At 42.7% G+C, this 576,716-nt stretch overlaps 5 protein-coding genes, 1 long non-coding RNA gene and 2 pseudogenes across 14 annotated transcripts; 3 read left to right on the top strand and 5 right to left on the bottom strand.

The window, feature by feature from the left end:
* Positions 1-7,977: 7,977 nt before the first annotated feature.
* Positions 7,978-38,274, bottom strand: LOC135269686 (uncharacterized). The gene is made up of 2 exons (XR_010337933.1): positions 37,537-38,274; positions 7,978-8,462 (listed from the first exon to the last, which is right to left on the bottom strand). It is a non-coding gene; the product is annotated as an uncharacterized LOC135269686 (long non-coding RNA).
* An 86,381-nt stretch (positions 38,275-124,655) lies between these two features.
* On the top strand, positions 124,656-125,090 carry LOC135269685 (myosin regulatory light polypeptide 9-like). Its single transcript, XM_064364102.1, has one exon. The coding sequence runs from the start codon at positions 124,656-124,658 to the stop codon at positions 125,085-125,087; it is 432 nt and encodes a 143-aa protein (XP_064220172.1). The 3' UTR covers positions 125,088-125,090.
* A 17,841-nt stretch (positions 125,091-142,931) lies between these two features.
* TBC1D1 (TBC1 domain family member 1) lies at positions 142,932-387,482 on the bottom strand. 4 transcript variants are annotated; one of them, XM_064366284.1, is made up of 22 exons: positions 387,464-387,482; positions 373,728-374,237; positions 268,265-268,732; positions 264,442-264,531; positions 262,322-262,426; positions 261,297-261,429; positions 253,863-253,954; positions 244,895-245,005; positions 240,435-240,563; positions 238,721-238,807; positions 234,063-234,343; positions 231,918-232,079; positions 230,871-230,990; positions 229,745-229,884; positions 190,097-190,282; positions 183,614-183,775; positions 176,512-176,670; positions 165,131-165,375; positions 163,082-163,241; positions 155,576-155,745; positions 147,493-147,666; positions 142,932-143,423 (listed from the first exon to the last, which is right to left on the bottom strand). In XM_064366284.1, exons 2-22 carry the CDS (start codon positions 374,142-374,144, stop codon positions 143,223-143,225), a joined length of 3,792 nt encoding a protein of 1,263 aa, XP_064222354.1. In that variant the 5' UTR covers positions 374,145-374,237; positions 387,464-387,482; the 3' UTR covers positions 142,932-143,222. The 4 variants fall into 4 exon arrangements, with proteins under 4 accessions (XP_064222354.1, XP_064222364.1, XP_064222362.1 ...); XM_064366294.1 differs by lacking the exons at positions 373,728-374,237; positions 387,464-387,482 and adding an exon at positions 303,151-303,205; XM_064366292.1 differs by lacking the exons at positions 230,871-230,990; positions 231,918-232,079 and having other exon boundaries at positions 387,464-387,481.
* Positions 276,162-282,693, top strand: LOC110569285 (small ribosomal subunit protein mS33-like; annotated as a pseudogene).
* On the top strand, positions 284,897-288,029 carry LOC105732675 (proteasome activator complex subunit 2-like; annotated as a pseudogene).
* Positions 317,552-323,404, bottom strand: PTTG2 (pituitary tumor-transforming 2). Its single transcript, XM_012474940.2, is given in 4 exon segments — positions 317,552-318,774; positions 318,777-318,827; positions 318,830-319,276; positions 319,279-323,404. Coding segments are annotated over 4 exon segments (567 nt in total). The 5' UTR covers positions 319,307-323,404; the 3' UTR covers positions 317,552-318,733.
* Positions 387,483-413,869: 26,387 nt separating the features above from the next.
* Positions 413,870-452,882, bottom strand: PGM2 (phosphoglucomutase 2). Of its 6 annotated transcripts, XM_012474989.3 has the most exons (15): positions 452,760-452,875; positions 449,460-449,627; positions 443,409-443,515; positions 440,515-440,599; positions 437,690-437,773; positions 437,362-437,555; positions 432,668-432,857; positions 431,247-431,344; positions 429,891-430,071; positions 429,707-429,800; positions 428,342-428,471; positions 426,636-426,825; positions 420,401-420,534; positions 415,112-415,229; positions 413,870-414,972 (listed from the first exon to the last, which is right to left on the bottom strand). In XM_012474989.3, the coding sequence occupies exons 1-14, from the start codon at positions 452,838-452,840 to the stop codon at positions 415,127-415,129; spliced, it is 1,839 nt and encodes a 612-aa protein (XP_012330412.2). In that variant the 5' UTR covers positions 452,841-452,875; the 3' UTR covers positions 413,870-414,972; positions 415,112-415,126. The 6 variants fall into 6 exon arrangements, with proteins under 6 accessions (XP_012330412.2, XP_012330411.2, XP_064222344.1 ...); XM_012474988.3 differs by having other exon boundaries at positions 414,195-415,229; positions 452,760-452,882; XM_064366274.1 differs by lacking the exon at positions 452,760-452,875 and adding an exon at positions 450,721-452,533 and having other exon boundaries at positions 414,195-415,229.
* A 14,920-nt stretch (positions 452,883-467,802) lies between these two features.
* Positions 467,803-468,075, bottom strand: LOC105732673 (neuronal regeneration-related protein-like). Its single transcript, XM_064363558.1, has one exon. The coding sequence runs from the start codon at positions 468,073-468,075 to the stop codon at positions 467,803-467,805; it is 273 nt and encodes a 90-aa protein (XP_064219628.1).
* Between the last annotated feature and the right edge of the window lie 108,641 nt (positions 468,076-576,716).

Below are 576,716 nucleotides of genomic sequence, written 5' to 3'. Positions count from 1 at the left end.
AGGAAACGAGCGAATCAGCAAAGACTTGGGAGTGGCAAGAGAGGCCACAGTGAGCCAGGACAAGCGATCAGGACTACGGGCCCCAGCAGTGGGGTCAGCACATGTGGCTTCTTAGGAAGCCAGACAGAACCAGGCCCATTCAGCAGTCACCAGTTCAAGGAGCTGGTCTGGCCAGACAAAGCATGAGGGAAGAGAGAGTTCCCCTCTTCCCCCATGGTGTAAAGACACCACCCTGGGAAGGGAAGGAAAAAGACATGCTCTGAAAGGTTATTTATCTCAAGAGACTTCTTATATCCCACCAGCTGATGCCCAGTTGAATAGACTGAATGGTTCAATGGAAAGGAGACTTTAAATCAGAAGAGACTGGAATATTGTTTCTTGGTAATTCTAAGTTTTCCTGGACTCCCCAGGGAATGAGGCTTATGCGAAGCTCAGAGAAGTTTTGAAGAAAACAAAACCTACTTTTTCTTTTTTTGGCATATCTTGGTTGTGGTGAGAGAATGTTGTTGACTCACTGTATTTATATGTTTTTAAAATCTGCTTTTACACTAAGTCACAGCCACTCTTTGAAGGATAGTCCAATAGGTAGCCTTACTTTTTCTTTTATTTTTTGGAGACCCTATCCCATCTTTTTAAAGGAAGCCAACCTGCTTGTAACTCTTCTCTTTTCAATTCATCTGTGTTTCCCTCTACCGCCCCCCTCCCTGTGGCGCACACACCCCCATCCCCTTTCCATTTCCATTGTTCTTGGAAGAGATCATTTATCTCTACGGGAAAACTGTGTCTCTTCTGAGAAGTAGCATGAGTCCCAAATAGCATAGAAATTAAATTTCAACACAACCCCTCTCCCCCTCAAAATTGAACAAGTTCATTTGGGATTTTAAATGGAATGCATTTATTTTTCTTTTGAGTTGAATGTATTTTGGGGCTATTGGATAGAGCTTTTGAAAGAAAAAGATATATATGCATGTGGATACACACATACATGTATATGTATGTATACATGCTTGGAGATTTCTGGTTATTTGTTACCATAGAATTTGATCTATAGTAAAATAAATAAATATAATAGCATTGGTGTTAAAAAGACTTCTTGAAAGAAGTAGATATTCTGTAAGGAAGTGAAAACATGAGAGTGAAATTACATATACGTTAAATATTCAGAAATAAGACAGAATCATTATTTTATGCCTGACAACATGAAGTGGTAGAAAGACTCTCTGGACCTAGAGTCATGGGATGCATTCAACTCTTTTCCATCCCCTGATTAGCAGTGTGAATGTGGGCTAGTCATCTGACCTCTTCGAGTTTCGATTTCCTCACCAGACAACAGGTAATCTACCATCCCACAGAGTTGCTATGGCTGAGAATGAAATGAGACAACGCATATGTAGGAACATGGTAAATGATGATAGGATGGTGACCATCATCATCATCTGAGACGTTGACTTAAAATGCCGCAGGGAGCTGGAGGGTGGGGCCAGGTCTGGCTGCCTTTGCAGCAAGTTTCCCATTTTTTCCTTCAAAACTCTGTGACTATTCTGTAACAATTAAGCTGTCTGTAACCAATTTTGGAACACATGTAAGATGATGACAATATGGTCAGTGAATAAAAGACTTGGCTAAGTGAAGCCAGATCACCAGCTTCTACCCATATTTTTCACCAGATTGGCTCATGACATTGTTTTCACAAATCGACTAGCCAGGGTCAGCAGAAATAAGTTAGCTTTTCCTTTTTTGAGACAGAATCTTGCTCTGTTGCCCAGGCTAGAGTGCAGTGGTGTGATCTTGGCTCACTGCAGCCTCCCCCTCCTCGTGAGTTCAAGCAATCCTCCTGTCTCAGCCTCCTGAGTAGCTGGGATTACAGACACATGCTACTATGCCTGGCTTTTTTTTTTTTTTTTTTCCAGTAGAGACAGTTTTTCGACATCTTGGCCAGGCTGGTCTTGAACTCCTGACCTCAGGTAATCCACCCTCCTTGGGTTCTCAAAGTGCTGGCATTACAGGCATGAGCCACCACACCCAGCCATAAGTTAGTTTTTCTTGAGTGCTTTATGTGTGCCAAGCATTTTACATACACAATTTCATTTATTGAATAATAGTCACAATAAGATGGGTATTCTTTCCATTTTACAGATGGGGAAACTGAGGCTTAGAGAAACTGGGTCAAGATCACAGAGGTAGCGAGCAGAGGTGTCATTATTCACACCTAGAACTGCTGTAACAGCTGTATCTTTCTTCTACAATATTGCCTGCCCAAATACCCAGCAGCTGACATAAAGGCAAATCTTAGTTTTCCACAGAAACAGAAGACTGCGAACATGGCTGATTGAAATCACAGATGCATATTGGTCAGTACTTTCACTCCTCTTTCAACCTTAATTAATAACAAATAATACATTCGATGCATTGATTCTCTTTTTCCATCTTCTGGTGTTCAAAATCCCCCTTGAATTTTGGTGGAAAATTTCCACTGCCTATTAATGTCCTGGCAGAGACGCTGAGGAAGCGCCCTGCCCTCTGGCTGAATAGGGATAGGCTGTAGAGCTGGAAAGCCCTAAGGAATCACACAGACCAATCAACTCCTTTTATAAGGAAGATGGTTAGAGGCCTAGTGAGGCAGGAGCATCTACTTAAGATTACTTAATTAAGTAGAGCCATAGCCCAAAGCGGAAAACAATTGTCCTTCTCTGGGTCAAACACCTGCTGGCAATAATGACTTGCAATGAAACAGGCTTAGTCAAAAACTCAAAAGGAGAGTGTTAAGAATATTGGTAAGGGCTGCATTAGGTCATAAATCTCAAAAATAAAACTTTTCTGCCTGGCCAGGTGCAGTGGCTCAAGCTTGTAATACCAGCATTTCGGGAGGCTGGTGAAACCCTGTCTCTACTAAAAATACAAAAATGAGCCAGGTGTGGTAGTGCATGCCTGTAATCCCAGCTACTCAGGGGGCTAAGGCAAGAGAATCTCTTGAGCCTGACAGGCGGAGGTTGCAGTGAGCCGAGATTGCACCACTATACTCCAGCCTAGGTGAAAAGGCGAGACTCCATCTCAAAAAACAAAACCAAAAAACAAAACGAAACAAAACAAAAAAAGGCTTCCACCCTAAAATAAAAATATCAAATGCACAAGCATTGCAGTTCTAAGGATAATCTCAAGATTCACTTCCCACATTCATCCCCTAATTTTACAGAACGCCAGCATGTGTAGGCACATGCTGCGTAATAGAAATAATCAGTGAACAAGAGAGAGAGGAGGAGAGAGGAAGAGAGAGGAAGAAAGGAAGTAGAAGGAGAAAGGAAGAGAAGGAAGAAGGGGTAGGAAAAGGAGGAGAATGAAGAGGAGGAGGAGAAGAAGGAAGAGGAGGAGGAAGAGGAGGGGGAAGAGGAGGAGGAGAAGGAGGAAGAGGAGGGGGAAGAGGAGGGGGAGAGGAAAGAAGGAGCCTAGGAGAGGAGAGAGAGGAAGGGGGAGGGAAGATATTAAGCTAATAGTCATATAAACGATGAAGTGCTTTGAAGAGAAGATACAGGCTGCTAGGAGACCATGTACAGGCAGATTAGAGGACAGAGCAGTTTGCTTTTGGCTTTCTTCCCATCCCCAGATGAAATCTCAAGGGTAGAACATTCTCTTACAATAATGTTTGTCACCACTGTGAATACCACACCCTAGAAGCCAGAGACCTACTGAGTCCTTGGGGTATTACCTCAAGGATAGACTGCTAGAATCCTTAGGGAAAACTCTGACAAGTTTTCAGAGACACAGGCCACATCTCCGGAGCAACCCACAGCTCACTTTTATAGGAAATGCAGTTGCCAATGCTAGGAAAATGTTACTTACTGGGAACACATTCTTCTGTTCTTTTAACACAAACACAGGGACATACGGTAGAATGTAAGCCCCAGGAGGCTGGAGTTTTGACTGTTGCTGGTTCTGTTCTTAGCACCTGGGGTCTGCCTGGCACACAGTAGCTGCTAAAGCACCAGTTTGTACAGTGAATCACCTGTCATGAAGAATTCCCCTGTTCTGACCAGATCGTGTCAGGAAACCTGAAGCCAGGAATGAAAGCACTCACTATGTGCCCAGGAACCAAAAGAAAGCAGGGGACATCCAGTGGGACTTCGGCAATGGAGACCGATGTATAAAACAGCCACGTGGAAACTCCCCTGAAGCTCTTTCATCATTCACCCACACAGGCCAGGTCTTACGCTCTGGCAAGTCAAGTCAGTAAGCCCAGCAAACAGGGTGACCTGGCAGGGGGCTGCCGCTGTCCACAAGGGAAATAGCGCTAGGTATACCCACCCTGTTGAACAGGTTTCCATCCATGTGTAAGTCAGAGCATTTCCCTGATCCTTGCCACAAGCTGAGAGAGGGGCAGACTGCGGCCACGGCTGGGTGTCTCCCACTCTCTCTCTCTGGGATTCTGCGCAGTATCGTGTTTGAATAAGCTGCAGCTGCGCACCATTTTTTTTTCCCTCTCCGAATAAGGCTCAGGTCTTTTTTTCTCTGAGTGGCTTAGCTGAGGCCCTTGGAATCGGTTTCCGAATTGACTCGGGCTCTTGGCTCTGCCAGCTTGGGAGAAATCAGGTCAGTTTAATCACCGCTGATGTCATAAAACCAGCTTACTTAATGGGAGCCTTAATGGAGGGTGGGGCAGGGAAGGGAGCTGAGATCACCCTGGAGGAGAACTCCACCGCTGGGTTGGCAGCTAACTGGAGTTTGGAGAAAGGTGGGCCCATGGGTGGTGGCTGCCTTGTGGCCTTTGAAGTTTCATTTGCAGTGTTTTATGACCCCATGCTGGAGTAAATTGTACCTGCAGGCTGCTGCACTTCGCCCTCCCAAGCCAAAAGAGGTGAAATTCACACTAATAAGGTCTGGTAGGAGGCGAGAGCTTGGGATCCAGAAAGCAGGGGAGCCGTAGAATCTGGCTGGCCCTGACCCTGCCATGGGAGCTCGGCGTCCCTCTGCTCAGCCCTGCAGGGCTCTCTCTGCGACCAAGCCACCCTCCCTGGGTGGTTCGCTCAGGCTTTGGAGTGCCTGAGGAGGAGAGAGGAGCGGTCAGGGGATAAGCATTTCAGGTTTCAGATAATGGCGCTGATTCTGTGCAAAATCAGAATGGAGGTGCAGGTGATCTGTTGAGGAGTTGTTTGCTTTTGTGGTTTCAAGCAGTTGTGTCCAAACACCTGTGCATAAACCACTGGCCTCAGAATGGAGGCGCCCCAGATGTACAGATTCCTGGTTCTGCAGGCCTGGGGTGGAGTCCACCCTTTGTTGACAAGCACCCAGGTGAGGCTGATGACCCATCAGATTTTGAAAGCCCTCGCCTAGAGCCCTAAATGCAGAGGGACCCTAAGGAGGTGGTGGTCTCTGATGAGTGGCATCCACGGCTTGCTATGTGCGTGCTCCCTGCCAGCCAATAACATCACCTGGTGGGAGCTTGTTAGAAATGAAGAATGCCAGGCCTTCTGAAGCGGAACCTACATTCTAATCAGCTTGCCAGGTGATTTGTATGCACATCACAGCTCGAGACCCACTGGTCTAGACTCTGTGTCATTGAAACGGCTATTACCTGTTAGCTTCCTTGTTGGAAAAGGCTAAGTTGGCTTCCGCGGGTGGTGGGTCTTTGAACTATTAATAGCTTTCTGATTCAGCAGTGGAGAGGTCTGGTTGCCAGGAACAAGGCTGCTGCCCGCATTAGCTTTTGCAGCTTGCAGTTGGATATTTGCTAAGACTGAAACACATTAACCAATCAGATACATTGTGTCTATTTCCTGTTGCTGCTGCAACAAATGAATACATTACCACACGTATAGTAGATTAAAATAACACATTTATTATCTTACAGTTCCAGAGGTCAGAGGTCCAAAACGGGTTTCACTGGGATAAAACCAAGGTGTTGGCAGCTCTCCCTCTGGAGGCTCTAGAATGCATTTTCTTGCCTTTCCCAACTTCCAGAGGCTGTCTGCATTCCTGGGCTCCTGGCTCCTACTTCCATCTTCAAGGCCACTAGTGTAGCATCCTCACATTCTCTAACTGACCCTCCTGCTGACCTCTTTCCTTTCTAAAGACCTTGAGATTTTGCTAGCCCCCACTTAGAGAACCCAAGATAATCTCCCCATCTCAAGATCTTTAATCACATCTGCAAAGATGCTTTTACCATGTAAGGAAACACCTTCGTGGTTCTGGGGATTCGGATTTGGACCTTTTGGGGATGCCATTTTCTGCCTACCACAATCATGTAAAACAGCCACAGTGAAGGCAATCAGCCATGTGCCTGGCGCTCATGTACCTAATAAATATCAATCTGCCTGCTCTCAGGCTTGGCCCAATTCATGGGTTCCAGAACTCTGGCCACAGTCCCCTTCTGCTACTGTAGCAGTTTTTGGTTCAGTATGTGTGAGGTGGGGCCTGAGGGTTTGCATTACTAACAAGTTACCAGGTGATCCTGGTATCACTGGTTCCAGGATAACACTTTGAGAACTACTGTGCTATGGAACAGGGAGTGGGCTTTAAAACCAGGCAGACCAGGGCTTGAAATCTGCTCCACCATTTGAGAAATTAAACATCCTGGGACTCATTTTCTCATTTGCAAAGAGTTCTCGTAAAGTTTAAATGATTCAGAATGGTGCATAGTGGCTTGTACAGAGTGGAAGTTTAATCACTTATTGAGCTATATGTTATAGATTTTTTTTCTGTTTATTGCAGTCATAAGATTTTCATGTTATTGTGTGACATAGGCCTTGCAGTGAGGCAGAGCTCCTGCTCTGGGTTAAATCGTACCCCCCACCTCTGAAATTCATATGTTGAACTTCTAACCTCTAGTACCTCAGAATGTGACCTTATTTGGAAACAGAATAATTACAAGTGTAATTAGTTAAGATAAAGTATTTAGGGTAGGCTCTAATCCAACATGACTGTCCTTACAGAAAGGGGAAAATTTGGACACAGAGACAAACACAGAGGGAAGACAATGGAAAGAAAAGAAGAAAACATCATCTGTAAACCAAGGAACTACCAGAAGCCAGGAGAAAGGCCTGGAGCAGATTTTTCCCTAGCACTATCAGAGGGAGCATGGCCTGGCCCACATCTTGATTTTTGGGCTTTTGGCCTCCAGAACTGTGAGATAATAACTAACCTACCTTCCTTCCTTCCTTCCTCTCTTTCTTTTTTTGAGATGGAGTCTCGGTCTGTTGCCCAGGCTGGAGTGCAGTAGCACGATCTCGTCTCACTGCAATCTCCACCTCCTGGGTTCAAGCCATTCTCCTGCCTCAACCTCCCAAGTAGCTGGGACTACAGGCATGCACCACCACACCTGGCTAATTTTGTATTTTTATAGAGGCAGGGTTACACCATGTTGGCAAGGCTGATCTCGAACTCCTGACCTCAGATGATCCACCTGCCTTGGCCTCCCAAAGTGCTGGGATTACAGGTGTGAGCCACCACGCCCAGCTGAGATGATAAATTCCTTTTGTTTAGGTCACTCTGTGGTCCTTTGTTATAGCAGCCCTAGAAAATTTATATAGCACTGATCGAAAGAATTTCTTTGTTTCTTCATTACTTACTAGAACACCCTAGATAATTAATCCAGTGAGGGTCAAGAGCAGAGAGGAGCTGCCCAGCGAAACCACCACACCCACCTTCCCATCTTCCTGAGCCTTCTGTGAAAGCACTGGTTTTCCAGCCTCTGAAAGGCCATGGGCACAGCACCAGGTACTCTCAGCTCTGAGGCCGGGCCATCACCTGCATTCAGGATGGATGCTGGCTCGAGAAAGTGTGTCCACAGTGCTGGTCAGCAGGAAAAAGGTTGTGTTTCTGGAAGGGTGAATCTAACCCAGGGATTGGCGAGCATTTTCCTAACCCAGGGCCAGGTAGAAAATATTTTTGGCTTTGCCGATCATACAGTCTCTGTCACAGCCACTGCACTCTACTGTTTTAGCACAAAAGCAGCCATAGGCAATACATTTAAAAAATGAGCATGCCTGTGTTCCAATAAAATTTTATTTATAAAAAACAGGCAGCAGGCTGGATTTGGCCCATAGGCTGTAGTTTGCTAACCTTGCTGAGTAACATCCCCTGACCCTCACTGGTGGGGCCTGCATTTTTGCTTTCACATTTATTTCACATGGCATTCAGTGTAGCCACCATCCACCCCATGCAAATGACAGTCCATATTGGTTCAGACTTAGTTCCAGATGAAACTCATTACCAGATATTTTCCATGCTCAGGGATGTCAAATGGGATCTAGCAGACAGCTACTTCCCACTGATCAGCAAGGATTCCTGGTCCAAACGGCAAATGGTGAAAGAGAGCCTTCAGTCTGCAGAGAAAAGTCAGAATCCTCGGTTTCCAGTAGGCAGGTCTTGCAACATCTCAGCCCTTACACAGATCCCCGCGTCTCCATGGTTGGGTGAGTCACCAATGGGTTAACAGCTGAGCTCCATCCTGAAGTTTGGCTCCAGTGCACCTTTAGAATAACAACGTGGGTCTGGATTAACATTCAAGAAAATAACCCCTCAGGAAAATGTTCTGTAATAAAAGGATCTTATTTCCTCTCTGCCAGCCCACCTTTTTTTTTCTTAAAGTCGAGTCTGAAGCAAGCTGAGAAACCTGTCAAGCTATGAATGATGAGTCAGACATTTAACCAAACAAATTTGTTCTCCTGGTGCTACCTGACACCTGCATGAGCCTGCAGTGGTGAAGGTGGGGTTTGTGAAGACGCAGCGGCCTCCATGGATGAGGTCTTGCATGGACGCTACTCTACACTAAGGAAGTAGTGTGGCCAGCCACAGCTTCAGCACTGGCATGGGCACCGTGTTCTTTAAATCTTTGATCTGAAATATGTAATTGTTGAAATTCCTTAAAGCAACTACTTACATCTGTAAAACGTTCATTGCCACCCGCGGATGCTTAGACAAAGGGAGGCCCTGGCCCCTGTGTCTTGAGAGGTCTGAGGAGTTGTCCTCAAATATTAAATCTGGGAGTAAAGGGAAGGGATTCTTTTACTGTATTACATTACACCATATTACATCAAATCCTCACCTTGACTCCATGAGGTAGGGATCATTCTTTCAATTTTACAGATGAGGAAACTGAGGCTCAGAAAGATGATGATTCTCTATGACACAAAGCTAGTGTATTAATCCATTCTCACACTGTTATAAAGACACACCTGAGATTGGGTAATTTATGGAGAAAAGAGGTTTAGTTGACTCACAGTTCTGCGGGCTACACAGGAGGCATGGCTGGGGCAGCCTCAGGAAACTTACAATCATAGTGGAAGGCAAAGGGGAAGTAGGCACAATCTTCACGTGGTGGGGAAGGAGAGAGAAAGAGAGAGAGAGCAAAGTGGGAAGGTGCTACATGCTTTCAAACAACCAGATCACCTAAGAACTCTGTCACAAAAACAGCAAGGGGGACGTCCACGCCCATGATTCAATCGCCTTCCACCAGGTCCTTCTCCCAACATTGGGGATTACAGTTCAATATGAGATTTGGGTGGGGACACAGCCAAACCATATCAGCTAGTAAGTAGCAGAGACAGGGCAAGTAGAACCCACTCCCCTGCCTCCCAGGACACTGCTGCCTCTGCTCTACCAGCTGGGGAGTCCTTCCACTCTCATCTGGGTCACTCCATGAGGATCTAGAAGATTCTAGAGAAGATGGAGGGGGTATGAATATTGGGGTATAACCTGGAGTTGTTCCAGAGTAATTCCAATTTGATTCAAATCAAATCCAAATACTGATACCACCTTCCCAGAAATAGGGTCTACCAGATTGGACCATGAGCAAAATGGAATCCTCATGCCCACTGTAGGCAACCAGGTTGAATTTGTTGAGCTATGCATTGCATGGATTCACCTCATAGGCACTACAGGCAAGTGAGGCTTCAAGAGCATGTTTCCTATAATTTTGTTAATACTCATGATTGCCCCTGGGGATTTATGCCCAGATGGAAATAGAGGACAGCCTATTTACACTGAGTGAAATTCTGTCATATGGGGAGAAAGGAAGAAAGAATGAAGGCTTGGCGCAGTGCCTCACACCTCTAATCCCAACACTTTGGAAGGCTGAGGTTGGAGAATTTCTTGAGCCTAAGGAGTTCAAGATCAACCTGGGCAATGTAGTGAGGCCTTGTCTTTTTGAAAAATAAAAAAACCAGCCAGGGATGATGGCATGTGCACCCATAGTCCCAGCTACTCAGGAAGTTGAGGTGGGAGGATAACCTGAGCCCAGGAGGTCAAGGCTGCAGTAAGCTGGACTCCAGTCTGAGTGACAGACTGAGACCCTGACTTTTAAAAAAATGAATATATAAAAAGAAAAAACAAAAAAGAATGGAAGCCCTCCAGTACATACTAGTAGCTTATAAAGGTTCGTATTCTTCGACTTGAAGTTGTAGATTGCTTTCAAAACTGGCCCCACTTCTCTGCCTCTCCCTGTGTCCATGTCCTTTACGATGTCACTTTATAGCTCTTCTTATCAAAGGATGGAGTCTATTTCCTCACTCCTTGAATCTGGGCTGGCCTTGTGACTTGCTTAGACAATAGAATGCACCAGAAATGAGGATGTGCCCATTTGAAGCCTTATACACTTCTGCTTGCTCTCTTGGAACCCTGCCCAACTCTAATGTGGCAAGCCAGTGCTAGCCTGCTGAAAGATGAGACCACGTGAAGCAGGAACAAGCTGTCCTAGCTGCCTCCAGCTTAAACAAGTGAGCCCTTGCCCATCTAGCCCCTAACTACAAATGCATAGCTCAACCCTGTCTAGATTGTAAGACCCACCTAGATGAAGCCAACCTAAATTGCTGACCCCAGAACTAGGAGGTAAACAATGATGGCTATTTTAAGTCAGTACATTTTGGCCTAGTTTGTTTTGCAATAGCTGTGTGATGTACTCAGTAACTTTTTAGATAGGAACCCATTCTAGTAATATAGTCAGAAATTCACGTAGAATGTGTATATATTTAAAAGCTCAGCCGGGCACGGTGGCTCACATCTGTAATCCCAGCACTCTGGGAGGCTGAGGCAGGTGGATCACAAGGTCAGGAGATCGATACCAACATGGTGAAACCCTGTCTCTGCTAAAAATAAAAAAAATTAGCCGGGCATGGTGGGCACCTATAGTCCTAGCTACTCAAGAGGCTGAGGCAGGGGACTCACTTGAACCTGGGAGCGGAGGTTGCATTGAACCAAGATTGCGTCACTGCACTGTAGCCTGGGCAACAGAATGAGACTCCATCTCAAAAAAGAAAAAAAACCTCATTTCACTGTTGACTATAATGACAAAAGCAATTTTTGTAAAAACCTAAATAACCTATAATAAGGGACTGGCAAAATAAATCTTGTATCCCTATAATGCAATTGTATAGTGTACCAGTTACGTGCACAGGGATGGAGTCCTATACTGCCACATTGCATACGCTGCAGAGGACTTTAAGTATAAAAAGAAATGAGGAAGTCATCGATACCCTGCAGTGATCTCCAGGTTGTTGGGTTTTTAAAAAAAGGTTTAGAAAGTATGCATAGCTGAGTTAGAGAGAGAGAAGAATGAATATTTGGAACACACAGGATTTTTAGGGCAGTGAAACTATTCTGTATGATACTATAGTGGTAGATACATGTTATTATACCTTTGTTCAGATCCATAGAATGTACGACATCAAGAGTGAACCCTAACGTAAACTATGGACTTTGGATGATCATGATGTGTCAGTGTTGGTTCATCCATTGTAGTGAATGGACCATGCTGGTGGTGGATGTTCGTAGTAAGAGCTGTGCATGTGGGGTGGGGTAGAGGGCATATAGGAACTCTCTTGTAAACCTAAAACCTGCTCTAAAAAATAAAGTCTATTATTTAAGGAATGTTTGCATAACTTATCTAGAAATGAGAAAGAGAGCAAATATATATTTGTTTATATTTTTAAATGGAAGGGAAGAACAAAAGCATTTTTAAATGGAAGGGGAAAGATTAGGATAAAGAATATAGAAATAGAAGCTGGACTTTTCTAAACACATCGTGGTTTATAGATTTGAGTTAGGGACCATGTAAATATGTAATTTTGAAATTAAAATGTTTTAAATTCCTAAAGGTAAAAACCAAAATGAAATAGAAGAATTTGACAGTGTATGGAATTGGTGGCATAACCAGAGAAACGACTATCACTCTGTCACTCAGACTGAAGTGCAGTGGTGCGATCTTGGCTCACTGCAACCTCTGACTCCTGGGTTCAAGTAATTCTTGTGCCTCAGCCTCCAGAGTACCTGGGACCACAGGTGTGTGCTGCCACACCTGGCTAATTTTTTAATTTTTCATAAAGACGGGGTTTCATCTTGTTGGCCAGGCTGGTCTCGAACTCCTGACCTCAAGTGATGCGTCCGCCTTGGCCTCCCAAAGTGCTGGGATTATGGGCGTGAGCCACTATGCCTGGCCAAGAGCTATTTCAAATGACTTTAAAATACAGTATGTGTGCTAGGCTGTTCTTGCGTTGCTATAAAGAAATACCTGAGACTGGATAATTTATAAAGAAAAGAGGTTTAATTGGCTCTTGATTCTGCAAGCTGTACCAGCATGGCACTGGCATCTCCTCAGCTTCTGGGGAGGCGTCAAGGTACTTATACTCTTGGCAGAAGGCAAAGCAGGGGCAGGCACAGCACGTGGGAAAGCAGAAGCAAGAGAGAGTGGGAGGGCCACACACTTTTCAACGACAGATCTTACAAGAGCTCACTCACTATTGTGAGGACAGCACCAAGAGGATGGTGCAGCACCATTCATGAGAAGTCCACTCCACAGTCCAGCCACCTCCCACCAGACCCCACCTCCAGTAATGGGGACTGCAATCCAATATGATATTTGGGCAGGGAAAAATATAAAAACTATATCAGCAAGTTACTAGACACCCAAGCAAGGTATAAACTAAGACAAAAAAGAGAGAGAGAGAGAGAGCTGTAAAACATCTCAAATTGTCTGTTACTCATCATATTGTTGACGGTAATGCTGCTGTAGGTATTTTGAGACTGGGGTGTGTGTGTGTGTGTGTGTGTTTGTGTGTGTGTATGTGTGTGTTATGGAATATAGCCTCGGAGTAAGTTTGTTGGTGTTACTAAGATTTAGAACTTTAGGCTTAGAAGGAATGAGATACAGATGTAAAATTAATGAGGTTAGTTAGGTTAAACACTGTCTTGGATTGCATTGCAAGTATCAGTATGAACTTCTGATGTATTTTTGTCTTCAATTTTTAAAAAGTTTTTCTTAGTTCTATTGAAAAGACCTAAAAAGTGGTGACTAATCCAACAGCATTGAACACCCTTAGTGCCCACATTGTTGCCTCTAAATACTATTTTGTACTAAAAGCACTCCTTGAAGAAATGTCTGATTGTAGGTCTAAGGCAAAAAATGTCAAATAAGTCTGACTATCTTATTAGAAAAACAAGGAAACTACCAGATTACAAGGGTCATGTCAATGGACCCAGAAGCCAGTCTGAACAGGATCCCACTTGTTTTCCCAGCTTTTCCCAAAGATGGGAAAACCTGAGCATAATAAGGATTTTTACTGCAAGGAAATAGACTCATGAGTTCACAAAAATAATGATTTTTGAAAATTCATTGTTCCTGTTTAAATACTAGGAAACCAGCTCATTTAAAAATAATTGGTAAATAAAGATACAGAACCAAGCATTTATCTTGCCTTTTCCTTTTCTTCATTTTACCATTTTTCCATGTAACATAACACACTCACAGGTTCTGAGAAGTAGGGCATTTTTCAGCCTCTGCAGTAGATCATTGCCTAATCCACTCTGCGCTCATGTGTCGCAGGGCACTGTGCGTTCCTGTGTGATGTTTTCTAGCTACAGTGGCTAAAACCTCTGAAACAAGGTCTTAACCAGATGAGAAAAATGAATCATGGGAAAAGTACACTTTGTAGAAGGGCAGAGGACAGATGATTAGCCAACGAGCATCCCAGAGAAGTGTGGAGTCCTGGGAGGTCCCATCCAGTGTGCAGAGTCGGGGCTTCCTGGGAAGCAGTGAGAATGAGGCCGTGAATAGGCACAGAATTCACAAGAGAAGGCCGACTTCCGACAGGCACTTGGAAGCCCTGCCCAGGTCAGCTGAGGCTGAGCGCTTTGCCAAACAAACAAAAGCAGCCCTCCTGTAACTGCAAGTATCACAACATAAAGCACTTTTGGAGTCAGGAGCGTCAGCAGAAGCAAGGGTTTTCTCACTGATGGGAACATGACGGGAGACTCTTGGTGCTTGAGGCTTGGAAAGTGGGTGTCTTGGAGCCAGGAATTCCTCTGGAATAATCGTACCACTGTGATGGCCCAACCGAAAGACATGTAGCAGTTACCCAAATGTTAAAGTATTTGGCTGTTTGGAGAGCCCACGCAACTGTTTGGCTCCATCCCATGTGATTGGTAGCACTTGTGCCTCTACATCTTCCTGGGGTCAGGAAGGGGATCTCTGGGTCTTCTCTTCTTCCCCATCCCTTCCATCTTGAAGCACATGCTCCCTGAATTAGTCCAGTGAATGGGTTGCCTTGCTGTACTATTCGGGCTGCATCCACCAGAAGCATGCAGCCGCTCTCCATTGATTTCCTCCAAAACACCCTTTGCCCAGGCTCAAATGAGGTTCTGAAAACAATTACGGAGCCCAAACTCTAAACATTTCCGATGGAACCGTGGACCTTCCTTCCATCATGTTCCCAGTGACGCCCCCTGCCATGCCTTTGACACCTCCATCTTGACTGAAACCTTCTTATTCTCTGTTTTCTACCCGCTTACCCTGGTTTCCTTTCACCCCAAATTCAATTCATTTTTTAATGCAGATGAATCTGTCTCCACCTCCCCTAGATGGTTCTCAAGAAACCACTGCACAGCTGAAGATTTATTACTGTGCCATGCTAAGCCCTGGACAGGACAGGCCAGCTGCTATCCTTTTATCAGCAACAGAGAACTAGAACTGGACTTGAAAATGTGACCTCTCTTTTCTCTCTCCCTCTGGTATCTGCAAGAGAAAGGGAGCACTAGAAAGGTAGATTCCTTGTTTGAGTTTATGCCATATCCCTTAAGGCAGTGTAAGTCTTAGAGAACAGTTCTTTTCCTCATATTACATAGCCAACAAGATAGAGAAAGCATCAGTTTATGAACCAAAATACTCAGTGTCCAGTCCCAGTATTCCCAAGTGACATTGGGTAAGTCACTTTACTTCCCAGAGACTCAGTTTCCCTATTGGTAAAGGGCCACAATTAACATCTCGCAGAGCTGTTGTGAGGCAAAAATGAGAAAACAACACAGAAAACTTTCAGAATGGTAAAAGATTGTATATAAATAGGGGATTATTAGTCATCATTAGATAGGAAACTACTGTTTATGCAATCGATGATCAATCAGTGGGTAAGCTGTTGGTTGGTTAACTGGTTTTCCCACACTGTGTCTCAGAGAGCTGAGTGACAAGGAAAACCCAAATGGGTTGACTCAATGGCCAGTTCCACTCTCCTGAGAGTCAGGCTGTCCTGCTGCCAGGGGCAGGCAAGCCGCACAATGCAGAGGGTAATGGGGCAACTGGGGGTGGTCTTGAGAGGAAACTGGCATTTTCCACAGTCTTAGGAAAAAAGAAGAGAGGGATGTCAGCCGTGTGGCGGCTGACATCATGGGAACTGGCAAAGCCTTCTATATGTGAGCCTCTCACTCCTGCATGTCAAACCAAACACAGACAGGTGAAATAAAAGGTGACTTTCCCTTTTGGTTTGGGGGTCACTTTCCATTGACTGCTAAAAATTATATCATTATCTATAACTTAGCAACACCCATTTCCAAGATCTCCTGATTTGTCATTATTATTTCAGTCTGTTTCTTTGGATATTTTTGCTTTAATCAATGAGTTTTAAACTAAAGCAAGTTCTTAGTGACACAAGTCTTCAAGATGCTTCTTGAATAAAGGATTGCATGACACACTAAGTTTGAGACATAGACCATTTCCATTAAAGACCCACAACACACATTTGCATTTTAGAGCTTCCAAGAAATACCGAAGAGACCTGTTTATTTATTTAAAGACTCAGTCTCACTCTTGCCTGCCAGGCTGGAGTGCAATGGCATGATCTTGGCTCACTGCAATCTCCGCCTCCCAAGTTCAAGCAATTCTCCTGCCTCAGCCTCCCGAGTAGCTGGGGTTACAGGCGCTTGCCACCACGATCAGCTAATTTTTGTGTTTTTAGTAGAGATGGGGTGTTACCATGTTGGCCAGGCTGGTCTTGAACTCCTAGGATCTGTTTAACTTTATTTAACTGTGATTCTTCCAAACTGAATCTCCTCCTACATCTCTATTTTTCTTAAAGAACATTTGTTAACAGTCAACAGAAATAGTTTCCAAACAAGAATATTTGAGAAAAGCCGCTTTGCTGGACATTTCCATCTATTTGCAGGTTCTCTTCACCTTAATTCACACTGCCCTGTGCCCAGAGCGGCTGACTTGTACGGACCGGATCATGAGTCACTTGCCTTCTGGCTTCTACGTGTCCAGCCAACAGAGAGTGGAGTCAAGGAGTTTATTTCCCTAGCTCCTTCCTTTCAAGGTGAATTTCTGTTTCTACCCCAAGACCACAGTGGCTCTCTGTGTGCAGTTATTTTCTCCAGGTTCCAGTAACCAATCCTTCTTCTTGTCTCTTCAGGCCAGAGTGGTAACTGCGCCCTGGTGCTGCTAACCCCAGGTTCCTGCTCTGTCCATGGTCAGTTTCCCTTGATTCTGCTCATTCCCTGGTAAATCATACTTTTAAAATCACTCTTCTGGCCAAGCATGGCCGCACATGCCTTCAGTCCCAGCTACATGGGAGGCAGAGGCAAAAGGATTGCTTAAACTCAGGAATTCTGGGCTGTAATGTGCTATGTCGATCAGGTGTCCACACTAATGTTCCAGTGGTTGGGATCAATATAGCAACCTCCCGGGAGCAGGGGACCACCGGACTGCTTAAAGATGAATGAACCCATTCACTGGCCCAATTCAGGGAGCATGTGCTTCAAGATGGAAGTGATGGGGAAGAAGAGAAGACCCAGATTGGAAATGGAACAGGTCAAAACTCCTGTGGTGATCAATAGTGGGATTGTGCCTGGGAAAAGACTACACTCCTCGGTAGCATCCCAGTCTCTAAAAAGAAAAAAATATATATATTTTAAAACACTCTTCTTATTTACCCCATTAGCATACACTCCAGTTTTCCCACCAGGACCCTGACTAACACACTGCTTTAAATCCATGAGAGGATTGCAAAAAATCTAACATGGCAACATAAGGGAAATAGTTTTAAAATCTGGTTAATTACCAACTGCAGTTAGAATCCTGTAAGATATGCAAAACAGGGCACAGACTGCCAGTGTCATATTTAGATCCCTGCAGTGTCTCAGCCTGATGTCACTGGGCCATTAGGCCCCATCCTGACTCATCATGCATTATGATCTCACAGCCGTGAAAAGGGCTTGACAAGGCCAGAGCCGTAAGAGCCCAGCCATATCCTTAGCTGTCGACAAAGACTTCCAGTTCCTTTTAGGAGATTCAGAATTCTAAGCGGGAACATGGGTTGTGAAACTTAATTTTTTAAAAAGCTCTTTTGATGCCAAATGGCAATCTAATGAAAGGCATCAGCAGTGGGTACTCCTTTACAAATGGGAAACCCTCTTATGGGCTTCCTTGCCAGGATTTTTGAAGATTGTGGAAAAGCAATTTCAATAGATAGGTCTCATGTCCCTGGTCAGTTTTGAAACGTGTACTGAATGGCTACTGATGCAAGAACTGGATGTGCCAGGGCCTGGGGACTGGTGAGAGGAGAAACAGAAATGAATGAAAATGCAGTACCTTCCCTTGACGAATTGACAATATCATTAAACGAAAATATCTAATCCCAATATTGGAGCCCAACCATATAGAGCACAAAAATAGTCATTATAAATTGTTTGGATAACTAATACAGATTTAAATAAAAATCTTTATACATAGTTCAGTGTTGAGAACAGCTTTTGTGTGTCTGTCTGCCTGTGCTTGTGTCTGTGTGTCTATCTATGTGCATGCCAAAAAAATGGAGGTTTGTTTTGTTTTGAGATGTAGTCTCACTCTTCACTCAGGCTGGACTACAGTGTTGCAATCTCAGCTTACTGCAACTTGCGCCTCCGAGTTCAAGCAATTCTCCTGCCTTATCTCCTGAGTATCTGGGATTACAGGTGCCCACCACTGCGCACAGCTAATTTTTGTATTTTTAGTAGAGACGGAGTTTCACCATGTTGGCCAGGCTGGTCTCGAACTCCTGACCTCAAGAGATCCACCCACCTCCGCCTCCCAAAGTGCTGAGGCAGGTGTGAGCCACTACAGGTGTGAGCCACTGTGCCCAGCCTCAAAGAAATGGAGTTTAGAAATAGCATGGATAAAGGAAAAAAGTATTGTATAAGTTTGGAGTTAATAGCAGCATGAGCAGAGGGTAAATTACTTAATCTTTGTAAAATTTCCTCACCTGAAAAGATAGGCATAAATGAAGGATACCAATAAGTCGCAAACAAGCACCATTCTCATAAAATTCAGTAGAATAAGATAAACAAAGGAAAACTAGACCAAGCTGGCACTTAGGAAGAACTCATAAATGTCAATTCTCCTCCCTTCCTTCTGACAAAAAGGGGTTCTGAAATCTATTTCTAGTTTGCTTGTAAAGACTTTCGAAAGAAGGTAACTTTAAGGGATATGATGACTAAAAGCAAAGGGCCAACAGAAATCATGCCCCTTTCAGGTCCTGTGCCAGAGAATGGGGATCAGAGAATTGAAAAAAAGTAAAATCAGTGTCCATATAAAGGTCCTGCAATCCATTCTGTTGCCTCTAGAGAGAATTAAATTTAAGCCAGTATAGAAAATACTTTCTTTTATAATGGAATTTCTAGAAAAGTAGTTCAGCAGCGTACATAGGGAATGTCTCCCAGGGCCACTCCAATTTTTTATATCTAAACTTTTACATTCATACACTTCTCTCCACTTTTTTTTTTTTTTTTTTTTGAGACAGAGTCTCGTTCTGTCACCCAGGCTGGAGTGCAGTCGTGCAGTCTTGGCTCACTGCAATCTCTGCCTTCCAGGTTCAAGAGATTCTCCTATCTCAGCCTCCTGAGTAGCTGGGTAGCTGGGATTACAGGCACACGCCACCATGCCTAGCTTTTTTTTTTTTTTGTATTTTTAGTAGAGACAGGGTTTCACACGTTGGGTAGGCTGGTCTCAAACTCCTGACCTCGTGATCTGCCGGCCTCAGCCTCCCAAAGTGCCAGGATTACAGGCGTGAGCCCCTGCGCCCAGCCGTCTCCACTTTTGAATAGCTTCTTATCTGCAGTTTCAGGACCGCTGCCCAACCCTGATCCTGTGCTCCCTGAGATATCTTAAATTTACCCAAACTTTATCCCCTAGCATTCCCCATTTTCTTTTAGGCTATCATTTTACCCCCCTTTTCCAATCTTCAGAAAAGTGTTAAATAGGTACCAGCCTGACATAGGAAGGAGACTGGAAATAAATTTAACCTAGGTCCTGAGGTGCCTTAATCCCAGGTAAAATTTAAAAATCACCTGGAGAAGAACTGGCCACTTTGTTTTGAAAAGTTGAAAAGCTTCTGAAGCCAATTCTCACATCTTCCGTGAACATTTATGTGTGTGTTTGTGTACGCGCATGCGTATAGTTTCTTTGCAAACTCCTTGCTTTCTCAAGGATTGCACCCCTCTACCTCTACAACAGCCCATGAATCTCACCAACTGGCTAGGTGACCTCTGATAATTGCAAATGCTGTTAAATGCAGAGCCTCAAAATATCATTTAGAAAGAGGTGACAATTCATTTCCAAACCCCAAAACAGTTTATTTTGGAATAAAAGACAGTGCCACTCTGTAAATTGGCAGAAAGCTGAGGAAGAGCTGGTGGAGAAGGACTTCCTTGTTTGTTTCCTGGGGTTGTGCCCTGTGGACTGTGGTAATTAGGGGACAGGGTGGGGCCCTCTGGGCTGAAAATATTAGGCAAGGTACTGCCCTAATTACTGGACTTTATTGGGATGATACTAGAGGTGTGGTCATTCCCATCTGTTAAGCTTCATCAACTAGACCTCATAAATGGCAGGCTAGGGCTCTAAAGGGAAATGGGTAGTTAGCCAATTGTCAGAAGCCTTTTAGTGGATGCCATTCCAAAACCAGGTACAAAATAGTAATCCTCAGGACAGAAATGTGCTTGGTGTTTTTCTCAATGAAACTGTTTGGAAAGATGACATCATTGAAGGCATGGCCCTTTTTTGGTCTATCCAATGAGTACTGAGCACCTGGTACAACACGTGTGATCCTGAGTAATTAACTGCCTATTGAATGGTCTGCTCTGCTTGGCTGTAAAATGTGACACTTGGTATGACTGGGAAGTGTGGGGTGCTCTGAAATCACAGGGCAAGAACAATTACAGGATTAGGAAGTCATGGAAAGCTTCCTTGAGAAGGTGACATCTCAGCCGAGACCCAAGGTGGTGGCAATCTCGCTGCACCATAAGATGAAGATTACAATCCCACTACCAGCATGTTTCACCACATTAGTGCTTCTCAAACTTTCATGAGTATTCAAATCAGCTGGGGATCTTGTTTAAATGTCGATGTTTGATTCAGCAGGTCTTAGGGTCCCAGTGATTCTACATTTCTAAAAAGCTTCTGGTCTAAGGATTACTCTTTTGAGTAGCAAAGTACTAAATGACCTTCTGAAGTACTCAGCTGCTTCTGTGCCTCAGTTTGCCAGTCTGTAAAATTGGCTCCCAAGGATTGGAGAAACATAAATATGAATTCCCTGTAGCATATTTTGACCTAATCACACTACTGACCAAATAATTGCTGATTGATTAATATATTTTGTGAGGAGGGCGGGGACGAGGGAGGATCCCTGGAAGACTTCCCAAACTTCTTTTCCCTGTATCTTATGTTTTTATTTACCAATTAAAGATTTTTTTAAAACTCCTTTTCCTACTTTAGTTTTTGTACTATTATTAGTCAGATAACAGCTCCTAAATCAGAGTACATTATACAAAAGAACTGCATTATTTAAAATATTCAAATTCTTCAGCTAAAATTCAAAAGTTGTTGGTATCTTGTAGTTTTGGCATTTAACTGATTCCCTAATACATGCAATAATCTATGAACGAAAACAGGGCCTGCGTATGCTGATTTTATAACTAAATGACAAACATTGTCTCTATCATACAGCCTTCCTGCTATAATTAGCTTTCTGGTTAAACAGCATAACATAATCTCAAAATCGCAATATTTATATTTGCAGTCAAACAGAGGTTAAAATCAGAGATGTCGTGAATAACCATGAAATTCACCAGTTGTATCACACCTTGACATCTTGGTTTTCCACAGCACCTCATCAAGAGAGTAAGAGTGAGGGTATGGGGGAATTTTTGAGAAAGCACTCAGGATTCAGTCAAACAAAAATATGAGCTGGGTTCATCTCACATATGTTAATGAAATATAAGCTAAATTCAGGCCAAATAGACTTAGTTATTTTTAAAGGGAAATTATATATTCTGTTGATTGGCTCATCAGAACTATTCTCTTTGAGAAGACCTTGTTAATATCATTCTTTTCTTACCTTTAGGACATTTTGGATCTTTTAAAAAATTCCCTGTTCCTAACTTCTGGCTGATTCCTTCTTTATCTAATTCATATGCAGAATCATTTCTTAAGAAATTAGTGGTATGAGAGTAAGGACATGTTTATGCACTTCAGTGAGAAGAAATCATCCCTCCTTATTTTCTGAGCTTCTACTATGTGCTAGGAGCCCCGAACACCCTAAGCAAACAGTGATGAATAAAACAGACATATTCTCTCCCTTCTTGGGACTTTTTGTTCTAGTTGGGGAAGCAGAAACTATATAAGCAAACAAACAAGTAAGTACATCAATAGGGTACTCGAGAACAACATGAGAGGGAGGGGGTTGGGTTCATTAGGATGGGCAGGATGGATCTGGCTCAGGAGGTAGCACTTAAACCCAAACCTGAAGAATGAAAGGAAGCAACTGTGCAACAGCAGAGAACAGTGTTTTCAATAAGGCAACAGCATGTGCAAAGGCCCGGAGTGTTCAAGAAACTGAAATGGGTTAATATGTGCTTCTTAATATCCAAAAACTAGCTCCTGGAGAGCTTAATGTAGGAAAACAGTAAAAGTGTAGAATGTTTTGCAGTATGGAGGTTAAGAGCATAGCCGCTGAAGACCCACTCGTTTCTGGCTCTGCCACGCACTACCTGTGTGCCCCTGTGCAAATCCTTAAGCCTCTCCTTGCCTCAGTTTCCTCGTCTGTAAAACAGAGAATAATAAACATCTCCATCTCATAGGGCTGTTGTGAAAATAAAGTGATGAACATGTTAATACTTGTCTGGCATATAATGAGCACTTTGTAAGTGTTAGCTCTTATTACGGACAAGTTATCAGGATACGAGAGAAATGTGACAAGTGCTACAACAGTGGTGAGAAAAAGTTCTACAAAAGCACAGAGACAGGAGAATAGAATTTCCTTTGGGGAATATGGGCTTTAAAAGCCATGGTTGAGGTAGTTTTTGAACTGGATTTTGAAGGATGGAGAGAAGTTCAGTATCTAGAAGTGGTGAAAGCAAAACCAACCATCTCAGGGGCTTTTTTTCACTGTTTTCCCTCATGTTCCACAGCCAACTGATGATCAAGTCCTTTCTCTAATCACTTGCCTCTGCCATTTTATTTATTTATTTGTTGAGATGGACTCTTACTCTGTCACCCAGGTTCCAGCGATTCTCTGGCCTCAGCCTCCTGAGTAGCTGGGATTACAGGTGAGTGCCACCATGCCCAGCTAATTTTTTGTATTTTTAGTAGAGACAGGGTTTCACCATGTTGGCCAGGCTGGTCTAGAACTCCCAACCTCAGGTCATCTGCCTGCCTCCACCTCCCAAAGTACTAGGATTACAGGTGTGAGCCACTGCCCCCAGTCCCACCGCTGCCTTTGTTCAAGCTGTTAATATAATTTGTCTGGACCTTTGCAGTCACAACGTCCCTGTCACTGGTCTCCTTTCATACACTTCTGTGATGCACTTAGTATAACAGCATGTGGACATTGTCTATTTATGTGCTGATTTTCCTCAGGAGGCTATGCCTGTTCCCTAGCTTTTAATAAATTCTTTTGAACTGAACTGTCTGCTATGGTTCCCCACTGTATCCATCTGAGTCCAATCAGGAAAACAGAAGCCACTCTAGTTATTTCCAAAAAGAGGGAATTTAACTCAGGGACATGGTTTGCAGCGGGTAGAAGAGCTAAGAGGCCAATAGGGGGCCTTAGGCAATCCAAAGATTAGCATCTGCAGGAAGTGCTACCATTCCTAGGGCTGGGAGGAGCAGGGTTGCCAGAGACCAGAGGCTGGAGCCGCCTGGCAGGAAATGGGGTGGTAGAGGGAGGGTTCTTGGGCAAAAGAAATGAAGAAATGCAGCAGGAGATGCTGCCAAGGGCAGGGGGATGAGAATACCCTGGCTTCTCCCCAGCTCCCTCCCCTCTAGTCTTCTGCCAGTGCATTCCAATGGCCCATCCATCTGGAAGCCAGTTGGCAAGGGAGCCTGGGAAATGTGGTTCCTGTGACACAGGACAGAGCCAGGAGAGGTGGGGGACGGGGCCAGGAGCAAACAGGTAAACTATGGTGTCAGAGGCATGTGAACCAGAGCAACTCCATCTTGATTAGGGACTGGGTAAAATGAGGCTGAGACCTACTGGGCTGCATTCTCAGACAGCTCGGCATTCTAAGTCACAGAATGAGATGGGAGATTGGCACAAGATACAGGTCATAAAGACCTTACTGATAAAACAGGTTGCAGTACAGAAGCCAGCCCAAACTCACCAAAACCGAGATGGTCATAAGAGTGACCTCTGGTCGTCCTCACTGCTACACTCCCACCAGCGCCATGACAGTTTACAAATGCCATGGCAATATCAGGAAGTTACCTTATATGGTCTGAAAAGGGGAGGCATGAATAATCCACCCCTTGTTTAGCATATTATCAAGAAATAACCATAAAAATAGGCAACAAGTAGCCCCTGGGGCTGCTCTGTCTACAGAGTAGCCATTCTTTTATTCCTTTACTTTCTTAATAAACTCGCTTTCACTTTATGCTATGGACTCACCCTGAATTCCTTTCTTGCATGAGGTCCAAGAAGCCTCTCTTAAGGTCTGAATCAGGACCCCTTTCTGGTAACATGGGCACCCCTCTGATTCTTCCCCACACTGTCACCAGCGTTCTTTCTAAGATGCAGATCTGACCTTGTTGCTCTCCCAATTTCCCTAAATGTAATCAGAACAGCTTTTTGTTATCTCAAGGTAAAGACCAAACTCTGCAGAAATTTTAAAAATGGCAATCAAAGTACTGTATCTCAGAGGCTGGTCAGAAAGGATCTCTCTGAGAACACCACCCCACAGCACCCAGGTATGACCTGACGCCCAGCGAGGGAAGGAATGACCTCACTCACCTCTATGTGGGAGTGGAATTGAGGATGCTCGAGCACCTGAAGCTAGTCCTATTGGGAATGGTCTCCAGGGTTATCACAACAAGAATAAAACACAGTAAAGATACATGTGCATGTTCAGATCACCACTGATACTCTTGAGATGCAATTGGTAGCATCATCTAATTTTAGCCTCATAAAAACAGGTGGGAGAGACAAGTCTGTACTTCACTAATTGTAATTAGTGAGCACATGAGGCCTCGAGAAGGCTAAATGATACGATCGAGGGCTCAGAACCAGCCAGCGAGGAGGTCATCTCTAGAACCTGGGGCCTTTCCTCCTGGTCAAAAGCAATTTGCATTAGATCCTTGAGCCCAAACCTGGGTTCCTAAACCTCTAAAAAGTTCTAGAAATCAGGAATGGGCCTTGACAAAGGGTTTTCAATGCACAAAATGTTGATCAGAAATTGCATATTAAGTTGGTATGCTAAATTAAATGTCAGGTTGATTTTATTTTTCATTGAACTTCAGTCCTTAGCTTGGTAACTAAACTGAAATTATCTGTGAGAATAATAATAAATTAAGTTTATTTCATGAGGGAAAAAAGTAAGCTCCAACACATGGTAAATGAGGAAGGCAGGGGACAGAAGGAGAAGGCTGGGGTCTATCATATGATTCTTGATCCCTGCCTCTCCATATACCCCTCCATAAAGTTCTCTATGTTTTGTTTCTTGGCTAGAATTTTTCTCTTAATAGGGGACCAGATGAATTTAGAAGGAAGGTTGTAAACTGTGGATAAAGAGAGCTTAAAAATGAACTTAGATAAATTGATGCAAACTCTCAGTAGGGCAATTTGACAATATCTATATCAATATCCCTAAAAATGTACCTTTCCTTTGAGCCAGTAATGTCATTCTTAGAAATTTATCCAAAAAAAATCATGGATATGTATATACTAATGCTTATTGAAACACTAATTATGAAAGTGACAAATTATATATAACCTAAACGAACAACAATAGAGAATTCTTTATATAATCTGTGGTACATTTGCACAACGGAATTTCATGAGGCCATGGAAAATGATGGTGTAGGAGAACATTCATGTAAGATGTTAAGAAGTCAAAGCAGCCGGGCGCGGTGGCTCACACCTGTAATCCCAGCACTTTGGGAGGCCGAGGAGGGTGGATCATGAGGTCAGGATATCGAGACCATCCTGGCCATGGTGAAACCCGGTCTCTACTAAAATACAAAAAATTACCCGGGTGTGGTGGCACGCACCTGTATTCCCAGCTACTCAGGAGACAGGGGAATCACTTGAATCAGGGAGACGGAGGTTGCAGTGAGCCGAGATTGTGCCACTGCACTCCAGCCTGCCGAAAGAGCAAGACTCCATCTCAAAAGAAAAAGAAGTCAAAGCAAGCTTTATAGTTTAAAAATGCATTGCATCAAGCCAGGTGTGGTGATGCATACCTGCAGTCCCAGCAACTCAGGAGGCTGAGGCAGGAGTGTTGCTTGAGTCTAGGAGTTCTGGGCTGTAGCATGCTATTATGGATCGGGTGTCTGCACCAAGTTCAGCATCAATGTGGTGACCTTCCAGGAGCCAGGGACCACCAGGTTGCCTAAGAAAGGTGAACTGGCCCACATCAGAAACAGAGCGGATCAAAACTCCTGTGCTGATTAGTCATGGGATTGCACCTGTGAATAGCCACTGCAATTCAGCCTGGGCAACATAACGAGATCCTGTTTCAAATATATGTGTGTATATATATATATATTTGAATTTGAATTTACACATATATATATTACATTAGGTAATATATTTGAATATATATTCATATATAATATATATTTGTATATAATATAAACTATATAATATATATATCTAAATATACATACATATATAACATCAAGTCGTTAGCATCTGTGGGTATTATAATTCTGGCTGATCAAGGTTTTCTCTTTTTATTTATTTCTCTTTTATTTTTAGAGATGAGGGTGTCACTATGTTGCTCAGGCTGTCCACAAACTCCTGGGCTCAAGTGATCCTCCCATCTAAGCCTCCCAAGTAGCTGGCATAATAGGCTACCACACCTGGCTTTGTTATATGTTTTCGAAACTCTCTACACTGAACATGATTTGGTTATCTTGCTGTTTCAAATTTTAAATGCATCTATTAATGTTCTGGTAATGCTAAATGATTATTTTAAAATCAGGTTTATTTTTTTTTATTGCATTTTAGGTTTTGGGGTACATGTGAAAAACATGCAAGGTTGTTGCATAGGTGCATACGTGGCAGTATGATTTACTGCCTCCCTCCCCTTCACCTATATCTGGCATTTCTCCCCATGCTATCCCTCCCCAATTCCCCACCCCCCTTGCTGTCCCCCACTCCCCCCCAACAGACCCCCGTGTATAGTGCTCCCCTCCCTGTGTCCATGTGTTCTCCTTGTTCAACACCCACCTATGAGTGAGAACATGTGGTGTTTGATTTTGTGTTCTTGTGTCAGTTTGCTGAGAATGATGTTTTCCAGGTTCATCCATGTCCCTACAAAGGACGTGAACTCCTCATTTTTAATGGCTGCATAATATTCCATGGTGTATATGTGCCACATTTTTCCTGTCCAGTCTATCATCGATGGGCATTTGGGTTGGTTCCAGGTCTTTGCTATTTAAGGTATATTCTGAATATACAGAAAAAATACTTTTTAATATGTAACCCTATACATTTGACAAACCTATAAAACACAATTAATGTATAGATATTCCATCACCCCCAGAAAGTTCCCTTGAGCCCCTCAGTAATCAACATCCTCTCCACTTTCAATCAAACCCCTGGCAATCACTGATCTCTTTGCTTTCCCTGTAACTGTATCTTTTCCAGAATGTCATATAAATTACATCATATAGGGTGCAAAGTTTTGAATCTGGTTTCTTAAACTTATCATAAATATTTTTAAAGTAACTCACACTCTTGTAGGAATCAATAGTTCATGGTATGAATAGACTATAATTTGTATATCAATTTAGGAGCTGATAGACATTTGAGTTGTTTTCAGTTTTTTTATTATAATTACAAATAAAGCTGCTATAAATATTCTCAGAGTTTATTGTAGATATATGTTTTCATTTCACATATGTTTCCTAAATACTTAGAAGTGAGACTGCTGGGTCATATTCTAAGTGCATGTCTGACTGTAAGAAATAGCCAAACTGTTTCCAAAGTGGCTGCGCCATTTTGCAGATGGTTGCTCTGAAGTCTCATCAGCAGTTGGTGTTGCCAGATTTTTCACTTATTTGCTGTTTTTAAAAATATTTTTAAAGCCATCCTGATAGGAATATAGTGGTATCTTGTGGTTTTAATGAAACTGGCCCAGTTGTGTTATATAACTGATATTATCAAGTTTTTTTGTTTTTGTTTTTTATAGAGACAGGGTCTTGCTATGTTGGCCAGGTTACTCTTGAACTCCTGGCCTTAATCAATCTTCCCACCTTGACCTCCCAAAGTACTAGGATTACAGGCATGAGGCATCATACGTGGCCCAAGTTTTTTGAATAAACACAGAAGTTGACCCTCTCAGTCTTAAAACTTGTATTTGTCTCATCTGAGTCTCTTTCTCAGAAAACTGACCCTCAAACAAGGGACTGAAACTCACCAGACTGCCATATCCAGCCACATCCTTCATTCACTGAGATTGCTTCCTTATCCCCCCTAATTTCTTCACACACATAGCTACATCTCTTCCCCATGATTTAAACCCCTCAATTTTAGTCCAGTTGGGGAGACAGATTTGAAACTGATCTCCCATTCTCCATGGCTGCTGCACCCGATTAAACCCTTCTTCCCTGGCAATACTCATCTGAGTGATTGGCTTTCTGTACAGCAAGTGTTTGCGTTTTCTTTAAAGATGCATTTCATTTGCATCTTTTCACGTGGTTATTTGTATCTACATCTCTTCCTTGATGAAAAGCCTGTTCAAACCTTTCACCTATTTTTAGAGGGATTGTTTGCTTTTGTATTAGTGAGTTAGTGAATTTTCTTTTATTAGATAAAAAGCATTTTTCTTTTTCCCTATTTCCTTCCCTTCTTCCCTTCCTTTTTTCTTTCTTTCCCTCCCTCCTTCCTTTCCTTCTTCCCTTCTCTCTTCCTTTCTTCTTCCCTCTCTCCTTTCTTCCATTTATTCTTTCCTCCTTCCCTCTCTCCCTCCTCCTTTCCTCCTTCCTTTCTTCCTGCCTCCACCGTTCTCTGCCTCCTCTCTTCTTTAACAAAGAAAGGCCTGAGAGGTATACAGAGGGCAGTGTAAGATAAAATCAGTGAAGGCCCAGCTTCTCTTGGGGGCTTCTGTTCATGGTGGTTTTCAGGACGTGAATCAGAGACATAAGGGAGGTAGATGAGCAAACCTGGTAACTAAAAATCACGAAAAGATGCAAATGGCAAGATTGTGGGTACAGGGATTATTAAACTCACACACTTCATATCCACTGTTCCAAAGTGAGATGAGCATACATGTCTCTTTTCAAGTCTCAAAATTTAAATAAAATGAGGATTTCTCTGTAGACATAAGTGAATATAAATAAACTCATGATTACTTTGTTTCTAAGGGCATATTTTACCACTTACAATCCAAAAATTTGACTATAGAAATTAGTTGAAACATCAGTCAGTGTCGTCCATTTTCCAGGGTAAGGGAGTGTCTAGGCAGGTATGTTATTTTATGGATGGAAAAAACCCAGAGCCACTTTAGAAGTGTCTTATGACTTGCAAGGATCCTGAGGTCTTAGGCTAACCTCCATGTTACATAGTGTTTCATATGGGTTACGGACCAATAAAAAAAAGCTAGAAAAGTATAATGTGTTTGAACAAAAACACTGGAAATCAATAATGAACTGGCTGAGAGAAAATTCAAAATGTAAAAAAAAAAAAGCCTTTATCCTTCTCATGTTATTCAAGGAGAAAATCCTGAGGCCAAACATAATTTTTCATAGTGCTCATGTTTCAGGAATCATAATATCCCTCTCTCTACCCAGCCTTGGTTTAGACATAGAATTGGCAAAAACTCCAGGGCTTTGAAAAGAAGTTAACTTCCAGATTCTTTTGCCGTTCCCCACGTGTGAACAGAAACCACCTTGGGACCCTTGGGAAACAAAGATAACAAGACACCAAACTCAAGAAGGGGCAGATGGTATCGTAGACATGGGTTTCACAGCTTTGACCAAGCGTCTTCTACTTTTACTGGGCTGTACTCTTTTTTGGCACCATGAAATAAAGAATGGAAGATAGAGAAAGGGAAAGATCAGTTACATCAAATGAGTTCACCTAATCAATAACATGTAAGATGGTTTGTTCCCTATTTCTCTAGAAAACTTTTTGGAGCTTTTTGGTAGTGATGTAATGTATGACAATTCACATTTCTTCTGAACGTCCAGAACAAAGAAAGCTTTGGACAGGAAATAAGCAACATGATTAGGTCCAGAGAGAAGCCCAGTGTTGAATGGACCCTTTGATCACAGGACTTTAAATATTTTCATAGGGCGAAGGCATGGGCCAGGTCTTCTTCCCCTGAACTCCCATGGTTCTCACTACTGCCATTTGGCACTTGTGGTTATTTACTGCCTTACATTACTATAACTCGTCCTCATGGAAATACCTTTTCCTCTTGGCCAATTCTTAAGTTCCCTGGGGGCAGGAAGCCCCACAGTACAGTACAGAACTTCAATACATATTTACTGATTGATATTCCTTGACATAAATACCAAAGGCACATAAAACTTTTAGAAAATGAAAAATGCGACTGAAATATTCTCAGACAATTCCTAAAATAACAACAAAATATTTGTACTCTCTCTGAAATGAGGGGTTCTGTAACACAGAATTTAAAATTTCAGTACATTTTGCATATGATTACTTACATAACTGTCAATTTCCTTTGTAACCCTAGAAATCTAAGCAAAAATCAATTTGAAATTTTATGTTTTCATCCATCCCTGAAGCCAGCAAAGAAGGCATTATTAATCCTGAGCCATTCGCACATATAAAGTGATTAGAACAGTGCCTGGCACACAGATGTGCATGGATTTTCACAATTATTATTGAAGGCATCTGTAATAGATTGAATTATTGTTCACAGCTATTTACTATCCTCTTGTGATGGGAATATAATGGGAATTATATAGTCGCACTCTTTGCCTTGTGACTTTGCCATGTCTCCTAGTGGAGCAGACAGAGTATGCTGCCTAATTTTGGGCTGTTTTCTTCTAGAGTTTATAGCTTTAGGTTTTACATTTAGGTTTTTACTTGCTTTGGCCAGTGGAATGTTAGCAAATACGATGCAGGCAGAGGCTTTTCCTGTACCTTCATGGCTTTGTTCAGCCTCTTAAGTTTCTAAATGCATCATGAGCAGTATATGTCCCTGCTGATTCCACAGTGAGAGACTCATACAGCAGACCTGAACCTCCCAGACTGAAATAGAGCTATGAAGCCAATCCACAGGCCCATGACCCACTGACTTTTGAGAAAAAAAATGCTTGATGTTAGAAGCCACTAAGACTTTTAGAGTTGTTTGTTATACACTATTATCATAGCAATAGCTAACACATATCCTTCAAAGAAAAGAATATGGTCATAGTAACTGATCTACATAAGCCAAAAAGGGAGAATCCTAGGTTGGGCATGGTGGTTCATGCCTGTAATCCCAGCACTTTCGGAGGCCAAGGCGGGTGAATCACTTGAGGTCAGGAGTTTAAGACCAGCCTGGCCAACATGGTGAAACCCCATCTCTACTAAAAATACAAAAAATTAGCCAGGCATGGTGGTGGGCGCCTGTAATCCCAGCTACACAGGAGGCCGAGGCAGGAGAATCGCTTGGACCCAGGAGGCAGAGGTTGCAGTAAGCCAAGATCCTGCCACTGCATTCCAGCCTGGGTGACAGAGTAAGACTCTATCTCAAGAAAAGGGGGTGGAGGGGATTGGGAGAGTCCTTTTGGCCTGTGACCGTTGTTTCTCAAAGTTAGGCATTTATTCATTCAGCAAATTCTTCATGAGCACTTATTATGTTTCAGACGTGATAATGCAAATTCAAAGTTAAAAATACTGAGAGAAAAGGGCTAATTGAGAGCAAAAGATTGCTTTGGCTTGATGTTCCTCCCATAGTGACTGGGTGTCTAGATTTTTTGTATTTTTAGTAGAGATGGGGTTTTACCATGTTGGCCAGGCTGGTCTTGAACTCCTGACCTCAAATGATCCACCCACCTCGGCCTCTGAAAGTGCTGGAATTACAGGAGTGAGCCACCATGCCCAGCCTAGGACTCTCCCTTTATGGCTTATATAGATCAACCAAACACCTAAATCCCTATATACAGCCTTCCAAAATCCATAAGGGCTACCTGTCACTTGTTACAGACTGGAAGATTTTTAGCTGAGGGTGTAAACTCCATCTTCCTGAGTGTCTGCAGCTGACTGGGATATAAGCCTGCTTTGGGGAACTGCAGGACACTTGTGTGCTATAAGCCTAAGTATGACTTACTGCCCTGCCTGCCTAGTAGATCTCAGCATCCCTGTCACCAGCTCTTACTCCAGGTAGCCACAGCTGTAGCCCCACCATTACTGAAATATATCACCAGTTTAGCTCTAAGAGTCAAAAGACATGTCTCAACATTAAGCCTGCTTTATTTAACTCATCTTCCTCAGAGGACTGAGGGTGCCAGGAAATGCTTGAAGAGGCCACATCATAAAAATAGAGACAGAGAGAAAGACTCTGGATGGTTTCTATTGGTTCCCTTCACACTTGAATCTTACTGCCTTGGGGTTGCCAAAACTCTGTGAAGCACAGACTTCAGAGGAAGGATTATTAGCAGGGATGAACAGGACATTCACAGAATCATATAGAGGGTGAATTTACCAGAGAGACATAAAAATCCTAAGTGTGCATGCATCTTAAAATAGAACTTCAAAATATAGAAAGCAAAAGTTAATAAAACAGAAAAGGGAATCAGAAAAATCCTCAAAGATAGTTAGAAATTTTGGCACTCTTCACTTGGTAATCAATAGAACAAGCAGACAGATCATAGTAAAGCTATATATAGATCAGAGCAACGCTGTCAACCCACTGGACCTACTGACATTTATAGATGATTTCAAAATGGCAGAATACACATTCTTTTTTTTTTTTTTTTTGAGATAGAATTTCAATGGCGTGATCTCGGCTCACTTGCAACGTCCACCTCCCAGGTTCAAGTGATTCTTCTGTGAACCCAGGAGGTGGATGTGATACCACACCCAGTTAATTTTTGTATTTTTAGTAGAGACAGGGTTTCACCACATTGGCCAGGCTGGTCTCAAACTCCTGACCTCAGGTGATCCACCCACCTCGGCCTCACAAAATGTTGGGATTATAGGCATGAGCCACTGTGCCTGGCCTACACATTTTTTTTAAGTATATGTGAAACATTCACCGAGGTAAACAATGTTCTGGCATAAAGCACACTTCCATAAATATTTAAAACTCAAAATCATGTAAAGAATGTTTTCAAAACACAATGGAACTAAATTAGAAATCAATATTAAAAAAACAGGAAAATCCTCAAATACTTAGAAATTAAACAACATAATTATAAATAACTCATGGGTCAGAGGATTTCACAAGGGGAATTAGAAAATATTTTAAATTGAATAAAAATGAAAACAAAACATAAAAAATTTTTAGGATGCAACCAAAGCAGAAATCACAGGGAAATTATAGGATTCAATACTCGTATTACAAATAACAAAAAAGTCTTCAAATCAGTCATCTAAGCTTTCACCTTAAGAAGATAGAAAAAGAAGAGCAAATTAAACCCAAAGCAAGCAGAAACAAAGAAACAGTAAATATCAGAAATAAACAAAAATTGAAAACAGAAACAACAGAAAATTAATAAAACAAAACCTAGTTCTTTGTAAAAAATCAATGAAATTGATAGGCATCTAGTCAGGCTGATCAAGAAAAATAGAAAACACACAAATTATCAATACTAGGCGTAAGAGAGGAGACATCACTACAGATCCTACAGACATTATAACAAAAGTAAGAGAACATTACGAACAACTTTATATCAGTGAATCTGATCACTTAGATAAAATGGACCAATTCCTTAAAAGACCCCAAATTCACCAAACAAAAATAGTTAACCTCAATGGTCCTATATCCATTTATGAAACTGAATTCATGGTCAAAAACCTTCCCACAAAGAAAATTCCAGTTCACATGGCTTCACTGGAATTCTACAAAACATTTAATGAATAAATAATGCCAATTTTACACAGTCTTCTCCAGAAAACTGAAGTGGAGAAATACTTCCAAGCTCATTCTGTGAGATCAGCATTACTCTGACACCAAAAACAGACAAACATATTTTAAGAAAAGAAAATTATAAGCCAAATTCTTCATGAAGATGGATACAGAAATTTTACAAAACTTATAGCAAATCAAGGTCAATAAACATCATAATCTCGTGGAGTTTATTCTGGGAAGGCAAGGTTAGTTTTGCATTAGAATAAAAGGAAAAAGAAAAACTACATGAGCATTTCAATAGATGAAGAAAAAGCATTTGATTATCGCCAATACCCACTCCTGACAAAAACCCTCAGAAACAGGAAATCTTGATTTGACAAAAAGCAACCACAAAAATACTACAGCTAACATCATATGTGATGTCAAAAGATAGAATGTTCTCTCCTTAAATTAGGAACAAAACAAACATGTCTATTCACACTTCTATTCAACATTTTACTGAGGTTCAAGCCAGTGAAACAGGGCAAGGAAAATAAAAAGCATCCAAATAAGAAAGGAAGAAAGGTAACCGTCTTTATTCATGAACAACATGATCATGTATGTAGAAAATCTGAGGGAAACCTAAAAACTATTAAAATTAATAAATGAGTTTAGCAAGGTTTTAAGATAAAGACCCAGTATTCAGAAATCAATTACATTTTTATATTTTAGCAATAAACAATGCAAGATTGAAAATGTTTTAAATTATCATTTACAATCGTATCAAATATAAGAAATACTTAGAAATAAACCTGGCAAAAGCTGTGCAGGACACATGCTGAAAATTACAAAATATTGTTGAACTCAATTTAAAAAGGCATAAATAAGTAAAAAGCAACACTATGTTATGGGTCAAAAGACTCAATATTGTTAAGATGCCAGTTCTGCCCAAATTGATCTTTAAGTTCACCATAATCCCAATCAAAATGCCAGCAGGATTTTCATAGAAATTGATAAGCCGATTCTAAAATTCATGTTGTATTGCAAAGAACCTGGAATAACCAAAATGACTTTTATTTTTATTTTTTTGAGACAGGGTCTCACTCTGTCACCCAGGCTGGAGTACAGTGGCACAATCACGGCTCACTGCAGCCTTGACCTCCTGGGCCCAGGTGATCCTCCCACCTCAGCCTCCCGAGTAGATGGGACTACAGGTGCATACCACCATGCCCAGCTAACTTTTCATAGAGACAGGGTTTTGTCATGTTGCTCAGGCTGGTCTTGAACTCCTGGGCTCAAGAGATACAATCTCAGCCTCCCAAAGTATTGGAATTACAGGCATGAACCACTGTGCCCAGCCCAAAATAACTTTTAAAAAGACAAAGCTGTAGGGCTAACATCACTTGATTTCATGGTGCATTATAAAGCTATGGTAATCAAGACAGTGTGGTATTGGCATCAAAGTAGATAAAAAGATCATTATAACAGCAATAGAAAATCCAGAACTAGACACATCTGTAGCATGACTGATTTTGACAGATGTGCAAAAGTATTTCATTTGAGGAAGGATAGGGTTTTCATCAAATGCAAATTTTCTTTGGGTAAAAAAAAAATTCAATTCATATTTTGCACGATATACAAAAATGAACTCAAAATTGATCAGAAACCCAAATATAAAGCTTAAAACTATGAGATTATAAAAGAAAAATCTTTGTGACTTTAGCCGAGGCAAAGATGTCTTAGATAAAACACAAAGCAGAATCCACAAATGAAAAAAAAATTATAAATTAGGCTTCACCTAAATTTGAAAACTTCAAGTCTTCCCAGGACATTGCTAAAAGAATGGAAAGACACATTACAGATTAGGACAAAAATATTCGCAGTGTATATATAATTAAGGATTTATATCCATTATATCTAAGTAATTTTCAAAACTCAGTAATAAGAAAGCAAAACACAATTTTATTTTATTTATTTTATTTTATTTTATTTTATATATTTATTTTGAGATGGAGTCTCGCTTTGTCACCCAGGCTGGAATGTAGTGGCATGATCTTGGCTCACTCGCTACAACCTCCACCCCCTGGGTTCAAGTGATTCTTTTGCCTCAGCCTCCGGAGTAGCTGGGACTACAGGAGTGTACCACTACACCTGGCTAATTTTTGTATTTTTAATAGACACAGGGTTTCACCATCTTGGCCAGGCTGGTCTCGAACTTCTGACCTCGTGATCCACCCACCTCGGCCTCCCAAAGCGCTGGGATTACAGGTGTGAGCCACCACGCCGGGCCAACAAAATCCAATTTTAATAAGTGAACAGATAATTTGAACTGAATCTATGTCACTTTGCCCAGAAAGACATACAAATGGCAAATAAGCACACGAAAAGATGTTCCACATCATCAGTGATGAAGAAATGCAAAATAAAACCACGATGAGATACTACTTCATACCCGATAAAACAGAAAGAGTAAAGTAACTGGCAATACCAAGTGCTGGTGATGCTGCTGAGCAATGGAACTTTCACACATTACTGTCAGAAATGCAAAACGGGACTGTTTTGGAAAACAGTTTGGCAGTTCCTTATAAAGTTGTTTTCCATATACTTGGCATATGACCCAGGAATTTTACTATGAGGTGTTCGTCCCAGAGAAAACAAAGTACATGTATGTACGTGAATATTCATAGCAGCTTTATTTATAAAGTCAAAAACCTGAACGAGTCCGAAGGTTCATTAACTAATGTATAGTTGAACAAATTGTGATACATTCATGCAATGGAATAGCAAATATCAGTGAAAAGAAACCAACTACCGGTACATTCAACAGCATGGTTAAATTTCAAATGCATTATGATAAGTGACTAAACCCAGACTCGAAAGGTATACACTGTGTACCATTTGTATGTCCATCTATGTATCAGTGTGTACCATTTATATGTCCATCTGAAAAGGCAAATAATAGAGGGACAAAAACAGATCAGTGGTTGCCAGGGGAGTTGGGGGAAGGGTTGATGGCAAATAGAACATGAGAGAATTTGAAGTAATGGAACTGTCCTTTGTATCAATTGTGGTGGTTACCTGACTGCATGCACTTGTCAAAACTAACAGAACTGTTTCTTTGTTCGCTTGTTTCTTTGAGACAGGGTCTCACTCTGTTGCCCAGGCTGGAGTACAATGGTGCAAATTGGCTCACTCCAGCCTCAATCTCCTGGGCTTAAGTGATCCTCCCACCTCAGCCTCCAGAGTATCTGGGATAGCATGCACTACCATGTCCATCTAATTTTTTTATTTTTTGTAGAAATGGGGTTTCACCATGTTGGCCAGGCTGGTCTCGAACTGCTGGGCTCAAGCAATCTGCCCGCCTTGGCCCCCCAAAGTGCTGGGATTACAGGTGTGAGCCACCATGCCTGGCCCTGTTTATTTATTTTTAAAGCATGTAGGCAGGGCTAGAATTCAAACCCTGCTTCCCACATTTGAAATATCTAAATGGGATCCTTGAGAGCTGTCCACAGGAAATCTATCAGTGGGATTGTACAGATCCTCCTAAATTTCCAGTGAGGTTACAGCCCAGTAAACCTATCAGAAGATAAAAATATCATAAGATAAAAATGCATTTAGCACACCTAACCCACTGAACATCATAGCTTAGCCTAGTCTACCTTAAAGGTGCTCAGAGCACTTGCATTAGCCTACAGTTGGGCAAAATCATCTAACACAAAGCCTATTTTACAATAAAGTATTGAATAGCTCATGGAATTCATTGAATACTGTAATGAAAGTGAAAAGCAGAATGGTTGTATGGGTACTCACAGTTTCTACTGAATGCATATCATTTTCACACCGTTGTAAAGGAGAAAAATTGTGAGTGGAACCATTGTGAGTCGGGGGCTTCCTGCACTGGGATCTCTTCTCCCTTTGTGCCCTTCGCTCTGTCATAGTTAAGAAGCACACACTGGAACCCAGGTCCTGAGAGTCACTGAACAGCTGTGTGGCTGCAGGCAGGTCACCTCCTCTTTCCATCCTGTTTTCTCATTTGTAAAGTGCCGGTCTTGGTCCATTCAGGCTGCTATAGCAGAAATACCATAGACTGGATAGCTTATAAATAACAGAAATTTATTTCTCACAGCTTTGGGGGCTGGGAAGCGCAAGATCAAGGTGCTGGAAGATCTGGTGTCTGGTGAGTGCTTTCTGTTTTCCCACCTGGTGGAAGGGGTGAGGTGGCTCTCCAAGGCCTCGTTTGTAAGGGCTCTAACCCCATTTGTGAAGGCTCTGCCCTTTGGACCTCAATACCATCACCTTGGGGATTGGGATTTCAACACATGAATTTTGGCTGGGGGCCAGGAGTCCCCTCATACTGGAAAACACACACACATACAAACACGTACACACACCACACACACAGACACACATACATCACACACACAGACACACACAGCACACACAGCACATACATCACACACACACAAACACACCACATACATAATACACACCACACACACAAACACACCACACACAAACACACACCACACACAAACACACACACACCACACACACATACCACACACAAAAATATACACACGCAAACACACATACACAAACACCATACACACAAACACACACACCAGACACACACACACACACACACACACACACTTGTCCAATCCACTGACCTCAGTGACTATATCCTTCACAGCCACAGCCCTAGCTTGTTTGACTTGTGTGTTTATTTAGCTTAAAAATAAAGGGCTGCTTTAAAGGGCTCTCTAAGAGAGAGGGGGCAGAGGGGGCAGAGGAGTGGTGGGAAGCACTCTCTAGAAGAGGATGTGCTGATTAGGAAGGAGCTGGGAAGGATACAGCCCCTGAAAGCTGACAAGTCCTGGAGACGGTCTCCGTCATTTCTCTTTTGCAGCTGTTGGTGAGCCCTCCCTCCCTCCTTCCCGTTCTCTCTCTCTGTCTCTCTCTGTCTTTCTCTCCTCTCTGCAGTAGGTGGTGGCTGCCCCAGGCTTTTCCTGCCACAGTTGATTTTGTGTTGAGTGACAGAATCTCTTTAAGATGGTATCTACAGCGACCTCAAAGCACAAGTCATGCTTTGAAAAAAAGAGCTTCTGATGGCAGAGAGCATGAGGCACTGGGACTCCACCTGGTGCAGAGATGATCAGGAAACTGGGTTCCAGCCCCGGCTCTGCCTTGGCAAGCCGTGTGATCTCATGCCACTCAGCCTCTCAGGTTCCTGCCTGAAAGAGAGTGACATCTGTCCTACCCACCTGAGGATAATAAAAAAGATAAGGCATGTGAAAGCGATTTCCCCAACGCCAGAGAATGATAGGTACCCCAGAAAGTTTTTGCTGATTGACTGCCAGAGTGATTGATGGTGCCTGAGGAGGACAATGCCTTCCTGTTTATTTAAAACGTTTTTCACCAAAAGCTACTGGATGATAGATACAGTCTTCAGCAGCAAAGACATCATTGAAACATAAAATTCGTTGAACATTGTGTTCTGGCCAAGGAGTTTCCTACTCACTCCCTCCTTTAATGGAATTCCTGTCCCATTTCATATGATGCATCTGTTATGGAGTCTCTAATTAAGGACCTGCAAGAAAGATAAAAAGTCATTATGTCTCACCTTAGGAGACACTCACATTACTTAGGGTTTTCAGAGCAAGCCCTAGGGAATGTCTGTCTTCCTAAACTTGGCAAATCTACCAGCCTTCCTAGACTTCTCTACACATGGTCACCAAGATGCAGACATCTGGAGGTTCTAAGGGCTCCTTTCGGCAACTCCGCTGTGCACCTTGACTTTAATTGCAGGCCTCAGAAGGAGCTAAGAGAGGGAGATCAACATCCGTCAATCTAGTATTTGTGAGCAGGCATCTCACGCTATGGGAAGGTGACTCAAGACACGGCATTAAAATTGGGGTGTGGAGGGATTCAGGCAAGACAAAGCAAGGCTGATAGGAGAAAAAGAGGAGGGGTCCTTGTGGCTATGTTCAACGTGTGTCTTAAAAGGATAACGTGGCTGCTGAATGGAGAATAGACTTTCAAGTGGGGCTAGGGTGGGGAGGTGGAGTGAAGTAGGAAGAAGAGGTAGGAAGCTACTGAGAAGGTTTAGTGGAGAAACGATAATAGCCTGGTCCAAAGTCAGCCATGAAGAAGGGAGACATGGTTGACATTCTTGGAGCCCACGTAACTCTCTGGCAGCTTCAGCGTGTTAGGCACTTTTTTTATTTTGAAACGGAGTTTTGCTCTTGTTGCCCAGGCTGGAGTGCAGTGGTGCCATCTCGGTTCACTGCAACCTTCGTCTCCTGGATTCAAGCGATTCTCCCTGCTCAGCCTACCAAGTAGCTGAGATTACAGGTGTCCGCCACTATGCCTGGCTAATTTTTGTATTTTTAGTAGAGACAATGTTTCACCATGTTGGTCAGGCTGGTCTCGAACTCCTGACCTCAGGTGATCCACCCACCTCAGCCTCCCAAAGTGCTGGGATTACAAGTGTGAGCCACCACGCCCAGCCAGTTTCATTTTTATTCAAAGCTAAAGTATTAGGTTGGCGCAAAAGTATTAGGTTGGCATTTCCTGCGGACTGTTTCACTCTAACTTAGCCAAGGTTGCTCACGTCTGGCCCTTCCTGTGTTCTGCCTCCTAGTGGATGTGTGTGCTTTGAATCATGCTGCCCTTGATTGCCAACTCTCATTGGGCCAGATCCTGCCTTTAAATCTAGGAGCATTTGTCACTAGCAAGTCTTTCATTCGTTCTTCTTTGCCAGTTTGTAACACCTTGTCATTAGGTGACCTTGGTCAATTTCAACAAAGTGTTTATATCTTATAGGTCATTAAAGATTAAAAGGGCAACACCCAAGCTGACTTCCCTGGCCCCACCCATGCCCCACCTTGTGTCAGTTTCATCCCTGTGTTTCATGATGCTTCCATGCTTTCTCATTTTCAGCTCACGTGACCATACACTGCCCCAAGAAGCTGGACTCCACCAAAAACCCCCTGCAGTGCCTTAAGCAGTGAGCACACCTAGGAACTTGAAGACTCCACCTCCCATTTGATTTTCCCAGGCTCATTTAAGAGCCCCCAACCCATATACCTTTCTATATCCATTCTCCACCATCCCCAGCTCACTCTATACCCCAGGAGCCTGCCCCGGAAGGATTGCCTAAATAGACTCCCCAGCCCCTGCCTTCCAGTTAGGTTCAGCCCATAGGGAGCACTGCGGGAGATGGAGGGATGTCAGTGTTAGGTCAGGGTGTCCCTCACTCAGCTTCCTCCCCAGGTTTGCTACAGGATGGCTGAGTCCTTCCACTGAAGGCCCAGCCTCTTTACACAGCTCTCCCTTCAAAGGCTCCCACCTGCATGCTCTTCTTGTCCTTTCAGTCTTAAGGGTGTGTGATAGTTAATATTAGGTGTCAGCTGGGCTGTACTGAAGGATGGCTAGACAGCTGGTAAAGTCTTGTTTCTGGGTGTGTCTGTGAGGGTGTCGCCAGAAGAGATTGACACGTGAGTCAGTGGACTGGGAGGGGAAGAACCCACAATCGAGGTGGGTGGGCACCATCCGACTGGCAGCCAGTGTGGCTGGCACAAAGCATGCAGAAGCAGCTGGGAGAGCTTTGCTTGCTGAGGCCTCTGGCTCTCTTTCTCCTTCCCACACTAGAAGCTTGTTTCTGCTCCTCCCGCTCTTGGACATCAGGCTTCAGGTTCTTCGGCCTTTGGAGTCTGGGAGCTGCACTAGCAGCTTCAAGGTGGGGTCTCTTGGGCCTTCTGCTGCAGACTGAGGCCTGCACTGTTGGCTTCCCTGGTTTGGAGGCTTTTGGACTTGGACTGTGCCACTACCAGCTTCTGTTTCCCCAGCTTGCTGGTGGCCTTCCGTGGGACTTTGCCTTGTAATAGTGTGAGCCAATGCTCCCTAATACACTACCTTTCATATATTCATATATCCCACTGGTTCTGTCTGGAGAACCTGAATAGTGTGACTAAGGAGACTTCGCACACCTGCCCCACCCCAGCCTGTTAGGTGAGGTATGTATGTCCCAAGATGCTCACAGCCACCATCCAGGACCCCTTTTCCTCCCTGACATGTCTCACTCCCAGCCAACTTTTCTGGAGTTTAAACCTTGGACATGGCTACCTTTACCGCCTTGTAGTGCCGCCCTCAGCCTTCCACCTTGCCCCAGAGGCTCCCCTGCAACTCGCCCATCTCATGTGAATAGTCTCTTTATGAAACCCTCCTCCATCTACTCAGAATGAGAGTGCCATCTGTTCTTTACTGGGATCCTGATACACCATATAATACGACCAGCTCTAGGATTGTTGGGAGAAGGTCTTGACATGTGTGTGATGGAGGATACGTTGTTTGCTAAGAAGCAATGGCAAGGAACACCAAGCCATCCCCAGGCATAAATCTGCTAGAATAGTAAGCAATATGTGCCAGTCAGGCACTAGTTAAACCAGTTCCCAAAACACAGAATACATAACATTTTCCCCATTGCTATTGCAAAGAGTGCTTTCTAGCTTCTTTTTATTTTAGTAGTGAACAGGCACTATCTGCCCATTTAGTCTATCTTTATTCTATGAAAAAAAACACTGAATACCTGCTTATTAAAAATAATCACTTGTTAACAAAGAATAAATATGTGGGTCAGAGTCTGCTCTGGGCTGTCAGCTGGGAAATGCTGTCAGCCCCTGATGTCTCACTCTGTTTCCCACTTTTTCACTCTATCTTTGTGTCTGTTTCTTAATTATTTCAGCGCTGCCTTGGTTGGGGTCTCTATGACTGAACTGATCTCGGCATAGGATAAGGATAATGCCACCACAGGGCACAGCTGTGCACGGTCCGGGCCCATCACCTCTGCCTCCAGACAAACTGCAGTTACCTCCAGTCCCTTCTAGAACCCAGCCTCCCATCCTTCGCTCGGAGCCACAAATGTTTAGTTCTTTTGGGGCTCTCACATTTGTTAATATAAAAGAACTTTGAAATTCTCTTAACAAGTTATTTAAGACGTTCCAGCATTTTCTATTTATTCATTTAACAAATATTTATCAAGCACCTCCTATGCACCAGACACTGAGCTAGACATGGAGCACACATCTATGAACAAAGCAGACATGCTCCGCGCTGTGAGAATGTGCAGGAGCTGTGTAGCGAGTGACCCAAAATGTTCTGAAGAGGCACAGCTTTTTTGCAAAAAGAGTGCCTTTTATTTTATATGCATTTCAAATGGGTGAAAGTGTCTATTTTTTCTGGGGGTTTATAATCCATATTCCATGCTATCCTATTTTTGCAGAAATACAAGAAAATAGGAAGGCAGTTGTTCCTAACAAAAGGGACATTTTGAAAGGGAGGAGAATCTTCATGTCCTTGTAATCAAAGGCTTGCCCCAGCGCCCAAGAGTCCCTTCAGTCTTGGCATGGCTGAAGCGGTGTTGTCACCTTCACGCCATCTGCCCTGCCTCTGCTCCTCCCAAGGCTGGATCGCCTTCGCACACCTGTCCCACCCCAGCCTGTTAGGTGAGGTGTGCCTGTCCCAAGATGCTCACGGCCACCACCCAGGACCCCTTTTCCTCCCTGACATGGCCTCACTCCCAGCCAATTTATTCTAGAGTTTAAACCTTGGATATGGCTACCTTTACCACCACCACATCTGGACCATGAAATTGGTATTTCTAAACTTTCCAGGTCTTCAATTCTTGTTTATTCCCAGTGAGTATGTTTGAGCATATCCTCTGATTTTCTGTATCCCACAAAGGAGTCCCTCTCTTGGTTCTGGTCCCTTAAATCCCAGTTCCCAACATGAGCTCTGGACTTTCTCTGTCCTCTCCACCCACTCTCAAAACTCAAGAGTTCTTTTCCAGTCAATTCTCACTAACTTTTCTTAAGATGCCTCAAAATCAGTCCCCTCCTCTCCTTTCTTCTGTACTCTCCCGTTGTGCCTCCCTTTGTAACATTTCTGCCTCTCACTCTTCCTAAGAAGAGCTAAAGGAATTCCTTGCCTTAAAAAGCAGAGGTTTTCCTGGGGATTTGTGTCATGAAGGTTTTATAACATTTGAAATTCAGTCAATATGTTTAAGATAATGATGTTGAAGAGTAATAATAGCTTCCGATGACTATGTTCTCCACATACTGGGCACTGTATTGAGAACTTTGTATGCATCAGTTCACTGAATTCCTATAGGAGCCCTTGAAGTAAATGCTCTCACGCTGCCCAGTTTATAGTCACGGAAACTGAGGCTGAGAGGACTGCAGGTGCAGTGGCCTGGCTAAGGTCACACAGCAAGTGGTAGAGCCGGGACTCAAGGCAGTCCTGCTCAGTTCCAAAGTCCAACTTTCTTGACTTCACCACTGCACTAGTTGAAGGAATCCTGTTTTAATTCCTCTTAAAAGGAGCAGGTTCCTGGCATAGAACTATCCCCTCTGCAGCTACCCAGTTTGTTAAGGTTAAACTTATGTAACAAGCTTCCCTCTGCAGGGCACACCCATCCTCCATTATTACCAGTGGTGGAAGTCTTGCCAGATGAAACCTCCTATTTACTCTCCATCCACTGCCGGGCCTGTGCTGGGTGTGGCAGTGGGTAGGGAACCATCCAAACCCCCTCTTTACATCTGTGCACCCACAGGTTTTCCTGAGGATGACTCTGGCTGCAGAGGCTGCTCTCCTGACAGCCCCACCACAGGGGATAGCAGCAAGCATTGATTTCACTTGACTAGGATTAGAACTTCCAGTGATCTACAATCTCCATATGATCTCTGTTTCTATAAGAAAGGACTTTTTCCATGAAAATTATGCACTTAGTTAAACTGGGCCATGGGAGGCCAATTATTTATTCAACAAATACGTACGGGGTGTCAATAATGTACCAGGGAAGAAACAAGGAGCTGTGCTCTTTCTTCAAAGAATCCATAGATCTATCAATAGAAGGAATAAAATATTCTAAGTGTCTTTGTAGTAGATTGAATTATCATTTTACAAATATTCCCTCTCCCTTCTTCCCTGCCCCATTAATTTAGGACCTGACTATGTAAAATACTTTGGCCCATAAATTGTGGGCAGAGATGACAATATGCCAATTTCGAGTGAAGCCTTGAAGAGGTGTTGCAAATATCTGCCAGCTCTCTTGAACTCCTTCTCTCTAACATGAGAACATTGTTTGCTGATTGGAGTATCCCTGCAGCCTGGATCTCAGAATAGGAAGACAGACGGAGGCAGCCCTGAGCCACTGCACATAACCCACAGCCACTGATGAACACATGAACAAACAATGCATATTTGTTACTGAAGGCTACTGGGACTTTGAGGTTGTTTGTTACACAGCATCATCATGGTAATAGCTGACTAGTCTAGTCTCATACAGAGTTAAATTTCAAACCTACCCTGTGATGTTTTTCTTGGTCTTTGAATTGAATGGTGATGAGTTTCACTAATTCATCCAAGATATTTGTAGGACCACCAGTTGGGTGGGAGGAGCTGTCTGAACAAAACTTACATCTATGTGTCATATAACGTACCTGCAAAAACCCCAGATACCCAGCACCTGTCCTTCAACAGAGAATGTTACTAATCACAGCTACCCACAGACCTAATTTTCTATTGCTCATTATCCATTTCTAATGTTAATTTAGCCACACCAAGGGCAAGTTCTTGTTTAAATACTCTGAAGGCTCAAAATGAGTTTAATATTTGTAACGTAAGACCCAGGTAAGTCTGGAAGACTCATGAAACCTGGGACTAAGGCTTTAGACTCCCTTCCCTTCCAGTCACCATCTGGTGCACTGTGCGTGTTTAACCATGTTCTGTTAATATCTTCCATTCAACAAGTAATTATTGAGCACATTCCATGTGTAAGGCACAGGAAATACAACGGGAAACAAGGCATAGTCCTCACCGCCAGCTCACTAGCTGGCCATCTCGCAGAAGGGAGGGGATGAGTGCTCACAAACTATAAGCAAAGACAACACATGTATTTTGAGAGAGGTGCCCAAAATTTGCCAAAAGACTGCATACATCCAATCAGAGGGGATGGAGAGCATTTCAGACAGAAAGAACAAAGGCACAGCGGCTGAAGAGAATAGGACATGCATAGATATCTGGAGAGATATAATGGGAAGCTTGTAAGGGCCACGTGTGGACCGCTTCCAGGGCCAGGATGGTGAGTTTATTGTTGAACCCAAGAATGGCTGAAAATCTGATGAAATCCATCACATCCATGTTGGCCACCCATTTCAATGGGCCCAGAGTTTGAGGTTTTCTGAGAGGTTGGGGTCACGAACAGCTTGAATCTCCACAAAAACAACTAGACGTAAAAGATGCCCATGAAAAGCGGCTGTGAGTGTGAGATGGTTTCTATGACTACCACCACGAAGAGGCACTACAATCAGCCTGAGTGCAAGGAGAAAGAGGAGCAAGAGCTGCTCAGCTCCTGGTGCAATTGCAGGTATCTCGCATTGCAGACTCCCTCATCAGCCCTGGCTAGATAAAGAGAGATTAAGTAGTGTCATGGCCCATCTTGGCCCATGTTGATGATGAGGTCTTGCCTCTCCAGGAAGTAGCATCCCTGTAGGCTGCTTATGGTAGGGCAGGTCCCTGTACACCACACCCTACCTCACCCCCACACCTCTTCCCCAGGCTGCACCTGGCCTTTGGCCTCACCTGCCCCACCTAGTTACACCCAGGACTCCAACTGTGGCCAGAAAACACATTACTATCAGGCAATTACAAAACAAATGAAGAAATTCAAGTAGTACCAGATTTCAGCTGGACTCGAGTGAGCTCCTCTAGCACCATCTGCAGTACCTCTGGGGTTCTGCTCCCCAAACCCTAATGACATGTGAAACGATGTCATGGGTCTGACTTCCCCACTGGGCCATAAGCTGTGCTGTGCCTTTTCCTGGGTGTACCCCAGTGCCTGGTTAGTCCACTGATAGCACACATTAAATAGAAGCTACAGCTTTTCCAAGTATTGAAATGCTTCTCTTCACCCGCACTTGACCTACTATCTCATTTAATTCTCCCAACAACCCAACCCTACAGGATAGGTGCTATTAGCCCCATGAAATAAGTAAGGAAATTGGAACTCAGAAAGTTTAAGCAATTCCTCCAAGATTACACAGTTGGGAAGTAGAAGAGAGAAGCTAGTATCTGTCTGATGCAGGCCCTTTTCGTAGGAGCAGGTTTACATGCATTGAATGGAACTGACAGCCAGGTTTCCAGAATAGATAAGGCTTAGCATGCCTCGAGAAAGGTTCCTTCCAGGGTAAATGCTTGGGAAATCCACCCAGGCTGGTGTGTGGTAGAGACATACGAGACCTTTGTTTATTATCTTAGAACTGTGTTTGCAACTGAATTTGAATGTCTAGGCCTGGGTTCCTGGGAATTTGTGGGAGCTACTCTGTAATTCTTTCACCAGGGTCACACATGCCCAGCCAGGTGAGAACTTCCCTGAAAGCCAAGGCCAGGGACCTGGACAAGTGGGAGGGACTTGCAGACCAGCAGACGGGCCTCCCACACCTGTCGGCCCCCAGCAGTTGCCTCAGCCACACGCATAATTGCAGAGCACAGCAGCATTGGAAGAAGGATAGGAGCTATCTTGGAGGTTAATGAGAGTAAAAATATCAGCCTGTGAAAATTCACGAGTACTCAGAAGGTCATCTGTCACAGGGAAGTCTTTTTTTTAGAAAGAAAGAAAGAAAAAGAATAAGGAAGAGGAAGAAAAAGGAAGAGAAAGAGAGAGAGAATGGGAGTATTGCTTTCTTGCCCAGGCTAGAATGCAGTTTAGTAATGGGTATTGAAAACCTCTTTTATACCAATAATTATACTTGATGTAAACAGGAAGGAATAAGGGAAGAAAATAACAAACGAGCAGCCAACCAATATTTCATGTAAACCTATGAAATACTATGCGATTACTGAGGAGTGATTTACTTCCAATTATATAGTCACTATGGAATAGGTGTGAGCTGGTAATGTATGTTTTATGTATTTGAAGTGGAGAGTTCTATAAATGTTTATTAAGTTTACTTGTTCTGGGTCTGAGTTCAAGTCCTGGATGTCCTTGTTAATTTTCTGTCTCGTTGGTCTATAAAATCATTAGCTCTTCTTGTTACATTGATCCTTTTGCCATTATGTAATGTCCTTCTTTGCCTCTTTTGCTCTTTGTTGCTTTAAAGTCTACTTTATCAGAGGCGAGAACTGCATCTCCTGCTGTTTATTTATTTGTTTATTTTTACTCTGATTGGTTGATAAATCTTCCTCCTTCTCTTTGTTTTGAGTCTTTGTGTATCGTTGCGTGAGATGGGTCTGGATGCAGCATACCAATGGGTTTTGGCTTTTTATCCGATTAGAATATATATAACTTTAATACTGGCATTTGATGCTAGCTGGCTGTTTTGCCCATTAGTTAGTGTAAATTTTTCATTGTGTTAATGTTCTTTTCTTTTTGATATATTTTTGGAAAGGCTGATATTGGTTGTTCCTTTATATATATAGTGCTTATTTCAGAAGCTCTTGTAAAGCAGGCCTGGTGGTGGTGAACTCTCTAAGTACTTGTTTGTTCGCAAAAGATTTAATTTTTCCTTCGATTATAAAGCTTAGTTTGACTGGATAGGAAATTCTGGGTTGAAAGTTCTTTTCTTTAAGGATGTTAAATATTGGTCCCCACTCTTTTCTGGCTTGTAGGGTTTCTGTTGAGAGATCTGCTGTAAGTCTGATAGGTTTCCCTTTATGGGTAACCTGACCGTTCTCTCTGGCTGCCCTTAGTATTTTCTCCTTCATTTCAACCCTAAAAAATCTGGCAATTATGTGCCTTGGGGTTGGTCTTCTTGAAGAATATCTTTGTGGTGTTCTCTGTATTACCTGGAGTTGAATATTACCCTGCCTTGCCAGGTTGGGAAAGTTTTCCTGAATGATATCCTGAAGAGTATTTTCCAACTTGGATTCATTCTCTTCATCACATTCAGGTACACCTATCAAACGTAAATTAGGTCTTTTCACATAGTCCCATATTTCCTGGAGACTTTGCTCATTCCTTTTCATCCTTTTTTCTCCAATCTTGTCTTCTCGTTTCATTTCACTGAGCTGGTTCTCGACTTCTGATATCCTTTCTTCTACTTGATCAATTCGACTGTTTAAACTTGTGCATGCTTCGCGAAATTCTCGTGTTGTGTTTTTCAGCTCCATCAATTCACTTATATTCCTCTCTAAATTGTCCATTCTCGTTAACAATTCGTCAAACCTTTTTTCAAGGTTCTTAGTTTCTTTGCATTGGGTTAGAACAAGTTCTTTTAATTCACAGAAGTTTCTTATCACCCACGTTTTGAAACCTGCTTCTGTTATTGGAACACACTCGTAATCTATTAAGCCTTGTTCCGTTACTGATGAGGAATTGCGATCCCCTGTAGAGGGAGAGGCATTCTGATTTTGAGTATTCTCTGCCTTTTTACGCTGATTTCTTCCCTTCATTATATATTTATCCGTCTGTTGTCTTTGTAATTACCGACTTTCTAACTAGGTCTCTGAGCGGACGTCCAACTTTTGATTCCCAGCACCGAAATCTGAGCAATCCACTGCGCCGGCCAAAACAGTGGCGTTAAGATTGATGGTGCTTTTCTGCCCAGGAATCTCCGGACTCTGCACCAAAAACTGGCGCGCTAAGGCACCAGCAAAACCACCGCGCCGGCCACAAGAGTCACCCTGGCAACCCGTGGGGCTCCTCTGCTGGGAATATCCTGGTCCGTGAGCAACAAATATTCATCTGAAAGTGTGGCGTCCTCTCATTCTCTGCGCTTTCACTGGGAACTACGAGCCCGAGTTGCTAATGATCAGCCATCTTGGATCTCTCTCCCAGGAAGTCTTTTTTAACTCATTAGGGATTGAATCCCACAACCCCTTCAGATTTTTCCAAGAAAAAAAAATTGAGCCTCAGTCACTGCCAGGTGATGACCAACATCTGCTTTTTCCAGGACCACATCCCACAGTCCAGTGTCCAGACACATTAAGAGGCATGTCTGAAACAGCCAGATTTATTGGTACGCTGACCCTAGGTCAGGAGCCAGAGATAAAAGAGTGTGACTCCAGGCTCTTACCTTGGGCTTGGGTAAGAGCAAGCAGGGACCCGCCCTGCTGACACCAGTCCCAACCATCTGGTTCATCAGGATGAAATTGTTTTTGTTTGCGACCACACCCACTGCTCCACCTAAAGAAACAGCAGGTAGCAGCATCAAACCTGGTTTGAACCTGGCCCAAAAGCACGCACTCAGAGCACAAGAGACCCAAGAGAGCAAAACCTCTGTGGAAATCCAGGTGGTCACAAATAACAGAAAGGAGAGGCCACCAACCAAAAAGCATTTCCTTCGGTGCCTCCATGAAGACCAGAGAGGGAACTCGTGAATGATTTAAAACCACACTGTTTATAGAAATGAGCACATTAACTTTCTGGATCGCTCAGTGGCAATAAATGAAGAAGACACAATTGCAATCCAAGATTCCAGAAGACTGAAAAGTTCTATCAGGCAGTAGGTTACTGTGACTTCTTTTAACCTTTGCCTAGTCAGACTTCAACTAAATCAATCAGCCCTGTTAATTAAAGTCTGGCATTTTCTCAAACAAGCCTGATGCTCATTAACATCAGGTGAGCAGTTCAGCATACTCACTCAGGTAATCAGGAAGAGAAGCGCTAGATGCCTTTTTATATGAGAATTCAAGGTCTGCCCCTCTCTCTTCTTCCTCCCTGAATCCCGTCAAACAATAGAAAGTTGCAAGTTAGATCACTCATGTGCAAATGACCTTGCTTTTAAGAACCTAGGATAAATGTTGGAATAATTAATTTAGCAAACACTTCGAAAAAAAATTGTGTTTGTGAGTTTTGCTGAGTTAAACTGTTTTCAATTAACATTGATTTTCTACTACACTGATTTGGAGACGGGCTTGGAATATTTATCTGTCTTTCCTCACCAGGAACTGCTTCTTGTGCTTATTTCATTAACAATTATGAGTCCAAAATCAATTGACTAAAATGAAATGTCGGGGGCGTGGGGGGAAATCGGACTAGCAGGGTGACCATGCTCTGGGACATGTGTTCCCAATCTTGGAATAACCAATCACGAAAGACGTAATCCTAAGAATATCCTAGGCCCTACCTGTAAGAAATTCAAGTCAAATCAGAAGTAAGGACAAATCACCTAAGCCTAGAATGAACATTCAGCTTATATGCTCTGATTTGGCCGGGACTGCTGCCTACAGGACTGTGCAGTAAGCAGCCTGCACAACCACACAGTGCAGGTCTGAGTATGGCCTTGACACTTGTTTATATCTTGCATCTTCCTGATTTGCTAGTGCCCTTGCTGATGGAAGACATTGTGAATATCACCTTGTCAAGACCCAAGCCCCTACTGGTTACAGAGGCTCACTCACTTGGGGTCTGATTTTGCTTATTTTTCCTTTATCATTTGGCCCTTGCTTAAAGCTTCTCCTGCCAATTTTGGGGGGAATCTGTACCATCAGTGCTCAAATTGCATGCAGTCATTCCCCCTATGTTGGACAGGGCGCCCATCTTCCTGGTGTCTCCCAAAGAGAGATCCCCTGTTTTTTCCACAGAAGAACCCTCCATGGTTAATCAATCTGTGGTTTTCCCCAAGTACACGTTGATAAGTTTGCATGGCTTTTTCTTAAAATACCACTAATAATAAATCTCAAAACGTCTTCCAGCTATATGAGAAATAAACCCTCAGAGGCGTGGACTGGGGGAAGATGATCTAGAGATCTACTGATTTCTGAAACACTTTTCATTTCAGTTGCTTCTTATATTAGCGCCTCCCCGACCCCGGCCCGCTCCACCCACAGTTCCAGAAGTACCCATGACTTCTGGGCAGGTGAGTTCACCTCTGTCCTCACTGGCAGTTTGAGCTATGACTTCTTCCAATCCACCGAGTCAGTTACTATGCATCCACGTCTTATCCAGCTTTCAAAAGTATGTTGCTGTTATCTCTTCTCTTGTTCTCCCTGTCCTCATGACTTTATGCTTTTTTAAAAAAGTTTTTGCTATAATTTTATTTGAGTTTGGGGAGAAAGCTAACTTAGATTAGTATATTAAATTCACCACCTTCAGTTTTTAGGTGTAAATACATATAAGATTTCCATACATTCAAGATCTCCTAATAAGAGATTTAATCATTGGTTTTCTGAAATAATCTTCACGGGTTTTAAAAATTGTTATTGCTGTGATTGCCTTAAAGAGCATGAGAATCCCCAACAAATGTGAAATGCAAATTAGAGATCTAAACCAAAGTTCCCTTGGAACTTCATGAGAATATTGGCTCTTCTTTGTGGTGTCTAGAACAGATTGTCAGCCTCTTGATTGAAGAGCAAAGGACATATTAGGATTGTAGCCAGAAGTAAGGTGGATTGTAGCCAGAAGTAATGTTGATTGTATGTCTCTAACCAAGCTAAAATATGAAACGGTTGTTCACTGAGACACAGTTGGGAATTGGGAAAGCTTGTTAGGATTTTACACACACAGAGATAATGTAAGTGGCATGAGTTATTGACTTACTATAAGAAAGCACTGACTTGATGAGCCACTGAAGTTAACTCATTCTCTCTCTCTCTCTTTTTTTTTTTTTGAGATAGAGTCTCGCTCTGTCATCCAAGATGGAATGCAGTGACACCATCTTGGCTCACTACAACCTCCACCTCCCAGGTTCGAATGATTCTCCTGCCTCAGCCTCCCCAGTAGCTGGGATTACAGGTGTGTGCCACCGCTCTCAGCTGATTTTTGTATTTTTAGTAGAGATGGGGGTTCACCATATTGGCCTGGCTGGTCTCTAACTCCTGACCTTGGATGATCCGTCCACCTCAGCCTCCTAATGTGCTGGGATTACAAGCATGAGCCACCATGCCTGGTCAACTCATTCTCTTGAGAAAATAAAACAAAACTGCTGAACTATTCACTGAAGGAAATAGAGAAGTACTTAATTTATATGAGTTCACTCTATGCTTATGTTCCTTGATCTCACTCATTTCTTAGACTCTGACAGCTGCCTCAGGAGGTATCAGCCTGTAATGCCATTCCAGGTGTTTCTCTGTGGACCTTATGGAGTCCATTCAACTAATGTTTGATGAGTACTTACTATGTGCTAGGCACGGTTCTAGGGAAAGCAAATTTTAAAAACTGACTGCTTTCATAGAACTTTTATTCAAACGGGTGGTGAAATAATGTAGCAGGTCAACATATATGTAGGAAATGTGAAGTACCAAGAAGGAATTTAAGAAGAGTAGGGCACAGAGCGTGACAGAGAGCCACCATTTTGGATAGGGTGTTCCAGGAAGTCCTCTAGGTGACTTTGAATCACTGGAGAAAGTGCATTCCAGGAAGATGAGCACGAAGTATAAAGTGAGACTTGAGGCAGAGGCACAGCCAGCATGTTTAAGAAACAGCAAAGAGGCCGGGCGCAGTGGCTCACACCTATAATCCCAGCGCTTTGGGAGGCCAAGATGGGCAGATCACTTGAGGTCAGGTGCTTGAGACCAGCCTGACCAACATAGTAAAACCCCCGTCTCTACTAAAAATACAAAAATTAGCCAGGAGTCATGGTGCAGGCCTATAATCCCAGCTACTTGGAAGGCTGAGGCATTAGAATGGCTTGAACCCAGGAGGAGGAGGTTGCAGTGAGCCGAGATCATGCCACTGCACTCCAGCCTGGGCAATAGAGTGGGACTCCATCTCAAAAAACAAACAAACAAACAGAAAAACAGAAAAGAGTCCAGAGTGGAGGGGAGAACAGGAGATGAAATCAAGAAGGCAAGTGGGTATTCAGGTATGGCTGCAAGGCAGTAGAAAGAGCTTCTGGTTTTATTCAGAGAGATTTTGGAAGCCATTGGAAGGTTTTGAGCAGGGAATGGCATGATTTGGCTGACCTTTTAAAACCTCTGGCTGTTTAGAAGAGACCACAGGGAGCAGGCCAAGGACACAGCAGGGAGACCGGGTAGATGCTATTGCCGTAGTCCAGGCAAAGATGGCAGGGCCTGGGAGCAGGAGAGCAGTGGCAGAGATGGGAAGAGATGGAGTTGGATTCAGAATGTATTCTAAAGGTAGAGCTGATGGTTAGTATGTGGAGTTTGAAAGAAAAAGAGGCTTCAAGATGATGCTAAAGCAATTGGCCTGAACAACTGGAAGCTGGATCTGCCATTTATTGAAATAGGACAACTAGGAGAGAATCCAGTTTGCCCTGGGCAAGACCATGAGTTTGGTTTTGGATAGATTTAGTGTAAGATACCTGCCAGACATCCATGGGAAGATGGCAAATAAGCAATTGGATATAAGAATCTGGCATTTCAGGGCTGGGCATGATGGCTCACACCTGTAATCCCAGCTTGGGAGGCCAAGGTGAGCAGATCACTTGAGGTCAGGAGTTCGAGACCAGCCTGGCCAATGTGATGAAACCCTGTCTCTTCTAAAAATACAAAACTTAGCCAGGAATGGTGGCACATGTCTGTAATCCCAGCTACTCGGGAGGCTGTGGCATGAGAATTGCTTGAACTTGGGAGGCAGAGGTTGCAGTGAGCCAAGATCACACCACTATACTCCAGCCTTCCAGTCTGGGTGACAGAGCAAGACTCTGTCTCAAAAAAAAAAAAAAAAAAAAAAAATTGGCAGTCCAGGAATACATACAAGATGGACATATAAAAACCTCCCTCTTTGGTAGAGCCACAGACTTGAGTCTCCAACCTGTGACAAGTGCAGAGGCAGGACCCCAGCCCCAGGGGAGCTGGAAGGCAAAAGGTCGTTCTCGAGCCTTACAGTTTAATGTCGTTTATTCCATCAGGTTTTCGACTTATCTGGGATCTTTCACTCCCTTCTTCTTTCCTGTTTCTCCCTTTTGCAGGGGGAATGTCTATCCCATGCCTGGCCCACCATCGTATTTTGAAAGCACATTACTTGTTTGGGTTCACCGGGTCACAGCTGGAGAGGAATTCACCTCAGGATGAGTCTTACCCATATCTGATTTAAGTGATATTTAGATGAGACTTTGAACTTTATATTTTTTTAGGTAATTCTGGAGCAAGTCAAGATTTTGGGGACTGTAGGGATGAGATGAATGTGTTTTCCATGAGAGAAGAACATGAATTTTGAGGGGGGCAGAGGCAGAATGCTATACACTGAATATTTGTGTTCCCCCAAAAATCATATGTTGGAACCTGTTCCTTTCATGATTATAGCTGAAGGTGGGGCCTTGGAAAGGTGATGAGATCGTGAGGGTGAGGCCTTCATGAATGAGATTAGTGCCACAATAAAAGATAGACCCCAGAGAGCTCCATTACCCTTCCCCCATGTGAGGACAACCATCTGTGAACTAGGAAGCTAAATATCTACTTTTCTTACAGCAAACATGATGTATGTTTTCTCTTTCAACTCTTTCCATACTTAATGGAGGTGGAGGTGCGGCAGTTTGTAGAAGTGAACCAGGAAGCAGGACCTCAGCAGGCGTGGAACCTGCCCGAAGCATGACCTTTGACTTCTCAGCCTCGAGAGCTGTCTGAAATAAGTTTCTACTGTTCATAAGCTACCTAGTTTATGGCACTCCATGCTAGTAGCCTGAATGGATTAAGACAGGCTCCTTTTCAATAAACATTTTAAAAAGCCACATAAATCTCAAAAGAAACTAAATAACAACCCAAAGCAAATTGAAGCAATGAAATAAAACAAAGTCCTTTAACTCCTCTCCCACACAAATACACACACACACACACACACACACATACACACCCCATCATAATTTCCCACCCAATTCTCATTACAAGATTCTTTCCCAAACCAGAAAATTATGAACTAAGCATGCCACCCAACCACCCCCCTTCCCCTCCTCTAATGCCTTTTTTAACTGGCAGTAGAAACAGTTAAAAAATACCATTTCAGGCAATGCAATGAAAGCAGCTGGGAGAGAGGGGGCCAGACTCAACATTGTTTCTGGCAGGAAGAGGAGTTCCAGAGAATCTGATAATCAGAGGCTTTCATTTTCTTGCTCAAACCTGAGATGACTTTATCTAAACCTAATAACTTGGCAAGAGCACTTCTACAAACTGCCCTGCCTCCACCTCCATTAAGCATGGAAAGAGTTCAAAGAGTGAAAATATACATAATATTTGCTATAAGAAAAGTAGATATTTCACACACAAAAAAAAGATGCCTGAAACCATGAGAAGTGTGAAGCCGCCTCTGCTGGATCTAGATTTGGTTAGCGATGCGCCTGCAAGCCACCCAGACCCACAGCTAGACCCTGTGGCCACTGCACAATCAAAGGGACTTTTATATCAGACACTGAAAGGCTCTGCTGTGAGCAGCCTGAGTAAGGGAGCAAAGAGAGGAGAACAGAGCTGCTTCCTCAAACCAGAGGACAGAAGGCGGGACCCCTGTTTCTCTTCCTGGAAAAGTCCTACTGATTGCACAGTTCCCTCACTATAAAGTAAACAACAGGCATTCGAACTCCGCCACCCAAATAAATACAGGGCTCATTTGTGTGTCTAATGGTTAACACGAGGTGCAAATGCCACAGGTCACATGGGTTAATTTAGAAAGAAAACAAATGTAATCATGCTATTAATAATTGACTTGGGCTTTTAACTCCCACAATAGGGTGACTACTTCGGCTTTCTTGAGAAGAACAGTAATAAAGAAAAGTGCCCCCAAATTGAGCTCCCAGCAGCTTTTTAATCAGAGAAGATTGCCAGGGCCATAGATTTAACATTGGCAATTAAGCTTCATGGGCCAAATAAATGCACTGGCCTGGTGTATTTCCTTAAAACCCTAATTTCAATAATGCCATAAATTGGAAAAACACTGCACAAAGGAAGCTGATTCTAAGTGCTGCAAAGAAAGTTCACAAAAGTTCACATTTAACTTGGCAGGCCAAGGCAGGGCACTTTGGCAACTGCACAGATTCTGATTTCAATTCCCTAAATCTGCCCTCAGGATTTCATTCTCCAGAGGATGGGGCTGGCAGCAGGATGGTCCCTCTATGATTGATTTATTAGTTCCAATGCTTTATTTACAATTTTACAGGATATTGTAGCAGGGCAGAAAAACCAGTTCCATGGAAGTGAATCAAGTCTCATGTGGTTTGATGTTTTCTTCTGACCTTGTAAACCTCTCCCCTAACTCCATTACTTTTTTGGAGTTTGTGTGAGCAAACCCAGGAAAGCTGGTTTGGAGTATGCAACTGGGTGAGAAATTTCTTTTGGGTTTTTTTTTAAAGCTCACATCACCTTTGTTCACCAGGCCTCAAAACATGTGGAAAAGACTGCCTTTAACAAAGGGAGATGAGCATGGGATGGGGAACAACTCCAGGGAGTGGCGCTGCGTAGAGGTACAACAGACACATGTGTCCACAAGCACAAGGTCTGCTCGTGTTTTCCAGGACCTGAGGGGACTTTCTAATTATCAAATCCACAAACATTATTGGCTCCCATTTCCAACAGAGTAAAATCTAAGAGTTTCCACTATTGGATTCTTAGGTAGCTTTCCAGTCGTATCTCTCATTACATCTTCTTCCCCTCATTTTGTCAACACCACCCACCCATACACACAGTCAATCACAGCCCTCCCCACCTCTGCTCCCTGAATTCCTACCCACCAACAGATACTCTCCTAACACACACGAGCATTCACACACAGGCACACACATGCACAAACATGCACATACATATATGCATACACATATGCATGCATACACATGCACACACACTTTATTTGGACTATTTACTGAGAACCTTTAATGTGCCAGATACTGACCTAAAATCCTCCCAACAAACCTATCAGTTAAGATTAACTTCTTAATCACCTAACATTCATACACATGCACACACACTTTATTTGGACTATTTACTGAGAACCTTTAATGTGCCAGATACTGACCTAAAATCCTCCCAACAAACCTATCAGTTAAGATTAACTTCTTAATCACCTAACATTTTACAGGTAAAGAAAGAGTCTCAGATTCGGTCACTTGCCTAAAGTCATACAACTGGTAAGAATTATAGAGATAAGGCTAGAACCTAGTTTTCCTGGCTCCTGAATAGAACTATTATTCTAATGACAAAAACCACAATTACTTTTAAATCAGCATCATACATACAACCAACTAGCCTCTATACCCTCACCCACCAACTCCCTCAAACCTGCCTGTTCAAACATGATGTTTTATATTTTTTATTAACACATCACTAAGATGGTTTTCTGGGTGCCTACCATTGAAATTCACTTTCCTGTCTCCTATATTCCCTTTATATTTTGACTTAACCTCTTAACAAAATCAAGTTTGTGTCAAAGTTAATATATGTTTGTCTCCCTAAGGACACTGAGTACAGGCTATGACTAACGCAGTTATGAGTGCCCAGCAATACCTAGCATCATGCACTGCACATAACAAATGCTTTAAAATATTTGTTGACTCAGAAAAGCATTCCTGAACCTTTTCAATAATGTGAGCATGCCAACAGAGAATGGGAAAACCTCACTTGGCATTGGCTTTTGTTGTTGTTGGGTTTAAGACTTTATTTTTTTAGAGCAGTTTTAGGTTCACAGCAGAATTGAGCTGAAGGTCCAGATTTCCCGTATAGCCCCGGTTCCCACACATGCACAGCCTCCCCAATATGAATATACCCTATCAGAGAGGTACATTTGTTACAATTGACAGATATACTCACACATCATAATCACCCAGTCCATAGTTTACATGAGGGTTCACTCTTGGTGTTGTGCACTCTATGAGTTGATCAAATCCACAAACATTATTGGCTCCCATCTCTAACAGAGTAAAATCTAAGAGTTTTCACTATTGGATTCTTATGTAGCTTTCCAGTCCTATCTCCCATTACATCTTCTTCCCCCAATTTTGTCAACACCACCCACCCAGACACACAGTATATCACACAGAATCTTACAGAATCACGCTGCATTTCGTTTTAGGTCTTTCTGCTCACTCTTGAGTGAAGGTGAGCACAATGAGTGCTCAGTACCCTGACTAATTCTGTTTAATCTGGGTTAAACCAGAAGGGTCTGGGAGAAATCCCTGGAGCCCTGTGACTCCACATGAAGATTGAGGGCCAACTCCATGAAGTCTCAGTTTCTACAGCTTGTCCTTCCTCTCCAAGTCTCCCTTTGTATCTGGTTGGTTTTGTGGCCTGGAATATCCACAGATACGTTTCATGAGGTCAGTTTTTCCGTCAATAACTAAGGCCTGGCCTAGGGACAATTCCCCACACAACTAACTTTATTCAACCAAACTCACTGTAGTGACAGAGAAACAACCCTGAAAATGACACACTGGAGAAAAAACAGCAAACATAATAAATATATATACAAATATGTCTCGCAAGGAGTACAAAGCAAAATAGAGGAAGACAGGCAGAGATCTTATGTCAAAAGTCTGCATAGTGTAAGGTTAAGTAGTATAGGTTTTTGGACCTAAACTAAGTTTGAATCCAAGCTCTATCACTTTTAACATGTGACCTTGAATGAGGTATTAAATTTATCTATGCCTCAATTCGCTCCTGGAGAAAATAGAAAAAATAATAGGTCTAATAGACTTTTTGTGAGGTGAGATGTGCTGTTACATGCTAAGTGTTTAGAAGCATACCTGGCACGTAGGAAGCTTTCAAGGACACTATTATGGTTATTACCAAAATTCTATAAGAGTCGTGTTTATGGAATCATGGGAAAAGCACAGACCTTTGAGTTAGAAAACCTGATATAAAATCCAACTCTGCCATTAAATAAGCTGTGTGATTTTGAGCCAGTCCTATTCCTATCACCTCTGAGATTTAGTTTCCTCATCTGAACTTGGACTCAGACTGTCATGGACCTCTCAAGTCCTTCCTTGTTTCTGGAGATGGGAAAGTCCCTTTGATATGCTTTGGCTCCGTGTCGCCACCAAATATCACCTCGAATTGTAATCCTTATGTGTCGAGGGAGGAACCTGGTGGGAGGTGATTGGAACACAGGATCGGTTTCCCCCATGCTGTTCTTGTGATATTGAGGGAGTTCTCACGAGATCTGATGGTTTTAAAAGTGGCAGTTTTTCCTGTGCTCGCACTCCACTCCCTCCTGCCACCTTGTGAGAAAGGTTCCTGCTTCCCTTTCACCTTCCGCCATGATTGTAAGTTTCCTGAGGCCTCTCCAGCCACGCAGAATTGCAAATCAATTAAACCTCTTTCCTTTATAGATTACCCAGTCTCAGATAGTATCTTTACAACAATGTGAAAATAGATGAATATACCCTTTTTTGTCAGTTTCACTTCTCTCCCTCAAACTCTCCCCTGGCTCTAGGTTATTCTGAAGTAATATCAGTTATCCACCCCAGATATGGTGCAGGTTCCAGGTATAATATCATCACACCTTAGTCAATTCTTAATGGATGGGTCCATCCACCTGAAGCAGATTCACCAGCCATTGTCAGAACTGAGTCTACTCAGTCATAAAGCCTCATTCTATCACTTTCTTATCCAGTATTCAAATTGGGAATCCTAGTGTAAGTACCCCTCAGCAGTGGCTCCGGAGCCTCTTTGCTGACTTTAGCCTAGACACATGGCTATCAAACGGCAGTCTCCCACTGCCAGAAGAGCATTCCTAGCCATTATGCTCTCAAACCCTGAAATAGCTCCTTGAGTGCCTAGCATACTCCCACATCTGGTTTGAGGAGCTCCTTCCAGAACTTGGCAGACCATGAACCTTTTCAAGTTCAAATTGTCAGCTCTAAATATCTTCCTCAATTGTCCTGAATGATTCCTCTCTCAGTGTATTAGTCTGTTTTCATGTTACTGATAAAGACATACCCCAGACTGGGTGAGGAGGCCTCACAATCATGGCAGAAGGTGAAAGGCATGTCTTACATGGTGGCTGGCAAAGAGGGAATAAGAGCCAAGTGAAAGGGGTTTCCCCTTATAAAACCATCAGATCTCGTGAGACTTATTCACTACCATGAGAACTTATTCACTACTCAGTTCCCCCTATGAGGGAAACTGGCCCCATGGTTTAATTACCTCCAACTGGGTCCCTCTCACAATGTGGGAGAATTATGGGAGCTACAATTCAAGATAAGCTCTTGGTGGGGCACAGCCAAACCGTATCACTCAGGGAGCCCCATATATTATTTTAGAATCCCATCATTACACTATTATGCACAAATAAATTTAATGTCTCAACACATTAAAACTAATCATAAAGAAATCATGGCTAAGAAAAGAGATATCCTCTGGCATGAAAACTTCCCAGATAAAAAGGTAAAGGACCACACTTGTACCTAATTTGGATCTTAATTTGGAGTTTAGGCATGTCAGTGCTTGAAAGGTCATACCACTACTGATGGCATAGCCAAGATTCAACCCTGGGGGCTGAGCTCCAGTGCCCATGCTCTTATTCAGGCTCTATATTTTATAGTAAAAAATTTATATCACAAAATTATTAATTCTTCAATAACTAGTATACATATAAATTTAATGCAGTTTTGAATCAAATTTCAAAATAACTTTTCTTAAAATCATATATGACAATCTTAACATACATATGGAAGAAGAGATATGGCAGAAAAAAACAAAAAATATGAGAAAAAGGAAAAATAAAGGGAACTTGCCTTATCAGATAATAGCACATACTATATATAGATCCACTATTATTCTTAGCAGGATATTCATACTATTATCCCCATCAGATAATAGCACATACTATGGATTTTATTATAGATTATATTAAAATACCATTATACCTCCATCTGAAACAAAATGCATAACTAAATTCCAAATTGGTTAGACTTACGTATAAAAAAATAATAATAAAAAATATTACTAGATAGTTCAGGAGACTACACATAATCCTAAAATTGACAAATACTTTCAAAATTGAGATCAAGAGCCAGACGCTTGAAAATAAAAGATTAAACATATTTAACTATGTAACAATTTTTAGACATTTGTGAGGAAAAAACATTGTCATACACAAAATTAGTAAAAAATTTTGATTATTTAGTTAAAAAAATCACAAGAATTGTAGATTAGTTTAAAAAAGTGAAAAATAACAGATTTGAAATGAATTTACACCTATAATATAAAAAGAGCATATACTAATTGGGAAGGAAAAGCTCAGAAAAATATGCAAAAGATAAATAGCAAAATTATTTAAATTAATTATGATCAGGGAAATGCAAACCTATGCAACAGTGAGGTATCACTTTACTCTCATCATATGCCAAAAGGTTTTTATGTTGAAAATATCATGTGACTACTGGATTCACTGAAGAGGGTACTTTCATACCCTGCTGATAGAAATGTAAATTGTCATAGCCTTTTTGGAAAGCAATCTAACAACATCTATTACAATGTAATAATTATCATATACCCTACTACCCTTCAGTTCCACTCCTGGGAATCTATCCCATAAACATAAAACCACCAATAGGAAGAACATGTTTACAAGGATATTTACTGTAGTTTTGTTTGTAGTGGCAAACTTGAAACAATATTCATCCAGTAGAAGAATGGTCCAATACATTATGCATATTCACACAAATTGAGACTTTTATAACCCTTAAAAGAATGAATTAGAGCTGTATCAGTTGGCTTAGATGGAGTTCCATGAGGCATAATTGAATGTAAAACACAAGTATATATACCATGAAGAACTCTTGTAGAATAATGGCAAGTCTGCATTTCTATGAATCAGGTGAATGCAGGAAAATTGGGAAGAAAACATCCTGGGTTGCAACATGGTTACTTGGTGGAGGCTGAGACGTATGGATGATGAAGGGGGAAAGAAGAAGAGGAACTCAGGAGAGGAGAATCAAGCACAAAATGACAAGGAAGAGAAAAGACAGGAGGATATGCTCACAGTTTTGAAATATTATATGTGTGTGTGTATATCACAAACTAATTTTTTAATTGTTTACAATCTAATCAGAAAAAAAAGAGAGGATCTTTGACATTTCAGTCTTGTTATCAGGGAGAAGTCTGCCCTCAAAACAAATTGGAAGGGTCCCTCCTGTGTGTGTGGAGTAGCCCTAGAACTTCTCAGCTCTGGGCACTTGTGGTGAGGCAAGGTTTTGTTTTACAACTGCCTCTCTTATTCCTTCTCTATCCTGAAAACCCACTCCACCTGCCTTTCCAGAGTGAAAAAAAAAACAGGGACAATGTGAGCATAATAATATCTGTAAGTCAGATAATGAGAGACTATCGTCAATTTTAGCAAAAAAAAAGGATAATTCATTGTGTAGAGATACATTCTGAAGTATGTGAAGCCACCTTAGAAGATACCCAGGACCTAGGGATCACATGCAGACTCTGGAATTTGAAGCCAGAAATCTGAGAACGAAACACATCTGTGACATGGGGAAGAAAAGAGAGAAAGAGAAAACTGGAATGATTTCTACTTTCTGCAGTATAGCTAATTCGATACCCACAGCAACCCTCCTACTGAAAACAGCTAACATGCTTAATAAAACATTTGAAAACTCACCTTTCTAAATGTATCACTGAGCTGCTAATAAAGGAAAGACTTCTCAGAGACCAGAAATAAAATAAAAGTAAGAATTTAAGTAATCCACTTTGCTCTTGGGAGCTTAAGCCAGATCGGTGTCATTGAACTTTTGTTTTGACAGGGAGAATTTATAAGCTGCATCTCATCTAAGATAAGAAATATAAGGAGATTTGGTCCTTTGAAGATCTGGTTCCTCAAAGATCAAAACTGTGAGTATTCAAGTTAAGTAGAAATCAACCCACCCCACAGAAGAGAAAATAATGTTAAAAGCATAAATGAATAGATTTAAATATAAATATACAATAGAGAGGATCAACAAATCCAAAGTTGGTTTTTTGAAAAGCCTTATAAAAATCTGGGCATGGTAGTATGTGCCTGTTTGTCCCAGCTACTCGGGAGGCTGAGTCAGGAGAATCAGTTGAACCCAGGAGTTGAAGGCTATATTGAATCGTGATCATACCACTACACTCCAGCCTGGACAACAAGCATAGTAAAAACCTGACTCTAAAATTTTTAAAATAAACACATTAAAAAAATAGAAAGCCTCATAAAGTTAACCAACTTCTGGAAATACCGATCAAAAAAAATAAATAGCAATCATTTTTTAAAACTATATCATGAATAAAAAAAGTAAACATAATTGTAGTTGCTGCGGACATTACAAAGATAAAATATAATAAACATTTATGCACCCCTAAATGAAAACAGATGAAAAGGGAAAATTCTTAGAAGATATGAAATATTAAAATGTTTTCATATATAAAATACTAAAATATAAGAGAAAAATAATTATTTTAGGAAAATTAGAAAAATTGAACCCATAGTTTAAAATCTTCTCTCAAAGTAAACATATCATTGCAATCTTAGATAAATTATTCCATGAAATAGAAAAATAGACAACTCTTTCCATTTTATAGGGCTAGAAAACAGCTAATATCAAAAACCAAGGACAGTTTGAAAAGGAAAATTACAAAGTGATTTCACTCATGAACATGGATACAAAATGCTAGACAAAACATTAGCAAACTGAATCTATCAATAAATAATAAAAGAAGACAGGCCAGTCGTGGTGGCTCACACCTGTAAGTCCAGCACTTTGGGAGGCTGAGGCGGGCGGATCATCTAAGGTCAGGAGCCTGGCCAACATGGTTAAACCCTATCTCTACTAAAAACACAAAAATTAGCCAGGCATGGTGGTGGACACCTGTAATCCCAGCTATTTGGGAGGCTGAGGCAGGAGAATCACTTGAACCCTGGGAGGTGGAGGTTGCAGTGAGCTGAGATTGCACCACTGCACTCCAGCCTGGGTGACAGAGTGAGACTCCATCCCAAAAATAAATAAATAATAAGAAGATAATACAACAAAATGAACTGACTGAATTAACAGATCAAAAGAAAAAACATCACATGATTATCTTAAAAGATGCAGAAAAGCAGTCAATAAAAATCAACATCTATTTGAAACGGGCCCAGTAGTCCCATAGACAATTGTTTTTAGACAAACATAGAAATTAACGCTTCTGCTGTTAAAGTTTGAAACATATATTTGTTTTATCTGAGTTCCTTCCTCAGAAAAGGACTTTCAGGCCTCTCAAAAAAAGTATCGAAGAACTGGAACTCACCAAATCACTGTACCAGATGCTTCCTTGCCCCTCCTTAGTTTCTGTTTTCTTACACATTGTTACATTTTTTCCCTGCTATAGAAATCCCTAGTTTTAGTCAGTCAGGCAGATGGATTCACTAAGCTCCCATCTCCTGGACTGCAGCACCCGATTAAAGCCTTCTTCCTTGGCAGTGCTTGTTGTCTCAGTGATTGGCTCTCTGTACAGTAAGTAGCAGGATCTAGTCCAAATCCCTAGTGTTTCAGTAACATATTCATGATTTAAAAATATTTCACAGTCTAGGAAAATGTAAAAGTGCTATTTTTAAAACCTACCACAAACATAATAGTAAATGGCTAATGCACAAAACTCATTGGTCAAGAGCATTTCCTTCAAAATTGGGAACATAACAACAATCTTCACTACTACTATTTCTTTTCAGTGTCACCCTGGAGATCCAGGCCAGCACAATAAGATGAGGAAGGAGGCACAAAAAAGAAAGATCCAACCAAGGCTCCTGAGGTATCATCCAAAGCTGACTTTGTGTAAAAACAGCTTACTGGACGGAAAATGCTTTTAAAACTTCACGTGTGTGCTATGTACATTCAAGTCCTGCTGACTGTTAGGCATTTGCACATAGTATGACATTTTTGGAGAGACATATATAGAAGGCCCACATGTCCTGTACTAAAGAGTGACAATGGAAGAAGACAAAAGGCTCCCATGTGGTTCCTTACTTGGCCCTACGTAGGTTGTGATTCACTATGGCTGAGTGTTGCATACAATGCCCAGCCGTAGTGAATCACAACCTACTTAGGGCCAAGTAAGGAACTACATGGCTTACTCTTCACTATACTCTCAGCATCCAGCAGACTGGCTTGCATATACTTTAGAGCTCAGTAAAGACCAATTTAACTGGCCAGGAGCAGTGGCTCATGCCTGTAATCCTAGCACTTCAGGAGGTCAAAGCAGGCAGATCACCTGAGGCCAGGAGTTCAAGACCTGCCTGGCCAACATGGTGAAACTCGTCTCTATTAAAAACACAAGAACTAGCTGGGCGAGGTGGTGGGTACCTGTAATCCACAGCTACTCAGGAGGCTGAGGCAGAAGCATCGTTTGAACCTGGGAGGCGGAGGTTGCAGTGAGCCAAGATTACACCATTGCACTCTAGCCTGGGTGACAGAGTGAGACTCTGTCTCAAAAAAAAAAGAAAAGAAAAAAAGAAAGACCTGTTTAACTTACTAGTCAAGGTGGAAGACTCTTCTCCTGGCCACGCATACGTGAACTCTGCTGCTAATTTCTGTAAATACTTGCTAGAAACAAAAGAAACATGCTGTGCAAAATAAAACCCCTTTTCAGGCAACATATCTGGTCTCATGGGCCTGAGATATTTTCAGCATCCCACTGGAATTTAAGCATCTCTGTCTAAGATGAGAAATTCCAGCAGAGGAGCAAAAGTTTGGAGGATAGACTCTTTTGGCCATAAAACAATGATGAGCGTTACGTGATATGTGAGATAATGCAAATAGAATTGCCTTTTAAGCTTTAAAGCAGTATGCTATCTTATTTCTATAACTGTATTTGTTCCATCTTGGTATCTACTTCAAAAATGGAAAATCCTCTTTCCCCTACCAAGTTACAGTTTTTATCCTCAAAAAAAAAAAACCCTGCAATTTCTAATATGTAAATGCAAGTTCATAGTTTCTCAATTTTGACAGTCCCCAGGCTCTGGAAAATGCAAGGTTTTCTGTAATAATTGGGTTCCCAGTTCAGGGGAATTATGGCGCTTCTAACTGCTTAAATTCTGGTGCAACTTGGATTTCCTTCCCCTTTCCCTTCCACATTTTGCTTTCTCGATCTTTTTGTTGGGGAAAATTTGTTTTCCTCTCTCCGAGTCGTAAGTCACAGTCTCTCGCTGTCAAAAAAAAAAAAAAAAAAAAAGTCTTACCCTTCCTACCTCTGCCATGACTTTTACTTTCCCTTTCTAATTTGTATTTCCCACCATCCTTGCTGCATTCTAGCATTCCAGGGATAATAATGAAAACACTTGACTAGAAGCAGGAAATAGTGGTCTCACAACAGTCTCTCTTCTGGGTGTGGAGTGAAGAAACTGAGTTAAAGTCTCAGCTCTGCACAAGGACACAGGGAGGGGAACATCACACACCAAGGCCTGGGGGGTTGGGGGCTAGGGGAGGAATAGCAGGGGGTGGGGGGGATTGGGGAGGGATAGCACTAGGAAAATTACCTAATGTAGATGACGGGGCGATGGATGCAGCAAACCACCACCATGGCATGTGTATACCTAATAACAAACCCGCATGATCTGCATATGTACCCCAGAACTTAAAGTATAATAAATAAATTTAAATAAATAAAATAAATGACTTCAGCAATTTAAAAAAATTTAAAAAAAAATAAAGTCTCAGCTCTGATAATTACCAGTGTATTTCAGGTTGGGCAAGTTATATCTTCTCACCAGGAGGCAGTAGCGGGCAGTGGGGACTGCGGAGACAGGACAAATAGAAGCACCTCTGGAAGTGAGTAGCTTCTATTCACCTGCAGCCACCCCAGTCAATTCATATACCATGGGAATGTGAGCTCTGTGTTGCCAGGTCTTCTGAATTTTCAAGAAAGCACTCAAATATGGATTTTCATTTGAGCTCTCTTGATTTTTTATTGTTAGCTCAAAATTTTGTAAAGCAATATGGGTTTTTTGTTTTTGTTTTGTTTTTTTGAGATGGAGTCTCTCTCTGCCACCCAAGCTAGAGGGCAGTGGTGTGATCTCAGCTCACTACAACCTGTACCTCCCAGGTTCAAGAGATTCTCGTGCCTCAGCCTCCCGAGTAGCTGGGATTATAGGTGCATGTCACCATGCCTGGCTGATTTTTGTATTTTTAGTAGACACAAGGTTTCGCCACGTTGGCTAGGCTGGTCTCGACCTCATGACCTCAAGCGATTCACCCACCTGGTCTCCCAAACTGCTGGGATTACAGATGTGAGCCACCACGCCCAGCCAGGTCTTTTTTGAGTAGACTCCTACGGCCTCTTTTGCATCTAATGTTATATGATCCTAAAAGCATGCCTGGTTGTGCTGCTGCCCTGGAACATTCTGAGACCCTTCCACAATCCTCCCTTCAGGTCTCCCGAATGTTCTTGGAGCTCTGTTTTCAGGTGCCTTAGCTGCAGATCTGGGAAGTGACCACCTCATCTTGAGGGGATAAACTTTTTTGGAGCTGGGATTTCCCCCACAGAGATGGCTTTCCCCTAATTCTGATTTCTTGGGCTTGGAGTAAGTAAAAGGGTGAACTGGATATTGAAAGCCCAGCTGCCAGATCAGCCTCACCTCTTGGAATGTCCTGTTGGCCAGGTCTCTAGGCAAGTCTCCTCCCACCCACAACACAGCTTTTGGGTCTAGAGTGTACCTCTTATTCCTTCTCTGAAATGGGAGGATTTCTGGAGTGTGAGCCTCCTCGCCATCCCATCCATCCCCTTTCTTAGATGTCAGGGTTCTTGATCTTTCCCTACTTCATTTCTCACAAGTCACTACTCCTGCCCAGAATATTGTCCTCTGGTTCTCAAAACCATCCAGCTCACCACTGGAAACCAGCCAGCCAATGTCTGGCATGTCTGAGCAGCCTCAGTTCCTCAGATTCCTCTCCTACTTGGTTCCTGAGGCACTCGAAGGCCCTCCTCTGGTCAACATTCTTGGCTATTTACCCGTGTTTATCTTATGGTTAAATTGGCAAGAATCGTAAGGCCCTCCCCTGCTCACTCGTGCAGTCTCGTTAGGCTTAGGGGATGTAGGAAAGCCCCAGATCAGCCCATCAAGGGCCTTCAGGAGTTAGATCAACTGCAGAGAAGGAACACTAAACAAGAGGACCAAATCTTACACCCTGTCCACACAGTCAGACTCCCTGACCAGTCTACCATCGGGCCAGAAGTAAAAGCTATCACAGTATGTGCTAAATCAACAGAACGTAAGGGGAAGCAAAGGAAATAGAAACGTATTTTCTAAGGTGGGCCCTTGCACATTCTAACTGCCCCTCTCAGCATCCACTCTGATTTACTCAGAGTCAGGAAACATGACTCTGTGAGGGATTCAGCCAGCCGAACACAGCCTCTGCCTTCTCGACAGCTCTCCTCTCTCTGGCATAGACCTTGCTTGAATGGAAGAGTCTTTCAAAACGTTCTGCACCTCTCCTGGTGAGCTGCTGACCGAGAGTGGCTGCTATGGGTTTCTGCCCAGTTGTTTTTTGCTTGAACAACCTATGCTTTTACAAACACACCCTGACCGCTCTGAAGTCGTTTCTGTCCTAGATCTCTATCCCAAGCCACTGTATTGTTTTCATTTCCTGTGCTTCTTAACTTCCTTGTCATAATATTATCTTACATTCACGGCGCCATGAGTCCGCAGGCAGGGTGATATGCCATCGTTTGGCATCAGTAGAAATGGTTTCATCCAACTTCAATCACCATCACTCTGAGGCGCCCTGCAGTGGCTATTTAGCAAGTCAGGAGGGACTTTCACAGGAATGCAAGGCATGACTTTAGGAATGGTGTATTTTTTTCAGATGGCCTGCTTCTTATTGAAACTGGTTTGTGAAGAATCCTGTGTGCCCAGCAAGGATTTAGAAAGAGAGATGTATACCACGCTATGATGTAGACAGTGTATTTGGAGTCCTCTTTCACCTGGCTTTCAGAAGTCAGGTAAGGTTGGCGGGACACAGTGGCTCACATCTGTAATTCCAGTGCTATGGGAGCCTAAAGTGGGAGGATGGCTTAAGGCCAAGTGTTCTGGACCAGCCTGGGCAACATGAGGAGATTTCATCTCTACAAGAAATTTTAAAATTAGCCATGCAAAGTGGTGTGTGCCTGTAGTCCCAGATACTCAGGAGGCTGAGGTGGGAGGATCACTTGAACCCATGAGTTCGAGGCTACAGTGAGCTATAATCATGCCACTGCACTCCAGCCTGGGAACCAGAGTGAGACCCTGTCTGCTAAAAAAAAAAATCAGGTAAGCTATCAAAATCCCAAGAGTACATGGCCACAGGACTGAGCCCACCAAAGACTCCTCCCAACCCACACAGATAAGCTGCCCACTCAGCTTCTTCACTCAGTGACCAGGAAACCATAATCCTAATTGTTGTAACAGACTCACAGCCTCCCTGTGGCACTCAGTCCACAGAGTCTAGCAGTAGTGAAATCAGCAGTTCATGTTTTATCTAAGACCTCCCTGATTATAAGATTTTGGAGCTGTTAAAATGGGGGGAAATGGCTAATAGTGATTTTAAAATGTCATTCATTGAAAGATACATTCTCATATTAGAAATGTTAAAGTATACGATCAGGCGCAGTGGCTCAAGCCTGTAATCCCGGCACGTTGGGAGGCTGAGGTGGATGAATCACTTGAGGTCAGGAGTTTGAGACCAGCCTGGGCAACATGGTGAAACCCCGTCTCTACTAAAAATACAAAAATTAGCCAGGCATGGTGGCAGGCACCTGTAATCCCAGCTACTTGGGAGGCTGAGGCAGGAAAATCATTGAAACCAGGGAAGCGGAGGTTGCAGTGAGCCGAGATCACGGCACCACACTCCAGCCTGGGCAACAGAGTGAGACTTTGTCTCAAAAAAGAATAGAAAAGAAAAGAAATGTTAAAATATGGAGAAGAATGTGTCTAAATGGATAAAATGCAATGTTACAGACTTGTTGATATCTTGGTAGCTACATTGTTTGGGGGTGCAAGGCATGCCTGTTCTTTCACCTTATATTATTAATAATGTTGACAGCTATGATGATAACACTAATAACTTTTATTTCCATTGTGTCTTATACTTTATGATGTATGTGAAAAGATTTAATATTCAGATTTCATCCTTCAGTTGAAATCCAAGAGAAATCCTGAAGCTGCCAACTTGGTTTCTCTCCTCTATCAGGAAAAAATTCTTTCTTCCTGGGCAGGAATAATGAAGGACTGAGAAAGAAAGGAGAGTGTGAAGAGGAGGAGAAAAATCAGCAGCACAGGCAGGGAGATGAGAAGGACTTGGGGGGATGTGAGTTGAGGAGGTGAGGGTGTGAAGCACACATGTGAGGAAAGGGGACTTTCTATTAGTGTGGACCACGTGCTCAGATCCTCTTCACTATCCTTCAGGAGACGTAAGAAAAAAATTGAATTGCATTTTCATTACTTTTGCCTATTGAACTGTACTTGTTAAGTCTGATACCATTTTGAGACTGAACCCTTGGTTCCAGGTTTTTAAGGATTACAAGAATATTGATGTTGTAATGTAGCAGGATAAATGTCATTATCATTCTTTTTTTTTGAGACAGAGTGTCACTTTGTCACCCAGACTGGTGGAGTTCAGTGGCACAATCTCGGCTCACTACAACCTCCACCTCCTGGATTCAAGCAATTCTCCTGCCTCAGCCTCCTGAGTAGCTGGGATTTACAGGCACATACCACCAAGCCCAGCTAATTTTTTGTCATTTTTAGTAAAGACAGAGTTTTACCATTTTGGATAAGCTTGTCTTGAACTCCTGACCTCATGATCCACCCACCTTGGCCTCCCAAAGTACTGGGATTACAGGTGTGAGCCACTGCGCCCGGCTTTATCATTGATTATTTTTTAAAGAAAGAGTCTTGCTCTGTTGCCCAGACTGGAGTGCAGTGGCATGATCACAGCTCACTGCAGCCTCTACCTCCCAGGCTCAAGTGATTCTCTCACCTGAGTCTCCCATGTAGCTGGGACTTGTAGGCACATCCCAACTATAAATCCCAGCTACTTGGGAGGCTCATTTTTTTTTTTTTTTTTTTTTTTTGCATTTTTTGTAGAGATGAGTTTTTGCCATGTTGCCCAGGCTGGTCTTGAACTCCTGGGCTCAAGCAACCTGTATGCCTCGGCTTCCCAAAGTGCTGGGATTTTAAGCATGACCCACCGCACCTGGTCAACCCCTCAGTATTGAGGAGAAAATCTCAGAAACATTAAATGATTTTGTTCAAAGGCTTACATGGGTAGTAAGCAACAGAGATGGGAATCAAAGCCAATTTTTTTGTTACTCCAAACTCAGTGGTCTTTCCCTGTGCTCCTGAAATAAAGTACTTCAACTTTTTAAATGCTAACAGTAATTAAATTTTTCTGAGTAAATACATAATTCTTGATATGTTCAAAGTGGAAGAAGGAATAGTGTCAGTTCGGAGATGTAATGAAACATCTTACTACAATGAAGATCTTACAACTAAACGGTACGAGTGTTCGTACATTTGTACCAAATGGCCAACTGACTGTAAATTGTTCAGAAACCACCATATATCTGCATATTTTCAACTATGAGACTATTAAAAGTGCGATTTTAAAAAGTTGCGCCCATCAATACCCCTAAGGATTTACCCAAGAAAAATGAAAACATCCACACGAAGACACGTAGGCAGATGCTTTTTCACAATAGTCAAAAGTGGAAACAATCCAAATGTCCATCAACTGGTGGTAAATAGCAAAATGTGGTATATATCCAAATAGGGGGATGCTATTCAGCAGTGAGAAGGAGCAAAGTACAGTTTTGTTCTACACCAGATGAAACAGACACATCGAGCTAAGTGAAAGAAGCCAGATAGATACAAAAGACACATGTTCTATCATTCCAGTTATATGAAATAGCCAGCAAAGGTGAATCTATACAAACAGAAAGTGGATTAGTAGTTGCCTGGGGTTGGGGCTGGGAAAAGAGTTTATTGCAAAAGGGGATGTGATAGAAGTGTTCTTAAACCGGATTATAGTGGTGGTTGCTCAACTCCACTCACGTACTAAAAATAATTGAATTATAAATTTTAAATGGGTGAATTTTATGTTATGTAAATTATACCTCAATAAAACTGTTAAAAGAAGAAAAAGGAAAAAGATGAAGAATAAGAAATGTGCCACTATGGTGAAACCCAAACAGATTTATTAGAAGTAAGAAATGGATGAAACTGGCTTGCATGTATGAAAGCGTTTGTTGACTGTAGAAATAGTTTTGAAGGACAAACAGTGAATGCTGAACTACGTGAAGAATGCTACCATTATGCAATTGATGATAATCAGTAAAAGAGGAGGAGAAGTGATTGACAGAAAGTTTTTTCAATGCTAGGCCAGATGACCAACATCAAGTTTTAATGGCCACTAATGTGAATTTAAGAAGGTGGGAGTTTATAAATCCACTCTCAGGACCTGACCTGCAGATAAGATGAAGACGCATTGGTTCAGACCATCATGCTCTGCTGAACTCACCACACTATTGTGGATAAAATCCCTAACATAGCAAGCCTTGGGTAAATTATTATCTACTCTTGCACAAAATAAATCAATCACCTCTACAATCTATTGCTCTAGAAGAGTTCGTTTCTTGCCCTAGGTGAGTGCTTGTTATTTGGATATAGTTTAAAATATATTGCTTTCAAAAATACTTAATTTGTTTTTACTTTTATGACATATAAAATTGTGTATCTTGTTTAAAGTAGGGTTTTATGGTGCCAAATAAGTAAACTCCTATTGATGAAAACTTTAAAAACCAAAATAACACCTGGTCCTGGTGGGGAGTGAAACAAACAGAAAAGAGTATTAAATTCTAGGCAAATAGTAGCATCCTTGTATCACCCAGAAGACAGAGGAACTCAGAAAGAAAACAAAACGCAACAGTGAGAAAGAGATTCACAAGGTACTTGGTCCCCACAAATTCTGCACCTTCCTCCCTGCTTCCTGTTCCCTCTACCAAACCTCCCAAGAAGTAAAGAAAAAGAGATGAGTTACTCAATCCATTTGCCTACCTGATTGGAAAATCTAAATGGTAAGTTCTCATGATGTTCCAACCTTCTGAAATATTAGAAGGTTCTATTATCATTACTATTTTCTGCACAATTAAAAAGCACAACAGAATAAGCATGACTCGCCACGTGTTGGGCATTCTCTTGCCTCTTGAATAGGGAGGGCCTCCAACCAGTAGAATAGAAATCCACCCACATTTGGATCACTGAAGCCAGGACTTAGATCTGGAAAGGGTAAGAGCACCATGATGGTGCAAGAGTATGACAATGCTGGTCTAATCCACGCTGCGATTCATGACTTCCCACCTCTGAAGGTGAACTGCAATTTATTAAGATTTTCTATCTGCCAGGCCCTGTGCCAAGATTTTTTTTTTTTTTGGAAACAATGTCTTAACTCTGTCGCCCAGGCTGGAGTGCAGTGGCATAATCTTGGCTCACTGCAACCTCTGCCTCCCGGGTTCAAGCGATTCTCCTACCTCAGCCTCCTGAGTAGCTGGGATTACAGGCATCCACCACCTCACCCAGCTACGTTTTGTATTTTTAGTAGAGATGGGCTTTCACCATGTTGGCCAGGCTAGGCTTGAACTCCTGACCTCAAGTGGTCTACCCGCCTTGGCCTCCCAAACTGCTGGGATTATGGGCGTGAGCCACCATGCCTGGCCTGCGTCAAGATTTTTACATGCATCATCTCCTGCAGTCCTGCTGCCCACTAAGATTTATATCATTAGCCTCCCCTTTTCCCAAAAAAAAAAAACCCCAAAAACTGAGGCTTGGCCAGGTTTTAGTTTATTTGCCCAAGGCAAGTAAATTTAATTTACTTTTAAAAGTAAATAAATTAGCAGGACCTGTAAACTCATGTCTTTTCCACCATGCTACAGGGGACCCTGAATCAGACCAGGAGTTGGTAGCTTTATGAGACTGGGGGGCCAAGTCCACATTTCTGTTCTTCTGCTCCAGCAGGATGGGCTTACCAATTGCCTGGAGGAGGCCAGGCTGGGGAGGAGAATGCCAGGTCTGTGGCAGTGAGGAGTGGGCTGCTGTCACAGATCTGGGAAACAGGGGAGAGACACTCAGGGTCATTCCCATAGCAGCTGGTACGTTAGGTTCTCCCAACCTGTGCTTGTATATTTTACAAAATGTTACCATTAATTTTCTTTTGTTTATTTTGGCCCATTTGAAAGGGTATAAAATTTGGAATCAGAAAAATAAGTATTTAAACCTGGGCTCCGCAGTACAACATTGTGTGATCCTGGAAATGTACTTAAGCCCCGGATCCAATCTGAAATGAGGATCATGGGTCACCCCTACAGCACAGAGTTGTTTACAGACTTAGATAACATCATTCTCTAGAGAAAGGCTTTGTAAGGTGTTATAGATATTACTACTTTTTTAATCTTGACCTTCTCATTTTGTACTAGCTATTCCTCCTTTGTTTATGCCATCTGTCAGTTTTATAAACCAGCCTCTCGTGTCTTCACCCAAGTTGTTCAACGAGAGATGGGGTCGCTGTAGAGAGAGAGAGAGCGCGAGATCCCCAGACAGGACCTGGCTGAGGACAGAGTTCTATTGTTCAACACCAGCTGCCTCCCTCTGGCTGTCATTATTCAGCACATCTGATTAATGACAGCATAATTTTTTAACCAGCCAGCACTAATCTATTTGTCCTAAATCAGCCTATGTTGCTCAATCTTCTTCAAAAAGAGATCGTGAAAGAATCTGTCAAATCCCTTGATGAAATCTGGAGTTGTAACCTCATGACTGTTCCCTGATCTGGCAGTTCAGTTTTCTAAAGGGAAAAATCAGGTTTGCGGGGCTGTGCTCACCCTCACTGAGCTCATGCTGCCCCCAGGATCACCTTTAGCATTGCTCATGAGTTACTTGTTCTAAATGTGTTCTAGAATATTCCTGGGGAGGTATCCCTCCTCAGGGTGATAGGACTCAGGGGAGTCCTGATGGCATGCCAGCTTGGTGAGGAGAGCAAGGAGGCGGGTGCCAGGCTTTGTCTGAGAATCATATACAGGACAGTATGGGTGAGCAGCAGAAATCTACAGACATTCATTCAAGGTAACCCCAAGCTATCTGTGAGGAGACCCGAATCAAAGGCCCAGCATATAGGCAAGTTGAGAATTAAGGCATTAAAGAGTAGCACCACCACAAGGATATGGAACCAAGACTGGGAGCAGACTGGGGTGGCTGAATATATCCATCCAAGCTGAGGGATTAACATGAAGTTCAGATGAATTTCACTAGTCTACTACAGTCCTAGTATCCAGCCTGATTCATTAGCACAGTCACAGAGATGGTGGCTTTTTCTCTAGAGGTTTTTTGTTTAGTTTTTTTTTTTAAATAAAGCATCATCCTTCACACACACACACACACACACACACACACACACACACACAAACTCAAGCTTATCTCATTTCAGAAGCCCACTTTCTCCCACTCCTTGAAAAATGTATCCATTTGTGTGTGTCTGATCTTCTGATGCCTTCCCTATCACCCACAGCTTTTGAAAAATTACTGGCAGCTCTTCTTCCATCATAGCCATTTCTTTCAGCAGAGTTGAGTCAGGGTTAAGAACATGCTGTTCCTGCCAGGCAGACCTGGGTGTATGTCCCTGATAGTCCATTTACTTCTGTGGGAACTTGAGTCATAAACTGCTTTGAGTCTAAATTCTCTCATTGAATAATAGGAATAATAATAATCTACTTCATAGGATTGCAGTGAGGATTCGATGAGATGGTATATATAAAGCATATGGTCCAGTCCCTAGACACCATGCATGATCCACATATATTCCTAGGGTGAAGTGCATCATTATTCCCAATTGTTCACTCATCCCAGGATCAACACCCTTTGCCATGGGACTTTGCAATTCTCCTTGCTAGAGATGGACTGTACTGCCTACCTCACTGGTTTTGGGCTTGAGTGGTTCATGACTTGATTTGGCCAATGGAACATGGGCAGAAGAAACAATGTGCCCATAATACACATAGGCCTTACATATTATGTATTTCCACTCATCTCATAGGTGCCTCTGCCACTGCCAAGAAAAGAACGTGCCCCAGAAAGCCCAGTGCTATCAGAATAATGAAAGACTCCTGGAACCCAGTTCCACAGCCTAGAGACATACCCAGCAGAGCTCAGTCAAGATCAGCCAAACCCCAGCCAGCCCACAAACATATGAACAAGGAATAAGTGTTTATTGTTGCACACCACAGATTTTAGGAAGAGTTTTAAGTGGCATGATAGTGATAAGAATTTATACTTACCTTGTCCAGTGCTTGGAGAGTTAAGTTTATTTAAAGCAGTTAAATAAACTTAAATTTTCCAGTTTCCACCAAGCCTCAATGTAAGGGAAAGAGCATGGGTTTTGGAACCAGAGAGATTTAGTTCACACAAGGGTCCCATGTCTTACTAACAGAGTAGCTCCAGGCAAGTCACTTCACTTCTCTGAGCCTCAGTTCCTCATCTGTAAAATGAGAGTGAGCTACCAGGCCCTGTTAGTATAAGAACTAAAAGGCATAATGTAGTGTTCACATGTGTAGACACAGCACAGTCTCCCAAGAAAGATGGGTTGATCTTTCCTTTTCTTGATAAGCTTATTACCCTTTGTGCAATTTGGAAAGCCTCATCTCCAGATCTTTACAGAACAGACAGCGTGAATAGAGTTCATAGGGGTTGAGGCATTTGGCTTTGTTCATTCGTTCACATTTATGTGGCACCTGGCATGCACCAGGCACTGTTCTAAGCCCCAAGAATCTGGTGGTCAATAAGGCAAGTGAAGTCACTCCTCTCATGGAGCTTACATTCTAGAAGAGCTCAAAGTAGGTAATGAATAAGACAATAATAAACTAGATAATTCCACATAGCAATGAACACTGTGAAATACATTCAAAAGGGTGATGTGGATAGAGAATGACAGAGTATGGAGTGTGGGACAGGCTGATGATCAAGGAAGGACTCATGGAGGCAATGAAACCTCCCATTTTCCAAACAGGAGAAATGTTCCTCTTTAATCCTCCTTGCTCCACACTTACTCAGAGTAGCTCTTCTTGTTTTTAACACTATAACAAGTTAGGATTTCTTTACAGCCCTTGACCACCTGCCACTCTTGGTAGAGATCCAAGCAAATCTTTTGATCTTGTGTTCCTCCTTCCTCCTTCTGTACACTGGACTCTGTAAGTTACCCTGGACAGCCACACCTACCTTTTTAGACACCTCCTTTTCTTCCTCACTGGAACCATTTTTAGTGTTATACATGGTAGTAGTGGGATTTTTAAGGGCTCCCAGTTTGTCAATATCATCTTCTGATAAACACCCTTGCGTCTTTCCATCCCTACACATTTTGAAATCTGCCTTTCTGAAGCCTACAATATTTGACTATGCCCTATCTCTCCATCTCAGCTCTTAAGAACTTAGAGTTAAATGAGAAGATTATCTTATTTGTCCCAGCCCATGTCAATGTCAGCCTTCTTTGTGGGCCAGAGTAGAGCTCACACAAGAAGTTTCCTTCATTCCTAATTGATGAAATCATGGGGAACACACGCCCATAATTTATCAAAGACTTCCTCTGCTGTTAGCAACGTGAATCGTCAGGCAGTTTCTAGACTACACCAGTGATTCTCAAATTTTACCGGCCTTATAAATGACCCGAATGGTTTGTCAAAAATACTGATTTGATTGAGTTAGGTCCAGGGCCAGCCCCAAAATTCTGCATTTTAAACATAAACCCACATCCAGCAGGTGCTGCTGATCTTCAGAGCACCTTTTGCATAGGTAGCTTCAACCTTCCATCATAACTATGACATAACTTGTGGCTGGATTTGTAATTGGTGTGAAGATAATTGTATGTAATTGGTGTGAAGATCTTTATACCTCTAGGTACCTCTATCTTGAAGGTAGCCTGTGGCACATGCCCATGGCAGTATTTCTTCTCTTTTATATTCAGCCTCTGTTTCAGGCCCTCCAACCCCCAGTTTCTTCTTTTCTATGTGTTTCTCTCTGTAATGTAGATTTTCCCAGTTTCATCTGAACATTTTTTTCCAGTATGGTAATCCAGGACACAGAACACCAAATCTTGTTTTTGAGCTCCAAGATGACAGCTGACAAGGGGTGGGGTATGTCTTTCCAGGGCAGGGAAGAATAAAACAGAAGATCTTCCTTGTGGTTCAGAGAGCATAGAATGACTCCTGACTCTTAAAGAAGAAAAATGCACAAATAAAACTCTAAAACCACATTCAAAAGGAAATGATGTCTACAACAGGCACAGAAGAATAGCAGTGACAAAGCAAGCAGTAATTTTCAAGAATAGAAAAAGGAGGGAAAACGTGGCTCACACCTGTAATCCCAACACTTTGGGAGGCCAAGGCGGGTGGATCACTTGAGATCAGGAGTTTGAGACCAGCCTGGCCAACATGGTAAAAGCCCATCTCTATTAAAATACAAAAATTAGCTGGGCATGGTGGCACGTGCCTGTAATTCCAGCTACTCAGGAGGCTGAGGCAAAAGAATCTCTAGAACCTGGGGGGCAGAAGTTGCAGTGAGCAGAGATCACACCACTGCACTCCAGCCTGGGTGACAGAACAAGACTCCATCTCAGTAAAAAAAGAAAAGTACCAATTCAATTGTTCATTCATTTAGTGATCCGCTCAATTCAGCTAAGACTTGTTGAGCATCCGCTCTGTGCCAGGTGCTGGGTATGTGGGATGAAAACAATAGAATCACGTTTCCTTGTGGAGCTGACATCTTGGGGAGAAAGACACCAAACAAGACAGCAGACAAATGGATACATAATGGCAAACAGTGATGAGCTATGAAAGAAACAAGGTGTAGTCACAAAGAATGAAGGGGACAAAGGACCCTGTGGACAACATGGTGAGAACAGGCTCCCTGAAGAGGTGGTGTTCAAGTGAGAGTTGAAAGATGAGAAGGAACTAGACCTGTGAAGAGCCCGGCTGGAGATGGAGGGAAGAAAGATCACTTCAAGGAGAAGGAATTCGTATCTGCAAGGGCCCCGAGCTGGGAAAGAATCTAGAGGGTTTGAGGAACTGAAATGAATCTGCTTAATGGCAGCACAGTGTGATAGGTGGGGAGAGTGGCAAGAGAGGGACTTGGAAGGGAAGGCTTAGAATCTCAGATAGGGAAGGCTTAGAGTCTCAGCAAGTAAACAAAATGAACTTGAAATCTTCATGGAAGAGCTAAATCCACAATTTGGTGGAATGGGATTTGTTCTTTCAACAGATATTCCCGAAGTGCCTACTTGTTCCAGGATTGGCATACGGAAAGAAGGGATAGTAAACAGAGGAAAATGATCTGACAGAATGGAATGGGGAAGGCCCATCAGTCACTGTCCAGAAAGCTGTTGGCTTGCTTGGGTAGCTATGAATCCAGGAAAGGAATATGGCGGAGAGTGTCTCGTGGAGAAGTTCCAACGTCAATGTCGTCCTGCAATGGGCTGGTTTTGGATCTTGGAAGTAGGAAGCAGGGAAACATACTGCACACACACACATGTCTCTGTGTGTGGTGGGGCCAGGGGTGGCCAGGGGTGGGAGAGAGAGCAAGAGCAGAGCAAAATCCAACACAAGCCCCCAAGAAAAGGCAGGCAGACTGGAGAAAGGAAAATAAAGACACTCTCACACCCACTCCACAAGCAACCCTATGACTCTTGGCAATATAGATAGATGAGGGCGCAGGTGCAAGGATGGGTGTCACAGGAATAGAGCAAAATGTATGTGTGGGGCTCAGTCTGCATAGCTCACTGGGCAGAAGACATCCCTATGAGCTCACACAACAAACACAAGAGCTGCTAAGTCACTCATCAGATTTAAGGGAATCAAGTCCACTGTGGCCTGGACAAGACTCCATGTTTCAAAAGTCTCTTCAAAGCCTAAAGTCACAACACAAAGCTCTCTGAACTCCCCAGGGTCAGATAGTTCCACTAAGGAGCCCAAATATCCCAGTTCCTGGAGCTGCCCACCCTGGCATCAGTTCCCTTCTCTTGGGAGCCACCGCAAGACAGCAGAGAGAAAATACACTCAATCCTCCCATTGCAGAGCTTCTTAGAGACTCTTGGTGAGACCAAAGAAAGAGAGAGATTTGATGAATATGGCCATAACTCATCCACACAAGTTTCCTGCCTCTACACAGAGCGCAGTGAGTTGACAAACCATTTACTGACTCAATTTGGATAAACCTTAAGCTGAAATAAGACATTTTCTGTGCCCTTTAGGAAGCAGTTCCAGTGTCTCGGACAAGTTCTAATTTAAAATATCTATCAACAATATTAAAGAAAATTTCGGAATTCAAGCCCCTCCTCCATAATCTTACCAACTTCACCCCGCTCCCAAACTTTTTCATTTTCCCACATCTTTCTAGAACCTGTTCGTGTGGGTAAGTGGCTTCCCCTGCAGCAGCCATCTCTGGGTACCATTCCACCCCCACTTCCCTGTCATCGTAGCACACACTGCTATACAGTACAACTCCTACGCCTCTGTGTTTTACAATTTTCATTGTCACTATCTTGAAGAGGACCCCACATTTGCTTTTTTTCTCTAAATAATTATCTGCTCCTTTAGTGGATATGAGGCCAAGTTGAGTCAGACAGGCAGGCCTGGAGTCAAACCCTCACTTTGGCATTTACCATCCAGGCAACTTTGGGAGAACTGGCTTCTCAGTGTCAGTTTTCTCATCAGTGAAAAGAGAACAGTGACCACCGCCTCCCGGAACGGTTGTGAGCTCTACAATGAGGTACTAAATATAAACCAAGCATGGAGACCAGCACATCAGAAGAGTTTGACAAATAGAAGCTATTTTGTTAATAGCATCATTTTTCTTATTTATTCTCTTTTGGAAATTCAAAACGGTATAGCATAGCACAGGGTAATCTGGGAGTGTAAGTTTCTTCTAAGTTTCTCGGCAATAGATGAGGCTGATCATCCCACTCACTGGGAAGAAGGGCCAGAAGGTTGTGGGGAAAGTGCCCTATTCCAGTCAGGCCCAGACAGTCTCCAGGCACTCAAACCACACTCTTCTGCTCCCCATCCCATCTTCCAAACAGGGAATGACCTGCTCAAAGCCCGTCATTTTACTTGGCTTGATAAATTACTCCCTTTTGTAAAACCAAGTTAAAACATTCTAGGGACACCAAAGCACTAATCAGTCCCCTGAAGCAAAAGCATTTACCAAAGCATCTCTGGCCAGGCTGAAAGAATTAATGCAGCTTAGAAAAAGCAGGTTTTTAGGCCAGGAGTGGTGGCTCACGCCTGTAATCCCAGCAATTTGGGAGACTCAGGCAGGCAGATCACTTGAGGCTAGGAGTTTGAGACCAGCCTGGCCAACATGACGAAACCCTATCTTTACTAAAAATACAGAAAAATTAGCTGAGCATGTTGGGAGACTCCTGGATTCCAAGCGACTCCAGAGGCTGAGGCAGGAGAATTGCTTGAACCTGGGAGGGAGAGGTTGCAGTGAGCCGAGATCGCACCACCACACTCCAGCCTTGTCAACAGAGCGAGACTCCATCTCAAAAAAAAGCAAAAGAAAAAGCAGATTTTTTACAGACAGGAAGCACTCCCCTGGTAGGTGTGTTTTGCATTTAAGGATACTCTGTTCCTAAAGTCCACTGATGCATGTGAACCCTTAAGCCTAATTTAAGAGTAAGTGTTCTTCATAATGTACTCAAAGGTATTCGCTATCCAAAGAGAGCAAGTTATATGTGTGAGAAAAGGCCAGTATGGCAGTTAATATTTCTCACCCATTTACCGCCCCCAGCAAATCAATTATTAGTTATTCTTTGACCCCTATTATTGAACATCTATCATGTGTTAGATGCTGAGAGGATATAAATACTGATCACGCATAGAAGCGCTTCTGCATGCTAACAGCTTAGTAGGAGAGCCAACAGTGAAATAGATAAATGTGATTTATATGTGTGCATGTGTGTATATAAGTACAGTGATAAGACAGGCTGAGCATTACAGGCTCACTCTGTCACCAAGGTTGGAGTGCAGTGGTGCGATCTCAGCTCACTGCAACTTCCACCTCCCAGGTTCAAGCAATTCTCCTGTCTCGGCCTCCGGAGTAGCTGGGATTACGGGCATGTCACACCACACTCAGCTAATTTTTCTGTATTTTTAGTAAAGACAGGGTTTCGTCATGTTGGCCAGGCTGGTCTCAAACCCTTGATCTCAAGTGATCTGCCTGCCTCAGCCTCCCCAAGTGCTGGGATTACAGGCGTGAGCCACCACGCCTAGCCTAAAAAGCTGCTTTTTCTAAGCTGCATTAATTCTTTCAGCCTGGCCAGAGATACTTTGGTAAATGTAATCCCAACACTTTGGGGGGCCAAAATGAGAGGATCACTTTGGCCCAGGAGTTCAAGATCAGCCTGGGCAACATAGTAGGATTCTATCTCTACAAAAAACCATTTTTTTTTAGTTAGCCAAGCATAGTGGTACGTACCCTGCTAGTCCTTGCTATTTGGGAAGTTGAGGTGGGAGGATCACTTAAGCACAGGAGGTCGAGGCTACAGTAAGCTATGATTGCACCACTGCACTCCAGTCTGGGCAACAGAACAAGACCCTGTCTCAAAAAAAACATTTTTTTTTTTAAAGAATAAAACAATAGGCCAGGGGTAGTGGCTCCTGCCTGTAATCCCAGCACTTTGAAAGGCTGAGCCAGGCGGATCACCTGAGCCAGGCGGATCACTTGAGCCAGGTGGATCACCTGAGGTCAGGTCAAGACCAACCTGGCCAACGTGGTGAAACCCCGTCTCCACTAAAAATAAAAATAATAAAATAATAGCTGGGCATGGTGGCACATGTCTGTAATCTCAGATACTTGGGAGACTGAAGCAGGAGAATTGCTTCAGGAAGAGGTTGCAGTGAGTCAGGATCATGCCACTGCACTCCAGCCTAGGTGACAGAGCAAGATTGCATCTCAAAAAATAAAATAAAACAAAATAATGCCAGAGGAAAGGTTCAGATAAAGCATTTCAGGTGATCGGAGAAGGGATCCATTCCCTCCAGCAGAGGCAAGCCCTGACCACCTGTTTGATACCACAACCTGCCCCAGCCCCCACCCTCTAACTCCCTTTCTCCTGCTGTATTTTTTCCCATGGCACTTATATGTAGTATACTACATAATTCATTTATTTATTATTAGGCTGTCACTCTTGCTAGAATGTAATCTCTGTCCATAAAGAAAGAGATTTTTCCAGCTTTGATGTATCTCAAGCACCTAGAATAGAGCCTGCCTATAGTAGGCATCAGTAAATTTCCCTATATGCAGGCAGGACACATGTGGCAAGAGGCACATCCATGCCTCTCTTTATTCACTTAATATGCCTTTATCAGGCATCTTCTCTATGCCAAGCATTATCCTAAAGATGTAAAGAATATAAACTTCCCATCCCCTCCAGGGTCTGGAACCTGGACAGAGGGCAAACACTTCCTGCTTAAGGCAACAGTGTGAGCAGAGCCAGGAGCAGAGGGCCGCACTCCAGAGCAAGCACAGAGCTGGGCGTGACCCCCTCCCCCCAGGGAATGAGACTGGAGAGACACAGTGGGCACCAAGTCTAGAGACCCCAGACCCTGGCTGAGCAGATCATAGCTTACAGCTGAACGCTTACAATACCAAGACGCAAGCTGCATTTGTAAATAACTCTCATTAGATACAGATGTAAGACTCCATCAAAGCCAAACAAATCAGACTTAACTCAAGAGGTAGAAATCCAGGCAGGAGGAATGCTCAGAGCTCTCTCTTCCTTATGGCCCAGATATTCTTCATGCTTCATGCTTTGCCCATTTTCAGGTCACAGAGGAACGGGCTCACACGTGCAGATGTACACCAAACACACGCAGGCTGATTCCAATTTTGCACAGATTATTTCAGTCCAAAGAGAAGAAGGCCAGGTGGGGTGGACACATCTGCCTTGCTCTTTGATTCCCTGCCACCTTGAGAGGAAGAAGACTTGTTTGTTTAAGCAGCATATTCCTGAGAAGACCCGGTGTGAGCTGCAGCTCCAAGACACCCACACGCCTCGCCCTAGGGAGTACAACTAGCAGTCAGTTGTACCCTTGTTGGGCTTTGCTGAGTGCCAAGTTCAGTGCCAGGCACTGGAGAAAATCACAGAAGAGAGAGTCTGGAAGAGCTCATGTCTGACCCCAGGAAGGAGAGAGGAGATGCTATAAAAATCAGTGCATATAGGCATAATTAGATTGGATGGTTCTCTGTGCTCTGGGAGAGAAACAGCACATAAAAATAATTCTGTTATAAACTGACTCTTTCCTATATATAGCAAAGACAAATAATCACCCACTTCCCCAGTTGATCTGTTTTGTGAGTTCCTGTTTTTAAATATTGAGTTTTCTGAAAAGTTCACCTCACAAGCAGAAGTTCTAATGGCAGCCACCACGGACTATCCAGCCACCTGGGGTGACCTGGAGGTCCCTGCAGGGAGAGGTGAGGTGGGGAAAGGGCTATTGCAGGAACTGGGTGATTCCTCCACAGGGGAATTGTGGACACTTGGGCAAAATCGGAAGCACAAATTCCATGTTTCTGCTGCTGCTGCTCTTCCAATCCTGTGCCTTGGATGGCAGGAGAGTGGATCTCAAAGCTCTCTCCAAATCTTCCTGCTCTACACTTTTACACCTGCTTTTGGAATCCTTTAACAGCCTCACTGTAAAATGCCTGGGATCAACAATGGGGCAGAAACCACCTAAATTATATGGGTATAAAGCTAAAGGAAGAATAGAGATCTCCAGGTAATTAGATGGTCCCAGGTCTAATATGTTGATGTCAAGAGTGCTTTCTATGAGTACATGTATAAATGAAAAAAACCAATCTCTCTTCCTCTAAGCAGCTCAACCAAAGAAATAAGCCCCTACCAGATATCAGCTCTGATAAAGCTGGACCCCAGCAATGAGCTCTGACATTCTCTCTCAGGAGCTTACTGCTAGCAATGCATGGAGGGAGGGCAGACGGATTTCTTTCAGGCACCACTCTTCCAATTTGCTAAGAGACTGTTCCAAGCTGAGTCATGTCAGGAAGTACTACCTGGTGGCGAGCTTTGTCCTTCTACCCAAGAAACCTCGTTTCCCGTTTCTTTTTCATTGTTTCCTCCTTCTGTTCATGAGAGCAATTTAAGTCACTCTGATTCCCCACTAACAGCCTATTGGATGACAACAGACCAGAATGGAGAAGACGTTCCAGAAACAGGAAACCACTGTGAAAAATACCTGCAGAGTTCCATTAAGCCTTGGGAATCAGGACCACTCCCTGGTAATTTAATTGTTCAGAATGTAAGGGGATCCAGTATAGCAGCAGAATATATTTTTGATGGTCTTCTAGCAGCTTCAGACAGGAACTGTGGATCCATGATTCACCCAGCAAGCATGTATGAAATTGAATGTCTGTACTACATTAGGCACAGACAGTGGCTAATAGCTGACATTTAGTGAACACTTATAGGCCAGGTGCTGGGTTAGTGCTTACTTGGGATGCATTATCTAATGTAATCCTCTCAAATGCCTGTGAGTGTCTTGCTACTGTAATTCCCAATTTATGATCAAGAACATGGAGGCCCTGCTGTAGGGCATCATGGCTTGTGTCTATAATGCCAACTACTTGGGAGGCTGAGCCAGGATGTGCAGGTGGAAGGATCACTTGAGGCCAGGAGTTCAAGACCAGCCTGGGGAACATAGCCAGACTCTTATCTGTAAAAAAAATAAAAATAGAAATAAAAATAAAAACAAAGACCACTGAGAGGTTAAGTAATTTTCTCAATATCACAGAGCTAAATCACAGAAAAGCCAGGATTGAGCTCAATTCAGGCTCCAGCATGAAGCACAATACCCTGCAGCCCCAGGGAGAGATGTCCAGAAAAGATTGTGCAACCTGTTCTGAAAATCTGTTCCAGGCGTTGCCCTCAGAAAGTCCCTTATAGTAAATTTGAATTTCTCCTACTTCTGTTACAGACCATTTCCTCTTGCGCGGTTCCAAGCTGGAGAAGAATTCCGCATAGCAGCTTCTGAGAAGTTGAGGGAGGGGCCAGGCGGGGACTGTCCTAGAGCCAGCATTGAAAGCAGCAATGCACTTGGTATGCTCAGAGCTGAAACACTTCCAGTGGAGGTCGCCTACAGCCACTGGAAGCCTTATTTGCATTTTTTGAAGCCCCACTTTCTCCCATACTTGGAGTCAGGTACATTTACCTGCTGAGAAGTCAGAAGTCTTCCTCCTATGCAGCACATCTGGCTTTTTTTTTTTTTTTTTTTTTTTGAGAGAGAGTCTCTCTCTGTCTCCAGGCTGGAGTGCAATGTCACGATCTCAGCTCACTGCAGCCTCTGCCTCCTGGGTTCAAGCTATTCTCCTGCTTCAGCCTCCTGAGTAGCTGGGACTACAGGCACACACCACCACACCTAGCTAATTTTTGTATTTATAGTAGATACAGGATTTCACCATGTTGACAGGCTGGTCTCAATCTCCTGACCTCGGCCTCCCAAAGTGCTGGGATTACAGGCGTCAGCCACCATGCCTCACATTTGGCATTTTTTCAAGCTGACAGTGTTCATGGAAAAGGGTGAAGAATGCTTTTATGTCCCTTCAGAGAAGAAGCCCCCTAAATAAATAGTGTTTCCTGTGCCTTGGAATCTGTGAACCCAGGGTCTCAGTACTACTCATCACAGGCTAATTCCATGGCATTACACAGCCTTCTAGATCAATTGAGCATGTCTAACATTTGAGCATGTCAGAGGCTTGTTAAAACACAGATTGCTGGGTCCCACCCCACGGGTTCCATAGGTCTGAGATAGGGCCCCAAAGCACGCATTTCTAACAAGCTCCCAGGTAATTCTGATGTTGCTGGTACAGGAACCACACTATGTCTCCAGAGAGAGCTTTGTAGAATTCCTGCTGCTCTATTGGCACGTGCATCACCATTCCCATATACCGGAACGTGAAACATTCTAGGACACCATATTATTTAAAATCTCAGATGCACAAGTAAGAGTGTGAAGTAAGAGGTAGTGGGAGAGAAGAAATAAGGACAGGTTGAGCCCAGACTGAACAGTAACTTAAGAATAAACCTCTTGAGGACTGGTGGATCCAATAAAGAGGAAGCTGAGAGAGCTTGTTTATAGTAAGGCTTTCTACCTCCTTTTTAAGATTACCAAAGTTGATCTGGGCAAAGCCAGCCCTACCCTTCCCTACCCTGCCCTGCCCTACCCTGCCCTACCCTGCCCTACCCTGCCCTACCCTACCCTACCCTGCCCTACCCTGTCCTGCCCTACCCTGCCCTACCCTGCCCTACCCTGTCCTGCCCTACCCTGCCCTACCCTGTCCTACCCTGCCCTACCCTGTCCTACCCTGCCCTGCCCTACCCTGCCCTACCCTACCCTGCCCTACCCTGCCCTACCCTACCCTACCCTGCCCTATCCTGTCCTGCCCTGCCTACCCTGCCCTACCCTGTCCTGCCCTATCCTACCCTACCCTGCCCTGCCCTACCCTGCCCTACCCTGCCCTACCCTGCCCTACCCTGTCCTGCCCTGTCCTGCCCTACCCTACCCTACCCTGCCCTGCCCTACCCTGCCCTACCCTGCCCTGCCCTACCCTACCCTGTCCTACTCTACCCTACCCTGCCCTATCCTGTCCTGCCCTGCCTACCCTGCCCTACCCTGTCCTGCCCTACCCTGTCCTGCCCTACCCTGCCCTGCCCTGTCCTACCCTGCCCTACCCTGTCCTACCCTGCCCTGCCCTACCCTGCCCTACCCTGCCCTACCCTACCCTGCCCTACCCTGTCCTACCCTACCCTACCCTGCCCTACCCTACCCTACCCTGCCCTATCCTGTCCTGCCCTGCCTACCCTGCCCTACCCTGCCCTGCCCTGCCCTGCCCTACCCTACCCTACCCTGCCCTGCCCTACCCTGCCCTATCCTGCCCTACCCTACCCTACCCTGCCCTACCCTACCCTACCCTGCCCTATCCTGTCCTGCCCTGCCTACCCTGCCCTACCCTGTCCTGCCCTACCCTACCCTACCCTGCCCTGCCCTACCCTGCCCTACCCTGCCTTACCCTACCCTACCCTGCCCTACCCTGTCCTGCCCTACCCTACCCTACCCTGCCCTGCCCTACCCTGCCCTACCCTGCCCTGCCCTGCCCTGCCCTACCCTGCCCTACCCTGCCCTACCCTACCCTACCCTGTCCTGCCCTGCCCAGACCTGCCCAAGGTGTTTTTCCTTCCTCGAGAGGAAATAGATTTACATCCCAGGCACAGGACAGTGGCTGGATTTGCATTCTCTTCCAGGGGAAAGACAGGAACATCTCTCCTGCTTGCCCTAAAGGCCCATTAACATCCCTCCATCAAATTCCTGGTTAGACTCCAGGAGTTCAATATCAGCAGCTGAAAGGAAGGGATCCTGAACCTCCAACGTAGCCACAGCTCTGGAAAGCCTGGAGTCAGGAGCTGCAAAGTGGATGGGGGACCTAACTCTTGACTTGTCCAAATGACTTCACCCATGTCATTCCCTCTAAATGGAAATCCCTTTCTCCTGGGTCTCTCAGTCAACCCCTGGCCTTCCTTCAAATCTCCACTCAGGCATTTTGTCTCTGGGGAGAGATCCTCAGCATCCTGGGTAGACTCCGCAGACCTCTGTGCTTCTGCTCGAGTACATCCACACTTCGGTACTGTGTGAGTATAAGAGACAGGACCAAAATTCTTAACTTGTGAGTATCCCCAGCCCATCCCCTCTCTCATCACCATGTAAAGAGGCCTCTTCCCATGGTCTCTGCCAGTCTCTCACTCCCTGGGGGTAGAGATTACTCCTCTCTGTAATAAAGCATCAAAGGCTAGTGAGAGAAAACCGAAGAGACAGAAGGAAAGGAGGATATTTAGTAGAGATGAAAAGCCTGTGGACTCAGGCTTGAAAGATTTTTTTCTCTCTTTCTACAAAGGTAAAGGGAAAAGTGCACAGGCCAGGCCAGTTTTCTGGGGGTTTTTGAGTGCCAGGGCAGACTCAGGGTGTGAGGAAGTGGATAGAAAAGGGAAGGGTCGCCCTGGGTTAAGGGTCACCCTGGACTGCCTGTGTGGACTCTATTTACAGAGTTTGAGAATACAAGGAACTTAAATTTTTCTGAAATATCTTCCGTTCCCTCTTTCTTTGACTGCTCTGGGACTGCATGTTTTTGTTGGGTTACATTTTAGTCCTTCTCTAACCTTTGAACTTTGCCCTTCCCAGCACTGGGTGCAGAGGCTGGCCCATGGTACTATATTAAGTTGATGCAAAAGTAAATGCAAAATTGAGTAATGACCAAAACCGCAATTACTTTTGCACCAACCTAATAGATGTGCAGAATGGGTTAGCTTCTTTCCTCCCTTCTTTCTTCTATCAGTCCCAAGAAGCCCATCACGCTGAAAGGGTAGAGGCATGGAACAGGGGCTGACAGGACCACTGGAGGGAGAGAGGCCAATAAAACATCCCCCTAAGCCTCCCTGGACTGAATACCAGCCACATAGTGCTGATCTTGGCTGGGAGCCCACCATTTACCAACCCCCTACGGGCCTCTGGGGTATGGCTAATTAAAGACACGGTTACTCATTTCATTCCCAAGTCACTATTTAAGGAAGCAGAATCATGCCATTCCTACAAGGCCTCTGACCCTACACTGGAGGCGAACAATGCTAGGGCTTGTCCAAGTGGCCGTAAGTACAGGGCTGTCCAAAGAGCACGGGAGGGACAGAGGAGGGGAGACCACAGGCCCCACAGCTGGGCCAGCTGCTGGACTGTCCCTGCTTCAATGTCCTCCTCTCTCCCTTTCCCCAAGGCGCCAGAATCTAGTGACAACCCCTCCGTAACCAACGCCCCTGCCAGGGCAACTCCTGTGTTTTCTGGGCATACTCAGAGTCACACAGCTGACTCAGAAAAAAGCTCCAACAATCTCCTTTTGGATTTCAACTAGCAGCAGTTTGGAGTATTTGGGATTTTTCAGTTTTCATTTATTCTTTAAGAAGTAAAGAAAAGCATGGGTTTTAATCAACAAACTCTTGTTGAGATCTGCTCTATGCCAGGCCTGGTGTTAAGATGGGGAAGAACAATGTATGAAATATAATTCCTGCCCTCAAAGAGTATCCAGTCTTGTAGATGAAATAGACACATAAATAAATTACACCAATGCAGAATAAGCATGAACGCAGATATGTACTATGCACAGTACAGAGTAGGTGGTGATAACCCCTAACTGAGAGGGGAAGAAACCTGTGCTAGAAATCTAAGGTGGGCTTTGAGGGGCCAGTGGGAGTTCCTCAGGTAACTCAGTGACAGAAGAACATCCCTAGCAGAGAAAAAACATATTCAAATTCATTTAGATCACAGAGAAATTGGTTGAACCTACTTGTTCCAGTGGGTCTCAAGCTTTTTTAACAAACAACTCTTAATACAAGATAAATGTGAATGGAGATGCCTGTTCCGAAACATCCAGTTCAAGCATAAAATGTCTTAGACTGGCCAGGTGTGCTGGGTCATGATTATAATCCCAGCACTTTGGGAGGCCAAGGCAAGAGGATTGCTTGAGGCCAGGAGTTTGCAGCTGCAGTGAACTATGGATTGCACCACTGCACTTCAGCCTTGGTGATGGAACAAGACCTTGTATCTGAAAATAAAAAATATAGGCTGGGCACAGTGGCTCACGTCCATAATCCCAGCTCTTTGGGAGGCCAAGGCAGGTGGATCAACTGAGGTCAGGAGTTTGAGACCAGCCTGGCCAACATAATGAAACCCCATCTCTACTAAAACTACAAAAATTAGCTGGGCGTGGTGGCAGGCACCTATAATCCCAGCTACTGGGGAGGCTGAGACAGGAGAATTGCTTGAAACCAGGAGGCGGAGGTTGCAGTGAGCCGAGATCACACCATTGCACTCCAGCCTGGGGGACAAGAGCGAGACTTCTTCTCAAAAAAAAAAAAAAGACATTGATTTTATTTTTAATTATGCAAATTATGCATCATGGTTTACAATATTCTCATATATTATGATATTAAAATGAGGTTTTGCATTTCTAGTCAGTAAGTTTACTTGACTTTCCAAATGTACATTGTCAAATAAAATTGATCCTCCATGGAAGCAGCAGCTCCATGTTAACCCCTTGGCTTCACATTTGTCTGACACACCCTGGAGTCAGAGAAAGTCAGCCTGTACTCCAGCCTGAGAATTAGAAAGCTTCTAAAAGGGGTTGGAAAGCCAGGCTCAGGGACTCACGCCTGTAGTTCCAGTGACTCAGGAGGCTGAGGTAGGAGGATTGCTTGAGCCCAGGAGGTCGACGGTGCAGTGGGCAGTGATTTTGCCACTGCACTCCAGCCTGAGTGTCAGAGCAAGACTGGCTCAAAAAAAAGGTGTGAAGACCAGAGACCAGAGCTTTGTCTCTGAGGGCTCAAATGATTTTTCACACTCGCACTCAGGACTGTTGACCAGGTGTGACCACAGGCCCAGTATTTCCACTCTTCTGGAAGTTTCAAGTTTGGCCCCATTCCTGCTAGTCCTTCCTGACTGGCACACTGGTTGACTTGAGGAATATGCCACCTGTGGGGCCAGGGAAGCCGATCAGGCAATGAAAGGGTGGGCAAGGGGAATCTCTCTCACAAAACCAGCATCCAGGGGCCTTCCAAGCTAAGTGTGCAACTGAGAGCCAATCAGATGTAGGGAACCAGGGGAGGTTTTTAAAAACCACCTCAAATGAGAGCTCATTGATTCCCCAATCCCCATGCTAGGCTACACCCCAGACCAATTAAGTCAGAACTCAGGGAGTGGCTTAGAAGTTATTCCAGGCTTTGAATTTATTATTTATTAATTTATTCCAGACTTAGAATGTATTAAACCTCCCAGGTGATTCCACACCTCCCAGGGGAGTCAGTGAGCGAGATCACTGTGGTTCTCAACCTGCCTGCACAGGAGAGTCACGTGAGGACGTTTTCATACCTATGCTGGGGGAGCCATGCCCCAGCCTCATAGATCAGAATCTCCTGGGTTTAGGGCTGGACATCAGAATGGCCTCTCGACCTGGGAAGGGAGCTGACCTATCCTGGTCTGTGTCCTGGGGCACATTCCTTGAAATTTTCCAGGTTGCACATCCATGCCTACACCTGCAAGAACTGTCAGGGTCATCACTGGGGTGCCCTGAGGATCAGGATGCAGGTACCCACAGAGCTTGGTGACTCGTGCCTTTGCAATAGTCATGATGCCCGTGGCCACCACGGTACTAGGAGGGCAGCCTGGGCCACTCCCACTTCCCAGAGCAATGTTTCTTGCTTGAGAGGTGAGGCCACCAGTGGTGCTGATTAGGGACGACTTACATGGAGCACAGGGCATGTTCAGGACCCTGGCTACAGACCATCCACCGCAGACCCCCTCTTGAGTCACACGAGTGAATTGTATGTGGTTCTCATGCTCTGAGCTGGGACCCTCCTAAGATCCTCCAGTCTGAGCAGTAGGGGCTGCGACATCAACTGTGTCCACCCAATCGTGGCTACCTATGCCCGCCACAGATTCCACAGACTTCCCAGGTGGCCGTCCAGTCCTTTGCCTCTAAAGGTAAATGGATTCCATGCATCAGTGTCCTCTCATCTCCCCCAGATGTGGTGAGGAACTGCAGTCACTGTCAGTCGCAGGCCGTGCCTGATGAGGGTAGACATTTGTGGGAAGAGGCCTGTTCTTCTCACTCTTTCCACAAGCCACTACCCTGTGGGCTCATGGCACTGCCTGGCAGGCGGGAATGCAGTTCCTGTGGAAAGATACCACATCTTGGGAAGGCACTAATTACTGCCTGATAGGTTCAGAACATGGTTGGAAGGTGTCGGTATTAGCCTGTTCTCATGAGGCTAATAAAGACATACCCAAGACTAGGGCATTTATAAAGGAAAGAAGTCTAACGGACTCACAGTTCCACGTGGCTGGGGAGGCCTCACAATCATGGCGGAAGGCAAGGAGGAGCCAGTCAAGTCCTATATGGACAGCAGCAGGCAAAGAGAACTTGTGCAGGGAAACTCTCCTTTATAAAACCATCAGATCTCACGAAACTTATCCACTATCACGACAATAGCATGGGAAAGACCCACCCCCAAGATTCAGTTATCTCCCACCGGGTCCCTCCCACAACATGTAGGAATTATGGGAGTTACCATTCAAGATGAGATTTGGGTGTGGACACAGCCAAACCAGGACAGAATCCTACATTTGTGCTAGAAAACCAAAAAACGAATTATCCTTCACACTTTCTTCCATACTGAGAAAGACTTGCATTTTTTTGTTCACCAAGGGGAAAGCACCTTTAAAAGATTATTGAGAGCTGATACAGACTAATGTAAATGTAAATGTTCTGAGAGTGTTTGAGGCAGACTAAACTATGACATTCAGCACACCAGATGAGACAGTTCACCCTTAACAATGAAGCCACCCTCAAACTAACAGTATTGAGGAAAAACAGAAACAAAATCTATTCTTTCAATTCAAACTGTTCTGAAGAGCCCTGGCATGGTAACAACAGTTTTGCTACCTTTCTCTTACAGTAGGAGATACATAAATAATCAGGAATGGTGCATTTGCTGGTGAAGAACAGGTAGAGATTCTGTCTGGACCCCTCAAAGAGTCTCTGTGTGCACTAACTGGACAATACATAAATACGTAAGTAACTCTCCTCTACCCATTCTAATTTTTCTTCAGTGTATCACTATATCTCATATGGGCCCATGAATTTTGTGATGCATTTTCTAATCATCTTTATAGATAAGGGCCCCAGCAAACAACGTTTGTCCAGGGCCCTGCACATGCTGGGGGAATCCTCTTGGGCATCTTGGGGATTTCCAAAATCTTCCAGGTGATTTCCATTTTGTACCCAGGGTTGTGAGTCCCTCTGTGAGAAGCGAGAAGGTGGATGTCCACATGTCATCCAGCTGGTTTCAGCCAGTGATAGAGAAGGGCTCCAGGGAGTGTTACAGGTGGGACTGTATCCTAACATTCATATGTAGCTCAGACAGTGACCTTATTTGGAAATAGGTTCACTGCAGATGTACAGATGCTCCTCAACTTACAATGAGGTTATGGCCTGATAATCCTATCGTAGGTTGAAAATACTGTTAAGTCGAAAACGCCTTTAATATACCTAATCTACTGAATGCCATAGTTTAGTCTAGTCTACCTTAAACATTCTCAGACCACATACATTAATCTACACTGGAGCAAAATCATCTAACACAGCCTCTTTTATAATAATGTGTCGAATATCTCACGTGATTTATTGCATACTGTACTGAATGCATGCCACTTCCACATAATCATGAAGTAGAAATACTGTGAGTGGAACCATCGTTAGGTTGGGGACTGTCTGTAATTCGTTTCAAGATGGGATCATACTGGAGTAGGGTGGCTTCTAATCCAATATGACTGGCGGTGTTCTCATAAAAAGGAGGAGATATGGACACGCAGACATGCACACAGGTGGAATGCCAGGTGAACATGAAGGCAGAGATCAGGGTGATGTGTCTACAAACCAAGGACCACCAAAGATGCCAGCAAATCATCAGAAGCCAGGAAGGAGGCCTGGAATAGGTCCTTCCTTCACCTCTCTCAGAAGGAACCAACCCCACTGTCACCTTGCCCTCTGGACTCCCAGCCTCCAGAATGGAGACAATACATTTCTGTTGTTAAGCCACCCCGTTTGCTGTACTTCGTTTCATCAGCCCTAGCAAACGAATGCAGGGAGGCTCCTCCAAAGCACCCAATGAAAGGTCAATACACAACAGTGAAAAATGAGTTTTAAAAATAAATGAACAGAAACTTTCCAGGTGACAAAAGAATTGGAAAGCACTGGGAATTATTTCCTGGAGTTGCTCTTTCTTAATGAACTTAACACTGCTGCAGGAAGCCTCATCCGTCTCCCCAGTAAGCATCCCCAATCTACTGACTGCTAGTGAGAAAATAACTCGCTCGATTTATGTAAGTTCCTAGAATCCTTTGCACTCCTTTGCTCATTTCAACCTGCCAGACCAAGGAGAGATAATTGCATTAAATCACCTGGCAATTTAAATGTTCCTCTTTTTAGTGTCAAAGGAGTCTTTCTCTTTAATCAATGAAAAACCTGAGGTCTCCCAGGCAAATAGTAAAGCCTTACAATTAAGAGCCCACAAGGAGCTGGATTTAACAGGAGAGGTTCTGGGTGCAAAGAGAAGATTCTAATGGATCCTAATCAGGCTCCCTGCTGGAGGAACCCAGAGATGATCCACAGGTCCCAGACAACAGAGGCCTGTGTGTCTCCCACTGGACACTAAGTTCCTCCCATCTTACCACAGGGCCCTGTCTTCATGAATGTCTAACTGAATCCCCCTCCCTAACCCTACCTTGGGCCCAGAGATTGTTCTTCCTTGTCTGATTACTGTACAAGAAGCTAAGACAAGCACCTTCATCAAGACATTCGTGGCACACAAACCAGCTAAAAAGATGACAAATAGAAATGTAGTTAAGGTCAGTAAAGGGAAATGGAGGTTGGATTGAGAAATAAATGTTTCTTTTTTCTTTCTTTCTTTCTCTTTAATTTTTATGTTTTTGAGATAGCTTATTGCTGTCGCTCAGGCTGGAGTGCAGTGGTGTCATCATAGCTCATTGTAACTTTGACCACCTGGACTTAAGTATTTCTCCTGCCTCAGCCGCCCAAATAGCTGGGACTACAGGTGCACACCACCACACCTGCCTAATGCTGTTATTTTTATTTTTTGTAGAGAGGCGGTCTCATTTTGCTGCCTAGGCAGGCCTCAAATTCCTGACCTCAAGTGATATTCCCACCTCAGCCTCCAAAGCTGCTGGGATTACAAACATGAGCCACCATGCTCAGCCTAAGTTTTTCTTTTTGCAAATGTAAATAGAGCTGGCCGGGCGCGGTGGCTCACGCCTGTAATCCCAGCACTTTAGGAGGCCGAGGCGGGTGGATCACAAGGTCATGAGATCGAGACCATCCTGGTCAACATGGTGAAACCCCGTCTCTACTAAAAATACAAAAAATTAGCTGGGCACGGTGGCGCATGCCTGTAATCCCAGCTACTCAGGAGGCTGAGGCAGGAGAATTGCCTGAACCCAGGAGGCGGAGGTTGCGGTGAGCCGAGATCGCGCCATTGCACTCCAGCCTGGGTAACAAGAGCAAAACTCCGTCTCAAAAAAAAAAAAGAAAAAAAAAGTAAAGAGAGCTGAGAAATTCTTTGGCTCTTATGGAATGATTTTCTGATTGAAGAGCTTGAGACTCACCCATCTTCCTACATACGGCTTTAGATAAGGCCCCTTTAAAATAAATGCAAAAGAATAAATTAGTGTCTTCCATCCTGATAGTTCTTTTCGAGTCCCCTCCTATTCTAAGGACTTTTGGGTAGTTGGATTTGGTGGGGAAAAAACATACTGAAACCAGAAATGGATTGATCAATCCCAAGCCAGTTGCATTTTCTAGCTCTCTGGCAGGCTGCCTGCCAGATCAACCGCTTGTCCACTAATTCCCTAAAAATGCCCTTGTTCAAAAGTTGCAAACACCTAGTGCCATTTTAAGGTGAGCCCTAGCTCCCCTGCTGGCTGCATGAATCTCTGCTGTTGAGAGGAAGTTTGACATCATTCTTCCAAAGTCTTGCATTTAAATCCCAGCTTCTTCCCCTGTGCAAGTTATTTGACTAAGACTTGGTCTCCTCATCCCTAGATGGGGATGATGGAAGTGATGGCAGTGTTTTCATAACTCTTGTGAGGATCAAATGGGAGAGTGAATGCAAAGATCCTGATCTACTACAGCAGGTGCTCAGTAAAAGAGTGTCCACCCCACTTGTCTGACCTGCAGCCCAGCTGAGGCTACGAACCTCCTCCTCTGTCCATATGAAAAGAAGGAAGGGATAGAATCTGTGACTTCAATTCCTTCTGCACTGACCCCTTTGTAGTGGCTCTGAGCCAAGGCTCCTGGGTTATAATTTCTGATGAGGGAGCTAGTGATGATAGTGAATGAAAAGGTCAGAAGACTGGCCCTTTTCATCTCAAGGAGTCAAATAAAGGAGAATCCACGTGCTGGATTTTAATTCCAATCAGTAAACATAGGTTGATCAAAGACCCATGTCAGTCCTCTGTTGGAAACTGAGAAGAAAGAAAAGAGATTTGGCCCCTTCATCCGAGCCTCTCTACATTTGAATGTGCAGTCATTCTAGTGAAGTTAGTTCTAGATGCAAGAACTAACTCACCAATGCCCCGGTACTAAATTAACTGAAATTCACAAGTGTTGTTCAAATACTGGTTTGGGACTTTGAGGGGACACATTTCTTGGCTCCAAAGAAAGCCCATGGTAAATGTCTTTCCATACATCCGTTTCCCAAGAAAATTGCAGTGATTCCATATGTTAGTATATTATTTTGGCTCATTTAATTTATGTATGAAGGAAAAACACATTGTTGTTTCTTGTCTCTTAATCCATAAACCTCACTGACCTTAATTTGTAACAATATAAACTAGGAGTGACTTTTTTTAGTTACTAAATAAAGGCAACTATATTTTCATTGAAATAATTTGACAAAATAGTTTTTAAGTCCTAGAGAAGAACCTGTTCTCTAATTGACCAATTAAAACCCACTTAATCTAATAAAGTAGATCCTCTATGGACCTTCTGTACTAGAGAAAATTTTATTAGTCTGAGTCGAGCTACAGGATAAACTTAGAGGTAATAAACTGCATGGGGGGAAAAGAAATCAAACATGCTGTAAGTGGGAACCTCTCCTTATCTACACCAATTCCTCAAGTGACGCCAGGCACTATGTTCATGAAGAAGCCTCCAAACTTTTGACCTGTACCTATCTTCTCCAGTTGCAAAAACCAGATTCCCTCCCTGAATGACTAGTGATGTTTTTCCTTTGAAGATAGCATGCCCTCTGCTCTTCCTTGCGGCCAAGGTCAAACTGATCTTGTCTGACACATCCTTTCTTGTCCAACTGCATCCCATTGAAAACTGAGACCATTTTGGCCAGCTAGCTTTTCCTAGGCCAGCAAAGGGAGCTCAGTGCAGAACAGAGAATGACACTGTCTAACCATCCTCTTCCCAAGTGAGCTCTCTCTGGGGAATCTCGGAAGTGCAGTGGACGCAAGATGGACTATAATCTTGGTCCTGGTGCCCACAAGTAAGAACATTCTACTTAGATAGTCACATACATGAGCTATGTGTGTTTGAATCTACAAAGGGGCAGCCATGAATATCTCTCTATATTTTCAAGAAAGAAACCTCAAATTAGGCCAGAAAAAGATTTCCTTAGACCCTAGAGATCTCTATGAAACTTTGCTTTAATTAGATCAGAATAGTTGTTTTCAACTTGTCAAATTGATAGATAGGCCAATGATAGATGAGATTGATTGACTGACTGATTGATTGATTTAGAAGTCAGACAGATCAAAGTTTATACCAATTCCTGGCTGAAGGAGCCCTGATAAGATTCTGAGTTTCCTTAAGTCCTAGTTTAATTGTCTGTAAAATGGGTTTGCTTACCTCTCCAGGTAGTTCTGAGACATGAATGAACCTGTGTCTGTAAAGCACTTATTAAAGTGACTGACATAAAGTAAGCCTCAATAAACAGGAACTATTAACAGCTCATTGTTATTGAAGGATAGTTAGGGCATCTTTGTGAGTTCAGGAGTTCAGAACAGTAAGGAGACTGACTGGACTAATGGAAAGGTTCCGATACACATCCTTGTAAATGGATACGTTCCACAACAATGCACAGCGCAAGTGGGATCAGTCACATGGTAGTCAGACGTGTACAAGTCACGGAGGGTGAGACAGTTCTGCTCAGGACCTCAGGAACCCAGCCTGATTTCCTGGTTCAAAATCACACCTGTGAAACTCTATCCAGGTGGGAAATTCTTCTGGTTGAGTCTCCTGGAGCCATGGTTCATTATCAAGTTATTTTTCTGGGTCACCCTGAGGTCGCCTCCTTAATTAATGCAACAGCCAAAGGAGGCCAGGCCCAGGAATTTAGCTGCACAGGCTTTTGACTAAAAGTCCATAATAACACCTCTTCTTTGTTGAACACTTACTATGTGCCAGGCACCGTGCAAACAGTCTTATGTGCATTCGTTTATTTGATCCTCTAATGGCGATCTGAAGGAGCAGCTAAAATAATCCCCATGTAAAGACGCAGAATCTCGGGCTTGTCAAAGCCCAGTCATTCATCCAAGATCACAACTAGGAAGTGGTGGAGCCAACATTCCGGGTCTTGCTGACTCGAGTGCCTGAGCTGTTACCACCAGGATATGCTTCGCAGCAAACCATTAATCTCACATTTCTCTCCCATGTCACATGTGTTTATATTGCACCTGAGAATAAAAGGCAGTTCAAAATTCTCCCCTTTCTCATCTGCTGAAGAGCAGCACAGCTTGTGGCCGGCCACTAATCAGGCCCTACCTTGCTCCAGATTTTCCAGAATACTCCTCAAATCCTCCTTGTATCCCATCATTGTTTACCTCAATTCCTGCTCAGGATTTTTTCTGTCCTTTCAAAAAACAACTGCAATGTAGCAATTAGTTTAAATCACTCTTAGCTAAGAAGCCGCTTTTCAGGAGCACCTCGTTGGAGCAAGAGTGCCACCTGGTGGAACATTTGGGTCACTGCCAACAAACGTTTCTTGGGGAACAGTGGGCAGGCTGGACCTGAGCAGCGCTCCCACTGCCTGGAACTATTCCTGGACAGCTACAAGAACCAATTCAGCAATGCCCGGGTACTGGTTCTACTGCAATTCACAAGTGTTGGTCAAATACAAGTTCGGGACTTTGAGGGGATGCATTTCTTGGCTCCAAAGAAAGCCCAGGATGGGGATTAGGATAAAGTAAGTGACACAGAGTCTTGCAAGTACAGGAGGGGATCCTGGCTTTACTTAAAATGTTAATGTTTTATTCATTATGAACTTTTTGCATTTTGATTTTTTAAACTGCATTAAAATCTGATTTGTCTTGATTCCTGAGTTTTGGGTACCCTCTTGCATTTCGTACCCACAACAAACGTCTCACTTGCCTCCCTCTAGTATTGGCCCTGCCAAAGCCCTCTGAGAAAGGATTCTGCTTCCTTTCAAAGCTGTGGCTATAAGGAAGTGACCCCCGGCTCCCGTCACTTCCCCACACATCTGTCTCCACTCTTCCCCATCTGAGAATGGTCTTGGTCCACCTCTATCATCTCTGCGGCCCCTCCTGCTCTACTTGATACACCAACCCAAGTCAAAAGAAAGTACACAAACCAGTATACACACTCGAGTGTAACAAGAGAATAAATGGCAAAAAAACACAGTGTGCCAAACACTGATCTCATCGCAGATTACTGCTCCTTTGGCAGGCAACGAACAAGCAAAGCTACAAAGCTGCTTCTGCTTTTCCCATGTCCAGGACCATCAAGCCATAGGAAGTCAGGGCAAAGGATACTTGCCAACACTCTGCCCTCACCCAACCTTGGCCACGGCACACGGAAGGTCACCTCGTAACAGTTCTTCCTCAACAGTGTCCAAACTTAATGACCACATCAGGCCAGATCACCATAAAGCTCTATGTCTGGGCTGGCTTATTCCAGTCCCCTGGCTCACAGTCTAAGGCTGGTGGGAGGTCTTTACCTGCAATGCAAGCATTGGCATGAGGGGTCACGAGTGTGGTTCTGGAAACCCCTGAAATTTTAAACAAATTATGTGCATCTTCCGGGGAGACACTTATTATTTTCCTCCCATTTTCCAAGGAGCCTTTGACTCTGTAAAGGGTAAGAATCACAACAGTCGTAATAGAGTCTTCAGCCTTTATCAAGGGTCTATGTGAGAACCAGTAACCAGAAATACCTTCCTCGGCACGGCCTGGTGAAAACAAGCATCAGTGGTATACTCTGAGGCATGTTAACCGTATTGGGCCATCTCAATGCAAAGACCCAAGCGTTTCTTAGCTTATAGAAGAAGGAAGACTTTTTCTCTCTTGATAAACTGGAATCTCAGCTGGGTGTAGAATAGGATAATCCATGTTTCCTTCTTTGCCTTTTGCTGCTGGCTTGAACTCTTTTTCAGCCTCACCATGGCTGTCAGGCAGTTCTTTTTTTGCAAGCTCTAGACTTTCCTCTGAAATGCCTTTTCACCACTTGGCATCCTTACTCCTCCTGCAAGACCTGGCCCTTGTGTCAGCCTACTCAACACTTGCAGGCAGAGCGCATACACACACTTCTGATATTAAGCAGATCGGTTTCTTAGAATGATGTGCATATGTGTCTATCTTCCTCACAAGAGCCCAGGAGCGCATGAAATCCAGTCTTAATTGGTTTTGGTACCCTCAGCACCTAGCACAGATCGGTATGTAAAAACACAGTTTCAATGAGAGGATAAATCAATCTGTGAATGAATGAGTGCATACTTACAGTATGTGTTTTCCTAAAATATTCTTTGACTTTTTCAACAATGTGTGAGCCTCAGTGATAACGATTGACAGGCAGAGCAGACAGACGCCCCCACAGCCCCTAGTGCCTTCGATTCCCAGATGAGGAAAGTGAGATTGCGACAGACATCAGCGGAGGAGCCCAGCAGCTCCCCCAGGAGCCACACCCAGGCCAGCCGCCGGCCACTCCGCGGCTGTGTTCTGAGAACACGCAGCACCTCCACGCCACTTGGCGGGTTTTGCCACAGGCACGCCACTTCGCCTTGCTTTTTGCTCTTTTCCCTCCTTTTGCTGCTCGCTGGTTTAGGGTCCTCCCTACCTGTGCTCAGAGCACACAGTAGGGAGACAACTGAGCAGGAGAAGTCACAGGAGAGAAAGTATGGAGGCTGGCAGATGCCCACTGTATCCCCAGCAGGGTCTGGAAACCTCAGTCTTCACGATCCTTTGTCATTAACCATAGTAAGAGTTCCCATTACTATGGGAACTTGGTTAATTCCCATTAACCAAGTAATGGGAAACCTGTTGATTCTTTCAACTTATTTCAACATCAGGATGCAGAGAGCTGATTCATGCCCAGAAGTGCATGACCCATGAACCTAAACAGCTGGGTTTACTCTGCCTCTTCTCACTGGAATTAGTCTGATAAAAATCTCAGGGTGGCCAGGCGCAGTGGCTCACGCCCGTAATCCCAGCACTTTGAAAGGCCAACGAGGGCTGATCACGAGGTCAAGAGATAGAGACCATCCTGGGCAACATGGTGAAACCCCGTCTCTACTAAGAATACAAAAAGTAACTGGGTGTGGTGGCACGCCTATAATATCATCTACTCGGAAGGCTGAGGCAGGATAATCACTTGAACCTGGGAGGCGGAGGTTGCAATGAGCCAAGATCGCGCCACTGCACTCCAGCCTGGCGACAGAGCAAGACTCCGTCTCAAAAAAAAATCTCAGGGCGGCTGCTCCAAGCTCTGTTTGTCCCAAATACATTTCAGAAACGGGAAACTGCACTGGGCAGAGGGAAGGATTGACCCATTGGTCTAGTTCTGGCTTTGGAGAAAAGACTTACATGGACATCCTCGGCCGAATGCAGCTGTGGTGGTTACTGAATCCTTAGACTTGCCACAAGCAAGACAAAAATTTAGACAACATAGGACTTTTCCGTGTTCTGCTGCGCAGCGTTTCTTGTTCTGTTTTGGCTTCTCCTGGTGGTGTGGCCTGGCCTGCAGGGTTTCCTGAACACTCTGCCTGCCGCAGTCAGGAAGCTGCAGAAGCAACCGACCCCTCACCCTGCTTCTCAGCGGCTCTCCTCAACAGGCAACGTCAACAGTCTTTTTTTAATACAGGTAAATCCAGAAAGGACCTAAGGTTTTGATTCACTGGGGTTTTGTTTTGTTTTTGTTTTTATTTATTTTAGAGACAGGGTCTTCCTCTGGCATCCGGGCTGGAGTGCAGGGGCCCCACTGTAGCTCACTGTAGCCTCCAACTCCTGGCCTCTAAAAATCCTCCTGCCTCAGCCTCCCAAAGAGCTGAGATTACTGGTGTGAGCCACCGCACTCAGCCTGAAGCATTGTTTGTGAGCAGCAATTTGACCTTCTCTTGTCCACTCCTCAGAATTTAGGTCTCTCCTTTGAGGAGCACAAAAGCCCACATAGGAAAGAAAAGAGAGGAATATTCCAAATTTAGAGCTGGGAAAAGGGAAGTCCCTTTACTCTTCCTCCTCAAACGTTCACCCAGTTTATGGGTCTCACCTCTCCCAGATGTCTAGTAGAAACGGGCCACCTGGCCCTGATCACATGGTTTTCTATTCTGTGCACCTCTTTTCTGTCACCCTAGATTTTAGATATTTCTGTCACCTTTTTTACCTATTAAGTACAAAATAGATATTGCTTAATCGAGAATAGCAGCCAAAGTCTAAAGGCAAATTAAAGCCAAGGGTACTTTATAAAAATACAAATCATTTGTAGGCCAAGTGTGGTGACTCACACCTGTAATCCCAGCACTTCAGGAGGCCAAATTGGATCATTTGAGCCCAGCCTGGGCAACGAGGCAAAGCCCCATGTCTACAAAAAAAAAAAAAAAAAATTATCTAGGCGTGATAGTGCACACTTGCAGTTCCAGCAACCCAGGAGGCTGAGGTGGGAGGATCAGCTGAGCCCAGGAGGTCAGGGCAGCAGTGAGTGAGCCATGATCATGTCACTGCACTCTAGCCTGAACCACAGAGTGAGACATTGTCTCATAAAAAGAAAAAAAAATTATAAAACATTACTACAAGCCAGACCCTTTATTTTACACTTAATCCTCTCCCCAATCCTATAAGGTAGGTGTTTTTATTCTGTTTAACACATGAAGAAAACTGAGGCTTGGAGGGTTTAGTGTTTTCTTCTGGTAGAGCTGCAGATCCTACCCAGGCCAAAGTCTCATTCTAAAACCCCACCACTGCCTCCCAAATCAGCTCAGCTCTTCTCACGCTTATCTACCTTGAATGGGCATCAGGCTAAAACTTCCTTCGTCTCCTCCATTTAACCAGCCCCGGGCTGGGAACACAGCACAGTGCGATATTTCTGAACATGAGAGTGACTGCTGGGACTCCCTCCAATCTTGCCTGTAGCTGAACCCCTGATCAATTCTATTCCTTGCTATAAAAAAACAGACCAGACCTCAGAACCCTTCTCAACACAGTACTCCAGGCAGCTACTACCAAACAATCAGCGTTGCCTTCGATGACAGAGCCAGTGACTCATAGAATCCAATTTCCATTTCTTTTCCATCCTTCCTGCCTGATTTCCCCAGTATTTCTGGGAAGGGTGGATGGACAGATGGATGGAAAAGGAAAATGAATGCTCCTCACACAGGAAAAGGCTGCTTGGCACCACTCCTGATTTTGCTGACTTGACCCAATGCCAGAGCTTCCTCATAAAACTTGCTCTTCGCATGAGGCATCTGTAGCGTTTGTTACAGGAACTGGTGAGACGCACGGGTCATTCTGAGGCCAGGAGGACCCTCTGCATCAGCACTTTGCTTCTCCCGCAGTCTGATTTCCTCCCCTCCAACATATGCCTGAGCTTAAAAACAGCCATTCACCCCATACTTCCTTCTTCTTTTTAAAGCTCGAGCTGACAAGAGAAATTTCTTTCTCCCACTCACCTTTTTTTTTTTTCCCCTATAAAGGGTAAAAGATTTACAGCTCCGCTGTGGGATACGTAGGGATGAACACTGATTAAAAACTCTTGTGTGTCTTTGGGGCCATGAGCCCCTTAACCCAGAGCTTCTGAATCAGCCTGTGATTTAGCTTTGGTCAAGGAAGCACGTTTACCAAACCCCATTAAAGTCCCAACGTCAGTTTTAAAACAATCTAGTGTTGATGCTATCTGGATATTCTTTCCCTCAGCAAAACACTGCTCAGTGTTTGAGAGGAAGAAACTATTAAAAATTCATATGCAAGAGAGTTTGAAGAGGAATAAAATAGCTCCTATGAAGCGACATTTTGGTGACTTGAGTGCGAGGAAATCAAAAGCATATGGATTGTATGCTGTTAAAACACAATTTTGTTTCCTCCGAAAGGAAAAAAATACTAGAGAAAAATATATTTTATAAAATGCATACATTGGAAGATAGCTGGAGATTTTTAAAAAACCCCAAATGTGACAAGGATGGCCTAGCCCTAGTTATTAATATCTTGGAACCAGCTGGAGAGTAAAATTAGGTTGTAAAATGGTTGTACCATTTGTTACTCCAAGCTGGAAATGACACATTTCTAAAGGAGAAAAAAATGCCATATTGAGGCACATGAAATGAGGTTTTGTTTCATTGTCTCTGTTTTGACATTAGTCACCATAATAATTCCTTTCACTGAACTCACGCCTAGCCAAGGTCAAAGTGGACAGATAAGACCAGGTCCTGGAGCCAGACTCTTGTTGGCTTTGCCTCTAATGGTGATGGGATCTTGGGCAAGCTCATTCACCTCCCTGTGCCATAGTTTCCTCATCTGGAAAGTAAGAATCATCATCATCATCATCATTTGCTCTACTGAACCATCCAGGTGAAGCCCCTGTAATAAATGCCTGGTACACAGGAAGTTCTCCATAAATGTTAGCTGGGATGATGTGTCGTCCTGCCAGGAATGCCCGGCCACTTAGGTATCTCCATGCTCAGCCACTCTCTTCAAAAACTGACCGACAGGCCAAGCGCAGTGGCTCATACCTGTAATCCCAGGACTTTGGGAGGCCGAGGCGCGTGGATCACTAGGTCAAGAGATTGAGACCATCCTGGCCAACAAGGTGAAACCCCATCTCTACTAAAAATACAAAAATTAGCTGGGCTTGGTGGCGTGTACCTTCCCAGCTACTCAGGAGGCTGAGGCAGGAGATCCGCTTGAACCCAGGAGGCAGAGGTTGCAGTGAGCCAAGATGGCGCCACTGCACTCCAGCCTGGGCAACAGAGTGAGACTCTGTCTCAAAAAAAAAAAACAAAAAAAAACTTAATAACAGCTACACTGACAAAAAAAGAAGACACAAATAACTAAACTCGGAAAATGAAAGTGAGGACATTACTACCAACCTTACAGAAATTAAAAAGATTACAAGGGACTACTATTATGAACAATTTTTCACCAACATATTAGATAACCTAGATGTAATAGTAGTTTCTAGAACCACATGAATTACCTCAATTAACCCAAGAAGGAATGGAAAATTACAACAGACCTATAAAAAATTAAAATATTGAATTAGTAATCAAAAGCTTCCCAATGAAGAAAAGTCCAGGACCATATGGTTTCACTGGTGAAATCTACTAAACATTTAAAAAATCCTTGTCAGCCAGGTATGGTGGCTCATGCCTGTAATCTCAGCACTTTGTGAAGCTGAGGCAGGCAGATCACCTAAGGTCAGGAGTTCAAGACCAACCTGACCAACATGGAGAAACCCCATCTCTACAAAAACTACAAAATTAGCCAGACGTAGTGGTGCATATCTGTAATCCCAGCTACTCGGGAGGCTGAGGCAGGAGAATTGCCTGAACCCGGGAAGTGGAGGTTGCAGTGAGCCGAGATGGCACCATTGCACTCCAGCCTGGGCAACAGGAACAAAACTCTCAAAACAAAACAAAACTCTCAAAAAAAAAAAAAAAAAAAAAGAATCCTTATCAAGAATCTTGCTTCCAAAAAATAGCAGTGGTAAAAATACTTCGTAAATCACTCTATGAGGCCAACATTACCTTGATACCAAAATCAGTCACTTCTTTTAGGACCTTGACCTTAAATATAATGTCACCTCTCCTCTGATTCTCTCACCCTGATTTATTTTGCTTCACAGTACTTAGCACCGCCTGATATATTATATACTTGTTTGCTTATTTATTTATTCCCTGTCTTCTCCCACCACCAGAGCAGGGAATTCATTTTTTTTTTTAAACCGTTAAATCATTAGTGCCCAAAAGAGTGCCTACCACATAATAGGTGCTTAATAAAAATTTATTGAATGAATAAACAAATAGTCTAATCATTCTTTCACTAAGAGCCAATAGAGTGAAAACAGAAGAGGACCTAGGTATTGAAGAACTCCAGGAAATAGGTGGCTAGAAGACCAACACAATTTCAAAGGCAGATAACCAAGAAAGTGTGTCGGGAAAACAAATGAGAAGTAAGATTTCTGAAAAGCAGGGAATGATCAACAGGGCCAATTAGTGCTGAGAAATTAAGTACAGCGAGAATAGATGCCTCCAACGGATTGAGCTACATGAAGATCATTGGCCACCTTTGTGGGAGTTACCTGGGAAGAAGCCCGGTTATACTGCTTGATGGGGTGAATGAACACAGACAAAACATGCAGACATCACTTTAAAGGAGTCTCTCTATAAAAAAAAAGAAGGTACAGAGATAGGAAATTGCTGGCAAGGATGAGGGACAAGTGAGGATATTGTTTTTAAGTGGGAAAGCCTTGTGTAAGCCTAAAAGCCTATAGAAAAAAACCCAACTAAGAAGAAAAGGCATTGAATATTCATGAGAAGGCACGGTTCCCAGAGTGGGCGGAAGGGACCCAACCACAAGACTGGCTTTAGCAAGAGGGAGCAACCTCTCCTACACCCCCAGAGGACGTAAGAGCAACACACGACTTACGATGCTGATCTGACTGGCCCACCAGCCTCAACTGGGTCCCAGTCTCCCAAAACCCAGTCAGATACTCCTTTTTATTACGTAGTCTTTTCTCTGGATCAGTTGAGAATGTCAAGGGACAGTGAGGAGGCAAGAGGGATAGAAACCAAAGCCCATGAGTGGAAAATGCCTACAATGGACTTGGCCATTTAAGCCAAAGGTACGTCACAGCCACTCACCACTCCAGGTGTTCCCTTCCCTGTGGTGTGTGAGTCCACTGGCATAATGGGCTCCCTACAGCCCTCACTCCCGGCACTCAGGAGAGGGAAGGGACTTAGATGATTGGTGATGGGCACACATAGCCTAGCTTCTTCCTGTCCACTGTTCATTTGCCTGCAGATATCTTCTACTTCCTCTAGTGTCAGCTTTTATAGGAAAGGTGATATTCTGGTCCACATCTGCCTTTCTCCCTTGTTGTTGTTTTTTTTTGAGACAGAGTCTTGCTCTGTCACCCAGACTGGAGTGCAGTGGTGCAATCTCAGCTCACTGCCATCTCCGCCTCTCCAGTTCAAGTAATTCTCCTGCCTCAGCCTCCCGAGTAGCTAGGATTACAGGCACACCCCACCACATCCAGCTAATTTTTGTATTTTTAGTAGAGACAGGGTTTCACCATGTTGGCCAGGATGATCTTGATCTCTTGACCTTGTGATCTGCCTACCTCGGCCTCCCAAAGTGCTGGGATTACAGGTGTGAGCCATCTGTAATCCCTCCCAGCAATCTTTTTTTTTTTTTTTTTTTTTAAAGTAGATTCAGAAAGAGGGAAGAAGGGAGCCAGTTACTCCAATGAGAATTATACTATCAAAGGTGGCATATGAAACATGATTCTCAAATTGTTCTTTTTGAAGTACAAAGATAAAAAAAATTAAAGCGCAATGTGAATATTTTCAGATATAATTTGTAACAAAAGTATATTCTTCCTAGAGGAGAACAATTACAGTGTAGAATGAGCCCCTGGTTCCTTTTATAGATGTGTAACATGCAAAGGATCTGCTTTCAGAATTCACTTGAACCAAAGTGCAAAATTGGAGTTGATAGTTTCTTCAGCTCTTTCCAGGATTCCACTGTTTTCTCTCTGGAAATAGCCATTGCCACATCCACAGTTTCAGACTTGAGAAAATGACCCAGAATCATCACAATATGTGAGGAGACAGCACAGCAATAATCACTCTCCAAAAAAGGGAGTGAGAAACCTGCCAGCATACATTCTTTGTTGATGAGAAAAATGCATCAGCAATTGTAAAAGCAGGTGTTGGCACCATATTTAGCCCTGGATCCAGCCTTCAACTCACTTCCCTCCAACTTTTTCCGTGCCAGAGTTTTGATTCTATTAATCATTTTAGGATCAGAACCAGTCACTATCACCTTCTCCAATTGCTTCAGTCTCCATATTTCAAATGGAAACATAATGGCCTTGACAATGTAACTTCTCTCTACTGCTCCTAAGTTACTATTTGAAAATTTACCAAATAATCTTTAAGCCTGTTGGTGAAGACAAAGATGATCTGTGAAATCTCTCCAACAATTTAGCTTGCATGTTTTCTTATGAAACAGAGGGATAGGAGGACTATTCCAGATACTTGCAGGACATCAGAATCTGTGGAGGGTTAGAAGTCCAGGGCTGGAAAGTGGACAGGGCCTGCGAGTGCTGGTGAAGATGAGGCTGCAGTTGGCCTGGCCAAGCTCAGAGCAGATGCATGTGATCCATATGCTCCTCCAGCCCTGCAGTGATTGGCCTCCAACCAATCCACATTCTTGCAGCAGTTGTTCAAAGTTCCCAAAAGAGCATCTGGCTCCTTTGGTTTCTAAAGGCAAGCACTCCCCACTTTCACCCCCAGAAAACAACCCACAGTGTGAAACTCCCTAAAGGGAAGATGGAATGCTTCAGAATATTGGGTGCTGGGGGCAAAGCTGGACAAATGTCCACTATACCTGGGCTTGGTGGGGAAGTGATTAACATCAACTTGATGGTTTATTTAATCCATGACTGTTTATTGCATGGTGATCCTGAGAGCTCCTGTTCATTCAAAGTTCATTCAGTACATACTGATGGAGCCCTTCTGGGGTAAGGGACAGGGATATATCCGTGAACAAAACAGACACAGTCCCTGCCTTCATGGAGCTCACAGCCTTTTTCAATCATCTTCCTTGACCTGAGGGCCACTGGTATCACCCTCTTTGCTATAAAACCACAGTTGGTGTAAAACAATTCACCTCAGCCCTGATCCGTGGAAAGCCTGGGTAGGAAGGACACCACTGACAGAGACTTGGGACATTAGAGAGTAATATCTCTGAGCTCGACTCATCTGAAAAAGAAAATGAACTCAATAGAAATGAAGAAAATGGAGAATGTGATTGTGTGACAGCGGATTGCGTCATCATCCAGAGATCCCAAGAGGTCAAAGAACTACAACAACACCTACTGGAAGCTTTGTACCAGGGAATATCGCTGCATGTTAGTTCAAATAAATAAACCTTCCTATTTCAGCAGATTTGTTTGTAAGAGATAATAATTTTGCAGTCAAAGAATGAGTCACATACAAAGTGTGTGTCGGGAGGGTGTGGGTGTGTTAACTAGCAAGCTTAAGAAAGAGCTAACTTTTATGTTCTTGTTTTTCGTGACGACATCTGGGCATCCATGGTGGTCAGTGTCATAGAAAATCACAAGCTTTGGAGACTTCCAGGTCTGACTTCAATCATTTATCTGCGTGGCCTTGGAAGAAATTCCTTAACTCCTCTGAGGCTTGTTTCCTCACCTATAATATTCTAATGACATCATTAGAATATTGTAGACATTATTAGAATATTGTATCATGCATTTGCCATGTGCCAAGTTCTATGCTGAAAATTTTAGAAATATCATATATACTAAACTTACCGCACAATGCAATGAGGTTTTACTTCCACTAATTATACAAATAAAGAATCAGATACAAGTTGGTTAAGTTACTTGCCTAAGGTCACAAAACTGGTGAGTGCAGAAGAAGAATTTTAACCCTGGTGCATCTGACCCCAAAGCCCATGCTCTCCGATACCTCATTCTATTACCTTCCTGCAGAGTGTTTCTGGTAAGATAAGTTCAGCTGCAGCTGCAAAAAGCTCAGAATTCTCCCTCACAGTCATCAGGGCCTGAAGCTCCTTCTTGTTGCTTTACCATCTTCAACAAATGGCTTCCATCTCATGATCTGAGATGGCTGCTCATGTCCAGCTATTATGTCCACATTCCAGCCAGTGAACAAAAGGGCATGTTTTGTGGATTTTGGTATATGCAAGGGTCCTTGACCCAACCTCCTGAGTATACTGAGGACAACTGTACTTGTACATTTCTAAAGATATGTTTCAGTCCTCTCTGTTTCTAGCATTGTCACATTAGAATAGATGGTTTCTTTGTCTAACATCACGTACCGTTATCATATAGAATATCTCCATACCAAATCTTAATTTTTAGAATAAAATGAAGGATGTGTGCATTTTAAAGGCAGAGGAGGGTGGTGTGTTCCCTCCTGTCAAGGATGTGTCCTGAGAATGGCACATAAAACTCTTACATCCCAGTGACCATACGGCCACACATAGCTGCAAGGGAGGCTGGTGTGATACATGGTTTGAATGCAGGAATTCATGTGCTTGGCTGAAAAATGTGGAATTATTAGTAAAGGAAGAAGGAAAGGATGGATACTGGAGAAATCTCTGGCACACCAGGCTGGCTATTCTAACTATGTGGAATAATATATACAAAGCACTTAACTCACTGCCAGGCACATAGCTACTTGGAAAATAAGTTTGCTATTTATTCTTATTGATGATATCTGGCATCCTCTGAAACACATGCAGAAAATCATAAATTCAAATCAAGCAAGGAAAGGTCATGGAAAAATAGGACATGAATCATTTTTTAAATCACCATGATACTATGAATTGCTCCTCCTTTTTCATGCACACAAAAGCACTGCCTTTGCTCACAGGCAGCATCCCTGGGGCTTCAAGGAGGGGGATAATGAAGAGAGGCTTTAGTACTCACCCCTTGCAAAGTCAGTCCACGCCACATAACCCATGGGACGATGATATCACAGGTGGTCATTGGTAAATAATTTCTACTGCAGTAGTTAATGGAAATGCAGTTTTCATTACAGTAAGGAAATGGAAATCTCAGCCAGCCTCTGTGGGTTCCATCCAACCCATTCTTCATTGCTCATAAGATCGTGTGTTGTTTTCATTCCCCTCATGATTAACCTTTGTCAGGAAGGGTAGGGGGAACTGGGTGATTGAAATCCCCAGGAAATCTCCACGTCGTGCTTCCGTTTTAACAATCATCCACAACCATCCCAACACCAGGGCTCTGAACAAGTAGGAAGGAGACTTTTTAATTTAAGATGGAGATATTATCCAGTGGAGAAGGTTCCGGATGGCCAGCCTGAATTGAAGGGGTGATAGACATGCAGCCAATATGGAAGGGAAAAGAGAAAAATGAGAGAAGGTGGTGGCATTGAGAGACCCATGTCATTGAAATTTTCTCAGATGTATTGGACAACTGTCCTTGGGTGAGAGATTGGGGGCATCGACACTGTGAGTGGCTCTTGCTATGGTTTAAGTGCCTGTGTTCCCCCCAGATACGTATGTTGGAATCCTAACCCCCAAGGTGATGGTCTTAGGAGGTGGGGCCTGTGGAAATGATTAGATCATGAGGGTAGAGTCCTCATGAATGGGATTAGCATCCTTTTGAAAGAGACCCCACCCTTTCTATCACACGAGGACACAGAAAGAAGCGGATATCTATGAACCAAGAAGCCAGACCTCAAATCTGCCAGCCTTGATCTTGGACTCCCCAGCCTCCGAGTATGAGAAATAAATTTCTGTCGTTCGTGAGCCACCTAGTCCATGAGATTTTGTTGCAGCAGCCTCAGCGTAAGACACCTCCCAACATAAAATACATTTTCAACTCAGTATGTTTGGCTCTCTGAATTGCAATAATTTGTGGCTGTGCAAATTTTCTCTCTTGTTAGAGAAAAGTTAATTGAACAGGAACTGTGCAGACTTGTTCCTTTAGATTCTCCTTTTCTTTTATTTCTGGGTCATGCCTCAGCTCCTAATTTCTCAGAGGCCCCTCACTTCCTTTCCTGTCACTGCCAGCTTCTTCCTTGCAGATTTTATTTTTGCACCACCCACTCAACGGAGGAGGCAAGGAGCTAATAGATTTGTGGCAGTGAGAACATCTGCTGAGCCACATAAATCAAGGCATTCAGTCTTATAATTTTGTTGAGAAAGCAGAAGAGCAATAAACATCTTTATTTGGCAGAGGCCCTCCCTGCTTACAGCTTAAGGTTTTATCTCTTCCCTGTTTTTCTCTGTCACTGCTCATCTTATGACTGAATGGTTTCTGGCTGCCATTTTGTTAGCCCAGAATTGAAACTGTATTAACCATGTGCAAGTAATTTACAGAAGGAAGACTATGGTAAAATCAGGAAGGAGGGAAAGTTTGAGTTTAGCAGACAGCCAGGATCAAAGGCTTCCCAAAGCCCCCCGTATCCTGGTGTGTTTCAGCCACGATCAATTCAACATGGAGTGATGCTGGGAAGATCCATCTGAGCCATCCTGGAGAGCTAAGTATCTTTTCTGTGTGATTGCCCAAGGAATTCCCAGGAAAAGAATTGTCATATCCTTCATTTATTCATTCATGCATTCTCAAATTCTTCTTATTCAATTGCTCTTTTGGGGGCTACTTCTTTTTACCATGAATGATAGAATTTCATGAGCTAAATTCATCTAAGTCTCTCAAAGGACAAGCTACCAACTTGAAGTCAACTGGGAATCGAGGTCAATGACCACTTCCCTGGTGAGTCAGTTGGGTTCAAGTTCCTCTTCAAGCCTAGAAGCTGCTCTGCTCCCATGCTTATCCTTTCATCTTGCCTCATTTTCATCTGCATTTCAGGGAGACATTTGAGCCTGTGGATGGCAGCACCCATTAGGAGACCAGAAAGTCTGACTTTCTTCACCTTCTCCTTTTGCATCTTGAAAACGGCAAAACTGCATAATGCTCCTCTCAGACCTCAAAGAGGGAGCTGATCCCTGTCCCTGGGCCTCCTGGGGAAAGGCAGGCCAGCAGCGCCAAAGGACAGATGCTGGGTTGAGGAAGGAAAAAATTATATCATAGACTTTAGGGTTATGAGGAATCCTAGAGGTCATCCATCCCTGCGGATGGGAGTACCATGGTCAAGGACACATGCACACCTGTGGCAGAGCCAGGCCTGGAAACTGGACTCCTGGATCCCAGTCCAGGACTCTCTCCAGTGTTCCCAGTGTACCCAAAGAGACGCTGGCCTGATTGGTACCAAAGGACGTGCCTCAAATGCCAGAGTCCTTAATATCCCATGAAGACACCAAATTGACATAAATGTAGAACAATTGACAGAGAGAGGCAGGAACTTCTTTTTGTTTATAGCCATTGGGCGCTCCTATTGGCCTATTCATGATGGAGGGGAGTTGAAGGGATCTGCAGAAGAAGAAGGAAGAGGAAGAAGCTAGACAAGACAAACAGAGTGTGGTGGCCGGGAAAGTCAGCTACGGGACCAGGCTGCCCGTGTCCACATCCTAGCCCTCACACTTACTTAGGTGGGTTGCTTACACTGTCTGTGCCTCAGTTTATTCATCGTAAAGTGGAGATAATACAACTATCTACTCAAAAGGTAAGGATTGAATAAATTATTTCATGGAAAGCACTTAGCACAGTACCAGACTCATAGGCACTGTTCATATTACCAGGGCAAAGAAGCACTGGGAACGACCAGGAGAAAGTCACACAGCGTCTCTCAGGCCTGATGGTAAATAACTCACCCACCCTATTTTTAGCAGCATTGCTAGAAGGCAGTAGAATGCACTGTAAAAAAAGCCTGAGTAGAAAAACTTTTCATTATCATTTGTCAATTTTAAAAAATAAATAAGTAAAAATAAGCAGACTAATGTGAAATAAATACAACTTTTAATTTGGGAAAAAGCAACTGTAGACTGGGCATGGTGGCTCAGGCCTATAATCCCAGCATTTTGGGAGGCCAAGGAGGGCCACGTACTGGAGACCAGGAGTTTGAAACCAGCCTGGCCAACATGGCAAAACCCCATCTGTACCAAAAATACAAAAATTAACCCAGGCATGATAGCACATGTCTGTAGTCCCAGCTACTCGGGAGGCTGAATTAGGAGAATCACTTGAACCCATAAGGCAGAGGTTGCAGTGAGCCAAGATCACACCACTGCACTCCAGCCTGGTTGATAGAGTGACACCCTGTCTCAAAACAAAAACAAACAAATAAAAAAACTATTAGTGCAAGGCTGAGTAAGCTACTGTAACAAAGAGTCCAAAATATCATGACTTAGAGAACAATGAAGATTATTTCTCTGTCATGTAACAATCCTGATGTGAACTGTGCAGGTCAGGGAGGAAGCGCTGTCCTTTACATTCAGGAGGGCTGGCTCTTTCCAACGTATTGCTTCACCATCCCCCTCAGTATCTTGTCCAGTGAAATAATCACCACATCCAGATTTTATCCAGCATGGAGAGGAAGCATATCCATGGTCTTAAGAGTGAGGCCAAGAAGTGGCATCAGCATTTATGCTCACTTTTAACATGCAAGAATGTCATCACATGGGCACACCTAGCTGCAAGGGAGGCTGGGAATGGAGTCTAGCTGGGTAGCCACGAACCCGGAAAGAAGGAAAGAGCAGATCTGTGTTCAAATCCTGTTCTTTCAGCAGCTCGTTGTGTTTGAGGTCAAATTATGCAGGCTCTCTCCTCCTCTTTTGCTCATTTATTTAACCAGTTCTCTCTTGTTGGGCACTCTCTCATTCCACAAGTATTTCTTGAGCACCTACTATGTGCCAGGGACTGTTTCAGGTAAAACGACAGAACAAGCCCTTGCCCCTCTGTGGCAGAATCCCCACAGGCTAATGACGGGTCTTCCACAGACCTTTTCTTCCCATTCTAAATCAGTGTTCATTCTCATGTCTAGTTTTATATTCTTTTTTTAAAATTGTTTTTCTTAAAACAGGGCCTCAGATTTATATGTGCTTTGGGTCACACAAAACTTGGATCTTCCCCTACCACTCTCATGGGGCTGACATCCTAGGTGTGAGAAAGAAAGCAAACATGTTAACAAGTAAATATATACTTCATCACGTGGTGATCATGTTATGACATAAAAAATAAAGGCACAGTGAGAAGAGAGGGGCCAGTTTATCTGCCCAGGTCAAGACCCTCTCTAAGGAGGTGTCACATGAGCAGAGATGGAACAAAGGGAGTTGTTTCTACTTTTTACTACTCTAAAGATCGCGGTGACTCACTGTCTTATACACAAACCTTTGTGTAAGCTTCTGATTATTTCTTAAAATCTATTTCTGGTAGTGGAGTTAATGAGTCAGGCGGACAAATGTTTTTAAGGTTCTTAAAACCATGGACTGAAACCTCTTTTTTTAATGAGATTTCTCATTAGAGTTGTGAAAGAAGCAGTTGACAAAGCCCTAGACTCCAAGGCGTTTTAGAACCATATTTCAGTTTGTTCAAAGTTGAAAGATGCTGGAGACCTTTAAGAGTTACTTGTGTCTGGACTGCCAAGCTTCTCCAGGCCCCACATCCTAACCAGCCTTTCCCCTCCTGTCCCCAAATGCCAACGTGCATTCCTTTATCCTAGAATTATTTCTTAAGTCATGGAGTTTTACTGTGAAAAGGAACCTTGGTGAGGATGAGTCCATTCCACTTCCCTATTTTATTGATGTGGAAACTGAGGCCCAGAGATATGGCTGACTTGCCCTAAGCCTCACAGTAAGTTCATGGTCAAGCCAAGATAAAGCCTCAATCTCCTGATTCCTGTTTCTGCACCCAAAATCAATGACAAATGAAATGTGCATGCAGGGTTTTGTGATAGCAAAACCAGGAGCAGAAATTTTACAGGAAATACCCATGGATATGGTCTACCAAGTACACCTACCTGATTGTGACCATGAATTTGGTAATAAATGCCAAGGACATAGGACAGTGCCAGAATATTTTAACCAATGGATATTATGGTGGCAGAGCAAGGGGGCATGTCCTAAGACCAGTTTAGGGCCCTGTGAGAAATGAAACAGGTGTGAGGTAGCGTGGGGTGGTCTTGGGGCCTGAAGGCATGGACAGAAGACCTCAGCAGAGGGACTGGACGTGCCACCTCCAGAACCCCAGGAGCTTGGGAAGGAATCATATGAGACCACCTGGAGGACAGAGACGCTTCGGCTTGGGTTAAGGGAACCACAGGAGAGAGTAGCCCAGCTGGAGGCCTTTGTGGAGCTCATGGAAAGGACAGCTTTAATCATCAGCCAGGCTGCTCCAGGGAGACCAGCTGTCCGGCCCAAAGGGCTTAGGCCACCCAGCCACGTGAGAACTGTTTTATCCTCATATTTCTCCCCTTTCTGGGCTTCATTCCAGGTATGGAGGAAAACAGCAGCAAACAAAGGGAAGGAGGTGAGCAGAGGGAGGGAGAGGAAAAAGACCATGACCCCTTCCCAGGGCAAGCTTCCTGGGTGAGACAGGTCCCAGCCAGGGAAGGAAGGAAGATTGAAAGCTAAATTGTTTTTGAAGTTTTAACTATTACCTGGGACTTGGAATGCTAAAATCTGCATGAAGGCCATTTTGTGCAACTCAAATGATATTTGATTGTCTGAATGTGACCTTGAGATCACTAGTCTACCCAAGTCATCAGTAGGGGTAGAGCAATTCTGCCCCTACCAAATAGAATTTAAAGAGACAATGAGAGGCCCCCACAAAACTTAGATCTGCCCCTACTGCTCTCATGGAATTTATAGGTGATGACAGAAGAAAGAAGGAAGGAAGGAAAGAAAGAAAAGAAAGAAAGAAAGAAGAAAGAAGAAAGAAAGAAAGGAAGGAAGTAAATGATTGATAAATAGATGATAGATGATAGAGAGAGAGAGAGATAATCGGGTTGCATTTTGTTCACAGTGTCCTTTCCACCTTTTTATAGTGTGCCAGTTACACGTGGTCTTGATTTGATCGTCATTTCGGCTGTTATACACATGCAGTAGGGGTAGAGGAATTAACACTTTCCACTAACAAGACACGTTGATTCTACTCTCGTGCACTCACTCATGAGTCATAATTAATTTTTAGACACCCTTTGAAGCATCATCTTTCTGATTGTGTGTATGAAAGTTTTATTTTCTGTAGTAATATACATTATACAGACCAATATTAGTCTGAACTCAACATACACTCAAAGTGGCAATTATTGACTTCTAATGTCTGCAAATTATAGAGCCTCATACAGTGTTTTCACTGTGTTCTGGTGACCCAGACCTCCTCAACACCCTCAGCCAAAAGACTGTTCTGTACAGATTACACTGAGTCAGTTTTTTATTCACTCATCATTCATTGGATTGGGTACCCTCCGTATGCAAATCCTCCTGTGAGGTGCTGGAGATACAAATTTGATAGCTGGATGACACACAGTCCCTGCCCTCAATGCACCCACCATCTACTACCATCTGAATTGATGGATGTTAAATTGCTGTGATAACCAGTGATTCGGATGATGTCAGCATTGTATACAAGGTGCGGTGAGAGCACAGGAGGAAGCAGCCAGCTCTTTTTTGTAATGACTCAGATCAGTTTCACAGAAGAGAAGACCAATGGGGCTGGAAGGATCAGTAAGGCTTTCCCAGATAGCTGAAGGGGGTCATATTAGGCAGCGGGAACAGCTTGTACAAAAGCGCTGTACAAAAGCATGAGTCAGGAAAGTCTGGGTTAGGCTTTGGTAATAAAATGACTCTGAAGCCTTCGTAGCTGAAGATAGCTGAAGCTTATTTCTCACTCAGGTCACATGTCTGATCAGGTCAGCTGGGCAGGAGGAGTAAGGAGCAGGGCTCTGTTCCACACAGTCACTTGGGGACCTAGGCTAGTGGGTCAGGCTGTCCTACCTGGAGCATGTGGTTTGTAAGCTGGCATTGCAGGAAAACAAAAAAAGCTGGAAGGTAATACACTGGGTCTTCAGTGCTTCAGCTCAGAGGTGATACTATAATTTTAACCCGCAGCCCATTGGTCAGAACTAATCACATGCCTCACGGGGTTGCGAAATGTACAGAAACACATGGCTATTCCATGAGTAATAAATGTCTCTGCTACAAGCACAAGGCATAAACAGTTTCCTGGGTTTAGGGAACTGTGAATGGTTCACAATGACTGGAGAAGTCATTTTCTTCCAAAAGCCCAAGTGCAAGAGGAAGTGTCAAAAGAGGAGTTAAGGAAAGCGGGTGGTTCATGCATGTAATCCCAGCACTTTGGGAGGCCGAGGCGGGCAGATCACCTGAGGTCAGGAGTTCGAGACCAGCCTGACCAACATGGAGAAACCCGGTCTCTACTAAAAATACAAAATTAGCCGGGTGTGGTGGCATAGCCTGTAATCCTAGCTACCTGGGAGGCTGAGGCAGGAGCATTGCTTGAACCCGGGAGGTGGAGGTTGCAGTGAGCCAAGATTGCACCATTGCACTCCAGCCCGGGCAATAAGAGCAAAACTTTGGCTCAAAAAAAAAAAAAAAAAGTCTCAGCCGGGCATGGTGGCTCACACCTGTAATCCCAGCACTTTGGGAGTAGGTGGATCACCTGAGGTCAGGAGTTCAAGACCAGCCTGGCCAATATGGCGAAACCCTGTCTCTACTAAAAATTTAAAAATGAGCTGAGCATGTTGGTGGGCACCGGTAGTCCCAGCTACTCGGGAGGCTGAGGCGAGAGAATCTCTTGAACCTGGGAAGTGGAGTTGCAGTGAGCTGAGATGGCACCACTGCACTCCAGACTGGGTGACAGAGCAAGACTCTGTCTAAAAATAAAAAATAAAATAAAAGTGTTATGCAGCAACATGGAGAATGAGTTGGAGAGGGCTGAAACAAAAGATAAAAAACTAGTTTGATTCTCACAGTTGTCCAGGCTAAAAATGAAGAAGAAACTAAAATAGGGTTTTGGGGGATGAATATGAGAACTGTTAAAGAGATGACTGTTAGAATAATATCTAATACAATGATTGTTAGACTGTGATGTTAGAACGCATCATAGTCATAGTCATGGCTATGTAGATCTAAAAGAAGGAGAATAGAATGATTTCCAGGTTTCTGCTTTAGGGCCTAGTGACCCCAGTCAAGATAAGGAATACAGGAAAATGAGTGAGTCTGGGGAAAAGCCATGGAGGCCAATTTGGGATCTAGTGAGTTTGAGTTACCCACTCCATATTGTTATGGGTTGAACTGTGGCTTCCAGAAGATGTAATCAAGTCACAGCCCTCAATGTTTTAAGACGTGACCTTCTTTGGCAATAAGGGAGTTGCAGATATAGTTTGTTAAAATGAGGTCCTCCTGGAGTCGTGTGGGCCTCAATATGACTGGTGTCCTTATAAGAAGACAGTCATGTGATCATGGAGGCAGAGATTGGAGTGATGCATTCTACAGGTCAAGAAGTATCAAAGATTGACAGCACACTCCAGAAGCTAGAGGAGGCGAGGAAGGAAGGATTCTCCCCTACAGGTTTCAGAGAGGGCATGGCCCTGCTGACATTCCGATTTCACACTTCTAGCCTCCTGAGCTGTGAGACAGTGAATTGTTGTTTAAAGCCACTCAGTTTCTGATACTTTACAATGGCAGCCCTAAGAAACTGGCAAAGGCATCCAGGTGGAGCTGTCCAGTTGAAAGGTTTGGGTGAAGTCAGACCAGTCTTCTCCCAAAAGCCCAAGAAAGGAATACTAAAGAACACAGAGCATGCTGAGGCCCGTGCTGGAAGAGAGTTATTCTGCCCAGGGGTGGAAAGGAGGAAAGGGGATTGCAGAGGGAAACCTCACGATGAGGATGACATTTGAAAAGGGCTTTGGGGAATAAATAGCAATCTTTTTCTCTCCTGGCTGATGATAAACTCCTGAGATCCAGGTTTGCATATCAATTCAAGTACAAGAATTTGACAACTATTTATTAATAAAGCACGTTTGTGTTGGGCTCTGTACTAGGCACTAAGAATATAATGGTGAGCAAAATGGGCATGGTCCTTATTCTCATGTCACTTATAATCTAGTGAAGAGACAGATGTTAATCAAGCAGTCACCCAGAAAAATATATAAGCACTCATTCTGATCAATGATATGGAAGGAAACTACCAAGTGTTAAAAGAACATATTGCAAGGAAATTGTTCTAGCCTGGAGGCTGTGAAAGGCTTTTACAGGAAGTGATGCTTGAGCTGAGATCTGAAGTTAAAGGAGTCAATTTCAGAGGAAGGAGTAAAGGGAGGAGAAACAGTCCAGGCAAAGGCTCTGACAGAGGAAGGAACGGGTTTGTGCAGATTTGGGAATCTGAAAGACAGCCAGCAGGACTGAAAGCAGATGGAGTAGGGGCTAGGAGCAGGCAGGAGTCAGATCTTATAGGCCTCAAAGGGTTTAGTCTTTATCCCATAAGCCAGTAAATGAATTTTAGCAGTGGTAGGGAGGGACAAGGTCAGGGATGTGTGTGAGTGTGTGTGTGTGTGTGTGTTGTGTGTGTTTAGATCACCTGTCACCTGGAAGAGAATGGTTGGGGAAAGGCTGGAAGCAAATCAAACCATTGAAAAAGATTGCACTGGTCCAGCCCAAAGAGAATGGTGGCCTCAACCAATATGGTAGCAGTGGAGATCATGCATTCAAGAAGTATTTCTTTGACATCTAATGAAGAAAAAAATAAGAATAAAATCAACTCTTGTAGATACAGCTTTTCCAAGCTTTTCCCTGCCTTGGGGTTTTAAAAGACCATCTGTCTGAAAAAGTGACGTTGACGCTTCAGTACAAAACACTTTGACATCTGGTAATAAAGACTCAGCCTACAAAGAAGAGGAAATTGAATGGTGTTCTGGGGATACGGTGAGACTTTCTCAAGTTGGGGAGAGGGAGGCACATCAAAGACAGAACAAGAGGTTAGACCCTTGAAGACTTTCACAGGCCATGGAGGACCCAAGGCAGGTCCTGTCTGAAGAAAGGGATTCCTACAGCACCTGCCAGCAGTGAGCTTCTCTCCTCAGATACTCTCTGAGGAGCGTGACACACAGGAACTGTGTTCAGAAGGAATGTAATGTACAGTTGACTCTCCCCAGGCACTCTGCAAGACAGTATTATCAGCTGGAAAGCATTTAAGCTTATGGAGTCAGGTTTGCTGCGCTTAGACTCTGGATATGAGATGGGAATGAAGACCTGAGACTGTGGCAGTTGCATTACAGAAGAGGGTGTGCCTCTTCCCAGAGGTGTGGCTTGCCCTTGACCTTCTCCTGAGTATCACATGCCCAGCTTCTGAAGGGGGTGCTATAGTTTGGATGTTTGTCCCCTCCAAATCTCATGTTGAAACTTGATCCCCACTGTTGGAGGTGGGCCAAATGGGATGTGTTTGGGTCGTGGGGACACAGAGGTCTCTTGTGATAAGTTGATGCTCTCCTTCCTTGGGGAAGGGTGATGAGTTCTCATTCTTTTTTTTTTTTTTTTTTTTTTCCGAGACAGAGTTTCACTCTTGTTGCCCAGTCTGGAGTGCAATGGCGCAATCTCAGTTCACCATAACCTCCACCTCCTTGGTTCAAGTGATTCTCCCACCTCAGCTTCCTGAGTAGCTGGGATTATAGGCAAGTGCCACCATGCCCGGCTAATTTTTGTGTTTTTTTTAGTAGAGACAGGGTTTCTCCTTGTTGGTCAGGCCGGTCTTGAACTCCTGACCTCAGCTGATCTGCCCACCTCAGCCTCTCAAACTGCTGGGATTACAGGCATGAGCCACCACACCCCTAAAAGAATGTGTTCCCATTCTTTTAGTTCCCTCGAGGGCTGGTTGTTAAAGAGAGCCTGCACCTCCCTCCCCTAGCTTCCTCCCTTGCTATGTGGCCTCTGCACACTCTGGCTCCCCTTTGCTTTCTGCCATGAAGGGAAGCAGCCTGAGGACCTCATCAGAGGCAGGTGTGGGCACCAAGTTTCTTACACAACTTGCTGAACCATGCGCCCTGTAACTTCTTTTCTTTATGAATTATGCAGCCTCAGGTGTTCCTTTATAGCAACACCAAATGGCCCAAGACAGATGACAAAGCTGTAGTTCATCCTGGGTGCTGGGAGGCTTGGCATGTGGTTGCCAACTAGGGATTTGTTAAGTTCAGATTGTTCGCTCAATTGGGTGCAGAATCAGATCTAAAATGCTGCACTAGGTGGGTCTCGTGTTCATGTTCCTTCTCCATCATGCCAAGGAAGGATGGAATTTGGAGAGAGAAAGGGCCGCCAGCCGTCTTTGTACACCCGAAGTGTCCTACTTCTGATAGAATCTGAAGAATACTATAGAATTCCTTTGAATCTTATCTTCTTACTGTTGTTGAATAAGTGATGGAATGGACTCTATGAACATAATTTAAGTCAATGTTTTATCTTCATAACTAAACAATAAGTTATTATAAAATAAACGACTCAAAATTTGTTAAACAAGAGCATCATATTTATATTTAAACCCAAATTCTAATGACTCTGAGCTCCCCGAATAGCAGAACCCGAGTCTCCCTTTACAGTCTTCCTGTTTTCCCAGCAGTCCCAAAGGGAGCTTAGTGTCTCAGCCACAAGAACCCCCCACTGTTCTCCATTTTCTTTGTCTGCAATAAGTTGCCCATCAAACACACTTTCAAGGAAACCCATTGTCATTACAGGTGATGATGCCAACAGCAACCCCCTCCCTGACTCATCCTGTCATTTGGTCCTGAAGCAGGATCCTCTGTGCCCAGACGCTCACAAAGTCTTTCATAAAACCAGTTTCTTTAGCCTGTGGCCCTTACTTCTCTCCTCTGTGAACTCAAACTGGGTTCCCAGGCAGGTTAAGGAAAAAGGCCATGACATTGCTTTACTTTCCTTGTCATCCCTCGTCTCTCCATAGGACCAGTGCACCCCCAGTTCCATCTCTCCCCTCTGTCACGCAAGCCCCAGGCCACATCAGTGACACCCAAAGAACCACAGGTGCAAAAACACCATCACTTCTTTACAACCCTCACTAACAGCATCAGAGCTCCATGTATATGCAAGTACAAATTAATATATCCATAGAAAAAGAGCCCAAAGGTCACACATCATGGTGTTTTAATAATGGCCATCACTCCTTTACAACCCTCACTAACAGCATCAGAGCTCCATGTATATGCAAGTACAAATTAATATATCCATAGAAAAAGAGCCCGAAGGTCACACATCATGGTGTTTTAATAATGGCCATGACCCCTGGAGGGTGAGTGGATGGATGTTTCTTATTTTTGCCTGCTGAAATATCTACTTCTGTGGCTTTTTAAATTGTCGCAGTTAGTTTCGCGGAGCCCTGGAATGTGCGGCGGGGCAAAGCCACAGGACGGACGCAACCATCTAAGGAAAGGATGGGGGGAGGAAGACTTAACGCTGCAAGAAAAGGATTTAACCACCACATGTCAAGCAAAAGAGCAAAGACCAAGACCACCAAGAAGCGCCCTCAGCGCGTAACATCCAATATGTTTGCTATGTTTGACCAATCACAGATTCAGGAGTTTAAAGAGGGCTTCAACACGATTGATCAGAACAGAGGTGGTTTCATCGACAAGGAAGATTTGCATGATATGCTTGCTTCATTGGGGAAGAATCCAACTGATGAGTATCTGGATGCCATGATGAATGAAGCTCCAGGCCCCATCAATTTCACCATGTTCCTCACCATGTTTGGTGAGAAGTTAAATGGCACAGATCCTGAAGATGTCATCAGAAGTGCTTTTGCTTGCTTTGATGAAGAAGCAACTGGCACCATTCCGGAAGATTACCTGAGAGAGCTGCTGATAACCATGGGGGATCGGTTTACGGATGAGGAAGTGGATGAGCTGTACTGAGAAGCGCCTGTTGACAAAAAGGGGAATTTCAGTTACATCGAGTTCACACGCATCTGAAACATGGAGCAAAAAACAAAAATGAGTGAAAGAATTTCGAATTCCAGCCAAACGTTCCTTGTTGCCACTTTAGGTATTTCCGAGATTTTCTCTTGCATGCCCTTAGCTTTACGGCTTTTGCATTTCCTGTTGTATTTATTCTCAGCCATTTTGGGCACATGTATCTTTATACTCAGACTGGAAATGGGACTTTCTATTAATAATAATTTTCAGAATAGAAAATAGGGTAATTTAACCTACCAACCCCTTCCCCAAATAACTGCAGTCTATAAAGAGTCAATATATTTTTTCAGAGAAAGTTCTCTCAATTTTTTCTGAACCATAATTAAACTTTATGATAAAATAAAAAATAAATTGTTGCAGTTATTTGCTTTGTGATGCTTTAAAAATTATGTGATAACATACATTTTACATTTTATTATTTAATGCTTTCACTTTTAAAAAATATCATCTTAGGCTGGGCATGGTGGTTCATGCCTATAATCCCAGCACTTTGGGAGGCCAAGGATGGCGGATCACGAGATCAACAGATTGAGACCATCCTGGCCAACATGATGAAACCCCGTCTCTACTAAAAATACAAAAATTAGCTGGACATGGTGGCGCACTCCTGTGATCCCAGCTACTGGGGAGGCTGAGGCAGAAGAATCACTTGAACCCAGGAGGCGGAGATTGCAGCGAGCCGAGATCACACCACTGCACTCCAGCCTGGTGACAGAGCAAGACTCAGTTTCAAAAAAAAAAAAAAAAACTTAGATATTAAAATTTGCCTAATAACTAAAGTCCCTCCAATTTAGGTTGGTCTTCCTATAAATTGCAGTCAACCATTCAGGAATTATTCTTTGAGCGTCATCTGGCTGTGTGTATTTCAACATAATAGCAAAGCCAATGAGAGCTAACATCTGTAAGTCCTATGGTATGCCAGGCCGAGGTACCGCAAAACCCTCCCTGAGCTCTGGGCAGGGACGGAAACCACCACACTGACAAGGAAATAGTGGCTTAGAGCGCATACAAACTACAACTGATGCCAGATGAGCTCTGGGGAGGCCCAAGTTCTGCTGGAGCCAAGAGCCCTAGCACCCTTCCTTCGGGGTATCTGTTAAGGGCACTGATTTGGGGACCTCCTCAGTCACCTCCTCAGCTGGGCTCCCCTCTCTCAGGGACACAACTTTCCTCTTACCACAAACTCCTGCATCTCGGAAGTTACAGGGAAAAGCTGGGCCCTTCTGTGGCCCCTCACCCACCCCACTCCCCACACTCTTACTGAAAGTCAGCAAAGCTCAGCCAGGCCACGTTCAGAGCAGCTGTGGGCTCGCCACGCCCGCCCCACCCAACCTCCTGTAAGAGCTTAAGTCAACAGGCACAGAAAATCAGACAGGCTGTCTTGGGATAGGGAAAGAAAAAAAAAAAAAAAAAACCAGCAGCTGCTGCCTAATTGGCATTCTAAATAGCTAGAGGCTTCCAAGTACAGAAATGAATTAAGCTTTTTTTTTTTCCTTTTCAGGGTGGAGTACAGCCTCCAGGTCTCCACCCAAGTCACACCCTCACTTGCAGCTATTTATAATATCTAAATGCCAGATGGAACCTGCTGGGTGAAACAGAGGACTGGACAAAAGGCAAAGGCCCAACAAGCCCAGATCTCTTAGGAGCAGACACGGACCCCGAGGGGAACCCTGGGCACTGCAGGGGTGGGGGGATGCAGAGCCGCAGGGAAACAGGGCAGCTGGCCCCTTCGCCCAGGTCAGTTTCCCCAACCAGCAGAGAGATCCGGGAACAGCTGCTGAATGCTTCCCTTCCATTCCACAGCCCGTGGCACAGGGCTGGGTGCTGGACCTGAACTCCGGCTGTACCTGTTGGCTTAGAGTAGCCAGCAGAGGCCGGGAGCACTCACCAGGCAGTGCACGTCAGAGCAGAAGGACCAGCAGCCAGAGGTGGGGTTGGCAGGGGGCAGGCAGCTGGAGTGGGGCCCTGAGGCAAAGTATGAGTTGGACAAGGTGGCCCATGGTGATCTTGAGTGCAGAAGCAGGGGTGTGGGGGGCAAATCCCGATTTCCTCTTTTACCCGGTGTGGCTTTATGGCTGTTAGTAACCCCTCACAGGCTTTATTTCCTTATTTGTGACATGCAGGGTGTAATCAAAGTAGCCAGATGGCATTTTCGAGAACATTGAAAAGACAGTGAGTGCTTAAGATGTTTCTGCAGCATTTCAGTGGCAGCTGTTACTACAGGACCTTGTGCTGAAATACAAACCTGTCTCTCTGTAGGCTACTGTCTGTACCAATGACTTGCAGTGCAAACAGTTCCCTCCCTCCTGAAGGGCTGAAAGGGCCTGGAGACCTATTGCCTCTTGACTTTCCATTTCCTGCCCCTGATGTGCCATGGCAGAAGGAAAAGCTGGCTTGAGCTAGCAAGTCATTTGAAATACGAACCTGATAAAACCCGACTCACATCCTGCCGCCCAGCTGAGCTGGGCTGCTAGCGAGTTGAGGTAGTTTCTCCCCAGAAAAAAGCCCTAAAACCCTCCTCTCATCCCGAAATGAAACCCTCCCTCCTGCCTCAGCACAGCCCCAGTGTCCCCTTTCCAGGAATTCCCCTGACCTTAGACTACATTGGAGTTTCCTCCAGCTCTTCTAAAGCAATGCCATCCAATAGAAAGAAAGTGTGAAGCATATTTGTCATTTTAAGTTTTGTGGTAGCCACAGGAATAAAAGTAAAAATGAAGAAGGTGAAATTAAGTTTAATGCTATGCTGTGGTTTAAAGGTGTCCCCCAAATTTCATGTGTGAGAAACTAAGTGCCAAATTCATATGTTGTTTCCATGCCACTGGACTTCCCAGCCTCCAGACCCATGAGCCAAACACATTTCTTTTCTTTATAAATTACCCAGTCTGTGGTATTCTGTTACAGCAACAAATAATGGACTAAGACATACTATATTCTATTCAAGAAAATGTATCAAAAGTAAATGTAATCAATATAAGCATTAATAAAATATTGTACGTTCTCTTTTTATACTAAGTATTCAAAATCTGGTGTATATTTTATACTTAGAGGGCATTTCAATTTGGATTAGCTACACTGCCAGAGCTCAGTCACTCCCGGGGCCAGAGGCTCCCATGTGAGACGGCACAATCCCAGAGCATTTACTCGAGCTCATGTCTTTAATGCTTACTGCTGCTCTGTGGTTCAGACATGGGTAGTGCTAAGCGGGCAGTGGAAGAAATATTCCATATGCAGGCCAGTCTGAGAAGCCTGGCAGGAGAAACTGTAATCTGAGGTTGAAGCTAGGAAAAGCGGTGCTATGGTTTAGATGTTTGTCCTCTCTAAATCTTATGTTGAAATGTGACCTCCAATGTTGGAGGTGGGGCCTCATGGGAGGTATTGGATCATGGGGGCAGATCCCTCATGAATGGCTTAGTGCCATCCCTTGGTGATGAGTGAGTTCTTCCTCAGTTAGTTCACACTAGATCTGGTTGTTTAAAAGAACCTATGATCTCTCCCTTCTCTCTCTTGCCTTGTGATGCACCTGCTTCTGCTTTGCCTTCCTCCACAAGTAAAAGCTCTCTGAGGCCTTACCAGAAGCTGTACTGATGTCAGCTCCATGCTTGTACAGCCTGCAGAACAGTGAGCCAATTAAACCTCTTTAGTTTATAAATTATCTAGTTTCAGATATTTCTTTATAGCAATGCAAGAATGGACTAACACAAGTGGGATCCAGGCTCAAACCATTGCACTTCTCTCTGGTCTTCTAGGTAGTCCCTTTGTGTTTGATGTTATCTTGGGGTGGGGATGCATTATGGCTACTGTGAATAAAACACAAGATGCATTTTCCCCGAAAGAACTGCAGGACACTGGAACACTGACAGCTCTGTTTTGAAACCCCTCTGTCAGACGAGATTGATTTCTTCACTTCCCTCCAAGTTCTCACAGATGTAGTGAAGATTTTGAAAGGAGCCTCCTAGGGAAAGAGATCTGATGAGGTAAGAGATAGAAAAAAAATAATTAAAAAAGGGGAGACTCTTGGGGCCACCAGCTGTAGGAACACTGGCAGCTTTGTCATGCAGGCTTGGGAACTGGGAAAGCTTCCTAGGCTTCCAAAATGTCTGCAGTATTTTTGGGTTTGTGGCCTTTGAATGCTTGCTGGACCTCTGCATATGAGAAATAGTTTCCAAACATATCACATGAAAAATATTTTCTTTTGGTGCTCTTAGGATTTGAGCTCATTTCTGATCCTACCAGTGAACACAGAGGCACTTCCTGACTAATGAGGTGTTTGTGGTAGCAGCCGCACTCAGCCCCACTAAACCACAGGATGATTTCTGCCTTGTGCATAGAATGCTAGAACTTTCTGGAAAACCCTAGAAAGGGCCAAGATGTGACTTTGTGGCTGATGCCTACCAGTCCTGAAGCCAGGGAGGTGTCCTATGGTTTCTTGCATGTCCCCACCCTGCTGGGTGGCTGGTTCCATTTCTGGAACAGCTTTGGAGCCTTCCTAAGCCTGAAATTGGCTACCTTTCCCAGGCGTTCATTCCTCCCTGTTGACTGCCCATAATGCACAGACCACTGATATGCTTTGGCTGTGTCCCCACCCAAATCTCATCTTGAACTGTAATCCCCACAACCCCCTCATGTCTAGGAAGAGACCTGATGGGAAGTGACTGAATCATGAGGGCTTTTTCTGCCATTCTGTTCTTGTGATAGTCAGCAAGTTCTCTGGAGATCCGATGGTTTTATAAAGCAGTTTTCCCTGCTGTTGCTCACACTTGCTCTCTTACCTGCCACCATGTAAGGCATGCCTTTGCTTCTCCTTCACCTTCTGCCATGATTGTGAGTTTCCTGAGGCCTCCCAAGTCATGCAGAACTATGAGTCAATTAAACCTCTTTCCTTTATGAGTTACCCAGTCTCAGGTATATCTTTATAGCAGTGTGAAAAAGGAATAATACAACCACCAAGCTAGTTACCAAGAGGATTTGGAGTCTGGGCAGCAGGAGAAATCAAGACATTTGCTCCAGGGGAATGTATGGAGACAGCCTGAACCAAGTGACATCTGGCCAACCAGTCTTGAGTGAAGCCCTGTTCTCAGGAAGGTACTAATTGTCTCAGAATTGAGCCAGCAGGCAAAGCTGGGCCTCCTTGGTTTTGTCTTGGCTACTGTTATGTCCACCAAAAGACCACATGGACACCTGGCCCCAGAAGATAAAATTTTCCAGAGAAATTGTTAGAATGCACTGCCTTGAAAAATAATTTGTTTCTTCTTATCGCCATAAAATCTCAAAAATTAAAATGCTAAGGAAATCAGGTTCATCTGATAGCTAGCCTTTTCTGGTTAACAGGAAACTATTTTTATTTTCACCAGTGATGCTGAAAATCTCTTTCTCATGGACCAATGCCTGCACTTGCTTTTAATCATAAAGGACCCTGCTGGGCTGCAGGCCACTGTGGGTCCAGATGATGTAGTCTGTAGAATGCAACACGTGAGCCACTGAGTCAAACCCGATTTCAGGCCTGCTGCTGGTTGCTGGTATCTTCTTTCTGTTTGGTTTTAATCAGACCTTTTCTATGTGCAATATTTGTTATAGCGTGTTCCCTTTCCTTAAAAATCAAAGCATAAAAATTCAACTTCTGAGCCCAGGTTAGCTGGGTTCCACTTGAGGAATGGTTCTAGTCGGAGCAAAACATTTTGGCTCACGCTTAGTGCCTGACCACATTTTGACTATGCATTCACTTGACTTTAGCATTCACTTGGCAAGGGCACTTCCATTTGGCTCCCCGTGAAGTCATAGAAATTCTAGTTATTTCTGCAGTGTGTGATTGCCTGGTTTATTTATAAGAACCATCCATCAGGATTGAGCTGTTCTTGCGTCTGGAGCCACTTGTATTATCACAATTATGAAATGTTTATTTTCTTAGATCAGCTTGAGCTGATAAAGCACTTTTGAGCCACTAAGAATCTTGTAAGTCAAGATAGTTTAGATAAGGATACGATGTTTCCTGGTGGGGGCTATATCAGATGAATCTATGGCCTCTCCCTTGATTGGACTATCACGTTAAATGGGTGTGACCATCGCACACTCCTCTGAGAGGTGGGGTCCCCTCCTTAGGTGGATTTGCAGCCAGCCCCCTTTGTTTCCTCTGGCTCACATCCCAGCTGGGAAGTGCAGCTCCAAGGAACCTGGGGAGATGAGGCCACCCCAGTGAGGCAGAGGTGAGTGATGAATGTTCCAGGGCCGCAAGGCCTATTTGCAACCACACTGAGCACAAGAAGCTCAAAGAAAATATTCCATATTAATGAGCGTTGAGCAGGCTCATGGATTTACATTCTAAGCACCAGTCTGTCAGAAGGGCAATCTGGCAGCGTCTGTCAAAAATGAAAGATGCACTTTCATTTGTTTAGTGAATATCTGATTGCCTCTTAGGCCCAGGTGATGCCCAAGATATAACAACAGTCAGAAAGGACGACCTTTTCCTCACAAATCTTACTTTCCTGTGGCAGGGACAGACAGATAAGCAGCTAGACATGGACTATACAGTCAGAGAGCGGTAAGACGCATGGGCAGGGCCGGATAGAGAGTATGGGGTAGAGGGAGCAGGGGCTGCCCATTAGACAAGATGAGACAGCAGTGAAGTAGGGAAACAAACCAGGTGGCTGATGGGACAGGAGCTTCCAAAGCAGACGGAGCAGTGAGTGCAGGTGCCCTGAGAGCATGCGGGTTGTCAGCAGAGCAGAGGCCTGAGGTTACAGTAGGTGAAGAGGAGGGGTAGGAAGCAAGGTCTGAGAGCAAGGAAGGGTGGGGGCAGATCGTGCAGAGCCTTTCAGCAGAGACTGTGAACTGTCTCTACTATCCACTTTCCTTCTTCCCTTTGTAATAAAATACCCCCATCTTTGTGGGGCTCACATGGAGACCCTATCTCCCAGCCTCTTGTGCAGCTGGGTGTGGCTACATCAGTAAGTTCATGCTAACATGGACCACGAATGGAAATGGCTTCTGCTACTTCTTCGTTCTGTATTTATAAAATGGGCAACGGGCGATAGATGGGCAATGTTCCCCTCTCTTTTATCCTTTCTCACAGGCAGAGCAAAGACCTGGTGCTGGTGAGCCTGTTTCTTCCCTGTGGACAAGGCCATGTCTCCAGGGCAGAGGTTCTTGAAGTGTGGCCTCGGGATGTGCATCATCAGCATCATCTGGAAACTTACTGAAATGCATATTTTCACACACCTCCCCACCACCCAGAACTACTGAATCAGAAACTTTGGGGGTGGGGCCTATCTGTATGTTAAGAAACCCTCCAGGGGACTCAAGTTTCAAAATCACTGCCTGAGAACAGGGTTGTTCAACATCAGCAATACTCGCATTTTGGACTCATGATTCTGTATTGTAGGGGCTGTTCAAAGTATTGTAGGATGGTTAGCAGCATCTCTGGCCTCTACCCACTAGATGATATGAACACGCACCCTTCTTTATTCCCCAGTTGTTAAAACCGAAAAATGTCTCCAGACATTGTCAAATGTCCCTGAGGGGACAAAGTCACCCCTAGTTGAGAACTACTGCCCTAGAGGTTGGAGGAGCAACAAGACAGAAAGAACCTGGGTCTTCAGTTGGCCTCATAGAACAGAACCACTGTCTATCCCAAGTGGCCTACCTGCCCTCTGGACTGCTGGTAGAGGATAGAGAAACTGCTGTTTTTGTTTGAGCAACTCTATTTTGAGTGCCTGTGCAGAAGCTTAAATTGCATCCCAACTACTGCCAGCCTCTCAGGCCCTCCTAAGGACTTAGGACTTTCTTTTAATGTGATGGAAAACCACTGGAGTTTGGTTAAAGCAGGGTAGTGACATGATTTGTTTTTAAAGGTCCCCTCTGGATGCTGTGTGAAGAACAGACTGAGGGGATACAGAGAGGATGTGTTTGATGGACTGGATAGTAGGACATGAGAAAGAAAAGGAGGTCAACTAAGCAACTGAGTGAACGACAGTGCAATTGACCAACATGGAGATCTGTGAGGAGCAGGGCTGATTTGAGGGATGGGGCTCAGGACTCGTTTGTGCTCTTTGCTGCTGTGGTTCACTGCTGTGATTCATTGAATTTATCTTTCAGATACACTTACAGATTCACAAAGGTATTCTGTGCAGATATACTCAAGGCAGATAAACTCAAATGTCCATCAATGTGAACCTGGTTCAATACATTGTGGTGCATCCAAGCACAGAAATATTATGTGCAGGCATTAAAAAGAGAGGAGTGGATTTGTATACTGCAGTGGTTAAGAGCCGCTTGAGTCTGAACTGCTGGGCTTGGTGACTTTGGGCAGTAGGCATGACCTGTTTAGATGGCTTCTCCAACTATAAATTAGGATGATAATGATAGGTCTTCTATTGTTTTGTTCTGAGGATGAAATGAAACAGACATACACAGAACTCATCAGTACTTGGCTCATTCATTAGTTATCTCTTTGTGAGTGTGTACCATTATTTTTATCATTATCTACATGTACTGATATGAAAATATTCCCAAGATATTTTTTCAAGAGCAAGGTAACTGATTAGTGTGTATAGTGTTATCATTTACGTGAATAAAAGAATATCTGTACAAACATACATACAGATATCCTGTAGTACACATAACAATTTTTGGAGGAAGAGATAAGAAACTGCTAAGTGATTACTTTTGAGAAGTAGGATATGGGTTGAGGGGACTTTGAAAAACTTCTTGTTTTGTATGTTTCTGTTGTGTGTATGAGTTTTTAGAACATGCAACATATCAAGGAAATAAATATTTTAGAAAGACCACATATTGAAAAGGTGGAAACTAGGTGGTGGTGGTTGTTTTTTACTGTAGGATTTCTTGGCATTTTTAACACATTCTAACATATTTTTAATCTCAGAGGAGCAAAATCCTTGAAACGGTGTGCCTCAGAGCCTCCCCAGTCTAGGAAACAGAGAGGGCCAAGGTTGGCCACAGCCACCGAAAAATCTAGTCTAGGCCTTTTGCAGGAGTCAGACTGCTCCTCGCACATCCAGTTGGGAAAGGTGCCTTAAGTCATGACAGCTCTTTCAGACAACTCTTGACTGGTCCCGAAGCAATTCATTCTTAAGAAAAGCCCCATAAGTTGTCTTCATCTCTCTGGTTTATGCCTCCCTTTGTATATGAATGACCTGAAAGTTCCCCAGGAGAAGGAGAGAGGGAAGTATCTGAGCTCCACCAGCCCCACACCTCATTTCCCACGTGTGTCCTTAGATGGGTGCATGCCTGTCTCATGCCCTGGTCCTGGGTGAGCTCTCCTGGCACAGTCTCACCCAACTTCTTTACCTTCTTTTGTTCCCTCCATGTGTGGAGGCAGATTTTTCTTCCTCCCGTCACCTGCCTCTTTTGGGGTGGGGGGATATTGGGAGGGCAGAGCAAGTAAAGGATCATTCATTTTTAGTACTTTTTACTAGTTAATATTTTACTACTAATCAAAAAGATTCTCAGACAGACAGAACTCCTTGTGACCTATCAAAAACACTGGAAGTTAAATAAGCCCACCTGTCAACCCTTGTTACCCAACCAATAATCATGATCATGCCTTTTCTCATTCGATGAGTTAATATTTGTCTAAGGGGCTCATAACGGTACCTGGCATATGGCAACTGCTGTTCTTCTTAGTGATTACTGTGTCATTAACTCTAAACTCGACATTTCTCACTATTTAATAGTCTCTGGAATTACTCAGATTTTCAATAAACAGTTTTATACGATGGCTGTAGAACACAGAGATAAGCAAGTGACATGATCTGCAAAGTATGAGGTCTTCGTCGCAATGGGAAAGCGAGAATAAAACAGAACTATAGATTAAGAATAAACAGACTCTCTTTACAGTCACTGCTGTGGCTAATGAGGTGTCTGATTTTGTACTTGTCCTGTGAGATTCTCCCTTCTATGTGAGTGGTTCTTAAACTTTAGCACACATCAGAATCCCATGGAGGGCTTGTGAAAAGATCGCTGATCCTACCCTCCAGAGTTTTTGAATTAGTAGGTTGGGGTAGAGCCCATTAATACATTTCTAACAAGTTTCAGAAGATGCTGAGGCTACGTCTGGGGCCTGCACCCTGAGACCCACTGCCCTAACAGACAAACTTAGAACCTGACATTTAAAAGTGCATCTTGCTTGAATCAGGTCATCTGGCCAGCTTGTCAACATCAATCAAGGTCCTGTCATTCATTGCATTCAGTCGGTGGCATCCATGCATCCAAGATCGTGGTCTCTAGCGCCTCATACAGATCACATGATACACATGTGCACCTGGCTGGCTAAGGACAAAACCTCACTCAGTGAGACCCCTCCTTTTTAGTCTCACCACAATCCATTATCAATCACAGCATTTTTCAATCCTAAACTTCAAATTCACTGAGGAGTTTAAAAACAAAGAACAGCCCAGGCCCTACCCCAGAGTGCATGAGTGTGTTAGCCTGGAGTACCCTTGGGCCCTGGTATTTTGAAAAATCTCTCTGGATGATTCTGTTGTGCAACCAGGACTGAGAACCACCACCTAGAGACCTTCCTGGTTTTATTAAATCAACACAATTGAACTCTCCTTCTGTTCATGCCACTTTAACTCATTTAAGTTTTAATAAGCTTTTATTTAAGGTATTGTGAGAGATATCAAAAGCTCTGCTGACATCAAGGTATATTTTTCTACAGCTTCCCATCTTCTGTTTGGTCATTGTGCTTTCAGAAGCATAAAATTATATTGGGCTAGCATGACATGATCTTAAGGAATCACCTATTTTAAATGCACTGTTGAGGAATTTTGCCCGGGGCCAATCTAAAGCTGACATAACTGGATTTATTTAGTTAATGTCATCATAAGTAATGATAACATTTATTGCTTGTTAACTTGGTGTCAGCCACAGTACTCAATGCTTGTCATAAACATTTGCACAATAATCCTATGAAATAGCTGTTATTTCCATTTTACAGACAAGAAATCAGGGTTGGATTCCAGCTGACTCCAGGGCCTGTGCTTTTAGCCATGAGATGTTGCTTCTATTTATATTTACCTGGCTCCATCTTGTTCCTCAAATGTTTTATAGTGATTTACAAGGATATTAAAGATTTAAGAAAGCATGAAATAACCGGAATAAAGTAGAACTGGAGAGGGTCAAAATGAGTCAGAACCAAATCCTTGCACATTTGCTAATCAGAGGACCACCAATTTGGTTTTGAGTGTTCTGGAAATGTCAAGTTAAAATAGGGTCACATGTTCAATTACGCAGTTGACATTGGATTAAAAACAAACATTATTTGGGAGAAATATCTGGAAAGTTCTGGGGCTTTCTTAAAGAAGGCTCTGAGGATTAAAGGAAGGACTGCAAGAATATCCTCATGATCCATGCAGACAAGCATTTCATGGGCTCAATGAACCATACTTTACATCATCCGCTTCCTACCTCATTAAATAAACTGGGAAGTTTGGCTAGCTCTGTTAATTCTTCAAAGATCTCTGTCTTCCCATCTCCAGTGCCTCTTCTCACCATTGTCAACTCATTCCAAAAAAATACTAACAGCCGTTGAGCAATTTTTTTTGCTCAAATTTTCTCAGTACCCTGGAATGCAATTTGAACAGTCAGGATTTACTTTTGTAGAATTTTGCAAAGTCTCTTTTAGGCTCTCACGCCATGAAATCACACGTAGTTTTTCCCTGAACTTTAAGGAATGTCTTCCCAATGCCCAGTTTCCCTTTGCAGATGATCATGGCAGGAAGTTGATAGGGCTGTGTCCACTAGCTGTCAGATCTGCAGGGGAGATCATCATAAACTGAGGTAACAAGGTCACCCCTGCCAGGTGCACACTGCAATGTCCATTTCACCAACTTGTTCCTCCTTGCAGTTTAATGCTAAGAATAGCAGATTCCCTTGTGCCCATTAAGAGTCAGTGGATCAACCTGAAAATTTATCATTTATCTTTACTGGACTATACAATAATGGAAAATTTATCTTGAAAAATATTGGTATTTTCTTGCCATCTGAAAGAGACATGGGGTTAAGTGGATGCTAAGTGGGTTAGTTTGTCTTGGCTGCTCAGACTGCATAATTTATAAACAACAGTTCTAGAGGCTGGGAAGTCCAACGTCAAGGCACCAGCAGATGTGGTGTCTGGTGAGGGACTGTCCCTCATAGATGGATGTTGCCTTGTTGCTGTTGTCTTCACGTGGTGGAAGGGCAAGGTAGCTCCCTCCAGCTTCTAAGTGCACTGATTCCATTCATGAGGGTAGAGCCCTTGTGACTTAATAACTTTCCAAATGCCTCTTAATTCTATCACATTGGATATTATATTTGAACACACGAATGAAGGGGGAATGGGATGACATCAACATTCAGACCATAGCAGTGGGTTTGGGGTTTAAGGACTCAAGACTCAAAGCGAGGATAGACTCATTTGTCATTTGGAAGGGACTCTTCCACCTTCTAATATTAGGTCACCCAGAACACTCTCACCCAACTCTTCTGTTAGCTGGTTCCTTCCCAGTCTCACTTGAATACCAGCTTCTCAGCTGAGTCTTCTCTGAACATTCTAAGCAGGCAGCCTCCATCTTATGATTGATTTTTGCTTATTTATTCAAATTACCTCCTGCTCTCACTAGAATAAAAGTGCAGTGATGGCGGATACTTACCTTGTCATCTCAGGACCTAAAACAAGGCTTGGTACATAGTTGGGGGCACTGTAATACGGGGCTGGAGGGTGACAGCCCAGGAGATGTCATGCCCGCCAAGCTGGATATGGAGAAGCAGGCAGGTGAAACCATACTGTGCAAAGACAGTGAGGCTATAGTGAAGAGACAGATCCAGAGTGAAAAAGCTAATATCCTTCCTAATAACAAACCCATTTAGATGATTTGAACATATGAAATTCAGGAGTAAATCTGATAGTCACGTATTTCAAAGAAAGGAAAATAAACAGATCATGCCCTCCTTGGTAAGAAGTACAGAACAGAGATAGGCATTCGGTAGCATCAATAGACCCACATGCAAACTTGCCTCTATCTCCCTAATATGCTACTTCACCATCTGCACAGGGTCCCCAAGATGGCACCTCAGGAGGTCACCCTGCAAGGTGCTGAGAGCCAAAGCCCAAGTTTAACAGTAATCAGAGTCACCTTTCCCAACAGTTGAAAGAGATTAAAAACATAGTTATGGGGTTTAGAAAGAAGAGCTTTCTGGAAGAGCAGGAAGAAGACACCCCAAATTGGTCAACATCCATCCAAATATGGAATAAGAAAAACAAGGGCAGGAAGATGTAGTCAGAAGAATGAGGAAAGCAGGCAAATGACTGGGAAAAAGGATGTAACAAAGCTGTCCCCCCACCCCTTGGCCATGCCAGGTTGTCCAGACTGTCTTCCGTGGGCTTAAGGAAAGGGCACTGCAGTAATAAAGTGCCATGATTCACAGGAGTGATTCACAGGCTCCATTGTTAACACACACTGTTCAGTTCCTCTCTGCTCTGCTCAGCCAAGCTCTTTGCAGGCCCAGAACCACGAGTCTTTGGTGGCACTGCAGGAAAGGGCTGGAAGCGAGACAGTTGTCTACAGCAGGACCATGAACATGCTACCTGTCCCTACCACGATTATCCAGAGCAGAGGCTCCAAGAGGGCTGGGCCCAGGAAAGGATGATGGCGAAAGTGCTAGAGAGAGGCTTTTCAGAAAAGGGTTTGGAAGTGTTTCTGAGTTAGGTCATGTTTTGGCCAAAAACCATGTGAGGGTGTTACTCAAACATGGAAACGTTTTTATAATTTGTTCAAAACTTTCCAAATGAAGAGTTCTGGTGTTACAGTGTCTTTGGTTAAAAATTATAAAACCCTTAACACGTTTTGATTAGTTTGTGTTGTCTGTCATGAGAGAAGATGGAAATTCATTACTCAGATTTCCACAAAAATCTTTGCATAATTGATGATGAATAAAAATGAAGAATGAGCAATTATGACTTAATGTGACTTGTTGTGTTCTTCCATTTAGAGTTACTAGATTTTGGAAGTCAGTGCATTAAAACCAACCATAAAACTAGGCTGAACTTGGAAACTGATGTCTGAATGACTAATCACAGTTTTAAAGCATTTGCAGTAATGAAGTGCTCATTATTCTTAAAAATACTGAATAGGAGTTTTATCATTAATATTTTTAAACATTGTATTTTAACCTCATTCAAAACTTGTATCAATTTAGTCATGCACAAAATTTATTAATAAACATACATCTCGTGGTAGAAATCCAAATACTTTACTATGAGGGTTTACAACCAAGACAGCTCTATGGTTATTTTGACAGATACAAAGGAAGGTATCTACGAAGCCTAAATACTAAGAACATTCTTTTTAATATTTTATCAAATTATCCAAATAACTGTTGCGTCTGCTCCATACCACATAGCTCTTGCATTTCCCTAATCATTCTAATCATTTCTAGAGAGGGCAGCAAAATAGTTTACATAATAAAGTTTCTCTTTTATAAAACCAAAGGCAATTCTGTTTTTTTTTTCTAAAAACATTACAAAGCAAAGGTTTTCAAAAGTCCAAAGGTAAAAAAGAAATAGTTGTCGAGAGCAAACATTGCATCTAATCATGTCAAATCCTGTGGCAATAGAATTCCTCTGCCCCTGGGTCCACACATAGGGGTCACTCCCTGGAGAGCCCCCCAGTTTTAACTCTGTATCAGTTAAAGCTACCGGAGGCATTTCAGGGGATAAATCGATTTGGGCTCTTCAGAATAGAAGTCAGTTTTGTGAAAATGAAGCAGACATCTCTTTGCTTTGTAAATTGATGTCATCAGAAATGATTCCCCAAACTCACTGGAAGTAAAGCTGGGTGATGCTCACTACTAGGCAGCCAGAAGGCCAGGGATCTACTCTGATCCTGCAGCCAACCATCAGGTGATTCTGAAACTCTCTACACCTCACTCAGCATTTTCCTCTACAAAATGAGGTGGGAGGTGACTTTCTAGTATAAATGAAGGAAAGTTGCCTCCAGCTCTCCCAGTCCAGGATTATTTTGAGCCATGCCAAACCCTTAAAGCAGAGTTTAGATTAAGACAATGTGGCTTGTAAATTATTTTCCTACATAGTTTCTGGATTTTAATTAGAATTAGTGATCAGAGTCAGCTCTTCCTATAGCTGGCAAGGCAGGGCAGCTGAAGGCTGGGAGGCAGTCCCAGAAGCCAGCAGTGGTCTCTATCAGCAGCTCTCAATGCCAATGTCAATCTGAGTCTGAACTCTGTGTATCACTAATTGCACACGCTTAGACGAAAGGCCTCTATAGAAGGACTCATACATGCATGATGTCAAAGTAGGCAGGTTCCAAAATTCACCATGGTGGCTTATACTATGTTAACGTGGTTAATCCAGAACTGTGTTTCCCAGAGTCCCCTTCCCTGGTGGTTCTAATTCAGAATTGGCTCTAAGACGTGCTGGCATGAGATCTGGAAGGCCAAAGTGAAGCAGGTGCCATTTTTCTCTGAGATCATCATTGTTCAATGTGGTGGTGTGATGCGACAGACACAAAGGTCCTCACTCCCTTCTGCTTCACCTCCAGCTCTTCTTCCTCAGTGCTGACTAGGGTAGCCCCAGGCCCACCACTAGCCACCTGGCTATAGACCCACGGGGATGGTCACAGAGCCCACGCCATGTCACCTGCCTAGGCCGACTTCAGCAGCGGCCTTGTGCTTTGCTTCTCAAAGATGACCTGGTGACTTAGCCTGATTCACACGCCTTCCGCATCTTCACTTCTCCAGCATTTCACACAGTTGAGTTTAGTCTAATTCTGTAACAAAATCTGGTATTCCGTGGGACTTGGAGCAACTCTTCTCCCCTGTTTACCAAAATCAGACACACAAACCTCCAAATGGACATTGTTGGTCTATCCACAGGCCGCCCTGAGAGGGAGCTGAACCGAGTGTGCACACTGAAGAGTCTCATCCTGTTCCAGGAAGTAGGGCCCTTCTTGAGGCCTCATAATGTCCTAAGAGGCATAACTGGTACCAAAAGAATGACGCCACCAAGCACACACGAGTGTTGGGGAAATATAACACAAAACATGGTTTAAAAATTTGGCTCTGAGAATCTTCATACTCTGAGAATCTTCCTAAGATGCCTCTCTGCATTTTGCTGAGTCAGTCACAGTCTGAGGCTGTCCAACCTACATCCACGGGCTCATGTCAACAGTCCTTTCTGCCCAGTGCAATCTCTTAACAGCCCTCACTGCCACATACAACTGATGGAGCTGGTCTCATCAGTGCTAAACTCACACCCTGTTTAGAGGTGTTAAAACTTACCTAATAAACACTCAGATAACAATACTGGAAACAGACACCAGTATCTCAAATAATCTCACTGCTGGTTGGGTAATGACCACACGTAGACCATAGATGTTCATAAGGCATTCCTTTACTCCTGGGATGAAAAGCAAAAATCCAAAGTTAAAAAAAAAAACCACCATAAAAATGTGGGCATGAATTATTTCTTGTTTTATTGCTTTCTTGTTTCTTACTTGATGCAGAGTCAATGTTTTTGAGTAACAGTAATAAGGTGTCCAAAATCCAACAGTAAACATTCAAATAGTAAAATCTGTTGTAGAACAAAGTCCTCAAATGTTAACTCCTTTAAGTTACATCTAGTGGAACCACTAGGGATAAAGACTGAACTCATCATCTTGGTTTCTGACGGAAACCGCTATCCTCTGATAGTGGAGGAAGTCTCGAGTGCCAGCCACCGTTCAGGCACTGGGGGCAGCACTGTGGTCTCCCCGTGAAATGGCCAGGGAGACTCATAATGAGTCTAAGTATGGCAACCTCTGCTGTCACCCCAGGATTAAGAAACCCCCACAACAACTGAGAGAATCGAAAGAAACTCCTATAGAACAGAAGAAGTGGTTACAATGATAAAGATCAGAAATGACTGTGTTGTCAAGGAAGTGACCTATGACTGCACAGAACCCCATCTTTGTAGGGAAGCAACCCACTCTAAGTGCACATCGGAGAGGCTTTACACAGCGACTGGCTGCAAGCAGGACAACCATGAGCAGCATTTTGCTTGTTGAAGGCACAGGTCCTCGTCATCCTGAGGGAGGAGTCACTGTGTGCAACCTCTGAAAAATCAGCAGCTGTCATAAATCTGATTGCAGCTTCAGCCTGATCTTTTGAAAGTCCCAGACTCTTGAGGCACCCCTGAATATCTTGATGTGCCTACTCCTTCTGCAAGAAGTCAGATTTCCAAGGGATGGAGACTCAAAGGAACATGATTGCATTACATCACACAACAGGCAAAAATAAATACATGACTCTACAGTATGGGTATGAAACTACCAGGAAAGAAATATCTCAGACCCTACAACTGCGGTTCATGTGCTAGCAATACCTGGTAGGGTCTAAAAGTGTCAACTGTCCCATAAAGCAACTACCTACTGTGACTTTGATTACCTGTACTTACGGGACAAGCAAAAATGTATGAAAACACTCTCTATTTTTTTTTGAAGACAAATTTCCTTAAATACCAAGGAGAGAGATCGGTTTCACTTGACAGTGATCAAGATATCCAAATTAAATAAATCACTTTTCAATTTTTCCCAATGATCATCTTAGGTTTCCATAACAAGAATGGGCAAGAGCCAACTGCACCTTGCCAGTGACACGGAGGGTGTAGTCACACAAACCCTCTTGGAAGAATGAAGGACCCACACCTTTGCCTGAGGAATGATCTTGAGCTCTTCCAGCATTTGAAATTCCACGGTATTATGAATGCTCTTTACAAACACAGTGATACTCAAAAAGGAACCAAGAAAACATAAGTTGCATTTATTCGTGTCCATACCATCTAAAGCTACTGTTTACAGTCATCAGGACTGGAGAAGGGACGATTTAGAATCTAAAACAACAACAAAAACACTGGGACACGCCCCCTGAATGGCAAGTCTGAGTTTGTAAGAATCTACTTGCTGGCAAGCCAGTTTCCTCCCTGAGAAGCACACTTCACGCTTCCTTCTCTCCCTCGAGCATCTTCTGTCCCTTTCAGTTAAGGCCTGGACAGTGGAGGATGGTGTTGCAATCTCTCTCGCAGAGCTGTCAGTCACCCGTGGGTTCGGGCTGCGCGTGCTCAGCCCCCAGACAGCTTGGCTCTGCGCTCTGCTGCCGCAGCTCCTCCACGGTCTGCAGCAGTGCCGACCGCTCCAGCTCTAAGGTAAGCATGGCCTGCTTCAGCTTGCTCTCGCTGCTCAGGAGCTTCTCAATGGTGGCCTCAAGGCTTTGGATCCTACCATTTGCCACCTGGGGAATAAAAGAAGAAATGAGAATGCAATTGCCCGTGATAACACAGGAGGGATCCAGCGCCCACTCGCGTCCAGCCTTGGGAGCACTCTGGAGCCGTGTTTCAGCCACGATGAGTCTACAGTTTTATCATCAGTTCTGGCCACACGGGAAGGCCATTCTCAGCTCCCCTTGCAGGTAGGTGGGCCAGGCCCTTAAAAGCACCCCAAGAGTCCCCAGCATTTTTTCCCCTGCTGTGGCTGCTGATGCTGCGATGGTGGATCACAACACAGAGGGAACCCAAGTCCCCAGGCACCACCACTGGAAGGGCAGCTTGGATGGGGCCAAAGAATACTTCGGGGAAGGCGGCGGGGGCGGGGAGGGGGGGTGCGGGCCTTCAGCGACACAAAGACTTCCGGTGTGCCAAGCCTCGGGGATTTGGAACTTCGCTACTGCAGCAGAGCCTGGCCTGTTTTGATGAGTACATATATACACATACAAATTGATTTCGGACTGACAAAAACTCGAAACGGTTTCCACTTGAAGGCCCAAGGTAGTAACAATCCTCTAATCTAAAATTCTTTGCAAACACAGTGATACTCAAAAAGGAACCAACAAGAAATCAAGTTGCATTTATTCATGTCCGTGCCATCTAAAGCTACTGTGTGAAGCAAGTGATGTCCAGAGTAACAAGACATCTATGTCAAGAAACACAGGCATTTCCCTGGAACACATACGGAGTCCTTAGAAAAGCCAGGTGTTCTGCTAAGAGGTTGATGTGCCTGGTCTCGGTGACTGCTCACTACCAGCCACAGAGATAAGCAGTATCCTCTCTCCCACCCTACAGAGGAACGAGGCTCTCACTCAGTTTACATATTCAGCATCTAGCACATAATTAATGCTAGCTAAATAGAACGACCAGATGTATCTTTCTAGTGACTGTCGCTCCTCTCTCTAATTTGCTCGGGCAGGCTTCCCAGGTGACAAGTATGTCAGCTCTAGTGACATGAAGGGGTTCCCTGAGAAAACTGCAGAAACTCCAACACTTATGCTGATGTCCCTGAGACCTTTCTGGCCCGTTCCCCAGCTCAGAGCTGCATCCTGGAGTGCTCTGTGACTGGGTCTATCTCACTAATCCGGTCTAGATTTGACACGGCCCATTTATTGTAGGTGGGAAAAAAAATGCTGCATCTTTTTTTTTTCATTGTTCAAACAAACAGTTTTTTTGAACGTGCCAACACTTGTGCCAGACAGACAATTCATGACTCAAAGTCTAGCTCTGGCTGGGCACCTAGAACACCTGGAAAAAAGGACCAAGAACCTTAGTTTGTCAGTTTACTGGGCAGGGGTGGGCACATTTGGCATCTCTCTCCAAGCAGTACTCTCTGATCCTCAAAATCCACTCATCATCAGGGCCCGGGTCAGGGTCTACCCTCATCACTCTGAAGCCTCCCTGCATTTCCAGGTGCAACCTGCAGCTTAGTTAGTAGTGAATTAATCTGCCTGGTCATCTGCAATTCTGCATTAATGTCAGGTCTCCTCAACAACCCTGATGCTTTTGTAGAAGCAAGCATGTCTTCTCTTTCACACATGGTCCTGCCTCCCGCAGCACCTGGCTCGGTGTGGGCGTCAATGACTTGCAGAGATTATTACAAATCCATGTGCATTATTATTTGGCTCCATCTGGCATGTCTATGCAATCATCTGATACACTGCTGCATAAAACAGGTGGTAGAGTTTGCTCTCCAGCTTCTAGACAGCGTTCATATGTGTTTAACAAGCAAAGAAAGGGGATTTCGGTATTTCTAACAATTTTATGAACAGAATAAAAATAGGAAATGGGTCGATTTTGATATTTTGGCCCCCCTAGAAAAGCTATACAAAAATTCAGGACTGTATGAAACACCTTTCCTTGTCTGTGTCTGAAAAGGGTATGAGGAGGAGGCATGATTCTCACATATGAGAGGCATATTTTCATAGAGGGTCATGGAAAAACTATATCGAAACACCCACAAGTCAATACAATACAATCCCAGACCCAACTCTTTGAGAGCTGCAGTGGCTCACTCAACTTGGTGGCCACCAGCCCTCAGCACTGCAGGGAGTCAGGAATTACTGGTGGGTTGGCATAGACCACAGTTCTGAACGATCCTTCCAGAAGTGCAGGGCTAGTTAGTCAAGAGAATGACTGACCATTCCAGGGAGAACATCTGTAATCACCAATTACTGTCTGATGCCTTTATTGAGGAATGTAGCCAGCTAAGAAGTTTTTCATAACTCCCTGTCTTCACAAAAACAGAAGCACAGGAGCAGCATGAAATTACTTTGTATGCTCTGTCACCAAAAAACTACATGGTCATTTACCCAATATAACAAACCTTTTATTTGAGAACTACCTATTTAACAAGCTGAATGCTTCAATGCAAATGTGACCTTTATTAGAAGTGTTTCCACCATATTATATTTCAGGGACCTATCATTGACTTGGAAGCCATTTAAAATGACCACCTCTACTGTGTACCCCTACAGGCCAGATGAGGCTCTTCATCCCATTGAGATTTCCCTTCAGGGACAGCTGAAACTTCCAGGGTAAATTGTATACAGGCATATTTTCAGTTAGGATATCTCTATCTTAGGGGATAAAAAGAAGTTAAATTTCAGAATGTGAGTGGTAGTTAGGGCTGGGCAGGAAAAGCATTCGGTCTTGGTTCCTCTCTTGCACATATCTGCTAGGGTCTGCTGGGATGGAATGCCCGCTGGAAGGAACACAGGTCAGACAGCTTAATTCACTAGGCTGGCCTTTCTCACGTTGCTGCCAAGCTTGTGTCTGCAAAGTGCATCTTTCTATGGAGAAAAATCAGAGGCTTAGATCAGAACAGAAGGCTTATTTTCAGGACAGACCAGGAACATCATAAAAAATTTGGGCAAAAGTATGTATTTTTATCCAAAGCCACTCAAAAACAACTTTTAAAAATACCCTCAAAACAATTCCTTAACAGGGACAGCACTGCTACACACTTGTGACATTAAAGAAAGTAGAACATGGCTGGGCGTGGTGGCTCACGCCTGTAATCCTAGCACTTTGGGAAGCCAAGGCATGAGGATCACCTGAGGTCGGGAGTTTGAGACTAACCTGACCAACATGGAGAAAACCCGTCTCTACTAAAAATGCAAAAAATTAGCCAGGCATGGTGGTGCATGCCTGTAATCCCAGCTACTCGGGAGGCTGAGGCAGGGGAATCGCTTGAACGTGGGAGGTGGAGGTTTCGGTGTGCTGAGATCACGCCATTGTACTGCAGCCTGAGCAACAAGAGCAAAACTCCATCTCAGAAAAAAAAAAAAAAAGAACATATGGTTGCTGTATGCCATGTGATTGACAAGAGAGCTGCACTCCAGTTAGGTGTTCTTTGCGGCAGTGTGCCTGGGCGATGGGTGGGTCGGGGGGTGACACTGGACCTAGCCAGCTCTGGTCTCCATGCTGCTCCTCAGCACTTGCTCTGCTTGCTCTCCCGTGTGCATAGTCTCAACTAGTCTTTCTTCTGTATGTCTGCACCTGAGTGTATCCGTGTTGAAATGGAAGCTTCTAGAGGGGAGAACTGAGACCTTCATGCATCAAGTCTTTGTATATGCACCAAGGACTCACAAAGAATTACGATCTACTCCGGTTTGTTATGTATATTTCTGTGTTACATTTCTCCTTTACTGTCCCTCTGGACCTAGCTGGTTTTGCTCACTGAAGTTAAAGCTCTTAGATTCTCTTTGAGTAATGACAACTGCTGGCATTCAGCTAATGGGCCATAGCACCCTGAATCCAAGTTCATCTCTGGGCCTGTCTCCTAAAAGAGTTCAGTGCAGAAATAGCCTCTCAGAAAGCTCTGGGACTGTCTGACCTCAGCAAAGGACAATCTGTCTGCTCCATAATGAAAAGGACCCATTCTCCTGGGATACCTTTGATCGCAACTATAAACAGATCAGGGTGGGAAAGGTCCTCTGGTCATGGGAAAGCCCAGCCTGCTGTTGCCTTTGGTGAGTTAATGAACTACCATATTATATCTGTGATTCAGGAAGCTGCTTTATAAACATGCTCTACCTGCAACTGTTCAAGGAGGTCAAGGTTCTGTTTGCGTAAGCTGCTGTTGGTTTTCTCTAATTTATCCATTCTTTGGTTGTCACTGAGAGGGGAGGAATCGATCAGTTCTTCTTGAAGCACATGGTACTCAACTTCGTAAGCTTGTAACTGTTTAGCAATGTCCATCTCAAATACCTGTTATAGAAAGAAAAGTCATCAGGTACTAAAATGGAGAAAAACCCCACACGTATAGGCAGGTGCCTGCAATCACGTCAGTGCACACCTGTGAAGCGTCTCCTTTATGCTTTGCTCTACACTTGGAACTAAAAGTGGTAAGAAAAACTATGTGCTGAGAAGGTAATAATTTTACTTGGGACAAAACGATATAAGAAACATCTAGAAATAATTTGAAGGTAACATTAAGTCCAGGTTTTTGATACTCATCTTCAAAAAGCCAAAAAAAAAAATCTCTCATTTAAAAAAACTTATAAAAATGTATTTTTAGTTCTTATTTCACAACTTCTTTTTGCTGAGAATTCTGTGATGTTAGATACATCAACTAACTGTTGGTTAAAAAGAGAAAAGAAACAAAAGAATCGTGGCCCTATTTGCACAGTCACCGAGTCAAAGTTTAATTATAGTTCAGTTGGGTTTTCAGAGTTACAACAACAGCTAAGTAATCGGACTGTTTACTAAAAAACTCTCCTTTGCACACAAATATGCAGAAATGAGCCAAAACCCAAATGTCACCCACACTGATGAGTGAATACGGAACAAGGCCTGAGCTGTCTTTTTTCCCACAATAGTAATGGTGATGAAAACACCACACGTGTGAAAAACCACCCCAAAGTGCACAAGTGACTCAAGCTGTTCATGTCTGTACTTTCTCTTGGTAAGGAAAGCAGGGCGGAAAGGGGAGTCAGAAGACAGCTGCTGCTGCCCAAGGCATTTCCTTTCCTTCCAGTTGTTTCTATAACAGAACCCCAGGGGCTGGGGGCTCTCAGCACAGCAGTGAAGCCCCAGCGTTTATCTGATGGATCTGAGAATGCAGTCAAGCTGGGACCATCTTAAAAAAACAAAAACAAAACAAAACAAAAAAAACAACTCTGCAAGATCAGAACACACATTCAGAGCGGGAAGTCAGACTTTAAAATGGCAGAAACTGTCTCTCTACTGCATTTCCTTAAGCAACTCCAGTGTTGTTAAAAATCAGTGTAAAACTCCCTCTTCTGATGGCACCCTATTAGCATTCAAACTAGCCTAGCTTCCCTGGAATCAATTTTCAAAAACCAGGTTTACTTTCTCACCATTCCCAACAATCCTATTTTGTCTTCCTTGAGATGAACTTTTCAGCTTGCTGTTTTTGATTTAATTCAGTGGATAATACTAATAAGGCACAAAAGTCATTTGATGTCTAAAAACTAAAATCCATTCTATCTGTGGTGTGTGTGTGCATGTGTGTGAGGAGTGTAGGCGGGAGAGAGAGAATTGTTTACTGGATTGAACTGATTCTCTTTTGTCCCTCAGAGCCACAGTGAGGTCAGCAGGGATTATTATCTCCATTTGACAACTGAGGTAACTGGCTCAGAGGCTTTGAGTCAACCTTAAAATCAGGGCTTTACTGGCAACTCTATGAACTTGAGCTAGGTACTTAACCTCTCAGCCACAGTTCCTGGCCTCCCACCTGGGGCAGACAGCGTCCACCTCCCAGGACAGCTGTGATAATTAAACAAGGCAACTCATGGATGTTCCCAGCACATGCCTGGCAGGTTGAGCAGGTACTCTCTTAGCTAAGGGATCTGCTTCCACACACCTGTCACAAACCCCTCACATTTCAACCTCAGCCAAGCCGTCATCAATGGATGCCACATCATGGAACTTCTGAATAGTCTGAACAGTAAAAACCACAAACGTTAAAACTGAGATTGTTTGGCACTCGTGTATAATTATAAATATGGTGCTGAATGAATATCATGTACACAATTACTCTTTTTCTTCCACAAAGATTTATTTTTAAATGATCTCCTAACCTGGAAAGCCTAGGAACAAAACCTCGGTCTTTCCTACAGATGGATGTTCTGTGTTAAGTTAATGGCTCTCAGCTGTGCCCAAAGTCATAAACTCTTCCAGGCCTCCATTAATCACCAGGAGCCACCCCGGAGCGCAATCATCTTTGCTTAATTGCCTGATGATCTCCTGACTGCCAAGACTCTTACGGCCCTTCATTCTGCAGTTATGCCCCCGAATTTATCCCAAACCATGGCAGTACGAGGCTGGCGGTCAAAGGAGAACCTTGGTCACTGAACGTCACTTTCAGCCCTTGGGCTAATTACTTGGGGAAAGAAAAGAAGATGGGAGGGGTGCCTGTCCCTGCACCTTAGAGGGCACAAGTGATCCCCTGCCAGAAGCAGTTCTCAGCCAGAGGAAGAGCAGGAAGGCCTCACATCAAAAACCTTATCCTTCGGTATGTTGTCTCAGATGAATAAAAAAGGCGAAAACTAGGTGTTGATGGGAAAACAGGACACATACACTTTAAGGTGTTTTCCTATCTTGTCTGAGTCGCTCCTGAGGCTGGACAGGTACAGCACCTGCCTCCCCTAGGGTCCTGCCTAAACCATTCCCTGAGCACCGGTCACTACACAAAGCTGACAGGTACCCGGCCCCTCTACAAGGGGGACTGGCTCTCGTCTTCTTTCTTCCTGGTCCATCTCAGAGCAATTCCACTGGAGTCGTAATTACTGGGGAGCCTGAGCCTTCCCATCATACTGGCTCTCAGGTTCTTCAAGGTTTTCAGGCAACTTCCAGAATTTTGGTACCGACAAAAATTTCTTTTCTGCTTGCCAAAGTAGGAATAACCTATTACCACATTTTTGATGCTTTGCTGAAAAGATAAAACTATTTTGAGTTACTGAAGCACTAGAGCTACATTATAGGAAGCTTAAAAAATAAAAAATTACCAAATACAACTTTTACATCTAGTTATATTTCCTTTAATCTTTCCTAAAAGCATGTCTTTCTAGTTATAAACATAACCAACATAAAATTTCCTATCCCACTTTTCCCTTAAACATTGTATCAAATAAGAGCTTTTTCATGTTGCCATATAAAACTGGCTTCATGGGTATTCTACCAACTTAGCATACCATATTAATCCAGTCATCAAGTGTTAGACATCTAGTTACTTCCAAGTTTGTTGTTGTAAATGACAAGTCTAGGAGAATATCCTTATACATATGGCTTCCCTCATATTTTGGATAATTTCCTGAGGATACATTCCAAGAAACGGGATGACTGAGTCAAAGGGTATGAATATTTTACTGGCTTGGGATATGTATCGCCAAATTGCCTCCCAAGAGCGAATAATCAATGTGCACTGCCACATGCTAATGTTCTGGATACAGTTTACCCTCGGGGCTGGGTACTGGCACTAAGAAATATCTTTCTGTTGATCTAGTAGGGTCAAGCGTTATATGTTACGTGAGTTTAAATTATGCCCAAAGCCAAATATTTTCCCAGATACTTCTTTACTGGATGTCTCCTCTTCGGTGAATTGTCTGTGTATGTTCTTGGCTCATTTGCTATTGTAGACTCAGCATTTCTCTTCACAGTCCACGGACACTGATTAATAAAGTCATGAACCCCGATGGTTTGCAGAACTTGCCACAGAGCTTCTGCCTTCCTAACCCCTGGCCTCCAACCTGCTGGTCCCATTGTCATACCAAGGGCTGGAGAGTGGGAGCAATCAGCCCAGTATCGAGGGGGCGCACTGTCTGTAGTGAATTACAAAAATAATAATAAAACCCACTAAAAGTCCGTCTGCTTGTTATTACCACCACATGTAAGTGATTTTCAAGAATGCCAGTGGTAAACCACTTCTCCCCGCCATGCCACGCCGCACCCTCCTCAGATGGCACCAGCTTGTCCCTTTACAAAAGGACTCCTTTTCCATGGTGCAAACTGCCCAAGAAGTGACGGTTCCCCCACAGGCAGAAGAGGCACCTCTGGCCCTGATTTTGAGGTGTGTCTTCTGAACACAGGAACCCTGGTTTCTAACCTGCAGGCTCAACGGGAACAGGGATTCCTCTGTTCGTCGCGTTGCTCTCAGAGTTGCCCACAGCAGGGTTTCTTAGCTGTTTGTGTGCATGTGAATCCCCTGGGGATCTCGCTGAAATGCAGATTCTGATTCAGCAGGTCTGGGGTGGGGCCCCAGATGCTGCGTTTCTAACAAGCTCTGACATGATATGACAATGCTGGGCTGAGGCTGTGCTCTGAGTGGAGCCTAAAGGATGCTGAAAATAGGCTATTTTACCCTGCCTCCCAAAACCACCCTTCCTCTTCTTCCTTAAACTGAGCTGAGGCTTCACAGTCACACGGCACCCACTGTGACAAGAATACAACACCAGCCTCCCTTTCCTTTGTTTCTAATTATTTCAAGTTTCCCTTCTTCTTGGGTCAGAAGACGTTTATGGTTTATTCAATGGACAGTTCCTTCGGTAAGTACACTGCCACAAAGGCTTCAGACGCCCTTGGTCTTCTGCCCTGGGCTCTGTCACCTTTAGAATTGCCCTCCCTGGCTGTTTCCAGCCTGCCCACATTGAGCCAGAGCTCCAGAGTCCTGTCCTTAGCTACCTTCTCTCCCATCCAGGATCCAGGCTGTGTCCCAGTTGCTCAGGCTGAGACTATCTTATAGGGAGGGCATTTAATGAAATGGAGCCACGGCTATCACAGAGGACCACCCAGATGCCCTCACCTCCCGCCCCAGCCCATCTGTACACAGGGTAGGATGCTCCACCATTTGCAATGGAAGCATCCCTTACTTCTACTCTGAAGACCCCCAAGATTCGGGCTTGGGGATCCCTGAGGCTGCAGAGGAATCATGCTGCACCCCGAGTCTGCTTTCTGTGTAGAATTTAAGACTACGGCACCCTCTGGAGGGGAGGGGGCAGTGGGAAAGCAGAAAGCCTGACAGAGAACACTCATATGTCAAGTTCAAATAGAAATACTGGAGGGAAAGAGGGCAGAGAGTTGCCTGGGGATAGATCTACTTTCTGTAAGGACCATAGACAGAATAAAAGCCTGGGCCCCAAATGCAAATTTTTGTGCTCCCGATACCCCCCAAATGCTGAATACATCAGGTTCTGAGAATTGCTCTCTGTGCTCTCATTCCTGTCCCTTCTCACAGGCTGTGATCTTGTAGTTCAGGGATCAGCAAACCACTACCTGTGGACCAAACCCATCATGCTGCATATATTTTAAAATAAAGTTTTATTGCAACATAACCCACCATCCCCTTACATGCTGTCGTGGATTTTCTGTGCTGCAAAGGCCGAGGTTAGTAGCTGTGACCTTATGGCCTGTGAAGCCTAAAATATATCCTCTCTGGCCTCTTCAGAAAATGTCTGCCAGCCTATCTTAGGTCATCTTTTAGATCCAGCTGGACTCAAAGACCTCAGCTCTAACCTCATAGCCCTGGCTTCCACAGGCCATGCCTTTTCTACAAGTGGCTAGGCATGTTACTCTCTGCTCAGCTTCATCTATAAAAATAGGGATTATAATACCCTTATCTCAGAGTTATTAAGAAGTCAGTGGAGGCCAGGCACGGTGGTTCATGCCTGTAATCCCAGCACTATGGGAGGCCAAGGTGGGCAGATCACTTGAGGCCAGGAGTTCAAGACCAGCCTGGCCAACATGATGAAATCCTGTCTCTACTAAAAATACAAAAATTAGCTGACCATGGTGGTGCACACCTGTAATCCCAGCTACTTGGGAAGCTGAGGCACGAGAATGATTGAGCCCAGGAGACGGAGGTTGCAGTGAGCTGAGATCGTACCCTGCACTCCAGCCTGGGCAGTAGAGCAAGACTCAGTCTCAAAAATAATAAAAAAAAAAGTCAGTGGAACAATGAATGGCAACTTCTAAATAGCCAAATAGTGGCCTGAAACAATCCAGGTACACACACAGCTGTTCTCTTTCCATGCTGTGTCCATTTCCACTCTTCCAGCACTGAAAAAACACCTGATGTATCCTAAGTATACTCAATAAGTTTTATTTTTTGTTTTTTTTTTTACAGAAAATAGGAGAAAATGGGATTTTTTTCTGGTGCTCAATACTTAGGAGGTAAACAATGTCAGCTGGGATGGCCTGGGGCTGGAAGCAAGGTGACACGCTGGGCACTGGAAACAGCTCTCAGTCTAGCAACCAAGGCTCTTGGGGTCTGCACTAGTAGCTGTAAAACTAAGTACATGCAACGAAAGCTTTAAGAAGGGAATGTATGAAAGAATGAATGAAAATGCCAGAAATCCAAGAATCAAAAGGGTGGAGAAATCAGTATTATACTGACTTCCCTACTAATGCTAGTAGGGAAAAACCCCAAATTAAATGACTCCCCAGAGGGAGACCTGCGAAAGCACTCTGAGGTGAGAGGGACTTGAGTTTGAATCCCCACCTTTCTACTTTGCAGCAGAGTGAGTGTGGGTCAGTTAGTGAATCACTTTATAGCCTCTCAGGAGTGCGGCCATGACTGAATGGGATCATGTGTGTATCTAGATGCCCACCCAACCTGGCAAAGAGCAAGGCCCCAACAAGCCAAAGCTATCCATATCAAGAAGAATGTGCCAGGGAAGGAAAGGAGATGGAGAGGCTATCACTTAAAGATGCATGCACAGTGGAAAAAAACTGCTCTTTCATAAGGGAACATGCAATGTGCAAAAGGAAATCCAAAGTTAACAACTGGTATGAAACCTTCTCTTTTTTTGCAGGCCAGACTTGCATCTTTTTCCGTGCCTAACACTGAAGGTGCGGCAGCAAATGAAAATCGTGAACACTGCATTTGGATGCAATCCACTGGAATCATGGATTCTGTTAGGACTATCAGAAATCTCCAGAGTAGGGATTTTTCAAAAATAGCTTTATTTTGCCATTTGTTTTTACCCAATTGCTCTATGTTTTCATTATACAGTTGTGTGTTGCATTACAACATTTTGGTCAATGGTGGACTGCATATATAATGGTAGTCCCATAAGATTATACTACCATGTTTTTATTGTACCTTTTTTATGTTTAGTTATGTTTAGATACACAAATAGTTCCTCTTGTGTTACAATCACCGACAGTGCTCAGCACAGTCACATGTTGTAAAGATTTGTAGGGTCTAGGAACAACTTGCCTAGGTGTGTAGTAGGCTATACCACTTGGGTTTAAGTATACTTTATGATGTTTGCACAATGATGAAATCACCTAATGATGCATTTTTCAGAACTTATCGCTATTGTTAAGCGGCACATGACTATCTGGAGCAGGTTCTAGGTGTACAAGAGGCCTGACTGCTGACTCTGCAGTGACTCAATTATGATGAAATCCCTTCCAGTGCTTTCGTAGCTACCCGGCCTCTGGACACTTCCAATGGTGCCCCTTTCTCTGCTAAGCGGTGTAGTTCTCCATCGTCAGCAACCATTACTGGAATGTTCTTCCTTATACTGTACAGGATGAAAATCTGCTCCCATGACCAGCCAAGGGCATTTTCACCATCTAGTCTAGCTGGATTCCTAGTAAAACTCATCTCCCAGCCTTTAACATGTCAGAGGGTAATGGTTCTACTGTATACTGAAACCAGAGGTACTGAAGCCACAGATACTGAACTGAATTCAGAAAAAAAAAAAATCACGAAACAAATTAATCGAATATATGTTCCCTATCATAACTTTGTTATCAAAGAATTATTCTGAGAAAATTCCAAATAATACCATTCAACACACAACAAAAAAAATCAAAGCACTCAATGTATAAAACCCAACGTTGCATAAGTATATTTACTTCAGAAGAACAAGCTACTAGAGCTGAAGTCTCTTAAATGTAAGAAACCACACGTAACTTGTGCTGGTTTTTAGACCTAAGCATTGCCACCATGTTTCCTAGGTGGCATTTCGCCGTCACACTCACAACACACACTCTCACGATCATTCCATGCATATGCCTCCTCCCTGCCAGGCATCGTGCAGGATGCTGTTCAGAACACAAAGTGGAAACAGTTCCTGCTCAAGAGAGATTTAAGTTTCTACATGTCGAGGATGGCTTAAGCGTTTGCAAAGTTTGGACTGACTCATACCTGATTGATGGTCTTTTCCATCTGTACCAAGCCCAGGTTGGGTAGCGTGTTTTTTATAAAGTCAACTATGGTTTCTAGGTTTTCATGCTGCAGAATCAAGGGTTTATGGCTTCCCAACAGACTTAAAGCCACTTTAAATATGACCTCTGTTCCCTGAAGAAAAATCATATCTGAGAAAACACAAAAATGCAGAAAGTTAAACCAGACCAGTTTCTCGCGCAGTACCATTCCACTGCCTCTTCCACACATCACAGAGGAAGAGGGTGGGAGACATAACCCCACACTGCAAACTTTATTTCATTTTTGGAGCCTGATAGCTCAGATAGTGTTGTCAAGACAGTATTGCAAATAAAAGTACATAAACATTAAAAATAATGTTTTACTCTGAAAATAAAATTCAAACATGCTTCAAAAGTTAAACTGGGAAAAGGAGAAAGTTTTTATTAGTCTATTTTTCCGGGAATCCTCCTGGGTTTTAAAGGAGATACTAAAACATGTTTTTATGGGTCAAGCTAAAAGATTTTTATAGATAAGGCATCAGAAATTAAGATAGAGTAAGTGAAAAAGTGTCTCTTTTCCTGTATTTGGAAATACGGAATAGAATTCAAAGACCTTTAAAAACTGTAAAACAGCTGTACAAATGCAAAAGTACATTATTAAATATAAGTTTACTGATTTTTAACATGATAATGGAATAAAGAACATTTTTCCCTCTGAAGAGTTTAAAGAACTTTGTCAAGGTTACTCTCCAGTTCTGGCCATATTTTGTTGTTAGAGTGGCTGGTGAATGGATGCAATTCTTATACAGACTGCAGAGTAAGAGGGAGGGCACTGGCCAGGACAGCCAGCTGAGCAGCAAGCCCAGCCCTGTCTCCTCTTCCTCGTAGAGTTGAAGCTGCTGGGGAAAAAAGAATCAAATGTCTTGGGGTTAAAGCAGAGCCACAATAACTATTGGGTGACTAAATTGAGGTAGGTTACCTAATAACTAGAATAATAATATTAGAAAAAACAATTTTAAAAATCAGAGTAGAAATATCATTAGAGGCAAGTATCAGTATTTCTTTTCACTCTTTTGGCTGAAAGATAATGGAAGAGAGAAAGAAGTTGTAAATTTCATCAAATCAAGGAAAGCAAAAGCAGGTGAGAGGAAGAATCTTCTGCAGGAAGCCTCTCTCTAGATGGTTAATATGATAACATTTAAAAGCCGGAAGACACAGAAAAGCAAAGGCTGGATGCTGCTGTGCAAATGGGAAACTGAATTCCTGTAGTTTCTGAACAAAGCACAGTGAGAAATGACAGACCGAGGGGACTGCTGGCTGGGACAGCCCTCAACAACCTCTTTGACCACCACAAAACCCTTAATTAACCACGTGAGCTGAGCTGGGTGCAACCTAAGCCATCCCAGCAATGAGATCAGCCTGCTTCTCCCACCCAGCTCAGGGCCCACACTCTTTCCACAAACATCACAACTGCTGATGGCTCAGTGTGGCCCCAGGAAAGTAGGAAAGATTAATCCTTCACTTCCTTCTTAGGTCTGGTTGTTGAGGCTGGGAGGATATACTAGAGAACTAACTGTGTCTTTGAAATCTGAGCTTTTTAGGGGAAGTGTTACATATACTAAGGCAGGCCAATTGAATAATATTCCTCTGAAATATCTGGTTTATAAAATAGACCGTCTGCCCCTATAAATTCCCCACTACAGAAAAGAAAAAAGATCTAAAATAATACTATAACAAGATGTATTTTTAAACCGAAATGACATATCCAAAAACAAAACTCTAAAGTAAATTTGAAGTTTCAGTGGCTTAGATGGTAAGACTTCCTAGACACATTTCAATATATGAACATTTCTAGCTGAACAAAAACTGAGGACATCTTACAGAATAAAATATAAGACCTTTTTTGCAGGGATCCTGGGGAAAGGCTTTCCCTACCATACCCATGATTTTCTCTAGCTTGGTCTCTTTACTCTCTGAGGGACAAGTGCCTTAAGTTAGGTACAGTACCACATCTAAGCCAATGAAAATAAACAATTATTGGGAAACTTTTGTGAGCACAACCAAATAGACAAGTCACATCAATAGTCTCTTTAGGTTAACAGCAGATCTTCTGAGTTTTATTAGGATCTTGGTTTTTACAATAAATCAACTTAGTAAGTGCTTCCTCTGATTCCAAACTGAGATTTTCCTGGAAAGAAAAGGAAATTTGGAGGGGAGAGGGTGTGTATGTGTTTTAAAGTCTCTTTATTGATATGTTAAAAAATTAAGACATAGCCCTGGGCATGTTTATTTTATTGGATCTGTTTGTATTTGATGCAGTTAAAAAACAAACTTTCTTTCCTAATGCTATTCACAACATCTTAAGAGAACTCTGCTGAGAAGTGTCTTCTACTCTAACTTAATGAGCATCCATTGAGCATCTAATACACGCCAGGCACCATATTAGGCACTGGAGATTAAGCCATGAGCAAAAGACAACAAACACGCTGCAGAGACACCAAGGAGTTCTGGCTTGGTAGAGTTATGCCCAGGGTTACGAGAACAAAGAGGAAAGAAAAAGCCCACAAGAAGGTGACTGCATGAAGAACCAATGCAAACTTCCTAGGTCAGAACTCAGGGATTAATACTCTGAATAAAAGGAAAAGACTGATGCTTGTAATCCCAGCACTTTGGGAGGCCGAAGTGGGTGGATCACAAGGTCAAGAGATCAAGACCATCCTGGCCGACATGGTGAAACCCCATGTCTACTAAAAATACAAAAATTAGCTGAGTGCAGGGGCACATGCCTGTAGTCCCAGCTACTTGGGAAGCTGAGGCAGAAGAACTGCTTGAACCCAGGAGGCAGAGGTTGCAGTGAGCTGAGATTGCGCCACTGCACTCCAGCCTGGCGACAGAGTACCATCTCAAAAAGAAAAAAAAAAGGAAAAGAGGGTGTCAATAGAGAGAAGTGTGCAGGAGCCTGAAAAACAGTCTGGCTGGCAAGGCAGGGGCTCTGGTTGTGCAGGGCAGAAGGGGGGCAAACGGGCAGGCAAGTCCAGATCAGCGGGGCCTCTGCCCAAGCCAAGCAATTCTAACATCCCCCAGAGCACCGCAGGAATCGCTGAAGGCTTTTTGTTCCTTTTCTCAGTATGTCAGTGGGTTGGTAAGGAGGTGACATTAATGAGATGCAGGTTATGGGTATGATCCCTGCAAGGGCTAGTTAGCGTCAGACAGAGAAAAGCCACCTTTGGAGACCACGCTGATTGATTCATGCCAGGGACTCCCAAACACCTGCTGCCAGAGATGCTCCATTCACCACCACTCCTCCCATTCAAAGCACCCATCCCTCCAAGGCCTGAGAAACCTCAGCCCCAGAAGCTTCTGTGAGACAGGGGAGGTCTTAAATCGGGAGATGATTTGGATGCACGATGGAGGAATGTGCTTAAACAGTTGAAGGAAGGGCCGCAGGAAGCTCTGTTTGGGAGGAAGGGCCTCCTAAATTTTCTGATGACACTTGGGGGCAACACTGACAACCTTTAGAGAATGTGTACTTTTTTCTGGCTTTGGAAATTTTAAAAATTACATCTAATTTTAAAATAAAGTGAGGAAAAATGTTTCCTATAAACCCACTGCCCCAAACCAATTATTTGGAAGAATGTCTTCCAATATCCCTATACATTTACATTCTGGAATTTTTTTTTTTTTTTAAAGCAGTAACTCCCCTTGGAAAAGCGACCCAATGTCCTGCATTTGAAAACTGCCCTAGGAGAAAGTGAACAGCCAGAGGCACCCTGTGCAGTGTGGCAGAGTAGCCTAGCTCACAACACTGTAGCCCGAGTCCTTTCGGTGGGACTTTCCTTCTGCCTCTTCCTTCTCTCCTCTCCTTTTAGCCACCTAGAAACAGGCAATAGGTTTCATCGGGCAGGAAATAGAGAGGAATCTTGAATTTAGCTGACTCTACTACTCAGCACTGTATTCACAGAGAACAACACAAAGGAACTTCTTTTCTTTGAGGCCATTTCAGCAGTCCTCTTATTGTATTACTGTGTATTGGAACTCGATGTGAAAATAAACTCCTCATGATCTCAAAGTGCAATCTTCCTACGTGAGCTTACACTGCATCTCTTTCCCAGCCACCTTTGTCTTTGTCAAGGCTGAGCCTTCTCAACTTTCTCCTGGAAGGCTGCAGCCCTCCGATTGTGGCTCCCCCACATTCTAGGAGTAACATAAGTGGGAGGATGAAGGCTGATGACAGTGCTGTGCAGAACAACAGCACAAACAGACCGAACACACACTCATCATCACCGTTCATCATGTTACCTCAGTAGCTGGACATTTTCCTGGCCGCAGAAACAACTGTGTTTTCAGTCTGTTTTCATCCTAAAGCCTCTCTAAGCCTTTGCTATACTGCAGGCGGCTTCTGTGTTTTTTTGCCAAATCCTTAGTTTTTGTTTGTTTGTTCGGTTTTGGGATTTTTTGAGACGAAGTCTCGCACTGTTGCCCAGGCTGGAGTGCAGTGGTGTGATCTTGGCTCACTGCAACCTCCACCTCCCGGGTTCAAGTGGTTCTCCTGCCTCAGCCTCCCGAGTAGCTGGGACTACAGGTGCGTGCCACCACGCCTGGCCAATTTTTGTATTTTTAGTAGAGACAGGGTTTCGCCATGTTGGTCAGGCTGGTCTTTAATTCCTGACCTTGTGATCCACCCGCCTCGGCCTCCCAAAGTGCTGGGATTACAGGTGTGAGCCACCACACGTGGCTGGAACTCTTCATTTTTATACTCCACCTCCTCCCTCATATATTTGGCAGCACATCCTATAGAAAAACATCAGGGGCCGAACACTGCAGCCTCCTCCTCCATCAGGAGCAAGCCAGGTCCTGTTTTTTAAGATTTTTTCCCACTAAAGGCAGATGTGATGAGAAAGTAAACAGAGCAAGCATCTCTCCCAGGGCACTGCTGCACTCCAACTATAAAAATACAGGAAGGGGCTCCTGACATTATGGGACACCAGGCAGAAGGACTGCCATTCAGCAAGGAGTGATGACAGTGTGAAGGTTCAGGCGCACACATCACTGGCAGCTGCCCCTCCAAGTGGCAGATACATACTTGATGCCAGGTAATCTATTAACTCATATATGAGCTATGCTGGTACAAACTGAAATATTTTACATATATATATATATATATATATATATATATATATATATATATATATATTAGTGAACAGTCAACAAAGTTCTATGTGTTTTTAGAGTTTATTCAGACTTAAAGGCTTATAATGAAATGGGTCTTGGGCCAAAAAAAGACTGTAGTACCTGAATGGCAGGCTTTGAAATAAAAAGCTAAGCTATCTGCATCATGGAGCAAAACATACACAATTCTCTAAGTCACCACTGCTAAAAATAGACATGGTTTGTAAAAACCTATCTTTTCTGTTTGTAAGTACTGAAAGATGAGATGGACTGTGCAAAAAAAAAAAAAAAAAAAAATGTAAAAGCAGTTTTTGCAAAGTGACATCACAACCCAGTGCAGCCTTGAGATCCCACTTCCTGCCTCTAATCCCAGGAGCCCTTGGCCAGCCGGACAACCACCCACTAAGGACAGCAGGAGTCTGTGGGATCCAGGAATTATGTAGACACTGGCATCTTTATCCATAATGTTTATGAGACTCCTAGTCTCACCACTGCCTACAAAATCTACAGAAAAATATCCGACCTCTACAGGCTGCGGCTTTATTTATGAAGTCATTAGAGTGAGCTTCAGAGAGCTTCGAATTACTCTGCAACAGAAGGGCTATCATTTCCAAAGTGGAGTTTGCTTGTTTTTTAATGTCTTTTCGCCCATTTATGAATCGAAGGAAAAATTTCTCTTCCAGAGCCCCAGAACTTTCTGCAAGCCACAGCTCCAGTGCCTGTGGCCCCAGGGCAGGGATGACTCAGTGATGACCCCTCAGCCCCCTCCAGTCTGTGGTCAGCCCGGTTGCCTTGGGAGAATTTTCTTCACAAACCAAGTAATTTAATGCTTGAGCTGTTTACAAACCATTAACAAACAGTGCTCCCTCCTCCCCATTTCCATCCTAGCTTCTCTTCATGACCCTGTATGAAAATCATAGCTAAAATCTGGAGAAAATGTAAGGAAGGTGGACTAACCATTTTCTTTTCATTTCCAGGGTTAGAAAAGTCAAAAACATAGAAGTTATTGGCAGGAAAGCTTAAAGCCTGGAGCTTGAGATTTTAGTTTCTGTAACTCCTTCATTTGTAAACTAAGCACACCATTTTGAGACTTATAGTTATCTTTTTTTTTTTAAACTATGGTGTAAACCTTCATGAAATCTCACTAAAGATATGTTTAACCAGGAGATAGCTTTTTGTATCTATTTTAATTTAGTGGTTTTATATTTTTAGGGACAGAAAATAAGGAACATGAATTATTCCAGTAAAGCAAAATGGGAAATAATAAAAATCCAGTATTTGGGGGAAAGGAAAAGAGAGAAGAAGAGTAAATGCTCACTTATATTAAAAAGTAAATTTTAGGGTTTCTAGAATTTGGATATTTAAGATGTTTACCCAGAGCATTCCTGAAGTAGCACATTCAGTGTCTTTAAATATTTCCCTTAAGATGCTCTCTAACCCTAAAAACAAATTTTTTAAAGATCACGTTTTTAAGCTGTCAAGTGATGCTTAAAAACATGCTTGATCTGTAATAACTATCATTTTTTTAGTAACCTCCTCCTTTACAATAAAAAAAGAACCTGAATTGTCAAAAATATCACTTTTATTCTAAAGTAGGGAAAACAAACTGTGCGTGAACTGACCGTGCTGACCACTTTCCACTTGGTTCCTGATGTGCACGTGGACGGCCCTATCCCTGCATCCCAAGGCAGGTTGAAGGCTTCGTGTACGAACACCCACCTAACTTTCACAACGTTCTCAAAAAGTGAATCGGGAATATAAAGGCAGATCTTACACGTGAACCACCCAAGGTAAACAGCGGTGGCACAAGAGTAGCAGCGGCTGAGACATGGCACGAAGGCAGGAGGCCTTCATGGGTTTCAAGGCTGAGGGGGGAGAGCGCACCATCCACACGGAGTTGTCACTCGAGGTCCTAACACTGGTCTCCAAGAGAGTGACTTGGGAGAAAATGTAGAGCCAAGGGCAGGAGGAGGTGCCAAGGAAATCTAGAAAGGGCAGTAGCCCAGAGGCCCATGGTTAGCATTGGTCAGCACTCACAACCCAGAGCGGCTGAGGAAGGCAATTCATCAGAAACACACACCTGCAGCTCCGAACGTCTGTTCTAGGGAGGGCATCCTGGTGAGGGACTCAGTTCCACATCCCACAAGATGAAGGATCGAGGGAAGCCCCGCGATTATCAGAACTCCAAAGTCACAAAACCCACCCCTGACTAATCTTAGACTAGCAAACAATACCCTGTTCTGCTAAGAGCTGTCGGTATAAAAATAAGAATCACAATGGCGAGACAGGAAATGCTTCTCCTCTAACAAGAGAAGGCTGGTTCTTTACTAATGCTCACCGAAGACTCTGGCTACGAATCCCAGTGGGAACTGTGAGGCAAACACGGTGAGGAACCAGGGTGCAGCATAGAGGCTGGGGCCGATCTCGTGCTCCTCCAGGTGATTGTAGAGGTCTCTGTGGTAATCGTGAAGCAGCCTCGAGAGCTGGTACATCTGGATCTGCGGGAAGACGGCCACAGGGGCTGGGAATTAGGGATCTGCCACAGCGACAAAGTTATGCCTACTGCTTACAGGGTGGGCATAAGAGAAGACTCACTAGAACTTTACACGTTCTATCTGGCTTGTGATCCACTGACCTCAGCTACTAATTCCCCCAACAAGTACTTCTCGAATGCCCGCTGCTGCCAGGCACTGGCTGAGTGTAGGCCCAGGACACTAACGCTGGGACTTCTTCTACCACTTCCTTTTCATTGTTCCCTTGTATACCTTGGCTAAGAAGATCTAAACATCTGTCTTGTGCAAACGTTTCATAAATTCTCTTACAAATACAAAAACTCAAGCCCGGAGGAATTAGAAATATGAAGCCAGTCTCTCTATTAAGACTGAATTAGGGACATCTTATGATTCCATAGAAGTGCACTGTACTTGTTTACTTAGGAAATTCGCTCTGGACCTCTGAAATTACTTGTCAATAGGCAGGACAAGCATAATTTCTTTTGGTGTATAACATATGGAATATCCAGATCCCTGGCAAGTTAAAACAAGAAGACAAGTGTACATCTTAAGATGAGGAAAAAACACAACTTTTTCCAACTAAAGTGGAACTCAAACTTCAGAGAATGGCATGGTTCTGGCAGGAAGCTCATGCCAGTTCCTAGCAGTGCCACCAAGCATTCCAGGCCTCACAGAGGCCTGAGACTCAAGAAGAAACAGTGACCTACAGAGGGTCAGAATCCTGCTGAGATGCACCAAGTTGGATGTGTCCTATCCAAATTAAGAGAAAGAAAACAAAACCATTTTCAGAGGCTCAGACAATATAATCCCATAAGCACCAGCTGTGGCTCTCCTGTATGGAAGACAGTCTAATCAACCAAAGCCACCCGCCCCAAAAGAGTTGTGTGTTACATAAATTATAGAAAACTCGAAAATTCCACCGCCTGGTGGCAGCTGTCCTTAAAGTTAATAGCAGGAATGTAGGAAGACCCTCAGAACACATGGGGAAAGCGTTAGGTGGTCAAAATCTTTCAGTGCGTGAGCTGACTTCCTTCTGTGATATTTGTGTTCATGTGGTCCGTATGCACAGGTCAAGGTGAAAAGATTTTGAATCACATAATGTGGTGCTCTCAAAGTCAGTCCTTGGCTCTAATGTACCCCCTCCCAGGATACTTTCTAAGGCTCTGAAGGCCTAGTATCTTACTGGTAAATGACATATCAACACGTGCTGCAACATTTGAAGCAACAATTAGGAATATTCCTGAAGCAGCATCCAGAGTTTTCCCTCTGAAAGGCAGCAAGAGCAGCACATGGTATTTGGAATACGCTGCTGTGTTTGGTTTTCTCTGACAGAACTGTTCATTCAACAAATACTTATGGGGTACCCCGGCTAGAAGTGTGCCCCGGCTGGAAGTGGGGAACACAGCATCAGGGTGGGCAGGATGAGCTTCTCCCAGGATGTGATATTTGAGCTGAACCGGAGATGACAAGGGTGGGGTGAGGCAGAGGAAGAGCAGATGCAGAGGCTGGGAGGTAGGAGTGACATCATCTGATGGTTGATAGGGGCAAGAGGGAGGGCCCTAGAGTCAGAGGGGCCTGGATTTCCATTCCAGCTCTGACACTCGCTAGCTGTGGGACTGGGCCCAATTTAGTAATCTTTGGAGCTTCAGTTTTCCCACCTACAAATTGAGCTGATGAACATTTGTCTTCCTATTACGTTATTAGAGGGAAGTGCAGATGATGCGCTTGGAATAATACCTAGCACAAAGTCCTTTATCAGCATTACAACATTACACTATTACCTGATGGTGAAAGAGCTCTGCGGCATACCTGGAGAGGGATAAGAAACATCCTTAGCATTTTGTTCTATTAAAGACATAAGGAACGCTCTCTACCTGTAAAATAATCATGTCTGGCCGATACTGTTTCCGCAGCCCCATGTCAAACATCAGAAACTTGAGCATTTTAAATGCCTCTTCCTCACTCATATGAAGAAGCAAAATGCCTGCGACAAAGCTGAGACCTTGGCAATATCCTACTTCCTGGTCTAGAAGTGAGTAGGCCTTCAAAATGTTGTAAAGCGACAGCTGTCCTGCTCCAAGCTGGGCAGAGAAGTACGGGTGTGTAGGAAAGGTTCGCCCTGTGAAAAGAATATGTATTAGTCATAATAATAAAAACCAAAAAAGAAAGCCTATTGAAGCAGAAATCCAATGTGCTTCAGAATAAGCAGCAAAATCTTTAGAAGCTGGATCATAATATCAATCAGTCTTTGCCACCTCCTCTGCAGACAACGTCAACCAGTTGTTCCTGGAATAACATTTTCAATTAAAAATCAGCAATGACTCATGGTTTATTTATGTATTTATTTTTTGGTGGAGGTACAGGTGAAAGAAATTAGAACTACCTTCAGTCTTGGAAATAACCGAACTTCAAACTAAAAAAAAAAAAAACTGTTGGCTAGGCACTACTCACTGTGGCTCATCTCTGTAATCCTAGCACTTTGGGAGGCTGGGGCAAGCGGATCACCTGAGGTCAGGAGTTCAAGACCATCCTGCCCAACATGGCGAAACCCCGTCACTACTAAAAATACAAAAAATTAGCTGGGCATGGTGGCAGGCGCCTGTAATCCCAGCTACTCGGGAGGCTGAGGCAGGAGAATCTCTTGAACCCGGGAGGTGGAGGTTGCAGTGAGCTGAGATCGCACCATTGCACTCCAGCCTGGGCAACAAGAGCGAAACTCTATCTCAAGAAAACTGTTAAACCTCTGGATAAAACCTCTATGCTAAAGAGGAACACACACAGCTCTTCCTCTCTACCCTGCATCCCGCGCCCATCCCAATCCCAGCAGCATCTAATGCAGCTAAAAGGCCTCGCCTTGCTACAAACACTCCCTGGATCTGTTTTTCCCAGACTCACATATTATGCCTGCAAATGCTGCACACCACACGCAGATCTCTGCACTTTCAAACCATAGGCAGTGTTTTGAAACAGCCTGAGGAGCAGCAGGTGTTTTCTTTTACACAAAAACTCTTCCAAAAAGAGTTAAAAAAAAAAAAAAAAAAGCTCTCAACATCCTGATTATTTTCACAAAAAGCTGGTATTCAAATAAGGCTTAAAAGACTTCTTTTGTCCAGGAGGTTTTTGTGGCTGATACTTGTCAAGTTCCTCTTCCCCCTCCTCTGGAACGTGACTGATGGGAGCGCCTGTTTCCAGGGAGTAGAGAAGTACTTGAACTGATTAAGAGAAGACACGTCTGGAGCCAGGCAGCTGGCAGCCAGGGCCAAGCTTGGACCCAGGTGAGAACTGTGAACCTGCTTGGATCAGCCACAGTCAAAGGTGCATCTAGGCCACATGTTAATTGTTCACTGCAATTAATGGTTTCAGCACAGAGAGGAACATACATTCATGGGCTCTTCCTCAGCTTCCTGAGAAAGAGTTTATAAATCAGTCCAGATGTGTTTATCTGAACTTGATTCAAGAGGAAGGCAACAGTCTCCTAATTATTGTCCTGATTTCTCATTCTATATTCACTTCTTGCATGCTCTACCTCTTTCCCAACAAATCTTCCCAGATATACCCTGCACAAGTCACCTTGCTGCTAGTAAGCAATCAATAGCTCTCCAGTGCTCAAAGAACAAATTCACTCTGTTAGCCTGGAGCTCCGTGCACTCACCTCCCCACCCAGCTTCCCAGGTTTATCTTCTACTCTGGGGCTTAGCCCAGGCACTAGAAGCGGGGGCTCCTGGGTGTCTGACTCCTCTGCTGGGTGGGTGGGTGGGCGTGTGTGTGTGTGTGTGTGTGTGTGTCTTTGTGTATGCAAGTAGAGCAATTGGTAGCAGCATGTGGAACTGAACTGGAATGTGATCCCCATGCAGGATTTAACAGATTCTAGCAGCTACATTAGAAAGTAACAGGTGAAGTTAATTTTAATTAGATATTTTGTTTAACCCAACACGTACAAAATATTATCACTTCAGCATTAATCAACGTAAAAATACTAAGACATTATGCATTCTTTTTTCATGCCAGGTCTTTGAAATCCAGTGTATTTTTTATACTGACAGCACATCTCAGTTTGGAGTAGCTGCATCTCAAGGGTTCAACGGCCACATGTGGCTTCTGTACTTGGCAACACCAGTGTATTGATTTCCTCATAGTCTCAAATATACCCACAATCTCTTTCATTCCATTCCCCTTGCAGGCTCAGCTTCCAAGAAGACGGAGGGCTTCCCCACCTCTGCATTTTTGCTGATGCTCCTATCCCATCCTGAATGCACCCCCTCCCCTCTGGTATCAAATAGGTGCCAGTAGCAGAATGTGCAGGAGTCATGTGGCATAAAGAAACACAGGGAAGGTTTAGTTATTTTGAATTTAATCTGTCAGTGTTACCGCTTTAGCTAATGACATACCCTCTCATGTTAGCTAACTACCTCCCACAGAAACCAGAGCCCATGCTAATTGACCCTGCTTGTAGAGTGGCTATTTCATATTTAAGCCTCAAAGCATCCCTAAGAGGGTGGGCCTGGCAGGCTGGGGAGTGACCTGTGCTAACTGGCCACTTAAGAGTGGTCAGAGGCCAGGCGCGGTAGCACATGCCTGTAATTCTAGCACTTTGGGAGGCCGAGGTGGGTGGATCACCTGAGGTTGGGAGTTCAAGACCAGTCTTGCCAATATGGAGAAACCCCGTCACTACTAAAAAATACAAAATTAGCCAGGTGTGGTGGCACATGCTTGTAATCCCAGCTACTTGGGAGGCTGAGGCAGAAGAATCACTCGAACCCAGGAGATGGAGGTTGCAGTGAGCCAAGATCACACCACTGCACTCCAGCCTGGGCAACAAGAGTGAAACTCCATCTCAACAACAACAACAAAAGAGCAGTCAGACCGTGGGGGCAGGGCTGGCTTCACGGGTGTGTGTTCTGCACAGTCACTGGCTCTGTGCTTACAAGGACCTCACACAAGGCTTCATGCTTTGCTATTTCTGCCTTGAAATTCCTAATAATCTTTCAACAAGGAGTTCTCCATTTTCATCTTGCAATAGGCCCTGCAAATTATGTACCAATTTAAGGGAGGCAGCCCCCTAAGCAGCTCCAAAAATAGCTAGAGCCACCTTCCTCCCAGCCTTGCTATCGAGTGGTACGTTATGAGAAAGCAAACCTTGGGCCAAATTCTGCCAAACATATGACCTTTATGAGCAAGCTGACACGTGACAGAAACCACACAGGGCCTCTCGCATGCTCTGCACTCAGGCCTCCAACAAGCACTTCTCGAGAAAGGTTCAACCAGAGGAGGGCACTGTGGCAATCGGACAGCAGAGCCAGGCCACCCACAGTCAGGCAACACAGATCAAGTGTGGGGACCCAGGACCGACAGGCACTGGCCTCAAGTGCTGCTTCAGAGTCGCTGGTCCCAGGGTCTGGACGCCTTTCTCATCAACCACGGTGCTTGAACATATTCATTTTGCTAGTAAAACATTACATGTAGCGCCCCTTCTGCTAAGAACAACTATCTGATGTGCATTTATTTCAATGGTATTTGAGGTAAGTACAAAATGGCCTCTGGCACGTGCAGCTCAGAATGGACTACTTAGCTTCCCTGAACCTTAGCTTCCTCTTTTAAAAAATGAGCAGAACCTGGCTGGACATGGTGGCTCACGCCTGTAATCCCAGCACTCTGGGAGGCTGAGGCAGGTGGATCACAAGGTCAAAAAATCAAGACCGTCCTGGCCAACGTCATGAAACCCCGTCTTTACTAAAAATATAAAAATTAGCTGAGTGTGGTGGCAGGTGCCTGTAGTCCCAACTACTCAGGAGGCTGAGGCAGGAGAATCACTTGAACCTGGGAGGCAGAGGTTGCAGTGAGCTGAGATTGCGCCAGGGCACTCCAGCCTGACAGTGAGTGCGAGGCAGAGAGTGAGACTCCATCTCAGAAAAAAAAGGGGGAGCGGGGCAGAACCCATAGCTTGCAGAGTGGGAGTACATGTACCAGGCCTAATGCAAATGTTTGCTATGAATGGTGTTCAATAATGGGCAATAATCTTCAGATACACCACACACATTATAAAATCCCAGTTTCCAAACAGGAAGACAAAAGGGCACACTTATGACAGTTCTGTAGCACAAATGCAAAATAAGTTACATTTAAGATACAGGAGCCACCTTGCAAAACCATTCCTTTATCAACTATAACACTGCATATGAGCCAGTAAATCTTGCATTCTGACAGCCTTCCAGAGGCAAAGGAAAGTTATGTCCCAGCAACTAATTTTCACAAAATTTGGAACTCACAAACAGGTAGAACTGAATTGAATTCCAAATAATAACAATTACCACCACTACCTAGATTCAGCAAAACACCTGTACACCCCACACTTTCAAATCTCTTGTTATTACCCAAACTGGTCAAGGCTTCCAGGGTACAATTTCAGAAACTGTCATTGATTTTCTTTATGCAGAAAACCTGTCCTGCACGAAACTGGCCAAGCTAAAACATGTCTTCCAGTGTGTTCTATGAGACTCCCAAATGCAATTTCCTTTCCCACTGCACAGTGAGACAGGCCTCCGGGTTCACTACCAGGCTGGAGAACAGCCGCAAGTCTCTGGCCTTCAGCTCCTGACTAGCGGGAGAAGCAGGACAGCTGCACCCATTTGACTTTGTAACACAGCCCATGTTTTACATGAAATTCTATTGGGGGAGACACTATTTTCCTGTTTTACATTCTTCCAAGTCAATAGTTCTCACTGTTTGGTCTGTCTGAAGACCTCTAGAGATCTCTGAGAGCCTTTTATGGGTCCATGAGGTCCTCGTTGGCTTTTCCAGGTATAGAGCTGGGCAAGGTCAGCTTTTAATTTTTATGCTTCAAATAACAAGCAAAATGGATTAAATGAAGCAAATAAAATTCAGCAGATTCTATTAAATCAGATATTAAAGAGATTTTCTTTTAAATGTAAAAACAGTGTCACTCTTCTAATTTTATTTTGGAAAACAGTCATTTTTTAATAATTTTTATATGTATGAGTTTATTATAGCTATGCAAAAATAAATACAAATCAAATACATACTAATCTCAGTTTTAATTAATTGCTAATATGGTAAATATTGATAGGAATTATCCATGGAAACAAAAGCTCTTTGGGCTACCCAATAATTTTAAAAGTGAAAGGCATCCTAACATCGAAATTTGGGAACACCTGTTCTAGGCTAACAGGACCACGAGGGTAGAGAGTGAATGAGTGGGATTAAAAGCATTTCCTGGAAAATACATATTTGGATAATCCCGTGTGGAGCACTGCAGCCCTCCAGCTCTCATTTGGAAAGTACTAGGCTAGTGCTGGTGGCATCCCACAAAGACCACCCACCCATAGGATGTGCACCTGCTGCAGGGGACCAGAGCTGTGGGCAGAGGACCCCTGAGAACATGAGCAGCCCCTTGCACCTCACTGCCAACTCAAGGCACATGAACTCTGAGCAAAAGACTGCTTACTGTTTTTGTTGGATTTGTTCACAGTCTGTGAACAGATTCTAGATTGAAGCTCTGCCTCAACAAGACAGGACAGAAGGTCGCACACCCCACAGGAGAAACCTGGGAAGACGCCAGCTCAGGGAAGGCTAATTTCTGCCGACTCAAGGGTGCCCTGGTCAAACTGCACCATCCTTCCTACAAATGCATCAGGATACGAAGTCTGCCTCTTTCAACTGTATGTTACCATTTACCACAAAGCAGAGAAGTGCAGGCCCTTTACATTTTTCTGTAAAGCATTCTACCTTCATACACAAAATGAGAATGGGATTATTAAGTGGAGAGGGTCAAACATGGGCATAAATAAACTCCTTTATTCATATTAAAAAGACATTCGATGTGTCTTGTGTGTCTAAGTGGAGAAATACGTCAGAAAGGCCTACAAGGTGATCTGCAATTCAGACACATTTCTAAATGACCTAGAACTTCATTTTCATAATGTGCTCCACAAACTAAGTGTTCCCCTGAAACTTCGCTCTTCTAAGGGATGTTCTTCCAGGATGAATCTTTCCCTTCTTTATCACTTGGAGGGTGAAGAGCCTTCACCCAGCAATTTTCAGGCAGGAATCCTATCAGGATCACCTGGGGGCTTGTTAAACCTGCACATCCCAGGCATCAGAAATTCTCAATCAGCAGCCGGTCAAGGACGGTGACCTCAGGAATGTGCTTTTCACAAGCCCCTCAAGAGATCTTGCAGGTCGTCCCTGTATGGTGCTGTGAGAAACCCCATCCCATCTTAGAGTGTCCTGCCTTACTCTATTCAGAGCCCATCTGACTGCATTTTCAGCAAGACCCCTGATATCTCGGCTCTGTTTACTATGTGGCAGCTGCTACTGGAGGCCAGAGGTCTCTTGCAGCAAACACGGGGCCACCCACGAAGACAGGCAGTCTCATGGTGCCTCTGAACAGTTGACTAACAAGCTTCTTTCTTTTGCTCTTTTCTCCAGGCAGTGGTACTGGCAAATCAGCAATCTGACACTGACCCTCTAACTCCTCTGCAGAAGAAAAACCCTACAACCTAATGATGTGGAAGATTCCTTCCTGGATGAAGATCTGGGAAAGTAGGGTATGATCCCCTGCAGGGATTTTAAACTGTGCCGCCCCCTTACGGACCTATAATATGCAGATTAACAAATCTATAGTAGTAATTGATGTGGGGGAGATTAGGTGCATTCTTGTTTCAGCTTTCTGACTTAATGGTGCTCCTGGGTTTCTGGGCCTGTTAAAGAGTTCTTTTGGCTGAAGCCCTTCGATCCTGGGATGGGCTGCACGCCTCACTGGGGAGTGCGGCTGATGGCTGGAAAGTGTTCTAGGCCAGGATGCTGGGGAGGGAGCAGATGACGTGAAGCCTGAAGGAGTCCCCTGGGAGTTTCCCAGTGTCACTGGCAGCCCCCAGTGTGGCCAGGACCACAGAGGGAGCCCCAGACAGAAGGCAGGCTGCTGTGCAGTCCATGTTGTGTACTCCAGGAGAGTCAGAGAAGAGAGAAGAAAACGGTGTCAACTGTCTGAGGGCTGGACAAATGGATGCAGATGGGTGGGGCAGGCTCCTGACCCCAGGCTTCGAGAAGACTATGTGAGTATCATCTGCTAGGCACAGAGCAGTTGCCTCTGACTGGTGTGATATACTCCAAGGGAACATGATTCTACCAAAGCAGAGTGGAGACAGTTGTGTGAGGATGGAGTGGGCAGAGCCAAGAAACACAGAATTATGGCACCCTAGAAGGGATGTGGCATGGAGACTGAGGAGACCTGGCTTCCAGAACTCCTTCTGCCACCAAGTAACTCGCAATGTGGGCAGAGAACTGAAGCTCCCCAGGGCTCATTCATGTCCTCTAAGTTGGAAATAATGGCACGTGCCCAATTTCACACAGAGTGTGTAAAGATGAGATCTGACAAAGGCTGAGAAAATATTTCACAAATTACAAAATACTACCCAGCTATGAGGCCTATTATTCTTACTCTTTGGAGGAAAACACCTTGCAAAAAAAAAAAAAAAAACCTGTTTAGACTAAAAGCCAATTTGAGAAAGCATAGCAAGAGGCAGGAAAAAATACCCCACGGAAACTCAAAATATATCCAGCCAAGTATTCTGTTCTTCTGGCCAGAATATGAAAGTCACTTTTTAAGGAAAACTGAAATCCGGATCTGATTCTGCTCTATACTACACACCTTCGCTGGGCCTTGAGGTAACCGTAGTGTAGACTAAACAGAAAGTGTAGACTAAACAACTGACTCGGCCCTAGCGCGGCCTTGGGTGAGAGGAGACGGGGAAGGAACGGGTGAAGCCTGGAGGAGCTTTTGAGGGAGGCCTCCCTGGGCGGAGTCGGCCAGGGTACCTGGGACTCCACTGCCAGGTCTGGGCCAACCCCAGTTTCCTGGTTCCAGTGGGGAGAGGAGACTGACCCCAGGGATCCCAGGAAAAAGCCTGGAGAGAGACACAGGGTGACCTGGGAAATGTATTGCCTCAAGTGAAGGCCCTCTCAGGCCCTCGGGAAGTATGTGGAGGGCATCCAAAGTGGAGGCCAGGATGGGAAAGAGTGGGGAAGAGAGAGGGGGTCAGCGCTGTCAGGGATGGGGGTGGCAGAGGGAGAGGGCGGGGAGATGCAGGAAGAGGACTTGAATGCAGCCAGCCCTGCCAGTGGATGAGAAAGGCTAACCCCCGGGCTCCCACACACCTCCTGCTAGCTCAGGGAAGGCGCCCAGCCCTGCAGGAGAGGCCGTGGTGGGGTGCAGGCACACACAGTGCCCCAGGAGAGAGCCCAGCCACGCCGAGGCCCTTATGCTGATCTGGCCTCTTCTTTTCCCTCTGCAGAAAAGTGATGACATCTGAGCAGCACGAAGCAGGAGCTGGTCCTGCCCATGGAAGAATGAGGGGAGACTGCAGCGGAATGAAGAGAAGAGGGCAACCGAATTCAGGAGGGGAGACACCCTTCCCGCTCCTCCTCCCAGCCTGTGAGCGAGGGTGGGGAGTAGGGCTGGCTACACTCCCTCCCATTCAGCCTCCTACCCTGAACCTATTTCTAACTTTGTTTCACATGATAGGAACACGATGGCATTTCCTGTTACTCATCACGACTGCAAACACAGCTACTGCCAACTCACAAAACTGCCTTCCACAGGGTCAGTGGGCCACATGGGCCCCAGCTCCATCAAGACGTCGTATTGGCCTGCCACTGCACAGCAGCATGGGGCTCCTGGGCTCAGAGGGTCCCAGGGAAGCACAGAGTGACAGTGGGTTCAGGTCCGGCCACCTCCCCTCAGCTGACTTTGTGACCATGGTCAACATATGACCTCAGTTTCTTCATTTCTTAGAGAGGGTGCTGGCCACCTTCCCAGGACTGCTGTGAGGGCCCATGAGGCCGCCGTGCTAGTGCAGTGCCTCATACTCTGAATCTTAAAGAGATTCTTTGAGCATCTGCTGGGTGATAGCCACTGTCCTAGGAGCCAAGGGTACAACAGCAAAACAGCCCCAGCCCAGTCTGCAGAGGGCTGCATCCTACAAGGGAGAAAGGCAATAAAAAGCCACTGCCATATACTAAGCACAGCTGGGGGAGGTGGAGTAAAAAGCATAATTCCACTAAAAGCTGAATTACCATTGACCCTGCAATCCCATGACTGAGTATATACTCAAAGCAAAATGAATCCTCCTACCAAAAAGACATATGTACTCGCATATTCATCTCAGCACTATTCACAACAGCAAGGACATGGAATCAACTCACATGCCCATCCACAGTGAACTACATAAAGAAAATGTGATACATATACACCACGGAGTACTATGCAGCTACAAAAAGGGCAAACTCATGTCCTTTGCAGCAACATGAATGCAGCTGGAGGTTATTCTCCTAAGCAAACTAACGCAGAAACAGAAACTAAGCATCACGTGTTCTCACTTCTAAGTGAGAGCTCAACATTGGGTACACACAGACATAAATATGAGAACAAAAGACACCGGGACTCCTAGAGGGGGAGGGAGGGGAGGCAGGGGGCGAAAAACTACCTATTAGGTCCTATTCTCACTTCCTGGGTGATGAGTTCAATCATACTCCAATCCTTGCATTGCACAATACACCTTTTTAAGAAACCTGCACACATACTTCTGGAATCTAAAATAAAAGTTGAAAAAAAGTGTCGCTTCTGAAGTCACACTGCCTAGCAGCAAATTAGCTGTCACTTTCAACAAGTTACTTAACCTCTCTGTTTTTATTTTCTCAACCTGAAGAGAAATAGAACAACATCTACCTGATCGTGGTATAAGGATTAAAGAAAGTTTAAGTCCTTTATACAACATTCGGCCCAAGGTGAAGTTAGGCATCAGCAGTGATGATAATAAGCAGGTAACAATGATGGTGATCAATGTGATACACACCATGGGGAGAGTGTGGGGTGTTATGGGGGGCTTAGCAGGACACCTCATCCAGTCTTCAGGTGGGAGAGGAGACCAGTCAGGGACAGCTTCTCAGAGATGATATTTAAGCTAAAGAATAACCTTAAGGGTTATGAAATTAACCTTTAAGGCTGGCTACGTGGCTTGAGAGAAAAGGACTTAATATCGCCCGATGTGGTCACGCTGCACCCTCTGTCGTGGCTGCAGGAACACTCAGAGAGCTGGGCCCCCGCAGGGCCCCAAAGCACTGAGTGCTCCATGCAGCCTTCAGCAGCAGCAGCTGCAAGCAGAACAGGTATTCTGGAAGCAGGGCCTCAGGCTCTAAAAGCAGCAGGGCCAAACTCCTGCCACATCGAGCCAGCTCACCACCAGTACAGACAGCAGCCTGGGTGACAGGCAGCAGGCAAACGGGAATGCATTGCCACCTGACCCCGTGCATGGCCACTGACAAGTCAGGAGGGCCCTCTGTGCATCATAATCACACCCAGTTCAACAAGTTCTTCACAGTGGCAACGGCAAATCTATCCAATACAGTCATCCCGTGGCATCCTCAGGGGACAGGTTGTAGGAGTCCCCACAGATATTAAAATCCGTGGTGCTCAAGGCCCTTCTATAAGATGGTGCCATGTTTGCATATAACCTATGCACATCCTCCTATACGCTTTAAATCATCTACAGATTACCTATTACATCTAATACAATGTAAATCCTCTGGAGATATGACTGTATTTTAAAATCTATATTATTATTTTTTCATTGATTTTTGTTCCCAAATATTTTCCATCTGAGGTTGGTGGTTGAGTCCCCAAATTCAGAACCCATAGATGTGGCGGTGGGAGGGGGGGGTTGTACCCTGTTCCCATCTTTATATTTTTAAAACTACTCAAGAGACAAGGTGCCACCCAGTTTCCAAAATAAAATCATTCAAGGCACACACACAAACTGCTTTCTACAATTTTTCTGATGAAATCTGTTTGTAAGCAGATGAGGGAGTGGCTCCTGTAATTAAACCAAGCCTCGGTTCTGAACATCTATACGTTTTCCAGGATGCTCCCTCAGTTGACTATAAAAACCTCCTATCAGTATTTGAGTTACTGGACTGAACCACAGTTATGGCTGCAGCCTTAATGAACACCCACCCTCCATGCAAAGCCAAGTTAACAGGCTACCCAGTGAAAATACGGAGATTTTTATATGCTTGAAGACGACATGTATGATTACCCTAGGGCTTTTTAAATTAAAAGTCTCAGTAGTAAATTTTGATTGCTAAACCTAAAGGCAGGTCACTAAATAACTTGGACAGTCTCTTCAGATTTTTCATGTGAGTGAAACTTCCATTTCATCTCTAATCGATGGCACAGACTTACCAAGGTCAATAAGAATCGCATGCTGCTGAGAAGTCAGCTGCTTTAAGAGTTCTTTGTATGGCACATCCTTTGGCTGCTGTTTGCTGGGAAACTGGTGTTTAAGGTGGAATTGTTCAGCTAGAAATTTCCAGATTTCACCTCGGTGATGACGTGGCACACCTTTAAAAGGGGGAATAGAAGATACAGAGATAATTTATCCATAGAATACAACTTAATAATAAAAATCAGTTGTGTTTCATGTTCCATGTATCCAAATTCTTGTTCCTTTTTTTTTTTTTCTTGAGACAGAGTCTGGCTCTGTCACCCAAGCTGGAGTGCAGTGGCACAATCACAGCTCACTGCAGCTTCAACCTCCTGGGCTCAAATGATCCTCCCACCTCAACCTTCTGATTAGCTGGAATTACAGGTGCCCACCACCACACCTGGCTAATTATTTTTTTATTCTCGTAGAGACAGGATCTCACTATGCTGACCAGGCTTGTCTCAAACTCCTGGGCTCAAGCAATACTCCTGCCTCAGCCTCCCAAAGTCCTGAGATTACAGGAATGAGCCACTGTGCTAGCCACTAGTTCCATTATTAATTAACAGCACAGGAACAGAAGGGAGGCAACTAAAACCTTGTCCTATTTGCTTCTTCCCTTACTTCCACCCCCCATTCTCCCCTCACTTCCCTGGCCCCTTCCTCCTTTCTTCTCACTTCTCCAATGTGTTATCATGTTCTGACCCTGACAGACTCTGCAAGGAATAAAGAATATGACCTGAGCCCTGGTGTCAATGAACGACATTCTAGGGAAGTAAGGCCAAGTATGAAAAACTGTATTGTAAGCCAGGATCTCAGAAACAAGAGAGAATTAAAAGGAAGTAGAGCTCAGATGAAGGAGAAGTTGGCTTATTTCTAACTGAGCAATCAAGTTTCCACAGAATCCTTCATTTGACCCAAGCCTTAAAGATGAAGGAAAAGGAAGAGAGAAGAGCCACCAGAGAGAAGGAACCGAGAGTGATTCAGTTTGCCTCAGGCACAAGGGTGCATGGGAAAGAGCAGCTGGCAAGGGGGCTGGAACAGTTACTGTCAGAGGCAAAACTGAGGGCAAGAAACCTGCACTTTGTTTGCTAGCTCCAGGGAACCACTGAATGTTTCTGAGATGGTGTAAGCTGATCATAGCTGAGATTCTGGAATTCTGACGAGGCTTCTTTCTGCAAGATAAGCTGCAAGACGGGCCCAGAGGCTGGGCAGGAACTGACCGCGTAGACACTGCCATGAGCATCCAACAAAGCCTAAAAACAGAAAATGTCCACGAGCCTTCACCTAATGCTTTACATGTGATTGATTTGAATACTCACAGTGATTAAAAATGTCTAAAACTCAGAAAAGTTCTCTTGAAGTCAAGGATGTTATTCAAGGCAAACCCAATTTTAAAAGGCAACAGTTTTCCACCAAAATTCTTTAGCTCATTCCTCAGCTATTACAAGGCCAAAAGGTGGGAAGGGGGAGAGCAAGAAGACTGAAGAATCAGATGCCAAGTCTTTCTCGTCTCTTTGGAGAAAGAAGCCTCCGAGTTAGGCATTCATCTTTCTTTCCATCCAGGGAAAAAAGTGACTGCTTTGTACCCTGCCTTGCCACTCAGAGCCTGCCCAGAGGATGATTTCTCTGGTTTCCGTCTCTGGTCACCCTCGGGAAAAGTTTCTGCTCTGGCAAGGTAGCAGCAGCAGACAGCACTGATCATGAGGCCACTGTGCACCATCACCATTCCACGCATGTTACATATATTGGTCCATATCACCCTCATAACCTTCTAAGGGAAACAACAATTATCCTCATGGTAAAGAAAAGAGAGGCAGTGAGAACAGGTCCCTTGCCCCAGGTCATTAGGCCGGTGAGTGACAGCCCAGGGACACTGACTGCCATTTCTTCTTGGTGTCCTCCATGTTGAAAATGTCAAACAAGGCTGCTACTCAAATGGGGACTAGAGAAAAAATATCTTTTGGTCATTCATTGCAAGATATATTTTCTATCTTGCAATGAATGATATAACAACCATCTGTGGATCTGAACCAAATAGTAATCATTTTATTAACAGATTCACAAGGAACTGTTTAGAAAGTCTCAGTGAGCCACCTCTTGGAAGTACTTACTGTGTAGTAAGTACTTTGTTTTTTTCCTTTCACATATCAGGTTTTTTTTAAGTTGGCCTGTAGGAGAAATACAGGGCCCCAGTAAACCATGACCACATCCTATACCTTCTTTAATTTTATCTCAGCATTAATATAATGACCCTGTAGAGTGGGTTGAATGGTGGCCCCTCAAAAAAGATGTGTTCACTTCCTAATTCCTGGAGCTTGTAAATGTTACCTTCTTTGCAGAATTAATTAAGCAAGGACTTTGAGAGGAGGAGAGCATCCTGGATTATCCAGGTAGGCCTATATCCAGGGACAAGCATCCTTATAATAGACATGCAGAGGAGGTGATGAGAAGGGGAATCGATGTGACCAAGAGGGCAGAGGCTGGAGTGCCGTGGCCACAAGTCTAGGAAGCTGACGGCCACCAGCAGCCAGAGGAGGCCAAGTGCAGACAGGCTGACACCATGGTTTTGGAGTTTCGGCTTCCAGAACACTGAGAGAAGAATTTCTCTTGTTTCAGTCACCATTTTTGTAGTAACTTGTTACAGTAGCAACAGGAAACAAATACACCCTGATATCTGCTTTCTACTATATTCTATTTCTTGCCTCCCTCTCTGCTATTCCAGCTCATAGATATATCCTGGGTACATACACACACACACACACACACACACACACACCCTCCCCACAAATACTTCACACTCTGATGACAAGTAAATGTGGGCTGGAAAACAGTCAGCATGGTAAGTGATTTAGACGGAGCTTTATTTCACAAAATACTTTTCTTCAAACTGGAAAGTTTTCCCAAGTTATGAAATGTCCAATTTCCTGTTACTAAATCATTCCCATTATCTTATCAGACCTTTATTTTTTGGAAGAAATAAATATTGGCTGTGTCACTGGACAGTACCCGATATTGTGGTATTCAGGAGTAAGTTTAGATTCTCTGATTGAAAGCACAGGATCAAAAACAGGTTGGACCCCATGTTTTTGCTAAGAATGGCCTGGAACACCCTTCCCCAGCGTGGTGCTGCCTTCACTCCTAATCCAAGAGAGAAACCTGGCAGTGGAGCCCGCCTAGGGCTTGCAGGCAGGGTCTGGGTGGGCAGGAGGTCATTCCTCTACCCCCCATGTAAATTGCTTCTTTCTCACCTAAAAAAGTAATATACACTCACTGTTTAAAAGGAGGGCAAAAAAAAAAAAAAAAAAAAAACCTCTGAAAATGTAAAAGGTATAAAGAAAGTGAAAAACCACCCGTAACTAGAATGAACACATATTTACCATCCAAAGCAGCTGAAGAGGAGGAAGTGAAGAGGAGGAAGGCTATTAACAATTTTGCCAGGACAGGAGTCCTGCCTATGATCCGGTTACCTGCATCGTGGATGTTATTCCATGTATACACATGGAGAACTATCAGCTGCACAGGTGACCATGCTATACTCTTTTCATTTAACAACTTATCTCAGACATCTTTTACATCAGTAAATACAGATCTACTTACAGTGTCGTTTTCAAGGAATATGACAGAATAGTCACATGGTTGGGTATTTTGTTTTGTTTTGGCTATAAATGCCACAATAAGCATTCTTACTACGGTACATTTTTGGTTGATTCGTTTCTAGAGTACGTTTCTATAACTGGCATTGCTGGGTCAAAGGCAAGCAGAGTTTGCCTCTGGCCCTAACTGTCAGAAGCTCAGGCAGCCACTCTGCAATCCCATTCGTAAAAAATACATTCCAGCTTATAAGGTTCTATCTAGATATCGTTAGAGAAATCATTTTGACCTAAACTAAACTGAATTATCTATAATTATGCTATCTTCTCCTAAACTGATACTCTAATACTGCCTCCTCATCTAATTTTAACTGGGAAAAATTTATAAATTCCTTTATTTCTGTCATTTCAGGGTGTTTTATATCACTATGAGGAAGGGCTTCTTTTTTTTTTTTCAGACAGAGCCTCACTCTGTAACCCAGGCTGAAGTGCAGTGGCACGATCTTGGCTCACTGTAACCTCTACCTCCTGGGTCCTGGTTCAAGCCAATTCTCTTGCCTCAGCCTCCCAAGTAGCTGGAATTACAGGCACATGCCACCATGCCCAGCTAATTTCTGTATTTTTAATAGAGTCGATGATTCACCATGTTGGCCAGGCTGGTCTTGAACTCCTGACCTTGTGATCCGCCTGCCTTGGCCTCCCAAAGTGCTGGGATTACAGGCCTGAGCCACCACGCCTGGCTGAGGAAGGGCCTCTTTTTTTTTTTTTTTTTTTTTTTTTCCATTTTTATTTATTTATTTATTTTTATTGCATTTTAGGTTTTGGGGTACATGTGAAGAACCTGCAAGATTGTTGCATAGGTGCATACGAGGCAGTGTGATTTGCTGCCTTCCTCCCCTTCACCTATATCTGGCATTTCTCCCCATGCTATCTCTCCTCAACTCCCCACCCCCCACTGTCCCTCCCCTATTTCCCCCCAACAGACCCCAGTGTGTAGTGCTCCCCTCCCTGTGTCCATGTGTTTTCATTGTTCAACACCTGCCTATGAGTGAGAACATGCGGTGTTTGATTTTGTGTTCTTGTGTCAGTTTGCTGAGAATGATGGTTTCCAGATTCATCCATGTCCCTACAAAGGCCGCGAACTCATCGTTTTTGATGGCTGCATAATATTCCATGGTGTATATATGCCACATTTTCCCTGTCCAGTCTATCATCGACGGGCATTTGGGTTGGTTCCAGGTGTTTGCTATTGTAAACTGTGCTACAATGAACATTCGTGTGCATGTGTCCTTATAGTAGAATAATTTATAATCTAGAAATAGAAATTCCATTTGACCTGGCAATCCCATTACTGGGTATATATCCAAAGGAAGGGCCTCTTAATCCACACAACTGTCCTCTCTTTCAAGATCTCTAAGCCAGAGTTAGCCTCTACTTCAAAGGTCAAAGATATGATTCTAATTTAGTCTCACATTTTTAGATTCAAATTTTTATTCTGAGCCACTAAATAGACCACCGTCATTTGTTTGGAGTTGTTAAATCTTAATGTGTTAAAACCACCTCATTGACAAAAGCCCCCTTTATGGTTAGAGAGAGTTTCTGCCATAAAAAGTGACACGGCAAAGTCAGGGAATACCTAAGGAAATTCCACGTCAGCCTTAGCTCACTCCAGTATATAGAACATTCAATCATCTATGCCTGACTTTCACTACCCAGGGTCCAGATTACTAGAGTATTTCTATTAGCCTCTGCAAAATATGCCCAATGAAAAACAAATATCCAGGTGCCAGGCTTCTAAGAAGCTCAAATATTTGGAATGCTGTCACAGATCCATGCAATTTGTCTTTCACAGAAGCAAAGACACCTGAAGGCGATCATCTAGGCAACTGTGAAAGTGGGAAGAACAGACTCTTCTTTTCTCTGCTTTCTGCCTTTTCAAAATGGCAATTTGGGGCCATTTGGTGTAAGGGTAAACCTTAAGCGACAGCTAAAGGTGCAAGGAATATTAGAATTGGAAGAGAGCTCCAAGATCCTCGGCTTGGTGCAAGTCTCTCATCAGCAAGGAGGCAGGAGCCCAGAAAGAGGGTACCTGCCAAAGTCACACTGAAAGCTGCTGTGGATGTAGCATTTCAGTCTTCACCACTGCATACGTGTTCTGAGAAAGGCACCTTGAGATCCTGTTCAACAGGAGACAGTGCAGTACGGTGGTGTGAACCCAGCTCTGTGGCCTGAGCCACTACTCAACTGCTCTAAGCCCAAGTGTGCTTATCCCTAGGAAGGACAAAGGCATAACAAACAATAACTACCTATGATTACTAAAATCGATGTGAAAACTCAGAAAAGGGTAAAAAATGCCTAAAAGACTATAGTAGAAAACACTGCTTTGTTCCATTAATGCTCCTAGAGATGAAAAATGCACATGCAGTGTTTTTCCACGGTACAACTGATAATGCCAGGAAAAACCCATTCTGTACATATTTGCAACCCTTATTCAAAACACCTAGTTATTCATGATTAGCTCAACTGGAACTCAGTAGCATAGAATCAGATCAGACTCAGGCTTTTACTCTTGCCAGAAGACATTAACATACATTTTTAAAGAAATCATTGTTTGACTAGAACACTAATCATGACTAAGGTAAGCTCCAAAACAGCGCTTCTCAAACTATCTGTGAAACATCAATTTTTTTTTCTTTTTAAAAAATGTTCCAATCCACTACAGACTGACTTTTTTATAACATACAGTAAGAATAAATTAGTAGAAAAACAAAATGAAAAAAAAAAAATGGACAAAATGTAAATCCACATTTTTTATTAGGATCCCTGTGTCAAATTGCCGGAAACATTTCCAAATGCTTAGTCTCAAGTTCTATACTTATCTCTTCTTCTTAGACCAGCAACAGTTTGGGCTGGCAGATCACACTGAGAAAACAGTGAATCCTGCCCGCTCTCTAAGGCCTTACACTATGGCAGACACATGCTGTGTGCTCCTCATAACACCCACTGTCAGCACCCACATCTTACACTTGTGGAACCTGCAGCTCAGAGAGGGTGAGGCATTCGTCTAAGATCACACTGCAAAAGTAAGCAGCAGGGCTGGGACTTAAACCCAAAACCACCCGTCTGAAGTCTGTGCTCCACACTCTATGCTGTCTCCCTAGGGCACCCAGAGAGAAGCCATACGATTAGTTTCTAGTTTATAATTTAATTCCAAGTATATCATCAAATCATTATCCAGTTTATAGGCAACAAAGCCCTTGGGTTTTTCTGTCTTCTTCCTATTTCCTGGACTTCTGGGAATTTTAATTAAGAGGAATCATGAAAGGTGGTGAAACTCCTGTCTATTAAGTAAGATATCTGGAAATAGATTAAGATGTGATGAAAAGAAGGGAGATGGTCACTAAAATTAGACTTAATTTTTTTGTTCCACACTTCTCCCCAATCCCCAATGAGGGGTGAGACTGACTAGGTGATTCCCAATAAAGCTTACCTTGCCCAACAGCCGAGTGCATTTTTTCCATGTCAAACTTAATTTTTGATCTTCCTGGAGTGCTAAGCATCTTTTCCCACACTGTAGTTACTTCTTTAAGACAGGGAGTAATTTCTTCATAATCGAGCTTCAGGCGCTTGTTCAGCAAATCATTTTCGGAGGCTGGAATAGACCATTCAAGAGTGTTAGTCCAGGCTGCAGCTGTGGAGCTCCCATCACACAACATAGCTGCCTACCGGCTATCCTGCTGAGATGTCGAGCAGTACAACCAGCTTAGCGGATCTAGTTGAAGTCACTGCCCATGCCCCTACCCATTTTCCTTGTTTTGGAAAACACTAAAAACCTAGGAAGTATGTGATTTCTCTTACCCCCTCACTCCCAATGTACCCTGTTGGCTCTGCTGCTAAGACAAAACCCACATCTGCCCAGTTCTTTCCATCTTAAACCCTATCAAACCATAAGCCTCCTCAGGACAGGAGCTATGTGTTATTAATAAAATTCCTAGTGACTAGCATGGTTACAACTGGATGCAATTTTTCATCTAAACTAGACGAAGCACTCCAAAGATAGTTTTCTTATTTAGAGCCAAACCTCTGTTTGGTAGCTTCTACCATTGATCCCATTTCTGCTTCTTGGAGCTCAACTATATAAATTTCTCCCTTTCAAATGACACCTCTCAAATATATGAAGATAGCTATTGTTTCCCACCAAAACTTAACCTAAAGCTGCATGAAGAATTATAACCAAATTATCAAACTCGGGGGAATAATATTGATAAAGGGAAATGTGAAATTAACAATTTACATTGATTCCTGGGCCCAATCTCTCATTTCATGGCCACAGAAATTGAAGCTCAGAAACATCAGGTGATTTGTCCACGGTTATTTACTAGCTAGGAGGAAGCTGTGTGATCCTAGGCCCAGTGCTGCCTTCCTCTCAACTTTTATGGTTTTCCATCTACCATCTTTAATCTTTCCCCTCTTGCTTTGACGAATACATTTCTAAGGTCCTGTTACACAATTCTCTACATCTCTGGAGTTCACATTTTTTAAAAATGTCAATCATAGTTTTTTTTTGCGGGGGGGGGCTGTGATTTGAGCGATGAGAAAACACAATAAATGTCACTAGAGTTGAGCTAATCCTTGCAGCAAATCAGGTTTGGGGCTAGCCTTGCTGAACAGCAACTGGCAGCAGTGCTGGGCCCTCGATGCCAGCGTAGTTCCCATGGCAGTAAGGCTGCTACAAGCGCGTCTGGCCATCCTAACAGAGCCCAGCAGGCCACATGAGGAACCTGCTCTGAAGTCAACACAACTTCACACAGCCAGAAAGAACTGGTCAGAAGATTCAGCTGAAAAGGCTCAATCCATGTATTTTGCTATTGGCCCAAGCAACATCCTGCTGTTTCAGTGTCCTGACAACATTGCTGCCTAAAATCAGTGGCCTCCAAAATGCCTTATCAACCAAGGCAGATGGTGCAGACCTGCAACAAACACCCAGGCTCCAAGGCCAGAACTTCAGATACAGGACCCAGCTGTTCACAACATTAAATAAGACCCCACATGCCCATGTGGTTTTTTAAGCTTGTGGGGATCGGGGAATAGGACCGACCGAGATCAAAAGTAAATTTGCAACAAAGTTCTCTAAAATATTTATTACGGTTTAACACAAATGTCTGAGCCAACTTGGACTTTGTGATAATGCTCAGGTCTGGAGGGCGGGCTATGGCTGCTCTGTCCCCAGTTCTGCTCTGTTAACAATGGCATTCTCAGACAAAACTGTCTCGCCAGCTGCCACTACCTCTTGAAGCTTAGAATAGAAAGCTAAGAGGCTGGGAGGCTCGGCATCTAAATGACCCCCACACTTGCAGAGATTTTAGAAGAACTGCACTGAATATTTGATTTTTAAACCATCACATATTATTTAACTAAGAAAAATATTTTTTAAAAAAACAAAAAACATTAATTGTAATTTAAAATTTAATGTTATCACATCATTTTAGTCTTAGTACTAAGTATAAAATGCAGAATTATATGAATTGGCTCAACCAGCAATAACATGCCAACACCAAGCCATGGCTGTATTGAATCACATGATGTGATCTTGCATTAGGCTGCTCACATCTTCATTTAAAAATAGGGAAAAATGGGCCAGGCGCAGCGGCTCATGCCTATAATTCCAGAACTTTGGGAGGCCAAGGTGGGTGGATCACCTGAGGTTAGGAGTTCGAGACCAGCCTGCCCAACATGGTGAAACCCCATCTCTATTACTAATAACTAAAAAAAAATAGTCGGGTATAGTGCCAGGCACCTGCAATCCCAGCTGCTTGGGAGGCTGAGGCAGGAAAATTGCTTGATCCCAGGAGGCGAGGTTGCAGTGAGCTGAGATCATGCCACTGCACTCTAGCCTAGGCATCAAGAGCAAAACTTCGTCTCAAAAAAACAAGGGGGAGGGAGGGGGAAATGGCCTTGCAGAGGGGACAGCAGAGGACTGGTGGCTTCAAAGAGAGGCGATGCTTTTTGTCCTAACACCACTGAAAATTAGCTGTCTAATTTTGGAGAAATCACAACTTCAGCTTCCAAGTGCTACAGTAGAGTGAGGTAGACTTAGATGGCACAGTATGGTTCTTTCCAGGATGCAATGCTTCCAGAATAGTAAAAATATTTGATTCATATATTCAAGTCAGGAAATAGGCTTAACCATAGGAAAAACTTTCTCACACACATTCTTCTAAATTCTTTCCCAAAGAGTATGCAAGTCAGCTTGAACCCTTGATCAATTTCAAGAGCCAACCCAGATATAATTTAACCTTCCTTTAAGAATGGAGAAAAAAAAAACCCACAATAGGATGCCTATCTCTCTAAGCACCTAGTATAGTAGGCCCTCGAAAAATGTCTTTCTGCTAAATTTCGCTTTTTTATAATGTTGATAAGTGAAAAATGGATTTTCAGCCCGGGGCCTTGGTCTGTGTGGAGTTTGTGTTCTCTCCATGTCTATGTGGGTTTTCTCCAAGTGCTTCAGTTTCCTCCCTTGTCCCAGAGATGTGCACATTAGGTTAATCAGTATGTCTACATGGTCCCAGTATGAGTGTGTGTGTGTGTGTGAGTCACCCCGAGACCGGATGACATTGAGTCCAGGGCCGGTTCCTGTCTTGCACCCTATGCTGCAGGGATAGGTTCTGGCCACCTAGACCCCGAAGTGAAGTAAGTGGAAAAATAATTACCTTTTTTTTTTTTTCCGGACAGAGTCTCTCTCTGTTGCCCAGGCTGGAGTGCAGTGGCATCATCTTGGCTCAATGCAACCTTTGTCTCCTGGGTTCAAGTGATTCTCTTGCCTTAGCCTCCTGAGTAGCTGGGATTACAGGTGCCCACCACCACGCCCAGCTACTTTTTTTTTGTAATTATAGTAGAGAAGGGGTTTTACCACATTGGCCAGGCTGGTCTCAAACTCCTGATCTCAGGTGATCTACCTGCCTCAGCCTCCCAAAGTGCTGGGATTACAGATATGAGCAATTGTGCCAAGCCAAAAATTATCTTATTTTTATTAATCTTTCTTAAATGTTTGCATAGCTCACAATTACATTAATATTTAATATTAGAAGTGTCTTAGGTCTTTATTTATAATTTGGTGGGCCGGGCGCGGTGGCTCACGCCTGTAATCCCAGCACTTTGGGAGGCTGAGGCGGGTGGATCACGAGGTCAAGAGATCGAGACCATCCTGGTCAACATGGTGAAACTCCGTCTCTACTAAAAATACAAAAAATTAGCTGGGCATGGTGGCGCGTGCCTGTAATCCCAGCTACTCAGGAGGCTGAGGCAGGAGAATTGCCTGAACCTAGGAGGCGGAGGTTGCGGTGAGCCAAGATCATGCCATTGCACTCCAGCCTGGGTAACAAGAGTGAAACTCCGTCTCAAGGAAAAAATAAAATAAAAAAAAAATAATTTGGTGATGTTTTTGTGCCCGTAAATATGCCATAGGAACGTACTCTTGTTTTTATCAATAAACCCTTGGTAAAATTGGTTTCATTATACCGCATTTTGCTGAAAGTCGCAGTTTCCACGAGCCTATTGGCAACATTAAGCGAAGACTTACTGTACACTCTGGCTGCTTCTTGTCAAATCCTGCATCTATATTTAATGTAAAAGTTCTGCCCCCCCAACCCACCCCGACAAAACTTACTAAACATTTTTTTTTTTTTTTTTTTTTTTTTGAGACGGAGTGTCGCTCTTGTTACCCAGGCTGGAGCTCAATGGCACGATCTCGGCTCACCACAACCTCCGCCTCCTGGGTTCAGGCAATTCTCCTGCCTCAGCCTCCTGAGTAGCTGGGATTACAGGCACGCGCCACCATACCCAGCTAATTTTTTGTATTAGTAGAGACGGAGTTTCACCATGTTGACCAGGATGGTCTCGATCTCTTGACCTCGTGATCCACCCGTCTCGGCCTCCCAAAGTGCTGGGATTACAGGCTTGAGCCACCGCGCCCGGCCACTAAATATTTTTAAGCAATCAGGCTCTTACTGCTGGTTATTTTTCCCAGCAATCCAGGTTCTATACACACTAATACAATAGATCAATGCTTCCAACATTATATTAAACAAGTTTATTGCGTTTTCACCACAGAGATAAACATATGTTGAACTTTACAGAGCTAAGAAGAGAAACAAAGCAAATAGTCAAAATAAAAGACCACAAAAACTGAGCAGTGCCAAGAAGCCAGATGAAATGAGGAAGCATTAGAAGAATGTTGGCAAGGGCCAGTAAACTTAATGCAACACCTGGCAAGGTGTTCCAGGTAACCTTAGGAAACTCTCGCCTGTTCATTCTAGTCTGCCTGGTCATTGTTTGCACAGCAGAATGCTTTCTGCTTTTGTAGCATACTGATTTCGCCTCGCCAATTACAGCTGTCCTCACCACATTCTGAAGAAGCCAGCTGTGAGCACCATTCCCATTTTATAGCTATGCCCTGATTTTACATGGCTGTCATTTGCAAGAAGATTGGCCAGTATCAGCATTAAAGTTTATGACCTATGTGATGAACATAACTGCCTTTTTCCTCTTCAACAAAAATCCCAAGATGCACAGGAATATAACTGCTGTGCTTCTGAGCTATCATTTAACTGATGAGACATGCAGTAACGCCATCACTATCAAACATCTTTTTGACATCTGCTTTTAGAATTATGTTCAAGAACACACAAGAAAGCGGCAGAAAAACTGAGTTGGAAGAAAACAGCACTCATCTGCTCTACCTGCCCTCCAGTGTGCTATCACCTTCCACAGCACCCTGATGGGAGGACCTGTCTTTCTCAGCTTCAGAACTGCATACTGGAAAGCTTACTAACCTATTCCAACTAAGGGACTACTTTCATATCGGAAGGTCTTATTCCTTTATATTTCATTTTTTGTTTTCAGTCAAAAGATACAGACACTATCTCTTTACAGTCTATGAATTCGTACTTTTCAACTGCAGAAACTATGTTGCCAGTACCCAGTGTTGTCATAACTCACAATATCTCATGGACATGCACAGAGAATGTCTATCCACTCGCTATGACACTAGCTATGAACTGAAACTCATGGGATGCAACACATTCTTGAGAGCTTATTCCTCAGACTTGGTGTCTGAATGACTTTCAGCTCTAAAAGCAACAAGGTCATTTTAAAAGACCAAAATCTGCAATCAAGGATGATGCTGAATGAAAGGTACTTTAATTCCAAAATTGTTCTGGGGCAATGGCAGTATGACTGAACCACCTGCTACATCTTCCCTTTGAAAGGGACTATGCAGACTTCCTGCTCAAAATCTTCATTACTTCATAACGGGGCAGTTGTCTGGATACCCTAAAACCCATGCTCTTTCCAAAGGGTATGTAAACTTTGCGTCTTAAGCTACTTTGAAGATAATATTAATTGGTTCCAGTGTCAGTATGGAAACAGGAAATGAACAAAATGTAAACTTTACAAGTTCATATCATATTTTGACACTATCGATATCAGTACAGGTAGAACTCAGCTAATGTTTTTTTTTTTTTTGATTACTTGCAACTCACTGAAAAAGCACATAGAGTAAAGTTATGCATTTTAACGACTTACACAAGAAAAGTTCGTACGTAACACACAGGCACAGACTATGGCTGAGGATAAAGTTGAGAGAGCGAGAGAGAGAGTGGGGGGCAGGAGGACAAAACAAACACCTCTCAGAGTGTTAGAGCTTAGATTTAAAGCTTGTATCTCAGAATTTCTAAACACTGTACAAATAGCGACCATATAGGAATAATGAATACAGTTGGTGAAACTATCATTAGATCACCAAAAAGTAAACAGTGTTAATAAGACTCTGAAACAGCAAGCAGATACTATAGATAGATGTGTACATTAGACTATCATGCTGCTGTATTTTTAAGACAGCATGCTATATCTGATGTGATTCACTTTAGAGCCAAGATAAGACCAGGCCTGCTCAATAGCAAGGTGGCAAACCAACCTTGGAGCTTCTGATTTTCCTTCTCCATTCTGAGCAGCAGTATCTGTTGAAGAATAGCCTTTTGCCACAGCTCTCGGAGCTCACGAGATGTCCTTTTCTTTTCCTCTGGTGCAGGGCCAAAGGGTCCATCTTCACAAACTGGTTCTAAAGGAGATCGTGGGGGAAGCTCTCCCAGCTCTGAATAATCTGGAGAGGGAAAAATACATTCCAGAATTGTCATTTTTCAACATAAAAATGTATGCTCAAACACAGTACCAAATCAGCAAATTCTGTTAATTCAGATGAAATATAATAAGACCACCAAACTTAAAATTCATGTGTTAATACGCATTGGAATAAGCCATGTCTGAGCCACAAACATGAAAAAATGATACATCAAATAGCAAGCAAAACTTCAGTAGCTGAGGAAGTATTTAAAGATACCTGCTTTTTAAGGTGTAATATTTTTTAACTTCTTCTGAAAATGTTATTTAATATTATTAATTATATAAAACGTTCATACAGTGCCTACCGTGTACCAAACTGTTCTCAGAGCTTTATGTATAACAATTTAACACCCACAAAACTCTAAGACATAGGTATTGTAACTATCCGGTTTTAAAGAAATGCAAACCGAGTCACAGGGAGTTTATACAACTTGCCTAATGTCACAGAACTAGGAAGGAGTTGAGCCAGGATTGGAACCCAACAGTCTGGCTCTCATGTGCATTCTTAACCTCTGTGCTATCTGGCCAGGTATTCTAAAAGAAGATTAAAATGCATTGAATAGCCTGTAATAACAGTGACCATTAACAGACCCTCTACCAAGTGCTGGGCACTGTGCCATGCATTTTATATAGGTAGACTCGTTTAATCCTGATGACAAGTCCAGAAGGCAGGTATTAGCCTGGAAAGGAAACTGAGGTTCGGTAACTTGCCCAAAGTCATACAGTGAGTAAGTAGGTTCCCTGGCACACTCTAGCTCACATCTTTCTGATTCAGAAGACCATTTGCTTCCCACTAGATACCACTATAATCCAAACGTTTCCTATGTCTAAATTACACAGCTTTACAGAATCTTATTTCATTATGGTCCTATCAAACAAATGAATAGACAAAAATTCTACATCTTTTGGGAATTTACATGCATTATAGGAGGATGTTCCTTTGTACTGTTGAAATTATCTATAAAGCAAGAGTTGAAATTATCTATAAAGTATCACCTCAATTTGATACATATTATGAGAGGCAGTATAGTTTAGTGATTAATAGGGCAGGTTCTGGAGTCAGGTTGCCAAGATTCTAATCAAGACTCTGTCATTCAGTATGGTGATTCCTCAAGGACCTAGAAATAGAAATACTATTTGACCCAGCAATGAGTATATATCCAAAAAGTTATAAATCATTCTATTATAAAGACACATGCGCACATATGTTTATTGTGGCACTGTTCACAATAGCAAAGACTTGGAACTAACCCAAATGCCCATCAATGATAGACTGGATAAAGCAAATGTGGCACATATATACCATGGAATACTATGCAGCCATAAAAAAGGATAAGTTCATGTCCTTTGCAGGGACATGGATGAAGCTGGAAACCATTATTCTCAGCAAGCTGACACAAGAACAGAAAACCAAACACCACATGTTCTCACTCATAAGTGGGAGTTGAACAATAAGAACACATGGACACAGGGAGGGGAACATCACACACCGGGGCCTATTGGGAGGTGGGGGGCTAGGGCAGGGATAGCAGCGGGTAGGGGGGCTTGGGGAGGGATAGCATTAGGAGAAATACCTAATGTAGATGATATGGGGTGATGGATACAGCAAACCACCATGGCACGTGTATACCTATGTAACAAACCTGCATGTTCTGCACATGTATCCCAGAACTTAAAGTATGATAAATTTTTTTAAAAGATTCTGTAATTTTTGATTTTGTGATCTTTAGCAAGTTGCTCAACCTCCTGATGCTTCCACTTCCCAATCTGTCAGGTGGGTATGACAGTGCTTCCCCTCAGAGTGGTGGTAAAGAGACTGAGTTAATAGGCTATAAACCACTGAGAACAGGGCCCAACACAGACTAAGAACACAATAAAAAAAAAAAAAGCTTGTTGTTTGCTATCATATATTTACTAGGGGCACAGAAAAGAAATAGAAATTTCAGCTACTCAACTGTAAGCCCTAACAAGGTTAGAACCTTGCTACCTTGTCGACAAGGCAAGGTCATCACTGAGCACAGCTGCTCACACCCAGCAGGTGCCTAAAAAATAACTGTTGAATAAGAGAAGGAACAGAAGTACAGTGTTTACATGTGCTGTTATTTACGTTTTCCCTCTATTTTCTAAATTTGAGGCAATAAATATTTTAAAAATAAAAACTAAGGAAAAATAATGCAAATCTATTCTAATTAAAATCAAAGATGGAAAAAATATTTTCCTGCAAAACACTTAGAAAACAAATCCCTCCCCCTGCCAAAACCTGTATACTTAGGATTAGTCATTACTGAATATGATATAGTTCAATTTCATCCTTGTATTTAATTTTATTCTGCAGTGTGAAGTCTTTCATTTGAGCCCTTTCCTTTTTTCTTTTTTTTATTCTTTTACCATCTTGGCTCTTGGAATTCTGTGGGACACTGCAGTTGTGATTAAAGTTCTGCTTTATCTCATATTGGAAGCGTATCTCCCACTGGTTTACAAGAGTCTCATTTCCGAAAACTAATTCCTATGAGGTGTTCTGGCTGGCATGGCATGCACTCTCACAACTCATGTGTGCCAAGAGAACCCAGGACCCAGCTAGGCAACAGAGGGGAGCACTGTTGAGAGTTAGGTGGGGTTGACCTGGATATTCTTTTTTTTTTTTTTTTTTTTTTGAGTTAAAGTCTTGCTCTGTCACCCAGGCTGGAGTGCAATGGCACGATCTTGGCTCACTGCAACCTCTGCCTCCCAGGTTCAAGTGATTTTTCTGCCTCAGACTCCCCCGTGAGTAGCTGGGATTACAGGCATGCACCACCACTCCTGGCTAATTTTTGTATTTTAGTAGAGATGGGTTTTTACCATGTTGGCCAAGCTGGTCTCAAACTCCTGACCTCAGGTAATCCACCTGCCTCAGCCTCCCAAAGTGCTTGGATTATAGGTGTGAGCCACCAAGCCTGGCTGACCTGGATATTCTTAAACCCTACCAGTAAAACAAGGGCTCACCTCACCTAAACTCCTTCTTCTAATCTCATCCTTCCTGTTTACCACAGCCTTCCTCTTCCCAGGGTCTTGAAACTTCCTACCGTGTTCCTTTCAAATTCAGAATCACAATGAGCAGGTGTAACTCAGGCCTGGAGGATGGAACACTCCTAGCAGTTGGGGCTGCTTGTCCCCAGATCCATTTACTCTCTGCCACTTGGGCTACTGACAAGGACCACTGTCTATAGCAGTTTATGAAACTCTGGTTTTATTTTATTTATTTTGGATCTGCAAAAATACAAGTATCGTTTGCTGATGGCAAATGAGAGGTTTAAGACCTAAACTGTCTCCCTAATGTTTTCTACTTTTCGATCTTTTTCTTATTTTCACTAGCAACAGTTTGTTGAGCTTTTACCATATGAGTTCTTGACACAAATAAGCTTGTTTGATTCTTACAACACTCTCATAGGACAGGTGATATTATCTCTATTTTCCAGCTAAAATAAGTAAGGTGCAGTGAGGTTTTATAACTTGGCCAAGGTCACACAGGTAGTAAGAGTCAGAGCCATGATGTGAAAAAAGGTGTATTTTCCTCCAAAGTTAAAAAAAAAAAAAAAAAAGTTTACCCTGTGCTTCTCTATGTCTACGTGCACAAGCCTCACTGGGGATCTTGTTAAATTAAAGATTCTGACTCAGCAAGTCTGAGGGGGGCATCTCCATCAAGCTCCCCGATAATGCCGCCACTCCTTGTTCTCCAAGCACACTCTGAAGAGCAGGGCTCCACGCTGCAGCGTTCCTCTCTATTTCCTCATGCAGCCTACGCACTTCCTAGCACGTGGGCTCGTCTCCTTCACTGGGAACACAGTTCAGATGCTGTTGTTAGCTGCCTGAATTCAGGTCCTCAACACATGGCAAGAGCTTGTCCCAAACTTGGTCAGGGGATCCAGGCCAAGTCCAGAATACAAATGACATATTCAAGCACTAGTATTAATTTCACCTCTGCATGAACTAAATAAAAGCTGATCCACCGCAAAGGTCAGCAAATAAACCCAAGAGTTTAGAGGAGGGTTTCTCGACCTCAGTACTATTGACATTTTGGGGCTGGATAATTATTTGTCATGAGGAACTGTTTTATACACTGCAGAATGTTTAGCAGTCTCCCTGGGCACAGTAGCATCTGCCCACCCAAGTAATGATGATAAAGAATGCCTCCGCACATTGCTAAATGTTCTCTAGGGGTCAGGAGGAACAAAACCACCTCTAATAAGAACCCCTTATTAGAGTTAAATCTCTAAAAGATTCAGAGTTAAAATCTCACCATTTTGTCTCTCCTAAACCCTAGAAGGGGTAAAAATGCATCTCCTTCATCCAAATTCATTTCACATGGTAACAATTACTGATTTTTATAGTTTACAATTAACAATAAAGTTTTATAATATTTTTTGTTCACATTAAGAGTATCCTAGCTACAAAATAGTTCAGTAATTTATAAAGGGAGATAGCTAAAATCTTTGTTTGTTCTAAATTTGTCCTGCTGAATCAGTCCAAGTAAGCTGCTTTCTCAACAATGCCAAAAGATCCAGATTGGGGACAAGGCTTTGGCTTTGTAATTAGTCCTCCTTCATGCATGTGTAGTCTTGAGAGATGTGGACTTGAGTGGAGTGACAGATTGAGGAGAATAAAATCAAAGTCCCAGGCAACTGTCAGCTGAGAACCTTGTTCTAATGATAAACACGGGCACTGTTTTAACTTGCATCATTCCTAAGTCAACCCTACCAGCATCGAGTCCCTTATATGTACTCAGCGATGCGAGGCGTTAGGTGGTCTAAGGAGGGCTACTCTGAGGTTTCTATTCTCTAAAACAATCCCAGGGATCTGGCTTCTCTCCACAACTTGCATTCTTGCTGAGATACAGCTGCACAGAGGCCAGTGTGGGAAGCGTGGCTTGGCTCAGCATAGCAGAGGCTGAACTGAGGCAGGGACTGCTCTACCTCGTGGGCCAAGTTTGTTAGTGCCTCTTGTGAAAATGTGTACCTTTTGGGTTCCAGTCCCTCAGTAAAAATGTGAGAAATGATATTCACCTCTGACTGCCCAACTGTGGAGACCACAGGCATATTTTAAAAGTCCGCAAAGCCACCAAACCAAAGGGCTGCTATAACACCTTAGTCCAGGATTCGATTTTACTATTCTGACATCTCCTATAATGACAGGATGTGGAACACTTAAATTATGTAGCCTTTCAGAAACTATAGCCTCCAATGGGTTCTAAGAATTTTAAAACCAGTCATAATTCAGGGGGCCTTAGAGACAATTGCCTCCCATTAAATCATTGCTGTGACACTCCCAACAGACTCATAAATATGATCTATGCTGGCATGTTGATATTTTAGATGCCAAACGAGTCTCCAACAACTCCGTACTGTTGCATTCTTTCTATTTGCACACAAATGTGTGGTAAAGAGTGTGACATCGCGTCATTGTTATGAACAGCTATTTGTCAAGTATCTGGTTCTCTCAAGTGTAGAATACAGGGCTGCTTTTTTGCATTTTCACAAAGCACTGGCATTAAGTTCTGAACTGCAGTTCTCCTGCTTTTAAAGACATGACTTTAAATCACATGTTAAGTGCCCTATAAGAAAGAGGAGCTCCAGAAGGAAATGAGGAGACAGATCCTTATTCTCTAATTTTCTGGCTTTTTCTGTGTGTTAACTACCATAGAGCATGTTATAATTCTCTTCATCCCTCCTAAAAATTCTGAACTCCATGCCAAAAAAAAAAAAAGAACTTAAAAAAAATTCCAGTTATTCTCAAACCTCTGTTTTAACAACATGAATTGATTCTGGAAAGGAGAAAACTGAACATTAAATCTCTGGAGAAAAGTTAACAACAACAGAGATTAACATCTGCAGCATCTGTTGTAACCAACAGCTCAAGATAATTTCTTAGAAAAAACAAGGCATAATGACCATGTAGACTTCATGTTGTCACACTGTTTACAAAGGAGGAGCAGCTTTACCTCTCCTACAACAGAAAGCAGAGGCCAGGAGGCAGAGATTCCTATGTTCCCTGCCATATTCCATGCCTGGCTAACAGCAGATACGCATGGAACATTCAATGAATAAACTGATTCATTTGCCCAAGACCACTCTCAACCCTGCTATGACTTTTGTGGATGATTTATGGAAAATAATCCAATGAGAACCTGATTATTTCCTATAGTTGCATTATATGACAGTCTAGCTATAGGAAAACAGAATTTTTTTTAAAGAAAACATTCATTTGCTATAAAGATATACTGTTAATTTATTGCCTCATGCAAGGTCTGCTGCTAGAAATCCGGGTATGAATCAGGGTAGCAGAGAAGTACATGACTACTAATACAAAGGAAATACAAAGAAAGTGTTCTAGAAGTTCAGCAAAGAAAGATGAATTTCAGTTTATCAGGTCAAGAGCATGGGCTCTGGAGCCAGGTATGGGATAGAGCCTGGGTCCACCACAGTCTCAACCTCAAGCTACTCTACCTCAAACAGGTTATCTGATCACTTGCCACCTCAGTTTCCTAGTCTGCAAAATCTGCATAATACTGCCTAGTTCATAGGATTATTGTGAGCATGAAGTAGGTAAATGAGTGGAAAAAATAAGCCTGCACACAGTAAACATTTAATAAAATGTCAACTACCCTTCTTCTTTCCATCATTGTCATCAGTCTTTGTGAAAAGGGGGGGCTGGTTCTTGAAGGACAGGTAAAATCCACACAGGTTTAATTGCCAGGGGCCATTTTAGGTAAATGGACCAGCATAAACAAGGTGTGCAGGTAACTGTTCACTCACCACTGATAATGACCCATTTTGTCTAATGACCAGAGAATACGCACATGAATACAGAAGACAAGGCCAGCTGACTCTAGATTGCTTAAGGTCTAGTCGATCCACATATTAATTAGTAAGAAACTGGGAATTCCAGAAGATCGTGGGTTTTGAAAGCAAAAGTGATTTCATATATACATTCTTGAGCACTGGTACGATATCCTGGCAGGCAGGGAATGCACAGCCTCATGGATCAGACACATGAAAGGCCACTACCCAACGGTGAGAACAAGTGTTCAAAAAAGAGCTATGGACACAGAACAGAGTGCCTAACTCTGCCTAAGATGGAGGCGGTGGGAGGGGAGGGGTGTGATGAGGAGACAGACGCACACACACACTTAAAAAGAGAAGCCAAGATAAGCAGTAACAAGAACCAGGAGCAAGAGGCCTGCAGATCTTTATTCCCACTCTCTCCCAAAATAGCCGTTTAGGGTAAACTTCCAAGGCTGTGTGAGGATGACTTAGAGATGAGGAAGTCAAAAGTCCTGACTCAGTCTGGTTAGAGGTCATGACAGCAGCTGAGAGGAGCACTGAAGACCACATGGTGGTAGGAAGTCCAGGGAAGAGAACCAGGAAGAGGCTCAGAGAACAGGCCTGGCTAGGCGAGCCCAGGGCACAGAGGGCAGGTGGTGGCTCTAAATGTGAGGTCTACAGGAGCTGGAGAAGAATCGAGAAAAAGCTGGAGGCAAGACATTACACATGGGAGAACTTATCATTGGAAAGAAACAGTGTTTGTTTTTGTATCTGCAAGGGCAAGGACACTGTATTTTTTGAGGAGCTGAAAGTCAGGGCTCTCAGTCTCAGCCAGAAAATTAAGTACTGATGTTTGTAACAGGTTGCCCTGTCCTATGACCACTTCTGTAACACTGATCTCCAACTGCGGTTCTTGTAATTTTATGAGACATCCTGGGGTGGAAAAGCCCACCACGGCCCCTGGTCAGTGCCACCAGGATAAGCACCAGAGGGCTGCGTCCGGGAGGCTGGGCCTTGCCTCCCCATGGACTTTGCACCAGCAGCAGCCTTCGCCACCTGGCCCTTATTTTCCTTCTTTCTTCAGGGTTGTGGGGAAACTGTGAGCACTCACAGGAACATGGCACTGAAAGGGACACTGGAAAATGACTTAGCTCAACCTCCCTCTCTTCCAAGATGTGGAAACTGAAGCTTAAAGAGGTCCGAAGTCACATTTTCTGGGCACTTACTATGTGCTGGTCAGTATGCTTTACAAGTACCCCACTGATTTCATCTTCACAACCACTGTGGCAAGGCCTGGGACACTGAGCTAATAAGTTGGAGGAGCCAGGACTAGAACTTGGCCAGCTCATCCTGGTGCCTTGGGGTAATGGACACAAAAAGCAGAGAGGAAAAGAAGCAGGCACCTGATGATGCCAGTGCTGGTACCAACTGCCAGGAGATGGGCAAGCTCCCTGACCTCTTTGTGTGTCAGTTTCCTCATTCATAAATCACAGACACCACCCCCTACAGCTTTGTTGTGGGGATTAAATGAAAACTCCTTGAACGCACTTAAAAACAGTACTTGGACAAGAGTAAGTGCTGAGTTCCTATTAATATCATTATCTATTTTGTTCTAAAAAAAGATAATCTATTTGGCAAACTCTTTCTGTTGCTTTGACTTCTTCCCAATCAGACTGGGGTTGGGGCTAAAAAAGAAAGTTCATTTACTGAAGAATACTGGAGAAGAGAAACCTGTTCCATGAAGAAAATACCAATGTTTTCCCAGGGGCTCTCCCCAACAAGAGGAGGCTTGGTGTGTCCAGGGCCCATGGTCATGTAGAAGTAGTGGGGGAGAGGGGTGGGGTTTTGGCCTTTCTTTGTCTGGCTGACTTTCCTCTGTCAAAGCTCAGCTCCAAGGTCACGCCCTCAGAGATGGCTTCCTCCTGCTGTGCCTGCTCCAAGGGACCCCAGGTGCCTCCTCTGTGGCCCACAGCACCATGGCATCCTGAGCACAGAAAACAAACGCAAGAGGAGCTCCAAGAAGCAGGAGACCAAGGAGCCTGGAGCAACTCAGGGAAGACTGGGCAGAAAGGAGAGAGGACAAAGAGGGACGGGACAGCCTGCGAGGGGCCAGCGACAAACACTCAGAGTGGAGGGAAACAAGCAGGCCCAGGGGCCATGCCACTCTCAGCCCAAGGAACTGGGATTCAGCTCCTTTACACAGTTTATTCTTAAATCATGCAAAACTATCATAAAACTTCACATATACTTCCTACATAGATATCTGACACTTTCATATAACTTTCTACATATAAAACCTTATAAGAAACGTATCACAATGTATTAATCCCTCCCCTACCTTCCCATGACTAATCATTCATTCAATTCATCACAGAACAGTGATGAAATGAAACCAAGCTCTACCCCTAAGGAGACAGCTGAGCAGGCCACCGTTCCAGGTCTGTGTGCCAAGGAGTCAAGGGCTGCCCACAGGGTGGAGAGAGTGCGGAGGGTGGCTGTGCAAGCCCAACGTCAGAAGAGATGATCCCAAGTGAGACTTTCATGGGCATGGGGAGGGGTGGGAGCAGGGAAAGGTCTAGTGCGGAATTCTGACACACCACTGAGAAGGATGAATGCCAGAGACAGGGGGCAGTCTTTCCTTGGCAAGTGCAGGAATTAAAATAAAACAGCATGATGAATTTGATGACTGCAAGTAGCTCCCCACAGCCTGGCGAAGGGGCAGCAAGTGCCTGCAGATGGTAACAGGTGGGTTGGGTCAGGAGGTCAGAAGGAAAAGGGCCTCCTGTGCTGGGCAAGGCCACCATCCTGACCATACTCTGAAGAAGAGGTGAGACACAGCAGAGAGCAGGTGGGCAGGAACCACGTAGAGTTACCCTGTCTGCCACCCACGCTTAGCCCTCTGATCTCATCCACATGGATTTTTTTTTCAAAAGGTGTTAGCTGGGCATGGTGGCTCATGCCTGTAATCCCAGCACTTTGGGAGGTCAAGGCAGGCAGATCACCTGAGGTGGGGAGTTCCAGACCGGCCTGACCAACATGGAGAAACCCCGTCTCTACTAAAAATACAAAATTAGCTGGGTGTTGGTGGCAGGCACCTGTAATCCCAGCTACTTGGGAGGCTGAGGGAGGAGAATCGCTGGAACCTGGTAGGCAGAGGTTGTGGCGAGCCGAGATTGCACCGTTGCACTCCAGCCTGGTGACAGAGCAAAACTCTGCCTCAAAAAAAAAAAGAAAAAGAAAAAGAAAAAAAAAGTTATCAGATCACCCAACATTCGTCGTTTACATTGTACACTCTGATTACAGCTGCTGGTCAAACCTACTCGGCTTGGACCTCCCTGTGGGCTCAGAGGTAAGACATCTGACCACTCCCTCTCTGAGCACATGGGTCACAGTGGACAGAACCCAAACCGTGAGTTCAGTCTATGGGTGAAGTTCACAAAATGTGGTCCCCCCATGACCTTCATCATCAGCACTACCTGGGAGCTTGTTAGAAATGCAAATTCTTGGTCCCGCCCCAAACCTACTGGATCAAAAACTCTGGGGTAGATCCAGCAACCTGGGTTAAAACAATTGGGAAATTCTGATGCACACAAAAGGTTGAGAATCTCTGGCCTTTGGCGTTCAGCATGTTTTTAGCCACTTACTTTATGTTACAGAGTTAGCTTAATTGGATGTTTCACATTATGTGGCACTAGGGAACAAAGGTACCTTTTAAATACATTATTTTAAATTAATTAAGCAATGACTCTACCCATTATGGATGGATGACCTGACCATTAAATAGAGTTTTAAAATGTAATATATCTTGCTTTTTTTTTTTTTGAGACAGAGTCTTGCTATTACTGCCCAGGCTGGAGGGCAGTGGCGCAATATTGGCTCACTGCAACCTCCACCTCCCAGGGTTCAAGTGATTTCCCTGCCTTGGCCTCCCAAGTAGCTGGGATTATGGGTGTGTGCCACCAGGCCTGGCTAATTTTTTTTTGTATTTTTAGTAGAGAAGAGGTTTCACCATGTTGGCCAGGCTGGTCTCTAACGTCTGACCTCAGCCTCCCATAGTGCTGGGATATAGGTGTGAGCCACCGCACCCGGCCATTTCTTGCTTTTCAAACACTAGTTAAATCACACTTTTATCTTTGTCAAAGGCAAACTTCAAAGCCAAAGTTTGAATTAAAAATTAAAGTTAATACAATTTTCCTAAGAAATGTATTAAGGGGCCACTCCCTGCTAATCCAGGTCAACAACTCACACTATTACAGCAATAAAAAATTTCGTTGCCGAAAACTTCCAGATCTGAAGAGACAGACTGATGAGTCACCTAACATAAACAGAAAAATATATACTACTAAAAGCCAAGGTCACGATTTCTCAACCCACATCATTTAGGCATCTGCAGAAAAGCAGCTCATTACAATGCAGCTTCCAACCCTTCCACCATGGGAGCCACTGTCCAGCCCTGGCCTCCCGAACCCAGGGTACTCTGGGCTACCACAACCTGCCAAGAAAGGTGTGCTCAGTATCTCAGGGCCTTTCTGCTTCTCAGTTTCTACTGAGACATGGTGAAAAGAAAAGCAAGCCAACTTCCTCAGCCTCAAATCTCCCCTAACAAGGTGTTATGAGGGTCAAAACTAGACTTGGAAAGAGAAGAATGGCTGCGTTATAGAGAAACCGCTTTTAAACTATACCCTGTGAAGCTCTGGTGGCAAAGTCCATGCAGGAGACGGAGGGAGCTCAGGCTGTTCTACCACAGTCACAGGGCCTGCGTGGTTTCAACAACACACATTTGTTTCTCACGGTTCTGGAGGGGAAGTCCAAGATCAGGGTGCCAGCACGAGTGTGCTCTAGTGAGAGCCTTCTCTCTTCCTGACTTGCAGAGTGCTTCCTTCCTGCCGTATCCTCACAGGGTGAAGAGCCAGGAAACTCTGGGGTCTCTACTTACTAGGATGCCAGTAATCCCATTCATGAGGGCTTCATTCATACACGCTCATCTAAACTTCATCACCTCCCAAGGGCCTCACCTTCAAACATCATAACACTGGTCATTAGGGCTTCAACACAGGAATTCTGGGGGGACACAAATATTCAGTCCACAGCAGGAACAAATCTGATTCCAAACGACCCCATCTCCACAAAGGAGGTTTGATTTAACATTTTAAAGGGCCTCCAACAACTTCCCTTTTAAAAAGAGTTCAATCTGTATCTAAGAAGAAAGGAACATTTTTAAAGCCCAGGGAGCAAGGCTTTATTATGATGGAAAGGCATGCGATGGCCTTGAGCTGAGCCTCAATGGATTGGCATAATTCAGAATTGTTTTGAAGCAGGAGGGGAGGCCTGTGGGTGGGGGGCAGAAAGGGATTTGTTTGGGCAAAGGCACCGAGTACTCTCTGGCTTAGAGCTGTCCTTTCTTTTGAATTTATACCACTTGCTTTCTATGTCATTGACGTGGCAACCGACCTGTGCTGCTGTGTGGCACCTTTCATATTTGCTGTTCTTTAATTTTGAGCTAGGTCCTGGGACCGGACTTGAAAGTGGAGTCTATCATCGGGTCTACTTTTATCCCACTTCCTCTCCCAGACCACTTCCTTGTCAACACAGGACAACCTGACCTACCCCATCGCAGGAAGGAGATTTAGAATAGTACTTCCAACCCAACCAGTTCCAGTGCACCAAGCCAGGGTGACACGTAACTCACATGTGCTTCCAAGTCCCTGGATTATCATGGAGTACAATGCCAGTACTTGAAAGAAAAGCCCAATGTTTAATTTAAATTGCTTGAACATCCAGAAGACAAGGGAGAGGGAAAAAAGGATGACGACAGCTCCCCAGACTCAAGACTTGAGAAATCACAAGCTTTTAATGTAAAAGCAGACAAAATGCATTCAAGGCAAAAAAAAGAAAAAAAAATTAAGGTTTTGTAAAAGAACCAAAGTCAAGATAGTTTCTGTCACATGAAATTTATAATACAGATGGGCAGATTTCATGTATTGAATTTGTACTTAAATAATATTAAGCTTGGGACAAAAAAGGATCATTTTATCCTGATAGAGTTTCAACCCCAAAATTACTACGGTTTATGCCACAAAATAGCATTTCATCAGTAAAAGATAACAAAAACCCTGCAGGAATTTTAAAAGACTCTTCTCAATAGCTGCAGCTTTCCAATTCAGAACCTTAAACTTAGTAAACACAGCATTTCCCCATCCTTTCTTCTCTCCTGGCAGCTGTCTTCCTTACTGCACTTCTATGCACCTTTATCTGGCATTTGATCTACTTTCAACCCAATACCTAGAACAATGCTTTTCATACAACTGCACACTCAGCATAGTCAAATGTTAAATAACACGCAATACATCTATCTCATGTCAGAGGCAGGGATATCTCATCTGCAATTTTAGGCCCTCATTAAAAGCTATCATCCCCTGATGAAGTGATGATAAAGGCCATTACAGAAAGAACCATCCTAAGAGGTAGAAGGAACAGCTATTGCAGCCACTGAGGTCTGAAAAATGGAGCCTACATCTGAGTGGCAGCCAGGAAACAGGAAGGAAGGTATGACTGCACTGTGGAAGGGAGACAACTCCGGTGGAGGAGCCTGGAATCTTCAGTGACTGGTAAAATAATACAACAGTGGCACAAATGGCAATTTTAAGAAAAGGAGCCTAATTTTTCCCTCTTGGGTCCAGGAGATGGTTTTTAGGTATGTTGGCTGGCTGCTGTTTTTTTTTTCCTCTTGAAAAAAATATTTTAGTTGGTGGCAGAGAAACTGTAAACACTAATATATCTATCTATATATTTATCTAAGGAAAAAAAGCTACCTATAATTCTATCTCCCTAAGATAAGCATTCTTCATATTTTCATATTTTTCTCTCTGGTCTATTTTTGGATTTTCCCTCTATGAAAAAATGTAAATTCCATTTTATATTCTGGGTTTTCATTAGCAGTACATCGTGCGCACCTCCAAGGTCTGAAACCATCCTTAAGACATCAATGGGGTGCAGATTCTGAAGATCCTGAGCACGCCCAAGTACGAACAGGGCTCAGAAGACAGGGGCAGAAGGATCATGACCGCTGTCTCACATAGAGGGATCAGGGCCAGACATTTGCACTTGGGATTGGATGTGGTTTGGCTGTGTCCCCACCCACTTCTCATCTTGAATAACAGTTCTCATAATCCCCACATGTCGTGGGAGAGATCAGGTGGAGACAACTGAATCATGGGGGTAGTTCCCCCATCCTGTTCTCATGATAGTGAGTTAGTTCTCATGAGATCTGATTTATAAGGGGCTTTTCCCCCTTTTGCTCAGTACTTCTCTCTCCTGCTGCCATGTGAAGTAGGACTTGTTTGCTTCCCCTTCCACCATGATTGTAAGTTTCCTGAGGCCTCCTAAGCCACGCTGAACTGTGAGTCAATTAAGCCTCTTTCCTTTATAAATTACCCAGTCTCAGGTATGTTTCTATTGGCAGTGTGAGAACCGACTAATACAGGACTCATCTCTGGAGAGGTGCCACTGGAACATATTCAACGGGAAATAATCAATAATGAGCAAGGTGCCATCACTGCTCTGTAATTTGCAGATGAGCTGGTGAGACATTTGGCAGAATGAACCATGTGACCAAGGGAAAAAAAATAAAAAGAGAAAGGAGGAGGAAAGGTCTCAGAGGCATGTACAGAGTGATTGTCAAAGGCATCAAGAAAACCCTGATGGGGGTTCTGCTTGCACAGCTGTCCTGAAGTGAGACTCTGTGACCTAGTCGATGGCAAGAGATTAACTGCTGTAGGCTCCAGTTATAAACTCTGCTGGCCTCCACCCTCCCTCCTCTCATGCATCTGTAACTAAAATATCTAACCCCACCCATCCCATTACACAATGCTTATCTGGAAGTGATCTGAGGTTGGAATCCATTAAAGGAAGCCCATGACTTATAAATTAGGAAATACTTTTATGCTTTGCCGAGGACAGGGGATGGGGAAGTCCTCACGATGAAACAAGAAGTTTAAAACAGTGAACCAATCCTTCTCCCAACTCAATACAATGTTCACTGAGTTATATGTGGAAATGTGACCTTTCCACCTGGAAAACCCCAGCCTCACTGCTTTCCTTTGAGGGGCCCATATCCTGAAAGAAACCAACTTGGGAAGTAGCATACTTTTTAGGTACTTATGATTCTTAGGCAATTGGGGAACTCGGGTTTTAGTTGCGTTAACTTTCAGGCTTCAGTGTTCTCAAACGAAAACAGGATTATATGATCATCAAGATCTCTTGAGTCAGTACACTGACATTTATTTAAAATCCCAATAGATTTCAAACACTTTATTCTGTTTTATGCTTAAGACGGACAAGTTCAAATGCTCCTTGAAAACTGTTTTTGTGTAAGCAAATTTCTTAAACATTACCACAGTTTACTTGGCCTAAAAATGTCATTAAAAAGGTAATATTTCCTTTCAAAAGTCTCTACTGACTGTGGCCAGACGTGGTGGCTCACATCTGTAATCCCAGCACTTTGGGAGGCTGAGGTGAGCAGATCACGAGGTCAGGAGTTCGAGACCAGTCTGGCCAACATGGTGAAATCCCATCTCTACTAAAAATCAAAAATTACCCGGGTGTGGTGGCGTGCACCTGTAATCCCAGCTACTCGAGAAGCTGAGGCAGGAGAAACACTTGAACCGAAGAGGTGGACGTTGCAGTGAGCCGAGACTGGGCCACTGCACTCCAGCTTGGGTAACAGAGCAAGACTCTGTCTCAAAAAAAAAAAAAAAAAGAGAGAGAGAGAATAAGAAAGTCTCTACTGACTGTAACTGAATATGGCAAATCCTAGCACACACAGCTTCCATTTGGCATCATTAAGAATTGAGCATTGTGTGAGGCTCGGTGACTTACACCTGTAATCCCAGTTCTTTGGCAGGCCAAGGCGGGCAATCATGAGGTCAGGAGTTCGAGACCAGCCTGGTCAATATGGTGAAATCCCGTCTCTACTAAAAATATAATTAGCTGGGCATGGTGGCAGGCACCTGTTGACCCAGTTACCTGGGAGGCTGAGGCAGGAGAATCGCTTGAACCCAGGGAGTGGAGGTTGCAGTGAGCTGAGATGGCACCACTGTACTCCATCCTGGGCAACAGAGGGAGACTCCGTTAAAAAAAAAGAATTGAGAGTTTTTACCTGGGACCAAATATTCAAACCCAAGACAGCAAAGAGGGAAGGCAGCAGAAGTCGGCTACTTTGATTAAATAATGAAGTAATTCAGTAAAAACTTGCATATTTACCACTCTGAAGGAGGGATACTTTTCTAAATATCCAGGCCCAACACAGAAAATTGAGCGCTGCATGCTCAACTTAAAAGTTGTGCCTTAGGCTGGGCACGGTGGCTCATACTTGTAATCCCAGCACTTTGGGAGGCCGAGGTGGGTGGATTACAAGATCGGAGTTCAAGACCAGCCTGGCCAAGATGATGAAATCCCGTCTCTACTTAAAAAAAAATTAGCCAGGTATGGTGGCTGGCACCTGTAATCCCAGCTACTCAGGAGGCTGAGGCAGAGAATTGCTTGAACTGGGAGGTGGAGGTTGCAGTGAGCCGAGATTGCACCACTGCACTCCAGCCTGGGTGACAGAGTGAGACTTCATCTCAAAAAAAAAAAAAGTTGGTCATTGTGTGCTCAGATGGCCACATCATTTCACCTCACTGTACTTATCACCTTCTGGAACACTATGAAAACTGCATGTTGTTTAACCCTGTGTTGGGGGATGATTTTAAAGAGTGAAATATCTATGACTAATTTCTTTACAATGATTCCCTGTCTTTTGTCTCTCCCCATCTTGAGTTTTGAAAAGAACCTTCCCCTATCCCCCATCCCCCATCCCCCCATCGCCTATTTTTCAGTATGGTTGATGGAGGTTTTTGCTGTCCTTCAATTCAGAGCCAGAACTGCCCCGCAAGGTGTGTGCCTGGGGTGGGGCAGGAGCATCAAGCTGTCATCTCAGGAACCAGGTTTCCTCTGGCTGTGACTTCAGGCTCTTACGTGCACTTTACCAAAAAGCTGAAGCAATTGTGCAAACTACCAGTAGCATACTACCCAGGAGGTTGAGAGAGGTACTTGGCAATGTGACCACCCTCCACAGTCTCTGGTCATCCAAGAATATCCTTTTGGTTGTCTTAAAAGTCCACTGACATTAAAAATGAAGGCAGCCAGGGTGGACTTAAAGAATGACTGCCATTCACGGAGAAGGCTCTTCTTCCTTCCTTCAGAGCCCTGTAAGGAATGGACTGGCTGCCTTCTCCTTCCGTAACAAGCTCCTGTGAAGTGAGTGCTATCTCACTGACTCCCTCAACACTCTTAACTACAAGCTGGGGCCATAATTACACCCGCATTACAACTGAAGAAGCCAAGACACAAATGGGACAAGCAGCTGCTCTTGGTCAAAAATGGAGGAGCCAGGATTTAAGTTGAGGCCAGTCTAATTTAATAACCCATACTCAACAGCAGAAAACCAAATAACTCAATTAAAAAATGGGCAAAGGACTTGAGACTTGAAAAGACATTTCCCCAAATATGAAACATAAATGGCCAACCAGGACATGACATGATGCCCAGCAACCTTCATCATGATGGAAATCAAAACCACAATGAGATATTGCCTCACACTCATTAGGATGGCCATTATTCTATAATAAAAACTTACAGTTACCACTCCAAAGGAGGGATACTTTTCTAAACATCCAGGCCCAACAAAGAAAAATCAACTGTAATCCAGAAGACCACAAGTGTGGGTTAGGATGCAGAGGAATTGGAGCCCTCGGGCACTGTTGGTGGGAATGCAAAATGGCATGGCAGCTGAGGGAAAGTGTGTGAGGGTTACTCAGAGAACTACACTATGATTGATCCAGCAACCCCACTTCTGGGTACATATCCAAATGAACTGAAAGCAGGATTGAAGAGACATTTGCACACCCATGTTCACAACGGGATCATTCACAATATCCAAAAGGTGGAAGCAACCCAAATGTCAACAGATGAATGGAGAAAGAAAATGTGAAATATACAACTCAAAAAGAAAAAAGAGAGGGAAATCCTGTCACATGCTACAATGTGAATGAACCTTGAGGACATTATGTTGCTAAGTGAAATAAACCAGAAAGAAGACGACAAATACTGTGTGACTCTACTTATATGAGTTATCTACAGTAGTCAAACTCAGAGAAACAGAAAGTAGAATGGTGGTTGCCAGGGGCTGGGAGAGGGGAGACAGGAGTTATTTATTTGGCATAGAGTTTCAGTTTTACAAGATGAAAAATCCTGCAGATCCACTGCATGACAATGTGAATATACTTAACACTACTGACCTTTATACTTAAATATGGTTAAGATGGTAATCTGATGGTATGTGTTTTTACCACAATTAAAAAATTCAAATTTTTAAAAAATTTACATTCTTAACTGTGACACTACACTGACTCTCCAGCCAATCAGGCCTTTCTGAAATTTACATAAGCCTTTTTCCTCTCAAATGGCTGAAAGCCATTTGCAGAAATACACATTATGATGGGAGTTATTAACCAGCACTGAGTTTCTCTTTATTTTGCCTAATGACATACCAAGAAAACAAAAGACCACAGGCCAAAATGAGGCAACAGAAAAAAGCTCATGCAGTCCACATTTAAAACTCTGGCCACTCAGAAAATGTGGGTGGGCAGGAAAGAGTCTTGATGTAAATGAAGCTCAGCGATTCCAAGGATATCCTCCCAAAGGTCATAGCAATACAAAACATGAAATCAGAACATTCCCAAATCCCAAACTGGGCCTCTCTGCCATACAGATCTCTCTCTCTCGATCTCTCTCGATCTCTCTCTCTCTCTCTCTCTCTCTCTCTCTCTCTCTCTCCCCCCCTCCCCTCCCCCCTCCTCCCCTCTCTCTTTCCCCCTCTGCCATACAGACCTCTCTTTCTCTCTCAAAGATAGAAAAAAATGATGGGCTTTTAAATTACTTTAAAAATCCATTCCCAAACAATTCCTGAAACTATAAATATAACTGAAATTTTACTTCTGCTGGATCAAGAGAAATGCAGACTCTTAAAGAGCATTAGGCAACACAGCACTTTGGGAAACTTGGGGGTTCTTTCCCAGGGGCGGGTGGGGAGCGGGCAGGAAGTGGCCGTGGATGGCAAGGCTTCAGAGGCACCTGCAGCTTCAGCCGCCACAGTAAGAGCAGGGGCGGGAGGACCAAGAACAAAAGAAACCCTTCAGAAGATGGCCACTGTTTCTCTAGCTTTGAGGGCTTGATTTCTGCAAATCAAGGGTTCCATATTCTCACCTCAAATCACTGGCCATGCCAAGTTGAATAATTCCATAGAGGAAAAGGGGAAAAATTTCCAAACAATCATTTGTAGTTTCAGCCCGCAAGAGAGAAGGGATTTTACAACAAGAGTCCATTTCCAACAAATCTGAATACTGCTTAGCATCATGATTCATGACAGAAATATGTCTCCATCTTAAACTTCTGTGGGAAGGTGAGGTTTTCTAGAAAGACTAAATGTATTTCAAATGTTTCTTCCTGGCCAGGCATGGTGGCTTACACCTGTAATCCCAGCACTTTGGGAGGCCAAGGCAGGCGAATCACAAAGTCAGGAGATCAAGACTATCCTGGCTAACATGGTAAAATCCTGTCTCTATTAAAAATACAAAAATTAGCTGGGTGTGGTGGTTCGAGCCTGTAATCCCAGCTACTCAGAAGGCTGAAGCAGGAGAATTGCTTGAACCTGGAAGGCAGAGGTTGCAGTGAGCCAAGATCGTGCCACCGCACTCCAACCTGGCAATAGATTGGGACTCTGCCTCAATCAATCAATCAATAAAATGTTTCTTCCTCAATTAAAAATTAGTTTTTTTCTACCAAAAAGTCACTACAATACAAAATTGAAAGAAAAGATGAATATATCGCCTATCATCACATCTTGCCACTTCTGAAGAATATCAATGCTTTCTTTGTATTTTTTCTCCATGTGTATTTTTTTAAATAATATAATCTCAGTAGATACAATAATTTTTATAGAGAAAATACCCATATTTGGTAAATATTCCAAAATCATATACCCCTTTATCCAACAGAAATCAAGCACCATCTATGACCCAAACCCTGCACCAGGCCACTGTCCTCACCAAGCTTAAACCGGGTTTTAGAAATGCATCCCAGCCAGGCGTGGTGACTCCCACCTGTAATCCCAGCACTTTGGGAGACCCAGGCAGGTGGATCACAAGGTCAGGAGTTCAAGACCAGCCTGGCCAATATGGTGAAAGCTCATCTCTGTAAAAACACAAAAATTAACTGGGTGTGGAGGTGGGCACCTGTAATCCCAGCTACTTGGGAGGCTGAGGCAGAAGAATCACTTGAACCAGGTAGTCAGAGTTTGCAGGGAGCTGAGATCGCACCACTGCACTCCAGTCTGGCGACAGAGTAAGACTCCATCTCAAAAAAAAAAAAAGATATGCATCCCAAGTGTCTTCCATGACATGGCAAGATGTCAGTGATGCAGGAGCACATGAGGCCTCCCCATGGAGGTCCGGGCAGGAACCCAGCAGCAGCTCTGCAGTCTCTCCTCTCACAGGGACACCTGGACCATCTTTGGTTGTGTAGTCAGCCACATTACAACTATTTTGCTGTAAGAATCCCAAATTCTTATTACAGGAGAAATATATTAATCAAATGTCGATCCTAGCAGAGGGATCTCTGACAGAAAGTTAGCTGTCTATCTAAGCGCTTTGGTACTAAGAAATTCATGCTACTCACTCATGCGCCATTTCGCCCACTTTTGGATAACCACTAACTGTTAATAAAGCTAGGGACTCTCCCATTACTTTCATTGTCCTGGTTCTGCCTTCGGTTGACAAGCAGTATAATTACCAGGAATATATCAACTTATGGTGGCCGGAGGCTATACCCTCCCCTCCCAGCTCTGACCCTGCCTCACACCTCCCACAGCCCAATTAACGGCCTAGGACAGGGGTGGCTAATCTTTTGGCTTCCCTGAGCCATATTGGAAGAAGAATTGTCTTGGGCCACACATAAAATACACTGGCCAGGTGCGGTAGTTCACACCTATAATCCCAACACTTTGGGAGGCGGGTGAATCACAAGGTCAGGAGTTCAAGACCAGCCTGGCCAAGATGGTAAAACCCCGTCTCTACTAAAAGCTACAAAAAAAATTAGCCAGGCGCACTGGCAGGTACCTGTACCTGTAATCCCAGCTACTCGGGAGGCTGAGGCAGGAGAATTGCTTAAACTCGGGTGGCGGAGGTTGCAGTGAGCCAAGATCTCACCACTGCGCCACTGCACTCCAGCCTGGGTGACAGAGTAAGACTCTGTCTCAAAAAAAAAAAAAAGAAAAAGAAAGAAAGAAAGGGGAAAAAACTCTTATAATGTTTTAAGAAAGTTTACAAATGTGTGTTGGGTTGCATTCAAAGCTATCCTGGACTGCATGCCACCCGCAGGCGGTGGGTTGAACAAACTTGGCCCAGGGGTTCCCTGATACCATGATGCTTCCATGCTTCTCCTACCTCTCCCTGGGTGACTGACCCTGAGCTGGGCCAATCCCTTCTCCCTCTCAAAAACCTGGAAGAAAACACAGATTGGCAGCCAGGTTCTTGGGTGCCCCTGAGGCTAGGAGGTCATACAGATCTGGGGGCTGACATGACTGCAGATAGTGACAAGCAAGCTGGCTGAGCTGGTGCAGAATAGAGAGACCGAGAGGAAAAAAATCACATGGCCCCAAAGAGAGCCAGAGAGACGGCCTTGGTTCCTGACAACTTCCTAGTTCCCAGCCTTTACCCTTATCTTGCTGTTTAAAAGCCTCCTTTTGATTAAGCTAGTTTGAGTCATTTTTTGTATGAGACAGGCTCACATGTGTCTGCTTCCTGAGCGTTCCCTGAGCACTGCCTACAGGCAGGGAGCATTTGGTGAGGCCAAGAAGCTGAAAACAACTTCCTCTCGAAAGGTGCTGAAAACTGATTACCCAGGCAAGAAGGGAACATAATCAGGGAAAACTAACAGGCTGGTGACAATCAGGTATAGCTTCATGGAAAGGGAAATGAGTGAGATGAAACAGTCATGATTCCAGTCCATTCTACCACTGACTGTATGACCCTGGGTGGACGCCTTTCCCCTCAAGCCTCAGTTTCTTCTGCAAAACAAGGAATCTGAATATGTGACACTCCCCACTTGCTTTTAGGATTCTTTGAAAGTGCTGGGCTCAATAGCTTTTACATATCCACTAACACTAGTTTTAGGAGCAGTGTGGGTTGTAGAAAATTTTGACTCTGCCTGAAGTTTACTTCTTTTTTATTTTTTTGAGATAGAGTCTCACTCCATTGCCCGGCCAGAGTGCAGTTGGCATGATCTCGACTCACTGCAACCTCCGACTCCTGGGTTCAAGCAATTCTCCTGCCTCAGTTTCCCAAGTAGCTGGGACTACAGGTGTGAACCACCACATCCAGATAATGTTTGTATTTTTAGTAGAGACAGGGTTTTGCTATATGTTAGCCAGATTGGTCTCAAACTCTTGACCTCAGGTGATCCGCCCACCTCGGCCTCCCAAAGTGCTGGGATTACAGGCATGAGCCACTGCGCCTGGCAAAGTTTACTTCTTTAGTCAGGAGATGGTACAACACAAGCAACACCAGGAGGCCTGATGGTGCCACATTTGTGGTTCTGAGCGACAGAGCTGGGGGGATCGGAGATCTCAGAGTTCATCACCTCCAGCAGCATGTCTAAGAGAACTTTCTAGGATGAGGGAATGTTCTGCAGCTCTGTTCTCAATATGGTAGCACTCTCACAATATTATTGAATGTTCTTGAGCTCTGCTTACAATATGGTAGCCACATGTGGCTTTTGAAATGAGACTAATGTGAAAAGCTAAATTTTTTTTACATTTAAATATAATTAGTTTGTATTTAAGTTTAAATAGTGATATGTGGCTGGTGGTTACTATACAGGACAGCACAGATGCAGAGGTTGAGATAAATAACCCCAAGACACAGTAAGAAGCTCTCCATTAAGGGCATACACAAAGCCGTAAAACATCAGGCATGGAGAGCCTGAATACGCCTAAGTGGTAAGGAGGAGAAACGGTGACATCCAAGTGGCCTGAGAGGATGAGGAAAAAGTCTGTTGCTGTTGATGCACTGTGGGTTTGGGGTACAGGGGAGAAAACGAGCAGGAAGAGCATCCTGGGCAAAGGAAATGATCTATGCAAAGTCATGGCTGCCTGAAGAAATAAAAGGTACCAGGGAGCACTAGAACATTCCATGCCAGCAGAATCACTATCTCCCTGCCTCCTGGTGGCTGCATGTGGCCAGTCAGGTGACTCGATTTCAGATAACGAGACACAAATGGAAGTCCACTAGGGATTTCTGGGACAGTTATGCTCTCTGGATATAGAGGGGTCACCCTTTCCTCCTTGATGCTTCCTGCTTTGTTCTGCTTGGAACTGGAGGGAAAGCCAAAGGCAAAGGCATCCAAGAGGAGGAAGCAGAAGAACAGAAGCAGCCAGGCTCCGGGGTGACACCACAGAGTCCAAGGGGCAGCTTTGCTCTATCATCATCCAGACCTCTTGTCAGGCGAGAATAATCCCTCACTGGTACATCAGTGTGCAGGCAGGCAGACACAATCTCTAAATGATGTGAATGTTGGTACCTGGAGGTAAAGGCCTGCAAAATGTAAAAACGGCAGGACAGAGAAACCTGGGCAATGGGAAGTGAGGAGGGCCATACCCGCCACCCACGAGTGAATGGAAACTCAGTGACTTTTCGTACTGGTAGAACATCTGGTCTAACTGGGTGCAGCCTGCTGTACACTGGTACACGCAGAATGCATGCCTGAGCCTTCAGCGTTAGAGGAAACAGAAGAAAATGATCAGAATGTGGTACACGTTGGTTTCTCTGAGCAAGAATGAACTGAAACTTCCCTGGCAAGCAGTGCCAGGAAGAAACACCACTTAGGAAGGATCCCCACTGATAGCCTCCAATCTACAAGCTGCAATGTGAATCCCTGCAGGCTGAAGAAACCAACTGCTTCTGTTTTGTCTCCCACCCTCCCATACTGCCTTGTCTGCAAGAGAAAAGGCTGGTACTGGCAGGAAGAAGGAAAACCTTCCCCCGGCAACTGTTTGAGGAAGATGGTGCTGCAAAATCAAATCCTAAAAACCACACCAGCTGTGTACAGCCGTAACTTCTCATCACCAGAACTGCTCTTCATCAAACATTCTCCAGCAAAAGCACCTGAACAGGAAACAAACCAAACCATAATACTTTTCCGTGAAAAACCTCTCATTTGCTCAAGTATAAAATTCATAGTTTGGTACTACGATTCATTTTCAGAATTACATCGGATCATAATTACCATGTTCCAACTTTGGTAAATAACATTTAAAATCTCGTTAGTACTCATACTGCAAATATTTTCATTTATAAAGAAGTGATAAATCTACTTGGAAAAAGTTCACTTAGAAGCAGTTTAATGCATCCTTTAGCTTTATCTCAGGATGTTGCAAAGTCGAGAGCTCCCTGAATGTGCCATCAGCTGTAACCCTGGACCCCGAGCTCCCCTCCTGGGGGGCATGCATAGCTTTCCACATCCAGGAGATATCTGCTCTTTCATTCAAATACATGGAGGCCTGGTGCAGTGGCTCAATCTGTAATCCCGGCATGTTGGGAGGCTGAAGCAGGAGGATTGCTTTAGCCCAGGAGTTCAAGACCAGCCTGGGTAACATGGTGAGACCCCCTTCTCTACAAAAACTGTAAAAATTTAGCAGGGTGCGGTGGTGCACACCTGCGGTCCCAGACACTTAGGAGGCTGAGGCAGGGGACTGCTGGAGCCCAAGAGGTCGAGGCTGCAGTGAGCCATGATTGCACTGTTACACTCCAGCCTGGGTGACAGGGCAAGACCCTTTCACAAACAAACAAATAAATAAATGCAAATAACAGAAACCACTCAACTAGGAAGACTCTAATTCTGCCAAAAAAAAAAAAAAAAAAAAAAAATTAGGATTGCTAATAATGCCCCAAATGTATGCTTTATCAGCAAGAGTTAACATTTAATTCTAGAGTACTTCCAACATAAGATACATTCCTTCACTCTATCACAGCCCATCACTGTACAAGCACTAATTTAAGTGAGCAAACCCATCAAAACTCTTGATAATTTATTCATAAAACTGGCAACGGTTCACTACTGTGATTAAGAGACTAGATGTGGAGCTAAATAGAATAATTTGAATTCTGGCTATGTGAACCAAGAGCTGTGAGAGAAATTGGTGTGTCATTCAATCTTTCTGGCCTCATCTCTTAAAAGATGGGCAGTAAGGGCTGGGCGTGATGACTCACGCCTATACTCCCAGCACTTTGGGAGGCTGAGGTGAATAGACCACCTGAGGTCAGGAGTTCAAGACCAGCCTGACCAACAAGGCAAAACCCAGTCTCCACTAAAAAAAATACAAAAAATTAGCTGGGCATGGTGGCGGGTGCCTGTAATCCCAGCTACTCAGGAGGCTGAAGCATGAGAATAGCTTGAACCCAGGAGGTGGAGGTTGCAGTGAGCCAAGATCACGCCACTGCACTCCAGCCTGGTGGATAGAGTGAGACTATCTCAATTAAAAAAAAAAAAAAAAAAAAAAAAAAAAGGTGGTAATACCTATGGGACTCATCTAATTGTGTAAACGTGAAAACATGAAATGCTTCACACATAATTACAATGGCTCTTATTAATATCCGATTTGTTTCATTGCAAAGAAAACAGGCTTCCTTGGCTGTTTCATCCTCTGCCATAGAACACACTTCTTGTTTTCAATGTGTTGTTCATTTTCCTAACAATCACTCAGGACTTTTTTGGAATTTTTATCAGAATAGGAGGTCCCCATGCTTATCAGCTGCTGCGGCTTGAGGCTCCAACTAAGAGAATTCATCTCCAGTATCACACATTTGGGGGTGTGGCCCGGCAATTGGTGTTTCTACAAGTCCTCTAGGGGATTCTGGGGCACAGTCTGCAAACAGCTGGCAGAAATGTAGCTATAGGTCAGGCACAGTGGCTCACACCTGTAATCCCAGCACTTGGGGAGGCCAAGGCAGGTGGATCACCTGAAGCCAGGAGTTTGAGACCAGCCTGGCCAACATGGCGAAACTCCATCTCTACTAAAAAAAAATACAAAAAATTAGCCAGGTGCGGTGGCAGGTTGCCTGTAAACCCAGCTATTCAGGAGGCTGAGGCAGGAGAATCACTTGAACCCAGGAGGCAGAGGTTGCAATGAGCCAAGATCGTGCCCCTGCCCTCCAGCCTGAGTGACAAAGCAAGGCTCCTTCTCAAAACAAGAAAGAAAGAAATGTAGCTCTGTGCAAATGCTACCAGCCTGTGGCCCTCTGGCTGCCTCCCAGCTGCAGGGTCCCTGATGGAGACATCCTGGAGACTTGGCTCCCCCAGCCTTCCCACGCACTCATGAGGGCAGTGCCAGAATCCAGGGCATCCTCCCTTTTAGGCTCAGCAGAAGAAAGGCAAACACGGCAGCCACAGGAAAGCCTGGGGTTGGCAAGACCAGATTTTTCCCACCCCTGCTGGCTTAACCATCCAGTGGGCGGAATCACAGGTGAGGCCCCCCAACCAGAGGAGGAGGTTTCACACCAGCTCACATGTAAAGGCTTCCTTAACATTCATCCACACAAAAACACACACATCAATGTTCACAGTGGGATTATTCATAACAGCTAAAAGGTGGAAACAATCCAAATAGCTCTTGACTGGTAAATGGATCGACCATATGTGATATCTCTATACAATGGAATATTAACCAGCCACTAAAAAAGAATGAACTACTGGTATATATTACGACCTGATGAATTTTGAAAACATTATGCTAAATCAAATAAGCCTGACACAAAAGACCACATATTATATGAGTGCACTCAGATGAAGGCCTTAGAATAGGCACATCTATAGAGGCAGAAAGTAGATTACGGCTGTCTATGGTTAGAGGTGGACAGCAGCAGATTGGAAAGTGACAACTCCAGGTTTTTCTTTCTACGAGGACAAAAAATGTTTCAAAATTAGATTGTGGTGGGTCGGGCGTGTGGCTCATGCCTATAATCCCAACACTTTGAGAGGCTGAGGTAGGTGGATCACTTGAGGCCAGGAGTTGGAGACCAGTCTGGCCAACATGATGAAACCCTGTCTCTAGTAAAAATACAAAAATTAGCCAGGTGTGGTGGGGCATGCCTGTCATCTCAGCTACTTGGGTCACTGAGCCATGAGAATCACTTGAACCCAGGAGATGGAAGTTGCAATGAGCCAAGATCACACCACTGCACTCCAGCCTAGGTGACAGAGCAAGACTCCATCTTAAAAAAAAAAGAAAAAGAAAAAAGAAAAAATTAGATTGTGGTGATGGTCGTACAACTCTGTGAATATACCAAAAAATAACCCAACAACACTGAATTGTCCGTTTTAAATGAATGAACTGTACAGGATGTGAGTTATATCTCAATAAAGCTGTTTTTTAAATAAAACAAACCTATCCTGACAAAAAACTCTCTCCTCAAAGCTGATACAACCAACCCTTCCTTCCCTTGTGGGATTGACTGTTCACTGAAGCAGACAGTAGGGTATGCAGAGGACCAGGGACCAGGATGAGGTGAACAGGCACCCAGGGTGTAACCTTTAGGAGATGCTCACTCTCAAGGTCCTGGAAGTTCAGTATCCACACCTGCAGGGCCCTGAAGGTGGATGCCTCCTTACATTTTGCACCCTGGACACCTGCTGGCCTCACCCTAGTCCCAGCCCTGATTTTGAGGCTGCTCACGTTCAGATATGTCCACAAATTCTATCCCCCTGGAAATATTTTCAAACTACTTGTCATTCACTTGCTTTAAACTCTTTAGAGGTTCACTGATATAGATTAAAGTTCAAAGGTGAACAGATCAAGAGCATCCACTTGGGACATTCTCCTGCAGGGACACAGGCATACACTCACTCTAGAGTTAGATGAGCTGCTGTCAGATACGAGCTGGGTCAGCTGGTATCAGAACAGGAGGGCATGGATTCAAATCCAGGCCATCTGACTCTAGCATCTCAGCATCCAAGCCCTCAGCCCTCTGCCCCTCAGCCCTCCTACCAAGCAGCAGTGGCTCAGGTGCTATCTTGTGTCACCAACAACCTTAGTTCCAGCCCCCATGCAAGGTTAACCACTGGCTGTTTAAATGCCAGCGGTTCAATAAGAAAGCTCAGTCAGTGTTAACTCACAATTGTTAACAGACACAAAAATAGCAAGTAGACGTAAAAGCTTGCCATTCGCTGTGACTTCTCTGACTTTTGAAATGACAAGTCAAGCAGCACAATGGGGTGTTGCGGAGGGATGGGGAGGTGATCAAGTAGCTTTAACCATAGAAATCCATGAACCATCAGATTCTTGGACTGCAATATTTTATCTTGAACCTGGTTTTGGTTCACCACAGAAAAGCAAAGTTATACAGAAAGTAAATTAAGAACAATCTTAAAAATCCACGTATCCAAGATGGCTGATGATTAGCAGCTCGGGCACGTACCTCCCAGTGAAAGCGCAAAGAACGAGAGGACGCCACACTTTCAGACGAATATTAGTTGCTCACGGACCAGGAGATTCCCAGTGGAGGAGCTCCACGGGTCGCCAGGGCGACTCTTGTGGCCGGCGTGGCGGTTTTGCTGGTGCCTTAGCACACCAGTTCTTGGTGCAGAGTCCGGAGATTCCCGGGCAGAAAAGCACCATCAATCTTAACACCGCTGTTTTGGCCGGCTCAGTGGATTGCTCAGATTTCGGCGCAGGGAATCAACAAGTTGGACGTCAGAGACCCAGTTGGAAAGTCGGTAATTATAAAGACGACAGACAGACAAATATATAATGAAGGGAAGAAACCAGCGTAAAAAGGTAGAGAATACTCAAAATCAGAATGCCTCTCCCTCTACAGGGGATTGCAATTCCTCATCAGTAACGGAACAAGGCTTAATAGATTACATGTGTGTTCCAATAACAGAAGCAGGTTTCAAAACGTGGGTGATAAGAAACTTCTGTGAATTAAAAGAACTTGTTCTAACCCAATGCAAAGAAACTAAGAACCTTGAAAAAAGGTTTGACGAAATGTTAACGAGAATGGACAATTTAGAGAAGAATATAAGTGAATTGATGGAGCTGAAAAACACAACACGAGAACTTCGCGAAGCATGCACAAGTTTAAACAGTCGAATTGATCAAGCAGAAGGAAAGATATCAGAAGTCGAGGACCAGCTCAGTGAAATGAAACGAGAAGACAAGAATGCAGAAAAAAGGATGAAAAGGAATGAGCAAAGTCTCCAGGAAATATGGGACTATGTGAAAAGACCTAATTTACGTTTGATAGGTGTACCTGAATGTGATGAAGAGAATGAATCCAAGTTGGAAAATACTCTTCAGGATATCATTCAGGAAAATTTTCCCAACCTGGCAAGGCAGGGTAATAGTCAACTCCAGGTAATACAGAGAACACCACAAAGATATTCTTCAAGAAGACCAACCCCAAGGCACATAATCGCCAGATTTATTAGGGTTGAAATGAAGGAGAAAATACTAAGGGCAGCCAGAGAGAAAGGTCAGGTTACCCATAAAGGGAAACCTATCAGACTTACAGCAGATCTCTCAGCAGAAACCCTACAAGCCAGAAAAGAGTGGGGACCAATATTTAACATCCTTAAAGAAAAGAACTTTCAACCCAGAATTTCCTATCCAGCCAAACTAAGCTTTATGAGTGAAGGAAAAATTAAATCTTTTGCGAACAAACAAGTACTTAGAGAGTTCACCACCACCAGGCCTGCTCTACAAGAGCTTCTGAAAGAAGCACTATACATATAAAGGAACAACCAATATCAGCCTTTCCAAAAATATATCAAAAAGCAAAGAACTTTAACACAATAAAAAATTTACATCAACTAATGGGCAAAACAGCCAGCTAGCATCAAACGCCGGTATTAAACTTATATATATTTTAATTGGATAAAAAGCCAAAACCCATCGGTATGCTACATCCGGGCCCATCTTACATGCAACAATACACAAAGACTCAGAGAGAAGGAGGAAGATTTACCAATCAAACAGAGAGTAAAAATAAACCAATAAACAAAAAGCAGGAGATGCAATTCTCGCCTCTGATAAAGTAGACTTTAAAGCAACAAAGATCAAAAGAGGCGAGGAATGACATTACATAATGGCAAAAGGATCAATGCAACAAGAAGAGCTAACGATTCTATAGATCAACGAGATAGAAAATTAACAAGGATATTCAGAACTTGAACTCAGACCCGGAACAAGTAAACTTAATAAACATTTATAGAACTCTCCACTTCAAATACACAAAACATACATTACCACCTCACACCTATTCCAAAGGTGACTATATAATTGGAAGTAAATCACTCCTCAGCAATCGCATAGCATTTCATAGGTTTAAATTAAATATTGGTTGGCTGTTTGTTTGTTATCTTCTTCCCTTATTCCTTCCTGACTACATCATTAAGTATAATTATCAGTATAAAAGAGGTTTTCAATACCCATTACTAAATTGCATTCTAGCCTGGGCAAGAAATCAATACTCCCATTCTCTCTCCCTCTTTCTTTTCCTTCTCCCTCCTCCCCATTCTGTCTCTCTCTTTCTCTTCCTTTTTCCTCCTTCCTATTTTCCTCTCTTTCTCTTTAAAAAAAAAAAAAAAAATCCACGTGTCTCTGCCAACTGAAGACAATTTTTTTCTTGTTTTCCCCATGCCCTAAAACCCTGTAGGAAAAAAAAAATCCAGATTTCAGAAAGTAGCTCTCCATTCAAATAAGTTGCAAATGAGCAAGGAACATAAATATTGTAACAAGATCAAAAACACAAACACACACACACACACACAAAAAGCACATTTTTCTGGGATTCAAAAGAAACAAGGGCCATCAAGATGCAGGGAGCAACACTGCCACCAAGTGGTGACAGCTTCTCAAGTCATCCTCTGAGGTCTCAACGTGGCAGCAATCAGAATCCTGAGGAGTCTAAAAAAAAAGAAAAGAATTCATGGCCAGGCCCCAACCCCACTCTCACTGACAGGGAGGGAGGCAGCCAGCAGGGCATGTCTGGCCCGTGTTTTAAAAATCTCCCAGGTGCTTTTGGTGCACAGATGTCACTACACTTACATTTGCCAGCAAAGTTTCACCTGCAGTTATTCCACTTATATTATCCATTAAAATTTCCTGCTGGTATGTAAATTATTGAAAACTATACAACACATATAAATCATAGCCATGCTTCAAATCAGTTTCTAAGTTTTTCACAATAATATAAATTGGTCATCATAAAGATTCAGATTATACACTTCAGTTTAGACATTACTGTATTACTGCTTACATCTAAATTTATATCTAATATCTAATCCACTAGACTTAATATTATAAATTAGGAACATTGACACAGCTACAGCCACAAGACAAAAAAAAAAACCTTTGAACTTAAGTTTCACTGGACTATTTGCTTATACAATGGGTTTCAAATCAATAAATCATTCTTATCTATATTAGTTTGTTTGGTTTTCTTGTGTGTTTTTTTTTTTTTTTACAAAACATGTAGAATCTGAAAGCTTCTATTGTTGGCGAAGTGTACAATGTAATCTGAAATGCTTAAAGGAAAAGTATAAGACTATGTTTAAAAGAAAGTAGCTGGATGTGGTGGTGGGTGCCTGTAGTCCCAGCGACTCGGGAGGCTGAGGCAGGAGAATCGCTTGAACCTGGGAGGCGGAGGTTGCAGTGAGCCGAGAGCACATGATCTCACTCCAGCCTGAGCAACAAGAGTGAAACTCCGTCTTAAAAAAAAAAAAAGACTAAGTTTAATATTGCTCCCTGGCACATAGAGGTAAATAAAATGATTTTTCCCCATTTCAAAGTTGAGAGTTGCCTTAAAAATTGTTTCTTAACAAGGGATTATCTTTCGCATAATCACCCAGAGGGAAAATTATGGAGATTATGTAATACCAGATATCTAGTCAGAAGCTGATTTTCAGCATTTTTTTTTTGTAGGCTTGACAATCAGGTTAGAGCACAAAGCTGAGAAAACAAACACCCACAGTGTGCCTCCTGTGCTCCCTAAGAGATAAGGCCTCCCTAGAAAACAAAAGGGCAGGCAAGGGGCAAAGCACCATACATTTGGGTCCATCTGGCACATGGTCAGATTTTTCCTTAAACCTTACCATGTTTTTTAATCACTGCATTTTCCCCACCACATGCACTCTTTGCTTCTTCAGACAGCACAACTCTTCTCAAAAAACATCCCTGTTTTTTGACTCAGACTTATTTGAGACTTGGGAGACTCCTGGAGTCCATCTCTGGAGACCCAGGGCAGCCTTACAGAAAGGCCTAACCTAGGATGCACTAAAGACCTGGACGGGATTTCCCACAGTCGTTTATTCTAAGCCTGCCTACTCACAGTAAACCTGAAACGTCAGCCTCACTGGGGAGCTTGTTAGACATTCAGAACCCAACCTGACCTGCTGCAACAGAGTCTGCCTTTTAACAATTTCCAGAGGACTCCAAGCACATGAAATTTGTGAAACACTGCTTTAAGCCATGATCTGAAGAAAGCCTCTTAATCAACAGCTGTGGTCAGGTGTTCATCTGATGGATAAGACTGCCTCTATCTCCTTTACCTTCAGTACAGGCCAATGGTGGGGATCCACAGGGAGGTTCTGAAAATGAGAGAGGGCTGTCACACAGACATAAGCATCCTTAACCTCTACTCAGAGGACAAATATGTCTCTCTCAAGAACAGACAGTTCTTAAAAGAAGACATTCATGAAGCCAACAAACATGAACAAAAAAGCTCAACATCACTGATCATTAGAGAAATGCAAATCAAAACCACAATGAGATGTCATCTCACACCAGTTAGAATGGTAACTACTAAAAAGTCAAGAAACAACAGAACCTGATGAGGTTGTGGGAGAAATAAGAATGCTTTTCACACTGTTGGTGGAAATGTAAATTCGTTCAACCATTGTGGAAGATGGTGTGGTGATTCCTTAAAGATCTAGAACCAGAAACACCATTTAACCCAGCAATCCTAGTACTGGGTATATACCCAAAGGAATATAAATCATCCTGTGAGAGATAAATGCACGCATATGTTCACTGCAGTACTATTCACAATAGCAAAGACTTGGAATCAGCCCAAATGCCCATAAATGACAGACTGGATAAAGAAAATATGGTACATATATACCATGGAATACTATGCAGCCATAAAAAGGAATGAGATCATGTCCTTTGCAGGGACATGGATGAAGCTGAAAGCCATTATCCTCAGCAAACTAACGCAGGAACAGAAAACCAAACACCACATGTTCTCGCTCATGGTGGGAGCTGAACCATGAGAACAAATGGACACAGGGAGGGGAACAACAAACACTAGAGCCTGTCAGGGGGTGGGGTGGGGGGAGGGAGAGCATTAGGAAAAATAACTTAATACCTGGTGATGCGTTGATAGGTGCAGCAAACCATTATGGCACACATTTACCTATGTAACAAACCTGCACATCCTACACATGTACCCTGGAACTAAAAATTAAAAACAAAAGAATAAAAAATACAATATCCAAAAAACCCGTATGTCTGCCCTCAGCTATGCTCTACAAATGCCGTTTGAAACACACCCAACCTGCAGCAGCTTTGTCACGATGTAACAGCACTCCGCTAACACCACCCTCTGCCTAGTGTATAGTTACCAAGAATGAATGGCCCTTCCACATACTCAGCGTCACACAGAGCTTTCACCCTAAGAACACACAGCACCAAGAAGAGAGAATGCGCTTTCTGTGGTTTCTGAGGCACAGCCACAAGTGACCGCCACAAACGTAAAACATCACTGAAGCCATTTGCTTTACCTTTAAACAGGCAGCTTTTAGGATTCTATTTCACAATCTATCTTTACTACAAAAGCATTTGCCTTGCCAAGTCTTCAAGTAGAAATCACTAATTTTCTATTTATCTTACTGTTTCCCTTCAATGTAGCACCTGCTGTACACCTGATCTACTTACTATCTCAGAAGCAGAGACCCTCTGAGGTTCAGAACTAAAACCAGCCCTCTTCGACTTTGCTAACTTAAAGCTGTAATTCTGGTCACTGTTGAATTTTAAAAGGAAAAAAAAAAAGTCTGGGATTTGGGAATATTTGTCCTGGAGCTACTAGATATATCCAAGCAAATTTCTAAATATAAGTTAACTTCCTACCTACCTCAGATAGGCTTCCAAAATATAAAATTCAGATTCTTGCAACTTATTATTTCATGGGGATTTTGTGTATAGAAAATAGTCAAGGCTGGGCACAGTGGCTCACGCCTGGAATCCCAGCACTTTGGGAGGCCAAGGCGGGCGGACTGCCTGAGGTCAGGAGTTCGAGACCAGTCTGGCCAACACGGTGAAACCCCGTCTCTACTAAAAATACAAAATAATTAGCCGGGTGTGGGGGCATGGTAGCGTGCACCTGTAATCTCAGCTACTTGGGAGGCTGAGGCAGGGAAATTGCTTGAACCAGGGAGGCGGAGGTTGCAGTGAGCCAAGATTGCGCCACTGCACTCCAGCCTAGGCGACAGAGTGAAACTCCATCTCAAAAAAAAAAAAGAGAGAGAGAGAGAAAACAGACACATATCCCTGAGTAAACAAGAGGTAGACTCATTTTGTCTGAGACAATTATGCCCATTAGACTATTAGAGATTAGACTCCCTCACCACCTCTATTCACTGTGCCTGACTTTATAATTTCCTTCTCTTTTTACACTGTATTTAGTTGGAGCCACATTCCTTACTCACTTAACACCATTCTCTCAAGGTTTTTTTTTTTAGTCCACCTATAAAAATTAGAATCTCCAAATTACAGAAAATGTCTATTTTTCCTTCACTGTAGCATTATCCCTATTACAAACACCACGGTTTTTATTTTACTGTTGGTTTGTTGTACTAGCATCTTCCAAGAGCGATGACATGGATGGAACTGTATCAAAACCCTGCCTCACTTTTTTACCTGGAAGAAAGGTTGCGAGATTTCCTGTCAACTGAAATGTGCACTGCCAGAATATAAACGCAAAACAGGCAGTCATTCTGAGCACCTGAAACAGGTGTTAAAAGGAACTGTTAAGATCGATTTCTTATGAGCACACTTGTATGTCTTTCATGGCAAAGTCAGAGCGGGAATGTAGTGAGTCCGCCGGCTGCAGGCTCAGCTGCCGGTGGCTCAGTCGCCCAAGCAAAGCAGGAACGGAGTCTTCGAACGGCCTCTGGCAGTGCACGCTCCACTGGATACGGTTGTGACCTCCAGGGAAAGAAATCCCAGAGCTCTAAACTGTCTTTGGATGTGATGTCTCTCAGCTGAAGGGAACATACGGAGACCTGCTGGTGTGGGTCGAAGTGGTCACAGACCACAGTGGAGGGCTCTGGCATCGTGCACCCTAAGGACGGGGAAGAGATGGTGGAAGAGGGCAAAGATGCCTGATTTGTCCCTTCAGACAGGAATCAGTCTGCCGTCCACACTCCAGTCCTATTGCTAACTATTAGGGAGGTGGTAAGGGTGGAAGGGGGCGGGAGAGATTGACTGAAGACAAATCCATACATTAAAATGCCCAGAAACATGTTTTCCATTCAGTGTTGGTGGCTGGCCAACAGGGAGATGTGTGGATACACTGAGAGTCTATGTCCAACATGGATGCCTACAGGGAGCCTCCTGTGGGAAGGGGGAAGCACAGGCAGATCCACCTCCAGAGGGTCCAGCAGGGCCTCTCTGGCTACAGCCCAGTGCTGTGTGCAGTTCAGAGCATGAGCTCTGGAGCTCACACCCATGAGCTCAGGTCCTGCCTCTGGCTCCCATTAACTCCCTGGTTTGGGAAAAGTGACTTAAGCCACTCCCAGGCTCCACTCACCCACCTGTAAGATGGGCTTCATAAAAATGTCAACTTTCATATGGCTGACTAGTAATAAAGGGAAATAATTCATGTAAAGCACTTGTGAGAGTATAAAAAGAGCATAATAGGTGATTATTGTTATATTAATTCTGCCTTAGCCAGCCTTTCATTCTCGTCTTTCTTTTGCATATACAGAACCTTTAAACAATATAATTCAGAAATTCAACCAGCATTTCTTAGTTCTGAAAAGAGAAAGGAAATAATATGTGCCTATAGAGAAAGAGGAGGCATGTGGAAGGAGTTGAGAAATCACCCATCACTAAGTCTGCAAGAATCTGAGCCACTGACTTCCCTGCCTTTAGCAGCCTATAGGAGGTGGGTGATGAACCTGTGAACATGTGTTACATAAGGGGAAGGTGCTATGGGAGGGTCAGGATACAGGGCAAGGGGAGGGAGGGAGTCACAGGGATACCAAGGGAGAGCATTCCGGGAGGAGGGAATGGCCTGTGCGAGGGCTCAGGTGGGACACAAGGGTGAGTTCGTGGTTGGTGTGGCACAAGCCAGAGGGGCTAAAGGCGGACATGTACCGTGATCTCTGCCTAGCGCTGACGGGGGTCGCTAGGACAGCTTCCTGCAGGAGATTGGGTGGTGGGGCACAGGATGGAGAGGAGCTGAATTGTTTGGGGACTGATGAATCGGGGTGATTACAGCCTAGGAACAGGAGGAGCAGCATCTATGCCAGGCCCTGTTCTGTTTGGTGCTTTTAGCCATTACTTAAAGGTAAAAAGTCCATGTTTATCCACTTGGCAGACAAATACATACAACTTACTGGTCACCAGAATCAAGACTCAAAACAATCGCAAGAGGACTGCCCAAAACTAACAAATACTTTATAGGTACGAATTACTTGAGGGAAAAAGGCTTCTCAAGTATAGACATGATTTTTTGTTTTTTTTCCCCCAGAGACAGGGTCTTTGCCGTCCAGGCTGGAATGCAGGGGTATGATCACAGCTCACTATAACCTCAAACTCCTGGGCTCAGGTAATCCTCCCACCTCAAGTCTCCCAAGTAGCTAGAACTACAGCTTCATACAACCATGCTCAGCTAATTTTTACTTTTTGTAGAGACAGGAACTCACTATGTTGCCAAGGGTGGCCTTGAACTCCTGGCCTCCAGGGGATCCCCCTGCCTTGGCCTCCCAAAGCACTGAGATTACAGGCATGGGCCACTGTGCCCAGCCAGGAATCAGTCCAGATTTAAATAACAGTTCATACCCAAAAGGACAAGATACAATAAGAGCCAAGAATGTGAGTTAATCACTTAAAGCAGAAACAGATCATGAAAGTCATTCTGTTACAGAGCAGAGGCAGCTCAATGGAAGGAGCGACACACTCCCAGAGCCAGAAGCCAAGGGAACACCAAATTCAGCTCAGGCTCCACGAAGGGCAGAGGCTCTTCGGGGACAGGACTTGGACTAGTGGGTCCCCAACAGTGAGGGCAACTCCCCTGGAGAAGAGAGTTAAAGGAGGCAGCAGTGTTCATGGTGCTCTGTCATCTGAAGGGCAGGAAACAGAAGCAAACACATTCTGTGTGGCTTCAGAGACCAGAGAAGAAGCCAAGGGTGAAGGACAGGGAGGCAGGATCTCACTCCATCTATGAATGCTCACTTGAAAACTTGGAACTGTTCTAAGATGGAATAAGCAGTCATCCTAACACATCCTGGCCACTGCACAAAGCATTTCCAAGCAGACATTTCCAAGCAACCATACCCCGTGAGGCATGGCCACTGCAACACCAGGGCGCTTTTTATTAAACACCGAAACTCGGGTTCTGGCGCCCTTGTTCTATTGTTTTAGACATGAATCAGCTTCGTTCCTCCTCCAGGGCCTCCCTCTGGTGGCTCTGGTTCCCACTGCCCCACTCCATACCCTCTAACAGGGTACTACAGGGCCTGGGAGGAAGAGCCCTGTTCTGCGGCAGGCAGGCCTCTCTGCCAGACAGAGGAAGAGAGATGCAGTCATCCCGGCCATCCAGCTCACAGTGGCAGCAAGAGAAATCAAACCCTGGCCAGGTTCAGCAGCTCCACCGAGGGGCCACCCACGGCAGGAAGGTGCTGGTGAGTGGCAGCTCCATGGTGCCCCCACATGGAAGGGCTGATGCAAAAGAAGCAACAGGCCAGGCTCACCAGAGGGACCTCCACAGCATAGGAGGCGATATTGCTCTGGAAATGTTTTCTTTCCAGTACTATGAATTTTGAACCCTTTAAAAAATGTATTCAGTAATGATATCACGTTCCCTTGTCGCAGTGTGGCAACAGGCATAATTAATCCCAGGTCATAGGTGGTAACGGTAGACAGCTTATTCTCATTCACAGCTCCTAAGGGGAAGAGCTGGGATTCAAATGCAGACTCCAAAGCCCAAGCTTATGTTACAGCAGATAGATAGTCAGACATGAGCAGGGCAGGAGAGGGCCCCTCCCAGATACACACCAGCAATGTCAGGCGACCATCAGGTGATGGTCAGGCAGTTGTTAACTGTTTCTTAAAGTAGTAATTGGTCACAGTCGGCAATTAGGAAGGGCTGTCTCCCGGTAGATAGAAAACACCTGAAACTGGTGAGCAGCAGCTTCCCAATAAGATCTCAGGAGCTGGGAGAGTGGGCTCAAGCACGTGCATTAAAAACCACCATGGGCCAGGTGTGGTGGCTCACCCCTGTAATCCCAGCACTTTGGGAAGCCGAGGCAGGCAGATCACGAGGTCAGGAGTTCGAGGCCAGCCTGACCAACATGGTGAAACTTCATCTCTTCTAAAAACACAAAAATTAGCCGGGCATGATAGCATACCCCTATAATTCCAACTACTTGTGAGGCTGAGGCAGAAGAATCGCCTGAACCCAGGAGGCAGAGGTTGCAGTGAGCCAAGATCATGCCACTGCACTCCAGCCTGGGTGACAGAGCAAGACTCCATCTGAAAAAAAAAAAAAAAAAGAGACACGATGGCAGAGTTTAACTGGTACATGACATTCCTCTGGGAATGCGAGGCTGGTAAGGGAAGAACGCCTCAAGTGAGCATGTGTACAATGCCAGTAAACACCCTGCGCATGCTCCCCTCCTGAGCGCTGGCAGGCCACTGCACATGCGGACACCCCACCCCAGGGGAAGACTCAGGGGAGATGGAACGCAAGACCCCGGAAGTATGCCACCTATAAAACCCCAGGTCAAAAGGCCAAATCACACACTTGACCTCTCAAGTTGCCCACTTGAGAATCTTCCAAGTGTACTTTACTTCCTCTCATTCCTGCTCTGAAGCTTTTAATAAACACTCACTCCTGCTCTCAAACTTGCCTCAGTCTCTCCTTTTGCCTTATGTCCCTTGGTCAAATTCTTTCTTCTTAGGAGGCAAGACATGAGGTTGCTGCAGACCTGTGTGGATTCACTGCTGGTAACACTGCAATCACTCGGAACATCAGAGCTCGGCTCCTATTTATGGAGGGGTTGCCCCAAATGAGCCCCAAATTCCTTCCCTAAGAAATGTAGGGTAACCTCCAAATTCCCTCCCCAGTTACCTTTGTGACTGCGTCAGACCTACCAACACCGAAGAGGCCAGCTCTCTGCTCTCTTACCAGTATGATGGGGCTCCCAGGGTCCTCTGTGAGCTGGATGTTTGCATACCCTCTTTGAAGTTTCATTTCAGGTATGGGCCTTACCTTCATATCTGCTGGGAGAATCACATGCCTTCTGCGGGGTGGCTACTCGGAGGAATATCTGCTGCCTCCAAGAATGCCTCCGGGTCTTCACGGGGGTCCCACCAGAATCATCAAGATGGTTTGCTTTGGATTCAAAGTCCCTAAAATTACAAGATGATTGATTTATGACTAGTGGGGAGGAATTAATGGGATTTTGTCAGCTTAACTTTTTTTAAACACAGCATAAATTATCAACTCTCTTTTTATAAACAAACAATTAGATAATTACAGAAGTTATATCAAGCTCATAGTGGGTCATCATTCCTAAAGAACTGCTTTCTTACAAGATTCTTTTCATGAAAAGAAAGATTACATGCCCTTAAATGATTTCCATTATAATAGAGATTAGGAAACATGTTCCACATATCATAGCTTCCAATTGGGCCTCTCTTGGTGCCAGTTTGAAAAAAAAGAGAAACTGCCTAAAGGGGGAAAGCGGGGACGATGCCAAGGGGTCCCACTCTGCCCTACTCTGTACATGGGAATATCATCTGTTCAGCACTGGCCCAAGTCTCCAAGGATTCCCACAAAAAATGAAAAAAGCTGCAATTTAATTACACAGAACCAGCAAGGCAGTAACTATGCAGTCACTTGATGATGATGATTGTTTTAATGTGTGTATTTTTAAAACTACAAAATATAATTATCAATATACAAACACAATCATAATTTTTTTTTCTATTCACAGGACAACCTGAGAAGGCCCTTCTAATTTATACCCAAGTCATGTACCTGTAACTAAGCAATCCCCTCAACTTACAGATCAGACATCCTGAACAGATTCAACAAACCTGATTTGGGACAGCTATATGCTCACTACCCAGAAACACTGGTCTCAGAGACCTGGCGAAGACTTTTCTTAAGATAACAACACTGAAATAAACTAATCCTCATCAAAACTGGAGAACAGGTTGGTTGTACATTTTTTAAAAATTACATTCAGTAAGAAAAAGGTATAAGAAAGAAGACACAACAGATTTAGCTGAAATGATTTAAATGGCAAAACAGCAGTTAAAACACCCTTGTATATCTAATGATATTCAACATTAATAACACCCAGGCGTGATATATCTAAATTAAGCCCTACCTTTTTGTGTTCATAAAGTCAGAGGTGTTATTTTCATCTACAGGAGCCAGAAATTTTAGAAAATTTGGCACAGAGGAAGAAGAATGAAGTTTTTTCCGCAGGACATTACGGTAGGAGATGCTAAGAGTTTGGTTGAAAAAAGAGTTTAGGATAAAGAAACATAAAAACACAAAGTATAAAATATAACATTTTTGTTCTAATGCTAAGAAAAGTAAACTAGGTAAGAAATTATAAGTAGTTTACGAATGAGATTTAACTTTCATTTTCACCAATAAAATCTGATTTTAAATGAATGAGATCAGTAATTGTTAAAAAAACAAAATCAATCCATTTTCCAAATGACTCCTAAATCAATCAGAAAGCTTTTGATACAGCACAAATTGCAGTGTACATGATCAAACACAAATGTTAATGTGTGTATGTGTATACTCATGTATGTAAGTGTCCACCAGGGCAAGGAAATTTGAAAATAAGTATATAAAAAACTATTTGCAGTGGGGTGCAGTGGCTGACATCTGTAATCCCAGTACTTTGGGAGACCGAGGTAGGCAGATCACTTGAGGTCAGGAGTTTGAGACCAGCCTGGCCAACATGGTGAGACCCCCATCTCTACAAAAAAATACAAATATTAGCCAGGCATGGTGGTGCATGCCTGTAGTCCCAGCTCCTCGGGAGGCTGAGCAAGGAGAACTGCTTGAACCCGAGAGGCAGAGGCCGAAGTGAGCCGAGATTGTGCCACTGCACTCTAGCCTGGGGGACAGTGTGAGACTGTCTCAAAAACAAAAACAAACACGAACCAAGGTGCCATTAAGATCTGTTTTCATAATAATTTTAAGTAATCAATAGTAAAATTAACTTGGTTCAAATGACAGCTGAAAAGACGAAATATAGACAGACACACACACACACACACACACACACACACACACACACACACACAGTGGCTCTGCTTCCTGCGTGGACACTCCCCCCATTCAGCACACCCTTGTCAGTGTGAACTCCCCAGCAAGACAGACAACAGCGAACTTGCCACGTGAGTGTGCTCACCTCTTTGGCACAGCATTCCCACTTTGTTCTCCACTGGAATTATGTTTTAGGTACTTAAAAAAGTTTGGCGAGGAGGCAGAGGGGTTAAGACGAGGTGGAGGAGCAGGAGCTGAAGACTGACCTGGGCGGCACTTAGACTCGCCCGCAGGTGAAGGATCCACACTAAACAGCAATCAGAGAAAGCACGGGGCGTTAGCGGGAGAGGGGGTGCTGTCATGGACACGGAGCAAACAGACAGAAGGAGCACAACTGCCTTGGTCTCGCTGTTCCAACAACACTATCAGAGTGGAGGACTTCTCCCACTCGTCTTCCTCATCTCTGCTCTCTCTATGGCAAAGGGAGTTGTCAGTAAAAAACAGAGAATATCAAGGGCCATTCTGGACCATTTCCCATGGGTTTATGCTCTCAACAATATGTGTCATCCAGGCTGGAGTGCAGTAGCAGGATCATAGCTGACTGTAACCTTGAACTCTTGGCCTCAAGTGACCTCCTACCTCAGCCTCCCAAAGCTCTGGTATTACAGGAGTGAGCCACTTAGCCCAGCAACAATAAGACTTTTTTTCTCTATTTTCCTTTTCAGGAACAGACAGGAAAAAATTGTTAAAGTAAAAACAAAAGCAAAAAAATTCTAACATTAAAAAATACATGTCCCTTTAAAACGAACAATATCCTGTCCTGAATTTCAATGTCTTATTTCCTGTAGATGAATCAGAAAAGAGTCCACAAGAGGGAAAGAAAGCAGAACGGGCCATGCCAGAGAGGCAGACAGACAGGCATCCCCCCATCCGTCTCATTACGGATGTCTGACATCATCCATTATAAAGCTACATTTTTCAGGGAGAAAGGAAAAGTACTGATACTAAGTCCTATCAACTCTGGCTTATGAGAAACAGCAGACTTCACAAGAGAACTAGGACTCTTCAGACGGGAATGCTTCAATGAGCACCGAAAATGCCAAAAACAGAGGAGTGGGCAGGCTATGGTGAGGCAGAACAGAAGCAGTGTACAGACAGGGTGTTAAGAAACACAAGAAACTTACACAGCTACAACCCAATGATGCGTGTCTCGAAAAGCTCGTGTTTATTAAGCAGTACCTTCTGACGTGTGCCCTGCTTGGGGGATCACCACTATCCTGCTGAATTCCAAAGAACTGAGAACTCCTTCCAACGACTGATAGAAAACAAAGCTGAGAGGCTCTGCTCCATCATCTAGGACAGTTAATTCTCCCGCTTCTTTACTCACAGCATTCCCAATACTGCTGTACCCACTCACACTCTCAGTGATCCGTGTGTGAACTACAGGAACACGTAGGTCCTGGGACTTCTGCAGCTGCCAGAGGAAGGCAGCAACTGTCCACAGGTATGACTCTGATTTATATTTATTAGGTGAAGGATTTAAAAAAAATTTTAAAGTTGTTTTTAAAGATAACTCTGTGTCCATTTATAGTCTCTGGCGCACAGAGTTAAATGAATCACTAAGAGACATTTGGAAGGAACAGGGGAAACTTCTGATTACCCTTCTCCATAACCAGACGATTCTAACCGGTCACTGGGGCCCAACTAGTCCACTGAATAAATCTTGTTAGAAGAATCTAGAATTCTTACAGTGAGAGATTTTAGAAAACATCTACTCCAATTCTGTTAGAGAAGTTTAACAAATTTGTCCAGGTCACAATTAGTTCACAGCAGAGCTAGGACCAGAACCCGAGGTACCCCCGTCACCCCATGAGGCCAGCATACCTCTCCTGCTCTGCCTGTAGGGATCACGGCCTCTCCCTCCCACTGTAGCCCTGCTCCAGGGCTTCAGAAGGGGAGACTCATCCGCTTGCCCTCTTGCTCACAGCAGCAAAGTTCCACGGTCGACATCTCTTACTTTGTTTGAGGAGTAATGGCTATACATGTTAGGTACCATTTTTGCTCACTTTCACCTGCTTCCTGACAATACATGTACCCATTGCTTGTATACATACCAGCAGCATCTTGAGTTGGGAATGAACATGGCACTGCTTCCTGTCTTATCTCTTTGAGCCAAGAGTAAAGCCTGACTTAAGTTTCTCTCACTCAATAAACATACCTGGGATGCACATACCTGGCTAGTCCCAGATATGCCCCAGCTATTTATGCAACAGATTTAAACGAATCTTACTTTTGTTCATGAGGCATCTCTGTGCTCACTGAGTGATACCTCATAAGTTTCCTTTGCGAAACCCCTGGGGACCCCCGAGCCGGTTGTGGAGACTCCTGGCATTCCATGGGGAAGTGACTCAGGGTGTTTGCTCGCCTCCTGAAGGCCTGCTGGGGTGACAGAGGAGCTGGCTCTTCTGGGAGATGGCTCTCCGAGTCACTGGACAGGTCCTCTGAGGAGCCGAGGAGCTTGAAGGAGCTCTCAGAGATGGGCAAGGCCTCCTTTTCACACATGGACGGCTCCTGGCAGCAAACACACAGCAGATTAGACACACCATTGGGTATTTGTGGGATTTATACATCGCTAGTTCCAGCGCAGGCAAACATTTCAATATCTAAGTATGTGTTCTGATTACAATGCCATCTAGAGTCCACCATCAAAAGCAGAAGAAAATGAAGGTCCGTTAAATGCCTGCTTCTCAAGGACACGCTGCTGGCTGGCTGGAGAAATGGGGAAAGTGCCCAAGTAGAGGACGGAAGGATATAAGCCACAATCTGTAACGTCCTGGGCAACACCATGAATAGTGCCCTGCCTCTATAAAACAGGACTGTTTACTACAGCCTCTAAGGGGTGTGAGTGCTGGACAGCTTGTCTCCACTGCTTCACCAAGTTCTTTATCTTTGCCACACGTGTTCACTCATGTTAAACCCACATTTTAAGGCTCTCTCTGAATCTGATCTACTGTTGAGATTCAACTTCATCATCTTGAAATTAGAACTATATCAATATTCTTAGAATACGGAAAAATCACTCTGTAGGCATTTATTGCTGAAATTCAGGGGAAATCATTTCTTTCTGCACCTCAATTTCTTCATCTGTAAGAGGGTAAACATTTATCTCACCGGGTTTCAAGAACAAAGCATGATAATACAACCAAAACTACTTTTTATATTGTCAAATGTTATACAAACCTAAGTTACTGTTTTACTAGAGAATAAATAAATCTATTGTATGAGTACTCACACATATGTTGAGAATCATGACAGTATTGTAAAGCTGTTCGCCTTCACAATGTGTGCTTTATCAGGGAATGAACTACTACCACTCACGCAAACTGATGTTTAGCACTGCACCCAGGATGTGGCTAGTGGCCAATATATTTCTATATATTTAAAATATTTTAAAAGAGGAATTGTTGCAGCTTGCCCCATTGAAATTGTTGGAAGGGAAAAAAATAAATCAACATGAACAAACAGGAATGAAAGCATCTAATAGAGGACTGGAGACTCTGAGTTCTACCTGTATCAACATGAACAAACAGGAATGAAAGCATCTAATAGAGGACTGGAGTTTCTGAGTTCTACCTGGATCAACATGAACAAACAGGAATGAAAGCATCTAATAGAGGACTGGAGTTTCTGAGTTCTACCTGGATCAACATGAACAAACAGGAATGAAAGCATCTAATAGTGGACTGGAGACTCTGAGTTCTACCTGTATCAACATGAACAAACAGGAATGAAAGCATCTAATAGAGGACTGGAGACTCTGAGTTCTACCTTTATCAACATGAACAAACAGGAATGAAAGCATCTAATAGAGGACTGGAGACTCTGAGTTCTACCTGGATCAACATGAACAAACAGGAATGAAAGCATCTAATAGTGGACTGGAGACTCTGAGTTCTACCTGTATCAACATGAACAAACAGGAATGAAAGCATCTAATAGAGGACTGGAGACTCTGAGTTCTACCTGTATCAACGTGAACAAACAGGAATGAAAGCATCTAATAGAGGACTGGAGACTGAGTTCTACCTGTATCAACATGAACAAACAGGAATGAAAGCATCTAATAGAGGACTGGAGACTCTGAGTTCTACCTGTATCAACATGAACAAACAGGAATGAAAGCATCTAATAGAGGACTGGAGACTCTGAGTTCTACCTGTATCAACGTGAATAAACAGGAATGAAAGCATCTAACAGTGGACTGGAGACTCTGAGTTCCACCTGTATCAACATGAACAAACAGGAATGAAAGCATCTAATAGAGGACTGGAGACTCTGAGTTCTGCCTGTTCATTTGATACACAGTCGAGTGCCTTTTAGGTAACAGATATTGAGAGTTTTAATTTGAAAAAAAAATGAAATTTGTTTATTAAAGGGAGAAGTTATATACATTTAATTTTATAAGAAATAGGAAAAAATTCCCAACATACTATGAAACGTTGATTACTTTCATAACTGAAGTTTTTCATTCTTCAGGACTCAATACTTGAACATCACAGAACACAGTCTACATCACGCAAACCTGTTGATCTAAATTCTTATTACTATCCCTCCAAATTATATCACAGAGCTAATCCTTAGCTTAATTTGACAATTGAAAGGGCCATTTTCATTTGTCAAATTTCAAGGCTATTTTGGCTTTGTAACTCCTAGGTGATCAATTTGTTAGAACAGATCCAATTACCTCTAATAGAATATCTTTATAGCAGTTTTTCAATTCAAGAGGAATAAAATAAAGATGTAAAGAAGTACACGTAAACATATACAGTATATGCAAGCAGTTTCTGAAAAGTTGCATCTCTCTTCGAATGACTCTAGAAATTGAAATCTTAGACTTTTAAATCCTTAAATTAAAAGAATCTTCACAACTATTGAGTCCTGAAGAATGAATATGTATATATTCCTAGATCTGCATTTTGGAGAAAAATAAAAAGCAAGCAATCAGGCTTGCTGGAAAGTCACCTGAGTGACATGAATCTCTTCGTGGTGTCTTTATTGACATTGGTCTGTCTGGAATGCCTTCTTCTCTGCTCACTTCCATAGGCACAATTCCTATACTAAAATTTAGTCCAAAAGCACCACTGCCCCCTTACCCTTCAAGTTTACCCTGGTTCCACTGACCAAACCTAACTTCTCTTCCCTTTGTTCTCCTGACATTTAAGATACCCATGTCTCTTATTTGTAATGTTTGGGATCCTACCACGCTCTGCTTATGCTGGGGCTGTTTGTGCATCTGTCATCTCTCTCTTCCTAGGTAACTTCCTACACGAAAGCGTTTGTGTGTTGTTCATCTGTATACAACAAATAAACAAATAACCTTTCCACCCTTGCATGAATTGCAGGATAAGATCAGTATGTATTACATGGAAGCTGGACGATGCTATGTTCCACTAGATTTTAACTTAGTAATTCACATTTATGAGACTGCTGTCTAGGTCCTCACTCCCCAGAGTGGGTCTGCAGACTAGGAGCAGCAGCACTGCCTTGGAGCTTATCAGAAATGCAGCATGTCAGGCCTCCCCCCAGGCCTGCTGAACCAGAATCTGCACTTGAACCAGAACCCTATAATGAGGCACCTGAAATTTGAGAAGCACTCATCTAAGGAAGTGTTTCTCAAACTGGGCCCTTTAACACGTTAGTAGGTAGTACAACTGAGTTTGCCATTAGCATTTTAAAAACAAAATGGAGCAAAATATCAGTATGTATTGTATGTTGTTCACAGTAAATACTGTTTCATGAACTGATTTTGTGTATGAATGTGTAGGTATGTGTGTTTGTGAACTACATCACAATGTTAAATGTGCTTCTTACTGTAGGTTAGAAAAATTCTGAAAGCCACGTGTCTAGGAGGGATGGTGGAAGACTGTCAACCATTCCTGTGGTAAGAAGCTGGCCTCCACAAACAACCACTTCTGCATCAGAGAGGCCTCTGGGAGCAGAAGGGAAAGCTGGTCTCCCTAGCACAAAACCCAAACCCACTTTTCGGTAGTTATAAAGTTGAACTGACCAGGTTTAAATATGGTTAAATGTTTGGAAATCAAGTTATTAAAAGAAGGACATAGATACTTGCTTATTTAAATAAAACAGTAATGTTTCATTATAATCACAGAGCCAGCTACAGGATAAAGTTTCAGAAATTTAATTTGCCCAAAAGTCGGGGAGAATGAAAGGGGGTGTGAAGGCTGAAAAATTACCTATTGGGTACAATGTTCACTATTTGGGTAACGGGTACACTAGAAGCCTAATCCCCACCAGTATGCAATATACCCACATAATAAACATGCACATGTACCCCCTAAATCCAAAATAATTTTTTTTAAAAAAGAAAAAATTGATGGATTACATTTATAGATTTGAGTATGCTGAACCAGACTTGCATCCCAGGGATGAAGCCGACTTGATCATGATGGATAAGCTTTTGATGTGCTGTTGGATTCAGTTTGTCAGTATTTTATTGAGGATTTTCACATCAATGTTCATCATGGATATTGGCCTGAAATTTTCTTTTTTAGTTGCGTCTCTGCCAGGTTTTGGTATCAGGATGATGTTGGTCTCATATACTTCTCTAAATTCACAAATCCACTCTTTGAGGTTTTCCCAATATTATTTTTCGATTGGAAAATCGACTTGAGAAAGAAATCCACTGGCTGTATTGTGACAAATTAGATATTAGTTGTCTAAAATTGTGATCTTGTTTCTTGGTTTATGGAATGACCATGTGCTCTTTTACGTTAAACTTTTATGATAGAACTGCATGACCAGCCCTCCACTTGTGCCAAGAAATTTGGAAGCCCCAAATGTTTTATGATTGGAGGTATGTAGATAGGAGATGAGTAGGACCTATGTGTTGGTTTCTTCAGGGTGCCGTATAAAGAGAAATGTGCTTACTTTGCTGGTGTTACTTAATGTGCTCGACACGGAGCTATCCAGATCCACACTGGTGGAGTGTTCTTGCAGACCTCTGGCTTTATTACCCTACATAAAGAAAAGACAGTCGAGTTATGACCCGGAGGCTTTTGCAAAGGCATCAGCTAGAAGCAGGTTGGTCCATTTAAATAAGCTCAGGAAAAATGTATCTACTGAGAAATGCTACTAAGGATACATGTACATTAAAATAATCAACATTTCCATCATTTTTTATATAAATAAAGACACCAACCAAAACGTTCCAAAACAACTGGTGGCTGAGTAATTGGGCAGGGGTGATAGGCAGGAAGACAAGATAATTCATCTATAAGGAAAATCTGGTGAAAAGCCCACTCAGCATCTCCCTCCCCTGGGTCACAAGTCATCATAATGGCCAGCTGCACATCACTCGTACTGCACAACAGTACTCTATTCCTTTGCGAGCTCTCAAATGCAGTCCCTCCCAATGTTGGTTTTGTAAATCAACTGTTTTTCATGATCTCAGAAGTTAATACAGAATTTTCAGAAACATATTCAAAGAAAATATAATTTAACTTTCCTTAATGAAAAAAATAATAAAAATCAGATGTTTCAAAAGAAGTGTGTCATAAAATCAAAAAGAACTATAAGATACTGCACACTCCAGAAAGATGTGAAACTCTGAAGGAAAATCAGATTTGATTTCTCAGATGTGCCATCAAGGCTATTTACACTCATGGGAGGGAGGGGTAATTTCTTAAAGAACTCCCAGACTGGTACACATGTGTACTTTGTTCTTCCTATAGAGCTGTATTTGGCAAATTTTTCCTGTAAAGAGCCAGATAGTAAATATTTTATGCTTTGTGAGGCATATAGTGTCTGTGGCAACTGTTGAACTCTGCAGAAAAGAAGCCTTAGATAACAGGAAAATGAATGGATGCAGCAGTGTTTCGATAAACTTTACAAAAATAGGAGGTGGGGGGAATTTGGCCCATGGGCATGGTTTGCCGACCCCTTCTACACAGCATTTCAGATACCTAACACCAGCAGCTGACAGTAACTGGTTTTTTTAAAGTTACACATACTGATACTAGGGAGAACAGAAGCCACATTAGGTAATGTATCTAATGCAGGCTCTTTATAGGGACTGGCCAACAAATATTCTTTCTGGGGGCAAAAAAGTCCCATGGGATATAATACAAAAGAGTGAGTAATATTTTTTTTAAACCTAGGCCAAGGCCGGGTGTGGTGGCTTATGCCTCTAATCCCAGCACTTTGGGGCCAAGGCAGGCAAATCATGAGGTCAAGAGATCAAGGCCATCCTGGCCAATATGATGAAACCCCGTCTCTGCTAAAAATATAAAAATTAGCTGGGCATGGTGACACGTGCCTGTAGTCCCAGCTACTTGGGAGGCTGAGGCAGGGGAATCACTTGAACCTGGGAGGTGGAGGTTATAGTGAGCTGAGCACACCACTGAATTCCAGTCTGGCAACAGAGCAAGACTCCCTCTCAGAAAAAAAAAACAAAAAACAAACCTAGGTCCAATTAAATATAATTTACAATGTAGATAATATTGTTCTAAGACCGAGGAGACATAAAAAAGGTTTTACACTTTTACTTTTATGATGAACATTGATGGAATAAAAGCATAGAGCTCAATCTTACACTCTCCTAAAAAGTGATTTAACTTAAATCAGGAGAAGTTATGCTACTTACCCGGGACAAAATACTTTCTAAAGATTCTGTTAAAGATCTCTTTGCTTTGTTTTTCAGCATATCTAGCCTAAATCGAGTGGCACTAGGTGGTAATTCACTTCCGATATTCTCTGCTGCAATCTGTGATACCTAAAAAAGTGAAAAACGAAAGGTTAAGTCACTTATCGCTTCCTTCTCTCCTTCCTAAAGGAATGAAAAATCTCTAGGACACATCTTTTTGGCACCGGGCCATCATTCTGATTCTATCTGTGATCTCGCCTCGTCTGCTCCTTAGTGATATGGCTGCAAGTCCAGGAAATAATTTTGCCTCAGAGAGTTGCCTTGATTACCCCAAGTAAAATGAGGAAATGTGCTTTGAAACCAATCCGTTGAAGTAGTTTATTGCTCAGGCTCACAACTGGATCAGAGATGTCTTCACTGACCGTGGTCTTCTGCAAGTTTCTTACTTTCTCTGAGCCTCAAACTTACTCTTCAGTAAAGTGAGACCAATGGCAAGATCTAATCCTAACACTGTGTTGTGAGACTAAAACAGGTCAAGTGTGTAAAGCATTGAGCACAGCGTGGTACCAAGGGAGCTAGCTAGTATCAGCTTTTCACAATAAAGCAATAACTTACCTTTTGGGGCATTTCAGAGGGTGAGACAAAATACATTTCTCAGTTAAAGAACCTATTCTCTCTGCCTATACAACCCCTTCATCCCTTTCTACAGATCTCTGCTTTCTTGCTTCTTCCTCTCTCTACTTTTATTTTCCCATCATCCTTTCATTCTCCTCTGCAAACAAGCTTCTCTCCCTTAACTGCTGGCCATAAAAAATGAAAGCAAAAAAACAATGGAGTTTGCTTAACAACCTCTAAATGAAGTCTTAGTGTTACTTATTTACAAGGAGGTTCTTTTTTTTTTTTTTTTGAGACAAGGTGACAAGCTCTTATTTTGTTGCCCAGGCTGGAGTGCAGTGCCGTGATCACGGCTCACTGCAGTCTCGACCTCCCAGGTTCAAGCAATCCTCCCACCTCAGCCCCCAAAGTAGCTGGGACTACGCACTACCATGCCCAGGTAATTTTTGTGTTTTTTTTGTAGAGACGGAGTTTTATCATGTTGGCCAGGCTGATCTCAAATTCCTGAGCTCAAGTGATCTACCCGCCTAGGCCTCCCAAAGTGCAGGAATTACAGGAGTAAGCTACCACATCCAGCTGAAGGTACATTTTTTTAAAACATACAACAAAAATATCTGAATTAAATTGTTTCTCAGGTGGATTTTCACCCGATTGCTTTCTGCTAGAAAATAATTTTGTTAGAAAAACAAACGGCCAGGCGCAGTGGCTCATGCCTGTAATTCCAGAACTTTGGAAGGTCAAGGTGAGTGGATCTCCTGAGATCAGGAGTTTGAGACCAGCCTGGCCAACATGGTAAAACCCCATCTCTACTAAAAGTACCAAAATTAACCAGGCATGGTGGCGCATGCCTGTAATCCCAGTTACTCGGGAGGCTGAGGCAGGAGAATAGCTTGAACCCGGGAGGCAGAGGTTGCGGTGAGCCTAGATCGCGCCATTGTACACCTGCCTGGGCAAGAAGAGTGAAACTCTGTCTCAAAAAAAAAAAGAAAGAAAAAAGAAAAAAAAGTCACAAAAAGAAAGAAAAATGTATGTACTAGAAAACAGACCCAAGCAAATCAATAAGTAATTATATAGCATTAAATTTTGTTAAGCCCCTTTAAAAAAATAATGATAAAGATAAAGTACTTAGGCATCAGAAAAAGTGGCTCCCTTACTCACTAGCTACCATTTCCTCATGTATACAATGGGTATTTTACCACCTACCTCAGAAAACTTGTAGAATGAATGGAATCATTTACGTAAGGAATGAGAACTCTAGCTGGTACATGGCAAACATTCAGTAAGTAGCAGCTGATTTCATACTAATTTTTGTGCCACCTCTGTGAATACAGGTGGAAATGACAATCCATTGACTCAAACATGACAGCCTCTAACTTAATGTATAAGTCTTGCCCAAAGTGAACCTTGTTTCACAAGATCAAAAGATTCATTCAGGGCTTTTTGTATTTCACAACTCCTCTGACAGTTATCCAGCACCATTCTTTCGGTCTTTGAAAAGCACATAGGGCATCCCTGCTGACCCTGAGGCGCACAGCACTGAGGAGTGCTCACTGTCCTCTGGCCGCTTCTGAAGTCCCGTGGCCAGAGAAGTTCTTTGCCAAAGCCACGATCCTACCACTGTCTAGGTCACATCTTCCCACATTTTCAAAAGCTATAGACATTTTTAGGTGCAACAAGAAGGTAATGAAATCCAAGTGGCCAAACTGATAGCAAAAAACATGAAAAGGAATCTATCAGTGAATCTCAAGCCTGCACCTAATAGGTCTATAAAGCAGCTGCTGCTCGGAAAAACCCACTTCTCAGAGCCCATGAGAGTGTCCAGCCTGGAGGACACCAACCTCGTCGGGGGATTAGGGCAGCTTCTTTATAGACAAAGACATGAACCTTCTGGGTCACGATGTTTAGAAAACCCTAGTGAAAGTGCTGCACAGAGGCCAGTTCTGCTTGTAAGGCTCAGTCACTTCTGCACTGAGCTCTTTTGTTTTAGGGGGGGAAAAGAAACACTAAACACATTTCTCTATTGGATGATCTATGCCCAAATCATAAAAATATTATCCTGCTCCATAAAAATGAGTCTGCAGCTAGGTCAAAACTTTCCATCCACCATACATGCTCAAAATGTTTAGGAAAAGACTTTCCATCTACCATAAATGCTTCATTCTGCTTTCTGGCAGTTATAAATTACTTTAAAATTATCAATTTCCTGTTGGAACAAGTCAGATTGACTCAGAAAAGAGAAAATCAGAACAGGGAAAAAGCTATCAGTGGCACAAGAAGGGGAAAAGGGTGGAAAAGAGAAAAGAAGTAGGCTGAAAAATGAACTCAAAAATTAACTGAAAACTCAGACTGTGTGGTCCCTGCAAAAGTGAACAAGAGAGACACAGAACCGGAATGCTATCTTAAGGGTACAGACTGGGAAGGGAGGAATGGCTACAAACCAAGGCCAAAAGTCAAAAGCCACAAAAACACAGGTTGTATACTCATGCTGGAGCCACTGCTAAAGGACCCCATGGCTGGCCAACAAGATTAGAAACCATGGCTGACACTCTACATGAGCCTACGGGTTCAGGAAAGGCACGTGACTGTCAAAGAAACCCTGAAGGTAGATACCTAATGAGGAGATCTGCTAAGTGGACACCCCATGAAAACTGCACACCTGGTTTAGGGTCCAGATGCAAAGGCTGCCAAGGGACAGAGCACGCCACTGAGCACAGAAGTGCCTTTGGAACATGCACTCGGGGAGTGTTCAAAAAGAAAAAGGCAACACACTTTTGGGAAACTTTACCCCCTTCACTGATTTTTCTCTAGATTTTTGGCAGACAAGTAACTTTAGCAAATATAAAACGTGTATGCTTTGAGGCTACTAATGGTTCATTATGAATGGACTCACGTGGAGTCCAAAAGACAAAGGAAAATTCTGTGGTACCACGTAACATAGGGACTCCCAAACCTAAAGATCTTCCAAGGCAGAGATCTGCACAGAGCCTCAGCTTCTGCCTTGAGACCCCACAACGAGAAAAGCTAAATAAGGCTGTAGACAGTGGAGGAGGGGAGGGAGGCTCTGTATTTCTGTCATGTAAAATGGCATTAATCCAAGTTCTAACCTGAATAGCATATAAGCCAGGCTTGATAACATTATATTTGTAACCTAGGGTTTATATTACAAAGGACATTCTAGTACTTTCCTTTTTTTTTTTATTTTTTTGAGACAGAGTCTCGCTCTGTTGCCCACGTTGGCGTGAAGTGGCGTGATCTCGTCTCACTGCAACCTCCACCTCCCAGTTCAAGTGATTCTCCTGCCTCAGCCTCCTGAATAGCTGGGATTACAGGTGTATACCACCACACCTGGCTAATTTTTCTATTTTTATTAGAGATGGGGTTTCACCATGTTGGCTAGGCTGGTCTTGAACTCCTGACTTCATGATCTGCCCACCTCAGTCTCCCAAAGCGCTGGGATTGCAGGCGTGAGCCACCGTGCCCTGCCTCAGGTACTTTTTGTAATTCCAAAGGGAGCCATGCAATGTCCTTCCAGGTTTACAAAAAAGAAAGGCAAGATGACAGACCAGCTCCCTGCAAGCCATGCAGCTCATCTTGGTGTCACCCACTCTTAAACTCAGTCCTTGCTGCTCTAAGCCAGTTCTCTTATTAGAGCAACTGTTCCGCCTCCACTATGTGCAGACAGAAACTTTTCTTATCATCATTTAACTCTCCCAAATTTCCCCTCTATGTGCAACAAATGAAAATAAAACATAGGGAGAAAAAGAGGCATCAGAGTTTCAGAAAATCCTCAACACTTTGTTTCCACAGAGATTTGGCAACAATTATAAGACACGAAAATGCCATACCTGCTTCATCTCCCCAATATGGATGTGCTCTTTTTGTTTCTCTTCATATAAACATCTCAGGAAAGAAATAATCAATTCATTCTCTCGCTGCTCATTTCTTGGTCTCAATTTCTTTAAAAAAAATCATAAACAGGATTTGTTTTTAATCATCAACAATATTGCTAAGCTATCTCTTCATAAACGGTAACAGCTTCCATCCACTAAACTAGTGCCTTACCCAATCATCTCACTAGGGGGCACTAACGATCCTAAAAGTAGAATTTTTAAAAAGCAACAGTGGAGCCAGTGGACCAGATTTAGTTTTTGATCTCTGATGTCGTCATATCTAAAATGAATCTTTAATATCAGAGAAGACACAGTCAAAATATTTAACAAATAAATAGCTTTTAAAACAAGAGGAAAAAACAAAATCCATGTAGATACCCAGAGGCCAGGGGCGATCATTATCGCCCAAACATTTAGAAACTCTTAGGGGACTGGCAAGGAAAACGGCAACTGAATTCAGTATCATAATTTCCTATGTCAAATGTGTTCACCGTGAAGCACTCTGTGGAATCCCCATGGGGCAGGCCCTTCCATACACAATTTCACGGCAGGTACTAAATTTCTTTTATCTTTCTTTAAAAAAAAAAAATTTCTCTCTATGCCTTTTAACTTTGAGACAGGGTCGTGGCACAGCACACTGGACCAGAAGTCAGGACATGTAGGTTCCGCCTGCTGCCTAGAAGTGCGACCGAAGCCAAGTCCCTTCATCTTAACTTCCCTGTCTGCTGGAGTGAGGACTGTGCACAGAGGAAACTCCATGCTCTCTTCCTGCTCCCAAATGCTTTGGATTTGAAATGCCACAGTGAACTTTTTTCAAGGCCACCTAACTTAATGTATTATTTTATCTGTATATGAAGAAAGTAAAATGAATTAATGAGTTGCTTTGGGAAACACAAAGTTTTTAGTCTATAAACTTTGAAAATACATCCCCTTTTGTTTTTTGAGACGGAGTCTTGCTCTGTTGCCCAGGCTGGAGTGCAGTGGCGCAATCTCAGCTCACTGCAACCTCCGCCTCCTGGGTTCAAGTGATTCTCTTGCCTCAGCCTCCTGAGTAGCTGGGACTACAGGCGTGTGCCACCATGCACGGCAATTTTTTTGTATTTTTAGTAGAGACGGGGTTTCACCATGTTAGCCAGGTTGGTCTCGATCTCCCAACCTTGTGATCCGCCTGCCTTAGCCTTCCAAAGTGCTGGGATTACAGGCATGAGCCACCACGCCAGCATATTGACAAGTATCCACTGTCTGTTCCTCCTGTCTCCCTATGCCAAACTTCCAGCCTGCTCTTTAAAACAAATTCAGTGAAATAAATGGATCAACTATACAAAGATCTGAGTCTGGGTCAACACCACTCCTGGTGATCTTCCTCCTCAGCTAACTAAGGAAGCGACTTTACCCGGCATGTCATAACCACTCAAAGCAAAGGTAATACTAAAACAGACTTTCTGACATGTCCTTTCTTAAAGAGAAAGATAAAAGGTAAGTTGGTCTTGTTATTTAAGGAAAAGATAGTTAATGATCAAAAGGGCTTGTTTTCATTGAGGACTTCCTTGTTCTTTCAAATTTCGGACTGAAGTATTAAATATTTTAGAGGCTAAAGCAGACACTCTCAACGTGAACTCCAGGCTGTGAACCCCAATATTACAAAACTTTACATACTACATGCAACAAGTGGATTTCTCTAGAGAAAGCTGGCATTAGATTCTCAAACAGGAAAGTGGCAGTACTGCCACAATCCCAGCTTAACACTGCTAGATCAAAGGGTAATGGGTACACAGAGCCCAAATGTCCACAAAACAACAAGAACTCTCATTTATGGTGGGCAGGGATGCAAAACAGTACAGCCACTATGGAAAGCAGGCTGGCAGTTTCTGATAAAAGTAAACCATTCTTACCACATGACCCAGCAACTGCACTCCTTGGTGTTTACCCAAATGAGCTGAAAACTTACGTCTGCACAAAAACCTATCATCTCATGTTTACAGCATCCTTTATTCATAGTTTTCAAAACTTGGAAGCAACTAAGATGTGCATCAGTTGGCGAATGGGTAAAGAAACTGCAGTGAATGCATCCAAAAAACTGAATATGATTCAGCAACGAGAAATGAGCTATCAGGCCATAAAGAGCCTGGAACCACCTTAAGTGCACACTGCTAAGCCAAAGAAGCCAGTCTGAAAAGGCTACTCTGTGATTCCGACTACATGACATGCTGAAAAAGGCAAAACTATGGACAAGAGCAAAAAGATCAAGGATTAGGGAGGAGGTGGGAGAACAGGCAGAGCACGGGGATTTTTAGGGCAGTGAAACTATTCTGTATATCGTAATGATGGGCAGATGACATTAAACATCTATCACAACCCACAGAATATAGGCCACCAACAGTGAACCCAAATGTAAACCATGGACTTCAGCTAATATTAATGTACAAATATTGCCTCATCAATTATAATGAATGAACCCTCAGCAATGCAAGACATTATATTAAAAATAGGAGAAACTGGCTGGGTGCGGTGGCTCACGCCTGTAATCCCAGCACTTTGGGAGGTTGAGGCGGGCAGATCATGAGGTCAGGAGTTCAAGACAAGCCTGGCCAAAATGGCAAAACCCTGTCTCTACTAAAAATACAAAAATTAGCTGGCCATGGTGGCACACGTCTGTAATCCTAGCCACTCGGGAGGCTGAGGCAGGAGAATCGCTTGAACCCGTGAGGAGGAGGTTGCAGTGAGCCGAGATCGCGCCACTGCACTCCAGCCTGGGCAACAAGAATAAAACAGTCTAAAAACAACAACAACAAAAAAAACAAATAGGAGAAACTGTATGGTGGAGGACAGTAAAAGCTGATAAGGGAACTCTGTACTTTTCACTCCATTTTCCTGTAAACCTAAAACTGCTCTAAAAAAATTAAGTCTATTAAAAAAAATGGTCCAGGGAAGCAGACAGTAATTACGACAGTCCTCTGAGCAAGTACAGGCAACTAATGGTTGACCTATCCTTTCTTCTCCTCTATCTTTAATTAAACCTTCCAGCTATCCCCACAAGAAAATGTATATTTTGCTTTAAGAAATTCTTCATCATTATCTATTTTAAAAGGCTAATCACATAGTAATAAAAGGAGGGGTATGAATATATTTTTCCCCTCAAAATACACATTAAAAAACTATTCAGGCCGGGGACAGTGGCTCACACCTGTAATCCCAGCACTTTGGGAGGCCCAGGTGGGCAGATCACGAGGTCAAGAGATCGAGACCATCCTGGCCAACATGGTGAAACCCAGGATCTATTAAAAATACAAATTAGCCAGGAGTAGTGGCACATGCCTGTAGTCCCAGCTACTTGGGAGGCTGAGGCAGGAAAACCACTTGAACCCAAGCGGTAGAAGTTGCAGTGAGCTGAGATCACGCCACTGCATTCCAGCCTGGTGACAGAGCAAGACTCCACCTCAAAAAAAAAAAAATCATATATATATATATATATATATATATATCTCCAAATAGGAAGAAAATTAGACTACAACTGAGAACAGTATACTACCATAGTTGTTTTTCATTAAAAACTGATAAGAATCAGAGACCGCATCATGGAGCTTGTTAAATATTACAGAGAAGTCACTAAAGCAGAGAAACACACATTTATGATATCATACACAATCAAGTAATAAATCTTTTTTTAACATAATTCTGAAATACAATTAGTGAGGTGTCATCTTCCTAAAACCTCCCATGCAACTTCACCATCCTCGACAGTAGCAAACCATTATTTCTTAAAGTGATTTAACTTTATGAACATTCATCAGTCAGAGAGACAAGCCTTAGGAAAATAATGAGGACTGAAGTTGGGTGACATCACTTTGCCATCAAAAATTACTTGCTTGTTCAAAATTAAACTATGGTGTCACAAGTCAGAATGATGGTTACCTGGAGGCAGACACGAGACAGGACTATGAAGCAACAGAAATACCCCATTTCTTTTTTTCTTTCTTTTTTTTTAGAGACAGAGTCTCACTCTATCCCCCAGGCTGGAGTGCAGTGGCACAATCTCGGCTCACTGCAACCTCTGCTTCCCAGGTTCAAGTGATTCTCATGTCTCAGCCTCCCAAGTAGCTGGGACTACAGGCACATGCCACCACGCCCAGCTAATTTTTGTATTTTCAGTAGACACAGGGTTTCACTATGTTGGCCAGGCTGGTCTTGAACTCCTGACCTCAGATGATCCACCTGCTTCAGCCTCCCAAAGTGCTGGGATTACAGGTGTGAGCCATTGCACCTGGCCAGAAATGCTCCATTTCTTAATCTTGGCACTGGCTGCACAGGTGTATTTACCTTATAAAAATTCACTGAACTATACACCATTGATTTGTGGGCTTTTTTATCTATATGCTATACTTTCATTTATAAAAGAATATTACAAAACAATTGCCTGTTAAAAGTAACAAAACTAAGTTAGTTATATCTTTCTTACCCTGTAAGAGGCTTATAAATTGTCCTAAAGGCAATTCAGAAATAAATTGCCAGCCTGGCAAGGTGGCATGTACCTGTAGTCTCAGCTACTCAGGAAGCTGAGGCAGGAGGATTGCTTGAGCCCAGGAGTTCGCAACTGTAATGTGCTCTTAACACACCCTAGAATAACCACTGCACTCCAGCCTGGGTAAAACAGTGAACCCCTGTCTCTTACAAAAAATTAATAAATAAATCAATACATTTCCAATCAATGCATTCCAGAATGTTGAGAAAGCCCATGGTCTTCTAAGGGAACTACTTAAAAAGATAATACTGGGCTGGGCATGGTGGCTCACGCCTGTAATCCTAGTACTTTGGGAGGCTGAGGCGGGTGGATTGCCTTAGCTCAGGAGTCCAAGACCACCCTGGGCAACATGGGGAAACCCTGTCTCTACTAAAATACAAATAATTAGCTGGATGTGGTGGCATGCGCCTGTAGTTCCAGTTACTCAGGAGGCTGAGGCAGGAGAATCGTTTGAACCCAGGAGACAGAGGTTGCAGTGGGCAGAGATCACGCCATTGTACTCCAGTCTGGGTGACAGAGCGAGACTCCGTCTTACCAAAAAAAAAAAAAAAAACACTCACTTGGACACTACATTATAACATCTTTTTTAAGATTATAATCACATTTTATAAGAAATAATTTTAAAATAATGAAAAATCCAAGCTGAAATATATTCTTCAGAAAATTCTGACCATTAACCTTTAACTTGTGAAGTTACGTTATTTGATGAATTATCAATGCCTATTGAGTAGGCATTGAGTTATCTAGTCAGTATTTAACTAAGTCATTTCCTGAAACACACTCATATAGATGAGGAGAACTAGACTTGGAGATATTTCATTTACTAGCCCCACTTTGGCTTCACAGCAATTCTTATCCTGAGACGACCAATTTGGATTTAGCATATTCACCCAGTAACAGACAGCATGGGGTCATCCTCACATATGCCCAGCAAGATAAGTTTGAAAATTAAACATTTCAAAAAGCTCATAAATAAAAAGATGGCTTTGCAGTGTGGTATGCCCACATGCCTGTCTGACATCAAGTTCTCAGAGTGCTCAAAACTGGCTTATTTACAGCAGAGATAACCTCCAGCATCGTTTACACAGTTATTATTGATTTCTTTACAGCTGTTAAAGTTCCATTTTTTTTGGCATTAAATGTTCATTTACATAATCCTTGAGTATGGTATGTTTTAATAACTAAGTAATCACGTACCATTAATTTCAACAGTAATTTCATTTCTCTTACGAAAATGTGTACGTGGAGGAGTTTTTCAGAAACAAATCCCACTCCAGGAAAGACTGAACAAAGGAAAATATTTACCATTCTATTTATAAGAGGACTCAGGAAACTGCAAATCCACCTTTTTCCTTACAACCTTTTTGAAATGTGTGATGTTCAAACACGGTAGCAGGCACTGCTGTCTAAAACGAAACCAACGACTTGTGTTTATAAAATGTTTTCTAAAACCAAGAATGGTCATTGAGGACATAATGAAACAAGACCATCTAACAAGCCACTAGAAAAAAAGATCCATGGGCAAATCTGTATCATTCAAAAACCAGCCGCACTCACAGTGATGGAGGACAGAGCAGGAGCTAGCTTTTCAAAGCTGGGGAACACCACAATTTCCCTTTGTGTTCGGAGCAACTAAACAATTTCAGAGACCTCTAGAACGACACACAGGGGCCTCAGGATATTAACTGAATGCCTTTTTTTTTTTTTTTTTGGTAGCTGGAGTCTTGCTCTGTCGCCAGGCTGGAGTGCAGTGGTGCAACGTCCTCACTGCAATCTCCACTTTCTGGGTTCAAGTGATTCCCCTGCCTCAGCCTTCCAAGCAGCCAGGACTACAGCTGCGTGCCACCACACCCAGCTAATTGGATTTTGGGTTTTTTTTTGTATTTTAGTAGATATGGGGTCTCACCATGTTGGCCAGGCTGGTCTTGAACTCCTGACCTTGTGATCCGTCCGCCTCAGCCTCCCAAAGTGCTGAGATTACAGGTGTGAGCCACTACACCCAGCTTGAAGGCTTTTTTTTTTTTTTTTTGAGACGAAGTTTCGCTCTTATTACCCAGGCTGGAATGCAATGGTGCGATCTTGGCTCACCGCAACCTCCGCCTCCTGGGTTCAGGCAATTCTCATGCCTCAGCCTCCTGAGTAGCTGGGATTACAGGCACGCGCCACCACGCCCAGCTAATTTTTTGTATTTTTAGTAGAGACGGGGTTTCATCATGTTGACCAGGATGGTCTCGATCTCTTGACCTCGTGATCCACCCACCTCGGCCTCCCAAAGTGCTGGGATTATAGGCTTGAGCCACCGCGCCCGGCCGGCTTTTTTTAAAAAAAGCAAATCTTAGTCAATGTCTTTGCCATGATACACTCAGTGTCTAAAAGCCTGCATGAGTCAAAGAGAATCTCAGAATCATGTCCATTAGGAACATCTCATTGCTGCGGAGGAGTATTTTGTGTATTACCTATACTGATTCATCACACTGTGTTAGGGAGAGCTATGTGGTGCTGTCTAAACAAAAAAGAAAACCCATGTAATGAAAGGCAAGTTCCTCTTTGCTTGCTAGAATGATGTTTCTTAAAGTGACTGGAAAGCCCTAGAACGGTAAGTGGGCCAGCATTAGATGAGAAAGGCCCAGCTTGAATTGTAAGTGCATTAACAATCAGAAGCACATTGTCCATTTTTGAATTCCAAATGCAAATCACATATTTGTCTAAGAGTATTGTGTACTTAGAACTCTTAAGATCTTTTAAGAAAAAACAAAGTAGCATGTCTCAAGTTGATTCAGAAGAAAACAAGAAAACATAAAGACAAGTGAAAATTGTGAAAATTACCCTCTAGGCTATTTGAGACATAAAAAAAAACAACTTTCTATGCTCTCTTCCTATAGCATATGCCAATTCTACTGTAGAAGGAGAATAAAGAAATAAGCCAAGACCTCTAACGTGATTAAAAAGAGAAAGACGGCTGGATGTGGTGGCTCACGCCTGTAATCCCGGCACTTTGGAAGGCCAAGGCAGGCAGATCACAAGGTCAATGGTTCAAGACCAGCCTAGCCAATATGGTAAATCCCTGTCTCTACTAAAAATACAAAAATTAGCGGGGCATGATGGCAGGTGCCTGTAATCCCAGCTACTCAGGAGGCTGAGGCAGGAGAATCGCTTGAACCTGGGAAGCGGAGGTTGCAAGTGAGCCGAGATCGCACCATTGCACTCTGGCTCTGGGCGACAGAGTGAGACTCCATCTCAAAGAAAAAGAAAGAAAGACAATCCTTTCATTGTTTTACACTAACAGAAAGTGGATCGTGGATCCTAGTAGAGTCTTTCCCCAGTGCGGAGGGAAAAGCGCTTACAACCCACCCAGTTAGCTGTCTTGTTTCGTATAATGGCTCCTCTGTTTGTAGAACCTGCTGCCGCCCCTCAAAAGGAGATATTTATTCTTTGTTTTGATGTGCTTCCCTCCCTAAAAAAGTGCCAGGAAACCACAGAAAATGCCCCTCAGCTTAAGCAGACATGAAATTTTGGATGACCTCATTAAAGATTCATAATGAACAGACTTACAGGCATGCCAGCACACACAGCATGGTCTCCCTGAGATACGTTGCATCTAAATGCAAGGGCAGGAGCTAGCTTCCAAGTTTACTGCAGAAAACTGACGAGCTTGAATTCTGTTTTGTTTTTGTAAGTTTGATATATTATCAGGTTCAAGTAGACAGCATGACCTAAATTTATTTTTTAAAATTAAAAAAAAAAGGGGGTGGGGGAGAAGGAACAATTCTGTTCAAGTTCATGTACCAAACGTTGTCTCATTCGACTCCACACTTAGGGCTGAAATCCTGAGCGGGAAGGGGTGGGCAGAGGTTTCCCAGGGAACAGAAGAGTGCTTGTAGACCAGAGGCCAGGTCTTCTGTCTCCCAGCCTGAGGCGCTTTCCATTTTATGATTTCCTCTCTCTTATTCTAACATTTGTTTAAGGAGGAGGCTTGCCTGTTTCAGTTACTTTTACTATCTAAGCTAAGGCCTGATGGGAATCTGCCATTCTCACCTGGACCCCCTATGGGACTGTGAAAGCTTAAGCCAAGCATGTCCGACACGTGGCCCAGAATGGCTGTGAATGCAGCCTAACATAAATTCATCAACTTTCTTAAAATATTATGAGATATTTTTCTTGCGATTTTTTTTTTTTAGCTTATCAGCTAACGTTAGTGTCTTTTATATGTGGTTCTGGACAATTCTTCTTCTTCCAATGTGGCCCAGGGTAGCCCAAAGACTGGACACCCCTGAAAGCAAGACGAACTCAAGGCACCTTCCCCCAGGCTGGGACAACACTGCTTTGCGATTTTGTATACACAGCATTTCCCAGGCAAGCTGCCTGCCTTTTCTTCCCTTCTAGAAATTAAAAACTGTACTGTACCTGAACCTCCTCAAAAATTGTCGCCTGCTCCTGATTAGTTAATGTTGTCAGGTGCTTTTGCAGTTCTAGTTTGGTTTTGGAAGAATTCATTCCTATTAAGAGAAAAAAGAGAGGCATAAAAAAACTGCATGTAAAAGGTATGAGACAGGAAGTTAACCTCTTCCGCACACATCCCCTTCACATTCTTTCCCAGTTCAGGCTTTCAAGGTTTTATGAAAAAAAAAATTTTTTTTTGACACGGAATCCCACTCTGTCACCCAGGCTGGATTGCAGTGGTGCAATCACTGAAGCCTCGACCTCCCAGGCTCGAGTGATCCTCCCACTTCAGCCTCCCCAGTACCTGGGACTACTGGTGCATGCTACCATGCCCAGCTAATTTTTGTATTTTTAGTAGAGACAAGGTTTCGCCACATTGCCCAGGCTAGTCTCAAGCTCCTGAGATCAAGCAATCTGCCCACCTCAGCCTCCTAAAGTGCTGGGATTATAGGCATGAGCCACTGTGCCTGGCGTGGAAGTTTTCATCAATAATAGTGTCGCTGTTACCACTGTCATCATCTTCTAACTGAGCTCGGATATGCTGAACACTGTATAATAAGCATTAAACTGGCCGGGCGCGGTGGCTCATGCCTGTGGTGCCAGAACTTTGGGAGGCTGAGGCGGGCAGATCATGAGGTCAAAAGATCAAGACCATCCTGGCCAACATGGTGAAACTCTATTTCTACTAAAAATACAAAAATTAGCGGGGTGTGGTGGTGTGCGCCTGTAATCCCAGCTACTCAGGAGGCTGAGGCAGGAGAATTGCTTGAACCTGGGAGGCGGAGTTTGCAGTGAGCCGAGATCGCACCACTGCACTCCAGCCTGACAACAGGGTGAGATTCCATCTCTCAAAAAAAAAAAAAAGGCATTAAACTTGCACCATTTAATTCTCAAAACAATCTGATGGAGAGGATGCTATGATCCCCAGTTTACAGCTAAGAAAACTAAGACCCAGAGAGCTTAGGTCATTTCCACAGACCACTAATTTGGACCCTACCTCAGGTTTGTGTGGCTCCAGATTACTTTCTCTATGTTAAAACACCTCACATCATCAGAACCTTCTCCTCTGAAAATGATCAATCCTGGTATCGCTATGTAAACCCGATAACTTTTTCTTAGGGAAAAATAACTCCTATTCTGTTGGAAAACTGACCCACATTTCTCTTGCATGCCAAGTTCCCATCACATAAAACTGATTCATGTGGCTAACAATTGTTCTGACACCACCGCATGCTTATTAATAATGTAATTAACATTACATTTAATTAACATTACAAAGGGTTTTGAAGTTATAAAAACAAAGCCATTACATAATTTTAGTACCTATTAGAACCTGATGTTTCAAGAAATTCCTTCCCCATACAAATCCAGCTCAGAGCCTGCACTGCCTTTTCTTGATGTCCAGAGATAAATGTCACACATGATGAGAAGATTGTTAATGAAAGGATGTGCTGACCCAACAGTCGTGAAAAGAAAACAACTGCACGGGTTATTTTTCTTTTGAGGGCAGCTTTCACCTCATCCACCTGGCACTCTCTTCTCATCCTACCAGTGTGGCCCGGAGGCAGAGGCGTGGCCAAGGCTCTGAGCTGGAGAACAGTGTTGAGGCACTTCCATCACTAAGGACGGCCGGGAGGGAAACCTGCTGAGCCCGGGACTTGTCTGTAGGGACTTGGAAGCCATGCCTTCATCTTACAGATGGGTTTGCTGGCGCCCAGAGAAGCCAGATGACCTGTGAAAGGCCAGGAGGCCAATTGGCAGCCAAACCTGCTCAAAGCCACAGCTCCTCCCCTCCCATGACAGCTGAGGCAGAGCCCCCAACCTCTCAGTAGGCTGGCACTGTGGCAGGGGTGGCTGCCCCAATCGCACTGTTGCAGCCATCTCTCCTTTCAGAAAGACATTCTTTTTCCCTTTTTTTAAACCCAAGAAAACCCTGAGGTCACCATAGAAATAATATTTAAGTGACGACTACGCCATTTCACTTAATACTTTATGTGGATTATTTCATTTCACCCTCAAATGAATACTAGAAATGGGCCTTTTTCTTTCTTTCTTTCTTTTTTTTTTTTGAGACAGAGTCTTGCACTGTTGCCCAGGCTGAAGTGCAGTGGCATGATCTCAGCTCACTGCAACCTTCACCTCCTGGGTTCAAGCAATTCTCCTGCCTCAGCCTCCCAAGTAGCTGGGACTACAAGTGCCTGCCACCATGCCTGGCTAATTTTTGTATTTTTGGTAGAGATGGGGTTTCACCATATTGGCCAGACTGGTCTCAAACTCCTGACCTTGTGATCCACCCGCCTCAGCCTCCCAAAGTGCTGGGATTATAGATGTGATCCACTGCGCCTGGCCAAGGGCCTTTTTCTTAAGTAATCCCAATGCCCACCTAAAGAAACTGACGCATATCCAAGTCAAGTATTTTGTCCAAGGTCATCAGCTAAGTAAGGGACAAAGTTGGAATATGAACTGTCTGCTTGCCTCCAGCAACCAAACTCTTAACTGCTCCAGTGCCCTCCCTGACTAGGAGAGCCAAGTCGCCTGACACTCAGGTGGCTGCAATACGAGAGTGAGCTCAGAGGTGGGTTAAAGTGCAGGAAGGTCGGCGCGTTTGTCAAAGTGCAGTGCAGGCACTCTTTCAGCAAGCTGTCAGGTCACACGAAGCCAGGGAAACAGACAAGGTTTTACTGTATCAATTACTGAAATGCTGATGCAAAACAGAGTTAAGATTTTTGAATAAAATAAGCACTAAGTCATCATGCACTAAAAATCCCCCCCACATATGGAGGACATCTCTGACAGTCGAAATATCGTATTTTAGAAAAATGATATTGTTTCATGAAACACCCGGATGTGGGAAATAAAACCCAAAACCTAAGAAGAATTAGACTAACTCGACATTCTGTCAATCTCAGGTGAAATCCACAAAATGCAGCCTATTCTTCACTTTGGCAATGGTGAAGCAATCCCCTGAGCAGTTTCACCCTGTCTGCAGGATGCCTGACTCATGAGGTCCTTCCCACCCCATCTCTAAACAGTGAGGCTGCCTAGGTCTGAGCCCCTCCCACATGGATTCTCACACATCTAGCCCCTCGTGGGTGGTTTCTGTACACCCTCTGAAAACACCCTTCAGTTCCACACTGAAAGCATCTCCTCAGAGAGTCCCAGGTGACGCCAAAACGGCTTATGGAGAAGAATGGGAAGCAAGGACCGAAGCAGAAAAGGTAACCAGGGTCAAGGGAGTTTCCAAACTATAACCCTTCCTGGCTCCTCTTGTCAGTGAGGCCGCCTCCCTGGCAGTGCAGAAACAGCCCTTGTTAGAGGGAGCGCTGATGAATGACTGTTTTACTGAAGGAAAATTTGCTCTGAGAGCAAAAGAAAATCTCAGTTCAACTATTTCTTTTTTTAATGAAAGTATAAATCAGTCCAGTAATTCCCAAAATGCTCCTCTAACCTTTAAAATAAGCAAAATACTATATAAATACCACTGAGTTGTATATGGTTCAAATACAGAACTGGCTAGAGCCACACTTCTGATGTGTTCTAAGTGCATGTTAGAGCAGAGAATGCAGCACAATCAACATGAACAGCATTATTTATTCTATCTTATAGATTCTGGGGGATGACTTGACTACACTTACTGATTAAGAAAACACGGGCTGGGCGCAGTGGCTCACACCTATAATCCCAGCACTTTGGGAGGCCGAGGCGGGTGGATCATGAGGTCAAGAGATCGAGACCATCCTGGTCAACATGGTGAAACCCTGTCTCTACAAAACATATAAAAAATTAGCCGAGTATGGTGGTGCGTGCCTGTAGTCCCAACTACTCGGGAGGCTGAGGCAGGAGAATTGCTTGAACTCAGGAGACGGAGGTTGCAGTGAGCCAAGATCGTGCCATTGCACTCCAGCCTGGGTAACAAGAGTGAAACTCCATCTCAAAAAAAAAAAAAAAGAAAACACGATCTTCAAGTCTTTCTTTTTGTGGCCACATCACTAGTCCTCTCCACAGTTTTACAGAGTTCTTGATCAGACCGTAACTGTCTGATAGAACTACTCTTACACCAGCCGGGTGAGATGGCTCACGCCTGTAATCCCAGCACTTTGGGAGGCCAAGGCAGGCAGATCACCTGAGGTCAGGAGTTTGGGACCAGCCTGACCAATATGATGAAACCCTGTCTCTACTAAAAATAAAAAAAATTAGCCGGGCGTGAGGGTGTGCACCTGTAGTCCCAGCTACTCGGGAGGCTGAGGCAGGAGAATCACTTAAACCTGGGAGGCAGAAGTTGCAGTGAACCGAGATTGCGCCACTGCACTCCAGCCTGGGTGACAGAGACATTTCATCTCAAAAAAAAAAAGAACTACTCTTACACCAACATACAATGAGTTTTAGTAAGCCACTTCATTCTACTTACTAGGAATACAACAGTAAAAAGCAATGAACCCTAAAACTGTTAATGTAATAACAAGCACCTCCTTTACTAATAACGTGCCCTCTACACTTTTAGAAATGAGTTCCATCATGTAGGTAAAACTTACCCCCACCAGACTTCTAATTGCACTATGTAAGAATGTTCTGACGTCAGTAGAGTTTTGTGCCTTCGTTGGATTTTATCAGGTGAAAGATGGATTAGATGATTAACTCCAATATGACGGCAGCAAAATCCCTACCTTGATTCAACTTTTCAGCTGTAACTTTCTGAAAGCTAAGTCAGACCAAAGACAGATTTATCAAGGGCACTCTGGAAGCATTCCAGTTCCTACAGATCATGATCTGCTTTATCTTCAAGGCCAAAGTCATTGCTGGCTTCTTAATAAGCTCTTAAGGGATATTTCTGTCATCATTTACCTTATCTTGACAACCACTTGGAAAGGGTTAGTGATCCTCTCAGTTGGGAACTCTAGTTAAAGCACACATTTTCTTGTTCCCAGATATATTTTGTATAACGTCAGCAAATAGTAACAATGTGGAAAACACAGTTGAATACATTAATCCTGTTTCTTCAGTTTAAAGAGCACTGTAATGCCACAAATGACCCTTCCCAGACCTTAAGATGTCAATTGTGAATTTATCTCATTTAAAAAGGGAAACCAGATACTACTTCACATCTATCTGGGGGGCTGTCATCAAAAACAAAAAACAAAACAAAACAAAAACAGGAAGTAGCAAATTTTGGTGAGGACATAAAGGAACTGGGGTCCTTGCCCATTGCCAGAGGGATTATAAAATGTTGTGACCACTGTGGAACAGTACGGCAGCTCCTCAAAAAAAAGTCAACATCAAATTACCACATAACCCAGCAATTTCATTTCTGGATACATACGCAAAAGAACTGAAAGCAGGAACTTAAACAGGTATTTGCACATCAGCATTCATAGCAGCATTATTCACACAGTAGTCCAAAGGGGGAAGGAACCCAAATGTCCATGGACAGGTAAATGGATCAACAAAATGTGCTACACAAATATAATGGAGTATCATTCAGCCTTAAAAAGGAATGAAATTCAGGCGATGCTACAATACACATGAGCCTAGAAAACATTAGGCTAAGTGAAATAAACCAGAAACAAGAAGATAAATATTTTATGACTTCGCTTATACAAAGTTACCTAGAAACAGAATGGATGTTGCCAGAGGCTGAGAGGGAGCAGAGCTGGCACTGAATGAGTTTCAGTTTTGGAAGCTGGAAAAGTTCTGGAGATGCTCGTGGTGTGGATTGCACAACAATGTGAATGGACTTAATGCCACTGAAGTGCATGCTTAAAGACGGTTACAATGGGTTACATATATTTTTACTACAATAATTTAAAAAAAAAAAAGGAAAATCAGATCTAAATAGCAATGTTGCATTCTTTCCAAAATTAGAACTTATAATAACTTATAATAAACATTCCTTTTTCTTTTTTTTTTTTTTTTTTTGGAGATAGAGTCTCGCTCTGTTGCCCAGGCTGGAGTGCAATGGCACAATCTTGGCTCACTGCAAACTCCATCTCCCGGGCTCAACAATTCTCCTGCCTCAGCCTCCCGAGGAGCTAGAGTTACAGGCATGCACCACCACGCCCAACTAATTTTTGTATTTTAGTAGAAACAGGGTTTCACCATGTTGCCCAGGCTGGTCTTGAACTCCTGGCCTGAAGTGATCTGCCTGCCTCAGCCTCCCCAAGTGCTGTAGATAAACATTCTACATACATGAGAAACGATTAGATTTTTGTTTCTTTTCATAATAATATGGGTTGTTTAAATCATGTGACCCCCCCGACAAGTCACAAAAAAGTCTTAGAAATCCTCCCATAAACAGAACAAAAACACAAAATCATGAACAGAGAGGTGAAAGCTCCTTCACCTTCCAGATGCCCTCAGATAAACATATCACCACTCCCTTTCACTCTCACTGAGTTCTGTCCTTTCCCTTTGCCCCTCCCTATAGTCCCAGAGAGAGAGATTCTCACTTCCTGCCTCAGGAGAATTCCCCACTCTTGTTCAAGAGGAACCCCCTCCATTCCATTCGGATTCATTTGGCCCCTCTGGCCCCTTGGGGTCTGAATTCATTCAAACCTCTCCAATTCTGAAAAAGGCAAAGTTAGCTGCAATCCCCAGGTCTTCCCCCAGCATGGCCTTATCCTGGCAATACATGGTGACAGGTAACAGGGCTTTACCCCTGGGGTGAATCATGGGCTCTCGATATACTAGTTTATTCCTAGACATCTCTAATCCTCAATTTACTTATCTGCAATATATGCAAAATAAATAGTCCCTTTTCCTCCCACAAATGTAGTAAGGGTTAAATAGATAACAAAAAGCACCTAGTACATTTCCTGGCAGATCTTATTTAATACATACATATTCGCTACAAATGATAACATGTATTACAATTTCTCCCTAAGCCAGATTTCTAAAAATACTGGTCAATACTAAAAGTCGCCACTTCCTTTATTCCTTCCCATTTGCTCCTCAACTGCAACCAGCTTTCTGATACCTCCTCTCCATTCAAACTGTACTAGCAGAGGTTTCTAATGACCCTGTAATGGAGAAACCGGTACAAGTTCCTTAGTTCTTACCTTTCTGGATATCTCTGCAGTGGCTGGTATGACTGACCACTCACACAACCTTGATACACGCCAGGCAACCGGTTTGGTAACCTGTTTCCCTAACTCCTCCCCCAACCTCAGAATACCTCGGAGGGAGATGGCAGAAGGGGGTTCTAGGTTCTTTTCTTTGTATCACCAGCATCTGGCACAATTCCCGACAGACAGAAGACACCCACTGCATGCTGAGTGTCCACCTACAATCCGTCTAATACAAGCCTCTGTTAGTCAGAACCTTCCAACAAGTGAGTATCATCTAAAGGTCTCCTGGGACCTGTAACTCCCACTGTGTTCAAGCTGGACAGGGTCCTCTACTCACCCTCTATCCTCTCACAGAGTTTGTGCAGGCCCTGCAGGGGGCAGCCCTCGCAGAGCTGGGCTGGTGCCTTGGCCGTCTGCTGCACTGCAGCCACTGTGAAGGCCTGTTTCAGGGTCATCATAATTTCGTCAACCTAATCAAAGAGAAAAGAAGTTGTAGCCACCAAAAAGTCAATTTGAAATCAGCTGGACTGAGATGTCAGGCAATCTACGGAAAATACTTCTTAAGCATTTAAGATTTTTCTGCACTACTCTTCACAAATTGACAGATAATAATTGGAATACTGGCTAGGATTACAGTCTGAAAATACTACAAGGACCCTCAAAGTTCTTAAAGCAGATAAGGTAAATAACATGGTTTGGCCGTGTCCCCACCCAAATCTCATCTTGAATTGTAGCTCCCATAATTCCCATGCATGAAGAGAGGGACCCAGTGGGAGGTAATTGAATCTTGGGGGTGGGTCTTTCCTGTGCTGTTCTCGTGATGGTGAATAAATCTCACAAGATCTGATGGTTTTATAAAGGGGAGTTCCCCTGCACATGCTCCCCTACCTGACACCATGGAAGATGTGCCTTTGCTCTTCCTTCACCTTCTGCCATGATTGTGAGGCCTCCCCAGCCATGTGCAACTGTGAGTCCAATTAAACCTCTTTTTCTTTACAGATTACCAGTCTCGGGAATGTCTTTATTAGCAGTGTGAGAACAGACTGATACAGTAAAAACTAAAAATACAAACTACTGAGAAAAAAGGCAAACTCCTTAGACCAGATGTCCAAAATGACTCTGTAAAATGCTAGGCCAGAGGGTGACACTGAGCAAGTTCTTCAGAAATAAAAAATATAAAATACACACTTAAGTAAGTTTCAGATGTGTATTAGCTACTTACTGCATAGTCGTAAGTGAATAACTAAAGACAAATAATGATATGTCAATGACTATCTGGTTTTCCTAAGGACAGAAAAATCAGTGGAGCTAAAATTCCTTGTAAAGAAGGTTCCAAGGTAAGAACTGCTTGTCCTCTCTTACCAGAGCCTCATCTGTGCACTGAAACACGTAACAGACAAAATGAAAGCCGCCACCTCCAGAAGACTCCCGGCAGATAAACCCAAAGTGGTCCACGTGTCTGATGCCCTGTAGAAGGGAGAGAACGAGATGTTCAGGTATATCCAAAAGATGCATCATCATCAGAAATGCACCTCAACATTTACACAGCACAATTTTCTTTATTATTTATTTATTTTGAGATGGAGTTTTGCTCTTGTTGCCCAAGCTGGAGTGCAATGGCACAATCTATCTCAGCTTACTGCAACCTCTGCCTCCTGGGTTCAAGTGATTCTCATGCCTCAGCCTCCTGAATAGCTGGGATCACAGGCATGCGCCACCACACCCAGCTATTTTTTGTATTTTTTAGTAGAGATGGGGTTTCTCCATGTTGGTCTCGAAGTCCTGATGTCAGGTAATCCACCCACCTCGGCCTCCCAAAGTGCTAGGATTACAGGCATGAGCCACTGCACCTAGCCTACACAGCACAATTTTAAAGAGCACTAGAAAATTACTGTTTTCTCTGATATTTAAAAATTTTTTAAAGTCTAAAAACATCTCAAATAAGCCTGGTTCACTATAATGTTCCTTTGATTACCCCCACAACAATAAGAGAACTAAGACCTGAAAACTCAAGTTTTAGTACTCATTTTAGTATTTTTTGTTGTTTTGTTTGAGATGTAAGTATTAAAGAATAAAGACAACTCAAAAAATCAAAGGCAGATCAGAGATTAGTGAAGAAACACAACTATGTACATATACACATGTACGTGCATGCGCACACACACACCCGAAGGCTAAAAAAAGATTTAAAATACATTTGTACTCCTAAAATAAGTAAATACTGAAGTGAACTGAAATAAAGAGTCAAAAATTATATGCAAGCAGAGTAGAGGAGCTTTTAAACATAAGCTGTTAGGTCAAGGCTCTACCATAGTATCGTAAGAGCTATTTATAATAAATATTATTATGTAAACATGTTTTAAAATCATCAGCTATCAGAGGCACCTTAATACAAATAAACATTTTCCATAAATATTAACACACCTATGTGTTCTGAAAGCATCAGCAAGCAGAGATATGAGTGATGATAATTTAATGTTCAGGTAATTATATAAACTTGTAAACTACACTCTTTAGGAAATTACAAAGCTATCACACAAAAATGCAAACATTTAACATTAATCTCACTTTCAAGCCAAATATTTTCCAATAAATGAGCAATCACTGACATGCTTTGCCATCTTAATTACTATTCTCCAATAGCAAGTTAAGCATAAGCTAGAGGCTACAACTTCAGGAAGTATGATTTAGAAAAGCTTTTTCTTTGTAAATGGTTCCCTATTCAATCTATAAAGAATATTCTTTATTTTCACATTTTGCAGAAAAGGAAAGTCCCTTTTGAATATTTATAGACCACATTATAAATCAACACTGACATTTTCACATTTTATCAATTATGAAAATGAAAAATCAGAGTTTAAAAAAATAAGCAAATATAACTTTAAGTGATCTTGTATTTCTTAGGAAGATCCTGAGTAAAACTGGAACAGCTAATCTTAATTGACAGATTCTTCCAATATCTCTCTATGAAACACCTGGAAGACTGTCGAGAAAAAAAGCTTTCAAGTAGACACTGTACTTGAGCAAAACATTCCAAAGATAAGCACTATCTATATTTGAAAGGAGAAGAACTACTAATTGGTACCCAAGGTATTTTTTGTAAAGTAGAAATATGTATCTAATAAAAAGATACATTTGGGTTAGATGTGTAAATATATATGTGTAACGCACAAAGACACACACGTGCATCTGGAAGTCATGACTATGTAATATTACTACCAATAACTGAGAAAATTAAAAGTAGATATGTTTTGTCCCTTATTTTGCTAAGAGCAAATTTCTTAATTTCAAAATTATATTCATTATTGACCTTAATATATCAAAGGAGAAAGAAAAGCAAAACACATATCAAGTACACTACTTAGAAAACATACACCTTGTAACCTTTAGCACTTCTGTTATATGACAGGCATTAAAGAAATTCATTTAAAAATTCCATTGCAATTGAGTATTTAAAAAAAAAAAAAACCATCTCCATTTACCTGAGAGCAAAAGGATATCTCCTTAAAATTTTTCTCCAGTGCTATTTTTTTGGTGTCAGGACTGATGAGGTAAACTTCAGACTGGCCAATCTTAAAAGACAAACAAAAAATCTAGCTTTTCAAACTTTCTCATTTCATGACCTAAGAAAATAAAGAATAAAAGGGGCAAGCTCCTATAAAATTCTGACTATATCGTAAAAATCATTTCAAACGTTCCCACTTATTTTCTGGATTTCAGGTCGTAGCAGACACCTATTAGTGCCTTCACTTACTTACACAGGACAGCAGTCTTCCTTGAGATGAAAGAACCAGATATCCAAAAGTTAGCAATACGCCTCAAGATCCACACATTCCCTAAAAACTGAGGTCTCCACATAAGTGAATCCTCCAGAAAACAGAATCTACTCTTTCAAAGCTTCCAAGATACTTTTGAATGAATTTTACTGACAAGTCTTTCTAAGTTACTGTTAAAATAATCTATGTTTAGTACATATTACACGGGAGGTGCTCACATACACTAGTGACCAGACCTTTTCAAGTTAGAGTATGAGCATCAATTGCCATCCTCTTACTGACTTGGGACATGCTAATAGACATGCATTATAGGAGACTGCTGTGTTGCAACACCCATCCTATTCTGTGTGAACATGCCCCTGCAGGCTGTGAAAGACTGCCTTTTAGACTCCACGTCTCTGGAGCGCTAAGCCCTTTGGGTTTCAGTGTGTGTTGGTTTCTATACTTTTAGTCTCTCCTCAGGACCAAGAAGTCAGTGGTCACATCCTAACGTTGTCACTCTAACTCCCAGTCCCATCTTCTCCTCTAAACTCTTTATGCTTTGATGCAAAATACAGATCAGATACACAAGCTTCTTGGAGACTGGGGTCGAGGAGAATTATACTCTCAATGAGGGGGCCCAAGAAACCTGCATTCTGTTTGGGGCATGGACCTTGCACCCTGAATCATTTTTTCACACTTACTGTTTCTGAACTGTAGTTCAGCAGTAGAGAGCGGCAGGTAGCCTTTTATTCTCATCTTTCCATGGAGACCAGGGATGATGAAAAACTAATTCATTTTTAACATGCAACATCTTTCTAGACTGTGTCTCTCTCTAGAGTAGGAGCCATCACAATAGCCTCATTTGTAAAAAGCAAACAAATATCTATTTGGAGTATGCTTAGTCTCTTTAGGGGTCACTGTCTTTACCTACATAATGAAGACAGTCCTTATGTTTATTTTTAAAAATAACCTTTGAAAATCTCATAGTTGAGAGGCTCTCCAAGGCATTCTTATTTGGCTGTGGCTGGGTTGTAAAGAGCAAATCAGAATCTAAGATTGGGTGGGGCTCCTGAGATCCCTCTTCTTCCCCATGACATCCAAAGGATTATGCATCCCATTAATTTGACTTCCTGCATGTCTGTCCCTTCCACCCCCACTGCACTTCAACACAAACTCCACTATCTCTCACCCGCGCTCTCCCCATCCTACTCTTACTCTCCCCCAAGTATATCCTGGCTCTGTAGTCGAAGATATTTCACACTATGTTTTAAACCATGCAGTGCCTGCCCACTGTTTCTGGATAAAAAACAAAATCCTGACCAAGACCCATAAAGTTGTGCCTAATGAACATAACTCTCATGGGGCTGCCTCCAGCCCCAGCCCCATCTCTATGCACCATCCTTCCTTGTTTTCAGAGCAGCCACCTGGACTTATTTCTCACACAACAGGTGTCTACAGATCACAGCTGTGCTCTAGATACTAGCGCACGACAGCAGTGAACAAAGAGATGAAAATCCATGCCCTCTGGCAGCCTATCTTCTTGGGGGCATGTGGGACAGAAAATCTTCTACTTGTTTATTTGTAATTATATCGGATGGATGTTTATTTGTAATTGTATGGAGAAAAATAAAAAAGCAGGAAGTGAGGTTGCTATTGGCCTTACTGATACGATTATTCCTCCATGTCAACATTTCAGCAGAGACCTAAAGGAAGCAAGAGGTAAGACCGTGACAACCGTGGGAAGAATGCTGAGCAAAGGAGGTGCACAGGCCTCCAGGACTCTCCAGGCACCAGGCACCATCCCTCCCTTAGGACCTTCTCATCTGTTGCTCTGTGAGCCCAGATGACCTTCCCAGGTGGCCATAATGAAACCTATGTTAGGTGACAATCACTTTTTCAAAGAAGCCTTTCCTGGTTACCCTAGAAAATGCTCTCACGGCATCCAGTGCTTCTCCTCCACAGCATTTGCCACAACTGTAATTAGAGAATTATGTGTGCACTCAGTTGCCTGTCTCCCTTACTGGAATCTAAATTCCATGTGGGCAGAAACCATGCCTGTCTTGCTCATGGCTGCATTTCCAGCATGTGGTGAGGGACGTTGGCACAGTAGTCCAAGAGTCAGTACTTATAAATAAATGCATGCAGCAGCTTTCTCAATGTCGCCAAGAGAGTTTTTAAAAGATACAGATCACAAATTAAAGTGCAAATCTGACTACTCTTTCAGTACACTAGATCAATGGTCAAAAGATGAAAACATCAGCCCTATTTATCCTCTGGCGCACCACCTTGGATTTAAACCTGCACACATCCACACTGCACTAACCTAGGTAGCTGGTTCCTTACCCCCTTGGCCATCTCACCTGTGCCCTAAATTAGACACAAAAAGGGGGCTTTACATTTAAGGTAATTTTGTTCTCTACAGAATGTCAGTCAGCATTAAGCCAAAAAGGAGGCCAAGAAAAAAACTAGCTCCCTCCATCATTAGAGACCGGCTTGCTGCTGGGACACTCCTCATCTCTTCCGTTCAGACCCAGGGGACTCCCAGGGAGGGCACACCCATTCAGAAGAGCCCAGATCAGCATGGAACCAGGAACCCCACGCACCTGGGACAGCCCCCTGTCCCAGCCTTTTCTAGCATTTGGCTGTCAATTTAACATATTTTTTTCTATAAAAAAAAAAAAAAAAAAAAAAGCAAGCAATTGGCTAAATTGACATTTCAGTTTGGGTATAAATTTCAAATATAATGTTGCTCACAAAGCCACTTACTCTAACTAGCAAACGGCAAATGTTTCATAATTAAAAAGATTAATAGTAGAGAGAGTGTTTTCCAACTAAAAGATTCTGTTGAAATATATTACCTGAAATTTATACATATATATGTGTGTGTGTGTGTGTGTGTATATATATATATATATATATATATATTTTTTTTTTTTTTTTTTTTTGAGACGGAGTCTTGCTCTGTCACCTGGGCTGGAATGCAGTGGTGGGATCTTGGCTTACTGAGAACTCCACCTCCCGGGTTCAAGTGATTCTCCTGCCTCAGCCTCTGAGCAGCTGGGACTACAGGCGTGTGCCACCATGCCCAGCTAACTTTTTGTATTTTTAGTAGTGACAGGGTTTCACCATGTTGGCCAGGATGGTCTCAATCTCTTGACCTCATGATCCACCGGCCTCAGCCTCCCAAAGTGCTGGGATTACAGGCGTGAGCCACCGTGCCCAGCCAATTCATATATATTCTTAAACATCTCTCTGTTGAACTCACATGTTTTCACTGTTCTTCCCACACTGAAAAGGTGTCTTTACAATTATGGGGTGAGATAAAAATTACACATGAATATGAGATGGATCTCTGTTTCCCCCTGATGACTGTAAAGGCTTATGGCTAAAGGAGGGATCTTATCTTAAGAATAGAATTGTTCAGCATGAAAATATATGGATTCACACATAGACCAAAAGCAACTAAGAATATTCGCTCCATAAAGCAGATTTTCTCTTGAGCGCATATGGCAGACTGGGGCTGCGCACGAGCTGGGTGATATTTTACCGTAAAGAGCATAGTTCGATTTTCCTCAATATCTGTGGGCTGCACAATATTGTGTCCGCTAATAAGGTGGTTCTCAATGTCGCTCTCCTCGAAGGAGCTGAAGAAGCCACTGCCTCGGAGGCCCGCATCCTGCAGCTCCTTCCTGAAGGCCAGCGAGCGCAGGCCGGGCTGGGAGAAGGACTTGCGCATGGGCCTGCGCCCAGGCTCCTGGCACCCGCCAGTGGGCGCGGCGTGGGGCGGGGCGGGGCGGGGGCTCTCAGACCCCCGGCTGCCGCTGACGTGATTGAACTTCTCGATGCACTCGTCGATCAGGGCTGGCGGGGCCTTCTTGTGCGCCACCGTTACACGGCCGCAGAAGAGCACCTCGAACTTCTTGGAAAACGTGTCATCGAACTCCGACGGGCAGTGCAGCTCCTCCTGCCGGGCGATCTTCCCAGCCTGCCGGATGGAGCTGATGATCTCAGGCACCTGCCAAGAGAGGGAGGAATGTTATTTGGAACACGCAGTGTGGCTGGCACTCACGGAATGAATGCATTATGTTGCATTCATTTCCACACTGAATTCCACACTGGACGCCCCGCTGGCTATTCCACTGTGGAGCACTGGAGGAGGAGCCCACGAGCGAGGACTAGGAATGTCTTCCCATGGGAGGTGAACACATAGCTTCCACAGAGAAGAGAAGGGGTTGACACTTATGAGTGCCTCTTATATGCCAGGGGCCGCACTACAGGATTCACATGCCCACAGCACCCTGCAAGGTTAAACCACCAGCCTCGGGACATGCATGACCCAACCTAGCAGGCCTTGGATTCAAGCCCAGGCTGGTCCTACTCCAAAGCCAAAGGTCCTCTCTGGAGAAGCTGCTGCCTCCTATAGAAGTCTGTCTCCAACGTGGTTCACAAAACGGTTCAATTATTCTAGCTCTCATGGCAGTATACTTTGGAAAGTCTTCTTCAGTAAATAGTGGGATGAAGATCAAGGCTCTGAAATTATCTCATCAATTATTTATCCAAATCCCAGCATCATTATTTCCTTCGATGACAACTCAGTCCTGTATTTCCTAATAGTTGAATAGTGACTAGTATGCCAACAAAGCTAGGAGGTTTTAATCAAGGAGTAAGCAACCCACGACTAATATTATTCACAGCAATACACTCACCGGGGCCTCTTCACACGGAGACTATAAAGCTTTTGGTTCCCAGTGTTAAAAATCATGATTAAAGGATGTACTAAAAGTTCTCATCTGCCACGGTGTTGTCCCTACTGCTATATCCTCTCATCATTAACCTCTGAGAAGATTCTTCAAAACAGCATTAGACATAAAGATGAATCCATATGGCAGTGAATGAACAGCTGTGCAATTCTTAGATGACAGACAGCCTCAGCACTAATATTTGTGGCCAGGCATGAATTTAAACAAGGCTAAGGGAGGCATAAATTTAAGCTTCAAAAGGGCCTACTTTTTGTTGTGACCTAACACACCTAAACCAATTTTTTCCATTTTTCTATGTAAGGAAAATTCAATTTAAGGCCCAATACCCACAGGCCCAATGTCTTTTTAACAACATTATAGAGAAATAAAAAATCACCTTTCCATTTTAGGTCCAAGATCAATGCATAGAGTAAAGGAGGTGGTTTTAAATTGTAAAGGTATCCTTGTATTCAGTGTTCATGACATAATTCCCAAACTCAATGACTCAAAAGATTTTTCTCTTTGTGATTTCATATCAAGTACACCTTAAAGATCTCTCTGCCATAAAGATTATGATATATCCTTTCAAAATATTTTATCATACAAAGAGTCAAAAGATCTTTAGGAAAGTTTTATATTTTAAAGAATTGATTCCTGAAGCATGAGACCTAAATGATAATTTAAGAGCCAAAATTTCAGCCAAGCGTGGTGGCTTACGCCTGTAATCCCAGCACTTTGGGAGGCCGAGGCAGGTGGATCACGAGGTTGGAAGTTCAAGACCAGCCTGGCCAACCAACATACTGAAACCCCATCTCTACTAAAAACACAAAAAAATTAGCTGGGTGTGGTGGCGGGCACCTGTAATCCCAGCTACTCAGGAGGCTGAAGCAGGAGAATCGCTTGAACCCAGGAGGTAGAGGTTGCAGTGAGTCGAGACTGCGCCATTGCACTCCAGCCAGGGCAACAGTGCACGACTCAGTCTCCAAAAAAAAAAAGCCAAAACTTCAACAGGTCAAGCATCTGTCTGCACTGAGTATTTGCTTGTGTTATAGCCCACTTTTATACTGCCAAATAATCATACATCAAGCAGAGGCCTAAGAACTGTTGGTCAATTATAAAAAGAAGAAGAACAGAGAGAAGAGAGTACGAAGTCTAGGTTTCATTCACATCTTTGCCAATGGTTCACAACAGAATCCTGGAAAAAACTTAGCCCTAGTTAGACTAGGCATGGTAGCGCATGCCTGTAATCCCAGCACTTTGGGAGGCTGAGGGAGGCAGACTGCTTGAGCTCGGGGTTCGAGACCAGACTGGGAAAATTGGAGAGAACTTATCTCTACAAAAAAACCACAAATATTAGCTGGGCGAGGTGGTGTGTGCTGCAGTGTCTGCTACTCAGGAGGCTGAGGCAGGAGGCCCACTGGAGCCCGGGAGCTGGAGGCTGCAGTAAGCCAAGACTTTGCCACTGCACTCTAGCCTAGGTGACTAAGACCCCATCTCAAAACAAAACAACAACAAAAAAGCCATTGTTACTCTCCAAAAAAGAGGACTTTCCTGGCAAAAGTTATTTCTGTAAAGAATGATATTTGTCAAACAAAAATAATCAATTTATACAGGAATCTTGCCACTCTTCTAAGCAAGTGTCTAAGATTATTTTATCAAGTCACATGACTCTTCCCAATTACTAACCCACTCTGAACAGAAAACTCAAAGCTTATTCGGTCCTTTGGGGCTTGTTAAAATACCTCATGGTTCTACATGCTGTGTCTTCTGCTGCATCTGAAGTGAGCAGCGATGTCTTTCATTATATATCAAAGGGTAGAGAAAATATGTGAAGTCACATGAATTTATCGGTGACTCAGTAGTAAATGGCACAAACAAAAAGACGAAACAAAATAGATCACTTGACTGTTTCCTCGATTCCCAGGGTCAGAAGAAACCGAAGAATACATCATAACTTGGTCACAATCGAGGCTGTGGTAGTTTTTCCAAGGACCAATCTCTCCTCTCCTTTACTCAAAATCTTAAAAAGACACGCGTTAGTCAAAGACCAAAGTCTCTCTCTCCTTGCTCTGGTAAGTCTTATTATTCAGGCATAATTTAGCTAAAGGTTCTCATTCTCAGGGTAAGGTGTGCCCTGCCTTCAAAAGCCCCAAGAAGCTGTAGTGTAATACAGATATAAAGGAGATAACTGAGGTCTAAAAACAGAAATCACTGGAATCCTGGTCAGAATACTAACAATTTCAGAACATTTGAAGGCAAAGAGCACATTACCAAATACAGTTTCAACAACAAATTGCAAATAATTTAAAAAACCTAATGCCATTTAAACATTACTTTTAGTCAAGAATACTAAGACTAAATAAAAAATGGTTATTTTTTTGAATGGTTATTTTTAAACCCTCTACCAGAACAGACCTCAGGCATTGTTTTCTGAAAAATGAAGGCAGAATGTCATTCGTGATAAAATCCTGAATTCTCCATCTTTATAACTCTGTCCTGGACTCACCTATTTGCATGGAGGACTTGAGTCATTTACTTCATTTCATTCTATACATTTTTCTAGGCATCTGTAGAGGCCAGAGTCAGGGATTCAGAAGTGTGAGAGGAACGTATGTGAGTCCCTACCAGGCAGAAGGGGTTTAGTTGGAATCCTTCAGGGTAACTGAGGTGGGGCATGTTGCAAGCCTGCTGAGAACTAAGCACTGAAGGCTGAGAGAAAGGCTGAATGAAAGATTCTGGAAGACAGAACCAACAGGATTTGGTGGTGACCTGGATGGGGTGCTGAGGATACTGCATATGGGGCGTGGCACCCAGGGCTCTGGCTTAGGCTTCTGTGTGGATGACTGTGCCATTAGCTAACCAAGGGAGTGCAGAGAGGGAAGGTTTGGGGAGACAGCACAATAAGGTCTGCTTTTGTCTGTGTTGAGTAAGACCAGGAGTTGAAAGTAAAGGCATCTAGCTGGTAAGTGGGCCTAGGTTCCAAGACAGGAGCTCTAGACTGGACATGAACAGCTCATACCTGGGAGGGAAAGTAAAGGAAGGAGCCAAGACAGGCCCCTGGGATACCCCAACACTTCAGGTGTAGAGAAACTGAGGAATCGCAGGCAGAGAAGACGGAGGCCCCAAGGGAGGCAAGGATGAGGATAGAGACGCCCAGGGAAGGGGACACTCCATCTTCAAGAAAAGGAGTCAGCAACTTGGAGAATAGGCTCCAAGGGCTGAGACAGCTGGCTGGGGCTTCAGCTCATACAGATAAGTAAAAATAAATAAGAGGAAGACAATACTAAACCCCTAAAATAAACATGCCTCACTGAAAAATGTCCTCAAGTAAAACTTTATTTAGTCTAAAAGAACATATACTTCCAACGACAATATTCACTGCAAAAACACAGATCTTTTTAGGGCAAATTCACTGACACCAGTGGATTTATTCCCACTGATACAATCTGGGTACTTTTAGTGAAAAGCTTTTTTTAGTTTTGTTGGAGCAACAGCATCTACGTCACTTCTGTTTGCAGACAAAGTAAATCAAAACCAACTATAGCACAAATAAGAATCCAAAAAGCATCTTAATGGGACAGATTCAATAAGGGTATGGGGCTTGGTTTTAATTTCTTTTACATGGAAAATCACAAGAAAACTGTTCATTGAAATCAATCGCCAATAATTAATGAAGAAACAGGCCTTATTTAGATACACAAAACTCTGTTAAACCCCTCTTCTGCCAACCTATTTGACTTTATACTAAAACTCAATTTTGAAAGTAAATCTGCATTTTGCTCACAACCAAAACAAGTTTCTTTGTTCACATACTAACAAATGCACAGTAATGTATGACGCTTCTGAAGCATGCATAAGTGAATACTGTTTCATACGTAGCCAGATAATGACATCCCAAGAGAATTAGAAATATTCAGTTCTGTAAAAAAAAAGTCCTTATTTAAACATTTGGGTCAACTTGCTTTTTAAGGATTTAAGGATTATAAAGGATTATAAATACAATGCAAATGTAATTTTATTCATGAGGATTTAGGAAAGAGCTCCTGAAGCAATATTTAGAATAAAAAGTCTACATTTGCTGTTTTCTTTTCTGTCAACTAGTAAGAAACAAATATTAAATAAATCTGAAGCACTGTGTATTTAAAATTCTAGCCTTTTTCCTGTTATATGATAGAAACACATTCTAAGACTTCAAAAATATGGCAGGACACGTTGTGTTTTTTTCCCTTGGATGAAATGCTTTCTTGACGTAAGGAGTTCAAATGAGCACTTCAAACAAAAACTATGCCACATAATCATTCTCCAGAAGGAACAGATTTGTGGTTTTTATTGACAAGCAGTTATTTGTATTTGTTGATCATAAGGTAAGAAGGAAGGGTAGAAACTACATTAAACCAAGTATTTCCTCACTCTATCTTCCATGTCTTAAATTTCATACAAAACACTTGAGAAAATATCTTATGAGTGCCTATTATTTAAATCATTTTAAAGAGAAAATATCATCTGACACTATTTTGATAAGACACATGTAAACATTCATATTATGCGGTTCAGCCTGACAGGACGCGATTCGATCATGAAGATTTAACTATGCCTCCTACAAGAAGACATGATTCCCTCTGACTTCAGGAAGCTCACATGTATGTGATTTCCAATACAAGGTGACAGGTGCCAGAACACAAACATGGGCGAAGGCACAGAAGGCTGCTCCTGTGCAGAGGTCTGTCCTATTTTGGCTTCACACTGTGGTGAACTCATGCCTCAATGCCTGCTTCATGCTTACAATTAGACAACAGGTCAGATTAATGTGTTACGGCCTCCCAAGGAGAGATCAGGTGTCCCTGGTAGCTGGCTGAGGAGGCATCTGGGCATAGGTGAAGCTAATTACTGCCAGCCCCCTGACACAGGGGCCCCTCTTTCATCCCCTCTGCCTTATCTTTCTGTCCTTTCCGTCTTGATCTTTCATCTCATGTGATACAGAAGTAGTATTACTCAGCTTCCCTAGTTCTGAAATGACAAATTGGATGAGGTGTTGGTAGCTTTTAAACCCACAGAGACAGTCTATACAAACACAAAACCCAGTTTATACTCCAAAATAATTGTTTAAAAGGTTCAATGCAACCTTCTGATGGACCAACACCCTTCTACAAACATTTAAAACTATGATACCACAAAAGAAGCAATCCTATGGCTGTAGAAGCTAAAAGAGGTGGGAGGAGGTGAAAAAGATATAGGAAGATAGCACTCTAAGGATATGAAATTATTTTGTAGGTTTTCTAAAACAGCTTTTTGTTTGTTTGTTTGTTTGAGACTGAGTTTTCCTCCTGTTGTCCAGGCTGGAGTGCAATGGCACAATATCAGCTCACCACAACCTCCACCTCCCGGGTTCAAGTGATTATCCTACCTCAGCCTCCCCAGTAGCTGGGACTGCAGGCACCTGCCACCACGCCCGGCTAATTTTTGTATTTTTAGTAGAGACAGGGTTTCACTATGTTGCCCAGGCTGGTCTCAAACTCCTGACCTCGTGATCCACCCGCCTTGGCCTCCCAAAGTCTTGGGATTACTGGCGTGAGCCACTGAGCCCAGCTTAAAATAGTTTTTAAAACTTAAAACGTTGGGTGGCCAGCATAAACATAGAATTCATAGAATCACTGAATATTCAATCTGAATGCGAACGTGTAAATCCTCAAAGTCCAATCTCCTTCACTGAATGTGTTGATTCTCAACCCAAATGTGGCTGCACGTGAGAATGGCCAGTATTTTCAAACCCTGATGTCCAGGTCCACCCACCTAAATGAAGCAGCTTGTCTGGAGGTGGGGCCCTCACTCCCACAGTTTTCAGAGTGCCCCACCCTGGCTGTTCTAATGGGCAGCCAGGGTCCAGAAGCCAGGCTTCATCACCTGTCCTTTGCCACATCCCAGGGAAGGCAGTGCCTCATAGGAAGGCCTCCTCTGCATGCCACCCACAGCACCATCCAACCCAAGTCCATTTCAGTATGGAGGCCCTTGACAAGTTGTAAACAGCATGAAGGCAGCCAAACTGCACAGATCCCCACCATGCTTACAGCAGAGACGAACAAACTGGTGAGGACAAAAAAGACTGAATCTGTCTAGACAGAGGGAATAAAGAAGGACATAAATGACTAAACAAACAAGGTGGAAAGCCAAGTGCTACGGAAGCATTAAGGAGGTTAAGAGGATAGAGAAATGCAAAATCTCAGTACAGAGTGCATTTCAAATAAGTTACTAAAAGCAGACAGGGGCTGAGCGCAGTGGCTCACGCCTGTAATCCCAACACTTTGGGAGGCTAAGGCGAGTGGATCACCTAGGGTCAGCAGTTCGAGACGAGCCTGGCTTTAATAGAGACATGGTGAGACCCTGTCTCTACTAAAAATACAAAAATTAGCCAGGCATGGTGGCAGATCCCTGTAGTCCCAGCTACTTGGAAGGCTGAGACAGGAGAATTGCCTGAACCCGGGAGGCAGAGGTTACAGTGAGCTGATATTGCACCACTGCATTCCAGGCTGGACATAGAGCAAGACTCCGTCTCAGAAAATAATAATAATAAATAAATAAAAACAAAAGATAAAAGTAGATAGGATGACAAACATTTACCAAACCCTGCCCTTCTTAATATAAAACCAGTCACCAGGCATGGGTGAGGAAAGTCAAGTCCAGGAACCGCAGCTTCTTGCCACTCAAGAAATGTCTTCTCTTTCAGAATATGCCTTGCGCATGTCTTGTCTCAGTGCCTGGCTATTTGGTGAAGTTGCCAGGCTTACTGATCCAAGTCTATGAAAGTGTTGACACTGTTTAGTGAACCACCCTTTGCCAAGAAGAAGGAGACTTATGACTGGGTATCCAGATGATAACACTTACTCTGTACTCACGGGGACACTCCGATTTCTTGGATTCTACAGAGATGAGCATCAGGATTTTAAGGATGAGCAAAGATGACTAAAGAAGCTTCGTGGAAAGGGGAGACCAAAGAAAGGAGAGGGGAAAAGAGCAGCAAAAAAGAGTTTGGGCCAGGGGCGGTGGCTCACACCTGTAATCCCAGCACTTTGGGAGGACGAGGAAAGTGGATCACAAGGTCAGGAGATCGAGACCATCCTGGTAAACACGGTCAAATCCCATCTCTACTAAAAATACAAAAAATTAGTCGGGCATGGTGGCATGCACCTGTAATCCCAACTACTCAGGAGGCTGAGGCAGGAGAATAACTTGAACCCGGGAGTAGAGGTTGCAGTGAGCCAAGTTTGTACCACTACACTCCAGTCTGGGCAACAGAGCAAGACTCAATCTCAAAGAAAAAAAAAATAGTGTTGGCCCCTCAAGAGGGAAAATTTCTTCCTCTGTGGGGCAGAGAGAAGAAAATGTATCTACTGTCTTTCCACATATTGGAGGAATGTCATCTTCCCAAATGAAGTTTATATTGGGAGGTATCATCTCCTTGTTGATGTCTAATCCAGTTAAATGATGACTGGTTTCTTGAACACACTCTAACTGTGCAAAATTATTTTGGCCTTGGCTATATAATGTAAGGTTTACTTAATTCTCTAATAAAATGAATACATTAAAAAAAACAGTCACCAAAGCCTCCTGGGATTCCAAATCGATTCTTTTTTTTTCTCCACAAAAAAAGAGATTTAATAAAATGTTAGCTCATATCAAAAATTTTTAACAAGCACAGCCAAACTGGAATTCATGTTTGAATGTTTGCTTGCACCTTATTCCCATGCCCTCTCTGCTCCCTGCTATGTAAAATGAGAAAGGGCTGTCATCACATACAATACAAATGGACAAAGAAATGGGACCAAAAAACGTGGGTAATTTGCAAAGTATCTACACAGCGCCTCACACACATGGGTCTAATGTGTCACTCAGCGGTGATTCGACTTCTCCTGATATGCAGTTTTCTTCCCCGGCACCACGGCATCATGCCTTCTCCACGTCAGTCCCCTGCCATGTCTACAGCAGGACTAGAGTCACTCCCCAGTGACTGGGGCCACTGAGGCATCACATGGCCTTGCGCGCTCTCTGGGGTTCACATCAGCTTTGCTTACTTATAAACAGAATCCGCCTCAATGAAAAACACAGCAAAGGAATTTTTGGGGCTTTAGCCAGACCTCCAAGGGCAGGACTTCATTTCTAAGGTAAAAGATAAGGCTTGCCTCCCTCAGAGGAACTAAGGAGAAAAGAAAAGCTCCCTGTCCCAGGCTCAGGCCACAAGCAACATGAAACAGAGAGGTCCCTGAGGAGGCTGCACTGCTGTCTCAGAAACCAGGCTGGGGGATCACACGCACACCCAGACATAAACACCAGGGAAGGAAAACATTACTGAACACTCACTACTGAAGCCGCAAACAGTCTCGTCTTCCAGATCAAATCATAACCTTAATTCTCACATCACGTGCAATACCCAAAATTCAGGTATAACTAGCCCCAGCTAGCACCTTACAATCTCACTCTGAGTATTTAAACCACAATGAATGAGATCAGCTTATCAGAACTGTAGCAACTACTGAAAAATTCAAGCTTGACTCTTGCATTCTTCCTCTCCCTATCCTCTTGCTTTAAGAGGAAAATAAAGCATACATTTGTATCTCTGGAGCACCCTCCTCTTACGTACACCCTTGTTCCACATCCTGGAGCTGAGCATTCAATCCAAACCAGCACCAGCAGAGGTGTTACTAGGCTCAACGGAAAGGCCAATCATTTCATAATCAAGAAGTGGCAAGACGATTACTGCTGAACAGAAACGTGGGGGAGATGAGGGAGAACACCTTGCTCTCTCCCTCCCACTCCCTGCCAGGGAGCCAGGTCAGACCCTTCTCCTGGGCTTATTAAGATGCTGCTGAGGCGTCCTGCCTCGGCATAAAAGCGCCAATCTCAAAAACCAAGGAAAACAAATATTTATGTTTTACCTCTTTTCAATAATCTACCCTTCTTTTTAAACACAGCAGCAGAATGTACTTTTTTTTTTGAGACAAAGTTTTGCTCTTGTTGCCCAGGCTGGAGTGTGGTGGTGTGATCTCGGCTCACCACAACCTCCACCTCCCGGGTTCAAGCAATTCTCCTGCCTCAGCCTCCCAAGTAGCTGGAATTACAGGCATGCACCACCACACCTGGCTAATTTTTGTACTTTTAGTAGAGATGGGGTTTCTCCATGTTGGTCAGGCTGGTGTCAAACTCCTGACCTCAGGTGATCCACCCGCCTCAGCCTCCCAAAGTGATGGGATTACAGGCATGAGCCACCGCATCCAGCTAGAATGCACTCTTTAATCACCTTCGGTTTCCAAAAATTAGTTCAATACACATCCACATAAAAGAAAAATAGGGAAACATAAAGTCGCCTATAATCTCTGGAAACATCTACAGTTAACAATCTGGTTTTTCTCTCATGTAGTTCTTTGTGTATACTTAACGGTAATTTCTTTTACTATTTTTTTTAATGGGATCATAGTGTTCTGCAACTAACTTTTATCAAGGGCATATTTCATTAGAAACCGTATTAGAAACATCTTATTCCTTTCTGATAGGCAATTAAGGCATAGATTTCATTAACTGCAAACACTGTACAAAAAGAAAGTACAAGGTTTCCTTTTAAAAAAAAGATTTTTTTAAAGAGCCTCTTTTAAAGACCATCTACCTCTCAGCACAGAACAAATAAGTGACAAAAATAATTTCTATAATATCAGCTGGCAATAGACAATGACCAAAAAAAAAGAAATAATAAAGCATTTTGGCAAATGTGTGACGAGTATCCCAACCTTTGCATAAACTGCCAGGACTGCTAATTGCATTTCAGTGTAAGCAAACTGTTTAATGTGTGTGGGCTGAGGGAGGGAGGCAGGTACAAAAGTGAGAGTGAGCCCAGGACTGCTTACTAGAGCACAGACATTCCCTCTGGAGGGAGCCAGCGATCTGGAGCAGGAACCAAAACAGAATAACCTTTAAAAGGGTAGAGATGAACTCTCACAGCTGGTCACAACTACCAAGAGAAAGTCAGCCCTAACTGCTAGACAGCTGAAACCACGATCTGTGATGCTGACAGACCCCATGGGGAACTCTGCAGCTTGAAATGCTGAAATGAGCTGCAAGAACTGCTTTGGGCATGCTACTGAGCTCTAAGAACCTTGGCTCCTCTTCTATTAAAACGAGACATTACCAGATACCTTGGAGGGTCATTTTGAAGACAAAATTAAATATTGAATGTGAAAGTTTAGCATAGAGTCTAGCCTATAATGGTGCCCAATAAATGCTCGCTGTTACTTTGATGTTTATAAAATAAGAAAAGGTCAACTCTTTCTTTTTTTGAGACAGGGTCTTGCTTTGTTGCCCAGGCTGGAGTATAGTGGCATAATCATAGCTCACCACAGCCTGAACTTCCCAGGCTTGAGCAATTATCCCATTTCAGCCTCCCAAGTCACTGGAACTGCAGGCACATGCCACCATTCCTGGCTAGCTTTTTTGTTTTTTGTAGAGATGGGTTTTCACCCTGTTGTCCAAGCTGGTCTTAAACACGTGGGCTCAAAGGATCCTCCCACCTCAGCCTCCCAAAGTGCTGGGATTACAGGCATGAGCCACCACACATGACTGCCAACTTTATTAAAATAACAGTACTTAGAGGCAACAAGCTTGCTATTATCCCATCTACCTTTCAGTACAGAATGAATAAGAAATGACAAAAATAATTTCTATAATATCAGCTAGTGATAGATAATGCCAATCATGTTCAAACCTTTGACCAAATTTCCAAACACCCTGTAGGCAACAAAACTCTCCATCTCACCCCACCCTCAACTTTCCAGCAATCTCAAATATATGAGTATGAATGTTCTGATGAAAATGGGGCTGAGGAAGCAGAACATGCCCTCCTCCTTCCTTCTGCCAGCCCTAGACATCATAAACACCCACAGGAACAGAGTGTGAAAACCATTACCTTACAAAACACACAAGGTCTGTGAGTGCTATCAAAAGACACAATTACAACCAATTTAGTTATAGATCTAATTATATTTTATTCACGATTCATAAATCAGGGCAGACTCCACTCTACAAAATTGAATGAACACTCCCACCAGCAATGGCAGAACAGTAGGTACTATAAGATGAAAACAAAGAAACAGAATAGAAAAAGCCGACTGGTTAACATCGGGTTACTTCAGGCTACTTTTCTGTAAGGGCTAAACAAAACAGAAGGGACTTCCTTGCTACACTGACTCAGATAGACTGAACTCTCCTGTTTTCAGGAAAAACTGGTCTGTTCTGGGATCCATCTGCTTTCTTACATCACCTTTAGCATGAGTGACTCCATTTTGGTTTGGTATATTCGGATGGGGCTCAGTACAGGAGTTCAGCCTAAAACAATGGCCTCCCGTAATTTTTAACAATGTCAAGCAGTTTTTATGGCACATCAGGGCAGCCCCCTAAGCCTCAGAGCACAAAACACCTAAATACTCAAGGTCAGCTCCAAGAGAGTAGGATTACTGTCTATCTTGCTACTTACGTAGGATGAAGTACACTGTCTGGCATACTGCAAGTATGCAATAAGTCTGCTCAATGTATAAATGATTGCAATGCAAAATAATTTAATGACTTCAAAGTTTTTAAGTAATGAGAAAGATATACTTCAAATAGGTCTTGGAAGAGAAAACCGCCATAAATCTGTAAATCTCCAACACAATGCCTGAGCATAGTAGGCATGCAACAAATATTTGCAGAAGAAACAGATGCTATAACAATAGTAAACCAGAAACACAGGGAGTAAGTCCTTTTGTATTATAAGATTATTCTAGACAGCTGAAGACTTTGTGTCTAGCTATTTTTATTTTAAATATTTTTGGATGGGAACTGTTTAGTATATTTTCAAAGGCTGCAGAGAATCTAGTTTAACCCTTTCTTTTCTATGATAAGTATGTATTACAATGCCCACAGGAGCGACTGAGGTTTTGTTAAATTGTGTGCTGCTGACTATATGGGATCAGTCTTTAGTGAGAAACAGCATCTCAATTACATATCCCACAATCCTGAACGAATGCAGGCTTGCTTTCTCTCTAACACACGCCAGGGACTGCAGCAGAGATTCGTCAACGTTTTGTGCCACAGACTCCTCTCACAGCCTGGTGAAGCCTATGGACCTTCAGAATAAACTTCTCAAATGCAAAAATTAGAACGCAAGGGAAAGGCTGCACACGGTGGCTCACATCTGTAATCCCAGTACTTTGGGAGACCGAGGTGGGCAGATCACAAGATCAAGAGATTGAGACCATCCTGGCCAACATGGTGAAAGCCCTTCTCTGCTAAAAATACAAAAATTAGCTTGGTGTGGTGGCGCACGCATGTAGTCCCAGCTACTTGGGAGGCTGACACAGTAGAATCGCTTGAACCCGGGAAGCAGAGGTTGCAGTGAGTGACAGACCGACTCCATCTCAAAAAAAAAAAAAAAAAAAAAAAATTCACACAAGAGATGGCAAAAGGACTGAATTATGCTGAAAGGGAATTATCCAAATAATTATGATACAGTACTAAGTGCTTATTACCATATTTAACAAGATCAAGTGGCAAGTCAATAACTTACCGTAACTCAAAGTAACGATAAGCACATACAGTATTGGAGACGTATAAAACTGTAATGCATATGGAAATAACTGATGTGATATAGTGATATAATAAGAAATATTTGGTCTTGACACAAGAGCATCTAAAACCCTTGGAATTTCCTGAGAGAAGCGTGTAATATTAGGAATGCCTTTTGTTACTCATAATAAGCCCCTATCAACTGTCCCTGAGTTTATGCTAATGAGGTGACTCTGGTTGGGCCCTAGATAGCTCTAGGATTGGCACTGGTTGCCAGAGGAACCAATTTTGTGATTAGAGGGTTGGGATTTTCACCCTACTCCCAACGCCTATGTCCTGGGAGGGGAGAAAAGTGAATTAGTCACCAATGGTCCATGATTTAATCCATCATGACCACATATTGGAACCTCCATAAAAACCCTTAAATGGTGGGATTCAGAGAGCTCCTGGGTTGATGAGCACATCGAGGTGTTGCAGCATGGCAGCCCCAAAGACGGCACGGAAGCTCCACACACCCCCAAGGCCCCTCCCATACCTTCTTTATAATAAACCAGTAAATGTAAGTTAAGAGTGTTCTAAGTCCTGTGGGCCATTCTAGCAAATGACTGACCCTGAGAAGGCGGCCATGGGAACCCGATTTATAGCAGGTCAGTAGGTGTCTTGGGCAGTCTTGTGAGACTAAGCTCTTAACTTGTGGGGTCTGTGGTAACTCCAGATTGTCAGTGTAAGAATTTAACTTAATCACTGGAGACCCAGCTGGTGACCAGAGAATGGGAGAACTGGTTGTTGGTGTGGGGAAAACTCTTGACACATCTGATGTCAGGAGTGTTTAGAGTAGAAACAGATCATAGTGCTTTGATTTTATTGATGTTATAGTCACAGGAACTGCTACAGGCTGAATATTCCTAGTCCAAAAATCCAAAATAGAAATGCTCCAAAATTTGAAACATTTTTAGCACTAACATGACACTCAAAGGAAATGCTCATTGGGGCATTTTGGATTTTTAGATTTGGGATGCTCAACTGGTAAGTACAATGCAAATATTCCAAAGTCCAAAACCTACAACACTAAGCATTTCAGATAAGGGATACTCCATCTGTAATGCTACTGGGTTTGCTGACTACATTCCTAATGGAAGGAAAATATTAGATTTTCAGTTACTGATTAGTGAAAATAAATATATAATTTTTTCCCCATCCAAGTTCATGTACCCCCCACCCTTCTATCCTGTGACCTCAGATTAAGGACCCTTGAACTAAAGGAAGTCCAGGGAAGGGGAAGCATCAGCTACATCTCAAAAATACAATCACCACCACCACGAGTCATCTCTTGAGACCATGGTGCATATGTATTGCATGTATGAATAATGCAGTAAAGCCAGCCCCATCATTCCAGTGAAAAGAAATCCACCTGAAAATGAGAAAGCCTCACCAGAGGCTATAGCCATCAAAGCCTACCAAAAGAAATTAAAATCCACATGGAGAACAAATTCTAATGGGGCAAAACTCAAGGGTCCACTAGTTAGAATGGAATTAATTTCTACACAATATAAATTCTTCATCAAAACCAGCACATTAGTATCTTTTCAAATGTTACAAGTACTCAATTTTAGTCTAATGTGATTTACTGCCTAGCTAGTCCTTAGAACACGACAACTCAGTCCAGTACAGAAACAGACAGAAAAGCATCTTCAACCATCAACTTGATATTATCACTGCCAATGGGAAAACAAGATAAGCATACCCAACAAATACCTTTGATACCTCATTTCAAGAAACTGCAGCTCACATCCGACAGCCACTGCAGCCAGGTGGGCAAGGCTCTCCTCTGGAATGTCTTCCACTGACTCTCCTCTAGTGTGTGCAGATTCTTCCAGATGCAACCCAAATGTCTCCCCCTTTCCCTCCCCACACAGGCCTGCTCTCCCAGTCCAGAGGGCACCTGGTTTTCTGCTGTAACACCCGCCACAGCCCTGTGTCCTTCCCCTACACGAGATGCTGGGGGCAGGATACAGTTTGATTTGTTTCTGTGAACCCTGCAGGCCTACATCAGAGTATTTGCTTAACACGCCCATTTTAATATGTGAGGCAGTTTCTGTTTCTCTAAAAGTGTAAAATGCATAATGTAACACTAATTCACTTCAGTTAAATATATTTACTTGAAAATACCCCAAAGTGCTGTAGGTAAACTGTATTGGTTAAAAATGAAAGAAACAAATAAAATCTGTCATTTTTTTTTTTTTTGAGACGGAGTCTTGCTTGCCCAGTCTTGCTGGCCCAGGTTACATTTCTGACACCTTCACTTGAACCCAGTCATTTAAGTTAATATAGTATCTAAGGCGTCAATACCACTTATTAACACCCACTGTGTGCCAAAGGCCGTGCTTTCCTTTGATTATTATCTCAATTAATCCTCACACAAACACCCTGAGGAAGACACCCCGTTCCCATTTTACAGAATGCAGACTATCAGGACAGAAACTGTGCTGGGCACTGGGCTGAACAGTGGGGACAGACAAGTAACATTATTTAGAAAGCAAGGTAACAGAGGCAGGGAAACTGACAAGGTGGACAGAGGGGAGGTCAGAAGGGGAGGTGTGGAGGAAACTGCCTAAGGGCGAGGAGGCCTGGTTGGTCAGGGGAGGCAGGCAAGGAGGGAGGTTCGGGGGAGGCACTCCAGCCCAGGACAGCCCGACCCAGCTGCCAGCAAACAGCTGAGACTCAGACAGCTGAGGCCTGAGAGAAGAGGACTAGTCCAGGTTTGCATTTCCAACATATTGCCAGAGTTGCTGGGGAGAGAATGGGCTTGATGGACAAAACAGCAGAGGAAGGATGCCAGGCAAGAGGATGAAGTGGCGATGGCTCATTCACCTAGCTTCGTCCTGCCGGAGACAGTGGCTGGAGGCAAGGACCTTGCAACCCAGTGCCTGGCACTGCCCCTCACAGCCAGAGTGAATATATCGCTGATGAAGGAACAGACAAGCAACTGAGGAGAGAGAAGGGATGATCTCACCTAGGGCAGTGGCAAAACAAACAGAGAGGAGAGGATGAAGTCAAGAACCATCTAGAAGGTAAAGCTGCAAGAAGTGGTAACTGACCGAATGTGAGAGGTGAGGGCTGAAGGCGGGGACAGGTGAGAGGGCCCAGTGGTTAGACAGCAGAACCACTGTGACAAAAAAAAAAAAAAAAAAATCCAGGAATCTGAATACAAATTACAACTCAGTATTTCTTCATATGGGTTTTCTCTTCTCAAGGACATCTTACTCCTGAACAAAAAGTGCAAACTGTGCAGATAGTGAAACCAGGGTGTGCTGAAGCCCACAGAATAATCCCTCCACCCATCCACCCCCAATCTAGTCTGGCATTCTGGCAAAAAAATTCTCATTTAAAAAAACGAAGTACGGCCAGGCGCAGTGGCTCACGCCTGTAATCCCAGCAATTTGGAAGGCCGAAGCAGGTGGATCACCTGAGGTCAGGAGTTCGAGACTGGCCTGGCTAACATGGCGAAACCCAGTCTTTACTAAAAATACAAAATTAGCCGGGCATGTGGTGCACGCCTGTAATCCCAGCTACTTGGGAGGCTGAGACAGGAGAATCACCTGAACCCAGGAGGCAGAGGTTGTGCTGAGCCGAGATCATGCCATTGCACTCCAGACTGGGCAACAAGAGGGAAACGCCATCTCAAAAAAACAAACACACAAAATCCAAAGTAAATGTATGTGAACAGTTGTTATTTCTTCTACTTATTTACAGCAAAAGGGATAGAATTTTAAATAGTGCTTATTAATAAAACAGATCTGGAAGGGGCCGCTTGTGGCAATCTCTGGGTAGGAATATGTATTTTGGCTTAACAGTATGTTATTTTTCATATATATGCATTTTTGTAATCATAAAAAGGTTATTTCAATATTTTTTAAAGTACATTTTTCTTAACCTTTAGTCTTTTCAAAGTTACCATCTACTGCTAATAGGTAAAAACTTCTAGGGGCAAAATCATTTGGAAAGAAGAAAAAGATCTTTGTATTAGGATAAACTCTTTTAATGTACAAGTGAAATGGCATACAGTTCTAAGTGCCCCCAAATGCTTCACTACCTAATACACAGAAGCCTTTAAGTCAGGAAGCACAATACGGTATAAAAACAAACTTCAAAATAAACCCCGGAAACCAAAACCTTTAGATGGCAGTCTAAAAGCAATATTCAAAAGTCTGCCCCTACCTTTGCAAAGATAATTACCTAAGAAGAAAATGTGTAACTTAAATTAAAATTGTGATAATATTAAGCACTAGTCTGTTTTTTCGAAGCTAATGGGTTCAAGCTTGAGTTCAGATAAAACCATTAGCCTGTTAACCAGATAAACATCCTTGTTCCTTCTGAGGAATTGCAGTAAAATGAATGTGATTCAAATTATTACATATGTGGACATAGTATGGAAGGACATAGCTGTCGAGGTGTCAACAGCACCAAAATTAACTTTTTAAAAAACAAAGTAAGTTATAGCATAGGCTATGCCTCAAATATACAGTGCCTTTGTTCAAATCATTAAAAGCTAAACTCCTGTTCTCCCCCTCACAGACAAAAACCTATGGGTGGCAGATTTCACAAGACAAGTGTGGGTTGGATCTCAGTCCTTGCTTTTGCCACCAGCTGAGTGCCTTTGCGCATCACGCAACTTGCACAAACACACGGTGCAGCCCCGCCACTGCCCTGTCTTCATCTCTGAGGTCCACGGTCATTTCAAATGAACAGAAATTTACACATTTCCAAATGAATAGAAAATTACACTGATTCATCAGGGCCAGGCTCAATTATAGGAAAGGGCTCTGAGCACGTGTTCTATCAATTATTCACAATTTTAAAATATGCCAGACTAGCTTTACAGCACTAACTGCATTCTTGAGTAAAACTTATCACATGTGCTCAACAACCCAGAACTTCATCCAGATCAGTGGTAGAAACAGGTTTCCCTCTCGCACCTCTTCAGTTCTTGAAATACACTAGACTCACCAAGTAACCATTCCTTTTCTTCAACTTTGATCAACAGGCAAATCAGAATTTTTGCAAGTAATGGATGTTAGGTAAAAGCTATTTTATACTTTATATATTTTAGACTGCACACAATACCAAATGTAACAATAACAACACTATTCATTGCTCCTTGGCATTCTTGGAGTTATAAATGTTAGATAACTTCTATATATGTTTATAAAACTCAGGCTGTTAATTTTAAAACCCTGGGCAGCTGGCCAGAAGACCAAAGATCCAGCAACTGAAGCTGCACGGCCAAGACTTATGGCGGGTGCCTGAGCAGGGAGGCCCGCACTCAGCTACATGTCTTCAGGCAAGGTCTTTCCCAGGAAGCTGAGGAATTCCTCTATAGATTCTTGCCACAGAAAATCATATACCTGCATCAGCTCTTGCAAAAGGATTCCCTTATTGTAGCTACCTGACCGCCCTCCGGGCCCCCCTGGACATCCCCATCCTCTAACCCCCACCCAAGGATGATGAGGTGGAAGGAAACAGAGAAGCAGGAGAAGTCGTCCCTGATTGTGGATTTCTCCCTGGGCATGAGAAGCCCTGTTGCTGCTTGCCCTGGTTAAGCCAGAAGTCTGGATGCTCCAAGAGAAATGCATTCTGGTGATCACATGGATCCAGCATCTGATCCCCAAGACTGAAGGTGGAAATGATTTGGGGTAACAAACCAGGAGAAGGTGCTGGACAGAGTGAATCCAGTTAAGACCAAACTGGAAGCCTTCCAGACATCATTTCCAAATGCTTCTCAGAACATGGGGATGCAGTGGCCAAGGCCCCCAAGGGGACCCACGTAATGGATTACCCGGCATTAGTGCAAAAGTGAGATAAGATGGCCTACTGGGAGGTCAAGGCTGTGCTGGACCTGAAGGCCTTCTATGCTGAGCTTTATTATCTCATCAGCACCAACCTGGAGAAAACCGCAACCCAATGGGTGAAGAGAAACCATCTGTGTACTGAGCCAGGGCTAGAAGGAAAATAAATGAACTATACTTTGTTGGGGAGGAAAAAAAAAAACCTCAGGTTGTATACAAGCGTTTGATACCTAAAAAGCAAAACTGAGTGGCAAATATTTTCTTCCTGCTTTTACAGATGAAGGAAATCCAGGAAATACTACACAGGACAAGAATGAAACAGTACGAAGTTGCACAGACTACAAAGTTTCCAAGTCTTAATTGGTAGCCAGTGCCTAGCGCTCTGAGACATTTCTCTTTACACCTTTATCTGTCCAGGCTCCTTGCATATGAGGAAGAGAATCTCAGCTCCATTCAGCACCCATCGCTCCAGGTCAGTTTTCCCAAGGCTGCTGTATCAGTACTGAAAGGAATGAACTGCAGTACTCTTAAAATCACTTCTAGTTCCAAATTCTACTATTCTAAATAAATTGGCTAATAGGATGAAAATACAAAAAATAAACAAAAAAAGACCCACAAACAAAGCAAAAAAAAATGTCAACATCAAGAACATAGTGATACAAGTTAAGTATTATACGTAAGTTGCAAACACACACACACACACACACACACAAAGAAGCCCTCAGCTGGTAAGCACCCATGGGTAGACCTAGCTTGCCAAAAGTTCATGTGAAAAAGATTTAAGGATTGTAATTGACTGTAAGCCCAGGATAAGCCAGCAGAATGGCCTGGAGAACAAAACAATGAAAAGGAACAAAGAGCCTAGGGCATTAGGAGAAATGTTATCCTCACATTAAGAGAGGGGTCACAGCCTCACCCTCCTTCTTGCTGATCAGGTCACACAGAAAGTTTCATTTTTGGTTTTAGGACACCTTAAAAGCAGCAGCAACAAGGGAGATAAAATGCATGAAGAGAGGCTGGGGGAAGGAACTAAAATGCCTTTGGCTTGGGAAGGGAAGACAGGACAGCTGTCTTTACAAATCTGTCACTGGGAAGAGGTGTTAGCTCCACTCTTATAAATGGGAAAGAAAGAGGCCAGGCGTGGTGGTTCACATCTGTAGTCTCAGCACTTTGGGAGGCTGAGGCGGGTGGATGCTTGAACCCAGGAGTTCAAGATCAGCCCGGGCAACACAGTGGTGCACACCTGTAGTCTCAGCTACTTAGGAGGCTAAGGCAGGAGAATCACTTGAGCCCACGAGTTCAAGGCTGCAGTGAGACTGGGCCACTGCACTTCATTCGGGTGACAGAGCAAGACCTCATCTCAAAACAAAAAAAAAAGAGAAAGATTTCTACTTCGATTATAAAAACCTTTCTTTCAACTAGAGCTCATTCAATTGGCAGAGACTTCTTGAGGAGTCAGGCATCCCTTACAAAGGTTTGAGCACCACAGTCGAGAGCTTTCGGGCTTTATTTAATAAAGACAGGCACTGAGAACCTGCCTCCACCTTCCAGGGCCTCCAGAGCAGGTTCCCTCTAGGCAGGATTTGAAAGCGGTTTTTTCTCCCCCTTCAGGCCTCTCAGCTTCTGGGGGTAGAGGCGAGTGCTGACTTCATTTTCACAAGATCAGATATTTTACAATCAGGGACATTTCTGGAGAATCAACACCAAAGTCAAGTTTGGCAAAGATAAAGACTGGCTTCCCCAGCCAAGAGCTGCTGCTGGGAATGTGCTCAAAGCTTTGTTGTGGCCTGGACGGTGGCTCACGCCCTTAATCCCAGTACTTTGGGAGGCCAAGGTGGGTGGATCACTTGAGGTCAGGAGTTTGAGACCAACCTGGCCAACATGGTTTAACTTCTTCTCTACTAAAATTACAAAAATTAGCTAGGTGTGGTGACAGGCAAACTGTAATCCCAGCTACTTGGGAGGCTGAGGCATGAGAATTGCTGGAACCCAGGAGGCAAAGGTTGCAGTGAGCCAAGATGGTGCCACTGCACTCCAGCCTGGGCTGGGCAATACAGCGAGACTCTGTCTCCAAATTTAAAAAAAAAAAAAAAAAGCTTTCTTTGTCCCATGTCAAGGGAGCGCTACTGTTTGCTGAGAGGCTTCAGTGACTCACTGGAACTGAACTTTGATCCACCCACCACAATGCAAGAACAAAAACTCCATCTACCAAGTGGGACTTGTAGTCTCTGAATCCTAATGACATTTTCAAAAGTGAGGCTTCATCTTGATTTACAGTTACAAGAGGAGAAAAATAAAATAGAGATCAGCTTTAAGGGGAGGCACAGGGTAATGAAATATTACTAATGTAATTCTCTCCTTTGGAATGTATTTAGTAAAATCTTTCATTTCATACACATCTTAAAGAAGATTCTTTATAGTCTTCTGATTCTCTCTCTCTCTCTCTGTGTGTGTGTGTGTGTGTGTGTGTGTGTGTGTGTGTGTGTTTCTGTCTGGATAGCATCTACTCTCCAAAAACTAAAAAAGATTACTTCTTTCTCTACTTCTGTACATTTCCAGCTCTGAATTATTTTCTAAACTTGGCTCACATTTACAATCACCTATTTAGAGAATCGCCAGGCTAGGAGCGGTAGCTCACACCTGTAATCCTAGCACTTTGGGAGGCTGAGGTGAGCAGATCACCTGAGGTCAGGAGTTCAAGACCGGTCTGGCTATAACACAGTGAAACCCTGTCTCTACTAAAAATACAAAACTAGCTGTGCATGGTGGTGCACGCATGTAATCCCAGCTACTTGGGAGGCTGAGGCCAGGAGAATTACTTGAACCCAGGAGGCAGAGGTTGCAGTGAGCTGAGATCATGTCACTGTACTCCAGCCTGGGTGACAGAGTGAGACTTCGTCTGTAAAAAAAAAAAAAAAAGAATCACCAGATTTCAAGTCCTTGACCTTAAAATACCCACATCAAGCCCATTCTCTTTTCCTTAAATAGACCTTTCTTTCTATTTGTTTCCAAAATGCCTTCTAGGTAACCAGGCTCAAAACCCGGACAGTGGCTTCTGCTCTTCTTTCTCCTCGCTCCCTCTTTCCCTCCGCTGTCTGGGTGTATATTCTCTCACCATGAGCCCAAAACCTCAAGCGCTGGTCCGGGCCTGCACTTGCTTCAGCCAGACCCCAGTAACACCACCCCTCTGGGGCCCTTCCTCTGGCATTTCCCTACATCCACCCCGCTCTCCACCAAAGCCTGATCTTCTGGAAACACAGGTCTGATGGGGTCAGCCTCCTGCTCACAAACCTCCTAGAGCGCCTCTGCAATCTCTACTAGAACAAACACAGTTCTGCTAATCCTCAGGTCCTCCACCAATGGGGCTCCACTCAATTCTTCCTGTCTTATTTCACCTGGCTTATCTGCGAGTCCCCTTTGTACCAAACATGTTTCGAACACCTCCTGAGCCTCTGTCCATTTGGGTTTCCACCTCCGTGCCTTTGCTCGGAGGTGGAACATTCTACAATATTCTTTGTCAACCCCTGGATGGGACCTCTGAATCACTCACTCAACCTGTTCACTTTCGGGATCATGAAATGCAGCCACATGAGGCTGGAATGGCTGGCATCTGGTCAGAGAGCCAGGCTACACAGAACTGGACCTCCCCAGTAAGGACTGGTTTTTTAGGTCACACCAGGTCCCTATGATTTGCTTATAATTGGAATAAAATCGTCTGGTGTGAAATTTCCTTATTAGTCTAAAACCTCTAAGCCCACCAAATTAAAAAGAGAGAGAGAGAGAGAGAGAACAGCCAGCACACACATTTCTAGGGACTTACAGGGATTCTCTGAAACTCACAAGCCTTCCCAGGTCTGCACGCTCATGTGCAGCAGCAGGTGCTAGGTGAGTGTCAAGGGCTGTGCTGCCCACCCTGGGGTCTTCATGTGGGGCTTCACGGAGGTAAAGTCACCCTCTGCCCCACAGTCACAGGCCAGGTGGGCTCTACTGCCTCCATCTATTCAGTCAGGATTAGCACAGAAATTTGTTAGAGCCCCCAATCAGCGGAGAGGTACTCCAGGGCACTGCAGACCTTTCTTAACACCGACACCCAAGCCAAATCTCTGGCACCCAGAAAAATAAAATGATGTTTTTGAGAAGGACAATATCTAAGGTAACAGTGTACAAGCAGTTTTAACTATCCCTGATCAAAATTAACAGTGAGATTGCAAAGGGGGATTTACTACATTTGGGAAATTATTACTTCTGTATACCAAGGGACTACTCAGAGGTTTACGGTTCCCCACCGGCTTTCCGGCAGGCCGACCATGTGACTGCCTTCACTGCCTTCCCCTCTGGAGTCAGCAGCTGGGTCTCTCTCATCCCAGTAGTTGTGTCTCAAGTGCCTGCCAGAATAGAGGCACAAGAAATAGATCGTGATCAACACTAAGCTTGAAGCAGCCAGATTTCTTGACCAAGAATGTCTGGAAACACCACACTACTCCCCCAAATAGTGTAGTTATTGCAAAACAAATACGGAGTTGTGTGGTCTGGTAGTCTACTACATCAAGCTCTTTCCTTGGGGAAAAATATCCAGAGACCGCAATCTCAGCTAATTGACAAAAATCAAACTCTGGTACGATGTTCTTTCAGTTACACCAAAATCGGATGGCACAGACTTGAAGGGCTGCTTTTACTGAAACACTAGTGTCATGGAAATCCCTATGTATTTATTACATTCACTTATTTCTAGAAATGGAAGGAGAATCCCTTCCCTTCCCTTCCCTTCCCCTAGAAATTCAGGAATACAGCCTTTTCTAGAATCATAAGAAGATTTTGGTCTTGGATGTATTAGCAATATTTCATGCTTATTACACAACTAATTTGTTAATAATCAGTATACAAGGGGTCACAAACTCCTTACTCATAAGCAGGCTTCTGGTTTGTGTTTCTGAAGTCAAATTTTACAAGCTTTAATACAGTGGTGTCCAATCTTTAGGCTTCCCTGGGCCACACTGGAAGAACGGTCTTGGCCCACACATAAAATACGCTAACACTTGATGACAGTTGATTAGCTTTAAAACAAAAATCATATAAGGTTTTAAGAAAGTTTACGAATCTGTGCTGGGCTACACTCAAAGCCATCCTGGGCTACATGTAGCCACAGGCCGTGGATTGGACAAGCTTGCTCTAATATTTTAAACTTGGAAACTTATTTCTTTTAAAAGCTGAACACAATAGAGACTGTCACAATAGACCTGTGTAAATGTCTCTAAGCAAATAAGTCTCAAATATCTGACAGTTTATTTCCACCTAATGACTGGTTTCCTTTGGGCCCACCCTGTAAAAAGAACTTCCGCAAAATACCATTTGGCTAATTCTCTGCCTTGGGCGGTCCTACAATTATAAACTCTGCTAAACAAATAAACTTCCTTCCTATTTTTAAAGTATTCCAAAATTGGAGACTCTATGTCTTTGGTTGGCAAACTATTTTCTAGAGTCTGACAGCCTTAGCCGTGAAGAAATTCTTCACAGCATTTTGAGAGATGAAAAAGACCAGACACTGTCAAGGAGTCCCTCCCTACACCTATTTCAGGGAAGGGGAACTAAAGGCACAGAGTTGTGACCTTGGGCAAGGTCGCACAGGCTGCTGTGGCAGAAGCCAATGTCATCCTCCCTCCCCCAGTTTCTCCTTAACTGATCTAAGTTTCTGTGGCGTGAAGAAAGCAGTTTGTTCTTATTCTGTACTAGGAACCAAGGTTTATGTTTAATTTATGCAGAATGTGCTAGAACAACAGAAATAATTTAAATATTAGTGTTGACGAAAAGAATCAAACTCCGTAAAACATTTAGAGAGATTTATTCTGAGCCAGATGTGGGGACCACGACCCACGACACAACTCCAGGAGGTCCTGAGAACATGTGCCCAAGGTGGCTGGGCCATAGCTTGGTTTTATACATTTTAGGGAGACATAAGACATTGGTTGGGTCAGGAAAGATGAGACAACTTGAAGGTGGAGGGGGGTCCAAGTCATAGGTGGATTCAAAGATTTGCTGAATGGCAATTAGTTGAAAGAGTTATTATCTAAAGATCTAGAATCAATAGAAATAAGTGTGTAGGTTAAGGTCATAACCTGGGTAAAGGCCAAGGCTTTTATCACGCAGATGAGGCCTCCAGGTAGCAGGCTTCAGAGCTCTTGTCAGACCTAACAAAAAATGTGCCAGACTCTTAGTAAATTCTCTCATGAATCAGGGAAAAGATCTGTAAAGGGAAGGGGATTCTTTAGAGAATGTAGATTTTCGATATTCCATATTTGGGTCTCCTTCCACAATCTTCGTGGAAGCTTTCTCTCTCTCATCTTTTTCTCTCTCCTTTTCCTCTTTCTCTGCCTAAATAAATCATTTTCTGCAAAAAAAAAAAAAAAAAAAAAAAGAAAAGAAAATGTAGATTTTCCCCACAAGAGACAGCTTTCCAGGGCCATTTCAACATATACCAAAGAAATATATTTTGTGGTAAAATATTTCATTTCTTTCAGGGCCTACCATCTGTCATGTGATGTTAGACTAGAGTGGGGCTGTTATTTGAGATCTGTTTGTGGTAGTCTTAAGATCCCTGTTTTAATGTTTTACGCTGGTCAGTTGTGTCCGAATTCCTGAGAGGAAGGTATAATGAAGCATGTCCCCTTTCCCATCACGATCTGAACTAGTTTTTCAGGTTTCTTTGGAATGCCCTTGACTGAGGAGGGGGTGGTCCACCCATCAGTTGGGGGGTTCAGATTTTATTTTTGGTTTCCATTTGAATGAGTGCCAGGTGATACAAAGAGCTCTGTTTGGATCTCAGCTGTGGCTTTGGGAAGGACACCTCACCTACGCAGGGCTTCACGTTTCTTCATCCTTAAAAAAAGGGAACACAGCTAAGCAACTATAGAAGTCTTTCTTCACCCCTAAACTCAATGATGATGATGGTTCACGAGTACTAAGTGCTTAAACTAGGCATTAAGTGTGTCACATGGATAAATCGTGAACAGCCTGGAGGATAGCTTTTTATTATCCTCCTTTGATGGATAAACACCAACCTAAGGCACAATTACTGACAGGTATTTGTGGGCCCTAGGCAGCGCCGGGATGAAAGAAAAGGGTCCTCTTAATCCTGCATCTCCCTGAATGTGAGTAATTTATCTAAAATGATGTCCCTTCCTCAAGGTTAAAAATCAATGGTCTCAAAAACAAGGCAAACACTTGGAAAGCAACCTTGGATCATTCTGAAACATGCTAGAAAGTACCACTAGTATTTCCTAACTATTCCTTTTCATAATCTACCATGTCAATGACCCATAATTACCCTTGAGACCTCATCTTCTAGTCTCCTCTAAAATCTCAGCTGAGTGATTCTTTGTGCATCTATCACATTAAAATTAAATTCTCTCCACAGGTCTCCCTCTCCCCATTAGACCTCAAGCTACTCAAAGGCTGGGCCCATGTCCTACTCATCTCAGTACCCAATACCCATCATGCCATTAACTTAAACCGCCCATTCACCCATGTTTTAAAAGGTCTACATCTGAAGACAGTCTTCACAATTTCCTAAGCAGATTTTTGACATTATTCCGTTTTAAAATAGGATCTATTTTTAAGAAGATAATACAAAACAAGTACATTAAGTTGATTTTTGAGATGAGAAAACAGTCTCAGCAAAGTTAACTTTGCCACATCCAACCAGAGAAAAAGAACACAGCCTGTGAGTCTAATCCCATTTAACATGACAGATATAAAAATAATTTACAGGAAAATAACCAAAGTGCATGAAAATTAAGGAAATTTTTCTGTCAAATCTTTCATATAAATTTAACAAAACAGCATAGAGTACGTGTTCATCACTCTTCTAATAACAAAATTAGAAATCATAAAAATTTTAAAATGGAAAAAATGGAAAAATCAGATACCTAAGATTAGATCCATAAAGACCATAAATATAACCAAACAAAGGTTTTTCTACAGGTTTTACAGATGTTCCTGAATATTACTGTGCATTATAAAATAAAATTCAAAACCACTAAATTTTTTTTTTTTTTTTGAGACAGGGTCTCACTCTGTCAGCCAGGCTGGAGTATAGTGGCACAACCTGGCTCACTACAACCTCTACCTCCTGGGCTCAAGCAATTCTCATGCCTCAGCCTCCCAAGTAGCTGGGATTACAGGTACACTCAACTACTCCCAGCTAATTTTTGTATTTTTCTAGAGACAGGGTTTTGCCATGTTGGCCAGGCTGGTCTCAAACTCCTGGCCTCAAGTGATCTATCTGCCTCAGCCTCCCAAAATACTGGGATCACAGGTGTGAGTCAACATGCCTGGCCTAAAATTATTTCTACTCCTTAAAAGTTAATCAAAAGAAAGGGAGTAAGACTAAATCAACTGTCATTAGATAAACATAAATTAAAACAACCATGAGGTACCACTACACATCTATTAGAATAACCAAACTCCAGAATACTATAACATCAAATGCCTGTGAGGAGCAACAAAAATTCTCATTCATTGTTGATGGCAATACAAAATGGCACAGGCACTCTGAAAAGCAACTGGCTGCTTCTCACAAAAACACACATTAGATTGTACTCTATTACAATCTAGCAATCATACTTCTTAGTATCTACTCAAAGGAACTGAAAGCTTATATCTACACAAAAACCTGCACAGAGATGTTCACAGTAGCTTTATTCATAATTGCCAAAACTTGGAAGCAACCAAGATGCCCTTCTGTGGGTGAATGGAAAAACTGTGGTACATCCAGGAAATGGAATATTATTCAGCACTGAAAAATGAACTATCAAGACATTCAAAAAAAGTACACAGGAAACTTAAATGCATATACTAAGTGAAAGAAGCCAATCAGAAAAGCTACATAAACCATACGTTTCCAACTACATGACATTCTCTATAGGCAAAACTATAGACTGTACGAAGATCAGTGAGTTGCCAAAGGCTCAGGGAAAAAGGGTGGGATAAACAGATCACAGAAGAGTGGTAGGGCAATGAAACTACCCTGTATGATATAATGCGGGATACACGTCATTATATATTTGTCCAAATCTATAGAATGCACATCACCAACAATGAACCCTAATGTAAACGACGGACTTTGTGTGATAATCATATGTCAGTGTAGAGTCATCAGTTGTAACAAAGGCACCATTCTGGTGAGGAAAATATTGATAACAGAGGATGCTGTGCAGGAGTAGGGACCAGAGCTATATGGGAAATCTGCAACTTCCACTCAATTTTGCTGTAAACCTACAACTGCTCTAAAAAATAAAGTATATTAAAAAAAGAAGAAGCTGGGCACAGTGTGGTGACTGCACACAAAGCATCATACAGAATGAAATATGCAGCTCTAAGAAAGATCAGCTTTGGGGAAAGATCAGCTTTGTTTCCTAATGGGTCTTCACTGCTGCAGAATAAAATGCCAAAGGGGTCTGTATGCCATGCTCATCCTGGTCCCTGATTACCTGTCCAGGGTCACCTCTGCTACTCCCTCCAGCCCCACAACCCCCTGTGACTGCAGCTCCGCCGAGGGGCCTCCAGGCCTTAGTATGGCACACCCTGCCCTTCCCGTTATTCTCCACCCTGCTTAATACATTCATCCAATGAATGAATGATTAATCAGAGGTGCTTCAGGAAAGGAATGAAGGATGAGGAGGGTTTTTGATAGAAACTGAAGAACGGGACAAACACATGTAGGCTAAGATTAAAGAATTTGTCTAAGGAAACAAATTATACTTTAATTAGCTTTTTTCCTCATTGGGCATTGCTCTGGGCTGTGTTCTATTTGTAGATTAGGTGGGATTTCTATCCCTGTTTTCCTCCTTTCTCTCTCAGTAAAACCAACCTATGGCCAAGTTCCTGTTCCTAGCACACTCCAAGCAACTAGACTTCCCAAAGCCGAAAGCACAGCTGCCACCACTACCAGATAAAAAGCACTCCACAGGAACTCTGCTGAAATCCTGGTCAGGGTTATACCAGCTTTGCTTAGCAGAGGCAGCAAATTTTTCAAATTCAAGGAATGGTTTGACTATGACAATAAGGAGCTTTCCCCTCCTAATTAAACTCAAGCATCCACTAATTAAATGGAATGAGTCTACAGAAGAAAAAAAATTTAAACTATACACCACATTAACCTAGGACAAACTTCAAGGAGAAATCAATATAACCTAGAACTGACTTCAAGCAACACAAGAGAATTGTTGCCTAAATACTTGCTGTAGTCAGATTCACACCTTACATAGGAAGGCTGCTGTGCTGTGGGCTGATAAACAGAAGGACAACTCCAACCACCTAGAAGCACCCAAGGTGAGCCGGTCCAGTCTGCAGGAAATCTCAAAGGTAAATAAATAACCCCAGAGTCAGGACAGAACCTTGCATGAAAGCTGTGCTTAGAACAGATGATGGAAGGACAAGTTGTACTTGTACTCAACATATAAACAGCAATTAGTTACTCGGTTATTTGCATCAAACTCAAACAACAATATAGCAAAGCCGGGGCACATCATTTCAAGAGATAAAAGACAATGAGTATCCACTGGTGTTCCTTTCTTATTACTGAGGTCCAAGCTACCACTATCACCTTCTGCCTGAACCACAACAGCCTCCTAAATTGTCCCTCTGCTTCCATCTGAAATATACATCAGCTGACATCACTCCTCGCTCCTACACCCTCTAATGGCCTCTAACTACACATAAAAGCAAATCCAAACCCCATTCTGAACCTTTGAAGTCATAGAGAGCCTGGCCCATCTTACCCCTCCCCACTCTGAGCTAGTGCTATGCACCCAGCTGGAGGTATTCCAGCCACACCTTCCTTCTCCCTGCGGTCTGCCTGGAGCATGTCTAGTGCCCTCTCACCACTCAGAGGGAATGCCACCCTGCACCACCCCAGCCCGGAGCCACTCTTACTTCTCTTCCTAGCACTGACCACCATCTGAAATTTATCTTGTTTATCTGTTTGCTTGCTGCTTTGCTATATCTCCCATCTAGAATTCCGTAAAAACAGGGACCTGGTCTGCCTGTCAGTTGCTAAATCCCCAGCTCCTCAAATAGTACCTGGCGGATGGTAGGTTCTCCATAAATATCTGCATTGCACACATTTGTTAAATGACTTGTTGAATGAATAGTGGCTATAAACCAATGTTTTAAGTAATGCCCAAATATGGAAAACCTGGTTTTACATAAAATGCTAATTAGCAAGCGGTTACTTGCTTTACAAAAGGATTCTGTGAGCTGGGAACAGTGGCTCACATCTGTAATCCCAGCACTTTGGGAGGCCAAGGCAGGCAGATCACTTGAGGTCAGGAGTTCAAGACCAGCCTGCCCAACATGGCAAAACCCCATCTCTACTAAAAATACTAAAAATTATCTGGGCATGGTGGCACATGCCTGTAGTCCCAACTACTAGGGAGGCTGAGGTGGGAGGATCACTTGAATCCAGGAGGCAGAGGTTGCAGTGAGCCGAGATCGTGCCACTGCACACCAGCCTGGGCGACAGTGAGACTCAGTGTCAAAAAAAAAAAAAAAATTCCTTTTTTACTGCATCTTTAAATATTTAATTTACAAATCTTCAAGGTGCACACTTTTTCAAGGATAATCTATTCTGCAGAGTGAATTAACTCCTCCAGGGCATAAACATTCCATATATACTGAAAGTACCTAGTAAACACCTGTTGAATGAGGACTGGAAAATATACAGTTAAATGCCTTATTAATACATGACATACACAGTTAAATGCTTTATTAATAAACTAAATAATACACAGCATAAACTATATGAAACTACTTGGATTTGAAACACAGCAAACTTGGCTATATTTAGGTCTCATTTTCCATTTTTTCTCATAAACTGACATATGTATATTTAAAATCCACTAACTTGAGTAACCAGCAATAATCTTAGCTACAAACTTTATAAGCAGGTGCAAATCCAAATAAAGTCTGAAAGTTATTTGGCAGTTCTGCTACAGTTAGTTTTGTCCAACAGATACATGGAGGCATACAAACAACAGATATACTCAAAACTGCCAGGTTGTTGGGGACATCTGAGTTTAATACGAAAATCACAAAACTTGAGTAGTTTTATTTACAAACTATATAAAAAGTCAAGTGTCCCCAGTGAAAGACTAACCAAGAAATCACATTGCTATAAAGCCTAGCCACATTCTTGATGCCATGCACATCTGCCCCAAAGTTCCAGATCATGTCGAAGTTTTTTTTAAGGTACACTTTATGTTTTTCTTTCTTCCTTAAGCAGATAATCTCTTTAAAACAAAACTCTTCCCTGTTTTGGCTTTATTCCTACATCATGAGATTGCCCACTCTAGACACTCAATATTCATACAGTACTAACGCATCACCCAAGAAAAACACATTCATGCTCAGGTATCCACCTGAATCAACCGACGCCCACCCCGTCTCCTTCCCTACCAGGTGTTCAGCCACAGTTGCAAAGGTCAAAATGAAAAAGGAAAGTCAGCTGAGTAACTGGAAGTGCAGGTGTCTGTGTGAGGCCTGTGCTCACGTGCAGCTGTGTGTTTCTGAAGGGGCATTCTGAAGTCAAACATAACAGCTTCAGGATTATTCACATTGTGTGCATTATCTCTGCCTTTTGTCTTTGTCTTTGGGATATGACCTAGTTTGTAATGTAAAGTACGTTCATGACTTGCCTCTTCACTGTAAACCACATCAGTTCCATAGAATATCATTCTTACAGGCCGGGTGTAGTGGCTCACGCCTGTAATCCCAGCACTTTGGCAGGGAGAGGTGGGCAGATCACTTGACGTAAGGAGTTTGAAGCCAGCCTGGCCAACATTGTGAAACCCCATCTCTACTAAAAATACAAAACAATTAACTGGGTCTGGTGGCATGCGCCTGTAATCCCAGCTACTTGGGAAACTAGGCAGGAGAACTGATTGAACCCAGGAGGTGGAGGTTGCAGTGAGCTGAGATCGTGCACTGCACTCCAGCGTGGATGACAGAGCAAGACTCCAACTAAAAAAAAAAAAAAAAAAAAAATTCTTACAGTCTATAACTCCAAGAAATGAACTTCCAAGGACTAATTTCATATTCTGAAATCTTTCACAGGATAACATGTTATCTATAAAAGTCATTCAATTTCAGGATATCATTTGTAATGGCTGCACCACCTAGAGGAAATGAAATATAATCACATTTTTCAAATTTATGCTAAGAGGTATATATAAATTTGCTCCAAAAACGTTTAATGATTTTTTGCTATTGTTGTCCTGTAATTGAAATAATTTTGAGGCCAGGTGCGGTGGTTCACAGCTATAATCTCAGCACTTTGGGAGGCCAAGGTGGGTGGATCACTTGAGACCAGGAGTTTGAAACCTGCCTAGCCAATATGGCAAAACCCCATCTGTACCGAAAATACAAAACGTAGCCAGGCGTGGTGGTGTGCACCTGTAATCCCAGCCACTGGGGAGGCTGAGACACAAGAATTGCTTGAACCTGGGAGGTGGAGGTTGCAGTGGGCTGAGATCGTGCCACTGCACTTCAACCTAGGCAACAGAGTCAGATGCTGTTTCAAAAATAGTAACTTTGAAATAACAAGATTCAGAATCCAAATTAAGCCACCAGCCTACATTTCATCCATCTAAACTTTTCCAAAGTATTGACACTTGGAGAAGGCGAACAATCCTCCTAAAGGTCTGTGATGGGTTTTGAAATAAGGCTTTGTTGGGGGCGTTTTCACTGTCTCCTCTGGACCAAAGTAAACAAAAGTCCACCTCCCGCAATGAATAGCATCTTACTAAATATGTTCTGGAAAAGTAAATAAAACTTAAAAAACAGCACTAGTTTTGAAAAATTTACATCTGCAATAAAATAATGAGTCGCAATTTGTTTTTTTTCTCCCTTTGGCTTCCCAGTACAAAAGTATAACAACATAAAAGTAGACTCAAATCCTCAATCTAGGATGAGGAAGCAAAATATAATCAGACAACATGCTGAATTACTTTTCAAACTTCAAAACAGGTTTTAAATTCCCCAATACTTACAAAAGCTAATTAGCTATCAGTTCAAACCAGAATGTGTAGACATTACCAATTTTTCTTAGGTACGAAACCACTTTATAATACCTCAAAACGTTTTTGAAAGTCCTCATTTTACCACCAGCTATGTTTCAGGAAGTGAATCTAACGGAATGTTATTTACCTAATAATAAAATCTATCTAGAAACTTTTGCCCACCTAAAAACTAGTGTTATCTAGTTTCTGTGTCTCCGATTTTGTATCCCTTAAATCATAGGCAAAGCCATGCCTGCTCACAAAACAGGTATTCATAAAAATGTAATTAAATAATATTGTAAAAGCACTGCGTGATAACTAGAAATATAACCACCACCTGATTATTCATTGGTAAAGGCTCTCAGAATGGCTAACGGGTTGTGAGCTTATTACTCAACCTAACATACACAGGAAGCAAGCCCTGCGACGGGGCCGACCGAAGGAGTGAGTGCACGGGGTGACATAAGATGCACTAAGACCAGCGAGCCTTCCAAAGCTGCGAGGGCTGCATCCTTCAAAACACACTCAGACACCTGGCGCTGCAGAAGTGGAGAAAAAGAATGATTGATGCTATCACTGTGTTCTCCAGCTGGTGGGAACTCTGGAAATCTACCCTATTGCCTTCCTGTTAGCAACAGTGCAACTGGCCTGGATTTGTACCACCCAGTTCTCTCGAAAGCGCTGATGTTCTGAAAATAAAACTTTGTGGGAATGGAAAGTTAAAAACTTCTATTTAAAACTCAGAACTCAGAACATGCCCTTTGAAACCAGAGGGTTAAAAACGAAAGAGAGACGCCCCTTGCGGGCACCAACTTCATTCACCCTTTGGGCATCCTGGGCGCCCTGTCCGCCGCGAGCCTGCATCCGCGAGGGCGACACGCGAGGGCGACAGACACGAGCGGCGGCTCCGCGGCGCGGGGGACGACAGGGGCTGGAGGAGCCGCTCGTGGGGCTCGGGCTCCTGCAGGGGTCTCCGAGTCCAGCCTCAGTCTCCCCACCTGTGAAATGGGCGCCACTACCTCGCCTGTCCTCCCTACAGGGATTTGGGAAACTAATGAATGAGAAACGCGCGGCGAACGACCCGGCCGCGCCCGCCGCCTGGCCCCCAGCGGCCCGGCCCAGCCCCGGCCCGAAGGTTACAAACGTTCCAGCCCCGCGCCCGCCGCTCCGCTCCGGTAACGGGCGCCCGCCCGACGTCGCCCCGACGCCGCCTACCTTGGCCACCCAGCTGAACAATGGTGACATCGCGGGCCGGGCGGCGGCTCCTCGCCCGCCGGCTCCCGCTCACTCCCGCCGCCGGCCCGTGGGCCCACGGGCGGCCGGGGACGGGCTTGGGGCGCGGCGGGGCAGGGGCATCGCTCTCCCCGGCGGCGGCGGCGGCGGCGGGCTCCACCCCGCTCGTCACTACCCAGAGAGGTCGCGCCCGCTGGGCGGCCGGGCAGAGAAAGGGAAGTGGGAGGGGAGAGCGCGGGGAGGGGGTGGGCGGGGGGAGAAGGGGAGGGGAGGGCGCGCGGCCGACCCCGCCCACCCCCGAGCTCCGCCGCCGGCGGGAAGTTGGGACGCCGGGTCTCCCCACTCCGAGAAGTCTAGGACTGTGCAGGAAACCCTGGAGGCCAGGGACGCGCCTTTCCAGGTCTTTAGGGTCCATTTCGCACAACTTTCAGAAATGTAAGAATTCCTCCCTCTCCGAGGTTCGACAAAAGCCCCAGAGTTGGAGCTAACACAAAGCCTGCCCAACTTTCCAGGGGTGACTCCCACCCCCAGGGCGTTTCTTCCTAAGCGCTTTAGATTGCTGGTAACAAAAGAACCAGTGTTCCCCAACCCCTAATACCTTTATATAATCAAAGGTGGTTTTCTTGGAGTCAGAAAACTCGGCAATTGAGACCAAAAATGGGGCAGAGGAAATGAACCTTTTAGCTCCTGCCAGGGGGAGGCTTTAGCAACTTGAGAAATACTGATTTCACCATAGTTTTCTTCTCTCCCAAGGCAAGATGATGAGACAAGGTGGTCACTTTATGGCTACAGAGGTAAAACTGCGTTTCAATCCCAGACACTTCTGAGTTCCACGTTGGAAAAAAAGTCCAAAGGTCTAATCGCTGATGTGTAATGTGTCAGGTGGAACCACTCACCGAGTTCCTCAGGCCAAATGGCCAACCCAGCCCAAGAATGCTGCTTCTCTTTTCCTTTTATAATGGTGCATTATCTTCATGAAGGACCAACAGGACATCTTAATGTTGTTCCCTAAATATCTAGCATCTGAGTTCAGTGAGGGTATTAGCTACCTATCGCTGTATACAAAATTACCCCAAAACTGAGAAGCTTAAAACCACAAACAACTTCTGTGGGTCAGAAATCCAGGAGCATCTTCGCTGGATGGCTCTGGCTGAAAGTCGCTCTAAAATTTCAGCCAACGTGTTAGCTGAGACTGCAGTCATCTCAAGACTGGCCTGGGACTGAAGAATCCACTCCCACGCTCATCCACATGGGGGTTGCCAGCATTTTGTTCCTCGCAGGGTGCTGGACTCAGGACCTCCGTTTCTTGCTGTTTCTTTCCATAGTGCTGATGAGAAAATGGCAGTTTGTATCCCCCAGCACAAGTGATCCAAGAGAATGTACAAATCCAAAAAGAGTTTTTATAAATTAAGATGTGACATCCCAACACTTCTGCTGTATTACCTGTTTGTGAAAAGCAAAGACATAAGTCTAGTCCACACTTAAAGGGAAGAGATAATCTAAGGGCATGAATATCAAAAGGAGAGGATCATGGGGAATGATAGGGTTTCATCTTTTTTCCACCCTTGTGGTTTTATCTCATGCATAGGAACAGATAAAACCATAAAGGCATGAGGAGCCTGGGTGCACTGGCTCACCCCTGTAATCCCAGCACTTTGGGAAGCTGAGGCAGGTGGATTACCTGAGGTCAGGAGTTCAAGACCAGCTTGGCCAACATCTCGAAACCCCGTCTCTACTAAAAAATACAAAAAATGAGCCGGGCATAATGGCACGCACCTGTAATCCCAGCTACTCTCAGGAGGCTGAGACAGGATAATCACTTGAACCTGGGAGGCCGAGGTTTCAGTGAGCTGAGATTACACCACTACACTCCAGCCTGGGGGACAGAGTGAGACTCTATCTCAAAAAAAAAAAAAAAAAAAATGGAGAAAGTCAAGAGTAATATCAGGCCATGCACAGTTGTTCATGCCTGTAATCCCAGCACTTTGGGATGCAGCGATGGGAGCATCACTTGAACTCAAGAGTTCAAGACCAGCCTGGGCAACCTGGTGGGACCCCATGTCTATAAAAAATAAAAATAAACTAGCTGAACATGGTGGCACATGCCTGTAGTCCTAGCTACTTGGGAAGTTGAGGTGGGAAGATCATTTGAGCCCTGCAGGTCAAGGCTGACTCCAGCCTGGGTGACAGAGCAAGACCCTGTCTCAAAAAAAAGTGCCATCATTCCAACAGAGTCCAGCCTTGAAAACATCCTTAGGAGCATCTTAGGGAAGTGCTATTCTCTCATTCTTTTAAGCGGTGATATTCTCTGCTTAATGAAGGTGGAAAGGGGAGTGCATTTGCAGCCATTTAGCCAAATCTTTCCCTGTGACCACATCACTTTCCCAAACACTTAGAAGAAATGGAGGCTGACAGCTCCATTACAGTGAGAAGCTAACCATACTATTCAAGGTGTGGTCCACAGACCAGCAGCCTCAGCAGCAACTGGCCATTTGTTAGAAATGCAGAATCTCAGGCACTGCCCTAATCCAGACCTACTGCATCAAAACCTTCATTTTACCAAGATTCCAGGTGACTGGCATACTCATTAAAGTTTGAGAGGCACTAGGAGATGAGATTCATTAACATTGGTCTTAAAACATTAATGATAAAAGGTACTGTCCAATAGGCCCTGGAGAAAGCAGCCAAAATTGTCCTGTGTTCTTGGGCTGGTATGAACCAGTTCAGCCAGATGGCGACCTAGAGAGTTCTCAGGCAACAACATAGTTTTGATATAAGTGGATGGGCAGCTGAGGACCAGACTGGACAAGCTGAACCCAGAACAAACGTCACCATACTCCATCACTCCAACTCCTACACAGAACTCCCCAAAAATGCCCAGAGCTTCGAAGCAACTCTGGGGAAAGGATGGGGAGAACCCTTAATTGACTAAGGAAATCTGAAGGACCTGTAATGAGATAAATTTTCTGCCATGAAAAATAGGGATGCTAAAAAAAAAAAAGGAAATTACATTAGGTTTAGGGGAATAAAAACTGCATTTCTTGCAAAAAAAAAAAAATAGGCCAAATCCTGAATGTAATAGTTACAATGGGAACGTATGCAGGCAGGTGAAATAAGGACACGAAAGCTTCATTGTTTAAACCTGGATCTAATTTTCTGTACATACACATCCAGGGTAGAGGCTCCTGCAGTCCGGGTTAGAATTTGCCTAAGGTTTGTGTATCTTTTAGGCACACAGAGGTCCTTCTCTGATCCAAGTCTTCCTTCCTAATCCAGAAGTAGGTAGAATCACTCATCTCATGGGAAAGCAGAAGCCTTTGCATTGGGTAGATTTGATAGTAATGTGTGGTGCTCTAACACCAAATATTTTAAGAAGTATACATGAAAGCTCATATTTTAATTCACTACCAGCATGTAGCTTGCCAGTCACGCTGCACAAAGACATTCTCTATTATAATCTGGAATTCCATCAAAGGGAAACTTAACAATCTGATCCTACACTCAAATACACAATTTTCTGTAAAATACTACTCTCCCACCCATCTGAAAAATACATCCTTTCCTCAAGAAACTGCCTATTCTACCATGAAAGGATTGTATGTATACTGGGCATCAGTATTTTTTTTTTTTTAGACAGTTTTGCTCTTGTTGCCCAGGCTGGAGTGCAATGGCACAATCTCGGCTCACCACAACCTCTGCCTCCTGGGTTCAAGTGATTCTCCTTCCTCAGCCTCCTAAGTAGCTGGGATTACAGGCATGTGCCACCACACCCGGCTAATTTTGTATCTTTAGTAGAGACAGGGTTTCTCCATGTTGGCCAGACTGATCTCAAACTCACAATCTCAGGGGATCTGCCTGTCGTGGCCTCCCAAAGTGCTGGGATGACAGGCAGGAGACACCTCGCCTGGCCAAGCATCAGTAATTTTTAACATCTCCAAGGTGGTTCTCTCATGCAGTCAGAATGGAGAATCTCTGCAGACAGAATAGTCATTGCTCAAGACACTGATAGTTTCCAGCCCTGATTGTTTGTATCAGAGTCACCTGTACTGGGAAAGTGGAGGGGTGAGAGGGAGAGTAGAGGGCAGATGATTTGACTATTTCGGAGCAAAGGTCAAATTCTCAGAGACCTGAAAGGGCAGGCACGTTGTATAAGTGTGTGAAGAGGGCCAGGTGTGAGAGGATAAAGAATGAAGGAACTATGGCATCTTTGAGAATGCATTCTCAATTATTAAAACAGTCCACCTAGCCAGGTCAAATGTGTCAGCCCACTGAACTCAGCCAGAGAGGTCATTATTGGTGTTGACTCATCATGTTGACTCTGGGTTTATTTAAGCTTAGAAATATATTCTAACAGGTGATTCTGATTATCAGCCAGGATTGAGAACCACTCTTACAGTTTTCGATCCTTTATTTAAAAATATATATTATACATATAGTTGCTCTGTAGAAAGCAATAGGCTATCCAAATAGGACTGCAGAGATCTGAACATGATAGTATCTAAGATGGTTTGGCTGTGTCCCCACCCAAACCTCATTTCTAACTGTAGCTCCCATAATTCCCACATGTTATGGGAGGGACCGAGTGGGAGATAACTGAATCCTGGGGGTGGCTTCCCTCATCCTGTTCTCATGGTAGTGAATAAGTCTCACAAGATCTGATGGTTTTATAAGGGGAAACCCCTTTTGTTTGGCTCTCAATTCTACTCCTGTCTGTTGCCATGTAAGATGTGACTTGCTCAACCTTGCCTTCTGCCATGATTTTGAGGCCTCCTCAGCCATGTGAAGTCAATTAAACCTCTTTGCTTTATAATTACCTGTTTGTGGGTAATGTCTTTATTAACAGTATAAGAATGGCCTAATACAGTATCCCTACAGAAATCCCAAACTGTTGTCTTCCTAAGTAACTTTAAAAGGATGCTTTAATGTTTGACCATCTCAGCACTCCTGAAACATTAAAGGAGGGCTTGAAAGGCAGGGGGCCGGCCTGGGAACTGGAAGAGTTGCTTCCTACTAAACCTGACCATATGCCCTTCAAAACAAACCCTGACACTCCTGTCCCAGCTCTTCTGCCAATTTCTTCTTTTGAGGAGGAGCAAGAAGCAAGGGCGGCAAAACCTCCTGAGAGTTCAGGAGGTGATGCCAGCTAGGCTGCCTTCCAGTGTGGGGGCCAGGGAGGCAGGGACCCATGCAAAGGAATGACCTCACTCTGCCAGCTTGCTCCTCCCACCCTAAGACCTGGTTAAAAGAAGAGCCATTGTAATACAAACTCTACAAGGAAATTCAACTGGGTTTCAAGTGAATCAGAACCATTTGGCAGTGGATCAGGAATGTATTCAGTTCACAAATATAAACATTAATTAGCATCTACTGTGGAAAGCCACAGAAGTCCTTGCAGGAAATAGCAAAACTGAGTTAGACCAGAATCCTGTCCTCAAGGGGCATACAGGGTAGCAGGGAAGCTCAGGCAGGGAGAAGAGTGACAAAAGCCTGAAGTTATTTTCCCTCAAAGCCCAGGTGAAGCTTTGATGAGTTCCCAGAGGAGGGAAAGTAACTTCAGGCTGCAAAGGAAAACCCAGCTTCCTGGCTGGTTTCAGGGCTTTTACAGATGGTGGAGAGGGAGTGGGTTTTCCAGGAAGAAGGATCCTCATGGAGAAAGGTTTAGAGGATTAGTGTTCATCTCTGGAAATCAGGCCTTGTGTAGAAGGAGATAGGACAGAAATCAGAGCTTCATAGTGGAAAGGGAATGTTAGTGCTAGTTTAATGCTATGCAATCATCTCTTACAAACAGAAAAGTTTGTTTCCAAAGAAACCAATATTTGCCAAGTGTAATATCAAATCCTGAAAATCTAACACTAAAAATCTCTCTGCATAAATTGAAAACATATATGCCCATGTAAAAACATGTCCCTGAATGTGCACAGCAGGACAAGTCACAAGAGCCAAAGAGTGGAAACAACCCAGAAGCCCCTCAGCTGATGAATGAATCAACAAGATGTGGTATGTCCATACAATGGAATATTATTTGGCTATAAAAAGTAATGAAGCACTGACACATGCCACAGCATTGATAGACCCTGAAAATATTATGCCAATTGAAATAAGCCAGTTACAAAAGACCGCATGCTGTATGATTCCATTTATGTGAAATATCCAGAATAGACAAATCCGTAGAGACAGAAAATAGACTAGTAGTTGCTGGGGGCTGGAGAGAGGAGAAAATAGGGAGAGACTGCTAATGGGTGCAGCATGTCTTTTTGCAGTGATTACAATGTTTTGACATTAGATAATGATGATGGTTACACTAATATATTAAATAACAAAAATTGTGGATTTACCAAAATGTTACAGAATGTAAACTATATCTTAATTTTGTTAAATCCCTCTATGTGATGATGATTGAATGACTTATGTAAGTTAATTCGCTGAGCCTTTGTAATAATGGAACCCACACTTAAAAGGGCTAGTTTGGGTCGGTCGTGGTGCCTCACACTTGTAATTCCAGCTCTTTGGGAGCCCAAGGCAGTGGATCACCTGAGATCAGGAGTTCAAGGCCAGCCTGGCCAATGTCGTGAAACCCCATCTCTACTAAAAATACAAAAATAGCCAGGCATGGTAGTGGTGGATGCCTGTAATCCCAGCTACTCAGGAGGCTGAGGCAGGAGAATCGCTTGAACCTGGGAGGCGGAGGTTGCAGTGAACTGAGATGGCGCCATTGCACTCCAGCCTGGGAAACTGTCTCAAAAAAAAAAAGCCTAGTTTTAGGATCAAATGAGATAATACAGATAAAACACTGGCATATAGTAGATGCACAGCAAATTTTGGCTGTAGATGTAGTGATGGTAGTAATGGTATTATTAGTAACCATAATGATTGCTATTGGAGTAATGGTGGGTATGATATGTTCTAAATGTAGAAGTAAAACAGAGTTTATGGGCTGGAGGCCTCAAGCTCAGAGCTGGGTTTATAGACACACAAAATAGGACAGGACAAACAGTTAAGATGAGAGAAGTGAATGTGTGTGAGCCAAAATTCACTCCAGCACGGTGGGCCTCCAGGATGTGTCTCGATATTTTCCTCTCCCTTTTTATGAGCTGCTGTGTCTAACAGCAAGACTGTGCTCCATTTGTTACTTTAACTCCATAAGCCAAGCCACAAATCGTCCAAGTGTCTCCAGTAAATTCCTATCATACTAGCTGGGCAGAGGCATGGTACACACAGCATCACTAGCCTGCCTCACTTTCAATAGTGTAGAAATTCATTGCCAGGCATGGGTCCTGCTCACTCACGCATGGACCTCATACTGGCTCTCCCAGCCCCACCCCTCCATTCCTTCCTTACCTGTCTACATCGCTCACTTTCTCTCAAGGACACACCCACGCTCACATTTTAAATCAGGCCAGATTCAAGATGAATCTTCAGGTGGCAAGACAGAGTATTTGAAGACCATTTTCAGAGCAAACCGTGCTCAGTAAATTGGTTCATGAAGGCAAGAAAGCGTAGGAGAAGTGGAAGGACAAATTAGGTGAGGACTTTTTGAGGAGTACCTTATAAATTCAGGTGCGTGCCTCAAGAACATTCTACCTTGATGTATCCATGTCAACATTTAAATTAAGGTCTCTAATTTTGTGTTTTCATTTTGTGCATTACGTTGTAGTTTCTTGTGAGCCAAAATAACAGCAAGCGAACTTAATAAGAACATTTTTAGTGGGCCCCAGCCACCTTCATTAAATTTATCCAAAAGCCTTGCAAAACTAAAAGCTGGCTGCAGTCCCACCAGAAATACTAAGAAGATTGCAGGGTAAAGGGGAACCCCTGAACTTGCAACTCCAGAGGAGACAAGATGGTAACAAAGCCCCTTGAGAATAAAGTTCACACCAGCTTGGGGATGTCTTTTTTTCTCCTTGTATGTAACACTCTTGCTGAAACAGAAATTTACTAATGACACAGGTCTATCTCTTCATTAACAATCAATTCCTTAAAATGTTATGATATTTCAAAACCAACTAAATTATTATGTTTTGCTATTTAAATATCTGTTCTCAGTATGTTGCTCCATATGTACAGCAGTCATGTTTACTTTTTAGCTTGTAAGACATTCCAAAAATAGAATCGGTGTTTTTCTATTTTTAGCTCAGTCTATAAAGTTTAACCAAATAATCTTCATTTCAAAACACTCTACACTTGTTTCAAATTCATGGAAAAACCCAGCAGTCATGAGCTCATAAAAGAAAACACTGTAAAAATTTAGAGTCAAAAGATTTTCACATCCACACCCTGTCCTGTAACTCAACATAGACTCTTAGCTTTAAACTCAGACATTTTTTTTGTAATTTATAGTGGAAACATTAGAAGCATCACTCTACAGAGCACTAATTTCACGAAGAAATAACTTTTTTTTCTAAACTGAAAGTTATATTTCTCCATCAAAAATAAGACGGAAAAGAATCAACTCCTATTTCCTGATCAAATCTATTAGTGATTAAAAATCTGACCCAAACTTCTATTGCCACTTCTTCCATAGTAAATACAAATTTTCTATTTTTTATAAGGTGGTTTAGTTTAACTTTGTTTAGAATAATTTCCCACTTCTAAAATAATTTCTCTTTATCTTTTTTTTTTTCTTTAAGATGGGGTCTCACTCTGTCACCCAGGCTGGAGTGCAATGGTATAATCTTGACTCACTGCAACCTCTGCCTCCCAGGCTCAAGTAATTCTCCTGCCTCAGTCTCCCAAGTAGCTGGGATTACAGGCATGTGCCACTGTGCCCAGCTAATTTTTGTATTTTTAGTAGAGACGGGGTTTCACCATGTTGCCCAGACTGGTCTCGAACTCCTGATCTCAGGTGATCCACCCACTTCAGCCTCCCAGAGTGCTGAGATTACAGGCATGAGCCACCGTGCCTGGTCCTCTTTTTCATCTTAATCAAATTCTTTTAAAATTGCCAAGTTTTAAACACAATTGAAGCTCTTTGTGAATGTCTTCGCTCTTTTTCAAAGCCTAAATTTATGTGCTTCAGCACTGAATTTTGGATCAGAATTGCACAGCAAGCAATTTTCTTCCAGGTGGAAGAAAATGGTGCCACAAACCTCTGTACAAATGCACAAAACAATTTGAATTTGTTTCCTTGTTGTAGCTTCAGATTCCTACAAAAACTCCGGCCGGGTGCTGTGGCTCACACCTATAATCCCAGCACTTTGGGAGGTCGAGGCGGGTGGATCACGAGGTCAAGATATCGAGACCATCCTGGTCAACATGGTGAAACCCTGTCTCTGCTAAAAATACAAATATTAGCTGGTCATGGTGGCGTGTGCCTGTAGTCCCAGCTACTCGGGAGGCTGAGGCAGGAGAATTGCTTGAACCTAGGAGGCGGAGGTTGCGGTGAGCCGAGATCGCGCCATTGCACTCCAGCCTGGGTAACAAGAGCGAAACTCCGTCTCAAAAAAAAATAAAAAATAAAAAAAACCTTCCTAGAAAAACTCCACCAAGCCACATGTATTTGCATCTCAACAAGAAAAGTGTGCCTAGTAAAACTCAGTGTAATTTTCAGGTGCCCTAAGCAAGCTCATTTTCCAGAACATAAGACCCAAGTGCCGTGTTCCTAGGCAAATGCCCCTCTGAAAACCTTGAAGATAAAAGGTGTCTCTAGGTTCAATACTTAGCAAAGGAATGCATAGATTCTAAACCACCATCTGCATCTTAGTCTCTATGCACAGCCAGAGAAGGTACATAATTGAAAATGTCCATTGGCCTTGACAGGAGATGTAGGGCTGAGAAGATATAAGAGGGAAATGGCTTCTCTTTTCTATTTGTATTGGGGTCCCATTCAATTTCTTAAATGCTTCTAAGTAGTGAGGTCTGAGCCATTGCTCTTCTCACCTGGAATTTTTCAAACATGACAGGAATTTTGCTGTGGGCGAGGTAAAGATAAATTCAGCTTTCAGATGAGGGTCGGGCATCCTCTAAAGTGGTTCCATCAATTTGCACATGGACTTAATGGAGTCTTTCTCTGTGTAAGGCAGCCCAGGCTGTCCCAGTGCTTGCTACTAGCTTCTACCTGCTGGCAACCAGCTATGTGACCTCACACAGTTCATGTCACATAGCTATGAACCTGTTTCCACCTTGTAAATTGTGAGTATTAGGCCTATGATCTCCAAAGTCCCTTCCCAGCTTCCCTCGGTCATGTTGTGAAATACAGACAAAATTAAATGCCCATGGCCTGGGGCAGTGGCTCACACCTGTAATCGGCACTTTCAGAGGCTGAAGTGGGCAAATCACTTGAGGTCAGGAGTTCAAGATTAGCATGGCCAACACGGTGAAACCACGTCTCTACTAAAAATACAAAAATTAGCTGGGCATGGTGGCACCTGTAATACCACCTACTCAGGAGGCTGAGGCAGGAGAATTGCTTGAACCCAGGAGGTAGAGGTTGCAGTGAGCCAAGATCGTGCCACTGCACTCCAGCCTGGGCGACAGAGTGAGGCTCCGTCTCGAATGAATGAATGAATGAATGTCCATGACAGGTCTGTGTCTGGCAGCCTTAGCTCAGGATCAAAGTAGAACTAAACATATCTGCTCGCCAATCTTGAGGTCATAATATCACAAGGGCCTTGATGCTCCTGGAACTTTTCCAGACATCTAGAATTAGTTCTTGTTCTCAGGGACAAGAAGAGCATGAAAAAGAATGGCAACGCAGTGCGGGGATCACCTGCTTCCACTCCGAGGTACCCCTGCTCCAAGGTCAAGGGTCAGGAAGGAAGAAAACAATATCTGCTGAGTACTTATGGCATGCCAGATGTTTTCATATGTTATCTGTCTCACAACCCTAGATGGTAAGATAAACAATAAGAGTAATAGAACATAATGTGTATCGAGTGCTTCCTATCTGCCAGACACTTCTAAAACCAGAAAACCTTCAGACAGCATCCATCATGGACCAGGTATTGTTGTAAGCATTTACAGTGCATGAGGTTGAGAGTATGAATACCTATGTTTGGATGGGGAAACCGAAGCAGTCACCTGGAAAAGGAGCAAAGCAGGATCAGGCCCAGGCACTCTGCCAACTTAACCACTTTACTTCACAACCCCTAATTATCTTAAAACCCTGCTGCAAGGTATTATTTATGCTGTTTTGCAGATGAGGAAACTGAGGTTCAGGAAAGTAAAATAATTCACCCAATGCTTTACCTAGACACGGTGGAGCAGTGGCTGCATAGGCCACCTGTCAGCATTCCTCCAAGCAGGTGCTAACTGCTACAAACACAGAGCTTCATGCTCTAAGATTTCAGGGAGCTGGCATGGCCAAGAAAGGTTCTCTAGACAGCCACCATGCTCTGGAAGCTTCCTGCCAACAGCAGGCTCTGTCAGGGAAAGAGCTTGGCCTTTTTCTTTTCTTTTCTTTTCTTTTCTTTTTTTTGTTTTGTTTTGAGACAGAGTTTTGCTCTTGTTGCCCAGTCTAGAGTGCAATGGCGTGATCTCGGCTCACCACAAACTCTGCCTCCTAGGTTCAACCGATTCTCCTGCCTCAGCCTCCCAAGTAGCTGGGATTACAGGCATGCACCACCATGCCTGGCTAATTTTGTATTTTTAGTAGAGACAGGGTTTCTCTATGTTGGTCAGGCTGGTCACAAACTCCTGACCTCAGGCCCACCTCGGCCTCCCAAAGTGCTGGGATTACGGGCGTGAGCCACCACACCCGGCTGAGCTTGGCCTTTTTCATGAGGCTGGGAGCTGATGCTAGCTAGATGAGATACAAATAGACTTGAAATGGCAGCAGATCCTAAAGAACAAATGAATGAATGAGGTAGGAAGGAAGAGAGAAAGGAAGCAAATTCTTGTGGAGTTTGAGGCAGCAGGGACCTTCTCAACGGTACAGCCAGGCCAGGGGCTAATATGAAGGTGAGACCTGTAGTAAGCAGCCCCCTGCCCCTTGTCCCCATCCAGCCTATGCTGCAGCCAGCACGCCAAACTCTACCTGAACCCAGGACAAAGCAGGAGCTTCACTGCCGGTTCTGGGGAAGTCAGGCACATTGGTCCTCTCTGTGAAAAACTGGTCTGGCTAGTGGACAGGAAAACCCTCACCTCTCAGTAACTAGGAAATTCAGTGGTGGGGGACTTGGCTCTGGCCACAGCCTAATGGGAACCTGAGTCTCCAGTTGGATGTGTCAGTGGATCTAGCACAAGGTTTAGAATCACCTTACATGAAACACAGCACCCCAACCCTCCTTTCCAACTGTGAGACTGTGGGGCATGCACTGAAGCCTAGAGGACTCCAAGAAAGGGGCACACAGCCTCTCTGTGCCAATAAATTCTGCTTTAACTAATTTCATCAAGTGGTAATTTCACATATCCAGCCCTGGCCCATGTGTGTGCAGGGCACTGAACTTAAGCCATTGCAGTAGCCATTGCAGTAATTCATTCACCCACTCAATATTGCCTACCAGTCCTTAGGGATGCTACAGTAAGCAAGCCACCTGCCCCTAGAGGGACGTGTTATGGTACAGCAGGCCCATACAGCAAGTAAACAGGAAACAGCACAACTGGGTGATAAGTGCAGTGAGAAGGAATAGAGAGGGTGCTTGGAAGGCTGACAGAGGAGGCCCTAACCAACATCGGGGACCCCATAGTCAGCCTGGTGTTTTAAGCAGGCACCCAAATGCCAAGTACAAATGAGCCATTAGCGGGGAAAGAGCAGAGATAATATTTCTAATCTACAAGAGAGTAGTCTGATATTGGATTTTTCATTACAGTATTCTTGTTTCTTAGGATCTTAAAAATTATTATTTTCAAAACATTTATAGCATAATATGACAGATATCCATGTGGTTACTACAGAGTCTTAGCAGCTGTTTCAGATATTTTGTACACAGGTACATAGATGGGTATTTTTTTGACAGAGAATCTCATTCTGTCACCCAGGCTGGAGTGTAGTGGCATGATCTCGCTCACTGCAACCTCCATCTCTCAGGCTCAAGCGATTCTCCTGCCACAGGCTACTCAATGAGTAGCTGGGATTCAGGCGTGCGCCACCACACCAGGCTAATTTTTGTATTTTTAGTAGAGACAAGGTTTTACCATGTTGGCCAGTCTGGTCTTGAACTCCTGGCCTCAAGCGATCCACCCGCCTGGACGTCTCAAAGTGCTGGGATTACAGGCATGGGCCAATGCACCTGTCCCCCCCACCCCCATCTCAACTCTTTCTTGCTCCTGTTCTGCCATGTAAGGTGCCTGCTCCCTCTTGGCCTTCCATGATGACTAGAAGCTTTGTGAGTTCTCCCCAGAAGCCCAGCAGATGCCAATGTTATGCTTCCTGTACAGTCTGCAGAACTGTGAGCCAATTAAACCTCTTTTCTTTATAAATTACCCAGTCTCAGGTTTTTCTTTATAGCAATACAAGAATGGCCTAATACAGTACTTTTAGTGAGTCAGTTTAAAATGGATTATAAGCTAATAAATATGCACAGCTTCAACTAAATAATTTTTATGGACTGTAGGAGAGGACCTGGCTTATATTTTCTTAATGGTTTCATGTCTCATGCCAAGGCCATCATAGACAAAGAGGTGTCAGAAAAAGAAGAGTTGATGTTTATTACCAAGGAAATACTTAAACTGACTGTAATGAAGATTTTAAAGTGCTCTAGAGAACCTGTACACTATTTCCCTGGGCTGACCACAGACACACTTTAAATCAAAGACTATCTCATCATTGGACTTAAATGGTGATTTTTAAAACACTTTCTTTTTTAACCAAGTTTTTATTCAATTCACTTGAGTTATTTCAGTTTAGAATTTGACTTCTTATCCTCATAGTAATCCTGAAAAAATTACTAAGAATAAAAAATTATAATTACTAACATAAGTCCACAGAATATTAGAACTGAAAAGATATCATATAGCTAAACCTGTTTATTTACAGCTGATGAAGCTGAAGTCTGAGAGGTTAATTATTTATCCAACAAATATTTATTGAGTTTCTACTCTGATATCATTTAGATGCTTGCCATGCTAGTAACTGTACATACATGTAGCACTAAACATTTAGAAATTTAAACATGTTTAGTGTCTCTATCAACAGCTTTACGAGGTAAAATTTGAGACGTTACCAGCTTGCCCAAGGTTGCGTAGCCATTAAGTAGAGGAAGCAGGGTTAGGACCCAGGGAGTCTGACTCCAGTAATACTTCCTGTCTTGCCATGGAATACGCCTATGGTGCTTGAGTCCAAAATGCAGAGATATAAATCTTATAGGGAATGAGGTCCTACCATTTACAGAATATGATGTCCTCCTTTACAGACAAAATTTAGTTCTTCCAGTGAAGAGGACAATGGCTGAGTAGGAACTTATGCCCACACCTAATGGAAACTCATCCTTGACCTGAGTGGCTACTGACCCAAGACAAAGATTACTTAGAGCAGCCCACCATAGCAACAGCTCCAGGGAAAGAAGAAGTACTTGAGCACCATAGTGAACAACACAGAGATGGGCCCTGCCCTCATGGGGCTCACAGTTTAGTGGGGGAGACAGGCAATATACAAGTAACTTCTCGAATATTTTATGCTTTGTCTTGAAATTTTAAACTTAACCAATCTCCAGCTTTAAAATAGCATGGAAGCAAAAAAACAAAATGGAGTGCAACAGATCACAAAATCATAACTCTTCTCTAAGGAACAGTAGGACAGCCTAGGAGTGAGACCTTGCATCTTTTCTGTTGGCCAGTTCTGAGGGCATCCTTTGATTGAGGAGGGATTTAGAAACTTTGGCCTCTTATGGGCTTTGATAGTTCTTAAATAGCCACATCCAGTTGGCTTTTTGTGGAATAACATGTTCAGAGACATAACTGCCACCCACTTTCAGTAGCAAGAGCAAAACCACTAATATGTGTAATGCATAGCAGCTGCTGGTCGAGGAAGCTCACTACGTCCTGGAATTCAGGGACCACAGAGGAACCCTGAAGCCTCTCAGGCGATCTGGATTGGCACCAGACATCTGTGACTCTATCAAAGCTTTGTACAGAATTCAAGGCATGGACATAAAAGTGCTTAAGTTATAAGACATGAGAAGCATACGACATGGGATTTCATGAATATTACTTAGCCATACAGATATTTTAAGATAATCAAGATAATCAATGTTAGTCCTAGCTGCAAATATGTTCCCTTTTTTTTTTTTTTAGCATTTTACAAAATTCCCATTCTTCTTTTAATTATCTCCCTTTGCTGCTAGGCCCTCCTTAAGGCTTTCATCTGGCTCACACTAGGCTGGGAAGAAAAGATGTAGGAAGTTCTTGACCTGACCCTGGCCTTTTCTCCTTTATCCTTTGCTATTTCCTGTCTCCTGTTTCTCTCCAGAAGTAAATCATGTTGACATATCCCCAAAGAGTAGGGGCCTTAGCATGGAAGGAATATAGAAGCAAGGAACAGCTAAGACAGATGCATATAAAGGGGAATATGACCCACTTTATATTCATTCATTTATTTTGTTGTTAAACAAAGATTGCTTTGTTAATACAATTACACACAAACTCTAAAGCACTAAGACATTTAAATATGTTATAGCAAACAGCTGGCAATTCAACATCCGGGGTTAACAGAATGCTTGAAGGAGACCGCAACAGATGGGATTCCCGTGGTGGAGAGGGCATCTTCACCGGTGAAGGAGGCCCAGCTGAAACAGCCTTTCAAGCTCTCTCTCCTCACCAAGGATCATGAGAGGCACTCCACTCTAGGGGAGGTGTGCAATCTGGTGCTCTTCAGGCAGGTCAGAACTCTCAAAGTCTAGAGGATTGAAGGGAAAGAATTTTTCTATTTCTAAACAGGCATTATCTGAGTCAGGAACAGAGCTTTTTGCTTTAACAGTCTTCTCGGTCATCTTTTGGGCAGAAAACCTTGGCTGTTTTTGTGTGCTGGGTCCATTGGTCTTTACTGATTTTTCTGTAGCTCTTTTGACAGTTCCCAAAGCCTTTCTGGTAGCTTTAGGTAAGGCTAGTGGAGCATCGAACGTTTTGCCAAAACATGGTGTTAAAACTTGAGATCTCCCATCTAAGGCTTTGATTGAAGGTCCAGACCCCAGCTTTAGCCCATCCTTAGCAGCCACACCAGTGCCTGGGTCTCCATTTCCTTATTGACATAGATCAGAGTAGCCATTCTGGATTATTGCTGCTCTCAATAGCCACATTCATCTAAGACCATGGTCTCACTTTATATTTAGATAGAATGTTAACTATAGTGGAAACTGGTGTAATATCTAATTTACGTGCCTAACATGTCATCTGGGAGTCAGCATGAACTTATACAAAGAGTATAGGCCTGAGGTCAGACAGACCCGGAATCTCAGGAACGCCACTTTGTGTTAGCTGAGAGATTTAGGCAAGTTACCTAACATCCAAGTCCTATTTCCACATCCATAAAATGAAGGTAAAACTCAACTCCTACACATTGTGAAATGATCAAAAACCACTTAGGTAAAGCGCAGAGCAACCAATAAATAAATAGTTTCTGCCTTTATTGTGTTTTCTAATTTATAATGTACTTTTGCATACATGATTTCACTTCTTACCTTTAATAAATGCAAGTCTTCCGTTTTTTACTAAAGCAGCACCCCCAAAGTTCCTCTAAACTGCAAAGTGCCCAAATGTTTCATCCCGATTTATCCCTTTTGCCAGCTCTGATCTACCGGTGGTGTAAATCTGGCAAACAGTTGCGGGGAGAGCTGGGAGGCCCTGTCTGAGCAATGTGACTGCTAGTGATGACTGCTTGGGCAGGAATACTGGACTGAGGCGAAGACTACATACCTCTGCAAACCCAACCCCAATCTAGTCCAGACTATTGATTCACAGCAGCAAAGGGTCACTTCTGTTTCTAAGGCTAGAGATAAGTTGAGGGCAGTTTTGCAGTCAGCCATTTCAATTCAGTGATAAATATCCTTGTTGTCTAATTCATTCTGTGAATCTTTAACTCGTGGCCATATGTGTGTATGTATTTGAGCCCGTATGCAAAAATATACAGTTGAGTCTTGAACAATACAGGATTGAGCTGCATGGATCCGCTTGTTCTCAGATTTTTTCTTGTGCTGCCACCTCTGAGACTGCAAGACCAACCCTTCCTCTTCCTCCTCCTCAGCATACTCAACGTGCAGACAATGAGGGTGAAGACCTTTACGATGATCTATTTCTACTTAATAAATAATGTTCTCTTTTTTATAATTTTTCTTAATATTTTCTTTTCTCCAGCTTACTTTATTGTGAGAATACAAGATATAATACACATATCATATGTTAGTCAACCGTGTTATTGGTAAGGTCAACAGAAGACTATTAAGTTTTTTGGGAGTCAAAGGTTACAGGTGGATTTTCTTTCTTTTTTCTTTCTTTCTTTCTTTTTTTTTTTTTTTTTTGTTGAGATGTAGCTTCACTCTCTTGTTGCCCAGGCTAGAGGGCAGTGGTGTGATCTTTGCTCACGGAAACCTCCGCCTCCTGGATTCAAGCCATTCTCCTGCCTCAGCCTCCAGAGAAGCTGGGATTACAGGCTCCCACCACCACATCTGGCTAATTTTTTTATTTGTAATAGAGACGAGGTTTCACCATGTTGGCCAGGCTGGTCTTGAATTCCTAACCTCAGGTGATCCACCCACCTCAGCCTCCCAAAGTGCTGGGATTACAGGAGTGAATCACTGCACCCAACTTATAGTTGGATTTTTGACTGTGCAGGTGATTGCCACTCCTGAATGCCACTCCTGAAACCTCACATGTTTCAAGGGTCAACTGCACCTGTTTATTTGCATAAGGCCACCTCTAATACAAAGCACCATTCAAAGATATCATTAGAAGTCTTGCTCTTAACCTGAGACAGCTAGCTAGAAAGTAACAGAGCCATGATTTGGACCTGGTGTATTAAACGATTGATGTAACCTCTACATGGAGCTTGTAAACTCAAGTGCCACCCAGGGTCAGTCAAGGAATGTAAATATGTAATGTGCCAGTATAAGAGCAATGGGGAACAGGGAAACTGGTGGGGTAGGGTGTGTGTGCCAATATACAAGCATTCCGATTGAATTGAATTGTTTTTCTTTCAAACACTATGGTAGGCAACTTTTTTTTTTTTTTTGAGACAGTCTTGCACTGTCACCCGGCTGGAGTGCAATGGCACAATCTCAGCTCACTGCAACCTCCACCTCCTGGGTTCAAGTGATTCTCCTGCCTCAGCCTTCCAAATAGCTGAGATTGCAAGCACCTGCCACCACGCCTGGCTAATTTTTTTGTATTTTTATCAGAGACGGAGTTTCACTATGTTGGCCAGGCTGGTCTCAAACTCCTGACCTTGTGATCTGCCTGCTTTGGCCTACCAAAGAGCTGGGATTACGGGTGTGAGTTACTGTGCCCAGCCTGTAGGCAAATTTTAAAAAATGTTTGCAGGCCACCTGTCTGCAATCCTGTCTCATTATACCATTAGCAGGAATTATTGTTAAATACCTTCTTTCAACTGTTCTGGCATATTCGTTTTTTTTTATTAATAGCCTTCTAATGGTTCTCTAAATTGGGGCAGAAATAATTAAAGCAAAAGATGTAGCATATGTGTCCTAAAGAAGGGACAAATAAAGACCAATGATGTCTAGAGGTGTGAAAGCAAATCTAACCCAGGAACACTTTCTGGAGGAGGTGACCTTTGAACTGGGAGAGATGGAATGCTTAGAGAAAAGGAAATCTCCCTAGGCAAAAGAAGCAGCAATGAGCAAAACGGAGGGAAGCATGGCCACAGGGGAAATAAACAGACCCATTTTGCTGGAAAATAGAGTACAGTAGCTTGGAATCAGAAGAAAAAGTACGAAGAATCATCTGAGACTAGATATGGTCAAGGTTCTTGACTGCCAAGCTGAGGAATCTGGTGTTTATTGGGTAGAGATGAAAATGGCCTGCTCGGAGAACGGGTTTTCTAGGAGATGAATCTGCTTTGTTGAATTTGCAGACTCTTTCTTAACGTGGAGCATACTTTTTTCCTAGACAACTTCAAGTCGGAAAAATTTGTTACTATTCTTAGCATATGTGTTTGAAAGTAAACCTGATCGCCAAAAATGTATATGAGAAAAGGGGCATAAAAACTGACAGCAAATCCAGTAACTGTAGCCATCTGTGTTTCTGTTGTTCTAAGTGGAGATCAGCAAAAATAGCATTTTAAGAAACAAATAAGTATGGTTGAAGCAATATTTTCCAGCGAAGCTTTCCACAAGTAGCTGCTGATAATTTGATCTGGCATTGTAAAGTAAAATACACGACCTACAGGACACCATGACAAACTATCATCTGCTGCATTATAAATGGAAGAATAAAAGGAAGGAAAGACGGAAGGGAGGGAGGAAAATGATATGTAGTTTGTCAGGAAATGTAAATCAAATGTCAGAATTGACCTTTTAAAAAGTAATAATGAACAATAAGAAAAACATCAAACAATGTGTTCTGATCTTTTATGAAAAAGTGATGTAGGATAAAAATAAATTGGAGTTTGGAGTCAGAAAGACTATTCTGGAATCTCAACTCTCTTCCCTTTCTATATTATTTATTATTTTTTTATTTTTTTTTAAGAGATAGGACCTTGCTCTGTTGCCAAGGCTGGAGTGCAGTGGTGTGATCATAGCTCACTGAAGCCTCAAACTCCTGGGCTCAGGCAATCCTCCCACCTCAACCTCCTGAGTACCTAGAACTAAAGGCACGCACCCCCATGTCCAGCTAATCTTTTTATGTTTTGTAGAGAGGGGTCTTGCTGTGTTGCTCATGCTGGTCTTGAACTCCTGGCCTCAAGAGATCCCCCTGCTTTGGCTTTCCAAAGTGTTAAGATTACAGGCATGAGCCACCATGCCCAGCAATATATATTCCTGTCAACAGATAAATTCTTTTTCTCTAAAAAAGTAGTGTTATTTATATCTTTAATGATTGTGAAGAATGAAAACATGTATAGTATCATGTATCATATATTTGTCTCTTTCCTTCTTTTGGAATGGAAGGGCTATGCCTGCCACATTGTGTAACTGTGGCCATGATTATACAAACTCATCAGTGGCTTATGTTCTCCCAGATCATGCAGGGAGTCTAAATGTTTATGTGGTCAGCTTGATCCTTCGTGTGAGGGGATGGAGGCCATGGTGCAGATAATCCCAAAGGCCGGATAAGAGTAATCCTTTAAGTTTCACCATGGCATACATCAGTGGCTTCTTTGGAGGAATTTGTTTCTACACTTCACTTTTTTTTTTTTTTTTTTAATTGTGATGGAGTCTTGCTCTGTCACCCAGGCTGGAGGGCAGTGGTGCAATCTCTGCTCACTGCATTTTCTGCCTCCCGGGTTCAAGCGATTCTCATGCCTCAGGCTCCCAAGTAGCTGGGACTACAGGCATGCTGCACCATGCCCAGCTAATTTTTAGAAGAGTTAGGGTTTCACTATGTTGGCCAGACTGGTCTCGAACTCCTGACCTCAAGTGATCTGCCCACCTTGGCCTCCCAAAGTGCTGGGATTACAGGTGTGAGCCACTGTGCCCGGTTACACTCCACTTTTCTTAATACTAACATTAGTTGGCCTCCCTGAGCACACCACGAGATCAAGGGGAAAAGACACAGAATGGAAGTACAGGGAAAAGCCATTTGGTCATTTTAAGCACAATGAGGATAATCTGCTGGAAGTTTATTCATTTCACATTCAATATATATTAAGCACCTACTTGGGGCCAGGTACTACCTAGTCTGTGGTGATACATTTGTGAGCAAAACAAAACCCCCTGCCCTCAGGAAACTTATATCCTAGTGAAGAAAGAGTCAGACAATGAATGAAATTTTTAAATGGCATAGTGTATTAGAAGTTCATTAAGCTGGTCGCGGTGGCTCATGCCTAAAGTCTCAACACTTTGGGAGGCTGAGGCAGGTGATTGCTTGAGTCTCAGAGCTAGAGACCAGCCTGGGCAACATAGGGAGACCCCCATCTCTACAAGAAACACAAAACTTAGCTGGTTGTCATTCCAGCTACTCAGGAGGCTGAGGTGGGAGGATGGCTTGAACCTGGGAGGCAGAGGTTGCAGTAAGCCTAGATCGTGCCACTCTACTCAGGCCTGAGTGACAGAGAGACATTGTTTCAAAAAAAAAAAAGTTCATTTAAAGCAGATTATATGTATTTGGGGGGAAGGTATTTATTTATTTTTTTTTCTTTTTTAAATAGAGACAAGGTCTCACTATGTTGCCCCGGCTGGTTTCAAACTCCTGGATGCAAGCGATCCTTCTACCTTAGACTCCCAAAGTGCTGGGATTGCAGGCATGAGATACCACAAGCCCAGATGATATGTATTATAAACTATACACAAATACAAAAATGAAAAGCATACACTTTGAGGTAAAGCTCTCTTAAACACTGCTGATTCTTGGACCACAGGTGCTCATCACAAATAAGGGTAGAAAGTTTTGTAAAAAAGAGTAACAGTGGAAACTGCTCATTTAAACACATTGTAATTTATATACAGTTGACCCTCTTTATCCACAGGTTCTGCATCTGTGGATTCAACCAACCGTGGATTGTAAATATTTGGAAAAAAATAAAGGATGGTTGTGTCTGTCCTGAACACGTACAGACATCTTTTCTTGTCACTATTCCCTAAACAAAACAGTATAACACTATGTATGCAGCATTTACATTGTATTGAGTAGCATAAGTAATCTAGAGATGATTTAAAGTATATGGGAGAGTGTGCACAGGTTATAGGCAAATACTATGTCATTTTATATCAGGGGCTTGAGCATCCATGGGTTTTGGTATCCACAGGGGTCGTAGAACCAATCCCCTTGTCCCCACGCACACTGAGGGACAACTGTATACACATAGAGAGGTATGTATGTGTAGTTCATGGGAATCTCTTACCAAGTCCGTGTTACCTTTGGGAAAACTGGGGGAGACACATGCTCCAGAAATAAAATGAAGGGGTGATTTCTTTTTTTACTTTTTATAGTTTGTTAAATTTATCATACTGTACATGGTTTTTAACTTGTTTATGTTTTGCAACATTTTTCAAATAAAAATAAAAACTGAGTTAAAGAAAGATGAGACAGTTCTACATGAACTGACAGAAATTGGTTCATAACACCTTAGGTGGAAAACCTAGATTACAGAGCTTGGTATCATCTGATTGTGTATGTGTTAAATACATGGAGTTTTAAAAAATCTACTGCTAAGTGAGTCGAGATCACACCACTGCACTCCATCCTGGACGACAGAGTGAGACTCTGTCTCAAAAACTAAATAAATAAAAACAAAATAAATCCACTGCTAAGAGTCATACGATACATAGATTTTTTTTTTTCTCAAGTCAACTGGTCTTAGACAGCTGAGTGAAGGATCCCATCAGAGTTTCAGTGAGTCATCCCTCCTCTTCATTGCCCACATATAGTATCACTAAGTAGGGACTTACGCCTCAGAGCAGACGTTCAACGCAGCCCTTCCTCCAAAGCAGCCACTATTGTCCTGAGACGGTACTCATCATCTCTTACTTGAATCACCTTAAAGGTCTCCCCACTGGTCTCAGTCCATTCGTGACATGACTTCCAAGACCCTTCCAAATCTGGCCTCAACCTACCTGTGGCTAATATTGATTCCATCTAATAAGGATTCCCTCATTTCCTCTTCACTAAAATAACCCTAATTTTCTTCAGGCAATAGACAGAGATCTGTGATCTCAGCTTTAGCTCCATGGAATGCTCATGAGTTGGCACATAGTAGGCAATTTTTTTTTTAATGAATAAATGAAGTGTTTAAATTAGTAATGTTAATCCTTTTATCATCCCAAGGGATGTCTAAAAGTCAACACGTTCAGTACCATAGGAAAGGTTAAAAAAAAAATAAAATGTGACCCAGGTCTGGCCAACGAGATATTAGAAGACGTCTGCCCCTCCCTTCCTGCCTGGAACTCACTGGTCCGAGGAGCCACAGCAGCCATCTTGGAATCCCGAGGCCACGCGACTAAAAGCAAAAGTCCACGTGCTAAGGATTGTGAAGTGGAATGAGACAAAAGCCTGTTATTGATGATCTAGATCCAGCCACCTTGAAACTGATTGCATTCAGACCCTTATTCACTGAAATATCTCTGTCTTTATTTTCTAGACCAGACTTTAGTGGGCCAGTGAATCTCTTGGGAATCTCCTTACAATGGAAATTCTGATTTTGCAGGGCTGAGGCGGTGCCTGAGAATCTACATTAATAACGGGCTCCCAGGCGATGTTGCTAAGGATGTCAAAATGAGAAATGAGATATGAGCCACTGTAAATTGGGCGCTCTATTACTTTTAGCTGAACTCATTCTTATTTTCTACTGTCCTTGCCCTCATACCAAGCTAACCACAGTAACCATCCAAAATACTCAAAATATACAGATTGTCTCCCAGGCATGGCTTATGTTTATCCCTCCCCTGAAGGAGCTCTAAGATTTTGTAGAATTTACCACTATTCTACACGTCAACCTTAGTCACTTTTCCATCATCAATCATTTGTGTTTTCCCAGGTACGTTTTCTCCTGTCTCTTATTCAAGTCATGATTAAACAGTTAAAGTGACATGTTTCGTAGACAAAATGATTTTAAAAGACCTCAAACTTAATTGCAAAATGATTGGATTCCCAGGTAGATTTTACATATTATACTATATAACCGGTTGTGTTTCGTTTCAGTAATGTGGGAATTAAAAACTACAGGAACAGGATTCTATTACCAGCAATGACACTCAGGTCCCTCTCCTTGATGAAGCTTTCATTGCACATGATACTTTGAAAACGTTTTTAATAAAGTCTGATATTCAGATGTGTCAGTTAAAAACTGAGCTCAGAAACTGACACGAGAACAGAAAACCAAACACTGCATTTTCTCACTCATAGGCAGTGTTGAACAGTGAGAACATGTGGACACAGGGAGGGGAATATCACACACTGGGGTGGGTGGGGGTCTAGGGGAGGGACAGTGGGTGTCAGGGAGTGACAATGGGTGGTCGGGGAGGCTGGGGAGGGAAAACACTGGGAGAAATGCCTGATGTAGGCCACGGGGGCAGGGACGGAGACTGCAAACCACCATAGCAAGTGTGTACCTGTGCAACAACCCTGTGGGATGTGCACATGTACCCCAGAGCTTAAAGTACAATTAAAAAAAAAAAAAGAAATAAAATAATAAAATAAAAACTGATCTCAGAAGAATTACTCAGGATCACTTCAGATTAAAAACACCATTTCTCTCTTATCCGTCCAAGAAATTCCTACCTGGTTCTAGTTCATTAATTAGTAATATGCTTTTCATACCACACTGTGGTATTCCAAAATTTAGCATTCATGCTTTCAGCCCAAACTTGTCAGAAGAGGCACCAAATTACTGACTCTGAATGCAAAATACGTCTGCATGGCAGAGTGGGAGAGGAATGGAGGTAATGCACGTGATTCCAGTTACCTGCGGCTAAGACAGTAAACGGTATGTCCAAAAGCACGTCACCTATCAGCACATCTAGCCATGCACAATGATGATCACACATTGTCAATCAAATGTCTTGATTTAATTTTCACTGTAAATTAGCACAATTTTTCTGCAGCCCCAATCAACTCGAAACCATCACATAATCTGTGCAAATGACAAGGCCATGTGGATTTTTTATTTTATTTTATTTTTTTTGAGACGGAGTTTAGCTCTTGTTACCCAGGCTGGAGTGCAATGGCCCAATCTTGGCTCACCGCAACCTCCGCCTCCTGGGTTCAGGCAATTCTCCTGCCTCAGCCTCCTGAGTAGCTGGGATTACAGGCACGTGCCACCATGCCCAGCTAATTTTTTGTATTTTTAGTAGAGAAGGGGTTTCACCATGTTGACCAGGATGGTCTCGATCTCTTGACCTCGTGATCCACCCGCCTCAGCCTCCCAAAGTGCTGGGATTACAGGCGTGAGCCACCGCGCCAGGCGATAATTTTTATTTTTAAGTTCCAGGGTACATGTGCAGGATGTGCAGGTTTGTTACATAGGTAAACGTGTCCCATGGTGGTTTGCTGCACCTATCAACTCATCACCTAGGTATTAGCATGCATTAGCAGTTTTTCCCAATGCGCTCCCTCCCCTCTCCCCACCCCCACACAGGCCCCAGCATGTGTTGTTCCCCTCCCTGTGTCCACGTGTTCTCATTATTCAGCTCCCACTTATAAGTGAGAACATGCGGTGTTTGGTTTCCCATTTCTGAGTTAGTTTGCTGAGGATGATGCTTCCAGCTCCATCCATGTCCCTGCAAAGGACATGATCTCATTTCATTTTATGGCTGCATGGTATTCCATGGTGTATGTGTACCACATTTTCTTTATCCAGTCTGTCATTGATGGACATTTGGGTTGATTGGAAGACGGAGATTTTAAATTCCATCAATGATTTAGCACAAGATGATCAGCCCTTTCCCCAAGTCATCAGAACTTTAAATCACATACTGAAAAGTAAAAGATCTAAAATCTGTCCTGTGACTTCCACACTGACTCAGTGAAGATCACAACAAAACTTCAAAGCACGTGTGAAGTCAAAGGATGAATAGTCTCAGGGCCACTGAGATGAACTAAAAGCTGTTGGGTTCATATGACTGCAGGCCTTGCAACAAGCTTCACTTTGCTGACACTGATGGTTCACTGTTGCTTTCCAGGCGGGGCCTTCTTCCTCACCTTCCCTTCCAGCTCCTGCGAAGGTCCCCTACAGTGATGATGAGCATTGTAATACAGAGAAAGGCTTATATATAGCCTGAGAACTCATAGGTGTCTGTGTGTAGATTTGTACAGTCTCGGGGAGGGACATGGTAGAAGTACATATCCATTATCACCTGAGCTCCATGTCAATATTCTAATAGCTGAAAATCATATCTGAATGATTTCTCCTCTGGGCAGAGACTGTGGCCTCTCTGCAGATCTTCAGCGTTCATTCTTCTGAATAAACACTATAACCATTTTCTAGATCCTAAGTTTCTTACTGAAAAAACACTCTGACTTCTTTCAAATGTTGTTTTGAATGTCCTTTTCAATTTTTTTTTTGTTTTTGAGGCGGAGTCTCACTCTGTCACCAGGCTGAAGTGCAGTGGTGCAATCTCGGCTCACTGCAACCTCCGTCTCCCGAGTTCAAACAGTTGTCTGCCTCGGCCTCCCGAGTAGCTGGGATGACAGGTGCATGCCACCACGCCCAGCTAATTTTTGTCTTTTAGTAGAGACGGGATTTCACTATTGTGGCCAGGCTGGTCTTGAACTACTGACCTCGTGATCCGCCTGCCTCGGCCTCCCAAAGTGCTGAGATTACAGGCATGAGCCACCACTCCCAGCCCTTTTCAAATACTGAGGATCCACTTTCCTAACCTGAGTGTCACCCTGTCTCCTGTTCCCTAGCTGAGTGTCACAAGGCTCCTTACCCTGCTGCGACCACAGAAGAGAAATCTTGCAGATGGTCTTGGGCATACTCAAGAATAAAAGAGAGGCTGTCATTCTGATATGTTAATGAATTAGGGTGGTTGGTCACCAGGATGTAGCTGGAGATAATTCCCCTCATTCCTTCCTATAATGCAGTTCTTATAGCAGCAATGTTTTGTTTATAGTTTCCGAGGCCATGTATTTTTTAACCACTTACATTTATGAAAAATTTCAAACAAATAGGAAAGTAGAGAGTATATTATAATGAACTCTCAGCTTCCATCACCCAATTTCAACCAGTGTCAACTCATGACCAATCTTGTTTCGGTATCCACACGCACTTCTCCTGCCACAGATCATTTTTAAAAACAATTCCTGATATAATATTTCATTCATAAATAGTTCAGTATACAGTAAATAGCCCCCAAAGACAGGAATTCTTTGTGCTTTGTGTTTTTTGAACACAAAGGACAATATATTTTCAAAATCATCAAGGCCAACCTGGGGAAAAATACATTGTATTGTTCAGCTATTTATATTTCTCACAATAAATAATTAAAAATGGTGAATAGGCAGGGCGCAATGACTCATGCCTGTAATCCCAGCACTTTGGGAGGCCAAGGAGGGTGGATCACCTGAGGTCAGGAGTTCGAGACTGGCCTGGCCAACATGGTGAAACCCTGTCTCTACTGAAAAAAAAAAAAAAAAGCTACTTGGGAGGCTGAGGCAGGAGAATTGCTTGAACCCAGGAAGTGGGGGTTTCCAGGGTTGCCAGTGAACTGAGATGGCACCACTACACTCCAGCCTGGGCAACAAGAGTGAAACTCCGTCTCAAAAAAAAAAAAAAAGTGAATGCATGTTAAGGTGAATACTGACAGGATGTACACCACCAAGAAGGAACCCTAATGTAAACTATGAATTTGAGGTGAGAACAATGTGTCAATGTTGGTTCATCAGTTGTAACAAATGGACCACTCTGGTGGGGGATGTTGCCTTTGGGGAGGCTGTGCATGTCAGGGGCTGGGCGTTGGAGGGGCAGGATATGGGATATATGTGTAGCCTCTTCTCAGTTTTGCTGTGAACCTAAAAATGCTCTAAAAAAAAAATTAAGTCTTAAGAATTTTTCAAAAAATCCGTTAACTCAATTCTATTTTTCTCTTTTGCAAAGAGGGTATAAAGGATCTTTTCATAAATGAATGAAAAACTTCATGAACCAGTCACAAGTCTGTATGCTTTATAATAAGAAGTTGTCTATTATCAGGCATGCTGCTGTTTTACACACATAAAATCCTCCTAACAACTTTTTGCAGTGGGTTCTGTGACAATGCCCATTTTACAGATAGGGAAAATGAGGCACGAAGAGGTGAGGTTATTTGCCCAGGGTCATTCAGGTGTAGAGCTGCAGCTCAGACTCACGCCACAGCCTCTGATCTCTTCATATGCATATTCTCAGCCTGCTGTAACACCGTATTGTCCTGGTTTGTCAATTTGGTTCCCCCAAAAACAGAAACTGAGAGGCATAATTTGGTACAGGGAGTTTGTCTGGTTGGAGATCCCAGCAAACAAAAATAAAGTGTGTAAATAAAGACACAGGGAATAAAGAAAAACCAGTAAAGAAGGGTGTGGTAATGAATGGGTCACCTCGGTTTAACTGGGGTTCAACTCTATTGGGAATCTTCTAAGAAATCATGGAGAAGAGGCATCAGCAAACTACCGCCAGCAGGTCAAATCCAACCCACTATTTGTAAATAAAGTTTTATTGGAACATAGCCAAGCCCATTCTTTAGGCTCATCTATTGCTACTTTCATGCTAAAATGGCAGAGTTGAATAGTGGCCACAGGGGTGGTATGGCCTACAAAGTTGAAAATATTTACTCTCTGGCCCTAAGAGCAGAACTTTGCTGACCTGTCATGTAGAACATCTGGAAGGAAGAAGGAAAGCTGAGCATGTTTAGGGTTGCCCTGGAGTGATTAGATTCCCGAGCACTGCTAAGGGATTTTTCAGGCAGTCTGAGAAAGCCTCAGGCTGAGAAGCAAAGAGACTGGTGGTTAAAATGAGAAGCTGCCGGTATGTACCTGTGGGTGAACTTGGAGGCAGGCACCACAGTAGGTGCTAATATCCATGCGCCTCAGAAGTCTCATTTATATTAAGGATCATAATACTTAATACACAGAGTAGTGTAAGAATTATACTGGAAAATACACATCAACCTAATAGGAAGTACTCAATAAAAGTTACCAATTCCTTTGCAAACAATTTCCCTAAATACAAGTAACTAGGAAGCACTATCACTGATAACTGTAGCCTAGCCTAAGTCTAAGTTCTTTACTGCACAGAAACTATTTCAAAAGAGTCCCCACATGTTGTATTAAATACAAAATAAACCAGATGGTCAGCAAATAAAGAGCCATCTGCTCAGATGGTATCTGTGCCTGTGATTGATATCTGTCTCTCTCTTTACCAGTTAAAATAACCATCAGTTGTTGAAACAAAGCTGATTGAGAATAGCAGAATTGTTCAAAATGACCAAAAAATGAAAGCAATCCATGGCCATCAACTGACGATTGGATAAACAAAATGAGGTATATCCATACAATAGATTATTATCCATCCATAAAAAGAAATAAGGTACTGATAATACAATGCAATGAACCTTGAAAACATACTAAGTGAAAGATGTCAGGCAGAAAAGACCACATATTATATGATTCTAGTCATATGAAATGTTCAGAATATGCAAGTCTATGGTGATGAAAACTAGATCTGTGGCTAACTAAGGCTGAAGAAGGAAGGGAGAAAGAGGAAGACGGGGAGTGATGGCTGATTGGTACAGGTTTTTTGGGAGAGTTCCAAAAACACTGTGAAATTAAATTGTGATGGTTACACAACCCTGTGAATACACTAAAACCCACTGAATTGTGTACTTCAAATAGGTAATTTTTTTGGGGAAGTGGACAGAGTCTTGCTCTGTTGTCCAGGCTGGAGTGCAGTGACACAATCTTGGCTCACTGCAACACCCACCTCCCGGGTTCAAGTAATTCTCCTGCCTCAGCCTCTGGAGTAGCTGGGATTACAGGGATGCACCATCACACTCAGCTAATTTTTGTATTTTTCATAGAGACAAGGTTTCACCATGTTGGCCAGGCTGGTCTCAAACTCCTGGCCTCCAGTGATCCACCCACCTTGGCCTCACAAAGTACTGGAATTTACAGGTGTAAGCCACCGCGCTTGGCCTCAAATAGCTGAATTTTATGGCATGTGAATTAATGACTGAGTGAGAAGAGGCAAGTTCCTGTACTTGATACAAAATACCCGTGGAATGTTCTCAGTAAAAGCTCTTCTCCCATCCCCACTTCCCTCCAGTCCCCCTTGCTGCTCCTCTGATATGGTGCCTCTTAGAACCTTCTTTCTGGACCTGCTCATTCTTCTAGCCCTGCCTTCACACTCTTTTTCCTACCATGGAGTTCAGGTCTTAGAGTTAGACTGCATCCTGGACACACCACCAGCTGACTGTGTGACCTTGGGTAAGTTACTTAACCTCTGTGGGCTTCAGTTTCCACTCTGTAAACTAGACATAATCATAATGCCTACCATTATTATTATTGTTAACTGACCTTTATTAAGAACTTACTGTCTAGCAGGCCCTGTTCTTTTATTTGGGTGGGGGTACCTTTGTTTTAATTTTTTTTTTTTTACAATGAACTGTACATAAAGTGTCCACTTGTGTTTTGACATACGAACGTGTCCATGAAACCAACAAAATTTCCCCATTTTCCGTCACCCCCAAAATTCTTGTGCCAGCTTGTAATCCATCCTTCCCTCTACTTTGTCCCCAAACAACCACTGATCTGTTGTCTCCACTAAACATTAGTTTGCATCTTCTTTAGTTCTACAGAAACAGAATTATGTAGGATGGCCTGGGCAACATAGTGAGACCCTGCTTCTACAACCACATTGTTTTTAAATTAGCCAAGTGCGGCGGTGCTCACCTGTAGTTCTAGCTACTGGGGAGGTTGGGCAGGAGGACAGCTTGAGCCCCGGAGGTCAGGGACAAAATGAGCTGTGATCGCATGACTATACTCCAGCCTGGGTGACAGAGTAAGAAACCCTGTCTCTAAAAAATAAAACATAAATAAATAGGCCAGGTGTGGTGGCTCATGCCTGTAATCCCAGAACTTTGGGAGGCCAAGGTGCATGGATCACTTGAGGTCAGGAGTTTGAGATCAGCCTGGCCAACATGGTGAAACCCCATTTTTACTAAAAATACAAAAGTTAGCTGGGCGTGGTGGCACACACCTGTAGTCCTAGCTATTCGGGAAGCTGAGGCAGGAGAATTGCTTGAACCCGGGAAGCAGAGGTTGCAGTGAGCGGCAATGATGCTACTACACTCCAGCCTGGGCAACAGAGCAAGAATCCATCTCAAATAAATAGATAAATGCATAAATAAATAAACAGAATTATGTAGCACATGCTCTTTGCTTGGGGAGTGCGGGTAGGGGAGGCGCTCTGTTTTGCTCAGCATAATGACTTGGAGATCTTCCCTGCTGCTCTGTTCATCAACCGTCCATCCCTTTTTATTGTTGAGTCGTAGGCCATCTACCACCTGTTGCCAGACATGTAGGCTGTTTTCAGCTTCTAGATTGTTTTCCATTTTTGACTATTACATAAAAAGCGTCTAGGAGCCTTAGTGTACAAGACTATGTGGACACGCATTTTCCTGTCTCTTGGATAAATACCAAGGAAAGGAGTCCTGAGGCAGTACTGAAATTTGGGATAGCCCAGGAGAAGATATGTCTCATGGCACGTGGGCAGACAGGACAGCTAGCCTTGTCACTGCCACGACTCCCACTTTCTCACGCCTTCGCCAGACAGCCCCAGTCCCTGCTGCTGCTGCTACCGCAGCTCCCACTTCTCCTCCCTGTGGCTTCACAACCCGGCTTTCTCTTCCTGCAGGTCATGCCCTGGTTCTTTTCCCTGGGCCGCTCCTAACCATTCAATGCCCAGGTCATGATCTAGCTTCTCTTTGGGACGTGACAAAATTATTCACTTCCTGCTCAGACAAAATAAGGGCATTATTATTATTATTATTATTATTACTTTTGAGACAGAGTTTTGCTCTTACTGCCCAGGATGGAGTGCAATAGCGCCATCTCAGCTCACTGCAACCTCTGCGTCCCTGGTTCAAGTGATTCTCCTGCCTCAGCCTCCCTAGTAGCTGAGATTACAGGTACCCGCCACCACACTCAGCTAATTTTTTGTATTTTTAGTAGAGATGGGGTTTCACTATGTTGGCCATGCTGGTCTTGAACTCCTGACCTCAGGCAATCCACCCACCTTGGCCTCCCAAAGTGTTGGGATTACAGGAGTGAGCCACTGTGCCCGGCCGCAAGGGCATTATTTTGACAGATTCATACGATACTGTTTCTTCCCTTTTAGTGTTAGTTGACATGTAATAATTGCACATATTTATGGGAGACAGAGTGATATTTCCATACACATATATGATGTATAATGACCAAATCAAGGTACTTAGCAAATCCATCACCTCATACATTTATCGTTTCTTTGTGTTGGGAGCATGCAAAGTCCTCTTTCTAGCTTTCTGAAAATCTACAATAAATTATACTTGACCATATTTACCTCACAGTGCTGCAAACACCAGAACTCATTCCTCCTAGCTAGTTGTAATTTTCTTATAGAATAATGGTTTTTCTAACGTTTCTAGTCTCCTGAGGTTTATCTGTATGACAGTCAAGACACCAAGGCAAGAGAAAATTAAATTTAATATGAAAGTTCATTGCTTTCACCAATTTTTTTTGTTTATTCTTTTTTTGTTTTCTTTTTCTTTTTCTTTTCTTTTCTTTTTTTTTTTTTTTTTTGAGATGGAGTTTCACTCTTGTAGCCTAGGCTAGGTGCAGTGGTGCAATCTCAGCTCACTGCAACCCCGACCTCCCAGGTTCAAGCAATTCTCCTGCCTCAGCCTCCTGAGCAGCTGGGACTACAGGCACCCACCACCATGCCCAGCTAATTTTTGTAGTTTTAGTAGAGATGGGGTTTCATCATATTGGTCAAGCTGGTCTCGAACTCCTGACCTCAGGTGATCCACCTACCTCAGCCTCCCAAAGTGCTGGGATTACAGGTGTGAGTCACCACGCCCAGCTGAGATGGAGTCTCGTTCTGTCGCCCAGACTGTAGTGCACTGGCACGATCTCAGCTCACTACAATCTCTGCCTCCCAGGTTCAAGTGATTCCCCTGCCTCAGCCTCCTGCATAGCTGGGACTACAGGCGCCCACCACCATGCCCGGCTAATTTTTTGTATTTAGTAGAGATGGGGTTTCACGATGTTTGCAGGGAAGGTCTCCATCTCCTGAACTCGTGATCCACCTGCCTTGGCCTCCCAAGCTTTCACCAATTTTTAACTGTTGCCACTGCTCCTGGTAACTTCTATTAAAGAGCCAATGTTTCTTTGTATCAACAAAATATTATGGCTTCTTTCATACTCATTGTAGCTTTGCTACAATCATGTTGTAAAATAATAGTTTTAGAGGAAGGCCCTCCTCTGTTATCAGCACTCAGAATGTTCGCATAGTTTCAAATGAATCACAGCTAACTTCTATTTTGGCTGCAACTTTAAACTAGAATTAACTCACATTTTAAAATTATCAACCCATATTTGTTCATTAGATTCTATCAAAAAGACTTAAAATTTATCCCATTTCACCAATGTAAAACAGAACTGCTACCAGTTTAGGTACTAATATAGCATCGATTTCCAGTAGAAAGGCTTTGTATGGAAATCCTGGACGTTATCTCATAATCGTATCTGTTCCGCTTACTTCTGTGTAGAAATACTGCAGACAGCTGTTTGGCAAAGAAGAAGCATATAGCATCATCCAAGTAACATTTTTTCCTTGACAAACCTGGGCAAAGCAGGCTGGACTGAAGTGCTGGCTTTTGCTTCTAGGCTTTTTTTGGTTTTTGTTTTTTCAGAGACAGAGTTTCACTCTGTTACCCAGGTTGAAGTGCAATGGCATGATCTTGGCTCACTGCAACCTTTGACTCATGGGTTCAAGTGATTCTCCCTGCCTCAGCCTCCCAAGTAGCTGAGACTACAGGTATGCACCACCACGCTCAGCTTATTTTTGTATTTTCAGTGGAAATGGAGTTTCGTCATGTTGGCCATGCTGATCTCAAACTCCTGACCTAAGGTGATCTGCCTGTCTCGGCTTCCCAAAATGCTGGGATTACAGGCGTGAGCCACCATGCCCAGCTTACTTCTAGGCTCTTGAGAGGTCACATTGGATACCAGCCTGACACCTTATCCTTGGACCTATCATGATGATTTGGGTCAGCCCTGTAACAACCTGAACTGCATTTATGCAACTTCATATAATGCATTATTCTGTTTATAGCTGTACCATATGGTTTGTTGTATATTTCTTACAAAAAGTCCAGTCCAGGGCTGGACTCTAATAAGATTTATAACCATCAGTTCTACTTTCTTAAAATTCAAATCACTTATTTGAGCAACCATTCTCTGTTCTTTGTGCAAAACTATCTCCTATCAAAGTGTCTTACATTTGCACTGTCCTACCACTGCGGGGCCCCTGGGCACTGTTTCCTGGGGACTAAAAATCACACATCTACCAACACAATGAAGAATATTAACTACTACATACCAGAACTAGCTTCTCTGGCAATCAGTTGAGGATGGGTTAGTTCTGGAACTTTATTTCTTTAAAATCCCAGAAAAATATTATTTCAAATAATTTTTGTTTTCTTCTTTTATATGTATGTACATATAATTTTTTTCTTTTTTTGAGATGGAGTCTTGCTCTGTCACCTAGGCTGGAGTACAGTGGCATGATCTTGGCTCACTGCAAACTTTGCTTCCCAGGTTCAAGTGATTCTCCTGCCTCAGCCTCCTGAATAGCTGGGAGTACAAGTGCCTGCCACTACATCTGGCTAATTTTTGTATTTTTAGTAGAGATGGGGTTTCACCATATTGGCCAGGCTGATCTCGAACTCCCAACCTTGTGATCTGCCCACCCTGGCCTCCCAAAGTGCTGGGATTACAGTCATGAACCACCATGCCTAGCCCTATAAATTTTTTTTTAGAGATGGGGGTCTCACTATGTTGCCCCAGCTGGATTTGAACTCCTGATCTCAAGCGACCCTCCCATCTCAACCTCCCAAGTAGCTGGGACTACAGGCGTACACAACTGCACCTAGTAATTTGTTTTTTTAAGAAGAGCAGAACTCTCTAAAAGAGACATCCTAAACAGGAGGCTGTCCCTTCGGCAATTTAAATCAATTAGGGCAAAGGCAGAGTGAGTACCTTCCCTCCAATAGAACCCACATTGCTAACCCATCATAATGATAGATGTCATTACAGCCTGATCAATCTCAAACAAGAAATACCCAGTAATATTTAACACAACACACACAGCAAACAGCACCAAGAGACAGTCTGTCTACCGTTTACTGGGCAGGTGGTCCCCTCCTGAGAGTTAGGAACCGCCAGCAACACCACACACAGCCAGGGCTTCAGACCCCAAGCAACCACTTTATTCCCAAGCAAAAAACTTCAGACTACAAGTTTTACATGTAATTTACAAGCACCCTATAGTGGCTAGGAAGTTCAGCTCAGTTCAGTTTATGAAACAATAAGAATTGTTATTGTTTTTATGTAATTATTATTTCTTGATGAAACAATTCTTATTGTTTCATAAACTGCACAGGGCTGGATTTCCTAGCTATTATGGGATGCTTATAATTGACATATAAACTTCATGAAGTTTCTTGAAGAAGTGTGTAAAAACACATTACCAACCAATAACAGTGGTTATTTCTTGGGGTGGAATAGGGATTGGGAAGTAGAGAGTGGATTTACATTTTATATTTTGTACCCTTCTGAATTGATTGAATTTCTATAGAAAGAATTCATTATACTTAGACACTTAGAGTGCTTTTTAGGCCACCCAGCATTGAACGGCTGCCTTATTAGGGAGAAATCCTAACACAGAATGGCAGCATGGCCCCCTCTGCTGACAGGGGATAAATATTCACTTTCTCCCATATTCTGGCAAGTAATGAGCAAGCAATCCACCTTGGTTCAGACGATCAGGGATTCCTGTCTGGGACTCTAAATCTCGAAGGAATAACGTCAAGTCACAGGGTCAATGAGAGCTGACTCTCACAAGGAGGGCAGTGGTGGCAATGCCAGGGACAGCAGTGACTGGCAGCAGCAGTGCCAAGGTGGTGCCCTTAGCAGGGTATTCCTGTGATGCAACCTTGGCTGTAGTTCTATCTGCCCGACTTCCCTTGATGGCTGTTCATTTTCCAGGCTTGATTCTCTGGCTTTTCGATTCTGTGAACTACCCTATTTCCAATAAATTCTCTTTCTGCCAGTGTTGGTCCTTGGAATCAAAGAACCGTGACCTACAATTTGTTCATTCATTCATTCACTTGCTCATGAGTTCATTCAATAAAGTATTAGCTGCTTACTCTGTGTCACGAACTGTTTTAGGCCCAAGGATTCTGCAGTGAACAAAACAGATAAAAATCCCACCCCCCCAGAAGGTTCTATTCTAGTGTATCTCACTTCTTCCCAGATCCTGCCCTTCCTTTATCTTTCTCCAGAAGTCTGTTTTACTTTGCGATTTATAGCATCCACCAGCCCTAATCCAAGCAACTCTTTCTCAGCTCCCCTGACATAAAGGAAGTAAGGACTTTTCTGTGTCTTTCTGACCTTGCTTTTGAGGTCATGTCAAACTCGACTTTTTAACTCTATGAATGGTCAGTCATCATCATTCCATCCAATAGCCTCTAGACTATTCCACACGCTCTGCTAGGAGTTGGAGATACGGTGTTGACCTAGTTGCTACTCTCAAGCAGATTCCAGTGCAGCAACAAAGACAACAGACATTTATGTTGCAGTAACCCCCCTTATCCATGGTTTCACCTTCTGTGTTTTAGTGACCTGCACTACTGTACAGTAAGAGATTTTGAGAGAGAGACACTGCATTCACATCACTTTTATTACAATGTATTGTTTTAATTATTCTATTTTATTATTATTATTATTTAGATGAAGTCTCGCTCTGTCCCCCAGACTAGAGTACAGTGGCACGATCTCGGCTCACTGCAACCTCCACTTCCCAGGTTCAAGCAATTCTCCTGCCTCAGCTTCCCAAGTAGCTGGGACTACAGGTGTCCACCACCATGCCTGGCTAATTTTGTATTTTTATTAGAGACGGGGTTTCGCCATATTGGCCAGGCTAGTCTTGAACTCCTGACCTCGTGATCTGCCTACCTCAGCCTCCCAGAGTGCTGAGATTACAGGTGTGAGCCACTGCATGCCCGACCTATTTTATTATTGTTGTTCTTAATTTCTTACTGTGCCAAATTTATAAATTAGACTTGATCACTGGTATGTGTGTATAGCAAAAAACGTACTACATATGGTATGCGGTTCGGTACTGTCCTCAGTTTGAGGCATCCACCGGGGTTTGTAAAATATCTCCCGTGTGTCAGGGAGGACCACTGCATGTCTAAGAGCTGATCTGCTTCAGAGTAAAAGAAGGACAGCGTGTTTTGTGCATGGGAGCATGTGGCAGGAACACCTTACCCAGTTTAGGAAGGGCCAGAGAAGGCCTCCTGGGGGAAGCGATGTGTAAGCTGAGAACTGAGGGGTGAGTTAAAGTTAGCCAGCTGAAGAGGATATAGAAGACTCCGGTGAGAAGGAATAGCACCGTCATATTCTAGAAGTAAGACAGAACACAGCCCGTTAGAGCAGATGGCGGGGGTTCAGGATGGCAGGGCTGGGAGATGGAAGACACTGGGAGGGTAGGATAATGGTGAAGGTAAGGCTGCAGGGAAAATGGAGAATCTTACTAGCTTTCCACAGCTTGATTCTCAGACCAATCGGAATCCAGGCAAGAGCTTAAACAGAGGAGACAGCAGAAAGGTGGACTGTCAGATCTGTAAATTATAAAGATCGCTCTGGACGCTGGTGGAGTGAATTGGAGAGGGAAAAGAGGGAGGCATGGAAGTTACTGAACAGCCTTGCCAAAGTAGTCCAGATGAGAAGTACTGTATCTTGGATCAGCATGGGTAGGAGAGATGAAAAGAAGCAGAAACATTTATTGAATACAATCAAGAAGACTTTCGGATGGATAGTGGGATCTGGGGTGATGAAGGAGAGCAAAAAGTCAAAGATGACCCCCAGGTGTCACTAGCCAGGTAGATAGTGGCTACTGTCTTCTTTTAATCAGAAATAAACAAAATGCTGAAGAGAAAATGACTTCAGTTGGGCATATTCAGTTTGAAGGAGAACTGCCTGATTGACAGCTGGATTTGTGGGTTTGGCTTTTGGTGTAGAGATCTGAGCTGGAGGAAGGAGTCCAGGATCAAAGCGACAGTCACTGGGGTCATGGGAGTGGCAAGATGACCCTGGGTAAGCGCAGTCATGTGGTGGACTGCATTACTGTTACAAATACTCATTGCTCATTTCTGGGGAAGGATTAGATTTTGCCACCCTGTTAATGCCAGGCTTCATCATAAGACTTCTTTTGGTCAATGAAATGTGAGTTGAAATGACATGTGTCACTTCCGTTCTGTGCAGAAGCTCCGAGGCCAACTCAAGGTTCTCCATGGTCTCTTCTCCCTCTGCTATTTCAAGCAGCAATGTTCCAGAGACAGAGGCCACTCAGTCAGCCAGGGTCACAGAATGATTACGAAGAAGCAAGCTGTAATCAACTCAGAGTGACATGTGGCTAAAGCCAAAAATAAATGTTTGCTATTATAAGCCACTGAGATTTGGGGGTCATTTGTTAGTGCAACAAAACCAAGCCCACACTGACTGATACAGGTGGGAAGAAAAGTGGGTTTATGACAGAATCCTGAGGAAACGTGACATGGAAGCGTTCCCAGGGAACGCAGAGAGGAGAAAGAAAGCCCCTTGTACCCTGGTCTCTCCCTCATAGAAACCCCTGCAGATGCTCTGTGCTGGCCAATTCAGGTTTCCACTCTGCAAAAGCAAACCCTTCTTTCATTTTTCTGTCCACTCTTCTATCTTTTCTTCTGTCAGACGCTGTATGTGTCAACTGTCAGGCCTGGGGCACAAACAGGACAGATGACGCAGAAGCAACCCACCTTCCCCACCCTTCCAATCTGTCCCTGCCCTGGCCCAGCCTGTCACTTACTCTCTTCGCTCCCTCCAGTTTTCAAGCCATATCCTGGATACATTTCTGGCTAATCTTGTTCTTGGCCTTGACCCCAACCCTGCGGCTGGGTTGTCTGGGGAGGCTGATGTCCACGTGCCCTGGTGCAGTCTCTGGGACGCCCTGCACCTAGGCGGTTCGTGCCCATTCTGACTCATCCTGAGCTTCTTGCCTTGCTCCCTGGATGTCTCCCCAGACAGACAGCTGTCAGCCAGTTGACCTTTCCAGATTCTAGTTGGTCTGGCTCCTTTCTCCTCCACATTCCCTCACCTCAGCCTCAGCATCGGAGCATAACACACTGACTGACTATGGCCAAAGCTTCTCACCTATTAGCTGTCTCCCAGTCAGTCAGGAGGGCCACTGCTCACCCAGAACACATGACCTGCGTAGGTGTCTTCATTTATGCAGAGCGTGCAACACAGGTGCTTCTGCTCACTTTCCACCTGCAACAACAGGCTGCCTGGATCCCCACCTTCCAGCCTCCTGAGATCTGTGTCTCCTTTCACAACCAATTAGGAATGAGACTGATGAGCTCTGTTTAAAAGTGTCTGTACTTTCCAAGTTGACAAGACTATGCCACTTTCCTTGGCTTAAGCCCAGTTCCCAAACCAGAGGGCCGCCAGGCATCCCAGGCGTGGTCCTCCCAGCCTACCCATGGTGATTCCGATCAGTATGGAGGCGAAGACTATGAATCATATTTATCTCTTTTCAAGCTGAATCACAGGTCAACATTTTGTATATGTTGTTCACAATGGTGGCTACTCATAGTTCCTGAAAGCTTATTAGACGGCAGACAACATGCTAATCACTTAACATGTTCCCTATTTTTTTCCCAGTTTACAAATGGTGAAACTCATATTTTAGAAGTTTATATAATAAGGAAACATAGTCAGTACCAGTAGAACTCTAGGTTAGCCTGACTCCAGAGCTTCATTTTTTTATTATTCTACCATATGTGTGTGTGTGTGTATGTGTAATACATATGTGTGTATACATATAGGTGTGTATACATACAGTTGCATATATGTATACAGGTGTGCATGTACGTGCATTTAAATATGTATTTGTATACGTGTATATGAATAGGTAAATATGTTGTAAAGGTGTATATATGTTTGTGTGTGTATGTAGGTGTATATATGCAGATACATATGTGTGTGTATATGTGTGTATAGGTATATATACATGTGTTTGGGAGTATATATGCATATGTGTGTAAAACTGAAAGTGTCAAAATGTTATGATCTTAGGTTAGAAAATAGATGATACATTCAGTTTTAACCAGTTGGTATCACACCTATTATAATTCAACATTCTAATATATGTTTGTTTGTTTGTTTTGAGACAGAGTCTTGCTCTGGCACCCAGGATGGAATGTAGTGGTGCAATCTTGGCTCATTGCAACCTCCTCTGCCTCCCAGGTTCAAGCACTTCTCATGCCTCAGCCTCTTGAGTAGCTGGGATTACAGACACCCGCTGCCACCCCCGGCTAATTTTTGTATTTTTAGTAGAGACAGGGTTTCGCCATGTTGGCCAGGATGGACTGAACTCCTGACCTCAAATGATCTCCCACTACAGCCTCCCAAAGTGCTAGGATTAAAGGCGTGAGCCACCGCGCCCAGAAACAGAAGTTCTAAAATGCTTTTCAAGTTACATTTTATGTGGAAGTCGTTTGGGAATGGCTCTGTGAGGAGAGGAAGGCAGGAGCATTGGGTTCTAGTTCCAGCTTTGCCACTGCCCAGCATGTAACTTCTGAGTCAAAGGCTCCTATCTGTAAAATGAAGGAGTTTGACTTGATGCCTCACCAGGGCCATTCCTGCTCTGAAATGACACAATTCGGAAGAAATAAAATATCAAATCATATCTCTCTTAAAATAATAACTATATATTTAAAGTGGAATAATCCTTGCACATAGGGGTATTAGAACGTGCACTTTAAATTTTCTAGTGTCTTTTTCCTTATTTTCTGTAAGCATCAATGAGGAATGAAAAATTTCATATGACCTCCAGTCTAATGAATGCATTAAAAGAGAGCAATTGTAAAATGTTAGTGGTAATTCTTAGTTTTCTGCATAAATGAGAAGCTCAAAAATGAATCAAATTGTATAGTCTCTCTAAGTTAAGTGGGATAAATAATGCATCACGAAAAGAATCAGTTTTAGAGAATGGACGGAAGCTGTTTTTGTAAAGGCCAATAAAGGGGCGCAGTCTGGACGCCTCCTCTAGAAATGACTGGGAGTTAGGTTTCATGGCTCTCACTGAAGATTCAGACTGTTTATTCTGGCAAAAGCCCACTAATCCCATCTTTAGCTGCTACTGGGGAAAAAACAATGACAGATGAGTTCAAGATTTTCTCAGATGATTCCAAATTTGTTTGTCAAAATCCTACCAACCGAAACTGGTAGGGAAACAGATACAGACTAGAAGGCTTTTAAAGCTAATTCATTAATTTAAAATTTATTTCTCAATTCTGCTCAGCTGTTAGCATCAGAACAAAGTAAATTAGATTTGAGGCACAAGAAACAGTAAAAATTGCTTCACGTTGAAGATGAGTTTTCAAAACTTGTGTGAATGAATTTGAACAGAAGGGAATAAGAGGAGTGGGAAAAGGTCAGGGAATGGTGGGGAAAACAGTTCTTCATTCTCAGGAATTTTTTGAGATAGTTGCAAACAAAATACATGAGTACTAGCCAAGGTGTTGGCTCACACCTGTAATTCCAGCACTTTGAGAGGCCAAAGCAGGCAGATAGCTTGAGGTCAGGAGTTCAAGACCAGCCTGGCCAACATAGCAAAACCCTGTCTCTACTAGAAATACAAAAATTAGCTAGATGTGGTGGTGCTCCTGTAATCCCTCGGGAGGCTGAGGCAGGAGAATCACTTGAAACTGGGAGGCGGAGGTTGCAATGAGCAGAGATCCCTCCTCTGCACACCAGCCTGGGTGACAGAATGAGACTCCATCTCAAACAACAACAACAACAGCCCAAAACATAAGTACCTATTGTGGTAAATGACATAAAGGAGACACGCAAGAGATAGTAACAACCATCTATTTTTCCATAAACTTGGTATCAAGAAGTCCCCTAATCCATTCTCTCTCCATATGAATGGGAGAGAGCATTATTAACAGTATAATTCAGGAAGATTTTCTCTACCTTTGCCATAGTGGGTTTTTATCTTATTTTTAAAATTTATTTATTTATTTATTTTGAGACAGAGTCTCACTCTGTAGCCCAGGCTGGAATGCAGTGACGCAGTCTCAGCTCACTGCAAACTCTACCTCCCAGGTCCCAGTTGAAGCAATTCTCTTGCCTCAGCCTCCCAAGTAGCTGGGATTACAGGCACATGCCACCATGCCCGGCTAATTTTTGTATTTTTAGTAGAGACAGGGTTTCACCGTGTTGGCCAGGCTAGTCTTGAACTCCTGATCTTGTGATCTGCCACCTAGGCCTCCCAAAGTGCTGGGATTACAGGCGTGAGCCACTGCCCCTGGCCAAGTTTTAATCTTTTAAATGTCCGTTAATTTTTCATCTTTTCATTATCATTTTAAATAAATATGTATTATTTTAATATATGGAAACTATTTCTTTAGAAAAGTGAATATATGCTTAGTATTTATTTCATGCAAAATAAAATCTTCAGATGACTACGGCAGATTTGCTTAAAAGTGTTACCAGTCCTTCTAGAAAACTGTAACCACAGAACACAGAATTTCAAGGAAAAGTTTAATAACTTAATTAGTTTATCCTAACTTAGAAATGTTTAGCCAGAGGCCAGGCGCAGTGGCTCATGCCTAGCACTTTGGGAGGCCGAGGTGGGTGGATCACCTGAAATCAGGAGTTCAAGAAATGTTTAGCCAGGTGCAGTGGCACACACCTGTAATCACAGCTACTCAGGAGGCTGAGGCAGGAGGATCACTTGAGCCCAGGAGTTTGAATCCAGCCTGGGCAATACAGCGAGAACCTGTCTTTTTTTTTTTAAGTCAATAAATTTTTGTTTAAGGAACTCCATGTTGTGATTTCTTCCACTGTCCATCAAGGTCACTTTAGATCCTCTGAAGAGCTGGAGTGGTGAAACTGATGCTTATTTTAATCCAATTGTCCTGTCAGGCCATAATTCCTTTATTTTGGCTTCTGTCATCTCCTTTTAAAATGGATATATTGATGAAGACCTCAAAATTCATCAAGAATCTTTGGGATCTAATTTCTTCAACCAATTTACTTTAGGGCCCTTTGTACTGTAAGTGGTGGACAGCAAGACCCCATCTTTAAAAAAAAAAACCAAAAAGTTGGCCAGACATGCTGGCTCATACCTGTCATCTCAACACTTTGGGAGGCCAAGGCAGGAGGATCACTGGAGCCTAGGAGTTTGAGGCTGCAGTGAGCCATGATCACACCACTACACTCCAGCCTGGGCGACAGAGCAAGACTCTGTCTCAAAAACTTAAAAAGCAGGCATTCCTAAATAATATGTCAGTTCTCTTCTTCCCCACTTTGAAATTTAGATACATGGAGTCATACAGTATGTATTTGCTCCCTTCTGGTTTCCTTTGATCAGCATTATGTTTTTAGAATTCGCTCATGTTTTTCCACATAACTGCAGTTCAATTTTAGTTGCTTTTTAGTATTACATTGTATTTAACAATTTATCCATTCTACTGTTGATAGACATTTGGGTTGTTTCCAGTTTTGGGCTATTACAAACCATGCTGCTATCAGCTTTCCATGCCTTCTGGCGTTAGTGTGCACAAATTCTTAAACATGAACTGCTGGGTCGTGGGGTATGCATGTATTTACCTTTTGTGGATAGGAGCAAACCACTGTTCAAAGTGTGGCCATAGTTATTTTTCATTCTCTCACTCCTCTGCCTTTTTTGTATTTTTCCATCTTTCCCTCCTTTTTTCTTCCCTTTCTTTCTCCCTAAGAGGATTTAGCATCCCCCGACCAAAAGAAAAGTTCAGTTAATATTGTTTAGTTGGCTACCACGGACTTGTTGACATTTTTCATGTTAGGGAGGACTACAGAAGATGTTTCCTTTCTGAATTCCTATACAAGTAAAAATTCTATTCAGCTATTCAAGTTGATATAAGCATAGTTAAATCTTCGTTGATACCATATGCCAAGGATGTTATCTCCTGCACACTAGGAAAAGTCAGTCTTCCTTTTTCATGTTGACTGCCAGAAAACCTGGAGCCAAATTCACCCATCTGCAGCAAGAAAATAGATCAGGGCTTCTAAAGTGTGGTCCTACAACCACCTGCATCAGGATCGCCTGGGGGCACGGGTTAACAATGTAGGTGCCGGGGGTCCCAGGGTGAGGTTAAGGAACTTGCATTTTTAACAAATACCCCACCGGGAGTACAGTGGCTGCTAAAATTTTGAAACCACTGGTGAAAGTTAAAATGCTACATGATCTTGTATTTTAACTTTCACATCTGACTTAATATTAGGATCTTATTGTGTTTCTTTCCTCTGTCACTCGGGTTTTAATCCATCGTACATTATCATATCTTATGAATACTTATAAATCACTTATGATCATTTCCAATTCAAGAGCTGGACTGGTAGATGAATAGACAGATAAATGCTAGGCTAGATATTTAAGAAGAGAAAGCTGTCTGGCATCCCTTAACCACAGATACCACTAGCCACTATGAAAGCATCAAAAAGAGATTAAGAAGATACAAATTACTGAATACAGTTTTGCCCTGAACTGTCTTACAGTTTATTACAGTTTCATCATGACACATTTAGAGCACCAACAAAAAGGGACAATGATCAGCCAGCTCAGACTAGCAGTCCAAAAGGAAATTCTTTGTTTCCTCACCCACAGTTCCTAAGCCAAGCCTAGAGACTTTTCTTTCAGGGAGAATCTACAGCACTGCCGGGAATTCTGCCTGTGGTTCATATGACCTTGGATTTCAAAAAATTACTTGTCTAAAATGTAATGTAAAAAGGGAAATTAAGTGGCCATGATGCATTTTTCAAAGTTATAATGGCATCCATTTCTGCAATAAAAAAGATTGAAATATTTTACCGCTGGATTTCTTATATTTTAGCTAAATTTCTGGCCACCTATTGAGGAACAGCCAGTCATCATTCCTCTGCCAAAGAGAGCCTGGAAGAAAATTGGCATGGGTAGGCTGTTTATTGTACAGACAAGCTGCAAAATCAAGGTCCAAATTTTCAAAAGTATACCCACTGCAAGGGTTGGCTGCCCTACAGCGGTGAGTAGGAGAGAAAGTACAATCCAAACAAGCTGTTCAAGAAGCAAAACAGAGCAGTGGATCTTGCCACAGGAATTAAGAAATCATAACAGGATCAGACTCACCAGTCAGGTGTCAAAGAAAAACTAAGTTCTACTTACTACACTTACCTTGACTCTAATATCAACATATCCTATCCAAGAGGGAAAACGCCGACGGTAATTCAATTATCAAAAGTGTACAAAACGAAACACTACTCTGTTTGAAAACATGTAAACATCCATATTTGTCACTGTTGGACTTCATCACAATTAGGTTGGTTGAAGCATTCAAGAAGTAACACCGTATTATAAAATGCATATCTAAATTGTATCTGATTTCCAGAAGATAATCATATCATTTTTCATGTAATAGCTAACACTTTTAAAGTAGTAGTTCCAACTATATGCCAGGCCCTATTCTAAGCACTTCACACACATTAACTCATTTAATCCTTGCAAAAAGCCAAGATAGTGATACTATTATTAGCCCCATTTTACAGATGGGGAAACTAAGGCAGAGACAGTCAGTGCTTTTCCCACAGACCTTAAGCTAGTAGATAACTCTGGAGTGCATGCTTTCAATTACATTTGCCATTGTCAATCACTTCTGTTATTGTGAAGGGACAATGACCTAAATTTCAACTTAACAATTTTTAAGATTTGTGTTTTTTAGAAACAGAGTCTCACTATGTTGCCCAGGATGAAGTGCAGTGGCTATTCATGGGCACAACTTTAGCACACTGCAGCCTTGAACTCCTGGGCTCAAGGGATCCTTCCGTGACAGCCTCCTGAGTAGCTGGGACTACAGATGCTTGCCGTGCCAGCTAACCTAACAGTATTTTTGAAAGTGCATTAACCAAACAAAAGCATAAGGATTTGTACTTAAGCCACTCAGCTTCACTCTGAATCGCATATTTCCATAAAATTACATTTTATTTGCATAATGGCGCAATAACTGTTTCTAACATGCAAAATTCATCCACCACTTCTAAGACAATGTAATTGCTGTTTTGGCTTTTATAAAAACATCACCATGGTAAAGCAAAAACCCAAGCTGCCTACAGCTGGAATCACAGATCTTGGCTCCCCAGACAAAGAAAATATGAGTTAAATAGCAATAGACATAAGAGAGAGACTCTTCAGGAGTACCTTAAAAGACAGAAAGACTTGAAACCTAGTAGTCCTAGTAAGTTTAAGAACCAAGACATAAAAAACAAATAGAATTGTAAAATTGTTTTTGTAGAAGGAGAGTGAACTTTAGCTTCCAATTAAAAGGAATCAATTAGAAATGGGAAGAGTTTTAAATGGGGTCATAGCTTTGTAGCTGATCTCTTCCTGCCTCTGTTAGCAGTCTGTGTTAATCTGAATAGCTGCTACTACTTATAACAGTAACATTTCTTTCTTTCTTTATTTTTTTCATTTTTGAGACAGAGTCTTGCAGCGTTGTCCAGGCTGGAGTGCAGTGGCATGATTATGACTCACTGCAACCTGTGCTTCCTGGGTTCAAGTGATTCTCCTGTCTCAGCCTCCCAAGTAGCTGAGATTACAGGTGTGTGCCACCGTGCCCAGGTAATTTTTGGATTTCTAGTAGAGATGGGGTTTCACCATGTTGGCCAGGGTGGTCTTGAACTCCCGGCCTCAAGCAATCCACCTGCCTCGGCCTCCCAAAGTGCTGGGAGGCAAAGCTATCTCCAATAAATCCAGCTGAGACCTAGAGGACTTTGCTTAAAGTTCAAGCCTGTGTAACAGAGTTGGTGGCAGTGGGCAAAGAGAAGATAAGACTGATGTCCAGGTCCAAGTAGCCTTTCCATGGGGACTAGGTTTGGACAGTAAAAGTTCAAAAGATATGTGTTGATGGCCAGGCGTGGTGGCTCAAGCCTGTAATTCCAGCACATTGAGAGGCCGAGGCGGGCAGATCACCTAAGGTCAGGAGTTCGAGACCAGCCTGACCAACATGAAGAGACCCCATCTCCACTAAAAATACAAAATTAGGTGGGTGTGGTGGTGCATGCCTGTAATCCCAGCTACTCGGGAGGCTGAGGCAGGAGAATTGCTTGAACCCGGGAGGCGGAGGTTGCAGTGAGCTGAGATCGTGGCACTGCATTCCAGCCTGGCACTGAGTGAGACTCTGTCTGAAAAAAAAAAAAAAAAGATAAGTGTTGAATTGAGGGCTGCATCACCAGGGCTCACCTAGAATTGGGACCGCATCACCTCCATCTAGAATAACCACAGCATCTGCACCCCCAGAGGATGTGAAGTCTCAAAAAGGCAGAGCCAGGATCACTAATTACATAGAGTTTTTGTTCGCTGAACAAGGGTGCCTGGACAAAGATGCAGGTGAAGAATGAACTCACCGCGCCTTTGCTGACCAAGCTCTGGAGCAAGGCCACCTCCTTTCAGAGGAAGGAAGGAGCACCTTGTAATGTGTACACAGGTGCCATATGGCTTGAGCAGTCCTGTGGAGCAATGCTAAGGCATTGAGCAGCCACAGCAATCTGAACTAAAGTGACGGAAAGCAGAGAGTACCCTGTGGAGTCAAAAAGGGAGGGAATCCTTCTCCGGGTGTAAATCCAGTGTAATTTACATAGTCTCTGCCTCTGGCATTCGAGTTTAGATAATATTTTCTACTAGAAACGTCTTCTTGTATGCTTTCTACATGTGGTACCTTTCTCCCAAAGTACACATGTTCCTTCCAAATAAAGTTAATGCACACAGATTATGGAGCATTTTCTTCTGGATGATGGATAATCATAGAGCCATCGCAGCAACTATCCGTCAAGTTCTGTAGGATAAATGTCCTTCAAACATAAAGACATAAATCTGCAGTAACTGAATTGAATAATTTAAACCCGTCAAAGGTAGATGGGGAAATGTTTAGAGACAATTTCTTGCTTTTGTTTTACCGAGTACATTGATACCAAATTACTTAGATCTTTTCTAATTGATGAAAACATATTTTATTAATTTATTTTAAACTTTTTTTAAAGAATACTCAAATGGCATGATTATAGGGCAGCTTCTGTTTTCTTTGCTATGTGTTACTATCTTTTTCCAAATTGCCTACAATGATTATGTATCATTTTTATAATCAGAAGCAATATATAATTTTTTTTCTTTACTTGTTTTTTGTTCCTTCCACCTACAGACAGGGCTGGTTCAGGTAAGGAAATGAAAGAGGCTGGCAAAATTGGTCACTGGCTTGGCAAGAATAAAACCCAGCAGTGTAAATGGCAGAGACAAGACGCCATATGTGACAGGCTGGCCTGGCCCTGCACCATCCATGCAGCATGTTACAGGGTAATCGCACTTTCTCTCAATTCACGGGAGGCTACACTAGGAATGAACATGTGACAGTGTGCCTCGGCATGGAGCCCAGGGCCTGGCATACAGTGTATGCTCCACGTGTGTTCCTTGAGGGCTTGGAGAGATGACTTTATGAGTAGCCGCAGCAAGAACAGCACAGGATGTTTCCTTGGTGTGTTAATTTCTCTGAGTCTCAGTTTTCTCAGTTTTATTTATTTTTATTTATTTATTTAGACGGAGTCTTGCTGTGTCGCCAGGCTGGAGTGCAGTGGCGTCATCTCCACCCACTGCAACCTCCATCTCCCGGGTTCAAGCGATTCCCCTCCCTCAGTCTCCTGAGTAGCTGGGACTACAGGTGCACACCACTATGCGCAGCTAATTTTTTGTATTTTAGTAGAGATCCTCAGCTTTAAAGTAGCATTAATAATTATACCACGTAGAGGTGTTGTGAATAGCAAATAAAATAATGAGCATAAAGCACATGATTGGTTGACTCAGCAATTCCACTTCTTGGTATATACCCAAAGGAATTGAAAGGGGGGACTTAAACCGATATTTGTACACCCATGTGTGTACAAATGGGTGTACAACATGGGTGTACAAATATAGCAGCATTATTCACAGTAGCCAGAGGCTATAAACAACCCACATGTCCACCGACAGATACATGGAAAAACAAAATGTGGCATATACGTGCGAGGGAATACTACTCAACCTTAAAAAGGAATACAATTCTGATGCCGCTACAACATACACAAGCTCTGAAAATATTGTATTAAGTGAAACACACCAGACACAGAAGGACAAATACAGGATTCCAGGTATATAAAGTGCCTGGTGTAAATCCAATGTAATTTACAAAGGTGCCTAGAATAGGCAAATTCATAGAGACAGAAATAAAAGAGGTTACCAGAGTCTGGGGGCAGGGAGCAGTGAGGAGTTATTTTTAATGGGTACAGAGTTTCTGATGGGATAATGAAAAAGTTCTGAAAATGGATAGTGTGATGGTTGCATACCACAGTGAATATGCTCATGCCACTGAACTGCACACCTAAAAACGGTTTAAATGCCAGATTTATGTTATGTATATTTTATTGCAACAAAAAAAATTGGGTTAATGGTAGATATTTCTTCTGTCATTATTAATAATAGAAATGATCAGTTCAGTCTGGGCGTAGTGGCTCACGCCTATAATTCCAGCACTTTTAGAAGGTGAGGCAGGTGGATCACGAGGTTAGGAGATCAAGACCATCCTGGCCAACATGATGAAAACCCATCTCTACTAAAAATACAAAAATTAGCTGTGCATAGTGGCATGTACCTGTAGTCCCAGCTACTCAGGAGGCTAAGGCAGGAGAATCACTTGAACCCAGGAGGCGGAGTTTGCAGTGAGCTGAGATCGCGCCACTACACTCCAGCCTGAGTGACACAGTGAGACTCCGTCTCAAAAAAAAAAAAGAAGGAAAGAAAGAAAGAAAAAGAAATAATCCCCTGAGAGTGTCTGGGAGGGACATGGAAGGGGTGGTGGGGGAGGAGATGGCTGGTGTATGGTAATGACACCAGTTAGAACTTAGGGCTTGAGTCCCAGGAGCTGGGGCAGGACCAGCAAGGTGTGGGGTAACTGAAGAAGCTGAGAGTAAGAGGACTGGTCAGAAGCAAATCCTAGAGATTGCAAGGATCTATCCCGGTAAGTCCCAGAGAGACACAGGAGCAAAATGAGGCTAAAAAGAGGAGTTGATGCCGGGTGCATTGGCTCACACCTATAATCTCAGCACTTTGGGAGGCCTAGGTGGGTGGATCATCTGATGTCAGGAATTCAAGACCAGCTTGGCCAACGTGGCGAAACCACATCTCTATAAAAATACAAAGATTAGCTTGGCGTGGTGGTGTGCACCTGTAGTCCCAGCTACTCAGGAGGCTGAGGCAGGAGAATTACTTGAACCTGGGACGCAGAGGTTGCAGTGAGCCAAGATCGCACCATTGCACTCCAGCCTGGGTGACAGAGTGAGACTCTGTCTCAAAAAAAAAAAAAGGTCGGCGGGGGGCTTTGGGAAGAATAATAGTTAAGGCTCTTGTGTTTACAACTGCCACTCATCTCAGTGGGATTAAACATACATGGGGACTTCACTGGCTTGTATACTTGAAAAGTTCAGGGAGAGCTCCATCTCCAGTAAGTTGGATTCGAGCATACAGAGGATATTAAAGAACCTTGCTTGACCCAGCAATCCCATTACTGGTATATACCCAAAGGATTATAAATCATTCTACCATAAAGACACATGCACATATATGTTTATTGCAGCACTACTCACAATAGCAAAGACTTGGGATCAACTCAAATTCCCATCAATGATAGACTGGATAAAGAAAATGTGGCACATATACACCATGAAATACTATGCAGCCATAAAAAAGGATGAGCTCATGTCCTTTGCAGGGACATGGATGAAGCTGGAAACCATCATTCTCAGTAAACTAACACAGGAACAGAAAACCAAACACTGCATGTTCTCACTCATAAGTGGGAGTTGAACAATGAGAACACATGGACACAGGTAGGGGAACGTCATACACCAGGGCCGGTTGGGGGGTGGGGGGTTAGGGGAGGAATAGCATTAGGAGAAATACCTAATGTAGATGATGGGTTGATGGGTGCAGCAAACCACCATGGCACGTGTATACCTAGGTAACAAAACTGCACGATCTGCACATGTATAGAACTTAAAGTATAAACAAACAAACAAACAAACAAAAAACCTTGCTGCCCCATCTATTAGCTATGCCGCCTCCTTACTGGCTTTATTCACACAGGCAGCAACCTTAGGGTCCCCTGTGAGAGAGTCATTTTCTAGGATTGACTCTGATTTGCTTGGTTTGGATCACAAGCCCACCCACAAACCAATCATGGAGGCCAGGGCAGCAGAATATGCTAATCAGCCATGGCCATCTCTAGTGGACTATATGGAGGTGCTGTTGATAGATTCAGTAGAATGGATGCTGACTGGTCAGAAAGGAGGAATGTTCTCTAGCAGGAGATAAAATTCAAAGTGTAGGAAGCTAGATAGAAACAGAAAAAGAACTGGGAGTAAGCAGAGGTCAGGAGTGGGAACAAAGCGAGGGAGTCTCAGACAAGTATGGATAAGGGTGGAGGGTCTGTGGTCTGGCTTCTTGCCTACCAGTAACTAGCACATGAGTCAGGATGGCTTAAAGACACAGTCTCTTGGTTGGCTATGGGCCAGAGTTCCTCTGTACTGAGTTCTAACAGGGTTGCCTGAGCCTCCCCAGTGTCTCCACCTTGTAATTAGAGTTGTGCAGTGAAAATCAGGAGGTTAGCTTCTAAAGCCAGAACCCCCCTAAATAGTGATGAAATAGGACATAATTCCAAGCCTCAGTTTCCTCAGTAGGTGGGATTGAATTACAAGGCACCTAGGAGTCTGTATGTCTGGGCTTCCATCCTAAATAATTGTAAATTTGTTATGATACCAAAACAAAAGATGGGTGAGCATATTAAATAAAGTGGTATATGTGAAAGTATTTTATAAATTACAAAGAACCATGCAAATTAGTTGTGGTTGTTATTTTTAATGTCAACAGACGGGAGGTAAAAAGGAGGAATACAAAAAGTGGAAGGGTACTCTATTTCAGTGTAGAGATTAAAACAGGGAAAGAGGCTGGGTGTGGTGGCTCACACCTGTAATCCCAGCACTAACGGAGGCCAAGGTGGGAGGATAGCTTCAGGCCAGGAATTCAGAAGTCTATATGCAGCCTTTGGCCACAGAGCGAGAAGGTGTCTCTACATTTTTTTTTTTTTTTGGAATTAGCTGGATGTGGTGGTGCACGCCTGTAGTCTTAACTGCTTGGGAGGCTGAGGCAGGAATATCACTTGAGCCTGGAAGTTCAAGGCTGTCGTGAGCTATGATTGCACCACTTGTAACTCACGGCACTCTAGTCACCAAAAAACAGGAACAGGACAGGCAAAATAAAAATTATAATTATGTATTTTGTATAAAACATATATTTGTTTATGGGTTCTTTTTCTGGGTTGGGTTAGAAGTCACAGATGGCCTCTCCATGTTCCTGACACCATCCACTCCTCTCTGAAATGTGGCATCTAGGTCCTATTACTCCACTGCCAAAAGGTCATCAGTGACCATCCACACTGTCAAATCTAGGGGACGTTCGTCAGCCATTATCTTGTTTTTCTTTTCTTTTTTTTTGGAGACAGAGTTTTGCTCTTGTTGCCCAGGCTAGAGTGCAGCGGCGCAGTCTCAGCTCACTGCAACCTCTGCTTCCTGGGTTCAAGCAATTCGCCTGCCTCAGCCTCCCCAGTAGCTGGGATTAAAGGTGCCTGCCACCACACCTGGCTAATTTTTGTATTTTTAGTAGAGATGGGGTTTCAACATGTTGCCCAGGCTGGTCTCGAACTTCTGACCTCAGGTGATCCACCCGCCTCGGCCTCGCAAAGTGCTGGGATTACAGGCGTGAGCCACTGTGCCCGGCCAGCCATTGTCTTTACAAAGTCCATTACTGCTCTTGACACTGTTGTCCTTTGTCTCTATTCTAAAAACTCCCTACTGTACTGGGACAATGCTGTCCCATGGGCCTCCTCCTACCTTAAAGTTTCTTTTTGACTCCCTTCCCCTACCCACTTCCTAAAACACATTCCTCAGTGTTCCTTGCTCTGGGGATGTTGTCAACCTCTCTCATAGTTTTGACTCTCATGTGTATGTTTCACCGACATGGCTCCAGCCCTGCCCACTCCTCTGAGCTTCAGCCCATTGGATGTCCCTCAAATGGCTCCAATACCCCAGAAATCTGCAGTGGAAGTCATCGGCCCCTCCCCCCCAAGTTCTTTTACTTTCTATTTTCCATCTTAGGCAGCCACAAAGGCCAGAAACCTACTCATTCATTCTCCCTCCTCTTTTCTGCACTCCCCAGCTCACACTGGCTCTGTGTTTTGTCTCTTCACCTGGTTCTTATTCCTCCTTAAAGATTTGGCTCCAAGATGGTTTCTCAGAACCCCAGGTGGAGGAGGGCTCACCCAGTGGCCTGCACAGAATTCTACCTCACTACCTCTTACCAGATTACACTGAAGCATCTGTCTATGACTGTCCATCAAACTCACCCCAACCCCATGGCCCACCAGACTCTAAGTTCCTCAAGGACATGGGTTCTTTGTTGGGTTTTGTACCCACTAAGCCTAACACACTGGCAGGCACACACATAGTTAATGTTTACTGAACTAAACCAATTCTTGCCAGCTGTGGAGAAGCTAAATAAGAACATTCTGCCTGTGATGAAAGTAATTTAACTTTTAACTATCAGCACAGATTATTTAATGTGATCACTTAGCACTCATAGTGTCAAAAGAGGAGAAAGCTCAGATATCTCAACTATGAAACAGATGATACAGCAGATTCTGCATTTACGTTACTTATTTTGAGAAATATGTATTTCTCTTTTAACCAGTGATCACATATGAGTCTTAAACAGGAGTAGTTGTGCTTTTCTGTTAGTTAACTGCTTAGAAACTGTCTGATCAAGTTAAAAATCTATAACCTTAGCCAGGTACGGTGGCTTACCTGTAATCTCAGCACTTTGGGAGGCCCAGGCAGGCAGATCACTTGAGGTCAGGAGTTTGAGAACAGCCTAGCCAACTTAGTAAAACCCCCGTCTATATTAAAAATACAAAAAAAAAAAAATAGCTAGGCATGGTGGCACATTCCTTTACAGGTACTCAGGAGGCTGAGGCACGGGAATTGCCTGAACCTGGGAGTCAGAGATTGCAGTGAGCCAAGATCACACCACTGCACTCCAGCCTGGGGACAGAGTGAGACTTCGTTTCAAAATAAAATAAAATCTATAACTTTAAAATTCTCAGGTTATTTCTTCTCCTGAACCTTTCATTTTCAAACTGTACATTTCCAGTTTGTTTGTTTTTAAAGGTGGGGGCATTAAGTCTCCAAGCCTCCAGATAGGAATATCATTTTCTTGCACAACTTTTCTCCATGTTGTTGGTATTATAAGGAGAACATCATCCAAAACCTTAAAAGGAAAGTTAACCAACAATCTTCAGCAATTGTGTTGAATTACGCTAATTAACACTTTCATAATGTCATACATACTGGAAATGTAGTAGGAAATTAAAATTAGTATATGTTATATATAATACACATAATAGCATCATTTATAGTTGACAGGTGAAGTGTACATTTGTACATCTGGTTTTAGAGATTGATTAAAAATTGTAAGGCTAGGCTTACAAAGGAAATGCCAGGCTGGGCATGGTGGCTCATGCCTGTAATCCCAGCACTTTGGGAAGCCAAGGCAGGTGGGTCATCTGAGGTCAGGAGTTCAAGACCAGCCTGACCAACATGGCGAAACCCCGTCTCTACTAAAAATAGAAAAATTAGCCAGGCATGGTGGTGCACGTCTGTAATCCCAGCTACTCAGGAGGCTAAGTCAGGAGAATGGCTTGAACCTGGAAGGTGGAGGTTGCAGTGAGCTGAGATTGTGCCACTGCACTCCAGCTTGGGCAACAGAGCAAGACTCTATCTCAAAAAAAATAAATAAATAAAAGGAAAGAAAATGCTGAAATACACCATGAACACATTTGTTTGTTCACTGTTTAAACCATACATAAGGCCAAAAAAGAAAAACCTAAAATTGTATTTAGCATAATTTTATTTTCTTCATAAAGCACAAAGGCTATGTACAACTTTCCAACATGAAACAATACTTTTTTTCTTTCTTTTCTTCATTGTAAAAGTCAGTGGTAGTCACCTCACTAATCATGAGCAGTTTGAGATAACCCATAATATGGTGGACGGAAAAAAGTAAGAACAGATTTTAGGAATCAGAGTGTTATGAATCAAGCTTTGAGAATAGAAATCACATGGCTAAGACATTTATTCACTTGCATGTACAATTTGCCTCCAGTTGTTTTTTTAAAGCTGTGAATCCCTCTAAAACATACTATTATAATTAAAATGTAATCTCTGGTTTGAAATTTAACACCATGGAAGTAGCACAGGGCAACTATGGGCTCTAAGCCATGCCGGCTCCTCAGGGGATCATCTTCAAAATATCCTGGTCTTTTTCTGGGGTGGGGGTGGGGAGCACTGTATCTATTACTAACTATATCTGTTTGGAAGTAGATGCAATACTTTTATTGCTGAGAAAAGTATGAAAAGGGGAAAAATTGGAAAAATCTAAATGATCATGAACAGGAACTGGCTAAATTGTGGTACAAAAGTATACAGTCCAGATAGCAGCAAGGGTTATTCTGTAATTGGAAGAATTTTAAATATTGGATAAAAATTCCTTCTCATGGGGAAAGAGAAGCCCGGCATCCATCCCAAACTCTCTAGGGGTTCTTGGGAGTCCACAGTTTGTCCAGTTCCCTGCCCCAATGAATCCTGGCTCTCTTCCCTGTGCTGCTTCCCATGGCTCCTCCTTCTCCATCTACTATAGACAGACATACCACATAGACCCTTTCTTTGATTTTCACAAATAGTGCTCACACAGCTTCTTTCATGTGGTAAACTGTAATAGATATCTGGGGACATGAGTAAAGGGAAGCCATAGAGGAGGGTGTGAGACACTCAGACACTCTGCAACAGTATACAAAACATAGCAGCGGGCCAGGTACAGTGCCTCACGCCTGTAATCCCAGAAGTTTGGGAGGCCAAGGCAGGTGAATCACTTGAGGTCAGAAGTTCAAGACCAGCCTGGCCAACATGGTGAAACCCTCTCTACCAAAAATACAAAAATTAACCGGGTGTGATACTGTGCCCCTACTACTCGAAGGCCGAGGCTGGAAGACCTCTTGAACCTGGGAAGCAGAGGTTACAGTGTGCCAAGATCATGCCACTGCACTCCAGCCTGGGTGACAGAGTGAGACTCCATCTGAAAAAAACAAAACAAAACAAAAACATAGTAGCAACTAACTAAAACTTAAACATCAGACCTCCCGTTGTTAAAAGACTAGTCCTTCCCCCTGCCCACCATCAAATACAGCAATTTCACTTTGGCCCCTGATTCCTATACTCTTGAGTCCTGACTTTCTCCAAAATCTTGTTGGTTTCTTGTGCCCTTCCTTTTCCCCGCTTCATACAGGGAACGACTATGCAATTGCTAAACATGATGCACTTTTATCACCATTAAAAAAGATGTTTAAAGTATACACACAGACATACAGATAGCGAGAGAAAAAATGAGAGAGAGACAGAGAGCTGGATTAGAAAAGAAATGGTATGGCCAGGAGCACTGGCTCACGCCTGTGATCCCAACACTGGGAGGCCAAGGCGGGTGGATTACGTAAGGTAAGGAGTTTGAGACCAGCCTGGGCAACATGGCAAAAAGTTGTCTCTACTAAAAATACAAAAAATAGCCCAGGCATGGTGGTGCGCACCTGTAATCCCAGCTACTTGGGAGGCTGAGGCAGGAGAATTGCTTGAACCCGGTGGGCAGAGGTTGCAGTGAGCGCAGATCGCGCCATTGCACTCCAGCCTGGGTGACAGAGTGAGACTCCGTCTAAAAAAAAAATTTTTTTAAAAGGTAGACAGGAAATCATATAAGATGATTTCATACAGAAACATTTGTTTCTATAAATAAGACAGTAAAATGTATAAAGATATACACCAGTCTCTTAATGTTGGTTTTCCTCTAGGAGATGGGATTCAGGGAAAACTTTTACCTCTCATTCTTGTGTATGAATTTCTTTTTTACATTTAACATACACCCTTGTATAATCAGAAAAGGGCTTTCAGAGTAAAAAGATGGATGCAGAGAAAGTGGGCTCCAGTTGCACCTAAAAGGACTTAATCTCCACACAAGGAGTTTCTCAACAGTAAAGGCTGCTCGGCATTCATGACACCTCTTCCACAACTGTCACCAATAAATGCCAAGAAAATTTTGCGTTCATGAAAACCAAAGAAGGGAATGGTCCAGATTTCAAAGAGCTCAGAGATGATGACCATTACCCTGTGAACAAAGACTCTAAGAGAAAGGAGCTCAGGAGGGATGGGGAGAGATGGGTGGCTTCTAAGAACGAAATCCTGGCTGAGCAACAGGAGTCTGTCCTGATGAAGGAGGAAAGGAAAAATGAGGAAATAAATTAATATGGGTGTACAGAGGGCGTGATGCTTTATTTTATTTTATTTTATTTTATTTGGAGATGGAGTCTCGCTCTGTCGCCAAGCTGGAGTGCAGTGGCGCGATCTCAGCTCACTGCAACCTCCACCTCCCGGGTTCAAGCATTGCCTCAGCCTCCTGAGTAGCTGGGACTACAAGAGTGCACCACCATGCCCAGCTAATTTTTGTATTTTTGGTAGAGACGGGGTTTCACCATGTTGGCCAGGATGGTCTCGATCTCTTGACCTCATGATCTATCCACCTAGGCCTTCCAAAGTGCTGGGATTACAGGCACGAGATCATCGCGCCCAGGTGATGCTTAATTTTATGTATCAACTTGACTAAGCCATGGGATGTCCAGATATCTGAATAAATATTATTTCTGGGGTGTGTCTGTGAAGGTGTTTCCAAAAGAGATTCGCACTGGCAGGCTGAGTAAAGCAACAGCCCTCTCCAGTGTTTATGTGTACATTTCGATACCTTGAGGGCTGGAATAGAAGAAAAAGACAGAGCAAGGTTAAATTTGCTCTTTACCTGACTGCTTGAGCTGGGACACTGATCTTCCCCTTCCCTTGATTCTCCTGGCTCTCAGGCATTCAGACTGAACTGGAATCTATGCCTTCAGCTCTCCAGCTCTCAAGCCTTTGAAATACACCACGGGCTCACCTGGGTCTCCAGCTTGCAAATGGCAGATCATTAGACTTCTCTGGAGAATGCTAATACAGGAGCTTCTAGATGATATCAGGTTACAAAAAAATAGAGAGGAAGAGTACATCCTCAAGAAAGAATACAAAAAGATAACATTCATTCATTCATTCATTGATGTAGTATCTACTATGTGCCCGGCACTGTTCCAGCTGCCGGGGCCTAGAAGTGAAGAAGATAGGCAAGAGCTTTGCTCTCTTGGAGCTTAGGCAGGGGGGTAGATGGTTAACATGGAAGCATATGATTCTGAACAAGATAATTGGGATAATGATACTATCTGGACCAGATAACTTCAGATAATGATTAATAATATGAAGGCATTAAAACTGGATGAAACGATATTGCTTAGTGTGGGGCTACTTTTAAGTGGATGGCCAGAGGGTGAGGTTTGAGCTGAGTCCATAGAGATCTAAGGAAGCAGCCAGGCTTCCAGGCAGAGGCAACAGTGAATGCAAACATCCCATGTGAAGAATGAGGTTGTCATGTTTGAGGAATATAAACACCAGGGTGGCTGGAGTCCAGGGAGGAATGGGAAGAGTGTGGAAGATGAAGTCCACATGTTAGGCCCCAGCAAAGATACAGGACTTTAGTCTAAGTACTGCGGAAGCCACTAGACAGGTTTTGAGCAGGGGAATGGCATGATTTGATAGGGTTTTAAAAGATGTCTCTGGATGTCTGGTGGAGAGAAGAATCAGTAACAGAAGCAGGGAACAGTTAGGAGCCGCTGCAGTAGTCCAGATGAGATATAATGGCGCCTTGGGCTTCGGCTCAGTAATGGAGCAAATGAAGTGGTGTATTTGCAATGAGTTGAATAATTTGGATGAGAGATAATGGAAAATGAGAAATTGAAGATGACTCCTAGATTTTGGCTACAACAACAGTCATCACCACTTAAGAGCTACAGAAGACTGGGAAAGAAATAGATTGGGGGAGCAGAATCAAGGGTTCTATTTTAGCCATGTTGCATTTGAGACATGTAGTTAACAGCCAACTAGAAAAGTCACACTGGCAGTTGGACAGACAAGTGTGGAGCCCACTAAAGAGTTTGAAGTGATAGATTAACAATTGAGAGTTACCATCAATTAGATGGTAGTTAACACTGAAAGACTGGATGAGTTCATCTGGAAAGCGTGTCCAGAAGAGAAATGTAGAAGACCAAATTTTCAGGGGGCATAAAAATCAGAGTTGAGAAGAAGAGGTAGAAGCAAAGGAGACTGGGTAGAAACTACTAGAAAGTTGAAGGAAAGACAGGGAGGTATGGTTCTCCAAAAGCCAAAAGAGAGAAGAAACATACTCTTGCCAAACTATGCCAAAACCTACTGAGAAATTGAGTAAGAAAAGTACAAAGAAGAGCCTATTGTATCTCACAAGCTCTAGGTGGCTGGTGACACGACAAGAGTGATTTTAGTGGAATGATGACATCAGAAGCCCAATTGGTAAACTGAAGAGAAAGCAAGGGAGTGCAGGTGAAGGTAGCCACTATAACTCTTGAAGAAAACAAACAAATAAACAAATTGGGCCAGTAATTGGAGGGAGCTGGAATGGGATGTGGAGTCGGGATGGTGATATGGTAGATATCTGAATATATTTTTTAGAAGGCTGAGCAGAATCAGATTAGGAATCTCACTTCTATGTTATTTTTCTTATCATTCCTTAGGAACGAAGCACATAAGCATCAATAGGATGGAGAATTAGGATCTGTCTGACTTTCTCTTCCACTGGAGACCAACAGACTATAAAAACTCCTTTGGGTATTGAGGGGAAAGTGATCAGAAGACAGCAACATGGACTCAGCAAGAACAAGTCACTTCCTTGTTACACTATGGGGAAGACGCTTCTTGAGTTTTCATAGTGATTACTGCACTAGCCTCCTAACTGGTTTCCCTCATCTGTCTCTCATCCCTCTATTCCATCTTCTACTCCAAATTCTCCAAATAAATTCAACCATTTCACTTCCCTAATCAGTGCCACTAGTAGCTTCTATCTCGGTCTGTTTTGGCTGCTATAACAAAATACTCAACACTGGGTAATCTATAAAGAACAGAAATTTATTTTTCACAGTTCTGGAGGCTGGGAAGTCTAATATCAAGGCTCAGGTAGGATTGGTGTCTGGTAGAGTAGAATCTCTTCTAAAATGGAGCCTTGTTGCTGCATTCTCACATAGTAGAAGAGGGAAGGGGGACTTAATATGTTTCATGAAGCCTCTTTTACAAGGTCTTAATAGCATTCATGAGGGAGGAGCCCACATGACCTAATCATCTCTTAAAGACCCACCTCTTAATACTATAACATTGGTTATGAAGTTTCAACACATAAATATTGGAGAAGACACATTCAGACCACAGCAGCAACTTCCTTTCTCAGGGGACTGTCCAACTCCTTCAGCAAAGCATACAAAGCACTGTAAAATCTGGCCTTAGTCCTTCCTTCCTAACTCATCTCTGACTGTACAACTTGTAAAACTCTAACCCAGCAGGCCCAGCTACAGTGGGCATCTCCTCATTCCCCATCTGGCCATGGCATGGCACATGCTATATTCTCTACTTATAGCATACATTTAATCCTCACCCAACCCACTGGCCCAGGAAACTACCAGTAGACCTTTAAAACCCACTTGAATGTTTCATGGAAAATAAATTACTTTTACCCTGAGTCCTTTCAGAAGAACATCTATGATGAACAGTTAGATATTACAGGGAACAACTTCCCTTCAACATAAAATGAATTTAGGGGCAACTTTACTTGTCCGAAACAGAGAGAAGAGCATTGTCAGGTAGGATGTTCCTTCTACTGGGAAGTGTGGAAATAGAGGATGACTCGTGAAGGTCCTGAGACAAGATCCATCCATGTCCACTGTTCAGTATAGCCTATTTAATTATTAGATGGCTATAATTCTTAGGAAGAGCCAAAAATCTGTCTCTACAAATTTCTACTATTCCAATTTCTGCCCTGTGGAGCAATTTATAGTTTGTCTCTTGCTTTTGTACATGCAGCTTTTCAAACAATTGCAGGCATTTATCACACTAGCCCTCCTCCCATCTGAGACCTTGATCATGTTGGGGTCACCACCTAAACATTGATCACTACCTGCGAATGTCTGTCTTGCAGACCCTGACTCAGCGACGGATGAATGAGATACACTTTCACACACCAGAGTGCAGTGAATTTGAGTGGGCTAGGGAGGTCGTTAGCTGCTTTCAGAGGGCAATTGCAGCTAACCCATGACAACTCCCTGTTCCTTCTCACATTTATTCAGTATAGGTTTAATAATAGAAGTTCTAGGTCAACATGCTTTTCAATAATTAACATAGTTAAAAGAGTGATTTTACAGAAGATAAAAGCTTTTGGTTCTGGGGCCTAGAATAAACATATTAACAGGTAATACTTCTTTGACCCCCACCCCCGAGAGGACCATCCACCACAAAGTTTACATGAATAAACAGAGTAGAGACAAAGGAGTGTGGAGTAAACAGGCTTAACTGGGAAAGCTTTTATTATCCTAATCCTTTACCTTATGACTTAAAGTTCTAACACAATGAACTGGTTACCTTCAGCCTGTTCCATTAAAACCTTTTGGCCTTTCAGAAAGTTTAAGACTATAATCTCCTAACTTTCCCTAATATTTCTCTAATATTTGCCAGCCACCCCAAGTGAATCCCAATACCCATTCTCTCAAATTTTCTCTTCCTGACTTACAGATGTTTGCTAACTCCTGAAAATATGGCATTCAGAACCTATATTTGGCATATAAAACACCATTACACTTCTTCAGGTCACAATCATTTCGTTGTTTGGCTTTGTACCTCAGCACCCAGCAAAGCACATGATCAACATATTGGTAGTATTCCAGCGAATGAATGAATGCCAAATCTGCAAAATTTCAAATACCTACATTACCAGATCTTAAGAAATGACAACTTTCAATGCGTGGTCAGAACAAAAGCAGCCAGGAAAGGGTCCCTGCAGGATGGACAGCCACTAAATCACTCTTAAGATGCACATCAGCAACCATGCTCAAGTCCACCTCTTTCCTTGGGGTCCTGCATCAGGTTCCCTTCAAGATCTCAACCCCAATTCAGTGTCTTCTGAAGCTTTCCCAGGGCCAGGTCAGCCCCGCACTGCACCTTCTCTGGTGGTGGGTTGAGGCTGACAGGCCACAATGAGTAGAATGGATGCCTGAGTCTCCAAAGGGATGAAACATATTCAGAAGAGAGAAAAGGGAGAAACAAGATATTTAGCTACTTCAGTATATCCTAAAATGGTGGTCCACATGGCTCTGATCACTGCAATATATTTCTAGACTTTAAAAGCAGGCTATAGATTAAAATGTGACCTTTATGGAAGAACTCCCAGCAAAATTCTATCATGAACAAATGAAAGGCAGGAAAAAAAAAAAAGGTGTTGGGGAGAACTTGTGGTCACTCTGTGATGAATACTCCTATTATTTCCTGAAATACTTTCTAGAAAGCTAGTCTAGTCCATGACCAGCTGGAAGAGAGAATGCAAGCTACATACACAGTTTAAAATTATCTGGTAGGCACATCTTATTTTTTTAAATTATATTTAAACTTTTTTTATTTTTAAATTTTGTAGGTGCATAGTAGTTATATATACTTATGAGGTACATGAGATATTTTGATACAGGCATACAATGTGTAACGGCATCAGGATAAATGGGTACTCATCACCTCAAGCATTTATCTTTCGTGTTACAAACAATCCAATTGCACTCTTTTATTTTAAAATGTACAATTATTATTGACTATAGTCACCCTGTTGTATCAAATACTATATCTTATTTATTCTTCTAACTATTTTTTTTGTACCATTAACCATCCCCCCTCACTCCAAACCCCCACGGCCCTTCCCAGCCTCTGGTAACTATCATTCCGCTCCCTATCTCCATGAGTTCAATTGTTTTCATTTTTAGCTCCTATAAATAAGTGAGAACATGCAAAGTTTATCTTTCTGTTAGTGGGCATATTTTTTAAAGGTAAAAATGAAATAAGTAAAATTAATTTTAGTCATGTAATTTATTTAACCCAATATACCCCAAATATTATTTCAACATGTAATCATTATAAAAAAAACTATTGAGATTTTTACATATTTTTTCAGATAAAGTCTTTAAAATCCACTGTGTTTTTATACTTACAGCACATCTCATTTCAGATTGGTCACATTTCAAGTGCTTAGTAGCTGCAAATGACTACTGATTACTGTACAGGACAGTAAAGGTCTGAGCTATGAATAAATCTCTTTAAGATACAAGTCAACAGTGCAAGATACTTGTAAAGTCTATTCTTAGGGATGGATTTATTTAAAAAAAAATTATCAAACTCAAAGCCTTTGGTAAAAATTTTGAAGCTATATAAAGTAATACGGGTAAAAAAATAAAAAAGACGAAAATTATCTAAGCATCTATCACAAGGTGGATGCTTCTGGAGCCCACAGACTCATTTTTCAAAGTCAAAAATAAATTAGGTAATCAATCCGGTGTTAAGAACCTAAACCTTCCAACAAATACTTCAGAGTTCATGCAGTCCCGGACAGTCTTTTTATAGATGAAAAATAATTCCTGCCAGCCCTTGTGCCCAGCAACCGACTTCTGTCTAGCGTGACAGACGGTCAAGTGCTGATTAGCTGACATGGATAACGCTGTTCCGTGCAGCCCTGACTGAGTCATAGCTGCCGCCTGGGACCCCAAATGAAACTTTACATAAGAAATAAGGATGGGATTAAAGGCGCCCAGTGGAAATTTAATATAGATAAAACGTCCTCCAAAACATACCTAACAAGACCCCCTCAGAATCATTACCTGTGTAGCAAAAGAGACAAATGTTTGAAATGTAGAGATTATGATTGAATGTAGAAGGAGGAATAGGTGAGAATATTTGAAAAATAATACCATGTTCTTCAGAATAACCACCCTCAGAATCAAAATGCTCTAGCTCAGTGTTGTAATCTTCGATCTTCACTCTAGCAAAGAAAGAAAGTAATGAGCTGGCAAATATAACAGCCAAGCAAGAGACAAAACTGAAGCCAGGCTCTATTGAAAATCCTGAAATAATGGTGCATATATTAAGTGGCTAACTTAAAATTCCAAGCAGATGGTGAATTATTAAGACAAATTAGTAATGGGTAAAATACAAAGTGACACAAAGCGACCCTCAAATATAAAGTTCCCAATTTTTTTTTACATTAAGTAATGAAACTCAGCCCAGGCAACACTGGCTTTTGATATAGGGAAATGGAATTATTACTCCTGCTAGTCACAGGAAAACAGCTTCAGACTGCCTTCTCATTTAATATGCAAGGTAATATGCAGCCCGGAGAGGCTGGGTGTGGTGGCACTAGGTCCCATGCCATTACTTGGAAAGGCGATGTTCTTACAGGGCAGGACTCGTGCAAGAATACACTGGTTCCTTATAGGAAATTTCTAAAGGAAACATTTATTGGTCTAAAATCAGATCTACAAAGAGTCAAGGAGTCTTAAAATTGATGGTAAGGGAGCCCACACAGTTCAATCTCAGATATGTGTCACCTTCAAGAAATGCAGTTTAGTTGCCAAGAATCATAGGAAAAAAAACCCATTTTGTCAAAGGACATTAAAGGAAATCCAAATACATCTTCTCCAGCAACGTTTATTACAGTCGACTTCTATACGTCTGTTTCCCATGCAGCCACTCCGCTTCACTCTCTCCTGCTGCAGCCAGGCCCCATGCTCTGTATCACACTGTCCCCCTCAAACGCAGCCTCTCTCCCAGCAAGAAATAAGACTTCCTCTTTGGGAAAGGGAAGAACCAGGCTAGCACTTACCAGATTCTTTTAGCAGGATGGAAAAGGGGAAGCCTGAGAGCATTTTCACATTAATGACATCTGTCCCATCACAGTTGTTAAACACCCACGCCTTGTTCAGAGTGGACACCAAATCCAGAGGATCAGAATCTTATTAGAGTCGGGAACAGTGCTTGAAGAGCCATGATATATTTCGAGTAGGATAAGAAATGCCAATTGAAAAACATTTGGTGCGGCCAGGCACAAGTGTCTCACGTCTGTAATCCCAGTATTTTGGGAGGCCAAAGCAGGCAGATCACTTGAGGTCAGGAGTTCAAGACCAGCCTGGCCAACATAGTGAAATCCCATCTCTACTAAAAATACAAAAACTAGCTGGGCATGGTGGCGGGCACCTGTAATCCCAGCTACTTAGAAGGCTGAGAATCTCTTGAACCCAGCAGGTGGAGGTTGCAGTGAGCCGAGATCATACTACTGCCCTCCAGCCTGGGTGACAGAGGGAGACTTTCAAAACAAACAAACAACAACAACAAAAAATTTGGTGCTTACGCCAAAAATACTTCCACGTACACTGTCTCTGACTTACCCTGGGTCCAACACACACTCTGCCCATTGCCCTGGACTACACACCAGTCTTTACTTCTCTACCTATTAGCATCCCAAGAATCCCCGCCATTTCCCATTCAAAATCCCCTTTCCTTTCACTGATGTAAAACAGCATCATGTAATGTCAGAAGCCCCAGCCCAACACTTCTGCTCCCTGCTCCTCAGTGCTGGAAAGTATCTTTAAAGGAAGCAGAGCATTTTCCTCTGTGGATAAAGAAAAGGACAAGAATGCAAATACTCTTATGAATGATCTAAAGTGACAGTACGAGGGGCAGATCAGATGGTCTTCTGAGTAGAGATTTTGTAGAAGAGGCAAGGCTGAAGAACCAGAGAGAAGAACCCCGAGATGCTTTTCTTAGGCTTGACAACGTTTCTAGGTCTGAGTCTGGGCAGACTCTTGATTTCTTTGGGGTGTGATGAGGTAAAGAGCTAGTCAGGGTCACTCATTACCATCAGTTTCCAGAGTGGATATGTTCATTGACTTACCACGGGCTCAAACTCAGCACTGCATTTTAACCCAGAACCTTATGCCACTGTGTTCACACATTCTGAGCGATGTTCATGGGTGTTAGGAGAAAATCTAACCTATGGTTTCCTACGTTTGAGGAAATTGGTCTAAACAAGGTTAAACAGTTTGTCTTGCTACAGGAATTATCAGAGTTTTTAATGCACTAATGTACAACTCGAGGAGAATAGAAAACACAGTGTTTGCCTAGGACAGCAGTTCTCAGAGTGAGGTATGCAGAACTCATGAACCAATATTTTCCAAATTGTCGATGCATGAAGGTACAGAATCATAGCTGCTTAAAAATTTTATTAAAGTGCTAGACAGGCTGGGCGTGGTGGCTCACGCCTGTAATCCTAGCATTTTGGTAGGCAGAGATGGGTGGATCACCTGAGGTCAGGAGTTTGAGATGAGGTTGACCAACATAATGAACCCCTGTCTTTACTAAAAATACAAAATTACCCAGGATGTGGTGCATGCCTGTAATGCCAGCTACTCTGGAGGCTGAGGCAGGAGAATTGTTTGAACTCGGGAGGTGGAGGTTGCAGTGAGCTGAGATTGCGCCATTGCACTCCAGCCTGGGTGACAGAGTGAGACTCTGCCTCAAAAAAAAAAAACAAACAAGGGATGAGACAATATTGAAGAGGAAGCCTGCAGCAGCCAACCATCCAGATAATTTTTTGAGGAAAAAAATTAATCTTGGCATGCCCGCATTGAAGAAGTCCAACAGTTAATAGCACAAACCAATAGCCAACACCATAGACATCTCTGCTGGTTCAGCTTACATAATCCTGGCTGAAAAATTAACATTGAGCAAACTTTCCACTCTATGGGTACCAAAGCCATTGCTCCCAGATAAGCGCAGACGAGAGTAGAGCTTTCAATGGAATTTTTTTTTTTTTTTTTGAGACAGAGTCTTGCTCTGTCACCAGACTGGAGTGCAGTGGTGCAATCTCGGCTCACTGCAACCTCCGCCTCCCGGATTCAAGGGATTCTCCTGCCTCAGCCTCCTGAGTAACTGGGACTACAGGCACATGGCACCACATCCAGCTAATTTCTGTATTTTTAGTAGAGACGGGGTTTCACCATGTTGGCCAGGATTGTCTTGATCTCTTGACCTCATGATCTGCCCGCCTTGGCCTCCCAAAGTGCTGGGACTATAGGCATGAGCCACCACACCTGGAGTCAATGGAAATTTGAAACTAGTGGGCTCAAGATCCTGAAGTATGTTTTCAAACGACTGTAACAGGTAATGAAACATGGTTTTACTAGCACAATCCCAAAGATAAGCCAAATTCAAGCAATGGTTACCGAAAGCAGAAGTGGTCCAGTCAAAGCAAAAGAGGACTGGTCAAGAGCAAATCGTTGCAGCAGTTTTTTGGGATACCCAAGGCATTTTGCTTGTTGACTTTCTGGAGGGCCAAAGAACAATAACATCGTTTATCATGAGAGTGTTATGAGAAAGTTAGCCAAAGCTTCAGCAGAAAAATGCCTGGGAAAGCTTCGCCAGAGTCCTTCTCCACCATAGCAATGTTCCTGCTAATTCCTCTCATCAAACAGAAGCAATTTTGCAAGAGTTTCCATGGGAAATCATTAGGCATCCACCTTACAGGCCTAATTTGGCTCCTTCTGACTTCTTTTTGCTTCTCCATTTAAAAAAATCTTTAAAGAGCACCAATTAATTATTCTTTAGTTAATAATATAAGACTGCATAAACTGGTTAAATTCCCAGGACCCTCAGTTCTTTAGGGACAAACTCAATGGCTGTTATCATTGCTTACAAAAGTGTCTTGAACTTGATAAAGTTTATGTTGAGAAATAAAGCATATATAATCTACATATATATATATGCACACACATACATACATATGCTTTTTATTTTTTAATTCCATTTTTCCACAAAACTTTTTGAAGTTCCCTCACATTCTGTGGAATATACAATGGAAAACACAATCTCATAGTGTGCTTATAAAATGATTCCTTTACATGCCTCTTCTCCCTAGACATTTCTCAGTGAATTAATTAGATGCTGATCAAAGGGTTTCCTTGCAAACTGTAGTTCTGGGTTTATGACGCTGGCAATAAATGCATATGTCTTCTCTGGCAAACGCAGTTGATGCTGACCTCATCTGTTTAGAAGAGGCCTTAACCTGGAGAATCATTTCACCCAGCAAATTATACAGATAGTCAAGAAAATGGAGGTTAACATGCTCCTACAGCAGATAATCCATCGCTAAGAGATACAGTGCCAATGGTGTCCCAGAAACAGAAAGTCTATCATGCCGTTAGCATCATGGCCATGATTTACTGTTTTGTTTCCAGCAGCGAACTCACTGATTGAGGTATGTACCTATGTTACAAATTATTCTTTTATAAAATGAACAGAATGACAGCAAGTTATACTCTGAGTAATCACAATTTGTGTTTGCAAAAATGGTATGCAAGCCAAAAATAACTTAAGAACTAACTCACATTTCAACCATGGCTTTTTAGAATATAGAGTTAGTCTAATTCTCTATTTTGGGAAAGACTGGAAGTCCCCATTACAGAATTTGGTTATAAATCTCTTTCTCTTCTCAGGCATCTGAATCACTGGCCAGAAGCCTGTTCTCAGATGGCTGTAAAGATTTTGGGAAAGAGTCAAATGTGTAAAGTGCTGAACAACGATTCCGTGCAAAAACTCTCCCCAAGGAAACTCAGTCCGAATACTACATAGAGCTGGACTGAGGTACAGGCTGTTCAGTCCTCTCATTCTCATTCTGGAATTTGTCCAAATAACAGGAACCATGAAGTTATACCTGTAGTTTTTAAAATGTTCCTCAAAGATGACCAGAATCTCCTCTTTGAGAGCTGAAGACATTCATCTAGGTATCCTGTTTCTTTTCACTTAAGACTTGAAATGAAATTAGCATATAATCTGCCTCTAGTAAAATTTTCTTGGATGAAAATGTTTTTACAGCTAGAAATACTTACTAAGTTTCAGGTTCAGTGCTACGTTATTTAGTCTTTCCAACAACTCTATTGGATAAAGACTGAGATTATCCCCATTTAACAGATAAGAAAACAGATTCAGTTGCCTGAGGCCACCCAGTTTATGGGTGCAGAAGTAGGATTAGAATACAGGAAGTTAGTCCCTCTGAATCTCCAAGCCTGATGCTGTCATGCCCAGTTGAGATGCATCGACAATAACAAGAAATGGTTTATAATATGAGAGTTTGATTCTGTGAGTGAAATTGTGGTCTTGAGCTCCATATTAGTCTTTATTTCACAAAGCCTTCTCTACACTTCGGGTGTGTGTTAGGCTCCCTTCTCAGACCTTCCGTCATGGCTTGTGCATGGATCACGTGGTCCTATTCCCCACTGATGCTCCTGCCCTCCTACAAGCCTCTGCTAATATCATCTCCAACAGTACCTGCGATCGCAATTCTGAATCAATGACTAGAAGAACCAACAAATGAACCAACAACAAGGCCTCTACTTGGTACCAAGAACATTAATTTCTAAATAAGGCTCTGACACCCTAAAGAGTATACAAAATAACTTAATGGAGTCCAGAGAGAAAACTTCAGCATTTCTATTCAGATTTTAAACTTGAAAATATAGAACCTTTCAAGGTTTCATTGACTGTTAACATGTGGATTGACACTGGCATCCCCGCCCTGTACATGTGGCTGACAGCTTGAATCATATGTGACTTGTCTTCCTTGGCACCCAAAATAACAGCGAGACTCCACAGTCCATGGAGTTAGCTGTGGGGTCCTGAGCCCAACTGAGAAAGTGGCTATTTGAATTATATTTTCAATTTTATCTAAGCTAATCCTCATAAAACGGACAAGCAGCTTCAAACGAGTCCTGCCCAGAACCACAATTAATGCTAATAACAAAGCAAGCACAAATGAACAAGAAAAGAACAGAGCTTTTACCATGTCTCATACATTTTTTATAGCCACATCATGAGATAACAAGCTAATCAGATCTGATGTGAGGTTTGCGAAAGAAAAAAACACAAAGAACCCCCGATAGCATCAACACTTAGATGCGTATCCACTGTTCTTATCAATGACCTTTGCCTAAGTGAACATTCTACCTTGGGAAACCGGCCAGTAGCATTTTCCTGCAGTTTATGAAAAACTGTATTTTTCTTAATAGGGTTACAAATGTGGAGATTGAGAACTTGGCCATTCAAAGTACAACCTGCAAAAGGGCAGCGTCAGCATCTCTTGGCAGCCTGTTACAAAGGCAGTGTTGGGGTCCACCCCAGACCTACTGAATCAAGATTCACATTTTAACAAGATCCCCAGGTGACTCACAAGCACATTTCAGTTTGAGAAGCACTGCTTTAGAACATTCATCCGAAGTAATGTGCATCTTAACACTTCTGCTCTTATTTAGTAGTTTTAGACCGATTTCTCTTGAATTTTTGAACTCAAAAACTGATAATTTCTCATATCCGTTATCAAATGTGCTTCGAAACTATCAACGATCACCATAAACCAAAAATTCAGCAAAGTAATCACTTTATAACTGCAGCATGAATTCCTTATTCATTTCGGTATACTTAAAATAAATTTCTTGACCCTCATGCAATAAAAACTAGACAGCCACACGTTCATCTTTTGGATTCCCATCTCAACTTACTTTTGTTTGATCGTCGGCTTTGAACACATAGCAGATGCTCTGCCGATGGACGGCGTCTTCCTTAATCAGACAAGCAAAGTAACTTGGGTCATGACTGTTGTGAATCAGTTTGTGAACGTGCTGAGGCTTGCACTCAAAGATGCTGGAACAGATCAGGGGATCCCACTGTTGACTTCTCCCTGGCTTGGGTTCACATCTCAGGCCAGAGGGTGAAACGCAAAGCCGGACTTGCTTGGTTAGAGGTTCCTTCCTGGAGGACTGCCTGCTGAGTCTTCGCACCTCGGCCACAACCCAGGGCAGCATGGCCATGGTGGTCAGGGAATGCACAGGCAGGAAGCCCACCAGCTGCAGGCCAAAGTCCACGGAGACCTCGTTAGGAAGCGGATGTTTCTTTGCTGTGAATGTTATCGGTTCCATCTTGGGAAGGGTCTGGGAACTCAGCAAAGCAGTTGCCACTGTTTTTCTGTTTTGGACCAAGCAATCTATTTCACATACTTCATATGCAAAAACCTGGGGGAGAAAACCAGAGGCATTAGAATTTAATGAAGTCATATCAATAGCTACCTTCAAAGGGCTGTTATTTCAGAACAACTTAAAAGCCTGAAACCCAAATATAAGAAGAGGTGAATATTGGATCAAATAAGCTCCTCTGCCTAGAAAGAGCTTTCTCAAAATTGTATTCCATATAAAACCTGGTAATGGCATAACTGTCACACTTATTACAGGTACCAAAGAGGCCACTAGGAAACTACTGTTAAACATAAGCCTCCTGGCCTGGCGCGGTGGCTCATGCCTGTAATCCTAGCATTTTGGGAGGCTGAGGTGGGCGGATCACTTGAGGCCAGGAGTTTGAGACCAGCCTGGCCAACATGGTAAAATCCCATCTCGGAGAGAGATCCAAGATGGCCGATGATTAGCAGCTCGGGCACGTACCTCCCAGTGAAAGCGCAAAGAACGAGAGGACGCCACACTTTCAGACGAATATTAGTTGCTCACGGACCAGGAGATTCCCAGTGGAGGAGCTCCACGGGTCGCCAGGGCTACTCTTGTGGCCGGCGTGGCGGTTTTGCTGGTGCCTTAGCACGCCAGTTCTTGGTGCAGAGTCCGGAGATTCCCGGGCAGAAAAGCACCATCAATCTTAACACCGCTGTTTTGGCCGGCTCAGTGGATTGCTCAGATTTCGGCGCAGGGAATCAACAAGTTGGACATCAGAGACCCAGTTAGAAAGTCGGTAATTATAAAGACGACAGACGGACAAATATATAATGAAGGGAAGAAACCAGCGTAAAAAGGTAGAGAATACTCAAAATCAGAATGCCTCTCCCTCTACAGGGGATTGCAATTCCTCATCAGTAACGGAACAAGGCTTAATAGATTACACGTGTGTTCCAATAACAGAAGCAGGTTTCAAAACGTGGGTGATAAGAAACTTCTGTGAATTAAAAGAACTTGTTCTAACCCAATGCAAAGAAACTAAGAACCTTGAAAAAAGGTTTGACGAAATGTTAACGAGAATGGACAATTTAGAGAAGAATATAAGTGAATTGATGGAGCTGAAAAACACAACACGAGAACTTCGCGAAGCATGCACAAGTTTAAACAGTCGAATTGATCAAGCAGAAGGAAGGATATCAGAAGTCGAGGACCAGCTCAGTGAAATGAAACGAGAAGACAAGAATGCAGAAAAAAGGATGAAAAGGAATGAGCAAAGTCTCCAGGAAATATGGGACTATGTGAAAAGACCTAATTTACGTTTGATAGGTGTACCTGAACGTGATGAAGAGAATGAATCCAAGTTGGAAAATACTCTTCAGGATATCATTCAGGAAAAGTTTCCCAACCTGGCAAGGCAGGGTAATATTCAACTCCAGGTAATACAGAGAACACCACAAAGATATTCTTCAAGAAGACCAACCCCAAGGCACATAATCGCCAGATTTATTAGGGTTTAAATGAAGGAGAAAATACTAAGGGCAGCCAGAGAGAAAGGTCAGGTTACCCATAAAGGGAAACCTATCAGACTTACAGCAGATCTCTCAGCAGAAACCCTACAAGCCAGAAAAGAGTGGGGACCAATATTTAACATCCTTAAAGAAAAGAACTTTCAACCCAGAATTTCCTATCCAGCCAAACTAAGCTTTATGAGCGAAGGAAAAATTAAATATTTTCCGAACAAACAAGTACTTAGAGAGTTCACCACCACCAGGCCTGCTTTACAAGAGCTTCTGAAAGAAGCAGTATACATATAAAGGAACAACCAATATCAGCCTTTCCAAAAATATATCAAAAAGAAAAGAACTTTAACACAATAAAAAATTTACATCAACTAATGGGCAAAACAGCCAGCTAGCATCAAACGCCGGTATTAAACTTATATATATTTTAATTGGATAAAAAGCCAAAACCCATTGGTATGCTGCATCCGGGCCCATCTTACATGCAACAATACACAAAGACTCAGAGAGAAGGAGGAAGATTTACCAATCAAACAGAGTAAAAATAAACAAATAAACAAAAAGCAGGAGATGCAATTCTCGCCTCTGATAAAGTAGACTTTAAAGCAACAAAGAGCAAAAGAGGCAAAGAAGGACATTACATAATGGCAAAAGGATCAATGCAACAAGTAGAGCTAACGATTCTATAGATCAACGAGACAGAAAATTAACAAGGATATTCAGAACTTGAACTCAGACCCGGAACAAGTAAACTTAATAAACATTTATAGAACTCTCCACTTCAAATACACAAAACATACATTACCACCTCACACCTATTCCAAAGGTGACTATATAATTGGAAGTAAATCACTCCTCAGTAATCGCATAGCATTTCATAGGTTTAAATTAAATATTGGTTGGCTGTTTGTTTGTTATCTTCTTCCCTTATTCCTTCCTGACTACATCATTAAGTATAATTATCAGTATAAAAGAGGTTTTCAATACCCATACTAAATTGCATTCTAGCCTGGGCAAGAAAGCAATACTCCCATTCTCTCTCCCTCTTTCTTTTCCTTCTCCCTCCTCCCCATTCTCTCTCTCTCTTTCTCTTCCTTTTTCCTCCTTCCTATTCTCTCTCTCTCTTTAAAAAAAAAAAAAAAAAAAAAAAATCCCATCTCTACCAAAAATAAAAAAATTAGCCAGTGTGGTGGCACATGCCTGTAATCCCAGCTACTTGGGAGGCTGAGGCAGGAGAATCACTTGAACTCAGGAGATGGAAGTTGCAGTGAGCCGAGATTGTGCCACTGCACTCCAGCCTGGGCAACAGAGGGAAACTCTGTCTCAAAAAAAGAAAGAAAGAAAATAGAGAGGGAAATGCAGTTGAGGGAGTTTGGGTTTGGGTTTGGGTTTGGTAGAAGCATTTTTTTTTTTTTTTTTTTTTTTTTTAGATAGAGTCTCACTCTGTTGCTCAGACTGGAGTGCAGTGGCACAATCTCAGCTCATTGCAGCATCTGCCTCCCCGGTTCAAGCAATTCTCCTGCCTCAGCCTCCCCAGTACCTGGGATTACAGGTGCCCACCAACATGCCAGGCTAATTTTTATATTTTTTGTAGAGACGGGTTTCACTATGTTGGCCAGGCTGGTCTCAAACTCCTGACCTCAGGTGATCCACCTACCTTGGCCTGATGACATCCTGCTGTCATCAGTAGCAGGATGATCAGAATGTGGTGGTTGACACCAAAAGATTAGGTGAGATTGTCCAGAATAGCAGGTGGAAGGAAGGGAGAGGATGAAGTCAAACACAGGAAGAAAAGCCTTCGAAGTATGTGAAAAGAAACAACAGAAATTTAAGATGAGAATCAGAAGAGTTTCAAGAAGGAAGGCATGGCCAAGGTTGAGAAATTCAGAGAGGATGAGGCAGTCAGGGACTAAATAGCCCCCTTTAAATTTTACAACCTTGGGGACCTGGGCAAGCTTAACAGAGTTTCAGTTGATCTCTAATACAAACCAGGCCTTACAAATCAGGAATGGATGGTTGACAGGAAGTGTAGACAGTCAGTGTAGACCTTCCCTTAGAGGGAAGGAAGAGAAAGACAGTCACGGCCAAGGGAAGTCTGAAATCAAAGGAAATGTCTTTTTTTTTTTTTTTTAATTGGAGAGACCTCAGTTATTCTTTAAAAATACTTATTGAGCCCCTCAGTTATTCTTTTAAAATACTGATTGAACCCCTACTTTGAGTCAGACACTATAGCGGACACAAGGGAGAGAGGAGTGAATCAGACAGACGCAGTCTCTGGTTTTGCATATGCTGTCTCATGTTTAATCTTCCTAACAGCCTGATCTGCTAGAGCCCACTATTATGACCTAGGAAGCTGAAGCCTGGAGAGCTTGAGTCACTTATCACAGGGAACTGGGGGGCAATTTGCACTTGACTCTAAAGTCCACCCGCTTGACTGCTGCACAAGAATGCATCTTCCACATACACCGTAATGGTGCCCAAGTGTTTTTCTCCCACGGAAGCCTCCTTCCTGAGTTCCAGATCCATATAGGCCATTACCTATTTCAATCTGGATAGCCTATAGACTTGTAGGCCTGAATTTGGTTATTTTAAAGCTAACTCAGTCTCACCTCCTCCTTCCCAGAATCTCTCTTCCCTCCTATAGACTGTATCTAGGTGAATAGCATCACTATTCACTGAATGGCCAAGGGGTCATTCAGTTTCCTTCTTCATCCTATTACTACCTCTAACTGACGCCACCATCTCACTCTATTTTCTCACCTGGAGAAAAGGTGCCCCATCCTTCAATCCATCTGTCACATATTTCCTGGAGTAACTTAATCAACACAAAATGTATCAGGTCACACACACCCCTGCTAAAAATTCTCTAATAACTGCCCCCATACAATCTGAACTCTTCTACGTGGCATATCAGGTCTCTCAGGAATCTGGCTCTGTCTATATCTCCAACTTCATATTCTCCCCTAAAATGCCTTCCTTCATGCACCCTTTGGCTCTGAAGATAGAGAACTAGTTACAGTTCCCCATATAAAATGTGATTTCTCATGCCTCTGAACCACAGTGCATACTGCTCCTCTCTCCCAGAATATAATCCCTCCCACAAACTGCAAAGGGCCTGAGATTTTTTACCTTACTTGCAAACTAACACATTACCGTGCCATAAGTTAGCCTGCTAGTAGAAAACACGAGACTCCTGGGTGGAGACGAAGGACAATTTATTACTCAGAGCAGTCACAGTAGCCAGACAGTCAGCATTTGTGTCGGTTCCCTGACCCCCAATTCCCACAGCTCAGGTGACATCTGTATTATGGTGGGTTACAGGAAAAGAAGCTGAGTTTAGGGAGACTGAACTTTTTTGTTTGAAGCGGAGTTTTGCCCTTGTTGCCCAGGCTGAAGTATAACAGTACAATCTCGGCTCACCACAACCTCCGCTTCCCAGGTTCAAGCGATTCTCCCATCATAGCCTCCTGAGTAGCTGGGATTACAGGCATGTGCCACACACCCAACTAATTTTGTAGTTTCAGTAGAGTCAGGGTTTCACCATGTTGGTCAGGTTGGTCTTGAACTCCTGACCTCAGGTGATCCACAAGCCTCGGCCTCCCAAAGTGCTGGGATTATAGGCATGAGCCACTACACCTATCCAGAGCCCGAATATTTTATAGTGGCAAGTTCAGGAAGCAATCATGTCTGTCCTTTGCTCCAGAGAAGACTATTTCTATCTCCCATGACTGTTTGCTGTAGAGACATGACGGAAAAGGCAGTTCAGAATGTAGGCACTCAATGCCCTGCTCACAAGATGTGTAGAAACAGAAACGACCCATGGAGCGTCATCTGCCAACAGTCCCCGTCCTTGTCTTCTGTTTCCAACTGGTATGTAACATGCAAAGTCCTACCTTAAGCAACTACCACCTCTTTTTTCCAAGGTGATTTAGGACATGCATCAGCAGGTTTTTCTGCACTTTGTACCTAATCACCATATTTCAGAGTTTGAATAGGTGTCCCTCAAGAAGACTGTAAGCTTCTTGAACTCTTCGCATTTGGGGTTTCCAAAATCAGTATTCAAATTTTAAGAATTTTCTGAAATGGAACTGAAGTCTATTCTTTTTACTCTATGATGTTTTTTCTGCATAATATATATGCACAATGCTAAGAGCAAATTTTTATAATATAATTTGAACATAATTCATAGCTCATTTTTTATTTCAAATGTCCAAAAATTCAAAAATAAAGCAATACTTTGCAGCTCAGATGTTTCATGAGAGTGTAGTCCCTGATTGTTCTTTAAAGCACAGCTTCTCCTAATGAAAACAGACTTGAAGTTCATATAATCCCATAAATAATGATCTCTCTTTCTCTTTATTCTCTCTCTCACTTACAGGTGAAAATGACATTAAATGTCTGGATCTCCTTCTACTCCTGTAACAGAATCTGTTTCATGCTCTAACTGTTGACAGCTGCTAATCCCAAAACATGTTTAAAGAAGTACTAGAATTATTACAAAGGATAAATCTGAGCTCTACCGATTATTTTAGATGAGGCAGTTATTAATATAGTGATAGCAAGTATAGCAGAATTACTTTCAATTTCCTTCTTAGAGTATAGATATACACAGTGCAAAAAATTACTCAATTCAGTTGATAGTATTCAGTCATCAAATGAGTCCTGCCATTTCATTGACAAAACTATTTGAACGGCTAAAGTTTTTGCTTTCCTTTCTTTTTTTTTTTCCGAGACGGGGTTTCACTGTGTCGGCCAGGATGGTCTCGATCTCTTGACCTCGTGATCCGCCCGCCTCGGCCTCCCAAAGTGCTGGGATTACAGGCGTGAGCCACCGTGCCCGGCCAAGTTTTTGCTTTTCAACCAGCTGTAGGATGTTCTTAGCTTCTCTGTAAAAAATGCATTAGATCTTAGCATTGTTCATAAACTATCAAATAAGAAGTTCTACCTCCGACATAGCCATAATTATTTATAGGCAATTCAGATTTTGCTAATATAAGATTCAGGGTAACTTAGACCAGGTGAGTATCTACATTACTTGTCAATAAAAAGTTCCATAACAGAGATAAACTATGCAAATATATTAGGGGGTTGACACAAAAGTAACTGCAATTTTTGCCATGAAAAGGAATGGCAAAAACTGCAATTATTTTTCAGCAATTTAATATAAACCATTCAATTATTTTTTAAAGCCATCTTAATCCACATTATTTGCACTCAACCTCTAATCATCCTTTAAGCCCCAAATAGAACCTTATATTCCAAGGAAGAACTCTCATGTTTCACACCCTCGGCAAGAAATACTGTGATTCCAATGAGCTTCTAGTAACGTTCTTGTTAGTAGAGTCGTCTGTGTACACACCCTATCCCTCTCCGGAGAACCTTTGTATTCTGTACAACTCCTACCTAGCACAGTCTTTAAACACAGTAGCTACCCAAGACACAAAGATGTCCTTTATTAGGACAGTTTCAATAATCTTGTTAATGAGTCCTGATATGCTACGTATCTCCGGAAGTATGCACTTAGAATCATAAAATTTTAAAGCTAACAAGGTCTTTTCAAGCCATTTAGAAATTTCCCTAATATTTGAACTGAGGCAACTGGATTCTGGAAAAGTTAAGTGGCGTGTCCAAATTTAGTGACAGAATTGGGACAATCCAAGTCCCTGACTCCCATCCAAGTGCTGCAGAGAACCCCAACTTCCTTATGAAAACACTTTCAAGTGTGAAATTGAAAAAGCAAGTTACTCAGCTTCTTCAAATCTCATTTATTCTTATAAGAGAATGGAACAAGATCATCTCCAAGTTTACTTCCGTCTCTAAAATCTGGTGAATCTTATTTTCATCACGTATAATACCAAATGTCCCCAACATTGTGTGGGGATAGAAAGCTGCTCCCATCTTCCCTTCAAGAACAAAAATGTGAGGGAGGTACACGAGGAAAGGATGGGAATTACTGATCAGGAACTGAGAGAAGCAATGGCAGGTGTTAGTAAGCTGCCGGTTGGGAACCCCCTTTCTTCCCAGCCCCCTCCACTCCTTCCCAGCAAACCCCAGAGAGCAGGATGGGGACTTTCCAGTAACTAACAACACAACAGCCTCTGCAGTTTCAGCCCTCACCTCCTCAGAATGCTGGTGGGAAGGGGGAGGGAGAGGAGAAAGGATGAATGAAGGGGTGCTAGTGGCCTCTAACTCTAGGCCTGATTAGGAACCAGCCAATATTGATTAGCGGTTGGGGACCTCAGAATGGGCAGAAAGTCCCCAGGCGGCCACTCACATTGCTCTGTGAATCAGTGGTTTAATTTCTGTGTTCTTTACCCCAGATGGAGTGGGCTTGCAACTGAACAGAATTATATTGCAACCTGAAGTACTCTAATCCCATGCAGTAGGATCACTGGCTTGGCCACACTCTTCATCCACTTCGTCCACAGAATTCTACCCCAATGGGAGCTGTGTGTTACTCACCCAGGAATCCCACAGGTAGCAACAATCCTTGGAGTAGAGGCTGTTTCACCATTGCATGGAGCTCCTGAAACCAGTGGTTCTAAATGTTTTCATCATCAGGATGCTTTAGCACTGGGGTGTGCCTCTCTAATTTGACATGTAAAGTTATGATGCTTTTGAATGACTTCTTTCTCATATAAATTACTATTATTATTTGAGATGAAGTCTCGCTCTGTCGCCCAGGCTGTAGTGCAGTAGTGTAATCTCAGCTCACTGCAACCTCTGCTTCCTCCCTGACCACCCGGGTTCAAGCAAGTCTTCTGCCTCAGCCTTCCTAGTAGCTGGGATTACAGGTGTGTGCTACCACGCCCGGCTAATTTTTGTACTTTTGGTAGAGTTGGTGTTTTGCCATGTTGACCAGGCTGGTCTCCAACTCTTGACCTTGTGATCCACCCGCCTCAGCCTCCCAATGTGCTGGGATTACTGGTGCAAGTCATATAAATTAGAGCCAATTTGAAGCTATACTTTAGAATGCCACTGTCACTTCTTATACTCTTTTCATTGCACAGAAAAAAGGGTGGGAAGATGGGGGAGGGTCCTAGCCAGCCTTCAGAGATTATATATAACCCTCCCATCTGCAGGGTTCCTTTAAGTTATTCTGCTAAAAGTAAAAAAATAGTTATTAACACATTATCTTGGTGTGTTTATTAACTGATTTAACTCACAGCAAAGTTGAACAATAAGGAATATTATCATTGAACAGGGCACAGAGAAGTGAGGTCACCTGCCCAAGCCCATACTGTAAGAAGTGGCAGAATTGGGATTTGAACCCAGGTGCTTTAGCTCCAGAGTTTGCTTGCTCTTAACCACTTTGCTAGAGGAATATCTGTTGCTGACCACCTAGAACTTTATGGACATTTTACATGATCTGTGTGTTCCCAATTCTGAGAAGTAGGTTTCGTCATCCTCACCTTACCAAAGGGTCCCCTCACTAATAAATTGTGAAGGCAGGATTTGAATCCTTATCTGTCTTGTCCACAAACTTCTGTTGTTTCCCATAGAACAGTATCTTTAGATGGGAATAACCCTCAAATATCTTTCTAGTGGATTAGCTGGGTTGTTCTATCTAAATTTTGCTTGGCCTCAGCAATCCAAACCTAACATCAAAATTATACTGTAAGTATAAAATAAATAAACATAATAATAGCAATAAGTAATATTGAGTGCTCACTGTGTACCAGGCACTGTTCTAAGCACTCTGCATGTGTAAATTCACTAATTCTGACAAAGAATCCATAGTGCTTACCTACTTTGGAAGTTTAGATTTGCTGATCAAATATAATGTGCTGTTAAATAAATGCATTCTCTTTTTAAGAGAAAAATATCTGTTGCTCATCTCAAAGAAAACAGGCACACTCAAAAGTAAATGCCTCTTTGTTGGGACTAAAATATGTTTCCTACATTCTGCATGGCTTCACAAAAACCTATATATCAAGAGTCTTTCAGGTGGCCCAAATATGACAAATCTTTTCCTAAACATCTAGAATCTGAAAAGGGACACATTGCCCCTAAATCTAAGATCCCATCAAATGGAACTTTTGGCTTAGAAATATCAAAAAACCTTGAAGATGAAAACCTTCATGGATCTTGTGAATAATCTGGTTTAAAGATATTTTTATTGGACTGTGGGGTTGGAAAAAAAAAAAAGCCATAAAGGAAATTGTAAGGCAACAGTTCTGACTGAAACCCTAAATCCATTGTCATCACTTCAGGGATACAAACCCCAACACTCCTCAGCTGCTGAATGGACTCAAGGGCGCAATCATGTTTCACTGCAACCTCTGCTTCCCAGGTTCAAGTGGTTCTCCTGCCTCAGCCTCCTAAACAGCTGAGACTACAGACTCATGCCACCACACCTGGCCAGTTTTTGTGTATCTAAATTTTTGTAGTGACAGGGTTTTGCCATATTGGCCAGGCTGGTCTTGAACTCCTGACCTCAAGTGATCCACCCACCTTGGACTTCCAAAGTGCTGGGATTATAGGCATGAGCCACCATGCCTGGCCATGGACTCAGTCATTTTAATGAGCAGATTTTACTTCTTAAGTTTAATGACCAAGAGATGAAATCGGCTGAGAAATATATCAAATATTGAAATTAATGTGGTCATTAAACTTGATAAGCGCAGCACAGTAGACCAGAAAAGGGCAAAACAAATGATCCTGAGGCACCCACACATATGCAGGAAGTCCCCAAATGGGCTGTGATACATTTTCAGTTCTCTGGAAATCTGAAAAGAGCAAAAACTGGGGACCTACATACAGAGAAATGCTGTGGAGACAGTAGGAAGGGCTTCAGGGAGCTGCCATTCTGTCAGATCAAATTAATAGCATGCTCAAAGACAGAATCCTCTGGAGCCCCTTGCTCTCCTCCCTACCAGCTATTCTGCCAGGAAGCTGGTGGCCAACAAAGCAGGCAGCTGCGGTTCCTACTCCAGGCATCAAGACAACTGAAGATGCTGCTGTGAACACAGAAGAGGTAACAGCCATGCTGCTTGGTGCAGCCTCCCCACTCCCCGCCGCTTGCCAGTGGTACATTCTAGAAGATCCTAGAAGATCTGGACCACAAAAGAGGCACTCACCCACATCCAGTTCTGCACAGGGGTACATGTCATTGTGATTGCAGCCTTTCTGGTTAGAGCTGCCTTCTAGGGAAGTGGGGGACAGGGATTATCACCAGCTGGGTAATGAGGAAGAAGGGCAAGCTCTGTTGCTTCAGAGTTGCACATTTCCTCCTAATATCCACTAGCGTTTTGACAAACTATGCCTTATGGGACACCAGGTCAACACTGACATGACGGCCACCCAAGCAGAAATGCTGTCATAGTGAAAAGGGGAATCCTCAGCACTCTCATTGGGATAGATAACAATAGACTATGACAAGGAATCTCATTTTCAAAATTTTCCTTTGAAAATATGATGTAAGAATTTATAACTACACCAATGATTTTTTTTTCCTGTTCTCCTGATTTGCAAATGCCTGGACAAATCCACATGAAATAAATTATTTTAATGATCACCTGATGATTTTATTTACTGCTTTGAACTACTTAGTCTCTTCCATGTCTCCGTGCACTCAGTAGTGTTTTATACTCGTATTCACTTCAGAAAATGTCCCCTAAACTTTTTTTTTAAGAGATGAGATCTCACTTTGTCACCCAGGCTCAAGTAAGATGGCACAGGCATAACTCACTACAGCCTCAAACTCCTGAGCTCAAGTGATCCTCCTGCCTCAGCCTCTCAAATGGCTGGGACTACAGGTGAGTGCCACCACCCCTAGCTAATTTTAAAAATTTTTGTAGAGACAGGGGTCTCACTGTCTCTCTTGAACTCTTGGGCTCAAATGATCCTGCTGCCTCAGCCTCCCAAAGTGTGGGGATTACAGGTGTAAGCCACTGCCCCGGCCCAAACATTTTATATTATACCTTTTAACTCACAGCTGTGGCTACTATCCAATAGCTCATGTTATGTCAACGATTACTTATAGATAAATCTGGAGAGAAAGTGCTTGTTGTGGTCTTATTTTTCTATAGTATGCTAGAAAACAACAAGAAACAGGCAGACTGTGAAACTATGATAGCATCCAATTTCAAATAGTTGTAAAACACCTGTTTACAAAAGCAGTTAAACCTTTTCTATGCAAACTCTTTCATGCAAAGTCCTTATGCCTTAAGACAGCTCCAGAGAAGGAGCTGATTATGATGCACACCTCTTTCCCGACCAAGAAAAGCCATCTCAACTCTAGAAAAAGCTGTCAAACTCACCTGTTCAGGGATTCCTAACCCATGGGAGTGACAGAACACGAAGAATCAGAAATATAAAAAGTTGGTCTCCAAGGTGGATTCCCAGCCTCTGGAAGCAGCTCTCCTTTCATTCTTCCACCCCAACCCCTCCCACAGGCAGCAGACTCCCCAAACAACAAAACCCAGAGGTGGCCTTTCTCCAACTCCTACCAATCCCAGCTCACATCTAGGGAAGACATTCTGCTTTCCTAAACAATGGTTTTTGACCAGGGCCTTTGCATTCAGCTTAGGTCCGGTGCAAAAAGTTTAGAAGTTTGAACTTGTACAGATAACTGAGTTTCTTGGCTGTGACCCATTTAAACCAAGTCATTTTTAAACGCTCTTTCAAAGTCCTATTTTATTAATAAATAAAATCATCCCATCATAAAGGAAGCAATGAGAAATCTATGGAATGAAGACATATCCATCAACATGGGGCACCCTGAACATTAAACTGTTTGGTGGAAGGAACAGCCATCACTTTCAATTTCTTTTCTTTTAAAGCAACTTCCAGAGAATAAGCTATGTTAAATAAAATCAAAACAGGAAAAGTCGGCCGGGCGCGGTGGCTCAAGCCTTAGTAATCCCAGCACTTTGGGAGGCCGAGGCGGGTGGATCACGAGGTCAAGAGATCGAGACCATCCTGGTCAACATGGTGAAACCCCGTCTCTACTAATACAAAAAAATAGCTGGGCATGGTGGCGCGTGCCTGTAATCCCAGCTACTCAGGAGGCTGAGGCAGGAGAATTGCCTGAACCCAGGAGGCGGAGGTTGCGGTGAGCCGAGATCGCGCCATTGCACTCCAGCCTGGGTAACAAGCGAAACTCCGTCTCAAAAAAAAAACAAAAAAAAAAAACAAAAAAAAAAAAACAGGAAAAGTCACATCTAGGTGGATTTCAAATAAAATAACGCCTGTTTGAAAAAAGCAAAAACAAAACCTCAATGCCTGGTGAAGTTTGAGGGGTCTCATCATCACAGAGTCATCAGGAAGCGGCTAGAAACAATTGAGCAGGGTTTCAAAATGACTGGTACAGGATGTGCCCATAGAAAGAAATGTTGCGCGCACTGGCGGAGCTGCCCAAGTTACTACTGCAAAGTACCCTGAACTTTTAAAGGGTGGCTTGGGGTCACTCTGACCACACTCTTGCCAATCTGGTCGCCTTGCAAACACGCTAGCCCTCGAGATATTTGGCGGCAGGGGGGAGGGGAGAGATGCGCCGACCAGTGAGCGGGCGGGGGGAGAAGCCCGCGGAGCTCTGGGGTCGCTGGTAACATCAAGGTTTCGCTTTCGTCTGGGGGCGGGGGGAGGGCAACGAGATGGCAATGAACTTCCTCCCCCGAGAAACCCCGCGGGCGAAGTCAGCAGGAGCGTCCCTGCGCGGCCAGCTGTCGCCCTCTCCGCGGCCAGCCGGGGCAGGGGATTGCTGGGGGCGGGGGCGGCCACAATGCCCCGGGAGGAGCCAGCGGGGTGGCGAAGACGAAGCCCCAGAAGGCGCCTTACCTGTACCGCGGCGCGCTCAGAGCCCGGGACCCGGCCGAGACGCGCAGGTGCTCGGGGGCATCCTGGGGACGGCTTGGGCGGGCGGAGCGTCCATCGTGCCCTGCTGGCTGCGCTCTTCCAGCCGCGGGAGGCTGGGGAGGGGGCTCCCCTCGGCTCGGCGCCCGTCTCTTCTCCACCCGGCTGAGGACACAGCGGGTCCCGCGGCGGCGGCAGCAACAGGCACTGGCGAACGGTGGCGGCACCAGGAGCAGCAGCCGAAGAAGAGGAGGAGGAGGAGGAGGAGGAGGAGGAAGAGGAGGAGGAGGAAGAGGAGGAGGTGTCTGCGCGCGGCTCTCGTTTCCTCCTCCCAGGCTAGGCGAGCGCTGGAGAGGCGAGGGGAGGACAGGAGCCGGGATCTTCCCACTCAGTCCCCGGGGAGCCAGGAGGGGGACTCAGTGCCCTTCTCCTCCCCACTGCGCCGTGTGACTGTGTCCGGGCAGCACGGCCCGGACGGGCGAATCGCACGCGAGCAACAGCTGCTGCACTGCGGGTCCGCCGCGGCCTCGCTCCCCTCCTTGCCACCCCCCCCCGCCCCCCAGCCCGCGGGCCATCCTCTGCCAGTGTCTGTGGGGGGAATGGGGAGGGGGTACTTGGGCTGCCGCCCCATCCAGCCCCCTGCGCAGAATCTGGGCACAGTGTTTCCCTGAGGAGCAGGGGACTCGAGGCCCCGCGCGTGATGCAGGCCCTCGTGGCGGGATGTGCAGTCGCACACCCTGTCCTTGGCGGCCTATTTATAGCAGGTGGCACTGCCCGCCGCTCGGCCTGAATGGCTCTCAGCAGGTGGCACTGCCCGCCCGTTCTCCCTATGGAGCCTCGCCTCATCTGCACCCTCCCCTTCTCCCTCCGAAACGGACGTGGTAGAAACTGCACAAAACATGGGGGGCGGGGGCCGGGGAAAAGACCAAGCCACCTGGCTGTTCCCTGCCTTGCCCCTTCTCCCGGTCCTTGGATGATGGCAGGGGGTGAACTGAGGCACAGATGCCCTATGGGGCGCTGGCAGGCAAGGCAGGAAAATCTGGGACTCTGGGAAACAGCGAAGGCGAAGTGCCCTCCCGGGATTAAACACCAGGAAACTCCATTTCTAGCCAATTGCGAGAGTGACGCAGAGCCTGGATTAGGCGCTTTTTCCTGCCCCGCGCGCCCGGCACACGCGCAGGAACACAAACACGCACAGGCACACGCACACCCCGGTGTGCCTGCCCCGATCAGATTTGGGGACATTCCTAGCGGTGTTGTAGAGTGCAAGGAAAGACGCGGAGGAGATGTGAAAGGACTGGAGCTCGCTGCCTAGGACTGGGGGATGGCAGTGCGCAAGAAACAGCCAAAGCTCCCAGATCCGTATCCCACCAGGCACAGAGGCGCAACGTCACTGGCAGGGTGGGGAGAGGGATTTGAGAAAAGTAAGAAGCATCACATCCTCTTCAGAGACAAGTCCACAGGGAGGGGAGAGCCGGGTGCTCAGGGGAGGCAGTTCCAGACACCCAGGTGGCATCTTTCTGGATTTTTTTTCCTTAATGTAGCTGGAGGTGGATTTTAGGGAAGTAGCTGAGAGTTTGTGCTGTACCGCTGGACCTGAACTAAATCCCAGCAGGTGTGGTTTAGGCAAGGTGCTGGACCTCTGGTCTTCATTCTCTTACCTGCTCAATGGGACCAATACACACCTTACAAGATCTTTGTGAGGACAAAGCAGGAAAGTTTATGTAAAGTGGGCAGTGCAGTGACACAGACGTACATGGGCCGTAACTAAAGGCAGCGGCTATTATCAACGTTACTATGGCTCAGGAGGCAAATAGAAGGCCAAGGTCCTCATCGTACCAAGAACATTGTCTTCCTTGAAGCCCACTGAGGCTCTTGGAGGCTTCTAGATTAAGGCTGTCTTACGGCATTCCCTGATTTCTCTGGATGTCACATCCAGGGGAGGTCTATTTAAGTGGACACAAGAGTTGTATTCACAGCTTGACTTAAAACTCTCACAATAGTGGTAGCTATTCTTTATAGAGGGGTTAGTCGATTTGGGATATTGCGCTAGATACTGTCTTTACATATTGTCATTAATTTGCTCAAAAACTCTGTAGGACAAAGATTGTTAAATCTATCTAAGACGAAAAATGAGAGGTTAGTGGGCTGGGCACGGTGGCTCACTCTTGTAATCCCAGCACTTTGGGAGGCCAAGGCAGGCGAATCACGAGGTCAAGAGATCGAGACCATCCTGGCCAACGTGGTGAAAACCCATCTCCACTAAAAATACAAAAAAATTAGCTGGGCATGGTGGCGTGCGCCTATAGGTCCCAGCTACTGGGGAAGCTGAGGCAAAAGAATGGCTTGAACCCGGGAGGCAGAGGTTGCAGTGAGTTGAGATCACACCACTGTATTCCAGCCTGTTCCAGCCTGGTGACAGAGTGAGACTATGTCTCCAAAAAAAAAGGTTAGGGCCTATAGGAGGCTACAGGGTTAGTGGGTGCTGGAATTGCCAAGATCCAAAACCCTTTATAATATACTTGCTCTCTGGCCACTGTGTAGCCCTCAGCTCATTCTTTGTCATAGAACAGTTATTTGTGTGCATAGCCTCAACTCTTTTTTAAAAAATATACAGTCATAAATACTGTAATGAGTAGAATGTTAACTGGGTTATGGAAATTATTCTTTAGGTTACAAGACCAGGTAAATCAGTTAAACCATGTTGTTATCACTTGGATCATACCCCAATTGTTTCATGTTTTTACCTTCAACTCTGTTGTGGAGTTTTCTTTCCTTGTCTGCAGTGACGTGCTGTACACATTTACCTCCACAGTGCTAGGATGTCCAGAAAGGTACACTATCATTCATTTCATTGACACCCTAAACTGCTTTTTGTATGTAGCCCAACAGAGGAAGGTTGAAACTATTACCTAACATTACTGCCGGGCCCTGCTCCTGGGAAAGGGATCTGGCCAAGGGGAACAGAGAGAATTTGCTGGGCTCTGCTTACAGGACATCCCGGCCAGAGCCCCCTCCTATCCTGCCACTCCATTCCCTTTTCTTCCCCTCACTCACTCACCTCCTCCACCCTCCCTTCACCAGTACCCCTAGTCCCAGAGTACAGGAAGGCTTAAGTTCAGGTAGCCAGCCAGGCGGGAACCAGAATGCAGATGTAGGAAGTGGATGGGTGGGGCCCAGGTGCAGGCCTAGGCCTCACATCTCTCAAAGCGTTGACATCCAGCAAGTTCCAGCTCAGAGATTTATAACTTAGTGGCAAATGACCATTTGTCTTGACCCTCACGTGGATTAGGGACAGGTCATGGCCTTGTGAGCAGCAGCAATTTCTGCATCACTTTTCCAGCTTCCAGGACAGCTAGCACCCTAAGAATGATAAGGAGGGATTTTACCATACTTTTAACTTCTGGGAAACAGAACTCCCTCTATAATATGCAATAAGGACTTTTTAACTTCCTTTTTAAAGCTATACAGCATTATCTTAGGAATTAGGGGACAGGCTGGGTGCGGTGGCTCAGGCCTGTAATCCCAGCACTTTGGGAGTCTGATGCGGGTGGGTCACCTGAGGTCAGGAGCTAGAGACCGGCCTGGCCAACATGGTGAAACCCTGTCTCTACTTAAAATACAAAAATTAGTCAGGTGTGGTGGCGGGCAACTGTAATCCCAACTACTCGGGAGGCTGAGGCAGGAGAATCGCTTGAACCCAGGAGGGAGAGGTTGCAGTGAGCCAAGATTGTGCCACTGCACTCCAGCCTGGGCAACAGAGCAAGGCTTCCACTAAAAAAAAAAAAAAGAAAAGAAAAACAAAGAAATTAGGGGACAGCTTGCTATCAGTCTATTTAGGTTTTCTAGCAGTTGTAGAAAAAATAGTAAAGGGGACTTTGAAGCAGATGATGATACCTTGCACGGCAGGATGAAGACTGTCAAACAGGGAGGAAAGATCCACGCTGGCCCAATGCAGAGAGCAGAGGTAAGAGCTCACCACTGAGCTCTTACCAGCAGGCACCACTGCTCTAGGAGGGAAGTAGCTCCTTCCTCTTGATATGTGGCCATGTGACACCCAACAGAGCTGATACACACCACGGCAGAAGCGTGAGCCAATGGGGCCTTAGTAATGGCAACAGGGAGCTCTCTCAAAGCCCAGGAAGGTGATCTGTTGGTCCCTCTTTAAGCCAGCAATAACAAAATTAAGTAGAGAATAGGGTCAAATGCTCCTGTGATTCTGCTTCAGGCTTCTGATTCTCCGAGGAGTGTGACCCAGAAGCACAAGGACTGTGGAGCTCTTTACCACCGGGGCATTTAGCCGACATCAGTTACTGACCCATTGGCTCAGCGACTGCCTGATGGGAAGACACCGACAGTCATGGCTGCTGCACTTTTCTTGTCTGGACAACTTCTGTACCTCCAGCTCTTCCCTAAAGCCTGCCATGGATCATTTTTTTAGGGCTTCTCCCATAGACTCTTTCCTAATTTAGCTATTTGTAGCATAATTAATTATTCATTGCCAAAAGCCAGGAACATTAATATCAGCTTTAAGATGGCTGCAGAGCTCTAGAAAATTGTGAACCATCAGTGTTATTAAATCACAGGAGAAGCCCAGAGGCTGAAAGAAAACAGAGGCTACTTTACTTAAAATGTTAAGGCAACCATATATACATCTAGAATTAAAATCTTTGGTTGATGTAGAAGGAAGATCTTTATCAAAATTATTCATCGTTAAATTCATCAGTTGGGTATTTAAATGTTCATATTAGTTAGGAATCCAAACTAATTATTGCTATATTTTTACTTAATTTCAAAATATGCATAATAAGGTAAGAGTTCTTAACTAGTGGGTCCATTTCCAAAAATTGGCATCAATAAAGGCAAAAAAATAAGACTATGCTGTCTAGAAGCCTAGGTTAGTTAGGTGGTTCAGTGGGTACGCTTGTTCCCATTGATTGGTGGTGACTTTCTGGAGCCCTGAGTGGACAAGGCTTGTGAGGTAAGTGCATCTCAGTGGGAAAGGGTACAAGATTGAGAAGCAGCGCCTGCCTCAGGCATGGAAGGAGGCAGCATTGCAACACCAATGCTGGGTAATTTGCCAACCCTACTAAACCAAGGCATAACGGTTAGATCTAAAGAGTATGTTGGGGTGGTGGCTCATGCCTATAATCCCAGCACTTTGGGAGGTTGAAGTGGGCTGATCCCTCAAGCCCTGGAGTTGGAGATCAGCCTAGGCAACATGACAAAAACTCTACAAAAAAATACACACACACACACACACACACAAAGTTAGCTGGGCATGGTGGTGCACATCTGTAGTCCAAGCTACCTAGGAGGCTGAGGTGGGAGGATGGCTTGAGCCCCGGAGGTTGAGGCTACAGCAAGCTGTGATGACACCACTGCACTCCAGTCTAGGTGTCAGAGTGAGACACTGTCTCTAAATAATAATGATAATAATATAGAGTCTGTTAAGTTAAGCCCAAATATCTTATTTTTTTTCTTTTGAGACAGGATCTGGCTCTGTTGCCCAGGCTGGAGTGCAGTGGTATCACCATGGCTCACTGCAGCCTCAACCTCTTGGGCTCAAGCTATCACCTGCCCCAGCCTCCTGAGCAGCTGGGACTACAGGCTCACACCACCACACCCAGCTAATTTTTAAAAATTTTTTGTAGAGACAGGATTTTACCATGTTGCTTACGCTGGTCTCGAACTCCCAAGCTCAAGCGATCCACCCACATCGGCCTCCTAAAGTGCTGGGATTACAGATGTGAGCCACTGTGCCCAGTTCCCAAATATCTTAATTAACTATAAGAAATATTCTTCATGTCAAGAAAATGAAAGTCAAAGTCAGAGACGATATTACATTGACTTGTCTGCAATACTAGATCTGTGAATTTGCTTTCCAAAAGGCATTAGAATAATAAAATATAATGATGCAAAAAAATGAAATGAGCAGATAGCCAACATAGAATTTAGAATTTCAGCAATTGACATAAACAAAAATTTACTGCACAAAGAACTCTTGCTTACAACAATAAATCAGTGCAGTACGAGAATGGGCAGGCTGTATACTTAAGCCCCAGAGTAGGCTTATGTGAAGTAGCTAATCTCCTTTTATGGACAAAGCAGATAACACTCTGGGCACTGGTTCCACTTTCCTTTCCAGCAACCTCTCCTATTTGTCATTGCTCTACACAAGCAACTGCTCCACGCAGCTCTCTGACGATGTCCAGCCTTTACTCAGGGTTCTCACTTCCACTCAAGCTGGTTCCATGGGTCTGGGCACCAAGCACAAACCTTGGCAAGTGCTAGATGGCACGTCATTTTTAAATTATGATACCTAAATTTGTCTAAGGTCGATGAGAACTTTTCGTAAATTGTCAGAGCTAGTTATGGATCTCGATGATTTTACCCAGACTGGGTAAGCTGAGCAAGCTCTACCCTGCAGCACCCTCATTTCATTTTACCCCAAACGCCATTATGCCATTGCTGGTACCTAGTGTGTAATCTCAATCCCTGATTCAGCCTTCATCACGCTGTAGTCTGTTCTGAACATAGCAGCCATGTGAATCTGTTAAAATATCATTTGGGCCATGTCACTGCTAGGCTTAGAATCCTCCCATGGCTTTCCAGACTCCTCAGAGTAAAAATCAAAGTCCTTATCATGGTTTAGAGTGTCCTATGGGATCTTCTCCTCCAACCCCCACATCACTACCTCTGTACCTCATTACCTGCTGCGAGCCTTGACTCCCTCTGCTCCAGCCATACTGGCCTTGCAGTTATGCAGAGCTGCCAGGCACATGCCTGTCCCAGGGCCTTTGCACTTAAGATTCCCTTTGTCAATAATACTCTTCCCTCAGATATTCACATTGCCTTCTACTTACTTTGCTTTGTTTAAATGTCACCTTCTCCATAAGGCCCTCCTGACCAACTTTTTGTAAATGGAAACCACAGCTACCCACACTCACACCCCTTATCCCTTGTCCTGTTTTATATTTCTCCATGGCACTTACATTCTAATGTACTGTATTGGTTACTCGTATATCTTATTTGTCATCTGTTTCCCTCTCCTGTTTCCATGGGAGATGAGAATTTTGTCTGTTTTATTTGCTGCTGTATCTTCAACTCATAGAATAGAGCCCAACACATAGTGGGCATCCAATGAATATGTGCTGAGTGAATGAATGAATGAAAAAAATAATTTGCATTATATAACATTTGTGAGTTCAATACATGTCTTTACATAGAGAGGAAAACCTAGAAATTCGAACCTAATAGAAGTACTATTAGCTGGGCGTGGTGGCTCACGCCTGTAATCCCAGCACTTTGGAAGGCCGAGGTGGGTGGATCACGAGGCCAGGAGTTCAAGACCAGCCTGTCCAACATAGTGAAACCCCGTCTCTACTAAAAATACGATGGCACATGCCTGTAGTCCCAGCTACTCAGGAGGCTGAGGCAGGAGAATCGCTTGAATCCAGGAGGCAGAGGTTGCAGTGAGCTGAGATAATGCCATGCTGCACTCCAGCCTGGGCAACAGAGTGAGACTCCATCTCAAAAAAAAAAAAAAAAAAAAAGGCCTATCTATTAGATTAGAATGCCTAGGATTTCCTCTTGTTGAGAGCTCCCTGTTGACAGCTCATCAGATTTCTCAATAGTCCTAAGAGGTTTGTCAGTACTTCCCCAGGTGAGCTAAATGTTGAAGCATGTGACTCTTTGTTTAACCATCAACATAGACTCTAACTTCAGATACACTATAGAAAGACTGCAGAGTCACAGAACAACTGAGAACTCATCAGTAGTCAACGTTTGTTAGTTTGGTTGAGAAAAATATGATCTTGGAGACCAGCATGAAAGATATCCAGTTCAATTGGTCCTCTAAAATTAGTTCCTTGTCAGGTCAACCCAAGTGAAGATCGATTTGCCTAGAGTGTATCTAGAAAATTTCTTTTATTGAGTTTCACTTTGATGTTATTCCATTGGTCCATATTGGGGAATACATTTTATAAAAATGCCCTATTCAATCTGAAGATATTATTGAGGGTGTTGATTAATACCTTACACAATGTCCCTTTAAAGAGAATCCAGGAAAAATTTTCTCTTAGGATTTTACTAAGAAAACATTTTCTTTCCTTGAGCAACGATTATATCTCCAACCTTGCACTGACCATTTGGGGTTCATTGCTTGGCAAGCATCCAGGACACTGTGTGCTAAGTCAAATGCCCTTTCCAAGCCATTGCCAGTTTGTGCCACTTTTCATACATCTAAGACAAACTATAAATAACAATGTATAATTTCATAAAACTAAACTGAACTTCTCTGTCTCCTGAGATCGTGCTCTTCCTATTTTATAGGTACTTACAAATAAAGTATTTCTTTTATGAAATGATGGTGAGAACCAATGGTAGGATCCATTCCTTACATTTGTTTTATTTTTGTTCTTTAATGTCTTTACTTGGCAAAAGAACATTATAGCGCTCCTTTGTCAATTCCTAGCGTCTGGAGAAATGTTACTGGTTCAGAAAATCCAAAGTCTAGAAGCGGTGGTTTCTACCTAATTCCTAGCTTCATTATCTCACCCACTACCTTTTCCTTTCGTCCTGTTTTCTTATCCACTTTTAATAATTTTTTGTTTACAAAAAAAGTGAGTACATTGAAGCCATCTTCAGTCATTTCTGGCATGTGGCAGAAATATGAGTGAATGAATGAATGAATAAACAGACTTGTACAGGCGAAGAACATACCAGCTTGCTTGGTGTGGCTGTTCTCACTCACCATCGCCTTGCATGGCACCTGCATAGGATGCAGTATGTTGTAATTTACAGATCTCATATTACTTAACCCTCTCGGCAGCCCTCTGAGGTAAATCACTTCTCTCTTTCTCTCATTGTACAGGATTAGAGAGTTTGAGTTGTCCTAAGGCAGAAACCCTGTGGGGGAGAAATTGGAGTTTAAACCTGGATATTCCGTCAGCAAGCCTAATTCTTTTCTTCTATGCCATATTACTGCCTTTCAAACTAATGTTTTTGAGGGTGATGGTGTTTGGAGGTATTTTTATTTGTGTGTGTCGGGGGGATATAAGGAGAGTCTGGTTATTTCCTTGGCTTTCAGAATAACAGTCCTTATTGCGAGGTGTTCCTAGTCAGGCTGCACTTCAGCTGGGCGTCTCTGACCCTTTAACTTCTCGGGAGCATCCACAGAACCGAGGTTTCCTTGATCAGCATATATTGAAGAAATGTGCTCCGGGACAGTCTCTTTTTGCTCACTTTTTCTATTGTATAGTAATTCATATTGTGCAACAGCATTATAACGGGAGCTTGCTTCATTACTTAGCAATTTCCTTTAACATTAAAGATGAGCTAGAGACATTCAGCCTTCTCATTTTCTTGTTGCTAAGTATAAAACGTAGGATGAGGTTCTCCTTTACTCAACAGAGGGTGGGTCCTTGGATAGGAAGCTTAGAGAAAACGTTGAGAGAGAGGTAGAATTTACCAAGATTTCCAAAGTGGCAGGTAGGTACCACAAAGGACTCGGTAGTGTCTTTCGACCAGTGGAGAGTCATGCTATTTTTCCACGGCCCTGAACTAGGCACTGAAGTGATGCAACAAAATACGGACACTTTCCTTGTCTTCAGCAGCCTTACTGTCTTCTAACTCAGGGTTGACAAATTTACTAAAGGCCCATTTAGTGAATATTTTAGACTTTGCAGGAGATTCCACCTCTGTACCACCTTTCAAATCTGTTGCAGTGGCTGGGTGCGGTGGCTCACACCCGTAATCCCAGCACTTCAGTGGGCCAAGGCAGGCGGATCATGAGGTCAGGAGTTTGAGACCAGCCTGGCCAATCTGGTGATACCCCTATCTTTACTAAAAATACAACAATTAGCTGGGCATAGTGGCGTGTGCCTGTAGTCCCAGCTACTTGGGAGGCTGAGGCAGAAGAATCGCTTGAAACCGGGAGGCAGAGGTTGCAGTGAGCCGAGATTGTGCCACTGCACTCCAGTCTGGGCGACAGAGCAAGATTCTGTCCGCTGCTCCCCACCAAAAAAAAAAAAATCTGTTGCAGTGCAAAAGCAGCCACAAACACTATGCACACAAATGAGTATGGCTGTGTTCTAGTGAGTGTGGATGCTGAAATTTGTATGTCATGCATTTTCACATTGTCATCAAATACTCTTTAAAAATTTTTTTCCAACCATTTAAAATGTAAAATCCATTCTTAGCTCATGGATCACACAAAACCAAGCAGCTGGATTTGGCTGACAGGACACAACTTGCCAACCTTGCTCTAGGGCAAGGGTTTTGAACTACTTTTATACTATAGATCCCCTTGCCTGTGTGATAAAGCCTATGGAACCTTCCTCAGAATAATGTTTGTAAATGCCTAAAATAAAATAAATAAAATATATTAATAGCGAAGTTCATATGTTATGATATCATGCTTTTAAAAATATTATGTTGATATCTGTATTTCCATATAATTGGTTACCAACTCTATGGAAGGCTGAGCTAGAGATATTCAGCCTTCTTCTCATTTTATTCTTGCTAAATATAAAATGTAGGATGAAGTTCTCCTTTAAGTAACCAATTACATAACCAATTATATAAAGTTCTCCTTTAAGTAACCAATCATATGGAAATACAGGTATCAATATATACTTTAAAAAGCATAACACTATAATATATAGACTTTATTATTAATATATTAAATAATAAGGTCCGCCCCCAGGTATAATAACTACCATGATTTTGAGATAGTGATAAAGATATATCCTATTCTGAGATACTTCTTACAACTGAAATGTGACATGAAAATCAATGATTTCTATTGATGACAATGCCATGGGGAGTGATAATTTTATTATGGTTTGTTACCTAAGTTTGTAAAGGCAGAAAAATCTAAATTGTGATTAGGACTGCTAGAAGCAACTTAAAAAATGTATTTTTATTTTCCATCCAAGTTCACTGGTCCCTTGGATTCTCTGCACAAAGCCTTTGATCTTAGGTTAAGTACCCATGAGGAATCAGTGACAAGACTCCATAAATCTGTGCATAATTCCTCCTTAATATTCTGGAACCACAAGAGGCTGAAGCCTCTTTAGATTTGAACATTTCTTGAAAGGAAGAACCCATACGTGTCTCACTGACCAGCGTCGGAAGGTCTCAGACCACTTCCTGGCTACGTGAACTTGAACAAGGTATCTGACTGATCTCTAGTGTGTCTATGTGTTCTATCTTTAAGGTGATGGGAATAAAAATAATAGCACTTGCCTTATGTTGTTATAGGGTTTATGAGTTAGTAAATGTAAAATACCTGGACCAGGACCTGGCATGCAGTGTAGCACATCGTTATCATTGCTATTACTTCGTGACGCAATTCTCTCTTGTTCTTTCTTCTCTGGATGCTATCAGCAATTTCACGTAGCCTTCTCTTCTCTTCCTCTCTCTGTAGGGAATACAGGAAGCTAACCCAAGCGGATATTTTCTTTCAGGTAAAAAATCAAATAACTTCAATCTTGGCTGGGCATGGTGGCTTACGCCTGTAATTCCGGAACTTTGGGAGGCTGAGGCAGTGGATCACCTGAGGTCAGGAGTTCGAGGCAAGCCTGGCCAACATGGCAAAACCCTGTCTCTACTGAAAATACAAAATTAGCCGGATGTGGTGGTGCATGCCTGTAGTCCCAGCTACTCGGGAGGCTGAGGCAGGAGAATTGCTTGAACCCGGGAGGCAGAGGTTGCAACGAGCTGAGATTGACTGGGCATTGTACTCCAGCTTGGGCAACAAGGGCGAAACTCCATCTCAAAAAAAAAAAAAGACGAAAAACAAACAAACAAACAAAACTTCGGTCTTTTGGAAAATGAAGACTTCAGGAATTCAGTGGTTGTGCTGCTGCAGAAACACTATAATGATAGCTTTAAAGAGAAGTTTGGAACATCCTTCCCCTTTAAATGGTCAGCTTTTTGCCAAGGAGGACAGGGAAAGCTTATCCAAAGTGAGTAACATTTTAAAGTTAAAATTTAACAATGTAAGAAGTCTTTCAAACCCTGTTGTAGGGAGCTAACAGGTGCACAGGCGAGCACAGTCGGCGTCAGACAGGTCTGGCAAGAAGCAGCCTGAGCAGGTCTGGAGAAGACTCACAAGTCAAATGGATATAGTGCAGTATAAAATATAACAAAAGTTTTTTTTTTCCTTTTTTCGAGTCAGAGTCTTGCTTTGTCGCCCAGGCTGGAGTGCAGTGGCGCTATCTCTGCTCACTGCAACCTCAGCCTCCTGGGTTTAAGCAATTCTCCTGCCTCAGCCTCCCGAGTAGCTGGGATTACAGGTGCCCGCCACCATGCTTGGCTAATTTTTGTATTCTTAGAGACGGGGTTTCACCATGTTGGCCAGACTGGTCTCAAACTCTTAACCTCGTGATCCATCCGCCTCGACCTCCTCAAGTGCAGAGATTATAAGCGTGAGCCACTGCGCCCAGCCAACAAAATGTTTTAAGAAATACAGTTATACCCCCAAAGAAAGAGACAGACATTTCTTAGGTGCCTAAACTAGTGTGAACTGGCCAGGCACAGTGGCTCACACCTGTAATCCCAGCACTCTGGGAAGCTGGGATGGGTGGATCTTTTGAGCCCAGGAATTCAAGACCTGCCTGGCCAACATGGTGAATCCCTGTCTCTATATAAAATACAAAAAATCAGCCTGATGTGGTGGTGCATGCCTGTAGTCCCAGCTACTTGGGAGGCTGAGATGAAAGGATGGCTGGGGCGCAGGAGGTCAAGGCTCCAGTGAGCCATGATAGCGCCACTGCACTGCAGCCTGAGTGACAGAGTGAGACCCTGTATGAAGAAAAGCTTTTTTTTTTTTTTTTTTAAATGTGAACCAAGAGGAAGAGCAAAAAGAAGTAGCTGAAGTGCCCACGGTCTTGGGAATGTATGAGGCCAAGTGTGGCCTTTAGGACTAGGGGTTTAAGATTCACACCTGACTGGAAACTGGCCCCGGGCTGCTAAAAGGCAGGGAATTGAAACCCACTGTTACTTTTCAATCGAAAATTACCATTGGATTCTCTTTCAAGTGGCCTGTTCTTATTCATGATGTCCCGTTCTATCCCTTAGAGTGGCAGAAACCTGAAAGGACTGCCTACTTTAGGAAAAAGGGATCCCGGATTCCCTGATACAGGCCCAGAGAAGCTTGTACTTTGCTTGGGACTCTGGGTAGGGATTGAGGTGGCCAAGTTGGGGAGAGTTCATGATCGAAAATGAAAACTGCAAGCCTGTGTCACCCAGAGGTATAATATGTGATTTATACTCACAAATTAGTGTTGGAATCCTAAGCTAATAAAAGCTATGTAAAAACACCAGTAACTATGTTAATTAGAAAAGTTATAAATATCTTCTCCCAGATTGTTGATTGTGTTTTAAATGTTTATACTGTCTTGTAATATAGAAGTGTTAAATTCTAACGTGGCTGTATCTTTTGCTTTATGGTTTGGGTTTTTTGTGTCTTGAAAAATCTTTCTTTACCATAATATTCTAAAGATAATCTTCTACAATGTCTTCTAAAACATTTAAAGTTTGTTGTTCATATTTACATTTTGAATTTAACTGGAATTTGTTTATTTATTTATTTATTTATTTATTTATTTTAGATATAACACCTCTTGTCACCCAGGCTGGAGTGCAGTGGTATGATTACAGCTTACTGCAGCCTCAGCCTCCCGTGCTCAAACGACCCTCCTAAGGCATATGCTTCCACACCTGACTGATTTTTTTTTTTTTTTTTTTTACTTTTTGGTAGAGACAAGAGACTATTTTGCCCAGGCTGGTCTCGAACTCCTGGGCTCAAGCAATCCTCCCATGTCAGCCTCCTAAAGTGCAGAGATTATAGGCATGACCCACAATGCCCGGCCTTGGGATTTTATTTGTGATGTGGTTTTGGATATGGCTTGAGGCTGGGCTCTAATTTTAGCTTTTACATTTGCATAGTAATTGCCCCAGATTTTCTTATTCAATGGTCCTTTTTGCTACAGACCTATAATGCCATGTTTGTCTTATACCATTTTTTTTCATACATATGCCTATTGGTTATTCTTTCCTATTGGTTTACTTGTCAGTTTATTTGCCAATTTTACTTACTATACCTTTATAATAAATCTTACTATTTGCTAGTATAATTTCACTCTTCTTATTGTGAAGAATTTTGAAGGGTCTGAGAATTTATCCTAGTTGCAAGCTAACAAGTTACCCGGCCATGGATACAATAAAAATATATGAGAGTGGTAAGCCTGAGGCAAATTATTTTATTGCTCAGAGTAGAGCAATTAGTATAAGTTTCATGCTCACCCCATTTACCCTTGCACCCAAGTCCTATGTGTGACATGGAAGGGCTGAGAGGAGGCTATGCACATCACAGTGAAGAACTCAAGTTTAGGAAACCCTAGACTTGCTAGCAAATCTGCTGATCCTTTACCCAAGAGGAAGCCATTCTTCATTATCCTGGACATCAAACAAATCTGCCATTGCCCTGGGGGAGGCAACTACTGCTACTTTCCCAAGGTGTTTTCTATACAAGCATCCTTGAAAAATAGTCCAGAAACACACACACACACACACACAAACACACACACACACAATCTGTCAATGCCTCTGCTCAGAAATACAAGAGACCAATGGAGAATTATTTCCTTACACTTACTCTTTTTCTGTATTATTTTTCCTGTTTTGACCCTTTACTCTTCTTTAGGAATATATAGATCAATTTTTATAGTTGTTTGGGGTAGCACTATGTTGCTAAACATAAATTTATAATTTAAATTCACATATGTAAGTTATTTAAATATGTGTTCTTTACAACCACCTGTAACTAGTATCTTATAATTAATAACTGTTATCATAGGTGTATAAAGCAATTGACAATTTAAAAAAGACCACAAAACAAAACAAAAAAAGTTTAAAAAGCAAAGAAAACAACAACAGTAACAACAGAAACAAACTAGAAAAACCCCTGGGACCTTGCAGAAGCAAACACAAAATTGCTTTGTAATAGCATTTCTACAATGTAGGGTGCAGAAAGCTCTCACAAATTAAAAGAAAAAAAAAATCTCTGCCAAAGATCAAAAACAATAAAGCTCTCAAACACTAGAAAATAATTTGAGGGACAGTCAACACACACACCAAATTGCAGAAGTAACATTTCAAGAATTTTTGAACTTTCTGCCATTTGAATATATTATCTAAGAATAACATTAGGTTATAGAACAAATTGAAAGAATAAAAGAAGTGTTTGAAAATGATTCAAAAACTGAAAGCAAAAACAGGAACCATAAGAATGGATTTGGGCACTAATAGAAAAGAAAAGGAAGATCTGAAAAGAGAGCAAATAGAACATTTAGGAGTTTGTAAAAAGTCACTGAAATTCAAAACTTCCAAGAAAGGTTAGACAGCAGATTAGAAAGAGCTAGAGAGAGATTAGTAAACTAGAAGACTGCTCTGAGGGAGTTGCCAAGAAAGTAGCACAGAGATAAAGAAGTGGAAAACAATAAATGTGTACCTAATAAAACTGCAAAACACCGAAGACAAAAAAAAAAAAAAGTCTTAAAAGCAATCACAGTGAACAAAAGACACAACTTCACTTATGTGAAGTTCAAGATCAGGCAAATCAGATCTATGGTGTTAGCTGTCAGAATAGTGGTTACTTCTGGTGATTAAGGGGAGGGTTCCAACTGGGAAGAGGCATAGGGTATCCTTTGAGATGCTGAGATTGTTTCATGTCTTTCTGGTTACATGCTGTATAAATATGTAAAAAGCCACCGAGCTGTACACTCAAAATTTTGTGTACTTTATTATATGTATATTATAGATCAATAAAAATAATTTTTAAAAAAGTAATCAGAAAAAAAAAGAAAGACTACCTATAAAGGTATGACAACTAGATTAGTAGCCCACTTTGGTCAGAAACAAAAAAGTCCAGAATGTTATCCAATCGTTACTTCAAAATGCCACAGAAAATAAACATCAACTTAGGCCCTTTACCAACAGAACTATTATTAGGTGACTAAAGACACTTTCAGACCAAGACTAAAACAACATCAACAGGTTGGTGAATCTACATAAGCATTAACTTTCAAAAATTGTAATTTTAGGCCAGGTGCAATGGCTCATGCCTGTTGTCCCAGCACTTTGGGAGGCCAAGGCAGAAGGACTACTTGAGCCCAGGTTTTGAGAACAGCTTGGGCAACAAAATACAAAAATTAGCCAGATGTGGTGGTTTGCGCATGTGGTCCCAGCTACTTGGGAGGCTGAGGTGAGAGGATTGCTTGAGCCTGGGAGATAGAGGCTACAGTGAGCTGTGATCATGCCATTGCACTCCAGCCTGTGTGACAGAGCAAAACCCTGTCTCAAAAAAAATCTTAAAATTTTGAAGGGTTTTTGGATTATCCTGTGTGAGCGCACACACACACACAGATGTGAAATGACACATGGAAAGATTATTCTCTGCAGCATTATTTGAAACAGCATAATTTAGAATCAATCTCAATATTTATCAACAAGGGAACTGATTAAATAGATTATATTACATCTATATATTGGAATACTGTTTAGCCATTAAAAATAATGAAATATATTTTTAAGTATGATATAGAATAAATGTATTTCTATATGAGTTAGATTTTCTGCATTAACAACTGCAAAATCTCAGTGGGTTATAACAATGAACATGAATTTCTCATATACTCCATCTACACAGTAGGAGAAAGTGAATCATACCAAACATCAAACATGATTTCACAATTGCTAGGTTAAACAATTAAAGTGAAGAACAGTGTGTACAGTGTCCTACTACTTGGATAAATCAAGCCAAAGTAATTAATCATATAATTGTCTTACATGCAAGATCTCTAGGAGAATACACATGAAACTGGCAAAGATGATTGCCTTAGTGCATGGGAACTAGGTGGCTGCACTAGGGATACACTGGACTTATTTCACTGTTTACCCTTTGTACCTTTTGAACTTTCTGCCATTTGAATATATTATCTAAGAAAAAATTAAATGTCCTGTATTGTTGGGTGGAGGCCAGAGATAACAACTTTAGACTTGATCCAGCAAGTATAGATGTTAAGATTTTAAGAGTAATCACAAAAAGAATTGGAACTGAGTATACAACTAAAATGCCACAGAAAACAGAGGGGTAAAAAAATTCTCTTGGGCACTTAAAAAATATATACATTTAAGAGTCATTTGTGTTTCTTTTTCTGCAAACTATCTTTGTGTTTCATTTGATTCTTTTTCTATTAGGTTATTACTCTTTTTTGGCATTGATACCTAGGGTCTCTTTTTACATCAGGGAGATAAGCCCTTTGTCTGTGACAAAGGGCTTATCAAAAAAAAAAAAGTTGCAAATATTTTTTTCTAGTTTGTTGCAGGGGATTTTATTAAATGTAGTTGAATTTTTCAGTCTCTTAAAAAATAACTTGAGTCATAGTTAGAAAGCCTTTCCCACTCCAAGATTATAAAAGAATTATCTAGTATTGTCTTTCAATACTTCCTGTATGACTCTCATTTTTTTCTCCAGAAAACTTATATAGGCAGGAACAATAATGAGTACAACTGCATGTGTTTTATGGGGCCTAATGCCTCCTGTGTGTTTTCTCCAGTAGAGAGTAAATTTCTACTGATGATCTTAAATTTTTCCCTAATCACTGATTAGTGTCCTCTGTAATCTAAGACAACTGAAAAAAATAATGGTTTTAACAATGATTTTGAAAAAAACAGTTTGATTTTGTTTTCATTACAGAGGAGGAAATTAAAGTTTAGAGATGGTAGGAAACTTGTTCAGTATCACAGAGAAAGTAGCAGTACTGGATCTGAAACTCAGAAGGCTGAGATAGTAACTCTTACGGGTTGTGATGGGCACACCCTAGAAAAGGTATTTCTTTCCAGCTTTATTGAGGTATAATTGACAAATTAAATTGTATAAATGTAAGATTCATAATGTGATGAGTTTTATATAAATATACTGTGAAATGATTACCATAATCAAATCAGTCAACACACTAATTGCTGTATCTAGTTACCACTTTGTGTGGTGATAACATTTAAGATCTACTCTGTTAGCAAATTTCAAGTATACAATACAGTATTGTTAACCATAGTTACCATGTTGAACATTAGATCTGCGGGACTTGTTCATCTTATAAGTGAAAGTGTGTACCCTTTGAACAACATCTTCCCAGTCCCTTCATGTCCCAGCTTCTGATAACCACCATTCTACTCTCTGCTTCTATGAGTTTGACTCTTTTTAGATTCCACATTTGAGATCATGCAGTATTTGTCTTTCTGTGTCTCTCTTATTTGACTTAGGATAATGTCCCCCAGGTTCATCCATGTTGTCACAAATGGCAGGACTTCCTTCCATTCATTTCATCAGCATTTAGGTTGTTTCCATGTCTTGGTTGCTGTGAATAATGCTACAGTGAACATGGGAGTGCAGCTGTCTCTTTAAGAGAGTAATTTCATTTTCTTCGAATGTATATCCAGAAGTGGAATTGCTGGATCATATGGTAATTCTATTTATAATTTTTTGAGGAGACTTCATACTGTTTTCCATAACGGCTGTGCCAATTTACATCCCCACCAACAGTGTACAAGGGTTCCCTTTTCTCCACACTCTTGCCAACACTTGTTATCTCTTCTTGTCTTTTTGATAACCACCCTACCACGTGTGAGATAACACCTCATTGCGGTTTTGATTTGAGTTCTGCTGATGGCTGGTGACACTGAGCACCATGTCATATAGCTGTTGGCCATTTGTATGTGTCTGGAAAAATGTCTATTCAATTATTTGACTACAAAAAAGAATGAAATCATGTCATTTGCAGCCATATGAATGGAACTGGAGGTCATGTTAAATGAAATAAGCCAGGCACAGAAAGACAAATATCGCATGTATCTCACTTATATTTGGTAGCTTAAAAAGTTGATCTTGTAGAGGAGAGAGCAGAATGAGAGATACCAGAAGCTGGAAAGGGTGGAGGCGGCGGAGGTTGAAAAGAGGTTGGTTAACTGTACAAACTTGGAGTTAGAGAGGATAAGTTCTAATGTTTGATAGCAGAGTAGGGCGACTATAGTTAAAAACAATGTATTGTATATTTCAAAATAGCTAGAAAAGAAGAAATGTTCCCAGCACATAGAAATGATCAATACTCCAGGTGACAGATATCATAAATACCCTGACTTGATCATTAAACATTGTATGCATGTTATATCACATATACCCCCCATAAATATGTACAAATATTATGTATCAATAAAACATTTAAAAAGTCTATTTGCGGGTTTTGCCACTTTAAAGTCCGAGTCTTTTTTGCTATTGAGTTATATGAGTTCCCTATATATTTTGGATTTTAAACCCTTATCAGATATATGGTTTGCAAATATTAGAAATGATATTGATTATTCTTTTCTTTTACATATTACTGTCAATATCAGGAAACAGGGCAGCAAAAAGATACCAGTTTTCTAAAACAGAGCTGCACACACTAAATGGGGAATTATGAAACACAGTTTAGAAATCTAATTTGCTCATTTGTCGAATATTAATAATGAGCAATTCATAAATTGTTCTCACATGGATTATCTCATGCCATCCTTTCAACAAAAAGATATTTCAGTTGTTAAAATAGCGTTTGTCCTCTCCAGAAATGGAAGGAAAGTGACATATATACTATGCTATTCATAGCAACATTGTCTTAACAAAAGATTGGAAACAAATGTCCATCTTTTAACTAAGGGACTAAAAAGTGTTTGCAGAACAGGGTGTATAGTATGCTACCACTTGTGAGCAAATGCAAAACATTTCAACTCCTTCATCATTTCCATTTTTCAAAATTCAGGAAATGATACACTCAATATTTTTTTCATAACTGTGATAGTCAAGATTCTCCCAAATAAAAGGCTACCTTGGCCACAAGTTCAGGGTCTCTTTCATCTACAAGGTTAGTCCATTCAACTTGAAGTACACTTTGCTAATATTTCAGGTTTTCACTCATTATCTAGCCTCTGGCTTGTGCTGCTAACTGGCATTTCTCAAAGAAGCAGAAGCCTCAAATATTTTTTGTTATTGATGAGGGAGGTGAAATTGATGATAGAAAATAGAGAATAACACTGACCAAACTGTGTAACATCACAGATGTCTTTTTGTCTTACATTGTGGAATCACTCCAGTCTGTTGCTTGCCACGGAAATGCACAGTCCAGGACAGACTTCATGGCTATCACACAGTTCAACAGCTTTCTGTGCAATGTCCTTTTACAGAAGATCCTAAATACAAACTTTGTGTTCTGACTAGTCATAGGATGTAGCTCTCAAGTGAGTCCATCCTCAAAAGCAGCACATCATGCCTGTAATCCCAGCACTTTGGGAGGCCAAGGTGGGTGGATCACCTGAGATTGGGAGTTCAAGACCAGCCTACCCAACATGGAGAAACCCCGTCTCTACTAAAAATAGAAAAATTAGCCAGCCATGGTGCCGCATGCCTGTAATCCCAGCTACTCAGGAGGCTGAGGCAGGAGAATCACTTGAACCCGGGAGGCAGAGGTTGTGGTGAGCTGAGATCGTGCCATTGCATATAGCCTTGGCAACAAGAGCAAAACGCCATCTCAAAAAAAAAAAAAAAGGCAGCACAAACTCATCCTCAGTTAAATCTCTTGCTATCTTATCAACAAAAGTAATGGTTCCACACCAGAGCACGTGCCATCTGAAGGAAGAGTGCCCTGTCTCCTCTGATCTGTGGTTGCATCCAACACACAGCTGATCCACTCGCCCAAAGCCTTCATCAGATTTCTTCGTGGGTTCTCTCAACTTGCTCACATTTCTTCCTTTGTGTGCTGATCTGCAGAACTTGACACACAAATTTAATTTTGTTCTAAAACAGGCAAATAATCAGTGAAAAGAAATCTCTAGGAGCCTAAGGTGTGACAAATCACTTTCTTCAAACGACTGAAGCCCCACAGAGCTATCTGAGAGCATTAAGTACTTGTTCATCAAGGTTGACGTAAATTACCAAGCCTGTCTGAAACAGCTCATCAACCCTTTCTGCCCACTTCCAAGGGATACCTGCCTCCATTGGTCTGACAGTATTCTGTTGACGGTGGACACGTCGGTCCATCTTTTCTTTTTAACTGATTCCCATTGCCATTGAAATCATTGCCCTTTCATTATGCAGGGCAAAGCAGGAGAGGGCACACTGGCCACTGATAACTGATCCTTGGGTACTTTGAAAACAACTAGATGGTGGGAGTGCCACCCTCCTCTGCTCCCATCGGGTATTTTTGTAAAAAAAAAAAAAAAAAAAAAAATCAAGCCTGAATCAGATCATGCTTCTTGATCAAGTTGTGCTAGTATACAGGAAATCCAGAGCACCTAGGAACATGTTAAACTTACCATGAGGAGACAACCAGGAAAATCCAAAATGCGGGAAACTCTGAAGGACAAATGATTTGGTAGTTTAGATTAAATTATAAGAAAAAGTAAAAAGAGATGAAGAACATTTAGATTGAAAGAGATTTCAAAGGCCAATCAAATGCAGTGAGTGGACAATATCTGAACCCTGATTAAAGCAAAGTGTAAGCAAAACATATGAGACAAATGGGGAAATTGGTACACTGACTGAATAATTGATGATATTAAGGAATTATCAACTTTTTTAGAAGGGACAATGGTAGTATGGCTGTGTCGATGCAGAATTTTTGCTCCTTAGCTCAGCTACGTCTGGGTTCTTATCTCACCATCGGGAAGAATTAGGCACGCAGACATTGAAGAGAGGAGTAAAATTTATTAAGTGAAGGGAAAGCTCTCAGAAAAACAGGGGACCGGGGAGTGGTTCTGTTATCTGAAGACAGGAAAGTTACCCCAAGCATGGCTGAACCTGGGGCTTTTTTATGGGCTCAAAATAGAGAGTGCGCGCTGATTGGTTTGTGAGTATGCAAAGAAGGTCAAAGTGAAGACGCTACTCAAAGGTGGGCACAGCAGTGTAGAAAACCAGGTAAGAAAGTGTAGGTATATGTAAAATAGATGAAGGATAGGGCTCAATCAGAGGAAAGCTCATCAAATGGGAAGGCGGGTTCTCAATCCAGCCTGAGGACTTACCTGGCACCGTTTCCGGCGTGAAGGTTGGGTTTCATGGGGCGCCTACCGCTCTCTGCTTAAGCATTTGCCTACCTCTTGACTCTATCGGTGTGTGAACAAGTCCTGATCTTTTGTATATACTGAAATATTTACTGATATAAATACTGAAATACTTACAGAAACAAAGGGCTGGGATTTGTTTCAGATTCATTTCAGGAGGATATAGATATAACTAGACTGGTCATGAATTGAGTTTTGCTACAGCTGGGTGACGGCTACATGGGTGTCCATTGTACTATCATTTGTATAGGTTTGACATTCTCCATAGTAAGTAACAATAAATTCTCATGATGAGAAAAAGACAAGTGAAAAATCACCAAAGGTCCTGGGCAGGTATTTTGAAGTGTCGGTGTACAGAGTAGATTACAGGGTAGGGAGGGGGGAACTAACTGAGTGGGAAAAGCTAATTTGAGGCAGACTGCATTTAAAGCAATTTGAGGACTCTGGAATGGGAAGTCCAAGTAGGGAAATAGTGATACAAGGATGGAGCTTGGCAGAGACGTTTGTCGCCCTGCCCTCAGGACAATGAAAGCCACGAACATAAAAAAGCGTTCAGAGGGCTGAGAATCCTTACACCATAGGGAATGAACCAACTAGGAAAGGAAAAAAAAGGAGGCCTGTTGACCTCATAAAGGAGATAATTAGCCCGAGCTCCCACCTATAGTTTACTTCTGTTTTATTAAACCAAGAAACGCCTCTCAGAAATGGAGCTCCATTTCACTCTTGCCACCTAGAGATTTTTTAAAAACTGCCTTTTTCCAGTTAAGGTGAAGTAGTTCAGAACAATGTATTTTAAGGACATAATCGGGCTCTGTCATCTCTGTAACTTGCAACCCTAACTTCCCTTGGGAAGTTGCGCAATGCTATTTTGAAATGGTTTCAAAAGCTATTTAAACCTGGAGCTGGCTCTGGTCTGTGTACCCAACTTCATTCTGCACCGGATTTGGGCCAACCACTAAAATGGCCTTTCTGGACTTAAGCAGGAGGGGGCTGACAGCTCTGTTTCTCAATGAGAATCTACACAAAAGAGCCAGGTGGAAAAACACCATATTCTCCAATACGTTCTCCATCCTGATGACCTTGACCCTCAGCATAACAGTGTTGGAGGGCCTTGCCTCTCCAGTTTTCTTTCTCCTCCAAGTAATCTGCGTAGCCACTATGCTTTGTGTGCATGGAGAAGTCTATAGAAGAAGTGATGCTATCTTAAACTTTGATTGGTATCTGCCTAAGAGTGCACATCTTGCTTTCAATGGTTGAGTAACTCTACACAAATATGCTTGTAGCAAGGATGAAACAAAGGGATGACCCAGGGGAATGATATGTAAATAGCCTCCCAGAGTCATGTGGTTTTAAACACAAAGGTTAGGAATTTGAACTTAGTAGCCTTGAAATAGACAAGCACAGAAGTGGACATGACAGAACTGCTTGCCCATAGTTTAAATTCTTGACTTTTTCAATGCGGCACACTGTATTGGAATTATCTGTGTCCATGTGCATTTCTCTTGCTAGGCTGTATTTTAGATCAGGACTGCATGTTTATTGCAGTATCCAGAAAAATGCCTGGCTCCTCACAGGGTTCAACATGACCCACTCAGTAGACATCTAAATGAATGAACAAATAGCTCTGAAGATACAGTCTTTTAGGATGTTAGAAATCCTAAATATGACTGAGATGCACGCCATTCTTTTAAAAACCTTTTCAAAACAGGACACACATATTTGTTCCATCACTTAAAAACATTTGTTTTTAAAACCACACGGGATTCCAATGCCATTGAAATAGAATACTTTCTCTTACTAGCATCATGATTGAGGAAAATCAATGATATATAAATGAGATATACTCCCAACGTTTCCCAATGGAAAGACAAACAGCTGCTACTTCAGAGACCACAAAGAAAAGTAAAAACAGTTCCTTCCTCCTGCAAGTCTGTCTCCTACACTTAACTTAGGGCCTGTTCTTTCCAAGGCATCAAGAGAAAATGGGCTGCCTCTTCTACACTCCAATCAACAGGCTTCTCCAAATAACTCAGCAATTAGAAGGCACTGGGACAGCTCTCAGTCCTATCACAGGTAGTGACCATGCCTCATGTCCCTGCAAGCATTTTCCCAGAATCTGCATGCCATGTGCTTCTGTCTTCCTCATCCCCAATTTTAGCACACATCCCCTTCAGGCTTCAAGGCAAAGCAAGATAGGAACACAAGCCTGCCTTCTTTGGTACAAAGTATTTTTCCCCTGTCTGAGATGTTAGATCTTAAAAGAGGGTGACCTGGCCAGGTGTGGTGGCTCACACCTGTAATCCCAGCACTTTGGGAGCCTGAGGTGGGCTGATCACTTGAGGTCAAGAGTTTGAGACCAATCTGACCATCATGGTAAAACCCTATCTCTACTAAAAATCCAAAAAATTAGCAGGGCGTGGTGGTACATGCCTGTAGTTCAAGCTACTTGGCAGGCTGAGGCAGGAGAATCATTTGAATCCAGGAGGCGTAGGTAGAGTGAGCTGAGATCGTGCCATGGCACTCCAGCTGGGGCTCCAAGAGCGAAACTCCGTTAAAAAAAAAAAAAAGAGGATGATCTAAGAATTATGCCAAAGACAATTGCCAATGATTTATTGTTACTATAATTGCCCTTTACAGATTCCCATATAATGTAGAGATCTGCAGGATGAAATGACATCAGAGACCATTTAATAAAATATCTTTATTTATTTTTTTGAGACAGGATCTCACTCTGTCACCCAGGCTGGAGTGCAGTCGTGGATCACGGCTCACTGCAGCCTCAGCCTCCTAGGCTCCCAAGTAGCTAGGACCACAGGAACACACTACCATGATCAGCTAAGTTTTAACTTTTTATAGATATGAGGTCTCACTATGTTGCCCAGGCTGTTACTGAACTCCTGGGTTCAAGTGATCCTCCTATCTCAGCCTCCCAAAATACTCGAATTATAACTATGAGCCACCACACCTGGCCAATATCTTCATTTTAAAAATGACAAAATTATCACTTGAATGGGAGACCGCCTGGGAATACCGGGTGCTGTAGGCTATATAAAATAATAATAATAATAAAATAATAAAATAAAAATTAAAAAAAAAACAACCAAAATTATCACCCAAAGTCTACAGATAAAGGTTTGCTCTTGGTATTGTACTTCTAAGGGTTTAGACAAATGTATAATGACATGTATCTATCACTATGATGTCAGAGTATTTTTATTGCCCTAAAAATCCTCTGTGCTTTGCCTATTCATCCTCCCTCCTAACCCCTTATCTTCTTCCTGTCTCCATAGTTTGAGAGATACTGTGTTTGGGTTCATCAATTATACTAAATGTATCACTCTGGTGGGGGTTTTTGTCATAAGGGAAGCAACATATGTGTGGGGGCGGGGGGCTTATGGAATTTTTCTGTCCCCTCCTCTCAATTTTCCTTTGAAATTAAAACCACCCTTAAAAACAACTTTTTAAAACATGACAAAAATTGAGACTTTGAGAGGTGACTCAGGTTACAGAGCTGAGTGGCTTATTTAATAAATAATAAAAACCCAGTGGCCTTATTGTTGCCAGCTTCACGCACCAGGTGGGCTACCCTGCAACCCGTAACAGGAAGAAGTTGAGAAATACTTAATGAGCAGCCGTGGTGAGTTATTTCTTAGAAACACAGGCGACAAAGAGTTCAGGTGGATCCCCTCTAGGTCCAATGAAACCATCTGCTCATGTGAGTGGCAGAGAAGTGGGATGCAATCTAAAGTTTCCATCTTGGCTTCTGTTTTCACCGTCTCCCCTTGCTTCCCCCATCCCCACTTGCCAGCACCTCCACATTTTTGTCTGTGCTGTGCTCTGTGCTCGGAGGGCTTCCTCTCCCGTCTTCAGCTGCTCCTCATCCCTGAGGATGAAGCATCTCATTCAGCACCTCATCTATGAGGCTTTCTCTGGGCAGCATGAAATCCCCTCCTTCAGATTTCTGAACACTGAATACTTGTAAAAAAAACTCTATGATAGAATTTGTAAGTATTGCTGTTACGTATTAGCCCTCCAATTAGACTGAGTTCCATCATAGCAGGATTGGGTCTCAATCAACTTTGTATTTCCAGAAACAAACTCCATGACAGGGTAAAGGGTATGTGCGCCAAAAAATGGATACAGAACACAGACCTAACATTTCTTTTCTCCACAGCACAGTTTGACACTAGAAAACATTGTAAAATAAACATAAATACGGCTTCTACCGTGAAGCAGTTTGTAGAGTTTGTAGAAGGTATTGAATATTATAGATGTACGAGTTCTGGTAGGACACAAGCTACACAGGATTAAAATAGAAAAACATTTTGTTCCTTAGAAAAATGATTATCACATAGTATTATAATTTTTCATTGTTCTGAAACTGTTCATAACTATTTACGTTGACTGTAATAATAATAATGGCAATCATTTGCTTCAAAAATAGGAAATAATGTAAAATACATAAAATACATAAAGAAAGTTTGGTCCTAGTTCATGGGTGAACAACTGGAGTCATTTTGGAAGGCTGTAAGATCATGAATTATGAGAAGATAGAAGGTACAGATTAAATAATAAATCTATTTATTATTAGAAATTTGCTTATAGGAAATCTATCATAATAAAATCTAGTCTTAGATTTTAGACCACACAAGAAGAGAAAAAAATCAGGGTCAAGTAAATAGTTATTGCTCACAGGTCTTGCTGCCTCCAACGAAGAATTACATTAAATTGTGCTAATGCAAACACAAAGAGAATCAAAAACCAAAAATCAGAATACACGACTTTTGGTTTCAAGTAAACAACTGTTTGTGTTTCCAGATTTAAAAAGATAAATTGAATTTCAACACATTAAACAGTGAAGCTGTTTTTTCCTAGCACATGTACAACGTACTAATATGCTACATGCACGAATAGAACTAAAAAAATCTAGGACAAAAAACCTTATCTTTTTAAAGCATCTTTTGCTCCACTTCATAGGTTCCTGCAAATCGTATTTTCCCCAAATATGAACACAACATTTGATCTGTTCATTTATTTTACTTTATAAGGAATTGATAGAAACGTAAGTGTACATATACCTAGAAAGTGGCTATCCCACATATGACAGCCTAGAATTTACTAACTGCATAGGTTTTCTGGCTATTTGAAACACACATAAAAAGAATTACAGAGAGGACATACATTTATGATTTATGCAAATTAAGGCACATCAATTACAATCTATTTTTTTTTTTTAGTTTAAAAATCTTCATTTGAAAAAATTCAAAATATGTCCAAGCTCAACTTTTTAGTAGGAATGTTGGTTTGCTGGGTTTGGCCATCTTTTCTTTTTTCACCTTAAAGATCAAACATGAAACAATGAGGAATGTGGGTCTTTGTGAAACATATAAATACTTGTAATATTTTGAACCATTTGGCCCTCAAAAATGTTGCTTAACAAAAACTCAGCTTAATTGTAGCTAAATGCAAGTATACCCAAGGCTGGAGTATTTAGTCTCCTTTTGGCTGCAGATTATACTTCTGTGGCTGGAAAAAATGTTCTTCAATAGCACTGACCAGTTCATTCAGTTCCTTCTTCAGTTGCTCAGGATCACTGGAAAATAAGAGGGAAAAAAATCCAGGTCAAGGACTTATTCCAAAGCACAGTTTAAATGCTTCCCCTACTGACCAAGGGACATTAAAATATAACCTTAAGAAGAAGACTAAATTGGAAAAGAAACAGAATTCCAGAGGCTTAAGCATGGAACACATCTGTTGACTTAAACAAAACACCCCATGAGACAATATGCATTACTTCCCCCAAAGATTTTTCCAAGGTCTGAACTATAAACAAAATTATCCTTTGCTCCTCTCATAAGAATTTATAAGAAACACAATTTTTGGCCTCACATCCCTAAAAGATCTATCATATTTGTACCTAAGGGTGTAGAGAAAACTTTCATGATGTCAGTTGCCATTAAATCTTGCTAAACGTTTACAAGCAACATCTCTGTTAACTCTTCAGTCTCCCAGAATACAGACACTCATGATGATGTCTGCCCTCCAACTACTGGCAACTAAGCTACAGCCTTCTACAAGGCCTTCCTAGAATGGACAGCGATGGGGAGCCTCCGGGTAGGTTCGAGGAGTCAAACACCAAGAAATCAGACCCCTGTGGTTTTATCATAATGAATCTATTTCTAGAACCAGAGAGTCACAACTAAAGTATAAACATGAACCTGGGGAGATAGATCCCTCTAAGAAAATCAAGTTTTCAAGGCCGTGGGAAACACTCATTTATATACAAACATTTGAAAGGTAAATAACAGATAAAGCTGACTTGCAGTTAAACAGGTTTCCAGCATCTTAAGTAGCCTAGTGTGAGCACTGTAAGTACTTAACACTAAAAAGCTGAATTTAAAAAACTAAATCCTTTGTACTTTCCATTACTTCACACTCTTCATACCATCTTTAATACATGCAAAGTTTATTTTAATGGAAATCCCTATAATTAGTTAAAATCATTTCGACATTGTAATAGCTAAACAGTACTACTAAAGCAAGCTATTTCATTGTAGACATGGCTTGGCCTCTCTAAGGCCCAGATTCCTCATTTGTAAAACTGGGATAAAGGCTTTACCTTCTCAAGAGAGTTGCTGTACAGATTGTGATAAATTAGATAAAGCAATTAGCACTGAACCCGGCCCAAAGACCTCAATAAATGTAGCTATCATTATAATTATTTTTATCCCTACTGGCAACATATAAAGTAATTATGCTTTATAAGTACATGTGAATTATATCAGTTTTCTTTTCTTTCTCAATACATGTGCTTTGAAGAAAACGGTTCTCACGAAGGCACAATAAGCTAATAATTTTTTTAAGTATAAAACTGAAATTCAGTGAATTTACTGATTAATTTATTATTCAAGTTTATTTTTTAATCATGACATGCGTGAACATTATGATTCATGTATATATTGATATTTTTGATACTGCATTTTTACGTGTGAAAAAGAAATCAGTATTACAGAGTCAGATTTCGTGGTATAATTCTTAAAACCAAAGTTTTATCTTACTATTCTCCATCCTAATCAATAACTGTCCCATTTGTTAACTTAATGTTTGAGAATATTTCCTAACATATTTAAAAACAACAGGACACATCCTATGATCATTTAAACCAGGGTTAGGAATTTCTGTTTCTGAAAAGTCTAAATTTAGATGTATCTCTTTATCGGAATGTTTAGGAAAGTATCATGCGTAATTAGGCATTTATTTTTCTCTAATCTGAAAAACCATTTAAGCTAAATGACAACTAAATGCAGTGTTCTTGATTATAGATTGGGAGAAAACGGCTATTTTGGTGACTTTTGGGAATGTTTGAATTTACGTGTCAATTTGGCTAGGCTACTGTCTCCAGTTATTCAAACAGTAATGTTGTGATGCTGTGAAGGTATCTTGTAGGTGTGATTAACATCTATAATCAGTCGATTTTAAGGAAAGGAGATTATCCTAGAAAGTGCAGATGGGCTAGATTCTACCTGAAAGGCATTACGAACGCAACTGAGGTTTTCGTGAAGAATTCCACCTCTAGACTGCAACTTTTTTTTTTTAATTTAATTTTAGGTTTTGGGGTACATGTGAAGAACATGCAAGATTGCTGCATAGGTACACACATGGCAGTGTGATTTGCTGCCTTCCTCCCCATCATCTATGTCTGGCATTTCTCCCCATGCTCTCTCTCCCCAACTTTAACCCATACCTGTGAATTCCAGGGTCCCTTTCTGGACAGCCTGCCCTGTGGATTTCAGATTTGCCAAGCCAGCTCCACAATCAATTGTACAAGTTGATTCCTTGAAAAAATCTCTTAATAGATACATTCTGCTGGTTCTGTTGGTTCACTGGAACCCTGCCTCATATCATTATTATTTATTTGCCTTAAGACATTAAGAGAATGTTCTTGTTCTTAAGAGTCACATACTGAAATATTACGAGTGAAGTATCATGAGGTCTTATGATGTGTCATGAAGTATCACAGTCTTTCAAATGGTTCAGAAAAACCTCAAATACATAACATATATAGTGAGAGAGCAAATACTGCAAAATGTTAGCAATTTCTGAGTCTGGATCGGGGTCAAAAAACTGTGGTTCATGTCAAGTAAAACTGGAACACAGTCATGCCCATTCCTTTATGCATATGGCTGCTGTCTTACTACATTAGTAGAGCTGAGTAATGGTGACAGAAACCACATGGTCTGCAAATCCTAAAATATTTACTATCTGGCTCTTTACATAAAAAGTTTGGTTAAGTGAAGGGCATGTGGGTATTCACTCCATTCTTATTCCAACATTTCTGTAGGTTTTAAACTGTTCAAAATAGAAGGTTGGACAAAACTAAAGACATCTCCCCTGAAGAAAATGTATTTTTAAAGCAGCACATACTTAAAAAGGATTTTCCATCTTAGTTGATTAGAAGGTCATGAAATTCTATGAATAGCTGAAATCCATGACATAAAGCATATTAATAATATTTAAGCTTTTCAGGAAAGAAGGAAATCTTAGTCAAGACTTTATTGCTGGCCAGGTGCAGTGGCTCATGCCTGTAATCCCAACACTTTAGGATCACTCGAGGCCAGGATTTTGAGACCAGCCTGGCCAACATGATGAAATGTTGTCTCTACTAAAAAAAAATACAAAAATATTAGCTGGGTGTAATCTTTGCTACTCAGGAGGCTGAGGCACAAGAATCGCTTGAACCTGGGAGGCGGAGGTTGCCGTGAGCCAAGATTGCACCACCGCACTCTAGCCTGGGCAACAGAGAGAGACTCTGTCTCAAAAAAAAAAAAAAAAAGACTTTATTGCTGCTGTACATTAGGTATGCTGGTGCCTTGCTTAAGCCCTGACCACAGATCAATCAACTGACACAGTGCTTAACATCTCATTTAATAAATGGAAGCAATGTTTCAATGAATACAATAAAAGGACAAATTTTCAAAGTTTTTTAAAATTAATTTATAAGTTAGTATTTGAATTTAAGTCCACTCAGTAAGCCATGCGAAAAATTTTAATACCATAAAGCCTTAAACATTTAAAGTGTTATTATTACAAAGGAAAGCTTTCTGAAATATGATATGTTTTCATCAGATAATGAAAAGGAAAGGACAAAGATATAGAAAAACGAGATCCTTAAGTTGGACTGTGCATCTGTTTTTAAAAGAAATAAGAAAACACTAAATGAGAATTATAGAGAAATGTTTATGAAAAATTATATGCAACATAGCAGCAAAGAGCTTATTATCGAATGTACATGAAAACACGATTCTTGTATAATATTACAATAAAATACTGGTAATCCAGAATTCTTAGAAAATGAACTTCATATGTTCACTTAATAGTTGAGTTTTTGCACTTTAAGCATAAAAAGGTTTTGAATGTAAATCCTTAGTGAAAAGATATTATGTAGTCCCATGACTTCTCAAATATCTCTTTATTGAACATCTGACATTTGAGAGCCATAAGCCTGACTTTGTTGGACTGGAGCTGTATTCTGGGCTCATTCGGATATAGAATGCTATTTCCCTCATGATAAATTTACGGAGTGGTGAGCTTTCTAAGTTCTTGTGTCCATGTTTTATAGTGTTGTTTTGTTTTAATATTTCCTTCCCCTTGTCTAAGAAAAGTTTGTTACAATTCTTTCTCCGTTCCTCTAATCTGCTATATTTAATGTGCTACTAGCTTCGCAATTTAAGATGCTCAGGAATTTCCATCTTCTTTTATTTGCACAAAATTCAAGTTTGAGTCACAAGGCTAGAAAAACTTTTCTATGAGCAAAACTTTGGTTTGTCATACTGTAAGTGTAAAATTACAGAATCAATTTTGAGGACTTCCAAAGGAAAAAAAAAGAACATAAAACATCTAATTAATAATATTTACACTGATTACATGTTGTAATGATTTTTTAGCTATATTAGATAAAGTAAAATAAACTATTGAAATTAATTTCATCTGTTTCTTTTTACTCTTTTAAAAGGTGACAAGTAGAAAATCAAAAATTACATCTGTGGATTGCATTTTAGTTTCATCAGACAGCAATGACTTAATTTGCCTTTTACAAAAACATTTCCCGGTTTTCAACTGTATTCTGAATAGGGAAGTGCCGGTTAACTACACGCTGGATAGGAATGCAGCATCCCATTTACACACACTAAGGACATGCACTGAGCTTGTTAAGGTGCAAAATGTTAACCTGTTAGAGACTGACCAACTCAAACTCTTTACCGAGGTCACAGAAACTTGAACCTGAATCTACCAGCCCATCAGTGCTTTGGCAGCAAGGACTCTCTCTGATGAGGCTCTCTGCGCCCCCTCAGGAACCCAGCATGGACCTGTGTACAATGGGTACTCAAAGACATTTCTTGAATGCATGTAGAACGGATTATAATTTATTTTATCAGAGTCACGGGAAGACCGAAGTTTGAGAAAAAGAGAAAATCTCACTGGTGCTAGCCACCAATTAAAAGTGTTTAGAAAAAGGCACTTTTATTACTACACTGGAATAAGGATAAAATTTTCCCAGACAAAGGAAGTTAGGACAAAAGTAAGAAAGTAAAGAGTCAGCTTTTTCCTGGATGCTCAGACTGGGTGTTAATATCACGATATTAGTGCAGGTTCCCAAACAGCATTTCTAATTAAACTACATGGAATATTTTACTTGTCATTTGAATAGGACCAGTTAGGAAGTCTGGGGAGTAAAAATCTCACCAGCTGCCACCCACGTCATACCTGTTTCCAGGTGGGGCACACAGCTCTGCATAGTACTTGATTTTGGGCTCTGTCCCACTGGTGCGCATGGTGGCCACGCCTCCATTAGCAAAGCTGAAGGTGATCATTTGGCTGCTTTTACTAGTGGGAAGAACCTAGGAATGAACGCACGCATTATAAATTTAAATAGTAACATAGACGATTCTGCTCTAACCAATATCTTCCCCTGATTAAGTAAGAAAATAAAAATAAAATAAAATAACTGCCAAACAAATCTATTGGTTAGAAAAGAAAAACATTTTGGAGGAAATTAGAAAATGTACTCTACAAGAATGAAATACTAAATAATGATAATTTATAAAAATGTGGTATACTACATGGAATACTATTCAGCCTTAAAAGAGAAGGAAATCCTGTCATTGGCAACAATATGGATGAACCTGGAAGACATTATATGTTGAGTGAAATAAGCCAGGCACAGAAAGACAAACACTGCCTGATCTCACCTATACGTGGAATCCAAAAAGGTTGAACTCATAGAGGCAGAGAGTAGAGTAGTGGTTACCAGGGGCTGATGGCGGGGGTGGGGAGTAAGGGAGGGGGAGTTTGGGGAGATGCTGGTCAAAGGGCATAAGGCTTCAGTTAGACAGAAGAAAAGTGTGAGAGATCTATTGTACAATATGGTGACTATAGCTAATAATGATGTATTGTATACTTGAAAATTGCTAAGAGAGTAGATTTGAAGTGTTCTCACTACAAATATGTAAGTATGTGAGGCAATACACGCTAATTAACTTGATTTAGCCATCACAATGTATACATTATTTAAAAACATCAGATTGTACATTGTAAATATATACAATTTTTATTTGTGAATTAACATAACTAAATTCATTTTAAGAAAGAAAATTAAGTAACTTTGTGTATTAGCTTTTACTTCCCTAGTTTTATCGAAGTTATTAAAGTTTTATTAAAACATATCATTTTGCAATAGATTTAAATAGATTAATAATACACTAAAAAAAAAACTAGACCATATTTTACTGTTACAAAGTGAATCTTTGCAAAGAAAAGTCCACAAGGAGATTTTTTTTTAAAAAAATAAAGCTTCCAGGCTGGGCACAGTGGCTCACACCTGTAATCCCAGCATTTTGGGAGGCTGAGGTGGGCAGATCACATGAGGCCAGGAGTTGGAGACCAGCCTGGCCAACATGGCGAAATCCCCTCTCTACTAAAAATTAGCTGGGCATGGTGATGGGCACCTGTAATCTCAGCTACTCAGGAGGCTGAGGTGGGAGAATCGCTTGAACCTGGGGTTGCAGTGAGCTGAGATTGCACCACTGCACCCCACCTGGTCAGGGCAACAGAGTGAAACCACGTCTCAAAAAAAAAAAGCTTCTGTAAGAAAATAAAGGCCAAACAAATTTATTGGTTAAAGAAGAAAAATGGTCTTGAGGAAATGGTATATTTATATTTGATAGGTCCCAAAACTCCATTAAAATTACAGAAGTACTTTAAATAGCATAAACACATGGGCAAAGAGACAAAGAGGAGATAGCAGCTGATGGGGCTGCCAACCAATGGTGCAAGTCAGAAAACAGATGGAGGCACAGCACCGGTCCAGTGGGACCCAGAGAATGAAATCTGAGTGGCTGCAAAAGGAGACAGGGATGAGAACTGAGGCAAGGCGCTGTGTAGAATCCCGGCCAGGTTCAAGAACCAGAGGCACCAGGTACTGCAAAAGGCAGGTGTGAGGCAGGGGCGGAAAGCAGGAACAGCATTTGAAAGATGCTTTTAGACCCTCCCGGTTCCTTTCCCCCAGCCCACGTGGTCACAGAACCACCTCTTCTCTATTTCTGCAGGAGATAGTTTAAATTCTCTGGAAATTAAACCAGAAACATTCAGGAGCTGGGGAACCTGGGCAGGGCATGGTGAAAACTGAGCGATCAAGTAAAAGCCCTCAGGCTGATACCCTCAGCTCCGCCCCATCATGCCTCCAGGGCCTGTGCATCTCATCTTAGAATCTTTGGGTAGGTGATTAAGGTCTCATTAAATCAGATAGGGGGATCCCCTTATAAAGTTAACTTGCTCTCAGTATCCTCTAAGTAAAGTATGTCATTTGATCTGTACATGTACACCGAACTTTCAATCAGCTCTTAGGTGCTCAAAAGATAATTAAAGATCATCAGACTTTTGGGGAAAGACATCAAATAAGAGACAAAGTCTGAAACAAACAGAATAAAAAGAACTTGGTAGAGATAAAGAGAATGTAGAAGAAGACCTATATTTTTTAAAAGCTATAATTAGGTCTATAATTCTTAGAACGATAAGACATTGTTTACATTAAAAAAAATTGGCCTGGGCAACACACCAAGATCCTGTCTCTACTAAAACTAAAAAACCTTAGCTAGGCATGGTGGCACACACCTGCAGTCCCAACTATTCAGGAGGCTGAAGCAGGAGGATGGCTTGAGCCCAGGAGATCAAGGTTGCAGTGAGCTATGATCACATCACTGCACTCCAGCTTGGGTGAAAGAGGGAGACCCTGTTTCAATAGGACACTATTTTTAATAAATTAGAGATTAAAACTGAAATAGCCAACAGAGGCACTGAAAGCTAAAGCTGAGGAAATCTCCCAAAAAACAGAAGAAGAAAGAAAGAAACAAGAAAAGCAGAACATCAGTTTTGAAGAACCAACATCTAAGAACTCTAAGAAATGAAAAACTGAGCTGGGCACAGTGGCTCACGCCTGTAATCCCAGCACTTTGGGAGGCTGAGGTGGGTGGATCATGAGGTCAGGAGTTCAAGACCAGCCTAACCAACATGGTGAAACCCCATCTATACTAAAAATACAAAAATTAGCTGGGCTTGGTGGTGCATACCTGTAATCCCAGCTACCCAGGAGGCTGAGGCAGGAAAATCACTTGAACTCGGGAGGCGGAAGTTGCGGTGAGCCGAGATGGCACCACTGCACTCCAGCCTGGGTGAAAGAGTGAGACTCCATCTCAAAAATAAAGAAAGAAAGAAAGAAAGAAAGAAAGAAAGAAAGAAAGAACTGAAAATGCAGGGGAGGTGATTATTTTTAAAAATCAACCAATTAGCACCCTTTCTTGATACATAATCAAGAAAACTTCTCAGAACTAAAATAAATGATTCTACAGGCCACGTATCCAGAAACATGAATAAAAAGGGACCCACACCACACCATATCACTGTGAAATTTCAGAACCTGAAGTTTAGAGAAAAGTTCCTAAAATCTTCCCAGAGGAAAAAACAAACAAAACAAGTTGCATGGAAAGGACTCAATAAGTAGAGCATCAACAACCTTACATGTAGCATGTAATAGGCCTCAACATTTGCTGAAAAAGAAAGGATTGGAGGCTCCACAGCAATGCTGGAAGTCCAACAGTAACATAGCAACGCTTTCAAAACTGAGTCAATGAAGTGTGAGGACAGACTAAGGCATTTTCAGACCTAAATGTCACCAAAAACTTATTTCCTAATTACTTTTTCTCAGAAAGTGATTAGAGGATGTGATCTAGGAAAATAAATATGGAAAGAGGAGGTCATGAGGTCTAAGAGCAAGGGACTCAACCCTGGAGAAGGACATTCCCAGGATGACAGCTGTGCACCCAACCCAGAAAGCAGCTGGCCCTGTCCAGGTGGAGGAACCAGGAGGGTGGCCATTGGACACGGACTGGGAAAACCCTACTGAGAGGCATTTAAAGGATTTGGGAAAAACTACTGACAGGTACGTAGAAATCCAGGCAAATGGAAGAACAAAGCAACTATTATTACACGAGATACGGCAGGTGCAGTGGCTCACACCTGTAATCTCAGTACTTTGGGAGGCTAACGCAAGAGGATCACTTGAGACCTGCCTGGGAAACATAGGGAGAGACTCGTCTCAACAACAAAAATGCCAGGCATGATGGTATACCCTTGGTCCTAGCTACTCAGGAGGGTGAGATGGGAGGACCACTTGAGCCTGGGAGGTCAAGGCTACAGAGAGCTGTGATCGTGCCATTCACTCCAGCCTAAGTGACACAGCAAGACCCTGTCTCAAAAAATAAAATGAAAGTTACAGGGAGTATAATTCTTTATACAAATTAGGGAAACCTAATAAAAATACACTACTTAGCTAGCACGCAATAGCAGTTACTAGTCATGATAACAAAAGCACAGAATCTGATTTAACCAAAAGCTGTGGCATAAACATATTGTGAGGATGGGGAGAAGGGGAATATTGAATCTAGAAAGTGTAAGAACTAAATTTTTTTTCTTTTTTGAGACGGAGTCTCACTCTGTCACCAGGCTGGAGTGCAGTGGTGAGATCTCAGCTCACTGCAATCTCCGCCTCCTAGGTTCAAGCGATTCTCCTGCCTCAGCCTTCTGAGTAGCTGGGACTACAGGCGCTCGCCACCATGGCCAGCTAATTTTTGTATTTTTTAGTAGAGATGGATTTTCACCATGTTGGCCAGGATGGTCTCGATCTCTTGATGTCATGATCCATCTGCCTCAGCCTCTCAAAGTGGTGGGATTACAGGTGTGAGCCACCGCACCCGACCTCAAGAACTAAATCTTTATCTCCGAAATAGAAAATGAACAAATTGTAAAAGTAATATGTCAAAACATCACTATATGAGCACGTTATTTACAAATCTAGTCTTGGTGGCATGGCAATGAGGTGGCAGGGGTGGGACTGCCATGTTTTATCATAAGCTTTTTCTTATTATTTATATTTTAAAAATATGTTGTGTGCAGATGAAAATGAAAAATATAAAAAGGCAAATATCAAAGAATGTGCCTAACATCTCATAAGGAGTATTCACTTTTTCTTTTTTTGAGACAGAATCTCACTTTGTCACCCAGGCTGGAGTGCAATGGCGCGATCTTGGCTCCCTGTAACCTCCAACCTCCATCTCCTGGGTTCAAGCGATCTTCATGCCTCAGCCTCCCTAGTAGCTGGAATTATAGGCACATGCCACCACACCTGGCTAATTTTTGTATTTTTAGTAGAGACTGGGTTTCGCCATGTCGGTCAGGCTGGTCACAAGGTGATCCATCTGCCTCATCCTCCCAAAGTGCTGGGATTACAGATGTGAACCACCACGCCCGGCCAATAATCTAAGGACATTCTTACTTTCTTCCCCCAATCCCCTGCAATAGTCAGCAACACTCTTCTGTTGCCTTTGGGTCTTCTTTTGACTCCAGTGAAGAATCTGCATGGTGTAAAGAATGCAAACTCAGGATTTACAGCCAACAGCTCCCATACATTCAGAGAACAGAGTAAGCAAACAGTGGTTCTCAAAGTGAGGACCAGCTGCATCAGTACCACCTGGGACCTTGTTAGAAAAGCACATTTTTGGCCCCTACCCCAGACCTACTGAATGAGAAAGTCCAGGCGTGGGCTCCAGCACTCTGTTTTCACCAGCCTTCTAGGTTACTGATGCTCCTGCAAGTGCATGAACTCCTTACAAGGAGAAAATGCTGGATCCTGAGTCAGAAAACTCAGATTCTCCCTGGACCACCACCAACTAAGCTTTGTGACCATAGACAGGTTCGGCACTCTGAGCGCTTACTGCCTAAGGTACTAAATGACCACACAGGCTTAGATGACTAGTATGATCTCTCTTTTTTGGGGGGCGGGGGGACAAAGTCTCGCTTTGTTGCTCAGGCTAGAGTGCAGTGGTGCAGTATTGGCTCACTGCAACCTCTGCCTCCCAGGTTCAAGCAATTCTGCTTCACTCTCCTAAGTACCTGGGATTATAGGTGCCCACCACCATGTCTGGCTAATTTTTAGCAGAGATGGGGTCTCACCATGTTGGTCAGGCTAGTCTTGAATGCCTGACCTCAAGTGATCCACTCACCTTAGCCTCCCAAAGTGCTGGGATTATAGGTGTGAGCCACTGCACCCAGCCTAGTACAATCTTTTAGCTCTAGCCTGTGGTTTTTAACTTATCACGCCTGACTAATTTTTGTATTTTTTAGTAGAGACCAGGTTTTGCCATGTTGGCCAGGCTCATCTTGAACTCCTGACCTCATCTGATCTGCCCGCCTCAACCTCCCACAGTGCTGGGATTACAGACGTGAGCCACCACACCTGGCTTCCATATATTTTTTTTATAGCTTATTTATAACCATGCCTAAGTGCCTAAAATCAGCTTCAATTAATTGTATGATTAAATAATATATTCAAATTATTTTAAAAGGTAAATAGCAAAGAGGTTAGTTGATAAGAGAAGACATTACTTACAGCTTTTTTATCAGGTTGGCTATCATCATAGCCAGTTGTAAGGTCCCTGATGGCAGAAATTTCAAATTTGCCACAAGCTTTTGGATAATTATTTTTTCCATCATAGTTTCTGAGGTTTTCAAATAATTTCTTAATGGTGTCTTGATCATGGCAGATAAAATAGGAAGCTTTGGTAATATGGTAGCCATACCTATCAAACAAATAAAAATTCATGCAATATGAGGAACAAATAATGTTGCAGGGTGGACACAGGACATGTACCAACCAGCGTATTCTAAAAGAAATATGGCTGGGCACAGTGGCTCACACCTGTAATCCCAGCACTTTGGAAGGCTGAGGTGGGCAGATCACCTGAGGTCAGGAGTTGGAGACCAGCCTGGCCAACATGGTGAAACCTGGAATGTACTAAAAATTCAAAAATTAGCTGGGTGTGGTGGTGTGTGCCTGTAATCTCAGCTACTCAAGAGGCTGAGGCAGGAGAATCACTTGAACCTGGAAGGTGGAGGATGCAGTGAGCTGAGATCACACCACTGCACTCCAGCCTGGGCAACAAGAGTGAGACTCTGTCTCAAAAAATGAAAAGAAAAAAATGATAAAATAAATGTAATGGCCATAACTAATTCAAAAGGAATAATTTTAAGAAGACCATTAAAAAAGAGGTCCAGGCTGGGCACTGTGGCTTACACCTGTAATCTCAGTACTTTGGGAGGCTGAGGCGGGCAGTTTACCTGAGGTCAGGATTTCGAGAGTAGCCTGGCCAACATGGTGAAACTCCCATCTCTACTAAAACTATAAAAATTAGCCAGGCATGGGCAAGCCTGTAATCGCAGCTTCTCGGGAGACTGAGGCAGAAGAACTGCTTGAACCTGGAGGCAGAAGTTTTAGTAAGCCGAGATCATGCCACTGCACTCCAGCCTGGATGACAGACCAAGACTGTCTCAAAAAAAAAAAAAAAAAAGAAGTCCAACAACCTACCCCAGGAATCACCAAATGACTGCCTGGTCTTCCATCTGCATTTGCACAGACAGCCACATCACACCTATGACTTTCTATATTGTCTCTGGATGCTTTTGCATCACACAGGCAAGGCAGAGTTGAGTAACTGCTACAAAAAATGAATAGATGTATTATGAAGACATTTAGTCTTTTTTGACATTGGACACTTAAAATCACATTCTTTCAGGTTGTCATTTGTTAAGAGTTAATGCAATCAGAAATGGTCATTACTAAGTGGTTACGTATCAAAAGGAAAAGGTGATCTCTTATTTGGTGTTTTTAAAATTTTTTTTTGAGAGTTTTGTTCTTGTTGCCCAGGCTGGAGTGCAATGGAGTGATCTCGGCCCACTGCAACCTTTGCCTCCCAGGTTCAAGCAATTCTCCTGCCTCAGCCTCCTGAGTAGCTAGAGTTACAAGGTGCCCACCATCATGCCCAGCTAATTTTTGTATGTTTAACAGAGACAGGATTTCACCATGTTGGCCAGGCTGGCCTTGAACTCCCAATCTCAGGTGATCCATACGCCTCAGCCTCCCAAAGTGATGAGATTACAGGTGTGAGCCACTGTGTCTGGCCTTACTTGGTTTTTATAAGAAATAGAATTCATTACCAAAATAAAAGCATTGCAAAGAATATTAGTATCTTATGCATAAGTATATAATAGAACATTTCAAAATATTATTTCAATCCAACAGAGTCAATAACAACTTACTCCACATAAATGGCCTTTAGTTGCTGAGATAAAGACAAATTCTTGGTTGCTAGAAAGCTAGCCAACTCTGCACTTATGACAGCGGCACTGACTCCATCTTTGTCCAGAACAAAAGGGCAGCACATGTATCCTGCAGAAACACACATTATAAATACATCTATACAATACTGTGTCAAACCACATGTGAGTATGAATCCTGGCTATTGCATATTAGAGATTGTGCAGTGTTGCGTGTATGCATGTTTTTCATTAACTACCGTATGTTTAAGAATTTAGCCCAGTGCCTAGCACATAGCAAGCCTTCAAGAAGTATTTGCTAAAGAACCTGCAATATTTTCCCTTCTGGCCACATGGTGCTTATTCACTAGTCATACAACTCCTTCCAGCTCATGAAATTGTTTCTAATTGTCCTAGTCAATACATCTCTCTTTCTCCTCTGAATCCCAATAGTATTTATTAGTTACATTATTCATTTTGACATGTGGCCTATACTCTTGTGTGTGATTATTTAACTAAATCTATCTAAGCTGCTGTAGGCTAAGGTCAGTGTCATCTATTTCTTTTAGAGTCACTGAGTAATAGACATGCAATTAATACTTGATAAATGAGTGTAAGAAAATCTTTTTTAAAATAAAAAGCTATAGAGAGACAAGTCTGCCAAATGTGACAAGAAAAGAGCAGAACCTGAGCGATTACACTTTCTTCAGTTCATTAAATCATGTGTGTGTTGTTGTTACAGAGAATATACAAATGAATACAAATAAATCTAATGCATAATAGTTTTTGCTAAATTGATAGCTAAAAACATTTGGTACAATGTGAATTTCAAATTTCTATAGCTAGCTCTCCTTTCTGTTCATTTATATTGACAGTTTAGGACAAGGGTTTTTCTGTCAGTCTGGCTGGACCTGGGTCATCCTTTTGGGTGACTATCACTTTGATAACAGCAGCAAACCATGCCTTCCTTCTCCTTTCCTCTGGACAGACCCTAGCATAGATCCTCAATAGCACTTTTGGAGAAGGATGAATATTAAATACCACAGTGTTTAGGCCTGGATATTAAACACCACAGTGGGGGAAACATCACAACTCTCAAATTACATGTACCAGCAGCCAAGCATCAACTCTCACTGTTTTTAGTCATCTGGTCAAAGGATTCTAACATGAATGACTTGGTTATTTTAAGACATTCCTTTTGGCTGTAAATTATCGGAGATGTCAGTTTTGGAGTAGTACACTCCAACATTCAACCTGAGTACTGGAGAAGCAAAATAAACTGTTTCACTAGGGACCTTTTGAATCCCAATCCAAACCTTTTCCTTTTTCTTTTTAACCAATGCCTTCACCTTCACCATCGCTTCTTACCAATAGCTTCTTCAAATGCAAATAAGACAGTTTTCCCCTGGTCTATTAGCTGTTTGGCTCTGTTTCCCATCCACTTAAAGCCAGTTAATGTTTCCTAAAAGGATAATCCAAAACAGAAAGACAGACCTTAGATCTTCTACGGAGCAGATGAAAGGAAAATGAGCGAGTCCCAGGAACACCTTACCTCAAAATGAAAACCCTCCTTTAGGGCAATGGCCCGCAAGATTTTGGAGGAGACGGTGCTGGACAACATGTAAATGTCTTTGAGAGCACTGCGATCCCGGTTCTTCTCTTTCCAAGACGTAAAAAGCCACCAGCCCAGGAGGGCCCCCAACTCATTGCCCGAAAACACTCTCCATTCACCACTGAAAGAAAAGAAACAACAATATCAATTCATTTCCATGATCTTAAGGAAGACACTAGAGTGTCATGGGGATAGAACAATTCAGCAAACAAAGCCTCAAAGTATTTTCTGCAAGGCTGTTCTTGTTATTCATCATCTTTAAATAACTGAGCAGAAACGTTAAGTGCCATTTTATAAACATCTGAGCAGCTACCATATATATCAGCCAGTTTGCCTGAACAGACATCCTGTCTTTGAAGACTGTGTAAAGTAAGTATGTCAGACATGACACACAATGCCTCTATATGAATCTTTTGCAAAGCCTTTGGTTTTAAATATAACAGATATGCTGGCAAGATCCCCCATATATACAGTAAGTGTTGCTATCTCAATTTCTGGACTGGTCAGTGTTGCTGATTTTGAGAGGGGACATCTCAGTACCCCTTCAGATCTAGCTCGGTCCTAAATGGTCAGAACATCAGAGAAAAGTTGTGTGATTTCTGCTCCTTTTGGCAGTCCAGATGGCTAGAAGTAAATCTCACCTAAAAGGACGTTATCACTTTAGCTTACCTTTCTCAACACTGATACAGAATTGAACCTGTTTTATCATAATCTAAAACCCTATCCTTTTAACAGCAGCACCCTCCTGCCCCCAAAACATCACATAGGCTACTTGACACCAGAAATTGCTTGGGCCCTGCCTACCTTTCAACTTTAGCTCCCATGTACCTACTTCTCCTTTGTACAAACTCTCTGGTTAGACTTGTCTTAAACACTGTGGCGATACCCCACAGGATTCCTCTCTGGTCTGTCCAAACTAAATTCAGCATCTGCTTGAAGGTACAGCTCCCTCCTAAACCCCTCAGCAAATACTGAAGCACACAGCTAGCACCAAAGTACTTTACCCTCATCAGACACTGAGATATTACTTATAATACAAATCAGTTACAAAATGAGAAGCTCCCAAATAGGAATTTCAATTTGAAATATACACTGGGTTGATTTACTCTGCATCATGCTTGCCAATCACGTAACCTCTCACCATTGGAAGACTCCACAGGAGGTTTAGTGAAATGATCATTTGCAAAATAAATGGGATATGTTTCCAAATAGGTACTGTCTCCCCAGGAACATTTTACCAATGAAGAGATCATCCTTTATACTTTCCACAATACAGGCAATCACAGTTAATTTTACCTGTCTTGCTTTTCTGCCACAGCAAGCCTATCAGCATCCGGGTCATTTGCTAACACAATTCTGGCCTCGGTTTTGTCAGCCAGAGCAAAAGATAACGTCTGAAAAAGAGTTTGAAAATAAAGATTATTTAATCAAGAATTGAGCATATGGTAGTCTTTAAAAACATTCAGCTCCTTAAGAACTCAAAGAGAACTTTCCCCTCTTAGAAAGATAATACATGACACCAACCAAGACCAGCTCCAGAAGTGAAATTTAGCAAACAAAAGCTAAGAGAAAGGTAAGCTAAGGTGATCCATCCTGATAGGTGAGATTTACTTCTAGCCATCTGGACTGCATTGCTGTGTGATCAGACTCACAAATAAAACAAAATAAACTGAGAGTCTGAATACCCCTGCTACCCTAACCTTTAAAAATGTTATAGGAATCATTCTGTAAGCATACTTCTTCATATCAGAAAAATGACAAGAAATAAAAATCATAACCTGATAAAACTTCACTCTATTATTGCTTCTTTTTGGCATTAAGGAGGCAAGGTAAATTAAATTAAATTAATTGAATTTAAAGCACCATTTAGAGTTCAGCTCTCATATCCTGATCCTGGGGTGTCTACTTTGAAAGATCCTTTAAGAAATTAATGACCAATGGGGCCGGGCGCGGTGGCTCATGCCCGTAATCCCAGCACTTTAGGAGGCAGAGGTGGGCAGATCACGAGGTCAGGAGTTCGAGACCAGCCTGACCAACACGGTGAAACCCCATCTCTACTAAAAATACAAAAATTAGCCAGATTTGGTGGTGTGCGCCTGTAATTCCAGCTACTTGGGAGGCTGAGGGAGGAGAATCACTTGAACCTGGGAGGCAGAAGTTGCAGTGAGCCAAGATCCCACCATTGCACTCCAACCTAGGCAATCAAGTAAGATTCTGTCTCAAAAAAAAACAGAAAGAAAAAAGAAAAAAGAAAGAAATGAATGACTAACAAATATGTATATTTCCTTTTCTTTTTTTTTTTTCGAGATGGAGTCTTGTTCTCTCACCGAGGCTGGAGTGCAGTGGTGGGGTCTCAGATCATTGCAACCTTTACCTCCCAGCCTCAAACAATTCTAGTGATGGCTTCCTGAGTAGCTGAGATTATAGGCACGTAGCACCACATCTGCTAATTTTTGTATTTTTAGTAGAGATGGGGTTTAGACATGTTGCCCGGGCTGGTCTCAAACTCCTGACCTCAAATGATCTGCCCGCCTCGGCCTCCCAAAGTGCTAGGGATTACAGGCATGAGCCACCGCAGCCAGCCATATACACATATTTCCAATGCTGAAATTCGTTTTTCTTCAGCACAATGAAAACACATAAAAGTGTATGTTACTTGACAGTAATAGTTTTGAATATAAAAGGAGATTTTATAATTTAAAAAAAAATTAGGTTACCAAGACATCTTTCCCCTCTTCAGGATTCGGGTATTTCACTGTTGGAAACTCAGGATCCGGGTCTTTCTGTTCAGGAACAGCCTCAGGAGGAACGAGGTCAAAAGCCTTGAAAGCCGACTGCACAAAGTTATGACCCACCCCATGGACAGAGGTGTGCACGAACTTCACCTTTGTCTCCCTGTTCACGCTCCTAGAATCAGACACACCATGGAATATGATAAAAGGTAGAAATAGGGCTCTCAAAACTGCAAGGTTTGCAAGAAGGTACAGGACAACTGAATATCTTTCTAATTCCATTTCAAAGAAACAAAACGTATCCATTCTCTCCCAGATATATATATTCCCTTTCTCAACATACTCAAGTTTTAAATTCTCCTCCGTAGTTATTTTCAGCAAATCTGATTATTTCAGGTTTTATGTATCCCATCTAGAGTGGGACACAAAGAACCTCAAGTTCATGTTCCCATACAAGACTCCCTCCCGGCCCAACAGGCTCCCTGTCAGTGCCAGAGCCAGTCCAGGACAGTTTCAGGGCTCCACACACCCATACATCTCTAAAGCGACAGGTCCCCAAATGTCTATCAGCTTCAGAAATGATTTTCAAAATGTCCCTTTTAACAAAATGTAATGAGTTATCCTATACATAAAGATAGAAAAAATAAAATTTTAATTTTGGGAGGCCGAGGCGGGCGGATCACCTGAGTTTGAGACCAGCCTGACCAACATGGAGAAATCCTGTCACTACTAAAAATACAAAATTAGCGAGGCCTAGTGGCTCAAGCCTGTAATCCCAGCTACTCGGGAGGCTGAGGCAGAAGAATCACTTCAACCTGGGAGGCAGAGGTTGGGTGAGCCAAGACTGCACCATTGCACTCCAGCCTGGGCAACAAGAGCGAAACTCCATCTCAAAAAATAAATAAATAAATAAAAATAAGATAAAACTTTTTGTTTGCCAAGTGACAATCCTGTTTGGTACCATGCCATGACTTAGGGACTTCATACAGACTAACAACAATTAAAATTAACAGGAGAAGTTACAGAAAAGGAAAAGACTTTAAAAATTTCCAATGCTCTGATGGCTGGAATCTTATTATCCATTTCTTTTGAGAAGGAATAAATGAACAAGGTCTTCTCTAAGAGAGCCATGGTTTAAAACAAGCATACCCTGAAAATAAAATGCATCTGGAAAAATAAATATGTAAGATTAGGGAGGAAAAATCTGGAAAGAAAACTCTCTTGGATTTTAAAATATGTAATAAACCTAGAGTAATTAAAACAGCTTGGTACTAGATACAAAAAGGCGGATTAAAGGAACAGAAGAGAGAGTTCAGAAGTTCATCCAATTTGAAATAGAAAATGAACACAGATGAAACAATGCCAAGTGGTTAGCATGCTCTGGAGTCAGACTCTGAATTTAAATCCTGGAGCTCTGCCATCTATAAGCTATGTGACTGCTGGCTATTAACCACTCTTCCTTGTAGTTTTCTCATCTGTAACATGCATGATAATGTATTAGAATTTACTGGCATTACTATAAGGATTAAAATGAAATATGTTGGCTGGGCACAGTGGCTCACCCCTGTAATCCTCACACTGTGGGAGGCTGAGGCGGGTGGATTGCTTGAACTCAGGAGTATGAGACCAGCCTGGGTAACATGGTGACACCCCACCTCTACAAAAAAAATATAAAAAAATCAGCAGGGCATGGTGGCGTGCACCTGTAGTCCCAGCTACTCAGAAGGCTGAGGCAGGAGCATCCTTTGAACCTGGGAGGTCAAGGCTGCAGTGAGCCAAGATCACAACACTGCACTCCAGCCTGGGTGACAACATGAGACCCTGTCTCAAAAAAAAAAAAAATTACATATTAAGGTTCTTCAACAGTTATCTGACACATAATAAGCACTTGATTAATGTTAGAAATTGTTTCATAAAGGTGACCTTTCCAGTTAGTCAAAAAAAAAAAAAACAGATTCTTCCATTGATGTTGGTACAACTACAAACCTTTTAGAAAAAAAATCTAATCTGCTTTCCTACTTCATGCCTCATATAAAATTAAAAATCACTAAAGAGACAAAGGATTTAAATATTATAAAACACAAACATGGGAGTTACAGAGAAAGAACAAGGAAAATTTTTTGTGTTATGTTAATAATTTTGTTATACAGCGTATCTTCCTAAGGATGACATAAAACCCAGAAGCTATAAAATATTTATTAAATTTAATAAATATTTTTAAATTTAATGTTTATTTAATAAATATTTTTAATTTAATATTTATTTAATAAATATTTTTAATATGTTAAATATTTTTATTTAATAAATATTTAATAAATATTAAATTTAAAAAATATTTATCAAATTTAATAAATATCTTACAGCTTCTTGGTTTTATGTCATGCTTAGGAATATTATAAAATATGATAAATATTATAATAAATATTATAAAAGTTTTTAAACAGTTCAGCAAAAAGTTTCAATAAAAAATTCCAAAGGTAACAACAGAAAACAACATCCAAAACAGTTTTCTCTATAAACAAAGATGTTTATAAATATAAAAGGTGAACAAATACATAGAAAAATATAGGTTAATTAAAGAATACAAATAAAAGTGAGCTATTACTTTCAACTAGCAAATCAGGAAAAACGAGAAAATGGATCATAGCACAGGAGGAAATGAGATCATATACTGCCGTCATCTACTGCTAGTAGGAGCACCAGCTGGTATACTTTTGGAAGGCAATCTGCTAAGCACTATCAACTTTGTGAATGCACATACAATTCTGACGCCAGAAAGTTATCTTATGGATACACATGTGCACCCATGCACGTGCGTGTAGACACACACACATACACACACAAGTACTCAGCACACACACGTACTGTGCACAAGGGGGTTGACTCCTTAGCTACTAGGAGTGGAAAACCAGAAAATGAATGCTTCATTCTTCATAAAGTTAAAGCAGAGGGGCAGAGGTTAAGTTCACAGATGTGTTTTGTCTGGATTACACACCATTAAAAAATGGTCCAATATAGAGGAATTAGGAGATTTCATACACAAAATCCAAGTTTCCAGTTTTTTGGGAAGAGGAGAACTCAGATGATTTGGCAACTGAGACCTATATTTGCATGTAGGCAACACTTGGCCACTTGGCTGGCATAGCTGCTCCCTTCAGACAGGACTCGGCTTTCACACTCTGCATTGGAGTGGGCACTACCAGCTGATCCAATGAATTCAGTATCAAAGACAACCGACAAGTTCAGTTTCTTTAAATCAGTGGTTTCAGCCGGGCACAGTGGCTCATGCCTGTAATCCCAGCACTTTGAGAGGCCAAAGCAGGCAGATCACGAGGTCGGGAGTTCAAGACCAGCCTGACCAATATGGTGAAATCCTGTCTCCACTAAAAATACAAAAATCAGCCAGGCATGGTGGCACGTGCCTGTAATCCCAGCTACTCAGGAGGCTGAGGCAGGAAAACCGCTTAAACCCAGGAGGTGGAAGTTGTAGTGAGCTGAGATCATGACACTGCACTCCAGCCTGGGCAACAGAGTGAGACTATGTCTCAAAAAAAAAAAAAAAAAAAAGAAAGAAAGAAAGAAACCAGTGTTTTCTTGCTAGGGGGACAATCACAATGAGGAGGGAAGACACTACTGTCACTCTGCTAGACCACTGTCTACCCAACAGTTAGGACTGAGTCTGTGGCATTGAGTTAAATACACAGGTGCAGCCACCTTTAAGACAGAAAGTCAGGACTAATAGGGACTAACATAGAAAGGGGTCCATGACAAATTAATTAGGGAGGAAAAGGGCACAGAACAAACCACACACGCATTATATTCCTATTTATGGTTTTGAAGTATATTATACATACACATATGCAGAAAATTTTTGGAAGGAAAAATACCAGTGTTTACTCTTTAACACTTTTGAGCAAGTTTTTAAAACATACATATATATGTACACAGACACATACACACTTACATGTATGAATATGAATAGGTATGAATCACATACATGTATGGAATCTATAACAGGTCAGCCAACTACGGCCTACGGGCAAGCCACCCACTTCTGTTTGCACTCCTTCACTGACATTGCACCTCTGACTGCGTGTGTACTAAAACTGCAGAATTGACTAGTTGAGAAAGAGTCTATGTGGCCTTCAAAGCCAAAAATATTTACTATCTGTTCCTTTAAGAAAAGTCTGCCAATGCCTAATCTACAGCCTCTAAAATCAGCTGCAGCTGGCTGGCTGTGGTGGCTCATGCCTATAATCCCAGCACTTTGGGAGGCCAAGGCGGGTGGACCATTTGGGGCCAGAAGTTTGAGACTAGCCTGGCCTACATGCCAATACCTCGTTTCTACTAAACACACACACACACACACACACACACAGAGAAAACTAGCTGGGTGCGGTGGCTCACGCCTATAGTCCCAGCTACCTGGGAGGCTGAGGCACAAGAATCGCTTGAACCCAGGAGGCAAAGGTTGTAGTGAGCCGCGATGGTGCCACTGCACTCCAGCCTGGGTGACAGAGTGAGACCCTGTCTCAAAATAAATAAATGAAATAAAATGAAATCAGATGCAGCTGTAGTACATGAACCAGTTAGAGAAAAACTTCATCAAGAGTGATAGAATTTGGCTGAATCATATTAACTTAACTCACTTAAGGTCAGTGGAGACACAATTCATTTACCTGTGGAAACAGTATTTTTTAAGGTCTTCAAAGTAGTCAGTATTGATGGAAGCACTCGGATTGTGAAGAAGGGGACTGCTATCAATTAAAGAATCATCCCAAGCTTGAGGCCACGGTTCTAGATTTTCTTCAATAGCCCGAGAAATCCCTTTATCATGAGGAGAGATGATCTGAGCTCCATTATCCCAATAGACCTAGAGAACCCAGGAACACATTCAGAGGGTTTACAGCGAATGGAAATAAGGCACCTACTACCTATGGTCCCAAAGGATACAGACATAGGATTCCTATAGAAGGATGTACGTGTGGAGTAGAAAAAGGAAAATACCTTATAACCATTATCCTGCTTTGGATTGTGAGATGCAGTTATCATGATTCCAGCACAAAGTTTCAAATGCGATACTGTGAATGGCTGCAACGGCAGGAAACAAGAACAAACAATCTTAAACAAAAAACCAGATATCCTTAAAATGTCTATTTTATATTGTTCATGCCAGCTTGCTCCCTTTCAATAAACATAATATATAAATAGCATAATATTTTTGAGCCACACCCCAGCAGTATGCAATTACCCTTAGAACTAACTGGCTGTTCAAAATTCCAGGATGCATTTCCTAATAAGAAAGGCGAGTAATTTCCTCAGTGCCTTCTCATTCCGTCTTCTACTTAGTAGAGCTAGAAAATTCTTCAAACACAACGATGGTCTAAGCTGCTGCTCCAACGCTTTCAAGGCTCGTATTTGAGACAGAAGTTTGGGGATTCAGCTTACTCCCTCCAACTGCTTCTCCCTCTCCTCCTCTTTCTTATTTGCTTTAAAGGAAAAAAATGTTGAGAAAAACACTGAGGGGCTGGGCATGATGGCTCATGCCTGTAATCTCACCACTTTGGGAGGCTGAGACAGATGGATCACCTGAGATCAGTAGTTCAAGACCAGCCTGGCAAACAGTGAAACCAAAATAACAAAAACATTAGCCAGGCATGATGGTGGGCACCTGTAATCTCAGCTACTTGGGAGGCTGAGGCAGGGGAAACTCTTGAACCTGGGAAATGGAGGTTGCAGTGAGCTGAGATCGTGCCACTGCACTCCAGCCCAGGTGACAAGAAGGAAACTCTGTCTCAAAAAAAAATAATAAAAAAAGTTGAGGGAATGGAGAATGCTCTTGCAGGTTTTACAGGTTGCTCATTTATCTCACTCCAGGGTTAAATATTTATATTTCAGCTCAGCTCCCATCTCTATTACTTCCCAAAATGGGAGGAGGGGTTGGATTATTCCACCTATTGGGGCAAATGACACTGATTATACACAGGCAACCTGAGATTTAAATTGTCCGTCCCCTCCATTCTCCCACCAAGAATCACTGCAGTCACTCAACCCCCTGGAAGTTATGTCACATCTCTCAGGTGTCCTGGGCCAAAGAAAAGGGGAGAACGACTCCTCAGTGTGAGCAAAGGATCATGACACACTGGTTCAATTCATGTCTGATATAAAATTAACAGCTATTAACACTTAGTACAGAAGGCAATTAGGATGCTTGAATACATAGCAATTTTTCCATCAAACAATGAAACCGAACTACATTTAGATGTGAATAGAGTGGCTACCAGGTTATTTACAGCCTAGCGGTGCTGCATCTACCTGTCAGTGCACTAGAGCCAGCAAACACAAAATGATTTAGAACCTCCTTCTTTGGCGATACAGTCTCATTTCAACTAGATGTAAGTAACTGCGTCCAAATCACATTTTCCAAAAACATACTCTCAGCATCTGGCCCAGCTCTTAAAAGTTTTGCCTGAATGCACACGTATGTTTATTGTGGCACTGTTCACAGAAGCAAAGACTTGGAACTAACCCAAATGCCCATCAGTGGTAGACTGAATAAAGAAAATGTGGCACATATACACCATAGAATACTATGCAGCCATAAAAAAGGATGAGCTCATGTCCTTTGCAGGGACATGGACAAAGCTGAAAAACATCATTCTCAGCAAATTAACACAAGAACAGAAAACCAAACACTGCATCTTCTCACTCATAAGTGGGAGTTGAACAGTGAGAACACATGAACACAGGGAGGGAAACATCACACACCAGAGTCTGTTGGTGGGTGGGTGGGCTAGGGGAGGGATAGCATTAAGAGAAACACCTAAAGTAGATGATGGGGTGATGGATGCAGCCAACCACCATGACATGCGTATATGCGTATACCTATGTAACAAACCTGCATGTTCTGTACATGTAACCCGGAACTTAAAGTACAATTTTAAAAAATGTAAAAAACAAAAAAAGTTTTGTCTATATCAAAGCAACAGCGGTCACAGTCCCTACTGTCTTTTTCTTCAGATTTTGCTACATAAAGGATTTGATAAACGTCTTACTCAAACATGCCAAGCATGCTCTCTGTACTAGCCATGAATAGCATTTAGAATAAAACATTTGTATAAAACAGGGGTGTGCCAGCTTGTCAGAAATACTCATGACAAGACAGGGTTTGAGTGAATTCAGATTTCGACCCAAGAAGTTTCCTAATCATGATAGCTGAAAATAAGAACTACAAACCAAATTTTAAAACAGAGAAAAGGCTGGGCACGGTGGCTCACGCCTGTAATCCCAACAATTTGGGAGTCTGAGGCAGGTGGATCACCTGAGGTCAGGAGTTCGAGACCAGCCTGGTCAACATGAGAAAACCCCACCTCTATTAAAAATGCAAAAATTGGCTGGGTGTGGTGGCAGGCACCTGTAATACCAACTACTCGGGAGGCTGAGTCAGGAGAAATTGCTTGAACCCAGGAAACGGAGGTTGCAGTGAGCCGAGATCACACCACTGCACTCCAGCCTAGGCAACAGAGCCCTCAATAAAAAAAAAAGAAAAAGAAAAAAAATTTTGCTAACTCACTCAAATATCCTTAGAATGCAAGCAAAAGGAAAACTGCACTTAAAAAAAAAAAAACAATTCCAAAGAATCAAAAGTTGAATAGCAGAGAAATAGTACTCGGATGTGGGAGAAACATTCCTGCAGAGAAAAGAGAATGCCTCATACATGCCAAAGAGCTCCTCTGTCATTCAAACAGTCCAATCCCTAAAGATGGTAAAATTCAGCCAAGTCCCATCCCCCATCACGTGACAGGAAATTATGAAAGGAAAGAGCTACTCACCACAAAGGGTGTTGGCGTTATATCAGAAAAGAGGTAGACAGGAATCCCCTGACTGATAAATGTGGTTGCAGCAAGTCGGGCAAACCTGAGAAGGCAGAGTGACAGGGAAGAAAAGGAGAGTTGAGTTATCATGACTGTGAGTGATGGGAAGAAGGAAATGAATGCTGAATGTTCTTTAGGGTGAATTCAGCAGCCAGATCAAGGAGAGCATTTATTACGATCTTTACCTTGGCATGGGACAGCAAAGCTGGAGGACTCTCAGGAGTCATCTCATTTCACTCCTTTGTTTTACAGAAGTGAAACTAAAGGCAAGAAAGGCCAGGCACCTTTCCCCAGGTCCAACAGCCACTTAGTGGCAGAGGCTGGCTGCATCCCGGCCTTTCAGCTCTCCGTCTAGCTCAGTGGTTCTCAGCCAAGGCAACTCTGCACCTTCCTCTTCCAGGCATCTGAAATGTCTGGAAACATTTTTGGTTGTCACACTGGGGAATGGAGAGAGTTGCTCCTGGCAGCTAGTAGGAAGAGGTCAGGGGTGCTGCTAAACACCTTACAATGCACCCTACAACCACAACAAGAAATCATCCCGCCACTGTGAAGTCACATGTCAACAGTGCAGAGGCTGAGAAATCCCAGCCTAAGCCTGTCACAACCCAGCATACACCATGCAGACTGGAGTTCGATTAGAGATTGCTTTATTTGAAATATAAGACATCCTGGAGTATGCATGTGTATATACACACACACACATACACACACACACACACACACACATAAACACACACACACATCTTGGTTCCAATCAGCCTTTGGAAGAAAACTTAATTCTTTGACATTTGTCTCAACTTCCACAGCAACTTGCTTAGGGCAAGACACAGAAAACGGCAGCAAATCTTTCTTCATAGTGGTGTAAAACACATTACCACAAAAATAAATGAGCAATTTACTTAAAATGAACAACATTATACCATCACTCGGTCAGACAATCAGATCATTCATCCTCTCCCCAAATACTTCTTGAGCACTAGCTTCATCGAACACTATTCTGAAGGCTGGCTGGGGCACAAAGAAGAGAGCTCCACTCTCTTTATATGTTACAAATGTGCACAAAAAAATGCAACGTGTTCTCTGCATATACTTAACACTTACTGCTTACGTTACCCAGTAGATATTTAAAATTGGAAGAATAAACATTTCTTCAGGTGAAATTCAGAAACTGCAGTCATTTCCAACTCCTTAAGAAGATTCCATTCACTCATCACGAATATTTTACCATGTATTGGTTAAACATTTACGTTATGATCTCTGAATGTCTTGCACATTGTAAGTGATAGAGAACAGCTTTGAGTACCACTCCATCCCATCCCATCAAACTGTGCGACCTGAACCATAAGCTTACATCAGTAACATCACTCACTTTCAGGAAATGATATGGCTCTAAGGCCAGGGCAAAAAAAATATGTACCTTAATTGATAATGTTAACATATCTCTGAAGGTTGCATCAATCAGAAGCAGGGCAGTCAGCCTAAAATGAAGAAATTTAAGAAGCTCACCAGGCAGATTTAGCCATGTATATACACTGTGCACGCTCTGAGCGGAGGATCTGACCTGCCCTGTGGTAGCAGAGGAACATGCTCATGATCTAGTTCTAACTCTACATCCAAAAATTGTAAATGACAAGCTGCTAACACTGGTTTATACCCCATCATTCTCCTGTGAATGGAGTTCATGTGCATCTGTCCTCCAGAGCTATAACTTTTCTCTTGCTTTATTGATAAAAATCACATTTTTTGAGCTGCAAAGCTGAAAACTAAAAATCTTATGCCATCCTGAGTTCAACCTGGGGCTGATGCCACTTGGTGATTTTCCCCAGCTACGCACCCTTCCTCATGGCCACACGTTTGTCCCCATGAGTGCTTCTATCTTAGACTGGAAGCTCCTGATAGGCAAAGATGGGACTCTATAAACCCATCCAGCTCTGTAAAGCTAACGAGACTTTTCATTAGTATTCAACATGTACAAATCTAAGAAACTACTGATACTCTGGAATGATTACAAATTGATCATAACAGAGGAAGTGTTCAAGTAAAAAAGAGGGTTACATAACATGGTTAAGAGCAGGGGTTAGTAACTACAGCCCATTTTGTAAATAAAGTTTTACTGAACACTGCCATGCCCCTGTGTTTGTGCACTGTCTATGGATGTTTCTCTGCTCCATGGGCGAGATAAGTAGTGGTGACGGGATTCATGTCATCTGCAATGTGTTCGATATCCACAATTTGCCCTTTACAGAAAAAGTTTGCTGACCCCTGGTACCAATCTCCTTAGGCTTAAATTGTGACTCCTCCTCTCACATTATAATTGCAGGGTAAAGAGATAAAAGTACATACCTTACAGGTTGCTGTGAGGATAGAATGAGTAAATACGTAAGTGTCGGGTTCATAATCAGCACTCAAATGATTGCTGCTATTACTATTATCATTGTCACCATCAGCATCATATGCCTACAGCTACATAAGAGAGTCCCACTGGTTTAGGAATGTTTCAGAAATGAGCTTGACGTAAGCATTGAAGAGTGGGAAGGGAGTCATGAGGCTTAGGAATACCAGGAGAAAAATATGTATAACAAGGCAAATGAGAGGGAGAAACACTATTTCCAGTTTAAGAAATTTATTTCATTTAGATAGGTATTACATTCTAAATTGTCTAAGTAATTTTATTTCCTCAGCCCAAATGTAAAACCAGAATCTTTAAAAGTTGCCAAGAGAATTTACCCTTTGTTTTTATAGTTAAGCAATGAGGCTCATGAATATATTAAAGTCAAGTTATTGAGATGGTGATTAAAATAAAACTGCAAAGCAAATTATGGAAACATCATTTTGTAAAAATGTGTAAATACCTTTTGCTGCTACCCCCACTGGATGGATGGGCTCGGGCATCAAAACTGATCACGATGCCTTTCTGCTTGAGGTCACTGAACTGCTTTTCCAGGTATCTGCAAAATCCCTACGAATACCCCATAGATTAAAAGAGTACATGTTTTGACATATTTTTATATATACAATATAGAAACATTAACCAAAAATTACGTTTTCTCAAATTTCATAGGATAACACTATAGCAGAGGGGGGAAAATCATCTCAGCAAGGAAACAAACTGAACAAGAAGAAAATAAAGAAAGTAACAGCCTTGTTTATTACCCACGTGTTTTTGTATTAGGCACTGTGTTAGTTGTTGGTCACTTAGTAGCTATTATCTCTAACCTTGGATCAACTTTGTTAGGAAATTTTTTTTTTCCTTCCAGAGACAGGGTCTTGCTCTGTTGCTTAGGCTGGAGTGCAATGGCACGATCATTGTAGCATTGGTCACACTGGGGTCACTACCTGAGACCTTGATCACTAATTTCAGGGGTCTGTCTTACAAACCCTGACTCTGCGACAGATGAATAAAATGCGCTCATACACCAAGTCCAGTAAATGAGTGAGCTAGGGAGGTCGTCAGCTGCTATCGCACCTACCCGACCCCTCACTAGCTGTTCCTCCTTGCATTTATTCAGTATAGATTTAGTAACAGAGGTTCTAAGTCAACAGGCTTGTGGATAATTGACATGGCTAAAAGAGTGGTTTTTGCGAATGATAAAAGCTTTGGTTCTGGGGCCTAGAACAAACACTATTAACGGGTTAATCCCCCTTTGATCTCCCCCTGAGAGGGCCTTCTGGCACAAAGTTTACATGAGTTAGCAAGCTAGTAGAGACAAAGAAATACGGGGTAAACAGACTTAACTGGGGAAGCTTCTTGTGGGAAGTAGAAAAGTTCCTTTTTAAAGTTTCCTTTCTTGTTAAAGAATAAGTGTGCTAATAACTCTGTTAAGCCCTATCCTATGTAGCTGTTAGACATGCCATGCTTACAGGCACGTAGTACACTCTATGTCCTTGTACTTTAACCAAAAGATATCTGCCGGACATGCTCTCAGGCATGTACCAGCTCTCCATTGCTTTTAGCTGTTTAGAAAGGTTTTAAGTTGTTAGTCTATCAGGTTTTAGTTTATATCGTGAGGTCTGGCTTCAGCCAACGGAGATCAGACACAGCAGTAAGAACGACCCCAAATGCATAAGGGATCAACTTGTGTTTTCCTTTGTTCTTTGTACTCTCGTGGCAAGATGGCTAGTGGAAGTACCCTTCCTGCAGTCCAGGAAGTAAAAGTTGGATAGTTATCCTTAACCTTCACCTTACAACCCAATGCTCTAAGGTAAGGACCGGCTGCCTTCAGCCTGTTCTATTATTACAAGTTAATGAAAAGCTTTTGTCCTTCTAAAAGGTTTGAGACTGTATCTTATAGATTTCCTTAATATCTCCCTTAATATTTTGCCAATCACCTTGAGTGAATCCTAACATCATAGTTCATAGTAACCTTGAACTCCTGGGCTTAAGCAATTCCCCCCCACCTCAGCCTCCTGAGTAGCTAACATCTCAGGTGCATGCTACTAGGCCCAACTAATTAAAAAAAAATTTTTATAGAGACAGAGTCTTGCTATTTTGCCCAGGTTGGTCTTGAACTATTGTCAAATGATCTTCCTGTCTTGACCTCCCAAAATGCTGGGATTACAAGTGTGGGCCACTGTACCTGGCCAGAAATCCCATTATACAGATGGGTAAAATAAGACTCAGAGAGGCACAGTGACTTGTCCAGTTTCAGATATTAGAGTAGTAGAGCTGAATTTGTACCCAGGGCTGGTGAGAGGTGGTTCAGTGTAGGGCTTAAAAGCACACCCTCTAGAAGCAGAATCTGTGAATTTATACTCCACGCTGCCACTACAAGCAAATGACAAGTTCCTTAATTTCTTGGTGCCTTAGTTTCCTTTCTGTGAAACAGGAATAACAACAGTACCCACCTCATAGGGCTGTTATAAGCAGTAAATGAATGAAAACATGCAAAGTGCTATAACACCAACTAAGTACTGTATTAAGTGTTTGCTGTTATAAGCATTTTTTGGTGGTTATTTTCCTTCAAAGCCATAAAAACAAAGAAAACTCTGGTTGATTGGGCAAAAATAATAATTCATTTTATATTATTTACTTCACTTTTGCTAAAGGAAGTCTTATAAATGCACGTAACTCTTTTTCTTTTGAAACAGGGTCTCACTCTGTCTCCCATGCTGGAGTGCAATGACATGATCATGGCTCACTACAGCCTCAATCTTTCGGGCGCAAGTAATCCTCTTACCTCAGCCTCCTGAGTAGCTGGGACTACAGGTACACGCCACCATGCCTGGCTAATTAAAAAAAAATTTTTTTTGTAGAGATGGGATCTCGCCATATTGCCCAGGCTGGTTTCAATCTCATGGGCTCAGGCAATCATCCTGCCTTGGCCTCCCAAAGTGCTGGGATTACAGGCATGAGCCACCATGCCTAATCCATAACTTTTATTTTAGGTAGGAGGGGATAAATCACAGCCAATGCTAATTTAGAATGCTTTTCTTTGACAAATACATTGCACTGAGCATATCTTCTGAGGCTGAGTGATGCAAGGAAATAAAGACACGTGTGTTGGTTCTGTGGGTTCCCCAGAAGATACCCAGATGCCTGATACTCTAAGATTTACAATAGTGACAGTTCCCCACTTCCTGCCCAACCCTTGAGCTGTGGCCCCAGGGTTCCCTGAAGCAAACAGCATTCCCATCTCCAGATTCTCTAAAAATCTCTGAGGCCTGCTGAGGATGAAGACCTGAATGAATGGCTAAGGGAAAAGGGAATTCTTACACTAAATGAAAGACTCAGTGGGGGAAGAGGGGGGTTTTCAGAAATAAAATGTTACTATAAAACACAGGAAGCAAGCTTACTTGTATGACTTCAAAAAGTAGAACTAAGACCAATATGTAAAGTGCACAGAAAGGCAGATTTTGGCTTAAAATAATGAAGCCATCTTTCAATGAGAATGGTCCAAAGATAGAATGGCCTCTTTCAGAGAACAGCAGAATTTCCCATCACTGGTATGCTATGGCTAAATAACCTAAGAACACAGAACCCAAAATAGAGCATAGAACATGAATTAATTGGCAGAAGGAAATTATAACCTCTATCAATGAGGCAAACCATACAAAAGTTTCCTCCAGCATCTGTCCTGTTTCCTTTGACATGTTTTTCAATCAGATACATCTGCTTCTTAAACCAACCAGGCAAATTTTGGGGTACATCAGAATGAGGTTCCACACCCAGAGACCAGGAGGAAGGGCACCTACGCTACCATGAAAGTCTGATCAGTGAAAAGTGACCAATATATTTGCCTATCAGCATTCTGCCAGAGAGCACTACCCAAGACTGGGGTGGAAACCTTTGTCATTTGTTCTGGGAATCCTCTTGCCTCTAATTTTGAATCCACTCCTAAGATTTTAAAGATACACCTGCTGCTTGGATAATCACTTGAACAGGAGGTGGAGGTTGCAGTGAGCTGAGATCACGCCACTGCGCTCCAGCCTGGATGACAGACCGAGACACCATCTCAAAAAAAAAAAAAAAAAAAAAAAATCTGCTGCTCAGATAAAACTTTCTTAACTCTTCACATCTCTGTCTCCTATTATAAGTATCCAGAATAGGCAGAACGAGCACTTCAAAGTGGTGGTTTCATGGAGAAAATTATCCCAAGTGGTGGCTGGCTGAATTACATGACGTTTAGCAAAGGGGTTTTACCCTCAGAGGAGACCAATTCTTCTAGGAGGAAAATGGGTAAGATAGTCTTTAATGGGAATACATTTCATTATTCTTGGAAACTAGATGTAGAAAAATTCAGGGGAAAAAGCTCTAGGTTAATCTAGAATCCCTTAGAAACCCCTAACAATTAGGCCCAATGGCAGGTGTGATCAACTGGACTGTCCAAAGATGGCCCCAGTCATATAACCCATCCCATATGTTCCTCTTACAATGTGACATTAATGCTCCTCCAATGAGAAGTGGGTATCTATGCGCCCTCTCCTTGAATAGGAGACAGCCTTACGGACTCACTTTTAACAAACAGAATATGGTAGAAGTGACACTGTGTGTCATAAAAGGTCATAAGAGTCAGTATAGCTTCCAGCTGGTACATTCTCTGTCGCTCCCTCTCTGGATACTCCACTGGAAGCCAGCCACCATGTTATAAAGAAGTCCAGGCTATATGCAGCGGTTCCAGCCCCAGCTAAGATCCCAGCCAATAGCCAGTAATAATTTCAGGCAAGTGAATGAAGCTGCCTTCAAATGGTTCCAGCCTCCAAACTGGCCCAGGTGGTGCTGAGTGGTGCAGAGACAAGCTGTCCCCATTGAATTCTACCAAAGTTGCAGATTTGTGAGCAAAATAAATGTTGCTGTTTTGAACCATTATATTTTCTATGATTTGTTATACAGCTGTAGCAACTGGCACAGAAGGCAACCTTATTTAGCAGCAGGGTTCCTACGTTACCCATAAACTGAACAGGGTTCCCATACTCACCCCATTCAAAGTCTCTCCTCCAATGTCTCAGGGAGCCCTACTGCTTAATAAGAGTTTGTGACCAGGAGTTCCCATGGGAATTAATTTTTTGTTTTTTTTGAGAAAGAGTCTTGCTCAGTTGCCCAGGCTAGAGTCCAGTGGCGTGATGTTAGCTCACTATAACCTTGCCTCCTGGGTTCAAATGATCCTCCTGCCTCAGTCTCCTGAGTAGCTGGGATTACCTGTGCACACCACCATGCCTGGCTAATTTTTGTGTTTTTGATAGAGACAGGGTTTCACCACGTTGTTCAGGCTGGTCTTGAATTCCTAAGCTCAAGTAGTCCAACTGCCTCTGTCTCCCAAAGTGCTGGGATTACAGGTGTGAGCCATCGTGCCTGGCCCCCATGGTAACTCTATACCCTTAGTTAGATAAGCTTTCCTTATTGGAGTTTCGTTACAACATGCCCAGCTCTGCCTTTTATGCTGGGATGTATATGTGAGGCTTATGTAATCACTAGGAGGCAATTTTTTCTAGCCTTTCTTTTCCCAGAATTAAAGTGACATTCATCATTAACAGGTCTAAGTTGAAGAAACACTGACAAGAATAACCTGTTCTATTTCATTTCCCTCATAAACAGTACTCCCAATACCCAGTGGAAGCTCTTTTGTTTTGTGTAATTGTTTATCTCCTTCCTAAAAGCTGGGTCTAGACTCTGACAAAAATATTCACAAATTAAGGCAAAGAAACTCAGACTCAATCCATACTAATACAATGAAGGAGAGGCCGGGCGCGGTGGCTCATGCCTGTAATCCCAACTCTTTGGTAGGCCAAGGCGGGCAGATCACAAGGTCAAGAGAGCAAGACCATCCTAGCCAACATGGTGAAACCCAGACTCTACTAAAAATACAAAAATTAGCTGGGCATGGTGGTGCGCATCTGTAGTCCCAGCTACTTGGGAGGCTGAGGCAGGAGAATTGCTTGAACTTGGGAGACAGAGGTTGCAGTGAGCCAAGATTGTGCCACTGCACTCCAGCCTGGGCAACAGAGTGAGACTGTCTGAAAACAAAACACAACAAATAAACAAAACAAAGGAAAACAGGCTCTTAGTAATTCTACCATTAGAAAAGCTTTTTAGCACTTGCCATGTAACTATGGCAAAAATAACAGGACCTTAAAAGTTGTCAGCTTAGCTGGTGCATTTACACTGGAATGAAAGCTCCATTAGAGAATCCGTTTGTTTGAGTCATTCTCATATCCCCAATGACTGTCACATAGAGGCACTCAGTAAGTGTGTTAAATGAATGAATGAATGGATGGCTATATGAGTCCTGAACAAGTGCTACTTCAACCAACTGTGCAAGCCTTACTTTATGGAGTAAGTGGTGGCAACTTCTTGTGTCTAGTCAAGCTGATAAGACATGTCTGTAATTAAAACAAATTGGATCTGTCAAATATAAAATGAGCTAGAGGGATACGTTGAGTTACTAAGAATTATAAAAATGTGGTACCTGTGTAGTCTGGATGATGGTCAAGTCATTCATACGAGAAATTCCAGGGCCCATGGGTGCTCGAAGGCCAGCTGTCCCAAACTCCATTCGGGTCCCAAAACATTTTCGTAGTTCTTCTTTATTATCTTCTGCTATTAGTCGTTTCACTGCCTCTAAAGTTAAGGAATTCTACAGGACAAAAATACAGCCAGACAAATAAATGAATGAAAAGTAAAAACACCCACAATATCATTCTAACCTATAGGGAAATACATATATATATATATATATATATATATATATATATATATATACACCTTTCAATTTTCTGATGCTTTTGAAATTTGAAATATGAAGTCAGTCTAACATAAGTGTTCTTTTCTTTCCTGTCAAGGTCAGCACTTTTGGAGAAACGGAAGTCAAGGTTTTAGCATACGAGTCTAACCCCCAGAATGGAATCTCAGCACACCACTTGCCAACTCTAGGTGCTTGCACAGATTAATTCGGTTCTCAAATTCTCAGTTTTCCCATTTGCAAAATGGGAATAATCTAGAACCTCCCTTACACAATTTTTAAGGTTTTAAGGTAGTTAACTCAAATTAATGTAAAATATCTTTCTCTACCTGGCTCTTAGTTGTGATTAAATGTTCATTTTTCTCCCTCATGTTCTCAAATTTTCCAGAGTGATAGATCACACAATTTAAGTCAAAACCTTAGTTCTGCAATGTTTTATAATTTATATCAGGCATTCACATACCCGGTCAAGTTCGAATCTTGTAACATCTCCAAGAAGCAGGCAAATAACAGAAACCCAATTTTACAGATGGGGAAGCCTCAGAGATTGAGTGACTTTCTTAAATTGCATGATAAACATTAACCTAGTGCCTTTTCTCTAACACTAACTGCTTCAAATAGACACTAACAGGATTCACTTAAGTTCATTATGCGTTGTCCTGTTTTTTTGTACAGTAGTTGCAGAAAATGTTAAGGTTGGAGAAAAAAATGACAATCACATTAATTTCACGAGACTTTTAAATTATGAATCCCGGAAAACAACAGAGTAAGTACTTTATATTCCTGTTTTACAGTCATTATCCATTTAGATGCGCACTCACACAGGATGTGGCTATGTAATTAAACTTTGGAATACTATTGCAATAAAACCTTGGCTTTCTGGAATTAAGCCCACATTTCCAAATTGTCGCAGATCCAATAGGAATCAAATAAACCTCACCTTTTTTGGTGAAAAGCAGCAGATACTAATTACAAAACACAGTCTTACCTATCAGATTGTCAGGTGCCCCCAAAGAAGGGCTCTGATCGGGTACATAAAAGAGGCTCAATAAATATTCGTAGAGTGAATCAGAAAACACGGACTTCACTGCCACACCCAATATCAAATGATTTTCCTTGTTCATAATGTAGGTCTGGAAAATCTTAATTGGTCTTTGATATCTATGAAAGACCAAGTAGCCTGAGAGAAACAAATGAGACAGAAAGGTAAGAATGAGAAGTCAAGAGGAGAGCAGGATCAGAATCACCTCTGGGAGTGACCAAAGCTGACAGCAGAGAAAAGAACAGGGATGAAGGCACGCTAGAAACACAGAGGGCACCTGCCAGGGTGCCTTGCCAATCGCAGGGTGAAGTCAGACTAGAGGACTGCAATGCTTTTAGCTGGTGGGAGGTTCGCTGGAGAATGAATGGGCTTCTTTTCAGTTAGGGGCCAGTCTCAAAGCCAAATAAGAAATTCAGGGAGGATAGAACATGAGGAGTGATAAAAATAAAAAATACAAAAAGGACATCTCCTCTCTACCAAGAGAGGTACAATCTTTCTATACACAGACGCAACACTGTAGACATTAGGTTGTTTTTTCTTCTTTTTCAAAGGGAAAGGGCGTTATGAACTCTGGTTTCAAAAGAATTCTATACTCTGCAAATTACAAGTTATCAGAAAGGGAAACATTTTTCTTCCCTTAAGAATCACAAAGTTATCTTTCCAGGAAAAGAAAAACTCCCCCAAGGAGTTGCCAATAGCATCCTGGAAATGGGATTTGCTGACATTTTATTTGTAGGAGCCAGAGAATGGTAAACAAAGACCTGGCCCCTACTGACCTTGTAATCTATCTCCTTTGTTCATGCAAGTATTTTAGTGACCTACTATGTGTCCTGCCCTATGCCTATGCCAGGCACTATAAACCAAGGCAGTGAGAGCAGACAGGACTGGCCACATAATTTATGGAGGTCCAGTGCGCAATGAAAATAGGTGCTCTCTTGTTCAACCATTAAGATTTTCAAGACAGGACAGCAGGACATTAAAACAACAATAGGCCCTTCTAGGAGCGGGAGTCCTGGGCGACGGCAGGGGTCTCCTGCCCCTGGAGACAGACATTAAACAAACCTACAAACAAGTGTTTTTGGAGTTTTTTGTTTTTACCATTTGCAGCAAGCGCCATAAAGGAAAATCACAGACCGTTTAGAGGGAATATTAGGGAGAAATAATGTACACTTCGGAGGCAAGGAAGGACTCTCTGTGTAAGCAACATTTAAGTTCAGACACAAAATACGAGTCACAAAGGGAGAAACAAGTTCAGCAGAAGAGAGCAGAGAAGGGCATTCCGAGAAAACCGAACAGCAAGCAGAACAGGCAGGAAGGGCGAGACGCAAGTTAGAGAGGAAAGAGGGAGTGATGTCGAGAGCTGGGTTCCCGATTCTTTCTTTGGTCCAGCATCTAAGAAAGGTAATGAAGGGAGAGAAAACCGTGCTGTGTCCAAAGGGTTCCTCCTGGGCTGTCAAAGTTCCAAAGGGTACTCATGAAGCCAGGCGGGCCCACCCGGGAGGACCCACGTTTGTAACCAAGCCCTTGGGATGGAAGAACTGGACTAGAACGCTGCTCTGCAAAGATCCCAGCGGCCAAAGGAATAGGTGGGACGGTGTGATTCTGGGTCCATGGGCATGCACAGCCGACTACCGAAGACGAGCCAGCGGTCTGAGTGAAGCAAGGCGTGCGGGCCTCAACTAGACAGCGTCCAGGGTCTGGCCGCACTTAGACCACCACCCTGGCTCGCTACTCTACTCCGAACTTGCAGTCCGGCCGGCCAGATAGCTGGTTTCGTCCGCGGACAACCACTCCCCGCCTAACTGCGAACGTGCCACTTGCCGGCCAGGCCGAAGGAATCCCGGCAGCGGCCGCGCGCTCCTCTTGGGTCTCCCCTGGGGAGAAGCGGGGCACCCGCGGCGGGAAGGCAGCGCAGGCGCCGCGCCTGGGGAGGGCGGAGCACCCGGCACCCTTCCGGGCGCTCCCCGCCTGCTGGTGCCTCTCACCTTGTCCCAGCGCAGCCACCGGGCCGTCTCCTGGTCCAACCGTGCGTCGGCACCAGGCCCGCGGCTTTCTGGAGCCGCCATAGCTGTGCTTGCGCTGCCGCAGCGGAGGGAAAGAGGCGGCGAAGTCACCCTTCCGGCCCTGCCCGGAGAGGCGGAGGCGGAGGCGGAGGCGGAGGCGGGGGCGGGGAGAGCCGGGGCGGAGCCTGCAGGCCCCGGGGAAAGTGACGCGCTTTGCGGCGGGCACGCCTCCGCACCGTCTGCGGGTGCGCCACGGCGGGTGGGAGTGAGCGAGGAGGAATTGCGGGGCGGGGTGGGTTGCTGGAACCTGGTACAACTTCTTAGAAAGGCTTTGCCATTGTCTCTGCTGCATCCAGGTCGCAGTCAGCCTTGAGTTCCTGCCGCGCGCCAGGCACGTGTGAGATGCTGGGAGACCAGGATGAGTGCACCCAGATAGGAGCCTGAAAATTACGTAGAAATTCAGAGGGTCTTGAACAGCTGGAAAACAAATCTTGAAAAACAAAGTGTGAAGACCAGTGGAACATAAGATAGAGACCAGAAACAAAAACACACGTGTATGGACAATTTATTTCAGAGGCGGGGCTGCAGAGCACGGGAGGACACTATTTTGAGTTAATGTTGCTGGGTCAGTGGGATATCCAGGTAGGGAAAAGAAAAAAGGGAAGTTGGCACCCTACCTCCCATCACACACAGCTATGAATTCCAGATCAATTATAGCTCTAAGTATGAAAGATAACGTGAAACTTACAGAAACTAACATAGGAGCACATCTTCCTGACGCTGGGATCACCAAGCCGTAAAGAAGATGCATACACATAAGCATAAAAAGACATGTGCAAGAATATTTCTAGCAGCATTATTTGTAAAAGCCTCAAACTGGAAACAACCCAGATGACCATCAGCAATGCAATGGATAAATACTTGGTAGTATATCCATACCAATTCATATAAATAAATCATGGTACATTCAAACAGCAATGCAAGTGAACTACTGTTATACACAACATCATGAATGAATCTCACAAACATTGAGCGACAGAGTTCAAACACCGTCCCCTCAACCCCCAGTACTGGATCAAGCATCTGTAGTCCCAGCTACTTGGTGGTGGGGGAGCTGGAGGGAGTCCTGAGGAGGAAGGATCGCTTGAGCCTGGGAGCTCGAGGCTGCAGTGAGCCGTGATTATGCCATTGCTCTCCATCCTGGGAGACAGAGGGAGAACCTGTTAAAAAACAAACAAACAAAAACTCCCCACGAAATAGATAAAATTATAGGGAAAGGAAACAAATCAGTGAGTTTCAAGAGGGGTGGGGGAGGGGTTGACTACCAAGGGCACAAGGGAATTCGAGGAGTGGTGGAACTGTTCTATATCTTGATTGAGTTTGTGGTTTGCATATATCAAAACTGATAGATATATGAGGATATATCTATGACTGTAGGATATAAAGAGCAAAGTTCACTATATGTAAGTTATATCTCAATTTTTTTTTTTTGATACAGAGTCTTGTTCTGTCGCCCAGGCTGGAGTGCAGTGGCACGATCTTGGCTCACTGCAATCTTTGCTGCCCAGGTTCAAGCAATTCTCCTGTCTCAGCCTCCGGAGTAGCTAGGACTACAGGCGCATGCCACCACGCCCAGCTAATTTTCATATGTTACTAGAGATGGGGTTTCACCATGTTGGTCAGACTGGTCTCGAACTCCTGATCCCAGGTGATCCACCTGCCTTGGCCTCCTGAAGTGCTGGGATTACAGGCATGAGACACTGCGCCCGGCCATATCTCAATTTTTTAAGTTTTAAGATTAAAAACTAAAAGGGAGGCAAAACTAATCTATGGATGTCAGCAGAGGGGTCAGTTTTAGGAAGGAGGAAAAGTGCTTTCTGGGATTCTGGGACTGTTCTGTTTCTTGAACTGGACAATGGTCACACAGGTGTGTTCACTTTGTAATATTCACTAAGCTGCAGTCTTATGAGTTTTGCATTTTCTGTATGTTCTTCAATTTTATTTTTATTTTTATTATTTTTTGAGACAGTGTGGCTCTGTCACCCAGGCTGGAGTGCAGTGCAATCTTAGCTCATCGCAACCTCCCCTTCCCGGGTTCAAGAAAGTCTCATGCCTCAGCCTCCTGAGCAGCTGGGATTACAGGTGTGGGCCACCTTGTTTATTTATTTATTTTGTTTATTTATTTATTTTTGAGACAGAGTCTTGCTCTGTTGCCCATGCTGGAATGCAATGGTGGAATCTCAGCTCACTGTAACCTCCACCTCCTGTCTTCAAGTGATTCTCCTGCCTCAGCCTCCTGAGCAGCTGGGATTATAGACACCAACCACCATGCCTAGCCTTTTTTTTTTTTTTGTATTTTTGGTAGAGACCGGATTTCACCATGGTGGCCAGGCTGGTCATGAACTCCTGACCTGAAATGATCCACTGGCCTCAGCCTCCCAAAGTGTTGGAATTACAGGCATTAGCCACCACACCCCACCAATGTGTTCTTCAATTTTAAAAAGAAAACATATACATCCAGGATCTGTGATATCTGTTTAGTGTAATGGGAGAGGCATAATAATCATGTAATCACAGCAGTTAATACATAATTACAAACTGATAAAATGCTGGAAGGAAAGCAAGGAGATGTGTGAGGTTGCAGGTAGCAGAGGCCACCTCAGCAGGGAAGATTGCCTGAGCACTGGAAGCTTAAGAGAGATGTGAGGGCCAGGTGCTATGGCTCATGCCAGCAATCCCAGCACTTTGGGAGGCTTAAGTGGATGGATCATGAGCTCAGGAGTTCAAGACCAGCCTGGCCAACATGGTGAAAACCCATTTCCACTAAAAATACAAAAATTAGCCAGGCGTGGTGTCAGGTGCCTGTAATTTCAGCTACTCGGGAGGCTGAGGCAGATAATTGCCTGAATCTAGGAGGTGGAGGTTGGCGTGAGCCAAGATCTCACCACTGCACACTCCAGCCTGGGTGACAGAGTGAAACTCTCTCTCGAAAAAAAAAAAAAGGGAGAGAAAGAAAGATGTAAGGGAAGGGTGTAGTTAATGTGAGAGTGTGGTCCTTCCCCTGACTGCAAAGCCTGAGAGACTGGAGCACGGAGAAGAAGAGGAGGACAGGCTGCCTCAGTTTCCCCATATGTTAGGTGGTCTGCAGGTCCACTACACTTAGGGTCTCTCTTTTCTCTGCACCAGATAAACCTTTTCAGTCACACTCTGGAAAAAATTGCAGGACATGGAGAATCAGAGACTCAGGTAGGTCTCACTCACCCTTATCTTCCTCTCAAACGCCAGTTTTCCCAGACAAGTGTGTGCAGCTTCCAGCCTTCTGCTAAGGTAGGAAAGGGGCTGGTGTGTCTCTAAATATCCAGCAGTTGTGGGCCTCAGAGTTCACATCTGTCCTTCCATGATAAGAGATGGTTGCAGCTGAGTCTCTACGATGGTTCAAAACATGTGGGAAGTGGTGTCTAAGGGGATTATTTTGGCATGTTTTATTATAGGTATTATTATTTTATTAGAGATATATTTACAATATAGATAGTATTACAGATTTATAATATCTTTACCTTTTATTATAGATATATATTTATTATTTTATTAGAAATTGTGGGCGCAGGGTGACATCCAGTCAGAACTATTTTAACTTCACTTGAGACACCAAGGAGCAGATTTTTCAATATTCCTTTACAGAAACAAGTAAAGGAAGCAAGTGTAGTTTCCAAGCAGAGAGGAAGTTTTAACTAGTAAGTTGCCAAATGGAAAATAAATTCTCAGCTGGGTGTGGTGCTCACGCCTGTAATCCCAGCACTTTGGGAGTCTGAGGCTGCTGGATCACAAGGTCAGGAGTTCGAGACCAGCCTGATCAACATAGTGAAACCCCATCTCTACTAAAAATACAAAAATTAGCTGGACGTGGTGGCTTGCGCCTGTAATCTCAGCTTCTCAGGAGGCTGAGGCAAGAGAATCGCTTGGACCTGGGAAGCAGAGGTTGTGGTGAGCTGAGATCGGGCCATTGCACTCCAGCCTGAGTGACAGAGCAAGACTCTGGTCTCCAAATAAATAAATAAATAAATAAATAAATTCTCTTCCCATACTGAGAAGGGCACCAAGGAGCAGATTTTTCAATATTCCTTTATAGATAAGATGCATACACATAAGCATAATAAGACATATGTGAGAATATTTCTAGCAGCATTATTTGTAAAAGCCTCAAAGTGGAAACACTCCAGATGGCCATCAACAATACAGTGGATAAATACTTGGTAGTATGTCCATACCAATTCATATAAATAAATCATGGTACATTAAAACAGCAATGCAAGTGAACTACTGTTATACACAACATCATGAATGAATTTTAAGGTACTGCGTTGAAAAACAATACACGCAGTCACGATGCACGCAGTCACACTCAGTGCACGCAGTCACACTCTATTCCTCCCATCCGCTTTTCATGTGAAGCAGGTGGTTGTGTCAGGGACTTTTCTGGGGTTGCTTGTAGCAAAGATGCTGACATTGGAGGTTCTGACAATGATGCTGCAGTGACCTAAAGCTGATAATTTCCTACCTATGACCCCACAGTTATCATTTTACGTCTGTGGAAACCCACTTAGATTAGTAGATTGAAGAGGTGTTCTTAGGGAATAAGTCAGGCCTTCTGTTGTAAATGAGGAAATGAGGGCACCCAAAACATAAGAGCCTTTCTCCAAGACATACGGCTGGTTAATGACAGAGCCAAGACTCTCACTCCAGGTGTCCTGATAGCCCAATCAGACATTCATTCCCTCTCCCGCTCCCCTCAGCCCATTTCTACACATACCCATTTCCAAAGAAGCTCTGTGAACTCTGGTAACCTGTTTCCATGTGATACTAGCCTGCTCTTAATGAAAATCAAATACTAGCCATGTTTGATATTGACGATGTTAGGTGATGCTTAAAATAACTTAATTTGTTTGTTCATGCTCCCTTGCTGCCTGGGAACGCATACATATGAGTGTCCCAATTTTTTTGGAAGCCTTCCCAATGTCCTCAAATACCTTGTCAGCAATCCTATCAGTCCATTTGTATCCAGTCCAGAAAAAGTTCTTCCAAAACTTTTCATTATGGAATGTTTTAAATATTTACTAAAATTGATCCTTATGTAACCATCACGCAGCTCAACAATGATCAATTCATGGCCAATCTTGTTTCACCCACCCACTTCCCCCTCCTGTGTTAGTTGAAGGAAGATGCCAGATATCTTATCATTTCACTTATATATGTTTGGCATGTATCTCTGAAATGTAAGGACACTTCAAAATAATCACAAAACCGTTATCTCACCTAAAATTTTACAAATTAAAGTAGTAATTTCTAAATACCGTCAAATGTCCCTTTAGTGTTTGCATTTCCACATATGTATTAATTTATATTAATTATAATTTTATCTTAAATCTTAATTTTATAATTTTTTTGTGGTCTGCTTGAATCAGGAGCCAAATAATCTTCCCATGGCTTCATATGTCTTTGAGGTCTCTTTTGTTTTACAGATTCTGCCTCAATTTCCTTGCAGTTTATTTGTTGAAGAAACTAGGTTGTCTGTCCTCTAGGGTTTCCCAGTCTGGATTTTGCTGATTGCATCTCTGTTTTTTTTTTTTTTTCTTTGAGACAGAGTCTTGTTCTGTCACTCAGGCTGGAGTGCAGTGGTGCGAGCTCAGCTCACTGCAACCTCCGTCTCCCAGGTTCAAGTGATTCTCTTGCCTCAGCCTCCCAAGTAGCTGGAATTACAGGGGCACTCCACCATGCCCGGCTAGTTTTTTTGGTATTTCTTTAGTAGAGATGTGGTTTTACCATGTTGGTCAGGCTGGTCTGGAACTCCTGGCCTCAAGTGATCTGCACGCTTCGGCCTCCCAAAGTGCTAGGATTACAGGCATGAGCCACCGCATTCGGCCAGTCTCTGATGTTCTTTAGCAAGTTCCACTCCCTTCTGTCTTTCCTGTAAGCTGGTTTTATTATCCTTTCTTTTTTTGGTTTTTTGAGACAGAGTTTCGCTCTTGTTACCCAGGCTGGAGTGCAATGGCGCGAACTCAGCTCACGGCAACCTCCGCCTCCTGGGTTCAGGCAATTCTCCTGCCTCAGCCTCCTGAGTAGCTGGGATTACAGGCACGCACCACCATGCCCAGCTAATTTTTTGTATGTTTAGTAGAGACGGGGTTTCACCGTGTTGACCAGGATGGTCTCGATCTCTTGACCTCGTGATCCACCCGCCTCGACCTCTCAGAGTGCTGGGATTACAGGCGTGAGCCACCGCGCCCAGCCCTATCCTTTCTTTTTATAGTCTCTCCCTCACTGGACTGACTTCCTGGAGGACAGAATGGTGTCTTATTTATCTTTACCTACCTAGAGCCTAGCACTGTAAATGTCCAATAAATGGATAAAGAAATGAATATAAAGTCATGTGGCTGTTGTTTTTTTCTTCGTGTAGGAACAGAGAAAACTCTATAATCAGGCTGCCTGGGACTAGATCTTGACTCCACCCTTTATTCTCTGGAGACCTTGGGCAAGTCATTTAATCTCTCTTGGCCTTGGTTTTCTTATTTCCAAAATGAAAGTAATAATACACAGGAAGTGATGTAGGGCTTGAATAAACAAACACATGTGAAATACATCGTGCCTGGCATACAGTAAGTGCTCAATAATTGAATAAATAAATAAATAAATAAATATAGCTACTGTTATGGAAGTCCTACTGGCTTTTCTGTATTAGTCAGGATAGGCTAAGCCAAGCTGAAGAAATAAATCAATCACTAAATTTCAAGACTGTGTGAAACCAGGGATTTTTTGCTTCCTCATGTTATATGTCCAGGGTGGTCAGTGAATGTTCTGTTCCACAGAAACCAGAAGGCTTCCATCTTATGGCTCCTCCATCTTAATATGTGGCCTCTGCAGTTACCAGGAAAGGGAAAAGTGTGGAGGTCGCGTAAGAAGTGATTCTTAAATGCTTTTGCTTGGAAGTGTCATGTATTACTTGCACTCAATTTTTATTAGCTGGAGTTTGTCACACAAAACCACACAACTGCCAGTGTTCTGGGAAAGACAGAGTACCCATGTGTTCAGGAAAGGGAAGATAATTGGATAGGAATGAACCCTCGTGGGCACTACCACATATCCTGTGTGGCCCGTATTTAAGTGTTAGGATGGTTGCAATGATCAGTGGGTTTTGTATATCAGGCAAGTAATTTCAATTCTTACTTGAAATTTAGAGCCACTGCCTGATAGAACAGTCTGTTTTCCTCCATTCAATAAAGTGATCCTTTTTGATATAAATCAGATCATGTTCTCTTGTGTTTCAGTCCTCCCCTGCTTCATAATGTACTTAGAATAAAATCTATATCTTAAACTTTCTTCTTAATCTTTCCCCTAATCTGATTGCCCGCTGTTTTCCTCCCTCACTCACTGTGATCAGCCATGCTGTTCTCTGAGCTGATCCTTAAACATGTCAAGCAAGTGCTGGTCGAAGGCCTATATCAGCATTGTCCTCCCCCAGATATTCCCGTAACAAGTGTTCACATTTAATTCAGGCTTTTGCTAAAATACTAGCTCATCAGGAAGATCTCTCTTCTGTAAAGTGCTGGTAAGTGTTTAACAACTGGCTGTCTGGGATAAAAAGCTCTGACTTACAGTATTTGCCAATTTCCATGGTGTAAATACATCCACCATGGCCAATTTCAAACAACAATGTGATATCACTGAACACAGAGGTGGGAAGAGATGGGAGCAGCACACCACTATATAATATTTCTAATACACAGGTGTCATAGATGTAAATAACTTAAAGGGCATAGATAATGGTAACAGGCAGTAATCTGAATAGAAGATGCTGAGTTTAAGTATTTATTATGTTTGTTTTTAATATAATATGTTGACTTTCAAGGTTATATAATTTAATTTTCATAACAGTGATATCAGACTGTTCTCGAACTGCTGTAAAGAAATACCTGAGATTGGGTAATTTATGATGAAAAGTGGTTTAACTAGCTCATGTTCCACAGGTGCTAAAGGAACCATGATACTGGCATCTGCTTGGCTTCTGGGGAGGCCTCAGAAAACTTATAATGGTGGAAGGTGAAGAGGAAGCCGGCACTTCATAAGTGCTGAGCAGGAGGAAAGGAGAGAGCAGGGAAGTGCCACAGACGTTTGAACAACCAGACCTCCTGAGAACACACTCACTGTTGTGAGGATAGTGCCAAGGGGGAAACCCACCCCCCTCACCCATGAGCCAACTACCTCCCACCAGGCCTCACCTCCAACATTGGGGATTACAATTTGACATGAGATTTGGGAGGGAACAGAGATCCAAACCATATTAATGTCCATGTTTAACATCTGGCTCTCACAATTCCTAAAAATGGAAGAGTGTGCTCTCATGAGCCAGGATGAGCTGTCGCCAGTATACCATTGACTCTTGTTCACGGTACCTAAAATGGATCATCACCACCCTCTTCTCCTACTTTGTTTTTCTTCAGTGTTTACCGCTCCCTGTCATGATGTTATAAAATTGATTTTAAAAATATTGTCTGTCTTTTCTGCTGTTTTTTCCTAACTCAGCCTCCAGCACCTAGAACAGTACTTGGTTTGTAATAGATGTTCAATAAGTATTTGTTGAAGAATGAATCACTTGGCTCCTTTTGTGCATAAAGAAAAACTAAACATAGAAAATAATAATATTAGACACAGGTATGAAACTTGCACAAACCTCTTCTCTAAAACAAGTGAACCTTTTTGAATTTAACAAAGAAAAATGTCTGATCACCATTATCTCAGTGTTCAAATTTCAAGGTTGATGAGAGAATGAGTAAATAATGTGCCAATAGACTTTATCAGTGTACACACTACTGGTCATAAACCCAAAGTATACCAACAGCAAACCTTTTTTTTTTTTTTTTGCAGACCATCTGGAGTTTAATGATCTTTCTCAGTGAAAATTTAAAATATCTATTATTTATGCCTATTTTCACTAAATGCATGAAATTGTCTAATTTGTCTCTCATTACTCATTTTAATAATTCTTTGCACTTAAACTACCACTTGGCTTTCTAATCATTAAAAGTTTAACACCAGGGCTGGTCTGTGATCCCTGACTCCGGCTTCCTCTTCTCTTTTTCCTCCTGGCAGTGCCCCGTTGTTCAGCACCCCTCACCACACCCTGTCCCTAGATCTCAGGGCAAGAGTCATTCATTCTCATTAGGGAGCTGGTGTTCAGTTAAGCATCATTGTGTTCCTTTGCCTGGGACATTTGGGTGGTTAACCAGGCATGAAGTAAAGAAGCACTGCCATTGAATTGCTGTGTGCTTTATTGTCTGCATTGGTCAGAGAGATGCCCTAACTATATCCTCAGAATGTGTGAGGACAAAGCCACCTAAGACATTTGTGTTTGAAAACTTCAGCACCCTCTAAAGTGCTAGTATACTCATTCCAGCCTTGGGACCGAGCCTGACACTTATTTAAAAAAAAAAAGGCATCTTTACAAAGAGTTAAATTTAAGAGATTTCACAGGAAGAGAAAGTTGAATTTTTGTTTTGTTTTGTTTTGTTTCCTGCGCACCACATAATTCCTGATGTTTCTGAAACATCACTGTTTTGGAAACTGAATATTTAGCCTATTTGGGCAGCCACTGGGTAAATTGTGCTCCAGATGAAGCTGCCTGATGCATTGTGTTGTTCTTTTTCATTAAAAATTACCTTGATCTACCACTTTCTCACCTCTGTCGTTTCTAATTGTACCTGCATTCATATAGAATTTAGTCTGTATTTTCTGGAGTGAATAATATTACATAGGAGACCTAGGTGTACTCCTAAAAGAAATACTGGCCTCAAATAAACTTATGTGTTGAAGATAACCCACAAGTCATAATTGACAGTGCATCATACAGCCTCACATTCTTAAAGGGCCATTGTGTTTGATATGGTTTGGGTCTGTGTTCCCGCCCAAATCTCTTGTCCTATTGTAATCCCCAGTGTTGGAGTTGAAGCGTGGTGGGAGGTGATTGGATCATGGGGGTGATCTTCCCTTTGGTGCCATTCTCATGATAGTGAGTGAGTTATCACAAGATCTGATTGTTTAAAAGTGTATAGCCAGGCCAGGCAACAAGAGTGAAACTCTGTCTCAAAAAAAAAAAAGGTGTGTAGCACCTCTCCTCTCTCCCTTCATCCTGCTGTGGTCACGTGGAGACATGCTACCTTCCTCTTCGCCTTTCTCTTCACCTTCTACCATGGTTGTAAGTTTCCTGTCCCCAGCCATGCTTCCTGTAGAGCCTGTGGAACTGTGAGCCAATTAAACTTCTTTTTTTAATAAATTAATTACTCAATCTCAGGTATTTCCTTACAGCAGTGTGATAATGTGCAAATACAGTGTTTAAGTCAAGAAAAAAGTATTTTAAATCTGTAAACTTTCCCATACTAACTGCTATTCAGCTTTTCTCTAATCCCATTTTCTTTCAATGATTTAAGCACTCCATGTCTGTCTGTGTGTGTGTGTGTGTGTGTGTGTGTGTCTGTGTGTCTGTGTGTGTGGTATGATGGTTTCAGATCACTCAGGCATCCTTCCTATAAGAGGATTGTACATCCACCCTTTATCTTTTGTAAGGGACAATCAGGGTTCTTACCCTCTCTTAATGTTAAGAAAACCAAGTGTTTTTCAACAAACCTTAGATATGATGTACATAAACTAATTATAAAGTTTTTTACCATTATAATTTTCATATTTTGCTTTACAAAATGTCCTCTGACTAGCACAAAGATAAAGACTTCTGCAGAAAGCACAAAATTCTTGAATACTGGTCATTATCACATTCTAAAAAATAGTGTCATCATTTGACTTGATAAGATCTTATGAAAATGTAGTTTGACAAATATAATTTGCTATAGACAGGCTCATTTTGAAATTGAAGGTTTAGGTAATTATATAGTTGGACATCTAGTTAATTAAAGGTTTTAAATAAGTTTAATCATTCCTGTATGTCAAATATCCCATTCCATATCTTTCTGTCTTAATGCTCACTTAAGCTTTTTATGTATGTGCTTTAGTCCATTCAGGCAGCTATAACGAAATATCATAAACTGGAGTAGCTTATAAACAACAAAATTTACTTCTCACAGTTCTGGGAAGTCTAAAATTAAAGTGCCAGCTGATTCGCTGTTTGCTGAGGGCCACTTTCAGCCAAGAGTCCAAAGAGGACTCTCTTTGACCTCTTTTATAAAGGCACTAATTCCATCCATGTGGGCTCTACCCCTATGACCCAATCACCTCCCAAAGGCCCTACTTCCAATATCACCATCTTGGTGGTTAGGATTTCAACATATGAATTTGGGAAGACACAAGCATTCAGTCTATAGCAGTATGTATTAGTTTTTAGTTTTAGTAATGGGGAAAAAAATTCCGTGTTCAATCATAAAAATATCCTTTAAAATGTTTTTCACTAGGATTTGCTAAAACATTGAACAGTTAATTTTATGTAACATTAATGATATATCTAATACACAGATGCAAGAGATATTTTAAAAAGTAGAATTTTTTAAGAGGCTCAGAAAAATAAATTAACAACCCCAAATCACTGAATCAATCTGATAGATAAACATTAAATATTTGTTTTCTTAATGGTAAAACCTGGAATGAGGCTTTGCATCAAAAATAGGAAGTTGTCCACATACACTGACTTCCACCTCTTCTAAAACCACACTAAAATGGAAATAAAGGGATATATTTGGAAGATAAAAATCCACAAGGACCAAGAGAATGAGAAGAGGTGGGAAACCACAGCAAATTTTGGAGGATGGAAAGTAGTTGGAAGAGTGGGGACTGACAGGGCAGCCTTGAGAGACCACAGATAGACTTCCTCTATCACACACAGATTAGGAATTGGTAGACCCAGCTACTTCTGCAAGTAAAGGTGGGACTAAGACCAGGAAGACTGACGGAAAATCTGTTTAAGAAGCAGTCAGATCACTAGACTCCTTGTACTCCATGTCAATGGTGATTGCCCCTTTACTACACACACCAGCAGAAGGCTGGAGATTTATTCTCTAGTATTTAAATTGAGGATTTTTTGTTTTTTTGAGACGGAGTTTCGCTCTTGTTACCCAGGCTGGAGTGCAATGGTGCGATCTCGGCTCACCGCAACCTCCGCCTCCTGGGTTCAGGCAATTCTCCTGCCTCAGCCTCCTGAGTAGCTGGGATTACAGGCACGCGCCACCATGCCCAGCTAATTTTTTGTATTTTTAGTAGAGACGGGGTTTCACCATGTTGACCAGGATGGTCTCGATCTCTTGACCTCGTGATCCACCCACCTCGGCCTCCCAAAGTGCTGGGATTACATAAATTGAGGATTTCTTGACTGAGGAACCCTAGATATGGATTAAGATCGGGATACCAAAATGAAGATAGGAGGAGTACGTAAAAATTGATAAACTATGAATATTGATACCATCCCATGCTTCTTGTTGATCTATTTTCCTGGATTGTGGGTAGAAACTTATAAGACGGTAACCAGCCCAAAAAGAAAGAACAAGAACTACTGATTTTGACAGTTACCCCAGTGAAAGGCTCAGCCGAGCCACCTTACAGTGAAGACCACGGAGTGCGCAGAACTTCTGATCAACTTTTTGTCCCCCGCCCTTAAACATGAGATGACAGCCGAGAATCACCACATTTTCAGCAAATCCTCCAATATGAAAGACAAAGGCTAAAATAAAAAAACAACCAGAAGAAAATAATCTACATGAAAGAGAGATTATGCATGGAAAAGAGAATGTGAAAAAAACACAAAATTAATATCTTAAGAAAGATGAGGAAAAACTGGGCTTTTAATAATTAAATGAGATCATATGTGTATAAGAATATGATTATCTTATAATTAAAAATAAGAGAAGATTTGGGGAATAGAAAATAGTTCATGAGGCTGAGGCAGGAGAATGGCTTGAACCTGGGAGGTTGAGGCTGCAGTGAGCAGGATGGCGCCACTGAACTCCAGCCTGGGTGACAGAGTGAGACCCTGTCTCAAAAGAAAAAAGAAAGCAAGCACATAGTCCATGTTTTGGCGTTTCCATCTTAGGTATTTATTTATTTATTTTTACCTTACAGCTTGCATATTTATTGAACAAATACTACTAAAATAGCTAAAATACACTGGGTACTTGTCATGACTGCATCAGTAAAGATCATGTTACAAAAGCCCGCCTTTTCCACAGTACACAGCTGCAACGCTACATAAATGCCACAGGTGCAGAATGCTGTTTTTTTCTCTATTTGCACAGCTGATGTACTTATTCTAATGAAGGAAAGAGGACAGGAAAGAAGCTCAGGTTAATGGGAGAGTGAGAAGAGAGTGAAGAAGTGCAGTACATGGGTCATCAGTGTATTGACGGAAAGAGTCAAACTTGGCCGGGCGTGGTGGCTCACATTCCTACTCAGATGCCAGTGTTTTGGATTTTTTTTTTTCCAGAGGGAATTTATATAAAAGGAGTTTGCCTTTCCCCCCCTCCAATACCCTTTTAAACAATAAGGATCCAAAGAAACACCTCAAAGTCTCTTTAAAATTATTGCTTTTCTTTCTCTAAACAGGTGATGGAAGAGACCTAGTAAGTAAATTACAGTTTTGTGATTGCCCATGCTACTGTCACTGCACATCCATGAGGGTCAGCCACGCTACTATGACTGAGTGTCTGTAAGTGCCAGCCAATGAGACACTAGTCTCACACACTATGGTAGCATTCATTCAACCTACACCATTGAGGGAGAAAGCTGCACTGAAGACACAATGAAAACAAGTCAATCCAGTCTAGAGAACAACATTCAGGGAAACAGAGTACCAACACCTTCTTAGAAGATGGAAAGATAAAATAACTCCATCAAGGCTACACATGTTGAACATCCAAATAGGCCAGGTGTGGTGGCTTACACCTGCAATCATCCCAGAACTTTGGGAGGCCAAGGTGGGGGGGATCACCTGAGGTCAGGAGTTTGAGACCAGCCTGGACAATATGGTGAAACCCCATCTCTACTAAAATACAAAAATTAGCCAGATGTGGTGGTGCATGCCTGTAATTCTAGCTACTAAGGAGACTGAGGCAGGAGAATCGCTTGAACTCAGGAGGCAGAGGCTGCAGTGAACCAAGATCATGCCACTGCACTCCACACTCCAGCCTGGGTGACAAAGATTACATCTCAAAAAAAAAAAAAAAAAAAAAAAGAAAGGAAGGAAGAAAATCCAAAATAGCACCATTCATCAGTGTCTCAGGTACTGCGGTAGCATCTCAATCACTAACCACAAGGAAGCAATGTGTTTCAAACATGTAAGTGAACAAAAAAGTGGTGGTGGTGGGGAGTCTCAGCCTCTGCAAGAAGCAGGAGCTGTGTGAGTGAAAAGGCAGAAGTGGGTTGGTCAGGTGAGCAGGGTGGGAGTCAGAGTTGTGGCAGACAGTGTTGTAGTGGATCAGGCCTGAAGGCCCACCTGTAAGGGTTGTAAATGTGTATTCACAGTGTGAAATCTGAGCATTTCTACTTGAGACAGAATGACTAGAAACTGGTTTGATGATACCTATTTGTTCACTGTAAATTCTCTATAGCAAGGTTCAGAGTTTCATTGTTTGTTCTTATAATTGATTTGCACAGAAAAAAATTCCCATAGATGGTATTATGATCTCATCAAAACACATATGCCATATGTAATACAAATGGAGGTGTTACAATTTTAAAAAGTGGATATGTTTTAGTTTGTTATGACACTTCTATAAAGAAATACCTCAGACTGAGTAATTTATAAAGGAAAGAGGTTTAATTGACTCATAGTTCTAAATGGCTGGGGAGGCCTCAGGAAACTTACAATCATGGCTGAAGGCCAAGGGGTAGCAAAGGCACATCTTATATGGCGGCAGGCAAGAGAGTGAAGGAGCGAAGGGGGAGGAGTGCTTTATAAAACCATGAGATCTACTCACAATCATAAGAACAGCATGGGGGAAACTGGCCTCATGATCCAATCACCTCCCACCAGGTCCTGCCCTCAACACATGGGGATCATGGGGATTACAATTGAAGATGAAATTTGAGTGGGAACACAGAACCAGGGGAAACTGATTCTTGGGGAGTAGAGTTCGTTGCTGCCCAGTGGAGTCAGGGAGGCAGCCTTGGTCTCATTGTTCTTCTTGTGGCTTAATTCCTTTGGGACAGAAAGTCTTCCCTTAGGAAACCTTCCCTCAGGAAGCCTTCTCTCCATCTCCTTGTTTGGAAATGGTTCTTGACTGACCCAGACAGAGAGTTCTGGGTAAGAAACCATTTTGAGAATCCTAGTCTTGGATTTCTATTCTCCTTCTCTTCAGTCCAGGGAGACCAACAGACAAAAGCCCCTCTCCCTGTTTACTCTCTCTCCTCTCCACACCTGAAACCCAAATGTCCATCTTAGGGTATTTTTTAACCTAGAGCAGGGAATCTGCAGAAATTTTCTGTAAAGGCCCAGATAGTGTTATAAAAGTTTTGAGCTTCCAAAGATCTGTGCCATAGACAACCTGTAAATGACTAGGTGTGTTTGTGTTCAATGAAACTTCATTCATGGGTACTGAAATTTAAATTTCATGTAATTTTCACGTCACAAAACATTCCTCTCTTCCTTTTCCTTTTTTTACACCCATTTAAAATGTACTCTTAGCTGTGGGCCATATAAAAACAGGGAGTGGGCTGGGTTTGTACCCTGGGAGTCATGCTTTGCCTATCTCTGTCTTAATGGAACTGTTGCATATGTGTGCTGCCAGGCTCATGCATAACAGTTCACAGCAGTGTTACCTGTAACAGCAACAAAACAAAAAGTCTACCACAGCAACATAGACAGTAAGTAATAATTTGTGATCTAGTCATAGAATGGAACACTGCATGGTGCCAAACCTGCGTGAACTACAGCTACATATATCAGTATGATTGGATCTGAAACACCTATCTGAAATAGTGGTCAAAAAAGGAAGTCATGGAAGAATTAATACAGCCTGATACAGTCATAGTAAGGTTAAAGAAGGCAATATTAAACAATACCTAGGAATAAAGCTATAAAGAGGCCAGGCACAGCCTGTAATCCCAGCACTTTGGGAAACCTGTAATCCCAGCACTTTGGGAAGTCTGTAATCCCTGCATCTGTAATCCCAGCACTTTGGGAGGCCAGGGCGGGCCGGTTGCTTGAGGTCGAGAGTTTGAGAGCAACCTGGCCAATGTGGTGAAACCTCGTTTCTACTAAAAATATAAGAATTAGCTGGGCGTGATGGCTCACACCTGTAATCCCAGCTACTCAGGAGGCTGAGGAACGAGAATTACTTAAATCTGGGAGGCAAAGGCTACAGTGAGTTGAGATCATGCCACTGAACTCCAGCCCAGATGACAGAGTGAGAGGCTATCTCAAAACAAACCCCAAAGCTATAAAGAAAGGCAAGGGAATTGTAAAGACAAAATTCAGAAAAGTGATTCCCTTAAGGATGAGGAGAAGCGAAGAAGTTTCACTGGGAGAAGCATATAGGAACTTCCAAGTTACTGGAATTTTTCTATTTCCTAAATTTAATCCTAGGCATACAGGAGTCCTTTTCCTTCTCATGCTTTAAGCTGCATTATTTATACAAATAAAGTACACACATATATGTATATTTGACTAAAAATTCAATTTAAAATAGCATTGCTAGTGAAAATGTGATGTCCATATACTGCTTTTATCCCACAGGTTTGTTTATATGTTAGGGGTTTAGCAAATGGATTTTGGTGTTAAAGGAAAGGGTGCCCTCTTCAGGCAATGTGTCTCATGTTATTACTTAAAAAAATACTAGAAACTCACAAATCACAGCACTAAGAGGCATTTTGTTTGGTGTTCTATGTCTATTCTTAACCAGTACAAAGTATTTTATTTTTAGAAAACTGCAAGTAAGGATTTTTAAATTTCCATTTCATAATGTGACTTAGTTTAGTTTCTTTTTAAAAAAACTCTATTTCCTTTTTATCTTAATTTCGATTTCTTTTCATTATGTGAAACTTCTCAGGCTTCTTTCTTGGAAGATTTAAGGTACAACTACAGAAATGCTTATCATGGGATATCTCTTTTGGCCTGTAGTAACAGCAGTGGTGGGGAAGTATTTCAGAATTCTATTTCTTTTCAAAAAGGAAAAATCTACTAAGATGTAAGATTTTATGGGGACTACCATGTTTAGCCTGAATATAGAACATACACTGCCATTTAATGTGTATATTATGCAATATTCTATGAAAATAATATAAGCAAAAATTACGATTTAGTCAATAATTGCTAAAAAAGAAAAGGCATTACAATTTACTTAAATAAAACTTATTCATTGCCAACTAAGTGGGCACTTGTTTATTATTACTATTATTATTTAACCTTAAGCAGAACGTAGTATTTATTTGCCAATATCATCTTATAGCACCATTGTATTTAAAATAATCTGCTAAATCAGATATTTTATTACATGTTTGCTTAAAATACAGGCAAAATAGTTTAGTTAAGCTATTATTTTCCTTTCCTTTTATGACCATTTTAAACTTCACTCACATGAAGGGTTTTATTAGCCCTAAAATATGCTTTGAAACATATTTTTAATAAAATCAAAATGGATTCTCCTTCTTTTGAAATTTATACTCTATTTTTATTACATATGGGAGAATGAAAAGTGGACAGTGGAAATAGAATCCTAGGATTTTGTTGCCCTTTTCTGACAGCTGAGTTTACTGAGTTCTAAAGTGGGCACTTGATTTGCCCCAGGTGACACAATTTTAGTAATTGGGACAACTCTTTTCATCAGTTTCAAATGAACTTAGTAGATGGTTTTTGTTTTAATGGAATAGGCTCTTCAGTGGGAGCTTGGCATACCTTGTTTTTTGTCACCAGGTGGCTGGGAGGCAGTGTGGTGTAGTTGAAAAATGCTTCTGAGTCATGGAAACAGAGCTGAGACCTGGTTCCTGCCACTTGGTGGCAGCTCTTGGGCAAATTACTAGGGACAGGAATGGAAATAATAATACACACCCTAACGAGTCAGCATGGGGCTTCATAGAGATGCACAGTGCTTGGTCCACAGTATATCTTCAGTTACTAGTAGATGCCATTATTATTAGTTGTATATTTTTATTAATAGAGAATTGCTTGAATATTTAATTAATATTATATTTTATTATTAGCTGTATATTTCTATATGTTATTAGCATATATTTTATTAGCAGCACTTTTTTGGCTTATTTTTCATCTGAAATCCATGTCCTTAGTTTCTGGTTACATGCTTTAATTCTCCATTATTTTCCCACATCTCTTGCAGAATGACTTTTACTGTATTTAATTCCTTGGTGCCGCAGTTTCCTCATTGGTGATAGAAGAGAGGAGTTGAACAAAATAATTTTTGAATCCCTTTAGGCCTAAATTTCCACGTGCTGACCAGTGGGGTTTTTGAAGCCAAAAATCCCTGTTTCTCAAAGGAAAGTTTTCAGGTCTATATTAGTCGCCTCCAATGATTAATTTCTTTGACTGCACAACGACAAATATTGGATCAAAAAATCATTGTCAGGAGTTTTAAAAAGTGCTGGTAGTGGGGGTGGGGGATAAATCACTGTTTAGTAAATATTGTCAAGCAAGCAGATAACAGTATGGAGAAAAATTAAATTGGATCCATATTTTATATATTTTGAACTGCATTTCAGATAGTTCAAAGAGTTAAATATTTCATAACAACCTGTTAATGAGAAAAATCTTTTGATGATATCATACCAAATTTCATCCAGCTATGGAGGGGAAAAATATATTAGAAACTTTTTTTTTTCAGACAGGGTCTTGCTCTGGAGCCCAGGCTGGAGTGCCATGGCACGATCATGGATCACTGCAGCCTCCACCTTCCGGTCTCAAGTGATCCTCCCACCTCAACTTCCCAAGTAGCTGGGACTACAGGTGGGCACCACCATGCCCAGCTAATTTTTGTGTATTTTGTAGAGAGAGGTCTTGCTATGTTGTCCAGGTTTGTCTCAAACTCCTGAGCTCAAGCCATCCTCCTGCTTTGGCCTTCCAAAGTGCTGGGGCTATAGGTATGAACCACTGCACCCAGCCTATTTGAAGCTTTCAGAAGTACAGGTTATTACCAGAGATGCAATGCAAATGATCAAATATGTCAAGTCAAACTAAAATTTCCATACATACAATGTATTAAAATACATATTGAAAGAAATAAACAAGATGGAGAAAATAAATTCAACGTCTGATTAAAGCGTCATTATTCAAACATAACAAGCACATGAATGTAAGAATTATAGGTAGACTACATTTAGTAGATGATTACAGGTGATCCAAAACAGAAGATAGTATATTATCTCATGGGAAAAGAGTCTATGAGCCAACAGAAAAATAAGGAGGCAAAATTAACAGCAATAATAATGTCCAGTGTAGCCAGGACTACACCATCACCATTGGAAAAGAAAATATGCTTTTCCACTGCAGAGGGGTTACATCTTTCTGGAGAATAAGTTTGCAATATGTAGCTGTCTCTCTAAAAATTCTTTATGCTCTTCAATCCAATAATTTTATTTTGGAAATATATCCTAAAGGAATTAACTAAAAAGAAATGGCACCAGTTATAGCTGCTCCATTTATAGGACAAAAAATAAAAAGAAAAGGAGAGTTTATTCCAACAAAAAGTTGAACTGTTGTCATACATACACTCATACACTCATGCACACACGCACACACACACAGAGTACACATATATTAACACACTCTCTAGGCAGAAAAAGTGTATGTGGGCTATGTAAATACTTGGTAGTTTTTTAGGGAAAATAATCTTAAGGTGAAAAAGAGAAGCACAAGCTACTAGTTACATAATGAGTGTAGCCACAACGATTCATGCCGTGATTGTTTATTCAGTTGAGTTTATGTCTCATGGTCTCTGTTTTGCCTGTGAATCAGAGACAAGCTATTTGTTGTTATGTTGTTTGTTGCAAGTTCTTGGGAATGAGAAGGGCAAGAGATGGTGGAAGTGAGACTTGGGAAGAATGTCTAAGAATTGAAGTGGCTGTTTGGGGGAATGGGATGAGGAGCTAAGGATTCCTGGGAGGACTGTGCCTGAGGTTATAGAGCCTGAACTTCTCAATTGGTTCCAATCTGAAGAGTGTGAACTTTTTTTCCCAACACTGAACCAAAGACAGGATGTGGGAATAAAGAAGGAGACCGAATCAATAAACAAAGGCTGAAGTTTGCAGACAGGTAAAAATGAGCAAGGAGAGAGTGAGTTGAAGTATTATCAGTAGATGTGTCAGGTATTGGTTGAAGTAATAGAAACAACTCATTAACGTAAGCAGAGAATAGCTCATACGTCAAAGGGAAGTTTGAAGAATGAGTTTAAAAAAACAGATAGGAACCAAGAGGGATCAGACAGCCATGACTGGCATGAGCAGCCAGGATACCCTGCTGGAATGACTGTTGGAGCTGCCCAGGGGCCCTACTGGATCTGCCTTTTCTGGATGCTGCTGCTGTGAATACTCTCTAAACTCTCCGTTTGTCTCTGGTGGTCATGAGTTGAGGCCTCAGGTGGGAGCATCCAATTGGCTGAGCCTTGGTCATGGGTTCAATCTTTACTTCCAGGAGGAAGAAGGAAGTATCTGTCCCCTTCAGCTCCCATACTGGTGGTGAATCTCCACCTCCCAGCAGAATCTCATTACAGAAATTCTTCATAATTAGAAAAGGTATAATGAGGTGTGTCTGACTGTTTCATCATGGCTGGAAATCCAGCTTCTCTGGGGTTCCCTTGGCCAAGAGGGGGTACATTCAGTTGGTTGGGGTACTTAGAATTTTATTTTTAATTTACAAGCCAAAATAAGGCTCTAAAGGAAGACTTGAAGCAATGTGGAAGAGTCCCTCTCTCTTTCTCCCTCCCTCTTTGGTAGTTGGGTCTTTTTCGTGGCTTCACCGTTTGCCCAATATCTCATCCCTCCTTCTGGGCATCTTCAGCTTTGGGACTCTGATGACACTACCTCATCCTACTGACCTTCAAGTCCTGGTGATGGTGGTGGCTTCCTGTAGCTCCAATCTTTGGGAAGTCTCGCAGTTCCCTATTTGGCTTCTCAGTCCTTGTATAAATTTCTTTTATTATGTTCTCATTGTTTGAAAGACCTAGAGTGTTATCTGTTCTCCTGACACGATCCTGACTGACATGATACTGACAGCAAAAACTAAATATTGTGGAATTCACTTGATCTTCATCTGAATTCTCAAGCCATGAGATTGAGACAGAGCCTCCTGTCACCCGAGAACAACTGGGGAGTTATAATTGGAAGTAGTGTGTGTCTTGCTGTCTATCAAATCCTTTCTCTTTCCTTTTAGACACTCAGCTAGACTTGATTTCTCTATCATACAGTAGATTCCTGGCTAGTGAAATAGGGGTAGAATTTACGCCTGCAATTTCCAGGCCTGATTCATAAAAATCTTCTTTCTCTCTTTCTTCTTTCTGCTGGCTGGCTTTGTCACTCAGGACAACACTGGATGTACATATTGAAGAGGTTAGAGCCTCTGTCTACCTGGGTCCTAAACTGTTGAACTAGAGCAGACTCTTCCCACATGAGCCACTACCAATTGGACTTGATATGAATGAGAGATAAACATTATGGTAAGTCACTGAGATTTGGGGGTTTATTTATTAATGCATCCTATGTTACCTTAACTAACACATGATATGATAATTTTTTTTATTAGGAAGCATGGTGGTTAAGAATGGAGGTAGATGGGGTTAGAATCCCAGCTCTGCCACTTACTAGCTTTATGACTTTGAGCGAGTCACTAAATCTCTCTAAGCCTCAGTTTCTTCTGCTATAAAATGGAAATAATAGTATTATTCCATGGTGACATTGTAAGAAATTGGTAGACATAGTTCTATACATAATATCTATATGCATAATTCCATACATAATTACTATATTATATTAATACTATAGGTAATTAGTTGAGAATTCAGTAACTGTTAGACATTTTTGTTACTATTCAACTGGAAGGTAGATTAGGTCTACTTTCACTGTGTGCTATTTTAAGTAAGTAGTGTCTCATAATGGTAAGGTGCATCAGTGTAAGCTGAGCAAAGTACTATTTTTAGATAAATGGAACATCGTTATTTAGCCAATCACATGACCATTGAACTTTCTTCCTGGGGCTGTCATCAGATTTTTCCACAGCCATTGCTGGAAAATAATGTGATTGATTTCATCTTCTTAGGGAAACTTCAGCATGCAATTGAAAGTGTGAATAAAGACAGGATTTTCTAGACCGCAGCCTCACCTGACCTCCCCAGTTAGGACTGATGACTCTGTTCTTGCCCTCATTGTACACTTGACACTATAGGACATTTGCTTATTGCCCAGCTAGCTTTGTTATGTCACCATACAGGAAATAAATGAAAGAAAGTTTATTGGGGGACCATGTAGAGGTCAAGGAGAACCAAGAGTGATAGAGCACTTCCAGGCTACACTGTGGGGGGCCACTGTCAGCCCTGGGTCTGGAAAAGGCAGGGACAGAAGGGTTGCTTGTAGCTCTGGGAGCAGGCTGCTTCTCAGTAGTTGTGGCTGTAGGGAAGTGCAGCCGTTGTCAAGCCTTAGCAGATCATGGAGGAAGCCAGGGCAATGCTTCACCTTCCTCTCCTGCTGTGCTTCCTCTCCTGCTGTCCTTCCTCTCCTGCTGCCCTTCCTCCCCTGCTGCCCTTCCTCCCCTGCTGCGCTTCCTCCCCTGCTGCCCTTCCTCCCCTGCTGCGCTTCCTCCCCTGCTGCCCTTCCTCCCCTGCTGCCCTTCCACCCCTGCTGCCCTTCCTCCCCTGCTGCCCTTCCACCCCTGCTGCCCTTCCTCCCCTGCTGCCCTTCCTCCCCTGCTGCCCTTCCTCCCCTGCTGCGCTTCCTCCCCTGCTGCCCTTCCTCTCCTGCTGCCCTTCCTCTCCTGCTGCCTTTCCTCTCCTGCTGTGCTTCCTAGTGACTGAGCCCGACTGAAGCTGGAGGGCGAGGGAGCCCTGTTGATACTATCCAGAAAAGTCAGTTTCCAGGGGCCACTAGGCAAGGTGGCAAAGAATAGAAAATGGGCCTAGAGGGGCAAAGAATATCCCATACTTAGCCCTAAGGAACTGAGATTCTTACTAACAGAGTTCCTTTCTTAATGCTTTCGTATCTTCAGCGTTCAGCAAAGAACACATAATAGATGTTAGCAGAATAAATGAATGAATGAGCGAACAAATAAATGAGGAGAACAAAAATGCTTACACTTAAATTTGAAAAAAAAAAAAAAAGTATAATGTTCACATATCCTTCATTTGCCCTGGAGACAAGGAAACTTCCTGCTGGAAATGAGAGCTCTCGCAGACTCCAGGCAATCAGTGCTTTATGAGCCCATTGCATCCCAGTCTCATCCATCCTTCATCAGGCATTAGCAGTTGCTTTTCTCCACTGGGGTCATTCCTTGCCTATAGCTACCATGTCTTTCAGTGTATATCAGCCTTTCCAGGCTATAGTGCTGTTTCTGAAGCTCTTCAAAAAGTCAAAGGGCCTCCACCGATGCCCACTTGCCTGTCGCCTTTTGTCCTAGAAGTCCTTGACCTTTTCCTTGATAGCTCTTGAATTGCACTAAAACTTGCATTTCAACATTCAGGCTGATATTCCTTGTTTCTTTACTGCAGTTCCAGCACTATCAACTACTCAAGTTTTGTCAGCCAATGGATGAAAACTGTTTGCTAATAATAAAAAGGAGGGCACATGGAAGTGCAATAGCTATTTCAGAACATCTCAACTCCGGGCAGGGCAGTAGCTCTCACCGGTCATGCTGGGGTGTCCTGTGGGGTCTCTGACACCTCTCTTCTTACACAGTGTACTGTTCCATATGATGTGTTCTTCTCCTTTTTGGCTTAGTAATTTATTTTAGAGACGCATAATGTATTAAAAATAGACAACATCCCAGAGCTGTAGAAATAGGATAATCATTTACCAGCAAAAGGAAAACTTTTGGAAAGTTATAAACATTCATAGCAAATGCATAGTAGACATAGTTTTATTATGAAACTTCACATTTTTTAAGATACAATGTTTCACATATTTTAAATAATTTGTTTTGAGACAAGTCTTCTGTCCTAGGATCAAGTATGCATTTAAGATGAAAATAGACAGTGGGTATATGGAAAACGTATTTTCTGTGGTTTTTCTGGTTGGCTTAGTTGCTCTATTTGCTCTCAAGACTATTAGGAGGAAAATGATAACTAAGAAAACAGAAATTCATTCAAAAGGGTGTGGAGGAAAAAGGAAGGAAATAAACTTTTTATCTGAAGAATGAGAGCCCCTTTAAATTATCAGGCCCCAAAAGGCACTGGATGAAATAGCAGTCCCATCACTCCCTCTTGAACTAAACAGTTATCTTTTGAAGCCACTTGCCATGTAGGCTGTAGACTAACTGACGCCAAGTTGCCATAAAATGCCATATGCTGGACACTGTAACCCTATATCCTGCAGTCCCGCAAGGCATGGCCAATCGCCAAGCAATGTTATTCTCTGAAAACCAATGAGAAATCCTGTCAAACAACTTTACCTCAGACCACTCTGTGTTCCCTTTGCCTTTAAAAACCTGCTTATAACAAAAGCTAACAGGGCGCTCCCGAACGCAGCTGAAAGGGTGTCCCAGCGGCTGTCTTCCCTTTGCTCAAGTAAACTCTTTAAATTATAGTTTGTGTCTCAGCCTCTTCCTTTTAGGTCAACAAGGACATCAACTAATACGTCCAGGTGTGTGCAGCTTTAGTATTCACATAAATAAGATTTTTTAAAGCCTTAACTTTTAGCAAGCATCACTAATCATTAATTCCATTCACATTTTCTAAGTTGAGTACTGAAGGTCACAGGTCAAGTTTCTTTTTGGTCATGACTTAGTCATGTGAAATGTGACCAAGCTTATTTCTAATTTTTATTGTAGGAAAGATTTTGTCATGGCGATGAGATGCTTTTCCTTCAATTCATGACGGCCAAATTAGGACTCTGAGGACATAAAATCATATGCTCATGTCGTCTCAAATATATAAACGTATTATCTACATTTTATTAATGAATTCACTATTCATTGGATGCCTTTTTGTTTGTGTCCTATACCTGGTGCTTCAAGATATAAAAAGTGAGACATGGTCCCTGCCCAAAAGAAGCTTTTTTAGTTGGAGGGAAAATAAATGTTTAATAGCTGTATGAACCAAAATGTGAGCGCCATCACCAACGTGAGTTCGACTAAGTACCATTTGCGTGGAAGAGAGAAGATACACAAAATTCTGAAGAGAGAGAGAGCTGACTGAAGACAAATTCAGTAAAAGCTTCCTTTTTAGAAACAACAGAGCTCTTTAAGACGAGATTGGTGGAATTGGAAATAACAAGGGTCAGTGGAGGAAATGATGGGTACAGGTACCCGGAGGACACGGTTTCTCTGTGAAGCATGGAACTGGACAGATGTAAGCCTGGAGGAAAGAGGTTAATTGCAGCAACACAATGAAGGCCATCTAACTGTTATGGGCCCAGTGATCATGTGCATAGATTGACATGTCTGTAGTCTTTCCTAGGTAAAGTGCTAAGATTGGGATAGAGAAAGAAACCAAAACTGGATAAATCATTTTACTGTAGAAAGGTTGTTAAGGGATTACTTTCAGACTAAAAAATGTGACATAAAAGAAGGTAGGTAACAGAATATTCACAAGTGATATCAAACATCTAGCTACTGTCACTGGATTATAAAAATATGATACTTTATTATGGAAGTGATCACAGGCACTGTTGAAGCCACCTTTGCAAAACTTCGATAGTAAGGGAAATCCGACATGGCTCCGCTAATCTTGCTTCTAGTCTCAAAGTTGGCTGTCTTTGCTCCTGGGTGTGAGCCAAGTTAATCTAGGGAGAAATTTAGTTTATAGTTTAAATGATAATAGCCCTTCCCCAAAACTAAGCTGTTTTTGTAAAACTAACAAAAGACCACCAAGAAGGGTTTGAATTAGAAATAATTACAAGCCATTATTCCTGAGGTCATATGATTTGAAATTTCAATTATTCTTGCAAATATGAATAACATCACTATTGTAGAAGCTAAGAGTTGCCTTTTGAGATGTTCAGATGGCTCCACCTGGACCTGCCAGCCAGTCCCGTCCCACCCCACCCCCACCCCAGGAACTGACTCAGCATAAGACAGCTTCAATTCCCTATGATTTCATCTCCTACCCAGCCAATCAGCATGCCCCCTACCCTGCTCCCCTGCCCATCAAACTACATTTTAAAAACCCCTAATTTCCAAGCCTTTGGGGAGATTGATTTGAGTAATAACTCCATCTCCTACATGTTGTGGCCAGCTCTGCCAATTAAACTCTGTCCTTACTGCAATGCTATGGTCTCAGTGAGTTAATTTGTGTATGCAGTGGGTAGTTGGGTGGTTGCACTTCCAACAAATAACACAGCAAATAAATTAAAAATACATCAGTACAACTAAGAACTAAGTATGAGTCCCCTTAGGGACTTAAAAGCACTCTTCTTTACTCTCTCTCTAAGTTTTTACTGGTCTTTGAGTTTGACCAAGTGTCTCGACCTCAGCACTACTGGCACTTTGAACAGGATAATTCTTTGATGTTTGAGACTGTCCTGTTCACTGCAGAATGTTTAGGAGCATCCCTGGCCTCTACCCACTAGATGACAGTAGAACCCCCCTCAACCCCAATAGCCCAGTGTGACAACCAAAAATGTCTCCATACATTGCCAAACGTCCCCTGGCAGCAGGACACAAAATCACCTCTTGAGAACCACTAGTTTAGACAAATGAATGTATTTTTTTAAAAAATAGGTACTGAATGTGTTTAACAAAAGATCATATATGTGAAGTTGGCACAGAGAGAAAAACATATATATATATAAATACATAGAGTGACATTCCCTATGATTTCATCTCTGACCTAACAAGTCAACATGCCCCCCGAGCCCTAATCCTCTGTCCACCAAACTATATTTGAGAAACCCCTAACCTGTGAGCCTTTGGGAAGACTGGTGCTAAGGAAAATCTCCTGTTTCACTCTCTGAAGGTTTGTTGAAAATCCAACTCACAAGAGGAGATTAATAGGAGGAATGGGATTCAAATCTGTTAATGTGCACACAGGAAAGAACCAGGACTAACACAGGTTAGTCCATTTTCACACTGTGGATCAAGATATACCATAGACTGGGCAATTTATAAAAGAAAGAGGTTTATTGGATTTACAGTTCCACATGTCTGGGGAGGCCTCACAGTCATGAGAGAGTGTAAAAGGCAAGGAGGAGCAAGTCACATCTTACACGGATGGTGGCAGGCAGAGAGCGAGAAATTGTGCAGGGAACCCCCCATTTTGAAAACCACCAGATCTTGTGAGACTTTTTCACTATCACATTAACAGCACAGGAAAGATCCACCCCATAATTCAGTTAACTCCCACTGGGTCCCTCCCACAACACATGGGAATTGTGGGAGTTACAATTCAAGATGAGATTTAGGTGGGGACACAGACAAACCATATTGTTCCACCCCTTGTCCCTCCCAAATCTCATGTCCTCACATTTCAAAACCAATCACGCCTTCCCAACAGTCCCCCAAAGTCTTAACTAATTTTAGCACTAACTCAAAATTTCACAGTCCAAAGTTTCATCTGAGACAAGGCAAGTCCCTTCTGCCTATGAGCCTGTAAAATTAAAAGCAAGTTAGTTACTTCCTAGATACAATGGGGGTACAGGCATTGGATAAATACAGCCATTCCAAATGGGAGAAATTGGCCAAAACAAAGGTGCTACAGGCCCACCAAATTGGCCAAAACAAAGGTGCTACAGGCCCACACAAGTCCAAAATCCAGCAGGAGGTCAAATCTTAAAGCTCCAAAATGACTCCTTTGACTCTGTCTCACATCCAGGTCACGCTGCTGCAAGAGGTCGGGTCCCATAGTCTTGGGCAGCTCCACCCCTGTGGCTTTGCACGGTACACCTTCCCTCCCCGCTGTTTTCATGAGCTGGTGTTTGAGTGTCTGTGGCCTTTCCAGGCACATGGCGCAAGCTGTCAGTTCCTCTATCATTCTGGGGTCTGCAAGACAGTGGCCCTCTTCTCATAGCCCCACTAGGCAGTGTGCCAGTAGGGACTCTGTGTGGGGGGCTCTAACCCCACATTTCCCTTCTGCACTGCCCTAGAAGAGTTTCTCCATAAAAGCCCTGACCCTGCAGCAAACTTCTGCCTGGGCATCCCGGCATTTCCATACATCCTCTGAAATCTAGGTGGAGGTTCCCAAACCCCAGTCCTTGTCTTCTGTGAACTGGTAGGCTCAACACCACGTAGAAGCTGCCAAGGCTTGGGGCTTGCACCTTCTGAAGCCACAGCCTGAGCTCTACATTGGCCTCTTTTAGCTGTGGCTGTAGCAGCTGGGACGTAGGGCACCAAGTTCCTAGGCTGCACACAGCAAGCGGACCCTGGGTCCAGCCCATGAAACCACTTTTTCCTCATAGGCCTCTGGGTCTCCTTCATGGCTGCCATGAAGACCTCTGATATGCCCTGGAGACATTTTCCTCATTGTCTTGGGGATTCATCTTCAGGTCCTCGTTACTTAAGCAAATTTCTGCAGCAGGCTTGAATTTCTTCTCAGAAAATGGGATTTTCTCTTCTATCACATTGTCAGGCTGCAAATTTTCTGAACTTTTATGCTCTGTTTCCCTGTCAAAACTGAATGCCTTTAACAGCACCCAAGTCACATCTTGAATGCTTTGCTGCTTAGAAATTTCTTCTACCAGATACCCTAAATCGTCTCTCTCAAGTTCAAAGTTCCACAAATCTCTAGGGCAGGGGCAAAATGCCACAGGTCTCTTTGCTGACACATAACAAGAGTCACGTTTGTTCCAGTTCCTAACAAGTTCCTCATTTCATCTGAGGCCACCTCAGTCTGGATTTCATTGTCCATATCACTGTTGGCATTTTGGTCAAAGCCATTCACAAGTCTCTAGGGAATTCCAAACTTTCCCACATTTTCCCATCTTCTTCTCAACCCTCCAAACTGTTTCAACCTCTGCCTCTTACCCAGTTCCAAAGTCATTTTCACATTTTCAGATATCTTTTCAGCAGTGCCCCACTCTACTGGTACCTGTTTACTGTATTAGCCCATTTTCAAGCTGCTGATAAAGACATACCTGAGACTGGGCAATTTACAAAAGAAAGAGGTTTATTGGACTTACAGTTCCATGTGCCTAGGGAGGCCCCATAATCATGGCAGAAGGTGAAAGGCACATCTCACATGACAGCAAATAAGAGAAGAGAGAGCTTGTGTAGGGAAACTCCTGTTTTTAATACCATCAGAACTCATTCCTGGACATAGGCTAAACCAACCTTGGGAAATAATTTAGTTTATGGTTTGACTCTAAAACAAAGTCGATAATAACCCTTTCCCAAAAAGACCCCTTTGTTGCCTGGGGACCAGTCTGCCTTTGCAGGGCTAACAAATTAGCTACAAGATTAGAAATTACAGATTAGGGGCTATTCAGCCTCTGGCTTCAAGAGTCTGAACCTCCCCAAATTGCTCCTGGAGATAGTACCACTATTGTAAAACCTAAGATCAGTGCTTGAGATATTCTGCAGACCCTGCACTCAGTAGATCTTCTGACATCACCGGGAGCTGTAATCTGAGTCAACCAATTCTGTGATCCAACCCAGGAACAGAAGACAGCAAGAAAACCTCACTTCGATCCCCACCCTATAAATTCATCTCTATTCTGACCAATCAGCACTCCCCACTTCCTGAGCCTCTACTCACCAATTTATCTTTAAAAACTCTGATCCCTGAATGCTCAAGGAGACTAATTTGAGTAGCAATAAAACTTCTCTGGTCTCCCCCACAACTGGATCTGTGTGAATTACTCTTTCTCCATTGCAATTCCCCTGTCTTGATAAATCAGCCCTGTCTAGGCAGCTGGCAAGGTGAACCCACTGGGCTGTTACAGAATAAGCCCCACAAGAATGACCCTTCTTGTCTGGAGGGAGCAAGTCCAATTGCTCAGCCTTTGATAGACAGCATGCTCCAATCCAACAGAGTCAACACTGTAATCGATTCTCATGGCTATGCAGAATTAACTTATCAATAGCAGCCGTGTTGTCCTGTTTTCAATCTCCAGGGCTTTAAGCATTGGCATCCTTTTTAGAAATGCTTTATATTTTATGTAGGAAAGTAGAGGATATTTTTATCTGAACCACCTGGCATCAGAATTCTCTTTAGGGAGAGAGCTGTTCATTGGGAAACAAAAAAAATTGGTAAATATTTGAAATGGAGGAAGAGATGTCTAAGTTACATTTAAGTGAAAAAGGTCATCATGATCACAGATGCTCTGTGGAAAACAAGGAGGTAATTCTGCTTTGCTTTTTGGAGGAGATGGGGAAATGAAAGAGAGAAAAAGGAAGAGCTCATAGAGAGAGTAGGTGTATTAGTTCATTTTCATGCTGCTGATAAAGACATACCTGAGACTGGGAAATTTACAAAAGAAAGAGGTAAAATTGGACTTATAGTTCCACGTGGCTGGGGAAGCCTCACATTCATGGTGGAAGGCAAGGAGGAGCAAGTCACATCTTACATGGATGGCAGCAGGCAAAGAGAGAAGCTTGTGCATGAGACAAGCTCTTTTTAAAACCACTGGATCTGGTGAGATGTATTCACTGTCACAAGAACAGCCCAGGGAAAGACTTTCCCTCATGATGCAGTTACCTCCCACCAGGTCCCTCCCTCATTCAAGATGAAATTTGGGTATGGACACAGCCAAACCATATCATTCTACCCCTGGCTCTTCCCAAATTTCACATACTCACATTACAAAACCAATCATGCCTTCCCAACAGTCCACCAAAGTCTTAATTCATTTCTAGCATTATTTCAAAAGTCCACAGTCCAAAGTCTCATTTGAGACAAGGCAAGTCCCTTCCGCCTGTAAGCCTGTAAAATCAAAAGCAGGTCAGTTGCTCCCTAGATACAATGTGAGTACAAGCATTGGGTAAATACAGCCATTCCAGATGGGACAATTTGGCCAAAACAAAGGGGCTAGAGGGCCCATGCCAGTCTGAAATCCAGCAGGACAGTTAAATCTTAAAGCCCCAAAATGATCTCCTTTGACTCCTTGTCTCACATCCACATCTCACATCCATGTCATGCTTATGCAAGAGGTGGGTTCCCGTGGTCTTGCACAGCTCCGCCCCTGTGGCTTTGCAGGGTACAGCCTCCCTCCCAGCTGCCTTCACAGGCTAGTGTTGTCTGTGGCTTTTCCAGGCACACGGTGCAAGCTGTCAGTGGATCTTCTATTCTGGAGGATGGTGGTCCTCTTCTCACAGCTCCACTAGGTGCCCCAGAAGAGACTTGGTGTGGGGGGGTCCAACCCCACATTTCCCTTCCACACTGCCCTAGCAGAGGTTCTCCCTGAGAGCACTGCCCCTGCAGCAAACTGCTGCCTGGACATCCAGGCATTTCCATACATCCTCTGAAATCTAGGTGGAGGTTCCCAAACCCCAGTTCTTGACTTCTATGCACTGGCTCAACACCATGTGGAAGCTGCCAAGGCTTCAGGGGCTTACACTCTCTGAAGCCATGGCCCAAGCTCTACTTTGGTCCCTTTCAGCAATGGCTGGAGCAGCGGGGTTGCGGAGCACCAAGTCCCTAGGCTACACACAACAGGGGGACCCTCCTCCTGGCCCACAGAACCACTTTTTCCTCATAGGCTTCTGGGCCTGTGATAGGAGGGGCTGCCATGAAGACCTCTGACATGCCCTGGAGACATTTTCCCCATGGTGTTGGTGACTAACATTCAGGTCCTCATGACTTATGCAATTTCTGCAGCAGGCTTGAATTTGTCCTCAGAAAATGGAATTTTCTTTTCTATTGCATTGTCAGGCTGCAAATTTTCTGAACTTTTATGCTCTGTTTCCCTTTTAAAACTCGATGCCTTTAACAGCACCCAAGTCTCATCTTGAATGCTTTGCTGCTTAGAAATTTCTTCCACCAGATACCCTAAAATCATCTCTCTCAAGTTCAAAGTTCCACAGATCTCTAGGGCAGGGGCAAAATGCCACCAGTCTCTGCTAAAATATAACAAGAGTCACCTTAGCTGCAGTTCCCAACAAGTTCCTCATCTCCATGTTAGAACACAGCCTGGACCTTATTGTCCATATTGCTATCAGGCTTTCGGTTAAAGCCATTCAACAAGTCTCGAGGGAGTCTCAAACTTTCCCACATTTTCTTGTCTTCTTCTGAATCCTTCAAACTGTTCTAACCTCTGCCTGTTACCCAGTTCCAAAGTTGCTTCCACATTTTTGGGTATCTTTTCAGCAGCACCCTACTCTACTCGTACCAATTTACTGTATTAGTTCATTTTCATACTGCTGATAAAGACATACCTGAGACTGGGCAATTTACAAAAGAAAAGTTTATTGGACTTACAGTTCCATGTGGCTGGGGAAACCTCACAATTATCGTGGAGGGCAAGGAGGAGCGAGTCACATCTTACGTGGATGGCAGCAGGCAAAGAGAGGAGCTTGTGAAGGAAAATCTCCCTTTTTAAAACCATCAGATCTCATGAGACTTATTCACTGTCATGAGAACAGCACAGGAAAGCCTTGCCCCCATGATTCAATCTCCTCCCACCAGGATCCTCTCATAACATGTGGGAATTCAAGATAAAATTTGGGTGGGGACACAGCCAAACCATATTAGCAGGGGGACAAGCAAGATGGTGAAAGCTTGCATAATTTTCACCTTCCCTGGGACCTCCAAAATATCACAACAAAGAGTTCTTTATTTATTAGGAACATATTAGGCTGCAAGTAATAGAATATTAGACTCATGGTCACTTACATAAATGGGAATTTATATAAAATCAGAGCTATGTAATGGTTGGCATGGATTCAGCTGTTCAATGGTGCCATCACTGACCCAGATACTGTCTATATTTCCACTGTATCATCCTTGTTCTGTTGGCTTTTGTGCTCATGTTTGCCACATTATGGTCTTAGGGTAGCTGCTATGGGTTCACATATTGTACATATTTCAAGGCAGGGAGAAGAAAAATGAGGGAAAAGGTACCAGCAATGGCCATGTTCTTCTTTAAGAATTAACTAGTCTAAAGATAGTTAAGTCTTTCCCATGTTTCTACTTGCATCATGGGGCCTCCCTGAATACAAGGGTTGAAAGGAAATAATTTAGCTTGTATATCTTCTTTAATAGATGCAGGCAAGGGAGAAGGCACAGTGCTGGATCAGCTAAGCCTATAACATCTGCCATATTTACAGAATTCATAAATGTGGGCTGCATAGCAGCTAGTTTGGGAAATCAAAGACAACGATGAGTTTCCCACTGGGAGTTTGTGTGGTGTGAACAGACATAGCTCTTGAGAAAGAAAGAGGTCACAGAGGAGAAGAGGCCAGGGAATGCAGCCCTTGAGAATGGACAGAATCCAGGTGAGAGCTTTTGGCTTCCACAGACTGTGGAATGGAAGGATGGGGCATGTCATGACACTGAGATTTCATGGTTGATGTCCCGGCTCTATTGATCTTTAGTTAATCACCAACCCCTGCTAGTTCTTCTTCTTTTTTAGTCTTCAAATTTGCCACTTTCACATAGTCCTTTCTTTAACATCACTGCTAATGAAGCAGGATATTTCCCTGACCCCTTCGAGGGACTTGTGACAGGGGTGCTTCGTTTACTCAGTCTACCACTCTCAACTCCTCATGGGAGGGAGCATGTGATCAAATGAGTATGGGAACTAGAGTAAATGAGAGCTAGAACCAGTCAGCCACTTCAGCACTGGTGGGATCACCCAGACCCAGCCCTCGTGGGAGGGATCAGACAGGTGAGCAGGTGCAGGAACTGGCCAGATGTGTTAGCATCAACAGGAGCAAACTCCAGGCAGGCCCCACAGGAGCATCCAGGCAGGGGTGTCTGCAACTCCCAAAGCCCCAGAGGGAGTGTTACAGTGCTCTTTTAACTCTGCCATCTGTGGATGGCTTAAATGTTAACAGCTCAGTGAGCCCTTTTATCTTTTCGTGTGAGGTGTCTGCCCTCCACCAGTGAGGGCAAAGAGCCAGTGTGACAGCCTTTTGTATCCATGTTTGTGTCTTTCAAGCTCTTATCTGGCATCCAGGAAAAATGAGGTTGCATGAATGAATTGAAGGATGGTAAATGCAGGGGATTTTATTGTCAGTGAAAGTGGATCTCAGCAGGAAGGAGAGCTGGAAAGGGGATGGTATGGGAAGGTAATCTTCCCCTGAGGTCCAGCTGGCTCTGGCCAGATTCTTGTCTCTGGCCAGACAATGCCATCAAGTTGTCTCTCTGAAATCAAGCCACTTCTCTCCAACATCCAGCCATAGTTCCTGCCTACTGGCTGAGTCTGGGGTTTTTGTACGCACAGGATAGGGTGGGGTGGGGCCATGGGTAGTTTAGGAAAAGGCAACATTCAAGTGGGAGAAAAGGGTTAAAAGTTCTCACTTTGGGCCACAGTTGCAGACTTTTTGGCTTGAGGATGGGGTTTCACTGGGAACCCTCCTGTTTGCCTAGAATTTCTCTGCCCCCATCACTATCACTAATGGCTCCCTTGCCATTCCTGAAATTTCCATAGATGTCTTGTCTGTCCACCTTCAGCTTTTCTCCTTCTAGTCCGGCCTCAATTGTTTTTGCCTAGCAACTGCCCTGTACTTAAAAGTCTGCAAAATCACTTTCATGAAGAAAGAGCATAATTAATAAATGGCTGGAAAATGAAATGTCTTGGACGGAGTGAGAAAGTAACAACAGAATTAGTCATCATCATGGATAGAGCTGGAAGCCATTATCCTTAGCAAACTAACGAAGGAACAGAAAACCAAATGCCACATGTTCTCACTTATAAGTGGGAGCTAAATTATGAGAACACATGGATACATAGAGGGGAACAACACACACTGGGGCCTATTGGAAGGTGGAAGCTGGGAGGAAGGAGAAGATCAGGAAAAATAACTAATGGGTACTAGGCTTAATACCTGGGTGAAGAAATAATCCACACAACAAACCGCTCCTCTCTTTCATGACACACATTTACCTGTGTAACAAACCTACACATCCTGCACACGTATCCTTGGACTTGAAAGTTAAAAAAAAGAGAATTAGTTACTGTAATGCTTGGGTTGTGATATCCCCTCCTTTGCTCCTGAGAACTCACTACTCAAACACAGGCCCTTCAGCCTCAGGTCCTCAGCATGTAGTTTCTTTGGATTTTCAGGTACCAAAGGGGGCCCATCCAGTAATTTATGGTGCACATTATTTGTAAAGTTCAAATAGATAAGTTACATTTACCCAAAACAAGCAAGAGAAATGTAATTAAATGAAAACAATCTTTGAACAGTAACTATCCATAGAAAATGTGTTTTAGACTATTTCATTGTTATGGAAAAATGGTTAAATATCTTGCTAAGTCAAAAAAGTGGGCTCCAAAACAGCATGTATGACTTGAGTTTTACACACGTGTATGTGCATGTGCATGCACACACACACAAAGAGAGAGAGAAAGAGAATGAGAGAGGAATTTAACCATAGGTGTATCTTAGGCACCAATTTTAGAATTGAATTCCAGTAAGGTGTGACTCCATTATCTTGTTTAATCCATGCAATCAACACATCTATTAATAGGTATTAAGGTTATAGTTGCTTAATATGAAAACGTAACAGATTAAATACTGCCAGGAAGCAGAACTACTTGGAATTCTCCCTGCCTCCCAGGTTATTTTAAGATATTGCTTTTGTTTCTTCTTTTAGTCTAGTTGAGCAATTTTCAACACTTTTTATGTATAGGAAGTACCCTCCAGGATTATAAACACAAAACTGTGTATACTGTATCTTATGAGTGATTTAAGGACAGTTCAGCAATAATTTGTAAGTTTCCCCTCCTTATTAGCTGATATGGTTTGGCTGTGTTTCCACCCAAATCCCCACTTGAATTGTAGCTCCCATAATTCCCATGTGTTGTGGGAGGGACCTGGTGGGAGATAATTGAATTACGGGGGCAGTTTCCCCCATACTGTTCTCGTCATAGTGAATAAGTCTTGCGAGATCTGATGGTTGTACAAGGGAAAACCGCTATTGCTTGGCTCTCATTCTCTCTTGCCTGCTGCCATGTAAAACATGCCTTTCACCTTCTGCCATGATTGTAAAACCTCCCCAGCCACATGGAACTGTGAGTTCATTAAAACTCCTTTTCTTTCTTTTCTTTTTTTTGAGATGGAGTTTTGCTCTTGCTGCCCAGTGCAATGGCATGATCTCAGCTCACTGCAATCTCTGCCTCCCAGGTTCAAGCAATTCTCCTGCCTCAGCCTCCCCAGTAGCTAGGATTACAGGCATGCACCACCGCACCCAGGTAAATTTGTATTTTTAGTAGAGATGGGGTTTCTCCATGTTGGTCAGGCTAGTCTCAAACTCCTGACCTCAGGTGATCCACCCACTTCAACCTCTCAAAGTGCTGAGATTATAGGCGTGAGCCACTGTGCCAGGCCAAGCCTCATTTTCTTTATAAATTCTCCAGTCTCGGGTATGTCTTTATCAGCAGTTTGAAAATGGACTAATACATTGCTGACTTTGGAATCAAAGATTGAGTCACATGCTTTCACCATACTTATAAAGAAAAATTCAGATGAATATAATGCATATTAAAAAGTGGAGAGGATTTCTTCTTGGTAATGGAAAGTTTTTAAAAGTAAAAAACTTTTACTTTTTTCTTACCTGTATTTTTTACTTTTTCTATAGTGAAGCCCTATTAAATGATAAAAGTTCATGAGCAATATTCAATTCACTTGTTTCATGACCTACTTGGCAGCTGAAGACAGAGCTCATTATCAAAAGCAGCCTGGGCGATTCTAGCAGTGAGCCCCGACCTGAACCAGCTCCTGGACTTAAAGATGTGTTATTTTTCACTGCAAGACAGGAACTAGTAGGGTGACAGTATTGGGGATAAATTAATCCAGCTAAATTTGGGGATAAACCAACCGACTCACTGGGTTACAATGCTAGTTCAGAAACTCCCATGCCACCTTTGTTCCATCATTCTCTTTGGGATGATCAGTTTTATGATTTGTACACATATCGTAGTTCTAGTACAGTCTGTACTTTGTTAACACAGTCCTACTTTTAGCTAACTAGACAACATCATTTCTGCATAGAGGTAAGAATTCTCATTTTTCCAATGCTTAATTGATTTTAAGGGAAGAGTATTTCATGTAATAGGATAATTTGGTTTAGATTTATCATGCTGAGCATCTGATAAGACAAATTAGTAACTCCGCCTGTTTGAAAGAATTTAAAAACACAACCAGTTTAGCCATTCCATGTTGTTTGGCCAGTATAGAAATCTGTCTTGTGTTCTTGGATTTTTCAGAACCTCTCCCTACCCGCCTTTAGGGTATAGAACAAAATGCTCTTTTTCTGGGCTTGTTAAGTTCTTTTGTCTTGGCACATGTGCTCAGGTACTGTAGGCAATATCTAAAAGGATAAAGAAATATAAACAAAGCATCCTTCCAAACAAATCATCAAGTAAAGTTTTATTTGATGTTGAGAAGTCTGTTTGTCCAGCAGAAACAATGAAGATCAATGGGCCATCCGGGGCCACTCTCTCCCCAGGAAATTGCTGTGGTTTTCAGCCCAGCCTCTTTCTTCTCTTTGCCTGTGTCTCAGCTGGGACAGATTTGAAAGTCTAGAAGCAGCCATAAAAGGGCCCACACAGGAAGTTTCCATCTTCTACCGAGAAAGGAGACATAGTAAAAAACAGGTCATTTATTTTTACATGCTCCTTTGCCTTTTTCTCCTCTGCTGCTTATTGTCCCATCAGATATCACAAAATTGTGAAGAGGAGTAAAATCTTGTCACCTAAGATCCACCTAGATGTAAAATAGTAGAGGGATTGTAGTTACCATTGTTCTCTTTAAAAGCCAACAGGATAATTCACATATGTAAGATGATAGGGTTTGGCTGCATCCCCATCAAAATCTCATCTCGAACTGTAGATTGCATAATGCCCACGTGTTGTGGGAGGGACCTGGTGGGAGGTACTTGAATTATGGAGCTGGTTATCTCCATGCTGTTCACAAGATAGTGAGTGAGTGAGTTCTCACGAGATCTGATGGTTTTATAAGGGCCTTTGCCCCACTTTACTCTGTACTTCTCCTTGCTGCCGCCATGACTTCCCTTTCTGCCATGATTATAAGTTTCCTGAGGCCTCCCCAACCCTGCAGAATTGTGAGTCAATTAAACTTCTTTCCTTTATAAATTACTCCATCTTGGGTATATTTTTATTAGCAGCATGAGAACAGACTAATACATAAGGGATGTTGTCACCATCAGAGACTATAAATCTGTAGAGATTATATTAGTATACAAGTGTACAAGCAGTAGTGTATGTTTTTAGTTTTGTTGTATTCTGTTTAGTTCAGCCTGATGAAAAATGATATCACTACATTTGCACAGTGCACAAGCTTTGAGCAAGAGCTTCCTTTTCCCTTGGAGGCGCCATGGGAAATACAACAAAGGAGAAAACAGGCCTTGTGAACCTAATGAGATGCTAGACAGCATTCTTTAGGAGGTTACAAAAGAAGGTCGTGAAGAACAACTATTGCCCCAGACCCAAATCCCCTAATGAGGTTTTTTAATTCAGCCTTAAGCGTCCATGGAACATACTTTGAGAAAGGGTAGAACTGAAGGTCTACTCAGGGTAGCTTTCTCTTTTCTGGTAACATCATCAGGCTCATTACATTTCACATATTTTTATTTTTTATTTGTTTGAGACAGTCTTGCTCTGTCACCCAGATTAGAGTGCAGTGGCATGATTGTGGCTCACTGCAGCCTCTGCCTCCTGGATTCAAGCAATTTTCCTGACTCAGCCTCTCAAGTAGTTGAGATTACAGTTGTGTGCCACCACGCCTGGCTAATTTTTGTATTTTCAATAGAGAGAGGGTTTTGCCATGTTGGCCAGGCTGGACTTGAACTCTTGACCTCAGGAAATCCTCCCGCCTTGGCCCTCAAAATGCTGGGATCGCAGGCATGAGCCACCACACCCAGCCCAACTTTACATATTTTTAAATGTTAAAAACATTTTTAAATGGAAATCAGTCATGATTTTCTTTACAAACATTTTGTTTCACTACAATGCTAGCTTTTGTCCCCATTAAGAATGGAGAGTGTGTTAGTCCATTTTATGTTGCTGTAAAGGAATACCAGAGACTGGGTAATTCATTTTTAAAAAAGAAGTTTATTTGTCTCATGGCTCTGCAGGCTGTAGAAGCATGGCATCTGCATCTGCTTTGCTTCAGGAGAGGCCTCAGGAAGCTTTTACTCATGGAAGAAGGTGAAGGGAAAGCAGGTGCATCACATGGAGAGAGAGAGCATGAGAGAGAGAGAGAGAGAGAGAGAGAGAGAGAGAGAGAGAGATGGGAGGTGCCACACTCTTTTAGACAACAAGATCTCAGCTGAACTTACTACCACTCGTTACCTTGGGGAAAGCACTATGCCATTCATGAGGGATCCACCCTCATGACCCAACACCTCCCACTAGGCCCCATCTCCAACACTGGGGATCACATTTCAATGTGAGATTTGGAGGGAACAGATATCCCAACCGTATCAAGAGGGTTATTTTCAGTTGTTGTTATGATACTGTTCTCTTCTGTCTTGTCAAAGCTTAACACTGCTCACTCAATCTGCAGACAAAATGGTGGACAAGATTGTTGAACGGGTCAGTGAACATCCAAGACTGAGGCACTTCTGCAGGGCTTGACAACCTGCTGCAGTCAACAACAGTCCAACCAAGCAACACACATAGACCATTGAGCCAAGCATGGTGCTCAGCATAGTGGGAGAAAACAGAGACTAGCATGGAGTGTATTATAAGGAGAAAGGGGGAGGAGGAATTAATATCTACTGTGCACTCACCATGTACTTGGCACTGTGCTAGCCATTATAGAAATACACAAGATGTTACAGGCCACGGCTGCTACCCCTAAGGAGCATGCAAGCTAATTGAGGAGTAAAATGTGCACGCGCGCGCACACACACACACACACACACATTTACACATGCTACCTTACATTTTTTTTTGAAACAAACCAAGGTGTAAATAACAAAACAATTACTATGACTGCTGCTAGTATCTAATACTTATAGAGTGTTTTCCATGAGCCATGCACAATTGTAAATGCTGTACATGTATTAACTCATATAATCCTCTCAATATGTATTAACTCATTTAATCCTCTCGTCCTCACTTCTCATAGTTGTAAAATGGACTATTGGCCCTATTATTATTATTATTATTATTATTCTGCTGCTTCAAATCTCTCTGAGTTCTGTCTCTGACTCCTAGGCCTTCTTTTAATGGGCTCACCTGATTAGGCTCACACAAGATAATCTTCTTTGGAGGAACAATTCTCATTTTATATGTATATAAAAAAATAGAGCCAATAGATTGGCCCTATTATTTTTCCATTTTACAACTATGGGAAGTGAGGAAGAGAGGTAGGCTGGTAAGCAGTCGAGCTGGGATTTCAACCTGAGCAGTCTTGCTGCAGACCCTATTACATTAACCCTATAGACTACGCTGCCTTTGTACATTATGTGTTTATGTGAAAAGTAAGTTGTGAAATAAAACTATAATCAGGTAGCCTTCACTTTCTAAATTCTTGCTATCCAATATCAGGAACTTATTAGGGGTGTGTGTGTGTGTGTGTGTGTGTGTGTGTGTGTGTATTTATTTATATTAGCATACTGCTCAGAGCCCTCACTGTCCATATACTTAATACTTGCTATTTGAAACTCGGGAACCAAATGTATTTAGATAATATAAGTATCCCTTGCTAGCCAAACTCACGATCTAAACCTTCACCATTCAATCTTAGAAAATGAGTAATTTGGAAAGAAGTGATACTTATATAAGAGCCAAATAATTGGAACAAATAATGAATGCAAAAAGAGATGGCAGTTGAAGTAAAGTCCTCAAGGACAAATAGATGTTAGTTAGAAGAAGAAGGAGAAGGCCAGAGTAGCTGAGGCACTCAGGTAGGGAATAATAACACGTGTTCACAACAGGAAGATTCGAGAGCCTGTGTATGGAGAGGGATTAGAGATGAAGCCAGACAGGGACGCAGGGCTAGATTGTCAGGGCATTGATTGAGCTTCATGATGAAGACAATGGTGCATCATTGGGTAATTTTAAGCAGGTAAGTGACATGATCAGATTTGTGAATTTAAAAGATGACTGTGGCTTTGGGATTGTGAAAGATTTCATGTTAAATGGCTTCTGCATGTTTTAGAATACTGTGTGGAGGGAATGGTATCTGTGCTGCAAGCCACAAAATCCTAATGGTGAGACTTTATTGCTAGGTAGCCATGCTGGTGTGAAAACCCTTAGAAAAGCTACGGGGAGGGTAGGGAGAGGGCATGGTGGCTCAGCCTGTAATCCCAGCACTTTGGGATTTTTTGACAGTTGAGGCAGTTGGATCATTTAAGGTCAGGAGTTCGAGGTCATCCTGGCCAACATGGTGAAACCCTGTCTTTATTAAAGATACAAAATTAGCTGAGTGTGGTTGTGCGCACCTGTAATCCCAGCTACTCAGGAGGCTGAGACACTAGAACTACTTGGACTCAGGAGGTGGAGGTTGCAGTGAGCTCTAGTTTGAATGACAGAGCAAGACTCCCTCTCTCTCTCAAAAAAGAAAACACGAAGGTACAGGGGACAGTGGAGCTGCCACATGGACACATCTCCAAATATACAGAAGATGAAATGCGGTTACTGTACAGCACTGAATTACTTGTTGATCCTTCCATCTGTACAAAATACATTGGAAAGCTACATTTTTATTTATTAATGGCATAGACCTTATGTACATTTATGAAGGGATTTGAATTCCTCAAAACAACCTGGAACTTTGCTTCTTCAAGGCCAACAGAGAGTGTCTTCTGGGGCTTTCAAATCTTCAAATCTCTCTGCTTCAAATCTTGTCTCTGACTCCTAGGCCCTCTTTTAATGGGCTCACCTGATTAGGCCCACACAAGATAATCTTCCTCTGGAGTAACAATTCTTATTTTATATGTATATAAAAGAATTGGCTCGTGCTGTTATGGATGCCAAGAAGTGCGGTGAGAACCAGGGAAGCTGGAGGTGTAATTTACTCTGAATCTGAAAACCTAGAGCCAGGGGTGATGATGGTATAAGTCATAGTCTGAGTCCAAAAGCTTGAGAACCGGAGCTTCCATGTCTGAAGGCAGGAGAAGATGGATGTCTCAGCTCAAACAAAAAGAATGAAGTCTCCCTTCTTCCTTTTTGTACTATTCAAGCCCTCAATGGAGTGGATGATGTCTACCGACTTTGGTGAGGGTGATCTTCTTTACTCAGTCACCAGTTCAAATTCTAATCTCTTCCAGATACATACAGAAATAATGTTTCACCAGTTACCTGGGCATCCCTTAGCCCAGTCAAGTTGATGCAAAATTAACCATCTGACTCCCTTACAAAAATGGGTGTAAATGGAGCTACTTAGAAAATTAGTTGCTTTTTATTGTGTTAGGGGAGAGATGCTGGCATGGCAGTGATTACTGCCCTGTTTCCTTTTCTTCCAGGATATAGAACCAGACTCAATTTCCCAATGTTGCCCCCCGGTGTGTGGTCTATTGACTACCCTCCTCCCAAATCCTCCACTCTTGTTTTCTTGTTATCTGTGAAGCTGGAAATCAGAGGACTTTTATGCCCTAGGTGATGGTGGAGATACAAGACTGAAGGAGCCTGGGTCCTGAGACATTGATGGTGGAGATACCAGGTGGCAGAGATACAAGATTGAAGGAGCCTGGGTTCTGAGTCACTGCTTGGAAAAGAGCCTTCCAGGAGGGCTGCCTGTCCAGGAATACTCACACTGTGCTATTTCATGAGTGAAAAATGAACACTGGAGTGCTGGGGCTGATTGTCACAGCAGTTAGCCTCCTCTGAAGAGCACAGCTGGATTTCACACTCCCTCTGGCTATCAAGCGCATTCACATTTGCTTCCTAATTGATGCTTAGATGAGTATCATTAATCTATTTAGTTTTTTATGACTTTTTAGAAAAGAAAATGCATCCTTCATATTCCATGACTATTAGAACTGTAGACAAAAGATGCAAGAAAATATTTACTCTATTGGGGCATTAAATAGTATTTAATTTCTTTGTTTTGACTACACGAACTTCTGATGTTTTAGGACAGTGGCTTCATAGATCTTGTAAGAGAAGAATTAATTTATAATTTCTCTTATTATTTGGAATGTTCTCTTGAAATTAGTAAGCTAGAAATCCAATTGATATTTCCTTTGTTAACCTGATATAATTAATTAGTATAAATATTTTCCAGACTAAAGTCCAAGTATATTGAAATTTACAAAATAAAAGCCAGGAAATTATGCTACTGTTTATCATGGTGGCTCCTACACTTTCAAGTTTACCTTTCTTATCTTATTACTTGGGAACAATTATGTCATGGCTTAGAATTTAGCTGTTTCTAGGTATTTACTTTGATTATCAGCAACCCTACTATATGATAGCTTGTTTTGTACACTGAATTTAAAAAGAGTTAATACAATACTTCAAGTGTATTTAATAAAATGGCTTGGTATTTCATATGCAAACATGGAAACAAGGTAACTATTATTTCATGGACTTTATTAATTGATTGAAATCAAGATAGGCTAACTCAGACCAAAAGTATTCATATTTCCATAGGAATAATTATTTGAAAGGTGAAGAAGTAAAAACAAACAATGATATAAACCCTGAATAGATCAGAAAAACAGTGTTTGAATTATAATAACTTAGATGTGAAAGAAGAGTGACCAAATGAAGAAAAACGGGCATGAGGGAAGTTAAATAAAGGGAGATGTGAGCTGAAAGAAAACGCCCTCAATACAGATGGGCACGTTTTGTAAATTATAGGCCTGAGAAGAAAAAAGAAGAACAAAAGAAAAACTTGACTCAAACTAAAAGAGATAGGAAATTTTTAAACTGAAGAATATTAGTAAGAACAGAAAGGGATACAGAGTACTAAGTGTTTAAGAAAATGTAAGGAAAAGCTGCTTTAAAATCCTGTAGTCTTGACTTCACATTCCAGTTCCACTTTCAACTACAGGTAAGATCTTGGATTAATTAATTACTTTACCAGTCTGACCTCAAGTGTCCCCAGTCGTCAAATGAAAATAGTAAAACCTCGTAAGATGTATGCAAAGCTATATTTCTCAGGCTTTTGCAGTCTATGGTGTTTTAACAGCATGCCACTCTCCCCCAAGTCAGTTTTCTCTCCTTCCATGGTAACTGAATGGTAGCTGCCTTGCAGTTGTATGCGGCCCTGGGACTAAGTTCTCATCAATAGAATGTGAGTGAACACTATGTGGGCCATTTTGAGCTACTGCCTATGACACTGGATGTGCCTCCCCTATGCTCTTTCCCCTTGCCTGGATAGAACCAATGGTGGCCCAAACTTGATCGTGCAGATGAGTCGAAGGCCCCAAGGGCCTCAGTGATTGTCTGGAGCAGAGCTCCTAACAACCTGGAATACTTACCTCCCATTGTTAGTTGGGAAAGCAATGAACTTCTAGTTTTTTCAAGATCCAGGTTAATTGTTGTACTCTTTTTGATATAGTTTGGAAGTTTGTCCCCTCCGAATCTCAGGTTGAAATATAATCCCCAATATTGGAGGTGGGGCCTGGTGGGAGGTGTTGGGGTCATGGGGGCGGATCCCTAATGAATGGCTTAGTGCCAGCCCATTAGTGATGGTGAGTTCCCATTCAGTTCACATGAGATCTGGTTGTTTAAAAGAGTGTGGCCCTCTCTACCTCCTCTCTTCCTCCCTCTCTGGCCATGTGACATTCCTCTCTGGCTCATAGTTGCCTTCTGCTATGCTTGAAAGCTTCCTGAGGCCCTCACCAGGAGCAGATGCCAGCACCACACTTCCTGTACAGCCTGCAGAACTGTGAGTCAACTAAACCTCTTTTTTTTTTTTAGGAATTACCCAGCCTCAGGTATTTCTTTAAATCAACGCAAGAATGGACTAACATACCTTTGTTATAACACCCTCGTCATATCCTAACTAGTATGGCTCCCTTCAGACCAACACAAAAGTCTCTTTCCTTCCTCATGATGTATTTCGTCCACTGCTGACCCTTGGAGAGAATCACTTCAGAATCAAATAGTTCACTTACCAGGAAAAGGAAGTCAGATTTTACTGTGTTTGATGTTCTAGAACAATTGACTATTTTTTTCCAAATATCAAACAACATTATTTAAGTTTTTCCATGCAACCTCCCCCTTAAAAAAATCTGACAACTTCCTGACTGCTTTAAACGATAGTGTATTGATAGGAAACTTGAGGTACAGTTAAGACCGACAGATCATGAGGCGACTGCCATTGAAAAGATAGTTTGTTTCTCAAGGTTCCCATGAGAGAGTGCACACCATAGCATGGGGTGGGGATGGGGCATGTAGGGAAGCCTCAGGGTTGGTCGAGAGGCAGAGAGAAAGGGAGTAACTGTGGGCAATGCATGGGTAAGTTGGTTGGGGCAGTCTTAGGACTGGATAATTTGAATAACTTCAGCAAGCTCTGGGGCTTAGGGTCTGTCTATAGTCACCTGATAACTTGTTCCTGTGATGATTAATAGATAATGGAGTATGATAGCCCCAAAAAGGAGATGGTTGGGGTGTGGGCTCTGTTTTGGTTTGTATTTGAAGAACAAACTAGGGAGCAAGTTGTTTACTACCTCTAGGAATTGGCTAACCCTGGGAGAAGTTCCTCCAGGGTCAGCAAAACCCAAGACGTCAAAGCATCCAAAATATAGCAAATAAAAGGCATGGTTAATACACTTACCTACTCTCATAGTTTTGAAAATCTCTTTTCCTGGAAAATAATAAGCACTCAATAAATGATAAGTATCATTTTTATTGCATGCCAATTTGGTTTAGCACACAAAAATACAAAAGGCTGCTCCTATACTCAAACATTTAAAAATCAAGCTGCGCAGGTAATACATAAACACAAAATGTAACATAAAGAATTATAAGTACCAAAAGAGCAACCCAAAAAATGAGAGGTAGGGAAGTTCTGCAGATGCCACATGACTCTGGGCTGGGATGATTTGAGTAGAGTTAGGAAGAACTCAGATGGGGCTCTTGAAGAGGAGGTAGGACAGATAGGGAAAAAGGCAGAAGAACATTATGCCAGAATGTAGATTCCAGGAGACCATGTCTGGCTTCTTCACCACTGTGACCATTAGCACCTAGCACAGTGCCTGGCACAAGATGGGTAGACTGGTAAATATGGGTTGGATGAAAATGAATTCTGGGCCAGAAGGGACATGGCTGCATGACTGAGGGACTCTAATGAGACCAATTTGAATAATGAGAAAATATGTTTGGAAAAGTAGGTTGTTAATTTAGGTCCTCCAAGAAGCAGATGACAAGATGGGATTAAATATGCAAGGCTTTTATTAAGGGAAGCACTGCACAAGGCAGGAGCTGGGGATCCAGGCAAGAGCCGGGGAGTCATCAGACCACGAGTAAAGGGGAGAAGGGGAAGGCTGGGCAGACAAATTCTAGATGCAGTCTAGGGAGGACCATCAGGGAGCCCTTGACTCCAAGTTGGCTGTCAGATGTGTGGGAAATTGTCCAAGACCAAGTATCAGAGTCAGAACCAGAACCAAAATCTTCTTTATTCCCGGGTCAGTGCTCTTTCCTTTTTTTTTTTTTTTTATGAGTAAAGAAAAGCATTTGGAGGTCAAACGGCTGTCCCTGAATTGAAGAAGAATTTTGGTTTAATCCATTCTGAGTTCAGTGATAAAGCCTAAAACTTACTGGAAAATTATGTAAAAAGATAACCTGTAAGCCATATGGCTTGCTGGGACTAGGTCCAGGTTGGCACCTAAAAAAAAAAAAAACACCTGAAGAATGCCAGCGCCAACTTCCTGCTTTGTGTTTGCAACTCCTCTTTAGCAAGAAGAAGCCATGGAATGTAATGAACAAAGCACTGGACAAGGTCATTGGCCAGATGGCTGACCTCTCTCGGCTCAATCTCCTCATGAATGAAGGGTTTAGACTAGATGTATACAACAGCCCACCCAATTCTCGGCATGAGAATTCTAAGCTATGATACATACAGGTATGAATATCGGGGCTTCGGTAATAGAGGGCCAGAAAGCTCTGACTGTCACAGGTGGGGTGGGCTGGCGCCAGTGACGACTTCCTTTGGAGTTGTGCTGAAGGTGTGATGAGAGCATTGCTTTTTGTTCAAATACTTTTTATGTACCCAGTTCTGCGATTATGCTCTAGGAGTAAAATGACAAGTAAGACATGGTACCTGGCATTGAGGAACTCATCGTTTAGTCAGAAGATAGGGTGAGAGAGTGTGGGATAGGAAAGGAAGAGGGTCTGGGGAGAAGGCCTGTGGAATCACAGAACTCTAAATTGATTTCTTTAAATACCTAATTCTCAGGGTTATGGGGAAGATTAGAAATGGCATAGATCAGCACTTTGGGAGGCCGAGGTATGAGGATCACTTGAGCCCAGGAGTGCGAGACCAGCCTAGGAAACACAGTAAGACCCCCATCCCTACAAAAATAAAAAAAATAAAAATAAAAAATTAGCTGGGTGTGGTGGTGCATCCCTTGAGTCCCAGCTACTCAGGAAGCTAGGGTGGGAGAATGGCTTGAGCCTGGGAGGTCAAGGCTGCAGTGAACCATGATCATGCCACTCACTGCACTCCAGCCTGGGCAACACAGTGAGACTTTCTCTAAAAAAGAAAAAGAAACAGCATAGATAAACAGACCAGAGCAGCATCAGAAACAAAGTGGTATTCACACAAATGTTTGCTGTCATCACTTGTGTAACAGGGTGAAAGATGGCTGACGGTGACTCTCTCTGGACTGCCCCTTTCCCCAGTCTTCCACTGCTGTAGATGAAGAGACCCCTTCCTTACCCGGCTCACCAGTGGACTTCCTCTGCTGTGAAACACTCTCTGAAGTGAGGCCAAAAATTGTGGTGCAGAATTTTAAAAAGCTGATGAGAGGAGATGAAAGACATAAAGGAGAAGCTAAGGAGATCTAATAACAGGGGATTTCGAGAGAGGAGGTGAGAGAGGGAGAGAAACAATGTCTCTTGGGGCCAGGGGAGAAGGGAGGAGAGAGCATCCGGAGGGTGGGTGGGGACCGTGAGGCTGCGGAGTGCAGTGGAGGGGGCCGGGGAAAGGGAAAGGGTAGAAATGTATGGCTGGAGACTTGGAATTGATCTTCCCTCCTTTTTTAAAAAGACAAAGAGTAAAGTTTCCTTTTTGAATGGTTTTGGCCGCCTGTGCCTCTTTAATTGTGACATCATATCAAGACTGAGCCACAACGGTTTGGCATTCTAACAGCTTGTATTCTACACATGCATAATTGAAATGCTTTGTGGTAATAGAGGCATTTACAAAGACCTGGAAGAATTCAAGGGAGAAAGAATTATTTCTCATGAATGGGTCAAGGAGAATAAAACATTCGATTTACTTGAGGGCTGGCTTTGACTCTTACTGGATGAATGGTCTTGGCAAAATCACTTAAACTCTCTGAGCTTCAGCTTTCTCATCTATAAATGAAAGACTTTTTTTAAAAAAAATTATCTCGTAAAATGACATAAGAATCAAATGAGGTATCAAATGTACAATATAAAATGAAAGAGAGTTGAGAGTAGGGGTTGTGAAGTTAGACACATGTGGGTTTCAATTTTGACTCAACGCGACTACAGGCAAGTAATAGGATATTTATAGGAACCAGTGGTCTGCATACACAGTGTTTGCACAATGCCTGGCACAGGGTAAGTTCTCAGGTGTTAGATTCTCTTGGCACAATTTGAAGTTCTATGTAAGTGGCTATTACTATTTTTGTTAGGCTGATACCTAACAGTACCAAGCTGTAGAGGCAAAAATACCCAGGGGGTGAAGGTGAGGTACTGTATTATTTCCCTATTGCTGCTGTAACATAGTACCACAAACAACACAGATATATGTTCTTACAGTTCTAGAGGCCAGAGGTATGAATCCCATTTCACTGGGCTAAAGACAAGGTGTTGCAGGGCTGGCACTTTCTGGAGGCTCTGGTGGTAGGGGTGGAATCTGTTCCCTGGCCTTTTCCTGCTTCTAGAGTCTGACTCCATTCTTCGGTTCACTACCCCCCCCATCCATCTTCAAAGCCAGCATCAGAACATCTGCTCTCCTTTGTGACCTCGGCTTTGTCCTTACAACTTCTCTCTCTGACCCAAACTCTACTGCCTCCTCTTATAGGGATGCTTGTGATTACAGCACGCTAACCTGGGTAATTCAGGATATTTTCTCCATCTTGAGAAGCTTAACCATCTCTGCAAAGTTCTTTTTGCCATATAAGGCAACATCTTCGTGGGGTCTAAGAATTAGGAGGTCTACATCTTTGGGTGGCCATTCTTCAGCCTATCACAGGTACCTAGGGAATGAAAAAGGAAATTTCCAAGAAGGAAAAACTTGAAAATTGGGAAGGCTAATTGCAAATGGTGACTATTGAATAATTAGAAATATAATGAAGGCAATGATGAGATGACAGTGCGACGAACGACCACAGTGCAGTCCCAGCGACTCCTGGTAGTTAAAGGAGTGGGTTTATTTGACTGATTGCCTCCAGCCACCCTCACCTTCTTTGGGGTGTCTCTCAGTTCCTGCTGTCACCTCTCTTTGTGTCTATCCTTCCGTCCCTTTTTCCCTTCTTCCCTTCTGTGTCAAGAAGCTATCATGAGACTTTGTCACGAGGCTTCGTGGTCATATAGATCTGATTTTGAAATTCTGGCTCAGTCACTCCTGCACTTCATGACCTTGGTCCAATCACTTAACCTCTCTGCACTTGAAGTACCTTATTTATTAGAATAGGTGTAATGCCAATTTCCTCAAGGGTTTTTGAAAGATATAATGTGAGATATCTCTTTGAGAAAATACTTGGCTCCAATCAATGCTAGCTTTTCTTTTCTTTCTTGTTCCTGTAGTCCTTCTGTGTTTGGGGTTCAGCAAATCTTTCTTTGAGACCACCTTTGTGCTGGCCACCATTCCAGGAACTTCCACATACAGTGCCTTATTTGTTTCTCCCAACAACCTTACAGGATTTATTTATTTGTATTATGATGGGCATAGTGAGCTCCAGAGAGTCAAGGTAACTTACCAAGTCCATGTCACAGGAGGTGGCAGAGCTGTGATTCTGGCCTGACACGTCTGACTACATGCTTGGCTGTGACACAGAACCACAGTGTACATTTTATTGCTGAAAGATACAGTTCTAATTTCTTGCTACTTATTTTTAAAAGTAGAAGTCAGAACATTCGTTTCCTTTTTTCTTATAAAGCAACTGCAGTAAACACCTTCTTCTTTTTTTTTTTTAAGAAACAAGAATCTCGTTCTGTCACCCAGGCAATGTGTGCAATCACAGCTCACTGCAGCCTCAAACTCCTGGACTAAAGCCATCCTCCTGAGTAGCTGGGACTACAGGCATGTCCACGATGCCCAGCTAATTTTTAATTTAATTTAATTTTATTATATGTATATATATATTTTTTTGAGATAGTCTCGCACTGTCACCAAGGCTGGAGTGCAGTGGCGTGATCTCGGCTCACTGCAATCTCTGCCTCCTGGGTTCAAAAATTTCTCCTGCCTCAGCCTCCCAAGTAGCTGGGACTACAGGCGTGCACCACCACACCCAGCTAATTTATTTTGTATTTTTAGTAGAGACGGGGTTTCACTATGTTGGCCAGAATGGTCTCGATCTCTTGACCTCATAATCCGCCCACCTTGGCCTCCCAAAGTGCTGGGATTACAGGTGTGAGCCACCGCACCTGGCCAAATTTTTTATTTTTTGTAGAGACCGGGTCTCACTATCTTTCCCAAGCTAGTCTTGAACTCCTGGCCTCAAGTGATCTTCCCACCTCAGCCTCCTAAAGTGGTGAGCTTACATGCATGAGCTACCACACACAGCCTCAACAAATACCATCTGTGGCAGAGCTTTTAACTTTGAATGTGGCCCTTGGTTTTGTGCTGGGCATCCACACCCATCCCCTAAAGAGTTGCCCAGAGCCTGCTACACGTGGCATGTCAGGCAGTACAACATTCTGCTCTTTCCATTCAGAGGTGCTTGGCAGGTGGCCAGCCCACTGCTCTGAGCTCGTGTTCCTGGTAGTTCATTTCTGCTGGGCTGGTAATGTGAAGGGAAGTGAATGACTGAAGGACACAAAAGCTGTAATTAGTAGGAGTGGGAGTAAAACGTATCACAGTCAGTTGTTACCTGCACCAGCACGCACAACAGCAGCTGAGACACACACCAGTGGGCCACCCTGAGTGCTAACCTGTACTACTGAGAGGCGGCAGACAGGGTACTGCCAGGCTCTGCCTCACTTACAGGAGAATAGAGAACAGTGTTCTCTCTGGAGAGCTGCAATCTTGAGAACACAGGACTTGGCCATCAGAAGGCTCTTTAAGCTAATGAGAAAATGGTGCCCCTTTCTGTGGGCAGGCATAGTTTCATGCCAAGGCACAAAGCCCTGCCACACAGTACCTGAGTAGCATTTCAGTCCCCGCCAGCCCTGGACTTCAGCAGCACAGCAGAGGGGCAAGAGCCTCGACTCCGGGTTTGAATCACAGCGTACTGACCTCTGTTTCTGTTCTTACAACCTCTGTCTCTGGCTCTGACTCTACTGCCTTTCTTTTATAAGGACACCCCAAAGAAGATGAGGGTGGCAGGAGACATTTCTTTACCTTTTAGGAGTTGCTGGGACTAGGGTCATGCATCTATGCTGCCATCTCATCACTGCCTTCATTATGCTTCTGACCAATCCTGCAGAAGTCACCATCTGTAATTAGCCTTCCCAATTTTCACATCGTTCCTTTTTGGAAATTCCTTTTTCCTTCCCTGGATATCTGTGATAAGCTGAATAACGACCACCCAAAGATGTCAACATTCTCATCCTCACAACCTGTGAGGACGCTATCTTTTATATGGTAAAAAGGATGATTAACTTAAGGTTCTTGAGATGGAGGGAATAGCTTGACTTCTGCAGGTGGGACCACTGTAATTACCCAGTGTTTTTATAAGAGGGAGGCAGTGGAGTTAGGGCCAGAGAACCATTTACTGCTGTCTGATCTCAGGCAACTGACTTCACTTCCTCTGTGACTTGGGTTCATTATTTATAAATTGGGGTGAATCAATATTCCTATCTAAAAGGTTCTTGTGAGGGCCAGGCATGGTGGCTCATGCCCATAATCCCAGCATTTTGAGAGACCAAGGCGGGCAGAACACTTGAGGTCAGGAGTTAGAAACCAGCCTGGCCAACATGGTGAAACCCCATCTCTACTAAAAACAAAAATTACAAAAATTAGCCTGGTGTGGTGGCAGGTGCCTGTAGTCTCAGTTAATTGGGAGGCTAAGAAAGGAGAATCACTTGAACCTGGGAGGTGGAGGTTGCTGTGAGCCGAGATAGTGCCACTGCACTCCAGCCTGGGTGACAGAGCAAGACTGTATCTTATAGAAGAAACAAAAACAAACAAACAACGACAACAAAAAACAAAGGTTCTTGTGAAGGAGGATGCAACAATTTAACCCACACACAAGACAGAATGGTTCCTAGTCACAGAGGTACCACATGGAGGTGAGTTAATGTTATGCTTACTAGAGCTGCAAATTCAATTACTAGGACGGAATCGAGTCCTCAGTTCTCTCTTTTATTCCAGTTCCAGGCCCCAGGCCTCCTTTTACCCAACATTTCCTCTGTGAGTTTAGAAATCTCCTCTGTGGTACCTCATCCTCACTGATTCCCTCATAACAGCAGCAAATTCACCTGGGGACTAAGCTTGCATTGATGCATGCTTCAACACATATTTGCCTAAGAGCTTAATTTGTACTGCTAAGTGTATTTGTTCAGAGAAAAGTTAAGCTGTGGAAACAAAGAAATCTAAAACTGTAGTGGTTTAAAGAAGGTAGACATTTACAATGAATGATCACCGGTAACTGTTTTGGGACAGATGAGATAGAATTTCCACCCTCAGACTGTCTTTCCAATAAGGTGACCTGTGCATTCCCTAAAGTAGTCACAAGCCAGTTATTTAGCCATGCACAGAAAATGGGGCTCATTTATATGATCTCTAAACTTCATTTTATTTTATTTTGAAGTGGCGTCTCACTCTGTCACTCAGGTTGGAATGCAGTGGTGCAATCTTGGACTCCTGGCCTCAAGTGATACTCCTGCCTCAGCCTCCCTAATAGCTGGGATTACAGGCACAGCACCATGCCCAGCTAATTTTTGTATTTTTAGTAGAGACGGGTCTCACCATGTTGGCCAAGCTGGTCTTTAACTCCTGACTTAAAATGATCCACCCGCCCTGGCCTCACGTGCTGGGATTACAGGCATGAGCCACCACACCTGGCCTTAAACTTAAGATAATATTTAGACACAATCTGGGCTGTAATAAATCTAGAATCTGTGAACAGTTCCATTATATCATACATTCCACATATCCTACTGGCTCCCAGCTCACTGTCCCCCTTCATCCTAATAATCAATGTATTCTTCTGAGGAATCCACCAGTCCAATGCTTTTCTTACAGTGGTTGCATCAAAATGTCTACAAGTCAAAAAAGACTATTTTTATTTTGAGACTCAGTTCAGCAGCTCTCTGCTACAGTTTTCTCTTCTGTATCAATTAGAGTTGACAATAAGCGTTCATTGTGGTAGACGGTGCCAACTAAGAGAATGTCAATAATTGTAATTGTTGATTGTTATTAGCTGTACATAGAGCTGGCAAAATGAGCTCATTATCCATAAGAAATGGCATACATGTTGATTGCACACAAAAAGTGTAATGTGTGTACAAGGCAAAGCATAGACATCACATTTAATCAAGTCTTTATTTTACCATCTGCTTAATTTTTCTCTTAAAAATCTCTGATACATAAACATTTGTGATGGGGGTAGTAGATGATGCTGCTGTCTGTATTTCTTAGAACACCTAGAAGCCAGAGTTCCTGCCCTAGTTTCTCAGTGTCGCACTAGCAGCTGCATGACGCAGAGGTGGACCCATCACCCCCCTCTGCAGCTGGCACTCCTACCCAGGCACAATGTGACTCAGTGTGACCCTGTTCAGGTTGGAGCTATCTTTGGAGACACTGTCCCAGAAACGAATAAAACAATACAGGATGCTACATTGTCCTAGATGTATGAGGAAATTTGTATTCACTAACACATCACTCATATATTTATTCATTTATTCAGCGAATGTTGATTGTCTACTTACTCTGTTTTACTCAGTGTATTTTTCAGGATAAAGATTAGGCAACTATAAGAAAGAAATTTAAAAATACAGTGGCTTAAGAAAGAAGCCTTCGCTCTTTCCAATCATAGTCCAGGAAGTCCACATTGGCAGAGCACCTTGGCTACATGTGTTCATTCAGGGATCCTGTTGCTCCTCCATCCCGTAGACTATGCCCTTATAATGCTTGTGGTTTATATAAGTATTTAAAGGCTGCCTCACTCCTCCTTTCCACTTAAGAGGACCTATATTCTCCAACACATTTTGACAGGATTTACACTTTGACAAATCAGAAACATGTTAACTTAATAAATGTTATTAAAATGTTCCTATGAAATTTATTATTGAATATGTTGTCTTTTAGACAGGTTTTTCAGTCTGGGTGCAGTGGCTCATGCCTGTAATCCCAGCACTTTGGGAGACCAAGGTGGGTAGATCACCTGAGCTCAGGAGTTTGAGACCAGCCTGGGCAACATGGCCCCTGTCTCTACAAAAAATACAAAAATTAGCCGGTCACGGTGGCATGCACCTGTAGTCCCACCTACTTGGGAGGCTGAGGTAGCAGGATCACTTGATCCTGGGAGGCAGAGATTGCAGTGAGCTGAGATCACATCATTGCAATCCAACCTGGGTGACAGAGTGAGATCCTGAGATCCTGTATCACAAAAAAAAAAAAAAAGAAAAAAGAAAAGTTTTTTAATGTTTATACTCAAAAAGCAAGCAATGTAAACAAGTGGTTTGCATTGGAAAGAAAACCTATGGAGACACCGATGGGTATCTAAGCTAATACTCCTCACTGCTGAAACCCCCAGTTCCCTAGGGAAAGGTTTTGAATAGGAGTCCAGACTGCACTGCTCTGCTCTGCCATCACTGAGCATGGAACATTGATCTCATATATCTTTTTGAAGAATGCTAACCTGGGCTTTACAGTTTGTGACATGCAGTTTGGTGGGGATTCCAACCTCCTTCTACAGATGAGAGAAAATAATTTTGCTAGCTGAGGTTCTAGACTCACTGCCTGAGGTCAGCTGCAAAGGAGGTAGAGAAAGACTGACCAGCAGCCAGAAACCCTGCACTTTTGTCTCTCTCCCTACTTGCCTTGCTAAAGGAAGTCAATGTTGCATTAACGGAGTGAGTGAGTGAGTGAGTGTGTGTGTGTGTGTGTGTGTGTTCAGAAGCTTTTTTGATAAGCCTATGCTTTGACATCCAAACCACAGAGTTTGACCTTAGAAAGGGGTTCCCAATAAGAATAAACCAGCCCTCTTCTGTATGGTCAAAGCTATGTCAAGAGCCTCCAGAAAGTGGAAAAGCAATTTCTTTTGAACAAAAGAGGTGAATGTGGCACACTCACCCTGTATTAATGAGAATGTGGTCGCATGGCCATACTAAGCTGCAAGGGATGCTGGGAAATGTAGTTTCTGGCTGGCAGTGCTGTGCTTAAGTGAAACGAGGGGAAGTAAGAAAAAATTGTGGTGGAGTAATTCCTCACTATGATGCTCCACAGGAGTTCATTCTCATTTTCCCCCACCCTTTGCCAGAGATGTGTTATATTTTAAAGTTCCATTAAACGCAATGAGACAACTCAAAACAGAAAAGAATCTCATGCCTTTTCTCCCACTCCCTGAAGAGAAGATTGCTCCATCACTTACAGGGCAAGTGCAATCTTGCCATTAACTTCTTTCTTCCTTAGAGCCCTGATTCATTGTTGCCATGAATCAAATATTGTTGCCATGCATTTCAAACACTCTGGCTGGCCTCAGGGGCTGCATATCCTAGCAAATGTTGAAAATGAGCCCACCATCACATGGTTAGACGTCTAGATACCATAAATTATGCCACACATGTGACAAATCCTACACGACCCCAGATGCCTCTATGCTAAACCAGGAGGGAAGTATTTCAAGGTAATAATTAGGCATATATCCTTGCCTGCTGTTATCAGGGCTTTGTGCTTGATGTTTTATGGACATTTTCATCTCTGAAGCTGTGTTTTTAGGCAGTTTCCTGGGATCACCTCCCAAATAAACTACTTGAAGCAACTCTTTGTATTTGACTTTACTCAAGGAGGAACCCAAATTATGATAGTCAGCTTAGATTAATAAAGACTTACTCCCTGCTCTGCTTCCTGGAGCCAGGAAGAAATCTGTGTAACATGCGGGTGCTCAATATTACAGAACATGAGGGCTCTGATAGCAAGAAATAAGGGGAATGATTATGGGATAGGCAACTAGCAGTGGCTACCCTCAAGTGGCTTTAACCAGCTCTATCTTTATATATCCAAATGAATGACCAGGTGCGGTGGCTCATGCCTATAATCCCAACAGTTAGGGAGGCCAAGGAAGGCGGATCATCTGAGGTCAGGAGTTCCAGCCTGGCAACACGGCAAAACTCTGTCTCTACTAGAAATGCAAAAATTAGCCAGGTGCATGCCTATAATCCCAGCTACTCAGGAGGCTGAGGCAGGAGAATCGCTTGAACCCAGGAGGCAGAGGTTGCAGTGAGCTGAAATAGTGCCATTGTACTCCGGCCTGGGCGACAGAGTGAGACTCTGTCTCAAAAACAAAACAAAACAAAAAAAATGAATGAATAGTTAGCTATCCCCACACTCTTGAACATGTTTCTTACATTTTGCAATTGTCTTAGGATTGCAGCTCTCCTGTCTAGAAGGCTAATGCTGCCGGAATGTTCACTTAGGCTTGCTCCTCAGAGTGAATTCAGAGAGCAGGCTCTGAATGGATCCAGTACTCCCATTCACGTGGGGAGCCTTTTGCTTGGCAGCTCTGAGTGTCCTGTGACCAGACTAAGTGGCCCATTGGACCTGTTGAAGTCTGAATGTGGCAGGGTGAGCTGCCAAATGCCCCTGTCCTAGGTCACTGTGCTCTCTGGGGAAGTCTCTTGCTCAGTACTTACCATGTTCCATTGTCATCATCTGCTTTTCAGGCTGCTTTTGAGGTCCTGGGGCCCCGGGTGCTGTTAATTATTCTAGGAGCTTTGCTCAATTTGTAATGCTCTTCCCCCTCTGGTTAGCTTCGGCTTCATAGACACATCTTGGCTTGTAGAATTTGTGCAGTGTAGCCAGGATCAGGGTCAGGGTTTGTGAGCAGAACTCAAGCTAAATTTCAAGCCTCATCCTCATTTGCCCCCTGCAAAGGACCAGGCAATTTTGTGTGGTGCTCAAGCTGTGCAACCACACACAACACCCTTGTCAGGGGCTGTGTCTTCATCTGTGGCTCCCAATTGTATAGCATAGTGCCTGAACATGACCTTGAGAAATTTGCTTAACCTCTTTGAGTCTTATCTCATTGCACTGGTTTTAATAAGACATTACCTCATGGGATTTTTATGACAGTAAAATGGTCAGAACATGAAGAACAAGGGCTCTGTGGTCATACTCCTTAGTATGTAACAATCTGTTACATACTAAGGAGTATGGCTTTGGGCAGTTTCCTAAATCTTCTGTACCTCGGTGTTCTCAACTGGGGATATCAGTGTTTACCTCATGGTGTGATTGGGAAGATTAAATAAGATAATACATTTAGAATACACATTTTAGAATCTGGCACATATCAACTATTCATTCAGGTTTAGCTATTTTTAATATACAGCTCCTAGAGTAGTTCCTGATATGCAGTAAGCAATAAAAAAGTGGTAATTATCAGGTGATACATATGATCTAATACAAATGATACATAAATGGATGTGGATTGAACTGAAGCGGATGTCAGTCCTGAGAGAGTAGACGTGTCTTTGTCCACATGACTCCTTTTGGTACCTGTCCTGCTCCCTGACTCCATGGGCTCCTGGAGTAGCTGTTACACCCCTGCTTCAGGAGTAACCTGGGGACCCACACTAGCCAACCTTAGTGCTCCATCTCTGAGCACAGCGATTTGCTCAGGAGTCGGCAAGGACCCAAGAGGACCATTTGGAGTCACCTTTGAATAATGACAAGTGTCTGCTGGAGAAGACAGGGCCTCTTTCTCTGGAACTGTGGGCAATAGTGCTTAAGGCTCAGGGTGTCACCTAATTGCCAGTGGACGATTTGCCCACCTCGTGGAGAGAGGCTGCATTACCCACTACTGGAGAAAAAGCAGAGCTGAGCAATGGAGAAGGGTGAGAACGTCTTAATGTCATTGTTTTAACCTTAGATCTAGCCATACCTGAAGCTATCTCTCCACTTGGACTTTCTAGCCAGATGATCCTTTTATTTCTACTTTTGAGTAAAGTTATTTCAGATTAGCCTTCTTTCATTGGCAATGGAAAGGACCATCTTACTCAAGGGGATGTCTGATAAATAGTGGTACTAATACTTATAAGCGTATATAACATTTATTGAGGCTTACTAGATGCTAGGCACTCTGTTAAGTGCTTTGCATGTATTAACTCATTTAGACTTTACTATAACTATTTCAGGTAGGCATGTTACTCCTGTTTTACAGATAAGAAAACTGAGTTTCATAAAGGTTTCTTGGCTAGTGATTATAGTCAGGATTCAAACTTATATATATATATATATATATATTTTTTTTTTTTTGAAACAGGGTCTAACTCTGTTACCCGTGCTTGAGTGCAGTGGTGCAATTTTGGTTCGTTGCAACCTCGACCTCTCAGGTTCAGGTAATTCTCCCACCTCAGCCTCCTAAGCAGCTGGAACTACAGGCACATACACCACTATGCCCAGCTAATTTTTGTATCTTTTGTAGAGACGAGGTTTTGTCATGTTGCCCAGGCTGGTCTTGAACTCCTTGGTTCAAGTGATCCATCTGCCTTGAACTCCTAAAATGCTAGGCTTACAAACATGAGCCACTGCACCTGGTCTAGAATTCAAACCTGTGCATCCAAGGGGGCAATAGACGACCCAAAGCACTGGCCTTATCATGTTTTTCAAATGTCACTCACATTGTCTAAAATGGTTTTGAATTGTATTTTAAATGTATTATTATCAGAACCAGTTTATTTTAGAAAATAAATATTGCCATGCACAATCATACTTTGTGTTTGGCCAAAAGGGCATTCCTGTGTTTGCTTAATCACTTTATTTAGCACGTGTGACCCTCAGTGATATTTAGCTGTTCACATAAATCCGATATGCCCTTAAAACACAAAGGTATCTGACCACTGAGAAAGAATGTAAAATAGGTTCTCCATGTGAATCTAAAAGGCAGACTTCCAAACCTATGTTGTGCAAGGCTTTTGAAGACAACATTTGGATATATAAATTACAGTATGCAATTTAAAAAATCAATCAGATCACATTATGTTCACACATATTACTTTGTCTTTTACCTACATATCTGACAAAAGTAAGGTATCAGGCACTTGCATTAGGGGATCAGGTAACTCCAGCTGGTGTCCAGAGGGTCACTCATTACCTCAGATGACCCTGAGGAAAGCCATTGAAATAACTTGAGAAACATAATGTTGAGATTGAGACTGAAACCATCATTGATGTGGTTGGTAACCACCAGAACTTTCCATTGAAATGTAATTTTTTTCATCTTTGCACAAATGGCATTTTTTTCCCTTTGCAGTTAGAAACCTATGAGGGAGATAATGGTGCACCATGCATGTATGCTTGTCTGCAGCAATCTTTCAGTGACTGGCTTAGTCCTTAAAGACAGCAACCTTATCCATCTTGCGTGCTCAGTGGCAACTCAAGACAGCTTCATAGCGCTATCTCTAAAATAACTTCAACACTTTTTTTTTTATATTTCTTATGAATCCTAGGTTACAAGTGTTCGTTTGGCTGTTTGGCTGTTCTTCAAAAACAGCACAAACTTGCCTAATGCTGACAGAGAAGTTCTGCAAATATGTGTCAACACTTCCTGTCAGGGGCAGCTGGAAACACTCAGCTTTGCTATGCAAACCTCCTTTCTTTCCACTCGTACCTGAAGTTTTCAAAATAATTTACAAAACAGGTAGGATTCCATTGTGTCCTTATATAGAGGGCTTCGACTCTGATTAAACTTTAGAATTATCTGGGGAGCTTTAAAACCATATCTAGGTCCAAATTTAGATCATTGGATCAGAATCTAAAGGGTGAAGCCAAGCTTAAGTATGTTCTAGAAGCCTCCAGGTGATTCTATTGGGTAGCTCAGGTGGGAACCACAGAAAAAGAAGCTCCTTCAAGAGGGGAAATTAACTATAATGTCTCTATTTAACATCAAGGCCCTTTTTACCTTCCTCCAGAATGTTGGTTGCCCAACTTTGCTGCACATTAGAATCCCTTGGGGAGTTTTTGAAATTCCTGATGGCCCAGTTGCATCCCCTGCCAATTAAATGGCAATGCCTGGGCATGCAAACCCAGCATCAGAATATTTTTAAGATGCCAAATGATTTAAATGTACAGCTACAATTTGAAACCACTGCTCCAAAGACTGTCTTCTGAAGCGGCACTTAATGATTTGCTTGAAAGAATTCGAGAACCAAACAGTTCTACTGCTTACTACCTGTATGATCTCTTAGCCTTCATTTCCTTATTAGAAAAAGATAATAATGCTAATTCGTGGTTGTGTTGTCTGGGCCGAAGCAGAATATATTACAGCACATAACTGTACCCATCTTATCCCTTGTATTAGTTTTCTATTGCTGCCGTAACAAATTACTGCGAGGTTAGTGGCTTACAACAACACAAGTTTATTATCTTGTGGTTCTGGAGGCAAAAAATTCAAAATGGGTCTCACTGGGCTAAGTGAGGTGTGGCAGGACTGCCTCCCTTTCTGGAGGCTCTGGGGGGGTTCTACATTTCTGCCTTTTCCAGCTTCTGGAGGCCACCGCATTCTGTGGTTTAGGGCCCCCTCCCTTCTTCAAAGTCAGCATGGCCAGTAGCCTACATCACATTCCATCACTCTGCCCCCCAGCCTCCCTCTTCCACACTGAAGGACCCTTGGGATTATACTGAGCCCCACCAGGCAATCCAAGAGAGCCTACCTATTATAAAATAGCTGATTTGCAGCCTTCATTCTGTTTACTACCTTCATTCTCCTTTGCCATGTGTATTAGCTCATTCTCACATTGCTATAAAGACATACCTGAGACTGGGTAATTTATAAATCAAAGAGATTTAATTGGCTCACAGTTCCATGTGGCTGGGGAGGCCTCAGGAGACTTATAATCACGGTGGAAGGGGAAGGAGGCACATCTTACATGGGGGCAGGTGAGAGAGAAAGCGAGCAACAGCAGGGAAAACTGCCTTCTAAAACCATCAGATCTCGTGAGAACTCACTCACTATCACAAGAACAGCATGGCGAAAACCACCCCCACCCTCCAGCACATCCCACCAAGTCTCCCTTAGACATGTGGAAATTACGGGGATTACAATTAGAGATGAGATTTGGGTGGGGACATATAACCAAATGATATCACCATGTAAGGTGACATATTCACAGGTCTGGACATTGAGAAGTGGACATCTTCGGGAGGCCATTATTTTGCCTCTCACACCCCCAATACCTTTTCCCTCTGATCAGGACACAAAATATAATTGCAGGTTTATGTCAATTGATGTCTTGTAAATACATGAGAATCTTATTAATGTTTTATTGGCATGAAAACAGCTAAATAATACCTATTGCAGGCATTTCTTTCATTATTTGTCTAACTAATAGATTCCTTTCCTGCCGTCTGGTGAAGTGACAGGCTTAGTTAGGTACCCTTATACGTGACACGTGATCTTCTGAATAGTCACAGTCAACTGGATCACAGGACCACAGGTAGCCCCTGACCACTGGGGAGACCATGAATTGGCTTGTGAGCACTTCATTAGAATTTTTCTTAAGAACTTGAGGTAAGGATTGGCTCTCGAGTGTGGCAATAACTAGCTACATTTATCTGTACCTCTTACCTAACTGGTTTTGCTCCAAAAGGTTTAATGGCAAAAACCACAATTACTTTTCCACCAATCTAATAGAATTAGAAGTGGAGGCTGGGCACAGTGGTTCACACCTGTAATTCAAGCACTTTGAAAGGCCAAAGCAGGTGGATCATTTGAGGTCAGGAGTTTGAGACCAGCCTGGCCAACATGGCGAAAACCCATCTCTACTAAAAATACAAAACTTAGCTGGGCGTGGTGGCACATGCTTGTAGTCCCAGCTATTCTCTGAGGCAGGAAAATTGATTGACCCTGGGAGGTGGAAGTTGCAGTGAGCCGAGATCATACCACTGCACTCCAGCACTCCAGCCTGGGCAACAGAGCCAGACTCCGACTCAAAAAAAAAAAAAAGAATTAGAGCTGGAATTGGCAACATAGTAATTCAATGCCATACACAAGTCAGAATTTGAAAGGAGCAGGAACCACCAGAGCACAGAGGAAGCTGGTTTTCAGAGAACTGAAAGAAGCTGAGATGTGAGACATTTTAGCCTTCAAGAGAAAGGTGTTTCTGGTTTTTATCTTTTTTGTTTTTCCCCAGAAAATTCCTGTTCCTGTAGCCTTGGCTATCTCTTGGAAGAATGTTGAGAGTAAGATTGAAAACTAGAACTTGTGACAGCAAAGAGAGCTAGAGAGCTAAATTATGAGTTCTAAAGGTTTATAAAGTCATCACAGCTTTTTCTTTTCTTTTCTATTCGTATTTTGAAACTGAGTCTTGGTCTGTTGCCCAGGCTGGAGTGCAATGGTGCAATCTCAGCTCACTGCAGCCTCTGCCTCCTGGGCTCAAGTCATTCTCCTGCCTCAAGTAGCTGGGATTACAGGCCCACACCATTATCGCCCAGCTAATTTTTGTATTTGTAGTAGAGATGGGATTTCACGGTGTTGGCCAATCAGGTTTTGAACTTCTGACCTCAAATGATCTAGCCGCCTCGGCCTCTCAAAGAGTTGAGATTATAGGTGTGAGCCATCATGCCCGGCGCATCACAACTTTTTCTTATCCATGTAACAAGGCAAATGAAAAAGGAAAAAGGAAAAATAATATTAAAAATCTCATCATCCTAATGTCCCTGACCTTCCTTTTTTTTTTTTCTTTTTTTTTGAGATGGAGTCTCACTCTGTCGCCCAGGCTGGAGTGCAATGGCACAATCTCAGCTCACTGCAACTTCCGCCTCCCAGGTTCAAGTGATCCTCCTGCTTCAGGCTCCTGAGTAGTTGGGATTACAGGCACCTGTCACCATGCCCAGGTATGTTTTGTAGTTTTTAGTAGAGACGGGGTTTCACCATGTTGGTTAGGCTGATCTCGAACTCCTGACCTCAGGTGATCCGCCCGCCTCAACCTTCCAAAGTGCTGGGATTACAGGCATGAGCCACTGGGCCCAGCCCCTGACCTTCCATTTTTTGCAAACAACATGGAAAGTTCTATAGGGAAGAAAATGCATTGGTTAGAAAGGTTTTTGACTAAATTAGCAGCAAAACCAGTTAATGACAGCTAAACTCAGAGCGTTTAATTTCACTAAACAAGAAGCCAGGAGGTGGCGCTGGGACTTGTTCTGAGGCTCCACAGTGTCATCAAGGATCCCTGCCTTGTCCGAAGGAGGACATTCTCAGCTATTGGCTCCTATTTTTGTTTTCATTGCCTCATGGTCACAAGACGGCTACTGTAGCCTTAGGTATTTTGCCCTCACATCAGCTTTCCAAGGTGAAATGAAGAAGCAGGAGTACTACATAAGGCTTTATCGCTCTGAGATTCTGTCATTTATCTGAGATGGGGATTTCTCCAGCCAGCTTCTTCCTATATCTCTTTGACCAGAAGAGGCTCAAGTGCCAACCTCTAACACAACACTGTCAAAGGAGAATGGAACAATATGAAGATTTAGACCAAACATGATTAATCGCCTGCTACAGGAGCAGATGCCTCCCTCCCTGAGGCGAATGGATTTCTACTAATTGACTTTCTGTTAGCAGGGAAGAAGTGGGCTGGCTGGTTGCTGGGAGCCAGTGAGCTGTCTGCAGCATCAAGCAATGAAATGGCTGCAAGGAGGAAGAAGGGGAGAAACAGGATTTAGGTAACCACGAGCTTCTTGGTTTTGCAAGAAGGGCGCTCTCGCCATGCCTATCACAACAGCTCTGGGTGAGGCTGCCAGTACCACATCAGAAATACATTTTTCCTATATCCTTAAGGAATCTTCCGGGATCTGGTGGAAGTCCTTGCCTGAGACTCACTCTCAGCTCTTCATCTTCAAATTCTGTTCAGTAAATTCCTGTAGATGGCGACAGGCAGGGCCATTTAGCACCACTAGAGCTTCTAACTTCTAAGCACTGAACAGATTTTGGTGTCGCCTTCTCTCTCCCACCTGCTCTAAGTAATTGCAAATAAAAACAAAGCCTAACCTGTAACTACCAGAGTCTCCCTCATGACTACTACCCATTTCAACAATGATTTAAGTAGCATCAATTTAAATTTTTTTTTTTTTTTTTGGTGACTGTGGCTTTTCTGATGCCCTAAAGCCTATGTTTAGTCTCTATTTTGTGTAAAGCAACACTGCTTATCTGCTCATCTTCTCGTGGGGAGTCTCTAGCTTCTTATGTTGTCACTGAAACTGAAGGTAATATTTTAAAAAATAGTTTATTATTTCAACGCTTGGAGAGTTAATCCAGACCAGCAGAGGGTGACACTCCCAACACACAGCTCTAATCAGTGTTGGTAACTAAGCCAGTGTAAGTAAAATAAATAAAATACTGCTGGACACATAGTGAGCCCTATATATTAATCAAATGTTTGATTGGGTTGTTGTTATAGATCTCAAAACTTTTTTAAAATAAAGGGACGGCACAATTCACACAAAAATATAACCCTAAAGAGAAAGCAATGGAGAGAAATGCTGACAATTTCTGAGCATCCTCCTTATTCCAGGTGCAGGAAAGATAATATACATGCATGTGTTACTGCATTTAATTCTCAGCCAACCCCGCAAGGTAAGTATCGTTACAGCCACTTGACCAGTGACGAAACTGAAGCTTGCGAAATGGGAGTGACTTACACAAGATGACAAGTTAGTTAGCAGCAGCTAATTCACTTAACTGGACCATACCTTCCTCAAGAATATGTGCTCTCTCTGGTTTTGGACAGATTTATGGGGCAAAATATTTATTATATGGGTAGAAGTGTTACCAGAAAGGGGTCCCTATCCAGACCCAAAGAGAAGGTTCTTGGACCTCATGCAGGAAAGAATTCAGGCTGAGTCCACAAAGTATAGTGAAAGCAAGTTTATTAGACAAGTAGAGAAACGAAAGAATGGCTACTCCATAGGCAGAGCAGTGGTGAGGGCTGCTTGACTGAGTATACGTATAGTTATTTCTTCATTGTATGCCAAACGAGGGGTGGATTATTCATGAGTTTTCTGAAAAGGGGTGGGGATTTCCCCAGAACTGAGGGTTCCTCCCCATTTTTGACTATATAAGGATGTTGCCATGGCAATTGTAAACTGCCATGGCACTGGTGGGAGTGTCTGTTAGCATGCTCATGCATTATAATGAGCCACGGGGATAACCAGAGGTCACTTTCGTTGCCATCTTGGTTTTGGTGGGTTTTGGCCCACTTATTTCACCGCATTCTGTTTTATCAGCAGGGTCTTTGTGACCTGTATCTTGCCCTGATCTTCTATCTCATCCTCTAAGAATCCCTAACCAGGCCGGGTGCAGTGACTCACGCTTGCAATCCCAGTGCTTTGGGAGGCTGAGGCGAGCAAATCAACTGAGGTCAGGAGTTCCAGACCAGCCTGGCCGACATAGTGGAACCCTATCTCTACTAACAATACAAAAATTAGCCAGGCATGATGGCACGTGCCTGTAGTCCTAGCTACTCGGGAGGCTGAGGCAGGAGTATCGCCTGAACCCAGGAGGCGGAGGTTGCAGTCAGCTGAAATCTTGTCACTGCACTCCAGCCTGGGCGACAGCGAGACTTGGTCTAAGAAAAAGAAAAAGAAAGAAAGAATGCCTAACCTTCTGGGAATGCAGCCGAGTAGCTCTCAGCCTTGTTTTACCCAGCCCATCTTTATTCAAGATGGAGTCAGTCTGGTTTGAATGCCTCTGACAGAAGCTTTAGATGTTCATGAAAAAGGGCACCAAATCCACTTAAGCTGTATTGTAGTTGATGTCCCTAGAGGCAAGTATGGTGTAGCTTTTGTGGATAACTGTTGGTGATTATTTACAGTTTCGGAGTTACAAAATAAAAATATTCCTGTCCACAGAGAACTTATGGAGCAGTGAAGGAACAAAAATGCAAACCAGTGATGAATATCTAATGTCACCGCTACAGTGGTCACAGGTTCTGTGTAGAGTTAAATCATGAAAAAGAAGTCCCTACCCAGAAGGATACTGGAGAATGAGTCATGGAAAGATCTGCATAGACAGTGGCTTACAGAGTAATAGAAATTTACCCGGCAGATAGACTGTTGGGGAAACATTCCAGGCAGAGAGGACAGTCTGTGCAAAGGCAGGGAGGCTCAAGAGAGATCTGGAAATTACAGGTGGTTCAGAATTGCCAGCTTGCGAGATTTAAAAATAAGAGGCAGAAAATGAATCCCTATAGAAAGGCAAGTGCCAGATCTCTGTTAAAGTGTTTAGCTTTTATTTTTTTAGGATAAAACCAATGATTCTGTAGCAAAGTGAGGCCATCAAATAAGAGATGATATAAAAGGATAGATGCCCCAAATCAATTAATATTTTAAATATTCATGCCTGCAAAAAAATTGATGATCACGTAATTGTCCACCACTAGAGAACCGGTTATATACATTTCATATATCCATAAATAAAAACCCATGCAGCTATTTTAAAAGAATGAGGCAGCTCTATAGTGGCCAAGATCAGGTTTTCTAGTAAGCAAAACTAGCAGTATTTGGAAGGTACAAGCCCAGGGTAGTGAGGGTGAGGCAAAAGGGAAATGAGCCAAGAGAAGGTGCAATGCAGTGCGTTACCATGCAGACCAGGCCAACAGACTATAGAGAGACAACACACTGCATTCAGCCAAAGCACAAGTATCTCTGATGCATCTCAGAGTTGTCCATGTGAGAGAGAAAGGAGATATTCCTGCTATGTCCTGTTCCCAGCTGGTCAAGATTCACACTTCCCAGTTATGCTCCTTAGAAGCACAAGGGAGGAGACGATCCAAGATGGCTGAATAGGAACAGCTCTAGAGTGCAGTTCCCAGCAAGAACACAGAGGGTGAGTGATCACTACATTTCCAAACAAATTTTTACTGCCCACAGACCAAGAGATTCCCAGGCAGAAAAGTACCATGAGTCTCCAGCATGGCTGTTTCAGCCGATGCAGCGGGTCTCCGCACAAAAACTCACACAAATCTGGGCCCTGTTTCAACTGGCACCTAGAACACCTGGGAGACAGAGCCACCCATTCAATTGAAAAAAAGGGGGCTGGAACAGGGAGCCAGGTGATCTGGCTTGGCTGGTCCTACCCCCACAAAGGCCAGCAATCTGAAATGCTCTGGATTGAAAATTTCACAGTAAGCACAGCTGGACCCAGGATGGTCCAGCTCTGTGGGGGGAAGGGTGTTCACCATTACCGAGGCAGTCCACCACTACTGAGGCAGTCCACTATTACTGAGGCAGTCCACCATTACCAAGGCAGTCCGCCATTACCAAGGCAATCCACCATTACAGAGACAGTCCACCATTAAAGAGACAGTCTGCCATGACTAAGGCAGTTCTATCTTTACCTCTATAAACAAAACCACAAGGAAATTCACATAGCAGCTGGGCAGAGCCCATGGCAGCTCAGCAACGCCTCTGCTGGCAGACTGTGATTAGGCTACCTCCTCGCTGGGCAGGGCATCTCTGAAAAAAAGGCAGCAGCACATTGGAAATTTATAAATAAAGTCCCACCTTCCCAGGACAGAGCACCTGGGGAAAAAAGGTGGTTATGAGTTTCACTGCAGCAGACTTAAGTGTACCTGCCCAGCAGCTCTGAAAGGAACAAGGAGCTCACAGCTCAGCACTTGAACTCCTGTAACGGACAGACTGTCTCCTCAAGCAGCTCTCCGACACCCGTATATCCAAAGAGACACCTCATAGAGGAGAACTCAGGCTGACATCTGGTGGTTATTCTTCTGAGACAAAGATAACAGATGAAACTGGCAGCAACCCTTACTGTTCTGCAGCTGCTGCAGGTGATCCCCGGGCAAGCAGGGTCTGGAGTGGACCTTCAGCAGTCCTACAGAGTCCTGACTGTTAGAAGGAAAACTAAAAAAGAAATAACTTCATCATCAACAAAGAGGACGTCCACTCAGAGACCCTATCTGAAAGTCACCAACTACAAAGACCACAGTTAGATAAATCCACAAAGATGGGAAGAAACCAGTGCAAAAAGGATGAAAACACCCAAACCAGAATGCCTCTCCTCCTCCAAGGGATCACAGCTCCTCACCAGCAAGGGAACAAAGCTGGATGGAGAATGAGTCTGATTAATTAACAGAAACAGGCTTCAGAAAGTGGGTAATAACAAACTTCTCTGAGCTAAAAGAACATGTTCTAACCCAGTGCAAAGAAGCTAAGAACCTTGAAAAAATGTTTGATGAAATACTAACAAGAATAAATAGCTTAGAGAAGAATATAAATGAATTGATGCAGCTGAAAAACACAACACGAGAACTTCGCTAGGCATACACAAGTTTCAACAGCCGAATTGACCAAGCAGAAGAAAGGATATCAGAGATTGAAGATCAACTCAATGAAATGAAACGAGAAGGTAAGATTAGAGAAAAAAGAGTAAAAAGAACAAAACCTCCAAGAATTATGGGTTATGTGAAAAGACCTAATCTATGTTTGATAGGTGTACCTGAATGTGATGGAGAGAATGAATCCAAGCTGGAAAACATTCTTCAGGATATTATCTGGGAGAACTTCCCCAACCTAGCAAGGCAGGCCTATATTCAAGTCCAGGAAATACAGAGAACACCACAAAGATATTCCTCAAGAAGAGCAACACCAAGGCATATAATTGTCAGATTCACCAGGGTTGAAATGAAGGAAAAAATGCTAACGGCAGCCAGAGAGAAAGGTCCGGTTACCAACAAAGGGAAGCCCATCAGACTCACAGCGGATCTCTCGGCAGAAACCCTACAAGCCAGAAGAGAGTGGGGGCCAATATTCAACATCCTTAAAGAAAAGAACTTTCAACCTAGAATTTCATATCCAGCCAAACTAAACTTCATAAGTGGAGGAGAAATAAAATCCTTTACGAACAAGCAATTGCTCAGAGATTTTGTCACCACCAGGCCTGCCCTACAAGAGCTCCTGAAAGAAGCAAATTTTTAATATTGGGAATAATTTACCGGCAGTAGTAAAGAGGAATTTGACAGAGAACCTGGAACTCAACATATGTGTCTGTGTACACATGTATGTGTGTATATGTATATGTGTGTATATATGCACACATGTGTATACATACACTTGCATGTGTGTGTATATGCACACATGTATATACACATGTATGTATATATGTGTGTATACATATATACTCATATAGACACACACACATACATATATATATTTGTATAAGGATATTAGGGTGGATACTGAAGGAAACATGGCAGACCTAGCTCCTGCCCTGACAGTGTTTACAATTCAATCATCTAGGTCTCTAGATGAGTGTTAAGGTAATCACATGTGCTACAGAATTCTAACCCAGTCAAGACAAGTCTTTGCTATGAGTCCATAGTCCTTGGTGTGGAAGAAGTTATTTTTGTAGGAAAATACCAACATAGCAGGCTTCAGTTTCTCATTTTTAAATTGTTGAAGTTGAGCTAGAACAGAGACCAGCAAATTTTCTCTGTAAATATTTTAGCTTAGCTTTGCATATTGACTCTGTCATAATGAATCAGCTCTGTTTGTTGCAGCACAAAAGCAGCTGTAGACAACACATAAACAAATAAGCATGGTTATTTTTCAATCAAACTTTACTGAAAGTTTTGGGAGTCTATTGGGAGTCCCAATAGAAACTTGAATTTCACATAACTTTTTTAAAGACATGGTCTCACTCTGTTCCCGAGGCTGGAGTGCCATAGCACAATGTCAGCTTACTGCAGCCTCTACCTCCTGGGCACAAGGGATCCTCCTATCTCAGCCTCTTAAATAGTTGGGACTACAGGTGTGTGTCTCTATGCCTGGCTAATTTAATTTTTTTTTTTTTTTTTTTTTTTTTTTTGTAGAGACGGAGTCTCACTATGCCACCCAGTCTGGGCTCAAACTCCTACACTCAAGCGATCCTCCTTCCTCAGCCTCTCAATGCCCTGGGATTACAGGTGAGAGCTACTATGCCCAGCTTCATATAATATTTATGTGTCATGAAATATTATTATTCTTTTACCAACCCTTTAGAAATGTAAAATCCATTCTTAGCTTACAGACTACAAAAACAGGCAGCAGACCCTACTTGCGCTATGGGTTATGTGTGCTCATCCCTAAGAATAATGCTCTCATGTTAAAATTCTATTTGTGTAAAATCTTGACATCCCTCCAACCAATAGTTAGGACCATGATCTAGTTCCACTAGCCTACTAAAGCTTTATAATTGTATATAAATTGTTGCTGATTGTTTAATTTGCATTTCATTTTAGTTTAAATTTGTGTTTGTTCTTCCTACCTCTGTCATACTTATTCTTGCTGCAATGTGTGCTGATTTGCAATGGACTCCTGGACTGAAATGAAGGTCACAAAAGAAGATTTATTTCCTATGTGATTTCTGGTTAATTCATTTCTGGATGTTAGAGCCACTTTTATGAGCCACACACAATATGCCATATGGAATATCATTGTGTGCTCCCTAGAGCTTCTGTAATTGCCATCTGTTTGTGACTTCCTGTGTGGTTTCTTTGGCAGTGGGGAATTCATCTATCATAAATGCTTCTATACAGCAAGTTATGAAAATCCAATCCTAAACAACATCTGCCTCAGAAGTTAGATGTATATTTTCAAGGCTTATGCATTTGAAGCACATTAATAATGATCCCTATGGGTCCACTTTTGAAATTACAAGCATATAACGTAGTCCATCTCAGCACTGCCAATAGTGCAAATCCCTCCACAAGCAAATCTTTAAAATCTCTCACTTTGAGGAGTCTGACACATTGTTCAAAACCTTGCCATTGTGCCTAAAGTAGTCCTCTGTTCTCAACACCCAGAATTTTCCATCCTTAACAGCAGAAGCTATACTTGTTCATTTTGTTTTTGTGTCTTACTACCTAATACAGCATCTAGCGCTTTGTAGAAGTTCAATGAATTTGTGTTGACTTGAACTGAAATGTTGAATCATACCTTGCAAGTTTAGAAACTTGCAATGGTCGTATCTCCATGCAATATCAATAACAAGATTTTCACTCAATGTGAAACCGGTTGCAAAAATGATGAATTGCTTGTTATACACTTTGATGTTGATACACTTTGGCTCTGTGTCTCCACCCAAATCTCATGTCAAATTGTAAGTCCCAGTACTAAAGGAGGGGCCTGATGGGAGATGATTGCATCATGGGGGTGGACTTCTCCCTTGCTGTTCTCGTGATAATGAGTGAGTTCTCATGAGATCTGATTGTTTAAATGTGTGTAGCACTTCTGCCTTTTCTCTCTCTCTCTCCTGCCAGCCATATGAAAACGTGCCTGCTTCCCCTTTACCATCCACCATGATTGTAAGTTTCCTGAGGCCTCCCAGAAGGAGAAGCCTGTACAGCCCATAGAAACATGAGCCACTTAAACTACCCAGTCTCAGGTGTGTCTGTATAGCAGTGTGAGAACAGACTAATACATATATTAATGGTTGATTATGAATGTATATCAAATGCATATTTATATTATGAAGATGAATGAGATATTCAGAATAAAGCATTTTTAGATCTTTAGATAAATGCATATTCTACATCACCCAGGATCAGCAGGTATGGAGGAAAGAGCCTTGACCTTTGAATGGGATCCCAGTCCAAATCCTAGTTTTTTAAACTCTAAAATAGTAAAAAAAAAAGACCATTTACTATCTCGGATCTATTTTGCTCTCTGTGAAACAACAATAACCCTTTCTTTGCTACCCCAAAGCATATAAGAATTGACTGAGATAGTGTAGATGAAAAAACTTACAATTGAAACTCACAAATACAAATATAGAGTTTGTTTATTCATTTGCACATTTATGGTCCACCAGGGTAAAGCTCTGGAGAATACAGATGTGATAAACAAAGGCAACTTATTTATTTATTTTTTTAAGATGAAGTTTCACTCTTGTTGCCCAGGCTGGAGTGCAATGGCCTGATCTTGGCTCACTGCAACTTCTGCCTCACAGGTTCAAACAATTCTCCTGCCTCAGCCTCCCAAGTAGCTGAGATTACAGGCATGTGCCACCACACCTGGCTAATTTTGTATTTTTAGGAGAGACAGGGTTTTACCCTGTTAGCCAGGCTGGTTTTGAACTCCTGACCTCAGGTGATCCACCTGTCTCGGCCTCCCAAATTGCTGGGATTACAGGTGTGAGCCACCATGCCCAGTCAAGGCAACTTATTTTTAAAGGCAAATCAATGAGTAACACACAAAGGGAGATTGCAGAAGTAGCCTTCAACTTAAGGTGGCGTAAGAATCAGGTGCAGGTCATGTTAAACATGCAGATTCCTGACACTTATTGGAGGCATTCTGTCAGGATAGGTCTGGGTTTGGGCATGAGGCTGTAGAGATTTAACAGCCTTCCCAGGAGATTCTTCTGTGGGTGGTTCATGGACCAAACTTTGAGAATGCTAACTTAGGCCTCAGTAGGGAAGATAAATTAGTTAATTAATTAATTTCTTATTAAGTTTAGATCTCTAAAATAGGCCTGCAATAGTTTGTTAAGGTGGTGTTCACAGGCTGTGAGGAAGTGGGAAATCTGTGAGATGATAAGATCAAGGAAGGTACAACAATGGTACAATAGGTGTGTTCTCCCCTTCCCAGATTTTCTGTGCTTGCCACCAGTAACTCTAATCCCAGCTCTTTTTTAAGAGTTGGCATATTTGTTAGTTGTGCTTTATATGTGAAAAAGAAAAAAAAAAGTAATGGCTTATACAGAGTAGAAGTTTATTTCTCTTACCTGAAAGCAAGGTTCAGAGATAGAAAATCCAGGCCTGGGATGGTGGCTCCACAAAGCTGCTAAGGACCTGCCAAGAGACTTTCAGTTCATCATCCTATCATCCCTAGTGCATGGCTCCTCATCCTGAGGGTCCAACATTATAACAATAGCACCACCAGTCACAGTATCTTCCCAAGCAGAATTGAGAAAGGGCCAAGGGAGATGCAGCTGACTTTTAAGGAGGCTTTCTGAAAGTTTCCAAGCCTCTCTGCTTATATTTCATTGACCAGCACTTAGTAATACTGACTCACCTGGATGCAAGGAGGTCCAGAAATGTATTTGTTATTCTTTAGGCAGCCACATGCCAAAATACAAGGCAGCATTTTAAGTAGTAAGGAATAAAGGAGAGTGAATACTGAGGTAGGCAACCAGCAAATGCAGTCCCAGATGGGATCCTGAGGTTTGAAGCTTGTTTCCCTGGGCCTTGGCCTCAATGGGTCCTTGGCCTCAATGGCCTGGCTACAGTGAGTCCAGCCACTGCCTGATGTTGAAGCACCATAAGAACTGGCACAGCAGATGATATGGTTTGGATCTGGGTTTCCACCCAAATCGCGTGCTGAATTATAATCCCCAATGTTGGAGGTGAGGCCTGGTGGGAGGTGATTGGATTATGAGAGCAGTTTCTCATGGTTTAACACCATTCCCCTTGGTGTTGCTGTGGTAATAGTGAGTGAGTAATCGTGAGATCTGGTTGTTTGAAAGTGTGTAGCACCTCCCTCCGCTCTCTCTCCCACTCTGCACATATAAGGTGAACCTGCTTCCCCTTCACCTTCTGCCAAGATTGTAAGTTTCCTCAGAAGCCAAGCAGGTGCCAGCATTATACTTCCTGCACAATGTGTGGAATCATGAGCCAGTTAAACCTCTTTTCTTTATAAATTACCCAGCAATGTGAGAATAGACTAAGACAGCAGAGAAAAGCAAGTAAAGTTGGTGGGCAACTGATAGGAGACTATAGTTCAGGGATTGCCAGACGCACCACCCTGTTTGTGGGGTCTAAGTGTTCTATGACCTCTGTATTCTAATGTTTATTTCCCTCACAATGGCTGCATCTATAGGAGACTGAGAAATGACTCTTTTGAATCAGTTTCAAATTCCAGATCTGAGACTAAATAGCCCTGTGTCCCTTGGTTGGTAACTTGGCTGCTAAAGGATTTTGTATTTATTTCTCTAAACATAAGATAATTTCTGGTTTAGCTACCTCCCATGTGTGGTTATTTTGTATATCAAACGATGTAGGAGAAGTATTTCTCAATTCTGGGTGAGGTTCACATGTACATTATTTTGAAAAAAGAAATCTATCAAATGCATGTTAATGATTAATGAAAGTATTTAAAATTATTTAAATGGAGTTCATACACCTATAACTTTAAATAAAAATTGCCTATTAGCAGGTGATATGAATAATGAACATTTCTTACTCGATCAGAGGAAAATTTCTCCCACTGAATTTTTAATAAAACATCCAAACTATGACTATCTCGTCTTTCACTTCCAGTTCTTGCTGATTATGATAGCTCATTAATATTAGAAAGCATCTCTCTCAAAACCAATTGTTTTTCTTCAGAATCTTGTCATTTCTTTTTTACATCAAATTCAAGTATCTACTCTTTCTTCAATGACACCTCTTTCTTATAAGTATCCTTTACTGCAGCTGAACAGGGCAGGGAAACATACATCACCATGTTGATTGGTCTCACTGTAAATGATGACAATTGACCCCAAGGGAACCCATTAGTGTGCCTCTGCCCCTCCAGATGACTATTTGAACCTGCTTCAATAGCTTCTCACTCTAGGCTCAATCTCTGGAACTGGCTTTCTAAATCACTAAGAAATTAGAAGCCACCTGAAGAGAATTTGCTGTGTGTCAGCACATCTGTCTGTGCTCATGCACTGCACCTGCTCTCCTGTTGTGGCAAAGGATGCCTGTATTTCTTGCCAAAGCCAACTTGCCACTTGTCTGCTATTCCCCATCCCTTTTCTTCCACTCAAGAACTTCGTTCTAGGAATTCATCTTTTTCTCTGCTGTGTTGGCAAAAGTTCTCCCCAAATCCACTGAGCCCATGTATATGCAAACATACTATTATTTCTCATCTTAAATATGTAAAAGAACCCAATTATTTATTGACCCCTGTTCTTCTCCAGATACTATCCTATTTTTCTCTTTCTCTCTCTTTTTTTGGTTAAATTAAATTAAATTAAATTAAAATTTATCTTTAGAGATAAAGATGGGGTCTCACTCTATTGCCCAGGCTGGAGTGCAGTGACATGATCACAGCTCACTGCAGCCTCAGATTCCTGGGCTTAAGCAATCCTCCTTCCTCAGTCTCCCAAGTAGCTGGGACCACAGGTATATGATACCATTCCTAGCTAATTTTTAATTATTTTAGAGACAGGGTCTTGCCGTGTGGCCCAGGCTGGTCTTGAACTCTTGTGCTCAAGTGATCCTTCGACCTCAGCCTACTCAGTAGCTGGGATTCCAGACACAAGCCACTATGCTTGGCAACTCTCCTTTCCTTTAAAGCAAAGCTCCATTAAAGAGGTTTTAGTATTGAAGGTGTACAGTTGCTGACTCTTAAATCTACTGAAATCAGGCCTCATCCCACCATGCCATCACATGTGCTACTGTCTAGGTCACCAGTGACTTCCACTTGTGGCCAAATCTGATGGCCAATTCCCAGGCCCATCCTAACATAACCTGTCAGCAGCATTTGATGGTTGTTACTCTCTGCTTTTTAAATCCTAACTCCGCCTGGCTTCTGGGGCACCACCCTCATCCTTCAACCTTCATCACCCATCCCATTTCCTGGTTCATTCCAAGTCACCCACACTGGGCTTCTCGCAGCTCCGGGGGCAAAGCCAGGAATGACCTCATCTCAGGGCTTTTTGCCCAGTACATTTTCCTGGGATGCTTTTCCCTGGATATCTGTATAGCTTTTGCCCTCCCTTCCTTCACCTCCTCACTGCTCTACTCCTTTATGTTTCTCCTTAATACATATTATGATCTCATCTACTGTATGTTTTACAGATTCATATTTTTTTAATCTACTTTCCCCACTATATCCACAAAGACAGGAATTTTTGTCTTTTTCATTCACAGTTCTATCCCCGGTTCCTAGAATAGTGCCTGGCACATAGTAGATGCCTAATCAATATTTGTTAAATAAACCCTTTATTATTTAAAACACTTGGAGAAATATTTTTGTACAGCTGACATTTTATATAGTATTAATAAGTTCATATCTATTAGGATGTTATCAGAATTTAAAGAACAATCAGAGACCAGGTACTGTGGCTCACGCCTATAATCCCAACAGTTTCAGAGGCTGAGGTGGGAGAATTTCTTGAGCCTAGGACTTTGAGATCAACCTGGGCAACGTAGCAAGATCCCATATCTACAAAAAGTATTTTAAAAAATCCAGGTGTGGTGGTGTGCCCCTGTAGTCTCAGCTACTTGGGAGGCTGAGGCAGGAGGATCACTGGAGCCGAGGTTGAGGCTGCAGTGAGTCATGATTGCACCACTGCACTTGAGCACTCCAGCATGGGAGACAGACTGAGACCCTGTCTTGTTAAAAAAAAAAAAAAAAAAAAAAAAAAAAAGACAATCAGAAGGGTTACGAATGCCCACAGAGTATATCTATGTGTTTGTTTGAGTTGAGAGCTTAGTTTATGCCAGATATTTTATTTGAATTAACTCTTTTAATCCTCATTTTAAAGTATTTAAAATACTTTAAAGAAGATATTATTCCCATTTTATAGCAAAGGAAATAGGCTTTGGAAAAATGATGTAAGTCGCTCAAGGACACCGGCTGGTAGGTAATAGGGCTGGCATTTGGGCACAGGCCGTCTGAGTGACTGAAACTCCACATTCCACACACTGCTTACATTAGTCATGGCCAGGAATGACTGCTCAGAAATTAGCCGAGAAACTGTATTTTTATTATTTATCTTCACATAGTTCTGATGCACATATGCATTGTTCTAAAATAGTCTCAGGCAAATTGAAACTGAGAGTTCAGGTTGCTGCTTTATTCTACAGACATCTAAGTTCCTGCATATGTGAGACCCTGAGCTGGGCTCCCCATAGGATTTGTAGACAAATGTTAGGGATGTGTTGGCATTCCTGCCTTGCCTTTAAAATCCAAACTGTTCTCATCAACCACAGCCCAGTGTAAATATCACATCACCCTCTCTATTAAGCCTAAAGTTATTTCGTTCTCTGAACCGTGAGATCAATTTCTAGCTCTCTTGCGGCTCCTTACAATGATTTGATTTGATTTATAGGTATATATATGTATCATTTCTGCAATATACACTGTAAACCAATGAGTAAGGACCATGTCACACATCTGTGTCCCCCACGGCACTGAGTAGAGGAGCCCAACTTGTGCATAGGGAATGAACCCTGGATTCATGTTGTGACCTCCAGCCTTTCATTTACTCAGTAACTATCAAATACCAACCCTGAGACAGGACCTCTCCTAGGTATGGAGAATGTAGCAGTGGACAGGAAAACCAAGTCACTCTCCAATGTAGCCCCACTCTAGTGGATGAAGATGGACACTGAAAACATACATAATGAGAAATGCTTTGCAGAGACTTAAAGAAAGACTTAAGAGGGACTGAGTGACTGACTCCTTTGAACTAGTTGTGGAATAAAGTCCCACCTTGAAGGACATTTAAACATTTTGAGGATGAGAAGGAAGCAGCTTCTTCAAGAACTGGAGGCAGAGAGTTCCAGATGGAGAGAACGGCAAGTGCATAGACCTAGGATGATAGTGAGTCTGAAGAGCTCCAGAAATAGAAAGGGGAGGCGGGGCATAGTGGTGTGTGCCTATAGTCTCAGCTACTTGGGAGGCTGAGGTGGGAGGATGGCTTGAGCTCAGAAGTTTGAGGTCAGCCTGAGCAACATATAGCAAGATGCCATCTCTTAATATAAAAACATACAAACAAAAGAAATAAAAAGGGAGCCAATGTGGCTAAAACTAAGTGAGCAAGAGAAAGCAGGAAAGGAGATACATAACAGCTGATAGTTGAGAAGCTACTTCATTTTTCAAAAATACATTAATTCTGGAGAATACTGCATACGCCATAATTTGCTAAGAAAGGGTCATGTCGTTTTTAAGACAGGTTCTTCCCTGCTGCATCATAATTTAGAATCTAATATTATGTTACTTATACAATAGCTGGATGATGTAACAAGCCAAGACCTTGTCAATAACTACAGCACAAAGAAACATTTTCAGAGACCAGCATATTTCTGGTATATTTCCGTGTGGCACACTGGAAATATTTCATTAACTGTAGGGAGTGGTGGCGATCACTGAAATTGACTTATTAATGCATACTTTCCCTTGCAGATTGTCTCAGATTGGTTAACTGCTTAGAGGGGGTGCTGTGTTGTCTGCACAGTGCTGATCTGTGAACTATCTGTCACCTATCTGCTGGGATGGAAATTGAGAGGAAGCAAGCAGAAACTTTTAAAGCAGTTTTATGGAAATTGCTCCGTGGAATCCAAGCGCGTAATCGATGTTAACGGGTGTGGCTTTGGGTTTAAACTTTGTATAGAAGAATGTCCTGGTGACAATAACAGGACACTGTTTTGCAGTAGTTGCTCTAATTAAGAGTTCACTGTATTTCCTTCATCAAGAAAGTCTTGCATGCTGAAAACTTGTCAGCCGGACCAAACAATGTGCTTAGTGAGGTAAGAAATATTGTAAATGATATAGAGGCTAATGTGTGAAATTCAAAGTTATTTTCTTTATTGTTTTATAATATGAAAGCTGATCACAAACAACTCAATGCATACTGAGATGTGATCGTTACTGACGGGGAAATTCTGATTAGAATATTTAAACTATAAAATGAACTTTTGGTATTTCTGCAAGATGAAAAACCAGTTTTCCAACTTCTAAAAGACATTTAAAAAGGACATCCAGATTTTGTTATTGTCTGCTATCTTCACATTTTTAATAAAATTACTACTTCATGCAATGAAGGAAAGCAACATTGTCTTTTAAAGACAGAAACATAGGAAAAGGGCAAAAATAGAAGTTAGAAACTTGGAATGACACTTTCTATATGTCATTATGATATTAAAGTAACACTACCAATTACGTAGGTGATAAACAGGTATTTCACACCTGTGGAAAGTTATTACCGGATAATTTATGAATTTAATGGTTCATTTCAAATTTTATTTTCCACATACACTATAAGAAATTTTTGGATTTATTTCTTTTCTTTTCTTTCTTTCTTTTTTTTTTTTTTTTTGAGATAGAGTCTCTAGAGTCTCGCTCTGTCACCCAGGCTGGAGTGTGGTGGTTCACTCACGGATCACTGCAGCCTCCAACTCCTAGGTTCAAGTGATCTTTTCAACTCAGCCTCCTGAGTAGCTGGGACCACAGGCGCACGTCACCATGCCCAGCTAATTTTTTGTATGTTTTGTAGAGATGGATTTTTGCCACATTGCCAATGCTGGTCTCAAACTCCTGGGCTCAAACAATCCACCAGCCTCAGCCTCCCAAAGTGCTGGGATTATAGGTATGATCCACCTCACCCGGCCTGGAATCTATTTCTTTCATGGAAGTTTAGCCACAAAATTATTAAATACAAAACAACTGTTAAAAGTGATCACTAATGAAAAATTGAAGATGAATTATCTTGGATAATAGTTGATGAATGGCCTGAGCTTGCTAAGGTTACTATTTAACATCTCTTTTCTATTTCTTTCAATGTACCTCTGTGACACTCTGCTATAAATGTTATTAAAACAGTTTTACTAACAAGTTTTACATAGAAGCAGTTTAGAATTTTCCTCTGTAAGTAATGCTGTCACCAATCCAACCTATATTAGCTCAATTAACAAGCAAGAAGTAAGCTCATTTTTCACATTAAATATTTTAATATTTAGGCTTAGTGCAGTGGCTCATGCCTGTAATCTCAGCACTTTGAGAGGCCAAGGTGCGAGGATCACTTGAGGTTAGAAATTCGAGACCAGCATGGCCAACATGGTGAAACCCTGTCTCTACTAAAAAAACAAAAATTAGCTGGGTGTGGTGGTGAGTGCCTGTAGTCCCAGCTACTTGGGAGGTTGAGGTAGGAGAATCGTTTGACCCTGGGAGGTGGAGGTTGCAGTGAGCTGAGATTGCACCACTGCACCCCAGCCTGGGTGACAGAGCGTCTCAAAAAACAAACAAACAAACAAAAATCTACACAAATATATACACATATATATGTATATGTGTAATTCCCACATATATGTACACGTATATGTTTTATATATGTATATGCATATAATGTGTGTATATATATGTTTTAATATTGATATGCATATAGGTGTTTGCTCAAAATGTTTGTTCATTTGCATATATGTATAATATGGGAAATGATTATTTTCTTTGTAACTGTTTTGGTTATGATTGCAGAACAAAAATTATGATTGAATAGCAATTTTCCATATTAAATGGCTGCATGCATACTTCCAATGAACAATGCCACAATTTTTATAATTTTCTTTTTCCTATACTATGTTTCCTCCAGCTATGTTATTAAACTATAATTTTCTGCTTCCTCTAATAATAAAAAATAGGATTTTTATTTTGTAGGCCACTTTACGTTTTATTTTTTCTCACATTTTATTTTTATTGAATTTCTAAAAGTATCTGTGACAAACTGAAACCAAACCAAGCAAACAAACGAAATGCTTGTTCCACACCACATGTTGTTTGAGAAGCGCCGACTTGGTGGGCAGTCTGTGTTGTTTCAAATTTAATGAAACACCCTATTTATTAGCCGATTGACCAAAAGCTTTGTTTTTTTATTTTTGAACCAAGTCCAGAGGCTTCCAGAGTAAATAAATACTATTTATTTGAAAAGTGTCAATTTAAAAATAAATAAATGTATTTATTTATTTGTTTAGACCAATAGCTAAGCTGGAGTGCTATGGTACAATCACAGCTCACTGCAGGCTTGACCTCCCAGGCCTAGGTGATCCTCCCACCTCAGCCTCCAGAGTAGCTGGGACTATAGGCATCAGCCACCAAACCTGGCTAATTTTTTATATTTTTAGTAGAGACAGGGTTTTGCTATGTTGCCCAGGCTGCTTTGGAAATCCTGGACTCAGGTGATCTGCCTGCATTGGCTTTCCAAAGTGCTGGGATTATAGGCGTGAGCCACTGTGCTTGGCCCCAAAAATATTTTTGTAGTTAACAAGTCAGTACTTAGAAACTACAGAAGAGTGATTTCTCAAACTTGAGATTTAGAAATATTTCCTCTGTGAGTATAGGTTACTTCTGCTTGTTTCTGATCTTCACATGAATGGAACTGCACAGTTTCTTTTTGGAGGATCTAAATTCTTTCTCTGAGCCCTGTGGTTGTGAGGGTCATCCAGTTGTGTGCACAGCAGTTTATTCTTTTTCATTACTGCTTGGGATTCCTTCATGTGAATATACTACCATTTATCCACTCTACTATCGATAAACATCTGGGTTATTTCTTTGGGGGAGTTATTAAAAATAGTGCTACCATAAGCATTTTTTGGTTGACATAGCATTCATTTCTTATGGGTGTATTCCCAGAAGTGGAATTCCTTGCTCATTGGATACTTCTGTTTAGCTTTAGTAGATTCTGGCAATGAGTTTTCCAAAACAATGTACCAATTTCCAGTTTTATCAGTAATATATTTGAGAGTCTAGGTGCTCCACTGCTTCTTAAACACTTGGTATTGACAGTCTTTCTAACATTAGCCATACTGGTAGGGGTGTGATGGTATCTCACTGTGGTTTTAGCTGCAAATTCCTGGTGATAATCTACACCCACAATGTTCATTACTGGTCTGTAGTATGCAAAGCACTGAAATTAAAAGTAAGCATTGTTAAGTCCTTACAGCAATTTGGCTAATAAGATTTAGGTCTGTTGACCCATAAGGATTGGGGCTTGCGTTATGCATTTTGATTTTTATATTTTTATATGTATATATTTAATTTTATATTTTAAATTATATACACATTATTATTTTAATTTATTTGTCAACAAATTCTTTTTTTTTTTATACTTTATGAAAATGTCAGTTTGAGATTGATGGGAAACCATAAAAGAAAAAGAAATAGTCCCTCATCACAGATAGTTTCAGAAGCACTGAGATAGACCAAGCCACCAGGCAGCAATGCAGATCTAAGGAGAAGGAACGGGCCTAGGCCAGGAAGCAAGAGGGAAAAGACAAAGACTTTAAAAAGGACCTTGTTCACCCTTCAGGTTCGGTAGTTGTTTTGGGGAAGTGGAGAGAAGGGAAGAGCGCCATTTGTTGGCCATGAGGTCCCTCGTCCCTCGTGTGTAAGTACTGGTCAGGGAAAAGAGGGCTTACAATGACAGACCCAGAAAATCTCAGCTCATATCAGAGAGTCTTGCTCGATGCTTTGAAGATTCCATGCTCTGATTTCATGCTCAGCACCACTATCTGGTGCTGACTTAGCTTCCCTTGGGGCTCGGCTAACTGCCCAGCTGCAACAGAATACCATAGACTGCGTAGCTTATGAACAAGAGGAAGTTATTCCTCATAGTTCTGGAAGCTGGAAGTCCAAGATCAAGGCATCAGCAGATTTGGTGTCTCGTGAGGGCTCATTTCCTGGTTCACAGATGGCGCCTTCTGGCTGTGTCTTCATGGGTGGAAGAGAGAATCAAGCCCCCTTGGACTTCTTTTACAAAGGCACTAATGCCTTCATGACCTAATAATGACCTAAACATCTCCCCAGAGATCCACCTCTTAATATCATCACATTGGGGATTAGATTTCAACATATGAATTTTGGAGGGAAACAGACACACCGTAGTAAATACTGAACACTCGGGTGCCTAAGATAGTCATTGCTCCTTGTAAACTGATGCACTGGCACTTTTATTTCAGGCATTCTGAGCCTGCTGGAATCATGAATCTGCTTCTCTGGTTGTTACTGATCAGGGTTTTGAGGCTGCACGATTGAGATCCACTCTCCAGGCTGTGGTGAAGGGCGAAGCGTGGCAGCTGTCTTCCTCTTGGGAGGCCACTTCCCTTTTTCCCTGGTGGCAATACTCTGATTTGCTGCGGGTTACGGGAACATTGTGTATTTAAAATTCTTAGAGTTTCAATGAGCTAATGGCTGTGTCAATGAAAAACCTTTAAAAAATGTACCTGCATGTTTAGATAAGTTCAGTTATTGCAACTGGGTGCAAGGAGAGGACCCCAGATACAAGACCTTCAGATAGAGTTTGTCCAATATCTTGGTACCTTCGTTATTCACCAGAGGTAGAGGTTGCCCTGCTCCCAATTGTTGAAGAATTATTGACTAAAAATCATCCCTTTTCCCCTCGAATATAGAGGATTGTCAAGGCCCAAAGGAAGCCAAAATATTGGTTTTAGTTAATGCTTGGGTGACTCAACATCCTCAAATGCAGGTGAAGTTGTATTGGAGAAAAATTCCTCCTAAGGCCCAAATGGAAGCCTCCTAGTGCATAGATTTAGGGACTCAGTTAAACATTGAGATTACAGGCATGAACCACTATGTCCAACCAGAAGCCTATACATTTCTAATGGGAATTCAAAAGAGGTGTCGTAGTCAGCTTGGAGTGCTGTAACAAAGGACCATAGACTGGATGGCTTGTCAACAACAGAGATTTATTTCTAACAGTTCTGGCAGCCAGAGGTGCAAGATCAGGGGGCCAGCATGGTTGGGTTCCCATGAAGGCCCTCTTCCAGATTGCAAATGGCTGTCTTACACTTGTGTCCTCACAAGGCAGAAAGAGCTCCAGTTAGCTCCCCTGCCTCTTCTTATAAGGGCATTAATCTCATTCCTGAAGGCTCTCCCCTCATGATCTAATTACTGCTTAAATCTCCCACCTCCAAATACCATCACATCAGGATTAGAATTTCAACATATGAATATTGGGGAGACATACACATTTAGTTTATTGCAAAAATATAAGCATATATTGAGATGGTGCTTAAAATTAGAAATATTTTCAAGTTTAAGAGAACCTCAGAAAAATGGAGACCGAGAGAAAACAATGAATTATCAAAGTCACACAAGTAGTTGTTGACAGATTTAGAATTCAAATTTTACATTTTGTTTGAAATTCCTAAATTAGGAATAGACATACTTGTTATTACTAATAGATACATTATTAAATTGAAGCAACCAGATTTTAAACTGGAAGTGAGAGGAGTAACCTTCAGCATTCTGTCGAGTTATGTATGGAATATCCTAGGAAAACATTGCAGTAATAAGATTTCAGTGGAGGCTAGGTTTCTCATAACTGTACAGTACCAACTAAATCCCACAAAATAATTTGGATTTTTCTTCAAATACTCTAGTTTAAAATGCACTATTTTAAGGATTAATAATTTATAATATGTGTTTCACAGATTTATCATAGTGTAGGAAGTAGAAATAAAAATTCAGTGTAGAAGACATGGGTTCAGGCCAGGTGCAATGGCTCACGTCTGTAATCCCAGCATTTTGGGAGGCCGAGGTGGGCGGTTCACTTGAGTTCAGGAGTTCGAGACCACCTGGCCAACATGGTGAAACGCCATCTTTACAAAAAATACAAAAATTAGCCAGGCATGGTGCTGCGCTCCTGTGGTCCCAGCTACTCAGGAGGCTGAGGTGGGAGGATCACTTGAGCCAGGAGGTGAAGGCTGCAGTGAGCAGAGATTGCACCACTGTACTCCAGACTGTGAGATGGAGCCAGACCCTGCCTCAAAGAACAAACAAAAACCACAATTAGATCTTTAAATTTTTTACAAAAAAAGGAAATAAAATACAAAAGAGCTCAGGTGCAGTGACTCACACCTATAATCCCACCACTTTGGGAGGCTGAGGCGGGAGGATCACTTGAGGCCAGGAGTTTGAGACCAGCCTGGCCAACATGGCAAGACCATGTCTCTACAAAAAATACAAAAATTAGCCAGGTGTGTAGTCCCAGCTACTCTGGAGGCTGAGGCATGAGAATCGCCTGAACTCGGGAGGTGAATTTTCAGTGAACCAAGACCATGCCACTGCACTCCAGTCTGGGCAACAGAGCAAGACTCTGTCTCAAAAAATAAAAATAAAATAAAATAAATAAAAAAGATGACATGGGTTCACTTTTTGTTGCTGGTACTTACATGCTATGTCACCTCAGGCAAGTGACTCAACATCTCTGAGTCTTGGTCTCCTCATTCCTAAAATGGGAATCTTTGTACAGCTCAATGTCGTTAGAATGATCCTGAAAGATGTCACCAAGTAGGTGGACAAAGCCATGAGAGATTACCGGAATTCAGTTGGATGTTATTTTAATATCTATGAGTCATATGAACTTAGAGAGTATATGAATAAGTAAATGATACCCAGGGCTTTACAACTCAGCAGGGAGGCATTAGAATATTTAAAGACAAAGAAATGAAAAATTTAAAAAGCAATCAGCATGGGTAGGTGTTGCAAACTCTGGGGAGTAGATAGAAGGATTACGTGATGTATACACTGAGTTTACCCTGGGGGACCATGTGACACATCTCCCCCTTGAAGTTGTGAAGTCACTCGCCCAGAAACCTCAAAGAGTTCAGAATGTTAGAGAGAGAGAGAGAGTGAGTGAGAGAGAGTGTGTGTCCCATATGGATCACCAACAAAAATCCAGTCAGCAGCCCAGTTGGGTCATTTGATAACCTCAAGCAAGCAAAGAAAGCAACTTCAAAAATTACGTGGAAAATCAACCCTTCTCCCCCTCCAAATTAGGAAAAACAAAAGAGACGCTTCTTAGTGGATGAGCATCGCTCAGCTCTGAGAATATTTAGAATTAAGAGGAGAAATGGCCAAGTGAATGAAGCGCTTCATGTTAATATAGTAATGTGGAGAAATCAATACTCGTTTGGGAGGAAGGCAAGGACCATTGTTCTTCATCTCTCTCTTGGTTAGAGAGATTTCGCGTGACCCCTGGAAGGGTTAAGAACCTCAGGTCACATTTGAATGAGCGTGGATTTAACCTTACCACCATCATTTCCTACAGCTGTGATCGCTGATAAGTACATGTCTAAGACCCAGTTTCCTCATCTACATAATACCACACACCTGATATCATTGTTGTACAGAACAGAGAACATGTGTTAAGTGCTGGTACAAAATAAGTGCTTCATAAACAGCAGCTGCTGTTGGTATCGATTGCTGAGCAACAAACCACTCCAAAACTTCGAGGTGTAAAACAAGCTTTTCTTTATGCTCATGGATTCTGTGGATCAAGAATTCCAAAATGGCACAGAAGGAGCAACACTTCTCTGTGATGTCTGGGGTCTCGGTGCAACTTGAATGGCTGAGGGCTGGAATACCTGAGGCTAGAGGATCCACTTCCAAATCTGCTGCTTCAATCACTCATCTGATGCCTGTGTTGGGATGGCTAAAGAATGGGCTCAGCTAGGCCTGTTGACTGGAAAGCTTACACGCAGGCTCTCCACGTTGCTTGGGCTCCTTAGAATCTGGCAACCTTAAGGTAGTCAAACTACTTACTGACAGCTCACAGCTGCCAGTTAATGTCAAAAGCTACCATGGCAGTTTTAAAACATGGCCCAGGCTGGGCATGGAGGCTCTTTGGGAACCAGCACTTCAGGAGGCTGAGCACATTGGGAGGCCGAAGCAGGAGGACTGTTGAATGCAGGAGTTTTAAATCAGCCTGGGCAACATAGCAAGACCCCGTCTCTGCAAAAAATTAAAAAATTAGCTGGATATAGTGGCACACACTTGTAGTCTCGGCTACTTGGGAGGCTGAGGTGAGAGGATCAGATGAGCCCAGGAGGCTGAGGCTGGAATGAGCAATGATTGTGTCACTGCACTCCAGCCTGGGCAACAAAATGAGATCCTGTCTCAAAAAAAAAAAAGAATGACCAAAAACTCTTGACACTCCTTTCATCAAGGAGCCTTAGAAGGAGGGAATGCAAGAAGACTATAAAACCTCTAAAAGTCTGCCATTACTATATGAATAATGCACTAGTAAAAAAGGTAATAGAATAAAATGTCAGGCTTCCTTGAGATGGGCAGTGTGTGAAGTGGGCATTTGAAGATTTTAGGTCTGGGTCCCTAGTTATTCTTAGTTCATAACCATTCTTGGGTTGGTCTATTTCAACCTCTTTGCTTCCTTCATCATATCATGTAGCTCCTGTTTCTGCCCTTGCTCCGTCCAAGACGACCGTTGGCAAGCTCCGCTCCTGCCCCAGTTTGCTCTCTGAGTTCTGATCTACAAACTTTCTCGGCTACTGCTTTGACTCCTCTGTCTTCAGTCCAGGCCATTTGTTTTCTTCTGAGGCTATGATATTGGGAGGTCAGGAAGCGTAGGTAAACTCTAGAGATTTGTATGTGCATACAGAGCACAATGATGAAGTACAGATTGCTCAGCATTTGCTATAGTGTTAGCATCAAGTGAAATTGTGTATTTGTTGGCCGGGTGTGGTGGTTCACGCCTGTAATCCCAGCACTTTGGGAGGCTGAAGAGGGTGGATCACTTGAGGTCAGGAGTTTGAGACCTGCTTGGCCAACATGGTGAAACTCCGTCTCTACTAAAAATATAAAAATTAGCCAGGTGTGATGGTGGGTACCTGTAATCCCACCTACTTGGGGGGCTGAGGAAGAATTGCTGGAACCTGGTTGCAGTGAGCTGAGATGGTAACACTGCACTCCAGCCTGGACAACAGAGCAAGACTCTATCTCAAAAAAAAGAAAGAAATTGTGTATTTGTTTCTTAAAAATATCTTGAAGACACTGATGACTCTGAAAGTAGTGTGCTATCCTTTAACATGTACACACTCATGTACATTTATATATAATAGTTCTCTTAAGAAGAAATGTCGGGCTGGGCGCCATGCTCATACCTATAATCCCAGCACTTTGGGAGGCTGAGGCCAAGGTGGGAGAATTGCTAGAGCCCAGGAGTTCAAGACCAGCCTGGGCAACATAGGGAGGCCCCATCTCTAAAAACATAATAATAATACAAATAAAAAAAGAAAGAGAATGTCATTCACCCCATTGTTTTTCTTCTTTTTGGCAGAAATCGCTTTCTTACCACTAGCTAGTTAGCTAGCTAGGGCATCCCTGCTGTGGTTTATTAAAAGGTCCCATAGCTTCAAAGGGTTAAGGTTTTCCCCATTGGAGGGGACAATCACACACTGGGGCCTGTTGGGGCATGGGTGGCTAGGGGAGGGATAGCAGGGGTGAGGGTTTGGGGAGTGATAACATTAGGAGAAATACCTAATGTAGATGACGGGGGTCAGGGATGGATGCAATGAATCACCATGGCATGTGTATACCTATGTAACAATCCTGCATGAGCTACACATGTACCCTAGAACTTAAAGTATAATAATAATTTAAAAAAAGATTTCCCCTGTCTGCGGGCTGGATTCAGTGAGGCAGAGGATAATGGGAATGTAGCCAAGGTCACAGACGTTTGACACTGCTGCCTCTGATCATCCTTGCCACTCCTGGCTCTTTTTCAGGTGACTATTTGTTGTTTACCCGAAGAAATCAGGAGACAGAGTGGGTGAGTCTGTGCAAACTCTCATGACACTTGAGAGCGAACTCAGCCCCCATGTAACTTAGCACCTTGCCAGAGAGACTAATTTGGCTGTCAGGAGCCTAGGATTCAAAAGGAACCTTTTCCCTTAGCTTTGCTTTTTTATATTCTTTTGCCTTTCAGCTTGTTAGGCACCTGCACTTTGTGCCCTGTTGTTTTTTTTTTTCACTTTGTAATTTTTATGAGAATTCTAATTGAGCTTCATATATTCTCTTCCTTCAATCTTGTGGACTCCTAGACATGATCTCTCTGTTTAAGGTTGGATTGCTAGGAGCTTCCTCCACATAAATTTTTTACTTTAGGAGTTGTTTGAAATTTCTCTGGAAACCATGCACTGAGTCAGAATGAAAGCATTTGAGAACATTTTCCTAGATTGGCTATGGTAAGAGAGCTAATACATCCAAGGCGCATGCTTGAAGAACAAAGTTGATTGCTGCTCAGCTAAGTATAGGAATTTGTTCTGAGTGGACTATGCAGGCTGAGGACAAATACTGAATTGCTCGGAGATTTTTAGAAACTGTATGTAATAGAAATGGAGGCTTGAGAGACAGTCAAAATAGAGAACAGAGACCTGCATGGGAGGACACGGAAGGAAGAGGCCAGAGAGAGCACAGAATTGGGGGAGGAGTATGAGTAAGCCTCGCTGGAGGAGCTGTGAGGTTGCCTTCTCTTTAACCTCCCCATAAACCCATAAAATCTATGGTTAGATTTTTAAACAAAATAACCTTTTCTTTCTTTTATTTAAATTATGCTTGAAGTTCTGGGGTACATGTGTAGACATTGCAGGATTGTTGCATAGGTACACACATGCCATGGTGGTTTGCTGTCTCCATCCCCCTGTCGCCAACAACAGGCATTTCTCCCAATGTTATCCCTCCCCGAACTCCCCAACTCCCACTGTCACCCCACTGGCTCCCGGCCTCCCAGCATACCCCTGTGTGTGATGTTCTCCTCCCTGTGTCCATGTGTTCTCATTGTTCAACACCTGCCTATGAGTGAGAACATGCGCTGTTTGGTTTTCTGTTCTCGTGTCAGTTTGCTGAGAATGATGGTTTCCAGATTCATCCATATCCCAACAAAGGACATGAAGTCGTCGTTTTTTATGGCTGCATAGTATTCCATGGTGTATATGTGCGACATTTTCTTTGTCTAGTCTATCATTGATGGGCAGTTGGGTTGGTTCCAGGTCTTTGCTATTGTAAACAGTGCCACAATGAACATACGTATGCATGTGTTTTTATAATAGAACGATTTACAGTCCTTTGGGTATTTACCCAGTAATGGGATTGCTGGGTCAAGTGGAATCTCTATTTCTCGGTTCTTGAGGAATAGCCACACTGTCTTCCACAATGGTTGAACTAATTTACACTCCCACCAACAGTGTAAAAGTTAGAGCAGTTTTAGGCTTAAAGAAAAATTGTGAACACAGCACAGAGAGTTCCCATATACATCCTATTACCCCTATTAGTAACATCTTACAATTAGCCACAGTTAATGAACCAATATTAACACATAATCATCAACCAAAGTCCATGCTTCATTTAGATTTCTTAGGGATATGTGTGTATGTGTGTGTGTGTGTGTGTGTGTGTGTGTGTGTCCTTGCTCTATTTCAGGATCCAATCCAGGACACCACTTTACATTATTTATTTTGAGATGGAGTCTCATTCTGTTGCTCAGGCTGGAGTGCAGTGGCACAACCTCAGCTCACTGCAACCTCCACCTCCCGGGTTCAAGTGATTCTCGTGCCTCAGCCTCCCAAGTAGCTGGGATTACAGGTCCACGCCACCATGCCTGGCTAATTTTTTGTATTTTTAAGTAGAGACAGAGTTTCACCACATTGGCCAGGCTGGTCTTGAGCTCCTGGCCTCAAGTTATCCACCTGCCTTGGCCTCCCAAAGTGTGAGGATTACAGCCATGAGCCACCGCACCCAGCCCAGAATACCGCTTTACATTTAGTTGTCATGTATTCTGGGGATGCTTTTGGCTACGACTTCCCTTCTTTTTGATGACCTTGACAGTTTTAAGAGTACCGATCAAGTATTTTGTAGAATATCCCTCAGTTGGGATTTGTCTGATGTTTTTGCATGATTAGACAGGAGTTATGGGTTTGGATGAGGAAAATTACAAAGGTAAAGTGACATTCTCATCACATTTTATGAAAGGTATCTACTGTCAACATGACTCCTTACTGTTGAAGCTGACTGATTGCTTATTTGATGGGCTTCTCATTATATGAAAGGTATCTACTGTCAATATGGCTCAACTATTGAAGTTGACTCTGATTGCTTGTTTGACAGGTTTCTCTACTGTAAAGCAATTTTAAACCCCCTTTCCATACTACCCTATTTGAGAGAAAGTCACAATATGCAGTCCACACTTAAGGAATGGGGAGCTAGGTGCCACCTCCTTGAGGGTGGAGTACCTGTATAAATTATCCTGATTCTGCACAGGAGATTTATCTCTTCTCCCCCATTTGTCTATTTATTCAATCATTTATTTATGTCAGTGTGAACCCAGATATTTATTTCATATTTTTGGTTATAATCCAATATTACTTTATTGTTCAAATTTCTCCAGCTTTGGCTCTTGGGCACTCTTTCATTTGGCTCCTGTGTCCATTTGACTGTGAGTACCCTGTAATTGTGTGTGTGTGTTTAACACTTTCTTAACCTCTGGCACTACAAGGTGCTCCAGGATCATTTTGTATATTTCCTGCCCCTGTTCTGGAATCAGCCGTTTTTCCAAGGAGCCCTGAGTTCTTTACTGGAGAGTGCTATTAGAAACCACAATCTGGTTGCTAGGTGTTCTCATTGCTACTAGGGTGCCACTGCTTCTAGGCCCTTTCAGCTGACAGATAAAGGATATATGTATAGTAACCTGTGTATATACACACATATATAAATATTTCTGTATTATATTATATCTGCTATAATTTGAATGTTTGTCCCTTCCAAAACTCATGTTGAAATTTAATTGCTATTGTAACAGAATTAAGAGGTAAAACCTTTAAGAGGTGATTAGGCCATGAAGGCTCCACCATCATGGGTGAGATTGGTACCATTATAAAGGAGTGAATTCCACCCTGTCTTGCCCTTATTCTTTGCCTTCTCACCTTCCTCCATGTGATGATGTAGCAAGAAGGCCCTTGCAAGATGCCAGCACCTTGATATTAGACTTTCCAGCCTCCAGAACTGTGAGTCAACAAATGTCCGTGCATTATAAATTTCCCAGCCTCAGGTATTCTGTTATAGCAGCATTAAACAAACTAAGACACCATTTATATCTATATTAAGCTAAACATAATTTATACTTGACTCTTGAACTTAAACTATTACCACATGGATGACTGTAGCTTCCTCCCCTGAATGACCTGTAAATTCCCACTGTAACCATGAGAAATGATCCGTTTCCTAAATTATGTAATTTCAGTTAACATGTATAGTGGTATTTGTATTGTTAACCTGTATCTCTGGGAAAATAACTTTTTCAACTAGAGTACAGTGCCTATGTGCAGTTTCCTTTGCCCTTAGTGTTACAGACTATTCTCACATCCAAAGTTACTTTTGTCAACACTTTTCTCCCACACCCCCTGCAGTGAATTGTTTCACACATTTAAAATATAGTTAGATGGTTTTGTTGCAATCTGCCTTCCATCTGAGGATACCCCATCTTCTTAAATGATTCTTTAAAAATTTGCATGCATAAGGTTTACTCTTTGTGCGGTAAAGTTCTATGAGTTTTGACAAATGCATAGTGTCATGTATCGACCATAACAGTATTATACAGAATAATTTCACTGCCCTAGAAAACCCTTTGCTTCATCTATTCAGCCCTCCACTCCCAACTCATAGAAACCACTGTTCTTTTTATCATAGCTATAGCTTTGCCTTTCAAGTTACATGTCTGGCCAGAAGGCACAAGGGGAGATGTGTCAAAATGCTTAATGTGGCCTAAAGATGCAGAGAGAGAGAGACACAGTAAGTGCCACTGGAAGTTCAGGGATAGACGGAGCACTGCTGTAGTAATCATGTTTGTGTGTAAAACCAGAGTTGAACCCACTTATTCTTGGGTAGTCATTTTATTCCACATTGATTAAAAAAAATTGCATTAAATACCTACTATGTGCTAGGTGCTAAGAAGACAAGGAAGAAAAAGCCAGGGTTCCTGTTCTTTTAGAATCAACACTTTAATTTGTAAGTGGTGAGAAGAAAGTCAAGAAAAGTATTTTGTTTTTTCACCTAATTAAAAATATACCCAACATTTCCTTGAAGCTTTATGACTTATTTTATGCTTAGGACCATGAGAGAGGTTAAGAAATGTCTTCTAAAGATAATTATATATGAACAAGAACTCAAGATTGGCTTCTGTATTTAAAAAGTACTGACCTAGAGACATCGGCCACTGTAAGGCCCAGGTCTGCCTTTGAAGCCTCCTGACAGTTAAGTCTGGCCTGCCTCTCCTGCCGGGCTGTCCTGAATCCCTTCCCATCTCCTGCCCTCATGACAACTCATCTGTCCTGAAGTCAAGCCACTACTGGGGAGAGCACTTGTGCAGTTCCAGAGCAATCTACGTCAGCCCTAGATCCCACCCAGCAAGGGAAAAAACTCCCCTGAGATCAGTATCTCAACCTCAGAGCACTCCTTACATCTTACAGTCGCCCTTGTGCTGTTTTTCCAGTGCAGCTTCAAGCGATACCCGGGAAGAAGAACAGAAAGAAGCAGCTTACTTCAGGGGAAACAAAGGCTTTTGCCAGCGGTCAGCTGAGGGCCATGAACCCAAGCTGGTTTTCTAGTTCTTTATCTGCAAATTCCCATACCCAGGCCTGCCTCTTGACCTGATAGCAAAGTGTAGGTTGTGGCTCTGGCTGGGTAGCTAGAGTTTCACCACAAAGAGAAACTGTTTCATATTTCTTCACTGTGAGCATTCCATTGCCTGGAGCAAGAGGGCTCTCTCTTCAGCATTGTTTGTTCATGGATAAAGACCCCAGTGTGCAGCCCCGTCCACAGGGTCCAGTTTTTGAAAACTCTGCAATTGCCGGTCCTTGCGGAGATTTGGCTGAACTCCACAAAGGACAACCCAGGTGGGACTCAAAAATGGGTACTTTGTTCAATCATTTGCTGAACATTTCCTTAGAGGAAGAGGTAAGGGTGGTGGATGTTACAATGAAGCAGACAGACACCTTCCCGGCCTCTACCCCTTCCCAACCCGCCCCCAGCACAATCTCTCTTCAGGGCTCATAAGACATGCATCTGGGCCAGGCCTGGTGAGTCATGCCTGTAATCCCAGCACTTTGGGAGGCCAAGGCAGGTGGGTCACCTATGGTCGGGAGTTCGAGACCAGCCTGGCCAACATGGTGAAATGCTGTCTCTACTGAAAATACTAAAATTAGCTGGTTGTGGTGGTGGGTGCCTGTAATACCAGATACTTGGGAGGCTGAGGCAGGAGAATCGCTTGAACCCAGGAGGCAGAGGTTGCAGTGAGCTGAGATTGTGCAACTGTACTCCAGCCTGGGCGACAAGACCAAAACTGTGTTTCAAAAAAACAAAAAAGGCTTGCATCCGATTGTAGTGTTTCAAGTTGTTCCTTTCACATTGTTTTTTCCGGGGGAGCGGCAGCATAGCCTAGAGGAGAAGAGCATGTGGATTCTGAAGTTTGGCTCAGCCTTTTAACAGCAGTGTGACCTTGACAAATTATGTCACCCTTCTGTGTCTCAGTTTCCTCACCTATAAAATAGGGGCTATTATAGCCTCCTGTTGTAAGGTTTGAGGAAGTGTTAAATAAATTTAGTCATGTGAAGTCTTTAGAACACAATTGCAGCACAATTACTACATGTAGTTACTGGTACCTAGTAAGTGCTAAAAAAAGTTTATGGTTATTATTATTTAGAACTTACTATGTAACAGGCTAAGTGCTTTCCGCTCATCATGTAATTCGATGGTGACACAATTTTGTGAGGTTGAGACTATTATTACTACAAATTTACAGATGGACAAAGAGAGACTGAGAGAGGTTAAGCAACTTGCCCAAGGGCACAGGAAGTGGCAGAGCCAAGCAGGTGATTTTAGAATCCTTGCCCTCAACTATATTACCCAAGTAGACATCATCCTTGTTTCGTGGAAACTAAACTCTTTGATGAGGGCATTTCTATCAGAAAGTGTCATTGTGAGGCTTTCATACAACCCCAACACAACCATCATTTAAGTTTGGAACAATTTTAAGACACCACTGATGTTTTGCAGCATTCTGATCTCAGAGAAGTTCAAATGTGAAAAATAAATATGTATGCATAGTTGGTAAAATTGGTAAAACAGGATAGTGTTATATAACTTTTCCAGAGTACATTTTGTGAGTCTGGTGTGGAAGTTCTTTACACATTTTAATGTATGTAATCATCATAACACACTTAGGAGGGAAGAACTATCTTTATCTTCTCCATGAGGAAACAGAGGCCAGTGGAACAGACTCAAAAGTTAAATGATGTGCTTAGGTCACTGAGCCAGCAGCAGGTTCAGAATGTGATCCTAACCCGTCTGGTTCCAAAGCCCATGCTCTTTGCCACCACAACATTATGGTTTGGCATCGTGGACTTCAAGCAAACAGAGATGCAGAGATCCCTGCAGGCGGAGAGAACATCAACAAAGTACTAGAGGCCAGAAAAGGATTCATCCCAAAACAAGCTTTTCAGTTGACAAAGTGGTAATAGGAGAAAAATGAAAGGAAGGTTGAGATCCAAATGTCAAGTCAAGGACTCTAGATGGATCTAGGACTTGTAAAGCCTCTGGAATTTTGTTTACGTGTGTGTGCATGCGTGTATGACTGTGCAATACATATACACATAGCAACACCAGTAACTAAAGCAATATTCTCACAGGGGATGTGGTACATTTCTCAGAGATACAGCTAAGACAATACTATGAATATTTATATCGATACATGTAATTCAACAAAGATGCCTGTTTGACAGCCGGTGTATTATTTTGAGTATTAGTCTCACAGGGAGAAAAGGGGCAAAAAATCTTAAATGTTTATTACATTTTCAGCTATCTTTGTGTGGAGATACTGTAGGCATGACATTCTATTTAACTTTTTTGTCTTTCCCAAACCCAACATGTATTACTGTCACAATCATTAAAAGTGAGGCTGTCCTGACCATTCAACTTTATCTCGGCAATTACATATTATATCTCGTTTGCAATATTTTATAAGGATCTTCAATTACATCATCATAAGTGACTTACATCTATTGATACAGCATCTTTCTTATGAGAAGCTTAGATATCATCTATTTAAACCACATAAGAATCCTTGGAGACAGTATTTTTGCCTAGCACTAAGAGCTACATAGAACAGAAGATGGAAAGGCTGGCGGATTTGCATTCTATCTGCTAGACTGGAAAATGTGGCTCTGGGGATCAGCAGTGAATCATCCAGGGCTAAGCAGAAAGTACAAAAACTGGGATGAGTCCCAAGAAGCGCCAACTTCTGTTTGAATAAGCAGATGTCTAGATATGGTGTGCAGAATGTCCACATCAGTGTAAAGTGATTACTCAGAGACAGCCAATCAACACATACTGACCCCACGTGCAGTATAATGTGTTAACTTTCACAGGGAAATGGTTGAAACGAATGCAAATGGAAGGAGTGGTTCAAAAATATTTTCCTGGCTTCTAATACATGACTACATTTGTTTGTTGAAAAGTTTATCAATTTGGCTGGCGCATAGTGGCTCATACCCGTGATCCCAGCACTTCGGGAGGTCGAGGCAGAAGGATCAGGAGGTCAGGAGTTCGAGACCATCCTGACCAACATGGTGAAACCCTGTCTGTACTAAAAATACAAAAACTAGCTGGGCATGGTGGCACGTGCCTGTAATCCCAGTTACTCAGGAGGCTGAGGCAGGAGAATCACTTAAACCTGGGAGGCAGAGGTTGCAATGAGCCAGATCACACCACTGCACTCCAGCCTGGGCAACAGAGCGAGACTCCGTCTCAAAAACAAATAGAAAATATATCAATGTATTTGAGGTTAGGACAGTATAATTGAAGATTCTCATTGTATCTAGGTTGAAATGTATTAATAAATAAGTATCTCCAACAAAGACATTTGTATTGATATTTTAAAATTCCTTATAATCTTGTCATTTCAAAAACAGATGAAACTAGATTTCCATTTATTATATAGAAAGAAAACTAAGAATTATTCATTGAATTCTTAACAATAGTATTTTTTGCTTGATGATAATTTTATTTGTTATTACTCTCCAAATCCCTGGGAGATTTTTGTTTAAACCAAGTTAAATAATTTATATTAGAATTTACTATGGAAAACTAGAGTATAAATGGGTAAAAATAATTTCCATGTATTGTTTAAGTTGAGATAATAATATTCAAACAGATTCATCTGGTTCTGAACAGGTCTGCAGTAAACATTAACCTTGTTATTTTTCTTATTTTCTAAAACTGGGAAGTGAGTCACTGCACTTCTACAGTATGAAATGTATAGTGTGATGATAGTGTTTACAGATTTTTGTGGAAGCCTAGTTTTGTGCCTAACCTGAAATAATGCACATTTTAGAGCACACGAGCATATTTTTATTAGTAACCCTGAAAAGTGCCCACAACCAGGCATTGTAGAGAATTGCCAAGTGCAAATTTGAATCGCGTGTCCTTTTTTGACTCAAGTAGAGTACATGCAGTAGGTCAGCGTTTCCGCTCATAATTGACCATCAGTGTGACCTTGCTCCCAAGCGGCTTTCATATCAAATTCTACCAATTTTACGGTATAATTGCAGACACTGGAACCAGGAACTACTGCACCACCAGAGGGACCAAAGGTCTTCTTGGTAATATTTGAATACTACATTTTTAAGGAGCGTGCATTCTTTTTTTTTTTTTTTTTTTTTTTGAGACAGAGTCTTCTCTGTCGCTCAGGCTGGAGTGCAGTGGTAGGATCTTGGCTCACTGCAACCTCCGCCTCCTGGGTTCAAGTGATTCTCACTTAGAATCAGTTGAATTCTTAGGCTCAGCCACCTAAGTAGCTGGGATTACAGGTGCCCGGCACCACCCCTGGCTAATTTTTCTATTTTTAGTAGAGATGGATTTCACCGTGTTCCCCAGGCTGGTTTCGAATTCCTGACCTTAGGTGATCTGTCTGCCTCGGCCTCCCAAAGTGCTGGGATTACAGGCGTGAGCCACCACTCCCGGCCTAAGGCGCATGCATTCTAAGAATCGGATACGAGTGAAACAAGCACCGGCACCTGGTGGGCATTGTGCCATACTTAGCATACCTACCCTGTAATAACTTTCACGGATCCATAGGCAGAGTGACATCACTGCTAATCAGGTCTGATATAAGCATGGTGGGGCTGAACAATGATCCTAATTATGCTCTGACACTAAGGTGAGGAAGCACAATACCTGGCATAGCCCCTTTCTATTCTTATCACTTACCTAAAGATGCCATGTTTTGAATATTAGTATTAGATGGATGAGGGAATGCACTCCTTATTGCATTAGAACCATTCATTCATAATACGAGTCCACATTCCACACACTGAGGCTCTCTTAGGACTGGAGTTTCAAATTGTTACTGAAAGTTGGTGACTTAAGAGTTTCGAGTCTCAGCTGGGTGCAGTGGCTCACTCCTGTAATCCCAGCCCTTTCGAAGGCCGAGGTGGGTGGATCACCTGAAGTCAGGCGTTTGTGACCAACATGGAGAAACCCCGTCTCTACTAAAAATACAACACTTAGCCAGGCGTGGTGGCTCACGGCACACGCCTGTAATCCCAGCCACTTCGGAGGCTGAGGCAGGAGAATCCCTTGAACCCAGGAGGTGAAGGTTGCCATTTTACTCCAGCCTGGGCAACAAGAGCAAAACTCCGTTTCAAAAAAAGACAAAAAAAAACCAAACAAACAGTTTTGAGTCTCGAGAATGGGTGTGACCTATACTAAAAATCTCTGACCTTTATTATGAGTCTTTCTCTGAGACATAAAGCTTATTTCCCAGTGAAATTAAATGGCTTCTAACTTTTTAGAGTTGACAAGCGGAAATAACAAGACAATTTGTTGTGGGAGCTACAGAGCCCTTCACTCTAGAGGTCTTGCAAGTAATCCTATTATCAGTACATCACCACAATTTCAGATGCACTTCAAACACAAGATGCCTGCTACCTCAGACACTGGCAGCAAAAGCTAATTTTTGCTGGCAGAGTACCCAATGTACTATAATCTTAATCTATTCAAGTAATCTTTAAAATTTTTTTTTTAATTTGTTGAGATGGAGTTTCGATCTTGTTGCCCAGGCTGGAGTGCAATGGCACGATCTCAGCTCACTGCAACCTCTGCTTTCAGGGTTCAAGTGATTCTCCTACCTCAGCCTCCCAAGTAGCTGGGATTATAAGCGCCCACCACCATATACAAGTAATTTTAACCATTATAACCAACTCCTCCCTACTTTCCTTAAACTATGCTATACCAGAGCTGTGGAAAAATATTCTTCCTTTATATAATTAGCTTAGTTTTCTCTGACTTTATATCAAGACCATACCCTCTTCTATTCCCAGATATCACCTCTGAAATAGATTTTTGGCTTTTATTTTCCCGTAGACCACTCTCCTATTTTAGACACTAAAGGCTGCTTATTGGGTATGTTCATTGAGCATCCTGATTCTGCAACCATTACAGCAAACACAATCAACTGCCAGATTAGGAAGATGGCAGCGGTCCTAAGTCCATCCAGGAGAAGACATGCTTGCCCAGATGAAGAACAGCACAGGGTGTCATCAGTGGATATTTTAACTGCCTGGCACTATTTGCATTCTAGCAGAGACTTGTTTCTCATGGGACACTGCTTTGCTGGATGAACTGCTCCAACGTGAGTTTCGGTGAGGGCTTTTCAGAATACGAACACGGTCATTGCATTGTGGGTCATGAGTCATGAAGTGTGTATCTTCGTCAATTCACCCTTATCTCCAACATAGCATTGGAGAAGGCTAAGATCTGGCTCATAGTGTGATAAAAGGAAAATCATGACTGTGATTGACTGTGTGACCTTGAAATGTCATTCGGTAGTTAATGCATTTATTAATTCAACAAGTATCTGTTGAGCACCTTGATGTGCCAGTCACTAAGCCAGTCATCAGTGATACAATGGTGAGCAAAAACCTACAAAATCTCTGTCCTCAAAGAGCTTGCTGGCTGTGAGGTTGGTCATTAATCAAATAACTATACAATTGAGTGTAAACATTTACCTGTGGTAAGTACTAAGAGCCTTCTCTGGTAAGTGATGATTAAGATGAATCCTGAAGAGAGGATGGAATTTGACCAGGTGAAGAGAAGGGTAACAGACAATGGCAACTGCATGTTCAAAGGCCCTGTGGTAGGAGAAGGCCAGGTATGACCTGCCTGTGGTTGGTGGGGACCATGGTTCAAAATGACACTGGAGAGGTGGGTAGGGGCCGAGTCATGCAGGGCCTTACAGATGCTAAGAATTCGTGTTTCTCTGCAAAGCAATGGGAAATCATCAAAGTGTACTGGGGGACGGGGAGGGTGGTTAAGCGGTCAGATTTGTGTTTTTAATCAGATCACACTGGTGGTAGCGTAGGGTAGAGGTAGGTGAGGGGTAAGATGTAAGTATCAGACCAGTCGGACCAGATCATTGCAGTGAGACAGTGAGAAATGAAGGTAGCTTGGACTATGAGGAGGGGTTCAGAGAGGAGAGGGTGGATGCCAGGCATATTTAGGACTCAGGGATGGTATGAATGTAGGAAATGAGCAAACAGAGTTTTCGAGGATGAATGAAGAAAGACTCTTTGGAGAGATCAAACTTATCTCTATGCGTATTTTGTGTTCATCTTTTCTGGTCTCTTTGACGTTAGAATTTTTGATAGACTGTTTTTGTCTTGAAAACGTACAGTATGAATTTCCTAGGGAGAATTTGACTAGAGTCAGGGGCAGTTGCTGATCACAGTGTTGAGGACACCAGAGCTTTGGTGAGAGTGGTTGACAGGGAAGGATAAATATATAGATTAAATGTGAATATTCTCGGCAGAAATTGGTGGTTGGCAATCTGTGAATGACCCTCATCCAATTCTCACTCTAGGAACTGGTAAGCTTCCTCTGGCCCATGTGGCCATGAGTTCCTTTTTGTTTTGAATGGGTGCTTTGCTTCTGAGCTGTGATCAAGAAACTCTTAATCAAACTCAATCCATCTGTGTTTGTGGTTTTCTCTAGTCAATTCTGTTTGGAGATAATCTGTCTAGGCATTCCCTGTAAAATGCACCATCTCAAATAATTTGGTTTATTTTCTGAGGAAGGGTAACCCTGGAGAAGGCACCAGATTAACAGATACCAGATTTACTGTGATCTGTTATTGTTTTATCACCTTAGTCCTAGCCCTGGGGCGGTTAAAACAGAACTCTCCATGTTTACTCTTCCTGGGGCCTCTACAGCTAATAGTTCACTTGGGAATAAGCCAGACTTGCTTGAGAGCCTTATCAGACCTGGACCTGAGAGGACAAAGTAAACAGGTTGCTTTCTCCACGTTTCTCCTCCTCCAGTCCTGTGTAACAGCCACAGAGGTTTTCACTCTCAAAGATTGCAATGGGCCCCACTGAGAAGTGCAAGGGCGATGGCCCTTTGCTGCACTTTGACACTAATTGACTCCCTTTAGCTGTAATGAACAGTTGAGTTCATGATATCAAACATTTACTGCACATTTACTATATGCCAGGCACTGTGCTAAGTGATATACATGCACTGAAACATTTTATTGAGGTATAACATGCAATAAGGTATACAAATCTTTATCGTCCATTATAAATCTCAGCAAATTTTTATATATTGGTAAACCCCACCTAGATCGTGACATAGCACATCTCCAACACCCAATAAGCCTCCCTTATTCCCATTTCCAGACAATACCCTTACTTCCCCTCAAGAAAACTTTTTTTTTCCTCTTTTTTGAGACAGGGTCTTGATCTGTCACCCAGGCTGGAGTGCAGTGGCGCAATAATGGCTCACTGCAATCTCAACCTCCTGGGCTCAAGCGATCCCCTGGCCTCGGCCTCCCGAATTGCTGAGACTACAGGTATATGCCACCATGCCTGTCTAATTTTTGCAAACCACAATTACTTTTGTACCAATCTAATACCTAGGAATGGAGTTATTAAATCACAGGATAGGTGTGGGTTTAGTGTACATTAGTAGACACTTCTAAGCAGTTCTCCAAAGTGGTTTTACCAGTTTACATATTTACTAGCGGCTTCCAAGATCATTCCAGTTGTTCCACATTATTACCAATGCTTGATATTATCAGTGTTTAATTCTAGTCATTCTGGGGTATGTGTGGTTGTGTCTTGTTGTTTCAATTTTCATTTCCACAATGACTAATAATGTTAAGCACTTATTGGCCATTTGGAAATTCTTTTTGTAGAGAGTCTTTTTGCTCATTTTTTTTTTTAAACTTTCATTTTAGGCTCTGGAGTACAGGTGCAGGTTTGTTATACAGGTAAACTGCATCTCACAGGGGTTTATCATACAGGTCATTTCATCCTCCAGGTAATAAACATAGTACCTGATACATAGTTTCTTGATCCTCACCCTCCTCCTGTTCTCCACCCTCAAGTAGGCCCTGATCTCTGCTGTTCTCTTCTTTGTGTCCACGTGCACTTAATGTTTAGCTCCCACTTATAAATAAGAACATGGCCTATTCGGTTCTTTGTTCCTGTGTGAGTTTGCTCAGGATAATGAATAACACACTATCTCCCTCCCCATGTTGTAGTTTAAAATAATAACATTTATTTTGCTTATACATATGCATTTTGAGTAAGGCTTAATAGAGAAGGCTTTTTTTTCCTCTCCCATATGGCATCAGCAGGGGTGACTCAACTATGAGGAGAAACAGTTGCTTCCAAGATGACTTGCTCACATGGCTGGAAAGTTGGAGCTCACTGTCAGCTGGGTAGAGCAATGGAGGTTGCCATTTCTACACACATGGACTTCTCCCTATGACTTGTATTTCCTCATAGTATCGTGTTTGGGTTCCAGGGTGAATGTCCCAAGAGAAGTAAAACTGTGGTCTTTTATTATCTAGCCCAAAAAGTCACACAGAATCATGTATGCCACACTTTGTTAGTCAAAATAGTCATAGAGATCCATCTAGGTTCAAGGGAGGGACATAAACTGTACCTTTTTCAAATGAGGCAGTGGCAAGGTCTGAAATGAGTATATAGGAGAGGAGGTACTCTCACAACCATCTTTGGAAAATGTGATATGTCAGGCTTTCTTTTCACACAGCTGATTATATTTTACAGTTAATACAAGTTCTTAATTTTAATGAAGTTCAAATTATTAATCTCTTCTTTTACAGTTAGTTCTTTGTGTATGCTGTTTAAGAGAGCTCTGCTGGCCAAGAGTGGTGGCTCATGCCTGTAATTCCAGTACTTTGGGAGGCTGAGGTGGGCGGATCACCTGAGGTCAGGAGTTCGAGACCAGCCTGACCAACATGGTGAAACCCCGTCTCTACTAAAAATAGAAAAATAAAAAATTAGCCTGTGTGGTGGCACGTGCCTGTAGTCCCAGCTACTCGGGAGGCTGAAGTAGGAGAATCACTTGAACACAGGAGGCGGAGGTTGCAGTGAGCCAAGATCACACCACTGCACTCCAGCCTGGTCAACAGAGTGAGACTTCATCTTAAAAAAAAAAAAAAAAAAGAGAAAAAAGAAAGCTCTGCCTACCTTAAAGTAATATTGTCATACCTAGTCCTCATCATCCTATAAGGTAGGTACTTTCGGTATTATAGATCACAGTTTTTCTAGAAGAGGAATTTGAAGCACAGAGAAATTAAACACTTGATCAAGGCCTGACTCCAAAGTCTGTGTTTTTGTCTCTCACTGCACCCTGACTCTCTTGGCTTCTCAATACTTAGAGTGAACCCCAATTCCTATTGGACCTATTCCTAAGAGGCCTGGCATCCCTGGGACCATCTCAGAGCTGATTTTCCCTCTGGAAGCCTGGTTGTCCATCTATATTTTCCTTCTACTCCTCTGGAACAAATACCTGAAGAAAGCAAACTCTTTAAAGTTCCTAGATAATATTGTAAGAAGCCATAAAGGAGAAGTCAGCTTCTTAGATGCAGATGACTTAAATTAGGTACAAACTCAAAGGTTTTTGTTTTGTGATTTTGCTGTTGTTGCTACTGATTTTTGGTCTCCACACAGAAACATAGGGTAAGAAAAAGGGAATGCATGGTTATAGTCTAAATGATCCTAAAAGTGGGTTCTATTTTTAGTATGGAGTATAAATAGCTACACATTTTAAGCATAACAATTAGTGGGACTGTAAGAGTTTAAAACTACCTGTTCCAGTACTTCACCAGGTGGTTGTGAGGCTAAAATGAGCCAATGGGTAGAAGTCAACTCCAAGGACGAAACTGTAATAATGCTTTTTTCACCTTGCCAGGAGGCAGGTCAGCAGACAGCATGGAGAACAGAGCCACTCACTAGCCAGAGCATAGATTAGGAAAACTCTGTGGTCCAAGCAGTGTCATCATCCATAAACACCTATATTTTTATCTAAATTGCATTACCAGGGATTTGGAAGTCTGCCAGCTTTTTGCAGTTGTTTCCTTCCTCACATGAACTGCTAGGCAATTTAAGTTAAATGACTCATTAGAAAGGGAAGAGGCAACTCAGGACTGTGCTAGTTCATTTTACAGGTTTTTTTTTTCTGTTAATATAGGTAAGAGGTGAGAAGTAGAATGGGGTTTTGCAATTCGATTGCCTTATGCCAGTTCAGAAAAATTTCAGTCCTAAATTAGTTATGACATGAGACAAGGCAAATAAATTATTTTGGCTTCTTGATTAATGAAAAGTGATAACATAATACAATTATTGTATTTACTCTCTAGTTGCTAAATGGCAAACTTGAAAAGTTCCTGACATCAAAAGAAAGTGTCAGCTCTAATTAAATCCAAATTGAAAAGTGGCTTATATTTATTGAGTGCTAACTATGTGCCAGGCACTTTTCTAAGTGCTATACAGTATTAGCCCATTTAATTCCCATGACGGTTCCATGTGCTAGATATGATTGTTTTCCATATTCTATGAATGTGCTAGATATTATCATTTTCCATATTCTATGAATATGGAAAATGAAGGCCAGAGAGATGTGAGGATCCAGAATTTCAACCAGTGGAGTTGGATGACAGAGCCTGCCCTTGGAATATTATGTTATACCATCTCTCCATAAAAGATAGGCCCAGATGAGCAGAACCATCCATCACACCCCAGGCCAGCGAGAAATAATAAATGGTTGTTTAAGCCACTATGTTGTGGGGTAGTATGTAACAGCGACTAACTAATACAGATACTATTTTACACCCACTAGATTGGCAAAATTAAGAAGTCTGACAATGCCAAGAGTCAGTGAAGATATAAAACAATGGAAACTCCTAATATGCCAGTAGTGCAAACTGACACAACCACTTAGGAAAGTAATTTACCATTCATTACCGTATAAGATCGAAATGCCTCATGGCCTAGCAGTTTTATTCCTCTGTGTGTCTGTGTGTGTGTGTGAGTGTGTTTGTGTGTGTGCATGTGTGTGTTTGTGTGTGTGCATGAGCACATGTGTATCTTTAAAAATGCATATTCCAGATATACACATATATATATATATATATATATATGTATGAATGCAGTTCTGCTGGACTCCTATTGACTTCAGTAGGGATGGCAGCAGTTTAAAGAGGCTGAAGAAGAGACACAGAGCCAGTGAACAAGACACAGAGTTTTATGAAACTGACGCACTGCCTACTGTGCTAATGAAGCACCTAGACATAGGGTTTTATTAGGGGGAACTTACATATAGGGATGGTCCAGTGGCAGTGTGCTAGACAGAACTGCAACCACTTATAAAAATCATGCAGTTTATGGCTGAGCACAATGGCTCACTCCTGTAATCACAGCACCTTGGGAGGCTGAGGTGTGTGGATCATGAGATCAAGAGATCGAGACCATCCTGGCCAAACATGGTGAAACCCCGTCTCTACTAAAAATTCAAAAATTAGCTGGACGTGGTGGCACGCACCTGTAGTCCCAGCTACTTGGGAAGCTGAGGCAGGAGATTGCTTGAACCAAGGGAGGCGGAGGTTGCAGTGAGCTGAGATCACACCACTGCACTCCAGCCTGGTGACAAAGCAAGACTCTGTATCAAAAAAAAGAGAAAGCGTTCAGTTCATATAGCACCTTTACATCCTCCCCCCCAGCAACCTCCATGTGGCAACTCCCACTTCTTCAGCTAAATTATCACTGTCAGGTGCATCTGCCACACAGGGTATGCTTAAGTTATTGCTGTCAGATGGACCTACTATACAACTGTTCATAACAACATTGTTTATAAAAGCAAAAAATGCACACAATGCATGTGTATCATATCATGAAAGACAAAGAATTTGTAGTATTTACATAAAACGGAATAGTGAAGGTAAATAAACAAAAGAAAAATGTATCGATGTGGATTCATCTTACAAACATAATGTTGAGTGGAAAAGCAAGTGGCAGAAGAATACAAGCAGTAGGATGCTATCTTCATAGAGTTCAAAAGGTACAAAACTAGATATATCATTTAGAAAGATATGCAATGTAGTAGAATTATAACAAAAATATTATCACAAAATTTGGTGTGATGGATACATTTGATAGGCTGGATGCAGTGGCTCACGCCTGTAATCCCAGCCCTTTGAGATGCTGAGGCAGGAGGAGTGCTTGAGGCCAGGAGTTTGAGACCAGCCTGGCCAACACTGACCCTGTCTCTGTTTTCTTTTTTTAAAGTCTGGAAATATTCTGCTCTTTCGGCTGGGTTAGTTGGTACATGTATATTCATTTTGTTATTCTTTATCTTTTATATGCTACATATCCATTCCAAAGAATCTGTTTATCTGTCTGAAGATCTACTCTTTTGAAATATTTTTAAAAAGTAAATAGAGTTGGAAGCATATCTCTATTACTATGTTCTCATCACTGCTGTCAAGTATATAGGGCAGACTCCTGTGGATCTTGCTAACTCTCTGTTTCTTTGATGTTCTCACCAGAGAAAGATCATTCACAGGCACGTGCTTTGTGTCCTGCTGTGGATTTTTTCCCCTCAAAATCAAGTTTCCAAAATCATTTTAAAGCACATGACCTTTTATTGTGACTCGGTATGATGCTTTCTGAGCACATGAGTAGTGTGCTGCTTCCTGTACTGACACTGATGTGGAAAAATGGGTAATCATTTACTAGCTGGGAGGGTGAATGTAAAGAAACAATTGTATCAAACACAGGAGAGCTACAACTCTCCCAAGCGTCCAGGTTACTTCCTGAGGTAGGAGAGTCCAACTTTTTCAGAGGTTAGGGTAACTGGCAATCTATCAACTGGTGTCTATCCTAAGCCTTGGACTCTACTGGATGATTAGGGTACAAGAGCATATAAGTACATACTCAAGATAATTGAAAACATATGTTCACAGAGAAACTTATACACAAATGTTATTTTGTAACATTTTATAACGTTTATAGCAACATTATTCATAAAAGCTAAAATATGGGAACAACATAAATGCACATCAACTGATGAGCAGACACACAAAATGTGGTATGTCCATTCAGTCATAAAAATAAATGAAGTACTGATACATGCTACAGCATGGAAGAACCTTGAAAACATTGTGCAGAGTGAAAGAAGTCAGACACAAAAGGCCACATATTGTTTGATTCCATGTATATGAAGTCCAGAATAGGCAAACTGGTAGCAACAGAAAGTCGATTAGAGATTTCCAGGTGCTGAAGGGTGGGGGATAATGGGAATAAATGCTAATGAATGCAGACTTTCTTTTAGGGGTGATGAAAATATTCTGGAATCAGATATTAGTGATGGTTGTACAGTTTTGTGAATAAACTAAAAACCGCTGAATTGTATACTTTAAAGAGACCATTCTGACCAACATGGAGAAACCCCGTCTTTACTAAAAATACAAAATTAGCCACACATGATGGCACATGGCTGTAATCCCAGCTACTCAGGAGGCTGAGGCAGGAGAATCGCTTGAACCTGGGAGGCAAAAGTTGTGGTGAGTCGAGATCGAGCCATTGCACTCTATCCTGGACAACAAGTGCGAAACTCCATCTCAAAATATATATACACACATATATATATATATATATATATGTGTGTATATATATTACTTGGTAAACCCCAGGTACAACCAAACATATTCTTTTTTCTTTTTTTATTTTGGAAGCAGAGTCTCACTCCGTCACCCAGGCTGGAGTACAGAGGTGCAATCTCAGCTTACTGCAGCCTCAGTTTACCAGCCTCAAGCGATCTTCCCACCTCAGCCTCCTGAGTAGCTGGGACTACCGGTGCTCAACACCACACCTGGCCAACGTTTTGTATTTTTAATAGAAACAGTGTTTCACCATGTTGCCCTTGCTGGTCTTGAACTCCTGGGTTCAAGTGATCTGCCTGCGTCGGCCTCCTAGAGTGCAGAGATTATAGGCATGAGCCACTGCGCCCAGCCTCAGATACATTCTGCTATTTTCCCTTGTGCTGTCCCATATAGTAGCCACTAGCCACATGTAGTTATTTACATTTAGATTTAAATTAATTAAAACTAAATAAAATTTAGCATTCAATTCCTCATTCCCATGAGTCACATTTTAAATGTTCAATAGCCACATGTGGCTGGTGGCTACATATTAGTACTGATAAGGAACATTTTGTCATCACCAAAAGTTCTTTGACACAGAACTGCTTTAAAGGTCCAGCTAGTAGAAAGAGCTAGGATGCACCCTTGCTTAAGTTTGGATTGAAATGGGTTTTCCTTTATTCCCATTTCTGTCTATGGGAGCACTAAGAGTATTTAAAATTGCTTCTAGAAATACATCTCTGAAAATGTAGGTATGCAGTTAACGAAAAAGGCTGTTTCTCTTGGCATTAGTATGAGAATTAATAATCGATATCTGCTCTAAGAGAATGGTTCATGTTTCACAGACATTAAAGTCATGATTTTGGAAACCATTTAATGACATCAGAAAGTGCTAATGCTATAATATTAATTCAAAAAAACCTACAGGCACAATAAGATACCAAAATATATTCAAGATGGTAAATTTTTAGCAATTAATTTGTGATTTTTCTATTTTTCCATAATTTTTAAAAGAGTTTGTGTTATTTAGTTAAGAGGAAAAAATTTTTTTAAATGTAGATATTTGAGGTTTGGAGTAGATAGATAAGTAAAATCCAAAGCACAAAACAGATCAATGAAGGCGAGGGCTCCTTTTCTGTTTTAATGGATAACTGAAAGGTTGGTGGCATTAAAAGCACTTGGGGCCAGGTGTGGTGGCTCATGCCTGTAATCTCAGAACTTTAGAGGCCAAGGCGGATGGATCACCTGAGGTCAGGAGTTCCAGACCAGCCTGAGAAACATGGTGAAACCCCATCTCTACTAAATACAAAAAATTAGCCAGGCGTGGTGGTGCATACCTATAATCCCAGCTACTTGGGAAGCTGAGGCAGAAGAATCCCTTGAACCCAGGAGGTGGAGGTGTGTGCTGAGATCATGCCATTGCACTCCAGCCTGGGCAACAAGAGCGAAACTCCGTCTCAAAAAAAATTTAAAAAAAAATTTTTAAAAAGCGCTTGGCTAGCGTTTCCGCGAAGGACCTAACTAATAAGTGTGATTCAGAAAATAAGTCTGTGGACTGGAGCAGTTGAAGAAGGTGATACTAAAGCCAACATCAATATACCAGGCCACCTGCAAACTGTAGTAAGGAAGTAGGTTCAAACACAGAGAAATCAAAACGTCAGGGCATAAAATGCAAGCTACTTCAAAACCTCACAGCTTTATTGAATTAAAAACCATCAAGTTATTTAAAAAGTCATCTTCTGTACTTAATTTTGATTATTTTAAAATTTACTACCTTAACTTTTTTACAGGTGATTTTGGACAATCTGCTTTTCCACTTTTTCAAGACTTTTCTTAACATTCAGGCAGTGCTTACCTATCATTGTGCCGATGAATCAGCCGAATTGAACTCTAATCTCATACACTCTGCATTTTAGATATATTTTAATGTACATACACATATACAACTGGATTTATATAAAGACAAATGAAACATGTTCATATATAAGTACTTAAATGTTAGCTATTGTAATACATCAAATTATATAATTTTACTTAATTCTTTTCCTTGACTATATCACATACATGGATGCTTTGTAGCTATCTACTGGGTCTGATAGTCAGTTGAGAATGTTTTTAATTAAAGATGGATTTAAAGGTTAAATTCCTAGTGAAATTAGAATAGTTATGAGGAAGACAGTCGATCAGTGAAGCACATTTCATCTGGTTGAGACCAGCAGCAGTGACTTTCCGGCAGCAGAGCTGGAGAAGGCATAATTTTATGCAGTGGAGAAGTGTGGAGGTGTGAGGGATGGGGGACACTGCTTGAGGATAGGCAGGGAAAGGACTGGAAGAAAGTGAATTAAACAATACGGGCTGGGCTCGGTGGCTCACGCCTGTAATCCCAGCACTTTGGGAGGCCGAGGCAGGTGGATCACGAGGTCAGGAGTTCAAGACCAGCCTGACCAACATGGTAAAACCCTGTCTCTACTAAAAATACAAAAATTAGCAGGGGTTTTTGGTGGGTGCCTGTAATCCCAGCTACTTGGGAGGCTGAGGCAGAATTGCTTGAACCTGGAAGGCGGAGGTTGCAGTGAGCCGAGATCATGCCACTGTACTCCAGCCTGGGTGACAGAGCGAGACTCCATCTCAAAAAAATCAAAAGAACAACAAAAAATGAAAAAGCACTAAATGCAAATTGTATCCCTTTTGCAATGTTGCCCAACACCCTGATGAATGCAAATGTCTGTCACAATCCTAGAAATCGTCTTGCCTTGGAGCATCTGTTAGGCTGCTTGGAAAGTGCTATAGACCAGACAAAGGGCCCTCACCATCCATTGAGAGCCTGCCAAGTCATCTTCAGGCATTAAACGATCAAATAACTTAACGTTTTCATTTGAATCCCCCTGTGGAGACAGTGTTTGATGCATTTCACAATATTCTGCATTTTCTCACAATTTAGCTACCAACTGCTTAAGAAAGGTCCAGGAACAGATTTCTCCACGGGGCGTTTTCATCTACTTTTTTGTTCCTTCGTCGCCAGGACCAAACTGCTTATCACTCGGACAGTCCTCAGCTACAGGAGCAAGAATGAAAACAAACTGCACTAAGTTTGCAGATGTCCATTTTGAATACACAGCTTTGCTGGGAAAATTGGAGTTTATCTTTTCATTATGCTTCCAACTCAGAAATGAAGTTATGGCTCATTAGAGAAAGAGGCACCATTTGTTTGTTCTTTACCAATCTTGGCTTAGATTGCCATTTAAATTCACATGGCTCATGGCAGGACTGCTGAACTTATTCATATCACAAGGGAAGTCTAAGGCACTATGTCAACACGTTGACTGAGGCTGGTCTGAAGGTAGCAGGTTATCTCAATTGGTCATAGTTGGTTACGATTGCACTCCTTGTTCTGCTCTTTCCTCCCTTCTCACTACTGCACTTAACTAGTCTTATTAAAAAAAAACGAAAAGAAAGAAAAACGAAAAAGTCCACACATTTACTGAGCGTGCAGTGAGTGCATAGCACTGTGTTCAACAGCAGGAATGTAATGACAGATATAATCAGCTTCAACCTTTGTAGGCTTGTGATGTTTCTCCAACCACTAGGCTGATACGTTACAGGGATCATCTTACTTTTTATCCCGTGGAAGAAAGAGAAGAGAGGAGAGAGGGTCTAGTCAGTGCACCTGTTCTGTATCTTGGTCCCTTCAGTAGAGATGATGACTGGACCTTTTTTTTTTTTGAGATGGAGTATTGCTCTTGTTGCCCAGGCTGGAGTGCAGTGGCACAATCTCGGCTCATCACAACCTCCACCTCCTGGGTTCAAGCGATTCTCCTGCTTCAGCCTCCAGAGTAGCTGGGATTACAGACATGTGCCACCACGCCTGGCTAATTTTTGTATTTTTAGTAGAGACAGGGTTTCTCCATGTTGGTCAAGCTGATCTCGAATTCCCGACCTCAGGTGATCCGCCTGCCTCAGCCTCCCAAAGTGCTGGGATTACAGGCGTGAGCCATCGTGCCTGGCCGACCGGACCTTTTGAAGGTTGGGGATGCTTTTCCAAGATTCCTACAATCTCTGGCTGGTCTAGACTCTAAGTATCACATTGGTGTTGCTCAAAGGTTATATTAACATATAGCTCTGAATTCACGCATATGTGCCCAGACTTTACTTCTAATGTAGGGCCCATGGGGCTGGGTTCATGAGGTTTGCAGTCTTAGGCTCTCTCCAATAACCCTCTGAGAACTAGTTTTCTCTTACTAACCCTCCAAGAACCATTGTGTGGAGGCTGAGTTACCCTGCTGCACTGGTTCTGTATTGCTGCTGTAACACATTACCACAGCGTAGTGTCTTAACACAAATGCATAATCTTACAGTTCTGTAGGATAGAAGTCTAAAATAAGTCTCCCTCCACTAAAACCAAAGCATGGCCAGGGTAGTCTCCTGTCTGGAGGCCCTATGAGAAAATCCAATTTATTGCCCTTCCAGTTTGCGGAGATCTTCTACCTTCCTGGGCTCGTGGTCCCTTCCCTCCATCTCTGAAGTCAGCAGCATTGCAGCTCTATGTCTTTCTTCATATTCACACACTCCTTTGACTGACTTTACTGTCCTGCCTCTCACTTTTTTTTTTTTGAGACGGAGTCTTGCTCTGTCACCAGGCTGGAGGCGTGACCTTGGCTCACCGTAAACTCTACCTCCTGGGTTCAAGTGATTCTCATGCCACAGCCTCCCGAGTAGCTGGGATTACAGGCGCCAGCAGCCACACCTGGCTAATTTTTGTATTTTTAGTAGAGACGGAGTTTCACCATTTGGCCAGGATGGTCTCGATCTCCTATGGTCTCTATCTCCTGACCTTATGATCTGCCCACCTCAGCCTTCCAAAATGCTGGCATGAGCCACCGCTCCTGGCTTTTTTTTTTTTTTTTTGAGACAGAGTCTCGCTCTTTCACCCAGGCTAACATATTCACAGGTTCCAGAGATTAGGACCTGGGCATCTTTGGGTCCACGGTGCTGCCTGCCACGCCAACCCACATGCTTTCCTCCCTCAGCGTCATCTCCTCTCTGAAGCCCATTCCAGAGATTTTTGGAGCAAAGAACATTTCCTGTGGTGCAAGCATGGAAGGGCTTATCTATGAGGAGGCCTGAAAGGGCATGCAGTCCTTAGGAGAAAGAAGCTGGAGGAAGCACTGGGTGTCCACAGCCTGCAGAAGATATGAAGAGCCAACCAGAGCAGATGTCCCTTCTCTTTTGAGAGAATAGAGGAAGGTAGGTTTCCAGGGAGAGAGGGGCAGTGGTGGTTGGGGAAGGTCTAGAGGTGTCTCCAAAAAACCATGAGAATTCTCAGGAGAAAAAAGTCTCCTTTTGGCTTGGCATGATGGCTCATGCCTGTAATTCGGGAGGCCAAGGCGGGCGGATCACTTGAGGTCAGGAGTTCAAGACCAGCCTGGCCAACATGGTGAAAATCCATCTCTACTAAAAATACAAAAATTAGCCAGATGTGGTGGCAGTCACCTGAAATCCCAGCTGCTTGGGAGGCTGAGGCACGAGAATTCCTTGAACCTGGAAGGCGGAGGCTGCAGTGAGCCAAAATTGTGCCACTGCACTCCAGCCTGGGCGACAAAGTGAGGCTCTGTCAAAAAAAAAAGCCAATACCATTTAGCCCTGATGAGGGTACCAAAGTAGAACTTTCTGGCTCTTTTTCTTTCTCTTTCCCCTACAACCCAAACCTGCGAAGGTAAAACAAACAAACAAACAAACAAAAACCCAAAACTGGTTAGCGAGATGGTGAATGAGGAGCAGAAAAACCTGGTAGAAAATGAGAGAAAAAGGGCAATTTCTTCAGGATGCAGATGGTGATATGGAGATTTATAGATTTGTTAGGGTGTGCCTGGTGGACTGACACCTGTGTGTTGGGGCCGAGGGAGTAGGACTGGGCAAAGGAGACAGTGAACTGGAATGCAGTCGCAGCAGAGGCCTCAGCCTGTCCGATGAGGGAGTTCTGCAGCTGGGTGGCCCTTCTTAAGTTGTCTGACCTTGGAAGAGGGTGCTTGATACTTCCTCACCCCCATTAACCAGTCATTGGATGAGGGCTGCCCCTGGGGAGGAGGCATGACCTTGACTGAGGCACTTTCTTTTGCTAAGGGCAATTTCCAGAGTTAGGGACAATCTTTGGAGTCAGAGCCAATCCCAGTAGCTGGGGGATGATTGGGACATCCCTGTGGGCAGTGCACAGTGACATCCACTAGTGTCTGTAGGGACACAAGCGGGGGCGGGGGGGGGAGAGAGAGAGAGAGGTTTAAAGTATTGCAGGAGGCTTGACTTTCAATTAGTGTCCACAGTAGTTTTATTACCTTACAGATACCAGGAAAATTAAAGGACTTGCTCTAAATTTCATCCATGAGCAAGGAAAGAAATATCCCCGCTGAATAAATGTATAGGTCTGTGTCACTAAATAGCTAGCTAGATTAAGTTACTTATATTCCTCAAACCTTGGTTATAATTGCAGCAGTTTCCAGAGAAGCAGCATCTGGGAAGGTTACCTTTGCATAGGAAAATTCCACAAGGGGTGTTATTATGCAAAGGCAGGCCTAGACCAGGGGTTCTACACTTGTGTATATGTGTCTGTGTGTGTGTACGTATGTGCCTTGGATCCCCTTGGCAGTCAGTATAGCCTATGGAATCTCATCTCAGAATCATGTTTTCCTACGCGTAAAATAAAATATGTAGTATTACAGAGAAAACCAATCATATTCAAATAATGTCAGCTGGGTGCAGTGGCTCATGCCTCTAATCTCAGCACTTTGAGAGGTTAAGGTGGGCAGATTGCTTGAACCCAAGAGTTCAAGACCAGCCTAGGTAATATAAGGAGACCCTGTCTCAAAAAAAAAAAAAAAAAAATTAGCTGGGTGTGGTGGTATGCACCTGTAGTCTGACTACTTGGGGGGCTGAGGTGAGAGGATTGCTTGACCCCAGGAGGTCAAGGCTGATGAGTGATCATGCCATTGCACTCCAGTCTGGGCAACAGGGTGAGACCTTGTTTCAAAAAAATAAAAATAAATATTGCCATTCAACTATTTAAAAACTTGTGAGAGAGTGATATGTGTGCCTTTTACACACATTAAATAACAAGATTTAATTTTAAAATCATGTTATGCAATGTGAACTTTTAAATATCAAAGTAATTTTAAAATAATGATAGATATAAGCAGAATTTTGAAATATCCGTGTGACTCTAATGTAATAGGAAAACATCTGGGATGCCTCTTGGTGTCAGTGTCACAGATACTGGTAATTTTACTCAGGTTGTTGCCTACATTCATAAAGGAAATGCAAACTTCACATTGAAGTTATTGAAAATAAAGAGGTGATTTTTTTTTCTACTCAAGTCGGCAACCCCCCTGAATTCTATTTGCAGATTCCTTGGGAGTCCATGGACTCCAGGTTAAAACTTTTGCAATCTGAAATAGGCTCAGCTGATCCTCTATATCATAAGAAAGTAATAAGCATGTTCAGCATCCTTTTGGGGAAGGTGGGCTAACGGTGAGGCATGTTGAAGGTCTTAGAATCTTAAGAGAGAGAGAAAGAGAGAGAGGGAGGGGAGAGAGAGAGAGAGAGAGAGAGGAGCAGGGCTACAGTAAAGAGGTAAGTTAGGATCAGGGATCTAAAAATGATATTGGTCAAATTATCAGGAAAAGTCTGTTACGCACAGCTCCTTTTTGTCAGGATGTTGTAGGGGGAAAGAAGAAGGCAATTGTACATGTTTGGGGAGGGGCAGCAAAGAGAAGTGCAGCCATCCATGTGACGCTAGAGTGGCTACCCCAGAACTACATCCAGGGAGCAGTTAGGAGCCAGCTGACCATGAATAAACAGCTGGCAGTGTGGGCTGAGTCATGGTGGCCAAGAGACCAACCTTCTTCAACCCAAGTATGTTAGAGGCAAGTGTCTGTTGCCTGAAAGGGAGAAGCTGAATCCTGTATGGACAGGAGCTAGCCAGAGGCTAGACACTGAGGTTACTTCTAGCTAAATAGGTGAATGTGACCCTGTTCACCAAGGGCTGGGGTCAGGGGGGATGTAGAGCAGAGGAGTATCTACTGTAAGTAAGATATAGAAGGAGCATTCTGCCATGGTTGTGGGATAAGATGGGACAGCCACAGGTAGAGATATATTATGGTAGAAAGAATGATAAATATCTCATTAGTAATTTTAAAATTTTGTCTACATGTTGATATGGTTTGGCTGTGCCCCCACCCAAATCTCAACTTGAATTGTATCACCCAGAATTCTTACGTGTTGTGTGAGGGACCCAGGGGGAGGTAACTGAATCATGGGTGGGTCTTTCTCGTGCTATTCGCCTGATAGTGAATCAGTCTCATGAGATCTGATGGGTTTATCAGGGGTTTCCGCTTTTGCTTCTTCCTCCTTCTCTCTTTTTTTTTTTAATGTGGCCAACAGAAAATTTAGAACTACTTATATGGTTGGCATTATATTCCTATTTGTAGAAATAACATGAAATTATTTTACCTAGACATAACTCATGCCATTAACTCATGTAACTTCTATAGTTATAATCTGGCTTAGACTACATTAACACTTTGTAAGCTTTTGTAATCTTCCTCATGTTCTCTCTTTTCTTATTTTCTCTCTGGTTTTGGGGAAATCCTTTAACATAAAAAAGGGCCCATATGCTGTCCTCCTGGTGTCACAGAGGTGAGAACTGTGGGGATGTGATGGTCCATGCTAAACCCAGGGTGGGATTAGAAAATTGTCCCCTATAAAGGGACAGATTTTGTAGTAGCAGGAACTAAGAAGCTATCCAAGTAGACTAACTAGTTGGCAATGCTGAAAGGAAAAAAAGAAGAATTTGTGTTATTAACCTTCGCCTTGGCAACAGAATAGCTCATATGCGATTCTCAAGAGTTCTGAAGACACTGGCAGCAAGGACTAGATTAAGACAGGTTCAGCTGTCTCATACCCTCCTTCCCACTATCTGGATCTCACACCTCATAGACTACCAGACCCTCCAAATTATCTCAGTAGATCAGTCCTTTTGTGGCCTAAGCAGCGTATCCTGAAACTCATCATCTGAACCCCTTATCCTTCAAAACTGTTAAAATCCTTGAAAAGCCTCTAGAATATCAGGCTCCTTCCTGGAAAAGCCCTAACCATGAATCTAGCTCCTAAGCTGCCTTCTCCATTTCTACTTCTGAGTTTCCAGGTATGCGTACAGAGCATCATTCAATCCTGCAGATTGGCCCACGAAAAATTTGTGGGCTTCAGTCCCAGCTGTACCCTCCGCGATGCACAGCAGTGCACACTGGGCGGCTCTCCCATTCCCTTCAGTAATCGTTCAAATCCTTACTCTCAGGGGCCCTGAGGATTGGTAAAAAGCACCCCTTCCATCAGTTAGTTTATTATAATATTATGGCTCAATCTGGACAGCTCGGACCTTGGGGTAGGGGGAAATGAGGGGATTTCCAGGGTCCCTGTGGGAAGCTTCCTTGGCTGCACACACATTCTTATACATGTTCTGTGCTCACTTTGTAACAACCTGTCCCCCTCCCCAATGTTTGGTTTCTGTAGTGTCAGTAGCTTGTATATTTCTATGCTATCTGTACCCTCCTGCCACAGGGAAAAAGAAGCAAGGTTGGAGTCTGGTAGACATGAGTCAGACCTTTGAGGGTGGGAGAAATAACCTTAGGGGATGCTCAGCATGTAATTCACACAGAACGCAGCCATGCATGGGTATGAGTGTGCCAGTGACAGTGTACAATGTGAACTCTTTTTTCCAAATATATACATGGCCTTATGTATAGTATGGGCTTACATTCAGGAGTATATTTTCTGCTTTTCCATGATTTGATCAGGAGGCCAGAATCTTTGGCCTTCACATTCTGGGATAAGTTAATATATGGTGCCCTTGTGCAGTACAGAACACAGACACCTTTACTGAGGGCCTTACCATGGTCTCCTCAAAAACCTTGCACCATTCCCATCTATACCATTGTCAGAGGATGGCTGCCTTAGTTCATTTTAAGCTTCTATAACAGAATACTGTAGACTGGGTGATATATTGTTTAGAAACAATAGAAATTTATTTGGCTATTCACCTCACAGTTCTGGAGACTGGGAAATCCAAGAGCATAGTGCCAGCATCTGGTGAGGGCCTTTGTGTTGCATTATCCCATGGCAGAAGGCAGAAGGTAAGTGAGCACAGGAGACAGAGAAGAAATTGGACAGAATTCATTGTTTTTATGTGGAACCCACTCCCTCAATAACTAACCCACTCCTGAGATAACAGCCTCAATCTATTATTAAGGTCAGAATCCTTACAACCTAATCACCTCTTAAAGGTCCCACTTCTTAATACCATCACAATGGCAACTAAATTATAACATAAATTTTGGCTGGGACATTCAGATCATAGCAATGGCTTTGCCTCTATTGATGAGAACTTTCTGAACTTTCTGTTTCCCATGGGCAAATCTATACATTGGTCCATTTCTCTTGTCTCTCCTTTTCATTTCAGAGCATCAAGTGTTTGTCTTTGAGGTCAACAACTCCTATGCTCTTGATCGTATCATCAAGTTCCTCTGCATCTTACTACGTTAGGTATTCTCCTTGCTCTCATTTCTTCACATATTTCTCTCCATGTGCTTTCCAGTTGTTCCATAAAATTGATTTCAATCCATAAAAACCTTCTCTTGACTGCCAAGGTTCTCCATACAACATTTTCTCCATTTTATTTCAGCCAAATTTCTGGAAAGAGAAATCTTTTTTTCTTTTTCTTTTTTTTTTTTTTTTATTTGAGACAAAGTCATATTCTGTCACCCAGGTTGGAGTGCAGTGGCATGAGCATGGCTCACTGCAGTCTAGACCTCCCTGGGCTCAGGCAATCCTTCCACGTCAGCCTCCTGAGTAGCTGGCAATACAGGTGTACACCATGATGCCCAGCTAATTTTTGTACTTCTTGTAGAGACAAGGTTTCACCATGTTGCCCAGGCTGGTCTCAGACTCCTGGGCTCAAGTGATCCTCCCACCTTGGTCTTCCAGAGTGCTGGGATTACAGGTGTGAGCCACTGTGGTTGGCCCAAGAAAACTCTCTACTACTATTTTTACTCTTTATCCACTACACTCTGGGCTCCATCTCTATCACTCAGCTTAATGTTCTTCCACAGGGGTCTTCAGGTACCTCCACATTGCCTGATTTGCTGGGTAACTTTTCGGTCCTTGTTTTACCAAACTCCTTGGTACATCTGACATTGATGATCACTTCTTTCCCCAGAAAACTCTTGATAGATTCTGCTGGCTTCCATGATACTTTTCTATATAGAACCTATCAATCAGTGGGAGGACCATGTCCAACATCCTTGTCTAGGATGAACAGTTACACTCAGAGTCCCTGGCTGGGCAGCCTCACATTCTCCTGAGTTGAGGGAAGCCAATCTATAGCCAATTTGTGGAGGTCATGCTGTGTGGGGTGTGGGTCGAGGCAGCCATGGGAAGTCTTGGCTTGAGGGCTTCAGGCCTGGCCTTCTTTATATCTGCGAGAGTGCTTTATCCTTATACTATATTTACTGTTAAAGTGTCTGTTGGTTGTGATCAAAAGGAGGCTTGTCTAAGATAAACACCATGCACTTTATAGTTTATCCTCTGAAATGTACATTTGTGGGTTTCCCTGGTCCTGAACCACACAGTGTCTTACTGTAATTCTCTCTTGCTTTTTACTGAGAACAACTGTATCAATGTTATATCCACCTGACTTGGAGGCTTTGGTCACAAATGATCTGAATCACTTATTTGCAATTTTTGGGAGACCATGTGCCGATGAAACACAACTCAATGTAGTGATCCAGGTAATTGGACAGAGACTGGGGACACTATTGCTATTGATTAGATTCCTCTGAATTTTACTTTTCTGAAGCTTCCTTTTTTTTATTTTAGATAGGGTCTTGCTATGTTGTCCAGGCTGGTTTCAGACTCCTGGCCTTAAGCTATCCTCCTGCCTTGGAATTTCAAAGTGCTGGGATTACAGGTGTGAGCCACTGCACCCGGCTGAGGCTTCCTAATTTATGATGGAATATATCTAATTGAACAATGGAAATTATTCTCATATCCCTTAAAACAATCTATTTTGGTGATAAAATTATTTATTGTAATGTATGATAAATTCCTGGGCATTTGAAGCTCTCCACTCTCCTTTTGTCCCCTATTGTGCTCAGCTGCCACCCACGGTTATTGCTGCACCATCCTCCTCTTTTCCTTATGCATACGTATGATTGTGCAGTGTGTACCATGCAAATACTTTTACTGTGCATACATTCATATACATTCCTCATCTCTCCATCAAGCCCAGTCCTTCAAGACCCAGCTCAAGTTGCACCTCTTCCATGAAACCTTGCTCAAGCGCCTCCAGTTACAATTCTTTTGATCTTCTTGGAATTCCTCTAGCCCAGTGGTTATCAACTGGGAGTGATTTTGTCCCCTAGGGTCATTTGGTAATATCTGGAGACATTTGGTTGTCACAGCTGGGGTGGGAGCTGCTGGCATTTAGTCAGTCAAGGATTGTAGCTAGACATCCTACAGTGCACATAACAGTCCCCTGCAACAAAGAATTATTGGACCAACAGTGTCCATAGTGTTGAGAAACCCTGAAGTGTAGCCTGACTTAGCTTTCCCTATCATTTGATTACTCATGGTATAGAATCTTAGGGCTGGGTGGGAACCTTTAGAAATCATCCTATCATCCTGGATTTTATAGGTTAGAAGACCAACCCAAAAGAACCTGCGGAGAGTCACAGAGTGAGTGAATCTTTAGCAGGGCTGTGTCCCCTGGCCCCTGGGCCGTTGGCCATTTCTGTTCACTTATGCAGCTGTTTCCTTTCTCCCAGGTAGGTTTACAACTTTAAAAGCAAAGTTAGAATCTTTTTCTTAAATTTGTAGCGACTCTCCCCGCCATCCCCTCACCCTCAGCCCAGTACTAGGAACACAGCACATATTTGTTGTCATATCAAAGTAGCCCCAGATTGTGTAAAATATTTTATTCCCCTGCAGACTTATTTTTTAAAAAAGAAATGTAAGCTTATGTCCTGGATATAACCTCTCAAAAGGAGAGATGAGTACATCGAAATCACAGACGATATCCTACAGAGACCTTCTGCGGAAGCATGTCAACATTAATTAGAGTAAATACCAGCCAACTGAGTCTTAAGCATTTAAATGATGGTGATGAAAATACCAGCTTAGCAGTTCAGAGGAAAACAGGAAAGGTTTCTACTAAGGGGAATAATTAACTGAATCCTTACAGAGAGACTGAAAAACAACAACAAAAATCAGAAAGGACATCACATTTTATACATTTGTAAATTTAATCCTATGCATTCTGACTTATAATCCATTCCCATCAATCAATAAATTATTCTCATTGAGGAAAAAATATGTAAGCAATTGTTGAAACAGAGTTCAAAAAAGCTAGATTAAACATGCAATGAAGGAATATGGGAACAAGACTTTAGATTGCAACAGAGGAGCTGGTTGACTAGCGTTCTGCATTTCAGAGGCAGAAGAGTGTAAGAGGAGTTGCAAGTGTGGGCCTGAGGAAGCTGATCCTGGATTTGCATCCTGGTGGTGCCAGGGAGTGGCCATGTGACTCAGGTAAATGTCCTAATCCCTCAGCTTTGAAGTGAGGATTGTTAACAATGATTCCCAAAATATGAAATCGTCATGAGGAATTGATGAAAGAATACAAAGAGAGTACTAATCGTAGGATTGGGCTAAATCTAAGGGCTGGATGAGAGTTATCATTATTAATTAATGACAGTTATTAAGAGTTATTAAAGCTCTACTTTTATTTCTAAAAAAATGGAAATATCACTTAGTTTTAAAAGTTCCATTTTATCTCCTAGGAAGAAATATGACATCCCCTTCATAATACAGAATAGAACTTCCATTACATTGGAGTTCTTTTAAAATAAAACAGTGAATTTTTAGATATACATATGTAGAAGCTATTTAAATTGTATGAATACATATTAAATTGTATAAATTATAAATACAATATTAAGTTGTATGAATACATCTGTAGGGTTAAGGATATGGAAAGTAATTTAAGCTTCATTTTCTTTCTTTCTTCTCTCCTTCCCTTCTTCACTTTTTTCTCTCCCTTCCTCCTACCCTTCCTTCATTCCTTTAACAAGACATACAAATGCATGTATATGGAGTATGTAAAAGTTAGACATATATAGAGAGTGTCAAGCAGGTGTTATGGAAAGTTTAGGAGAAATTTCAGAGCCCTGGGTGTCAGGCAGATCGCTTAGCCATCTCTCTTCTGTAAAACAAGAGGCCTGGTAGATAATGGGCAAGGTTTAAGTACTAGATTATATTTTTTATATGTGAAGAGCCATAATAGACATACAATTCAAATGTGTTGTTAAAAACAATCCTGTCTTTTTCATAGTAAGTTCAATCTGTGGGAAAAGAGTGAAACACGATTCAATTTTGAAATGACATTTTACATTTTGAATAGATTTCTTGATTCAAGCATTTTGTAACATTCTAAATTACAAAAGCAGAGCTGGCTTTGTAAGTGTGTGACCTGTGCAGGTCTGTGTGTTTAGGAGGGCTCCACAATTGATTCAGTGTGTGTTGTTGCCATCTTGAAATTCTTAATGATTTTTGAACAAAAGGCCCTGCCTTTTCATTTTGCAGTGTGCCCTGCAAATGATGTAGCTGGTTCTGGCTACAACTTTTAATTTACAGTTTAATTTCTAGGTCCAGGATTCTTTCCTTTTTTTTTAAGTTAGAAACCCACATGGATCGGTTTCCTCTGCACCCATTCTCAGTGTTTATGTTGATACAAAGCTAGCAAAGGCTGCCTGCTAAGCCTGCCAGACTGCAGGATGCGCTGCCAACTGAGCGCAGGGCACACAGTGCCCTCCTTGGGCTTCAAAGGGCAGAGGCTCCATCCTTCAGCCCCAGCCATCTGTACTGTAGTGGTCTGAGCTTCCGTCACTGGCAATTCCCACATCAACGCAATATTTATAATAATAGTCTAGCAGACTGCGTGGAAGACTCTGTGAGAGAATAAATAGTCTTCTGAAAACTAGAGGCTATTAGTCACCTCAAGGATGAGACCCATTCTGTGAAAACTCACAGCCCCCACGCACCCCTCTCCTTGCTGGTGTTGAGTATTTGCTCAAGGCCTGCCCGCATTTCCTTCAAGCAAATGCTTGATGGCCCAGTAACAGGAGTCTCTACAGGGCGGTAAAAACGAGCTATTCAGAGAGAGTCTCTGAGGCTGATAGGCCTCAGAGACTTAACTTCAAAAAACACTTCTGACCTCTTAGCGTGTGCTGTCTACCCTCCATCCATGTGCAGAGGGCATAGCAGCCAGCAAACAATGAGATAATTACAATTGATCATGGTGGCCCAGACATCGTGGGTTTACTCTCTGGCCTCTAATAGTCACCTCGCAGAGCTGATGTGAGGATGTGGAGATAATAAGTGCCTGGGTACTGGAAGACCTACTTTGCAGGAGTATGTGCAAGATGCAATAGAGGCACACGATTTAAAAAAAGGCAAGTTGTTTCTGAAAATGCATAGAGGTATTTTCCCCAATAGGAGCAGCTTAAATGTAAACAAAGGAAGAAATTTAAGTGATTTATCTTTTGTACTAAATTTCCAAACAACAACGTGACGTCCGGCACAGCATCACTCCCTAGACCTGTAACCGAGGGGAATGCTAGCTGGATAGAGATGTCAACAGCGAAAAAACACCATCCTTACTCCAGTGCTGGCCGCTTCT

The sequence above is a fragment of the Aotus nancymaae genome, unplaced genomic scaffold (genome assembly GCF_030222135.1).
Source record: "Aotus nancymaae isolate 86718 unplaced genomic scaffold, 86718_ANA_hifiasm-v0.15.2.pri h1tg000006l, whole genome shotgun sequence".
In the NCBI taxonomy this organism is placed as follows: Eukaryota; Metazoa; Chordata; class Mammalia; order Primates; family Aotidae; genus Aotus; species Aotus nancymaae.
The sequence above is the reverse complement of the archived record's forward strand: the minus strand, read 5'-3'. Positions and strand labels throughout refer to the sequence as shown.

What these genes read in the sequence shown, in the direction of transcription:
- LOC135269685 (XM_064364102.1), top strand. Translation starts at nt 124,656, where the DNA reads ATGTCAAGCAAAAGAGCAAAGACCAAGACCACCAAGAAGCGCCCTCAG.
- TBC1D1 (XM_064366284.1), bottom strand. Translation starts at nt 374,144, where the DNA reads ATGGAACCGATAACATTCACAGCAAAGAAACATCCGCTTCCTAACGAG. An exon ending in GGGAATGCTGTGCCAAAGAG is followed by an intron (nt 230,991 to 231,917) that starts GTGAGCACACTC and finishes CCAAACTCTTAG; the next exon opens with CATCTCCTACCGTAATGTCC. An exon ending in TGCGATTCTTATTGACCTTG is followed by an intron (nt 165,376 to 176,511) that starts GTAAGTCTGTGC and finishes TTCTTTTCACAG; the next exon opens with GGCGAACCTTTCCTACACAC.
- PGM2 (XM_012474988.3), bottom strand. Translation starts at nt 452,840, where the DNA reads ATGGCGGCTCCAGAAAGCCGCGGGCCTGGTGCCGACGCACGGTTGGAC. An exon ending in TAACGCCAACACCCTTTGTG is followed by an intron (nt 437,774 to 440,514) that starts GTGAGTAGCTCT and finishes CTGCCGTTGCAG; the next exon opens with CCATTCACAGTATCGCATTT. An exon ending in GCCAACCTGATAAAAAAGCT is followed by an intron (nt 420,535 to 426,635) that starts GTAAGTAATGTC and finishes GTTCATTCCTAG; the next exon opens with GTTCTTCCCACTAGTAAAAG.
- LOC105732673 (XM_064363558.1), bottom strand. Translation starts at nt 468,075, where the DNA reads ATGGTTTCTTACCCAGAACTCTCTGTCTGGGTCAGTCAAGAACCATTT.